The sequence below is a fragment of the Lynx canadensis genome, chromosome B1 (genome assembly GCF_007474595.2).
Source record: "Lynx canadensis isolate LIC74 chromosome B1, mLynCan4.pri.v2, whole genome shotgun sequence".
Lineage (NCBI taxonomy): Eukaryota > Metazoa > Chordata > Mammalia > Carnivora > Felidae > Lynx > Lynx canadensis.
In genome coordinates this window covers 171,624,999-172,201,714 of record NC_044306.2, presented here as the reverse complement: position 1 = coordinate 172,201,714, position 576,716 = coordinate 171,624,999, and the positions used below count along the sequence as shown (strand labels likewise).

The 576,716-nt window shown below is 41.8% G+C and overlaps 2 protein-coding genes across 2 annotated transcripts; one reads left to right on the top strand and one right to left on the bottom strand.

Annotated features, from left to right (window-relative positions):
- Nucleotides 1-113,460: 113,460 nt before the first annotated feature.
- Nucleotides 113,461-166,108, top strand: NSUN7 (NOP2/Sun RNA methyltransferase family member 7). The gene is made up of 11 exons (XM_030313984.2): nucleotides 113,461-114,162; nucleotides 123,493-123,551; nucleotides 123,917-124,047; nucleotides 136,233-136,385; nucleotides 137,378-137,561; nucleotides 139,118-139,328; nucleotides 144,887-145,030; nucleotides 149,948-150,049; nucleotides 155,547-155,664; nucleotides 162,776-162,899; nucleotides 163,737-166,108. The coding sequence occupies exons 1-11, from the start codon at nucleotides 113,850-113,852 to the stop codon at nucleotides 164,373-164,375; spliced, it is 2,178 nt and encodes a 725-aa protein (XP_030169844.1). The 5' UTR covers nucleotides 113,461-113,849; the 3' UTR covers nucleotides 164,376-166,108.
- Nucleotides 166,109-169,872: 3,764 nt separating this feature from the next.
- On the bottom strand, nucleotides 169,873-551,565 carry APBB2 (amyloid beta precursor protein binding family B member 2). The gene is given in 20 exon segments (XM_032593000.1): nucleotides 169,873-170,920; nucleotides 175,474-175,653; nucleotides 177,317-177,432; nucleotides 179,241-179,324; nucleotides 180,406-180,493; nucleotides 183,085-183,199; nucleotides 240,074-240,201; nucleotides 243,830-243,976; nucleotides 283,514-283,574; nucleotides 283,669-283,754; nucleotides 284,147-284,209; nucleotides 293,992-294,007; nucleotides 294,009-294,121; nucleotides 294,123-294,199; nucleotides 358,338-359,153; nucleotides 369,943-370,011; nucleotides 405,703-405,818; nucleotides 435,133-435,242; nucleotides 473,317-473,472; nucleotides 551,397-551,565. Coding segments are annotated over 16 exon segments (2,277 nt in total). The 5' UTR covers nucleotides 369,962-370,011; nucleotides 405,703-405,818; nucleotides 435,133-435,242; nucleotides 473,317-473,472; nucleotides 551,397-551,565; the 3' UTR covers nucleotides 169,873-170,752.
- Nucleotides 551,566-576,716: the final 25,151 nt, after the last annotated feature.

Here is a 576,716-nt window from a genome sequence, read left to right as displayed (position 1 = left end):
TGTATTTATTTAACATAGATCTTCTCTCAGTTTAAAGCAATGTATAAGGATTTTGGGGGGTGGGAGGGAGGGGAGGGTGGGTGATGGGTATTGAGGAGGGCACCTTTTGGGATGAGCACTGGGTGTTGTATGGAAACCAATTTGTCAATAAATTTCATATATATATAAAAAAATAAAAATAAAAAAATAAAGCAATGTATAAGGATTTTTCATTTTAAATGAATTTAAAATACAGACTTGATAAAACATAGGATTTAATCTAAAGCTTTCAACTGAAGGCACCTTTCAGTCTGAAAAGATTCTAACAAACTTTCTCAAAACCCAGCTCTGTTAGAAATTTATAAATGCCAAGACACCTCTTAAAAAAAAAAAAAAAGAAAGAAAGAAAGAAAAGAAAGCATGACAAAATTTTGTGAGTGTTTTGGTGATGAGTAGGTACTAAGGAAAAATTCTCAGAACCTGAGAAGGGGGTGCAGTGACTGACATTAAGCACTGAACCTGTGGCAAAGAGAAAAATAAACTGTTAATTGGGGATTTTTTCAAACTTAATTGGGGTGCTGGCAAACACTTGCATCCTAAGAACGAAGTTCAGCTCTGGGGCACCTGGGTGGCTCAGTTGGTTGGGTGTCTTGACTCTTGATGTTGGCGCAGGTTGTGATCTAGTCGTTGTGAGATCGAGCCCCGAGTTGGGCTCCTTGCTGAACGTGGAGCCTACTTGGGATTCTCTCTTTCCCTCTCTCTCTGCCCCTCCCCACTTGGGCTCACTCTCTCTTTCTCTTTCTCTCTCAAAATAAATAAACTTAAGATTAAAAAATTTTTTTAAAGAACTGAGTTCAGTTCAACTTTGTCCTGACCTTGTCACCCAAACTCCTTCTCTGACCCTGAATCTTCAGCAAAGAGATGGGTGTTAAAAACTAAAGGAAGAAACACTATTTGCTCAAGTTGTATAGGACTGCAGAGGTTGTGGAGAGCAAAGGCTAGTCTACAATAGGGTTTCTCAACCTGGGCACCACTGACATTTGGGGACAGATAATTCTTTGTTGTGAGAGACTGTCCAGTGCACTGCAAGTTGTTTAGCCCCATCCCTGGCCTCTGCCCGTAGATGCCAATAGCACCCCATCCCTCCCAGACTGTGGCAACCCAATAATATCTCCAGACACTGCCAAAGTCCCCTGGGAGGACAATCCTCCCCAGAAGAGAAGCACTGGTCTAGAATCACCCTATATGCCCACAATATTATCTATCCCAAATGGGATAGCAATCAAGAATCAAGTCTGTAAGAACTTAGCAAGATATGGACAAGCCATCCAACCTAGAAAACCTAGTTTTCTTCCTATGATTCAATGCCAAAGTAACTGCCCTTGTAATTCATCCCCCTTCCCCCCATTTACTCCTATCACCCTGATCTTCCCTTTAGATATCCTAGGAGAAACCTCTTACATATTTGAACTGTGAAAGTAAAAGGACTTAGAGAAATATGGGGTGTGCAAAGCATGTCTAGTCCCGAATCCTCCCTCCTTTCTATCCAGTTTTTTAAAAATTTTATTTAATTTCAACCCTCTGTTCTCCATATTTAAGAATCTCTTATGTTTTTGTCCCCCTCCCTGTTTTTATATTATTTTTGCTTCCCTTCCTTTATGTTCATCTGTTTTGTATCTTAAGGTCCTCATATGAGTGAAGTCATATATTTGTCTTTCTCTAATTTCGCTTAGCATAATACCCTCTAGTTCCATCCACGTAGTTGCAAATGGCAAGATTTCATTCTTTTGATTGCCGAGTAATACTCCATTGTGTGTGTATGTATGTATGTGTATATATATATATACACATATACACCACATTTTCTTTATCCATTCATCCATCGATGGACATCTGGGCTCTTTCCATACTTTGGCTACTGTTGATAGTGCTGCTATAAACATGGGGGTGCATGTGTCCCTTCGAAACAGCACACCTGTATGTCATGGATAGATGCATAATAGTGAAATTGCTGGGTCATAGGGTAGTTACATTTTTAATTTTTTGAGGAACCTCCATACTGTTTTCCAGAGTGGCCGCACCAGCTTGCATTGCCACCAACAATGCAAAAGAGATGCTCTTTCTCTGCATCCTCGCCAACATCTGTTGTTGCCTGAGTTGTTAATGTTATCTATCCAGTCTTAAAGGCAAGGAAATGGAAAGCCAGTAAGGTGAAGTGCCATATCCGAGGTCACTTATCTGCTAAGTCAGTGGCAGATCTTGATAAAAAGACTGGGTCCTAGTGCAGGGATTTTCCCAAACCTGACCTCATTTAGGAAGCTTTACAAGAATCTGGATCCTGACCGCTACTTACCAAGCAAGTTGCTTGACCCATCAGTGCCTCATTTTCACCTTTGCCAAATGAAGATAATAATAATAGTAGGATCTACTTCTTAGGGGTAGTTCCATTAATCAAATGAGGTCATGCCTGGCATACAGTAAGTGCTCATTCAATGTCAGCCATTATTAGCCACTATTACTTTCTGTTTTTAACTTTCAATTCCAAATAGTTCAGCAATTACTCAAACACAAGCCTCCCTCTTACTCTTTTTTTAAAATTTTTTTTTAATGTTTTTATTTATTTTTGAGACAAAGAGACAGAGCATGAGCAGGGGAGGGGCAGAGAGAGAGGGAGACACAGAATCTGAAGCAGTCTCCAGGCTCTGAGCTGTCAGCACACAGCCTGACGCCGGGCTCGAACTCACAGACTGTAAGATCATGACCAGAGCCGAAGTGGGACGCTCAACCAACTGAGCCACCCAGGCACCTCCTCCCTCTTACTCTTTGTGATTATTGAGGGTACACATTATAGCAGCTCCTCACCAGGGTAACTTTCTTATCAAAAACACAATTTAGGGGCGCCTGGGTGGCTCAGTCGGTTAAGCATCTGACTTCAGCTCAGGTCATGATCTTGCAGTCCGTGAGTTCAAGCCCCGCATGGGGCTCTGTGCTGACAGCTCAGAGCCTGGAGCCTGTTTCAGATTCTGTGTCTCCCTCTCTCTCTGACCCTCCCCCGTTCATGCTCTGACTGTCTCAAAAATAAATAAATGTTAAAAATTTTAAGAAAAAATGTTTAAAAAAAAAAAAAAAACACAATTTAAATGAATGTGAAACCTTCAGGCACTACATGTGACCCATCTTATGCACAAATCCAAACCACACCACTTGGCCCAATTAAGCAATAATAAATTTGATTACGCCTCAGGGGCTCCACGGCTGTTGACACACCAGAATGCAAGGCTGCAGCCGTTGACAGTTTCTACGCCATGATTACAAAACACTGTCCATTGTAACCTCTTTTCCCACCTCCACCCACCACCCCTAATAGTTGATGACTTTTTAAAACATTACTTTTTTAAAACAGTTTTTTAAAACATGTTTTTTTTAAAACATTACTTTTAGACTGAAGTCTTCCAGTATTTTTAAATAGCATTCTATTCCTACAATTTAAAAATATACACTCAGTCTTTTTTTTTTTTCTTTCTAGAGAAACCACTGGTGGGGGAGGAGGGCTTGCAGCGGTGGAACTAAAACAGATAAAGCTTCCATTCCTCTAAGCTCCAAAAGCCGCATGCCTTATTTGTAATCATACCCCTAGTGCTTGCTCTACAAATTCAAAAATCGGGTTTGCTAGACACAAATCAGCCTTTCACAATATACGTTCAAGTGTGTCCGGGGTAACTGGGTGGCTCAGTAGGTTAAGTGTCCAACTCTTGGTTTCAGCTCCGGTCATGACTTCACATTTCACAGATCAAGGCCCATGTCAGGCTCCGCACGGACAGCCTGGAGCCTGCTTGGGATTCTCTCTCCGCACCACCCCCCCCCACCCCTCCTCCACTCACTTTCTCCCTCCCTCTCTGTCTCTCAAAATAAAGAAATAAACTTTAAAAATGAATAAATAAAGGGTGTCTGTATTGGCTTTCAGTTGCCACTCACATAATAAGCAGAAGTACAGAGGACCCTTTGGAAAGTTAGGTAGAGAGAGACAAGAAATAATATTTGCATGTTCTAAATGGATCCATTAAAAAAATTGTTTTTAATGTTTTTATTTTATTTTTGAGAGAGACAGAGAGACAGAGAGACAGAGACAGAGCATGAGCAGGGGAGGGGCAAAGAGAACAGGAGACACAGAACCTGAAGCAGGCTCCAGGCTCTGAGCTGTCAGCACAGAGCCCGATGTGGGGCTCAAACCCACACACCGTGAGATTGTGACCTGAGCTGAAGTCGGACCCTTAACCAACTGAGCCACCCAGGGGCACCACCCCCTTTTTTTTAAACGTTTTTATTTCATTTTTGAGAGAGAGAGAGAGGATCCATTTTTTAATGGATCCATTTTTATGTGTTGACATTTAGAGCACGAATTTGCATGCCCCTAAATGGTTGTAACTCACAAGGAAATCCAGTTACATCCTGTAATATTTTTATCTTCTATAATATGGGATGAGCTCTTTGTTCATGCACGATTTGCACTTAGCTTTCAATATTAAATGTTATTAAATATAGACTAGTACATAATGCACATTAAATATCTTTTCTATATAGGGGCGCCTGGGTGACGCAGTCGGTTAAGTGTCCGACTTCAGCCAGGTCACGATCTCGCGGTCCGTGAGTTCGAGCCCCGAGTCAGGCTCTGGGCTGATGGCTCGGAGCCTGGAGCCTGTTTCCGATTCTGTGTCTCCCTCTCTCTCTGCCCCTCCCCCGTTCATGCGCTGTCTCTCTCTGTCCCAAAAATAAATAAACGTTGAATAAAAAAATTAAAAAAAAAAATCTTTTCTATATTAAGTATGTCATATTCAATTATATCGGCATTTATATTTATTATATATTAACATATAATGTTAAATATATAAAGCAAATGTCAAACGTATATTCAATATTGAAATATTAAATACATATAGGATTAATTTGAATTAGAAGATTTTTGATAGCTGAAACTATACTTAAGAATTTTTAGTGTTTTTTAAAGATTTTTTTTAAGTAATCTCTATACTCAACATGGGGCTCGAACTCACAACCCACGATTTGTTGGCTCTACCAACACAGCCAGCCAGGCACCCCTAGATTTTTTAATGTTAATCCATCCCTCCACCAGTTTTCCATACACAATAGATACTCAGTGTTAGAATATTATTTTGTCATTTGTAATATATAAATAAAGGTCATACACCTAACCTGTATCTGCAAAATAATATTCTGTCATTTGTAATATATAAATACAGGTCATACACCTAACCTGTATCTGCAAATCTGGCCATAGTGAGAAGGAGAGAACTAGTAAAATGCAAAACAGTTGCCTAGAAGAGGTGCCTCCTGTTTTGCTGGCGGCATCCGATACAAAGGGAAACTTTCAACATCTCCCTGGGCGGGTTTAACAGGCGTCTCAGTAAACATGCCCAAACCAGAATGCTTGATTCTCTCTGCCCCCCTCAAACCTGCTCTCCCTCAGTCTCCTCATCGACCTGGGAATTCACGCCAGAATCCTCATTCCTTCCCTCACCCCTACATCCAGGCCATCACCAAATACTGCTATTTCCGCCAGTTGGTGAACTCCTGCCACTGCCGAACACAGACTTCGAAAGGGCAGGAACAGGCACAGAAGAATCGCAGGCAGTCAACCCGCTTCCCTCCACCTCCAGGGCCAACCTTTCTTGCCTCCCTTCAATCCAGTCTTCTCCCAGCTGCCAGTTATCTTTTAACTAGCAAATTGTCTTTCACGGCTTCCCACTGGGCTCAAGAGTAACAAACCGCAAACTCTTTTCCCATGGTCTTGAAGGGCCTACATACTCCAGGTCTCAGTAACCCCCAAACTACCTCATGATCCCCTGCCCTTCACTGCACCACTGCAGCAACATCGGCCTTCTTTATGACCCCGACATGCCAAGCTTTCTGAAGCAACCTTAGGACTTTCATAAACGCTACTCCATCCAGCAAGGATCTTCCTGTCCGTCAGACGCCTTCCAGCATCCACCTCCCCGGAGGAGCCTTCTTTTGAACCACCCGGCTAGGAGAATCCCACCTATCATCTTTATAGTTCCTGGCAATTCCTTCAGAGTACTGAATCCCATCTCCATGCCCAAAGAAAGCCCTAAGAGGGCAGAGGACTATTATTCTCCACAGCATACCTGATATCCCGTGTCTGGCACATAGCAGCTACTCAATAAATAATAGCTGAGTCTGTGTCTACATAAGAAAAATTGGTCTTTCCATGGGGGAAGGGAAGGGGAAAAAATAGTTTACAAACAGAGAGGGAGGGAGGCAAACGATTCAGAGACTCTTAAATACAGAGAAAAAACTGAGGGTTGATGGGGGGGTTGGGGAGCAGGGGAGAGCAGAAAATGGGTGATGGGCATTGAGGAGGGCATTTGTTGGGATGAGCACTGGGTGTTGTATGTAAGTGATGAATCACGGGAATCTACCCCAAAACCACGAGCACACTGTATACACTGTATGTTAGCCAACTTGACAATAAATTATATTAAAGAAAGAAAGAAAAGAAAAGAAAAGAAAAGAAAGGAAAAGAAAAATTGCCTGGTTTAAACCAGTTTAATTCATATTCATCTTTTTTTTCAAGTGTACCTACTTACTAGGTCTATATTTTGATAAATTTTTCTAACTCATAAATAATGACCAGCAGCTCTGTCTACGTAGGCCATTGTTAAGATAAGTCTAATGTAACATTTATGTGCTGTTCATTTTTAATGTCCCATTCAGTACATATAGTAAATAAAAAATGACTTTCAGAAAGTACTATAATTATTAGCTGTTTATTAAGTGTATTTAGTTTTTTGCAATCGCTCAACAAATTGCCCAGTCACTATCAATTGTGATGAGTGCTTCCAAATCAACTTGGAAGTGAAAAAAATCCAAATAATTCTAACTCAGCCACAAGCCAGGATCAACACCAGTCAAAAGCAACTAAATCCAGGATCTTCACGTACCTTCAGCAGAATTTATATACTATTGTTTTGTTTTGTTTCTTTAATGGGAAGAACCTTGCTGGAGGGTGTACTCACCTTCAAGGGCCAGTTCTAATGTTTCCAAGCCTAGTAGCCACAGGATTCTATCAGCCATGGGATAAGCTCTTTCCGGTCCAAGTATAGCTCTAAAAAAGGCATGAGGACACACAGAGGGAGCTGTACCACCAAGGACCAAGAAATGCAGTTTTGCCAAACCAAGGTCACCGTGCAAAAGGAGACAGTGAAGCTGGGGCCAGCAAACAAGTACAACAGGTCAGAGAGTTGTTATGCCACTCAGTAAAAGGCAAGACCGAGGTTTTGTGCAAAGGTTCTGGGGAAATATCAAAGACGCAAACAATGACACTACCACTCTTGTTGCAGGCCATGTCAAGGCAAAGTACCTTTGCAAGCTCTGCAACCAAGAAAAATCTAGATGGAATCCTGTAGCGGCAATTGGCATTTGGCAAAATTTCAAAGGTCAAAAGAGACAGTTAAAAAACAACAAACTTGACAGTTACTTTCAGAACAATCATTCATTATAATTAAATGACAATAGGAAAAGCAATAAACAGCATAGCAACATGAGTTAGACAAGTGTAATTATCTGTAGGGCATGCAATTCACAAGACTGGTTCAAAACAGGGCTGTAAGAATTAGATGGAAATCACAAAAAGATTGCCAAAGACGAGGCTTTGATTTGGAAACGGTGAAATGATTGCGCCATCCCCACACTCAGCCTTGCCTTGCTCTTTACTTAGTCATCAGCCTCCATCAAATGCTCCTGGTGACACAGAAAAGAATGAAACCACAGAAAATATGGCAGCTTCACAGGGGAAATCTGGGAGAAAATTCATGTTTATTCAGAAAGATGTATTAATGGTTGTATCTTGAGTAGAACTCTAACTCAAGTTATACTACACTTGCTGTCATACTTGTGCTGTGTAGAAGCCTGTGTGTTTTATTCATTCATTCAACAAATATTTACTGAGCACCTACTCTGTGGCAGACTCCACTCTAAGGTACCTGGGATACATCAATAAATGAAACAGACACTGTAGTGGGGAAGAGACAATGAACTAAAAAGTACCAAATAAAAAAATAGAGCAGGGTACGGAGATAGAGAGTGCCAACAGGAAGGAGGAAGTGCTTTTTTAGATAAAAGGAGGAAGAACAAAGAGCTGAAGAAGGTGAAAAAGTGAGTCATGCAGATATTTGGGGAAAATGGTTCAGGGAGAGGGAGCAGCCAGTGCAAAGGCCCTGAGGCATGAAACTGTGACTAAAACAGAGTAAGGAAGAGTGATAGGAGATGAAATTACAGAGGTAAAGAGGTATAGTGCCTCACTGGCTTTTAAGTGAGATGGACAGGGACATCTCAGCAGGAGACTGACATGATCTGACTTCTATTTTAAAATAATCCTTCTAGGCAATGTGTCAAGAACAGTGTATGGGTGAGGGCAAAGGTGAAAACAAGGAGAACAGAAAAGCAGATTCTGCAGTTCCAATGACTAGTTCATTACTAGTTCTAGTCGGTGGAAAAAGGTTCAATCGAGGGATGCCTGGGTGGCTCAGTTGGTTAAGCTTCAACTTCAGCTCAGGTCGATTTCATGGTTCATGGGTTCAAGGCCTGCGTCTGACAGCTCAGAGCCTGGAGCTTGGTTTGGATTCTGTGTCTACCTCTCTCTCTCTGCCCCTCCTCCACTCGCTCACGTGCGCGCTCTCTCTCTCTCAAAAATAGAAAGAAAGAAAGAAAGAAAGAAAGAAAGAAAGAAAGAAAGAAAGAAAGAAAGAAAGAAAGAAAGAAAAGGGCAAGACCCATGACAAATTACTAGGGGAATGACCCCTAGGTTCCACTCTGGGAAGGGTGCTGGGAAAATATTCCAAGATCCCTGCCTTCCCAGGCTTGGTGTCCGCACTGAGAGTGCTGTCTATGCAGGCAGAGCAAATGCAAATGTAAGGCACAAATCCCAGGGCTCATTAGTACCATCTGAGCTGGTAGTTTCTGTTTACTCACTGGCAAATCTACATATAACTTGAAGGAGATCCCGGAACCCACAATGAAGGGCAAAGAGCAAAGGAGGTCCCTGAGCCAAACTATTGTTTGCACCAAGTGGGAAGAGTTTACTTGTTACTGGATTCCCTTTGCTCTGCAAATAGGATTTTCACTAGAGGCAATCTCTCAACACTTGGGGATCATCTGTCCTCCTTCCTCACCACTTTTCCTTAGCCAAGAGTATAGCACCAGCCCACTGACAAAACCATACCTTTGTGGTTCACAGATGTGTGTTCACCTGACATTATTTCCTCTCTCGGATCTCTTTGTTCACTTTCTCTAATTTGGGGAAAATGTGCTTTTTCCTAACGATGATTAATAAATTCCTCCTAATTTTAAGAAAATGCATTTTTTCCCTTTTTTCAGAGTTACCTAGTAACAAGTCTGAGCTTTTTAAAGGATGTTAATTAAAGAGCAAGAGGGAGGGGCGCCTGGGTGGCGCAGTCGGTTAAGCGTCCGACTTCAGCCAGGTCACGATCTCGTGCTCCGTGAGTTCGAGCCCCGCGTCAGGCTCTGGGCTGATGGCTCGGAGCCTGGAGCCTGTTTCCGATTCTGTGTCTCCCTCTCTCTCTGCCCCTCCCCTGTTCATGCTCTGTCTCTCTCTGTCCCAAAAAAAATAAATAAACGTTGAAAAAAAAAGAGCAAGAGGGAAAAAAGAGGTATAAACTTTAAACAATGCACTGTAAAACTTCACCCCCTGCCTACCCCTGGCCTCTCCCATCCTGCCATGCTTTCAGAGGCTGGGCTGTGAGGGGCACTTGGGTGGCTCAGTCGCTTCAGTGTCACTTTGGATCTCAGCTCAGGTCATGATCTCAGGGTTTGTGGGTTCGAGCCCCGTGTGGGGCTCTGCGCTAACAGCATGGAGCCTGCCTGGGATTCTGTCTCTCTCTCTCTCTCTCTCTCTCTCTCTCAAAATAAATTTAAAAACTTAAAAAAAAAAAAAAAAAAGGAGGCTGGGCTGTGGATGGGGCTTCTGTTCTTGCTCAGCCCTGCCTGAGTTCACTACAGCTCCATCATATTTCCTCTATGTAACAATTTTTGGCAAATTTGTGGGGAAAAAAAAAAGAAGTTACTCAAATAAATGTGTATAATACAGGGGTGTCTTGCTAGCTCAGTTGGTAGACCATGCAGCTCTTGATCTCAGGGTCGTGAGTTCAAGCCCCACACTGGGCCTAGAGCTTACCTTAAAAAAAAATGTATAATACATACCCATGGAATGCAGAAATGCCATTATTTTAGATGGTAATATATTTGGGCAAAGAAATTCTTATTTATTGGGCTCTCAACTATAAACTAGAGACATCGAGGTATACAGACATTATTCAGACACAAATCCTATCTCCAAGGAACTTAATTTGGGTTTGGTAGAGAAAATAGTGAATGCACAAAAGTAAGAAATGATATAAAATGCCTTGTAAGGCAGATAAGGCGTTATGGCAATTCTAAGAAAGTCCCAGAGTATATATTATGATTATAATGAATTAATACTAACCAACAAAAGTTGCAACAGGAATTATTTAAGTTCGATGTACTTAAGGTTTTTTTTTTTTACACAGAATATTCCTATTTTGCATTAGCCATCTCTAAGAACCTATATTCAGTTTTCAGCAGGGCACTCGGCAGTCTCTCACCAACAGATATAACAGTATTATCCCTTTTGTTCCTAATCAACATCTTATAGCTTACCAAAAGAGAGAGGGGAAAAAAAAAAGTGTACCTTGGTGATTCTAAGTAACATTTTCTCCACACAACTAAGACACAAAAACCAAAAGAAACTTAGCCAAAAAGTGCCTATCTACAATGGCAATGGTCACTTGATCAAAGCCAAACAGTGAGGTTAGGAAGAGAATCCTGGATCCAACCAGCAATAGGTCATGAAAGAAAACTCTTACATGGAGTAGGGTCATGAGATAAGAAGTCAAACACAAATGCACCCAAACATGACACATGTACATATCACTTTGACTACGGACCATAGTATATTGACCATGCGCCTGGCGCTGTTCTAACCTCTGCTCATACAGTAATTTATTTAATCCTTTATTAATTTATTTAATCCTTATAACAACCCTGCAGAGTAATCCTATAACAACAACAGTTGGGGATGTTGAATCATGGACAGTTTTGTTTTGTGTTTTTTGTGTTTTTTTTAGGTAACCTGCCTAACGTCCCCCGGTTCATAAGTGGCACAGCCAGGATTTGAACCAAGGCAGTCCATGCTTTTAGCCACTCTGTCAAGAAGGTTGAATTAGGCACAGTAGTCATTCCTTTCCCCCAAACTGTCATTTTCACTCTGGCTAACCACCTTTTCTTTCTCTCCACGTGTGACCAAAATCTTGCTGACTACCCTGAGAACAAACTAGTCTACCCACAGAGGCGAGCTCCGCTCTGCACCAGCATGCTGCAGCTTTTCCCTTCTATAATCTAACTAAACTCCTGCGCACTAAATTCCCGCGCACTACATGCTCGCCTGGGAAGTCTAAAACAGTGAGATCATCTGCATGGAGAAACAGATCAGAGATATCAGCTGATAAACACACACACACACACGCACGCACGCACGCACGCACACCAGGCCACTGAATTTTCTGTTAATAATAAGTTGCAGTGCCCCATTGAGTTTTCTGTGCCACCAAATCCTCCCAGTTCCAGTTACACAAAGGCAACTTTGTCTTGGGAAGGCTACTGAGAAGATGGGCCTAATCTTGGCAAGGGCTTTGAGGACCATGTTATTATTTTTAAAAATAAATGACAACAAATATTAGTTAAGCTGTCTTTTCAAAACTCGTGGTGCTGTTATTGCCATTGACATGGATCCCTACTTTTAGAAACATGAATATTTGACTTGATCTTGAAAGGCCCAAATATACATTTTCAGAATGGCAATCAACTGATCTAAGAGAAGTAGCACCTGGAAAAAAAAAAAATCTCCTTTGTTTTATTACTTTTTTTTTTTTCTTTTGGCATGATGTGAAATGCGTCACAAAAATGATTGAGCCAGGTCTCAGTGCTCTGAAAGGTAAATATTTTTCTTATAATTCTCACAGGTTGGCATTTCCTTGGTCAGGTAGAGGCATCCTGTTCCTGTTTCAGTGCACAATGCACCACATTCATTGTTCCCCACCCACTGCCCATTGGCACATGGAGTTAACTCTTGCTCACCCACCTGTGGATTATCCATAGCTTCTGGGATCAAATTGTCTTTCTCCCCGCATGGTGGAAACTCAAGGAATATGAGCAAAATTGACTATTAGCCAAAGCAAAGCACAATCCAGAGGCTAAAAAATCAGAAACTCCTCTTTCACTCAACGTATACCCACCGAGCACCTCCCATGATCTGGGCACTGGGCCACCATGTTCCTAAGAACCACAAAACTACAGTATCCCCAAAGACAAATATCATGATTTGAGGAGACTTGGAGCTTATTTTCTTGATTAATGTGAATGGCTGTGACTTATAAATAATATATATATATATTGCACTACCAGGAATCTGCTGAGGCCAAAGGATTGACATTTTCCCCAAATCACAAAGGGTTTTCAGGGTTACACTAGCACTTTGCCTTCTCCTGATGTCATCTTTCTTAAATAGCCTTCAGAAAGGTAGAGATTGTACTTTTGATTTCTAAAACGACTCCACTCTTAAACATGACAGAGTTTACCAAGAGAGCAACTATAGACTACAGTCAATCATTTCTGGAATAGTGAGTGTCAGTTTACCTAATGTTTTGTATTTTACAAACATATAAACTGTACACGTATGTCTAAACATACCTACAAATCATTTTACATAAATTAAGTTCCTCTGATGACAACAACGGGATATTCACAACAACAAAACAGAATGCTCATATTATATACATAAGTTCCATCAACTGAACTGTGATTTTTTTTTCAGGAGGCTAAAAAATCAGGAGTCTTAAACCACCACAGAAAGTAGAGGAAGAGTGGAACACAGTTGAGAGTCTTCCTTTTGTAATCAGTTGACTTATGGTCCTACCCAGGGATGATATCTTGAACCCTTTCAAACTAGGCATCTATTGCAGTGTGCAAGGAACATCTGAATTACAAAAGGGGGTGGGGATGAGCCTCAAATCCCTACAGTTGCCAGTTCCCCTGCAATAGTTTGAGGGCATTGATAAATCTCCATGTGAGCTTTCTGGTGAGTTCTACGTTACTAACAGTATTGGAACTCACCTGTTTCTTGGCCATTTCCTCCACCAGACATCTTTCTCCTTCTACTGGAAAATTCCTCCCTCACCTTTTTCAGGGCAAAATATACAAAGTCTCTGAAAAGAAGGGGCACACTGACTTCAAGGGGAGAACATCTTGTCCCTCCCCTCTTCCCCATGCACATGCTGACAGAATAGAGGGAGAGGCAACTACAAGAGAAGCAGAAACCATCAGAAATCAAGTGCAGACCACTTGAGGAGAGTTTTACTGACAAGATGATTCAGACCACACACAAAAAGTGGCAGGGTGCCATTTCCCCCTAAATCCCTCTAACCTGAGATGTTTCCCACAACCTGAGGATCCAGCTGAACAATTACTTATTGCCATTTCCACGACAGTTCTTTTCTGGAGGATCTAAAGGCCTCCCACCTCATAACCCAAGTCATTCCTGCGTTGCCCTTCTTGAAAATCCTTTTTCAGTTGTTCTTTGAAGCCATTACTCTGAGCGGGTGGTTGTTTGGACTAACACATACCTCTTACAACACCAAACCAGAAAATCGACACCATCATAAGACACAGAAACTGTGCCTAAGAGGTGAAATACATGTCTTCATCAGGCCAGTGGTTGAAACGTCCCAATATAACTTTTAACTTGGAATTATTCTGACAACCACTTTTTTTTTATTATTTATTTATGTATTTTTACTTTAGAGAGAGAAAGAGAGTGCATGGGGGAGGGGGACAAAGGGAGGGAGAGAGAATCCCAAGCAGGCTCCACGCTCAGTGCTGACACGGGGCTCAATCCCATGACCCTGGGATCATGACCTGAGCCAAAATCAAGTGTCAGGCACTTAACCTACTGAGGCATCCAGGAGCCCCTGACAACCACTTTTTTTTTTAATTTTTTTAATGTTTATTTATTTTTGAGAGATAGAGCATGAGCAGGGGAGGGGCAGAGAGAGAGGGAAACACGGAATCCCAAGGAGGGTCCAGGCTCTGAGCTGTCAGCACAGAGCCTGACGCAGGGCTGGAACCCACAGACTGTGAAATCATGATCGGAGCTGAAGTTGGACGCTTAACCAACTGAGCCACCCAGGTGCCCCTCCTAACAACCATTTTTTAAGCTGCATTCATGTCTTCACCGTAACTTTAATGTTTAGCACACAAATTCTAGATTCAGGCAAAATATATCCTTTTCCTAAATCTAATGAATCCCAGACTTAAGCCCTCTTCAGAGTGAGTTTTTTCCTAGAATTATGCATCCTCTGGGAAAACCTGATCACAATTTCACTTGAACCCCAGTCCAGTTATAAGATCTCTGTCCTCCTACCAGCACCCCTACATCTATTCCTCTGCCTATTCCTAAACAATCAGAAGGCACTAGAAATGCAGAGGCGGAATCCTGTCTGAAACAAGCAAATACTTTCCTATAGCAGCCAAAACTCAATCATTTGGGACATGATTTACTTTTAATCTTCAGATCAAGAGTAGGGTTTGGAAAGCAAAGGTATTTTGTAAAAAAAATAATAATAATGATTTCTTCTACTTTAACCTTCAATCTTTGTTTAGATTACCTAGAGCAAGTTCCATTACTAATAAACCAAAGAGAACAGTCTAATCTAAATGTTCTTATCATGTGAGGTGAAAAAAATGTGAGTAGTCTTAAACATTAGTTAGAGCAAGTATCTAGGACATGTGTCCAGAAGCACAGTTTTGTTGCTTTCTATCTTGAGTCTATCTTCAGTGTCACCAACTGTTTTGGGTGGAATCCTTTCAAAATTTAACTTAGAGCAGCAAGCGCAGGTGGGAATCAAAAACAAATATGTTGACTATTAAAACTATAGAGATTGGAATATAATGACGGTGCCAGACTTTCAATCCTACAAGCTTCAGAAAACTCAGTAACCAAGAGGAAGCCAAAATATCCTCAAAATTTGATTATTTTCAGCATACGTTCAAAAAGACCCTCGAACAGATGAATTTAAGAGTAGCCTCGTCAGGTAAAGAAGTATGACAGTTAGGCTAACTACGCTTTGTTTTTGTCAGGTTATTTCTTCATTTAACAAATACTGAACATTAATAATGAAGCTAGACTTTTGTGAAATTTCTGATTCCTCCTTCTCTCGGTACGCAATTATTAAGACAAAGAGGCCAACGGTATGCGTATCAGAACAGGGTGAATGAAGGATAAGGTAGGTAAGAAAGGATACAAAAACCCCCATTTCTTTTCCTCCTCCTGTTTCCCTTTCAGACTGAGTTGGTTTTGTTTCCCTCTAAGATTTCAGATCATCAGTCTGACAAAGATTATTGTTTAAATTAATGGCAACACAAATTCCTACAAAGTGCTATCTCACTGCCTTGTCTAGAGATTGTGTTTTACGCCACTGACAACCTTTCACCTTTCAGAATCGGCACCTGCAGTTCTCAAACACTCTTGATCTAAGTGCAGTTGTGCTTAAAACTGCGGCAACTTCTTCACGTTTGTGTGGCCAACCCTTTGCTTTCTCTCCCCTGAAAAATGTGTGTGACTCCAGCATTAAAACTTTTAAAGAACTTTGAAAGAAACATTTCTAATCTGCATTCCTGCTAAAGACAACGGAGTGAGTCATTCGGATGCCACCAGAAAGAAATTGCTTGATTTTTCCGTACAAACCAGTATGGCCTGTAAGTACCTTGAAGACACTATCTTTCTATCATTTTGATAAGCCTCAGGAAAGAAGCCACATCCTCAAATGCCTTGGGACAGTACCCAAGAATGGATGGATTCTTAACTAATTAAAAAATGAATCATTTATTTGCAAAATTCCACGTCATTTATTCTAACTGATTTCCTAAATATCCGGTGACTGGTGATTTGTCAGCTGTCATAATTCATCAGCCCTACACTTTTACGCAGAATGAATTTGTAACTTTAAACAACTAAGCCTCCACTCAGTGCTACCTTTGGAGGTAAACTACTGCAGGAAGGCATTCCCCCCATCCCCGCCCCCCAACCTTAACACTTCAATGAGATAGATGCCTGTCATGAATATTTCCTCAATCGCAAGTTAAGAATCAGATTCTAAAAGTCACCTGTGCCACTGGATGGCCCAATAGTGTGTTTTCAAGGATGAAAAAAAAAAAAAAAGTTTCTTGTATGAAAAAGGCTTCATCAAAGGTTCCATCAGAGGAAACATGATGGGGCTGTATAGGATTTTCTGCTTTTCCTGAAGCTGGCACTTTTAAAATCTTTTTATAAACCATTTCTTTCCCACTACATATACCAGGGTTGAAGGGAGAGTGGTACAATGAGAGAGATCAGGGCTGAAGAGAGAAGAAAAAGGGGAAAAAAATTCAAAATTGGGACCCAAATGTAAGATTAAGGGAAGGTAGTTTAGAAGGATTGCCAAAAAACCACCTTACCTTTGTTATGTATTTGGAGTCGCCCACTTCAGAAATTAACACCATTCACAGCCCGGTAGCAATTTACACAGCTAGGAAGTAACCTACAACATCTTCTCGGCCTCCCTCTTTTTAATGTAAAACCAAAATAAGGAGTGTCCAGCTACTCCCCACTGCGCCGCTTAAAGCAACAGATCGTTTTAGGCTCAACTCCCAGACTCTGGGAATTCCAGTTTGTCAGAATTTCTTAACCTTGGAAACCTGCGGAGAGAAACTCTCAACGAGGACAACTCCCTAAGCCCCGGCTTCTCACTGTCCCAAACTGCACATTCCAAAGTGGGAAGCAGGAGCGATAACCAGAAGGCAGCTCTCGGGGGCTAAATTCCTGGCGGGAGCGAGAGAACTTGAAAGCGCGGCGATTCCACTGGCCGAGCGGCGCCGGGTCCGCACCCGGGGGAGACGAGTGGCCCCGAGAGCCCGGCTGCGTCCGGCGCTGCGCACGGGGAGCGCTCCGTGTCTGCTCTCCGAGCTCTTCCCTGTTCCCTCCTCCCTCCTCCCGCAGCCCTCCCCCAGCCGAGGCCATTCGCCTCACAGTAGCAAGGTTGTCTCTCGTCTACTCCCTTCCCTTAAACTCACCAAACCAGATTTTTACTCCCGACACCGGCAACTTCCCGTAAATCTGCACTGAAATTTTATCCTGCTCGCTGAGCCACCGCTGGCTAAAGGCCAGTGCAACATTCCTGTTGTTTTAGGAGCGCAGATACCTTTGCTGAAGGTTAAAAAAAAAAAAAACAAAAAAACTGCCTGGATGGGAGAGATTTGGGGACTCCACCAGACAGATTTCTCCCCGCGCTCAAAAAGTCACATCCAAGTCAGACACCCAGAAACGGCCCCACAAGTGGCACCTGCTCCACCTGAGGACATGTGTCCTCAGACGTCTGGCCCCCTTCGGGTTGTTCAGAGAAATCAAGCAGAACCATGTTTGAGGAATAAGGAACCTGCAGCTGAATCACGAGCCGAACAGTACCACCCCACCCCCGTTCTTCCCCCTGGTACAAAAAGTCGTTTAACCAGGTAGGATCACAGCGAGCCCCGCGGCGGGCCTAAAGGAAGGGGGGGACCTCCCAGAGTGTCCTTACCTGAGGCACAGCACCGCTTGGACGCGCGCAGGAAGGAACGTCACGCGGACGAAACCCTGACCTTTGCCGGGGCCTTCGCAGCAGGGCCTGGGGCCTGGGCGCTGCTCGTTCAGAAGTGGCTCATTTTAATGCGCTCTGACCTAAAGTTACAGCTGGTTTCTAGAAAGGGAACAAAAAACACTGCATTTAAAAACAGCAGCCAAGCCCTCCCTTAACCTTGCCTGATCTCTGGGGAGTTGGCTCTAACCCCCACCCCATCCCCATCCCAAAGAAACCCGCAATCTGTGCCCCACCCCTTCGCATTACCTGTTTATACAAGAGTTAAGGAGCCTCACGCATTTCAATAGAGCGCTAAGCCTGTTTGTAGGCGCGTAACCGGCCAACAGGAATCGAATTCTGTGACTAAACAAACTAGAAGAGGAAGCAGGCACCACCAGGAACCTAAAACGGAGTTGTGATTTCGGGTTGCAGTGTCACCAACTGAGAAAAAAAAAAAAAAAAAAGGACTGTTTGTCATTGGGCTATTTTAGTGAAGACTAGTCCAAAAAAAGGGGTTTTTTTTGCTGGTTAAATGAGTTAATACATAGAAGAGCTTAGAACAGTGCCTGGCACATATTTAGCAGCTGTTAGCAGTAGTACTGGTAGTAGTTTTTGTACTATGGATTTTTTCAAGGGCATGATCAGAGTTAGAAGTTGGCTCTAGACGCAGCCCTGCTATTCGCTAGCTGTAAGGCCATGAGCAGGGTTTTTTTAAACTTCTCCCAGCTTCTGGAAGATTCCAGCGATGAGATTTTTGCTCACAGTTTACATTGTAGACAGTCTTGAATACATTGGAAAGTAAAGTTCCTGTAAAGGAGTGTCCAACTGATTTTCATCTCACTTAAAAGTTGCAAGATTGACAAAACACATGGAGATAAATTGGCCTGTGCATTCTGTGAAGTTCACTAGTATAAAACTCAGGACCAGCAATCAACCCTAGATGTGTGCTTCATTCTAATTTGAATTTAGGCCCTTGATTTGCTGTCTGACCCTGGGAAAGTTACTTACCCTATTCAGTTAGAAGCTGCTGCTGGCCAAATAATAGTCTTTGCTATTTGAAAAACAGTGTGAAATAGGGGGAAATAATTTTTAAACTCCTCATAAATATTAAAAGGGGATTACTGGAGGCTAAAAAATGTGATCAGTGCCAACAGGACACCCTTTTTCCTCCACTTAGCTTCACCTTGAAAGAAAGAAATCACAATCCCTTTTACATTCATGAGGCCCTTTGTACTTTACCAAACACTTTCACCCACTTCATCTTATCTGATCTTACAAATCAATCCTGTGAGCTACTTTATCCCCATTTTGCAGATGAAGACACTCAGGTCAATTAGTTCCAGGTTTCACTGCCTAGTGAGGCGGGGACTCATTCCCAGTTCTAGTTAAATCTAAAAGCAGCATTTGCCGCCTTTAGGAAAAATGATTCCAAAAACCAGCAAAGAATTCTGAAACATTTTAGATCCCTTTGGGATTTTTATCTTCCCTATGGGGTAAGATTTAACTCCGATCAATTAAACATTTTCTGGGCCATAGGGGAGCCTGTGTGGCTCAGTTGGTTAAGCGTCTGACTTCGGCTCAGGTCATGATCTCACAGTTTGTGGTTCAAGCCCTGCATCGGGCTCTGTGCTGACAGCTCAGAGCCTGGAGCCTGCTTCGGATTCTGTGTCTCCCCCGTCGCTGTCTGCCCTTCCCCCGCTTTCTCTCTCTTCTTTCTCTCTCTCTCAAAAATAAATAAACATTAACAAATTTTTTTTTAACATTTTCTGGATTTAGGTTTATTCCCTGTCAATACAGGTGAGAATGAACTATCAACAGCAGGCAGTGAGACTACTCCAGGGTTCGCTTACCGTATCTAAGGGTTGATGCGGCCAGGCATGAACAAGGGCTCCAAAACCTTAAGATAATATAAAAACTCCAGCTCTACATTAGCCTGGATTTTTTCTTTTCTTTTCCAGAAGTATCTGGAATGTGGTCTCAAGAAACTTTCACTGTTAGGGATGCTTTGAGTTAAAGGATTCAAGAGAGGATATTCTCAGGCTTACTGATTTTTCCACCGGAGAACAGGATTTTCCATAGGAAACACTGGGCCAAAGCCTGGGGATTAAGACCAGGAAGAATACCAGTGAGTATGCAAGTGTAGAGATCACGGGCTCCAGGTGAACTGGGGCTGGGGTCAGAGAAGATGGCTCTTGAGGAGGCACAAGTCCCTGGAAGCAAGTCCTTATGGAGTTCTGAGTCCATTACTTTCTCTAAAATGTAGCCAGGCACTTCTGCTTCTTTCTCAGTTGTGCCCAGTGCCACCCATTAAGCGGTTATAATATTTGTTCCTAACTCCTTTGCACTGTCCTCCCCAGGAAATGTGAAAATAAACTAACTTTTTAAGCAGCAGGCCATAACAAAAGAAATATCAGCTTTCTCATCATTTCTTCTTTGTGGCTGAGCCTTGATGCCTGTTCTCCTTCTTCTTCTTCTTCTTCTTCTTCTTCTTCTTCTTCTTCTTCTTTTAATTCTGAGGAAAATCCCATGATCTTAAGGCATTTTAAGTTTGCAGACCCCTGTGCTTTGCTTTCTGCTTCCTTCTTTGCCTTCTGCCTATAAGGCAGTGTGCTAGAGTGAGCACAAACAGCATAAAGTTGGGTATCCCACAGTTGTGAGTTCGAATCCCAGTTTTATCTCAGCTATGTGATGCTAGGCAAATTGCTTAACTGCTCTGAGCTTCACGGTATCTTCATTTATAAAATAACAGCACCTACCTCTCCAGATTTCTTTGAGAGTTAAATGAGAAATGAAATCTCAGCACAATTCCTGGCACATGGAGGGTACTCAAAAAATGGCATTTCCTTTTGTACCCCCAAAAAACTACTTCACAGCTCACAAGAATCTTCCTTCCCGTATTTAAATCTTAGATCAAATAACACTATTCAAGACATCCTCGTCAACAGAGGCAAACTGAAGGTGTAATAATAGCCACTCATCCCCATTGCCCCTCCAGTGATGCATTACCATCTTTGTCACAACCGCGTGAGATTAGTATGAGTAAAGTACAAATCATTTGTATTGCCCTATTGCTCAGATTAGGAAACTGGGGGTCTTTTTTTTTCTTTTTTTAATGTTTATTTTTGAGAGAGAGAGAGAGACAAAGACAGAGACCGGGCAGGGGAAGGGCAGACACACACACACACACACACACACACACACACACACACACAATCTGAAGCAGGCTCCAGACTCTGAACTTTCAGCACAGAGCCTCACGTGGGGCTCGAACTCACCAACTGCAAGATCGTGACCTCAGCCGAAATCAGATGCCCAACCGACTGAGCCACCCAGGCGCCCCAGGAAACTGAGGTTCTTAAGAGTTGTTTCAAGCTACTAGCAAGTAGCAGTTAGGATTTTTACTGCTTTTTACTATTCCCTACCACTAGAATTCTGATTAAATTATTCTTATACCCAGTTAGGGAGCAGAATCAAGAAGTTCCAGAAGACGGTTTTAGCTCACAGTTATGGGGAGAGGGCCAGGAGATTCTGACCAGAGGTCCTGGACACTTCCCATTTTGGAGGCATGGAAACCCATAATGAATCCCATCAAAGATCTGTGCCCTATGAAAGTGAAATATGCTGACCCTATAGACTCCAATTCTGTGAGACACCGAAGGGCAGCAACATGAACAGGTTGGGCTTGAAGTCTGTGAGATCAAAGTTTGTGTCCTGGCAGTTATGTGCTCCTGGGCAAGTTACTTGTGTCCCTAAGCCTCAGGTTGCTGCTGATGGCAATACCTAACTATAGGGCCATCTTGAGGATTACATGAGATCATACACATAAAAGCACAGGGCTGAACAACACTCTTCAGTTTTCCAATATGTGTTTCTTTTGTTTTATGTTTATTTATTCATTTTGAGAGAGAGGGCAAGCGAGTGGGAGAGAGAGAGAGAGAGAGAGAATCCCTAGCAGGCTCCCTAGCAGGCTGTGAGCCACAAAGCCCCAGGCGGGGCTCAATCTCGCAAACTGTGAGATCATGACCTGAGTCAAAATCAAGAGTCAGACACTTAACCAACTGAGCTATCCAGGCGCCCCTCAATATGTGTTTCTTAAAGACTGAAGACTGTACTAACACAGTACAGGTGAGGCCTAAATAATGCATGGAATAAATAAATGCAAAGAGCTTAGAATAAGCATGTAGTGATTGCTGTTTAAGTCTTTGCTGTCATTGCTATTATTATTATTTCTTCACAGAGCAATTCCTTGGGACCATTGTGAGGTCGTAGTAAGGAATTAACTTTTTGGGAGAGAGAAGCTTCTGTTATCTCTTTCTTGTAAGCGCTGACCTTCTAGGTACCCTCTTACTGTATGAAAAAGGGTAATATCTTCTCAATGGTTTTACTTTCTGTTTCCTTCATTTCCCCTAATTTTACCTGAAACAGAAAAATTATTGCCGGATGGGATAAAGTCACCAACCTGAATCCAAACTTTCTATGGGCTGCTGAGAGTTTACCCAACAGAAATTATTCAGAAAATAAACCCTCTTTTGATCCAGAACATGCAGCTCGACCCGGAGAGATCTCTCATGCCTGCGGTTTCCTTACCCTCTCCTTGCCTCGTGTGGTGGCCACTGGCTACCTCATAGACGACTGTTGGGTCTTTTCTTTGATTTTTATATCAAATCCACACTGGATCCTGGGCACTCTTCAATGCAAATGATTTGGCCTAGCCACTAAGTGTAGAGCACAGTCGTCAGCTTGTAGGTCAAAGGATGAGAGAGGGCCACTGAGAACTCGGTCAGAAGAGCATCTGGCTTCGTGGTTTCCATGCCACACTACGGGAGGGCCCCTAACTGAATTTTAAAAATGTACTGAGTTCACAAAAAAGGGAATTAAGTATAGCAGGGGTTCACTCCACACATTAATCTTGGAAGCCAAATCCTTCATTTTGAGAAAGACCTTCAATACAAGGAGCCCCTTGACCTTCGTCCTTCCTGCACAAATAGCTCTGCCAGAGCAGAGCCGCCTGCTTAGACGGAAGGTTTTCCCCACCCCCACCTGCCCGCTGTGATGGAAGGAACACTGATGTAAATTATAGGCCCTTAAAGGCCCACTCGAGACCAAGACATGATTTTGTTATGGCAACAGATGCTGTTAATTCCTTTATATCCCTTTAAGACGTATTCCCCACCAGAGACCTTTAGACTTCTTTTTATTTTATCATGGGAAACAGCCTCCCACAAGAAGCTCAGTCATTCAGCAATAACTTAGCAGAAAAGATTGTCAACATAAAATTACTAACAGTTAGTAAGTGCTTACAAGCGTATTTGCCAGCACTTTCCATGTATTAACTATTTAATCCTCGCAAGAAATCCATGACATAAAGACGGTTGTTAGGCCCACTTCGTAGATGAAAGATGAAGAGACCAACCCACAAAACAGGTATGAGATCCTGCTGAAATCCCAATCCAAGACAGCGGCAGAGCCCGTGACTCTCACCATTACATTCTATGGCCTCGCAAAAGATTCTATATATGTCTATGATGATCATATTCTATGTGCGTGCATTCTGGTAGTGGTAGTCCCAGCCTAAAGACAGTGCCTGGCACAAGGTAGGCGCTCAAGAAGCGTTCCTTGAATGAATGGGTAAATGTGAATATACATTTGAAGGTTATCATCAATATTTAGAAGTCGATGTATGTCAAAAGAGGTAGGGTTTACCTCATCTAGAATCTGAGATTTAGGGTCATATTAGAGAGTGGATGCAAGGAAGTTTTCAAAAACATGATTAGGGACGCCTGGCTGCCTTAGTTGGTAGAGCGTGCAATTCTTGATGTCAGGATTGTGAGTTCAAGCCCCACATTGGGCATGAAGCCTACTTAAAAAAATAAATGTGTATATATATATATGTAGTTATATATGCACTATATATAACTATAATTATATATATGCACATATATATACATGTATATACATATATATATAAAGTTTTAATTTGACATATACTGTAGGGGATGAGTATTTTATGGGACAGAATTAATTGCAGGTGTGGCTAAATTTACTGACCATAAAAGCCACATAAAAATAAAATGAATATTCTTCCCTCTGTTTCTATTGTTTCTCTGCTTGGAATACCCCTATATATCCATCCATTCATCCACCCATCACCAGTATAAGCATGTAATTAAGAACACAGTCTGGGAGTGTGCCTGGGTGGTTCAGTCAGGGAAGCATCTGACTTCAACTCAGGTCATGATCTCATGGCTTCTTGAGGTCGAGCCCCGTGTCAGGCAAAATTAAAAAAAAAAAAAAGAACACAGTCTGAGGGTGCCTGTGTGGCTCAATCAATTAAGTGTCCGACTCTTGATTTTGGCTCAGGTTATGATCTCACAGTTTGTGAGATCAAGTCCCACGTCAGGCTCTGTGCTGACAGTGTGGAGACTGCTGGGGATTCTCTTTCTCCCTCTTTCTCTGACCCTCTTCTGCTCTTGTGCTAAATAAATAAATAAATAAATAAATAAATAAATAAAAGAACACGGTCTGGAACCTGATGTCTGAGTCTGAATCCTGTTTCTGCCACTTACTTTGTGACTGTGGGCAAACAACTTGACTGTTCAGAGGCTTAATACCCCTCATCAGTGCTCACCTCATTAGAAGTGTTTGGAAGATTCCACATGTTACTGCAAATGGGGTGCTGGAAACAGCCCCATATCAGTATTCTGTTACAATTATTCGTCCAACCATCCATCCATTGTTTTATCTAACAAATATTTATCAAGTATCTACTATGTGTCAGGTTCTGTGTGTCCAGCTAAATATAGAATAATAAATGAGATATGGTCCTTATCTTCAAGGAACTAATATTTCATAGCAACAGGTAAGGGCACCAGCTGATGGCCTTACCATGTGTGAGCCCAGGGAGTTAGTGGCAGTCTCACTTAGACTTGTTCAACTAGTATTTACTGAGCATCTACCAAGAGTCATGCACCTGAGACACATAGATGAATAAAAACATGGTCCACTCCCTTGCACTGGAAAGAGAGATATGTATATAACTATATGAAATACAAAGGGAGGAGGGCAATACAGGTGTATGCAAAATACCAGGAAGAACCCATTATTTCTGTGTGTGGAGGAGGAGAGTAAGGGCAACCTCCTAGACATGGTAACATTTGAATTAAAAATAAGAAAATGAAGGGGAACTTCATGAACAACGGTAAGACGGGGGAGGGGTGGTGAAAACATTTAGCATCTGGTGTGACGGAAGCCTGGAGGTGCAGTGAGGTGGCAGGAGTTACAGCTGGCAAGGAGGGTTGGGGCCAGATGGCTAAGAGACTTGAAAGGAAAGGAGGGGCACCTGGCTGGCTCAGTCAGTGGAGCCTGGGACTCTTGATCTCAAGGTTGTGAGCTCAAGTCCCATTTGAATGCAAAGATTACTTAAAAAAGCAAATCTTTAAAAAAAAAAAAGAGAGAGAGAGACTCAACAGGAAAATGGCCTTTATTATGAGTGACAAGATTTTGAGCAGGAAATGGACATGATCACCATGTCCACAGAGGATGGATTGAAGGGGGGACAACTTGAAAACAGAGAGACTAGTAATGAGAAAATTGCAATAGTTCAGGTAGGAGATGACAAGGTCCATAGGGCAATGGTTGTTCAAGAGATATTGGATGTGGTGTATATGGTGGATTATCTCATTTCACTCTCTTTCCAGTATATGCCTTCCTGTACTGAGAGGCTAGGAAACTAAAGTTGTATTTCCCAGACTCCTTTGCAGTTAAAGTTCCAAATGGAATGTGAGGTCTGACAAACAGATCCATTTGTGCAAGATTTGAAAGGTGAAAGTGACAAAGAGGACAATTCATAGCAAGCACAGTCATAAACATGTGAAGTGTTCTTGTGGCAACATCCCAGGGTGCTGTTCTAGCTTTGTAGCTAGAGCACACAGCACAGGGTACAGGCACTATTTTTGCTGGTGTGGAACTAGCAGACATAGCATGGCTCTGTTGCAAACATGGCAGTGGTAGCTTTCTGATCCCACATTGCAACAAAATTGGTGTGTCCCTGAACTCAGTGCCCGTGGTGGTCTTCTGATTCCCCACCTTCCTGATTGTGGCACATGCAGTAGCTTCCCTGGCAGGTCAGTTCTGCAGTGTTCCTGTGGAAGTCCTTCCTCAAGGTCCAGCTGAGTGCCTACTCTTCCAACAATTGTGTAAGCACTTAATTGCATATATTAAATCCCTTTCTGCTTAAAACAGCCAGAGTGTTTTGACTGCCATTGACCCTGCTGATATGTTGAGTAAATAGAATTGAAAGAATCTGATGACCTATTAAATGTGGTGAGGAAGAAGGGAGTGGATGGCAGTGAGAGGGAGACAGGAAGCAACAACTTCCAAGGTTTCTAGCTTCATGTTGCCATCAATCAAAATAGGGATTTGTGGGGAGAGTCGGAGATCTGCAGGTAGGAGAGTGGGCCATCTCACAAATTGACTAGAACAGATGCTCCACAGAATCCAGCTACGGGGCAGACGTTGAAACCAGGTCATTACTGACTGCATTAATAGGGGAGTGGAAGGAGATTTAATTTCAGAACCTAAGTGGATGTTTACTACGATGCATCACTAACCCACACCTTCAAGTTCAATTCTTGAATGAAGAGTCATATAAAATACCAATGGTGGAGTTAGTGAAATTCATACACGTACCTGTCTGTCCCTAGCAGCATTTTCTCTCTTATGGTTTACTATTCAGAAAGCTCTCTTCTTGGCAATATCTCCTTTCTTAACTTTGGTAAGACAAGTAAACTTTTTCTTTCTAGAATGGTAAGTACCAATACAGTCTACCAATATCTTTCTTTCGGGGCCTAATTGACACAGTATTGCTCAGATGAAATCACATTCTAACCTCAACCCATTACTTTGGCAATGACAACCAGCCCATGAGATAGTGACCCATATTATTCCTCCATTCATATTAAGTATTTCATTGTGGTTTTTTTACAACAAATCTGGACAAGTAGTAAGATTTTTTTTTAGCAGCTGATTCCATTTATATATATTTTTTATTTATTTATTTATTTATTTATTTATTTTTATTATAGGTTTTTTTTTTTAAGTTTATTTATTTTGAGAGAGAGAGAATGTGAGCAGGGGAGGGGCAGAGAAAGAAGGAGAGAGAGAATCCCAAGTAGGTTCCGTGCTGTCAGTGCAGAGCCTGATGCAGGACTCAAACTCACGAACCGTGAAATCATGACCTGAGCCGAAATGGAGAGTCAGTGTCTTATCCATCTGAGCCACCCAGGCGCCCCTGATTCCATTCTCTTTAACACAGTGGCCATATTTCCAAGATTGTAGGTAGTAGAAATGTAAATGGACCTCAGCTCAGCTCCTTTGAACTCTTTGGAAAAATAACAGCATGACACGGCAAATTTGAGGTGGGAACATATGTGTTCTGTTTTTACAATAAAATTCAGGGATTTACACAATTGTCATTAATGAATCACCTAATTCACTTAGGTGAATATGTTTCTTAATGGACACAAGGTTTGGAAAGTAGAAACTTGAGCAATTTGTTATAAATATTAGCACCCACTTTTTTTTAAACAAAAAAAGACCCCTGGTAAGACTTCAAGATGCATTTGAACGTGTCTTTATTTTAACATTTGTGACATTTAGTTATGGTTAATTAAATGCAAATATTTCTGTTCTTATTAGATTGGCAATCCCCTCCTTGGGATGTAGAAACTATCTTGTTGAGCTGTGTTTTCCAGCTCTGAGTAGAGGTCCTCACAGTAGGCACTCAAGGAATACTTGATGAGGGATTGAAGGAAGTTTCCAAACCGGGAATCAAGGGACAATGTTTTAGTACTGGCTCTGCTTCAGTTTCCTCAGCTATGAAATGAGTTTTCAGGTCATAGGTTCTATTACTTGTTCGAAGGGCTTATTACCCATAAAATATTTTTGGGATCCTTAGTGGAAAAAGATACAGAATTTTCTTTCCTAAAATGTTTGAAGTACAGCCCTTTAATGAATGTATTTTGGTCATACTTACAGCAAGGGGATGGACTGAATGTGACCTCTAGAGGTTCTTTGTGAATTCTGTGATGGTGGGATCCTATTAATTCTCCTCTACCTTAAGATCTGGGTCAGAATCACTGGGTGCAGAGTGCCATTCCCGAAATGATTTTGGCTACTGAATTCTTTCTGTTTTCCTCTTGTTTACCATTAGGATACTTCCCTTTTCCGTGGGGATTTTCTGAAAAGGTCACACAGCCACTTCAGAAAACTATCCTCCTGTTGAATGACAATGATAGCCTCTTTCTCTGGTTGGCAACCAGAAGCCACTGCTGTCAGATGTAGGCAGAAAGCAGGGCCTACACCACTTAGTTGGCCAAAGTCAGAGGGAAAGTCCAGCCTCCTGTGATGATACTGGGACTGTGGCAAAATGTCTTCCATGGAAGTGACAATTAGACAAAGTTCCACCAAGGCCTTGATGGAGCAGCAAAGATTAGAAGGAAGCGTCTTCTGTGACCAGCTCTGGATTTATAGGGAAGGAGTTCCAAAATACTCCAGAATACCACGTTAGCACCGCCTTTCCGATCTACTTCCTGAATGCATGCAAGAGATAATCTGGCGCCTTTGGGACCCAAGACAATCCTGCTACAAGCACAGTGAATGGCTCTGGTAGAGCTATGAATATAAAGCAACCTGGTCGTCCATCAATCAAATACTTTGAGTCTTTGCCATATAGACCTGCACTCGCTGTTGGGCACAAGATAGTAATGAAATCACAACCCATAGGCCGAGGGTCTGGTTGTGTAAGCATAGACGTATACAGCTAGTCATTACAATAGCATAAGGACCCTGCTTTGCCTGGGAACACAGAAAAGGGAACAATTTATTCATATCCCTGTAAGTGCTGCAGACTCATCCGCCTATGTGCTGGCAGGGCTGTGTCTGTGTGACTCTTCTCATACCCAACCTGTCCTGCTGACGGGGCACGTGGCTCATCTGTCAGAGCTTCTGCTGCCCAGATCCCTCAGTGACTCCCATCCCCTATTAAAGAAAGATCCAGGGGCGCCTGGGTGGCTCAGTCGGTTAAGCGTCCGACTTGGACTCAGGTCCTGATCTCACGGTTCGTGAGTTCGAGCCCCCCATCGGGCTCCATGCTGTCAGTTCGGAGCCTGGAGCCTGCTTCAGAGTCTGTGTCTCCCTCTCTTTCTGCCCCTCCCATGCTCATGTTCTTTGTCTCTCAAAAATAAATAAACATTTAAAAAATTAAAAAAAAGAAAAAGATCCACCCCCCCCCCCCAGCAAGGTATACAATTTGACTCCCACTTTCCTTTTCAGTTTTATCTCTTCACTGAATGGTCTATAACACATGATGCTCTTTCCATATGCCTTTGGTCTCCTATGGCAGACGCTATGGGGACCTCACCCACATCAGGCCATATTTACCTGTCGATAAAAAGTTGCTGCAAATACCAGCATCTCTCATTCTGTAGCTTTTCCTCGATTGTGGGAACACCCTAGACAGGGCAAGCAGGACCTGTTCCTGGAAACCGTTCCCTCCATCTCAGTTTCTTTGCCTTCCTTTTTTTTTTTTTTAAGTTTATTTATATATTTTTGAGAAAGAGAGTGTGTGTGTGAGTGGGGGGAGGGGCAGAGAGAGGGGGAGATAGAAAATTCCAAGCAGGCTCCAAGTTCTCAGCACAGAGCCCAACGTGGGGCTGAAACTCATGAACTGTGAGATCATGACCTGAGCTGAAATCAAGAGTCAGACGCTTAACCGACTGAGCCACCCAGTCACCCCTCAGCTTCTTTGCCTTCTGTTGTGATAACTCTGCTTTATACTACACTGAATTCCAGAGCTGCCCAAAAGGGATTGAGCTCTAGCTCTCCACAATGGCAACTGTCCTGATAACACACCTCCCTTCTATCCCTTGTTGCATTCCCCATTCCCCTATTGCTGTTTCCTGGAATCATCTCCCAGATTAGCTATTGTATTCAAGTCCTTGTCTGCAGGCCTACCTCTGAAAGGATGGATACAAAACAGTGTCTTCAGTCTCTCCCCATCTCGGCCCTTAAGCCACATGTCTGCAGTTGGTTGAGCTCCTCGCTCTTCAAGGTTCTGCTGGACAGTCACCTTCTCTGTGATGCCATCTCCTTCCACCACTTTCCACCACCTACAGGGTGAGGGCCTCCTTCCCCTGAGATCCTTGGTCCTTTACACAGACGTCTCTTATGATTTGCATCATGCGGCCTTGTAATTCTGTGTAGGCATATTTGACTTTGCTCACCAGGAACCACACTTCCTTCTTAGTCAACTCAGGCCCTAGCAGAGTGATTTATCCAGAGAAGATGCCCAACAAATATCTGATGAATGAATACATGACCCATGTGCTGTGGGTTCCTGGCTATAATCCTTGTGTACACAGCAAGAAGTTGGAAGCCATGTTCCTGACCCAGCACTCCTGGGTAAAGGGGAATAATTGCCTTGAGAAGAGGTTAGGAAACCTTTCCTTAACCCTCCCAGGTACTTACTCTGGTTATGATCTTATTGCAAAGAAGGGGCTCCCTGTCCCTGCTGGGCGAGTCTCCAGGCAGACTTGCCCAGGGCATTAGGAACCTATGGAGCAAATTCCAAGGGTGTGAAAAACCAGTGACTGAGGGGCCTGAAGGCTGGTGTGATGGCCACATAAAAATTGCTGCAGATAAGCCCGGGGCAACTCAAAGATGCCATCAGTCCCTAAGAAAGCTGCTATCTTTGTAGTTTTTATCACAGGGTAAAAGCCAGCCCTGCAGTAAGCTGGGGGCTCCCAAAAGGAGATATGATCCCAGAGAGGAATCCCAAACTGTTGGATGAGCAGATAGCCGGTCTTTGGGGAAGGCTGGTTTCAGCTGATTTTCTATGCTTGGCCAGCAGTGTTATTTTAAAATCTCACTGCCAAGGAAGACCTGACCCCTCCGAAGAACCAGGCCTAGCAGGGATAGAAGGCGCAGGCTGATCCCCCATGATGTTAGACTTCAAACAAACAAACAGAAACACAAATTCCAGAGCCACGAGAAGGAAAGTTGGTCTTCCCTGCTGAGCAGAAATGGAAATGAACTAAGCATCCTGAAGTGTAAGAAATGGGAGTTGGCACAGGAAAATGAATCCATCCACCATGTTGTATGTGGAAATCAGGAAAGAACCAAGGAGGATTTGAAGAGGAGGAGAAGGGGGCAATAATGAGCAAAGGGCTGTAGAGGACTCAGTAAGCAAGGAAGGAAGGGGTGTCAGCAGTGCTTAAGGGTTGTCATGTGCCAGGCAGGTAGCACATATTTATTTTTCACATCAGAGACATTTGACCTGTTATTATATTATGATGATGATTATTACAAACTTGAGCTCCATAGCTTTGAGCTATTACTGTTGCCAGTCTGCAGATGGACAAAGAGAAGCTCAGAGAAGTTAAGTGACTTGCTCAAGGTCTCACAAATTGTAAGGAATGAAATCTAGGTTTAAACGCCAAGAAGTGTTTAAAATAATTCCTACCCAGGGGCCCCCCAGTGGCTCAGTGGATTAAATGGACTTCAGCTCAGGTCATGATCTCCCCATTCTTGGGTTCGAGCCCTGTGTTGGGGTCCATGCTAATGGCTCAGAGCCTGGAGCCTGCTTCGGATTCTGTGTCTCCCTCTCTATCTGCCCCTCCCCCGCTTGTGCTCTGTCTCTCTCTCCCTCTGTGTCTCTCAAAAATGAATAAATGTTAAAAAAAAATAATGAAAAATAATAATTTCTATCCAGTTCAAAACCTGATGACCATTGCTGTTTGGTTTAGGTCATTGTGGTCAAAATTGTCAGAAACCATAACTCAAAATTGTGTGCACATATCATTTTTGCCTCGTTCGTGAATGTGTAAATTCACTGCCTCTGGGTGCATTGCGAGGTAGGCACTATGACTGTGGGAGAAAGAAGGGAAAGGATATTTTAGAGGATCGAGTTTAAAGAGGCCTAACTTCTGGAAACCCTCCAAATTTGGGTTTAGCAGTGTGCTTGGCTTAAAAAGAAAGGAAGGAAGGAAGGAAGAAGGAAGGGAAAGAGGGAGGGAGAGAGGGAGGGAGGGTGGGAGGGAAAGGAGGAGGGAAGGAGAGTGGGAGGGAGGGAGGGAAGGAGGCAGGCTACAAGTAGAGGATTAATTTTCACGCTTCCTAACATTGGTCAGGACCATAGGGAGACAGAAACACCACAGGATTGGCAAGTGCTGTCCTACTTTCAATTCAGCCCCAAGCAGGAAGGCTTAGGTTTGTCACGAGAAAGCCTCTTGTTACACACACCCTAAGACCAGAACAAAACCTTTGGGAGGAGACTCTCATCTTGACAGCATGATTTCCAAAGAAACCTAGTTAGTCTTATGACTGTGATGTCTCAAGTGTCACAATTGTGTAACCTGCTGATTTTTAAAATGATCCTGGAGTCTATCATATGGGATTATGCAAATAACATACATTAGTTGAGTAAAAGGTTAGAGGAGAGAGAACTCTCCTTGAAGAGCAAAATGAAGAAAGAAGAAAGGCGCCTGGGTAGCTCAGTCGGTTAAGCTTCCGACTTCAGCTCAGGTCGTGATCTCGCGGTTTGTGAGTTCGAGTCCCGCGTGGGGCTCTGCGCTGTCAGTTCAGAGCCTGGAGCCTGCTTCAGAGTCTGTGTCTCCCTCTCTTTCTGCCCCTCCCCACTCGTACTCTGTCTCTGTCTCTGTCTCTCTCTGTCTCTCTCTGTCTCTCTCTCTGAAAAGTAAATAAATGTTAAGAAAAAAAAAAAAGAAGAAGAAGGAAGAAACCTGGATTGGAATCCTGGACATGTGGGTTCTAGTTGTGGCTCCTTCACCAGTTTGAAATTCCCGCAGTGACTTTTCCTGGGTACTTGCCTCTCGGCGTTCACGGAGGAGCTGTACTAAATGACACAGTAGAGAACTTCCAGCTCCAAAGATCTAAGGGAACATTCAGAGGCTTCAAAGAGGTAGGCCATTGAATGTAATTGGGAGCTGTTTGTGTAGAAGACGATGAGTCAGAAACCAACCCAAGGACTGTTTCTATTTGCTCTTCATTTCCAATTCCTTATTTGGGTTCTATGAAATGAAAGAGAAAGAGTGGCGGGGGAGGGGAACTATCAAATGGTAGTCAGAAAAAAAGGAAAAAAAACAAAACAAGGAAAAACCCAACAAATATCTTTCCAACAAGTTGAATAACTAAGCTATAGGCACTTTTAGCATAAGAGGAGAGTTTTGAGTGGCAATGTCACACTGTGGAGAGCACACAGATGGGTTTTGAATCTAGAAGACCTACGATTAAAACAGAGCTTTATCTTCCTGAGCCTCAATTTCCTTGTGCAGAAAAAAAGGACTACTTTAAACAACAGTAGGAACAGCTACCACTTATCGGGTACTTTAGGTGCCAGGCACTGAGCTGGGCTCTTTGTATTATGTCGCCGAATCCACCAACTTTATACCATATAAATTGGGTATGGCTCTCCCTGGTTTATATATAGATACAGAGATGGAGTCTAATGAAATCTAAGAGCAGAGCTGGGATTCAAACCCAATTTGGTAAAACTCCGAAGCTTATTCTCTTATCTACCCTCCCAAACCTCCCCAAATGATAATAATACAGACAAAATAAGGTAATAGTTTAAATACACTTTGGGACCCCTGGGTGGCTCAGTCAGTTGAGCCTCTGACTTTGGCTCAGGTCTTGATCTTGTGGTTCCTATGTTCAAGCCCCACATCGGACTCACTGCTGTCAGCCTGTCGGCTCAGAGCCCGCTTCGGATTCTCTGTGCCCCTCTCTCTACCCCTTCCCCATCTGCTCTCTCTCCAAAATAAATCAATATTAAAAATAAATAAATAAATAAACTTTGCAAATGACAATATACACATTCCTCTATAACATTCATTGTCAATACAATAATAATGGTAATAAGGCAATAGTAAAAACAGCAGTAATGGTGAGTTTTTACATGTTCCCAAAGTAAGTATACAAATAGAAATCTGTATAATCTTATTTGACTGTCTAGTCGAAAAGGGTCTAAATGATGACTCCAGGCTAATCAGACCCTGGAAGCCTCCCTTGTCAGTCTTCCTTATTGAATGTGTAAGTTTCTGGGTTCAGAAACTGAGCAGAATGTTGATATCTGAGAAACAGTGCAGAGGACATCTAGAACGCAGCGAAACCTCTTTGTGCGACACAGTTTTATCACTGAAAGTGCCATCTGGCCAAGCATTCCAGAAAGTAACCACAGATTACCAGCTGGTAAATTTTACCTTTTAAAAAAAACAAGCAAAAGACTCAATACTCTACCAGTGCAGTAATTCTGGATCGTAGTCAGAATATAATAGGTGGCGAACCGTCCCTATGAGTCATCAAGGCCAACAAAGAATCCCTCGGGCCTTTTAAAAAGGGACCAAGGTAGCTTGAAATTTAACCTTAGTGTGGAGGGACAGCGCAGAGCTCCTTTAAAAGAGGATGTGGGAAACCAGATGACTCAAGCAGGTGGCACAGTTGACCCGGGAGTCTTGGTCCCACTGAGCTATCAATGCCTGTCTGAGGAACTCTTTTCCCCATCTATTAACTACTTCTTCAGCTCCCTGAGAGAGTGCTGGCACTATGCAAAACTTTTAGAGACAGATACAGAATGCTAAACATGCGAGGGACCTTAGAACTCATCTGGTAAAATGTTCTCATTTCACAGGTGAGGAAACAAAAGCCCAGAGAGGTAAAGTCTGAAGGCTTGGAAGCTGCTCAGCCCCACAGGCAGTACACGAATCTCCTACCTTCCCTACAATGCTCTCCTGGTGGAAAATGCTGACTCGCCCCACCCTTCACCCTTCAGTGCTCCCACACTGACTTTTGACACATACACACTTGTACGTCGCTCACATACGCACTAAGGTCTTTGGGAGGATAATAATGCCAGAGAATTATTCTTAGGAGTCAGTCGATTCTAAGCCCTTTAAATGTATGAATTCGTGAGTCCTTATAATAACGCCGGGAGGTAGGTACTATTAGTATCTCTATTTCATAGAGACACAGAGAGGTTAAATTATTTGCCCAAGGTCACACACACTGCTAGTCAGTGGTAAAGCTGGGATTTAAACCCAGGCCAGCTAGCTCTTTTGTCATATGCATATGTTACTTGTTCAATAAACAAAGAAAAAAGTAAAAACTATGGTGGATGTCTTTTTTAAATACTTCTAAAATGGATAACGGTGCAAGTTATACAGCATTATGGATGTACTTAATATCATTGAAGTGTACGTCTAAAAATGGTTAAAATGCTAAACTTCATAATATGTATATTTTAATACCAACATTCTAAAAGCCTTGTTTTTTTGGCAGTGACAGGGAATACGGAGGCAGTGTTTTCCAAGACTTCAAGCAGCATATTTGGGTCTGGAGCCTAAATCTCTCAATGTTGAAATTCAATAAACACGCATTGTGCACATATTGTACGGAAGGCTCTGTGCAAGGTACGGCGGGTATATAAAAATGATAAAGCCATAAGACTTCAAGAAGTCTTTAAGTCTCAAAAACAAATGGAAGGCAGCTTGTGTGATGCAAACACCAAGTCAAAAGGAAGAAGCTGCTTTTTGGTGAACGATGATGCCAATGGTGCCACGGGGGCACTTTTCTATGATTTTTGTGAGGTTCAGACGACGTGCCCTGTAGTGTATCTCGCACAGCAGCTGGCAGACGGTGAGAGTTTAGTCAGCACCAGCTATTATTATTACTATTATGTGGCTCTTCTGAGACCTACCTTCCTCCTTTGTAAAATCAGATGCTTGGATTAGATAACCTATGGACACTGTAACCAAGAGCGGAGGTAATCTTCTCTCTCTCTTTTGTCACTGACTAAAGCGAGGCAAGGCGGGCTAGAATGACTATTCTCCCCGAATGAGAAATAGCAGCCCCTGGATGAGAATGGGCCAGTGACAGATCTATTGGAGCTCCTCTGCGCCCCACAGCGGCCCTGCCGCAGGGCTCAAAGTGGTGCTGGGGCCACCTTGCCCTGGCTGTCACAGAGGGTAAGCCAGTTGCTAAATACAGCCATTATTACAATTAAATGATACAAACTTAAATGAAATAAACTACATTTAAAATGAAGTAACAAGTACTTGGGTGACTCAGTCGGTTGAGCATCGGACTTAGGCTCAGGTCATGATCTCATGCTTCGTGGGTTTGAGCCCTGCATCAGGCTCGCTGCTGTCAGCACAGAGTCTGCTTCGGATCCTCTGTTTCCTTCTCTCTCTGCCCCTCCCCCACTCTTGCACACACGTGCTCTCTCGCGCTCTCTCTCTCTCTCTCTCTCTCAAAAAATAAGCATTTTTTAAAAAAACTTTCAAAATAAATAAAATGAAGTAAATTCTCAAAATTTACTACTTCCTAATTATTTCATTACATTTTACTATCATCTCTTTTTAAGGCTATTTACATCAATTGCACTTGGATGGTGGAAAGAATACACAGTGGGGCGCTATACACATCTCTTCCCAACTCCTCATTCGATGATGTCAGATTAGTAGCTTGAAATCGGCCAACGTAGAAGTATTTACACTATAGAAATCGGCAAACACTACAAATCAGCCTTCAACGTGCCCCAAAACTGGATTTTAAACATTCCCCCCGCCAACGCCGGCTCAAACGAGCATGTGCCGTCCAGGTCTCCTGGAAGGACCCTCCCATCGCTCTCAAACAGAAGAGTGCATAACTACCTTCTCATTGCACGGAGCACAGGGGCCCGTGAAGAAACAGGCTATTAGACATGGCCCTCTTCTCTGTTTCCTTAAAGAAAAGAGAATAAGCAATTCTGAGTGCTTGGCACACCGCCTCGTGTTCGATTCTTCATCCCATTCGCAAGAGCTAATTACAGTGAGGGGGCTGTGCAAAGCCACAGCTCTGGGTGTTCCCAGTGAAATAATGGCTTAGTCACCTCTGAGAGTATGAAGGCTCTGTACTTCTCCTCGGCACAGGGAACACAAATCCCAATCTGGTGGCATGTGACTTTGTCTTTTTCTAAATGAATCAGACTTTATGAACAGAAATTTAGCTTTCTTCCACCCTCTCTGGCCCAACCATGCTAATTAGCATGTTTTCTGTTGTTCTAGTTGCATGGATCCACCAATTGTTTTAGGAACCTGTTGGTTTACGTGCTCAGTTCTGATAATATCAGAGATAGATGGAATTCTTGCTTGGCACACTCATTCATTGTGCAGCATAAATTTGACTATGTTTTTGTGTAGACAAAATGAAACCCACTGCTAAAATGGAGAACTGAGCCCTGGGTCTGGGTAGAGAATTCTTTCTCTTCAGGTTTCTGGAGCAAAGCTAGATGAGCCAGAGACTGCTAGACTGCCTGAGACCTCGGTGCCCTCTCTGCCGACCCAGGACACTGGGTTTGAGCTGCCGTGATTGGACATGGTTTAGGGCCTAAAAGTCCAGGCCTCAAGCCCCTAAACACTGACGGACATTGGTGCTCCTCAAATCACAGGTAATTCAAAATTAAACTTCCAATAGCACAAAATCTACACGGAGGGCAGTGTGGAATCTTGGGTAAGTACACGGACTCTAGAGCTAGGAAGCTTGGGTTTGAATTCTGGCTTTCCCATTTATTAGATTTGTAACCTTGGGCAAGTCGCTTAAAATCTGTCTCAATCTCATCATCTGTAGTCTAGGGACAAGTAATACTACCTAACGTCCTAGGGTTGGTATGAGGATTAAACATATTAAAATTTGCAACATGCTTAGAGAAGAGCCTGATACATACTAAGTGCCATATAAGTACTGGCTATTATCTGGATGTTGACATGTTTTCTAATTGTTCTGGGATTGAAAATTTGTGCATAGGTTAATTGAAGCTGAAATATGATTTATTCTTTTTCCTATTTATTTATTCCCTGGTAACCTCAACACAGGACCAGCCTCTGAGAGACCAGGCAGGTGTCTTGCAATGGAGCTCCAGAAGCCAAATATCAAACTATCCCTATACAGCTTGGAGCTAGAATTCTAAGTACATTCTAGTGGTTAAGAGTCTGGGTTTTAAAGTCAGACACAGTTCTTTTGTTTGTCTAACTTTTCGTTTTTAAAGAATTGAAGACTTAGAGAAAGGTAGCAAAACTGGTACAGAGAGTTCATGGCTACCCTTCACCCAGCTTCCCATGACGTCATCTTTCACGTCTATAGTACAATTGTTAAAGCCAGAAAGTTAACATAGATACAAGTCTATGAACTAAACTGTAAACCTTATTTGAATTTCATTAGTTTCCCACTAAACACAGGACCCAACATGGGCTCTTACATCAATTGCACTTAGTTGCTGTCTCTTTGGTTTCCTCCAACCCGCAATGGTTGGGGGAACAATTGCTCAGCTTTTGCTTTCTTTCTTTCTTTTTTTTTTTTAATGTTTATTTATTTATTTTGAGAAAGAGAGAGAGTGTGCATGCGTGACAGAAAGGGAGAGAGAAAGAGAGACAGAGAGAGGATGCTAGGCAGGGGCAGAGAGAAAGGGAGAGAGAGAGAGTCCTGAGCAGGCTCTGCAAGGAGAGTACAGATGTGAGGCTTGATCTCACCAACCATGAGATCATGATCTGAGCCGAAATCAAGAGTCAGATGCTTAAATAACTGAGCCACCCAGGTGTCCCAGCATTTGCATTTCTTTCATCACCTTGATACTATTGATGAATACCAGCTAATTATTTTATAGAGTGTCTCACAGTTGAGTTTGTCTGATGTTTACTCATGATTAGACTAACGTTTGCCCTTTTGGCAGGAGAATCACAGAAGTGATGTGTCCCTGGTGCATCACTTCAGGGGAAGGAGGATGCTGATATACCTTTTTAGTGATTATATTAACCTTGATTACATGGTTAAGTTTTCTCTATTGCAAAGTTATATACCTATTTTTCAGAACAGAAGATAACTGTTAGTAACCTCAAAATAAAGGAAGATTTTTTTGACCTGCCAGAATCTATAATAGTGTTTTGCATTTGCATCTTTATCTATGAAAGATTTTATACATGTTACCCAACATCTCTATGCACTTGATTATTTGAAGTGAGAGAGACAGAACTACTTTAAATACCGTTTGAGTAGCAGCTCATATGAAAAATTATTTTGGTTACTTCTCTGCAATGCTCATTCAAATAGAGTCTAAAACCTTTATCAGGAGTAGTAGACCAATGGAACAATGTTGTAAACTTAAGATAACATGCATAAAAAATTTATATTGTGATGAACATATGAGACAAGAAAAAAGACTAATAAGGCCCATGCTTTAGGTATGTGCCACATATATGCATTAAATGGTAATTCTTTGGGTGGAAAAAAAATTAAGCCAGTGAAAAAGTTTGAGAATCTATAAGGAAGAAGAGTTATACGATAAATGCAAAAGGTTCAGAGCTTAATATTTTGGGTATATAAGGCAATATCATAGCTCCCCCCACTTAATACATAATCTAAGCCCATGCCATCTCCACATATGGCCTAGTTCATTTTCAGAATTTAAGAACTGAATTCTGCAGACCACAGAATCCTGACTTGGCATCACTGCATTAAGATGACTTTTTTGCTAATGTTTATTGTTGAGAGAGGGAGACAGAGCGCAAGTGGGGAGGGGCAGAGAGAGAGGGAGGGAGACAGAGATTCTGACGCAGGCTCCAGGCTCGGAGCTGTCAGCATAGAGCCTGACACGGGGCTCAGACCCACGAACTGCAAGATCATGACTTGAGCCAAAGTCACATGCTCAGCCATCTGAGCCACCCAGGCACCACAAGACTACTCTTAAGGATGGTTGTGTTTTCTTTTGTTTTGTTTGCTACCGACATATTATAAGTAACTCAAGTTAAAGAAACACATACTTAATATTGGAGTAAATAATGGAAGAACCCACGTTTGGCATTTTAAACTATTCCTCTCTAGTAAAGACTTGAGAAAAAGAAAAGAAATGTGGGATGATAGTAGCTGACACTTGGGTACTTGCCATCAATGGGAGGCAGTGTTTGCAGTACTTTGTGTATGTTAATTAATCTCATTTTCATGAGAATCTTAGGACATAGTTACTATTATCACCACCCCCATTTTACAAATGGGGAAACCGGCACAGAGAGATTAAATGACTTGGCCAACATCACACAGCTAGTAAGGGTAGAGCTGGGAGCTGAACCAGGTTGTGTGACTCCAGAGAACCAAAGTTCTTGACGGCTACGATACATTGAGCCTCTATAGGCTAATAACCCTTGCAATTCATACATTTTTCTTCCTCTTAAATATATTATCAATCTAGGATATATATTTTAAATATACTATATATAAAAATTTTTTTTAATATACCGCAAATCTAATAATCTTTGTTTTTCTGCCTCTTAAACATACCACGAATCGGTATCTCTGGCACTGGCTTTTTTTTCTTTTTTTCCAACATCCTTATATCTTTACACAGTCTAACCCACACACATTAGTACTAGGTCATATGTCCAGCCCTGGATTGTTTGCTAATTGACTCACGGGTTGGGAAGTTGTAGGGAGACGAGGATCAAGTCTTAGACATATAGCCTATTCCTCGCAGAGCCCTAAGACAGAATTAATCTTAAGAATTCATATTTGGGGCACCTGGCCTGGATGACTCAGTCAGTTAAGCATCCAACTCTTGGTTTCAGCTCAGGTCATAATCTTGCAGTTCATGAATTTGAGCCCCACATCGGGATTCGTGCTGACAGAGCCTGCTTGGGATTCTGAATAAACTTCAGAATTTTTTAAAAAATAGTTGAGGCACCCTGGTGGCTCAGTTGGTTAGGCATCTGGCTCTTGATTTCTGCTCAGGCCATGATCTCACTGTTTGTGGGTTTTAGCCCTGTGTAGGACTCTGCACTGACAGTGTGGTGCCTGCTTGGGATTCTCTCTCCCTCTCTCTCTCTCTGTCTCCCTCTGCCCCTCTCCCATGCATGCTCTCTCTATAAAATAAAAATTTAAAAAAATATATATTTATTTATTAAAAAAAGAGTTAATAGCCATTTGTAACTACGTGGATGGAACTAGATGGTATCATGCTAAGCGAAATTAGTCAGTTGGAGAAACACAAATATCATACGACTTCACTCATATGAGGACTTTAAGAGACAAAACAGATGAACATAAGGGAAAGGAAGCAAAAATAATATAAAAACAGGGAGGGGGACAAAACAGAAGAGACTCTTAAATACGGAGAACAAACAGAGGGTTACTGGAGGGAGTTGTGGGGGGGGGGGATGGGCTAAATGGGTAAGGGGCATTAAGGAGTCTACTCCTGAAATCATTTTGCATTGTATGCTAACTAACCCGGATGTAAATTAAAAAAATAAATTAAAGAAAAAAGAAAAAAAAAGTGTTCATAGTTATGACTGCTTCATTTGTATCTGACAATATTCTAAGCATTTCATACTCATTATTTCATTCATTTCTTAGAGCAGCCTCTGAGGCACCCACTCTCATCCTCCTCATTTCACAGCTGAGGAAACTGGAGCTGACCAACCAGCTAGTAGGAGGCAAAGGCAGGGTTTCCCCCAAAGTCTGTCCAATCCCAACACTGTTGGCTCAACTGCTAGACTAGACTCTATGCCTGCTCGTGCTAAATATGTAGCAGATAGTAAATTCTTGTTGACTGGTCAGTTGGTTGATAGCTCATTCATTTATTCTCCTATTCTTAGGGGAAGGGAAGATGGGGCAAGAGACAGTGAATTAGTGGAAATGGCTGGGAAAATAACCAAGCTGAGGGCTAGGGACCAAGTAGAGACTGATGCTGGGGAGTGGGAGGGAGAGACAGAAAGCACACATTGGAGTGAACCAAGGCAGTGACAGCCTTGCTGCTGTTGTGCCTGGACGTCACACCAGCACTGTGCAGGAGCCATGCTGCGACACCCATCCGATGTGACTTGAGACTAGAGACTGCCCCGACCCCCAACAACCTGACGTTTGGTTAACCCTTGGAGCGGAAGTAAGTCTTACTCACTCATCAATGAGGTGGTAGGGTATGTTCGAGGCCCCAGGGATACCTAAGTGAACAAAATAGATAAAAATGCCTGCCTTCGTGAACCTTACATTTTAACGAAGGGAATAGAAACAATAAATATCATAAACAAGGAAATTATATAACAGTTTTAAGGTGGCAAGTGCTGTGGTTTCAAAAAAGAGAGTAGATGTAAGTGAGACCATGAGGTTTGGGGGCTGGAGGGTGAGGGGTCAGAATAGGTCTCACCTACAGGGTGGCATTTGAGCAAATATTTAAAGGAGATGGGGTTAAAAGAAAGATAGTAATAAGAATGGTAAGAACCAAAAAAAAAAAAAAAAAGAAGAAGAAGAATGGTAAGAACTATATTCCTGGGTTACAGAAATTAAGAATGAATGTTTTGCAAAAAAAAAAAAAAAAGAAGAAGAAGAAGAAGAAGAAGAAGAAGAATGGTAAGAACCATATTCCTGGGTTACAGAAATTAAGAATGAATGTTTTGCAATAAAATTACTACTGAGAGGTTCAGTTTTTTTTTTTTTGAGGTTATTTTTTTTTTAATGTTAATTTTTATTTTTAAGAGAGAGAGAGAGTGCCAGCAAGCAGGGAGGGGCAGAGAGAGAGGGAGACACAGAATCTGAAGCAGGCTCCGGGCTCTGAGCTGTCAGCACAGAGCTGGATGTGGGGCTTGAACTCATGAACAGTGAGATCATGACCTGAGCCGAAGTCGGATGCTTAACTGACTGAGCCACCCAGGTGCCCCGAGGTTGAGTATTTTTATAGAGGAAACGTTACTTGTAGCTTGTCCATTCTTTCCTGAGAGGTCTGACAGATAACAAAACATCTATAACTCAAATTTCATCTCAGTTGCTTAAAAATCCGATGTCCAGGGGTGCCTGAGTGGTTCAACTGGTTGAGTGATCTGGCTCTTGGTTTTGGCTGAAGTCATGGTCTCGCGGTTCACGGGATCCAGCCTTGTGTTGGGCTCTGTGTTGACAGTGTAGAGCCTACTTGGGATTCTCTCTCTTTCCCTCTCTCTCCCTCTCCCTCTGCTTCTCCCCAGAAACTAAACTAAAATAAATTTTAAAAATAATTTAAAGTCTGATTTCCATCCCTAAGTGGTGGTGGCATACTTTGGACTCTCAGTTTTGTTTGTTCTTACACACACTTCTCATGAGCTTGATTAAGTAGTTTGTTCTCATGACCACATAATTGTAATTCACAAGATGATAATGGGAATCACCACAGACTAGCAAAGACTGCCTTTCTGTTCATGAGTCAACTGAAATATAAAATCAGTAAATACCTTTTCAATAATAGCTGAAGACTTGTTTTAATTTTTTTTCAGGTAGGATCTATGAACTCACCACCCAAACTCATGAGTCACATGCTCTACCCGCCGAGCCAGACAGGCATACCAACTTGTTTTTAATATCAGTACATAAAGAAGCACTGCTAAAACAGCTTCTTAGAGAAGGAATATATAAAAGTGAGTATGTTGCTCAATTCCTATTCTTTTTTTTTTTTTAGTATTTATTTATTTTGGGGAAAGCGCAAGCAGGGGAGGGGCAGAGAGAGGGAGACAGAGGATCTGAAGCGGGCTCCGTGCTGACGGGCTGGCAATAGCGAGCTCAACGTGGGGCTTAAACCCACAAACCACAAGTTCATGACCTGAGCCAAAGTCTGACTCTCAACTGATGGAGCCACCCAGGTGCTGCCTCAGTTCCTATGCTGATATAGTAACTGCTTACGTTCCTACCATGTGTCCATATCATGTGCTATTTTATATGTATGATGTCACTTAATTTATTCACTCATTCAATAGATATTAGTGAACATTCACTTGTGCCAGGAATCATTCCAGACTCTGGGAATGTAGCAGGGGACAAGACAGACAAAATTGTTGACCTTATGGAAATGAATATATAATATAATATATTTCAGGTGGAAATAAGTGCTATAAAGAGAAATCGAACCAGGCTAAAGGGGAGAGTGTCTTTGGGTAGGGGACACTGCCAATTCATTATAGAGTGTTCAGAGATGGTCTCTCCAAAAGGATGACAGTTGGTTTTCTGGGCAAAATTGTTTCTAGACAGAGGATACAGCAGAAAGTCAGAACATGTTTAATATTTGACTTGATAAATACTGTTTCACAGGAAACTGAAGGCTCGAGGATATTATTTAATGTATGTGGTCATGTCACACAGGTAATAAGTGGGGAAACCAACACATGGCTCCAGGTCTGTTGACCTCAAAAATCCATGCCTTAGTCTTCCAAAATACCATTTGATGTACTCATCCTAACCAAAAGAGTTACTCTTTGAAAGATTGGCAGAGCATTGGACTACCAGGAATTAATTGGTGCTGCTGTTAGTTCTATAATTTACTTTAGCCTTAGGCAAATTACAGACACTTGTGCTTCTGCAGAGCCTGTAAAATGGGGTTCAGGTAATTAACAACTCAGAACAACTGTTATGAGAACTAATTAGCTACTGCTTACAAAATGCTTTGGACATATAACAATCGGAGTGTCTTCACTCTGGCGTCACATTTTCCTCCCAACTGACCTCTACATACCCCAACTTCCACACCCGGTCCTTTTTAGATCTCCCTCTGTTGGCAAAACTAGTCACCTGGTTACTACAACCAGAAGTCCGGGAGTCACCTCTAATTCCTTTTCCTTTAACACCTACAAGCCCAAGTCTGGTTGGTTCTACCTTCAGAGTGTGTCTTCTACCCACCCACATCTCTCCAGCCTCAATGCTGCCCGTCTACTTCAACCCACCATGCCCCCTCACATGGAGGATTTCGATAACTGGCTAATTGACCTCCTCCTTTTCCATCTTGTTCCTCTCCAGCGCATTCACCACACAAAAGCCAAGAGTGACTTCTGAAAACAGAAATCAAGACATATCATTTCCCAATTTAAAAATTTTTAGGTTTTCCTTTCGGTGACTGCTTACTGCAGACAGGGTAAAGTATAACCCCATACTGTGGCCAAGGTGACCAACTTATCCTCTCTTGCCTAAGACTTTCTGATTTAAGCACTGAAAGTCCACATCCCAGGAAACTCCTCAGTTCTGGGCAAACAGGTACAATCGGTTACCCTAACTATGGCGTATATGGTCTCATGTCACGTTAAGGGCGTCTGCCTCACGGCCTCATCTCAAGCCACTGTCCCCGCAAACACTACACCCTTTGCACAATGTCCTTTGTCAGGTTATAGAACATCATAACCCTCCCATTCTCAGGCCTTGATGGCTGTGCTTGCCTTTCCCTTGGCCTAGATGTGACTGCATTTTTCTCATCCTTTAAGGCCCAGCTTAAATACTCCAGAAAGGTCTTCCTCTATCCAAGTTAACTCAATAGTTCCTAACTGCTATTCTCTTAGAGCATTCTTCTACTTCCTTCCTAGCATTCATCATGAGTCTTGATTCATTTTCCATTTATCTATTTATGTTTCTTACCATTAGAATGTAAGAGGGCAAGGACCTTGTCTGCAATGCTCCTGTGGTCTCCTGGAGCACATAGCTCATGGCAAGTGCTCAGAAAACATTTGCTGAACCAAAATTTCTCGAGCCTCCCCCCTACCAAACAACAGGTGGACCAAGGCCCTGTAGGGACAGAGATTAAGATCTTGCAAACACCAGAACATCTGGTTGACCCAGCTCTTTCCCAGCCCCCACCACTGCCAGTGACTGAGACGTGACCTTAAAAGGACCTCAAAGAAATTTTGGTTTCGTGGAGGCCTAGAGAGGTTAAAGGACTTGCCCTAAGTTACACACTCAGTTTACATTTAATATTGGCAGGGTTAAAACTGGTATTTCCTGGGCGTCTGGGTGGCTCAGTTGGTTAAGTATCTGACTTCAGCTCAGGTCATGAACTCATAGTTCGTAAGTTTGAGTTCCCCATCGGGTGAGCGCAGACGACTCTGTTTCTAGTTTTATTCATCCATCCATCCATCCATCCATTCATTCAAAGATTTTATTTTTAGGTAATCTCTATACCTAACGTAGGGCTGACATCAAGAGTCACATGCTGTACTGACTGAGCCAGCCTGGTGCCCCTTTGTCTCTAGGTTTTTATTCTGGTCTTTGTACAACCATACAATCAAATATTTTTTCCACACTGAACAGGTTAGCAAATGCTATAAAAAAAAGAGAAAAAAAATTGGATGCAGGGAAACTTCAGGAGTGACAAATTATTTAAACAAATGCAATGCTTTTGTTCCTGATTCATTAATTCATCCAACAAATATTTGAGCCCCCGCTACGTGCCATGAGTTGTTCTGGACACTGGGAATGCAACAAATAAAACAAAGTCTCTCTGCCCTCCTAGAGCGTACATTCTAGTGTGAGAGACAGATGATAGCAAAGAAAAATAAAGCAGGGGAAGGAACGAGTGACAAGCTGGGGGACATAGCTGCTTCAAATAAGATGATCAGGTAAAGACACTCTAGTAAGATGCCATTCGAGCAGGGATCTGAGTGAATTAAGGGCAGTCACTAGAGGAAGAATGTTTTAGGCCAGGGGGAACAGAAGCGCAATGGCCCTGAGGCAGTGCGGGGTGTGGCACATTCAAGAGAATGCCTTGGGGCCTTGTGGTTGGAGTGGCGTAAACTGGAAAGAGGAAGGAAAGGTCACACAGGGAGCTGGGGCCAGATCCTGATGGTAACTGCTCTTCAAAAGTCCTCCTTTTTAAACGGACTTGCCTTTATAAAGCTAATATTTACAAAGCCAGGCCTTGGAGAGAGGGGTTTTATTGAAAGCGTTTGTGTATGTGTGTTTCAATATGTTAACAAGCGCCACAGGATTTGCTTTTTCTCCCAACTGCTTCTTGCTTGTGAGAATGTTAATCTGTCTCAATCCATTCAGCTTCGGTTGTTTGGAAATCAGTCACCTAGTGCTTGTGGCTGAAACAGGAGACCCACCAATACATCTCAAGCAAGCAGGTAGTAGGGGCCACTCCCTTGGGTCCAGATTATTGCAGAAACCCAAGAGATTGTTCAAAGTTTCATGTTGGTTTCTAAAAATAAGTAAGGATCTGACTCATCCTTTCCTCAGGCAGAGAGGGCTTTATTCCTTTTCCCCTGCGGCTCCTGGTTGGTTAACTCATTCCTTAGCAGCCCTTCTGGGTAGGTTGTCAGAGGTGGTTCTGCAGTGAGGGGAAAAAAGCGAATTGGCCTTCAAGTCAGGCCCAAGTTATCACATCCTGCCCTCGCCACATACGTGAGGTAGTTTTAACCAATTTACTTAAAACTTCTTTAAGCTTCGGTTTCCTCCTGTAAAAGGGGGGCATTAATGTATTAGTTTTTCTGATGTATTAGGTTTTCCTACTGCTGTGTAACAAATTAGCACACCTCTAGAGGATTGGGACAGCACCCATTTATTCCCTGCAATTGTGCAGGTCAGAAGTCCCAGATGGTGTGACTGGGTCAGAGACTCACAGGCCGAAATCAGGTATTTCGACTGTGTTCTCACCCAGAGGTCAGGTTCCTCTTCTAAGTGCATTCCTGTTCTTGGCTCAGTTCCTTGCTGTTAGTGGTAAGGCTTGCGTCCCTGTTTCCTTGCTGGTTGTTAGCCCGGGGTCCCTCTCAGCTCTTTCAGACTGCCACATTCCTTTTCCCCGTGGCCCTTCTGTCTTCAAACTAGGACTTTACACATCAAGTCCTTCTCACACCCCTTGGAGTGTCTGGGACTTCTATTCTTAGCCGTTTGAGGGTTATCTGCTTTTCAGAGCTCATGTTTTTTGACCAGGCTCGGTCAGATAATCTCCATTTCTTAAGGTCAACTGTGCCATAGAACCTAGTATAATCACCGGAGTAGAATCGCATCCTATCGACAGGTGCCAGGGATTAAGGTGAGACACCTTTGGGGGCCATCTTAAAATTTTTGCCTACGACAAATGCCTTCCTCAGAAAACTTCCTTGAGAATTAGAGATAATGTATATGTGTAAAATACTAGACGATCTAGCCACTGTTAAGGAGCCCGTTGGAGGAAGCAAGAGATAAGTTTCTGAGCTACTGAGTGAACCAAGTATAAGACAAGACTCTAAATTGTCTCTGGTAAATATTTATTATCTTTCTCATATTTATAAATGCTAAAATAGTATTTTGAACATAATGACTGATCTCTGTTTTAACTGGAGCATTGATTTGATGACTTGATTTGGAAGTTCTATTTGACCTAATTTAACGGGACAAAGATTTGAGTTCCTCCTTTTTCTTCTGAGTTCACTACATCTCTCTGCCTTATCAACTCATTTTGGCAAAGCTGCCCATTCCTCTTCCTTCACATGTAATTTGGTGAAGTTCGTCACCATAGGACTTTAAGCTCAGGTTTTATAGTATAGACACCAGCTGAATGCTGGGAATTGGCTCAAGTCCTGTCACCTTAAAATGGGGGAAGGAATGGGCTCTGCACATTACACCCACTATGGGGCGGGGCTCTGAATTAATTCAGATATGACTATTTTTGTTGACTATATTAAAGATGATCAAGGCCACGTTTTTCACATTTATGACATCACTTAGTTTTCACACCATGATATTACGATACACAAGAGCATCTTTATAGAGCCACACTGCTAGGGTTCAAATCCCATCTCTGACACTTGCTTTCTGTGTGGCCTTAATCTCTCTATGCTTGGTTTTCTGCATCTATTTCATAGGGTTGTTGTGAGGATTGAATTAAATATTTGTAAAGTGCTCACAACAGGACCTGGTACAGAGAAGCACTATATTAAGTGTTTGGTAAGCAAAGAAAATTTCCCCATCTCCTCTTTCATCAGAGCTGCTAAGAAGTAGCAAAAGTGAGCCACTTAAGGCTTCTTTCTTCTTCCCTGGCTGAACCAACTCTCTCGTAAGACAGTGGCATGGATTTTTCAAATTGTGTTTTTTTTTTTTTTTTTATTTACTGAATTAGCAATCCTACAAAATTTAAAAGGGTACAAAAAAATAAAAGATAAAAAGTGTTTTCCTCTCACCTTAGGCATCCAAATACTGAGCTCCCAGAAGCAATCCCTGATACTAGTCTCTTATATATCTTCCTGGATAGTCTATACAAAACTATAATGTAAATACTTATATAATAATATGTCATATAAACATTTTTCACAGATATGTTTTTCACATAGATGATAATATTGTATTCTGTTCAGCACCTTGCTTTTCTCCCCTCAGCAATGTCTCTTGGAGAGCCTTCCATGTTAGCCCATAGAGAGCTGTCTCATTCTTTTTTGATGGCTGTAGAGCATTCCACTGGGTGGAGGCACCACGTTTATTTAACCAGTTCCCTGTTGATGAACATTTAGCTTTCAAACTATTACAAATAATACTGTGATTAATACCTTCGTACACATGTCATTTTACATGTCTATGGGGATATCTGCAGGATACTTTCTTTAAAAAAATTTTTTTTAATGCTTTTATTTATTTTTGAGAGAGAGAGAGAGAGAGAGAGAAACTGAGCCCAAGCAGGGGAGGGGCAGAGAGAGAGACACACAGAATCCGAAGCAGGCTCCAGGCTCTGAGCTGTCAGCGCAGAGCCCAACGTGGGGCTTGAACTCGTGAACCAGGAGATCACGACCTGAGCTGAAGTTGGTTGCTTAACCGACTGAGCCACCCAGGTGCCCCTGCAGGATACTTTTCTAGAAGTGGGATTGCTTGGCTAAAAAGTATGTGCCAAAAAAAAAAAAAAAAAAGTAGGTGCAGTGTTGACACCTATTGCCAAGTTGTCTTCCGTGGAAGTTGTACATATTTACATTCCTTCCAACAGTATATGAGTGCCTGTTTTCCCACTCTTTCCCCAGAAGAGTACGTCATTCTAAACTTTTTATCTTTGTCAGATAAACAAAGAGAGAGATAACATTCTCTTTGTTTACTTTAAGCTTGGCTTTGACACTCTGGTATCAATATGGTCATTCACATTTACTAACAACTGTAGCAGCAGACATAATTAGGGATGTTCTTATTCTTAGTCATGGTAGTGAAGAGAGATGGACCTCTGGAAACCAGGATTCTTTAAGGCAAAGGCTAAATCTGGCTTCTGTCCCATTCTCTGTGGTAACAAGGTTAGCCGTCAATGCAAGGACTTTATGAGGACATTCAGCTAAGAATGAAAAGATCTTCCATATTCAAACAATATAGTTGCTGTTCTGGTTGCTTAATGTGGGTCCCCTGAGGTTCACATGATATTGGGACATGTAAATGGTAGAGTGCTTGCTATTTTCGATCATGGACTTTGGGCCCTCTCCTTCCAGAGATGGCTCTCAACAGATATGACAGAGCTCTTTGTGGTCAGAAGCCAGCGCAATGACAACACCAAACTGCTTGAGCATGCCTATCAACAGTGTGCAGTCGACCAGGAAAATGCTGGAGTCAGTGAATAACTATCTGTATTCAACAATATGGTACCTGGGGGACCGTTTCCTGCTGAGAAACAGCCTGTGTCTGTGTCCAGGAGGGGCCAGGGGCTGCCAATATATTTAGCTAGTGAAAGAGGTTTTCTTCCTTGGACTAAAACTTAAAGCCACTCAATCTGGTAATATTACACTCTATGATATTATTCATGTGATAATGAATAATAACAGCATATAATACTGCAAAAGTGATTTTATATACAAGAATATGAACAATTTTGTTTATTTGGGCACATAATTAGAGGGGAGGGAAACAGCAAGCCTAGATGAAATGTTACCTTTTTTTTTTTTAAGTAATACAGTTTGAATTAAAGAGCTTACATATTAGAATTACGTACAGCGACAATTTAGATCTTTTTGTACCTCAGCCTTGTCTGATAAGGACTTATTGATTTTTGGAAAATTTGTCTTTGAGCTTAGAGTTCATATATTTGTTTTGAATCTTGGTCCAAGTTGGTTGGAAGTTTACTAGAACTCTGTCTGAAAGTTTTTTTTCTTTCTTTTCTTTTATTTTCCAGGAAAAATGTACTCATGTTAATAAGGAGATTCTATTAAAGAAAAGGTTGGGAACCACTGATCTAGAGCTTTCTGATAATATAATGGGCCTCTTTGTGAAGTCATGGCAATGAAATCTAAAGGATTGAGGGGCATGTATTTGAAGCAGAAAGTCAGTGGTACCTGCTCAAAGTCTAGTGATCTAACCAGAGCAACTTTATTGGCTCAGGGAAAGCGTGGGGCGGATATTCTTGCAGATGCATTTATAAAACTGACCTCTCAATCTGACCCTACCGTCCAGGGTAAGCTTTGAGTGGAGGATTCAGATAAGCTGTTGCGGGGGTTGTTCAATCTACTTAAAAGGGTCTATGCACCAGCAGAGCACTTCCTAAGAGGGTTTACGTGTTCTGGGAGCTTATTCTGCCCACGCTTCCTTCTGATCATGGTTACAGTGTGTGGTGGTAAAGTAGCCACTACTTTGAAAGCAGGCAGACTTTACTGTCCCATAGAAAAGGACCACAGGATAGGTTGGCTATGTCCCTTTTGCTGCTAACAAAGGTGGATACTTGGAAGAGAGAGCAGACATCCTTGTACAGTAAGAATTGAGAGTGACTAGTGGTTGGATGGGAAGGTTTCAATTTTATCATTTCTCTTGAGGTTGTGGTTTTAAATGATTATAATTATTACGAATTGGGATCTATCAATTTAAAAGGCCTGCCCTGGATTCCTTCAAAAAAGTAGTCTAGAGGAGGGACCCCAATGGTTGTCATGCAACATGTACATTTTAACCAACACATCTGTTGAATCAACATAAAAATCTCACATCTTGGGGCGCCTGGGGGGGCTCAGTCAGCTGAGCACCCAACTCCCGATTTCGGCTCAGGTCACGATTACACGGTTCACGGGACTGAGTCCTGCATTGGGCTCTGTGCTCACAGTGCGGAACCTGCTTGGGAGACTCTTTCTCTCTCTCTCTCTCTCTCTCTCTCTCTGCCCCTCCCCTGCTTGTGTGCTCTCTCTCCCCTCTGTCAAAATAAATAAACATTTTTTTAAAAACTTACATCCTGCTTTAAGATTATTTTAAGTTTTATGACAAATTATGCATTATCATAAAAGTTTGTAAAGTCAACAATATTTTTGGAATATGGTATTAACGGCCACATACCGCCCTCCTCATCCCTACCCCTACCCCTACACTGCCCTCTGCTCGACCCACACGAATCAGAGAAAAAATACACTCTGAATTCAGGAACGTTACTAAGCAATCATAGAAACCATGCTGTATAGCTGTTAACCCTCAGTCTCACCAAACTGCTGACTCCTTATGTTGGCATGCTCTTAAGGCATAATGTTTTTCAAGTGTATTTTGAAGATGGATTTCCTTTATCTCTGGTCTTTTGTGCAAACAAAATTTCAACTCGGCCTAGTTCTCTGTCACAGAGGACTCCTAAATCCCAAACTAATCCAGTGGTCCCAGATTTTGGTGTTTCAGACATTCTCTGAAACAATTGGGGAATTCTTTGTTGTTGGAAAAAACTGCTATTTTCAAATATTACTACTGAAAATGAAGGCGGCCTTTTAACTCTTTCTAAAATTGAAAAAGTTGTTCAGGCTTTAACTTGAAAACGCAAAAATACTCAGCTGGAGAAATGGATGTCTAGACCAGATGAATATTTGATTTGTTTCTCAAGCTACCACAGAAGCAACTGCTAGAACAGTACCCATCACGGGGAGAGAACACTTCCAATCTCTGAAATCCTAACTTAATATCCGCAGACACTTCCCCAGAGACCATCATTTCTACTTTTGTTCATTTTTTATCTGAAATAATGTAGTAATCATATCCCCTGCTCTATTACCTGAAACAAGTTTAGAGAATGAAAGACCAGGGGCATGTGGGTGGCTCAGTCAGTTGAGCAACTGACTCTTGATTTCACCTCAGTCATGATCCCAGGGTTGTGGGATCAAGCCCTGCATTGGGCTCTGGGCTGAGTGAGGAGTCTGCTTGGGATTCTCTCTCTCTACTTCTGCTCCTCTCCCCCACTCACACTCTCTTTCTCTAAATAATAATAATAATAATAATTTTTAAAAAGAAAAAGAAAAAAGAATGGAAGACTGACAACTACTATATCAATCTGGACTAATCAACATTGGGAACACCTTGCTAATTAAGATTTAATTTTGTTATGTGATCTGATATGGCCTCTCTCTAAAGTACATTGCTAACAATAAACAATTCATATATTCAGGGTTTGAGACACCATCCAAGAAAGAACTCACCTCAGGAACTATGTTCCTTTTGTTGTTCCTTTGTATATATTCAGTTTGTTTCTTCATAAAAATAAAAATGGACATTTCTGTTCATTGATCATGAAATGTTTAATGTACCAGTCCCTCTTTGCTGTGTGGCCAGACAGATTCTGCTAAAGGTATTATGGACTTGAAAGAGGTGCACAAGCCACCACAACTGAAAAACAGCCTATATTCCAGCCTTATTTTCAGCTGGGAGCATGTTTTCTTATAGACACAGAATACTGAACACTGGACAGGTCCCCTTGATAATGCCACAGACTATTTAAACCTAAAATGTCAGTGCGATTAGCACCTCACATGTTTGTCTTCCAAATAATGTTGACATGGCCGTGCTATTGCTCAAACTCTTTCTTTTGTGGAATTTTCAATTTCCTTTTTAGAAATCATCAACTATGGCTGAAGCCATTTTTGTCTTGGTGTATGAGAAGAGAGAATATTTTGGGAGATGTCCTTTTCCTTTCCCAGAACTAGGTTTCTGTTCTTCTCTTTCCTCCCCTCTGCTAAGTGCAGTCACCCTGCCTCGCAGATCTGAGGGCTAGCTCACGTGGGTGGTGCCACAGTTCTTTCTCAGAAGTTTTAAAGTTGAGTCACGACTTTCCTTAACTGGGAGCTACACTTATCTCTTCATTAGCCATGTTTTCTTTTTTCTGAAGACTTAACCTGCACAGAGAATTTGGTGTGTGAATACCTTCTCCAAGTTACTCTGGGTCCCTGTACTCTACTCCACATGATGTACACACGTCAGTTTATACCCAGATTTCAAGGTTCCTTTTCATGTTAATTATTGCATGCCCTTTTCCCCTCAATCTCTGCTCCATCTGATCTTTATAAATCTTTGAAAATATATTTCTTAGGATTTTAGAGTTCTCTTATTCAGACACCTTGCTATGGGATATGTCCACCTTGTAGAACCATGTTAGTTTGATAGCAGCGGGCAACATAAGGGTTCTTGAATTTATTTTGGTCCACAGACATCAAATCACGGACTTACAAAGGGAGAGCTCTGTTGGAAAAATCTCAGTCTCTACCTTTCGCAATGGTTATGGACTTTACGGTAGAGGTAGAAGTAAAAGGTTCTGAAAACTCAACAGGAAAAGACTACTGTTTGGGGCACTTGGGTGGCTCAGTTGGTTAAGCGTCTGACTTTGGCTCAGGTCATGATCTCATGGTTCAAGGGTTTGAGCCCCATGTCAGGTTCTACAGTGACATTGTGAGGCTGCTTCAGATTCTCCATATCCCTCTTTCTGCCCCTGCCCTGCTCTCTCTCGCTCACACACACACACACACACACACTCTCTCTCTCTCTCTCTCTCTCAAAAATAAATAAATAAACATTAAAAAAAGAAAGAAAGAAAGAAAAAGGCTACCATTCTCAGCAGGAGAGACAAAGAGCTTTCAGGAAAGCCGCGATTAAAAGAATAGTGCAAATATGCCATAGAAAGGGCAGCATTCCTTCCAGAAAAGTCACTGCAGATATTCAAGGCTATGAACGCCACAATCTGTAAAAGAAAGTACATCCAGAAAATACAAATAAGAGCTATATTCCTGAGATGTTTTATCCACTGATGATTCATTTTTTTTCGTTACATAAAAAATATTGTTGGGGTATCTGGCTGGCCTCGTGGGTAGAATCTCCAACTCTTGATCTCAGGGTTGTGAATTCAAGCCCCATGTTGGGCCTACTTAAAATATATAGATATAGTCATATAAAGTATCTCAGGTAGTCAAAATGTCAAAAAAAATAAGCATTTTATGCAACAGTTATTAACTCTACTTATTATATTAGGCTACCACTTATGTGGCAACCACATTACTGAATTTGGGGATCAGTAGTGAAATCTTCACAATAAAAAATATTGAATTGCAAATTAGTTTGCACTGCTTTTATTTTAGAAACATTTTCTCTATTTAAAAAAAAAATTTTTATGTTTATTTATTTTTGAGAGACAGGGAGACAGGGTGTGAGCAGGCGAGGGGCATAGAAGAGGGAGACACAGAATCCGAAGCAGGATCCAGGCTCCGAGCTGTCAGCACAGAGCCCGACGCGGGGACCGAACCCATGAACCGTGAGATCATGACCTGAGCTGAAGTCGGACACTTAACCGACTGAGCCACCCAGGTGCCCCTAAAAAAATTTTTTTAATCTTTATTTATTTTTGAGAAAGAGAGAGAGAGACAGAGTGTCAGCGGGGGAGGAACAAAGAGGGGGAGACACAGAATCCAAAGCAGGCTTCAGGCTCCAAGCTGTCAGCACAGATCCCAATACGGGGATCGAACCCACTCACTTTGAGATCATGACCTGAGCCGAAGTCGGACGCTTAACCGACTGAGCCACCCAGGCGTCCCACATTTTCTCTATTTAGATTCTGCCATATCTAAGAAGAAAAATTGGAAACTTTGCCCACCTTGGTATGTCCCAATGAATGAATTGTATTGGAAACAATTTCAATAAATATAATAAACATTCATCTATTCATTCTTTCAATAAAGAGGCATTAGGTACACACTTGGCTCATGCCAGACACAGTGCTAGTCACTGGGGCTACAACGATGAAGTGGACATAGTCTTTCCCATTGAGCACCACAATCTAATGAAAATGGAGAAGCAAGGGGCACCTGGGGGCCTCAGCTGGTAAAGCATCTGACGCTTGATTTCGGCTCAGGTCATGATCTCATGGTTTGTGGGATTAATCCCCGAGTTGCACTCTGCACTGACAGTGCAGAGCCTGCTTGGGATTCTCTTTCTCTCTCTCTCTGCCCACCCTCACATGCACACATAGTCTCGTTCTCAAAGTAGATAAACATTTTTTAAAAATTTAAATTAAAAAAGAAAATAGACAAGCAAATAATTATTGCACAATAGAGGACTGTAACTAATTCTTTCTGAGAGTATCAGGGTAGATTATTTTTGAGCTGTCTTAAATGATAAGCAGTTTGCCTGATGGGCAAGAGAAGGAAGGGTACTCCAGACAGAAAGAACAGTATTCGCAGTGATATGAATGTGAGAAAGAGAATAACAAGAACAGGCAACAATAGTTGCTTAATGTAGCTGGATCCCAAAGGGTCTTTGGGAGATTAGTGGGAGATGAGACTGAAGAGGCAGGCAGGGTCCAGGCCATGGAAGGTCCTGAGCCCTGCTAGGGAATTTAGGCTTTATCAAAGTCAGGAGACAGTGAAGGATTTTAAATAAGGGAGTGGAAGGATCAGATTCGCACTTTAGGGAGATGGCTTTGGTGGCCATGCAGTTGGAGTAAACACGGCAGGGTGGGAGACCAGGGGTCAAGACGTTACTCCAAGGGTTCGAGCAAGAATGGTGATCACTAACACATACTGGGTGCTAACCACGTGTCAGGCACTTGAAATATGTTGTCTAATTTAATCCTCACAACGATCCTATAAAGGTAACGTATTAGTCAGGACGGGTTAGATTACGCTGCGATGAGAAACAGCCTCCAAATAATTAAACAAAATAAACCAACCAAAATACTTTGCTCATGCCATATGTCCCATGTAGGTTGGCCAGGGGGCAATGCTCCTCATAGTCACATAGAAACCCAGGATAATGGAGGTTTCGTTTCAATATATACCTCAGAGCAGTGAGAAGAGATCTTCACAACTGTGAGAAGTGAATGTGACTCATTGTCTCTGGGCTCTGAAAGCTTCTGCCCAAGTGTTACACAGCGACAGCCAACTTCAGGGAGGCAAGGAAGCGCCATCCTTGAGCGTCATGTGCTCAAAAGGAGAACCAGGAATATTTAGACACTAGCACCAGTTACTACAATATCCTAGTTCTGAGTACAGAGTAAAATTGCACATACCTGACCTTCTTTTAATGTGACCGTGTGACCTAGTGCAGCCAATGAAATGGTGGAAGCTTCCAGAACTAGGGGTCTTTCAGAACTAAGAACTAGAATATAATTTGTCAGATTCTTGCTTTTCCTCTGCCATGGCAACTGGCAATATTCCTGATAGTGGCTGCTCCGTTAGTCTGGGTTCCAGGGCAAGAAAAACAGATAGCAGAGCCCCTATTGACTTCCAGTGGGCATACAGTATGAGTTGCAGTTGTTGGTGACTGAGATTTGAAGGATGTTTGTAACTGTAGCATTCTTTTTTTTTTTTTTTTTTAGTTTATTTATTCTGAGAGAGAAAGAGAGAGAGCAGGTGCACAAGTGGGGAAGGGGCAGAGAGAGAGGGAGAAAATCCCAAGTAGGCTCTGTGTTGTCAGTGCAAAGCCTGACTCAGAGTTCAATCCCACAAATTGTGAGATCATGACCTGAGCCGAAATCAAGTCAGATGCTTAACCGACTGAGCTACCCAGATGCCCTGTAACTAGCATCCTTAAAAGTTTTCACAGAGATAGATGTATTATTATTATTATTATCATTATTATTCCTGTGTTACAGATCAAGAAAATGACACTCAGAAAAGTCAAAGGATGTGTCCAAAGTTGCACCTCACAGGTGATATAAAGCCAACATTCAAACCCAGGCAATCCGACTTCTGAAACTGAGCTTCAAACTATAGCTAGCAAGAACCTGACTTAGAGCAATGAAAGTGGGGATTAACAGGTGGGACTAGTGTAGTGACGTTTTAAAAGCAGCGTCAAGATTTGCTGGATGATTATGTAAGGATGGGAAAGAAAAAGAGGTATCTAGAATGATTCCCAGTTTTCTGACTTGGAAAAGCAAATGGATGGTGACCAGTAATTCAAACGGAGAATAGAGATTGATGAACAAATTGAGGAGTGGGAGGGTATTAAATTTGGAATTACACTCTTTCAGCACTTTGAAGCTATCGTGCCATTGTCTTCTGTTCTCTTTGGTTTGTGACAGGAAGTTGGTCATCTCCACATAGTTATTGCCTTATATGTTATGTGTCCTTTTTCTCTGGCTGTTTTCGTTTTTATTCTTTTATATTCTGGAGATCTAATAATGATGGACCTACGTATGTTTTTCTTTATATTTATATTGCCTGAGGCTCAATTTTTGGATTTGCTATCTTGACATTTTCATCAACTTTGGGATATTTTTGGCCATCATTTCTTTAATTATTTTTCTGTCCCATCCTCATTGTCTTCTCCTTTGGGCCACCAATTACATAAATGTCTGATACTATCTCACAGGTCTCTGATGATCTATTCATTTTCTTCAATTTTTTTTCTGTTCTTCACATTGGATAATTTTTCTATCAATTGATCTTTCAGTTTACTGATTCTTCTGTCATCTTCGTTCTCCTTTCAAAACCTTTATTTATTTATTTTATTTTTTATTTTTTTATTTAAAAAAATTTTTTTAACATTTATTTATCTTTGAGAGAGATAGAGACAGTGCAAGTCAGGAAGGGGCAGAGAGAGAGGAAGACACAGAATCTGAAGCAGGCTCCAGGCTCGAAGCTGTCAGCACAGAGCCCGATGCAGGGCTTGAACTCACAAACCATGATATCATGACCTGAGCCGAAGTCGGATGCTTAACCAACAGAACCCCCAGGCCCCCCATTTATTTATTTTTAATGTTTACTTATTTATTTATTTATTTATTTATTTATTTATTTTTGAGAAAGAGAGAGCACGTGCATGCAGCAGGGGAGGGGCAGGAGAGGCGGCGGATCCCAAGCAGGTTTTGTGCTGTCAGCACAGAGCCTGACATGGGGCTCAAACCCACCAACTGTGAGATCATGACCTGAACCAAAATCAAGAGTCAGATGCTCAACTGACTGACCCACCTAGGCATCCCTCCTGTTAAAAACTTTAGTAAATTTTGTAATTTTATTTTATTTTGAAAAGTTCTAGAATTTGCATTTGCTTATTATTATTTTTTTAAGTAGGTTCCACACCCAGTATGGAGCCCAACATGGGGCTTGAACTCACCACCTTGAGATCAAGACCTGAGCAGAGATCCAGAGTCAGATGTTTAACCAACTGAGCCATCCAGACACCTCTCATTTGTTTATTATTTTAAAAAATGTTTATTTATTTTGAGAGAGAGAGAAAGTGAGAGTGGAGGAGGGGTGGAAAAGAGGGAGAGAGAGAATCCCAAGCAGGCTCAGCATGGAGCCTGATGCAAGGCTGGGTCCCAGGACCATGAGATGGTGACTTGAGCAGAAATCAAGAGTCGGGCGCTTAACCAACGGAGCCACCCAGGCACCCCTCATTGGCTTATTTTTTATAGTTTCTATTTCTCTGCTGAGATCCCCTATCCCCTATTTATTTACTCATTAAGATCACATTTTCCTTTATTTTGAACATATTTGCCTTTAATTCTTTGAACATTTCTATAATAGCTGCTTAATGTCTTTGTTTACTAAATCCAATATCTGAGTAATTTTAGGGTCAATTTCTATTTTCTATTTTTCTTATTTTTTGGGGTGTATAATAATTTTTTAATGGTAATACTGGAAGAAACAGGTGTAAATTGTAGAAATTTTAGACTCTGGATTCTGTTATCTTCCTTTGAAAAGTTTTAATTTTTGTTCTAGTAGGTAATTCAATTATTGACTGGCCACTTTGAACTTGTGTAGGTTTTTCTTTTTTTCTCCACCCCCCCCACTTTGTTGGGGTAGATATTCAGAAAGTCCAAGATATCTTCCCAAGCTCCTCTAATTTAATGTGTTCAATCTTCAATCTGTTTCCCCTGTGGCTCTTGTCAAGGCTCAGTTTCAGGCATTGTCAGGGCAGGTCTAGTGCAGGTCTTCCTCTAGGGCAGTGATTCTTGAACTTTAGCATGTATCAGAATCATCTAAAGAGCTTGTTAAAACACAAACTTCTAGGCTTCTTCCCCTGAGTTTCTGATCCAGTAGATCAGAGGTGGGACCCAGAATGTGCATTTCCAACGGACTATCTAACAAACTTCTAGGTGCTGCTGTTGCTGCTGGTCAGGGGACAGCAATCTGAGAACTATTGCTCTAGAATATGGTCCTTATTTTTAAAATGTGTATTTTCTGGTATCTTAGCTGGATGCCTAAGGTGTTATTAAAAAAGTATTAATCTGGCTTTCCAGTTGGGCTAAGCCCAAGCTCTGATGACCCCTATTAACTGCTCAAACTCTAATATCCCTGCTCAGCCTTCAACCTCACAGAAGCTGGAATCTGGTAATCCTAGGATTGTCTCACCCGACACATGTGCAAACAGCTGTTAGCCAAGTACTCACAGAAGACCCCCCTGCCAAGATTTTTGGAGCCCTCCCTCTACAAAGCTCCCTCCTGTCCAGTGTTCTACCTTACAGATTCCAGCTGTGCAGCTGCCCCAAACTCTGATCTCTGCCTGCTCAACTCAGATAGTCCTCTACCTCACTGCTTCCTGGTTGGGAAATTGCCCTCAGATAAAGAACCAGAGTGATTCTGGGCCTCCTGTCTTGAGTTTTTCTTCACTTAGGGACCACAGAGTTGTGCTGCCTGGAACAGTTGACTCATATATTTTGTCCAGTTTAGTATTTTTAAAACAACACTGGGTGGCTAACCTGGTACCAGTTTCTACTCCATCACAGACAGGGGTGGGAGTCCTGGTTTTAGATCTTTTGAATTTAAGGAGTGTTGGACTATCCAGAGAGAGATATCAACAACAAAAAGTTACCCTAGAGATAAAGTTTTGCAATGTATCCGCGTGTAGATAGTAACTGAGACCAAGGGCATGAATCACATAGGAGGTTATACAAAATCAGAAAAGTAGAGAGTCAGAGATAGAATCTTGGGGAACTGCCAATTTTTCATGGGTGAGTGGAAGAGGGTTGGAAAAGAGGCATAGAGGGAGTAGTACAAGAGGCAGAAGAAGAACTATGTCCTGGAAGTCAATGGAAAAGAGTTCTAAAAAAAAAAAAAAAAAAAATTAGGGGAGGGGGGCACCTGGGTGGCTCAGTTGGTTGAGCATACGACTTTGGCTCAGGTCATGATCTCATGGTTCATGGGTTTGAGCCCCACATGGGGCTCTGTGCTGACAACTTGGAGACTGGAGCCTGCTTTGGATTCTGTGTCTCCCTCTCTCTCTGCTCCTCCCCCATCCATACTCTGTTTCATTTTCTCTCAAAAATAAATAAATGTAAAAAAAAATCTTTAAGTATTTCAAATTCTTACTATTCTCCCCCATGTGCTAAGAGGTTTACCAAAAAAAAAATTTTAAGTATATTTCAAGCAACCCAATAATACAGTACAATTATCAATCCCATTTTATAGATGAGGATGAGAATGAAGATGAAGAAACTGACCAGTGAAGAAACTTGCATAATGTCATCCAGCTGGTAAATGGCAGGGCAGGATTTGAATCCAGGACTTCTGTCTCCAATACTCAAAAACATCACAATGTTCTGCTTCATTCCAAAATAGGAGAGGATGACCAATGTTACCTACCAGGCTGCCCAGGAAGCTGGGGGTTGAAAAGTGCCTATCAGGTATGAGGGCCACTGGTGAGCTCAGCAGGTATCTTCCCAGGCATCTGCTCAGAAGCCTTGCTCCTTAACTGCATTCAGGGGAGACAAGATCCATACTCCAGCCTCCTAAGGGGGTGAAAAGTGTGAGGTGGCTATAACTCACTAACTGTGTCCATAGATTTACATGCATTTGAACATATCATCAACTCAATTACCTATGCTCAGATTACCCTCAGCAATTCTTTAAGCTCTCACAGCTGTCTTCAGGTGTTCAGGGGATTATTATGGGGAGATGTTGATCAGCTGTTCTCCAAGGCTCCTGTGGGCAGAACAAAAGAAAAGAGGCTTAGATGTCAGCAAGGGATTTAGATGTAAGTGAGAACTCTGTGAGGCAGGGAGGTCCTGTGTACCCAAGCAAGTGTTTCCAGCTTTTCTGTCTTATTTTGCCCTAAATATTCCCTCCCCACCAAATGAACTCTTTTTTTTTTCTTTCCGACAAAAGAGACAAAAACAATAACAGCAAATTCTTACGTGGTTCTTACTTTACGGCAGGCACTGTCATTAAGGTTTTTACTCATGTTCATTCATCTGATGCAACATGTTGAGATAAATAGTATTGCTATCCCCATTTTACAGGTAAGAAAACTGAGATACAGGATGACTAACTTGCCAAAGATCACACAATCCATAAATGGCAGAGCCAACATTTGAAGCCTTATGCCAAAGCCCATCCTCTCAACCACTACCCCATCTGCGAATCTGTAGGTATCGCCCTAGAAATGATAGCAATTTGGCATGGAGGCTGTCATAGATTATTACAAAACAAGCCTAAATGCTCCAAGCCTCCCTGAATCTATGCGTAGACGTAGTCTCCTTTCACGTTGAGTCTGTGCCATCCCAGGGACTTGCCTGACCAACAGCATGTGATGGAAACAACTTTCTGGGACTCCAAACCCGGGCCTGAAGAGGTCTGGAGCATCCGCTTTCTCTCTCACTTTACTGCTCTCTCTTTACTGCCTTGTAAAAAAGTACAGTCTGTCTTCCTGTAGAGAGGACACATGTAGAGAGAAGACTTGGAGGCTGAGGGACCATGTGGAGAAGAACAGAGGCACCTCAGCTAAGAGCCAGCACCAAAGTGGTAAATGAAGCCATCTTGGATCCTTTAGTCCCAGCTGAACTATCCCAGGAGACACCACGTAGGGCAAAGATGGGCTGAACCTGTAGAGCCCGGCCTAAATCCTAATTCTAAAAGGGTGTAGTTTGGGGGCACCCCAGTGGCTCAATCGGTTGAGTGTCCAACTTCGGTTCAGGTCATGATCTCATGGTTTGTGAGTTCAAGCCCCGCATCAGGCTCTCTGCTGTCAGCACGGGGCCCACTTCAGATCCTCTGTCTCCCTCTCTCTCTGCCCCTCCCCTGTTCATGCTCTCTCTCTCAAAAATAAACAATTCAAAGTAAATAAATAAAGGACACTTTTTTTAAAAAAAGGTGTGGTTTTTAAGTCACTGTTTCTTTTTGATTGTGGTGAAGTATATATAACATAAAATCTACCATTTTAACCATTTTAAGTGTATAATTCTGTGGTACGTAGTGAATTCGCACTGGTGTGCAACCATCAGCACCATCCACGCCCAGGACTTTTTCATCATATCAGACTGAAACTCTGTCCCCATGAAACACTATTCCTCCCTCCTTCCAGCCCCTGGTAATTGCTGTTCTACCTTCTGTCTCTAGGAATTTAAGTCAAAAGGTTTTAAGGTAGCGACATATAACTTCAGGGAGATACGGACAGCTTTAATCATCTGCTTTTAGAATGTATTATTGTGTTTCTTAGTTTATTAAATATCAGAGTTGTAGAAGCATCAGGAACCCACCCAGAGCTTCGGTTTGTGTGTCATTTGTACATGTAATTCTAATGCGTCATGGCCTACAGTGTTATGGGTGAAATTATAATTATACCTAACATTTACTTTAAAGTTGAGAAGGCAGTTTCACACTTAATGTATCATTCACCTTTCACAACAGCCTTGTGAGGTAGAATTAGTTTTTTCCTTTTATGGATCGGGGGATTGAGGATCAAAGGGTTTAAGTGACTCGCCCAAGGTCACAGCATAGATAGAACAGGTTGGTGTGCAGCCATTTCTTGATCGCTCCTGCTGGGTTAGGGAGATTGGCAGGAGGATACACTCAAAAGACAATTAAACAGCTTGAAAAAGGAGACAAAAGGTTGGTCCTCAAACAACATCTGCTCGCTTGGGACACACCCATGGATATGCCCACAGGAGAATCCTTTGATCATGCTGACTACCAACCAAGATTACTCCCAATGAAATGTTTTATAGGGTGTGGCTGGGTCCCACATTAAGAAACAAATATGCTTGGCTGTATTTTGGGCAGGTATAACATGACGAGGCAAGCCAGGCACGTCCCCATTGAGTAAAGCCACAGAATCATGCCCATTCATAAAAAGCACATAAAAATCAATTCAGTGGGTCACAAACTATCTGTCTATATCTATATCTATATTTATATCTATATCTGTATCTATTTAATGAATACAACATGATGCAATGAATTAGTAAGGGCAGGTGTTTTTCTGAGGAATTTATTTCAGGTGTATTTTATACACATACCTGCATCTTCATAGTCATATTATTTGGGACTTGGGCTACAATACGAAATGTACTTCTTACCATGGTGTGAATGCTTGAAGACCACTGCCCTATTCCACATCTTTCCTGGCCACAGCCTTCCTCGGAGTGCAGAAACAGAATGCAGTCTCCAGGGAAAGTATGGCTTGTCTACATGCACTGGCCTTGTGCAAGCAGTAGAAGAGAGACAGATGCTATTTTAGCACAAGGACAACACTCCAGAGGGTGGTTAGGAATGGCTACAATTGCTATATGTAAAATTTTGCCCATGTGCCCAAGGTGATTTTATGACACACAGATATGATAACATGATTCTAAAAGCACTGGGTTAGTCAGGGAAACTGAGGTTTCACTCTTGGTTCTCCATGAAACACTTGTAACTCCTTGAGATTTTCTGGGCTTCATTCCCTCATCTCTAGCAAGGGGTGTGATCAGACTAAATTATCTTTAGGGAAAGTTTTCAACCAAGAGAAGGAATGCTGATAAGATTTAGGTCACTGCCTCCTCATTTCTCAAGGAGGGCCACCGGGATAGGGAATGCATAGGGAAAGTCAGACTAATACAAAAAAAATGAGTCCAATTTTTTTGTTTATATTTTTTCCAAGATTGATAAGGATAGACAGACACTATCTTTGAAAGGTAACTAACGTACGTTTCTGGTTTGAGACTGAAGACTTACCTTGAGTACCCCATCCAGACCCAGGTGTCTATACTCATGAAACATATATCATTTTAGTTTCATGAATTAAACAATAAACTGCAAATTGTCTAGGTCCAAGGTATAATGGTAAAGTCATAGCACCTCAATCACATATAAAATTTGTCCCTGTAAGCTGTGTATATAAGAAGATAGTTGGAATTCCTAAACGGTTAAAAGCACACGATCATGGTGATTGTTTACCATGAACTGAGGAAACATGATTTCTTTGGTGGCAAGATTCCAATCCTGGAGTCCATGCTAAGGGAGGGGGGCTGGGCCGGTGACCACTGGCAGTTTCGGGACATTAAGAAAGTTTCCATGGCAGAAGAGAAAGAGCCTGGATATTGCCAACAGTCATTGTTTAAAAAGAAAGAAGATGGGGCACCCGAGTGGCTCAGTCAGTTCATCGTACAACTTCCGCTCAGGTCATGATTCCACGGTTCGTGAGTTCCAGCCCCGAGTTGGGCTCTGTGCTGACAGCTGGAGCCTGGAGCCTGCTTCAGATTCTGTGTCTCCTTCTCTCCCTGTCCCTCCCCCACTTGCTCTCTCTCTCTCTCTCTCTCTCTCAAAAACAAATCAACTTTGGGGTGCCTGGGTGGCTCAGTTGATTGAGTGTCTGACTGTGGCTCAGGTCATGATCTCGCGGTCTGTGAGTTCAGGCCCCGCATCGGGCTCTGTGCTGACAGCTCAGAGCCTGGAGTCTGCTTTGGATTCTGCGTCCCCACTCTCTCTCCCAGTCCCCTGCTTGCGCGCTCTCTCTCTCTCTCTCTCTCTCTCTCTCAAAAATAAATAAATATTAAAAAAATAAATAAATAAAAATAAATCAACTTAAAAAAAAATAAAAAGAAAGAAGAGTTGTAGAGTGTCAGCAATAGTGGCTCTGCCTCTGTCAGTAGCAGCCAGGAGATAGGTGCAGAGAGTTCTGAAGAGCCCTTCTCGCCTTAGACGTGGCCCAAGAAATGTCCCAGAAGCCCGTGCTTCTTGACATGCTGGGCTGAACTGAGAGTATTTCCAGGTATGCTCAACTGGGTCTGGGAATGACATGGGAACCTGCAGCTTTGTTTGCAACTTACGAGTAGAAATTGTTTTTCATCAAACAGAAAATATCCTTGTCTGTTTGAATTTCAAACAAAGTAATGTTATCTGGGGACTGATATAAGAAAATGCAGTCTCATTGGGGAAACTCTGCACCTTTGTACAATTTAGGGAGAGTATAAAGGAATTGTTTAAATTGCTTCATGTTCTCATGGTATAGAGAAGTTTGTGTGATTTAACGACTCATTTTTTGTTCATGGTAATTTTTCTTAGAACATATTCAAACAAGATGCCATTTAATACACTTGAATATTGCCTAACTGTCTGGAATGATAAAAAGCACAGATGGGCACAAATTGAAGAGGAAAGTAAGAAAAGATTTATTCAAGGGCAGTGAATTATATTATTAGGCCGGTGACTCCTTCCCTCCCCCCAGACTAACACCAAGCCCAGCTTATCTAAGTCAGCCAAAGGAAATTCAATCTTAGCCTTTACTATATATTGAGTACATTCTGGCTGACATTGTAGACCCTGTTAGAAATCTGGTTGGTTTCCAAGCACATGCAATACTAGAATGAAGAAATAGTATAGATAGCAATCTCATTTTTCTTTCTCTCTGAAACATTGACAATGATTCTTTGTAGAATGTCTCAGGACATTCGAGGAAGTTATCCACAAACATTTTGCAGAAATCTGTCAAGAGCTGATTATTGTAATTTATATTATGTGGATATTCCATTTCACATGCTTCATGTGTTGCAAGATGAAAACATGCACGTTAGACAATGGGGTCTATAGGCTGCCAAACATAATGAACAACCAGGAGTCAAGGTGCAGGTTTGAAGTGTGATGTTTTCAGCTCCTGAGAGGACAGAATGACGACCTTAGGTGACACCACCTTAGGCAGAACCACCAGACACACCCGGATCCCTTCGGAAACAGAGCAAACATTAACTAGCAAAATAGGAGAAACCCAGGTAGTTGCTCAGAAACCCTTACAAATGTGTCAGTTTTTGCGGGATACGCCACATTAACCTTCCATGCTATGCCAATAGGAATGTTACAGACACTTGAAATTCATAGATAAAATTCCAAACCCTTATTTCAACAATTTAGCACTGATCTGTCACAAAAGCACCATTGTAACCAAGGCCCACACCGTAGGCAGGATTCGGTGCTCTTCCCCATCCCCATCCTGCAGATGAACTATGGAATCATGAAGTGTATGAATAAAGATGCCAAGGCTGGGGTCCACTCCCAAACTGGACGATAACCCTTTGGGAACTGACCACTGGGGTACAGTAAGAAGGCTTCATCACGGCATCACACAGCACAGCAGATTTGCCTAATTTTCAGAATCAACCACCCAAGGCTGTTTTAGATTTTTTTCTTTGGTAAGTCTCAAGTCCTTTTACTGTATGGGAGAGACAGATATAGCTCATTTAATTCTACTTGCTATAGAGTTTTTTGGGTTTTTTTTAGATTTTATTTATTTATTTATTTATTTATTTATTTATTTATTTAGTGAGAGAGAGAGAGACAGAGAGAGAGAGAGAGACAACACACCCAGGCAGAGGAGGGACAGAGAGAAAGGGAGACAGAGAATCCCAAGCAGGCTCTACACTGTCAGCATGGAGCACAACAGGGAGCTCGAGTCCATGAACCACAAGATCATGACCTGAGCTGAAATCAAGAGTCGGACACTTAACAGACTGAGCCACCCAGGTGTCCCAAGATTCTGTTTGTAAGTAATCTCCACACCCAATGTAGGCTCAAACCTACAACCTGGAGATCAAGAGTCACATGCTCTACCAACTAAGCCAGCCAGGTGCCCAGCTATAGAGTTTTCATTCAGGTTTTCACCTGTGCCTACCTACTCTTTCCTCCAGAAATAGTAGACCAGTCTTACCATGTCTCTTAACCTGCACAGAAGTCTCATGCTTGCAAACGACAAACGAACACCAGGTTCAAGTCTCCCTCATACTCTTCAACAGATGATGACATTTTCTTTCATAACATTGAACTGTGTACGTCAATCTTAATTAAGCTATTTGCTTGCTTGGGTTAAAAATATGTGAAGTACATTTAAAAGCACTTCTGGATGCACACGTTTAAAATAAGCATTATTTATATGCTTATACACACATACACACATGTCTATACAAAACCAGAGCAAACAGTTTTTAAAAAGTAAATTTCTTTTGACAGCCATAATTTAAACTGGTCACCACGACTGTGTGAATCCATCCTTCTTTGGCTAAGATAATTTAAATGACTAAAGGTAGTGAGTTTGTCATCCCATGAAAACACATCGATAATTGAGTATCTCTCTACAGACAATAGTGTGCTGATGGTTTCCATAGAAATGCAAAGTCCAAAAATGCATTGAAGTTCCTTTCCTCACCTCTGTTGAACTTTCCTTTCATTACTGGGTGAAGAGAGATCACTCTATCATTTTGTCAGGCATTTGAGAGATGCCGCCATTATGTTTCTGTTCATAACAATCTCTACGTGGGAAGAGTATTATATAGTCCGCGGAGTATGCACCGATTATTGTCTCCCGGTCCTCACAAGATCCTTGGGGTTGGGCAGAGCACAAATATTTATTTCTATTGACAGAAAGGAAGCTGAAGCCTGTAGAGTTTAAGTTACTTGCCTGAGGCTATGGGACGCGCCAAGTCACAACCTGGGATTCAAATCCAGACCTTCTGAGTCCTCATCCACACTCTTTTCTTTACTTTGTGCTAAAATAAATACATAAGTAAATAAAAAAAAAAAAAATACTGGTGCTTTTGAGACAGACTAAAAATCTTATTTGCTTGGTTCCTCCTTTAAAATCTAAAAACAAGAAAGAGCTCACCAGGTGAATTTGACACGTGACGCCTCTGTGTTACAACTAACGTAGGGACGCTTATCCAGAGGACTGGCAGTCTATGCATTGAACGGGCGGGATGAAGGATGTGGGGGACAATTTTATGGTGGCTGCCCTGTGCGCATGCTTGGAGGAGCTCCAAAGCTCTGCAGTGGGGCTGCAGCCACCAGATGCCGCCCCCACACCGCCCAATCTACCTCATGGCTCCCAGCCATCTGTCGCCTCCCTCATCCTCGGCACAGCACGAGAGTAGGGGAGAAGGAGGTTGGCACTGGAAAGAGTTGGTACTGGGCAAAGGGTTGGCACAGTTCCTTGCAGATACTTGAGGTGGGGACAGAAACAGAAGATGGGAGAGATCGGCCACAATCCCTGAAACTTTCCTCAAGAGAAGGTGACAGGAAGCTTTTGCATAAAGTAGCAGAACATGGGGTGCCGCTCCTGGCTCCCCAAACTATAGTCAGTGAGTTAAGGAAGGAGTTGGAGAGGCCTTCAAGTCCACACCTCCCTCATTCATTCACCTGTTCATTCCACAAATAACCATTGAACACCTACAGTGCGGAGGATATAGTAGGCAACAAATCACAGTCCCTGCCCTCACAGAGCTCACGTTATCGTGGGGAGAGAAACAGCAACCAAATAAGCAGAGCATCAGCTGGTGATACATGCTGCGGAGAACAGGAAAACCAGCTAAGAGGAAGAGGGGCTCTCGTGGGGAACAGGAGATACTATCTTATGTATGTTGGTCAGGGACTGATAATGACATTTAAACAGAGACTTGAAGAAAATGAGGGAAGAAGTCATGGGGATATCTGATGGAAAGAGAATTCCAGGCAGGGGAGACGGCGAGTGCAAAGGCTCTCCTACAGAGAATGGTTGGCATGTTTAAGGAGCAGCTAGGATGCAAATGGGGTTGGAGTGGCATGAGGGTAGAAATTGGAGATGTGGTCAGAGAGATGGTGGGGCCCAGACCATATGGGGTCTTGCAGGCCAGTGTTAAACTTGAGTGAGACCGGGATGCACGGGAGGGTTTTGAGCAGGGAAATGATAGGATCTGACTTTTTAAAGTATCCTTCTGGCTGTTCTGTTGGAACACATCTTGGGGCTATGCCATGGAACATGATGAAAATCTATTTCATTCTTAAAAGACCTTGTGTGTTACTCAATTGCCTTCACGTTTCCAGATTGTTTTCTATGCTTCTCTCTAGACAGGTTTTCATCATTTATTTTATTTTCAATCATCGGATTCTTTATAATAGTCTGATCCTCTCATTATCCCTTTTCACCCCCCAACTTAAAACTTTCCGATGGCTTTCACTTGCACTCAGGGGAAAGTTCAAACTCCATCCGCTGGCACGAAAGGTCCCATAAGATTGAGTACTCACCCACCTCTCTCCTCATGTGCTCTGCTCTGTCTTCCTCTTCCTCTGCAGTGGTCCTCTTTCAGTTCCTTCTAGTTCAAGGCCTTCCCCCAGATTCGTTCTTCTTCTTAATATGTTCTCCCTATCTCTGCGTGGTTCATCCTCATGTATCCTGTGCTCCAGAAATTTGTTGGATTAGTTCGTTCACCAATCAAATGTGGCACTAAAAAAAATGAAGTCACCTCTGAAGCCACTGTTTGGAGTTACTTCTGTTTTGGAAGTAAGTCCAGGATTCACTATTACAGAAATTTGATTCACTATTATTTTATCAAGTTTTATTTATTTAAGTAATCTCAACCCCTCCAATGTGGGGCTTGAACTCACAACCCTGAGATCAAGAGTTGTCTGTCCCCCCCTACCTGACTGAGCCAGCGGGGTGCCCCATTCAGTATTATTTAAGATTATATGAATATACTTGGGAGTAAATACATGGATATTAATAAATTACATGCTTACATTTTGGAATACCTTTCCTAGATGTTATCATTCTAATTCACCTTTCTACATCATTGCAGCACAGTAAATCACATGAAACATCTTGTTAAATAAAGACTTGTCATAAATTGTAGTGTGGTTCTTGATTTATTATGGATTTCCCCATTTGGGTATCTTATTAACAATCTGAGAGGCTCATCTTTCTATGTTACCAGAACTATTTTATTTTGCCTAATTCTTTGTCGATGCCTTTTTAAATTCTGCAGTTGTGCTGTTTAATATGTTACCCTACCCATACATGTGGCTTTAAATTTAAAAACTCTAAGGGGCACCTGGCTGGTAGAACATGTGACTTTTGATCTCAGGGTCATGAGTTGGAGCCCCATGCTGGGTGCAGAGATTACTTAAAAATAAAATCTTGGGGCACCTGGGTGGCTCAGTCGGTTAGGCATTTGACTCTTAATTTTGGCTCAAGTCATGATCTCACGGTTCATGGAATTGAGCCCCGAGTTGGGCTCTGTGCTGGCAGTGTGGAGCCTGCTTGGGATTCTCTCTCTCTCCCTCTTTCTCTGTCCTTCCCCCTCCCCTGTGCACCCATACTCTCTCTCTCTTTCTGTCTCAAAAAAAGTATGTGGTAGGGGCACCTGAGTGGCTCAGCTGGTTAAGCATCCGACTTCAGCTCAGGTCATGATCTCGTGGTTCATGAGTTCGAGCCCAGTGTTGGGCTCTGTGCTAACAGCTCAGAGCCTGGAGCCTGCTTCAGATTCTGTGCTTCCCTCTCTCTCTGCCCCTACACCACTTGTGCGTGCTCTCTCTTTCTCTCAAAAATAAATAAACATTTAAAAAAATTTTAAGTATAATTAAGAATATATCTCTATATATTCTTATTTATTCTTCATAGGATTAAATCATGAGCCAGCTCAGGGAGGCTATTTTATAATATAACTGTAATAAACCAGAAATTTGATGCCCCTTGACTCAGGTTTCCACACTCAACTCTTGGATCAACAGGCAAAATGTAAATGAGTCCCAACCCCATTAGATCATGGAGACCTCTGGTTCAAATAAAAGACGATTCATGCCAGTGTGGATCTTTTCAGAGTCTAGAGGGCTTACAAGTTCAGGTACCATGGGGCATGAACCTGAGAACTAGACAGCCAGGGGATGTTCAAAACGGGAACCAAACAATCTATGGGCATAGTGTTCTTTACGGAAAAACAGTAATTTACCCTTTATCATCTACATTATAGAACTTATAATATGTCCCCCAGAGATAGTCTGCTTTAGAGAATTACATACACAAACATGCTATAGTGAGCACACAGACACACAGAGATAGGAACAAGATGGGAGATGTTTTGCAAGTATAGAAAGCAGAAAACAAAGACCTTTAAAATGTATTTTGAATAGTACTTAACAGACCATGTAATTTAGCGTAAGGCTTGGTGGCTGAGAGTAACCAACAGTTTTAAGTGATGGAAAAACTGCAAAGTGAAAGGCAATTTCAAATAATGTAAGAAATCCTTTACACGGTCATAAAACAGTGAGCAATTTATTTTTTCAATAGAAAATCAGTTTTTCTTCACTCCCACTAATAATTAGTAAACAACTACTTAAAGAATATTGGGTTGGGGTGCCTGGGTGGCGCAGTCGGTTAAGCGTCCGACTTCAGCCAGGTCACGATCTTGCGGTCCGTGGGTTCGAGCCCCGCGTCGGGCTCTGGGCTGATGGCTCGGAGCCTGGAGCCTGTTTCCGATTCTGTGTCTCCCTCTCTCTCTGCCCCTCCCCCGTTCATGCTCTGTCTCTCTCTGTCCCAAAATAAAAAAAAATAAAAAAATAAAAAAATAAAAAGAATATTGGGTTGAAGCAAAGTCACCAAATTGGTGTCTTGGCTTAGCCCTTGAGCTAAAATATGTTTATTGCCATTTTACAGACGGGAAAACTAAGGCTCAAAGAAGTTAAGTACTGTATTTCCTGGGTAATAAGTGGTGGAATGAAAATTGAAACCTGAGTCCCATCAGCTCAAGAATTCTACACTGACTCCCTTCCACGTAGAATTGACTATGACTCATTTTTCTTTGATTTTTGTGGTTAAATTCTGAATGAAACCAGAATAATAGAACATCATTTTTAAGAACCAAAATAATTGAAGGAGCATCCAGGACATTTTCTATGCAAGATCATCTTAGTTTTTAATTCACAATATTCTCTTATCTTCCCAAATTTACTTTAAAGATTATGCTTCAACCCATGGGAAATATCTGGAATTATGTTTATTTATTTAAAAGTCTAGGGGTGCATGGGTGGCTCAGTTGGTTAAGCGTCCGACTTCTGCTCCGGTCATGATCTCATGGTTCGTGAGTTGGAGCCCCACGTCGGGCTCTGTGCTGACAGCTCAGAGCCTGCAGCCTGCTTCGGATTGTGTGTCTCCCTCTCTTTCTGCCCCTCCTCTGCTCTCTCTCTCTCTCTCTTTCTCAAAAATAAATAAACATTTTTAAAAAGTCTACATGCATTTCACTTCATATAGTTTAATGAAGTTCTTTATCCATTAAAGCAGGGGTCAGCAAACTTTTTCTGTAAAAGGCTAGTTAGTAAGTATTTTAGACTTCGAGGGCCATATGGTCTCTGTCACAACTACTCAAGTCTGCTATTGCAGCATGAAGGCAGCTCTAGAACATACATAAACAAATTAGTCTGGCTATGTTCCAATAAAATCTTGTTTGTGGACTCTGAAATGTAAATTTTATACATAATTTTTTATGCCATGAAGTATTCTTCTTTTGGTTTTCTTCAACTACGTGTAAATATAAAAACTACTGTTAGCTCATGGGCTATATAAAAATGCATGGTAGGCTGGATTTGGCTTATGGTTCATGGTTTGCCAACCCTTCATCCAGAACATGCCTCAACACCTGTAGAAACGAAGAAACTCGTTTAAGAATATAGAAGAACTAGGGACTATGCTATATCTTTTTTTATCTTTACTCAGCTTAATGGACTGTATCTTATCATAAGGAAATAAAAATAATGAAAGCCACTAGAGAGTAATTTAATTATATGTGAGGAAGAGGCATTTTAAGATCATTAGCCAGAGGTACTCTGAAATATTCTTAATAAAAGCAAAGTCAGAATGCTTGCCATTATTACTCCACATGCCTTATCTATAATGGCAAAAACACAATGCACTCCTTCCATTAGTAATGTTTCCTTCCCTGTGCCAAAAAATGGTATACTCTTATTAAATGTTGCACTAAGTATTACACTAAAGAACAAGGGGGCAGGAAGAGAAATAAGCTAATCATTTTAATTATAGTATTTGTTCTCCCAATCTGGAATTAGTAAACTTAAGGGACACATCTGGGGGCACCTGGGTGGCTTCATTGGTTAAGCATCCAACTCTTGATTTCAGCTCAGGTCATGATCTCAAGAACTGTGAGATCCAGGCTCGTTGGCTCCTTGCTGTTTGTGAGATCCAGCTCCCACTGTCAGTGCAGACCCTGCTTGAGATTCTCTCTCTCCCTCTCTCTCTCTCTCCGCCCCTCTGCTGCTTGTGCATGTGCTCTCTTTTCTCTCTCTCAAAATAAATAAATAAACGTTAAGAAAATAAAGGAGGGGCACCTGGGTGGCGCAGTCGGTTAAGCGTCCGACTTCAGCCAGGTCACGATCTCGCGGTCCGTGGGTTCGAGCCCCGCGTCAGGCTCTGGGCTGATGGCTCGGAGCCTGGAGCCTGTTTCCGATTCTGTGTCTCCCTCTCTCTCTGCCCCTCCCCCGTTCATGCTCTGTCTCTCTCTGTCCCAAAAATAAATAAACGTTGAAAAAAAAAAAAGAAAAGAAAGGAAACATCTGCTTTAAACTTCTCCATTAATGGATAATTTATGTATAATCTCTATATAATTAACATATCGTTACTTTGAAGATTTGCTTACGTCATTCAATATTTATTGAGGGTTTACTATGTACCAGACACTATTCTAAGCTCCGAGCATATTGTAGTGTACACAAATTCTCTTATATCTTCTTTCAGAGGAATGTACAATATAAGGTTCTCCACATTGACAAAAGTTATAGTCCACTAGCATCATGCTTTTTATATGACAATCGACAAAATGAAAAAAAAAAAAAACTGGTAAGTCACCTTATTAGTTCATTCTTTATTATAACGTGCTTTGAAACATAAGGAATCAGTTTCTTTGCTCATCCATAAGGAGCAACTCCTCATTGTTAGTTTTATCATGAGATTGTAATAATTTAATCACATCTTCAGGCTCCACTTCTCATTCTAGTTCTTTTGCTTTTTCCACCGCATCTGCGGTCACTTCCTCCCCTGAAGTCTTAAATCCCTCAAAGTCATCCATGAGGGTTGGAGTCAACTTCTTCCAAACTCCTGTTCATGATGGTACTTTGACTCCTCCCGTGAATCGCAAATGTTCTTTAAGGCACCTAGAATGGTGAATCCTTTCCAGAAGGTTTTGAAATTCACTTTGCCCAGATCCATCAGAGGACTCACTATCTATGGCAGCTATAGCCTTACAAAATATATTTTGAATAACAAGACTTGAAAGCCAAAACGACTCCTTGATCCATGGGCTGCAGAATGCTTGTTGTGTTAGCAAGCATGAAAACAACATTAATCTTGTACATCTCCCTCAGAGCTCCCGGCTGACCGGGTACACTGTCAGTGAGCAGTCATATTTTGAAAGGAATCTTTTTTTCTGAGCAGTTAGCCTCAACGGTGGGCTTAAAATATTCAGTAAACCGTGCTATAAGCGGATGTTCTGTCATCTAGACTTTGTTGTTCCATTTATAGAGCACAGAGTGGATGCAGCATACTTCTTAAGGGCCCTCGGATTTTCAGAATGGTAAGTGAGCACTGGCTTCCGCTTCCAATCACCAGCTGTATTAGCCCCTAATGAGAGTCAGCCTGCCCTTTGAAGCTTTGAAGCCAAGCATTGACTTCTCCTCTCTAGCCATGAAAGTCCTAGATGGCATCTTCTTCCAATAGAAGGCTGTTCGGTCCACATTGAAAATCTATTGTTTGGTGCAGCCACCTTCATTCCTTACCTGAGCTAGATCCCCTGGATAACCTGCTGGAGCTTCTTCCTCAGCACCTGCTGCCTCACCTTACCCTTTTCTCTATGGCTTCTTTCTGTAAATCTCATGAACAAAACTGTGCTAGCTTCAGATTTGCTTCTGCGGCTTCCTCACCTCTCTCAGCCTTCATAGACTTGAGGAGAGTTAGAGCCTTGCTCTGGTTTAGGGGAAGGTTGTGGCTACTTTGATCTTCTATCCAGACCACTAATATTTGCTCCGTATTAGCAATGAGGCTATTTCACTTTCTTCTCATTCACATGTTCACTGAAGTAGCAGTTATTTTCCTTCAAGAACTTTTCCTCTGCATTCACAACTTGACTAACTGTTGGCACAAGAGGTCTGACTTTTGGCCTGTCTCAGCTTTCAACAAACCTTCCTAAACTGAATCATATTTCTAGCTTTTGATTTAAAGTGAGAGACGTGCAACTCTTCCTTTCACTTGCACACTTAGAGGCCATTGTTGGGTTATTCATTGGCCCAATTTCAATACTGTCGTGTCTCAGGAACTAGGGAAGCCCCAGGAGAGGGCGAGAGACCAGGGAGTGGCCAGGTGGCAGACCAGTCAGAACACACACAACCTCTATGGATTAAGTTCACTGTCTTACACAGGTGCTGTTCATGGTGCCTCCAAACAATTACAATAGCAATAGCAAAGGTGGCTGATCAAAGATCACCGTAATGATTACACTAAGAGTGAAAAAGTTCGAAATGTGACGCAGAGACACAACGTGAACAAATGATGTTGACAAAATGGTGCCGCTAGACTTGCTCGCTGCAGGGGGCCACAAACCTTCAACTTGGAAACACACACGTCTGTGAAGTACAATAAAGCAGAGGGCAATAAGATGAGGTATCTCTGTAGTAGAAATTTAAAAGACATTTTGCGACAATATGTCTGCTCAACTTTTTGCTACACTCAAAGAACTTCACATCAACTTTGTCTTTCCCCCACCTCTTTTATTTCTCCCCCCAATTTCTATGTCAAATAGGCCGAGAAAATCTGAGAATGACAAAAGACAGGGTCGTGTACAGGAACATAACCAGGTGAAACAGAGGAAGTATCGAGGTTAAAACCTGGGGCTTCTATTTTTAAAAATCCTCCTTTACCCATCACAAATTTAAAGAAACCATTAATCAGAAAGGTAGCTCCTGCTGTAGAGCAAACCCTGTTAGTCACACACAATATTTGTTTAAAGTGAGCGAAAAGAAGGGAACATTTTTTTTTCCTCTTCACTCTCACAATACAAACATAAAAAACTAGAAATACCAGATGGACCTGGAGGTAATTAATGCACAGTAAGCTGAACGTTTTTACCAGCAATGCCACTTTATTTGTGCAAGAAGCAGCTATAATTAAAATGTAATGATTTAAGTAGGCCACTGGGTTAGACGGTAGACTTCTCCTTGAATAAGTTATCATTTTGTCTTTCCACTTTTTTGGTTCCCATCTCCTGGTCTCGCTGACATCACATTGTTCATAGAACTCATGCCTTTATCAGTGTGTGTTTTTTTTTTTTTAATTAAAAAAATTTTTTTAATGTTTATTTATTTTTGAGAGAGAGAGAGAGAAGAGACAGAGCATGAGTAGGGGAGGGGCAGAGAGAGAGGGAGACAGAATCTGAAGCAGGCTCCAGGCTCTGAGCTGTCAGCACAGAGCACGATGTGGGGCTCGAACTCAAGGATTGTGAGATCATGACCTGGGCTGAAGTCAGACGCTTAACCGACTGTGCCACCCAGGCTCCCCATCAGTATGTTTTTTCCACTTCTGATTTATGGTTTGGGTGGCCACTATTTTTATACTTTTCCCAAAACATTTAGTGGCCACTGAAGGGATAAATGCAGAGTGGCCTTTGGGGAGTCGGGGGCCCAGTCAGCATGTCCTAACTTGTCCAACAACACCAAGACTTACTCAAAAGTGAAAATCTGAAATTGAGATGATCCAGGGCTGGCCAAGGGCCACCCTTGTAGTTCGAATCTGGTTTAGGCAGACCTGGAACTAACCAGGACCTGGCATGCTAATGGATACTGAAACTGGCATAGTTCCAGCCAAACACAGGGAGCAAAGAGATGGGGAATGTTCAATGACCATATATGGGCAGCCCCCTCCTCAGAACACATTTCAAGTCCCGCTTCACCTAAGCCTACACTTGCTGGCTTCTTAATTTTTTTTTTTTTTTCACCACCAATGTCTTTACTTGTTCAAGAGTGATGTCTTTATTTATTTTTTTTTTACTTTTTTTAAGTTTATTTATTTTGAGAGAGACAGAGTGGGAGAAGAATGGAGAGCAAGAGGGAGACAGAGAATCCCAAGCAGGCTCCATGCTGCCAGTGCAGAGCCCAATGCGGGGCTCGGACCCACGAAACCATGAGATGATGACCTGAGCTGAAAGCAGAGTTGGACGCTTAACCGACTGAGCCACTTAATGACTACATACATTTGAAGTAGCTTAAACAATATTTGCAAGATGTGCAGCTGTCATAGTGGGCTATGAAAAACTCTGTGATTTCTTTTAATGAAAAGATCACAGGTACTAATACTAGCATGATGTACTGCCCACATTCATTATTGAAGGAAATGCTGCCTTTTGTGTAGAGGTTAGTGAAAACAAAACTTTAATTTTTTTCATCCAGAATCACGTTGAACGCTACCAATGGACCTCAGGCTAACAATCCCTGAAAAGTTTGAAAACAAACAAAAATCCAACTAACAGAGTTGAAAACCCAGCTGCTGCCTAATAAAACAATTTCCAGGTGACGGGGATGCTCCTTCTCCTCCAGCCATTTTATTTGCAAATCTCAGTCCTCGTTGCCGGATGAAATATTATTCTTGTGCATTTTGTCTTCCAGTGATCCGTTGCTGTGGGTTCCAGGTGTGTGTTGCTGTTTCTGAGTATTAGAAGGCACACTCAGAGTAGATCCCTTTCTGAAAGAGACATGTCACACAAAGACAATTATTCAGATAACTTACTTCAAAGTCTCCAGAAAATTTTAGGAAAAATAGGATGCTTCTCTTACAGATTAACCCCTTCAATTATCCTGCTTTCGGCTCCTTTAATTGAGGGGAAAACATCTTGGTTAAAAGCTCTTTGTACCCCAGTCAAATACTTTTTTGATGAACCTATAATTAGAGGTCAACAGATGAGGTTCTAGAAAAGCCTAGCTTTGAGGTGATTAAGATTAGGCAAAAAGGAAAAGTCCTGAGGATTACGATCTGGAGTCATCTTCAATATTCGTTTAAAAACAATTTTTAAATGCTTATTTATTTTTGAGAGAGAGATAGAGAGGGTGTGAGAGAGGGGCAGAGAGAGGGGGAGACAGAGAATCCCAAGCAGGTTCTGCACTGTCAGTGCAGAGCTCAATGTGGGGCTAGAACTCATGAACTGTGAGATCATGACCTGAGCCAAAGTCAAGAGTCTGATGCTTAACCGACTGAGCCACCCGTGCACCCTGTTGTTCGTTTTTAAAAATTTATCCTATTAGGAGAATTGAAACAAATTGTGGTCAAGAAAACTGTTATTGCCAGAAATAATAGCAGCATTAAGAACAACAACATCAATTAAGTCACTACCTTCATACAATGAAAATACCACCACAAATGTTAGTGAGAGGGACTTTTAAGTCTTAAACTTAGGCAGTCATTTCTTCTTTTTTTTTTTTTTTTTTTGCATCAAAGTAAGTTCAAAAATCTCAATTAATGGATAAGGAAACATAATTTCATACATATTCCTGGTTTAAAAAGAGACACTACAATATACTAGTCAAAAGAAATAGTGATGTAAAAGCATAATGTCTAAATACTTTTATAAATGATCGATACCGTTAGTGCTGCTAGCTGAATGACCTTTATATTTATATGAGTACATAATGCTGCAAAGAATGTGTAAATGATTTTAATAGTTTTCAAGGACACACTGCTTAGGTAGACAAGGAGAGTATTGTGCTTTATTCTAAAGCAAAGCACAAATCCGGAAAGTTAGCTCGTACCCAAAAAAATGCTTTCACGATAATTATCACACATGCAAAGAAAGCTTTATTTTTTTAAGGTACTGATGTAAACTGGGGCCTTGTTCTTTGAAAATAATATTTTGCCTAACTTGAAAAGTTGAAGAAACTATTAAAAGTTGTACTTGATACAAACCTTGACATTTAGACTGGGGCAATCTGAATTCTAGGTATAACTGTCCAGAATCATAAGCAAACAAGTTACCAGATAGCTACAAGGTTCCTGACAAACCAAACCATTGAGAAACTGCTTATTTCATAAGTAATTTTCTAGTTAAGTGTAAAACTGTTGATTTCATTTAAATTTGCAGCAAAATATAAACTTTAAAAATTGTATTTTGCCGGGGCGCCTGGGTGGCGCAGTCGGTTAAGCGTCCGACTTCAGCCAGGTCACGATCTCGCGGTCCGTGAGTTCGAGCCCCGCGTCGGGCTCTGGGCTGATGGCTCAGAGCCTGGAGCCTGTTTCCGATTCTGTGTCTCCCTCTCTCTGCCCCTCCCCCGTTCGTGCTCTGTCTCTCTCTGTCCCAAAAATAAATAAACATTGAAAAAAAATTAAAAAAAAAAAAAATTGTATTTTGCCTTTTAGTATTACTCTGTGTACTTGCTTGCCTTCAGTTAATTGGAAAACCAATGAATGTCCCTGAAAAAAGTAACAGAACTAAAATTTGGTCTGAAAGCCACAACTCATAAATAAAAATTATATTAGTTCAATAGATGCAACACAATTCTATTAAAAATCCCATCTGGTTTCTTGGTAGAAATTGATGTTTATCCTAAAATTCACATGTAAACTCAGGGTACCAACAACAGCTAAAACAATCTTGAAAGAACAATAAATAAAATTGGAGGACTCACATTTCTCAATTTCAAAACTGACTACCAAGCAACAGTATTGAAGATAGTGTGGTACTGGCATAAGAGATATGTGTAGATCATTGGCATAGAATGAAAGAATCGAGAAATAAACTCCCATTTCTATGTTCAATTGCATTTTGATAAGGTTATCTAGATCAGAAAGGACAGTGTTTTTATTTTTTTTTTCCAGATTCATAATATATTGTACAAATTGAGTATCGCATTATGAGTTGTCATTAGCTTCTCCAGGCATGGGAATTTAACAGGTGAGGCACAGTTTAAGATCCATTTCTGTTGCTTTCACAGCTGGTGTTTTTTCGACCTTAACTTGAAGTATAAGAGTTGAAATATTTTTTGATACCAGTGAAATGGAGTTGGGCATCAGTTTCTGGACCTGCCATGATTTCAAACTTGCAAAAGGCAACAATTCCACTGGTTGTGTAGAAAGGACAGTGTTTTTAAACAAATAGTACTGGGACAACTGGGTGTCCACATTCAAAAGAATGAAACTGGACTCCTACCTCAAAACATATGTAATAATCAACACAAATGGATCAAAGTCCTAAACGTAAGAGCGTAAACTACAAAACTCATAGAAGAAAAAAGAGTAGTAAATATGTGTGACCTTGGGTTAGGTAAATTTCTTAGGTATGACACCAAAAGCACAAGCAACAAAAGAAAAAAGAGATAGACTTCATCAAAAATCTAAATATACATCGTCAAAAGCAAAACATTTAGTGATGCAAAGGACACTACCAAGGGAGTGAAAACACAACGCATAGAACAGAAGAAAATATTTTCAAATCATTTATCTGATAAGGGACTTGTATCTGGAATATATAAAGAGCTCAATAACAAGAAAAAAATTTTAAATGGGTACAGGATCTGGACATTCTCCAAATGGATGTTTTTCCAAAGAAGATACACAGATGGCTAATGACCACATGAAAAGGTGCTCAACATCACTAATCATCAGGGAAATGCAAATTAAAATCACAGTGAGATACCACTTTACACCCACTAGAATGGCTAGACTAAAAATAAACAAAAACAAACAAAACCAGAAAATAAGAAGTGTTGATGAGGATGTAGAGAAATTGGAACCATACGCTGCTGGTGGGAATGTAGGATTGGTGCAGCCACCATGGAAAACAGTCTGGCAGCTCCTGAGAAAGTTAAATGTATAGTTACCATTTGAACCTTCAATTCACTCACTTTTAGGTATACACTCCAGAGAAATGAAAATGTATGTCCACACAAAAACATATATGAATGTTCATGGCAGCATTTTTCATAATAACTTAAAAACAGAAACACCCCAACTATCCACAGACTGATGAATGGACAAAGTGTGATTTATCCATACAATGCAATATTATTTGTCCAGAAAAAGGAATAAAGTACTGATGATATATGCTGTAGCATGGATGAACCCTGAAGACATCATGCTAGGTGAAAGAAGATAGTCACAAGAGATCACATATCATGGGATTCCATTTATGGGAAATGTCCATAATAGGCAAATCTAAGAGACATAAAGTAGATTTGTGGTTGCTTAAAGCTAGAGGAGATGGAAAGACTGTGGGGGTAATAGGTAAAAAAAAAATAGTGTTTTTTAGAGGGAAGTGATGAAAATATTCCAAAGTTGATTATGGTAAAGATTGCACAACTTTGTGAATAAACTAAAAGCCGTGAATTGTATCCTTTAAATGGGTAAATTGTATGGTAGGTGAATTATATGCCAATAAAACCAATACAAAAAAACATTATTCAAATGACCCATTATCTTGATAGCAGACAGATTGTTAGGTTCCTATGAAAAAGATGCAAGGTGCATTCATCCATTTATTCATTCATCCACAGGCATGGAATAGGAAATAGGAGGATGAGCAGGTTTGTGGCTAAAATCACTCTGGGACATGTTGAGTTTGAAAAACCAGTGGAATACAATCCAGCAAGAGAAGCCCAGCAGGAAATCAGAGATATAAATCATTATGTCAGGGGAGAAACTTATGTTGAAGTTATAGATTGGGGGTCATTTGCATATGCTTATAATAGTTAAAATTATGAATATGTAGAAAATGTGTGAGGCAGGAATTTTTTTGGGAATTGTAAAATATATGGAACATAAAATTTACCGTCTTAACTATTTTTAATTGTACAGTTCAGTGGTGTTAAGTAAATCCACACTGTTGTGCAACCAATCTCCAGATCTTTATCATCTTGCGACACTGAATCTCTGTACCCATTAAACCACTACTCCCTATTTCCCCTTCGCCTCAGTTCTTGGAAACCACCATTCTACTTTCTGTTTCTATGAATCTGACTAATGTAGATACGCATATGAGCATTTGTCTTTTTATTATCTATCTATCTATCTATCTATCATCTATTACCTATTTACTTATTTTTATATTTAATTTTAAGTAGGCTTCACACCCAGTGCAGAGCCCAATGCGGGGCTTGAACTCATGACCCTGAGACCAAGACCTGAGCTGAGATCAAGAGTCAGATGCTCAACTGACTAAGCAACCCAGGTGCCCCATCATATGAGCATTTGTCTTTTTGTGACTGATAACATTTCACCTGGCAGACTGTCTTCAGGGCTTATCCATACTGCAGCGTGTCTCAGAGTTTCCCGCCTTAAGTTAAATGGTATTGCATTGTATACATACACCACATTTTATTTATCCATTCATCCGTTGAGGGACTCTTGGGCTGCTTCCCCTCTTGGCTATCGTGAATAACAAATATCCCCTTTCAATCCTTTTGGTATATATCCTGAAGTGGAATTGCTGGATCATATGGTCATTCCATTTTTAATTTTTTTTTTTTATTTTTAACGTAGTTTTTTTTTAATTTAATTTTTTTTTTTAATTTGCATCCAAGTTAGTTAGCATATAGTGCAACAATGATTTCAGGAGTAGACTCCTTAGTGCCCCTTCCCCATTTGGCCCATCCCCCCTCCTACAACCCCTCCCGTAACCCTCAGTTTGTTCTCCGTATTTGTGAGTCTCTTCTGTTTTGTCCCCCTCCCTGTTTTTATATTATTTTTGTTTCCCTTCCCTTATGTTCATTTGTTTTGTCTCTTAAAGTCCTCATATGAGTAAAGTCATATGATTTTTGTCTTTCTCTGACTAATTTCACTTAGCATAATACCCTCCACTTCCATCATGTAGCTGCAAATGGCAAGATTTCCTTCTTTTTGATTGCGAGTAATACTCCATTGTATATACATACCACATCTTCTTTATCCATTCACCCAGCGATGGACATTTGGGCTCTTTCCATACTTGGGCTATTGTGGATAGTGTTGCTATAAACATGGGGTGCATGTGTCCCTTCGAAACAGCACACCTCTATCCCTTGGATAAATGCCTAGTAGTGCAATTTCTGGGTCGTAGGGTAGTTCTATTTTTAGTTTTTTGAGGAACCTCCATACTGTTTTCCAGAGTGGCTGCACCAGCTTGCATTCCCATAAAATAAAAAAAAAATTTAAATGCAAATTAAAACCATAATGAAATATCACCTCACATTTATTAGGGTGGTTACTATAAAAAAAAAAAAAAACAAGCATAAAATAACAAGTGTGGGCAAGGATATGGCAAAGTTAGAACCTTGTGCTCTGTTGGTGGAAATGTAAAATGGTATAGCTGCCATGGAAAGCAGCATGCCGGTTTCTTTAAAGGACCCGAAGTGGGCTCTGTGCCGACAGGGTGACAGCAACAAACCTGATGTGGGGCTTGAACTCACGAACTGCAAGATCATGACATGAGCCAAAGTTGGATGTTCAATCACCTGAGCCATCCAGGCACCCATTGTTGAGGGATTCTTAATTTAGGGTACGTGGACCACACCTAGTGTGAATGGGTGGGCTTTCAACAGTCATGAAGGTCCTCATACTGAAATTCTATGTGTGGGTAGGTTGTTTTTCCTCAGAGATTCTCTAGCTCTGACCACATTTGTTTACCACAGAGAAAGTAGCCTCTTTTCTGCCGGATTGTGTAAATAATGCATCTAGGAAAAAAAAACCCTAAAGAATAAAAGAATGATTCCAAGACTTTTGTTTGCTTATCGGTTTATTTATATCTTCTGTCATGCAAAGACCATCACTGTTACATAGTCAACTGTATCTATCTTTCCTTTTAGAGTTTCAGAGTTTTTCAGCCTTGGTTAGAAAAGGATATCCCCTCAGCCTTTAGACAGAGCATATAGGAACCTAGATTTCTTTGTGTGATATCTTTATTCAGTTACATTTTTACATTTAAGTTTTTAATCTTTCTTGAATTTATTTTATATTAGTGTAAAATGGAGGGGCCTTTAAATTTTCTTTCCTTAGGTAAATGACAGCTATTTTAATCTCTCTGTCTGCCAAAACTTATAAGGTGATGTAAATAATATTGGTGCTGGTAGCTATCCTATTTTTTAGGGAAATGATTTTTTTTGATTTGCCACTGCATATTTGCTTGCTCAGTTTTGCTGATCTTAAGGATATTTAAATAGTTTCCTTCTATTCTTATTTTTCTAAGAGATTTTAGCAGGAATGGCTGCTGAATTCCATCAAATAAGTTTTTAGCATTTATTGAAATGCCTATACTTTTCTTTTTTATTGATGCATTTGATTATGTAACAGATTATATAATAATGAACCATTCTTGTATTTCTGAAATAAATCCTGTTTGGTCATAATATATTATCCTTTTGTTACATGGATTTTGTTTGCTAATATTTTATTTTGAATTTTTGCGCTTTTATTCATAAGTGAGATTGTTCTATACTTTCCTTTATGTTGTTATATTTTCCAGGTTTTGGTATTAAAGTTTGCTGTTTTATACAATGAATTAGAAGAATATCATCTGGCATGGTAAATAACCTTGTAATTATCTCTTCTTTGAAAGTCAGATAGCTGGGAAGCTATCCGTATAGTTTTGGTGGCTTTGGTTTTGTTTTGGACAGAAGATGTTTTTCATCACCTGTTCAATTTCTTTTCTAGTGATCGGTCTGTTCACATTTTCTATTTCTTTTGGGGGTCAATTTTACTTGCTTTTTTTTTTAATGAGGAAATTAGTCATTTCCTCTAAATTTTCAAATTGCTGACATAGAATTGCAAGAAGTAATTTTCACCCATCCCTTTAGTCTCTCCTATATGTGGGGATATGACTTACTTCTCACTCCTCATTTTGCCTCTTCTGCTTCTCGCAGTACATGTGAGGAGGGTGAGGTTTTGATTTCACTGGTCTTTTCAAAGAACTAGATTTTAGATTTAAAAGACTTAGTTCCTTTAATGTAATTTTTTAATAATGGTTAAGTCTGATAAACTTTCGTTATTTTCATTTTTATATATAAATTTTAAATTTTGTAAATTTATTTACATAATTTTATATCCTTACATGATGTTCTTCACCTTGTTTGGTGCTTTCAACTTAATTTCATTTGTCTAGTGTTTTTTTTAATGTTTATTTATTTTTGAGACAGAGAGAGACAGAGTGCAAGTGGCGGAGGGGCAGAGAGAGAGGGAGACACAGAATCCGAAACAGGCTCCAGGCTCCGAGGTGTCAGCACAGAGCCCGATGCGGGGCTCGAACCCACAAACCGTGAGATCATGACCTGAGCCGAAGTCGGACGCTCAACTGACTGAGTCACCCAGGCACCCCTCATTTGTATAGTATTAATATCACCAACTCTACTTTATCTTTGTATATCCCTTCTTCTTTTTTTTTTTTTAATGTTTATTTATTTCTGAGACAGAGAGAGACAGAGCATGAGTGGGGGAGGGGCAGAGAGAGAGGGGGACACAGAATCTGAAGCAGACTCCAGGCTCTGAGCTGTCAGCACAGAGCCCGACGCGGGGCTCAAACTCCCAGACCACGAGATCATGACCTGAGCCGAAGCCAGATGCTCAACCGACTGAGCCACCCAGGCGCCCCTGTATATCCCTTCTTTGATACTCTGTGTAGGCATGTTCCTAGTAATTATCATACAGCTGGCTTTTGCTTTTTTAACCAAATCTGGCAGTTTCTCATTTAAAATTTTTTTTAATGTTTATTTTTGAGAGAGAGAGAGAGAGACAGACAGAGCATGAGTGGGGGGAGGGGCAGAGAGAGAGGGAGACACAGAATCCAAAGCAGGCTCCAGAATCTGAGCTGTCAGCACAGAGCCGGACATGGGACTTGAACCCAGGAACCGTGAGATCATGACCTGAGCTGAGATCAAGAGTCAGTCGCTTAACCACTTAACCGACTGAACCACCCAAGTGCCCCAGTTTCTGCTTTTTAATGGATACATTCAGGTCATCACATCCAATGTTCTTATCTTATTCTTTATTCATTAATTTAATTTAGATTTTGATTCCCTCTGTTTCTTTTTCTCTATTTTTGCTCATTTCAACAACTTAATATACGTTTCATTTTCTCCTTTGTTAATTTGGAGTCTCTTCTGTATTTTTTTCCTATTCCATTAATGGTTACTTCCCTTTTCCTCCTCTCTGTATCAGAATATGTCTTTAGTATTATTTGTAAATAAGCCACCCCCGGAGATGCAGTATATTCCCCACCATGATGTTCTAATCTAGCCTTCCCTCCCCCACCCCACCTCCACCTCCCCTAGCTAAGATTTTTAGAACATTCTTAGTCACTTTCTTCCACTGTTCTCCCCGTCCCTCTGAGTATCTGGTACTCCTCCTCCTCCTTCACAGGCTTCACTAGCTAGAAGACCTTTTGCCTTCTGGCCTCATTGTTAAAAATCTTCTATATAAAGCAACTAATGAGGTCATCCTTACCTATTTCATGGAATGGTTGGAGGCTAAACTGGGAAATCTGTGAAAGCACTTTGTAGACTGTGAAATGGTGTACAAACACCAGGGAGAGAGGATTTGTAAAGAGGAACTGGCCTGTCTTGATCTCAATGGGCAACTGTAGACAAGGTGGGATTATAGTCTTCATGCTTCTGTGGCTTCCGTGCCATGAAGAAACGGTGCTCCAGCTCTCTTATTGGGCACAAATTCCCCACTACTGGAGATTGACTTCTCTCAGCTAAGGCATTTTATTAAAGGGCACAAGCATTTAATGGATGCGTCTTAAAGGATGATATCCTAAGCTATCAGAATCTATTAACATCTGAGAAAGCAGACTAGTTTGCGGGAAAGGAACTCTGAGCAGAAGGGTTCTGATAGGATGGGCCAGTTTTGAAGCCTGGAAACTGCCTGCAAATGGCTCCAAAGAAGGTATCTGCAAGGAGGAACTCCAGACAGAAGACTCAGGGATCAGGCAGTACCTAAAAGAAGAGAAGGTAGGAGATGAAGTGGCACATTTTGACTTTTTGGCAGCGTTGTCTCCTACCTGCACTGAGAAGTTTGTGGTGTTACATCGACTCATGCCTGGACAGACACTCTATCAGCACTGACATACAGGAATATGAGAGCCACGTGTATAATAGTAAAACGTTCTAGTAGCCACACTTTTAAAAGTAAACACAAATGTGAAATTAATCTTCATAATGTATTTTATTTAACCTAATGTATTTATAGTATTTTTATTTCCACATGCCATCAATATGAAATTATTACTGAGATATTTTGCATCCTGTTTTCCTACTAGGTCTTCCAAATCCAATGTGTATTTTATACTTTATACGTATCTTAATTTGGACTGGCCACAGTTCAAGTGCTCAATAGCCGCACGTGGCCGGTGGCTGTCTGATTGGACAGGAATGCTCTCTGGTGACGTTGGTAAATTCAGCACAGTCCCGGCCTTGGTGGAAGTCACCAGTCAGATATAGCATTCTTTTTTAATGACTCCTGGTGTGGTCTCCCAGTTCTTGTTACCAGAGCCTGACAGATGAGTCCTCAGTTAGGGCTGGCATCCTAACAGATGGTAAACCCCAGGAGAAGGTCAGTTTTATGAGGGTAGGGCTTTGTTCTATTTTACTCACTGCTATATCCCAATACCTCCAGTAGTACCTGGAACATAATCGGCATTCAATATACATTTATTCAATGGATTATATTAGTTTGTCTTCCTAGCTGTAAAGCTAGCATATACATCTCATTTCTAAAATTGTTTTTTAATGTTTATGTATTTTTGAGAGAGAGAGACAGAGTGTGAGCAGGGGAGGGGCAGAAAAGGAGGCACCCAGAATCTGAAGCAGGTTCCAGGCTCTGAGCTGTTGGCACAGTGCCCAATGTGGGGCTCGAACTTACAAGCCATGAGATCACAACCTGAGCTGAAGACGAACGCTTAACCAACTGAGTCACCCAGGTGTCCCAACACAGCTCATTTCTAATAATTATGTGTGTGAATAACTTTATTTATTTTTAAGAAACTTATCAAACTGTATACTTTATTATTTTATTTATTTATTTTTTAAAGTAAGTTCTACCCCCAATGTGGGGCTCGAACTCATGACCCCTAAGATCAAGAGTCACATGCTCTACTGACTGAACCAGCCAGGAGCCTCTGTCTGAGAATAATTTTAAATTAAGCCCAAACATTATAGAGAGAATATTTTTACAACTTATGAACTAAAAGAAAATCCTAAATCAGTTTTAAAATTAAAAGGAGCCAATCACTCCATTTGTCACACTCTTAGTGTTACTACTGAATATGCATTTTAACCTTTAAAGATTTTCTAGTGGGCATTACACTATAACAAAAAGAGGAAATCAACCCATGATCATATTTATTATAATGCCTATCACCCCATTTTTTGCTAAATATGTTATTATAGTATTATATAGTAAATCTAAGTATTTTGCAAAGTTGTATAATTGCTGCCTGTTCCATAATTCCCTGAAGAAGGACAGATCTGATGAGTGGGTGTATTCATAACAATTGGTCACAACATTTCAGAGTGAAGTCCTTGCCTTTTGGAGTTGTTTTTTTTTTTTTTTAAGGCCCTAATAGAACTTTAATAATTAAGATCATTTTCATAATTATTATAATAACTATTCTTTGTTGAATGCTTATTATAAGAATGATGTGAAGGGTTTCATGTACATTATTTCACTAAAACCTTAAAATAATGCTAATAGTCACTTGCTTAAAGTGATCCAGCTAATACATGATATAGTCAGGATAAAACCCTGGTCTGCCTGGCTCCTGAGTCTGGAATCTTGTCCATTCCGTTAGTCCACCCTCCCCAGTTTTGTAGCGAGAATACTTAAGCCCTGACAAAATTCTGTGATTTATCCCAGATTATATGGCTCAAAAGTGGCAAAGTCAGAATTAAAATCCACATCTCCTGTTCTCAGGGCCAGATCCTCTCCTCTATACAACACAGTCTGTCCATAAGCAAAGCTTGAGGCATGTAATTTATTCAAAACATATCTTTTAAATCATTGAAATAAAAAATTTGATCTTCACTTGGAGAAAAACAGTGATTACTGATTTTTAATCTATTTTGCCATTAACAGCAAAGTAATATGTTTAACAGCTAGGGTGGGGATTGGGAAAGCAGGATCAGGGCACTAAGTAGGGCACATAATCTTTGATTTTGGTCCCAAACTAAACGAATAAAATGAACCATTATCTGTGAAAGTGGTCAGTGATTAAATGTTACTAGCAGACGAACTCCACAGAAGGCCACAGAAAACCTTGGTGGAAGCTAAGAAGCATGAAATATGATTGAAAAGGGAGAAAGCTCTCCTGGGTTCACAGACTGGAAACGATCTCTCCAGATTCCTCTCGAGGGCTCTTCCCACACCTTCTACCTACATCTTTGAATCTCCACCACCTGGATGGCTAGGGGCCAGTTAGGGGCCAGCTGGGGGAATGTCCCAGCCCTGGGTGTTTTCAGGGCTGGCCCGAGAACGGTCAGCTCTGGAAAGCAGCAGGTGCCTTGTCAATCTCTATAAACCCCAGGAGAACTTAGAACAATGGCCTTCTCAGTCCTGGCAGTCCTGGCGGCTCTCCTCAAGGCCACCTCCCTTCCATTTAAGTCTCTTTTTATTGAAGCCAGTTGAATGCTGTCTTATCCGCATTAAGGGGGCTAGGGCTGCTCCCGGCTACAATTAGATTTTTATGCCACCTGGGCATAGAAGCTCACTTCATTTCCAATGTCCCACCATTCCGGTAGAGTTTTTACTTTGAAGTTCACAATTAATTTCGGGCCAGCAAACTATTAGATGAAAGGGAAACTACACTGGTACATAACAGTAAAATACTAGCTGGGTTACAAGGCCAGTGCAAGAGACACGGGGACTAATCAGCTGTGGGAGGTATGTCCCCAAGCGTCTCAGCTCAAACAACTGAAATTGTTCCTATAACTCCCCTTGCTGGCCAAAACGAAGAGTGACACAAGAAAAAAAAAAATCTGCACACTTCCTGCTCTCCCTGATACCTCCTCTCTCTCTCACTGCATATCTGAATACCTCAAGGTTAGAAAAAAAAAAAAATGGTAAGAAAAAATCTAGCGTGAAGGGACTAAAATCGATAGCTTTATTTGCCATGTTTTTGATGGATCAGCTATTCAAGCGGGAAATGCACTTTCCCGCTCTGATGAAGAAGAAAGTATCCTCCCCAGTATGACAGTGTTCATGGCATTCACCTTCACTTACCTCATAAGCAAGAACAGAAGTTACGTAGGCAAGGTTTACATCCATAGCACCAGGGAGTCTGGCTATTTCAAAGCCATGACATCCAGCTCATCTCACACATACTGTGTGAAAGTGAATTGTATTTGTTGAATCTGGCACTAATTGTGATGAATTGCAAACACAAGAGTACCATCAATTCAATTATCTTACTGAAACGACATTTTTAATTCAGAAAGAAAATTCCTGCAACATAAACGTGTTAAGAAATGAAACACTGGCACTGTACTCAATTTACTTAATCTTGGGGAAAGGTGACATGGGGAAGACAGTCCACCGACTACACAGATTTCTGACAGTTCTATTGTTTAGAGGCTTTGGAAGGTATAAGCAGGTTTCAGCTATAAAAGCTCATTGTCCTTTGAAATTAAAGTGATAGTTCCTGTGCCCTAAAGTCTTTTCTAAATTTTTTTTTTCAACGTTTATTTATTTTTGGGACAGAGAGAGACAGAGCATGAACGGGGGAGGGGCAGAGAGAGAGGGAGACATAGAATCGGAAACAGGCTCCAGGCTCTGAGCCATCAGCCCAGAGCCTGACGCGGGGCTCGAACTCACAGACCTCGAGATCGTGACCTGGCTGAAGTCGGACGCTTAACCGACTGCGCCACCCAGGCGCCCCGCCCTAAAGTCTTTTCTTATAACAGCAGATTTGTCTTCTTGCTGTTCCGCCATCAGTAACAATCCCATCTCTAGGTGAGCTTCTAATGATATCCATAAACAAATTCTGTATAATCCAGGAAGAGTCTTCTTCTTGGTGGGAAACTACTCCAGAAATTACGTGTATTTGAAGGCCATTTTGAGATTTTACATGAACTCTCTGAAGTTTCCCCTCTGTTATTTAGTACTTCTTTTTTCATGTTTATTTTTGAGAGACAGAGCGCAAGTTGGGGAGGGTCAGAGAGAGAGGGAGACACAATCCAAAGCAGACGCCAGGCTCTGAGCTGTCAGCACAGAGCCCGATGTGGGACTCGAACCCATGAACCTGGAGATCATGACCTGAGCCGAAGTTGGACGCTTCATCAACTGAGCCACCCTGGCACACTGCGTTATTTAGTACTTCTATGTTCTAATAATTTGCAAAATGATGTTTTAATGGCAATTATATTCGCTATTGATGAACTACAGTTCATCAATGATATTCATTGGTGATGGTCCATCAGTTAGCTAATGCTAAGCAAAAGATTTTCAAATATCAGATCATTCCCACTAAAATGTTAAAAAACTGTTCCTGCTTCACCTCATTTATGCCGTGTGTTTAACAATGATGCTAAATTCTTCTGATGACACTGGACATCGAATCTTTAACATAGGATGTCTAAAACAAGGACAACAATATAGTCTTTGATGGTCAGACCAAACTGGAGCGTTGAATAAGACTGAGGGGCTTGGATCTAGATGATGCATTCCAAAAGTGGCATTGCCAAATGGGAGAGCTTTCTTGCAAAAATGAGACCAGGACAGTAAGGGCACTCGGAGCACATAATACCAGGAAAACATGACTCCTTCACCTTGTCCTTACCCACCACCTTCTCCTATCTTCACCTCTTTCCCTTTACAGTTTGAGGTGCCGTGCCCCATTACGGCAGCTACTTTCTTGCAAACAGCTTCATTATCCTTGCTCCATTTACTTCTTCCATCACAACTGCCAGGCAAGAGAATGGCTCTAAATCAAACCACCTATCTACTTCTCTGCTGAGATCCCCAGGCTACTGAGCTCATGGGAGAAATCATACAACTGCATGCATCACATTGATTCTACCATAGACCGGTAGTCTCCAACCTCAGCACAGCCTGGTAATCATTCAGCATTTCCCTAAGTAGTTCTTTCTGCCATGCTCCACAGAATTCAACCTCTCTTCATTTTCCCTGAACCTCTGACACCAGCATTCAATCTTCCCTTCTACCCAAAAGACAAAACAGTGCTATTGGGTTAGGTACTCCTTCCTTTTCATACCCTGGCCAGTGGTATACTAGTAAATGACCAATAACTGACTCTTTGGGTGTTTGGGGTGTGAGGAAGTTCTGATTTATAGTGTTTATCAGTTTCCATGGTGTAAATATTCCCACAGTGGCTGAATTCAAGCTTTTGATGTATACTAGCCAGCTCTCAAAATTTCTGAAAATTTAACTATTGGCTGCCATGAGCTAGTAGAAGCTGGGTCCTGCACACACTGCATGATGCCCAGAAATTTAAATAGGTACAGAACATCTCCTTCTTCACCCTCTGTTATAGGAGATGTCTCTCCTATTCTCCAATCTAAAGTGAAAGACTCCCTCCTGCCTTCTATAAGTATCTTTTTCTATCTATTAAAATCCTTCTCTTGGGGCTCCTGGGTGGCTCAGTTGGTTGAGCTCCAACTTCAGATCAGGTCATGATCTCATGGTTCATGGGTTCAAGCCCTGCATTGGGTTCTGTGCTGACAGCTCGAAGCCTGCAGCCTGCTTCAGATTCTGTGTCTCCCTCTCTCTCCGCCCCTCCCCGCTCATGCTCTGTCTCTCTCTGTCAAAAATAAATAAACATTAAAAAAAAAATTTTAATCCCTCTCTTGTGCATTTTCAACTTCCCCCTCTTTATTGGCTAATTTCTTTTTTATCTTTTTGTCATTCAATTACCTAACTCTCTCCCATGCTTTTCATTTAAGGAAACTTCATTTTATTCCACATTTCTGTCCAGCGATGTTGCAGACCCACTTCTCCAAAGAATTGTTTCCATTGTCTTCTCTTCAGATCACTCATCTACTTACTGGAATCTGGGTTTCCACTGAAATCTCGAAGTTCCTTGTTACTAGATTCAATAGAGAATTCTCAGTCCTTCTTCTACTGACTTCTCTTTCAGCATCTGACACATTTGACCACTTCTTCCTCTCCTTGGCTTCTGGGACACAATGGTTCTCTGATTCTACTCCTTCCTCTTGGCTTCGGTCTCCTATGCAGGCTCCTCACTTTTGTCCTTTTCTTACTTGTTGGTGCTCCTCATTATTTTATTCTGAGATCCCTTCTCTTCTCATTCTACTTGCCCAGGACTTCATCTCCTCCCAGGCCTTCAATTACCATCCCTAAATTAATGATGACTCACTGATGCATGGCTCCAGGACATTCCTTCTCTTGAACTTTAGACATGTACTACCCACTGCCTGCTAGACATATTCTTTTGGATATCTCCAGAGGCACCTCAAGTTTAACATTTCTAACATGGAAATCTCCCCAGATCTCCTCCCCTTCTGTGCTCTCAGCTCAGTGAATGACTGTAAGTTGCCCATGCCAGAATAATCCTTGAATCTCTCTAATATCTCATAGCCAGCAATCACAAAGTCCTGATGATTCCACTTCCAAAGTATCTCTTCCATCTCTCTACCTCTTATCATCCACAGGGCTACCAGCCTGGTTCAGTCACATTATCTCTCCAAACTAGTCTCCTTGCCTCCAGGCTTGCCTCATCCTAATCATTCTCCATTCTGCAGTGATCTCTTAAAAACAAATCTGATCGTGTCACTTGCTTCCCTAATCACTTCTGTTGCTTCTCCACTGTTTCTAGGACAGAGACCAAACTCTAATATGACCTATGAGTCTCTGTGTGGTCTGACCCCCATTTCCAAGCCTCTCCTTGCCTCCTACCTTGTTCCCATTGATCTAAATATTTTTCAGTTCCTAAACATGTTATGAGCTGTTTCATCTCTGGGCCTTTGAATATATGGTTTACTTTGCTGGGAACACCATAATTTACTTCCTGCTGCTTCCCATCCCTCTACCTCTGACTCTTACTCATTGTTAGAAGTTGTTCCCTACATAAGTGCCACTGACCCAGTTCTCTTCACTTTTGCAACCATTGCATTTAACCGTTGCATTGAACCATTGCATTTAACACAATGATTGTTTTGTTGCCTTGTCTCCTTCATAGGTAAATAATCTCCATGAGGACAGGAACTATGTCTATGCTCTTCACCACTGTATTCCCACTGATTTTAATCAAGAAACTGCATGTCCTTAACATCACTCCACATCTCCCCCACCCCCAGCCCCTGGCAACCACTAATCTACTTTCTGTCTCTCAGGAATTCACCCCCCTAGGTAAGTTTGTGGTAAGAAATATTTAGCCTGGACCTATATAAGAATATTAAGTTAGTGATTCATGGCAAATTCATGGCACCCTCTTGTGCCTTATTTTCCTTAACTTTGAAAGGATGCCTACTTATTCAAGAACAAAGTCCATAAGATGGTGTGCAGTGTTTAATAAACCACCTATATATCACTTGATTTCCTGTGCAATTTTGTATTGCTCCATTTCCTATCTCTTGTTTTGGTTAATTCATAGAATTTTCAATTTCATGAGTGTTGGCTTCTGTTGCTAGAAGCAAAGCTTCTCATTATGCTTTGAAGAATCTCCCATTCTGCCAAGCTGGCTCCTTGGGTCCCTGCCTTCTGCTTAATTCCTCCTTGTGCTCTAAAATAGGAGTTTCATCCATTCTGATCTCAAGGAATTTGGATCCGTGCAAGTTAACATTTTGAAACTTGTCTTACATACAAAGTTGTATTGCTCTCATTCAAAACCTATCTTTTGGGGTGCTTGGGTGGTTCAGTCGGTTGAGCATCTGACTCTAGACTTCAGCTCAGGTCATGATCTCACTGTTCCTGGGATCCAGTCCTGCACCTGCTTGGGATTCTCTCTCTCCCTTTCTCTCCACCCTTCCTCTCATTTGCTTGTGAGTGCACACGAGTTCTCTCTCTCTCTCTCAAAATAAGTAAACATTTTTTAAAACCTATCTTTTAATTAAGACATTTTTAGGTTTTTAGTTTTTGTTTTCAGAAACAGGTAATTAAAAATAATAAAAAATAATAGATATTATTTTAAGGGAGAGATACATCTACCATCTCCAAGAACTTCATGGCTGCTTTATGAATTGTAAATGGAGAGAAAGGCTAATGAATCCAACTATTTCCCAAGGATCATATTTAACATTAATTGAGACTATGAGGTACCAGGGACAATGCTAAAATTTTTTTTTTCCATTACTTCGTTTAAACTCAGGGCAACCCAACAAAGTAGGAATATTGCTACCGTCCTTTTACAGGTAAAGGAAACAGAGATTAAATGACTCACCTAATGTCAGACAGCTAGTAACTAAAGATGAGGACCTTGGTGGTTCTCTGAACTATAGAATCCAAAATCCAATATTGTTCTTCCTGGGAGAAAAAATTAATTGTAAAGTTAAATGGTAGTTTAATCTTATCCTGAAAAATAGCATTAACTTCTGATTTTAAATGTTTACAGTATCAAATTTGAATATATTCTTGATAATAGAAAAATGTAGATATCTATGTATGTTTTGTTTTGTTTTTATTTGAGAGACAGAAAGCACAGCAAGGGAGAGGGGCAGAGAGAGAGAGAGAATCTTAAGCCGGCTCCGCTCTCAGCCCAGAGCCTGACACGGGGTTCCATCCCATGACTCTGGGATCACAGTCTGAGTTGAAATCAAGAGTGGGATGCTCAACCGACTGAGCCACCTAGGTGCCCCTAAATATGTCTGTATGTTTAAACATGGGCTGTTTGAGAAACGCTTGTGCTTCCTAACCACCAATTTCATTGCTTCTCCATTTGGAGTGTTCACACGATATCACAGGATAGGACTGAACCCGGGAGGTAGAACAGTGAAAAAGACCAGCTCTTAAGATGACTAAAATCCCTCTTATTTCCTTCCCATACATAACACTAGATGCATATAGCTAAATTGTGTCTTATTTTCCTTTTTGTAATAATTTCAATTATCACATTTTGAATGCTTGCCCATAGTAGGCACTCGCTAATTATCTACTGAATGAATTGATTTGCCCTTTTTTGGAACTCTATGGCATTTACTTCCTAAAGTCAGGACCTGCAAAAAGAGAAGCTTAACACCGAAGAATACCAAGAGACATTCAGCATTGTAATTTTAGGAGTTTGTACATTCCACTCAGTCTTAAATATATGCCACATTTGCTCTCTAACTGCTTTAGCTATGTTAGTCTTGTTTCCTTAACCAGATTTTTAAACAAGGACTGTTAGTCAATTCTTATCTGAGCCTCGTGGAGCCTAGCACAGTGCTGGTCTTAGATAGTCTATCAAAATGCACATCACATTCTCTTACAAATAGTAATGGCTTAACAAATATCCGTTAATATGATTATGAAAATTATTTTCAAGGGACGCCTGGGTGGCTCAGCTGGTTGAGTGTGTGACTGTTGGTTTTGGCTCAGGTCATGATCTCACAGCTCTGTGGGTTTGAGCCCCATGTCCAGCTCTGCCCTGGCAGTGTGGAGCCTGCTTGGGATTCTCTCTCTCTCCCCCCCTCCCCCACTTGTGCTGTCGCTCTCTCTCTCTCTCTCTCTCTCAAAATAAATAAACTTAAAAAATTTATTTTCAAGTTGACAAATTTTGTTGGAACCAACAGCCTCTTTCCTTCTAATTTTCATAAATTGCAACTTCATTTTTTTCCCCAGGTTAACGTAAGTATAGCAAGCAAATTATAATTTTGTAATTTATAAATTTTATAATTTATAAAATTTTAAGCCAAGTAAATATACAAAGTGTAATAGCATTATAAAGAATTTCTCTGCTGTCATCTATATGTTTATAAACCAGGCAAAATTAATTTGATTGCATGGTCTAAATGGGTTTGATCTTAGCCATATACTAGCATTTTTTTTCCATACAACTTTTGATTGAAATATAATTCAAATGCTTAAAATTCAACTTTTTAAAAGTATATAACTCAGTGGTTTTAGTTATTCACAAAGTTGTCAACCCATCACCACTATCTAATTCTAGAACATTTTCATCACCCCAGAAAGAAATCCCATATCCATGAGCTGTCATTCCTCCTTCCCCCCAACCCTTGGCAACCACTAATCTACTTTTTTTCTCTGTGGATTTGCCTATTTTGGACATTTTGTTTAAATGGAATTATACAATACGTGGCCTTTCTTTTTTTTTTAAGTTTTATTCATTTAAGTAATCTCTGTACCCAAAATGCGGCTCGAACTCATGACCCCGAGATTACGAGTCACATGTTCTTCTGACTGAGCCAGCCATGCTCCCCCTATCGTGTCTGATTTCTTTTACTGGAGTGATGCGTTTAAGGTTCATTATATTGTATTATGTATCAGTTCTCCATTATTTTTTGTGATCAAATAATATTCCATTGTACAGATAAACTACATTTTGCTTACCTAGTCATCAACTGATGGACATTTGGATTGTTTCCACCTTTTTAGTGCTGCTATGGACATTCATATACAAGCTTTTGTTTGAACACCTTTTTTTCAGTTCTCTTGGGGTATATATACCTACAAAAGGAATTGCTGAGTAAAATGGTAATATTATGTTTAAGTTGTTGAGGAACTACTAATCTGTTTTCCAAAGCAACTGCACCATTTTACATTCCCACCAGCCGTGTTTAAGGATTCCAATTTCTCTATGTCCTCCCTAACACTTATTATTTTCTTTCTTTTTTTTTTAATTCTAATCACCCTAGTAGTGTGAAGTACTTTCTCATTATGGTTTTGATTTGCATTTCCCTATTGACTACTGATGTTGAGCATCTTTTCATGTGCTCTTTGGCCATTTGTATATTTTCTTTGGAGAAATGTCTGCAGATCCTTTGTCTATTTTTTAATTGGGTTATTTGTCTTTATTTTTGAGTTGTAAGAATTCTTTATAAATTCTGTATACAAGTCTCATATGAGACATATAATTGTAAATATTTTATGCTGTTCTATGGGTTGTCTTCATTTTCTTGATAGTGACCTTTTACAACACTAAAGTATTTACTCTTGACGTTGTATATTTAAATTTTTGGTGAACTCCAATTTATCTAATTTTTTGCTATCTATTTTAGTTGCTTATGCTTTTGGTGTCATACCTAAGAAATCATTACCAAATACAAGGCCACAAATGCTTACTCCTGTGTTTTCTTCTAAGAGTTTCATTGTTTTAGCTCTTACATTTAGGTTTTGATTCATTTTGTGTTAATTTTTTTTTTTAAGAATTGCATTTTATTGAAATTTTTTAAAATTTATTTTTGAGAGAGAGAGAGAGCAAGAGAGAGAGACAGCACATGAGTAGGGGAGTAGCAAAGACAGAGGGAGTCACAGAATCCGAAGCAGGCTCAGGCTCTGAGATGTCAGCACAGAGCCCCACACAGGGCTCAAACCCATGAACCATGGGATCATGACCTGAGCCGACATCGGACACTTGACCAACTGAGCCACCCAGGTGCCCCTGGGTTAATTTTTGTATGTGGAACATGCATTAACATGTGTGATCATATGCACTATCTATTGAAGTTCGTACAGAAGTAGTTCAAAGGATTACAGATATAAGTAGTGGGAAGTGACAGTTTTCAAGTAATCAGAACTCACAGCAAATATATTTAATCTTTAAAAAAATTAGTCTGAAATTTTCCTGTCTTGAGGGTAATAAGTAAAAATATAATAACAAAACTTTCTTTGTATATTACATTAAACTCAGTAGATTTTCATAGCATTTGCTTAATCTTTATCAACAGATATTCCTTCTGTATTATTTCTGGCAGGTAAGAGAAATTTTGATACATTCATCATACAATATCTTCTATTTTCAGAAACATAGCTAAATTTAAGTTGTTCTGTTCAAATGAAGTAGAAAGAAAGAATGAGCAAGATTAGAACTACTTCCCTATTCAGAAGCAGAGTAATGTCAGGTATCTATTCATCAGAACTCCTGAATACCTTTCCTGAACAGACATTTGAATTTGAAAGAATTTTAACAACAGTCTCAACTGCATGCCCAGAGAAATGGAACAGACAGCAGGAGTTTTCAAGAAAAGAACAAAGAGACAAAAATCAAGCAGGTTTGCCAACAGTAGGTCCCTTTGTTTGAAACAACATGAGGACTTTGTAGCAATTCCATCTTAGAAGTTTTCTATAAACCAGAGTTTGAAATTCATCTTGGGGATGAGGGCACTGTTAAATTACTGGGGTCAAATGTATCACAGTTACGTTAACATTGCTTATTTTCCAGAATCATAATTTATAGTAATTCTCCATTAAATTCAGGTTTCTGAGAAAACAAAATTGAAATGATTTTACAAAGTACATTCTCCTAAAGGAGAGATTGATTGCCTGATTGATTCATTGATTGATTACTGCCCCCAGGGAGAGTTTGTTTTGAAAAATTAATTAAAAACTACAGTTAGAGAGGTTTTTCCTAGAGATTGAAATGGAAGTTATTTTTAGTTTTTAAATAAAATTAGGAAGATCGGCTGTGGGACATTGGTGGCTCCTGAAATTTAATTCACTTCATGTTGTCAAATGCCCTTTCAGTAATCGTACCTTTCATCCTCAAAAGAAAATCTCTTTCAGCATCTACAGGTGAGAACGTTTTGATGTGGCACATATACAAAATCATATGTGGCGCTGAGATTGTTCTTTGGGGACAGTGGTGCCCAATCTTTTCTCACTCTCATTCTAGTTGAAATTTAAAATGCTTTTGTTATCAGAAGGTTTTTCCATTTAAGATTGGCAGCAATTTGACAAGACTATAGACGCAAGCGTGCCTTTGCTGGGGAACGATCGCTGTGCGTTTTCTTGCATCGTGACAGTTGGTGAGTGTGCCTTTCCTTGGATTCTCTGAAATGATTTTCGGTGACACTGGCTTGTTTTTGACCTGAAGACGTACCATGGTCTCTTGCTTTTCAAACTGGCGTTCCAATGTAAGCTTTGTGATGGCAGAAACTGCCTTGTCACTGCTATGGCCCCAATGTCTAGAATACTGTCTGGCATGGTGCTTGAGAAATAGTTATTGAATAAAAGAGAAGAGGAAGGAGGAGGAGGGAGGGAAAGAGACGCAGAGACAAAGAAGAAGGGAGGAAGAAGAGAAAAGAGGAAAGAAAAAAAGAAGCAGAAGTAAAAGAACTGGTAGCGGAAGGGGAATGAATTGATAGCACAACACAAGGAATATGTGGGTGTGAGGTGGGTAGGAGGGAGGCAAAGCTAGAGGAAAAACATAGGGAAGATCAATTTTACCCAAGGAAGTGAGATGGGGAAGAGAAGATTACATCAAAATAAATAAAGAGACACCTGGGTGGCTCAGTCGGTTAAGCATCAGACTCTTGGTTTCTGCTCGGGTCATGATCCCGCGGTTCGTGAGTTCAAGCCCCACGTCAGGCTCTGTGCGACAGCATGGGGACTGCTTGGAGTCTTCTCTCTTCCCCTCTCTCTGCCCTTCTCTTGCTCGCTCACATGTGCGCTCTCTCTCTAAAAATAAGTAAAATAAATTTAAAAAGAATTTAAAATAAATACAGATATGTGGAGGAAGATGCAAAATTTGCATTAGGCAATAAATCGTATTCCCTGCCTCCACAGACTCATAGAATCTCAAGTTGGAAAGGCATCGAAGAAGTCATTTTGTCACATCAGCCATATCTGATCCCTCAATCCAAGATTGGTGAACTTTTTCTGAAGAAAGTAAGATATTTTAGGTTTTGAAGGGCATAGTCTCTATCACAACTGCTCCATTATGCCATTGTAGCATGAAAAGACCATACACATACACAGTATGTTAGAAAAAAAAAATGCGTACAGCTTTGTGTCAACAAAAAACAGGTGGCGGGGCAGATTTGGCCTGTGGGCTATATAGTTTGTTGACCATACCTGCATATTTTCTACAATATTCTGACAATGCTTATCACCTCTGTCTGCATCTGCAGTGACAGGGAACACACTTCTTTTCAAGGAAAACTGTTCCATTTTTGTATGACTGTGGTTATAGAAAGGCATTCTTTATATTGAGTAAAAATATGCTTTTGGTGTTATTATGGACCGAATGTTTGTGTCTCCCTAAAATTTGTACATTGAAATTTAATCTCCAGTGTGATGGTATTTGGAGGAAAGACCTTTGGGAGATAAGGAGGTCATGAGAATGGGGTCCTCATGAATGGAATTAGTGCCTGTGTAAAAGGACAGAGGGCCAGCTTACTTTTACACAAGAAATCAGTAGTCTGCAACCCAGATGACGGCTTTCACCAGAACCTAACCATGCTGGCACTGTAATCTGGGATTTCCAGTCTCCAGACTGTGAGAAAGAAATTTCTAAGCCACCCAGTCCGTGGTACTTTGTTACAGCAACCTGAACTAAGCCAAGTACTATCTTCGTGTTTATTTGTTTGTCATTGTTGTTTAAGATACTCTAACCTAATGATTTAGTACATGATACCTTTTTTTTTTTTTTTAAGATAGCTTCTGCTTCTAGTTAACATGAAGTAACAAGAATGTGATTTACTCACCCGTCTGAAACAACTAAAAACTCTAAACAAAATGTAGGAAACAAGATTCAAGGAAACAAGCATTCAAGATACTGACAGTAGGCAACAAAGGACAGGGATCTCTGCCGGATAGCAAACAAATGAGGGAAGACTATAGCTGCCTCCAGCTTATTGCCTAGAGTGAATTTCCAGGACTCAGCTAACTGGGAGCCCGAGGGGAGCCCAGCCATCTCTCTGAGTTGAGGAGATGGGGGTGCAAGTTTGAGGGAGCCAAGGCCAGTAGCACTCACAGAGCAAAGCACAGGATCAGAGAGCGTGGCCCAGAGGGACAACTCTGGAGATGAGCAGAGGGGCCCCTTTAGTATTCGGCTGAGTGCTGCTCAGTGAATGTGTTGTGAGGAAATTACCCAAGGTCAGGGAAAGAACCACCTGAAGAGATTACAGGGAAGAGTAAACAGTTCTTGGAGCTCGTCAAAGGCCAGAAATAGTTCCTGTTCCTAACAGCCAGATTGGAAAACCTCAGAATTCACAGATACGGTGTAGAATACTAAGATGAGTCTTGCCTCAGTAATGGGGGGAAATTATTCCCAGGCCAAATGCTGCTCTGGTCATGGATAAATGAACTTCAAGTTAGATCTGAAAGGATCTAAGTGTTTCCAGTATGTTTTTCTCTATACATAACTACCTATGATAAATTTTAATTTATAAATCAGGCACAGTAAGAGATTAACAATAACTAAAAATTCAGTAGAACAATTATAAAGTATACCGTAATAAAGGTTATTTGAACGTGGTCTCTTTCAAAACATCTTATTGTACTGTACTCACCTTTCTTATGATAATGTGAGATGATAAAATGCCTACGTGATGAGATGTAGTGAGGTGAATGACACAGACCCTGTGACATAGTAGTAGGCTATTATTGACCTTCTGACAGTATGTCAGAGTGTCATCTGCTTCTGGACCTTCGTTGACCAAAGGTAATTAGAACTGCAGAAAGGGTGGGGCTCCTGGGTGGCTCAGTTGGTTAAGTGTCCAACTCTTGATTTCAGCTCAGGTCATGCTCTCAAGGTTTGTAGGTTCGAGCCACACATCAGGCTCTGTGCTCTCTCTCCCCCTCTCTCTTTCTCTGCCCCTCCCTCACTCACACTCTCTCTCTTTCAAAAATAAATAAACAAACGGGGGAAAAAAAAACAAACCCTGCAGAAAGTGAAACAATGGAAAAGGGGAGACTTCTGCAAATAAATGGTGAGAATACCCAGCCATAGATCATCCTTGCATTCTGAGAGCACTCAATCCAGAGTGAACGCTGCTTCCTGGGACTCTACCACAAATCACAAACTACAGCCCCAATCCTATCACAGGTCTTTTTATACCCTGTTCCCCATGGTGTGCATTCCCCCTCACTGCAATGAGTGATAAACACAACCTCTTCAACTGTTGATGTGTTCTTGGTGGCTTTGACTGGAAGGCATTGCTATTTCAAATATATCATTTAATGTAATCTTCATAACAAGAGCACAAGCCTGAGTTTACAGAGGATCTTAAGGTGCCTGGAGGTTAATTTAATTAGAATTATGAGCATAAAGAGACAAATCAGGGATTTTTTTTTAATAATTTTTTTTCAACGTTTATTTATTTTTGGGACAGAGAGAGACAGAGCATGAACGGGGGAGGGGCAGAGAGAGAGGGAGACACAGAATCGGAAGCAGGCTCCAGGCTCCGAGCCATCAGCCCAGAGCCCGATGCGGGGCTCGAACTCACGGACTGCGAGATCGTGACCTGGCTGAAGTCGGACGCTTAACCGACTGCGCCACCCAGGCGCCCAAATCAGGGATTTTAACACAGGCTTTTTGTATGTTCCTCACTATGTTGAATGACTGAAGATGGGGAGCAAGATAAAGAAGAAAATAGGGGCACCTCGGTGGTTCAGTCAGTTAAGTGTGCGACTTCAGCTCAGGTAATGATTTTGCGGTTTATGGGTTTGTGCCCTGCATTGGGCTCTTGCTGATGGCTCAGAACCTGGAGCCTGCTTCAGATTCTGTCTCTCTCTCTCTCTCTCTCTCTCTGTCCCTCCCCTGCTCACACATTGTCTCTCTCTTTCTCACAATTAAACATTAAACAACAACAACAAATTTTTTTAAGAAAAAATAAAGATATTCAAAAAGAGACAAAAGATTTTTTTTCTCCTGTTCTTTAACAGTCACTTTCATGGAGCAACATCTCCATCTTGTGATATGTTATAATGCAAGTTTGTAACTAACTGGATTTTACAACTATAGTCAATCATTCGATGCAACCAAGATTTAAAAGAATTATTTTGCTATTTGCGCTATAGGCAAAATAAAATTAAACCATTCAATTAAAAACCACAACTAATGAGAAAAGAAATGTTTTTTATCGTTATCTATGGTACTTTTTTTCCCCTGAGAGATTACCCTATTGTATGCTTTCACTTTAAAATAATGTCCTTGGGTTGCCTGGGTGGCTCAGTCAGTTAAGCAGGTGACTCTTGATTTCAGCTCAGGTCATGATTTCTTGTGGGATCGAGCCCTGTATTGGGCTCCACAATGAATGTGGAGCCTGCTTGGGATTCTCTCTCCTTCTCTCTATCTCTCTCTCTCTGTCCCTGCTCTGTTCCCTCTCTCTCTCTCAAACTAAATAAATAAACAATTTTTTAAATGTTAAATGTTGGGATGCCTGGGTGGCTCAGTCGGTTAAGCATCTGACTTCGGCTCAGGTCATGATCTCACAGCTTGTGGGTTCAAGCACCATGTCAGGCTCTGTGCTGACAGCTCAGAGCCTGGAGCCTGCTTCGGATTCTCCCACTCTCTGCCCCTCCCCTGGTTGTGCTCTGTGTGTGTCTCTCTCTCTTGAAAATTAACATTAAAAAAATTTTTTTTGTAAAAAAAAAAAATAAAATGTTAAATGTCAAAAATAACATATACAGATATATCCGTTTACTTTTTAAAAGATAAGTAGTATCAGGGTGCTTAGGTGGCTGTCAGTTAAGCATCTGACTCTTGATTTCAACTCTGGTCATGACTCACAGTCATGGGATGGAGTCCCATTGTTGGCTCCTGGATGAATGTGGAGCCTGCTTTGGATTCTCTCTCTGCCCCTGCCCCCTTCAAAATAAATAAATAAATAAACTTAAAAAAAAAAGATAAGTAGTATCTGCAACTAATGTACTACAGAAGATAAGATGAATTCTTCCGTTTTTCATTCATCAGTTGTAACTGACCTAGATTGCTTAAATATGAGACTGCAGCAGCAGGAAAGAAATAAAGTAGGAAGAACTCATTTAAAAAATGATTAGGAGCCAGATAGAAGATAGAAGGGTGGAAGAAAAACACTTCATGCTGGAGCATGTGAATATAGTAATAAATATATTCCTAAAAAATCGTACTGTCTGAATTTTAAGAAAATGTTTTCTAAGTTGCTTGAAAGAGTATAACTGAAAGTTTAAGACAAAGTAGCATTGGCATATGGAGCAAGTATTGTACAGACATACTTACACTAAAAAAATTATTTGTTGATTTTCTAAAATTCAAATTTAACTGAACAGCCCGTATATATAATCTGGCAACCCTAACTGTACATCCATTAAAAAAAATAAGAAAAAAAGCATAGACAACTCATCAGTTTACCAGCAGATGGCTCTCTGAATCTAGTTTAGAATAAGATAGTATACTTAAACCTAGTGATGAGTCCTTATTGTCTCAGAGTTTTTGTTGTTTTGAGTGTTTCATTGGTCTGGTGTGATTGGGTCTGGTGTGGTGGGGGAGTAGGAAATTTTTATTTAGTTATATAAAAACATAAATTATCTTTTTTCACCATTTCATATGACTCTTCATGATCCCTAACTTTAGAATATGAAAAGGAAATAATAATTTAATTTGCAGTATTTTTTCTTTTATATTTGTGCAAGCATTTATTTTTTATTTAAAATTTTTTAAAGTAGGCTCCACACCCAGGGTAGAGCTCAACACAGGGCTCAAACTCACAACCTAATCTACCTGAGCTGAGATCAAGAGTCTGACATTTAACCAACTAAGCCACCCAGGTGCCCGTATTTGCTCAAGCATTTAAATGCTAAGGCAACATGTATAATTTCAGTGAAAAGTGACTCTGACATTTCACAAAGTAATTCTGTGCCTATTGTTTTATGTATTTTGAGCTTTGGGTCAGGGATCTCCATAAAACCATACCTTTACCTCTTTCATGCATTCTGATTTGCTAGGATATTCGAACATTGAGGCATGAGAGTTGTTTCAATTTAAAACCCACATCCAGAGCTCCCAATGAAATCACTGATTCAGCAGAATTTTGACTTGCCACAATTTTACTAAGCTTTTGCCGATGCCAAAATGTCTTGATATGTTCAAGTCTATGACTTACTTTCTAAGAAAAAGTATTCTAGAAATAATTATTGTCTTCAAATCTATTTTGTCTGATAATGGCAGTCACTCAAGCCTGTCTTTTGGTTCTCGTTTGCATGGCTTTGATTTTTTTATCTTTTCACTTTCAACCTATTTGTATCTTTGAATCTAAAATATGTCTCTTGTAGCCAGGATATAGTTGGATTTTTAAATCCATTCTACTAACCTCTGCTTTTTAATTGAGTATTTAATCCATTTACATTTAATGCAATTACAGATTAGGTAGGATTTATATTCACCATTTTTCTATTTTTTTTCTGTATGTCTTATGTCTTTGTCCTTTTATTCCTCCATTTCTGCCTTCTTTTGCAAAAAAAAAAAACCTTTCAAATAGATATTAAAATTTTTTTTAATGTTTATTTGTCTTAGATTGAGAGAGAGAGAGAGAGGGAGAGATGGAGCACAAGCAGGGGAGAGACAGAGAGAGAGGGAAACACAGAATCCAAAGCAGGGTCCAGGCTCTGAGCTGTCCACACAGAGCCCGATGTGGGGCTCCAACTCACAAACCGCAAGATCATGACCTGAGCCAAAGATGGACTCTTAACTGACTGAGCCACCCAGGTGCCCCTTGAATAGACATTTTAAATAGACATGGGTAAATAAATATTAAAATAGATATTTAAATATCTTTCCTCTATTGACTTTCTCAGTCTCTTCAAACCCTTCTCCACTTACTTTTTTCTTAGTAAATAAATCATAGACTTCAACATATCAAGAAACAAATACAGGGGCGCCTGGGTGGCACAGTCGGTTAAGCGTCCGACTTCAGCCAGGTCACGATCTTGCGGTCCGTGAGTTCGAGCCCCGCGTCAGGCTCTGGGCTGATGGCTCAGAGCCTGGAGCCTGTTTCCGATTCTGTGTCTCCCTCTCTCTCTGCCCCTCCCCCGTTCATGCTCTGTCTCTCTCTGTCCCAAAAAATAAATAAATGTTGAAAAAAAAAATTAAAAAAAAAAAAAAGAAACAAATACAAAAAAACAAAGAGACTTGCTTGGATAATGCAACTAATGACAACATTAGGACTAAAAAACAGGTCTTCTGATTCTATCTAGTTTCAAAGTTCCCACTACCACTGTGCGATGTAAGTGGACTGAGTTCATCTGTGACAAGATCCCTCTAATGTCTTTTTTGCCAGTTTTGAATTTCTTATATTTTCTCCCTCTTGTTTCAGAGGAAGCATTGTTTCTCTAACTCTTTTTTTATGTTTATTTATTTATTTATTTTTTTAAATAATTTATTCATTTTTTAGTTTACATCCAAGTTAGTTAGCATATAGTGCAACAATGACTTCAGGAGTAGATTCCTTGATGCCCCTTACCCATTTAGCTCATCCCCCCTCCCACACCCCCTCCAGCAATCCTGTTTTCCATATTTAAGAATCCCTTATGTTTTGTACCCCTCTCTGCTTTTATATGATTTTTGCTTCCCTTACCTTATGTTCATCTGTTTTGTATCTTAAAGTCTTTTTTTTTTAATTTATTTTAATTTATTTTTTTTTTAATTTTTTTTTTTCAACGTTTATTTATTTTTGGGACAGAGAGAGACAGAGCATGAACGGGGGAGGGGCAGAGAGAGAAGGAGACACAGAATCGGAAACAGGCTCCAGGCTCTGAGCCATCAGCCCAGAGCCTGACGCGGGGCTCGAACTCACAGACCGCGAGATCGTGACCTGGCTGAAGTCGGACGCTTAACCGACTGCGCCACCCAGGCGCCCCCATCTTAAAGTCTTCATATGAGTGAAGTCATATGATATTTGTCTCTGACTGACTTATTTCGCTTAGCATAATACCCTCTAGTTCCATCCACGTAGTTGCAAATGGCAAGATTTCATTCTTTTTGATTGCTGAGTAATACTCCATTATATATATATATATATGTGTGTGTGTGTGTGTGTGTGTGTGTGTGTGTATATCTTCTTTATCCATTCATCTATTGATGGACATTTGGGCTCTTTCCATACTTTGGTTATTGTTAATAGTGCTGCTATAAACATTGGGGTGCATGTGCCCCTTCGAAACTGCACACCTGTATCCCTTGGAAAAATACCTAGTAGTGCAATTGCTGGGTCATAGGGTAGTTTTATTTTTAATTTTTTGAGGAACCTCCATACTATGTTCCAGAGTGGCTGCACCAGTTTGCATTTCCAACTATCTAACTCTTGAATTCAAATCTCTTAACACTGTTTCCACAAGTGCAGAGGCAGCACCATTAAAGGTATGGAAGATGGGGCACCTGGGTGGCTCAGTCGGTTGAGTGTCTGACTCTTGGTTTCGGCTCAGGTCGTGATCTCGTAGTTAGTGAGTTAGAGCCCCATGTCAGGCTCTGCACTAACAACGCAGAGCCTGTTTGGCATTCTCTCTCTCTCCCTCTTTCTCTGTACCTCCAGCTCTCTCTCTCTCAAAATAAATAAATAAACTTTAAAAACTAAATAAAAATGTATGGAAGAGGATTTGAAGTGATATGCTGAATTAGTATTGAATAACAAATACACACTGAGAAAGCTGCTTTATCCAAGGCTCTTTTGATCCTTCTGATGAGGAGAAAGTCTCATTTTTGTATTGGTGTTTAACACCTCTCTACCATTGCCCATTTTCCTTTTTAACTGAGGGAAGTCAACCTTATTTTTTTTTAATTTTCTTTTATGTTTTTATTTTATTTTTGAGAGAGAGACACAATGTGAGCATGGAGAGGCAGAGAGAGAGGGAGACAGAATCTGAAGCAGGCTCCAGGCTCCAGGCTCCAGGCTCCAAGCTGTCAGCACAGAACCCTACACAGGGCTCAAACTCACTGTGAGATCATGACCTGAGCTGAACTCAGGAGCCCAACCAACTGAGCCACCCAGGTGCTCCGAGAGCAGTCAACCTTAAGCCTTGAGCCTTGATACCCAGCTTCTAACTAGAATTTAATAGTATTATTTTATTTTTGTTGTGATGATTTTCATTTATGGCAATGATACTGATTTTCCATTTATAATTTTCTATTGATGTAAAACTGTGATCCTGATTTAAAAGAAAATATTGAGTAGGGGCGCCTGGGTGGCTCAGTTGGTTGAGCCTCTGACTCTTGATTTCGGCTCAGGTCATGATCCCAGAGTCATGGGATCGAGCTCTGCATCGGGCTCCGCACTGAGCATAGAGCCTGCTTAAGATTCTCTCTCTCTCCCTCTGCTCCTCTCCCCTTCTTATGCGTTCTCTCTCTCTAAAAAAAATAATAAAGTAAAATAAAATAAAATAAAATATTGAGTAAATTGTATAAATGGTAGTATATGGATATGGAAAAATAATCCACTAAGGTGGTGCTTGAATGACCAGCTCTGGGAAAATACTGTGTTGGTGCAATCTATTACAACAGTTGTCTATCATAAACTTCCTTTCTCCTGGGCCACAAAAGACAGTCAAGGGCTGGGATGATAAGCCTCCTGAACCTCCATTCCCCATTGCATTCCAGGTAACTCAAACTCTTCCTTAGTGCTATGTCATATTTGGCTTCTAAATTTCAGAATGTTGTTTCTAATGGTTCTGTCTCTGAACTGCTAGGGTCTGCACTTTTATTCCTCTCCACTTGCCTCACCCTTCAGGACTCTGCTCCATCCTCGTTGTCTGCTGCTTCCAAATTAAGAAAGACTTTTTTCCCTCCTCTGCAAGTGGTTATGGCTCTTTTGGTTAATCTTTGATGGGCTTGTGCAATCATATTTTGATTTTTCCAAAGGCATCTTTACACTATCATCTTACCACTTCCTTTTCAAGTTGTTTGGGACAAATTTCCACAAGGAGCGGGGAAGGGGACACTTGAGTAATGCTACCCTCTATGATATGCAAAGTATTCCTTCACACCAAGCCTCACCCAGCATCAGAGGATGATGTTCACCCACGTCAGAGTGAGTTTCCTGCCTTCTTGGCATCTACCATTCTCTTCTTCTCTGGGATGGGATATTTCAGTACCTGACCATCAGTCTCCAGATGTAGCTTACCCAGGGGGTCTTGGGGATCCTCAGACAAATAGGGCTCCTGATGCCTGCCCTAATGCCCCAAAGTTCCCAGTTGGATATGGCTTAGGTCCACAATGGAACACTAGGTAACTTTATAAAAGAATAATGAAAAGCATTGTTGCAAAAAAAAAACAAAAAACCAACCAACCATTATTTCTAAGTGGCAATAATTATAAATTGAGTTCTGATGTTTAAAAACACACTTTCATTTCTGTAGTAAGCTTCAATGGAAATGAGCACAGTTTATATGTCCATATTAACTTGAAGCAAGTGAGAAAATGTATTTTGAATACCTACTTGGCTAATATACACTGGCTGCTAGCTACTAGCAAGGAATGTTAATTTACAAATATTTCAAATACTCTACCCCCTGGGGAAAGAAAATCAGTCTTTTAAGTTCTTTTAGTAGAAAGCTCCAGGTAACTAACTTTTAATTTTCTACACCATCTCTGATTTGATGTTCTGATCATATTACAGAGAGCAACTTAAACAAAGACCACATTTTTTACTGCCTTGTTTTCACAGCAGTTGATCCACACACCTATCTCTATGGTGACTTTTGTACTGTCCTCTCTGAGATTTAAGTCCACAATGAGACCATTAACCAGATGTGAGAGGTAAGAAGGATTATACACATGATTAGAGTAAATAGTAACCATGAATTCACTCACCCACAACTGTTGGCTTAAGCTTTACTTTGGGGATGGAGACTCTCATTAAATCTTGTTTTCAGTACAGCGAACTGTCACTTACACTGACCTATCATGGAAAAATAAGAAGTTCCTGAAATTATATTTTAAAAGACAATAATATTTCAAAGTTTATAGCTAGCTATCATCTCACATTTTCAGCAAATTTTACTGTGTACTGTGTGATGCATGGTAAAATGTATCATGACCCCTAAGGCATCTTCGTATTTGTAATCTTCTGTGCATGTGAAAGACAGTGATATTTTGTTAGTATCTGGGCATAAAATGATATTACATGTAATAAAAATAAAGAGATAATAAAACTATTTAAGAGTGTGAGTTTTATGGGCTATGTGGTAGTGAGATGACAGAAGGAGGGGGAATACAGTATGTTCACAAATATTTATAATAAAAATTGAAGGATGCTCAAGTACAAGTATATCTATTCATTAATTTCTTGAGGGTTAAGGTCCCTGATCATTTCCACACATTCATTTTTACTTCCAGGGCCAAACATAATGCGAGATACATGGTAATGACTTAATATATATTTGTTACTTGACATTCTGGGAATAATGGAAATGAGACGACTAGCGGATGAAGGGGTCAGAGATAAAGGCCTATAGCAAAGACTGCTAATTGTTCCCCAGTATCCATTCTTCTTCCATAGCAACGGTTCCCTTGATTTCTAGTTGGACACAAATGCAAACCCCCTTTGCTGCTAGGTATACCATGTGACTAAGTTCTGGCCAATGGAATGTGAGCAAAAGTGATGTGTGTACTTTTCAGGTTATGTCCTTGAAAGGAATGGGCACGCCCTCCCTTTCCTCTTAGTTCCCCCAACCACTGCTATGGTATGCCAGGGTGGTAAGCCACACTGGACTAAGTTGAGAAGAGCAAAGCTCTTCCATGGAGCCTAAAATAGGAGTGCGGGCCCTGACAACTTTGTGGAGGACAGCCGCTGTGCCAACAGGACTTTATGTGAGAAATAAACTGGTTCCGTTGAGGCCGATGGTTAGTTTGGGTCTCTATCACAGTGGTTAAATTTATATCCTAATACAATCAGGAAGGATTTATAGAGGCAATGCTTGCACTGAGTTTCAAAGATTGAGTAGGAGCTAACCAGGTGGACTCAAAAATTAAAGTAGCCATATTAAAACCCTCTGGGGAGGCTTATATTTGTTCCCAGTTCCATGCTAGAATTTGGAGGGTGGGACAAATTTGATCGTTTGTAGGTCCACTTCAGCCAAGTCTTTCTTTGCAAGCAACTCCTGGAAAGGAGGGATGCGGTTTTAAGTTGGCAAATACCTTTACCCAACTTGCCCTGGAAGAGTCCGTCTAATGTGATATCCATTGTTCTAAAAAGTATGAAAATAAAGTAGGCTCGTCTTTTCCCCCCTTTTCTTCAGTAGCTCTACACTCATCTGTTTTAACATTTCCTGCGCCTCTGCCCAACGCGCCAAGGCGGATGCTGTCAGCGACACAGAATTCTTGCTTTCAAGAAGACCGACCTGGAAGTGTCGGGAAAGGGGGCCACTTGTGGTTTTGGGGAAGTCGAGGACCCTCGGGACGAAGCGATCCAACTGCGCAAGGGGTCTGGGGCTGGCGTCGCCGAACTCTGGAGGAAGAGCAAACTGGCCGGGTGAGAGGCGGACCCGGCCAAGTCCCGCGGGAACGGCCCTCGGCGGCGTCAGGCCACGCTCCCGGTTGCCACGGAGACGGGGTCGCGGCCGGCCGGCCGGCCGACCGCGAGAGGTGGGAGAGGCCGACCCTTGTCCGGCCTGAGCCGTGGGTCCACCCGCGCCGCGCTCCACCCAGCTCCGCCGCCGCGTCCGCGAAGGGCCACTGAGCGTGACCTGGGGAGGCCTGAAGGCGCGCTCTGCTTTCGGGAACTGGAGCGAAGCGAGCGCCGGAGGTCGGGGCCCCCCACACCCAGAACACGGTTGGTGGGAGAGGCTGCATTTAAGCCAGAACTGCCTTCCCGGGCCGCCGCCGGCGCCCTGCCGTCCCGGGCTCCCGAGGGCTCTATTCAGACACCGGCCTTCGGTGCCCCAAGTGCAACGGCTGCCGCGTCTCCGTCCCCGAAGCCCCGGGAAACATCCGCCCTCCTGGGTAGGGGGCGCCCGTGGGGCCGCAGACGCGGCTTGTGGGGAGCGCTACCCCCAAAGGGGCCTAGGGAAAAGTCGCTTGGGAGAGGATTCCCGAAACACCTTCCCACCTCCCCTCTCTCTGAGTGTTGGGGACGTTTGGTTAGGTCTTGTACGGCCCCAAGCATGGGACGCTCGGATCCGCCAGTAGATGCCACCTCTTAATCTTTCAGGCCGCAACGAAATGGGCCACCAAGTGCGTCCCGCAGGAATAGTGATTTACCGAGATAACCTTTTATTTTCACAGAGACGATACTTAAGGTACAGGGAAAAACCATTTCCTGAAACATCTGAGTTGTAATTCGATCTTGAGTTACCGACCACAGTCAGGGGGCAAACATGCTTCGTGCCACGAGTGAACTGGAGTTTTCGAACGAAAAAAATACGGAGGAGATCTCCCAGCTCGCTTCCCTGGTGCTGTCAGGTGACACATCAACCGGCGAAAAAAACTCAACTGGTTTACCCGAAAAAACTGGCTATCCGGACTCCGTTTACATTATGGCAGCAAACATTTTCCAGGGTATTCGATTCGAAAAGTCGCCAGAGAAAGTCTTAATAAAGTATGGGAATGAACCCCTGCGGTCCTTGCCGGAGTCTGAGGATGAATCCTTTCAGCGTTCGTCCTATGAGCTGGCTTTCAGTGCTCTGAAGTGTGAGTAGTACCAGTCTCAACGATCGTCACTAAAATAAAATGAGAGAATTTGTGGAGCGTAGTCCCCTTCCCGCCCTCTGGTGCACACCAGGTTTTGTTTTCACATATTTGTGTAACTTTGGTCAGATGCATGTCAAGGAATTTGGAAAGTTCCAGTAAAACAAGCTCTTTCAGGCCAGAACTGTTTTTCACTGCAGATTCCCTGTGTCTAGGAGGGTGCCCGTCCTTAGATGGATGTAATGCACAGTCATTAAATTGAACAAGGAAACAATTCCATTAACAGGAAGAATAAGAGTCCACTGAAGGATCCAAGTACAGTTACCCCCCACCACCACCTTGGGTTATTTCTTGGCATTTTCTATGTTTACCTCTTGTATATTAGTGTATGAACGTTCACAATTATAAAAACCAGTAAGAGAGGAACAGAGATGGAGTAAGAAGCCAAGGTACAATATATTAAAAATGAATATCAAAATCAAATCAACCCAGATTAAGATGATCCCATTCATAGCCAATAGCCTAAATTTTGAGAGCTTATACATTTATTCCTCCAAACTTCTGTAGAATTCCCTGTTCTAATTTGCCTCCAGGGTTTGAGATGCAGTGTTTCAGATTCGCTCAGTGGTTAACTATCCACTTCTGTGTGTGGAGCTGACTCTAGGACAGAACCAAATACTGTTACTGTGAAAGCAAACAGTGGCAGGGTCTGGAGATCTTTGTTTTTGTACTAGCAATAAGCTTTAAAATAAGTTTAGAATCTTCTGATTCAGACACCACATTATCAATTGCTCGCCTGTCCCCTTTAAACTATAATGTTTATACTGGTTTGTAAAATGAGTGAATGTAGTTCCAAAAAGAAGTTCCAGAAATATTTGGAGTATTAACAGCATGGCTGAAATGATAAGCATATGGCTTCCTAAAGAGACACCTTGAAAGGGCAACACTAATTTGCATGCATTTCCTTAGTATTAGTACTTACTGGGCCTTCCACATTCTTGCACATAGGCACTTACCAGTTGTTTAGTTGAACTAAAATGCCCCGTTCATTACTTAGACATGAATATATATTTTTGGTAGTCTGCAGATACAAGGCAGCTCAACTCTGAAGCCAGAAATTTGTCAACATAGAGAAAAATTTGATGTCAAAAGGCATCTCTTTAATTTCCATTTCTTTGTTTTCTCCTGCTTGTGGGTTTTTTTCTTTTTAAATGTTTTAACCATTTTTTTCTTTTCCAGTGTAATCTTTCACATTATTTCATCCATTCCTTCTATCTGCTTTGAAAAAATGTAGTTTTAGAGACCAAAATGTTGCACTTTAGATAATGAGCCAAATGAACATTTTTACATTTTCTCCTTGTAACAATGAAAGGCAGACTGGGCATCTACGTTAATTAGTTGGTATTTAATGTTAATGCCAAAATTCTGTTATAGACAATTTGTTTTCCTAATGGAATGTTGAGTCTTAGATTTAGGAATCAATACTAAAAACCTGAAATTATTTTGTATACAATTAATGCATTGACTAGATGGTCATGCTATAGTGATATGTATACTTGATTCTCCTTTTCTTCCTCTCAGTCTTTATTTCTGTTTTATGAAAGGGCTTTGTGACTATTTTATGTTTTTTAATGACCCAGAAAAATCCCATTAAGATAAAGTATTGTCATAGACCTTTACAAACCTGCCTTTGCTCAAAATGTTTGTTTTTTTAAATTCTAATTCTAATGTAAGCTGGCTTTGGTTGTTTACTTGGTACAAATATTTTTTTCTTCTTAAAATAATAATATATTGCTTAAATTATTATCTGAATAATTTCTGAATGTTCAAATAAAATCAAACCAGAATTTCTAAATGTATTAAATTTCCAAGATAATTAAGAGCCTGATAGTTTGCTTTAAGACAGTGGGGGCTCTGTGCATTTCCCTGGTAGCTTCTGTATAATCAGTGTTCTACCAGTACTTTCACATGATATCTTATAAACTCATATTTGGTTTGTACCTTATAGGTTCAGAAAAGAAAACTCAGGATTTCTTCCCTGCAGTTTTTTTATAGGAGCAGTAAAGCTAAAAATGTTAATGTATAAACTAAAGAGAGCTTGGGTAATGATCCCTTTTATTGGTGAAGTTGTGAATAGGTGGTGTGTGTGTGTGTAGAACTATAAGGAGAAGGAAAAATGACAGAAAATTCCTTCATTATATAAATGTTAAGTATACTCCTTTGGCTGTGTTTTCAGTATTTCGGTTTTATTGTTTACTCTTTTGTTGATGTCCTTTGTGTATAAGCTCTTTCAAAGGAGAGAATGTATTTATATCTGATTAACCTTTTGAAGGTTTAAAGGGCTCAGTATGTTTTTTTGAGGTGAAGACAACCACGATTCCTGCTTTACTAAATAGCCCCAAAGTCGATTTTCTGTTAAAGAAGGTAATGAAGAGTAGCCGATTCCTTTTAAGTTTTATTTCTATCAAAGAAATAGAGTACTAGCAGCTAATTTGTTTTTTCAAAGAATCTCTGGATGTTTCAAGAATTCTAAATATTAAAAAAAAAAAAGAAACGAAACCTGGAAAATGATTTCTTAAGAAATAAACTAACGAACCACAAATAAAGAAAACAGAAAACTTGAAGAAAAAGATGTCCCTGAAATTGTTGGTATTATTCCTGGCTTAATTTGTTCTCCAACCTAAGTATATATAGTAGTTGGTGAACTTTCAGTCTCAGGAATTGACTGTGGCATTAGCCTGGCCATTTCAGAATCTTCTAACCTGTTAGTGAAAAACCTAGTAAATTCTTAATGTATGGTTTTATTATGGCTTTGGTAATTAGTAATTGTAGGTGGGGTACGCAAGACCACCATCAGGGTCGGTGATTCACTGGAAGGATTTACAGAACTTATCACATCCGTTATGCTCATAGTTATAGTTTATTATAGTGAAAGGTTAAAGTCAACACCAGAAAAAAGTGCATTGGACAGAGTCCAGGAGAGACCTGGTGCAAGTTTTCTACCGTTCTTTCCCAGCGGAGTCTGTGGACAATGTTTAATTCTCTTAGCAATGGTAGGACAACAGGAATGAAGTATTGTAGTATGTGAATGTAGTACCGAAGTATAGGAAAGCTCACCCAAGCCTTGCTGTCCAGGGTTTTTATTGGTGTCAGTCATGTAGACAAAGAGTGACTTTGTGGCTGACCTTACTCAGTCTCTAGTTCTTCCAGAGGTCAAGCTGACACCATGTTGCCCACCAACACCCGGTGTAAACACAGACACTGTCATCAGGCAAGCTATTCCAAAGGTTTATAGAAGTTATCTCCCCAGAGTGCCAAACCTTTCTTTGGAGTGTTCAGGGTTTGGCCATCCAGGCCTGCTTAGTTGATTTTTTTTAAGTTTATTTATTTATTTTGAGAGAGAGAGGGAGAGAGAATGAGCGTGACTAGGGAAGGGGCAGAGAGGGAGGGAGAGCGAATCCCAAGCAGGCTCCGTGCTGACAGCTCAGAGCCTGATGAGGGCTAGATCTCATGAGATCCTGACCTAAGCTGAAATCAAGCTTAAGCAACTGAGCCACCCAGGTGCCCCATGCTGAGTTAATTCTTGATTGTATAGTGATTCATTAGAAAAATAATCTAGATCAATAACCTCTTAAGCTCTGGTTGTCATGTAAGAGGTAAATGCAATTTTCTTGAATGTAAATAATAATAATACCTTATATTTACATAGCTCTTTGTAATTGACAAAACAAAATATCACTTGCTACACCAGTTCTTTGAGACACAAGATTCTCATTTTGCAAATGAAAAAAATTGAGGGAAACTCAAGAAGAGATTAAATGATATACTAAGGAACCAAGCAGGAAGAAGGTTAAAAAGAGGAAGTATTTTATCTGATTGGAAAGGGTGGTAGAACAAGATACCCCATCCCTAATCCTAGTTTTTTATGGTTCCATGTTGTTGTTGTTTTCTTTTCAATTTTTATTTAAATTCTAACTAGTTAACATATATGGTACAGTTGGTTTCAGGTATAGAATTTAGTGATTCATCACTTACATATAACACCTAGTGCTCATCACAAGTGCCCACCTTAATACCCGTAACCCATTTAGCCCATCCCTTCACCCACCTTCCCTCCAGCAACCCTCAGTTTGTTCTCTATAGTTAAGAATCTGTTTTATGGTTTGCTTCTCTCTCCTTTTTTTTTGTTTTCTATGTTCATCTGTTTTGTTTCTTAAATTTCACATATGAGTGAAATCATGTGGTATTTGTCTTTCTCTGACTGACTTATATTTTGCTTAGCATAATACCCTGTAGCTCCATTCATGTCATTGCAAATGGCAAGATTTAATTCTTTTTTATGGCTGAATAATATTCCATTGCATATACATATATACACATGTATATGCATATATACATCTATTTGCATATACAAATATATATATATATACACACACACACACACACACACAAATATATATACATCACTTCTTCTTTATCCATTCATCAGTCAATGGACATTTGGATTCTTTCCATAGTTTGGCTATTTTGATAATGCTGCTATAAACATGAGGGTACATGTACCCCTTAAAATCTGTATTCTCGTATTCTTTGGGTAAATACCTAGTAGTACAATTGCTGGATCCTAGGGTAGCTCTATTTTTAACTTTCTAAGGAACCTCCATACTGTTCTCCAGAATAGCTGCACCAGTTTGCATTAGCACCAGCAGTGCAGGAGGGTTCCCCTTTGTCCGCATCCTTGCCAACATCTGTTGTTTCCTGTGTTGTTAATTTTAGCCATTTTGACAGGTGTGAGGTGGTATCTCATCATGGCTTTGATTTGTAATTCCCTGATGTTGAGTGATGTCAAACATCTTTTCATGTGTCTGGTAGCCATCTGGATGTCTTCCTTGGAAAAAATGTCTATTCATATCTTCTGCCCATTTCTTAACTGGCGTATTTATTTTTGAGGTGTTGAGCTTGATAAATTCTTTATAGATTTTGGGTACTAATCCTTTATCAGATATGTCATTTTTCAATATCTTCTCCCATTCCATAGGCTGCCTTTTAGTTTTGTTGATTGTTTCCTTTGCTGTGCAGAAGCTTTTTTATCTTGATGAAGTACCAAAGTTTGTTTTTGCTTTTGTTTCCCTTGCTTCCAGCGATATATCTAATAAGAAGCTACTAAGGCTGAGGTCAATGAGGTTATTGCCTGTATTCTCTAGGATTTTGGTGGTTTCATGTCTCACATTTAGGTGTTTCATCCATTTTGAATTTATTTTTGTGTATGGTAGAGAAAGTGGCCTGGTTTCTTTTGCATGTTGCCGTCCAGTTTTCCCAACGCCGTTTACTGAAGAGATTTTTTTTCCATTGGATATTCTTTCCTGCTTTGTCAAAGATTAGTTGACCATATAGTTGTGAGTCCATTTCTGGGTTTTCTATTCTGTTCCATTGATCTATGTACCTGTTTTTGTGCCAGTACCATACTGTTTTAATGACTACTGTCTTATGACTTTGTCATATAGCTTGAAGTCTAGAATTGTGCTGCCTCCAGCTTTGCTTTGCTTTTTCAGATTGCTTTGCTATTCAGGGTCTTTTGGGGTTCCCAACAAATTTTAGGATTTTTTTGTTCTAGCTCTGTGAAAACTGCTGGTGCTATTTTGATAGGGATTGCATTAAATGTGTAGATTGCTTTGGGTAGTTACAGGCTTTTCAACAATATTTGTTCTTCCAATCCATGGGCATGGAATGTTTTTCCATTTCTTTGTGTCATTTTCAATTTCTTTCATAAATATTCTATATAGTGTACAAAGTACAGATCTTTTACCTCTTTGGTTAGGTTTATTCCTAGGTATCTTATGGTTTCTGATGCAGTTATGAATGGGATCAATTCATTGATTTCTCTTCCTGCTGCTTCATTATTGGCATATAGAAATGCAACAGATTTCTGTACATTGATTTTATATCCTGCAACTTTGCTGAATTCACGTATAAGTTCTAGCAATATTTTGGTGGAGTCTTTTGGGTTTTCTACATAGAATATCATGTCATCTCCAAATAGTGAAAGTTTGACTACTTCCTTGCCAATTTGGATGCCTTTTATTTCTTTTTGTTCTCTGATTGCTGAGGGTAGGACTTCTAGTACTGTGTTAAATAACAACGGTGAGGGTGGACATCCCTGTCTTGTTCCTGACCATAGAGGGAAAGCTCTCAGTTTTTCCCCATTGAGGTTGATATTAGCTGTGAGTCTTCCATATATATTTTATTTTCATTACATAATGATTTTGTATTTGGTGATGCCAGCTTCCTTTCCCTGGCATTTACTTCTCTGAAATATTCTTCCAAAATGATAGTGGCTAGTCTTACTAGTTTTGCCAAAAAAAGATTTAAATAATTTTATTGTTTCCCTCATTCTACACACACATAAACAGCATCTATCTATATTGTATAATTATAGGAGGGCCTTGATAGTCTTTTATTTTATTTTTTTATTTTTAGAGAGACAGAGCATGAGCAGGGGAGAGGCAGAGAGAGAGAGAGAGCAGGCCCCAGGCTGCAAGCTGTCAGCACAGAGCCCAACGCGGGGCTCAAACTCACAAACCGTGAGATCATGACCTGAGCCGAAATCAAGAGTCTGACACTTAACTGACTGAGCCACCCAGGGGCCCCAAGGCCTTGACATGCTTGAAGTGAAGATTCTAGAGGCCCCTCACATGAAGGAAACTCTATGAAAACATAATAAAAATAGAGAGGAAGAACCTAGAGGAGAATCAAAAGAAGGGACATCTTACACCTTTCTTCCAGAATGGGAAGAATGACAAGATTGGCTCTGTGGGTTTTGGGGGTCTAATAAATAGCACTCCTCCTTTACACTTGAATTTGGTCCCACTGAGAGAGGAAAAAATATAGATGTTTGGGGACATAGTTTTAGATCTCTAGCCAAGTGGCTTGCAAATCCTTTACTATTGAGTTAGAGACTTCTCATCTAATCTATGACACCGCTGAAGAAGTGTAGACCTTTCTATTGCACTTCCTGCTGACACATGGCAGAAAATCTTTCCCTAGGGAAGGCCCTTCCTTATTGAAAACATGAAGAATGGAGGTTAAGAGTTCTCTTCAACAGACTAAAGAGAATAGGCTTTAATTAGTGGGGGACAAGGAATAGTTCAAGTTAGTGTGCTGAACTAGATAGGATAGGCAAGGTTTACAGTCTTCAAGTAAATCCTGGTAACTCAAATTAGTCATTAATGTGTTTTGTATAGCCATTCTGGTTTGTTATAAGAGGAAGATGAAGAAAGGCAGGCTAATGTTTTGGTAATGAGCATGCACTTTGGTGCCAGACTGTCTGGGTTTGAATCCCTGATTTGCTACTTGCTGTGTGACTGTGACATCCTACTTACCCATTCTTTGTCTCATTTCTTAATCTATAAAACAGGGATAATGATGACACCTAATTCATAGGGTTGTTATGAGGGTTAACTGAATACCAAATGGAGCACTTAGAGCAAGGTGTAGCACATAGAAAGCACTATCTAAAATATACAGTTACCACTAATGTTGATATTACTATACGAGAATGTTACGTAAATTGTCGATATACAAAAGTAATGCATTCTGCACCATATCAAAGGCAGCCCAACGATGTTATCAGTTTTGACAAGACCCCCCCAAAGGATAAATGCAATGTTGGCAAAATCATCATTATTTTTTACATTCTGCCTCTCCTATTTCTTAGGAGCTAAGCGTCTCCATTGCTCAAAATTCTATAGCCTGTTGAGGTCTGTAGTCTCAGAACCCCTTTATTCTTATGATGACCAGATTTTCTGTGACAAAAATTTGGACCCGTGCTGAGAATCCCTGAAGTGGTTAGGAACTGGTTTGCTAGTACTTTAGGGTGCAAATGAAACCTTATTTTCCTTATAAGTGAAATGGGGATATTGCTTTGTATAATACAGCCATAATTGGTGGCTCAAATATGGATTAGGACTCTCAAAGGATTTCCTATGAAAATTGGAGTCTATGCTCCCATTAGTCACTCCTTTTTTAGTTTTCCCATCCCCCAAATAAAAACTGAAATTCAAAAGTGTAGTGTGCCTATATAGTAGGTTTTCCACGAATGTTGAATGAATTGAAGCTAGCTAGCCTAGCTTTTTGCTCAACTGATTAAAACATTTATGGGGCACCTGGGTGGCTCAGTCGGATGAGCGTTCGACTTTGGTTCAGGTCATTAACTCACGATTTGTGAGTTTGAGCCCCGCGTTGGGCTCTATGCTGACAGCTTGGAGCCTGGGGCCTGCTTTGGATTCTGTGTCTCCCTCTCTGCCCCTCCCCTACTCACGCTCTGCCTCTCTCTCTCTCAAAAGTAAATAAACATTAAAAATTTAGAGAAAAATTGTTACATGGTCCATATATAGTTTTAAGTAGTTGTAACAAAAGGAACACTCATGCACACTGTGGAGGTTTTTCAATATGTCTACTTGTTTCCCTTTAGTACCTTTGCGGTTATCTCTTGGCCTGAATGTCTCTTCTCCCAGATCTTTCCATGGCTAACTCTTTGTCATTTAGGTCTTAGATTAAATGTCATCAATGTCTTCCCTAGTGAGTCCTACCAAATATTTCAGTAAGAAATAAGACCGATCTAACACAAACTCTTTGAAAGAGGAAGAGGGAACACTTCCCACCTGCTTTACAAGGCCAACATAACCTTGGTACCGACATTGACAAGGACATTATAAGAAAAGAAATGATAGACCAATACCCCTCATAAACATAAACATAGAATAAAACTAAATAAAATATTAGCAAATTGAATCCAGCAACATATAAAAAGGATGCAATATTTAAAATAGATCCTCTTAAATGCTTCTCAAAAGACGTAAATTAAAGGTTGGAATTCCTTTACTACTTGAGGTATTCAGATAATGCTCCTTTGACTAGGATATCCCGTGAAGCCTGGGTCCTAAGGGTCCTGGATTCATAAATACGACAAATATCATGTCATTATAATTTGGGTCTTTGTCAAGAATTGAGATATATTTTAATTATGAAAGTAAAAGTAGTTGGTGACACTGTATAAAGTGTATTTTTTTAATGTTTATTTATTTTGAGAGAGAGAGCGCCTGCGTGCATGTAAGTGAGGGAGGGGTGGAGAGAGAGGAAGAGAGAGAATCCCAAGCAGGCTCTGTGCTGTCAGATGTGGGGCTTGATCTCACAAACTGTGAGATCATGACCTGAACCAAAATCAAGAGTCAGATGCTTCACCGACCAAGCCACCCAGGTGCCCCTAAAGTGTATTTTGATTCCAAAATTTTCATTTTGGTATTCTCAGTAACAGACATTTTCCTTGTCTTGCAGTTCAAGATATTTTGGAAGCTATATTAATAGACAGCTGTATCTTCCCAAGTACCACAATAGTAAGTAGACAACTTTTATATAATTAGCTGTCTCATGATTGTTATTTAGAAAGTATTAAAAAGCCTTTAGATTTAAATCCAACTAGTTTGCTTACTGCTGAGACCTTCAGAATACATCCTGAACTCTCTCCTACTTCTAATACTGATCGTAGTCCTTTCATTGTGATGAACATACCAAATATTGTCTCTTTAAAATGGTTTATTTTTTTATTGTTTTTTTTTCTATTTGCAAGTTCTCTACCAATACAACCAGGCTGTGTAAAAATAGTCATATTTCTGTTCTCTCATGAAAACATAGTGGAATGGAAAATATTACTATAGATGTTGTTTGTATACTTTTCTTTATATGTGTTTCCCCCTGGTAGCCAGATCATTTGAGCAGTCTTATTATTGTGATGCTGTATGATTTTCAAGATAGAAAATTTCAAGCTCGTTTCCTTTCTGATAATGAAGAACCCATAGCAGAAGTTCAAGAAGTAGAGAACCTTCTTAACAGGTAATTGTAAAAGTGCAAAGGATGTTTTCTATGAAATAATTATTAGTATTTTCATTGGTATACGGTATAATGTGTAGATAAGTTTCAGAAATTTATGGAGAAAATATATAAAAGTTCATGTGTCTTGAGTTCCTTTACAAACAGCCTTGAACAGGTTAAACATTCTGTTTAAAATCAAGTTGTTTTTGAAAGCTTGAACTGTAAGATCCAACTTGTAAGTATTTGGAAAATCATGAAAAATTCCTAGTAATGTTTTAGCACATACATAAATTAAACTTGATTTGAAACACCTATTATTTATTTACTTACCTTTGTTTACAACTCTTTTTTAAAATTTTTTTTTCAACGTTTATTTATTTTTGGGACAGAGAGAGACAGAGCATGAACGGGGGAGGGGCAGAGAGAGAGGGAGACACAGAATCGGAAACAGGCTCCAGGCTCTGAGCCATCAGCCCAGAGCCCGACGCGGGGCTCGAACTCACGGACCGCGAGATCGTGACCTGGCTGAAGTCAGACGCTTAACCGACTGCGCCACCCAGGCGCCCCTGTTTACAGCTCTTTAAAAAAAAAATCTAACATGTATCAAATGGGAAAATTCCACTACTTGGGCAAATTAAAAAAAAAAAAAGCTTCAACATAGTTAAGAAAGACAAACATGTTTTCAATTTAAATTTGTTTTCTTTTTAGCCTAAATATTGGCAGAAACCTACCATGGGGATAATAATAGTATCTACCTAAAAAGGTCGTTCGGAAAATTAATTAAACAAACGCATGCAAAATGCTTAGCTTAGAGCCACACACATAGTAGATGGTCAATAAATGTTAAGTGCTACTGTGGTTAGGGCTTTTGTTATCGTGTTGTTGAACCTTAATGGAAAGCAGAATATAGCAACAACAACAATCTTGTAGGAAGATTTTTACCTAGTAAATAATCTGAAACAGTTATCAGTAGGATATCTGATTTTATATTGTTATGGGAAATCCAAGCAGTTTCATTTAAATTATTGAAGGCTGAGACCAGAGGATTAAGAACGGTGTAATAATAATAGCTTACATTTACTGAGCACTTAATATGTGTCAATCACTGTTGTAAGGAGCTCTTGTTAATAACAACATACGAGGAGGATACTGTTAGCAACCTGTATTTTGACACATGGAAAAACTGAGGCATAGACAGGTTACAGGAACCTACCTATTGCTATAGATCGGAGAAGGGAGTAGCCAGATTCAAATTCAGGAAGGTGGATTCCAGAGTCCAAGTGTTAACCATTTATATGCTACTACTCCTTCCACTTAGGATAGTGAGGTTTGGTTGATGTACTCTGGAAGATTAAAGATAAGACACAGTCATATCTCATGTCAGATGTAGCCATAAGAAATTTTAAGACGGCAAACAGCAAGAGCATTCAGAGGTACATGCCCTCTGTGTTAGATAAGTAAGATCTCACCCCTGTTTACTGTGTGGGGTTTTGGGTAACCACCTCACTGCCCATCCCACTAGTGGGTAACCTGCCTCCAACCACAGGTGTCCAAGATGGGTACAAGTACATCAGAGAAAAATTGGTGGGGCAGTATGCCACGGGACAGGCTCAAAGTTTCAGGTTTGCTGAGCTTCTCTCAGTTTCTGTTTGACTTAGCAGGACTCGGGAGACATTGATGGAAGCCCCATCTTAGTCTCGGTGAACCTAATGAGAGCTGAGTTTATCCTGGGTCAGCCAGGAAAGCCATAGGGCTCTCACCAAGTAAGAAAGACCAGACTGTGCTTTCAGCAGCTGCAGACTTTTAGCTGAATGCTAGCAAGACAGGTATGAATAGGACAAGCAAAGACCGTGGCTCAGGAGGCCAGAGGAACCAGAAGATCCTACTGTCTAAGGATTCCTGATTCCCCAGACTTTTCCCTTTCCCCATCATACCATGCTACCTCCTGCCTTGACACATACCGGTTACATTCTTGTCAGTGCAATAGTGTTTCCCCTTACACAAACCAATAAAGGCTTATATAATACAAATCTTACTCACAAATTGATCGGTTTACCAAATTAACCAATTCATAGTATATTTAATTCATGATATGCTATAGGAGAAATGCATGTATAGTGATTGAATTGCAGAGAATAGTAGAGCAGTATACATGTATAAAGATACCACCAGAGGGGCGCCTGGGTGGCGCAGTCGGTTAAGCGTCCGACTTCAGCCAGGTCACGATCTTGCGGTCCGTGAGTTCGAGCCCCGCGTCAGGCTCTGGGCTGATGGCTCGGAGCCTGGAGCCTGTTTCCGATTCTGTGTCTCCCTCTCTCTCTGCCCCTCCCCCGTTCATGCTCTGTCTCTCTCTGTCCCAAAAATAAATAAAAAACGTTGAAAAAAAAAATTAAAAAAAAAAAAAAAAAAAAATACCACCAGAGTGTTTTAATCAAGAGTCTCAGCTTTCAAGTAACAGAAGCCATCTTCAGTTAGTTTGAGCAAAAATGATAAAGATACTGGGATGTATCATATAAGTCAAAGACTCAGAAAGAGAATGAAATCAGGAATTGGAAAGATTAGGACTTTCTTTATCTCTGCTTTTTAATCTTTTTATTATTGTTACTTTTTAATTTACATCCAAGTTAGTTAGCATATAGTGCAACAATGATTTCAGGAGTAGATTCCTTGATGTCCCTTACCCCTTTAGCCCATCCCCCCTTCCACAACCCCTCCAGTAACCCTCTGTTTGTTCTCCATATTTAAGAGTCTCTTATGTTTTGTCCCCCTCCCTGTTTTTATATTATTTTTGTCTTCCTTCATGTTCATCTGTTTTGTTTCTTAAATTCCACATATGAGTGAAGTCACATGATATTTGTCTTTCTCTGACTAATTTCGCTTAGCAGAATACCCTCTAGTTCCATCCAGGTAGTTGCAAATGGAAAGATTTCATTCTTTTTGATTGCCGAGTAATACTCCATTGTGTGTGTGTGTGTGTGTGTGTGTGTGTGTGTGTGTGTGTGTATACAATATATATATACCACGTCTTCTTTATCCATTCATCCATCGATGGACATTTGGACTCTTTCCGTACTTTGGCTATTGTTGATAGTGATGCTATAAACATGGGGGTGCATGTGTCCCTTTGAAACAGCATACTTGTATCCCTTGGATAAATACCTAATAGTGCAATTGCTGGGTCATAGGGTAGTACTGTTTTTAGTTTTTTGAGGAACCTCCATACTGTTTTCCAGAGTGGCTGCACCAGTTTGTATTCCCACCAGCAGTGCAAAAGAGATCCTCTTTCTCCGCATCCTCGCCAACATTTGTCCTTGCCTGAGTTGTTAATGTTAGCCATTCTGACAGGGTGAGGTGGTGTCTCCTTGTGGTTTTGGTTTGTATTTCCCTGATGATGAGTGATGTTGAGCATTTTTTCATGTGTCGGTTGGCCATCTGGATGTCTTCGTTGGAGAAGTGTCTATTCATGTCTTTTGCTTATTTCTTCACTGGATTATTTGTTTTTTGGGTGTGGAGTTTGATAAGTTCTTTATAGATTTTGGATACTAACCCTTTATCTGATACGTTATTTGCAAATATCTTCTCCCCTTCTGTCGGTTGCCTTTTAGTTTTGCTGATTGTTTCCTTCTCTGTGCAGAAGTTTTTTATCTTGATGAGGTTCCAATAGTTCATTTTTGCTTTTGTTTCCCTTGCCTCTGGAGACATGTTGAGTAAGAAGTTGCTGCGGCCAAGGTCAAAGAGGTTTTTGCCTGCTTTCTCCTTGAGGATTTTGATGGTTTCCTGTCTTACCTTTAGGTCTTTCATCCATTTTGAGTTTATTTTTGTGTATGGTGTAAGAAAGTGGTCCAGGTTCATTTTTCTGCGTGTTGCTGTCCAGTTTTCCCAGCACCACTTGCTGAAGAGACTGTCTTTATTCCATTGGATATTCTTTCCTGCTTTGTCAAAGACTGGTTGGCCATACATTTGTGGGTCCATTTCTGGGTTTCTATTCTGTTCCGTTGATCTGAGTGTCTGTTTTTGTGCCAGTAGCAGACTGTCTTGATGAGTACAGCTTTGTAATACAGCTTGAAGTCCTTTCAATCTTTTTATCTCTGCTTCTCTCTTAGTATCTGCTTCATTCTCTTTTTCTCTTCCTATCTGCCTCTGTGCTTCTCTAGTCTACATGGAAAAAGCCCTACTCTTGCACCTCAGTTCCTGAGCTTACATGTTACAGCTGTCTTGTAGTATCTTCATGTAGACTAACTTATTTTATCATCTCCATACACCAATTCTAAATTCTAGCTCCCCCAGGAATTTGATTGGCTCCGTGTGGTTCAGGTGCCTTCCTTTGGGCCAATTCCCCATAGCCAATAGAGTGGGATTCTGAACTCAGACAGGACATTGACCTGTAGCTCAACCTCTGTAGATCTTCTGGGGTTTAGGGCTGGGTGCTGTTTTCCCCAGGGAAGTAGAATCATTGTCAGCTTGAAATGTACCTTACTAAGTTTCTACTGAGGGGATAAAAACTAATTTTAGGAGGTGAGAGAGGAAGTAATTATTTAGCAAGAAACTGAATAAGAATGATTTCTTTCTTATGAATATTCTGCTTGATCTTTGTTGTTATTGTCTCTACCAGAGATCCTTGTGTTTTATATTCTACGTACCAACTTGTATCTTTTCCTTCATTTATTCATGGCTTTGGAGATATAATCCAAGATGACACATATTATCATTTTTGACATATGCAAAGTCCTTATGAACTCCTTCCTTGTATAAAATCAATTGTGTTTTTAATACTATGTGCACGGGTTAAATAAAAAGATACCACAATCTCTTCCTTTCTTACTTCCCATGCCCTCACACTAGCCCAAAAATCTTCCTGCCAAATAATTTGTTGGACTTTTGTGAGGCAGAATTGGAGAATGAGCAGTGAAAGACTAGAGAGGCAGCAGCAGGGGAAAGAGTTAGTACTCTATCCTCCCAAACCACCCAAAACTACTCATCCTGAAATCTTCCACATTACATTCAGGTGCCAACATCTGCCTAGACACATCCTTGATTCTTCTTTCCTCCCCATCCCTGTGCCCATACCATACCTAATGCTGTAACTCTATTTGGAAAACATGCTTCATGATCTACTTCTTTCCTTTTCCACGACTACATTGCAATTTTCCAAGCCACCAGCTTACTACACTAGCTTCATCATTGATTTCCCTGCCTATAACTCATTCCTTCCCGCAATCTGTTCTCCATGGCAGGTAGAGTGATATTTTTTTAAATATAAATTATTTGGTCATGAGAGAGTATCTTGGGTTAGACTTACTGGACAAAATATATGAGGCAAAGATTTTGGGCATTAGACAAGAAGCAGCACAGAAACTTGATCCCTGAGAAAATGAGACCAAATGAGGTAAGCATTAGAACAGTCCTGGCTTGGGCGCCTGGGTGGCTCAGTTGGTTGGGCGGCCGACTTCGGCTCAGGTCACGATCTCGCGGTCTGTGAGTTCGAGCCCCGCGTCGGGCTCTGTGCTGACCGCTCAGAGCCTGGAGCCTGTTTCAGATTCTGTGTCTCCCTCTCTCTCTGACCCTCCCCTGTTCATGCTGTCTCTCTCTGTCTCAAAAATAAATAAACATTAAAAAAAAATTAAAAAAAAAAAAAAAAGAACAGTCCTGGCTTTATGCCTCAAGGTACTTTCCAACTGAAGTACAGGAAGGGGGAATCCCAAGAGGAAAACGGTAGTCTCACTAGGAAAACAGAGATCAGAATTTTGGAAGGTTGGATGATCATTTGTCTTTCCTTCTTTATTCTATTAAAGTGGTAAGGTAATTTATATTGAATGATTTATGAATGTTAAAACCAATCAGGCACTTAGGGGATAAATTACATTTGCTCAGATATATCCCTTTTCTTGTCTTCCCCAATTCTTTCATTCCCAGTTTCTCATTTGCCAAAATACTCCCTGAATACTTGTTCATGGGCTTGTTTAAAAAAATTTTTTTTTTAAGTTTTTTAAAATTTATTTAAGCAATCTCTACACCCCACGTGGGACCCGAATTCACAACCCTGAGATCAAGAGTTGCATGCTCTTCTGACTGAGCCAGTCAGGCACCCCTGTTCACGGGTTTTTATATCTCATATTCTTTCCACACCTTCTTTGGAAATTCTTAGGCTATTTCACTTAATTAGTGAATATTCTGAAACAGTTGTCAGTATGATGTCTGATTTTATATTCATAGGGGAAATTCAGGCAATTGACTGAATTATTTTTGGCATTAAGAAAATATTCAATTAATATTTAAAGGGAAACAGATAAACACAATACACAAAAATAAATTTGGAATGGATTAAAGACTTGAATGTAAGAACAGAAACCATAAAACTCCTAGAATAAAACATAGGCGGTAAGCTCTTTGTCTTATCAGCAATATTTGTTTGGACCAGTCTCCTCAGGCAAGGGTAACAAAAACTAAAACAAATAAACAAAAGCCAAAGTAAATAAAAGCTTTTGCACAGAGAAAGAAATCATCAATAAAAAGGCAAGCTACTAAATGGGAGAAGATATTTGCAAATCACACATCCAATAAGAGGTTAATGTCAAAAATATATAAAGAACTTACATAACTTAATATAAAAAAATACAACTGATTTAAAAAAGTGGAAAGGGCTTGAACAGACATTTTTCCAAAAGAAGGCAAACAGATGGCCAACAGGCACATGAAAAGATGTTCAACAGCCTACTCATCAGAGAAATGTAATTCAAAACCATCATGAGATGCCTGACACCTGTCAGATTGGGAATTATCAAAAAGACAAAAAATAACAAGTGTTGGCAAGGATGCGGAGAAAAGGGAATCCTTATATGCTCTTGGTGGGAATGTAAATTAGTGCAGCCACTATGTAAAACACTGTGAAGGGTCCTCAAAAAATAAAAATAGAACTACTATATGATCCAGCAATTCCAATTCTGGATCTTTACCCAAAGAAAATGAAAACACCAATTCAAAGAGACGTGCTCCCTTGTATTCATGGCAGCATTATTTACAGTAGCCAAGATATGGAAGCAATAGATGAATGAAGATGTAAGATATATATATATGTATATATATATCTTACACACACATATATAATGTGAGCTCAGCCATATATATGATTTATATATATATATAAACTCAGCCATAAAAAAGAATGAAGTCTTGGGGCCCCTGGGTGGCTCAGTTGAACCACCCAGTTGAATCAAGTCCAACTTGATTTTGGCTCAGGTCATGATCCCAGGGTCATGGGATAGAGCCCCACGTAGGGCTCCACACTGAGCATGGAGCCTGCCTAAGATTCTCTTTTTCTCCCTCTGCCCCTCTCCCCTGCTTGTGTGCACTCTCTTCCTCAAATAAGTTAAAAAAAAGAATGAAGTATTGCCATTTGCAACTACATGAATGGACCTAGAGGGTATTATGCTGAGTGAAATAAATCAAAGAAAAAATACCATATGATTTCACTTATATGTGGAATCTAAAATTTAAAACAAGTGAACACACAAACAAAAAACAAAAATAGACTTATAGATACAGAAAACAAAATATCAGTTACCAGAGGAGGGATTGGGGTGAGCAAAATGGGTGAAGGGGATTAAGAAATATAAACTTCCAGTTATAAAATAAATAAGTCACGGGGATATAATACATAGCATAGGGAATATAGTCAATAATATTCTAATAACTTTGGTGACAGATAACTAGACTTAACATGGGGATCATTTCATAATGTCAAATGATATATACCTGAAACTAATAGGATATTGTATGTCAAGTATACATCAATTAAAAAATAATAAGTAAATAAATTGAAGGAAAATGGTGTACTAGGATTCTGTTCTGCCAACTGATAGTACCCCAACTCAAACAAGATTTGGCAAAAGAAAGAATTTATTATAAGGTATTTCATGAAGGATTGAACATTGAAATGGCAGAAAGGGCAGTGATGTGGCTATGCTTCTACTCAGTCCTGTGACTTAAATATCATCAGGATCCTCTTTGACTGTAGTCACTGCTCTGTGTGCTTTGGCTTCATTCTTTTCTCTTTCTTTGTTCCTGGATTGGGAAACTTGGCTGCTGACAACTCAGGAGCTTTACATCTTACAGCACCAAACACTAGAAAGACTGGCTTGATTCTGTCTTGCTACATCCAAAAATTGCTTGACCCTGCCCTGAGTCAAGTGCCCACCCTCTGCCAATCAGCTGTGGCCAAGGAGACTGAGTCACTTAGGGACACCTTCCAAGAAAATTGTATGACTAGAAGGAGGAAAGGAACATTTTCAGGAGAGGGGGATTTCTATTCCCAGAAGGAAAGCAGCAGCCCTTAGAGTGCAAACCAGTAGGTTTCTACTATAAAAGGAAACATCGATATGCTAAATGTGTCTGCTAAGGGCAAGAACTTCGCATTTACTAGGTACAATCATAGCCCCACCATGATCAGCTGCTAGTCAGAATAACATTCCCTGACTTAGGAAAAGCAACACAAAAACATATAGGAAATATGCCTTTTCTCACCTATGTGGTTGTGACAGAGACATGATATTCCTGAAATATAGGCTTTTCATTGTTATTTTATCCTTAGCAAATTGCATTTCTCCACTACATCATGAATCATCACTGACTTAATAACCCACATGGTTTCTTATGAAAAATAAGAGAATAAAACCTATTATAAGCAAGTGATTTGGATATTTTCTTTTGTATTTATGTATTATCTAAATATATTAGAACATATTTCTGTTTACCTTCTATCCATTTTTTCTCTTAATTATGTTTTTCCAGTGGTCTATAGGAATAAATATGAAAATGGTATACCCCCCTTTTTTTTCTGAAAAATACTGCAACTCCTTTATTATATTTAGAAATCCAATAAACCTCTAATTACATAAAATAATTAATGGAAACATTGGGAATAATTCCTTTTTGCCATTATTATTAGATTTAAAGTTTTTTGGGACATACTGTATTAGGTATAATTTTATATTGTATATGTTTATTTCATTTGAGGCCTAGGATACTGTTACCTTCCTTTAGAAGCAGCATATACTTTTGTTACTGGAAGGCTGCAACTAGACCTGGGGCACTAACAAGCCCAGGTGACTTAGTATTCTGGGGTTGAAATGATTGGAAGCTGGGCTTCATTCCTTGTGAAGGCCAATTATTCCTTTTTACTTTATTCCTGGGGTTGTCTTTTGGTGACCCAGTTCAAAGCCTGAGGACATTATCAAAGCCCCCATCCCATAAAGTTGGCATGCCTCAGATTTCCATTTTTGTTCCCTATGGCCAATGAGTTGTCTTTAGCTCTGCATATCTCTCAACTTCTCAGGCACGTATTTCAGAATTGGCAGATACTTTTTCATATATGATGCTTCTTCTACTTGGAACACTGGACAGCTTGTCTCATATACCCCCTCATCCCTTATTCCTGGCTAACTCCTACTTCTACCCTTATGGCTTAGCCTAAATGTGATTCCTGGGAAACTTTCCTTGACTCCCCTTGAGTCACCATAGTATCCTGCCTTCCTTTGTCATAAATACTTATGACATTGAAAATTAGTTGCTTTGTCTCCCCTTACCAGACTCTACATTTTGTGATATCAGGAACAGTGTCTTCCTTGCTTATCCCTATGTTTCTGGGACATAAAACAGTACCTGGAATATAGTAAGGAAGAAAATATTTGTTCATGAATTAATTGATATTTCTCTATTCTTAAATGGCCTTCCATTTCCTACAGAAAACATTCCCACTTCCCATGCATGGGTATATAAGATTTTTGGTGATTTGAGGCCTGGATCTCTCACCACCCCATATTCTACAAGTATGCTTTGCCGTTTAACATCTCTGTATCTTTATTGTACTCTGCCTTCTGTGTGTCTTTTCTCCTTTTGTGGTCTGGAAAACTCTTGTTCCTCCTTTAATAGTTCAAGTTTCTCCTTCTCTTAGAAGTCACTTTGGGCTGATTTTTGTTCTTTTTCTGATACATTCAATTTGTTCTTTATCTGTGTATCTTACAACATTCATCACGTTGTGCTCTAATCGTTTATACGTCTATTATACCACCAAATTATAAGTTACATAAGGGTGGAAGCCCAGGTTTGATCACACTTCTTAGTTAACAATATTAAAAGAATAGGCATATTAATTATTATCACTTCTTGAATAGCTTGACTTGGAAGTACATTTTCAAAAGTATCTTGGCTACAATTCTGTAAGTTAGATATTAGTTCCTAATTCCTAGTGCTTAGAAAAGCTAAATAACCTATCTAATGTCATGTGGCTAGTAATTGGTGGAACCAGAATTTGAATCCAGGTAGTCTGATTGCAGAGTCCAAACCATACTGTCTGGAGAGACAGAGAGAGAGAATGGCAGAGGGAGAGGAAGAAGGGATGTGGTGTGCTATTAAGAGGGGCAAAAATAGTTCCATGTGTGGCCAGATTTGTGGATGAGAGTGGTGGGAATGTGGAAACTGAGGACTGAAGAGTTGGTTCAGGTTAAATTATTAATATCCTAGTGTATCATGATAAAGAGTTTAGATTCCGTCCTGTAGCTAATGAGTTCATTTTGGATGTAAGCTTAGAAATTACATAACTACAATTTAACATACAGAAAGACAGCTTTGGCTGTTTCCTGGCAAACAGAGGTAATTAGGCAACCCTCTGTGATAACGTTCAAATTATAGCAGGAGGTGGACTTCTGGATCCAGAATGTTGAGAATGGTTTTTGCTTCCATTTTCATCATTGCAGTCCACCTACACCTGTGGAAGAAGTTTTTTAGTAACCACAGGATGTTTCATTTATAAATGTAATACATGTCTGGTTATCTTAATAGCATTTGGATTTGGTCTTTATCCTCAATCTGATATTGTGTATTTATACAAAAATCTTTATAACTGTATATATACTTTAAATTATTTTTGTGCGATTAAATTATATTAAAATTCACAGTCTGAGCTCCATCAGTTCAGTTTCTGACTCTTGATTTCTGCTCAGGTCATGATCTCAGGGTCATAAGATTGGGCCCTGCATCAGTCTCCGCACTGGACATGGAGCTTTCTTAAGATTTTCACTCTCTCTCTCTCTCTCTCTCTCTCCCCCTCCCTCCCTCTACCCCTCCCCTGCTTGTGTGCACACACACTCTCTCTCAAAAATAAACAAATATAAAAAAAAAATAGGGGCACCTGGGTGGCTCAGTTGGTTAAGCATCCACCTCTTGATTCTGGCTTGAGTCATGATCTCATGGTACATGAGATTGAGCCCTGTGTCTGGCTCTGCCCTGGTGGTGTGGAGCCTGCTTGGGATTCTTTCTCTCCCTCTTTCTCAGCCCCTCCCCTGTGCTCACCTATACATGCTCTCTCTCTCAAAATAAATAAATAAACATTAAAAAAAAATGGGTGCCTGGGTGGCTCAGACAGTTAAGTGTCTGACTTTGGCTCAGGTCATGATCTCACATTTTGTGAGTTTGAGCTGAGTTTGAGCCCCATATTGGGCTCTCTGCTGTCAGTGCAGAGCCTGCTTTGGATCCTCTCAGGGCACCTGGGTGGCTCACTGGGTTAAGTGGCAGACTCTTAATTTCTTCTCAGATTCACGAGTTCAAGCCCCACATCGGGCTCTGCTCTGTTTTTTGTTCTGGGATCATCGGAACTGGGAAGGACATGATACAGATTCATGACAGTTCCTTAATCTTATTAAGAATACACTGTTGGCAACTATGACAATAACTAGCTATAATGAGTATCTGCCATGTGCCAGGCACTGTGCTGAGTATTTTACACACATGGTTGGTAATCACCACATTAAGGTAATGTGACCACGTTCTACAGATGAGAAAACAGGCTGAGAAAAGAGATTCATTAATAAACCTGAGGTCACACAGCTAGTAAGTGACAGAAACTGAATTTAACTTCAAATTTGTCTGACTAAATTCCACACCTCTTTCACTGTATAAAATTTCTTTCAATCAACAATTGAGATAAATATCTGAGGAGATTCATATCGGTACAGAAGCAGCAAAAACTGAAAAAAGGAAGCAGGATTATCGGATTTCTAATTTTAAATATTATTTTATACTATGAAAATTTTAAGTAGAATTACAGAAATAGTTGTTAGAATTCTAAGTCTAATTTGTGAATTTTTCTAGTGGAAAATTGATAGTCTTGTCTTCAATGCAGTAGTCACCAAAAATGGATTTTCTGTCTCTAGTTTTAAGATAAAATTGGCTGCAGCATTGGCAAGATGTCGAATCAAACACGATGCCCTTTCAATTTACCACATTCTTCCAGAAACAGTTAGGAACCAGGAACTAAGGGCCTCCACTTTGCCACTTTATGCTTGGATAAATACTTGTAAAATCAGGTAAGAGTTTTAGTCAAATCCTTTATTTTTATTTCAAGTTGCAAGCCTTTCTAAATAATGTGATAAGAAATACTACCTTTCTCCTCGGTGGACATGTCTAGGGGAGTGACTGGGAAATCATGATTTAGTTCAGGATCTTATCAACAAATTCCCTGAAAACTGGTACAGTGTCTCTGAAAAACAGTATGGAGTTTCCCCAAAAAGTTAAAAATAGAACTACTCTATGATCCAGCAATTACACTACTAGGTATTTACCCAAAGGATACAAAAATTGGATTTGAAGGGGTACATACACCCCGATGTTTATAGCAGCATTATCAATAATAGCCAAACTATGGACAGAGCCTAAATGCCCATCAATTGATGAATGGATACAGATACAATGGAATATAACTTAGCCATCAAAAAGAATGAGATCTTGCCATTTGCAATGACATGAATAGAGCTAGAGGGTATTGTGCTAAGCAAAATGTCAGTCAGAGAAAGACAAATACCATACAATTCACTCATATGGGGAATTTAAACAAACAAAAAGATGAACACATGGGAAGTGGGGAGAAAAAAAGAGGGAAACAAACCATAAGAGACTCTTAATGATAGAGAACAAACAGAGTTGATCGAGGGAGGTGCATGGGGGATGGGCTAGATGGGTGATGGGTATTAAGGAGGGCACTTGTTATGATGAGCACTGGGTGTTATATGTAAATTATGAATCACTGAATTCTACTCCTGAAACCAATATTGCACTGTATGTTAACTAACTAGAATTTAAATAAAAAAAAAAAAAAAACACCAAATTCCTAAATGGTAATTACATAAATATGTTAACTTTTCTGTCTTTAATTATCTTTTAACTTATTGTTGGCTAAAATTATAAGTTCCATTAAATGCAATAAATGCAGTGATACTTTTTTTTTTGGGGGGGGAAGATGGTAATGTTAAGTGCATTTTTAATATATTTTTAATTACAACCTAATATTGCATATTTACAGCCCCGAAGAAGTTTATTATAGTTTGAAGAAAAGAGGCTATAATAAAGTCAAATCTGTATTGCATATTGATGATAAAGTCTTTGCTGTGGACCAACATTGCTATGATGTCTTAATTTTTCCATCTCATCTTAAAAATAATCTTCTAAATATAGATCTTTTCAAAGATTATAAACTTATATTTCAGGTAAACATTTACTTTCATTGTGATTCTCAATAATCCTACTTATTCAAAGAATCTCTCTACTTAAAAATAAAACCTAACATGGAGCACCTGGGTGGCTCAGTGGGTTAAGTGTTGAACTCTTGATTTTGGCTCAGGTCATGATCTCATGGTTTGTAAGATCAAGGACTATTGGGTTCTGCTTACAGAGCCTGCTTGGAAATCTCTCTCTCCCTCTCTTTTTGCCCCTCCCCCACTCTCTTTCTCTTTCTCTCTCAAAATAAACAGACAAAAAAAAAACACTTAAAAAAACCCTAACAAACTGATTATATTTTTATAGATGATCAAAAAGGTTAATAAAGCCTAATTTTCAACCTTGAATAAAATTAATACCCCTACAATCAGTGTTCCTATTGTACTCTAGCATCCTTGTCCCATGTAAAGTTATGAAGAACATGTTCTCCTTCTGAGACTCTATAGACGGGGATAATTGTATTGCTGGCAGCTGAAAGGCTGTAGTTTTCTCTTCCAAGGGAGGATTTAAAAAAATGCAATGAGGGGTACCTGGTGGCTCAGTCAGTTAAGTGTCCAACTCTTGGTTTTGGCTCAGATCATGATCTCACAGTTTTGTGAGGTCAAGCCCCTCATTGGGCTCTGTGCTGGCAGCTTGGAGCCTGCTTGGGATAATCTCTCTTTCCCTCTCTCTGCCCCACCTCCCAATTGCACTATCTCTGATTCTCTCTCAAAATAAATAAATAAACTAAAAAAAAAAAAAAAAAAGTGCAATGATACCTTTTCTACCTTCCATTTCTGGGGAAGATGCTAGTACCATCCTGAATTTGAAAATGCAATATGTAATACCTTCCCATTATTTCCTTAATATGGCCTTAGAGCCTTGATTTGTAAGAGGTATATGATGACTATCAATGTAGGGAGAGAATATGAGGAATAATGTGGTTTCAACAGAATGAAAAACAATTAGATTCAATAGAATAAAAAAATCCTCAGATTCCAATTCTTGCCTGAGATTTACCTTGTTCTTCTCAGTTTTATCCCTTGACAGCATCCATATTCTTGGGTAGAATGTCTTGGCCTTTATTCAGTAGTGATACCCTGCTGAGCACTGAGATCAACTACAAAAACTCATCTGTCTAGCCCCCTTTTATAAGCTTGTCAACCATCTTGTAATATCTGTTAACTAGCAGCAATTTAAGTGATAGTGTAATGGGGAAGAAAGAATGGAAGTAGCTGATGAGTTTTCATCAAGGGGTAAGAATGGGAGCTGTAGTAGGATATCACTAATCTATTAATTACATTTTGGGGATTTTGGCATTGTCTTAGTACTATATAAAAGTTAAATGATAACAAGGCTAAACAAAGTTCAGGTCTTTGTTTTAAATCTGTTTATATCAGTTATTTTTGTTAACTTTGTATTCTAACATATATTAAGGTGTTTTAAACTCAAAAGGATTAGGTATCTCAACACTCCTACCAAGTACTTATTTTACCTAAGCAAAAAGAAATCAGTTCATGCCTCTTGTCAAACCCTTTGAAGTTCTAATCATATCGTTATCTTGTAGGACAAATCTCGAAGTCTCGCTGTCCATTCTGTAAAGGCTTTATTAAATATGGATGATGATATCTTAATGGTCAATACAGGTTCATGGTACACAGTTGCCCATATGTCAATATTAACAAATAATAATACCTCAAAAATATTTGTGTGTGGAGTAAAATCTCAAGCTAAGGATCCTGACCTGAAGAACCTTTTTACAAAAATGGGATGTAAAAGTATGTATAAATATTTATTTGTTTGGTAATTAATGTTATATGAAATTTAGAAATGTCAAAAATATTTGAATTTGTTACCTTTTGTAACATAAAAACTCTTTATATACTATACTCTTAAAATCTTCACTAATTCATATTATACCAGGCCCTTCTCATTGTTTAATATTGGTTAAACAACTATAGTTGAAATGAATGCATATATTGGCACTTTGGTATGTTGCTTGGCATTAGCTACTGTATAATTTGAAGTTCAAACAATAGTTAAAGTAGGTGGTACAAATTATCATCCTTTAATATATAAGAGCACAGTCAAAGAAGTGCTTGACAGTGTTAATATCTAGGATTAGAAGCTAAGTCCCTTAGGCTTCTTATTTTCAAAATCTTTTTCATTGGATCATGCTGTGACCAAAGATAACATTTTATTATAGGTTCAGTGAGGCTGAAAAACTAAGCAAAACTTTTGACAGATTCACATCAGATCAAGGTGATCTCGGATTGTTAGTGCCAGATGTAGCTGCCTACCAGAAGCAAAAGTTAATTTCCTCTGGAAGAAAATAACATCATCCTAGGTCTCATATTATCTCCTAATTGTTTTCAAATACAATGTCTGGCACTCATTAAAAAACAAACCAAAAAAAAAAGACAAACAGGAAGAAAAGATATGACTGATATAAAGAGAAAAATACTACAATAGGAGCAAACCCACAAATGGTCCAGATACTAGAGATATCAGATGTGGACTTTAAAATAACTATGATACATATGCTAAAGAGACTAAATGACAAGTTTCAGAATTTCAGTAGACAACTGGAAACCGTAATTTTTTTTAAGTCAAAAGAAAATTCTAGAACTAGAAAATACAACATGTGAAATTAAGAAGTAAATAGATTTAACAGTAGATTAGGCAGAGCTAAAGAAAAAATAAGCTAACTGACAAACCACAAAAATATCCAGACTGAAGCAAGGGGAAATAAAGGGTTAATAATATGGAAAAGATCATAAAACACACATGGGACCCAGTGATTCAGTGATCTTCCATATGCTGTGATGGGAACACAAACAGGAGAAAATGAATTAAGAGATGATATTTGAAATTAAGGCTGGGAGTTTTTCTTTTTCTTTTTTTTTTAATTTTAAAAAAAATGTTTATTTTTGAGAGAGAGAGGCAGAGTGCAAACTCTGTGAGCACAGAGCCTGATGCACAGCTCAAACTCAGGAACCATGAGGTCATGACCTGAGCTGAAGTCGACACTTAACCACCCGAACCACCCAGTGCCCCAAGGCTGGGAATTTTTCAAAATAGATGAAATGAAGCCACAGATTCAAGAAGCCCTATGAACTCCAGTAAGAATAAATATATAGAAAACATATTAGGTACATTGTGGCATAACTGCTGAAAACCAAAGATAAAGCAGCCCAGGTGGTAATATATATTACCTTTAATGGAAAAGCAATAAAACTAAAAACTTAACTTTTTAACAGAAATAACTGAAACCGTAAAACTATTAATGTATTCATAGTGCAGAAAGAAGCTACCAGTTAGATTTCTAAAGTCAGCAGAAAGTCAGTGGTATGTGTTATATCTGGGGCAGTCAATACACAAATAATTAAATAATGTTTAATAGCTAAGAAGGGGAAGAAAATGGAATATGGAGTTGAAATACCAATTAACATAAAAAAGGTAAGACAAAAAAAGGTAAGACAAATAGAAAACAGATTAAATACTTTAAAAATATATGTATTTTTATACATATATATTTATAAGAGAATATATATGTATAAATATATTTTTGTTTATAAGAGAAACCCTTTACATAGAAGGATATAAAAAAAACTTAGAAGTACAGAAAAAGATATACATTACATATACCAACAAAAGAGCTATTGACAAAGTAGATTTAAATAAGAAACATTACTAGAAATATAATTATAACATGTTCATCAGGAAAATGAAAGAGTATGAAAGTAGTATGTGCTTAATAACATAATCTCAAAATGCATAAAGCAAAATTATCCAGAACCAGCAGAAAACATACTCTGTATATAGAAAATCCTTAAAAAAATTGTATGAAAAAACTATTAGAACTAATCAATGAATTGAAAGACACAAATATAAAAAATCAATTATTTCTATACACTAGTAATAGATAATCAAAAGGTGAAAGTAAGAAAACAGTCTTATTTATAAAAACATCAAAAACATCAAACTTCCTAATCAATGTTGTATTGTGAGTCATAGGCAATACGGTAAAAAAAGAAAGGAAGAAATAAAAGATATAAAAATTGGAAAGGAAGAAATAAAACTGTTTTTTATTAATAGGTTACATAGTTATATATGTGGAAAATCCAAAATAATCTACAACTAAACTATAGATTTCACAAATGATTTTTGTAAGGTTGATAGATACAAAGTCAGCATACAAATTCAATTTCTACCTACCAAAAATGAAAATTTGAAAATGAAGCAGGTATCTTTTATAATAGTACCAAAAACCATAACACATTTAGGAGTACATCTAATAAAAGATGTGTAAGACCTCCTCGTAAAACTATAGACCATTACTGAAAGACCAAAGACCTAACCAAATCTAAGAATAAATCACGTTCATGAACTGAAAAATTCTTATAAAGATGACCTTTCTCTCCACATTGATCTTCATGGATTGAGTTCAATCCACATGACACTGTAGATTACTGAGATTTTTTTTTTTCAGTAAATGGGGGTAGAAAAAATGAAACTGACCTGTACTTCACGCCGTCAACACAAATCTAGAGTCTCCTAGAATTTATTATGACTGGGATTGGCAGATTTCTTAAACAGGACACATAAAGCACTAATCATAAAAGAAAAGATTTATAAATTGGACTGTAGTAAACTTTTGAAAATTTTTAAATTTCTGTGCATTAAGATTAAGAGAGTGCAAAGGCAAACTGTAGAGAGGGAACATATAAACTAGTGAAGAGTTTTTATCCACAGTGTAAAAAAAATTCTTACAAATTAACAGTGAATAGACAACCTAACTGGAAAATGTGCAAGAGACATGACCAGGCATTTCACAAAAGAGGATATCCAAATGCCAAAAAGAAAAAAAAAAAAAAGTGAAAGTCGTCAATCCCATTACTAATCAGGGAAATGCAATTAAAATCACAACTTACCGTCACATGTCCACAGAATGATTAAAATGAAAAATATTGGCAGTACCATGTACTGGCAAGGTAAAGAGCATTGGGAAGGCTCAAACACAGCTGATGGGACTGTAAACTTGTGCAATCACTCTAGAAAGCTAGCATTAATCACTAAAATTGAATATGTACATACCAATGACCCAGCATTTCACTTCCAGTTACCCTCTGAATTTTTACCTAGTTACCAAGAGAGAATAGGAACCTCTAAGTAACCAAGCAGTGGAGGAAGGGAAGTTTCTTCTTTTAGAAGTATTCTAGCTAATATGAAAAAGGTATGACAGAATTAAAATAGGTGACAGAATTAAAATAGGTCTATTTTGCAATCTCTTTGCTGGTACCAGAAAGATAACTTAGTGGATAAATATGACATCACTTGTGAAGTAGTTTTGCTCCCCTCTCCACTCTCTCCACACCCCCCCCCCACCAAAAAAAAGGAAAGAAAAAGAAAAAAAAAAGCCAGAATCTAATTAAGCTTCTAAAGATCCAACTAGTAAGTTATAAGAAGCACAGAACACAGGAACATGTTAGAGTACACTCTAGGGAAGCAATTAGCAAAATCCAGACTGTAGAAAAGCTGTCCGTAGTACAAATAACCATGTTTCATTAGGGAATAAGTTGTAAAAAAAAAAATGGAAAGGGAACCTATCAATAAGAAGAAATTTAAAATAAGGCTTATCAACTAATTGCAATGTATGTACTTTATTAAAATCCTGATTCAAACAAATTGTAAAAAACTTTTGTCATGTGTGAGACTATGGGGAAATTTGAGCCATGATTGGATGCCATTATTTTTTAATGATGATAAGGAATTCTTATTTTTTTTAATTTGTGTGGTTATATTTTTAAAGGAGTTCTTTTAGAGCTATGTGGTGAAATATTTATAGATTTAAAATAATATGGGTTGGGGTGGAAGTGGGTACAGATGTAGATGAAACAGGATTGGGCATGAATGGTTCACTGTTGAATCTCCATGATGGGTACTTGAGAATTTATTATGTTTTTATGTGTGTTTTTGTATGTTTGAACTTTTCCAATCGAAAGTTAAAAATAGAAAGAAAAAAAAAGGAAAAGGCCCACTGATTAAAAAAAAAAACAAAACAGTTTCAAAACAGACAGAATAGGAAGATGAACAGGGTGATCAGACAAGAGAAAGGGGGTGGGGGAACAATTTTAGTGATGACTCCTTAGCAGGTGAGGGGACTGGGAGTCATTGCAGAAGTGGAGGGGTGGCCTGAAGATAGGGACACAGATTATTACACTCAGTGAGGACAGACTTCCTTCCAACTAAACTAAAGTCCTTAAGGAACATTAGACTGCCTCATAAATGCTACTGATACCCATTTTTTTCTCTGAGGAAGATGGAATATAAAAGGAGATTACAATGGGAAAGGGAAATAACCAACACTGAGCATTTACTATGTGCTAGGCACCATACTAAACTGCTTTATTTCAGTCTTCACCACAATTAGATGAGGCAGGCATTGTTATCCCATTTTATGAGTGAGAAAATGGGGGCTCAGAGAGATTAAGTCACGCAGCTAGTAAATACCAAAGTTGGGAGTCATCCCTGGGTGTCTCTGCCCCCAAAGCCCATTTCCCTCCACTATGTCATAGTATTTTAAAAGAATCTGAAGTTCAGGGCACCTAGGTGGCTCAGTCGGTTAAGCATCTGATTTTGGCTCAGGTCATGATCTCATGGTTTGAGCTCTGTTTTGGGTGAGCTCAAGCCCTGCTTCAGGCGTATATGAGCCCTGCTTTGGGTAAGCCCTGCTTCTCTATCGCTCTCTTTCCCTCTCTCTCTCCCTCTCTTTCTCTGCCCCTGATGGGATTCTCTCTCTCTGTCCCCCCCCCCCGCCCCTCACTCACTGGTGCCCTCTCTCAAAAAAAAAAAGTAATCTGAAGTTCAGAATGAAAAATTATATTTTATGTAGGAGATATTTAAATTTCAAAATTGTTCTCTCAAGTGAAGGAGAAAGAATTCATGTGTTAACTCTGATAAGTTATCAGAGAAGAATAGCTCTCTTTTCTGACTATATGAGATGACTTTTTGTGCGGCTGAGGATTTAAAAATGAAAAATGATAGGGGCGTCTGGGTGGCTCAGTCATTTGAGTGTTTGACTTCAGCTTCGGCTCAGGTCATGATCTCATGGTTGGTGAGTCTGAGCCCTGCATCTGGCTGTCTGCTGTTGGCACCAAGCCCGCTTCGGATCCTCTGTCCCCCCCGTCTTTCTGCCCCTTTCCTGCTTGCCCTGTCTTTCAAAATAAATAAACAGTAAAAAAAATGAACAATGATAAATAGATCTAATTACATACTGTATTAAGATTTTTAATGAATATTTTTGCACTAATTGTTCTGTTTTTTTCCCTCCAAGATATTGAAATACTTCATGAGGCATTTCTGAACATTGAATCAAAGGATCATAGATTGCAGAAAGTTAAAGTGATTCTGCTGCTTCCTCGCTGCTCAGGACTGGGTGTTAGTAATCCAGTGGAGTTTATATTAAATGAGCATGAAGGTACTTTAAAAATTTTTCATTTATAAATTATTGAAATTTGTTGATAAATGTCAAAAATAAAATTATTTAAAATCACTAAAATGACATATCAAATATATCTTATTAATGAATAGCTACCATGTATAGAGCACTTACAATGTGTAAAGTACTTTACATTCATTGTTTCATTGAATACTTATAGCAATCCTTTGTGATATGGGCAAGGGGGAATATTAAAATTATTTATTAATATTTATTTATTTTTGAAAGAGCACAAGTGGGGGAGGGGGAAAGAGTGGGGAGAGGGTCTGAAGCAGGCTCTGTACTGACAGGCTGACCGTAGTAGTGAGCCCTATGTGGGGCTCCGACTCACAAAGCGTGAGATCATGACCTGAGCCAAAGTCAGACGCTCAGCTGACTGAGCCACCCAGGTGCCCTAAAAATATTTAATAATAGGAATGATGTAGGTAATCAGAACACATGTTGGCTGGTATGCTCTTCTGGTATATACCAGTGCTCAAGATATAGGCATTAAAATTTATCAGCATTTTATAGATGAAAATACTGAGACTCAGAAAGATTAATTCATTTTTATAAGGTCACACAAGCTCTAGTTCGTAGCAGAGCTAGAATTCAAATTTAGATCAGCCAAACTCTACAGACTGTGCTCTAAAATGATCCTAATTAAATTATAATCACACTATTTCAAACTCAAGACTTCTAGAATCCCTAGTATGTATGTTTTCTGATATTAATACTTCAGATTAAGTATTAATTCTAGAAATACTTTACTTCTTTAAGAAATTATAAAATATTAACATTACCATTTATTGAGCACTCATATATAAGGCACTGAGCTAAGCACTTTGCTTTATTTCACCAAATCCTCACAAGAACTCAATGAGTTAGTTACAGTAGTGTCCCCTTATCTGTGGGGATTTGTTGCAAGACCCCCCAGTGGATGCCTGAAACCATAGATATCACTGAACCCTATGTATACTACATTTTTCCCTGTACATATGCCCCTATGATAAAGTTCAGTTTATAAATCAGGCACAGTAAGATATTAATAACAACAATAATAAAATAGAGCAGTCATAACAATATTCTGAAATGAAAGTTATGTGAATGTGGTTTCTTTTTCAAAATATCTTACTGTACTGTACTTACCCTTCTTGTGATGATGTAAGATGACAAAATGCCTACCTCCATGATGAGATAAAGCCAAGTGAGTGACGTAGGCACTATGATGTAGCCTTAAGTTCCTAGTGATCTTCTGCTGATTCGGCAGAAAAAGGATTATCAGCTTCCAGGACTGTGGTTGACCTCCAGTAACTGAAACTGCAGAAAGCAAAACCATGGATACTGTATTCTTACTTCTACATTTTACAAGTACAGAATCTGAGGCCCAGAGGTGTAGAAGTGTCCCAGGGCCATGTGACTAGCGTCAGAGCCCAGATTCAAACACAGCAGCTCTGACTCTGAGGCTGGCACTCTGAGCCACTTTTTAAACCACAGTGTATGGCCATGCATTGACTGAAATGCATTCTTACTGTAATCTGTTCCTATTGAAAGCCCTAGTTGAATGAGGTTAACTAGAATATTAGATAAGGAAGACATTTCACCAACATTCAGCAGATAGTGAATACTTGCTTTCTGTTTCTAGCAAGGTCAGGATCAAAAGGGAGAAAAAAAATGGAGGGAAAGAAACTCATATTTATTGTGCACAAGTATGTCCCAGTCACTATTCTAGGTGGCACCCATCACTATCACTTAATATTCACAATAACTTTTTGGGGATAGTGTTCTTTTGTTATCTCTGTTTCACAGTGGGGGAGGGGAACAAGACTCTGAGAAATCTCACAAGTTGCTTAAGGTCACGTAGCTAGTAAATAGAGAAGCTGGGATTCAAATTCAGATTAGTTAGCACATTCCACTATACCGGACAGTCTGGAACTGGGTTTACACTGCACCCCGTGGAATTTTTGACTTGCTATGGAAAATGTCCTCGCAGTGAGAGTAAAACAGAATAACCAAGTCAAGTGGAGAATAGTGAGCTGAGAAACTTTCTATGTTAACTGGGAAATAATCAAATAAGAATTAGTAGACATAGGAAAAGAGGGGAGGAGATAGCTGCAGCTATAATAGACATAGCAGTGAAGAGAGTTAGAGCTCCCAACTGAGAAACTCTGGCCTTATTCTGGGTCATTTTGAAGTGGGAATGCAGAAAAAAATAAACCATAGGTAAAAATGAACTCGGGGTTGGGAAAGGAGCTCAAAGGGAACCACAAGAGATGAAAAGGGAGAAAGTAAAAAGTTTCCTGGGAGCGCCTGGGTGGCTCAGTCCATTAAGCATCCAACTCTTGATTTTGGTTCAGGTCATGATCTCACAGTTCATGGGATGGAGCCCCGCATCGGGCTCTGTGCTGACAGTGTGGAGCCTGCTTGGGATTCTCTCTCTCCCTCTCTCTCTGGCCCTTCCCTGCTCTCACATACACTCTTTCTCTCAAATAAACTTAAAAAAAATTTTTTTAAAAAGTTTCCTAGGTATTAGCAATGTTCTGAAAGCTTTGCTGAAGAGGCAAGAGGATAAGCCAAGAAGTCGTCTGTGGCAAACCTGGAAAAAGGAGGGTTTCCTCTGAGGAAGTAATAGCCAGAGCAAATAAGAAGCTGTTGACCTAGTGCCAAGGGTAGAAATATGACTAATAAGTTTAGTGGGGATGAATTGAAAAGACTTGGATACTAGGTGGAAGGGAAAAATCATGAATTAGTTTGAAAAACATTTTAACATTGAAAAATGTGAGAAACATTGAAGAATACATGAAATTGTTCCTTGCTAATAACTGGGAATTATTTTAAAATGGGATGAAGCAATAGCACTGCTAGGAATTTACCCAAAGAATACAGGAGGGCTGATTCGTAGGGGCACATGTGCCCCAAGTTTATAGCAGCACTTTCAACAATAGCCGAAGTTTGGGGGCACCTGGGTGGCTCAGTCGGGTAAGCGTCTGACTTTGGCTCAGGTCATGATCTCCAGGTTTGTGAGTTCGAGCCCCACATCGTGTTCTGTGCTGCCAGCTCAGAGCCTGGAGCCTGCTTTGGATTCTGTGTCTTCCTCTCTCTCCGCCCCTCCCCTGCTCACACTCTGTCTGTCTCTCTCTCTCAAAAATAAACATTAAAAAAATTTTTGAAAATAGCCAAATTATGGAAAGAGCCCAGATATCCATTAACTGATGAATGGATAAAGAAGATGTGGCATATATATACAATAGAATACTACTTGGTGAAGAAAAAGAATGAAACCTTGCCATTTGCAACAACTTGGGTGGAACTGGAGGGTATTACGCTACGTGAAACAAGCCAGTCAGAAAAAGACAGATATCATATGTTTTTTCATAACAAATGTGGAATTTGAGAAACTTAACAGAAGACCATGGGGGAAGGGAAGGAAAAATAAGTTACAGAGAGGGAGGCAAACCATAAGAGACTCTTAAATATAGAAAACAAACTGAGGGTTGATGAGGGTGGGGGGTTGGGGGGCCAGGGAAAATGGGAGATGGGCATTGAGGAGGGTACTTGTTGGGATGAGCACTGGATATTGTGAGGTGAATGTGATAACCACTATGCTACAGAAACATGGATGTTGTATGTAAGTGATGAATCACAGGAATCTACTCCTGAAGCCAAGACTACACTGTATACACTGTATGTTAGCTAATGTGACAATAAATTATTTAAAAATACATACAATAAAATGGGGTGAAAGAGGTAAATTGATGTGGTTTTATAGTATAATAATGTATAAATAGTCCTTTTAAAAGTGGTGAAGAGAGAAAAATGTGAAGTGTAAAAATAAGTTGGGAAGAAATGGAGTTTAATTAACCTTTACTGATATTACTAGAATGGGGAACAGCCAAATATATGGCATAAATAATTGGCTCTCCTACTCCAGGGACTTACTGAGAGGCAGAATAAAGAGAAGTTAGAAGTTTGGACTCTGTTCCGATTTCTGAGCTAAAATATGGCTCTTCACCTAGTAGCTATATGACCTCAGATAAGTGGTTTAATGTATGTTTGAACAGTTTTCTTAATGTTAAAAGGGATAATAATGTTTCAGGGGGTTGACAAATAAAATACCGTATACAAAGTAGTATTCAATACATCCTAGTTAATATTATCAAGAAGTATGTTTTGAAAAATTTTTAAGTTACTTTAAGAGCTTCTTGATCTGTTTCTTAATCTATGTAGACTAGATTTACTTCTCTGAATTCTTTCCTTCCAAAATTTCTTTCGGTGAGTTAATGTCTTTAACTGTATCCTTTTGTGTTCTTTCCTACTCAGCTCTGATTATAGCTCATCAGTTTCTGCCTTGGAAATAAATCTTTTTTCTTTTCCTCTATTAGGCTCCACACTTACAGCATTCTCGCTTCTGTGCCTAAATGACAGAACCTAATCTAAGTTAGCTTGTAGGATGACTATCTCAGAAGAACTTAAAGAAGAAAGAAAAACAATACTAAAACCAAACTAAACAAAATTACCCTTATTTTGTTTTTTATTTTGACTCAGTGTTTTTATAATACTCTTTATTTAGTTTTAATAAATATTTTTCACAAAAACTGTTATTAATAGGGAAAATGGTTGGGGCGCCTGGGTGGCTCAGTTGGTTAACCATCTAACTTCAGCTTAGGTCATGATCTCCCTGTTCATGAGTTCAGGCCCCACGTCCAGCTCTGTGCTGACAGCTCAGAGCCTGGAACCTGCTTCAGACTCTGTGGTTCCCTCTCTCTTTTCCCTTCCCCTTACACTCTGTCTCTCTCAAAAATAAATGAACATTTAAAGAAAATAGGGGAAATGATTGAAAAATTAAACAATGTGATTATAGCAATACATGAAAAATACCTAATAGTGATATATTTAAAAGTATTTCTTTGCTTTTAGATACAGGTTTACTTAAAGATTTCTCTCAAGGAGGTACATCAGAAGATAAACTTCACATTCTTGTTCAACAGCAATATGAACAGCTAACACATGCAATGAAATGTAAGTTTATTATCAGTTCAATCTTAAAATACATTGTAAATCTTAGAAACATTAATACTTCATTTATCTATTATAATCAGGCAATGAAGTGTGAGCCATAAGTGAATTTTCCAGAACACTCAGCCTTAGCACCTTCCAATATCAAAGTATTTATTTTTACCAATTCAACCTGTCTTTTATTATTTTTTTAAATGTTTTTATTTATTTTTTTTTTAATTTTTTTTTTTCAACGTTTATCTATTTTTGGGACAGAGAGACACAGAGCATGAACGGGGGAGGGGCAGAGAGAGAGGGAGACACAGAATCGGAAACAGGCTCCAAGCCATCAGCCCAGAGCCCGACGCGGGGCTCGAACTCACGGACCGCGAGATCGTGACCTCGCTGAAGTCGGACGCTTAACCGACTGCGCCACCCAGGCGCCCCTGTTTTTATTTATTTTTGAGACAGAGAGAGACAGAGCATGAGCAGGGGTGGGGCAGAGAGAGAGGGAGACACAGAATCCGAAGCAGGCTCCAGGCTCCGAGCTGTCAGCACAGAGCCTGACATGGGGCTCGAACTCACAGACTGTGAGATCATGACCTGAGCCGAAGTCAGATGCTCAACTGACTGAGCCACCCAGGCGCCCCTCAACCTGTCTTTTAAAAATAGATGTTGTACTATCATTTGTAGCATAGGTTAGCAAGGACAGTTTCTTAATGCTGGAGTAAAATAATTATGTATATCCATGATGGAACAGTTTTATTTTCTCTGTTTCTTTTCTTTGGCTTCTTATTTGATGTAATTTTTCTGTTGTCATTGTGCCTGGCCATATTCTACAATCCAAATTTTAATCAAACTCTTAAGTCTCTTAGTGTTAAGTAGAGATTAATAGAGAAGTACAATTGTAAATAAAGCCTGAGTAAGTTGAAGTCTGAGTAAATGAGGTCTTTAGGTATTTATTTTATTGTTTCAATCACTCCATTTAGATTTGAGTAGCATTTAGATTTTGAGGAGCATTGCCCTCAAATGGATATGGATATGGAAAATGGAGAAGTCTCTGAGAAATTACATAAACTATTATTAATTCAGTGCATGTTTATCAAGTGCCTACTCTGGGTCAGGCATTATGCTGGATGTTAGGGATATGAGTGTGAATAAATCCTGATCTCCAAAGGCTCAAAGATAAGTATACAGGTATAGATAATTCAGTACATAAAGATATAACATAATGAGGTAGAAATAAGGCAAATGGTAAGCACAGAGCAGGTCTGCTTTTTTAGTTGATGCTCTAATAAACATTAATTTAAATATGATAATATGTAGGGGCGCCTGGGTGGCTCAGTTGGTTGGGTGGCCAACTTCAGCTCAGGTCATGATCTTGTGGTCCGTGAGTTCGAGCCCCGTGTCAGGCTCTGTGATAATATGATAATACGAATATGTATATATATATATATATATATATATATATATATATGATATATGAAATAAGTTAGTTGGAAGATTAGAAAGTTGGTAAATAATTTTTTGAATTTTTTGATGCTTTCTCTGACTACTTTGTTTAAAATTACAGTATTATCACCTACAACTATCCTCCATCCCTGCTTTTTCTCTACACTGTTTATCAACCCCTAAAGATACTATATGATTTTCCTATGTATCTGTGTCTTATCATATCAATAAAACATGGCGAAGAATCTCCCCAAGGGCAGAGATTTTTGACTATGTATCTTAGATGCTAGAATAGTGCTTAGCTTATAGTAGGTGCTTGATATGGGTGAATAAACGAGTGAGTTGCAGGTAGTAGTATTATCTCACAGATGAAAAATCTGAGAGTTTTAAGTAATTTTCCCAGCATCATATAGCAGTAAGTAACATAATTGGGATTCACATCTAAGTCTGTTTCTACAGTCCTTTTAACTAGTTATGTGATATGACTTGTGGGAGAATGGCTGAAGTATCAAGCTCATGGTAATCTGCACTATTATTTGTGTTTGTAACTAGGTCAGTCACGTTGATTGTATTTTCAATTTCCAAACAGATCAATGAAACCAGGAACTGGTTCTTTGAAAAAAATTAATAAAATTGATACACCCCTAACCAAACTTATCAAGAAAAAAAGAGAAAGCACCCAAATAAACAAAATCACAAGTAAGACAGGAGAAGTAACAACCAACACCACAGAAATAATAAGAGAATATTATGAAAACTATATGCCAACAAATTGGACAATCTGGAAGAAATCAATAAATTCCTAGAAACATATAAACTACCAAAACTGACACAGGAAGAAATAGAAAACTTGAATGGACCAATAACCAGCAAAGAAATTGAATCAATAATCAAAAGTCTCCCAATAAACAAAGTCCATGGCCAGCTGGCTCCATAGGAGGAATTCTACCAAACATTTAAAAAAGAGTTAATATATATTCTTCTCAAACTGCTCAAAAAAATAGAAATTGAAGGAAAACTTCCAAACCTTTTGTATGAGGCCAGCATTACCCTGATTCCAAAACCAGATAAAGGCTCCACTAAAAAAGAGAACTACAGGGCTACCCAAGTGGCTCAGTCAGTTAAGTGTCCAACTTCGGCTCAAGTCATGATCCTACAGTTCGTGGGTTTGGGCCCCTCATCAGGTTCTGTGCTGACAGTTCAGAGCCTGGAGACTGCTTTGGATTCTGTGTCTCCCTTTCTCTATGCCCCTCCTGTGCTTGTGCTCTGTCTCTCTCAAAAATAAATAAATGTTAAAAAAATAAAGAGAACTACAGGCCAATATCCCTGATGAATATGGATACCTACCTAAATTGTCAACAAAATGCTAGTGAATCGAATTCAACACTACATTAAAAGAATCATTCACCACGGTGAAGAGGGATTTACTCCTGGGCTGCAAGGGTGGTTTAACATTGGCAAATCAATCAACATGATATACTACATTAATAAAAGAAAGGATAAGAACCATATAATCCTCTCAATAGATGCAGAAAAAGCATTTGACAAAATACAACATTATTCATGATAAAAGCCTTCAATAAGTAGATTTAGAGGGAACATACCTCAACAGAATAAAGGCCACATATATAAAACCCACAACTAATATCATCCTTAATGGGGAAAGACAGAGCTTTTCCTCTATGGTCAGGAACAAGACAAGGATGTCTACTCTCACCACTGCTATTTAACATAGTACTAGAAGTCCTAGCCTTAGCAATCAGACAACAAAAAGAAGTAAAAAGGCCATGTAAATCAGCAAGAAAGAAGTCAAACTTGCACTATTTGCAGATGACATGATAGTCTATATAGAAGACCCAAAAGACTCACCAAAAAATTACTAGAATTGATACATGAATTCACTAAAGTTTCAGGATACAAAACAAATGTACAGAATTCTGTTCCATTTCTAAACACCAATAATGAACAGCAGAAAGAGAAATTAAGGAATTGATTAAGGAATTGCACCAAAAGCCATAAGATACCTGGGAATAAACCTAACCAAAGATGTAAAATATATATACTCTGAAAACTATAAAACACTGATGAAAGAAATTGAAGATGACACAAAGAAATGGAAAAACAATCCATGCTCATGGATTGGAAGAACAAATATTGTTAAAATGTCTATGATACCCAAAGCAAGCTACACATTTAATGCAATCCTTATCAAAATACCACCAGAAGTTTTCACAGAGCTAGAACAAAGAATCCTAAAATTTATTTGGAACCACAAAAGACCCCGAATAGCCAAAGCAATCTTGAAAAAGCAAAGCAAAGCAAAGCAAAGCTGGAGACAGCAAAAATTCTGGACTTCAAGCTATATTATATTCAAGCTGTAGTAATCAAAACAGTATGGTACTGGCACAAAAATAGACACATAGATCAATAGAATAGAATAGAAACCCAGGAGTTGACCATGATAGGTCAACTAAACTTCAACAAAGCAGGAAAGAATGGGAAAAAGCCAATGGGAACAAGACAGTCTCTTCAACAAATGGTGTTGAGAAAACTAGACAGCAACATGCAAAAGAATGAAACTGGGCCACTTTCTTACACCACACAAAAAAATAAATTGAAAATGGATGAAAGATGTAAATGTGAGACAGGAAACCATCAAAATCCTATTGGAGAACACAGGCAGTAACCTCTTTGACTTCAGACATAGCAACTTCTTATTAGATAGGTCGCCTGAGGCAAGGGACACAAACGCAAAAATAAACTATTGGTACTTCAAGATAAAAAAGCTTCTGCACAGCAAAGGAAACCATCAACAAAACTAAAAGACAGCTTTCAGTATGGGAGAAGATATTTGCAAATGACATATCTAATAAAGGGTTAGTATCCAAAATCTATAAAGAACTTATCAAAATCAACACCCAAAAACCAAAGACGAAATGGGTAAAAAAGGACACGAACAGACAGTTTTCCAAAGAAGATATCCAGATGGCTAACAGACACATGAAAAGATGCTCAACATCCCCACTATCAAGGAAATACAAATATGTCTAAATACTAAATCATTTAGTCAGAATGGCTAAAATGAACAACACAGGAAACAACAGGTGTTGGTGAGGATGTGGAGAAAGGGGAACCCTCTTGCACTGTTGGTAGAAATGCAAAGTGGTGCAGCCACTGTGGAAAACAGTATGGAGTTTCCTTGAAAAGTTAAAAATAGAACTACCCTATGATCCAGCCACTACACTATTTACCCAAAAGATACAAAAATACTGATTTGAAGGGATACGTGCACCCTGATGTTTATGGCAGCATTACCAACTATGGCTAAACTATGGAAAGAGCCCAAATGTCCATTGACTGATGAATGGATAAAGAAGATGTGGCATCTATATCTATATCTATATCTATATCTATATCTATCTGTATCATCTATATCTATATATACACACACAATGGCATATTACTCAGCCATAAAAAATGAAGTCTTGCCATTTGCAATGATGTGGATGGAGCTAGAGAGTATAATGCTAAGTGAAATAAGTCAGTCAAAGAAAGACAAATACCATATGATTTCACTCATGTGGAATTTAAGAAGCAAAACAAATGAACGGGGGGGGGGGTGGTGGGAAGAGAGAGACAAACCATAAAACAGATTCTTCACTATAGAGAACAAACTGATGGTTACTGGAGGGGAGGTGGGCAGGGGAATAGGATAAATGGGTGAGGGGGATTAAGGAATGCACTTGTGGTGAGCACTGAGTATTATATGTAAGTGATGAATCACTAAATTCTTCACCTGAAACTATTACACTGGAATTTATATAAAAACTTGAGAGAAAAAGAAAAAAATTTTCAATTTCCATACAATTCAGTTAGATTTACTTTACTTATTGGCCACAGACTACGTTACTAATACATGTTTTGAAGAGGGGAATAATGCAAGCATCTATGGAAATCATTCCCATCAAAACCATGTGGTATTAGTATCAAATAGATGTTTGGAAACATAAGTCTGTTTAGGATTGTTAATGGGGCCATTATTATTAATTACCACCTTCTTTGCATATAGTTACTAAAGCTCAAGCAGTTGTTTATTGCACGTGTTCAGTTTATCCAGAAGAAAATGAAGGTGTTGTTAAGAAAGCACTGGAATTTCAAGACCATGGGATTAAAGTACAACCTTATAGGTAAGAAAGGAAAGGATTGCTCTGAACTCAAATATTCTGAGCATGAATGATTATGATTTTTAAGTTATTTAAAGACGTTCCACATCCTTCTTGTTATACTTTAACATGACCAAACAACCTAATTTCTTACAACTATAACAGATTCTGTAGTCTTTATGATGGATTGGCATGAGCATTCTCTTGTACTACTAAAAATTCTTTTTGTTGTTATCGTTGGTAAAGCTAAATGCATTTTGGCTTTGAGTTGATTGATTTCTGGATAATTGGGCCTGAACTTTATATCCCGAGTTATGCATTTATGCCTCAGTGCAGTACAAGAAAAGTAAGTAAAATAAACTTAGAAAGGAGACAGAGGGGCACCTGGGTGGCTCAGTTGGTTAAGTGTCTGTCTCTTGATACTGGTTCAGGTCATGATCTTGTGGTCATGGACTCATGGTCATGAGATCGAGACCTGCATAATCTGCACTGAGCATGAAGTCTGCCTGGGATTCTCTCTCTCTCCCCCTCTCTGTTTCTCTTTCGCTTGCACACACACACACACACTGTCAAAATAAGTTTAACAACTTCAAAAAAAAGAGGAAAAGCAAAACTATTTAATTGGATATTTATTACCTGAAAACACATTTCTAAGCTCCTTGTAGCCTTTGTCCCTCACAAGGACTGAGGTAAAAATAGCCTAACAATTCAGGTAGCTTCTGGGTAAAATGCTGCAATAAAATAGAGGTAGAGAGGATAAGCAATAATATTCCATCTAAACTGTGGACATCAAAATAAGGAATAAATCTAAAAATATATGACACCTTGGGGCACCTCGGTGGCTCAGTTGTTTAAGCGTCCAACTCTTGGTTTTGGCTCAGGTCATGATGTCATGGTTGGTGACATTGAGACCCATGTTGGGTTCTGTGGAGCCTGCTTGGGATTCTCTCTCTCTCTCTCTCTCTCTCTCTCCCTCTCTCTCCCTCTCTTTCTGCCCCTTCCCTCTCTATCTCTCTCTCTCTCTCTCCCTCAAAATAAATAAATAAATAAACTTAAAAAAATAAAAGGGGGCGCCTGGGTGGCTCAGTCGGTTGAGCGACCGACTTTGGCTCAGGTCATGATTTCACAGCTCGTGAGTTCGAGCCCTGCATCGGGCTCTGTGCTGACAGCTCAGAGCCTGGAGCCTGCTTTGGATTCTGTGTCTCCCTCTCTCTGCCCGTCCCCCACTCACACTCTGTCTCTCTCAAAAAATAAACATTAAAAAAAAAAAAAGATGTCCGGTACTATGTTGAATAAAAGTGGTGAGAGTGACATTCTTGTCCTCTTTCTAACCTTAGGGTTAAGGCTCTCAGTTCCCTGTTGAGGATGACATTAGCTATGGGTTTTTCATATATGGCCTTTATTATGTTGAGGTGTTTTCCCTTTAAATCTTTGTTGAGGGTTTTTATCATGCATGGATATTGTACTTTGTCAAATGCTTTTTCTGTATCTGTTGAAATGATCTTATGGTTCTTATCCTTTTTTCTTATTGATGTAATGTATTATGTTGATTATTTGCAAATAGTGAACCACCCTGGCAACCAAGGAATAAATCCCACTTCATTACGGTGAATGATATTTTAAATGTATTGTTGGATTCAGTTTGCTAGTATTTTGTTGAGAATTTTTGCATCTATTTTCCTTAGAGATTAGCTTCTTTAAGTTTGTTATTAACTGTTTTATGTATTTGGGTGCTTTCATGTTGGGTGCATAATGTTTACAATTGTTGTATCTTCTTGTTGGATTGCCCCCTCTATTATTATATGGCGTCCTTCTTTGCCTCTTGTTATAGTCTTTGTTTTAAAGTCAATTTTGTCTGATAAAAGTATTGCTACTCTGGCTTTCTTTTTTAATTAATTTATTTTGAGAGACAGAGACAGAGACAGAAACAGAGTGAGCAGGAGACAGAGAATCCCAGGCAGGCTCTTCGCTGCCAGCGCAGATTCTGATGTGGGGCTCAAACCCACAAACCATGAGATCATGACCTGTGCCGAAACCAAGAGTCTAATGCTTAACTGCTTAACCAACTGAGCCACCCAGGTGCCCCGCCCCTCTGGCTTTCTTTTGACATCTGTTTGCACCATAAATGTTTTTCTGTCCCCTCACTTTCAATCTGCAGGTGTCTTTACGTCTGAAATGGGTCTCTTGTAGGCAGCATATAGATGGGTCTGGTTTTTTATCCATTCTATCACCCTATGTCTTGTGATTGGAACGTTTTTTACATTCAAAGTAATTATTGATACATATGTCTTTACTGCCATTGTATTACTTGTTTTGTGGTTGTTTCTGAAGATTTTCTTGTTCTTGTCATTCTCTCTTTCATGGATTGCTGGTTTTCTTTAGTGATAATTTGGATTTCTATCTCTTTATTCTTTGCCTATTACTGGTTTTTGATACTGTTAGGTTTGTGTATAACATCTTCTGCATGTAGCAGTCTACAGTAGGTTGATGGTTGTTTCAGTTTGAACCCTTTCTTTACTCCTATCTTCCCCATGTTTCAGGTTTATGGCATCATACTTTACATCCTTCTATTTTGTGAGTTCCTTTACTGATTTTTTAAAGAAGTATTCATTTTTGCTGCTTGGTGTTCCCTACCTTCATACTGTCATTATTGGCCTTTCCTTTCCATTCCAAGAGTCCTCTTTAATATTTCTTGCAGGACTGGTTTAATTGTCACAAACTCCTTTAGTTTTTGTTTGGGAAACTCTATCTCTCCTTTGGTTCTGAATTGCAGCCTTGCTGGATAGAGTATTCTTGGCTGCAGGTTTTTCCCATTCAGCACTCTGAATATATCATGCCATTCCTTTCTGGCTTGGCAAGTTTCTGCAGAAAAAGCCATTAATAGCCTTACGGGGTTTCCTTTGTATGAAATTGTCTTGTCTTGCTGCTTTTAATATTGTTTTATCACTATATTTTACCATTTTAATTACAGTGTGTTGGTGGAGTGCCTGGCTGGCTCAGTCAGTAGAGCATGCAACTCTTGATCTTGGGGTTGTAAGTTTGAGCCCTATGTTGGGTGTAGAGCCTACTTAAAACAATATTAATAATAAACAACAGTATGCCTTGGTGTGATCCAGTGAGTATCCTTATGATCATTGCTTTAAATTCTCCATCAGGCTTGTTACTCTGTTTCACTTATATCTCCAGCTGTCACCTTCTCTTGTTCTTTCATTTGGGACAGATTCCTCTGTCTTCTCATTTTGTCTAAGTCTCTGTGTCTATTTCTCTGTGTTAGGAAAGTTAGCTACGTCTCCTGTTCTTGAGGGTAATAGCTTTATGAAGAAGAGGTCCTATAATGCCCTGCAGTGTAGGGTCCCCTTTTCCCCAGGGCCTGGCACTTCTGGGAGTGTCTCCAATGTGTTGTGTGTGCTCTGTTGTTGTATCCTGACTGCTTTATCCATCAGGCCAGTTATCTGCAGAGACTCTCTGTGCCTGTTGTGGGCAGTGTTTGGTTCCTGGCCTGAATATGGTGCATTTTAATTAGGTGTGCTCTGATCTGCTTGGGAAATGAGACATATCTTCACTGTCACCAGAATTGAGGCCTCACCAAAACACCTAGGTCAGGAGATGTGGTGTCATTAGGGGTTTGGGCCAGTCTTCTAGAGGAGGGGGCCTACCACACTGAGACTGAGGCGAGCATGACTGGAAAGGGCAGTTCTTCCAGATGGCAAGGGGGCAGGGCTTGGTTTAAGCAAGTCAGGTAGCAAGTGTCCAGTGTTGGTGCCATACTGGTACCTGCAGGTGGCCCTGTGCTTATGTTGAGGGGCTGCGGAGGGAAATGACACTGGCCAATGTCTTTGTTCCTGGTGGGGTCTCTCCATTGAATGCTGCCTATCTGGGACAGGCTCCAAGATGAGCAAATAACCTCCTCGCTCTGTGACCCAGGCGCTCTTCAGATTGCTGTTTTTGCCTGCTTTCTCTCCAAGAGCAGCCCCAGTGTCCTCCAAGCTCTCCTTTAAAACTCCTCTAAAACTCCAGGCTCTAAGCCTTGCTGGTTAAAAGAACTCACAAAATTTAGGCCCTTTCACTTTCCAAGTCCACTGCTATGGGGATTTGTCTCTCCTGTACATTTCCGTGTGCTAGTTTGTCCCTCACCCTTCTCTGAGATTACAGCTCCCAACCCACTGCAGCACCATGATCCATTTCTCTCCCAAGCCAAATCTCCGCACTTCCTGCTTTGTAGCCTCTTCTCTGCCTTTGGTTGTGGAGTTTGTTCTGCCAGTTTTCAGATTGATTTCTGGAGTATTTAGAATGACTTGATAGGCATCTAATTGTATTCGTGGGACAAGGCAAGCCTAGGGGCCTCCTATTCCACTACCATCTTCCAAGAACCCCTATAGACCTGTATTTAAAGGGCTCATGTCTTTAGGTCAGGTCCATCCTGATAACATGCATAGCTTAAGGTTAAGAGACCTTAATTACATCTCCAAAATTCCTTTTGCCATGTGTCTTATTTTCCTAGGCTCCCACAACAAACTATCCCAAACTTGGTGACTTATAGCAAGAGAAATTTATTCTCTCAAGGTTCTGGAGACCAGAAGTCCAAATGAATGTCAGGTGTTGGCAGGGTTGGTTGGCTTCTGGGGCCTCTGAGGAAGAATCTGTTTTATGCCTCTCCCAGCTTCTGGTGTTCACTAGCAATCTTTAGTGCCCTTGGCCTGTAGCTGTGTCACTCTAACCTGTCTCTGTCTTCACATGGCCCTCTTCCCCTGTGTGTCTCTGTATCCTCTCTCCTTATAGGGACACCAATATTGGACTTAGGGTCTACTCTACTCCAGTATTACCTCCTCTTAAATATCTGCAAAGACGCTATTTCCAAATAAGGGCACATTCTGGGTTTTGGGTGGACATGAATTTTGGGGAGGACACAATTCAGCCCCCAACAGTCCACTCTGCCCCCCCCCGCATTGATGTCTGTCTCATGTGTGAAATACATTCAACTCACCCCAATATCCTCAAGTCCTCACCCATTCCAGGATCAATTCTAAATCCAAAATCTCACCTAAATATCATCAACTGCATAAATCCCAAATGTCATCATCTAAGTCAGGTATCCATGAGACTGGATATGAACTTCCTTTATTATTCAGAGAAATGGCCTGTAACCTGGAGTTTAGAAATAAATTTGTTATGTAGGGGTAATTGTAAGGTAACTTAACCAATCTTAATTAGGATTATTACCATTAGCAAAGACAGCATATATAGCTAAAATATATCATATTTATTAAACACTAACTGAATACTTATTGTGTACCAGACACTCTTCTAGGTGCTAAGAATATATTAATAAATTAAAATTGACAAAATCCCAACCTTCATATTTACATTTTGGAACTAAGTATGTCCAACTTGTTAAGAAATCATTATTTTTCGTAAGAATTTTTTTACCTTATGTGAACAAATTGTTTTTGAAGATTTCTATTTATGTAGAGCACATAAATAAATAGGCCTCAGAAATTCGGTTTGTTGGTTACAAGGTTGGTGAGAGGAGGGACTAGCTCTCTTGCCTTTAGTACCTGCACAGCTATTATGCTTCAGCTGAGTTCAGCATAAACACTTATTAAGCACCACCTTCTGTGCCACTTTTGGCATGTCATTTGAGGTCACGTGTCTGCCTGCATCCTAAGTGACCTCTGCATCCCTTTACTCACCTTATGTCCCAGCCACATGGAAATACTTGCTGCACCCTGAACATTTTTATGATACTTGCATTTTTGTTTCCTTCTTTCTGCCTAGAAGTACCTTCTTTACCTTATGGGAAACTTATCCTTCAAGACACAGTACCAGTGGTTCTTCCTCTGTGGAGTCTCCACGTGCGCTATCCTGTGGCCAGAGTTAATTGGGCCTTATTCTGTATTACTACCTCATTTTGTCTCTCCTTGGCTCAGCATTCTTATTGGGTCTTCTTTATATTATTACAAACTGATTAGGGGGCGCCTGGGTGGCTCAGTCGGTTGGGCGTCTGACTTCGGCTCAGGTCATGTTGTCACGGTTCGTAGTTTGAGCCCCACGTCCGGCTCTGTGCTGACAGCTCGGAGCCTGGAGCCTGCTTCGGATTCTGTGTCTCCCTCTCTCTCTGCCCCTCCCCCACTCACGCTCTGTCTCTGTCTCTCTCTGTCAAAAATAAACATTAAAAAAAATTTTAATAAACTGATTAGTTTCTCCAACCAAATTGTAAACTATTGAGGTTAATTGATCTTTATATGCTTTGCACATAGTAGGCAAATAGTGAATGAATGAATATAAATTTAAAATGATTTTAAATCACTAAGTTCTGTACCTGAAATTAACATTACATTGTATGTTAACTGACTGGAATTTAAATAAAAACTTGAAAAAAATGGTTTTAAAAACTTTCAGAATATATCAAATTATTAAGAGTTCCTGATATTTTAACTTATATGGGAAAATATTTATTGCCTTGATTAAATATATTTTAATTGTAAAAGCATGGGAATATAAGAATTATTTATTATTTATTACTATTGAATGAGAAATTAAATAGTAAATATAAAAACCAAAATGTTACCTTACACATAATAGTGATTAGAGACCTTACACCAAGTCTTTTGTTATATGCTTTCTTGAGCACTACATAACTCATCCGTTAATACTCAAAAAGTAGTTGAGAAGAATAATGTAGTGAAAATGACGGGCCATATTTTTATATTGTAATTGTGCAAAAAGTAACCAGAGGAAGGAAGTCATACTTTTTGTATTTTGACATGTGAAAGTAAAGGATTTTTTTCTGTTCCACCTTTGTGATTACTCTATGTATTTACCGGTTTTGATAGAAGTCTTTTTGTTAACATACTATTGAGTTGGAAAAGAGTTTTTAATTTGTGGAAAGGCTGGTATTCTTGGCATAGTTGTTTAGAGATGGAAGCCTTGGCAAGCATGATAAATTCTGAACATGAAATATTAGAGCTTTTAACTTATAATAATATTATGATGCTTCAGCATTTTAGGCTTATTGGGAATTTTTGTTTAAATGATTAGAAAACGTAACAGAAGAAAAATTGTTGCAATCTAGTGTCTCTCTCGATTGGCAAATGAGCCATTCTAACTATTTCCTGTTTGCTCCTATCTCCTGCAGGCTTAGTCCTCCTGTCCTTCCACTGTGCTCCTTAAAGGAAATACATTTGTCTACTGATAAGTTTTTCAGAATGGAACCATCTGAAATTACCAATGGTTGTTTTCTTTCTGTTCTAACAAGGGAGGTAAGTGGGAAAATCCCAATCCATGTTGTACTTTGTTAAGAATTAAGAAACAACAAAGCCTCATAAAGAGGAACCTAGGAATTTTGTGAACATTTTGTAATGGTGTGTTTATTTCATAAGTAGCTAAAAGACAGGAGAAAGAATTATTACTGTGTGACACAAAAATCCCTATTTTTTTTAAGTTTATGTTTTTAGTAAGCTCTACACCCAATGTGGAGCTCGAACCCACAACCCCGAGATCAAGAGTTGCACATTCTTCCGGCTGAGCCTGCCAGTGCCCCCCAATCCCTTTTTCTGTCTTTCTATTCCCCCTGAGGGTTCCTCCCTTGCCTGCTCTCCACCCCCACTTCTCCAAGCACTTTGCCACATCTAGTTCATCTTAGCTCACATGGAAAAAATAAGCTCTGTAATTTTTTTTTTTCTGTCAGATTTACAAATGGGGAAGTTTTGGGGCACCAGGGCGACTCGGTTAAGTGTCTGCCTTCAGCTCAGATCATGATCTCATGGTTCATGAATTTGAGTCCCACATCGGGCTGTCTGCTGTCTGCAGAGCCTGCTTCAGATCCTGTCCCCCTCTCTCTTGCCCCTCCTCTGTTCTCTCTCTCTCAAAAATAAAAACTTAAAACAACAGCAACAAAAAACAAAACAAATGGGGAAGTGTAAGTCTAAAAAAAAAGTCATTGACTGAGGTTTATGGGCTATATTAGGGACTCAAGCCTAAAAACCATTTCTTTTATAGTAATAGATACACTTTTATTTTTACTGAAACACTGAGAAAATTTGTAATATACACAATAGTTAACTCCTACATTTAGTAACTGCTTCTTTTGATTGTAGCGGGACCCATCTGAGGCAGTGTCTGTGAAAGATGTTTTGGCCCGTGCTGCAGCAAAGGGTCTACTGGATGGAATTGAGTTGGGTAAAGCTTCAAAACGGGAGAAGAAGAAGAAGAAATCAAAAATACCATTGTCAAAAGCCCACACTAATGATAGTAATGACATCCAAAGGAAAATTGCTGAATTCCTGAATCGAGAAAGTAATGCAAATGCTAATCGGTCAGAGACATTAGCAACAAAAACATCTCTTCCACAGAAAAATACAACTACAGCTGGTTCTTCCTCGCATGTCAGAAAACCCAACAAGCCCACCAGCAATCCTTTAGTGCCTACATTTATGAAGAACACAGCTCAACCCAGACCGTATGAACGGCAGACAAACTTTGTAAGATCTCGCCCAGAAGACAGAGTGATGGCACTGAAACCTGTAGAGATTGTTTTGCCTCCAGTAATGTTGCCATTTTCAGGTTCCCAAGGGATCAAATCTCAGATACCAACTCAACATTTTTACTATCGTTGGGTTGGACCCAAGACTGTCATGCCCAACTACTTTCCCTCACCATCAATATCCAGAAGAGGGGAAAAGCCTAGAGAAAACTTACCTTCCTCCCTACTCAGGCATCCTCGACCATGGCTTTGACCATCTTGTGTTTTTTACAGGGGTCAAGAGCAGTTCATGTTTTTTCAAAGTCTGATATTTCTCTGAGGTTAGCCATCCCTATACAAGATACTCATCCTTTTGGCCACTTAGTATCTTCTAAAGGTGCTATTAACTTCAAGAGAATTAAGACAAGTGAGAAATAACAATGTAGGCACTTCAACAAAAGCAGAATTCCTACATTTCAACAGCTCAGTGCTGATCTGTTCTAGAATGTCCAGCTTAGACTCAGGATCAGCTGTTAGAACTTGTATCCCTCTTGTTAACTTTCAGTCTGGACTCAGGACACCAGTTTTAAGAGAAAGCTGCAACAATTTTTCCTGACGGGAAATACTGTCTGCCTTATAACAGACTTGAGGTGGTTTACTAGAGTGTAGATACGGAAAAGATGCTGGCCTCTCACACTGACTTTATGTTGCTTTTTCAGTATCCACCTGCGGTTTGACATTTTCAATCGCTGTGGAGGTTGATTTTTTTCTTAAATATCAAAATATTCTTTAAACGGTGGAGGGGGGGGGTGGTGTCATGAGTTTTTGTGATGTGACTGAGATTGAGTAGGAAGAACAGGAGGTTCCGAAGTTCCAGGTGTGCACAGTTCAGAAGTACGTTAACAGCGCAAAAATGGTTTCTCATCGAAAGAGCTTCTGGGATCCTGAGCAGACTGAACACAATCAGCTATCCCTTCTGCCAAACATGGTTGTAAAAAAGTGACTGTACACAAATTTCCATCCAAATAGTAATAATTCTGAGGAAGAGGCAAAACTGTTGACTGCAAGTGACACCTGTTATTGAAGAAATCCATAAAAATGTCTGATTCTGTTCAAAGATCAGGTGAAATGCTAAAATCTACAAGTCATTTCAAATGGTACACGGTAATCAAACTGGTAAATCATCTCTGATGCACAACTGAAATATATTGTAGCACTATGTTAATTATATTAAAAGTCAATTCATCTTGAATGTATCATCCATTGCCTACCAAGAATTGGTATGATTATCATTTTGGGGTCTATTGATTTTTTTTTTTCTTCATCATGGAAACAGAAATTGTTTGACATTTAATCAAGTAAGTTACAACTATGAAACCTATTGTTTAAAAACATGTTCATAGACACAATGTTTGAATATAAAGTTCTATTTTCAGAATCTAGTCGTGTTGAACAGTGTTATGTAAATTCCTAAATGTTCAATTCAGGTGGCATGATTTCAGTAGAGTATTATCTTCTTCAAGATGAATTTTTAGGTCTGTTTCAGCCTAATACCCTATCCTTTATTTTCTCACTTGAAGTGAGGCTCAACAAAACGGCGAATTTCATTTTATTGGTAATAAATCTTTATTTTAGCTAAAAATTTACATAGAATGTGTCAACGAAGAAAGGGAACAAGCCTTCGTATACTTGGAAATTTCAATCCTCAAAGAATTCTCAATTATGACTCTCAGCAGGTCCATAAGTGTTTTAAATGCTCAGCTTATTTTACTGACTGCAAAAATAAAAAACGATAGATTTCTTTGTTCCGGATGTGCTGTCTCTCCTCTTGCTCTGGCTTGGAGCACTCCGTGCCCCGAGGGCACTAGTGCAGCTGCAGTGAACTTTGTTGGGTGAAGAGCTGGAGTGTTTTCCAGGGAATCGCTCATTCCCCCTGTGCTCTGCCCCTGCCCCAAGCTGCAAAGGATGCCACTGTCCATGAGTAGCAGGTCTCAGACCCTTATTTTGTGATGTTCTGAAAAGGAAACTCTCATTGTGAAGGAATAGTTCAGGCTGTTTTCTGAGAAGCTTGTGATTCGTGTCGCATCACAATGTAAGCCACTTATTTTCAGTATCTTACCTAACACGCTTGTCACTGTTCTCTTCAGAAATATATGGAGATTCTGAATGGTTCGTTAAGCCTGTAGTTTTCTTCTTTGAGAGTCTTCTGAGAAGGGCGTGATCAATTATTTAAGTACTTTTGTGGAGTAAAAAGGGAAAAATGCTTTGGATAAAGACAACATGAGGGATTGAGTGAAGGAGAATATTGATTACACGGACATTTTCCTTTCTTGAGCTTCTTACAGGGAAGTGCTGCAAAAATCTAAAATAGATTTGCTGGTATTTAGATTCTCCAATAGCAAATTTTATCTGAAATTACTTACCACTAGTATAATACCTGAAACCGAAATGAAATTTCGTTCCTTCACAGTAACTGCCTTTGATAGAGTAAAAGAGAAACCATGGGGCGGAAACGCAAGAGGAACCAGAAAAATGGGTACATACTCTACATTCTGCTTCTCTTCCACGTCTGACAGTTGAACTAGCCCAGATTCAACTGGTTTTTCTGGCTACCTTTGCTTTTGGATTTAGTGCCTGTGCAACTTTATTCTTCATTCTTTGACGTCAGACTCTTAAAGGATACGAAAGATAGACTTTCTTAACACTAGACTGCTTACCCAGGCCTTGCGTTGGTGACTCAGGATGCCAGCGGTCCTTCCTGGTCACCAGATAAGAGCAGTGTGATGAATTAATCACTCAGAATTTAAAGTTACTTTCTAGTTCTTAACCAGGTGGAAACCTGCACTAGCAAAGCAGAATAATTTGAAAACAAAATGACTAGCGTGGTGACACTGAACTTGTATTTCCATTCCTGGATCTACAGGACTGAGATGTCAGATAAATGAGCCAGACGTTTTATGCAGCTAAGTTTATTCTCACAACATATTACATTTAAATGTGTCAAAGTGGTCAACAGCAAACGGGGCCGAAAGCAAAACCAAACGTTCTTTCAGGATAAACAAGCCGCTTTGGATGGCAGGGAGTGCTCTCACTGATCGGGTGTGAGTGGAATCTTTTCTCTGAAGCTGAAATAAATTGAACTTCATTTTACTGGCTGTATAACACACACGTCATCTGGGTATTAGGTTAAGGAAGCCTGGCAAACTAGAGAGCTAATGGTTTTACTGGCTACATTGTGCTCGTCTCAGAGAGATGTTTTCCATGTTTGTGAAATCTTGAATCTGTGTTGCAATGCTTAATGAAATGCGTGTGTCATACTAGAAAAAGAGGAAAGATTTAGGGCTTTCGAGTAGGTGACCTTGTGTGGAATCACCTTACCAATCTCTACTCCGTCCTGAGATCGGAGTGGCTCTTTGACAAAGTAGCGGTGCCAACAGTTTCTCACCAGGAACGAATTTTAGTGGAGATGGGTCTAATGTCCCCTCATGCAGTCAGACAGACACGAACGAAAAACAGTGGTCCTAATTAGCTACGGGTGGTCTTCTATCCAGGTGAACAGAGGGCTTGTGGGCACGGGTCTGTCGCCTAGAGGAGATGACAGGTGTTGGGAAGGACATAAACACACAGCCCCAAGCGGTGCTTTAGGTTTGCCACAGGCGTGTTGGCTCTTCCCCTTGAGGCTGCCAAGAGGCGCATATATGAGGTGGCCAGTCTGCGTCTATCTAGCTGCTTTTAAAAAATAAAAGGAACTTTAAGCATGTTGCCATTTCTTCTACATAGTCCAATAAAAATGTGTCTACAAATCATTACAAAACCACCTTTTCGGCAACGTATAGTTCACTGAGATTACTTAGGCCTGGATACCTTGTGAGATACTATCCAGTAAAGAGAATACATTAACACGATAATGCAGTATATTTCAGTAAAAATAGAATAAATAAAATAAAAATATCTTAAGCTGTATTTAACAGGTTAATTAAAAAAATGATAAGACATACAAGGCATAGTGAACATGGCTGCCTGTTTACCGAGTCACAGATACAAAGAATGCATAGATAACTGAATGTCACCACAATATCAGGTAAAACACCGGCATCCGCACACAGGAAAATACACACATACTTTCATACATACTTTTTGGCCATGGCAGAAAGTGTCTGAACGTACTGTTTAACATAATCAATTTTACAAAATTAATTGCATTTAGTATGCAAAGCTATTTTCAAAACAAAATATCTGCAGTAAAGTTTTCAATATGTAAAGGCTATCGTTCGTCTTAATGCATCCTATAATTGCATATATAAATCAGTTTGCTACTTAAAGCTAGCTCAGTATTCTTGATCCTGAAAACAAACAAATGTATGCCTTAGAAAATGAACGGTGGGTTCGGGTAGAGATTTCCAATATAAAAGTGGATGACCTGTTCAGAATTTTTATCACACTAAAACCTTTCATTGTGGAGTTCGAGATGAAACATCATCACGATTGAATTTTGAACAGCTTTTCAAAGGGCACAGTAAGGACTTTCTTAATGCAATAATTTCTTATGATGGCACTGGTTACTTCAGATAGAATAGCATATAGGCTGGTGAGAAGTAGAATTCATTTCTAGAGTGGCATCATTTTGGTCATAACACCAGGGTGCTAGCAAACAGTTCCAGAGTTCTGAGGGAATAGCAGAAGGCCACCTGCTCCATCGTGTTCTCTGGTGGCTAAGTACCATGAGTTAGGAATGTGTCTATCACAAGTAACATCATCTCTGGAAAACCTTGTAAGTTGAACAGGTCGCATAGCGTGTAGAATCCTGTCCTCTACAACACATTTGAGGCACACTGCAGGAAAACAGTCCTGGACTGAGAGAGGGCGATGGTTTTATGATTAATATCACTGCGTGAGTAATTGGGACATATTTCCCGCCTTCTACAGGGAATTCTAAGATTTCCTGACAATAACTAGATATGCCCAGAGTAATTTTGGAAAGACTCTTCCTCACCGATGTAAAAGGAGCGTAACTTATAACAGAGTTGGGAAGCGTGGGCTTTTGTCCCGGCTCTCTCACAAACTTTCGAGAGATCTTAGGCAAGGTGATTGAGCCTCTTGGTACTTTATATTTTTATTTCTCAAATGTGTTTAGTACCTTTCCCTACCTTGTAAGGCTCAAATGTGATAAGAATGTGGAAACCATTGACAAGTACACAGCAGTGGGTAAATAAAGTGCTCCTTTTAAAACCGGATGTTCTTAACGCATTGATTTTGACATTAAGAAGCAAATAAGACTAATATTTAGATTGGTCTCCTTAGCAACTTCCTTTTAAAACAACAATGTCAACAAGAGTCTAAATCTGAGTATCTTTGTAAGTACGTGAGAAACGTGAAGCAGGAAACTGCTATTTTGGGGAAACTTGTTAATAAGCAGTCCGTTGTTGCTATGTTTATTTTGCTCTGATATGAAGTTTTTAAATCTTGAAAAAATGGAAAAGATATAAATTTAAAAATATATCTAGTAAAGTCCAACAAATCCCAATATTAAATACATAAATTCAAAAGGTTCAAATTTAATGTAATTTGTTGCCATGGACAATACATGATGGACAGACAGCTTTCTGGGCAAAAAGCATTAAGGTAAGACTGAGCTAGATACAGAATCCTAGTGGGTTTCACTAGGAGGCGGACTAACAAAATAATGTGGTGGTGGAGATCCAAAATATAAATGACATTTCCTCAACTCCAAATTGCATATTGGCTAATTAACAAACTAAGGATAAAAGGCGTACGAGGAAGATTTCATTTTAATGTTTATGTAGAGAATGGCCAGAGTGAACTATAATTCTCTAGCTGCATTGTACAATATAAGGCAGAAGTTTGAAACATGTCCTACCCGAAATGCATTAGGATTTTCTTAAATCTTTCTTGTTTTTAATAATCAGTTTGAAAACCGTCTAGAAAGAAAGGCTCTTTTTTGTTCAATTTTAATTTCTCAAATTTGGTTTGTTTTTCAATTTTCAAGTTTCACTTTTTCCCCAACATCCCACAAAACAGCTGCAGACATGAAATGGTGTCCATGTGTCAAAGGGCTTGTCAAGGAAAGCTGCCGGTTGGTTTCTGTACTGATGCCAACAGCCAATTCTGTCAACCCAAAGGTTCAATTTCATGAAAGACTGCAACAAAAACCCATCATCCCAGTTTTACAGCAATTCAATGGTATCTGGTACGCAGTGGCTACTCCAATGTTGGCAACAGGGCCAAGTGCTGCAGGACTTAAACATTGCTTGTGACAGATCCAGTCAAGAAGACAGTGAAACTCAGGCGTCATTCACTCCAAGGACTCAGCGTTAGTTCACTAGGAGGGGTGTGGCCACATTCTTCTCCGTGTGTGTGAAGTTAATGTTCACGATATTTACAATAAGAAAAAGACCTTCCACTGCTCATGATGTATCTTACTGATAGCAAAAAAAATTAGTCATGCTTCTTTTCATATCACATGATGGTGGCAAGACGAGAGAACATGCTTGTCTAACACTGTTTGGTTAAGGATAAATTCTCTGAAGACAAAGCATCAGCAACTGAATGGAAGGCCAGATATCGTTCATCTTCTTTAGTGTAGCTATTCAATCTTCAGGTAAATATTACAGAATCCTGTAGCATATGCAGCTATGGCGTTTCTGTGACAGGGCGTTTCTGTTTCAAAGTGTCAATGAGGGATAAGACCCCTCGTTTTACATTGGTTGTGACTCTTCTGGTCACTGAGTCTGCTGGCGGAGGAGGTGGTCGAACTTTCTGTGAAGGCGGCCTGGCTACCAAGCACTTCTGGTATCGTAACTGAAATAAAACAAAAATGTTTTATGGTCGTTAATGATGTATCATCCTTTCTTGTTTAATTTATGATTTGATGACTTAATGCATCACCAATACATTTACTTGCAAAACTTAACGACCTAGCTCCTACGCATTAATCCAAGAGTTTTTTTTTTTCCCCTTTTTAAAAAGTATTTATTTTGAGAGAATGTGTGCATGAGAGCGCGGGAGGGGCAGAGAGGGAGAGAGAGAATCCCAAGCAGACTTGCGCTGCCAGTGCAGAGCCCAACGCAGAGTTCCATCTCATGAACCATGAGATCGTGACCTGAGCTGAAATCAAGGGTCGGACACTTAACCAACTGAGCCATCCAGGGGCCCTAAGTTTATTCTGTTTCCTTAATGTGGGTATTTTAAGGGTTCTTATGATCATTAGGCTCAGCAAAAGTGTTGTGGCTTTTGCCATCCTTTTCTTCCACCCATCTCCACCCTCTACTTGTTCTCTTTATGGATTGGCTGCAATTAATATGCCAAACAGTCGAAGAGCTAATGAAAAGGAAGAGGATTGGGAGAGACAGTATTAGGGTTTTGTCGGAGACACGTACATCTTTGTACGTGAGGTAAGTGCTCATGGCTACCTGGGAGACAACATGGGAGAAAGGGCACAGTTTGAATCTAGGTTCTACCATTTATGGGAACTGTGTGACCCAAGCAAGTTACTCAATCTCTGAGCCTTAGTTTCTTCAATGTAAAATGGCAGAAGACTGGGACCTTTACAGAGGGTGTTATGATTAGGGAATACTTGCAGCATGCTGAAAACAGGCCTACCAATGCAGGAGGCATTCACAAATGTTTGTTCCCCTTCCTGTTTCCTGCTTTAATAAAAAAGAATGATGTATAAAGATTTTAGGGGCGCCTGGGTGGCTCAGTCGGTTAAGCGGCCGACTTCGGCTCAGGTCATGATCTCGCGGTCCGTGAGTTCGAGCCCCGCGTCGGGCTCTGTGCTGACAGCTCAGAGCGTAGAGCCTGTTTCAGATTCTGTGTCTCCCTCTGTCTCTGACCCTCCCCTGTTCATGCTCTCTCTCTCTCTCTGTCTCAAAAATAAATAAATGTCAAAAAAAAATTAAAAAAAAAAAGATTTTAGGATACATTTTATCCGCGAGTCTAAATCCTAATGGATTTAAAAATTTTAAGTAATCTCTACACCCCATGTGGGGCTCGAACTCACAACCCCAAGATCGAGAGTCACATGCTCCAACGACTGAGCCAGCCAGGCACCCCTGAATCCTAATGGATTTTAAAGTATCCATTAGCACTGTTGGCACCATAGTTTCTCTCCTTCTGAAATATAACACAGTCCACCTAGTTTTCTATTAATGAAAAGTAATTCTTCAAAATTAGATAAGGTTAAAATTTACAAAGTATGTTTTTTCCTAATCTAAGCACTTTAAAATAATTCCATGACTGATTTTTAAAAAGCTACTTAAATATTAATAGGTTCTTTGGTACAGTGTGAAACAGGTTGACGTTTCCCCATGGGAAGCATAAACTATCCACAGCAGAACTCCGAGTCACAAAGCCCAAAGGCCACAGAACTAGCCCCTTCAACCCCATCATACGAGAAACGATTTACCAAATCTCCTCTGCGTAAGGCATCTTGCCAGGTCTGCAACGCAACCCAAACCGCACACTTCCAAAGCACAGATTTATAAACGGGCAGGTGTGCAACACGGTACACTGGACCGGAAATCTCTAACGTTAGGCAAGTCCAGTGTGAATCAAAATCGCACCTGATGGGTTTCATTACGGCTTTCTCTCTCATTCTAAATTTCACCAAAACATCTTCAGCTGGGCCTATGCCACTCAGCTGCAAAATATGCCTAAAAATTAGGTGGATTCAAAAGAATGTGTTTACAATACAGATATTTCAGGTGATAGAAATTCACGTGGAGAGATTTCGGATGGAGAATCATGCAGATTTAATTCAAGAGGAAAGCCATGGAGTTAGAAATGCTGGACTCTGAGCGTAAAGAAGAGGCCGATGTCATCAGCATGACTCATGCTGGATTGGCTGAGCCACTTGAGCTGGCTGCCCTGTTATAATTAAAATTATAAGCACATGAATAAAAATTGTTCCTAAGACAGAAAATAAGTCTGGGAATCAGACAACAAACCGTAACCAGTGATAAAGCTAATTATTTAATTGTCACCAGCATTTAAAATGTACAATTACGGCTGACAGCCATTCATTTTATGACTAAAACCATCTGTTATGATCCCTTTTCAATTTCAGGAAATAACTAAATAGTCATCCTCCATTTTTGCTTGACTGAATGCTTTCATTTTCTATTGTCCCCTTCATCCCATCTCGGGCTCTTGTGCTGGGTCAGAGATTCGTCGTGACTCCTCCACCAGCTCTGCCCCCACCACCCCCACCCTGCCCCTTCACATGCAGGCAGATCTGAATTAGCATCTGGCTCCGCAGTACTTGAGGGGAAAATGCCCCTCTGACAAAGGACTGTGGGAAGAAGGATGCCAGATCATGAGCACACAGCACTAGCTCTTACCCTCCCTCTTCCCTCCGTCCGTCTCCATTCAAAGGTGCCTTTTAAGGGAAAAGTCAGCAGACTCCCTCTCCTCGTGACTCATCATTGCCAACTACAGCCCGCCTCATCCTTTCCCTTCATTCTTAACCTCAGTGATGTACTGTATGTAGAAAAACAGAGAACTCTCCCAGCCTCCATGCCACCTGTCACTCTTGGATTCTTAGCATCTGACTAGTCTCAAAGTCACTGCGACCCAATCAGGAGGCTAAACCCCAACCCTAGGTTCTTAATCTACCACCAAGACCTCGCCCCAACTCTTTATATGACCCTCATTTCAATCCACCTTCACCAGCTCATTTCCCTCAGCCGAAAAAATGTGCAAATCTCCCCCCGCCCCACCCATCATACAACAAGCAGCAAACCCCCTTACTGTTGCGCTACCCCTTTCCTGTCAGACTTTGGTCTATTTTAAGGCCTCCACTTCTTTTTTCTCCAGGTCACTTTTCAGTCTAGTGTGGTCTTATACTTCTAGTTAGAGCATCTTTTACACTGCAACAGAATTTTGGCTTATGTGTCTCCTCATATACTTAAGCTCTGTAACGTAAGGCTCATCTCTCAGCCCTACTGGAACTTCCCAGAGTCCAGCCCACAAATGGTGGATTGAATTAAATGAAGAACAGGTGCTTCAAGTTCACCATTCCGCATCCCCAGCCAGGCAATTCTCTACAACATCCCAAGTCATCTACTCCTGCTTGTTCTCCTGGTTTAGACCCTCTGACACCCTCATGTGACCAGTAAAATGGCTTCTTGGCTGATCTCTCCACCTCAACCTTATCCTCTCAACCCATCCTCTAACTTTGGTGGGTTTTGTTTTTGTTTTGAGTTTGCTTTTAAAACCTAATACCAATTCATCTCTCTTGCTTAATAATCTTTGCTGAAGATAAACATGTTGCCGTGATATCACAGGCTTTTTATCATACAGACCTGACCTCCTTTACTTGACTCCAGCAACCGAACCTGCTGTTGCTAAGAATCACCATCCACCTCAGGTTTCGGTGCCTACATTCATACTGTTCCCTCAAATTTTCTAGAACATTTTCAGCGTCCAGCACAATAGGTGCTCAAAGGATATTTGCAGAATGAATGATGAGGTGTTTTTGTTTGATATCACATACATGGTACAAAGAGAACTGGCTGTGTCACCTCAAAAACTCGGGGTTGCGGGGCACCTACTTGGCCCAGTTGGTTGAGCGTCCGACTTGGGCTCAGGTCATGATCTCCCAGTTGGTGTGTTCGAGCCCCACTTCGGGCTCTGTGCTGACAGCTCAGAGCCTGGAGCCTACTTTGGATTCTGTGTCTCCCTCTCTCTCTGCCCTTCCCTGCTTGCACTCTTTCTCTCAAAAATAAATAAACATTAAAAAACAAACAAAAAAACCCCCAAAACTTGGGGTTGAACACAGGCTTTGTCTTGTCAACTCTGTGCCCTGAGGCCCGCTCTTTCTTCTGAGCCTCTGTTCTGTCATAAAGAAAACAGAACAACTACCTTACAAATGGCTGTTTTAAGGATTAAGTTCACAGATATAAATTAAATAAAATATGTAAGAATGGTGGGCTTAAACCAACTATCTGAAATAAAAATCATTCAATACACTGCAATTTTTTTAAGTACCAAGTTCGTTCTAAATAGCACCAATTCATACATGACCAACATTTCCTGATCACCTATTGAAATTAATTAGAGATCAAGAATTAAGAATTTGTGGTTTTGAAGATCACCGCTTTCAGTGATACTGGAAATCTCCACAGAACGTCGCTCCGCCCAGTCCCGCTTCTTGTAGGCGTCCTGGCCTCTTGAGATGGTAAACCGCTCATCGTGACTGTGTCCACAGGAATGAGGGTGTTATACAGCAAAACATCACTTTAGAGATTAGACATATTTTCCTTTATATTAATAACTCTGTGCTAATTTACCGCATACGAGACAAGAGCAGTGGTGTGGGAGGTCCAACAGCTCCCTGGCGTGTGACTACTCACCATGCAGGCGGCCTGTACCGCCTCAGACACGTTACCCGCATTAGGCTCGCACCAGAAAACGTGGCACTCGAAACGCTGGTTCCCGGTGTCCATGATGAAGGCAAATGTATGAACATCTTTCCCGACGCCCATGAAGGACAGGAATCGCACGCGGCACTCCACTAAGATTTCCTCTTCATTCTGCAAGACACATTGGTCAGCGCCCACTCTCTCTGTGAAGCCAGGCAAGAGTTATAAAATAAACATATTCACTTCTTAGATCATAGAATCAAGACTGGAGTGGCTGTGTAGAGACACTGGCTCGACTGGATTTAGAAAGGACTGTTTTCCTAGAAAGGCGAGTTTCTAAATACGTCCGCAGCAGCCATCATTGGCTATGTGGGCGTCTCACTGACATTTAATCCCGCTCTGAGCTACACTCTCCGTGGCAGGCGTGTTCTGTTGCTGTCGGTCCTCTAGGCTCCAAGCCTGCGTGTTCACTGTGGGTAGGAACCCTGCCATGTTTACTATACTTCTTTGGTTTTGCCCATACAGGGCACCCAGTGGCTCAAAACCCATTTGCCCAAGTGAACCCGCTGGAAACCTCAGAGCAACCAGGAGAAAAGGAGCCATGGGATGGCTTTCCATCCAGTTCTCCTTCCCATGCTAAATACCACGTGGAATCATATTTCTATCTAAAACTGTGTCCGAAAGCTGCCAAATCACTTTGTTCCCCACAAACCGGTCCCCATATGGTACCCATATGATGCAGTGTAAAGAAATGTTCGGAATTCATTCTTACGAACACCACATCCTTTGCAACAACCATATGTAGTTTGTGAATTAGTAAACACATCCAGAATGTTGACTTCTGGATCATTAACATCTTGACTTACTAAATATTCACTCAGGTGCTATGGAATTCCTTAACAGGCAAAGGAAACTAGCCTGAGACGCCATGAAGTTTTCTTGGGAGAGACGATGTTTAGGTTGAGATCCCGGTAAATGTTGGGTAGGCAAAGGCGTGGAGCACAGAAGTGCTTGTAGATGCTGAGTCAGAAAAGGCTATGACATGTTTCAAGACTTAAGGAAATCCAGCCTGGCAGGCTGGAGAGGCAGGCAGGGTCAGTGAGCATCTTACTCCTAACTCCTTTTGAGAAGGTGAATTGGGCTTGAAGGTGACCTCCTAGTGGACAGAATCAGGAGCAGGCCAACAACCTGCGGTCTTTCCGTGGCAGGTGCTTCACAGTGGTGGAACTGAAAAGTGGTAAAGAGTCTGGAGCAGACTGCCTGGATCAAGTCCTGAGCTTGCCACTTCTAGCTGTTGTGACCACGGGCAGTTATTTAACCTCGCCGTGCCTCAGTTTCATCAACCATAAAATTGGGATAATTTGGTTCGAGGCTAACGCTGGCCTCTCTGGATGACCACCGGCCTCTGCTACTATTGACAGAACAAACCAAAGACCCTCCACGACAGAAGCATCTCCTGTGCCCCAACTCCAGACAAATAGCCCAGGTAATCCTGAAGCCTGGAGAGCAGCCAAAAAACCACTCCCCGTAATGAGTTACTGCTAGCGTCATAGTTACCTCTGGCAAATGATTTTAATCTCTTGGGCCCATGAGGAAGAAAGAATGGGGAACACCAGGACAGGAGCTTCTTGGTTCAGGGGAGAGCAAAGTTATGCAGAGATCCAGACACAAAGGACAAAAAGCTGTTTTATAAATGCAGGCTATTTTAATTACAAGTAAGCATAACTCCCTGGAGGTGAAGCCTTGGCTATGTGTCTAAGTTTCATGGAAGATTACTGTATCCAGAGTTTCACTGTAACCCAGACAGGCCAACTGCATCTACGATCCTTCTTACCTTTTCACTGATGACAGTCACAGTAGCATCGGCCACATTCATGTTCACTGACGGCCAATCCTCCTTGTTAGATGAGGTCATAAGACTTTCTATGGCATTGTTCAGGGTATCCATTCCTGTGGATGGAACAGATAATTGAAAAAGGTCCTAAAGCCACTTATCACTCTCCATTGTGGGCCCAAATCACCCAGTAACAGCTACATCCAAAGTGATCTTTTTTTTTTTTTTTTTTTTTTTTTTTTTTAAATAGTTCCAGGAGACATTCTATTTGAGCATTTCATTGCTTGGGGGGGAAAAAAAAGCCAGCTTTTTCAATAGAAAGGAGGGTCATGAGAGCCTCCACAGATGTGCAGTGTGTGATGTCCTGTCTAACTGGACCATGGTACTACTTTCTCTCCAAAGATTCCCCAGCCCCAAGTATATAAATAACACTGAAGCAAATGCTACCTTTTCCTAAGCAAGGAGGCTGGGAAAAAGGAACTGAACAGAAGCCAGCAACTGCCAGAATACTCCGATCTTCCTCCACCTTACTCTGCTACTTGAACAAGGCCAAGTTTGGAAGGCCCTGTACGTGAATAGAATGCACTATACCAGGGGGCCCTTTCGCTGAGTGTTCCCACACCCGTTTTTTTGTGGCAATGTGAGGGGGTAGGTCAGATAACAACTTTGAGATATAATTCATCTATAATTCACTCAAAGTGTACAATGCACTAGTTTTTAGTAAATTCACAGAGGTGTGTAATCATCACCACAATGAATTTTAGAACATGTTCATTTCCTCAAAAAGGAACCCTGTACATTTTTGGGGTCACCATCCATTTCTTTCCAGCCCCCTAGTTCTAGGCAATTACTTACTTAATTTAATTTCTATCCCAAGAGATTTGTCTCTTCTGGACATTTCATATACATGGAATCACACAGTATGTGTGATTTGTAACTGGCTTCTTTCATTTAGCATATGGTCTTCGTGGTTCATCCACGTTGTAGCATTTATCAGTACTTCATTCTTTTTTTTTTTTTTAAGTACTTCATTCCTTTTTTTTTAGTACTTCATTCCTTTTTTATTTATTTATTTATTTATTTTAGTACTTCATTCCTTTTTACTGCCAAATAAAATTCCACTGTATGGTAGCATCACATCTCATGAATCCATTTGTAGTTGAGGGACATTTGTTTCTACTTTGTGACTATTACGAATGCTGCTACTGTGAATGTGTGTGTGGACAGATGTTTTCATTTCACTTGGGTATGTGCCCAGGAGCAGAACTGCTGAGTCAAATGGTAACTCTGTGAACTCTGGAGGAAGTGCCAGACGTTTTCCCAAGTGGCTGTACCACCTTACTTCCCCCCCCCCCCCCCCCCCCCCCCCCCCCGAGCAGTGCATGAGGGTTCAGGTTTCTCCACAGCTTTTTCCGCCCAGGAAAAGGGCACATCTCCCCGCCTCCTTTCAGCTCGGTATGGCTAAGCAACGAAGTTCTGCCCCCGGGGTGGGAGCTGACTGCCGTGTGTGCTGCTCTTGGATCACACCTTGGAAGGAAAAGCATGAGGGCTCCCTCAGCCCTTTCTCCCCGCCCAGGGGCCAATGAGGACTGAAGCAGAGATGGCCCCAGGGATGGAAGGCCCACTTGAGAAGGGCAGAGCCCTGGCTCATGCATCTCTGGCCTGCTGGGTGCACCAGAACTATGTGTCTGCCTTGTTGAAGTCCTTGTATTCTGGGGACCACATGACGAGCAGCTTATTAGCCTGCCCTCTTTTGCTTTTTTGATTGGGACTGTTCATGTGCTGTGGCTGGTGACAGTGCAAGGGCCTAATTCAAGCCTAGGAAAGGGAGCAGAACAGTAGATCGCACCCGTTGGGGAGGGTGGACACCTCCCCCAAGCTCCCGAACACTTGCACAGTGAAAGGACATAAATGTTTCACATACCGACGGGTTTGTCTACGGGTAACATGCCCAAGTACTGCACGTGGAACTTCTGGACCAGCTCAGTCTTTGGTGTTGGAAAATCTACTACAGGGAACAAAAGCAACAGATCTTTGTCAGTGGTTCCAATGTACACATAAAACACAGCCACCACCTGTGCCACAACAGCCTGTCTCTAGAGGGAGAAGCGGCGCACCTGCTCTGGGAGAACAGCGGGTCTTCCGCCACACACAGGGGCTCTGTCAATCAAAACCCCATTCAACTTTGGTTTCCCAGCAGGGAAGCAGGAACAGTTAGTTCTTGGTGTCTTAAAGCTGCTACTGTCCTTTTCATGCTAAATAACAGTTGTTGATGTCCTATTTGTTAGGTGGTTGATGCCCAGAGAGAATTTACTCACAAGGGGCACAGAGACAGGAAAAATAACTAAACAGAATCCCCCCAAATATCAATATATATTTTTTTATTTTATTGAGGTATAATTGACACACAACATTATGTTAGTTTCAGGTGTCTAACACAGTAACTTGATACTTGTATACATTGCAAAACCATTACCATAAGTCTACTTAACATTCATCATCACAGTTACAAAAAAATTTTTTTTCACATCAACCCACATATTTTTAAGCTAGCTGGTTCTTATCCCAGGCTGTACAGGAGTTATAAAATCACTAAAGACAATATTCTTTTTTTTTTTTTTTAATTTTTTTTTTTTAACGTTTATTTATTTTTGAGACAGAGAGAGACAGAGCATGAACGGGGGAGGGGCAGAGAGAGAGAGGAAGACACAGAATCTGAAACAGGCTCCAGGCTCTGAGTGGTCAGCACAGAGCCTGACGCGGGGCTCGAACTCACAGACCGTGAGATCATGACCTGAGCCAAAGTCGGACGCTCAGCCGACTGAGCCACCCAGGCGCCCCAAGACAATGTTCTTTAATCTTGTCCTTTTTTGTAGCAATGAAACTCATCCTGGCCTTTTGTGCCTAATCCTATTGACACAAAATGAACTCTGCGCACAGGAGGCTCCCTGGGGCTGGTTCAGTGTGTGTTTGTTGGGTTGAGCACGGTTTTTAAGGAGACTAGAAACGGCCGGGAGCCCTGTGAGACCTTCTGGCTCTTGGCTAGGATGGACAGCACCATCGTGAAGACAGCAGATGCATTGACCTACCTTGCAAGGGAACGTCGAGATTCACATTGGTTCTTTCCTGTAAGGAACTGCAGGCCAGGGCTTTGGCATTCTTCCGTTCGGCCATAATCTGAAGGGGGGAAAAACACACTGTGGTTTGTGGTTACAGACGCCCTGCCTGCAGCTATTCCAGCCAGTAAAGGGTCTGAGTGGACTTTGCTTCCAAGCTAAGCTGGCTTTACATACAGTCTACTGCCTGACTTCCCACCCCCGTACTGCACACATGGAGAACTGTGCTCATTTTCCCCAGGGGTAACCGGTGAACGACTAGCCCTCAGAGCCCCCTGATTGTTTGGAACTCATTCCTCCACTCACCTGGCTCCTACCTCTAGTGAAACAACCCAAACAAATATCCTCTGCTGGCCCACTGAGGTCAGTGAGACATGCACAGTAACGGACTTTTCCCACTGCTTCTGAATGCTGGCTGTTAGGTACCCTCTTCCGGGCCCTGGGGATAGCGAATGAGTTCAAATCCCACCTTCGCTACTTACTAGCTGTGTGATCTTGGGCGAGTCACCTGACCTCTTGTGTCTCATTTCCTCTTTGCATGTTTATGTCCCCAGTGATAAGGTTATGTCAGTTTTGTCAGTGCTCAGCAATATTAGCTGATCGGGGTTGTTATTCTTAAGCTGTTCAATCTGCCAGCTGCCTACCACACTGGTTCTCTTCTGCTGGGGGCACTAACATCTCCTTTACTGAAAAGTCATCACTTCTCACTTCTGTTTACACAGTGCTGGTGTGGCTTAGGAGCCCAACCTTCGATGACCCAAAAGGTGACTCACACCTTCATTCCCAGCCCAAGCTTTCTGAAAATTCCAGACAGAACGAAAGTCACTTCTTCTCCAGAGCTCCACTCCACCCTTGTCTCGGCCTGTGCCTGGGACAGCAGGCAAGGAGGCGGCTGAGTTTAACAACATCAAATTTTTACTGAGCACGTCCTCTGTGCCAGGCCGTGTTCTGGGGGCCTTACGCTCCCCAAGGACAAAGATTTTTCTTTTCTGTTTTAGTCTCTGCTGTGTTCTTAGAACAGTCCCTGGCACGTAAATAGTGTTCAGCAGTGCCTGTTGCAGAAATGGAGGAAGAAAATGGCACCTGGGGAGTGTGCTGTAATGCTATAACAGGTGCAGCCGGGCCCAGGCTTGTTGATGCACCAGTGTGAATCTGGGCTGGGATAAACAGTGGTGTCAGGACCAGCACCCATCCTGTAAGTCCTGGTCACCTGCATCAGAGCAGCAGACTGGTCCCAGCTCCTACCCCCCCGCCCCCTGCCGAGGAAATGTGGCTGGCACCTGCTTTGTCCCTGCTGCCCAGCAGTGGCTACAGCCTGGGCGTGGCTAGCTCAGAGGGGCTGTAATGAGGCTGGGTCTTGACATCTGCCTCAAACCAGAAAGGTGACGTCCAGCAGAGGTGACGGTGAGGTCTGGTGTTTAGATTCAGTAAGTAAGTTTGGGGAGTAGAAAGGCCTGCCTGAAGGGCATCTGTGACAGTGTCCTGGGGACCTGGCTAATCACTATCTGAACACAAGACGGCAGGTGATATGGTTGCTAAAAATATCAATCACCCCAGTATTGCATCTTTGGAGGTCAAGGGACAGAGTGGCCCATGGTCTTTTCTCTACTGGCTCACCCTTAGAACACTGTGTTCATTCAGGGGGAACCAACTACAGTACGCTCAGAAGCGGGTGAGGGGCCTGGTAACCACGTGACCCAAAAGAGATGGGGGTGGGGGTTCTGGAGAAATGAGGGAGACAGGACAGATACTTGTCCAGCACTTCTAAATGTACAGGTACAGTTCACAGCTTCAAATGTTTTAAGTAATAAAGGGCTGCCCAGCAAACAGACAAGATGGAGGCATCTTTCCCTGTTGCTACAGATTTCACATCTCAAGTAAATACGCGGAAGTTCTAGAGAAGAGGACTTCAGGTCTACAAAAGAAAGAACTCTGTAACAGTCAGCGCTGCTCATTTTAATAGAACAGCCTCCTGAAAAGTAGGGGGCCCTGTGGATGGAGGTCAAAGGAGGGACCAGGCAGAGGGTGGGGATGTTTCTAGCAGGACTTCTCTGCTGGAGGGAAGGAAGGCTAGTCCCGAGATGCCCGACTGTCTGTCCTCATTCTGAGGCTCTGTGACTCTGGTTAAGGAAGCAGGACCTCCCCAGTGTGAGACACTGACCACAGCCCTGCCTCACAGCCGGTCAGTTTCCATGAGCAGCTATGTGTCCTCCTGGAGTCAGTGTGGGTTCACGGCAACTCCCGGCTGCCTGCATTTGCACAGACACCCTCCCTTCTCCCTGTGTTTACTCTCAGATCAGGGGGCCCTGTCTCTGGAAAATCTGCCCTGACTCCTTTCCCCCTTTTCCCAGTTAGGCTCGGGGTACCCATCTCTACCACCTTGCCCGTCACTGTTCTGCCCACCTACCATATCCTCCAAACTGTGGGAGGGTCAAAGGCTCAGCTCATTTTGTGGGTGGAGAGCCATTGAGAGCACCACCTGAAATGCAGGAGTACTTTTCCTGGGCTAAATACATGGTTTGCTCGCTTCTCCCTGAATGCAATGCAGGCCCCCTGCCCCTGCCCCCTGCCCCTGCCCTTTCACGGCCCCTTCCCTGCTCAGGCAGTGAGAAAAAAGAGAGGGACTGACCACAGTGTCCTGACCTGCCTTACCTTAGAACAGATTTCGTGGAGACTTGTGGCAATGGCTTTTGCTGGTGTGTCACATCGAAATACATGACATTTCAAAATTCGCGTATCTTTGTCTCTTGCTACGTAAGCAAAATCTCTGTGCAAACAAAATTATCAGCATGTTAGAAAAGGAAACTTTACCAACACACTCTCTAGTGACGAATGTTAGCTGAGCAAGGAGCCGGTATGTCAGTGGTAAACAGAGTATGCGAGGGCTAAAAACAAAACGTAAACTTCAATAGCTACCCCAAAATGGAGGAGCAGTTTCATGGATTTAAGAATTCATTTCTGGGGCGCTTGGGGGGCTCAGTCGGTTAAGCATCCGACTTCGGCTCAGGTCATGATCTCGCCATTTGTTGAGTTCGGGCCCCACGTCAGGCTCTGTGCTGACAGAGCCTGGAGCCTGCTTCGGATTCTGTGTTCCCCTCTCTCTTAAAAATAAACATTAAAAAAAAAAAGTTTTTTAAAGAATTCATTTCTGAGTAAAAGAACTACAATGTTTCCCAAAGTTAGTGTGCTGAACTCCTGGAAACTCTTACAGCCCTTAATGAAAAACCGAATTCTTGATGAACTTTCTCTCTAGTGTAACAACAAATACCATGATTATAAAAGAGAAAAGGGGCTTGAGAAGAGCATGAATGTGCATGAGCGCTATTATGACAAACGCAGTGGTACAGCAGAGGCAGAACAATAGGGGCTGATGGGTAAACACGTGCACGGAGAATGCGCTGGACCCACAGCTGCAGGAGAAAGCGGATGGGCAGTCACGGGCTGGGCTGTGACACAAGGAGACACCACAGATTGAAATCCTGTCAAAGGCGTTTGATTCTGTTAAGCGCGGCTCCCACTCCAGAGCCCGGGGTGACGGCGGCAGCATGGCACTCTATATCGTCAGCCCAGCCACCTCGGTGGGCGTGCAGCTGGTGCTGCGTGTTAGCATCTGTTCTGCTGATGAAAAGGATATCGGCTGTGGCAAGACCTGGCTTCAAAAGAACCGGGCCGAACAACCAACCGTACAACTAAATTTCTTACTGTTCGTACTGGAGGACAGTGGTTTAAAGATCGAAGTGTTTAAGAACAATACTCGCCCAGATTTACCCCATCTGGATCACAACGCGTTCTTTGTGTTTGTTGCTTAAGCCAGGATACTGTCTGTAAATGTAACCACACATGGATTTATTTTTAATGGTTCCTCTTAATAAAAGAACTGGTGGTCTTTTCACAGACCATGACGGCCGCTTTCTTCTAGATATCCTTGGCTTCTTTGGGAAGGCACAGGGATCTACCCACTGGAGGCCACTGGCCATCGTGGAGATGTGGCAGAAAAGCCTCCCCTGCATCGCACGCCATGTGCAGTGGGGGCTCCCGAACCCCGACCCCAGGTCAGGGCACTTCAGCCTCAGCCTGTCCACACCTGGCTTCAATACCTGCTCCCCCCAACCTTCTCCTTCCTCCTGTTCTGTCTCAACTAGTGTCCCCCATGCTAGAACCAGGAGGCCTTCCGGACTCCCCCTCACCCTCTGTACCCAACCCCTGTGTTTGTTTGGCCAGTTTTACCTCCCGAAAAACGTCCTGAACCCATCACCCCTTGCCAGCCCTACAACCTCTCGGGCATTCTCAGCAGGTCTCTGCTCCCTGCCTTTGTGCACACGGTCTCCATGCCCTTGTCACCACGTGGGACCCGGAGATGAGCAGGTCGCCCTTCCCAGTGCTGCGGTCACAACTTATGCACGTGGCACTTAGCACCGGGTACCATCGGTGTCTGTGTAGGAGCGTGTATTCCCCACAAGTCATTAAAGCTCTGTGAAGACGATCTGTGCCTTATTCATCCCCAATATCCAGTCCAGGCCTGGCCATATAGGTACCGAGTGTTCCTTTCTCTTTCCGGCATGGGGCCTGCAGCACGCATCCTGATCTCCTGAAGGGTGAGCCGGCCCTCAGTCAGAGGCGTCAGGCTACACGGCAGTGGGCTGAGGGGTGGGTCTGGGTGAGGCGCTGGGCCCAGACTGAGCGATGAGCACAGTCTTAAATTTTTTTTTAACGTTTATTTATTTTTGAGACAGAGAGAGACAGAGCATGAACGGGGGAGGGTCAGAGAGAAAGAGGGAGACACAGAATCTGAAGCAGGCTCCAGGCTCTGAGCTGTCAGCACAGAGCCTGACGTGGGGCTTGAACTCACGAACCGCGAGATTATGACCTGAGCCGAAGTCAGACGCTCAACCAACTGAGCCACCCAGGCGCCCCGAGCACAGTCTTATTCTACACTGTGTTCCTGATGCCTTTCCATTCTGGTCTCAACCACCATCAAGACAACACGGTACAGTAAAACCTTGGTTTGCGAGCATGATTCGTTCTGGAAACATGCTTATGATCCAAAGCACTTGTCTATCAAAGTGAATTTCAAGAACCATTGGCTCAGTTGGGATCATGTGACATTCCGCGTCATGTACTACTTGTATTGCAAGACATCGCTCCTTTATCAAGTTAAAATTTATGAACAATGTTTGCTTGTCTTGTGGAACGGTTGCAGAGCAGGTTACTCGCAATCCAAGGTTTTATACTGTATTTAAAAAAGAAATGAGAGAGGGCCTCACTTTTGGAGACCATGCTCAAGGGAAGCCCTGTTTCTAGCTCCCAGCTCTCTGGCTTCTTTTCTTTCCTAAATGGATCCTAAAGGAATATACGTGGTGTCTTACCATGCACAACTGTTTCCCTTCAAAATTCCATGTTCAGGGGCACCTGGGTGGCTCCGTCGGTTAAGCGAACAGACTCCTGGTTTCAGCTCAGGTCATGATCCCATGGTTCGTGAGTTCGAGCCTCATGTTAGGCTCTGTGCTGACAGCCCAGGGCCTGCCCAAGATTCTCTGTCTCCCTCTCTCTCTGCCCCTCCCCCTGCATGCACGCTTTCTCTCCCTCTAAGTAAATAAATAAAGTTAAATAAATAAATAAAGTTACGTTCAGCTGCGGTCAAATCTGTTTGGTTCTGTGGTCACCAACAACTCTGTGTGGATTTCTACAGTTCCAAAATTTGTCGCCCCTACTCTCCCAGCATCCTTATTCCAGCCAAGGAGCTCTCCTCTCTGCTCTGGAAAGGCAGGTCCCCACTCATGGCATCTCTTCTCACTTGGCGACCGCTGGTGTCCCTGCACTGTCAGGGGGGCACTGCTCCCTCTACTGCACGGTCCATCCAGCTCAAGAGCCTGCTGGGTGCCAGGACCTTGCTGGTGTCTAAATGCTTATTATAGCATATAAATTCTATAGCACAAAGGACAGGAGCTTGTCACACACTACTTTTTGTAGTTCTTGCACAGATCTAACGTGTCTGTTGTCTCTCAGAGATAGTAAGGCAACGTCAGAGAGCAACGTATTGGGATTCAGGCAACCCGGATTCCAGTCTCATTCCTGAATCCACTGAGCTATACAACCTCGGGCATGGAGTCTAGCCTCATCTCTAAGTGAGAGAGTTGGATAAAAAAAAAAAAAAAAAAAAAAAAAAAAAGGTTTCCCAGGTTCCTGTCTGGCTCTGATATTCTATGGCATAGCTTCCAAGGTCCACCCTGCTCTTCAGGACTGCTGGCTGGCCGGCAAGTGCTGCAAGTGCAAGGTTACCACCAAGGAGGATGAAACAAGCCGTTATCAATAAGCAATGGATCATCCTATCAAACTTCAGCTCCACGCCCTCTGTTCTTTAATATGCAACCCCTCAGGAGTAATTTTTTAAAAAAATTATTATTATTAATCTTCATTTTCTTCTGGCTTCAGGGAAAGTGATTAATGCCTAAGGCAACCATCTGGAACCCACATCTTCCCAGAGGAGAGGCTCAGCCGCCAAAGGCTTTGTTTGGGGGATTCTGACAGTTTTTTCTTTTTTCTTTTTTTTTTTACAGCTTTGTCTTTTCTTGTTCCCTCTCAGGTACCAGGCTGATAGATCAGGAAGGTAGGAATCTGTCAGTTTGTGATGGTGAGTGAATCCCATAACTAACCCCTCCAGGTTTTCTATCTGCTTCCAAGGAAAAAAAACCAGCATTCTCTCCTCACTGTGGAGGTCAAGTGATCTGTGTGTCTCGAGTCACCCTAAATAGCCGTAAGCTATACACGGAGGTCTGTCAGAAGCAGGTAAGTCCTCTCTTTCAGAGCTGGGGCATACACAAGGTGAACAGCTTCCCTTGTGTGCAACGAAGTGCGTGGCTCATCTAATTTCATTATTATTTAGAATGAAACCCAAACGTTGCTTAACTGGTGGTTTCAAAAGCTTGGCTTTCCATAGGGCACTTGGGTGGCCCAGTCGGTTAAATGTCCGACTTCGGCTCAGGTCATGATCTCACGGTTCATGGGTTTGAGCCCTGTGTCAGGCTCTGTGCTGACAGCTCAGAGCCTAGAGACTGGAGCCTGCTTGGGATTTTGTGTCTCTGTTTCTCTCTGTCCCTCCCCTACTTGTGTTCTGTCTCTCTCTCAAAAATAAACAAACATTAAAAGAATTAAAAAAAAAAAAACAAACTTGGCTTTCCAACATCTGATTTCTGAAAAGGCTGTTGTAATAGAACAATGACCCTTCTAGGATGCTCACCCTTAATCTCCAGAATCTGTGAATATGTCACCTCACATGGCCAAAATGTGATTAAATTAAAGATCTTGAGATGGGGCTGTTATCCTGAATTATCTGGTTGGGCCCAACACAATTACAAGGGAAAGAAGGAGGAACTTTGCTTATAAGTGAAAGAACAGAAGAAGGGGCCACCAGCCAAGGAAAGCAGGCAGCCTCTAAAAGCTGGAAAGACTTCCTCTTGGAGTCTTTAACCACATGGACACCATGATTACAAGTGCGACACTCATTTTAGATTTCTGATCTCCAGAACTGTAGGGGGATAAATTCGTGTTGCTTTAAGCTACCGTTTGTGGTAATTTGTTAAAGCAGCAATTGGACTCATACGGCTGCCACTTGGCTTTATGTTCTAACGAAACTATGAAATGATTAAAGACTTCTGTTTTTAAAAAATATTCAATTCCCTCCACAAATAGCTTCTGAGGCACTATTATGTGTCAGGCACCAGAGATGCAAACACAGACAAGGTTCAGCCTCGGAAGCCCACTGTCTAATGATACGGACGTCCAGTGAGATTTGAGCTGCATCTTTAAGTATAGTAAGAACCTCACCAGGGTAAGAAGGGTAGTGGACGGTTCACAGAAGATTCAATGTGAGCACAAGCAAAAGCATGGAAGTAAGAGAGTCCACAGAGTGGTGTGGTAAGGGGCCAAGGGTGACTGCAGGGAGGCTGTATGTGTGGCCAATCAGCAGTCTGGCCATCTGAGCCTTGCAGTATGGCATGTGACCCCACATGACAGGAGTTTTGAAAACTTTCTTTGGGTGGAACAAAGTGGGTCAAGGGAGCACCCCCCTATGTCAACATAGTAGCAGAGGATGAGCCTGATGCGGGCTAAGTTAGCATCTGTGAGAACAGGGTGGAGGAGACAGATGGAAGGAAGGTGTTGGAAGGATGGCTGACACTGATGGGTGTGATGAGGGGAGAACCCAGAATAACTCTAGGGTCCTTGCTGGACCAACTAAGTGCCCTCACATCGAGGTGGGGAGAGGGGAGGGATTTGGTGAAGGAAGCTCATGAGCTCCATGTTGGGCAGGAAGTGTGAGGTGTTTGAGGGCCTCCAGGTGGCCAGGGCCACCAAGCAGGTGGACACTTAGTCCCTGAGCTCAGGCCTGTGGTCTGGACTAAAAACATGGACCTGTGGGCAGCAGTAGTCAGGAGAGCAGAAGAGAGTGTAGAGAATGAGAAAAGACAAAACGAAGCCTGGACCGAAAGAGAAAGGCATTAAAAGGCTCGGTTGAGGCAGGAGGGCCCAATGAAAGGGTGGAGAAAGTATTGGGGAGGGGGCAAGCCCAGGACAAGCTGGTCCCAAAGGCATCCAAAAAAGAGGGTTTCAGGAGAAGTCTCCAGGGCTGCAAAGGCTGTGCAGCAGGAGACAGGCTATTCGGTCTTGGCAACCAACAAGAAGGGAGGGAGGTCTGTGGTGACCTTGGCGTCCTGGGCCTTTTCCCTGGAGAAGGGAGTGGGTTCCAGCTTTAGGAGACTGAGGAGTGTGGGACCTTCTGAGTGCAAAAGAACATAGTACATCTGCCTATTTTTTTCTCCCTTAAACTTCTCATTCTGGAACCTCTCAAACACGCACAGAAGTAGAAGAGATAGTCCATGAACTCCCCATGTCCCATCATCCAGTTTCAACAATGATCAAGACATCGTCCAACTTGGCCTTTCAGAGAGACATTTTCCAATCAGTGTTAGGGTTCTAAGAGACCTTATGCTCACATGTAAGAGCACTCCGACCTTTTCTAGAGATCTTCCTGTGTTCTGAGGGGAACAAGAAACCTCCACAGCTATAGTGTTCCTGACAGACTGCAAGCCTACGCTATTGCGATGGGCCTAGGGCCACGTGGGAATTTGGGAGAAAAAGCACCAGGTGCCACCGGGGGTCACACAGCCAGGCAGGGCCCAAGGTGGCTCTGACACTGCATGAGGGGGAGGGTCAGCCCGCTGCTGGGGCATCTTAGGAACCTTTGCCTACAGAGCCCTCAATGGCTTTCCTGCCACCTCCCACCTTCCCCCCTTCTTTCCTCAGAGCCGCCAGTAGCCCTTGGGCTATACAGCTACCTGGCTTCCACGGCTCAGATGGGCTTCTATGCCTCCCCCAGCGACCGGGTACCCTGGTGGTCATGCACCCCCCCCAGGGCTTTGGTGCGCTCATTTAAAACCACAAAGCTGGTCCAAATGATCTCTGAGGTCCAGTCAGAACACAGCTCCTACTTTTTCCAACAGAGTCTTCCAGATGTCTGAGACATTCTGTCTGACACTCAGCAGCAAGAACCAGTTTTGTCCTTTGCTCCAGCTTGCTCCATTTACAGTGCCGGATGAGGAGCCATTTGCTAAAAGAGGCGCTGTTCCAGTCCCCTGCTCCCCACACATTTATTTTGTGCAGTCATGGGAATCACAGTGTTTCCTTTAAAAACCAGGAAGTGATGCCCCCCTCCCCCGCCACCCAGTATGGTAGAGCAAGTCTTGTGTTAAAAGCCCAGTGTGACAGTGTCATGATGTAGTGATGTCTTACTGGTTTTTTAATAAGTCCCTTTTGTATAAAACAAAAGCAAGAAAGCCCCCAGGAAGTGGAAGGCTTATAGCCGTAGCTATCTGTGCCCCTTCCTTAAACTTGAACAGAAGTGAGCACCTTTCATCTTTTGTTTACGGCGCCCTTGTGTTTCCAACTCTCTACTCCTTTTGCTGTTCTCGTTGGTAATTATTCCCCCAGAGGACCAGCCTCCAGTTCTGCCAGGGAAAAATGTCAGTGCTAAGAAGCTTACATGACAGCCTCAAATTTCTTAATGGCAAGGAAAAAGGACAAAAGAATGCTTTTATTGTTCTCAGTTGAACAGCATTTTAATCACCCTGTAGGGGCTTAATCCATCTTTATGGAATGAATGAAGACATGATTCTTTATTCAAATGGGTTCTATTAAAAAAGAGCCAAGACAGAAGTATTCACCCTTTTCCTCCCTCTCTCCCCCACAACCCTCTTACATAAATGGAATTTGCTTCTGTGTTTCTCTCTCCTCAAAAGGAACTTACAAGGCACCTTCTGACCTCTTAGAGGTTAGCCAGGCTAACATTAAAAACCCCCGTCTACAGATGCCCAGAGAGGCGGTACCTAGGATATTTCAGTGATATGAAATCTTATTTGCTTATTGAATCAGCCTGTTCCACTGCAGGAATGCTCCTGGTGAGCCAACATACATATTTTTTCCTAAATAACGACCTGAAATTTGCCTCTCTGCAACTCTGGCCTGAGGGACCGAACTTTGCCTTCTTTTTTTTTTTTTTTTTTTAATTTTTTTAACATTTATTTATTTTTGAGACAGAGAGAGACAGAGCATGAATGGGGGAGGGTCAGAGAGAGGGAGACACAGAATATGAAACAGGCTCCTCTGAGCTGTCAGCACAGAGCCCAACGCGGGGCTCGAACTCAAGGACTGTGAGATCATGACCTGAGCCGAAGTCGGCCACTTAACCGACTGAGCCACCCAGGCGCCCCCCGAACTTTGCCTTCTGAAGCAGCCCCACACGAGCCGACCCTGTCAGCTGCAGTACAGCCCAGGCTTGTCTGGAAGTGACTTTCTCCCCTCTTTTCTAGGAGATTCCCTTCCATTCAGACTCTCACCAAATCTCCGCTGCTAGCAGTCCTTACCCAGTCTCCACAAAAAGATAACGCCTTCCATGTAATCTGTGTTTGCTCAGGTCAAAAACATGTTTGATGCTGGGAATTTGTGAAGGCTGGCATTCAATTAATGGGAGTTGTCATTATAAATGAGGAAAAAGAAGTCAAAGAAAAAGCCTCCTTTGAAATCCTGTCTGCTTATCCGAGAGTGATATTTTCATAATTATTTGCATTCATATGAATTATATTAAGACTTGCTGAAATATATAAAGACGCTTTCCTCCCTGCTTATCTTTCTGTAGAATCTTATAAGCCAGAGTTGCTTTAACTGCACAGGACAGGACCCACATGCAAATAAAGACAAATAGCAACAAAGAGATTTGATGCAAACATTACATGTCTAAGCCCTTTATGACCAAGGGCTTTATCCCCACTTTGTGTTACCTGCACAGGGCCCGGAGGGAGGAGGAGTCTTGTTTTCAAGACTGTTTGCACTTCTTTGCCTCAATGCTCTTATTTTCTGACTGGACTTTGAAAATCTCATTTTGGGGGTGGGAGGAAGGGAGAGGAAGAAAGGGGGATGAGAAAGCCATCCTCCTAGATGGCCAATCAGAATGTTACACACACACGATTTTTTGTTTTTTTAATTTTACCCACTGGCACATCAGCAGGCATCACTAATTTCACAAAGCTCTTGCTCTAGCTTTGTAAACTCAACTTTCTTTCTCCTTCGCGAGCTTAAGCAGATGCTAAGTACAAATACGCTAGGTTCCTGGGATGCCCGTTCAGAGGGCATTCCAGTAACTCATCACCTGGGTAAACACACATTCTCCACAGGGAATCCTTCACTAGGCACTTCCATGAGACATATAAGCTGTGTCAACAGATTTGAAATTCTACCATCTGCAAATAATCAAGGTGGCTTTGGTGGACCAGAATTGGTATTCGTATTCAGAGCTTCCTGAATAAATACAGAGGGGGCAGGAGCTAGTGAACATCTTGAGAATATCCTCACCATTGGTTCAGACAGGCCCTCTCATTACTTCAGATGAGGGAGCTCCCATGCCTCATCCTCTGGAAGCTTCCACCACCTCCAGAAGTTACAGCCTCCTCAAAGATAATTAAAGATTCAGTCAAGTTTGCAGATTCTTGTAACCATATCCTCGGGAAGACTGATTCTGGAAGTGTTGCCCACTCAGTCGATGCTGTCTCCCTTCCCTTCCTCACCACTGAGCACTGACGGCTCGGCCCCAACCAGGCGGGAGCTCCCCTGAAATCGACTCCAATGCAAAGAGGCGACTGCCTACATCTCTTCACTTTGCCAAGCAGTAACCACAACCATTCTTTCAAAAAGAGAAATTTCAGAGGCACCTGGGTAGCTCTGTCGGTTAAGCGTCAGACTTCGACTCAAGTCATGATCTTGTGGTTCGTGAGTTCGAGCCCCATGTCGGCTTGCAGCCCGGAGCCTGCTTTGGATTCTGTCTCCCTCTCTCTCTCTGCCCCTCCCCTGCTCACACTCTGTCTCTGTCTCTCCCTCTCTTTCTTCAAAAAAATAAACATTAAAAAAAAATTTTTTTAAAGAGAAATTTGAAAACTTTCCTCTACCATCAAAAACGGAGCTTTAATTGATAAAGTATGGAGCTTAAAGCCCCCAGTCAGCCAAATGGGCAGGTTGACACTGAGAGTGCTGGAAACACACACACACCTGAGGTACAAACACCTGCTTTTCGCTTCAGAGTTATACCCTTTCCAGAGTTTGTTCATCTAGATGTGGGAAAGGAGAAGAATCCATATACTTTGACTAATAATCGAGATTGAAATGGAGTCAGTCCTTCTGGCCACCAGCCTGCAGTCAAGCCTTCCCAATGAAACTCCAGAGAAAACGTAATTTAAGCCCTAATATTAATTCTTCAAGAAGCATGATAAGGCTGATACAACATGGGACCCAGCGTTAGTATTTCTCTTCACGTTTACTCCCCAGCATGCGGCTGCGACCCCTCCCAGCCATAACTGAAGTGACCACGTTCCCGTTACACCTTCATCACTTTTGCCCATCGACTTCCCCAAACAGGGCCAAATGCAACAGAGGGTCGGGGGCCCAGATGCAACTCCATACTCTGTTCTACATGAGGACACATAAGAATGATGACGATAGAAGGTTAAACAGAACACAGTTCTGCTTTTCAAAGACAACGACGTCTGTGGGGGTGGCAATATGGCATGAAGAAAGCAAGTGAGCTGTGCCAAACACTTAAAAGACACCACGAAGAGGGAGAAGTGAAAATCGGTTGGTTACCTCTCTCTGAATCCGGGAAGGCATGAGGGAACAGAGCAGAAACAACACGTTAGCATTCACATGGCATCCAGAAAATAAAACAGTCCCGTTAACGGCAACTCCAAGCGCTGACATCCCATCCCTTTTCCCAACTTTGCTGCAACGAATAGCCCTTCGGTGCTTATTTTAGCCGAGCTCTGTCGCACAGAAGTGTGTATTTCGAGCCATGTTACGATGAAGCCAAGAGATGCCAGCTGAGTTTAGAGGCAACATATCAACCGGGGGAGGTAATCAAGCTTAAAATATCACAGTCAAATACAAGAAACTGTTTGCGGTAAACACTGGCAAAGCACTTATCTTCATTTTCCAGCCCCACCTGCTCCCAATAAACAATGTACAGAAACAATGATGTGGATACAGCCTTACCTGTTTTACTAACTTCTGACATTCTGTTAATTGAACTACAACATTATAGTCTAGGTACGTTCACTCAAACGCATCTTGAGAAGGCAACAGAGCGGGAGTGAGCAGAGACAGCAGAAGGTCAAGGGCAGAGGTGGGATGTGGGAGGGCCGGCAGGGGGAGGAATCATGTGTCAGGGAAGAGAGGACTGGAAGCGGAGAAGGGATGAGAACAACTTCGGGTTTGGGGCCGAATGCTCAGCTGCCCTGCGCTGCCAGGGTGACCCTAAAGAAGTCACTTAACTTCTTGACCCGGAGAGCCCACCATCCCCTTGGTCTTGTCACAGCCAATCTGAAAGGGCTTGAGGACCACAGACTTTCTAGATGGGTCACATGCATGCAGGTAAACACAGAGCAAGTGGACTGAAGAGGCAGGGGGCACCAGATAACCAGAAGGAAGGGGACAAACTCAACCTTCGCAGAAACCTGCTGTTTCAGGTGCCCCGCGGCCAGGGTCACGGAGCGGCCAGCAGGACCCTGCAGACACGAGAGCTCATATCATGGTGTGAAACAGCAAGTACGCAGGGTAGTGAACCACAGTCACGAAGCCGAAAGACAGACCTCTGCATCCTGACACAGAACAATGACCGTGACATATTATCTATCAAGTGGGAAATCAAACAAGCAAGCCGTCCAGACTGCAGATACACGGTCTCATACAAAAAACAAGAAAGTTGGAGTGTTTTTTAATATCCACATAGTAACATATCTGGAACATCATAACATGCAAATCGTCAACTGTTATCTGGAGGGAGGGCGTTACGGAGGATTTTCTTTAATACATTTGTTCGAATATTCTCCAATAAGCACATGTGACTTTTGTACTACAGATGTGTAAATATCTACTTCACTATTTCAGGGACCCCACTGTGGTCAGTGCACTCCAAAGCACGGGTGACAGTACTGTAACATAGGCGACTGCCACACAGTGACACCCCAACAACTACCCTTTCTTGAGTTCTGGCTCTGTGTTGCCCAAACAGCAACCCAATGAGGTAAGTTTTACCGTTCTCACTGATAAAAAGGAAAACAAGTTTAGAGAGGTTGAAGAACTTGACGAAGGTCACACGGCGAGTACATGATGAAGTTAGGGTTTGGTGTAGGTCGGCAGGACTCTCTGATCCTAGGCTTCTCACACTGCACCCATGATGGGCACCCCTTCCTCATTCACGGTCCTGTAGAACCACCTCACGGTTTGTCTCCCTAATGGCTCAGAGGGTTACCACGCACAGGTGTTCAAGACAGGAGCAAAGGTTTTGGCAAAGAACCTGGGGCTTTACATGCACAGGGGAACCTCCTTCCTTTTCCTTGGCCTGTGAACTTTTGTTGGGGGAGAAGGTGGCTGAAAATTCACAAGAGAGGCCCTTTAGGCTGAGTACGTAGACAGAGCTGTGTTCAGACCCTCCGGTAGCTGTGTTCCCCTGGGTACGTTACTCACCGTCTCTTTTTCCCGGGCTCCCTCTATGTGCCAGGCACACTGTGTTAGGTGGTACCCCACCCCCCTTCGAAACTGCTTCCTCATCAGTGCAAAGGGGAGAAGGACACGTGGCTCAGGGTAATCATGAGAATTAAATGAAATGAGACGGTGTGAGTACAAGAGTACCCGGCGTGTAACAAAGTACAATAAACTGCTTCCTTCCAGTTATCTTCACTGAGTCATCTGATGGTTTCATGTCTCAGCTGGGTCATGCTGGGCAGCACTGGAAGTGAAATGTCTCCCATTGGAAGGGAAATCACTGGGGACCCTCTCCTCAGATTTGCTGGGCACTGTTTACCACAGGTTGAGGGGAAGTCACCTGTTGCTCGTGTCCTTCTGTCAAGGTTAGTCTATGGACGTAATTATAGATCATCACCAAAGGATCCGAAGACCTGGGTTCTAGTCCCACATTGAGCACTAGGTAAGTCTCTTAACCTCTCTGAGTCTCGTTTTCTCATTTCAGATGAGATGGTTTCGTGCTCAGATTTTTTTTTTTTTTTTTTAATCAGAAAAGGGTCTGTTAGAAAGCTTGGACTCTTAAAAACAAAAAAAGAATGAGCCACTAGCATTTCCCTGGCTAGCTTTCGATTTATACCAAATGCTTTTAATTTTTTACTCTTAATAAAAAGCCTATGCCTACTGTATGGCAAAAACTTTGCCTGATAATGTTCAATCTAGAGACTTTAGAATACACTCTGTTTCTTGTGGGTATAATTATCATGGAAGCCTTGGGTATTAGATTAGATCAGACCCATTATTAGCGATTCACTTAAGGAAACAGCATCTATGTGTAGCCACTGAGTTTTTTTTCCCCTGAAGGCGGAACTTGGAAAAATGATACTGCAAACTCTTACCAAGGTCCATTCTTTTGGGGTTAATAGACACTGCTTGATTTGAGTATGGAAGTAAAAGCCTGCCACAAATAGGAACCTGAGAGCGATCTTTGAAATGTCTTTCAAAAAATGCAGAAGAGTCAAAGCGGCAGCTGCTTCACTGATTTAACACCTTATAAATTTGCCAAGAAGGAAACATCAGCCCAAAGCTGGGCTCCTGCATGAGGAGCGTCCTTCCAGGAGGCTAAGTGTAGACTCAGGCACAAGCTGACTCCCTTCTCACTGTACGAGATGCAGTGCGAAGAATTCAACTCCGGGATTAATTCCACACCAGCCACGCACCCGAGGCCGCCTGATCAGTATGCTCTCAGCAGCTACTTCTTGGGAAAATGAACGTGGGAGTAATTGGCAATGTTTTCATTAAAATAAGCCTGAAATAACAGAACTACTTGGCATGTGTAACTGGGCATCCAAATGAATAGGAAATTCCTCAAAATAAACAGCACACCAGAATGACAATTCCTATTCCAGCTTTTGGAGGAGGACGCGCCTATCCCCCAGCACAGCGGCCTACTTCATATGTGACACACACCCTCTACTTTTCACAAACTGAGCACGTAAAGCAAAGACCTGCCAGCGTGCTTCTCGCTCCATTTTTACAGAAGTCTGTTTCATGCTACTATCTGATGCCTGTCTTTCATCACTGGGGGGTCCTTGGGTGCCTTTCGAGCACCAGCGCAGACCAGCATTAGCCACAGGACAATGAAGCAAAAACTGTGAAACTTTATGAAAACTTTCCTATCAACTCCTGAACCTGGCTGTCTTATTTTTTCTCCCAGCTTCAAGGTTTTTTGTGTTTGTTTTTCTTCCCTCCCTGACAGTTATTGGCTGTTTGCCCTTGGTCAAGGCCCTTAGGCTCTTTTGTTCTTCAGTTTATTCATCTGTAAAATGGGACTAATAGTGGCACTAACCCCCTAAGAGTGCTGTGAGGGTTATACTCCTTAATCCGTGTAAGGCTCACGGTGTGAGAACATCCAATGTGGACTCGACATGCATACTAAGCAGTGTACTAACCAGGAGGTCTGTGGAGAGGGTCTCCTAACCTGATTTGGATCTTGCAACCTTTTGGAATCTGATGAAAAAATTCCAGAAAGAAATGTGCATGGACCCACAATGTTACGCACAACCTTAGGAGGATGGGGGAGAAGGTTCAATAACCCCTGAAACTCATTTACAGACCCCTTCAAATCCACATCCTGCAGGTAAAAGAGCTCTGAACCGAATTCTGGATTTATGCAAATTTACCATCTGGTGTCTGGAATTTCAGGGAATTCAGCTCCGGGAAGGGCTCTGTCCTTCCCAGGACCAAATGGTGCCAGAAGCACCTGTCTTTGTTGAGTGTGCCTTGGTCTGCGAGCTAGTTTGCTCCCCACCTCCCTCCTGCCCCCCAGCACCGTGCAGCCTGTTAGCCTGCAGAACTTGCAGAAGCAGGGAGTCAGAGTTCCAACAGGACTAAGTGTGAAGAAGAGGATCTAAAGTGGTATAAGGTTATTGAAATGCAAGGCACATTCTTCTAAACAAAGGACTTTCTCATGCCACTGGAGAGAAGACACAATAGTTACCAGCCAGCTTACTAATGAGGGAAAGAGGGATATTTGAGAGCGACAGGAAATGAGTTTTTGGTGGCTTTTTCGTTCTTTTTTTTTTAAAGTCCCTGTTTGAAGACAGCAAGAATTAACAAGGTCTGCTTTCATTTGGGCTGTGCTACAGTAAAACAACAACAAAACAACCTTGCTTCTCTGAGTATCTGTGAAGACAGAACACACGTACACATACAACTTATACTTACTTCTCAAGTGAGAAATAACTCATGCCATGTTACGGTTTCAAGGTTTAAAGTTTAGGGCAAAATCAAAGGGAAGAATTATGTAAATTATACCCAAACTGTGAAACCATGGTCTGGCTTCCTTCCTGAAAGCAGAGGGAGAGAAACAAAAAATACTCAGAAGGCTCCTCTCTGGCTTTGACACAGTAGAGGGAAGAAGACCAGTCTATACTAGGGAAGTGGTTTCCATGTGAGAAGTGTCACAAGGACATAAAGTACCAGGAAGATATAGGCAAGACTCCCAATTAACACCATGGTGAGTCTGTGGGTGAATTCTCTTCCATCGCACGCACCCAGCCATGGGCAGGGTCTCGTTCGGGTAAGGCGCATTCCTAAATCTGTTTCTAAATTTCCAAGAGGATTTAGGGCTATCACAACACACAGCCAATCCTCCTTTCTTTGAGCACACAGGAGTGCTAGCATAGCTAACACAAAGAGCCAAGACATTTGATCATTTGATTTTTGGAAACTTCCATCTAGATACAAGTACTCTTGATATTCTGTAAACTCAGTGATACCCCAACAAAAACAGACATCAACGCTACGATGACTGACTAATAACGAAATCACAACAGCCGCTCCCATTTTATTGAATGTGCTGCCCACCCAGGCTCTGTGCTTGGCACACGTTATCGCCAGGCTACACGGTTAACTCTGTGTGGGAGAACCAAGATTCCAGGACTTTCACTTTCAAACCCCCATCACTAAAGAGTGGTACATCTACAAATGGAACCTGAGGGTCTGCCTGCCAGGTCTCTCCTCCTTTGTTGTGTGGTTCTAGGGCACCAGGCACCCGAGCCTTCCTCCCTCCCAGCTAAGGGGCTCTCCTCAGGACCCCAGCCCTCGATGAAGACAGGTGGTCTCAGCTCTCCGCTCCTATCTCTATCCTATTGGATTTTTGGTTACACCACTGCTGGACCTGGTGACAAAAAGTAAGTGTGCTCTATTTGGTTTAAATTATGTTCCCAGGCAAAGGCTGAGGGTTTCATCCTTTGCACAGCAGCCGATTATCCTGTTGCTGCTCTGCTTATGATCCCCTCCCAAACCCCCTGCCTCACCCACAACCCGCTGGGCTCCAGCCACACTCTGATCCTTCTCTTCTCTCATACACATGCCTCGACCTTCTGCCCTGGATGACTTATGCCCACAGGTCTCCCACGGGAAGGCTCCTCCTTATTGTCACCACTTCCAAAAAATCCTTCCAGGCCACCCAGTCATTGCCAACACCTGCAGCCATCTAACACTACCCTGCTTGGTCATTGTTCCTCCTTCCACCCCACAAAAAAGTAAAATCTGTGTGAGCAGGAACTTTCCTACTGTGTTCACTCACCACCGTGTAAGTGTTCACTCACCACTGCCTGGCACATTGTGCCACATAATCAGTAAATGATTCTGAATGAATAGAATGAATGAATAACTAAACAGGGTGAACAAAGAACCCCCCGCCTCCTAACTCCTGATCATGTCCATAAGAACCTAAGGCAATGATCCTGTGAATAACACAGAGTTGGCTGAATTTCTTTTTCCCCTGTTCTGATCATCACAGATGGTACTTTAAAAATGACTTTAGTTCATATTCTGTTTTCATGTCATCTGAAACCACAATGTTAATGAAACATATATCTCATAGGAATGAGCATGGAGGAAAGTTGTGGAAAGATTATCAATCTCTTGTGACTCTATTTGAAAGTGAAACAAATCTATACTTTGATCATCGCCAGCAGAAACCACAATAATGCTTCCAGAGCCCCTAACTAGATTCCTCCTTCAGAACGTTTGTCTAAATGAAAAATGGCTTCTCTGCTCCTGAAGAAATCAATATATAAATTTCCATTGTATATTGATTTCTATCAAGACTTATCAGCTCCTCGGATAATTTTCTTTATATCTGTACTCTAAAAGAAATAAACCTTTGCTTATCACTTAGGGAAAAGACTCCAGACAACACATTTCCATATACACTAAGGCAGAGGACACATGAGGAGCTGGACCACAAAGCATCACAGAACATTCCCAACGAGGCTATCTTGGCAGGAGTTAACTTTTTGACACAATTTGAAAGAATACCCATCTTTCCCATTCAATAAGGTTACTTTTTATATGCGGCTGGTCTCCTTGTTCCAGACTCTTTTTTCTTCTCTGTCGAATATAAGAAATCTTTAAAACCCAAAAACCACAATCTCATCACCGTAGCATTCTATTTTCACTGTCTGAGTTTACCTTTCTTTTATTGTCCATATTTGTTCATATTTGACAAATGCAATAACCGTACCACCTTGAAGAAGCTGAAGTGTGGGCTTGGGATGTTTGAATAATGGTTTGTCACAGAAGCACCCCAAACAGCCTGACCTTCTCCAGGAATTCTGTTTGGAGGCTGGTTTTCAGAATACCTCAAAGCTGGCCAAAAGCTACTGAACTTTCTAACTTCTGAAGGACAAGGTCCCTATTTCAGCTGTCACTGTGGGTTCCACTCTGGTCTTTTAAATCAGAGGTGGAAAACTATGGCCCCAGGATCACAGACCATCCACCTCCTGTCTGTTCTTATAAAGAGTCAGTGGAACACAGCCACACCCACTCGTTTCCCCTTGTCTACGGCTGTTCTTGCGCTATGATAACAGAACTCGAGTGGCTGAATTCACCCACAGAGCCCCAAATATTCAGTATCAGGCCTTTTCCAGAAAAAGCGTCCAACCCTGCTTAGATGACAACCTGATCCAGGGGTTGTAACATACAACGTAGACCAACACTGAGATTAGGACCAGCTAAATGATTTGTGAAGCCCAGTGCAAAATGAAAATGGGAGGCTCCTCGTGAAGAGATTAAGAAGTGCAAGATGGTAAGAGCAGAGCATTAACCTGAGCACGCACTAAACCTGTCCAGCAGCCTGAGATGCTGCAGCAATCCTTGTTGCGGGTGACCAAACTCCAAGGCCAGCTAGAAACTATTCTACCCACATGCGGAAATAAGAGTGTTTCCAATCTGTAGCTTCTTCAGAACCAAAAACACTTTTGCTCAACTGAAATCTTACATGTACATCCAACATGCGAATCAGAGTCAATATGGAGCTCTGCCTCAACCATTTCATTTCAAAAAGGTCATGTGCAGGCTATGGGTTTTTTTTTGGGGGGGGGGCAGTGGTAGGGGGATGGAAATCACACCAGACCTCTTGCAAACAGCATTTTCATGTAACCTGCCAAACAGATGCATGCTTTGACGTGACAGAATCAGGCCAAATCAGCCCCGACTGTCAGCTGCTCTCTCTGCAGCTGCTTTCCATCATAATTATTTCAACTGTCATAATTTATTCATCCCCAGACAAGCTTACGTGTTCCAGGGTAACTAGGCCGGGCATCCAGGTCAGAAGGGCTGGCAGCCCCAGTCATTTCTGCCCCTCCACAAGCCTAAAATTCTGACTGTAGACGGAATATTTTCCACATCAGTTATTTTTTTGCAAAACCAAACCAAAGTTGATTTCAAAACCAAAGTTAACTGACAAAGACACCATAAGCTTTCAAGTTGATAAATCTGAAGGGGGGGGGGAGGTGCAAAATAATCCCATCAGAAACCAAATACTTCATTTCTATATTTTACAGGTAACAAGGAGATGGCTTTTCTAGCCTCACAGAATGCTCAGTTATTTTCCCACATAGTTACTCCTTCTGATTCAAGATACATATGGAACAACTTTTGTTTGGGACAAAATATCCAGGTGTCTGGACTCTGAAGAACGTCCCATGTGAAATAAAGAACTTCAAATGCAATTATCAATGGTTTCTTACAAAACTGGAGCAAAGGTAGAGTTAATTCCGTATGAATTAAAGCTTAAACCTGTCTTTTTTTCTTACTTTGATCCTTTCTTTCTTTCTTTCTTTCTTTCTTTCTTTCTTTCTTTCTTTCTTTCTTTCTTTCTTTCAAGAGTGCGTGCGCACGTCGTGCATGTGAGGGACAGAGAGAGAAGGGCAGAGAGAGGGAATCAAACTCAAACCTTCAATCACAGCCAAAAAGCCTCATAAAATCGTGTCTCCACAAACCTCTTCCACCCCAGCACATACCACTGGCCTCCTTGCTTCTGGCTCCAACCATGCTGGCCTCCTCTCTGATTCTGGAACGTGCTGAGCACTTCTCTTCCTCCAAGCTTCCTACTTCCTCCCCACATGCCTGGCTTCTACTCAGCCTTCACATTCAGCTCAAATATCACCTCCTAGGATGGACTGCTTCTTGGTGGTTCTATTCCCCACTGAACTACTCAGCTGCATTCTCTGTGCCCCTGACCATCTTCCTGGCACTTATAATCTATATTATCTTGCTTCCTAAATTGTTCTTCTGGCTTATATCCTGCTTCTTTGGATCTTGTCTGTCTCATTCCATCATGTACCTCACAAGATGCCTGACACACAGAGGTTCTATATCTGCTGAACAGCAAGTCAATGTATAGATTATAAATATCAAGTACATGTGATGGCCAAAGTTAAACCCTCAAAATAGAAAATGAAGTCTTTTCATCTATACTAATTCATCTGCCCATTCAACATTTCAATTACTTGTGAAGAACATCCTATGCCAGGACCAGAGGAAACCAAAGGTCTAAGAATTTCTCAAAAATATTATATTCTGTGTTTAAAATAGGTGCTTAGAAAAGAACGAGTTACACTACTATTTAATGTATTTTCATGTTAACCCGAGGGATTTGTGGAAAACTCTGGAAACCCAGATGAGTAAGAAGTTACAGGTCATCAATATACTCCAACAAAACAAAACAAAACAAAACAAAAACCATGAAAAGTATAGAGAGAGTAAGCAGGGGTTTTCAAACCGTGTTCTAGGTCCTTAAATCTAGGAGTCATCTCTTCACACTTGGGAGAATGTGGACAGATGGAAAGCTTTGCTCAGTCAGTGGTATAGAATGAAGTTCATTTCCCTGAGGGGGTTGTTAAAGATGAAAGCTGTTGAGGTGAGACCAGGAGATTGCATGACAGATAGACAGTTTTTGAAACACACTGGAAGGACCACATCCAAATTAACAACACCCCTGTTCAAACTCTTTCAGAACTCAGCTTCTGGCCCTCCTTGCAGTCCCAGAAGACCGACTCCAGTGCACGATGACCCACGGTCTGATTAATACCTACACCCTTGGCACGGAGGTGACCTTGGCCCTACTTGTGAACACCTACAGCCCTGGGCTCAGCTGGCCTCCAAGGCAGCAGCCAGCAGCAACATCCTCTTGACTCACCTCAGGGTCATCCACACTACTTCTTAGGTGTGCTCCAGTCCAAAGGATCTAAAATGGATCCTGTGACAATATTATGTGAGCTCTAAGAAAGCAAGGAGGTACTTGGGCAGTTCCCATTTTAATCACTAGGGCCGAGGCCCAGCATATACCAGGTGTCCAGTCAATACTAATTAAATAAATAATCCCCATTGCTCAAAAGCTAGGACCCACTAGAATGACAGAGGAACTCAATGCAGCAGGTGTCAGAGAGGTAGGGTTCCTGACCCACCCAGCACATAGCCTGTGCCTTCATGCTGAGCCTCACTTACTGCTGAGCCAAGAACGATGGTACCTTCTTCGACAATAAGGGCTGATGCTTTGTGGAAAGTCTTCCCCCATCAGGCTTCTTATTTACACTTCATTTTGGACGACACAGCCACCAACAACTTTTACAAAATTATGGACAGGGGGCACCTGCGTGGCTCAGTTAAGCATCTGACTCTTGATTTCAGCTCAGGTCATGATCTCACGGTTTGTGAGACTGAGCCCCACATCGGGCTCTGCACTGACAGTGTGGAGCCTGCTTGGGATTCTCTCTCTCCCTCTCTCTCTGCCGTCCCCTGTTCACTATCTCTCAAAAATAAATAAAGAAACATTAAAAAAAAAAAAAACCCAAATTACGGACAAAATTTTCAAATAGGGATTTAAAGCTGCTTTCTTCATAATATGTTGTGCTTCTAAGTCCCTGGGAAAGGCGTCAGGACACCAAATAACTCCTATCACAAAGCAGTACCAACTAAAAGGCAGTGGCAAAGATCTGAACTTTAGGGAGAAAACTTGCAAACTGCTTTTGTGTCAGAGTGAGGATGGAGAAGAAAACTGCCCAATGGTCTAAGGAACCCAAAAAACACAATACAAGGAAAGCGGGCATAACCCACCACTCAGGATTCAAGTCAAGCCAGGCTGCAGCTGCAGTTATAAAAAGAAAAAAAAAAAAAAAAGACTAATGGGATTGTCTGCTCCTCCGCCTTCTCCCACCCAAGGCAGTAATGAAGATTCACAACCACACATTAATTAGGGAATCAATAGATGTGCCTGGTTACAATACTGGTACAGGGAAACAGATAATGGAGAGAGAGAAGGCACAGATTCCCTGAGAATGTGATCAAATCTGTATGCACTATTTACATCATGTTTTTCTTTATATATAAAAAAAACCAAAAAACAAAAAACTCCTTTTTCAATGCCAAGAGCAAGGAGGTGATTTTCTGCATTTTGGGAATTTGAAACATTTTGTCACATGGAAGTCACACAGATAGATATTCTAAACCATATAACTAAAATTGTTTGTAAATGCAGTCTTTTTACACCAAGGAATATTGCTTTTAATCCCAAAATTGGATTATCAAGATTCTAATAGACAAGAAGATATACATGTGGATTCACCAGAGGGCATGTGAAATGAATACACTCATTTACTCAATCCTAACACTGGCCACAAGAGAAATGCCCAGAGCAGAGCCTCCAAACGGCTACTGCTGCGCTCGTCAATTGGGATCAAAAGCTTCCCGCATCCCACCCCACGCCTCCAATTCACACATTCTTCACCCTTCTCTCCAGCGAGGCAGAAAGGCTCCCCCTTAGCCCTCCAGCTGCCCACGACCAGGCACTTCGCTAAGCGCCGACTCCGGCGAAGGGAGGGTGCAGCCTTTGTCCCGCGGGTCCCCTGGGCCCGCCTCGCTGTCCCCGCGAGCCAGCTCGGGATCGGACCCCGCTCGTTACCTCTGCACGCACCTGCAGACAAAGGCCCGCCGCCCCTTCCCCACGTTTCTCACCTTGGCCTCCCGCGCGGCCCCGGCGCTGGGACGAGGACAGCGGTGACCACACCAGCCAGCCGGCCGTGGCCGCTCGAACCAGCAGCGGCGCGCTCCTTCCGTTTTAAGTTGAAGCCAGTGCCTCCCGCGCCTCCCAGCGTCCGCGCCTCCCAGCGCCGGGCCTGCCCGCGCTCTCCGCCCGCCGCCGTCCGCCGCGGCCGCCCATTGGCTGCTGGGGAGGAGCCGCCCCTCCCTCCCCCCACCCCCTGCCAGGTGTGCCCAGCAGGTGTCCCCCGTAGGGGCTTCCAGCTGCCGGACATCAGGCCCAAGGCAAGCAAGTTGGGGGGAGGGGGCGTGCGGGTAGGTAAATACCTTCATCCCCAACGAGCCCACCCGTTCTAGGACGAACATTTCCCATTTTGGACACTCGGGACTTGGCAAGTTCATTCTGATCTCGCTGAACCGCTTTACAAAGTTGACGTCCTGGGCTTGGCTTTCTGGTTCCTAACAGACCCTGCCTGAACCCTGCCGCGGGGAGTGGGGGCGTAGGGGAGCAGGAGGCACGAGTGGGAGGGGAGGGAGCACCGCAAGCCACAGCCAGAAAGCCTTTTCAATGTCAAGACAAAGCAGGTCCAAACTGTAGCTTGATAAATGAGGCAGCGAGGGCTGAACTGAGCTTAAAGGTATTTTTCAGATTCCCTGGCAATTTACAGGAAACACTTAACAGCAAGTCATTCACCCCTACACACCTCTCCAATCCCGGCATCTCTTATGGCACTTTTTGTTTACTGCTCCAAGATGACACTGGCATCCCAACGCTACCATCTCTAGTTGAGAATCCGCTCCCCCATACACAGAAGCAGGAAAGTGTCCAGTTGGCTAAGTGACAGCATTTTAAGTGAATGCTGGCCAGTCATTGACTAAAACAGAGTTTGAAAGGGAAATCCAAGATCTCTTACTGTCTATATTCCGTGTGTACTCAAAGTACTTCTTCTAATTGATTCTGGGCAAGATGTTTGATTGGACAATTTAACCAAATGAAATAGGGGACATCAGCCATGTTTTCTGTTATATTCAAAGTACCATACACTTTTTTTTTTTTTAAACAGGGAAAGGAATATAATCCACAAAACACACACAAGAAAATCAAGGGAGTGTGTAACTAGGAGTCTTGTCTGGGTTTAGTAAAACACACCACAGGTATACTGGGTAATTCTTTTAGTGTTCGTGTTTTAAAAGCAGATTAAACATCTACTTATTTGTTCAACATTTATTAAGCTCTTCCTAAATGCTGGGCTCTGTGCTGACAATTCTATTGTAGGCTTTTCTGGTTATCAGTTGTTTTTCAAGGAGGACATGTTTTAACACATGGCATATCTGAATCTATGACCAATAATTCCTCAGCTATTTAGAAATGCTGTTTACAATGAGCTGCTCTGGCAACAACTGTGTGGAACACAGCTTCCACTGGAAGTGGGGGTGAGTCTTGGGCTTGGGGTTCAGCAGTCAGAACAGGCATCACCAACTCTGGAGATACGAGCTGATTTCACAGAATCCCACCTGTCACCCCTTCCAGGCTGCCCTTCTTTCCTTACGCATAATTCTAGGGAGTTTGGTTACTTGCCTATAGGAGGGTGGAAACAACAAATGAGAAGCAAAAGAGCTGCCAGATGCCCGAAGGTAACAACACAGTATGACAGCTGAGCGTCCCCTGGCAGAGAAGTCGTGCTTGACAAGTCCTGCCAACTCTACTGGCCACTGTCCTCTCAAACTCATTACCCTCCCTCCAATCCCATTGCCTCCACCCTATTTCCAGCCACCACCATCTCTCATCTAGATGGTTAGCACAGTCTTCCAACGGTCTCCTTGGTTCCACTCTCACCCCCGACAGGCTACTCTCACAGCTGCCACACGTGTGTCCCTTTAAACAAACAAACAAATCACAAACCTGAGCATCCATGCTCAGACTGTACAACCCAACAATGGCTTCCCATTGACTGGAGAGATATAGTCCATAATCATTTCAAGGGTCACTGGGGCCTCCTGCGATCTGGTCCTTATTCTCTCCACAACCGATGCTGCAATCACATTCCCTCCTTCTTCTCTCTGCTCCAGCCTCATGCTCCAGTTTCTGGAACATTCCCAGCTACTTCCCACCTCAGAGGCTTTGCACCATCTGTTCCCTCCTCTGGAATGCTCTTCACTGCACCACTCATCTGGCTAATCCCTTTCGTCCTTCATATCTCAGTCCACTTCCTTGGGAAAATCTTCCTAACTGGCAGTTCATACCCCTACCCTCTCCATTCCCCAGCATCCCAGATATTTTCTTCACAGTCCTCTTCTCCCTCACTTTATGGTGAGTCTTATACACTTACTGTAGTGTCTGGTTTTGTTTCTGTGTAGTAAAGAATTCAACCTTGACCCAACAGAGGTCTGGCCTTTTCCCTCAGCTTCTGGAGGTAAGCTCTTAGACCATGGCATGTCATGCCTATTACTAGTGTTTTTGTCTGCCTGCAGGTCTTGGGTCACACTAGATAGTCTAACAATGTGGTCTGGGGCAGGGGCTTTGGGTTACTCGGCATCAATTCCACTTCTGGAGGGGCTAGAGTCTGAGGTCAACCACATGGGTCATCAACCATGCCTATGTGATGGAGCCTCAATAAAAATTCTGGACACCAAGGCTCAGATGAACTTCCCTGGTCAGCAATACTTTGTGCATACTATCACACACTGATGCTGGAAAAGCTATACTGTCCATGACCCCACAGAGAGAGGACAACCGAGGCTCTCTGGAAATTTCCTGAACTCCGCCCTATGCAACCCTTTCTTTGGCTGATTTAAAAAAATTTTTTTTTAATGTTTATTTTTGAGAGAGAGAGAGAGAGAGAGAGAGAGAGAGAGGGAGACAGAGCACAAGCAGGGAAGGGGCAGAGAGAGAGAGGGAAACAGAATCTGAAGCAGCTCCAGGGTTTGAGCTGTCAGCACAGAGCCCAACACGGGGCTCGAACCCACAAACTGTGAGATCGTGACCTGAGCCGAAGTTGGACACTTAACCGACTGAGCCACCCAGGCACCCCTTTCCTTGGCTGATTTTAATCTGTATCTTTTAGGTGTAACAAACCACAACTGTGAGTGTAATAGTTTGTAAGTCTTTCTAGTTAGTGAACCTAAGACTGGTCTTGTGGACTGTTCACCATTGTATTTTCAGCATCAAGCACATTTCCTGATACACAGTTAGTACTTAATACAGTTAATAATGATCAAATTTAATCAATTAATATTTTCCTATAGGTACTTTTTTTTTGTTTTAAAGTTTATTATTTATTTTGAGAGAAAGAGAAGTCGGGGAGGGGGGGCACAGAGATGCAGAGAGAGAATCCCAAGCAGGCTCCGCACTGTCAGTGCAGAGCCTGATGTGGGGCTCGATCTCACAAACCATGCAATCATGACCTGAGCCAAAATCAAGAGTGGGACGCTTAACCGACCGAGCCACTCAGGCGTCCCTTCTAAAATGAGCATGTAATGAACATGTAATGCCTTTACAATTTAAAGAATAAATTTTCATTTTGTCAACTCTTACTCCTGAGTCAAGGTCCAGATCAAAAGTCAGGTCTTCCATGAAGCCTTTTCCTACTCCCCAGGGCTCATCATTCTTGCCTTTGTGTTTCTGTGGCCCATTGCTCTGCTTTCCTAGCAGTCAGTGGTACTGAAACATTTGTTTCTGTGAAGGACTTGTGTTAGATCAATTCTGAATCCCTAGTGTCGGGCGCGGTGCTTACACAGAGCAGGTACACAAAAGGTATTTACAGAATGAAGGGAATTTTTAAAAAAGGGTTTAGTTTATAAAAAGATAGGTTCAGCCATCTACGAAATTCTGATACGTTTTGCAGTTCATTCCCTGAAAAGTAAGGTAGCTGTTACTGCAGTAACTGAGTGTTATCATGGCGTACAACTCCATTATTTGCTTTTTAAAAATAAAAGTGTTCCTCGAAATTATCCACTTTAAAAACCTGACATGCTTTAAATAAAAGTATGGAAGCAGATCGCCAAACCTTTAAAAGTCATCTGACTCCCTAATTAGAATGAAATATTACAGTTTATTTACATAATACATTAAAAAAATAAAAAAAAACAACTACTAATCTTTCTCTCCTCCATACTAACCTAATTGAAAATTCAACCAGCACACTAATAATCTATGATGTCCCCAAGTAGCATAGAAAAATCAATTTTATTTCCTTCAGACCTGCATTTAAACTGGATAATAACTGCTATAATGTGCAACGGCCGTAATCCAATTTCAATTTGTTTGATTAGATGAGTATAAACATTAAACAAGAAAGTCACAGGATTGTCATAACAATGTTCACACTGTTAACTCATTATAGAACAAAGCACTTTCATTTGCTACTAGAAAATATGCTGCTAGAAAATATATAAATATGAATTCAAACAATCCTTGAGTACTGTCCACAAAGATCTTTACATTGTCTCACCCAAGATAAAAGCAGCTTTGAACTTGGAGGCCACTAGCAACTCTCCCTGAATTTAGTATAAGGAAAACTCCAAATGATTCCTTAAATATTTGAAGTCGTATTTAAACATTCCTTGGGTGGTTCAGTCGGTTAAGCGTCCGACTCTTGATTTCAGCTCAAACCATGATCTCAAGATGGGCTCTGTGCTGACAGTGCAGAGCCTGCTTAGGATTCTCTGTCTCCCTCTCTCTCTCTGCCCCTCCCCTGGTCACTCACGCTCTCTCTCTCTCTCTCTCTCAAAATTAAATAAATAAACATTCCTTTGTTTAATTGCATAATTACAAAGGATATCAAAGCAGCACCCAGGTCAGTGGTTCTCAAATTATACCGTGCATACTAATCATTAAAATGAAGATGTCAGGGCTCACCCCAAGAGTATGATTCAGTAGGTCTGGGGTGACCCATGCTCTTCTCATATATGTACCTGAAGGACTCAGAGGCAGGTGGCCAGTGGACTACATGCACTGAGAAATTGTTTCCAGAGAAGGGGACTGGAATTGTGTGGAGGAAGGAAGTCAAACAACACAGATAAAGACAATGGACAATGTGATGTTGTGGCTTTTTCTGTGTCCCCCAACTAGACTCTGAGCTCCTGGAAACTCAACCATGCCTTATTTGGTTTTGCAATCTTTGGTGCCCATCTCAGCAGAGAACACTTACTAAATTAATTTCACTGTAGTAAATGGCATGCACGCACACTCACACTTGCACGGACATCAGGAAAATGCACCAACAGTACACTTCCGGGGGTCACACACAATCCCAACAAGGTTATCAATCAAGCCGGTGGGATGTTTGTGCAGGACCTCGACCTCGATCAGTGCCTTTCAGGCTTCCATGTGCAAATGCATCCTCTAGGGATTTGTTAAAATGCCAACACTGATTCAGTAGGTTTGGGGTGGGACCTGCATTTCTTAAAAGCTCCCAGGTGAGGGGCACCTGGGTGGCTCAGTCGGCTAAGCGTCTGACTTTGGCTCAGGTCATGATCTCACTGTTCATGGGTTCGAGCCCCACATCCGGCTCTGTGCTGACAGCTCAGAGCCTAGAGCCCACTTTGGATTCTGTGTCTCCCTCTTTCTCTGCTCCTTCTCCTGCTTGCACTCTGTTTCTCTCTCTTTCAAAAATAAACAAACATTAAAAAATTTCTTTTTAAAAGTTCCCAGGTGATGCCGATGCTCTAGTCCAGAGACTGTATTGTGAGTGGCAAGAAACCAGACGCAAATGAGCCCAACAATGGCCACAAGGATAAATAAACAGCAAAAAGGAATGTAAACTCAGATCCACAATGAACTCAAACAATAAAAGCCAGGGAGTTGTGCACCAAGAGTAATCTTTCCCAACTTATTTTAAAGGACTGTGTACCTGACGGTTGCCCTTAGAGGAATCCGTAATGTGAATTTTTTTGTTTTTTTTAAAAATTTTTTTTTTTCAACGTTTATTTATTTTTGGGACAGAGAGAGACAGAGCATGAACAGGGGAGGGGCAGAGAGAGAGGGAGACACAGAATCGGAAACAGGCTCCAGGCTCTGAGCCATCAGCCCAGAGCCCGACGCGGGGCTCGAACTCACGGACCGCGAGATCGTGACCTGGCTGAAGTCGGACGCTTAACCGACTGCGCCACCCAGGCGCCCCCGTAATGTGAATTTTTAAAAGAAAACCTCCTCCACCCACAAAACACCAGATACAGCAGAAGTTTTCCTTGCACTCACATACGGATGCGACGTTTATTCTAAAAATCCTCCAGGTTTGACCACAGCATCTTGTAATGAAGATTTTGAAAACAAAACAAAACAAAACAAAAACCCAATTCTCCTGTCCAATGACCTGAATTCTTCATGCTCTGCCCTATAACATGCAAGGGCTATTTACAATAGATGTGTACAACAAAAATCCTTGTAAGTGGAAGACATTTCCAAGCCCTAATCAGGGAGCATAACTCGTTTTCTGAATGCAATATTCAGCAGACAGAACCTCCCACTAGACCAAAGACAGTGGGCATTTCCCTGGCATTCACTGTACTACAGAGAAATTGACTTATCCTTCCTCCCCCCACTTCACCCAATAGTTCTCTTGTTCCCATCTGCTAGGGGGTGGGAGGTGAACATCAATTGCTACCCTTTATGATTCAGAATCCTGTGAGAATCAGCTCAGCACTCAATTCTCAAAGTGCATCTGGCTCCATCATCTCCCTATGCAACCCCTTGGAAGGCAGAACTGCAGGGAGGTACAGGGGCCCTGAATGCATGAGGATGAAGAGGGCCAGGCTGTCTCCAGGTCTACTCAGGAATGAAAATGAGGGTCAAGGGAAATGCCTGCTGTCTGGCAATTTCCACAATTAAAATTAGAGAAAAATCACGTTTGTGTTTCTGTATGAGAAACTCAAGCTCAGGGGCACCTGCGTGGCTCAGATGGTTAAGTCTCCTACTCCTGATTTCGACTCAAGTCATGATCTCACCATCGAGCTCTGACGTGATCGAGTTTCAACGAGAAGGAGCCCCAGATGGGGCTCCGCGCTGACTGTAGCCTGCTTAAGATTCACTCTCTCCCTCTGCCCATCCCCCACTTGCACACATGTACTCTCTCTTTCAAAATAAAAGAAAGAGAAAAAAGAAAAGAAAAGAAAAGAGAAACTAAAGCCTAAACTCATATTAAACCTACGGTTGGGAAAGTGGAGGCAGGGGCAATCACCTCTGGTCTACCACTGGTCTGGTTTCTGTCCCTATAGTTTTGCCTTTGCTCAAATGTCATCCATGGAACCAAACTATATGTAGCTCTGGAATTTTGCGTCTCTTACTTAGCGTAATTGTTGAGCATATACCAGCGCTTCGTTCCTTTTTACTGCTGAGAAATTTCATTGCATGGGTGTACCATGGTGTGTTTATCCATCTATCAGTGGCGGATATTTACATTGTTTCCAGTTTGGGGCAATTATAAATAAAACCAATAATAAGAAAATCCACCCCATTTTTTAAAGGCACAAAAACATTTAAACAGATACCTCACCAAAGAAGATACATGGTTTTCGTAAGCACAGGAAAGATGCTCAACGTCCTTATTCATTAGGGAAATGCAGGTTCAGAGCACAACGGGTTACCACGTCACACATTTTAGAGTGCTGACATAACAGCGACAAAACCCCACGGAAACCGGGCAACACAAAGTGCTGCCGAGGACGCTGAGCACACGGGGCTCGTCCACTGTCGCCGGGAAAGCAAAGGGGGAGTTACTTCACAGAGTGCGTTGGCAGTTTCTCCAGAAGCTAAACACCCCATTCCCACACAACCCAGCAGTCCCACTCCTGGGTGTTTACCCGGAAGAAGTGGAAACTTATGTTCACCCAAAAACCTACACGTGAATGCTTACAGAAACGTTATTCATGGCTCACGATTAACTTCCCCTTTTTTAAAAGTTTATTTATTTTGAGAGAGAGAGAAAGTAGGGGAGAGGCTGAGAGAGAGGGAGAGAGCCAGAATCCCAAGCAGGCTCTGTGCTGTCAGTGAGGAGCTGGATATGGGGCTTGACCTCAAGAATCGTGAGATCATGACCTGAGCCAAAAACGAGTCAGATGCTTAACCAACTGAGCCACCCAGGCGACCCTTGTCTTCCCTTTTGAGATGAATAGGCAAACTGTCTTTTTGGTGGGTCCCCTGACTAAAACTTACTTCAGTTTTGCAATGTTCACAGACCCAATGATCACAGATCATACCAGTGATCTTTAAAAAGTAATTAGGAGGGGCGCCTGGGTGGCTCAGTTGGTTAAGCGTCCGACTTCGGCTCAGGTCACGATCTCGCGGTCCGTGAGTTCGAGCCCCGTGTCGGGCTCTGTGCTGACAGCTCAGAGCCTGAAGCCTGTTTCAGATTCTGTGTCTCCCTCTCTCTGACCCTCCCCCGTTCATGCTCTCTCTCTGTCTCAAAAATAAATAAACGTTTAAAAAATTAAAAAAAAAAAAAAAGTAACTAGGAGAGGGGCGCCCGTGTGGCTCAGTCGGTTAAGCATGTGACTCGGCTCAGGTCATGATCTCATGGTTCGGGAGTTCCAGTCCTGCATCCCGGTGAGCCTCTCTCTCTCTCCCTCCCTCTCTGCCCTTCGCTCACTTGTACGCTTTCTCTCTCTCTCTCAAAAAAAAAAAAAAAAGGAGATTATAAAATAGAGCCACTTAATTTCTTGGTGGTCACAAAACTCCGTTCTTAGAGTTTGCGGTTGAGGCTGAATCCCATAGGTAAGTTTAATTTTTAATTTTCTTAAGTGTTTATTTATTTTTGAGAGACAGAGAAAGCACAAAAGTGGGGCAGGGGCAGAGAAAGGGGAACAGAGGATCCAAAGCGGGCTCACTGCTAAGAGCAGTGAGATAGTGAACTACGAGACCATGACCTGAGCTGAAGTTGGACGCTTAACTAACTGTACTTAACCTTGAACCACTCCTTTTCCACACTTTGCCTTCCCTCTTCTATTTATGTGCCCTCATCCCCCAAAGAGATGTCAGCCATGTCAGGAACTATGGAAAGTAAAGCAGATTAAATTTGCCAGCTTTTAGATCCTTTGGTGCTGGAGTTTACATTAAAACATTATTTATAACTGCTAGTATCTGTTTTATCTTCATGTTCAGCAGGAAGTTCCTAATTGTGAAGGACAATGGCATTTCAGAGGAATTTTGATATATTATCCAGCATAGCAACGCTTGTTTTCATAAATAAAGCTTTACTGGAACACAGCCACAGTGATTCATTTCTGTCTTGTCTATGGCTGCTTTTATCTAACGGTGGCAGAGTTGAGTAGTCAAGACAGAGACAGAATGACCCATAAACCCTAAAATATTTACAGTCTTTCCTTTTATAGAAAAATTTGCTGACCCTTGATCTAGCAGAATGGCCTTTTGGTCATCCAATTAATATGAACCATTAGTGTACTATTTGTGTAGACTTGTATAACTACTAATTTGCATAGCATTTTATGTCTTCACATAAGAACAGTTTTGTATCTTCAAACATCAACAAATGTCTGTTCATATCTATCGTTTCATTATCCCATGAGCTATAATAAGTTGGCAATTACTACCATTTCCTTTTCACAGGTAAAGAGGTTCAGAGAGTGAGTTTATAAGAGGTGAGACCAGAACTTGAGCGCAATTCATTCTCCAAATCAGCTCTTGTCACAAAATAAATAAATAGATAGATAAATAAATAAATAAAATACGTAGAAAATAAACAAAACACACAGCACACACAGCAAGCTGGTCATTTAGTGAGCCAGCTAAGATCAGCTTGGATTTTCATCTGCCTTAATGCCCCACTGAGCTCATTCATTTAAACTCAGTGCCACACAAAGTTCACACGTGAGGCTCATGTCCTGAGATGATGTCTTTCTTTTATCCTAATTTCTGGCACTTACAGACTGCTGAAAGGCTTCTCTTTCTTACAAACTGTATCCCTTTCATACACATGAGTTGACTATACTAGTTAATGATCAGACAGTTGATTCGGGTTTCAGGGAAGCTAGAGATCAGATAATTTCTGGGGCTCTTTATGAAAAGGAATACAAAAGTACCTTCCTTTTGCAAATTTTACAAAAACCAGGTGCACTCACTGCTAAATCTTAAAAGGGGCCCTAATTTTTTTAAATTTCTTTTAACGTTTATTTTTGAGAGAGTGAGACAGAGCACCAGTGGGGGAGGGGCAGAGAGAGAGGGAGACACAGAATCTGAAGCAGGCTCCAGGCTCTGAGCTGTCAGCACAGAGCCCGACGCGGGGCTCGAACCCACAAACAGTGAGATCATGACCTGAGCTGAAGTCGGACACTTAATCGAATGAGCCACTCAGGCAAAGGGGCTCTAAATTTGAAGCTTCATGATCATACTAGTAAATCCTCTGTGAATTATCTTCCCCGCTCAACGAAAGGAAGCTCATATATTCCAGACAGAGCTCTTAGTAAGAAGCGGCCCTTTCTGACTAAACAGACTCATTATTCAATTCTGCCATCCCCACTGATTCCTCATAAAGTTGCAAGACTGAAAGCATTCATGCTTAATCTCAGCAAACTCTACAGTCTTCAGTCTAGAGCAGGGGTGTTCAAAGGGTGGCTCGCAGATAAAATTCGCCTCACTTGGGGATTTGTTAGGAATGCAAGTTCTCAGGCTCTACCCCAGACATCCTGAATCACAAACTGTGAGGACGGGACTCCACCATCGTGCTTTTTGAACACCGACAGCGGATTCTGACGCGGCTCAAGTTGGAGCATCTCCGGTCCTCTAGATTGTAGATGCCACACTCTCTGCTCATGTAGAAAACATTTTGAGAAAAAGAGGGGGAAAACTACATCATTTAAGCAAGTTTTATAACTTGTCTTTAGGAACACAACAATCCAATGGCCAATTACAACGGTAAGCAATCCCATTTTTAGAAGTTTCGGAAAACATGACGTGTAAGATGTGTGAGGATTAACCAGAAGGAGAGGAGCAAATGCTTACAGCTCAAAGTCTGCTTGGACGATTTCTGAGTGCACCAATGTCAATTAAATGAATTCATGACTTATTGAGTGAGTGAAAATGTATATTTAAACACTCCTGATACAGTCAGACTGAATCAGTGTTCTGAACTCTGAATCATCTTAGAAGTTGAAGGAACTTCTCACAAAGAACCTAAATTACTTACTTCAAATAAAATTCCTTATTTTCAAAGACTGGGGGCTGGACCAAATCGATCCTTTTAGCCACCAAAGGACCATTTTATTATTTTTAGCCACCAAGGATGTCTTATTTTAAAGTGCATTTCTCATACAAATAATAAACGACTTTGATTTGCACCCACACTGCCTTTCTCTGTCAAAGGTATACTTAGCCACTACTCACAACTTCTGGTCAGCATGAGCTAACCAGTGTTGCCCTTCTGAGTTGATATATTTTAATTCCCACTAGGAGCAAAGACCTGTAATGTTTTGGTTGGCTTGTGGAGCTTTGTATTATACAAATGCAAAATTTTCCCTTTCGCCTTTCCTCATCTGTAAAAGGTAAATAACACCTGTCTTCTAAGGCCTGTTGTAAGGATTAAAATAAAACAAACAAAACCCCCCAGATATAATGTAATTAGCATTGCATCTGGCACAAATATGGCCACTGCTATTCCCATGATGATCAAGCTGTTTGACATCTTGAAATGAGCTCTACAGTGGATACTTGTTCGCTTATCCGTGTTGGCCCCCCTTTCTGGGAAATACCACACCACCCAAACCCATGTGGAACAGCAGGTTCCTTGTTGACATCTTGCATGAAATGAACCTGGCCAGTTAATTTAGACTAAGGTGGGTGACTGGTCTATGCCGGGTGAGAGTCTCTCCCCTCAGGAATTTGGAATTGAGAGACTACATTCTAAGACTGGTTAGAAAAGAAATCGTTATTTTTTACCATATGAAGCAGAGAAAAGTATGAAGCCAAGAAGAGTACATCCTGACATTACTTCAGACTCTGGGTTCCAAAGGACAACCAAATTGTCCTTTGTTTAAGATCACTCGAATTGTTTTCTGTTGCTTGTAATCAATGGTCTTTAACTAACACCCACACCCCCAGTGTGGTAGAACCACATGAGGTGAGGTCAGTCCCGACCTGATAGTTTGTGACTGCAAAGTAGTCAATGGCAGTTAGGATGGCTGTTTCCTCAGCACATGTCCAAGTAGACATATCTTCCAATAGGTGGGAATCCAGAAAGGGAGTGAGTCCCTTGGCAAAACACTGAAAACTCAGACGAATTAGAGTTGAACATAGCCCATCCAAAGCCTTGGGAGGAGAGATTTAATGAAAAAGGTTTTATGCTGGGGTCTGTTACATGCCAACTGTGGGATTCTGGTTGATTCGCTTTACCTCCTGAGTTTCAGTTTCCCATGAGACCACAACAGCAGCACCAACGGCCATCACAATAATAATGGTGGTAGATGGGTGCCTAGTCCTTATCAGTCAGGGCACAACCAGGAAAACAAAACTGCTATATAAACAGTGCAAACAGGGAGTTTCACAAAATTGGTGATTTGAGTAATGGAAGAGTTGAAAAGCCAACAGGTGACAGGTGGCTGGAGCCACGAAGTGACAACAGCCAGGAGGCCCAGAGAGGGGAGAGGAACCCTTGCTGGCTTTTCACTCCTTCAGCGCCTCCCAGTGGCCAAATCCAGGCACAGCCTGGAAATACAGCCTGGTGGGGGGTGGGGCAGGGGGTCAAAGGCCAGCAGGGGAGGGCTAGGATGGAACAGGGGTTCAACCAGACAACTGCACTCACTATGGATGTGCCAGATGCCGGTCCTCAGCTCTCAGCGAGAGTAACCCACTCACTCCTGGGAGGTAAGCAATGTTAGTTCCTGATGAGGAAACTGAGGTACAGAGAGGGTGATGTAACTTGCCCAAGAACACATACATAGTAAGTGGCAGGCAGGGCTGCGATTCAAATCTGGAAAACCCATTTGATTTCTTCCAGAGGTGTGGCAAACAAAAACAAAAGGCCCCATTGTCGCAAGTGCTGTGTGTCTGTTGTTAGACAGTGCAAATGCTTTAAACACTTAATATTCGAACACTGCATTTAGGCTGTTTATCCACAAACTAAACGTCCTGGGTGTTCTTGCTCGTTCTGAACACTGCATACCGCTCTGTGCCGGGAGCCGCTACAAATTCAGCCCTTCTGATTCACAGTCAGGTCCTCAAAACAAGTTCTCCCTTTGCAGCCATGGTCAGTTTTCCAGGCGGACAATTCTCTCCTTTCTTTTTTCCCTCATTAGGTATTTATCAGTAAACTACTAAATTTCGGAGATGATGGTAGGTATGGAGAATAGCCACCATTCGAGCCTTTTCCTCCAAGTTTTTACTTCTCCTGTATATAGGTTACTGGTTGTTGTTTTGTTTTTGTTTTTATTTTTTTTTTAATCTGAATATAGTTGACACCCAGTGTTACATTACTTTCAGGTGTACAGGATAGTGATTCAAAAAGTTTATACATTTTGTTATGCTCACCACACGTGCCATCTGTCCCCACAAAGTGCCGGTACAGTACCACTGACTATATTCCCTGTGCCCTACCTTTTATCCCCGGGACTTACTCATTCCACAATGGAAAGCGGGCCTCTCACACTCTCCTTCAACCCTCCCGCTTCCTCTGGCAGCCATTAGTTTGTCCTCCATATTTATAGGTTTGATTCTGCTGCAAAGTTAGTTACACAAGGACTCGGGCCAATCTGTGCCCGCCTGCCCCACGTCCATGGCAGGTGTTGACCAGCGGATGACAGACTCCTCAGCAAGCCGGTTGTGGTCTCCCGGCCCTTCTCACACTAGCAATTCAGGTCTCTAACGTCATTAGGTCAAAGATGGCGTGGGGTGCCTGGGTGACTCTTGGTTTTGGCTCAGGTTACCATCTCACGGTTCATTGAGTTTGAGCTCCATATCAGGCTCTGCACTGACAGTGCAAAGCGTGCTTGGGATTCTCTCTCCCTCACTCTCTCAGAAATAAATAAACTTAAAAAAAAAAAAAGATGGTGAGTAACCTCTATTTACTATTCTGGTAATAGGATAAACATTTCCTAAAAATAAGGCAAATGTCTGAAGAGACTGCCTTATAAACAAAATAGGGCAGAATTTTAGATTGTAGACAAGGAACGTATATGAAACCACAAAGGCTTTTGAGGGAAAAAAAATGGCTTTGGTATTTCTTGGCTTACACCACTGTATTAGTTTCCTTGCCAGTTATACAACTGCTTATTTTTCTTCATAGGCTTAATGCTGTGAAGGCTTATTGCCTGTGGTATTTATCACTAAATACTTAGTAAATGCTAAAACTTACTGGAACTCACGTGCATTGGCACGTCGGCTTCCGGATACTACTTTAGAAATGGAAGAATATGAGGTCACTCCACTATGCACCTGTGTGTCTCTTAAAACGAACAAAGTACAAATGAATATGCACCACACCACCTTCAAGCTTAAATGGCAGGGAGAGAAAACATTCTAGTGTCTAAAAACGTAGACACCAAAGCATGTTATACATCATTTCGGAGAAAGACATAGTTCTCTGGCAATAAACTGCTCACCCATGAAATGAAATAACCCTTCTAGGAAAGGATGATTAATTATTTAATAAACATCGTGTATTTTTAACTTCACTGTGAAAAATAAATGGGAGGAAGTGCTCTACGAATCTCAACGGGCAGCACTCTCGGCCTCCAGCCCACTTCGCCCCACATTGTAGGTGCACAGGAGGCGGGGCTCGAGTGAGGGACAGCGGGGGTGGGGGTGGTGGTTCTCTGCCAGGTGCCCATGGCAGGCCTGCTCTCCTGTACTATCTCACTCGAGCTGCATGTAGGTTCTAAAGCCCCCATCTCTACACAGGAGGACACCAAGGCTCAGAGTGAGTAACTTGCCCAGAGTCACAAAGCCAAGAAGAGGCAGATCCAGGATCTGCTGGGGTGTGCTGAACTCAAAAGGTCTTTCCAAGATATCATCATCTGGACCACCCAGAGGAGGGGAGAGCTGAGGAAGGAGAATGGAGGAGCAGAGCAGGGGAGAAGAGAGCTCCAGTAGCAGAGTCTCAACTGTGGTAGGTTGAGAAATGGTCCCCAGAGTATCAGGTCCTACTCCCTGGAACCTGTAAATACTACCTTACAGGGGAAAAAAGGTCTTTGCAGATATGATTAAGTTGAAGATTCTGAGATGGGGATATTATCCTAGATTATCTGGGTGGGCTCTAAGTCCAACAGTAAATGTCCCCATGAGGGAGAGGCAGAGAGATCACACACACAGAAGAGGACGTTATGTGAAGAGGACGCAGGGACTAGGGGAATGGCCACAGCCAAAGAACGGCCAGGAGCAACCAGAAACTGGAAGATGCTGGGAGCGGATTCTTCCCAGGGTCTCCGGAGGGAGTACAGTCTTGCTAACACCTTGATTTTGCCCACTGAAACGAATGTTAGACTTCCGGCCTCCAGGCTGTGAGAGAATTCAGTTCTGTTGCAAGCCAGCAAGTTTGTGGCAATATGTCATGACAGCCACAGGAAACGAATACACTGCCCCGCTGGGTACAAGCTGAGAGTTGCCGCTGTGCGTGCCTCAGCCTGGCTGGCATCCAAATACCAAGAGATATACCCCATCCTGGTCAGGGGCCTTCAACTCTTTTTCTAAAGCTTCCTTCCCCCGTCCCGTGTGATCCTCAACACGAGAAACAGCTGGTATGTCTGCATTAATGGCTAAAAGGAGTAGGAAAAAGCACTGGTCCAGAGTTTAGGATTCACGGTTTCAGACACAGCTCAATCGCTTTTTTGGGAGTGCAACACTAAGCAAGTCATGTGGAAGTTCTACGTCTCATTTTCCTGATCTGTAAAAGCCATCGTGATATGTCCTTCAGTCTCTGAAAAGATTCAAGGAGATAGTGTACACAGACCCTCAGTAAACTATAAAGCGTTGTATTAAAACATGGAAAGAGTCTTGATTACTCCCCCTTCATTCTCTTCTTCATACAATTAAAAGCATTCTTAAGCACCTCGTACAAGGAGAGTATCATGTTGAGTCACACACAAGGAAGTGTAAGGCACCAGAACTGGCCGGATTTATCATCTTCCTGGGGAGACATACACACCCACAACATTAAGTAACAGCACAAGGTTGAAAAGATTCGGTGCCAATAATATCTACGTGACTACAGAGATAAAAGAGATTATGGAGCACTGTAGTGGTGTGAATACCTGGTCCCCTTCTTAGGGCAGGAGTGTATTTCCCCACCCCCTGAAGTCAGGCTCGGTCACGTAACTTGCTTTGGTCAATGAAATGTGAGCAAGACGTTGTTTCCAGGCAGACCTTTTAAGAGTCAGTGCATCTTTTTTTCTTGAGACCATGGCTGGCAATAGTCTAGTCTAGTTAGTGTCTGTATCATCAGCCTTAGACACAGCATGAGGGCAACAACTATAAAAAGCAGTGCCTCCAGTCAATCTGCCATGGACATTTAGCAGAATGAGAGTTATTTAAGCCACTGAGCCCTTTGGTTGCAGCATAAACTAGACAGTGCTGACTGATACAAAGGGTGACAGAAAGGCTAACAATACAGACGGAACCCAGGCTAAGCCATAGGGCCAGCAATGTCATATAATACTTGACAGGTATATTACAAAGTGACTCATGGGTCTCAAGGACTCATATAATTACTTACTATTCTACTTAATACAACCCTATGAGGATAGCGACCATGAAGCTTATTCGTAACTACATCCTTGGCACCAACCACAGTGGCTGGCGCATAGTGGGGATATAATAAATGGGTGTCTAATAAATCCCCAGAGAGGTAGATGGGACCACATAACAGAGGAAGGAGGGAGGAAAGAAACCCCACAGCTTGACACTTCAAGGTAGGAATGAGGATGATGTGGCCTTGGGCATGAAGAAGGCCAACACAGATCACCTAAAAATATAAAGGTACAATTATGCTTAAGTTATCATTGTAAAGCTTAAAAAAAAAAAGATGGTGTGCCTTCTGGATGATGACAGCCATTTCCATTCTCCTCCTGTCCTGATTAATACACTTCCTTGGTATCATCTGTTTTAATATCATGATTTCAAGGCCTAAAAGAATGATTAACAACATTATGATTAAAAGCGATCGAAGATTCAAAGACTTAAGATATATACCATTTTTTTAAAAAAAGAATCATTCTAATTTCTACAGCACAGATGTACTAAAACCTGATCTTTAAAAAAAAAATTTTCCCTCCTTTTTATTTTCAACCCTTGACTTAGTGAATTTAATGAATAGGATTAGGTTATATCTTCCTTAATAAATATCCTCCATAGCTTCTCTTATGTGAGTAAAAAAGACAAAGCAACTCTTTAGCTAGGAGCTATATGGAGATAAACCAAGACATTTCCTTTAGGCAAGAAAGGGGCACAATCACTGCTAGGCCCCCGAATGTGTGGGGAAAATATATTAAGAAATTCTACACCATCCATTAGATGCAATACTTTTAGTAATCGCCGCTTATCTTTGTAATGGGATCCCTGGTGGTAAGCAAACGGAGTCTGGCAAGCAAGTACCGTGAGGGCTGAGGTGGTTTCCGTGATACTATTATTCTCTAATTCATGAAGAAAGCCACAGATGTCATTTGGAGTGGTCAATAAATATTAATTAACTGTAGACATACATTTTTAACTTTGTCATTCTTTAAGCTGTTCTGGGATTTTACAGAGGGAAAAATACCCTCAAAATACTCCTGTTACAGAATGCATACCATTTGCCAATTACTGAAAACTTGGGAAACCAGGGGAAAATATCTGTATTTTAAACACCCTCTTGGTTAATGGAGCATTAAGACTGGACTCTGTGATTATTAAAATTTATATCCCATGTGCTTCTGTTAAGTGGTTTACAAATAAAAGGCAAGCATTCTATCAGGTTCTTAAGTTAGAAAAATGAAATTTAAAACCAAATGGAAGAAGTAATTCTGTAAATCAATTAAGTTAAATATTAATTTGAACCACATTCAACCATTTCTCATTCAAAAAAACCCAGCAGTCATATGGCTCAGTCTATTACTGAGGTTAAGAATTTAATTTAACTTAAACTGAGAATAAACTGAGGGTTGATGGGAGGTAGGAGGGAGGGGAAAGTGGGTGATGGGCATTGAGGAAGGCACCTGTTGGGATGAGCACTGGGTGTTGTATGGAAACCAATTTGACAATACATTTCATATTAAAAAAAATAATTAATTTAACTTGAAACTTTCTGGCAAAAAAGGAAACATGACAAATAATGCAATTTTCACCATTAACCAAATTCTTTTTATTTTTTTAAGTTTATTTATTTATTTTGAGAGAGAGAGAGGTGGAGAGAGAGAGAGAGAGAGAGAGAGAGAGAGAATATCCCAAGCAGACTTTCCTCTGTCAGCGCAGAGCCTGATGTGGGGCTTGAACACATGAACTGGGAGTTCATGACCCAAGCTGCAGTCAAGAGTTAGATGCTTAACTGGCTGAGCCAACGAGGTGCCCCCATTAACCAAATTCTTTAAAAGACACCATATTCACTGACTGCAAAGAAAGCTACACTCATAAGAATATAAATTTTCAGGGCACCTGGGTGGCTCAGTCAGTTAAGTGTCTGACTCTTGGTTTTGGCTTACGTCATCATCTCATGGTTTGTGGGTTTGAGCCCTGCTTCAGGCTCTGTGTTGACAACATGGAGCCTGCTCAGGATTCTTTCTCTCTCCCTCTCCCTAGCATGCATGCTCGCTCTCTCTCTCTCTCTCTCTCTCTCAAAATAAATAAATACACTTCACAAAAAATATATATAACTTTTCAGTGAGGTCATGGGAGGTGGCATGCTAAGCAAATACAGCTTTGTTATAACTGATATAGAGTTATCATTTAGAATCCCTACATCAGGGTACCTCAGTGTTTTCTAACCTGGTGAGCCCCAAACATGTTGATCCTCCGCCAAAGTTCACTGATATGAAGCAAATAATGTGTTTTATGCTCACAAAGTATTAAGTTCAAGATAGCCTTCAACAGCTAAGCTGTGTATTCAGGCCTCTCTCTGAGAGCAGGACATTGCATATATTATTTCTCAAAATGATCTGTCCATGGGATCTTTTAAAAATTAAACAGCAGTTATTAAGCTGGTAGAGTATTGTTCAGTTCAAATATTTTTTTGGAAAAGTTAACCAAGATCAGTGTTATTCTAATTATGATCAGCTAGTGGTCACAAACAGCATTTTAAAAGTTAAATAAATAGGGGAACCTGGGTGGCTCAGTCGATTAAGTGTCCGAGTTTGGCTCAGGTCATGATCTCCCGGTTCGTGGGTTCAAGGCCCACATCAGGCTCTGTGCTGAACGCCTGCTCAGAGCCTGGAGCCTGCTTCAGATTCTGTGTCTCCTTCTCTCTCTGCCCTTCCCATGCTCATGCTCTGTCTCACTCTGTCTCTCAAAACTAAATAAGTGTAAAAAAAAAAAATAAACAAAAAAAGTTAAATAAATAGAGGTAGCAAAGGAAAAAATCCAAGAACAGAACATATAGGGAAGATAAGCGTTGTCGTGTTGAAGCTTTGGTTAGTTAAATGTGAAAGACTTTAAGAAGATGGGGGAATTAGGTCATGCCACAAATTACATTTCTTATGGGTTACAGCAAATAGTTTAAAAATCAATGTGCAGAAAATTGGTGACTAAAAAATGTAGGGGTTCACAAAATAATTTTAAATAATTATTCACATAACAATTATTTGCTTAGTTAATCTAACAACTGTCCTTACAAAATTTATTTTCCTGTGGGTAAATACACATGTAATCAGCAAGTTAAATAAAGCTTCCTTCAGAGGTGCTGGGGTGTAAGTCTCCATAGGTTCTGACTGGGAACCCAGAAGAGGGAATGGCTGCTTCAACAGAAGGAAACATAAAGGTTTCATGAAGAGGCTTTCTTTCTTTCTTTCAATGTTTTCATTTCAATTTTTTGAGAGAGAGACAGAGCGTGAGCGGGGGAGAGGCAGAGAGAGAGGGAGACACAGAATCCAAAGCAGGCTCCAGGCTCTGGGCTGTCAGTACAGAGCTGGATGCGGGGCTTGAACTCTTGAGTTGTGAGATCATGACCTGAGCCCAAATTGGACGCTTAACCAACTAAGCCACCCAGGTGCCCTTTTGTGATTCTTGAAAGCTCCTGTGCTTTCTGATGGCTTAATCAGCTGTTCCGCAGATTCTCAACATTTCGTATATTCCTTTGAACTGGCTTTGGCGTCCTGCGGGTTCCCTCAGTCCTGAGCTAAATAAATCTTTGACCTGTTGCTCACTATATATTTTTAAAATTATATTCAAAATAGCCTTGGGGCGCCTGGGTGGCTCAGTCGGTTAAGCGTCCGACTTCGGCTCAGGTCATGATCTCACGGTCCGTGAGTTCAAGCCCCGCGTCGGGCTCTGTGCTGACCACTCAGAGCCTGGAGCCTGTTTCAGATTCTGTGTCTCCCTCTCTCTCTGACCCCCCCCCCCCCCGCCGTTCATGCTCTGTCTCTCTCTGTCTCAAAAATAAATAAACGTTAAAAAAAAAAGAATATATTTTAAAAAATAGCCTTATTAAGGTATAAATGACATACAATAAACTGCATATATTTGAAATAAATAATTTGATAAATTCTGACACAGATATACACTTGTGAAACTATCACCATAATCAAGACAGTGAATGTATCTAGAACTCCCAAAGATTCCTCTTGCCTCTTTATAACCCCTGCCTTCTACCCCTCTCCAGGTAACTGCCGACCTGCTGTCTGTCACTGTAGATGAGCTGACCTTGCATTTTATAGAATTTTATATAAATGAAATCATACAACATATACTGTGTGTGTGTGTGTGTGTGTGTGTATGTGTGTGTGTGTGTGTGTGTTGGCGGGGGGGGGGGGCGCGGTCTGGCTTCTTTCACTCAGCACAATCATTCTGAGATTCAACCATGTAGTTATGCGTACAGTAGTTGATTCTTTTTTACTGCTGAGTGGATACTCATTGTATGGATATACCACAATTTATCTTTTCACCTGCTGCTAGATATTTGAATTGTTTCCAGCTTCAGTTACTATGTACTGCACATGAGAGCCTTTTTTTTTTAACTTTCTGAAAATTATACTTGGATCTAAGTACTAAGGAGATAGAATCATTAGGGCTTCACTACTCCCTGCAGGTGGGGAAGGTAAGAGGACCCCACGTTGTTTATTCGTGCAGCTGATGGCAGAGTCATAACCACAGTGGACTTGCAGGAGTTGAGTGAATGAATGCACGCATGGAAACAAGTGAATGAATGCATGAAGCTACAAAACAGGAGTATGAATAACTTTGAAAATGGGGTCAGGGGTGAGGCTGACATTCTCAGTTCTGACCACAGATTTGTTTTGGCATTTCAGCAGCAGCTGTGATTAAACCAACAGCAAGGGTGACCCAGCCCTAGGTTAGCTAACTAGGGGCCACCACACTACCTATGACCTTGTGGTACGTATGCAATTAGGAGAGAAGCTTCTTTCAAAGGGATGTGAAATGGACTGCTGAATTTTTCGAGTTTAGACACCTATTTATGGATTTTGGAGCGACTTGTGCCCTCTTATTCTTATCTCTATTCCCATTCCAGTTATGTCCAAAGGAGGACAGGGCAGGAGGGCTGCTGAGGGGCCAGAGCCAGAGGGGAGGGGATACTTTTGATCTGAACTAAATACCTATTTCACAGGTTTGGTAATCAAAGAGGGGATAATGCTTTTTAAAAAGTGGTATCCCTACCTCTGCTGGTGCTCTATGTAAAATTCCTGCAAAACGTATCCCTCACTGTCATTCCCTACTTAGTTCATCTCCTGGGCCAGACCTGGTTTCAGTGCCCACATAGAAAGGTTTGGTTCTGCTGAGCTTAAGATGGAGACTTAAATTTTTCTGGCTTTGTCTCCAACAAATCTGCAGGTAGGGGTTCTCCCACAGGGGAGTGGCAGGAAAGGATTACGAGATCAAGACTTGGGAGCCATGAATGATTTTCCAGTAACAAAGGGGCTCTCAACTCCAGCATGACCTGCTCCCTCCCGGGCTGCACAGCTCAGGGTACAGAGCAAGGGCCCAGGAGCTCTGCTGAAGAACGATCTCCAACAGGCCAGAGAGCTCTGTGCAGAAACAACGAGCCCTTGCCAGTGCAGCTGGAGCCATTCAGACTTGGTAACACGGGGTGGTGACTAGGCCTAGAGACGCAACCAGAGGCAGGAGGCACCAGGCCCAGAGAAGTAATCTCCCTCACGGAGAAAGGCAGCCCAGGTCCAGCTGCTTTCTACTCATGGTTGCCTTCCTCCCCGTCCCTCGACTGGTCTGTTTGCCAGGTCCGTAAGCCCTGTCCTCGGCTCTCCCCACCAACCCCACTTTCCTTAGAGCCTATAATTGTGCACCCCTCCCCCAACCTACCCACCCCGGGGACTTTCAAACATTTCTTTCCCTTTGACATGTTTTCAATGTAAAATATCAGACCAAATGACAAAATTTTCTAGGTTTTATTATTTTTCTTATTCCCTCTCTCTGCCACCCAGCTTCTCCAGATACGTGCATGGTGCGAGATCCAGTCTGTCACCCATTCTGTGTTCTTTTATTTATAGTCGAAACGATTATTCCTGCGTTTAGAGAGATTGAGCCTTTCTGTTCTGAACCAACTATGTGGCTCACTTATTTACATCCGGCCTAAAGTCTGATTTAGGATTTCCACTCTCTGGCCGCCATGTCCTTCCCAGCCTGATTCTGCCCCATGGACGTTTTTACCCTGAGAAACTGGGTCCTTGCTTCAGGGCCTGAAGTTTTATCCCATTTTTGATTCCCTTTTCTCTTCTCTTTTCTAAAGAGCAGGTCCTCGGGGTACTCTGGGAACCAGCCTAGAGGGAAAGAATTTCCAGCTGAAGTTCTAATAAAAAAGACACGGGACAGGTGCCTGCACCCAGGCTGTGGGCTGTAAGAGGGAGAGCAGGGTGACTAAAGAGAGAGGCTGGTGAGCAGGAGGAGAGCAGCACCTGGGCCCCAGGGAGAAGCTGGTACAGCTCATGCTGGCTGGTGTATATGACAGCGGTAAGAAGTATCTGAACCCAAGAGACTGGACTGAAAACTTGTTACAGGACAATTTTCACCCATTCTCACTTTTCTCTACTAACAAATAACTCTACCAAATGCAAGTTATTTCCAGGATTTAATTCACAGCCTTGATATTAAAACACCAAGTCTGGCTTAAAACAAGAGCTAGAAGAACATAAAGTCACTGGAGGGAGTGTCTAAACATCAACGGTAGCCTTTGAGGAAGTATCAGCTCATCAGTCAAGACTCACAGGGAACCAACAAGGGACAAATTTTAGATATTTAAAAACAAAGCGATGACAATTTCCCATGTGATTAAATTTCTCCTGAATTTTGTAGAATAGGTTACAGTTGACCCAGGGCAGTCTTTTAAGGAAATACTACTATCTTAATAAAAACAGTACTACCGGGGACAATGCATGACATGTCTATGAAGCCCTGCCATCCTGACAATGATCTGCACTGCAGGTGGACAGTCGGGGACACCAAGAGCCCCCAACATCAGTGCACAGGAAGACCCATGTTTAAATGGCAAGTGGTGGGATTCCTACTCCAGTACTGCTTCTCTTGACCTACTGTCGCTCTCAAACACTCGACTGTACTGCACGAGGTGAGAACTCTTGAGTCCCACCTGATGTTCTCTAATTCTTCTCGGCAACTGACTGTGCTACTGTGATATTGTAATAGGAAGACGACGACCAAAAAATTCAGTCCCAGTTCCTGGTACAAAACTCCTAAAACCCTTGTGGTTTCCTGAATGACAGGAGCAGCTTTTGTTCTAATACTTGGACTGAGTCCCTGGTTCCTGACATGAGAACTTTTAAAACCTTCCTAATCTCCATGGTGCATGGCTTTCTATGCTACTGTTATGGGCTACCTTTTCCCTCCCCGCAGACACCTTCAGGATGGGGGCTGGTCACCAGAAAGACTAAGGTATGATTAAAGGGCGGAACTTTCAGCCCCACTCCCAACTCCAGGGAGAGGAGAGGACTGGAGATTGAGTTAATCACCAATGGCCAGTGATTTCATCTACGATACCTACATAATGAAGTTTCCATAAAAAACCCGAAACAACAGGGTTTAGGCAGCACCTGGGTTGGTTAACGCATCCAGATGCCAGGAGGGTCATGTGTCCCAAACTCCCCAGGGACAGAAGGTCAAAGTCCTGTGTTCACCACCCTTCTGGACCTTACCCTATATACCTCTTCATCTGGCTGTTCATTTACAGCTTTCATAATAGACTGGTTATAGTACATGAAGTGTTTCCCTGAGTTCTGTGAGCCATTCTAGCAAATTATCAAACCTGAGGAGGGGTTGTGGGGACCTCTGAATTGTAGACCGGTCAGGAACATGAGAGAGTAACACCCGGGCCCTGGATTTGTGACTGGTGTCTGAAGTCGGGGCAGTCTGGAGAGCTTAAGGGCTCAGCCCTTAACCTGGAGGGGGTGGGGGGTCTGTACTAACTCCAGGTAGTTAGTGTCAGAGTTGAATTAAATTGTGGGACACCCAGAATTAGTATCTGCAGTGAACTTGAGAACTCCTTGGTGTGAAAAACCCACACAATTGGTGCCAGAAGTGTTCTGTGACTAGTAATAGATCAAAGGAGCCACGCTATGTTCTCAATCATTGGATTTGCCATGAAGTCAAAAATCTCTGATGATTACATCTGAGCAAAAGGGTTCAAAATGATAATCTGTGCATGAAAAGCAGTGGCTACCCATTCATCTGCAATAATAGTAGGCTTTTACAAATTCATCAACCACCTAGTCATTATGGAGCATATGCAACATGCTAGTAACCAAGCTAGGCTCTGGGTTATAACAGTTACAATCTTTTCTGCTCTCTAAAGCACTACTCTGGGGTGCCTGGGTGGTTCAGTCGGCTAAGCATCCGACTCTTGGTTTCAGCTCAGGTCATGATCGCATGGTTCATGGGTTTCTAGCCCTGCATCAGGCTCTATGTTGACAGTGCAGAGCCTGCTTGGGATTCTCTCTCTCTCCCTCTCTCCCTATCCTTCTTCCACTTGTGCTCTCTTTCTCTGAAATAAATACACTTAAAAAACAACAACAACAACTTTGTTTAAAAAAAAAAAAAAGACACTAATCCATGTTTAAGTGGGTTGTTAGGCTATTTCTCCACTAAAATTACTCTTCCTTCTGTTCTCGGAATGGTCCAAGTATTCCAAAAAGATCGTGGTGCTTTGAGGACTGACACAGAGAATTTCTGAAGCCAAGCATGATGGATCACCTTCACGCTGCGACCAGAAAGGCCCATTCCTCATCTGGCTTGGGACTCAGGGCAAGTGTGAGATGAAAGTTGTTTAGGGACCATCACCAGAATTTTCCGCTCTCTCTTGACACGACAACCTCAAGCCCTCGCTCTGCTGGGCTTCTCACGCTTATGAGAAATGCTGGATTATGCACCGAGCCAGTTAGAAAAACGGACGACACGTTCCTGAGAAGAAACCCTTGTTTTCACACAGTCATCAACAGGGACGGCACCACCATGAACGATCTGCTTGGAAATGCCCTCGCACACTCCTTGAGGGGCTTGTTCCTTGGACCATCATTTACAATGTCTTTTCTTAAAGGTGATTCGAAGCTGCAAGTATTAGCAAGTGTCCCAGCATGATTAATAGAAGGCAAGGAAGCCACTTGTAAAGAGATAAAATATAACTACAGTGTAAGCCAGCAAGATGGTCAAGTAAATCCTGATGCCTCCGCTTATCATGGGGCTGTATGAAAAAGAAATTAACTCTAGAGGTCAAGACAATACTGTGGCGCAGGGAGAGAATTATCGCTCTCCCTGAAGACTTTTCTCCCTGAGGCAAGACAGCACACACCCTAGATTAAACTTTCATCAGCACATCTGGAAATTCCATCAATCTTTCATTACAGTCTGGCTCAGAGAACCCTCTGCCTAGATGTCCCATTAGGAAGCTCTCCATCCTTTATGTGGAGACCCTACAATTACGCCTAGGGAAGGAAACAACGACAAAGGGGAAATAGAGGTAACTTTTGGAGTAACTCAAAAAAAAACCAAGGGGCCCACTATTTCTGAATCCCTGTCACCTAAAACAGAACCACCCTTTGTCACTGGCAACTGCCACCAATTTAGAAGGGAAGTTTCCTTGGCACGAGCTGCACCCACCGCGTGATGCAGCTGAACAGAATGAACATTCACGCTCACTCGCTTGCTCACAAAAGCTTCTCGAATGCCCTCCCCGCAGAAGTGCCCTCTGTACCGTGTGGAAGTGGCTGCCTCCTTTGGCCAGTTGCTAACTCAAGGGTCCACAAGGGAGGGTGTAGCCTGGAGACAGAAACCACCCCAGATATCTGAACAAAGAAAATATCATACAAAGAACTGTATGCAGGTAATAAAAATGCAAAAAGGAAACAGAAAGAGGTTACCGTGGAGGCAACATCGCAAAGGGGGATGGAGAGGCGGTGACCTGTAGGGTTGAAGGAACAAAGCACAGAGGTTGGAATTATTAAAAGCCAGAAGCCTGGAGGGGCCCCACGGAGGAGAACACTGAGGAAGTGTTGCCTGGCCGTGCCGGCATCTCCAGGCTTGAAGGAGGGGCCCCGAGGCCCAGGGGCCCAGACCTTTAAAGAGGCACGGCAGCCAGCTGTGCTGGGGGCTCTGAAGAAGGGGCATGATGAAGCTCGTTCCGCATTTCTGCGAATGTTGGGAACACCTCGAAGTGGAGTTTGAACTGATGCAATGGGGTGAAGCAGCTTTTCTAGGGTGATGCTCACAGGAAGCGAAGCAAGGAGCAAGTCTCTTCCTCCTCCAGCCTTGCAGTCTTCTAGTCAGAGCCTAACAGGCAGCAAACCAAACAAGCACAGACAAATTCTGCAGAATCTCGGCCTCAGAAAGCTGAGCCACCTGCAACGGGTGGGTTTGGAGCTGAGACACAGCAGCTTAATACCTGGCTTAGGAAGCAACAGGTCACGGGCTCGGGAAGCTGAGGTGACTGGGCTCCAGACCACGCCAGAATGCTAGTTGTGTCACCTCTTCTTTTTCAATAGTAGTTTCACTTGGCAAGTGTCGACCCAGCTCCATTTCCCAGAGTCCCTTGCAGCTGTGTGTGGCCAACAGGATGTGAACAGAATGTGAATATACGTGAGGTGTGCAAGTTCCAGGTCGTCTTGCAACTTAGAAGACAGTCAGTCCCTTGTCCTGGTCAGACTGGAGGGATGGCACGGCCACCACCTAGAAGGAGCATGAACCCGCATGGCACCGAGCCGCACTGAGACGGTACTGCATGTTGCAGACTGCTACAGATAACGTGTCCCTAGTGTTTCAGACAATGGACCTTAGAACACTTGATGCAGCAGCCCAAAACATACCCTAGTGAATACAAAAAGGGTTAGCTCTAGGACAGCAGCAGAGCTGGGCAATGCTTGCAGGTACCCTGAGGAATGCCGGTAGAACGGAGGTATGGGTAGGAGAGGAGAGACAGTCAAAAAGGACTTTGCCTTTCTTACAACGACCTCCTACAGCAGCCACAAAGATCCTAATTCTGCCCTGCAAGCATTACTATTCTAATGCTCTTTTTCTAAAGGGGAGGAGGGCATCTTAGGTCCCTTATGGCTGGGTCTCGATTCCTCTTTTTCTTTTTTTAAGCAACCTCTAAAGATGTAAAAAATCATTCCTAGCTCAAAGCCATACAAAAAGAGGTCTCAAGGCCCTACTTTGTCAACTTCCACTTTCATTCTGCAACTGTGGTCTTATCTCTTCAATTAAGAAGCCAGATCTTTAAGGACAGGGACCAGGCCATAGACTTCAAGGGTCTCCCTCCCGATCCCCGCTTATTTTAGACCATCTGTCATCTCTTGTCAGGATGAACAGAGGAGCCTCCTATTCAGACAGATGAAAATCTCAGGAGTCTGGTCTCTGTGCTGTCGGAACCTGAAGGATCATCTAAGGTAAGTCACACCCTCTGTCCTGAGCCTCCTAATCTCTAAAAGAAGTTGGGAGATATTGTTACTAAACTACTTTTTCAATTTAAAAGGCTCTGAGTCAAAGTTTTATGTATTTTAATTAATTAATCCCAGTATTTCTCAGGACCTTTCCTGTCCCCACCCCCAAATTAAGCAGTGTTTTTAAAAGAAATTAAAACAAGACAACAGTGGCAGGAAAACAAGAAGAAGAACTATGTGTAACAAGAGCCTTTTAAAACAACTTAAACCAGGCAGGGTCTTGCTGGCTAAAACCAGATGGGACCATCCAAAGAGATGAGAATATGAAAAAATATATATATTTGGTATACTTGAGACTCACTATATTCTTTAGATAAAAGTTTCCTGAGATCTTGACCAGATAAAACAATTATGTCAAGGTTAAATTCATTTGGAAATTTATGAATTATCTATTATTAGAAATTATTCATCAACTGCAACTTCTTACTCAACACAGCTCTGGAGGCAAGGGAAACAAAAGCAAAAATGAACTATTGGGATCTCATCAAAATAAAAAGCTTCTGCACAATGAAGGAAACAATCAGCAAAACTAAAAGGCAACTGACAGAATGGGAGAAGATATTTTCAAATGACATATCAGATAAAGGATTAGTATAAAAAATCTACAAAGAACTCACCAAACTCAACACCCAAAAAACAAATAATCCAATAAAGAAATGGGCAAAAGACATGAATAGACACTTCTCCAAAAAGGACATCCAGATGGCCAACCGACACATGAAAAAATGCTCAACATCACTCATCATCAGGGAAATACAAATCAAGACCACAATGAGATACCACCTTATACCTGTCAGAATGGCTAACATTAACAACAACAGGTGTTGGTGAGGATGTGGAGAGAGAGGATCTCTTTTGCATTGTTGGTGGGAATGCAAGCTGGTGCAGCCACTCTGGAAAACAGTATGGAGGTTCCTCAAAAACTTAAAAATAGAACTAACCTATGACCCAGCAATTGCACTACTAGGTATTTATCCAAGGGATACAGGTGTGCTGTTTCGAAGGGGCACATGCACCCCCATGTTTATAGCAGCACTATCAATGATAGCCAAGTATGGAAAGAGCCCACATGTCCATCGATGGATGAATGGTTAAAGAAGATGTGGTATATATATACAATGGAGTATTACTCGACAATCAAAAGAATGAAATCTTGCCATTTGCAACTACGTGGATGGAACTGGAGGGTATTATGCTAAACAAAATAAGTCAGTCAGAGAAAGACAAATATCATATGACTTCACTCATATGAGGACTTTAAGATACAAAACAGATGAACATAAGGGAAGGGAAGCAAAAATAATATAAAAACAGGGAGGGGGACAAAACATAAGAGACTCTCAAATATGGAAAACAAACAGAGGGTTACTGGAGGGGTTGTGGGAAGGGGGATGAGCTAAATGGGTAAGTGGCATTAAGGAATCTACTCCTGAAATCATTGTTGCACTATATGCTAATTTGGATGTAAATTAAAAAAGAAAAAAAATAAATTATTCTTCAAAACTAGGAAAGAGATGTATAAAGCATCTTCTAGAAAGAGAGGTTTCATAATACAAACTTTAGGCATAAATAATATCACAGGATCAACATTTAACCTGAGAAAATACTTAAAAATTTTTTTTCAATGTTTATTTATTTTTGAGAGAGAGAAAGACAGAGTGTGAGTAGGGGAGGACAGAGAGAGAGGAGGACAGAGAATGTGAAGCAGGCTCCAGGCTCTGAGCTGTCAGCACAGAGCCCAACGTGGGGCTTGAACTCACAAACCGTGATATCATGACCTGAGTTGAAGCTAGACACCTAACCAACTGAGCCACCCAGGCGCCCCATCCGAGAAAGTACTTTATAAAAAACATTTGTGCCCAATGGCTGTGGTCATTGCTATTAATTATGAAGGGATTTTATCTTCATTCTAGCAGGCCAGACAGAATCTCCATTTATGAAGTTACTTATTAAAACTAATTCCAATTTTTCTTAAAAACAAAGGCAGCAATCTAGTGTTGGCACTAATTTAAATGAATGAGTTGACTGACCAGAGGAGCATTTTCCAAAGTGTGTTCCATGTGACTGCATTTCCATGAAGAAAAGGGTCCCAGTGAACATCAGCACAGGAAAACCTCCAAGAGGGTCCAGAGTAAAGGGGCTTTTTGCACTTTGTTTAACCCAGTTTCCTAACAGACTCTAAAATCTTGTTTTTCCCTCTCCGGGACAGCATATGAACATCTTACCTCATTAGTTCCCCATAGACATGGCTACGGACGTCACTCCGAAACCCTCTGACTATCCCATCTACACAGTTTCCCTTCTCATGGGAAACAGACGGGATCGGCAGATACTACTGCATATTGGCAACACACACAGGGGTCTGTGTGTCAGATCCTTCCCAGAAGACAGATCCATATCTGCCACCACGGATATGGTGTTGAAGGCCCCCATGTTCAGAAACTATGTTTGCTTGCTTTGGATACCCGTATGACAGAAGAGGGAGAAAGCTGTTTCCCAGGGTCTGAATGAGTAAGAAGAGAGCTGTGGCCAGCAATCAGCATGGGCGCCTGAAAAACAGGCTCCTGAAATCCTCCCACCCATCCTTGAATGACAGCTGGCAGGCTCACAGAGGCAAGAGAGGTGGCTCTCCGTGGTCTGCCTCAGTCCCTGGGGGCAAAGTGCCAGCTCTAAGGCCCAGGGCCATTTGTACCTGTGAAGATGCCCTTCCCACAGCAGGAGGCAGCAGGGCAGGTGAATTCGGATACTCCCCAGTACTGCCTTGCATTGGAAATACAAGGCTTATGAAACTCCTTTCGCCAATCTGGAGGTCTGAGAGCCTTGATCTTTATCTTGCTGGGATCAAAAGGAACCAAAATACAGGGGCACCTGGATGGCTCGGTCAGTTAGGCACCCGGCTCTTGGTTTTGGCTCAGGTCATGATCTCGAGGTTTCATGAATTCAAACCCCGTGTCAGAGAGCATGGAACCTGCTTGGGATTCTCTCTCTCTCCCTCTCTCTCTCTGCCCCTCCCCTACTCATGCTGTCTCTGTCTCACTCAAAATAAAGAAACTTAAAAAAAAAAAAAAGAAGAAGCCAAAGTATAGACTAGCCGAGAGAGGAGGTAGCTCTCTGTTTGTTGGGCAGCAATGCAGAAGTGCTCTATAAAACACCACAATAAAGGCAGGCACAGCCCTCGAGAATAAGGCAAAGTTCAGCCCAGTCCAGCGATGACCCACACCCCACAGAGAGCCACCATCCGGTGTGACTGCAGCTTCTTCCATCACCCATGGTAAGAGGGTTCTCCAAATCAACCTTGGGGATCAGTGGGGGGTGTCACGGACAGATCACCTCCCCACCCAAAGTAAACTTACTCCCTAAGAAACTTCTCCAGAGGAAATCAAAAGCCTTGAGATAGTGCTAAACCCAAAATAACTTTAAACAAATTCTGAAATTCCATGGCTCAGTGAAGCACTCTGAATTTCAAGAAAGATTTTGTGCCCTTCGAGCCTCTGGAATGCATACTTTTCTTTTTCATTCGAACCTCAAGAAATCCCCTAGGAGCCCTTGCAAACGAATACACTGCCCTGGTTTGATTTTCTGTGTGTACCTGATCCCACTAACTGACAAGCAGATTATTACAGGGTTAGAGGGGAAGAAAGAGAATGGAATCGTAGGAGCTCGGGCTTGCAAAGCAGACAGCAGAGGGTCAGGCTTGTGGTAAGTTGTCCATAAATGTTAGGGACTGTCACTGGCATTACCATGGTTATCTTATTACTCACCAGAGAACACAGAGCCCAAGTTCCAAGGACTGTGCCTCTTGAGTTATAAATCAAATCAACAAGTCTTTGCTGGGCACCTAGAGTGCTGAGCTGGGCATGTAAAGGGCTGCATTCACCATATCGTCTCTTCCTCACATTTCATTAAACATATCTTTTTAGAATTCAGAGACACGGGGCGGAGGGGGAGAGAAGAAATCCCTTAAGAGAATCCATTTTCTCAGTAAGGAAGGTTACAAAGGAATGCAAAACGGGCTCATTTTTGCAAGCAAAATGAAACACTTTTATGTTTTATTCATGCAAAATGAAAACCCCTTTCCTTTGCAGCATTACAAATTGAATTTGCTCGTGTAAATTGCTGTAAAAAAAAAAAAAAAGAAAGAATTAAAAGCAAAAGAAAGTTAAAAAAAAAAAAAAGCAGGAATACAAAGGCCCTTTCTTCTAGGGAATGAAAGCTCAAGGGACCAATGGGGAGAAATAGAACCTTTCACTGGCAAACATATTTTTTTATTTACTGCTTCCAAAAGCAATCCGACTCAAGGGCCCCCAACCCAGTGCAGAAGCTTGAAGTCCTGACAGCTAGTGTGGAACTTGAGGGAATTTCTAAATGACACTTATCTGTTAACACTGAGTAAGAATAAGAAGCAGTTTCAAAAACATGGTTAACCGAGCCCACATTTCAAAAAACATAACCAAGGCAATGTAACCGAATTCATACTGCTATCATTGGGGGGCTGCGGGTGGGGGGGGGGGCTCTTCTTGCCTTGGAAGTTGGAGGATAACTGAACTCATCGTGTCTGGAACAGCCCCTCATCCCCCTGTATCCAATGATAAGCTGTCCTTGAAACCTGAGGTCTGACTCCTCCCATATTCACCCTGTCTTTGAAAGGAAGCTGTGTAATTAGATGTATCTGCTGGTCTCTGTTCCCTTCACGAATTAAGAGCTAACCTTCATTAACCATTTACCACGTCTCCATCACTGTGCCAGTTAACAATACGGACACAACTGTATATATACACAATATATACAAATGCTTTGTGGCCCCTATTATGATCTCCATTTCACAGATGAGAGAAACTGGGATTCAGAGCTTGAATAATTTTGTCAACTGGATTTTTGAGTATTTTTTTTCTCCCTGAACATGTGGCGTTTGGCCTCAACTTCAAAAACTGGGTAGGCTGAAACCGTCATCAATGAAAATCTGCTTATGGTCTAATCTTAAGAAAGGTTAACAATCCCATCTAGTTGTACATGCATATAATGATCTTTACCGAGGCTCCTGCCTTTAAAACAACCTTGGGGGACAGGAACCAGGCAAGAATCGAGCATCCTACACCCTTCCATTAAGGCTAATGTTTTCAATGATGAGCAAACCTCATCAGGTATTTTCCTTGTAAAATTAATCAATTCATATCAACTCATCCCTGTGGTGCTATAGCTCTGGCATGGTTAAGTGAATGACAGACAGGTGTATACGCACAAATTATCCACTCATTCCCCCCAGTGCACCTGGCCCAGCTGTCACCGTTCATCGCTCCATTACAAAAGCTCAAAGACACAACTCGGGGTGCCTGGGTGGTTCAGTTAAGTGTCCGACTTCAGCTCAGGTCATGATCTCGTGGTTGGCGGGTTCGAGCCCTGCCTCCGGCTTTGTGCTGACAGCTCAGAGCCTGGAGCCTGCTTCCGATTCTGTGTCTCCCTTGCCCTCAGCTCCTCCCCCACTCACACTCTGTCTCTCTCTCTCTCCCTCAAGAATAAACATTAAAAAAAAATCCAAAAGCTCAAAGACACAACTGTGCTCTTAGGAAGCTTTATCCAATCAGCAGGCACAAGACACTCCCGCTTTCTTTCTTGCAGACCGTTTATTCTTATGTCTGGTTATAGCAAAAATGCTTGTTCTTACACTGATGAGTGCATAACCATTTTTCTTTCTGCTTGGAACCTGAAACTGAATCAAAAGACTACCAAATCTACCGGGGATAAACCAAGGCAGAGCCCCCAAGAGAGGACCACACGACCCAATAAACCAGAATGCCCAGGAATGGAACCAGAATGCCCAGGAATGGAGCCATAAGCCCAGAAGAGCATCCTTCTGTCATCTGGGCTTTTCACTTGCTTTTGTCCATTTTCAACAAAGAAACAACTAATCATCGTATGCCTGATCCCTAAATGCTAGGAGATCCTCGGATACTTTGAGAGTTGCCAAAGGTTAGCTATAATTTAAGAGCTGAATGCATTTCATGTAGTCCAATTACTTAACAACGGTATCCAAGTATGAGGTCTGTGGTAACTGCCACTTTATTATTTAGAATATGTATTTGGATTTCCTTATTTCCAGCCATCCTAGAGAACAGACGATTCACAACACATCTAAGAAGTACTTGCTGTAAATAACAAACGTTCAGCAGAATTTCAGAAAAACACTGAATGGAATTTTGAGGTGACCAGACATATCAAATGTTAAAAAAGTTCGGGCAGCCCCAAACCCCAGAAGTTCCTGATCGGCATGATTTAATGATCTAAAGCTCGTGGTACAACCTCTCCCTTCACGCAAGCCCTCTAAGAAGGAAACACCAACAGGAGGGCTTCTGAAATGGCTAAGACTAACCCAGACTGCAGAGAAGAGGGGGAAAAAAGGGCAGGGGTCCAGAGAGCCTGGGTGAGTCAGCAACTCAGATGAGGAGGACGTGCAGGAGGAGAAAGATGCAGAACTTGAAGACAGGATCCAGAGTTGACAAAAGGTGTGAGGGGCAGAAACCAGGAAGGGAAGTGGTTTGGAGGGTTTATGAGGCAGGGACAGAGATGTGCTTTTACTCTTTCACGTTTCTAAGGACAGTCTATTGACACCTTTCATGTTCAGTGAGGGACAACAACAGCGAGGCCACACTTTGGTGTGAAGGAAGGACTGGAGCGGGGGGGGGGGGGGGGGGGGCGGGGAGGGGAGGCACCAGCGCAGGGTACTCACCGGCCGTTGTCGCGGCCCACGCCCCACACACGGATGCTCGCGATGGGCTGGGAGTGGAGCACGGTGCGGTCCATGGGGTCCACCAGGCTGAGTGTGTCGTTCTCCAGGATCAGGTACATGTCTTTCCCCTGGGGTCCCAAAAGAAAACACGCTCTTTTTCTCGGGAAGCTATGGGTCATGATACCTGCAGCCATCTAGGGACATCATTTCAAGGGGCAGAAGAAACCACCCTTCAAGTCTGTTATTTGTTTTCCTAAGAGCAACATCCTCTCCTAAGCCTAAGTCTGGGGCACCGGGGTGGCTCAGTCAGTGAAGTGTCTGGCTCTTGATTTCAGCTCAGGTCATGATCTCACAGTTCGTGAGATCAAGCCCCATGTCAGGCTCTGTGCTGGCAGGACGGAGCCTGCTTCGGATTCGCTGTCTTCCTTTCTCTCTGTCCCTCCTCCACTCATGCACGCTCTCTCTCTCTCTCTCTCTCTCAAAAATAAAGAAACTTAAAAAAAATATGCATGAATCTTTCATACTCCCCCCACACCCAGCTTCTCTCTCCATTTCCAAGTCCCCTCAAATGGATTTAGCCTGCCTTCTACCCAGCTCTTGTTTTTCATTATTTACAATTCTGAATCTTGACTCGGGGAAAAAAGGCTAATGGAGGGGTTCCCTGGAGAATCTGGTCTTTCGCTAACTCCACGCCTGTCATTCTCATCACCTGTCTCTGTCCATCCCTTCCTCTCTGGTCAGACCCTAGCAGGCATGTCCCCGACGGCCTTCCCACAACCATTACCATCCCATCCCTTGGTATGTACAGTACTTTGCATCTATGTGATTTGGTTGACAAACAGCAGGTGCATTTGTGGCATCTCTTGGTACCACAACAGCTAGTGTTTATAGGACTTTATCGCATTGCAGACATTATACCATGTGCTTCGGGCACATTGGTTCATGATCTTTCCGACTTGCCCTGAGAGCTTGGTTTGCTATTATCTCCAATTCACAGACAGGGAAATCGAGGCTTCAAGGTTAGGCAACATGCTCCAGGTCTGACCCAGAAACTGTAAGGCCTTTAGTGACACGGTGCTGCTGTAATGCCACAAGGAGAGGCCGAGGTTTCTCACTGCTTGCATGGCTCTTTAGGGCTTGGCCTCCTGTCTCCTCACATATGTTGGCTCTTTGGGGCCAAGAACACTGGACTATTCAATTTTATTCCCCCTGCAATTCCTCAGGCATCATTTGAGAAATTACTAAACATTTGCTGCACACTAAAAGACGGTGTCCATGGGGCAGGTTAAGCGTCCGACTTCAGCCAGGTCGCGATCTCGCGGTCTGTGAGTTCGAGCCCCGCGTCAGGCTCTGGGCTGATGGCTCAGAGCCTGGAGCCTGTTTCCGATTCTGTGTCTCCCTCTCTCTCTGCCCCTCCCCCGTTCATGCTCTGTCTCTCTCTGTCCCAAAAATAAATAAACGTTGAAAAAAAAATTTTAAATAAAAGACGGTGTCCTTTCCCCCACCCTTAGCTGAGGGCAGCCCTCTGGTGGTTTTCAGGAGATGCAAGATGGCTGTGCCTCGGAGAGCTGGGAACGGAGAGGGGGCAGGTCCCAGGTGGTGCCAACCAGGTGATGCACACTGGGATTACTAAGAGCTGTCTGGGCATGTCTGATGCCTTCTCCTTCCTCTCCGTCCTTCCCCCAGGAATGAAACACTGACTGTAGCCTAAGAGATCTTCAGCCAGACCTGCTAGTGAGTTGCCCCCAGTACAACTCCCACCTGGTAACCCCCACCCCACTTCTGTCCAGCTGCTGCATGGCAAACACCTTGCAGATACTAACACACTCTGAAAGCCTCTGTTTTAATGCTTTATGGGATGTGAGCCATGGTCCCCCTCACTGAGCAGGGTGATGCATTTCCTTTGAGCTAACTCAGCTTAGAAACCCCAACCGGTCCTCCCAAAGATCCCAGAGGCTGTCTTTGTTGGTTAGTTCTACTGGCCATCTTTACACTGTTGGTCAGAACCGATGCCAACTTCCAGCTGGTCGTCTAAACTGAGAATGGCTGGCTGAGTACGGAGTGTCCCTGAATGAAAATACAGTGTGTCTTCTGCTGGGTCATTCAGCACACTCTTAGCTTCCCATGCACATCCTATCGATTTTCTCATTAACACACGGCAGCTCTGGGCTGCCCAGTATAAAGTCTTGCTAATTTTTTGTTACCCCAACAGCGATGTGTATGCAGCCGTCATCTAAAGATGAGACACTCATCCAGCACTCATGACTATATTTTCAGTCAGTCACTCAAACATGTAAGGAGTTGTGCTGTATGTGTGAGGCATGGCAAAAAGGCAGAGCTCATAACCCTAAGCGTTGAGCTATACTTCATATACTATGAACTAGAAACACTGCCTGAAGAGTTTATTATTCAGAAGAGGAAAGAACTGAGAAAAACAGGAATGGCATAGCAGGGTTAAGTAGCAGATTTCTGGCCTGGCTGCTCCCTCACCCTATATCCCCATCCAAAGTTCTCTCTCTCTCTCTCTCCTGTAGGAATCCTGCCAAGTGGAGATTGCTTTAGAATTTTACTAAGCTCTTCTAAGTATCTAATGCTAAGTATGGTGGTATTCATCAGTCACTCACACATTAGTATAAATTACTTTCTTCTAAATCCTAGCTGAGATTTGTTCTTTTGGTGGAATAGCATTTTTAACTGAAGGAGATGGCAGGTAGATAATTTGGTGGGAAATACATGTCTGGGTATTTGGGTGGGAGGTGGGAAGTAATGCAGTGAAAGTATGGGAAAGCCAAATACCAAACAAATGTCCTTTTCTTGGACAGGAGAAAATTTTTCCCTCTTTTCCCCGTGCTCGAGATCTGAAAGTCTGGACGGCAATGCAGCCCAGCCCCATTCTAAGGTACAGAGACTCCTCCACAGGAAGCCTTGGGAGCCCCGCTCTCATTATGACACAGCTCCTAGGGTAACGTGACGGGGGCTCCAAACAGCCCATCAAAGATGTCAGGGCTCTGGTGACCCTGGGCATGGTTTAAGGGTCATGGATTCATGCAGCGAGCACTGTTTCCAGGTGCTTCTAACATACCTGCTCCCCAGATCTCCAAGCATGGTAGGCATATGGATTTTCCCGTTTGATATGATTTTTATACGAATTTGGTATTTTTACCTATTATTTTCCTTTCTGAAATGATGTCAACTAACATTTCAAAAACAGAATTACCTTATTCAAAGTGAGAAAAGAATATATAGGCATCCATTCTAAAAGCTCAGGTATAATACTGATTTTCAGATTATAAATAAAGCAGAACGTGTTATAAAAGGATAATTTGTCAACTTTTAGAGTACAGGGACATCAAACATTGCTGCGTGCATGTGTAGGGGTCACAGTACCCTTCGAGAACATACTTTCAGAGAGCTCTTCTCTCCTTCTTACATAAGGGTGCATCCGATATTGCATGCAAGTTTCGGGGTTTCGGGGCCCTAGCACCCATTCATACATCTCTGGGGCTCAGAGATACCAGGTCGGACCCTGTCATGTAGACACAGAGAACTGTTCTCTGCCAGGGCCCAGTCCTCGCTGGGATCTTGGCTGGGCTAACAGATAAATCAAAGGGTACACCATGCTCACACTACCTGCCTTTCTGGGAAAATGCACCTGATAAACATCCTCAGCATCACATCCCGCGGAGCTCTGGCGTCTCACAAAGCACAGCAGAGCATAAGCAAGCCTGCCATTAATTATTCCCACGTTTTACTCACCTCTCCCCAGATGCCGACCGTATCCCGGATGTCATTTTTGCAGTAAGAAAGCTGCCTGATGCAGTTGTTGACGGCAACGCTGCTTTTACCAGGGGCGAGGTCCTCCTCTGCCATTTCCACCCATCCCAGGGAACGCACAGCAAAACACTGGAAGACAAAGCAGAGGGCGTGAAAATACACACTGATCATGGCCCCTCTCCTCCAGTGTGCCAAAATCCCCTGCAAGGTAGCCCTAATGCATCTTCAGTTACTATATCATGTCTGGTCATCAAATTCAGCAAACAAATCCTCCATTGTTGGAAAATTACTGTGACTGTTTTTTACTGTTAAAAACATGTAGTGATAAACAACTTCTTGCCTACTTTTCTGTGTGTGTTCAGATTTTTGTCTCAGAGTGTAGATTACTAGAAGTGGAATTACAGGGCTAATTAGTACAAAGATTTTTAAGCTCCTTTACCTATGATAAGGCATTAAAAAAATTTTTTTTACATTTATTTATTTTTGATAGACAGAGAGAGACAGAGCACAAGTAGGGGAGGGGCAGAGATAGAAGGAGACACAGAATCCAAAGCAGGCTCCAGGCTCTGAGCTGTCAGCACAGAGCCCAACGTGGGGCTCAAACTCACAAACCACAAGATCATGACCTGAGCTGCAGTTGGACGCTTAACCGACTGAGCTGCCCGGGTGCCCCGGCATTTTTTTTTTTAAATAGTAAGAAATGCAACATCCGTGAAATTTACTACTTGTTAAACACCTAGAACAAGATAATGGGAGAGAGAAAGAATTAAATACATATTAGGTACTTGTTTCTAATATTGATAAAGCAAAATGTGTTTTCTAGTACCCAGAAATGAAGGAAAATAGGGGGAAAATGTGCTTTTGTGATAATAGGTCTCGGGTCCTATAGCATCTGTAATTAGCACCAAATCCTGAAAGCCCACACAATGGACAAGTTCATAAGATACTTTACAGCACAAATTCTTTTAATGGTTTTATCCTTTAGAGATATTTTATTTGAGATCACACTCCTTGTCTTCCTTTTAGAAATTCGTTTCTTCAACTGTTTCAAAATATAGAAAGTATTATATGCACATTGCAGCAAATGAGAAAATTCAAAGATGTATAGAAAAGAAATTCACGGGACATGTGAGGGGTAATTTGGCTACAGATCTGCTTGCTGTCAATCGCCAGGGATGCTAGGTGGCTGAAACAGCGGGGGGGGGGGGGGGGTGCTCCCAAGCTGCACAGCACTTGAAGAAGAGCCTTCCCAGCCCAGGCGGGGCAAAGGAGGGGCCCTGTCTCTGCAGGAGCCAACAGGCTGGCTCTCAAAGAGCATCTTGTAAAGGTCCCAGAGTGTACTTCATAACCAGACTGAAGAAGAGGCAGCTAACTAGGTATGAGCAGTGAACAGGATAGCCCAACTGTTGAAAAAGACAGAAAATGCCCACCACCTCCAGAATGCAAACAGCCAGGGTCCCCGGGGAACGGGGAATGTGCCTCGGTTCCTTCCACGGTTCCTTCCACGACCGCTGCCCTAAAGTAACCTCTAGCTTACTTAGAATACATTTACACTGAGGTTTTGAACCTCCCCCCAACTCACAGGGCTTGGCTGCCAGGGCAGTTCCAACAAGGACCACCGAGGGTGGAAGAACTCCCCCTCCCCACTGGTGGGAGGAGTCCCTTGGAGGGTTGGAGGCGGGCTCTTGGGAGGGCCCAGCTCTGACCCATAACCCGTGCTAGTATGAAAACCAGATAACCAACCGCCCTGTGCAGTTGCCATCTCCGGACCTGTCTGCTGTCCCAGCTGAGTGTACTTTTGCTTTGATCACTCTTGAATGGTTGCTTGCTTACGCGTGGTTCTGAATTCCTCCTTGGCCAGACTCAAGAACCAAGGCCGGGGAACACGACGACTTACTGCTGACGAAATGAAGAAATGCTACGAACTGTCCCAAAGTGACCACATTCAGTCCAGTTCCACCTCCCCTGTCTCGCCCCCACGCCCTGACAGGACACCTCCTTCCCCGAGTTGCTAACCACGTTCTCTCCGGGGGCTAAAAACCCCACCAAAGTACCCATCTATTTAAGCAAACGGCACACAGGTCCTTCAGCCTAGTGGGGACACAGTGAGGTATCTGCATTAGCACAGGGAACAGAACAGCAGCCCTGAGCTGACGGTGGATAGGATGCCTTCTACAAATACACCAACAACACAAGGTGTCCCTGTGACAGCTGCAGAAGCTACTCAGCGCTCTGTGTCCGGAGGGAAGTTTCTGGGAGACGCCCTCACACTTCATCCAGTGCAGTGAAACCACTCACAGGGGAGGCGGATGCCCACGGGCACGAGGGCGGCCGTGACCAGCAGGGGGGTGGCCTCTGTCAGTGGCGGGCCCGGCCCACCTGCAGCTCTGCTTCCTCAGCCCGGAGACCAAAGTGTGTTTCTCCTGGCGGGCAAGTCACACCCGCCCACACCATGGCACACACCTTCCCCAGCTCACAACCTCCGGGGGGGCAGGGTAGGGGGCTGTGCCCCTCAGTGTCCCTTTCTGCTTCCTGCACGTTAGTGTAACTCACTAACCTCCTCCTTGTTGGTTCCAGCGTGGCCCCACATCGGTAAAAACACAGTGCCACAATGATGGGGTTTTGGGGTGGCGGTGGGGTTGGGAGCTGACGGCCAAGAAAGAATTCCTGAGACGTCTTTTGATGTAAAGACAGTGATTTTATTAAAGCACAGGGATAGGACCCGTGGGCAGGAAGAGCCGCACTATAAGTGTGTGTGTGTAGGGGGGTGACCGGTTTATGGACTGGGGAAGGGGGAGATAAAGTTGAGAGAGTTCCTGAAGGAACTGTCACCTGCTGTCCATGGATTACTGGAGGCCTAGCTGTTGTCAAGCTAAGGTTGTTTTCCCCTCTAGCAAAGCATTAACGTTAAGACAGGAGGGAGTTCCCGGAGAAATGTTATACTCTGCCTGCCTCAAGGCACTGCAGGTTATAAGGAAACTGAAGTTTACCTGCCATTTCCTTCTGCCTTTGATCCCCCCATCACTATGGAGGGAAGGGTGATGTTGGGGCTCCAGGAAACTGAGTCTACGGGGTTTCGGGTTTCGGGAGATTAGGCTATTGATAAGATTGCCTTTTTCCCGTAATTTACTAAGATATTTGTAAACTGATGGAGACTCTATCAGTTTAACCATTTGTTTTCTGTCCTGTCCTTTGTCCTAGGGCAGCAGGAGGGCCTGAGGAATGCCACACATAGCTCACCTGGGGGCGGGGGAGGGTGCTATTAGCCTGTACTTTGCCCTCAGCTTGCCCCACACTCCCTCCTCAACAACCCACCCAGCCTGCTTTCTGATCTTGTCACATCCCACCTTGTGATGAAAAACTCTGCTTTTCCACCTTCACCAAATAAGCGTGTGGCGGTTTCCCCATAAGCCAACAAGCAGTTCTCAGACACCAGCTGGGTGTCCTACGACTCAACTCCATTCTGACGCCACCTGCAGACAGTCCCACAAGAGTGTCTCTCCTCCCCCTGCCCCACTGCGTCCTCCTCCCCCACCCCCCTGCCTCCCCCCCCCCCCCCACTTCAGATGCCAGTCACAAGCCCAGGTTATAGACTGCAGGTTCCAACAACTCACTCCTTGGATTCAGTTCATTTATTAGAACAGCTCACAGAACTCAGAAGCATTTTACTTACTAGCTTCCACGCCCGCCCAGGTACCCTGTTCTCTCCCATCTCCATGTGTTCACCATTCTTTTGGGTTTGTATGGAGACTTTATAACTTAGGCAAGATTGATTAATTCAGCAGTCACAGGTGCACTGGTGATGGAAGTCAATCTCCAGCCCCTTCCCTCTCCCCAGGGTCCAGGGGTGGGACTGAAAGTTCAACCCTCTACACACCAGGTTGGCTCCGCTGGCCACCAGCCCCAGCCCTGGGTGCTTTCCAACAGCCAAATCATTAGCATAACAAAAGTGATTAGCATCCCAATCACTCTCAGCACTTCAGGGAATTCCAAGGGTTTGGGGAGCTGTGAGCGGGGACCAAAGGTAAGCACCAAACACAGGAGAAATATATCTCAACATCCAAATATATTTTTTTCTTATAAATGACACTGTCACACATCTCTAGTGCTCTCCTCCTGTGTCAAAAAAGAATTGGAAACTCTTTTGACTTGGAGAACATTTATATCATCCCAACCTACTTTAACGCAGAAAATAAACACAGCACAATTGTATCATCTGACACAACAAACCAGACATTGTCCAAATGCCAAAGGTATTATTAATTCATTTACTCCTCACGTCAACCCTTTGAAATCAATACTACGTTAACTATACCCATTTTCTAGGTGAGGAAAGAGAAGGAAGCATCAGGCTAATAAGTGGTGAACTCAGGGTTCAAACCCAGGCAGTCGGACTTCTGGGCTCCCACTCTTAACCACTCTCTATCTGTCTGAGATTTTGCTGGAGGAACAGTGTCAGAGAGGGCAACAGAACAGCCAGCAACATCAGCACAACTGTGAGTATATATGGCCCAGAGCAGGGACAGCCTGGATTAAAATCTCAGCTCTGATTTACTGGTACTGTGATCTTGCCAAGTGATTCACACGATCCCAATTTTTTCCTCATTTACTAAAATGGAAAGAACACGCTGAACATTTGTTGAATGGAAAGAGCAAATGAATAGAGTGCTACAATAAATCTTAACTGGAGTTATCAAAGGGGGAAAGAAATGAAAGGACAGATTTGAAGTCAGGGTGACCAAAGGGTGACCACATGTTCCGACCGTCCCCACGATAGTTCTGGTTTATGTTTGCTGTTCTAGCAAAATCACTGAGTGGCTCCTTTTACTCTCAAAAGGGTCCCAGTTTGGATAATAAATTATTATAGTCACTCTAGTCAAATTCCAGTGATTCAGCCTCTGATGTGAAAACTGAGATTTGAAGGGGATACTGTGATACGCCCAAGTGGAAACAGCGTTCGAGATTGACAGAAGCTGCCATCAACAGACCATCTGGTGATCCTGGCAGAGGTGAACGACAAAATGCCAGTATGACCATATGAATGGTCATATGCCCTTTAAACTAGAAGCCAGGAACACATTTTGCCTGCTACAAAATCCTACAGCCCGTAAATACTCAAAGGAATTTATTAACAATAAGTAGGGAATACTGGCTGCTTTTTGTCCTTTGAGTTCAAGATTTCAATCTAAACAAGCTCACTGAAACTCAAGGGTATTTTTCTTGGCTAAGAAATGCACATGGTGCATGAAGTGCATTGTTTGTCACACCGATAAAAAGAAAACAAGACCCCTTACTATATTATTACAACGAATTTAAGTAATTTTCCTTGTGCAATCTTGCTGCTGTTGTAATTCAGTTTCTGATCTATAAAGCTTCACCACGGGTCCCCGTGGCCTAAGTAAGAGGAAACAGGTGTAAGAGGAATAGCCGAGAACCACCAGGGAGCGAGCTTGCCTTCCTACCGAAGAACCAAGTGACAAAGAACAGCCTGTGCTGTTTGGTGCTGCCCCCGTGTGGCGAGGAAGGTTTACAACTACCACCACTTTTCCTTAAGCTCAGAAATAATGATACTTAGTGTAATCAGCTCTGGGAATAAACATTTGTTTCAGAGTACGGAAAGAGCCCAAAATAGTCAATCAAAAAAACCCAAATAGTCAATCAAAAAAACCCAAATATTTAACCTTTTTCAAAATTTAAAGAAAAAAAAAACCAATGTTTGCTCTTTGATGTTCCTTTTTCTTCTTTTTCTTTCTTTACTTCTTTTCTTTCTTTTCTTTCTTCCTTTCTTCCTTCTTTCCTTCCTTCCTTTCCTTTCTTTTTAAAATTTTAAAGTAATCTCTACATCCAACATGGAGCTTGAACTCACAACCCCAAGATCAAGAATTGTACACTCCACTGACCAAGCCTGTCAGGCACCCCGATGTTCATTTTTCGGTAGCTCTTTACCAAAAGGGCACAAATGAGTAATGGTTCAGGGAAAGGACAGTGTCATCGTATGAATCTGGATTTAAGTCACAACTTTGGGGAAGTCACTTCAGATCTCTGAGTCTCAGTTTCTTCATCTGCAAGGTGGGAATAATAACAGTACCTATACTTTATAGCATTGTTGTTGGGACTACATGAGACAATGCAGACATAGTGCCTGGAATACAGGAAGAACTTGATAAATGTTTGTTATATTATTGACAGATTTTAACTTTCCTATGTGTGGGTTTTAAAGATCTCTCTAGTTTCACAGACTACAGCAGAGGCTAGCATGTGGAGATGTGCTGTGGTACATGCAAGCACAGTACCCACAGGCCTCTGTTGAAACACAGAAAACTGGCCCCTGGCCCCAGTTTCTGATTCAGTAGGTGCTAGTAGGGAGTCTGCAAGATAATCTGCATTTCTTTCTTTTTTTTAATTTTTAAAATAAAAAAAATTTTTTTTAAAAGATTTTTGAGTGTGTGTGTGAGAGAGAGAGCGTGCGCACATGCGCGTGCATGAGCGAGGGAGGGGCAGAGAGGGAGACACAGAATCCAAAGTGGGCTCCAGGCTGAGCTGTCAGCACAGAGCCCTATGTGGAGCTCGAGGTCAAGAACCGTGAGATCATGATCTGAGCTAAAGTCAGATGCTTATCCGACTATGCCACCCAGGCCCCCCCCCCCCGCCTTTTAAAAAATTTATTTATTATTTATTTTGAGGGGGGGGAGAGAGTGTGGGAGGGGCAGAGAGACAGGGAGAGAGAGAATCCCAAGTGGGCTCCACATAGTGCAGAGCCCGATGCGGGGCTCAAACTCATGAAGCATGAGATCATGACCTGAGCCGAAGTTGGACGCTTAACCGACTGAGCCACCCAGGAGCCCCGAGAATCTGCGTTTCTAACAAACCCCCAGGTGATGTTGAGGTTGCAGGTCTGGGGGCCACGCTGGCCCTAAGCTGGTCCTGAAAGTAAAGCGTGGGTGGAAAGCCCAAGACTGCCACTTACTATTCATGACCTTGAGCACGTCAGTGAAAATCTCCGTGCCTCAGCTTCTTCACGTGATACTCAAATTCCCTGTCTCCCAACAGTCTGTCACATGTGCGGATTAACGGGGCAGAGTTTGCCGCTGCTTCTGTTGCTGTTGTCAGTCATCACTGGCATTAGGGGAACGAGAGTCATGGCTGAATTCGAAGGGACACAGCTCTTGGCCCGAGGCTTCCTTCTCTCCCACCCGGTCTCTCCTCCCCGGACGGGAATCAAATTGTCACATCTCGGTTGGAAACACACATTCTGTTTCAATTTCATTGTCTCTGAGTACTGCATTAATAGAGACACACGCCTGGGGGAAACCTCTCCCAGGGAACACGTGTTGAGGGAAAAAATACAGTAAAAAGCCTTGGTTTCTATGGTCAGACAGTCCTGGGTTTGAATTCCTACATTCCTGTCAATGGGTGCTCAACCTCCGTGAATCTAAGTTTTCGCAGATTAAAAATGGTTACAATATAGGCTCACAGAGCGTCCAGGAGATCCAAGGAAAGGAAAGTGGCTGGTGCATTGTGGGCCCTCGGAAATGTTCACTTTCTTCTCTCTCCAGATCAAGGAGGCCCTCTTGTTTCACTCTTTGTTCTCTGGGAGGTGGTCTGTGTTTTTGTCCCGAGCTTTAACGAGGACAAGCAAGATGAGAACACGATAGCAGAGGACCGGGGGGGAGGGGGGGGGTGCTGTGCCAGGACCAAGATGAGACAAGGGTGGGGGGCGGGGGGGAGACGAGGGAACCAGAGCTGCTGGAGGGTCCAGCCTTGCCTCCCCCCAGGAGAGCCGGCCTCGCTGAATGGCACCGAGGAACACAGTGCTCCAATGAGCCAATGTCCACAAAGCAGCACCTTCATTGCCCAGATCAAGTTCAGTGCCCTATGACTACTGAGCGGCAATGACAAAGAGGAGGATGATACCAGAATCAACAGCCAGACTACACTCGAATTTAAAAAGTTCACGGAGAAAAGGCTACAGTTGGGTCTAGCACTACACATGTAATCTTAGTTAACACTCATTTATAGGACTGACTTCCCATTGAAGCCTAATCACCCTGCAGCACAATAACAACGGTGTATTCAAGTCAATCAACATTTACTGAGTGCCTATTAGTTTCTGGAGACACAGAGAAATGAGTCAGACACAGCTCCGCTCTCAAGAAGCCTGCAAAGGAGCAGACACGAAGTGGGAATCTATCACACGGCAACGTGAAATAAAGGGACACAGATGTACACATGCGTGTTGATTGCTCAAAGCCAGGGAGTCTGGGACTGATTCCTGAGCGATGTGGTATTGAGCTGAGCCTTGTAGGATGGATGGATTCATTCAGTTAACAAACATTTACTGACCCTTTAAGCCAGGTACCAGAGACACATCGATGAACCAAACAGACCAAAAGGCTCTGCTCTGAGTAGTATTTTAAAAAGTTGGAAGGGTGTACTCATTTGGCCATGGCCCCAAAGGTGACACAGCTCTGCTGAGTGAGCAAGATGAGTAAAGGTACATGGTATGCAAGGGAGGGGCATGAGCATGGTGGTTTAGGGCCCAGGATTTCAAGTCACTGATCTGGAAACAAATCCCAAGTTGGGTGATCTAAGCCAAGTTACTTAATCTTGGTGAGCCTCAGTTTCCTCCTCTGTTGCAGTGAGGACAATGGTATGGGCCTCCTGGGGGTACTGGCATGATTAAATGGAATGGTCTGTGCTCAGTATCTTCACAAGATCTGGCCCAAAGGGGATGGGTGAGAAAAGGGGGCCGCTCTTTTCTCAAGATCTTCGGTCTTTGTCAAATGTGTCAGGATTGGGGAATGCCACCAACAGCCAGCCATTCGATCCTGTTTTGTTTTTCCAACTAATGATCAAGTGGGACTACACCTCAGTGGCTGGAGGTGGAGAGAGACACAGGGCCTGGGGAGGAGCAGAGGAAGAGGGCCTGGGGAGGAGCAAAGGAGGCTCTGTATTCTTCAGAAGGGCAGGCTCTATCTCCTCAGCCTATCTCAGGGGGTTTAACCAAGAGTCTACCGCCCTGGGGATAGGGTCTGTGGATGGGCTTCTAAACCTCCTGAAAATATATTCCAAATTATTTGTGTGTTTCCTTATTATGGAAAAGTGTCCAAAGCTTTCACCAACTTTCCAAAGGCTGTGAGAATATGAAGTGTTTCAAAAGAATTCCAAGGGAGTTAGATACCAGAGTACTCAGTCATCACGACGTCAATTAAGACACATGTATCGGGGTACAAAAAGCTTACCGGTTGGCATCAGAGTTCTTCTCTGACAAGTGGAGGAGGAGGAGGAGAATGGTTCAATGGCTCCACATACGAAATGATCGGGAATTCAGGGGAGAACAGAGGTGTGAATGAAAGGCAAGTGGGTATATAACCTCTAGGGAGGCACAGTCTCTGAGCGGGTGGCTTGTAAAGAGGAGGGAAGTTCTGAAACCCGCACCTGTTTTTGAACGCAGTGTAAGCCCCTGGATTATCCTTGGTGCTCCAGCAAAAGTGAGCTACAAAGCGATGGCTGATGTCCAGGGAGAATGAAAAGAGAAGGGTGTATGCTCCCCTGGGGAGATGCAGGAGAGAAGCAGCAACAAGCAAAGGCCTCAGGGTGGAGCCGGGGAAGTCAACACAAGCCCCAGGGCATGGGCAGAACTTTGGGAAGGACCCCTGGACTTCCTCAGGACAAGAGACTGGCCTTCTCCCCTGGAGCCTGGAGCAGGGTGATTCTGGCTGGTGCCGAGTTTCACAGAGCTCTTCTGCAGAGCCCTTATAGGTCTGTGTTCTTGGGGCCATGTGTTCCTGCTGCACAAGACTGTGAAGAAGAACTTTTCTTTTTTTTAAGAAAAAGAGAGAGAGAAGCAGGGCTCAGCTGGGGCTCATGTTTTTACCTGAAGCGGGGCTCGTGCTCACCAACTGTAAGATCATGACTTGAAGTCAGATGCTTATAGACTGAGTCACCCAGGTGTCCTGAACATCTGTCTCTCTTTCTTTTTAATGTTTATTTAATTTGAGAGAGAGACAGAAAGCATGAGTGGGACAAGTAGGAGAGAGGGAGAGAGAGGGAGAGAGAGAAAGAGAGGATCCCAAGCAGGCTCTGTGCTGACAGACCCACGTGGGGCTCGATCTCATGAACAGTGAGATCATGACCTGAGCCGAGATCAAGAGTTGGACACTTAACGGACTGAGCCACCCGGATGCCTCCAAAGAATATTTTTTAATAATCATACAGCCCATATATGAAGTGAGAGTATCTTTTTCAAAATTTTTTTCCATCTTGGTGGCCAGAATAACACAGCCACTTAGGGTACCTTCATGACGTTTGACATCCTCTGTTCCAGATTTCCCTAAGAGTTAAGAACAGCTCTCCACCCCTGTCACTGCCAAGTTACTGTGTGCAATGGAGACGGCCCGAGCCTGATTTCTCTCTCCGGGCCAGTCTTCCGAACGTCCAGACTTCACTGAGAACTAGGTGGCCAGGAAGCAAAGGGCTGTGACGGTCAGTGATGTTCACAGAGACTGTTCTAAAAAAAGCACAGGCTTTTCATGACTCAAAACATCTTCCTTGGATGTTGCCTCCGTAACAGGGAGGTCTTCAGTTAATTGGTGTTTGTGGTCACTACATGGCGGAATATGCATCACTGTCATTAGGGACACCGTTTTTAATATCATGAAGCTTTATTTTCTATCGCCTTTCTTTGAAACACTGAAATGCTTTCCAAGTCCAGCCCCCCGGTGGGCTCTGACTGGAGAGGTGGCTGGGGACTCCAGAGTGGAGCCTGACCCACTTCTCCATCCGGCTGAAGGAAGGAATCAGCCTGATTAATTATTCAGCATGACCCCGGCAGGCAGCGAGGACCCAGAGTGCATTTCTACACGGACCCCAATGAGCGCTTCTGCTGTTCCAGCTGTTTCTCCCTGACTGTGGAAAACATGGCGAGCATTCGGGTACAAAACAAGACGCCTGGCCCTTGGGGCCCTGGGACCACTAGGGCCCTTTACTTTTAATTTCCGCCCCCCCCCATCCCCCGCAACCTACCTTTCAGAACAAGACAACGCTGCTGTGTTGTGTACAAAAATATACCCTTTGTTAACATCCGACAGGGCCTTCTACAAAGGGGACAGTCATAATAATAACAGATACCACTCATAACAACAGATCTCACCCCCGTAGCACTCACCATGTGCCGGGCACCAAGGATGGATCTGTGGGGGAACCACTATCTACAACAGTCGTCTCCGTGCCTGTCTGCTTGCTCACTACTGACTGCTGGGTTCACAGAGCGTGGTTCCCAGCCTGGGGCTACCTCTGCCACCAGCAAGTAAGAGGCTCTGTCCCTAGTAAATGTTCTGGAAACATGCAAGGTCAGGGGGCAGGAATAAGACTGACTGCATTCTCTGTGTTTGGGAAATGCCTCAGAGCAGGTGCAATTATAGGGAATCAAAGCTAAGTTATTTCACACAAATTAGGGGAAGGATGTGAGGCAGTTAAGGAGAACTTTCGATTCTCCCGCGTGCACAATGTGCAGCCACGCAGCTTCCCCAGATCTAAGGGTTTAGTGATTTTATTTATTTACTTATTTACGTATTTATGAGAGAGAGCGAGTAAGCAAGGGGAGCAGGGGAGGGGAGGGGTAGAGACAGAGGGAGACAGAATCCCAAGCAGGCTCTGCACTGTTTGCGTGGAGCCCGATGTGGGGCTTGTACCCACGAACCCAGAGATCATGACCTGAGCTGAAATCAAGGATGCTTTAACTAACTGAGCCACCCAGGTGTCCCGTTGCGATTTTAAATCCTTAAATGAACAGGGGCACCTGGGTGGCTCAGTTGGTTAAGCATCCGATTTCGGCTCAGGTCATGATCTCACGGTTTGTGAGTTCGAGCCCCGCATTAGTCTCTCTGCTGTCCAGAGATCTACTCTTCCCTTCTCTCTCTGTCCCTCCCCACCCTTCTCTCTCTCAAATATAAATAAATATTTAAAAAGCACATTCAGGGGCGCCTGGGTGGCGCAGTCGGTTAAGCGTCCGACTTCAGCCAGGTCACGATCTCGCGGTCCGTGAGTTCGAGCCCCGCGTCAGGCTCTGGGCTGATGGCTCGGAGCCTGGAGCCTGTTTCTGATTCTGTGTCTCCCTCTCTCTCTGCCCCTCCCCTGTTCATGCTCTGTCTCTCTCTGTCCCAAAAATAAATAAACGTTGGAAAAAAAAAATTAAAAAAAATAAAATAAAATAAAAAGCACATTCAATCTTTAAGTGAATATATAAGGATGCTTTCCAAGCACATGTGTCTTTATTTCTCCCCCTCTGTGCCATTCCCAAGTCAGTTCCTGGCTGCAGGGACTCTTCCTAAACTGTTCCCTCTGCTATATAAAACATGTTTGCTGACTTGTAACCACGCAACATTGAGAAAAGCAGTCGTTTTGGGATTTATAGAAACTGAGGTTTGAACCGCTGCTATACTGAAAAGAATGCACAAGGTAGTCACGCGGGAGCAGGCAGAGATGAGATTTTACGTGTACTTTAAATATTTAACTGTTGCTGGGGTTTCGTCCCTTCCCTACTCCTATTCAGAGGAAACAACCCCCCCCCCCCCCAGTGTCCCGTCCTCCTCACTGAGAGATCTCTCCTGTTAGGATGATAGTCCACCTGAGCAGAACAGCAGTCTGGGCTCCTTCCTGTCCCCTCGAATGGCCGGACAGGCTGGGGAGAGGAGCCTGAGGCTATGCTGGAGAGTGGGACAGTGTCACTGCACTGGGTTTGGCTTTTAAGTTAAGACACACGTTTGCGCAGCACTGAAATCATGACATGCGTGTGTTCTGCTTTTCGTTTATGACACAAGATGTGTATTTTCGTGCAGCAAGGAAACCCTAACAGCAATATGTCATGAGCATTATTTCTGAGTATTTATTATCACCTTAAAAGCAATATTCTCACTAGCGCTTAGGTGAGGGGAATTCAGAATTGGAATGAAGAGGGAGGGAATTTCCATTTTCTGAGCTCCTATGTTAGAGGGGCTTTATTAGCTACCCAATTTACTTTAGGCTAATTCTTACAACCAAGTGAAAGGGGTACATTCCCCCACAACCCCCTCCATGTTTGGAAACAGGAAACACGCTTGTAAAGGGACTCTGGCAGGTTCAAGCCTTCATAAAATATTTTTTTAAATGTGACTTGGGGTACTGTCGTAGTCATACTTAACCCTAACGTTTGTGAACGTGGTGTGAGGAGGAGGCTGGAGGAAGACCAAGGTGGGAGATGCAGTGTCACACACACACATTAATTAGGGGGGTGTGTGTGTGTGTGTGTGTATGTGTGTGTACATTACATACTGAGTAGATAAACTCATTTCCCCTGTGTTTCTCCTTTGCTACTGACAGACCACTTTGCTCTGACAGTTTTTTGTCACCAAATATGTGGGTTTTCTTTTTTTTTCTCATGCTAAGCAGTTCTCTGTAACACCCCTGGGTGCCCTATAATTTAACCCCATCCTGACACTGTGTACCTGGAGACAGTATCAGAGCCCACAGGTTAAGCGCTCCGTCCCACAAGACTGCCCTACCTTACATGCCAATGGTGGGTCCAGGTTGTCACCTGGTGCTTCTGACCAACTGGCTGTGAATCGAAGGTTCCCACAGCCCCCTCTCTGGGTTTGATTAATTCGCTAGAGTGGCTCACAGAACTCAGGAGACCACTTTCCTTCCTCGATTACTGGCTCGTCATAAAAGCGTAGGGCTCAGGAACGGCCAGAGGGAACAGCTGCATGGCGCGAGGTGTGGGGAAGGCAGCCAGCTTCCAGGCCCTCTCTGACCACACTCCCTGCCCTCCACGCGCTCACCAACCGGAAAGCTAAAGCCCGTGCTTTGGGGACCTTGATGGAAGCTTCATCATGTAGGCACAATTTTATCGTTAACGCCACTGCTATTACTCTCCCCTCTCTGGAGAATGGGGAGGTAAGGCTGAAAATTCCAAGCTTTTAATCATGGCTTAGTCTTTCTGAGACCAGCTCCCCTTCCAGGAGCCCAACAAGAGTCACTTGTTTAGGCCAAAAGACACTGCTGTCACCCAGGAAATTCCAATGGGGTTAGGAACTCTATTTCAAGAATCAGGATCAAGGACCAAACAGTAGAACAAAAGATGCTCCTAGCACCCTTAACATGTAGGAGATGATGTTGGTGCTCTGTGCCAGGCACCAGAGGGAGATGAGGTATACTTTCTCTTACATATTTAATGAACTTACTCCATGTGACAACATATGAGAAACATGTTATTATTATTTCTATTTTACAGATGCGGAAACTGAAGCACAGGGTGGTCATTATGGACTGAACTGTGTCCCCTTTTGAATTCATATGTTGAAGCCCTAACCCCCGAGGTGGCTATATTTGGAGACAGGGCTCCAAAGAGGTAATTAAGGCTAAAGGAGATCATCAGAGTGGGTCTAATACGACTGATGTCCTTATAAGGGGAAGAGACACCAGGGATGTGTACATGTAGAGAAAAGGCCATCTGAGGACGCAGCAGGAAGATGCCATCTCAAGCCAAAGAGAGAGGCCATGGGAGAGACCAAACCTACCAACACCCTGATGTTAGACTTCCAGCTTCCAGAACAGTGAAAAAAAATGTCTGTTGTTTAAACCACCCAATCTGTGGTATTTTGTTACGGCAGCCCGAGTCAGCTCAACTTAAGGTAACCAGCTTGGGGGTGGATAAACTTAAGGTGCATAAACTTAAGGTAACCAGCTAGCACGTGGTGGAACTGCCATTCAAACCCAGCTTTGTGGACTGACAGACCACTGGAACCATGCCATGCTGCCTCCTAGGGGCAACGGTAACACTGGTTTTCCTCAAGAAGGGAGAGCGACGCAGGTATACCTCTCTCTACACCGAGGGAACCCAGAGAGAACCTACCACCCTTACCCAACACACAGTGCGCACGTCTTAAGCACACAACAGCTAGACCACACTGACAGTAGAGGTCAGGGAGACCTGCCCCCATTCTAAAGAGGCCCCAGAGAATTCAAGGCCAGAAGTACACTGAGGAGAAGGAAATACCCCTCCCCCCCCCCCCATAGGGAATGAGTGCTTCAAAGTTCTCAGAGTACTTACTGCTTCAGGCTGGCCCTGAGACTTCTCAGCGGCATCACGGAGCCTCCACCACAGGCACTAACTAGCCCTGAGGTGGTCCTGGTGCCCTTGCACAGATTGTCCACTGGAGGGCGCCATCACCCTTCCTTCAGTCCTTCCTTCCCTCCCACCCTGCCCGCCACCTTCCCCACCCAACTCCAGTAACAGATCACTGGAGGTAAGGAGTCTCCATGGAGGCAAAGGAAATACAAATGCAATCAACTGTCTGATGCCTGTGCTAAACCCTCCGGGCCACAGCACCGCTGCGGAAGGCCTAGGGTTGTTAGGCTCAGGCACAACCAGTGGGAGAGGCCACAGGGCAGCCTAGTGCCGGGCTGAGGCCTCTGAGTATCATCCTCGGCCAGAGTCCAGCTCTTTCTCCCTCATGAAAGGCTCATGTGCAGTTAAAGAAAGGCCAGTGTTCCATGGCAATTAAAAAGCATTTATGATGCTGGTCCACCGTGATTCTTAATCTGCAGAGTAGGGGTGAACTGAAACCACATTATGAGCAATTTATATGCATTTAAAAGTAAAACCCAGAACATCGATTTATTAATTTACAGAGAGAAATGTAAGTCTGACGGGATGCTCCAGTTGGCTAACAAGGGGATTCATTCTCTGGAGGAAATCTAGCCCGGTTTTTAAGCACCAGCCCCCCGCTAACTGATGAGAAAAGATGCGAGCAGAGGAGCTGGCTTCAACATCTCAACGGCCAGGATCTTCAGAGACTCACGGCTGGTGCCACAGACAGATCTCCGGGGTTGTGACTTCCTATGTAAATAGTTCAAGTTCACCCTATTAGTCATTTCCTGCCCAGGAACTAGGCTGGCAGTATGAGGCCTATTTTTATCAATGAAAAAGTTGAGCAGAGGTGGGTTCAAACAAGAAACTTAGCCCAATGTTTCCAGAATGTCAGAGAACAAGTGATGTGTATGTGTATATTTAAACATCAACCTCCAGGTAGGTCACCTTGGACATCTTCTCATATAATCACCACTGTCTTTCTAGCAATGACCATTTATCAAGTGCTTACTCTGTGCTACTTTATACATGAAATTAAGAGTCTAGACTTGTGGACAAGCATGAAAAAGAGTGTACAGGTCACTTTCTAAATGCTGCATCCTGTACAACATATAGCACGACATGTGCTCACAGACCTGTAAGAAAGAAGCCACTTTTCTTGTTTTACAGGTGAGAAACTGAGATTTGGAGAGCTTTGTTGAATTGCTCAAGGTCATAGATTAAATAAGCACCTGCTAGAATCTGATCTAAGGCTCAGTCCTCGAGGTGGATTATGCTCTTGATTTTATAGAAGAGGAACCAGCTCAGTGAAGTTTAGCAAAGTGATGTAGCTGAGGACCAATGGATCCTAAGCTTGGTCACTATTCTTTGTTCTACGTTAACTGTTCTATAAGCAGGAATGTTCCTTGACACCAGGCCTGTTCTGTGGGCCTCTGGACACCCACCACCCAGAAGAGGGCCCAGCACACAATGATGTGCTCAATAGATATTTGTTAAGTGAAGGCGCTCAAGCTGGAGACCAACTGAGGTAACATGGCAAGAGTAGACCAGATCTGATGGGGAATCCCGGACCACTACTCTCTGGCTGGGGCCTTGGCAAGTTAATTGTCCAGTTTTTGCATCCTTGGAGGGACAACCCCACCCATGCAGGTGGCGGTGAGGGTTCAAGGGGATGTGTGCTGAGCCCTGGCAGAGACACTGACACAGCCATTTTTATTAGAGCAAAACGTATATAGCTGGGACTCTGAAGCCAGAGTACCCAGGTTTGAATCCTGGCTCCACACTTAATTCCTGAGTGATGCAGGGCAATGTACTGACCTGCCCTGTGGCTCAGCTTTATTTATTTCTTTTTGAAAATTTATTTATTTATTTTGAGAGAGAGAGACAGCACAAGCTGGGGAGGGGCAGAGAGAGAGGGAAGGAGAGAATCCCAAGCAGGCTCTGCACGGTCAGTGCAGAGCCTGACGCGGGGCTCGAACTCTCAAATCATGAGATCATGACCTGAGCCGAAGTCGGACACTTAATCAACTGAGCCACCTAGGTGCCCCTGTGACTCAGCTTTCTAATCTGTAAAATGGAGACAGCGGTAGTACTTATGTCCTAAGGAACATTGGGAGCAATAAAATGGTAACATACATCTAATGTGCTTAGAACAGTACGTGGTAAGCTTTCAGCGTGTTATCATTATGATTAGCTCTAAATTATCAACAAATCCTGATCTAAGCCATGCCTAGTGATATAGAAGTCATACAAAAACATGCAGTTAGCATATTTTTGCGAAAATACTTGCTCCCAGCAACGTACCATGTACATTGGTACTATGGCTCCACTCTAAGAATAAAGGGCTAGCTCTTCCAGGAGACTAATCCCTGCCCAGTGCCCCAACCAATCTCGTTCATTAGGAGCTCCATCGTCACTAGCAGGAAGGGCCTGGACTCAGGTTTGCAGACTGGAGCCAAGATTCAAGGGTCCTGGAACACGTGGACTGAGGAACAGCCTGAATGCTTCCTGTGTTTACAGTCCTTCGATCTGGGCTCCAACCGGTTCCTGATCGACACATTGGGCACCCAGCTAGACCCAGCGTCCTGTCCTAGAGCTGAGCCCCTTCGCAAAGGCCTGTATTAATTTTCCTTCCAGGTGCTGGTGGGATCTAAACAACTCATTGTCATGATGTCCCCTTGTCCAAACCCTGATTCTGAGCTCAAGACCACTTGAGATGCTTATATGACAAGGACCCACTCATTAAACGGGACCCTCTGGATGTGGGGCAGGCCTGCTGAGCCTTGGACCATTCCTGCACACATTCAACAAGCGACAACGGACAAGTGTAGAACTCAATGTTTTGTTCAACTGTTCAAAAATTCAAAAGCTTCTACAGAAGACTTTTATATATGATGTGAAATGCTCACTCTCATGAAGCGTGGAAGATTGGGGACAAGAAGGATTTCTTAAACCTGACAGCTGGACCTGTCCAGCTAGGGCCCCTGTCAACTCCCCCCAGCCAAATATCCAGTCATGACCCACCTAGAGGGCTCCAACCTGCTGCAGCCCAAGGCCCAGGACAGCTCAGAGTGACCACAAAGCACCTCCAAGAATCGTGATCTGACAATAACCACAGAAACTTCTCCCGGTGGGACTGTGAACATGTTACACAAAAGGGAACTTGTGCTGGAGACATTCGAATGCCAACAGAAGCGGAGTTTGTGGCAGTAAACACCAGATTCACAGCCCACATGCCCAGAGCTTGAGTAAGAGCCCGTGCAAGTCCAGGCCAAGGAGCTAGGCTGGCAGGATCCCACTTCATTCCTGCTGATAAGCAGCAGATGTCTGCACTACTGGGAACCCACTCTTACTCACTGAAAGCGTGAATGGTATTTTAATTTTCCCCTACAGGAGTCTTGGAAGAGACTGGGAGGCAAGTTCTATGATCCACATGGCTGATTTACACTATAGATTATATTTCTGCTGCTGCAAAGTTGAGAAATGTTATTTGCAGAGTAAGCACAGAGCAAAACCATAATGAATACCCAAGTTCTGCACATAAAGTAGGCCACTTTATTTTGCTAGGGAAAGCAAGATGGCCATATGAGCTCTAGAGGAGATGCTGATCCAAAGAAAGGAGCAGAGAGAGCCTGAAGTCAGGAGACAGCCTGTTCCCTCCGGCTGGGGGCCTGGGGAAGCTGGGGCTAGTTAGAGCTGGGACACTGGGGAGATGGGGAAGTTACATACACAATCTCAACTAATAACAAGTCTGCGTGCAATATGGCAAATGCAATACTCAAATAACCAAAGCATCATTCTTAACAACAGTTAGCCAAAAGCATGCTCTCTAGGCACTATCAGAGGCAATTCAGAACTGATTTGACCTTCTACTCTAAAATGTGCCCAGTGGACGACTCCACAAAGAATGGTCTGGAATAAAGCCCTTCCTTGCAATAGTTCAGGTACAAATACAGTCCATCCTTACTATTTGTAGATTCCCTATTTGCAAATTCATCTACTCATTGAATTGTATCTGGAACCCCCAAATCGGTTCTCGTCATGCTTTTGTGGTCACTTGTGGACATGTAAAACAGTGGCAGAACACTGGGGTTACTCCATGTGCACATTTCCCAGCTGAAGTTGAAGAAGGCGATGCTCTGCCTTCTTGTTTTAGCTCTCACGCTATAAACAAGTGTCTTTTTGATGGTTACACAGTGCCTCGTGTTTTGCATTTTTGTGCTTTTTGTTGGCGATTTTGCTGTTTAACATGGCCCTGAAGCAAAGTGCTAAAGTGCTATCCCAGGGTTCCTAAGCACAAGAAGGCTGCGAGGTGCCTTACAGAGAAAACAGGTGTTAAGTTGAGATAAGCTCCGTTCAGGCACGAGTTACGGTGCTGTTGGCGTGAGTTCAGTGTTAGTGAGTGAACATGATGTATTAAATCAGGTGTCTTTAAACAGAAACACACGTAAAACAAGGTTGTGTACTGACAGGTTGATGAAAATATTATGACCAGAGACTCCCAGGAACCTAGCTCTGCATTTCTCTTAGGAGCAAAGCTTCAGTATTTGCTAATTTAGTGTTGGCACCTTCGAGAACCACCACAAACAACGGGCATCCACTGTATCTGCCCTTCATCCCAGAGCGAGGATGGAGGTGCCCGGGGTAGTGAAAAGGGCTTCATTACTCTTAAGCTTTCTGGATCTTGTGTAGGATGTAGGCAGGATTAACAACCATGAAACCCATGGGTTATTGTCCTGGTGCTGCTGGTAGCTGTGACCTTCAGGATGTCCCCTGATCATCTAGGCTTCCCTTTCCTCATTGAACAAATAAGAGAGGAGAAGGGGGTGCCAAGGAGGGAGAAGAGTTTGGGCTGAAAGATCCCTCAGGACATTTCCAACTGTGAAATACCTCTCAAACATCTCATCCCACTCCTGTCCCCGTGGCTCGCTCACGTGGCCCCAGCCGCACCGGCCTCCAGGCAGATCCCTCCTCTGCCAGGCAAATGCTCACCTCCGGCTTCCCCCTTTATCCACCCGGTGCCCTCCCTCACATTGCACTTGATGTCTCCCTTCTCGGGAGGCCTTCCCTGATTATGTAAAACTGCAATCCTCCCTCCCCTACCCCCACCCCCCCCAGCACGATCTAGTTCTCTCTTCCCTACTCGATTTTTCTCTATAGCAAGTATTTTCACCTAATGTGCTTCTATTCCACTTCTGTGTTTTGCGGTTTACCTCCCTCCTCACACAGGAAGGTAAGTTACATGAAGGCAGGAAGTTTGGTCGACAATATCCCTCACCCCCAAGCATGGAGCCTGACTGCGGTAAGAGTTCATTAAATAAGTGCATATATATAAAGTCGGCTTTGGGCAGCACCTGATGCCTAGTAAAAGTTAGCTATAATTGTCCTCATCACTGGGACGGACTGCAATTTTGTCGTTGGTTTGTAAGAAAGGGTGCACGACACTACTCACCAAGAAATGACAAGTCTGCACTTTTTACAAAGTGAGATGAACGAACTCATTGAGCTCATAAAGTACAAACCTACAAAGACCTTAATTGTAAGCACTGCTGTGATCAACCCCAAAGAGAGCATTTACCATGTTTCAGTTCTCGAGGCTGACTCCTAGAAGTCTGCCAAGTACTCACAGAGGGGAAGCATTTAACCACGGCACAGAGAGCCAGAACACAAGGGCTCTGGGGACCCTGGAAGCCAACCACCTCATTTCGCAGATGAGTAAACCCATGTCCCGAGGGCATCACCCACTAACAAGAACGAGCGTCTGCCTTGCAGGGAGCGGAGCAGACGCGGAAGGTCTGTCTTCAAGAGGTTCCTGCAGTAACCACCGCTTACTGAAACAGTCCCTGACCAACTGGCACCGAGGTAAACGCAAAAGATGAGTATGAATGGGTGCTCTTCCAAAACATTTATGGCAACTCAAGAAGAAGGATTTAAGTAGTTGTTTTAAGGAATTTGCTTTAATGAGATATACTGCATTCTTAGGGCAGGAATGATGTACACAGAGCTGAGATATTAAAAAGGAGGGCATTCACAGCAAGAGACTAGAATGAAGGCTAAAAATGTAATCCTAGAGATGACAAGGTATCTGAGGAATGGGTACATCTTAGACTCTATCTGACCAAGAGGTCCCTTGTGGCTTCTTACAAGCAGGCACAACGCAAGTGCTGCCATTAGCAAGCCTGTTTCAGAAATAAACGCCACGTGGGGAGCCTGGGTTAGCTCAGTAGGTTTAAGCATCTGACATCAGCTCGGGTCACGATCTTCTAGTTCCTGAGTTCAAGCCCCACATCGGGCTATCTGCTGTCAGCGTGGAGCCTGCTTTGGATCCTCTGCCCCCCCCCCCCCCCCCCCACGGCCCCTCCTCTGCTCGCACTCTCTTCTCAAAATAAACATTTCGGGGCGCCTGGGTGGCACAGTCGGTTAAGCGTCCGACTTCAGCCAGGTCACGATCTCGCGGTCCGTGAGTTCAAGCCCCGCGTCGGGCTCTGGGCTGACGGCTCGGAGCCTGGAGCCTGTTTCGATTCTGTGTCTCCCTCTCTCTCTGCCCCTCCCCCGTTCATGCTCTGTCTCTCTCTGTCCCAAAAATAAATAAACGTTGAAAAAAAAAATTTAAAAAAAAATAAATAAATAAACATTCAAAATAAAGATATATCTTAAAAAAAACAAAAACAAAACAAATGCCACACTACAAGGTAATGACTTCCCACTTTGTTCTTCACATGGAGATTGGCAGCTCTCAGCCTGTATAGCTGAGCCGTGCCTTCCTGACGCAAGATGCGTTTCTATTCGAATGAACCATCTTTGGCCCATGTCGACTTATATAGTTGGTTTCTGTTCCAATATACCGGTTCTCAAGTAAAATCATGTCTTAACTGGCCTGTGTGGGGACGCAAGGAAAGATGGGTAGGAGGAGCCATAAGAATGCTCAGGGGTTCCAGAAACTGAAAACTGTTCTAAGAGCAAGCATGACTGTGACCAACTTTGGTGATCACACTAAATAACCAAGGAAGGCAGGGACCCAGAGAGTGTTGCAAGGCAACGTCTTCCCAAAAGTCCAGGAGGAGATGTGACTCCACAGTTTGGATCCTGTCCCAAAGCCTTGAGACGGTAATGAGGCACAAGAGAGTAAGTAGTCCACGAGGTAAGCCTTGACAGAGATGGGGTGCAGAGAGGGGAGGCCCTGAGAGAGAAAAACGTGGTGGGAAGGGTCAGAGGAAAGGAACAAGAACTTAGTATTCTGATTTTCACAGTACCCTTGACAGGACAGGGCTCCCAGACCGGGACCAAGCCAGCTAGGGGACACCTGGGCTTCTGACCCCAGAATGTAGCTGGGGTGGGTCTAGTGATTTGGGCCCAGATGGCTGGTTCAAGTTCAAGGAGAAGCCTCATTCCCAAACTCCTCTCTTCTTTTCCTAAACTCCTGTGGTAGAAAGTCAATAGTTCATCTCGAAATGCTCTATTTGAATTAATTCCAGCTCCCCAGTTAGCCTCTAAGCCTTGTTTTCAGAGCTGAACTCAAAGCTTTTCTTGTCCTCTTTGCTTGATCGATGAGGCCCATCAAAAGAAGGTGACTTGCCCACGGAAGACCAGCCTGTGAGAGGCAGGTATGGGTGAGCAGGAGAGAGGGCAGTCTCCTGATTCTCAACACAGTACCCCTTCCACTGTCCCCTGCAGGTTCCCCTAAGAGCCACCTGAGGTCAGAGAACCAGAATATATTTTTTTCTTATATCCTACAATGCCTAGGTCAGTTTCAAGCACATCATTCAGCACTTATATCTGTTTAATTTTTTCTTCTGAGAAAATGCAGTGCATCCAGAAAAAAATCAGCAAAACTAATCAAAGTGTCATGAGCCTTGTGAATTCTAAAGAACAGCAGAGGGAGTCCAGATTAATTTTCACAGATTAATCTTGAAGTATGTGAATGAGTGTGGGGAAAATGCCAACTAAAAACTGTCCTTCCACACAGCATATCGAGCAAGAGGTAGGGGCTTTGGAATTGTAAGGATAATTTGGACAGCAGTAATATTGAACTTCTTCAGGAATAAGATACTAAAATAAGGAACCATCTACCAAAAGGGCTGCCCCGTCTCTGGGGCAAAGCTTTAAAAACAGCACGATGAGTTAATATTCCATGAGAATGCATCAGAGCATTGACCACCCCATCATTCAAAGGCTTTGGGAAGAGCCTTTACAGCATGAAGGAGAGAATGGGAGTTCACACCTGAGTACATACAGGAGTAAACAAAGTATTTGTTTTTAAGTCTTCAGAATATCTTCATATGTGAACAATGTGAGATGCCCAGGGCGGGCCGGGCTAATTATCTTGATTTTACACAGCTTACTCTAGTGGGAAAGAAGACCAGCCTTAACTGGCACATCGTCACCCCTGCTAACCGTACAGGGACTCAGCTCATCTCTGCAGACTTCCCAGCTTTCGTAGAGAGAGGTCCTCAAAGAACTCCAGAGGAACGGAAGGTGTTTCGCATTTAATGGAACACCAAAATATGCTATGGGCCACTGGGAAACTTTCCAGCTTCCTGTGTCATTTTTTTCCCTGTGTGCCAACTTTTTAAGAAGTTAAAAAAAAAAAAAGATTTTGGGGAAGATGTTTTATAGGTGCTACATTATTTATTTCTGTGACGGTAGGAGTGCTTTAATGCCGCTCAAGGCAGCTGGCCAGATTCCGCTGCAGTCCTCCCCTTGGCCTCCTTGTAAGGCCCGCAGCCCCTGTGAGGGGGTGGGACAGCCGAGGGAAAGGAGCAAGCAAACCACCCACAGTTCCCTGCAACAGGGGGGCAACTTTGAAGTCAATTAGTACTTACATAGAGCTCGGAGTAAGGATTTTTTTTTTTTTTTTTAAGCTAGCATAAAGCCCTGTTGTTTAAAGTCCAAATCTTTTCAACCCGGACTCTGGAGGCTAAGCCAGACTGGGCTTTACCCAGGGGCACCAGGAAAGGAACACTTTTTGCGGCTGGACTCAGGTGCTTTGTTCCCATTCTGGCAAAACCACCGAAAAATTCTGAACTGATGAACGCTTTACCAAAAATGTGCTCTAACATAAAGGAAAAGGGAACAGTAACTTGCTCTATGTAAAGTGAAAGTCACAACACACACAGAATGCAACCAATCAAAAACTGCTTCAAGGCTTGTTTTGTCTATAAAATGAGGCACGAGACAACCCCATGGCTTTTATACATGTCATCACGGTCTCCTTTCTGGAAATTAGATTTAAACTCCTCACATAACTTACTGTAAGCTGGTCCTATCTGCATTTCCATTAGCAACCACTGTGTTACCAGACAGTTTCCATTTTACCTCTTTTCTAGGGCCTGGGAAACAAATTTATGCTGCTTGTGAGAAGCTATGACACACTGTAAAAACTCCAGTTCCAATGATTCCCAAGCTCAGGGTTTAGAGAGACAGGGTGGTTGCTTCAGACTGAGCATGCCTGGGACTGGCCTCTAGCTGACTTCATCCACCTAGCAGCCAAAACTGGTAACTCACCATGACTGACAGGACTGCTGGGGGCCACTACATCAGAATTTTTTAAAGAAACTACTGGAAGACCAATTATCATACTTCATGTTTAGCTAGAGCTGCAGAGTTACCCGAGCACTGCCGTAACATCTTTGGTCCTCACAGTAACCACCGTGAGGTTCCCAGAAAAGCATGAGCATCATCCTCTTCTACAGATGAGGAAAAGCGAAGCCCAGAGAGGTTAAGTGACTTATTCAAAGTTTGCACAGCTCACCAGCAACAGAGCTGGAGCTAGAGCCCAGGTATTTCAGCTCCTGCTTGGTAATCTTCCCCTTGGAGCGTGGCCTGCATTAGGGACAAAAGATGCTGGCCGGCTTTTCCTCTTTTGTCATTCACGGGGAAGCCAACTGCCTGGGATCACCACGAATAAGCAAGCAGACAAACAAAAGCAAAAAAACGTGCACAAAAACCCCGTATTTTATATTTCCTCTCAGTCTCTGACACAGTTGCACATCTTCAGGGAAACTTGAGCTGGTGGTTCAGAATCCTCAGTGATGACACAGGAGATCAGTGCAACAAACCAGTCACGCTTGCAAGGCCGTGGCACGTCCCATGTTACGGGACAGTGAAAGAGAGTCCGGAGCGTGGGCTCAGGAGCCAGGCTGCCTGGGTGCAAACCTCAGCACTGCCATCTGCCGGCTGTGGAACTGTGGGCACGTCACCTACAATTCTGTCCCTCAGCTTCAACTAAAAATAGGAGAAACCGAAGCACATACCTCCCGGGGCTTGTGAGAACAGAACAGGGGTGGCACTATGTGGGCGCTTGTTACCGCCATTTACAGAGGTGCTTGATGAGCCTGAAAGACAGAAAACTGAGCTTGCCAGTACGGCCCGAAACACCTTGGTGTATCCGTGCCTTGTACATACCAAGTGCTCTATGGACATTAGCTATCATCATTTTATTATCAGAAGAACGCGGGCTTTAGAGTCTGCCTTACTCGGGTTCAAATTTTAGCTTGTCTACGTAATAGATTTGCGATTTTAGGAAAGTGACTTAGATTCTGTAAATCTCAATTTCCTCCTCTGTAAAATGGACACATACCACCTTCCTTGCAGGGTTGTTCCAAGAATCAGAAGACCCACAGCACACAACACCCCAATAGGTGCCCAGCACACGGATGGAATGATAATGGGAGTTTTCTTTCTCCACCCACCCTCTACTGTTCCCAAATGATGACAGTTTACCCAGGACGTCCATTCATGCTGTTGTTTCTAGATCTCAACTAAAATATGGCAGCAATGTATCAGGATATCTGAAGTCAGAAAGATGAACTTCACATGGCATGTTATGTTACTTACTGAGCGACACTGGCCTATAGCATTAGAGCAGAGGGGAAAAAACTGAGCAGTGTCTATAAAAAGCTCTAGGTCACGACAGAATCTCATCTGTAACTCACAGCTCTAAAGGCTGTGGCTCTCATGGGAAGGACTTTTGAGAAATCATATATTCTTGGCTCTAGGTTCCATGTGTCATTTCCATGGCCCAACTTCCAAGCTTTGCCAGTGATGGAGTTATTGTTACTCGGATTGACCATCGGTAATGTGCCTGAAGCAGAACACGGGGGGCTCCAGGCAGGGACCTGTCTACCTCTTTGTAGGCAGCAAGCCCACTTAAGAGAATGGGAGACTATAATAGAATCCAAAGGGACAGATCTCTACTCTGTGCCAATAGAAGGTGAACTAAAGCATCATCTGACTGGAGATCTGGGTTAAGAATATGTTGGTTCAACAGTTAACCACAATCTTAATGAAGTGATTTTTAGTCTAAGGGTCTCAAAGTCAACTGAAATTATCTTTTAAGCTAATTATCTTATTTTTATTAAAAAATTTTTTTTCAGTTTATTTGAGAGAGACAGAGACAGTGCAAGTGGGGGAAGGGGAAAGAGAGAACCCCAAGCAGCCTCCACACTCTGCTAGCACAGAGCCCAACGTGAGGCTTGAACCTATGAAACTCTGAGATCATGGCCTGAGCCAAAATCAAGAATCAGACGCTTACCTCACTGAGCCACTCAGATGCCTCTTAAGCTAATTATTTTTAAAGATATAATGGACACAATGACATTGGTTTGATATATTTATATAATATGAACACTATCATAACATTAGCTAATACCTGTTTCACATCACATAATTGTGTGTGTGTGTGTGTGTGTGTGTGTGTGTGTGTGTGGTGAGGACAATTACAATCTAGTCTCTTAGCAACTCTTAAGTTTATAGTACAGTACTGTTGACTATGATTACCATTTTGTGCATTAGATCCCCAGAACTTTTATCTCAGAGCTGGAAGTTTGTACCCTTTGACCAACATCTCCCCATTTCCCCCACACCTGAGCCCCTGGTAACTACACTGTTTCCACGAGTTTGGCTTATTTATTTATTTAGCTTGGCTTTTTTAGATTCCACATATAAGTAATATCATACAGTATGTGTCTTTCTCTGTGTGACTTATCTCACTTAGCATCATACCCTCAAAGTCCATTCATGTTGTCCCAAATGGCAGGATTTCCTTCTTTCTCGTAGCTGTATATAGACATATACACATATATACACACATAGGTATATGTATAAATATACTACATATTCTTTATTCATTCATCCACTGACAGACACTTGTTAATTAAAATTATTCATGTGTTGGGGTTCCTGGGTGGCTCAGTTGGTTAAGCGTCTAACTCCTGATTTCGGCTCAGGTCATGATCTCACAGTTTGTGAGTTTGAGCCGTGCACGGACAGTGGGTCGTGCACGGACAGTGCAGAGCCTGCTTGGGATTCTCTCTCCTTCCCTTTCTCTCTGTCCCTCCCTTGCTCACATGTGTGCATGCACTCTCTCTCCCTCTCTCAAAATAAATAAACAAACTTAAAAAAAATTATTCATGTGATATTCCTTAGTGGACTCATCTCAAACATTGCCTTCAACACGAAGCAGCTGAAATCCCATGCACAGTTGTAAGTTCTCTCTTCTAGCCACATTATTACTGTCGTTCTTAAATGAGATTACCGTTTTCCCTGCTGTATTGTTTTCTTTTGCTCCCCTCCCAGGCTGATGGGCCTCATACCTGCTGCACAGAACAGCTGTTGAATAAATATATGCCAAATGAATGGGTGGACGAATCCACAGCAGACAACTGTTGAGAGCGGTCACTCTCAGCCTCGGACACTGAAAATAAGGAAGCCTGACTATGAAAATGATTTCCTTATAAGCAGCAAAGCCAGGAGTGGAGGAAGAACTCAGGCTCAGATCTTTACGGCTTCACCTTAACCAGGAGTCTTGGGAATGAGCGGAAGGTGTGGCTCAGCTACAACGACTCAGCATCTGAATCATTCCGACGGTCACCTAGGAGGAGCCATCATTCCTCTGTGAATTTTATTAACTGCCAATAAACAAGAAATGTTTGCATTAGTGCCTCACTACTGGTACTGGTATTATTTCTCAGCCGACAGCTCCAAGAGAACAAGGTCTGGTATCTTTTGGCAATTTTCCAGGTAGCCCCAACAGGCCAGCATCAGGGCCCCCAGGTGGCCCTTTCTGGAGGACCCAGGCCGGTTGGATGAATGCATCGCTGCTGCTTCTGCCCGAGGTTGCTCAGTTCTGTGATTACCGTGGCCGATTCTCTGCCAGGATCCCACAGGGCCAGGTTCACGCACCTGCCTGCTGCTGCTGGCGGCTGTCTGTCGCCTCACCTGTTTCCTGCTGGCTTCCTTCAGGGGAAGAGGAAGTCTGCCTTTCCTTAATTAGCCTTTCCAGGCATCTGCCACCATAGGGCGCAGCTGCCAACGATGGATAACAATACACCTCGTTTCAACAGTGTCTTCAAAACTTGGGGGCTCCCACGGCTGCCAATTCCTCGACCGCTCACTCTGACAAGCGCTGTGACCAGAAGTTAATAAGGGAAAGGGAGCCGTGGTTCTGCCAGAAACACAGCATTATGTTTGGCCATGTTGGCAAATAAAGGGAGAAAAACAGTTGTACAAACACAAAAGCTGTCCTCTGGGCTGGGAGACGAAATGAGCATCCCAGGCCAAGGGCTCAGTGTCCGAGAATGACTGTCAGCTCTGCTCAATGGAAAACCGTGCTGAACTAGGGCCAGGAAGACTGGTTTTGAATCCTGTTCTTCCCCAACGAGGCATGCGCTCTTGGGCAGATCACTCTGCCTCTCTACGTTCCTCCCGTTCCTCTTAAGACTTGAATGAGATAGTCTGTATTTTCTCTTTGTGAATGTCAACCTAAAAGCCACATGCGAGAGGATGAATCTCATTCTGCCAAGACTTGATATGTTCATCATTGGCTCTGTGCCCTGGTTTCTTGATTCAACTGTGTTGATAATGTCCTTCACTAAAGGCATTTTTGTTGAGCGACTGAAATGTGGGAATGACATTTACCGCAGCTTGTACGTCCCAAAGATAGCTGCAACAAAGCCTCCCGTCCTACGTACTCTGGCAATGTGACCTTGCCACCCTCCCTCGAGAGGCAGAGTCCATGCCTCCACCTTGGTTGGGCTGGGACTGCTCTGATCAACAGAATATGGTAGTGATGTGGTGCCACTTTCAGGAATAGCCTTGTCTCACCTGGTGGCTTTAGCTTCCTGCTTCTTAGAAGCCAGACATCACACCACAGACCCAGAGACCACCACTGTGAGAAACCCAAGCCACACGAAGAGGCCCTGAGAGATGAGCTGCTGGGTGAGGAGAGAGAGAAGCCAAGGAACACCGAGCCACCAGGCATGTGAGTAAGAAGCCATCTTGGAAGTGGACCCTTGGGCGCCAGCTGCCTCCATGTGGATCTGAAAGGAACTGCAGTACTGAACCCTCCCCAAATTCCACAAAACCGTGAGCAAAATAAGTGGCTGTTTTAAGCTACCAAGTTTTGGCATGGTTACATAAGTATATAGGAACAGATAGCAGAAATAATGCTACCTGTAGCAATGGACAAATACGACTGAATTTCATATTAACAGATCCGTTCCTAAAAGCATTTGCTGAAATTGAACACAAACTTATACAAAAAATTATTTTCAAACCTTCTGCATTTATGTTTACTGAATGGGGAAGAATCACTAAATCCTGTTGCAATGCAAGCACCCTTAGGCTTAGCATCATCTCCTTCTGGGAAAACACATGAGCCCCCTCTTACTGTTGGCCCGGGTAGATGCCCCTGGCATGGCCGCTATTCATCAAATCAGCACTTAGAACAACGCATCGAATTTGTCTATTTGTTGTCTGCCCCTTGAAGGAGGACAGAGGATATCTATTCCTCTTTGTAACAGAAAGAGTAATCATGGCTAATGCACAGAGAATGCTTATTATGTTCCAGAGACGTTTCCAAGCACTTGACATATATGTTATGTTTATAGCATATCTACTCACTTAATGTTTACCCCATTTAATGTGAAGTAGGTACTGTTATTATCCTCACTCTACAAAAGAGGAAACGGGGGTACAGAGAGGCTAAGTAACTTGCCCAAGGTTACCCAGCTAGGAAATAGCAGAGTCTGGCTTTAAACCCACTCGGTCTGGGTCCAAAATCCCCGAATGCTCTTTACCATTCATAATGCAGCTTCTCCTTTAGTGCTGTGCACTCAATAAATGTGTTTGATGCTTAAATTAAGAAATCCACAACAGAAATCAAATCCAACATTTTCATACAGATGAGGATTTGAAAGAAAAACCTGTGCCACATGAATAAAAGTCAATTATAAGAACTACACACAGACATAAAATCCCACACTAATGCTAAATAATGATAATGAATTTGCTACACAGACCAGAAATAAGTCTGAATGAGTGGATACTCCCTGCCCCTTCCTGTTTATCTGTTTGTGCTAATCTAGTCAGTAGCCCCTAATATAATTACTTCATGAAGATCTACGCTAATCGGAACCAAGGGAGGGCACGGACAAATAAAGCTCACAGAGGCGTCTTAGAATTTCATGTCCGTTCATCATTCACTTCAGAAAGTTCCTCCAGCAAACCCATCCTTGGACTGATTTCCATCATCTCCTTCTCCTTTCTCCCCTTCTGGGGGCAGGTCATAACAGAAGAGTAAGCAGACAAGCAGAGCTTACGCAGAATCCAGCACCTGGTTAAAAAAATCCCCAAGCAGCTGAGCACAGGTGGCAAATGGGCCATAACAGAAGGCGCAAATGTAGAAAGGCTACGTCTACTTCTCTGCAGACGATGCATGAAAACGGTGCCTCAGTTTCAAACTTCTCAGCGTTACTACTTAAGTGCTGCGGGTAGGCCACCACCAGCAGCAGCACTGCTGGAGAGCCTAACAGAGAGGCGGTCCCTTGCCTTGCCCCAGAACAGCTGAATCTGAATTGGCCAACACGCACAGGGGGGTCTGAATGCACTGCAAAGGACTGGACCACGTGAGTCTGGATGACGGTGAGAAGGAAGGGGGAGTCTGTCCTCGAGCAATGACCTTACAGTTCCCTCACCCATACCCACCTCTGACATCTCCGGCACCTCCACCCAAAACACTCAGACAGCCTAAGGTTGACCCCAAAGCTTAGGGAGACAATAACTGGGAGTGGGTAAGCATGATACTTTCTTGGCCTTTAGAGTCAAAAGTGTCTGAGTTCAAGTCCTACTTCCATGAGTTACTAGCTGTGTGATAAAAAAAACCAACCAAACAAAAAAAAAAAAAACAAAAAAACTATGTGACCTATTCAAAGCTCAGTTTCTTATCTATAATATGGGACAATAAACACGATGCCTTGTGTCTCCAGGAAAACTGCACGTGAGTGCCTGTGTGCAGAGCACGGGCTGAGTGTGCGTCTGGAAAAGGGGAGCCAGCAGCCCATCTCCAGCCCTGGAGAGCACTAGAGAGCAAATTACTCTCTTCCCTCCTCCACATTAGAGGACAGATCAGACTGAACAATTTCATCTCCAGATGCCAGAGGTCAGGACTGCTACATTTCATCTGGAATCTTAAAATTTTTCAGAACCGGAGTGACTTCTGAGATGATAGCACGTTGATTTTTAACAGACGAGGAAGCTGAAAGCTAGAGAATTAAATGCCTGCAACAATATAATCTTCCTTACCCAGTTCCTTTATTATGGATTTCAAAGAAGTGTGTTCTAAAGGCAATTCTTTAAAAAAAAAAGGTTTTTTTTTTAATGTTTATTTGTTTTTGAGAGAGAAAGACGGAGTGCGAGTGGGGGAGGGGCAGAGAGAGAGGGAGACAAAGAATCTGAAGCAGGCTCCAGGCTCTGAGCGGCCGCACAGAGCCTGATGCAGGGCTCAAACTCGCAAACTGACAGATCATGACCTGAGCTGAAGTTGGACACAACCAACTGAGCCACCTAGGAACGCCTAAAGGCAATTCTTAAAACCTCTCTTTCCAAATATCCTGGAATTGATTTGTTATACACAAAGATGGGGTGGTCCAAAGCCCAGGAGACTTACCTTTGTGTACTATCTCCACTACTAATTGTTTGAACATAGGAAACTTATTTACTCAAATGTTCTGGGACTCACTTTTTTGTTCACCTGTAAAGAAGGCCCTTCAGATTACCTCCAGTGTCACACTTTCAGCTAAAAGCAATTTAATGATTCCAAATGAAATATAGCCTTTGCTGATTTCTTTTAAGATGTAATTTTCAATACTTTCCATAAGGTGGCGGAACATCTCCTTTACAGAAGTCCAAGCAGAGGGACACAAAGGGTGAGAAAGAACTCTAAGTAGCACCCTTTTTTAAAGCATTAAGTTTTCTACAATTTAACTATAAATTTTTATTTTAGTGTCGGTCATTACAGTCAGTCTTTTGGCCAACAGTGTGCTACATGCCGTCAAAAAAGGACAGTTTTATGGGGCTACATTTGGATTTTACGGTATTAAAGTACGATGAGCAAGAGGTCAGACAGCAAATTATGAGAATTTAGAAATGCAAGCTACCGGGCTGCCCAAATACGGCAAGGAGTTGCCTTCTGAAAAAATGAAGCACAAGAGGCAATTATCTCCAAAAGGTTTGTGTAACAGGAATTTTAAACCCTTTTTCACATGGAAAAGTAACACAAAATAGACAGAGAGAAAAAATAATTAGAGAAAAATATTTAAGATTACAATAATGAATAAAGTTTTGAATTTAAATGCATAGAACTAAACACAATATGGTACCCCGAAATGAGGTCTTGAAAGAGAAAAAGGACATTAGAAGAAAAAACTGGTAATATCAGAACAAATGTGTTCAGTTAATCATTTTGTGCCCATGTTAATTTCTCAGTTTTGACAAATGTACTATGGTTATTCCACCAGGGTAAGCTGGGGAAGAGGATTTGGGAACTCTATTATTTTGCAACTTTTCTGTATATTTAAAATTATTTCAAAATAAAGTTTTTATCTAAACAAGCAAAGAGGAAAAAACAGGCAAGGATGGACAGGAACAGAGAGTTTCATAAAGCAATGCTCTTTCTCTATAATTTAAGAAGGGGAAATTTTAGAGGACAGAGTAACTCACATGCATAAAACGAGGGTGAATAAATTAAAATGGCAAAAGCTAGAGTAAAGCAGGCAGTGAACGAAGAGGTATATTCTAGGACATTACTGGTGGAATTACGTGCTGTTGTAGCTTTTCTGAAAAGCAATTTTGCAGTAGGTGACAGAGCCATAAACTGACAGCCTTTGACCTGGTGATACCAGTTTCAGCAAGCTATACCAAAGCAATAATTTAAAAGAAAAAAAAAAAGTCTCAGGTACCTGGCTGGCTCAGTCAGTACAGCGTGTGACTCTTGATTTTGGGGTCGTGAGTTTGAGCCCCATGTTGGGTGTAGAGATTACTTAAAAAAAATCTTGAAAATAAATAAACAAGAAAAAAAAGAAGTCACCTATTTTTATAAAGTTGTAGCTCTCTGCTTTGCAGGGCTAGAAGGTGCTCCTATGGCCACTGGGTGTCTAGACAGATTATGGTACTATTAATTAAATGGAATATTATATTAATGGAGTTAAGAAATGGGAAGTCTGAGAATTATGGAAAGGAATATATGAAATAATTTTTAAATTAAAAAAAGTTTTAAGTTTATTTATTTATTTTGAGAGAGACAGACACAGCATGAGCAGTGAAGGGACAGAGAAGGAGAGAGAGAGAGAATCCCAAGCAGCCTCCACATTGCCAGCACAGAGCCAGATGCCGGGCTCAAACTCACAGAACAGTGAGATTGTGACCTGAGCCAAAACCAAGAGTCAGATACTCAACTGACTGAGCCACCCAGGGCCCCATGAAATATTTTTTAAAGAGCTCTTGACATATAATATCCTAGATTGGGTCCTGGAGCAAAAAAAAACGACATTAGTGGAAAAAAAAAAAAAAAAGAAAAATTATGAATAAGATCTATAGTTTAGTTAATAATATGGTATCAATATTAATTTATTAGTTTGAATTATATGATGATTATGGAGATATTATTAAGGAAAGCTAGGTGAAGGGTATATAAGAACTCAATCTTTGTGACTCTTCAATAAATCTAGAATTATTTTAAAATAAAAAGTTAAATAAAGAGCTCAGGGGTCATCTGGATGGCTCAGTCAGTTAAGGGTCTGACTCTTTTGGCTCAGGTCATGATCTCATGGTTCATGAGATCAAGCCCCAAACTGGGCTCTGCGCTGACAGCACGGAGCCTGCATGGGATATTCTCTCTCTCTCTCTCTGCCCCTCCCCTGCTCATGCTCTCTCTCTCTCTCAAAATAAATAAATAAACTTAAAAAAAAAAAGAGCTTGGAATTCTACACATATATACGCTGCTATCAACTACCAAAAAAATTACTGTATAAAAATTAAGTAGTCTCGAAAAACATTTTCAGAGTTTTAAAAATACTTTGCTCTTTGGGGAGGGTGGGAGGGAGGTGAAGCATGTCTAGGGGATGCATATGTGCGTGGTGGAGGGGGGTGTCATTTTATGTTGCCACTGCTATTTATAGAGGTTTCACCCAACAAATGATTTTCAAGGTGGCCAGACTGAGAATAGCTAGAGAGTGTTTGTACGTACCTACATCCTAACAGGCTAAAATGATATTTATTTTTTTAGCATGTAAGTTTCATTTAGGAAGGCAGACATCGTCTGTAATAACTTTTTAGTAATCAGTTCTCAAGGGCTATATTTACAATTCCATGGCACATTCAATTAATTTTTTTCCCCCTAAAGAAAGGATACTTTCTGCTTACCTGGGGGGGCACTCAGTTTCCTGGTCTCTGGCAGACTGAAGGAACGTGAAGGGTTATCTGAAGAAGGAACTTATTTCCACAAAAGAACCTGAACATCTGGAAAATGTGGGTCTGGCCATTTCTGCTTCTTAGCTGGCCCAGGTGGCATTAATCAGGCAGGTGGCAGACAGAGGGGTATGTGTGGTGTTGTCGGGGCACCTCCAAAGTGACTTCACTGAAGTCAGTGCTCAACTCAGTGACTTTTTCAAAATTTGTAAAAAAATAATTTCACTTAGGGCCACTGGATTTTAAAACAGTTGTAATTCTGATACTACTTGGCAATGGGAAAGAATGAAATCCTGCTGTTTGCAACAATGTGGATGGAACCAGAGGGTATTATGCTAAATGAAATAAGTCAGTCAGAGAAAGACAGATATCATAGGTTTTCACTCATAACAGAAGACCATGGGGAAAGGGAAGGGAAAAAATAGCTTCAAACAGAGAAGGACGCAAACCCCAAGTGTCTCTGAAACACAGAGAACAAACTGAGGGTTCATGGGGGGGCGGGGAGAGGGGAAAACGGGTGATGGGCATTGAGGAGGGCACTTGTTGGGATGAGCACTGGGTGTTGTATGTAAGCGATGAATCACGGGAATCTACCCCCAAAACCAAGAGCACACTGTATACACTGTATGTCAGCCAACTTGACAATAAATTGTGTGTGTGTGTATACATATATATTACATATATATATATAGTTGTAATTCTGAAAGAACAGCTTGGCCTGCTCTGCAGGGCTTCCCTCACTCACTTCCCTTAGGGGGTGGTGACCATGCATCCAGAAGGGAAGCACAGCCAGACTCCTCAATTTCCTCTAAGGGAGGTCAGTCCTGCCATCTGCATGGTGAATGAAAGTGTGCGGATCTGCCAATCACCAGCAACGCAGCCTATCTCCACTCCTGATCTAGGTCCAACCTTGACCGTAAGCCTAGTTGAAAGTTTGCTATTAAAGGATGGTCTGAAAACCCTGCAGCCTATCCCTTCCACTTCTAGAGTACAGTTCATCACTGCCTCAAGTCAGACCAGCAAGCTGCAAGCTGGTCCACACTGTTACAATCTTCCGTCCACACTGTTATAATCTTCTTATAATTACTGTTATAATCAAGTAAATCTTTCAATTTACTTGAAATGAGTTTTGCTTGGGTGTTTATCCTTTGCTTCCAGTGACTAATGCTGTGACATACCAACTGACAAAATCCAAATTTCTACGTATCCACATAGAGTTGGAATATTGTTGAGGACACATCATTTGGTGGTTGCCCCTAAATACAGCTCCAAGTGAGAATTTTTTTTTTAATTGAGGTATAATTGATATACAGCATTATAAGTTTCAAGTGTACAACAGAATGATTCAACATTTGTGTATGTTGCAAAATGATCACCACAATAAGTCTAGTTAACATCCATCACCATACATACAAAAGTTTTTTTCTTGTGATGAGGACTTTTAAGATCTATTCTCTTACCAACTTTCAAATATGCAATGTATAAGGAATTTTCTCTATACAAAGTCTAGTGAGTGTGGGCTCTGTAGCTAAATGGCCTGGATTCAGATCTTGACTCTATTTACTTTCTAGCTCTTTAACTTTCTATGCCTCAGTTTCCTCATCTGCAATCTAGAGATAATGATACTTAGCCCACTGAATTTTTCTGTGGATGAGAATCAACAGATACAAAGTCTTTAGGACAATGCCTGGCAAAAAGTTAACACTCAATATTCATTTTTATAGTTACTTTATAAAGAAGCCCTAGAAAATCCATTACATACCGCAATGAACTGAGAGGCTTTTGCCTCATGCATAGTGTGATTCATATATTGTAGGGTTCTAAAACCCTTTGCCCTCCAATGTCCTCTAAGTCCTCAACAATGACAGTGGCTTTCTACAGCACAAGGACCTTCAGGATCTAGGGAGGGTGAGGTTAGTCAGAAGCACGTATAGTTTGTGAACATCTTTTTAGGATTCTGAGTTGTCCTTCCAGGGATTTGTGCCATTCACCCTAAGAATCCTTGATGTAAATGATCACCTAGAGGCACAAAAATAAACCTGCAGGTCAATCTCCATTACTGTGCAGAGTTCCATGATCTGAAAAGTCATGTTTCTTTCTTTGCCCTAATCTTTTCTGACTCTTGTCTGTTGTCCCAGTACAGACAGATTTATAATTATTCTTTTATATTTTCTGTGGTTTAAAAAAGAAAGCTTTTGTTCTCATAAGTCTTCTAAGATCTTATATAGAACAAAGTAGGGTATAAAATAAATAATACAGGAGGCACAGTGGCTCAGTCAGTTAAATGTCTCATTCTTGATTTCAGCTCAGGTCATGATCATGTGGTTTGTGAGTTCGAGCCCCACAGAGTTCGGGCTCTGTGCTGTCAATGCAGAGCCTGCTTGGGATTCTCTCTCTCCCCCTCTCTATTCTTCCCCCACTTATGCTCTGTCTCTCGGTCTCTGTCTCTGTCTCTCTCTCAAAATACATAAATAAACTTAAAATACATTAAATAAATACAACACATGTACTTCTCTGTTTCAAACTCAGGCGAGTTATGACAAAACTAAGCCTCCTTACAAACACGAACAAATTCACAACAGGCGTTGGAAGCGACATGGGCACTAGCAAGGTGGCAGACAAAGAATGCAGTGAACAGTACCCCTGAGAGGTAAAAAGGGAAAGCACACTGGGGCGCCTGGGTGGCTCAGTCGGTTGAGCGTCCGACTTCAGCTCAGGTCACGATCTCGCAGTCCGTGGGTTCGAGCCCCGCGTCGGGCTCTGTGCTGATGGCTCAGAGCCTGGAGCCTGCTTCCGATTCTGTGTCTCCCTCTCTCTCTGCCCCTCCCCGTTCATGCTCTGTCTCTCTCTTCTCAAAAATAAATAAAAACGTTAAAAAAAAAATTAAAAAAAAAAAAAAAAAGGGAAAGCACAACTTGGGTAATATTTCAACCTGGCCTCCTGTTCCTGGTACCAATCCCATCTTCCTCCGGGGCATCCCCCTTCCTGCCCGCTCTATTTCCCAGGACATCACTCCCCAGCCCTTCAGGGCAGAGGGAGATGGGGCTGCCCACTGCCCCTCCTGTCCAGCCTTTGCTGATAAGCCTTGTAAAACACCTGGTAGCAAAGCAAATTATTCCCAGCCCGTCTTCCTGTTTTACTGCATCCACTCCCTGCCACAGAATTTATCTTTAAAAGGCCAGCATGTCAGCAGCAGCCCAAGGACTTGTTCAGAATGCCACTTGCTCTGGAATGGCCTTCATCCTAGGAGACCGTGCTTAGCATGAAGCTGAGCAGACCAGGATTGGCGAAGGCTTCTGCTGCGAGCCCTGACTCGCGCAGCATTGATGGCGATATGGCAGCAAAGGAGTCAACGTTTTCAAACTGCGTGGTGTCTCCCATGTAACGACTACTAAGGGAACTTATTTGCTGTTTTATTCATAGATACAGATCTGCTTTGGGACTCAGAAAAAATATCCAGGACCAGCTTGCAAATGGAAATGAAATATGAAGAATGAAAATGCAGAGCCCCTGTTCAAAAGGCAGGAAGAAAATGCTGTAAAAAGTACTGAAACAAAACTGTTTCCTTTCTTGTGCATTCTCTCTCTTTGCTCATTATGGTGTTTTTTACTTGGTATTTGAAGTCATGTTCCCTTGGGCAAAGGGATACGTGCAGGGTTAAGTGTAGGCGCTCGCAGGTGCCCCAGGGCCCTGCACGCCCCCACAAACCATCACCTTCTGGGCTTCCCCCACCCCACCAGCTGCTGGGCCGATGCTCCATGCCCTGCCCAGGAACAGGGAATCCCCTCTTCCCATGACCGTGACCCACAGCAGACCGGTGACCCCCAAGGGTATGGTGACATCCGTGCCAAGCACACTAGTGCTTAGACTGTGGACAGGCAGGGCCTCACCCCTACGGGACACACCTCTGTGCTGTCAGCCTGCACTGGGCAGGCCACTCTCTCACCCCTTTTCAAGATGCCATGGGGGCATGTGTCCCCAAGGCGAACCCTCCCCATGTTCACAGGCCCCTACTGGAATGGAAGGCACCAGTAACTGTTGGACAGAAGCAGGTGTGAGGATGTTTGCCAAGGCCCGAGGTGCCAAGGAGAGGGGGAACAGGCAGTTGAGAACCTCTCAGGGAGGTAGGGAGGTGGCAGGACTATGCATAAACCAAAACTCCAACTTCCTGGGGCATGCTCCACGACCCTGTTGGACTTCACTTACAAAAATGCAAAGTCAAAGATAAAATGATTAAGAATTTCAAGATGGTGACCACACAGCATTAAACCCCAGGCACGGGACCTCGTGCAATTGCACTGGCCATACGCCCATGGTGGCCTTGCTGGTGCCCCACCAAAGGTCCAGAAGCAAAAGTTTACTCTCGTTTTCTACCATAAATCAGGCCTGTGTTTACGAAAATGACAGCAAAGGTGTGAGGCTGTCCTGGGAGAGGCGGGCACGAGGAGTCCTGTCCCAGCTGTCAGCCTCCCGTTGTTCTGCAAGGCAGAGCCTGCTTTGTCTCTAAAGGCTTCTGAAGCCCCCGTCCGAACAATAATTTCAACCTACTACATTGTGCAAAGAGCCGATGCAGTGAGATGCAGGCAGAGTCTCGACGATCATGGAGACCCTCCCCAAGCCTAACTTCTCCTGGGGATTTATTTTAAGTGTTGGAGATTTGGAAAGAGAGAGGATTGAGGAATAATTACATCGTAGGTGGCTCTGGGTTGATCGTTTATAAAACCGAGCCATTTCCAAAGTCGTTACTTTGCTGCAAGAATATAACCTGGCTGCTGAAAAGCGGGTTTCGTACAAACCTTGGCTTCTGGGTCACTATTGATACTGCAGGAATCGTCGTCATCAGCATGGGGGGCATTTCTAGAGAGAAAAACAGAAAACTGGACTTAGAATTCTACTGCAAACTCCAGCTGCACGAAGCCACGCATGGCGGCAGGTCCTGCCGATGTCCTACCTGAGTTTCAAAGATGCATAGCGGAGTGTCGCTCCTTCAAACTCTTTTAAACTGGGGTCCGGGTTAACTGTAGCTGCATGCAAATCCTAGAGGAAAATAGACCCCTGTTAATGGGAGAAAGGGGGAAGGCCCGTGACGTGGCCTCAAATATCAAAGGGGAGAAGAGTCCTCCCGGCATGAGGCAGAGAGTGTATGTGAGCTTAGGCAGGAGAGGGCATGCAAGGACCGCTGGGTGCTGGCTCGGTGCAAGCCCCGGTTCGTACAAGACAACGGGGAGCCTGGGGCAACCGGCTTGCCGTCATTCACAACGGGACACATTAAATAAAGGCAACATGTGTGTGAGCTGGACATCCTAGCAAGAAGCCCCATCACTGCGTCCTGCAGAATGGATGATATTCATGAAGAAGAAAAAGATACAGCCACAGCCATGCAAAAAGGACGAAATATTAAATGATCTAGAATCTGACAATATACTTGCCTTCCAAATGTCACTATTAATCTTTCCCCCATTCAGAACAGCAAAATCACTCCATGGCTGTTTCTAGACATATAATTATTCACATAGGAAAAAGCACATTGATTTAAAAAAAAAAAAAAAAAAGGAAAGAAGAAAAGAAAAAAAAAAAAACACAAGACACCGTTGTTAGCATTGATATTCACAGGATGGGTTAGGGAACAAATTCACTCTACCAGCAGCTTGTTAGCCGGCTCTAGGTCTAGATTATCACCTGCAGCCTAGAGCAAGGAGGATAGAGACGCAGTGTGCATTACTTACCACGGCAACGAACTACTGAACACTATTAGCAGTGAGTGGTCTTCCACACGTGGCCTTAAAACCACACAATATGCTGTCAAATACTAAATGCCTAGTGCACCTAATTCCACAGAAAACCTTCTCTCTTCGGTAACCAAACAGAACTGTCTTCTTGAGGTGGGAGTGGAATTAGGGATGGTGCCTGTTGATGTGCACATCTGAAAACTGGGGAATGTCCAGGGCCAAGGGCATGAAAAGCTGGGGCTCAAATTATTTTCACATAAAAGAAAAAAGGAGGACAATGAGAGGGAAAGAGGGATATAAGAAAACACAGCCCGACGGCCACATCTGCCGAGATTTAACCTGACAAAAAATAGCTCTACACAACCTAATGTAAACTCTTCAAATTCATCAAAAGCTCTGCTTCTTTGCCACACAAGCTTCTTCATGAATTAGTATTTGATCACGAAAGGATTCTGTAAACATAATCGCAGAGCAAAGCACCAAGCCTTGCCTTGTTGGGAGAACGCTTGCGATAGATTTTTGACTCTAAACACCCCTTTCCATTCACCTCAGGCGACAGGCAATGTTGTTGTGGTCTTTTCTTTTCTTCTATATTGAGTGAATATTCAATATTTTCATCTAACATTTGGGGAAATAAACGAAGCACACAAAACCCAGGGACAGCCTTGTGTATCTGTTCCACTGATGTGTCAGGCCCATAACCTCTCTTCTTGGATGATAATCAACCATGGAGACTTTCCACCCAAGTCCCTTCAACTAAGGTTCTTTGAAAATGAGAAGGGAATAGCGACCCCTAATTTCTGCTCATGACATTAGTCTGATTTTGACACCCCTCAAAGCCAAAGCAGCTAAGTTCAAACGAGCCAGGTGTTGAAAGAGGTGTTCAGTCAACTCCATGGGATCAACGAGAGCAGAGGCACTGCAAACACAAATTTGTCATCACTATTGCACAGCTGCTATCACTGTCACCTCCTTTTTGGACTAAGCATCTGAACTACAGGTTTTCCAAATAAAGTAGGACTTAGATCACTATATTTACTTTTTAAACAATCATCTGTCTTTCGTTGAGCAAAAGAGCAGGAATGCTGCCTCACCCTTTTGCCTCTGCCTTCCTCCATCCCCAAAAGCAGCATCCAGTTTTCACTGCTGAGAAAATTAATAACACAGCTGAGGTGACCTGTGAACCCCCTGAAATCAGGATGGGGTTTTGTGTATGTGTGTTTCCTAGGGGAGAAGATCCTCAATTTTTCTCATTATCTGCAGAGGGGCCAGTAACCAAGAAAGGTTTTGAATCACCATTGCAGGGGTACTCATGATAAGGATGTGAAATACCAAGAATTCTGAGCTAGAATTTCTTTTTTTTTTTTTTTTAAGGAAAACAAGCCTATTTGATCCCAAATCATCATCACTGTTTACATGTGAGCAATATTTGTTTTTCACTTCAGTTGAATGTTGAAAAAGGATATCAGATGGTGAATTAGTAAGACTCCAGGTAATTATGTTCTTGTAGGAAAAAAAAAAAAAAGAGTGGGTGTCTGATAAAAGGAATCCGAAATCAAATTATCCTCAACAGACACTGTGTGGGACTAGAAATAAAGAGTATTTTTGCAAAACAAGTATTCAGAAGAATCTTTGGCATTTAATTAAAATAGTTCTCTGTATGTGTGTATGGTTTAACAATTTTTTTAAATGTATTTACCCTTTGGATGTTGGGTCCCTATAACATAAAGGTTGATTATAATTCTAAGACTATGAATCCAGCTCTTATGCTACGGAGACATGAGTCAGCTGGCAAATTTCCAAAAATCACCTTTTGCAGATTTAAGTAAACAAAGGTTGTATACAGCAACTTTTCAAAAGCTAAAATAACATGGGTACCATTAAAGAAACCCTTTAGTACAAAACTCAGTAAGGACTAACATGTTATGACTAGGACAAAAGACCCTTTTCCCATATTAAAAAATCCTCATTTTTAGAAATTCTCTTCCCTATATAAGTGACCGTAATTTTCCTTTTTTAAAATCAAGGGCAACAAAAGATAAAAACCATCTGTCTTGAATTTTAAGAACTACATATTCTATTCATCTAGTTTTTTAAAATGTTTATTTATTTTTGAGAGAGACAGAGTATGAGTGGGGGAGGGGCAGAGACAGAGGCACAGAATCCCAAGCAGGCTCCAGGCTCTGAGCTGTCAGCACAGAGCCTGACATGGGGCTCGAACTCATGAACCATGAGATCATGACCTGAGCCGAAGTTGGATGCTTAACCGACTGAGCCACCCAGGGGCCCCTCATCTAATTTTTTACAGAGAGAATACACCACTTTAGCTAATAATTTTTTTTAAAGAAAACAACCCAAAGAACTTGTTTGGTTCTACAGAAAGTCTGCAGCCATCCCGGTCTGCAGTCTGCATGGTGGGAGTGAGAGGTGAAAGAAAGGATGAGACAAAGAGAAAAACACAGAGGGAAAGGCAGGTGGGCAATTTGCCTTAGGAAGGACAAGACTGACAGGGGAAAGGCCAGTGAAGGAAGAACAGAGATCATTTTCCATGAGCAATGTCCCCCCAACTAATAATCTTGCAGGTGATGCAGCTAAGTCTTGGCACAGTGGTGTTCTGGTGCCAGTTATAGGTGTTTCTCCAGGTGCTTCTCTTGACCTTGACCAGGCGAAGTACCCCTTATCCTGATCGAAGTGACCATGCTGAATTCTAGGAGAGCTGTGGAGCCTCTCAGCTCCTCAGAGGCAGTGTGTCCCTGATGACTGACCCAGCCCCTGGAGCATGGTGCTTATCATGACCCTCCATGACCTTTCAGCATGGTGCCATTCACGGCCACACAGCAGAATCTGTGTGAGGGTGGACCCACGAAGGGAATCCAATTGTATACCTTGACTACTGAGAGTTTTCTTCTTCCTGATTTCTCTTCTGAGATCTTAGAAAGCAAGTCCACAAGTCAAACAGGAAGGCTGCCCTGCTCTTCTGCTGGAAGCAAGCTCACATCATGTTCTTGAGGATGTTCGAGGGGGAAGAGAAAGCCTCTAAGAAGTGGTATCAAAATGTAAGCTGGAGAGCAAACACGGAAGATGAACCTGCCGAGAACCAGGCAGAGAGCAAAGCAAAAGAACGAACATTCCGTAGTGACTTTGATGGAAGGTAGAATCATCACCTCCACGGGCACTTCAGAAGTTCTGCAGCAAAGCCCTCATTCAAACCCTGCCTCTGCTCTCATCTGCTTTGTGACTTCAGCTCCTTGTCTATGAAATAGGGCTAAGAGGACCTCACCATCAGAGTGTGGGCAAACTGAGATTAAGAACACTAGCAATTAGCACAGGGACTGGCTGCCCGAAGGTGCCCAAGGTGACAGTTTCCGTATCTTCTTCTCTTTTCCATGGAGGAAAAAAAATAAGGCCATTTGTAAGTATAAAAAGTTTGGGGACCTATGGACGACAAAGTGTTAATGAATTATGCTTCTTCATCCTCTTTCGCCACGACTTGAGCCTCTGTATGTGTGGCCTTGATGATAAAAGACAGAGCACCTTAATCTTGGAACACGAAGGAACAGTCCAGGCGATGTTAATGAGCACTAAATTCATATATATGTGCATATTTTAAACTTCTTTTTAAAATGCTTTCTGTGTTTTGTTGGATGTGACACTGTTTCAGAAGAATAGAGTGATGGTTTATCACACAAACGTAACCCAGAGAAGTAAAAAAAAAAAAAAAAAAAAAAAAAAAAAAAAAAAAGAGAGAGAGAGACAGAGAGAGTCAAACTCGCAAACAGACTGACAAATGCTTGAGGAACTAAATTAGTGTCTGTGAGCTAGGGGAGCATCAGGAGCCCGGGGACACTAGTACTGGCTTTGCTGCGACAGTAAGTCAACTAAGAGCTCCCTCAGCTATGAAACTGGTTTATTCCTTCATTCAGCCAACATTTAATGAATATCACCCTGTACGAACCCTATGCCAGGTGCTGAGGACACAAAATGAGGGGGACAGGCCTTGACCCCCCACCCCAAGGAGGGAGACTGACATGCCACCAGTTAATAATACTACAAAAAGACCCTATGGAATAAAGGGCTTTCAAAAAAAGTTCAGGGATGAGCGCAGTAATTCCCAGGAGAAGTAGGGTGAGTCCAGAGAGGAGGTAACATATAAACCAAGACAGGGAGACGAGCTTCACCAGAGTGCCAGCTCTTGTACTTACTCGGCACAAAATCACCTGGAAAGCTTATGATAAAGGCAGATTTCCAGGTCCCACCCCTAGAGGGTCTAGCTCAGTGGCCTGGGGTAGGACCAAGGAATCAAAATGTCCTACAAGCCTCAGAGGTCACCTTGGCCACAATCCTTGACCCACAGGCTCACAGGCTCAGAAATACTGCCATGGGAGTGCCTGGTTAGCTCAGTCGGTTAGGTGTCCAACTTCAACTCAGGTCATGATCTCATGGTTCGTGAGTTCGAGCTCTGCATCGGGGTTTGTGCTGGACAGCTCGCAGCCCGCTTTGGATTCTGTGTCTCCCTCTCTGCCTCTCCCCAACTTTCTCTCAAAAATAAATAAGACATTAAAAACAAAACAAAAAAAAGCACCGACGAGGCCTTCTTGAGGATTCTTGCCAGTCACGATTACTTGATCGGGTCAAGAAGCTCAGTAAAAAGATGCCAGAATAGCTCCTTTGTGTTTTCATCTTATTTCTAAGTGTAGAAGAAATTCCACAGTTCTAATGTAATATGCGGATTTTCCCCTCCCAGGGGGTGAGCTGCTCAGGGCCCTGACAAACACCACGAGCGATGCAGCAAGAACAGAGCGAATTGTGATCAAGAAAAGATCACAGTTCTGAGAAACAATTCCACCTTCCCTTGCTTCAGACCCACTTTCTCCTCCATCCTGTTTAAGGAACCAGGAACGCCTTCAGTGGAAAACGCTGAAAGGCGAGACTGCCTACAGGCCAACAGTTATTCATACAAATATTTTGTGTGGCCTCCCCTCTTCTCTCTAAAATTCAACATCCAAGGAATTTGGAACAAATCAGTGGACTGAAGGGAGACTACTGTGGGCCAAATTTCAATAGCAAATGCTTCCTGAGCCGTTTACAAACTTCAGAAAATACTGCTGGCATGCGCAGAGGAAATATTATCCACTGTGCTTGACACTTCCCTGGTGAACTTTGGAATGTGAAATGTAAATTTGCAAACTGTAAGGAAGCCTTCAGTCCTAAACTTTTGTGAAGCAGAGTCAACAGATTTGGCACCAACTTGGAGTTTTTTGTTGTTTTTTTTTTTAAACGAGCTCGGGGAAAAGCTGAATAAAATATGCATTTCTAACACGACATATTACAAGTTTCTTCTCATCCTTAACATTTTGCTTTCTCTTGTGGTTCCAAATTAGTTTGAAATAGATTCTATTTAGGGATCAAAGAAACGGTGTCAGAGAAATAATCATTTCTCTTCCACTGCATTAGCACCTGAGACAATGTTATCAAGAGAAGTCATTTTTCTAGCAGGCTCTGCTCGTGACGGTTGCCCTCCCTTGGGCTGAGATTTGAGATTTGCCAAGTCTCCTGTAAACGGTACAGTGAGCCTGGGGTAGTTGGGGGGTCGGTGGATCTTCATTTGAGCCTGGCTCCACCCCCGTTCGGTGGGTGGGCCTCGGGCAAGCCGTTCACCTCACTTAGTGTTGTCAAATGTTAAAAAGTCAGTGACAACTACAGTACAGCTGCAGAGTGGTTTTTAACGAGGAGTCCGTGAGATAGCCATGAGCTCGGCACCATGAACACTCCATTACCCTTAGTGCCTCTGGTGTATAAACATCCGTGTCAGCTCCTGCAAGTCCCGGGTATATGGCAGGCCTGGGTTTGGCCCCAACTCCCCCGCCTCCTCCTCTCTCTACCTGTTCATAACCTTGCTTCTGTGATTTTAATTTACTTGCCTTTTAAATGTGGGCTCCAGTTCTTTTGCTTAAACGGCCTTACGCACAGGAGGGAAATGGTATGAAGTCAACAACTGAAAGGCTGATCTGAAGAAAATCTATTCCACTGATCTATTCAAGTGCTGGGAGGGGCGTGGCTCTCTCTCTCAACTTAAATGACACATCTGTTAACAAACTGCCTTGGAGGGATAAGGGTTGACACAGATGGCATGGTTAACAGCAGAAGAGAGGAATGAGACCAACAGCAAGGTGGAAATTGACACACTACTGGGGGCAGAGCATAATATCTAAAGTCAGAGAGCTAGGGCACATGCCCATCCTACCCCAGCTGCATGGCTACTGAGCTCACTGACTTCGGTTAAACACTTTTATTTATTTATTTATTTTGAGAGAGAGAGAGAGAGAGAGAGAGAAAGTGAGAGACAGAGATAGAGAGAGAGGCAGACAGAGAGGGAGAAAGAGAATCACAAGCAGGCTCCATACTGTCGGTACAGAGCCTGATTCCGATGTGGAGCTCGAACTCCGGAACTGTGAGATCATGACCTGAGCCAAAATTGAGAGTCAGAGGTTTGACCAACTGAGCCACCTAGGTGCCCTCATTAACTCTTTTCTCCTCCTCCTCCTCCTCCTCCTCCTCCTCCTCCTCCTCCCTCCTCCTCCTCCTCCTCCTCCTCCTCCTCCTCCTCCTCCTCCTCCTCCTCCTCCTCCTCCTCCTCCTCCGCCTCCTCCTCCTCCTCCTCCTCCTCCTCCTCCTCCTCCTCCTCCTCCTCCTCCTCCTCCTCCTCCTCCTCCTCCCTCCTCCTCCTCCTCCTCCTCCTCCTCCTCCTCCTCCTCCTCCTCCTCCTCCTTCTTTTAAAATTTTTTAACGTTTATTTATTTTGAGAGAGAGAGAGAAAGAGAGCAGAGCAGGGGAGGGGTAGGGAGAGGGGGAGACATTGAATCCGAAGCAGGCTCCAGGCTCTGAGCTGTCAGCACAGAACCTGACACAGGGCTCAATCCATGAACTGTGAGATCATGACCTGAGCCAAAGTCAGATGCTTAACCGACCGAGACACCCAGGCACCCCACTCTTTTCTTAATAAGGAATATATCAGCGGTCTTCTCCATCTTGAGGGGAACAAATGAAATGACACTTATGAAAATACACTGAAAACCACAATAAATCATGAATAGTAGCAGGGAGGCTGAGTGCTGTGGCTACATTAGGGAACATTAAACTCTAGGAGAGGAAGCAGGAAGCAGGAGCCATGGGACACATCTGAGCCTGGGAAGGGGCCCTGAGCAATAGCTATGATGGGAATGGGAAGCAGTGTGTAGACAGAGGAAAACAGGCATATGTGGGCATCAGAAGGAGGCCCAGGGATTAGAAGGTGGACTCTGCTACCTGGTAATCTTCCCGAGGGTTCGCTGCCTATCTGTGATGCATGCTTCCCAAGAGTTCTGTAGAAAACGTGGAAACAAAATTCTGCCATAGTAGTTGAAGAAATAAAAAAATTCAAGTCACAGAAACTTGGATGTCCTCCTTTGACTTTACCACACCCACACCTTGGTCTCAGGAGGCAGGCTTCAAGAGCTTCATCTCTTGCATGGAGGGAGGACAAGAGGTTCACTGGACAAAAGGGACATGTCAAAGTGAGGTCAATCTAACCTCTGGGACAATGAGAAAGCGCAGTAGGCTGAGATCCTAAAGCCAAGGAGGTTGAGCGAGAACAACTATGGCCTAGGATTCAGGAGCATTCAGCATCTCTGAGTTCTAGATCCAATGGCGCCACCAGTCACAGACCTCTCTGCACTTCAGCTTCCCTGTTTGTAATGTGTGGGATCATGGGATCAGCTGATTCATTTCCCACCTGACACTCCCCCCCGCCCCCCCCCCCCCGCCATAGGGCACCCCCATGTGGTGAAGATGGTTAAAGGGTTGTAATAGGGGAATGAAGACCTGGAATGGAGAAAGAGATTCTAACAAAGATGCAAAGAGAAAGAGGTACAGGAAAGAAAGAGAGAGGATGTCTGCTCTTAGTGAGCAGAGGCTGTGTCCTGGCTGGCTCCGCTTCTGGGAGGCCACTTGATGGTCCAGGGACAAATGCCAAGACGCAATTAGACTGAGACAGGAGAAGGACTCCACTTCATGCTAAGCTCTTTGAGGCTCATCTTTATCCCCCAGCGAACCTAACACAAGATGAGTAAATGAATGGAATTTGCTCAGTGATAGGAACATTATGCCTCATAAAGTCATCCAGTGATTAGCAACAAAATCCTATGTGGTTCAGTAATACTGAAGCATGTGCCTATCAGTGTCAAGTTCCAACAAACCAAGGCCCTTGGCTATCACCGTGAGTAGAGCTCACCCCAACCCATCGCTTGAAAAGATGGAGAGGGGTGCCTGGCTGGCTCAGTCCGTTAAGCATAAAGCATTTGTCTGACTCTTGGTTTTGGCTCAGGTCATGATCTCATGGTCCATGACATCAAGCCCTGCACCGGGCTCTGTGCTGACAGCATGGAGGCTGCTTGGGATTCTTTCTCTCCCCCCTCTCTCTCTCAAAATAAAAAAATAAACTTTAAAAAAAAAAAAAAGAAAGAAAAATGGAGAATATGGGGCCTAGGCAGGGTAAGTGAGGTGCTGAAGCCTGTAAGAGCAGGCATGTGATTGGAATGTAGATCTCACTGCCTCCCAGAGAAGACAAAATAAAGAACCACAGATGTAAGAAACAAGATACTGTCTACTTTCATGACAAGAAGGGTGATAATAGTTGCAAATATGGAGAGGAGTCTTGCAGGTGAGAGATGCAGGTTAGATGCCCTCTGTGTCCTCAAAGTAAAGGAAAATGGGTTGTTGAAAAAACAGAAGACTGTGGTCAGGCAGGCAGAAATGCCTGAGTGTTAGGGATCCAACTACTTGCTGAAAAAAGCCATTACTTAATAGTGACCTTTTCCAACTGCAATTCTCTTGAATACTCAGTTATCAGGATTCACAAAGGTTAGCTGCAAGAATCTTTGTGTTAATAAATACCACGTGGAATTTTTTCAAGCCGCAATTCTTTGTTTAAACATCATATTTCTTCCTCATGGAGAGCAGAAATTTATGCTGCTATTTATGTCTAAAATAACATCACTTCTGCTAAATAAACAGATCCTTTAAAAAAATAGAAATCAAGCATTTGAAGGCTCTCAAGGGTTATTCCTGCAGACATCCCCTCCATGCAACCAAAAGGACCCAAGGCTAATAAGATATGCAGTAATTATAACACGTCTGGCCAAGAGACGTCCTTCTGTGTGTAAATATTTTATGGGGCAGCGCCATGCAATGGCACCTATGGAGTAAAGTATTGCCTCAGTGAGCCTCAGGGAATCTTAACCACTTCTCTTAATTCAGCCTCTCTTAACTTTCTGTACCTAGAATGCTGTTTCAAGAAACCAAAAGCCACTAAAAAATGAAAACATCCCTGAAAGATGTTATTAACGCTAGTTACACTAAGAGGAAGCATTTCTGCAGTTTCAAATGCAGCATGCATGATAATCAAAAACCTTACCTTGATGACCTGTTGGGGCAGAAGCAACAAGTCTAAAGAGAAATCACAAGTAACATCCACTCTACTAAGCTGTTAAAAAGATACTCCATTTTACCTCGTGCTCTGGGTAGAGATGGCGTTACAGAACTAAGTGACCCTTTTCTAGTAACCATGGAGATCTGCGGGGTGGAGACAGGGCGCTCCCACTGAGTGGTCCCTGTTGGTATGTGCCAATAATAGGTTCCCAGCGACGTCAATGATTCTCTTCCAGCCAGGCGGCAAATCCGGATCGGTCTGAAAGGAGTGATCACTCCATATATCTGCTGGGAAATAGAAAATAAGAGGGTTTTATTAAAAGCGAAACAATTACAGTATTCCAATTTCACCCCTAAGAGTTTGGAGAATCCCACAGGCAGATGCGTCCACAGCACTAATGAGAACTAAAGACATCCTATGGACACAGAGTATGGTAAAGGGGACGATAATGGAAAGAAACAAGAGAAGAACTGGAAAAGAAGATGGACACTTGAGAATACAGACATTAAGGACCCGTCATCAAGTCATCCTACAGCTTCAAGACTCCTGTGAACAACTTAAAAGCTCCATTAGCTGAAATCAACGACCCAAGCAAAATTTGCAAGGTTACAGGCAAATCTACTGACTCCTTTATAAATCAGGAAGATTTACTGGTTGGCATCTTATACCATTTTCAGCAATGGGTGGGAACTCTTCTTTTCTTTAATCACTTTCCATAAATGAGTACTGTATTTATAGCTTTGCTTTTACAACTCCTCCCATTTGACTGTCCACATCTACAAAGTAGCAGTATCTTTTCTAACACTCTACAATTCGAAATTGCGCACAGAAGATTCCTAAGGAAGGCAGACTAGAAAATCCCTGGAATTCAAGAAGGGACCAGACCGACTATAAAAACAGGTCATGAAGGAGGGTGAGTGTGAAATATGACACAGAATGGTGGGGACTGTGGCGAAATGGAAAGCATGTGCGAAGTCCAAAGGCATTCAAATTAAAAAAAATAATAATGTGTTATATTATGTATGTGTATAGCAGGGGGAGTATGTGTATAGCAGGGGGAGTAAAATACACATGTTGGGCAATTTCAGCGATCCCTGGCCTGTATCAATATTTTACCAGTTTACTGGATAATTATTTGCTTTTTTAAAATCTCATTTTGGCCTTCTTTGAGTTGAATATGAAATGAGTGGGCAAGAAAAGAGGAGAGAGAAGGAAGCAGAGTAGGAAATCCATAAAGAAGGAGCCACCGTGGAGAAATCACAGGTAGCTGTATCAACATATGTACATGTATAGGTAGTGAAACTTCAGAAACTTGTGCTTTAAATCTGAGGATCGCTTTTTTTCTAAGGATGAGACCTATGGGGACACTCGTCAGAGGAGAAGCACGTGGGCTTTGCTCTGTGCAAATGCCATTGCATCACGTGGGCAGGCGTCACTGACTGTTACAGCGACAACAAGAAAAAAAGGAACCAAACAAAGAGGTTGATTAAGACTATGGGCACAGATGCGCATTCATGCGGTGGTTTGGCATCCCAGCATTCACTTTTCTCATTTAAATCTGCCAGGGGCAAAACTGCCACTTGTCTCAAATTATGATGGACATTCCCCCTCCCCCTACAGGAAATTAAGCATGATGACATAATTTCAACTTAACTAAAATTTTCAGAAACAACTTGAAACAAACATGTATACACTCCTTTGTCCTGTTTCCTTTTCAGTGGTGCATAGGGGTTGTTTTTAGCATCTCAAGTGGGACAGGAAAAATAAAATACACAGGTCTCTGGATTAAGTTGGGAGAAAAACCTTGTCCCATTCTAGTGGTTTACGGAACCAAGCTTTGCGGCTTGAAACTCTTGAAAGGGCAGAAAGAGGCTGCTAGTTACCATTTCTGTGGTTTTTGAGGTCTGAGGGTCTGAGTTTACACATTTATCCTTGTTGTCTCTACAGTTGGGACATAAGCACATAGGCAGGATACCACCTTCAGAATATGGAATCATGTTGGACCAAGGACAGAAAGCAACATCAGTGGCCTTTGGGTTTGGCTGTCTATCCAGAACCTTGAAGGGCTCTGGGCTGCCTAGCGCTTTTCTGTCTGCAAACAGACCTACCTGCCTATATTTGGTTTATATTCTGAGGCTCTGCTGAGATTTTGTTGGAATTAAAACAAAAAGGAGATTTCTTCTGGTGCTAAAAATTGATGATGATATGATTATGATAGAGGAAGTGAGGTCGGCACATTGACAGTATTATTAACAGTTCCAGAAACATGTATAGAATCCCTTCCACATCATCCCACACTGGGTTTTAAGGGATGTAAGCCCTTAAATGAGGGCAAAGAGACATCATATCTGTCTTGTTCATCATCATATTCCCAACACCTAGAATGGCAGGTGTTCAATAACAGTGAGTTGGATGGATAGACGGTGGATGGATGGAAGGAACGAAGGAAGGAAGAATTAAGAAGGAGGAAAAATAAATGACTGAATGAAGTCTTTGAATGGTGGGAATTGGAACTTAGCAAAAGAAGAATTCTGAAGAAATCAGTTCTGTGCAGTTTCACAAAACAGAGCAATTTCACAACCCCCAAGAATAGCAATGTCTACTTTCCTTGAGGGTGTATCTGAATGTTCTTATGGATAAAAGGAAACATAATATGACAAATTGGAAAGAGTCCTGGCTGGTGGCCAAGAGACTCTAAGTTGAGATTTTGTGTTTTTTTTTTTGTTTTTTTTTTTTTTTTTATTGATAGGTACCACAGGGAACACTAAGAAATATTCTGAGGCACCTCGGCCTCATTACATTTCCTTTTGTTTAATCTTGTTAGCCCCCAATTTCGTTTTCCTACATAAAATTAGGTACACACTTAAATAAGTATTTGGACCTTATTCAACAGGTCAGTGGTTTTCAACTTTTATCAAAGTGGGAGGAAGACAGTGGTGTAGGCAGGTGGAATCCCAGACCCCTCCAGGCCCTACTGACTACACCAGCACCATTTTTATCAGTTTCCACTACTGGTCTTACATGTATGATTTTCCTTGAAAACAGAGATCAGGGTTTTGTTTGTTTGTTTGTTTTTGCTTAAAATAAAGTTTGACACCATAGCTAAAGCAAAAGTACAGTGGGGCCAAGACATCTAAACCCCAAGAAGCTGCTTCTGTCAACAGATTATTCAAAATATTGCAAAGCAGCTTAAAATAGTTGAGTACCATAGTGCACGTGGCATGAAGGAGGGCACGCAGACTAAATCAATATAGGAAAAATCTATAAACACCAGGTGATTAGAGGAGAGAGTTCCAACCCTTTCTGATTCTCAGAAAATTACTTGTGTAGCTTTGCTGAGACAAAGGAGCTGATGGTGCAGAAAGGAAATGGTTGCTGATAGTTTCAATGCCCTTCTGATTCTCAGCAGTTTTCTCACACTGAGTTGTCTGTCATAAGCCCCTTCTTGGCAGATCTGCTTAGAGTTCTGAAGCCTTGGAATTCTTAGTTTTCAGCGGGAACACACTGAAAGACCTCCATACTGGAGAACTCTTTTCTTTTGGGGTGAGTCACTGTGGAACAATACCTTAGGAAGATCCATTCAGCACTGGCCAGCATAAAGCAAACCACAGGATTCCATCCCAGTTACCCAACGTCAGGATTGGAACTCAGACCAACTGTTGGTAGGGAGTGGGGTGACTTAAGGAAGATTTATAGGAGAGTTAAAATGGAGAAATCTATAGAAAGCTAGAAGAGTATTTTTTAATGTTTATGTTTATTTTGAGAGAGAGAGAGAGAGAGAGAGAGAGAGGGAGAGAGAGAGAGAGAGAGAGAGAGAATGAGTGGGGGAGGGGCAGAGAGAGACGGAGACACAGAATCCAAAGCAGGCTCCAGGCTCCGAGCTGTCAGCACAGAGCCCGACGCGGGACTTGAACTCACGGACCGTGAGATCACGACCTGAGCCGAAGTCGGACGCTTAACCGACTGAGCCACCCAGGCGCCCCTAGAAGAGTATTTTTTAAATGTTTGTGTTTATTTTTGAGAGAGAGAGAGAGAGAGAGAGAGAGAGAGAGAGAGAGAGAGAGAAAATGAATGAGTGGGGGAGGGGCAGAGAGAGACAGAGACACAGAATCTGAAGCAGGCTCCAGGCTCCGAGCTGTCAGCACACAGCCTGATGCAGGGCTTGAACTCACAAACGGTGAGATCATGACCTGAGCCGAAGTCAGATGCTTAACCGACTGAGTCACCCAGGTGCCCAGCCTGAAGAGTGTTTTTAAATATTCCAGTAAAACTAGAAATCAGGGGAGTCAGCAAAGACTCTAAATACGGCAGAACGCAGCCTGGCATGCAACCAAGTGTGAACTCTGTACGGGGCCTTTGTATTTTGGCTCAACTGCTCATTATTTGAATGACCTCCGCCAAGTTACTCAATCTCTTTGGGCTTCAGATGCTTATCTGTAAAATAGGGATCAAAACAGTGTCTACTCTGCATCACTGGGCATTGTATAAAACACTCAGAATAAAGGTTGGCATAGTACAGGCATATTTACCACATAAATGTTCACTGTTATTGCTATTATTATACATCATAGGTCTCCAAAGCCAACAATATAATAATATACTAAGTTCACCAAACCCACCATAAAAAAAATATTTTTCCTATGTCCAAAGGAAAACTCCCCCTATAGAATTTATGGGGCTATGTGATCATCATGGTTCAAAGAATAAAGATAAAAGAAGATAATCTTACGGTGACCCTTTCTCTAGAGAGAAGGTCACCGGACTCCCTTAGCAGGGCTGGACTTTGAGGACCTGGGCAGGTCAGAGGAGACCAGACTCTACCCACCATGCCTTGCTGAGCTTCTGGCCTGGCTGGCCGGGGTTCTCCTTCGGCCATACCTCCTCTTTCTTCAAATGTCTGTCTCTCAATTATGTGGAAGGAAAAATGTAAATATTTCATAATTTTAAAAACAAAGATTCATGTCCCCTGTGGTCTACTTTAAAGCAGATTTACTAAATTTTTCCTAGGTTTCTCTCAAACGCGAACCACCCCCAAATGAATAAAGTTGCCTTGTTTTGCAGGATTCCTGAATTTTTTCTCCCACGTGGGTCTAGGCCCTTCATTACCAAAAAAAAAAAAAAAAAAAAAAAAAAAGTTCTCTACCCATAAAGTAAAGCACATCTTCACATTACCACATTTAATGCTCACATCGATCCCAGCTCGAGGGCAAGGGAGGACTATTAGCACACCAGGACAAGAATCCAGGCCTTTCAAGGTTTAAACCCAACTGACATTAGTGCTGCCATGAGGTTCTGAAAGCTAGGAACAATACTGCTGTTAAGAGAACAAGTTACAAGGGGCCCAACACGCATTGAAGGCTGAAGTACCCAGATCCTTTCTTACTTCTTTACTGCAGGAGCTCGTGGAGTCTCCACAGCTCCCCTATGAAGAACACACTATTGTAATCCCCTTTCTAAGGCTCAGGGAGGACAGCTGCTTGGTTTAAAGCCAAGGGGGTAAACTATGTCCCTATGTCTGGATGGAGTTACTTTTTCAGCCACCACCTGAGAGAAACCAGTATGGACAGCTTGGGGGAACGGAGAAGCTGTAAACAGTGGTGAAAACAAACGAAAAGAACGCAATGGCTACAAGTCTGGTGCTAGGAGACCAGCCAGCTGACCTGACCAAGGTCAAACAGCTAATAAGTTGAGCACAAAGATCTGCCCCAAGGGGCTGGCCCTCAGCCCGCCTGGAGCCACCCTTGTCTGGGTACATCAACTGGAGGACACTTCCAGTGTAGGCTTTACATAGGATCTTCCTTTTTGTGCCTAATTCTGCTGTCAGTAATCCGGACAACCACTCCAGCTGGCCCCCTCCCCATCAGAAGCCTCAGGATCAAATTCCAACCTCAGGCCCACTGCAGAGACTAAGATTCCACCTATTTTCCCTCTTCCCCTCCGTACAGGATCTTGCGCCTAAGAGGCTTTCAGATCACCACTGCATCTCGCTGAAGGCACTGTCACAAGCTAACAGGACAGTTCAGCAGTAAGAGCTGAAGCCACAGGTGTCCCTTTCAAAGTGGCTCTGTGACCCTTCGTTGTTTGTGGTTTTGTTCTGGAAGCAGAGCCTGGAAGTCAGGGTATAAGATGGCAAGGCTGAGAGCCCCCAGAAAGTCCTTCTTTGTGCCGAGAGCCTCCTGGGGCCAAGAGCAATACTTGGCTTGGGAACAAGGAGCCCATCTGTGAGCAGCAAAGACCGGCGGCCCCTTCCAGCCACCTCAGGCGCCAGTGCCTGTGCTGTGGGCCTGGCTCCACTTTGGCTTCTTCTTCGCAGGGACCCGCTCCCCACACCCTTTCCCCGTGGAGATGTAGGTGAGGTAAGCCCAACTCTCATCATCCTCTCCCCGGGGTTCACTTGCAGGAGCCCAAGGGTCAAATGAAAACAAATTCGCATCCAGCAGCAGCTGGAAATTTCCTCTGCTGCTCCAGAGGCCACAGGAAGGAGGAATGGATGAGCTGAGATTCTAAATTTGGCAAGGTCTGCGGTGCAGAGCACAAAAGCTTCCCTCAGTTCCTCAGAATGGCACTCACTCCCTTCCTCCACCTTTGTGTACCCAGTGCCTTTGATGTGCAAGGCATGGGGTGAGGGGGCCAGCAGGAAAGAGTAGATGGAGTAATTCATTCAACAAATATTTCCGGTCTACTCTGTGCCAGGCATTGTTTTAGGGCTGGGGATGCATGGGGTCATCAGATAGATCTTGTCCTGCACTGGTGACGTGGGGCAGTGGTTCTCAAGCATCAGAGTCACCTGGAGAACCTGCTAGAAGCAACAACTGGGTATCACCCCAGAGTTTCCGGCTCAGCAGGTCTGGGGTAGGGCCTAAGAATCTGCATTTCCAGCAATTCCCAGGTGATGCTGACTCCACGGTGCTGGTTTGGGACCATGCTTTTAAGAACCATTGGCCTAAGAAAACAGAAAAAATAGTAATTCTTCCCCATCCAACTCCATCTGGCACCTGGTTCCACAAAATTAGAAATGTGAATGGATGTTCATCCATCCATCCGTCCATCCATCCATCCATCCATCCACTTACTCACTCACTCTTTCGTATTGAGGGGTTCCAATAAACGTCAAGTACTATTTTTCTAGAAGCTGAGAATATGGTAATGAATAAAAGAAGCAAATTGGGTCATGTGATCAACCGTGTCTGGGAACGGAGTGGGCTATTTGGACAGGACAGTCTGGGGAGGTCTCGGAGGAGCAATATATCCCTAAACCAGAAAGGGCCAGACTTGTGAAGAGACAAGAGAACAGCATTCCCAGCAACGGGAATGTAACTTGTCATTGTAACAGAAAAATCGCTCCAGGCAGGGCTAAGTGGTCTAGGATAAGATCAAGGCCACCAGGACTAGGCTTTCTCCCTCTATGCAAAGGAACTCTTGAAGGTCTTTTGCAACCTGTGTTTTTAAAATCAAGAGTATTCCGCACAATGCTTCCATTCTTCAACAAGAAAAAAACTCTTTCTTCCAAAGTCTAAGCTGCAGCTGCTAACTTATCTCTTGAACAATATTATTCCTGAAGGAGCAGATGCTTTAATATGAACTACACGTTTCCCTCGCTATCCAGAAGTAGATGAAACCTTTCAAAGGCCAAAATGGCAATAAAGCTAAGAAAAGAAGCAAATACCATTAATTTATATGGAAAAAATTTTGAGGGGTCCCAGACCCAAAAAATAACCTCTCTTAGGCTTTTCTGATCCCCCAGGACACATCTTGCTAACAGATGCACAAAATAAATCAAGATAAAGCACAGATGCTCACAGACACAGCTCAATGCTGTGGCGAACGGGTGCTGAGTTGCTGAGCGTAGGTCCCTGGGAGGGAGCTTGGTGGGGCCGCCCTCACTGCTGGGGGTGCACGCCACCCCTGTAACATCTCACTGCAAAACAAACACTGAATACGGTTTTTACCCTTTTAAGTAAAAGCAAAGTCCTCTTGGATTTCTTTTGGTTTGTGCAAACAGGTACTAATGCAGGTGTTTTGAAAAAGCAAAGTGGCATAACACAAACTTTTGAGAAGATTTGAATTGAACTGTATCTGAATTTAACTCTGAAATTCTTTTTGATCACCTGGTGGTCTGCTTCCTTTGCCTTTCTTCTTGTCTCTCTCTCTCTCTCTCCCCTTACTTAGTCCCTTTATTTTCTTCTGGACCCAGAACTTCCTTGTCAGAATAGAGCAAGCAAGACTTTCGATCCCCTCCAGCTTCATCACCAACTTCTGGAGACGACAGCAAGGAACCAGGGCTCTGGGACTACATCACTTATTACAGATTTGCTGGGAGTCCAAGCAGTATACGGAGGCTGCTTAGAATCTGGCGTCAAACTGTCCTCGGCTGAAGGAACTGGCAAAAACAATGACCATGGATACCAGGGAATAAGCCCCGAAATGTCCCAAATCTGTGAGCTTTCAGAATTCTGACCCACCAGCCTGCCAGACAGTGAGGAGGAAAGCTCACCAAAAAGTTTTAGGGCCTCTTCTATTTCTTGATACTTATTTACAAAGGCATGACGGGGACCCTGAAATGTCTATCCCAGACTTAGGAAAATTACACGTTGTACTCAACTGCACTTTCCTGCGGTGCCTTTCTTTTAAGAGTTGCAATAACATTCTTAACAGTTTTGGGAGCACTAGTTTCCTAATACTTTCTCTCATGTTTTTCTTCTAAAATGATAATATTAAAATTTTGGAGTGTCCTTGAAATAGGAAGCTATTTGTAGCTGAGGATTTTTCTGTTAAAGATTCTTGAGTAAATATTCCAAGAACTCACTATTTAAACAGTCCTTAAATTGGGGCATTATAACATTACATACTTTGTATATTTTTATCAAGTATTTTGGCATAAGAGCAACACAAAATTTCTTAATTTAAACTCACTGGAGACATAGTCTTTGCTGGGCTTAGTCTACTAGAATTGTTTCAGGGCCAGGTTACTATCACAGACAGGGGAACTGGAGTTAGCTGGCAGTTTTGAATCTCTGCTCCCAATGCTGGTCGTGTCACCTGTGACAATGGCTTAACTTACTTACTTATTTTCTTTCTTTCTTTCTTTCTTTCTTTCTTTCTTCTTTCTTTCCGTTCCTTGCTTTCTTTCCTCTCTCTCGTCTTTTCCTTCCTGCCTTCCTGTCCTGCCTTCCTTCCTTCCTTCCTTCCTCCCTCCCTCCCTCCCTCCCTCCCCTCCCTCCCTTCCTTCCTTCCTTCCAAATGGTACAACTACTTTAAGTTTAGTTGTTTGGGGTTTTTTTTTTTTTTTAATTTATTTTGAGAGAGAGAGAGAGAAAGCATAAGCAGGGTAGGGGCAGAGACAGAGAGAGGAGAGAGAGAATCCCGGCATGGGGCTCGAACCCACGAACCGTGAGATCACGACCTGAGCTGAAGGCAGACGCTTAACCGACTGAGCAACGCAAGCAACCCCAAATGGCTTAATTTCTAATGGCCTGTCCGCTCACTGTACAAAAGAGCCGGTCCCACCCCATGGTACAAAGCACCTGGCACAAAGTTGGGCACATAGTAATCACTCAGTAAATGTTTGTAACTAGCTATGAATCGCTTCACTCAAATGTGGCTTTGGGGGGAAATATCCTGTAATACATAACATTTTTTGAAATGGCATCAGCCACAGCTCATTTCATTTAAAAAGATTTCAGAGAGTTTGCAGCCACCAAACGGGTTTTTACTAAAAAGACAGTTTTTTATTTAGATCAAGAAAACGAGATAATATTGGCCACCCACGTATCAACTCAGAAACATGAAAACACACTGGTTTGAGTAAGTGGCACCTCTTTAATTAGCATGTGGCTCTTTTATGTCATGAAGCTTAGCCATTAAAGAAGCAGAAATGAAGTCAGAATAGTCTTGTTAAGTGTGCTTTATGAAGACATCCTTCTTTTGAGTCTGTTTCTATTCTCCCTCATGTCCCCATGAAAGAATGTGTATAGGAACTGTTGGCAGAAGGTAAAAGGACACTATGCTTATCTGTTCACAGACTGTTACCCAAAATCAAAACATAATACCCGAACCAGGGACCCTGCAAAGGCAAACTTAAAAACTAAAAGGCAGAAGATGTAAGTAGCTACAAATTTTCTGGAGGAAAAATTGGTATTTGTAAATATCCACCCATCTGTACAAACCTACATATACATATAGGTGAGGTTAATCATATGACTGGTTAAAGACTATTTTAAATACCATCAGAAGGTCTCATTCTAAACACCCAAACATACAATAAACATGTACTTTCTTTTAAGTTATGAAACGAGATGTTAAAATCTTAAGATGATATGAAATACAACCTAAGAACACTATTTCCTTTTAAAGTGTGCACTAAGTACAAAGTAGCACAATTTACAAACACTTCTGAGAAACTATAGGCTCAGTAGCTACCCCCTCCAAAAAAAAGCCCTTATACATAAACTACTAGGTATTTACCCACAGGGTACAAAACACAGATTTTAAGGGATACATGCACCCCGATGCGTATAGCAGCATTATCAACAACAGCCAAACTATATGGAGAGAGCCCAAGTGTCCATCAACTGATGAATGGACAAAGAAAAGGTGGTATATATACACAATGGAATATTGGTCAGCCATCAAAAAAAAAAAATGAAATCTTGCCATTTGCAATGACATGGATGGAGCTAGAGGGTACTATGCAAGGCAAAATAAGTCAGAGAAAGACAAATACCCAAGTGATCATTCATGTATAATTTAGGAAACAAAACAGATGACCATATGGGAAGGAGGGGGGGCAGGGGGAGAGGGAAGCAAACAAGAAGAGACTCTTTACTATGGAGAATGAAATGAGGAGGGATAGTGGGTGGGGAGATGGGCCAGATGGGCATTAAGGAGGGCACTTGTTACGATGAGCACTGGGTGTTGTATGTATATGATGAATCACTATATTCTAAAACAATATTACACTATATGTTAACTAGAATTTAAATGAAAATTGAGAAGAAAACAAAAACTTAAACCTTGAGTGGAGACTCGTATTTTACTTTGAAAAAGTTATAGGCCATTTCAGTAACCTCAATTTTATTTTTCTAAGAATAGCTAGGAAAAACCTGTATTGCATTGAAACAACAAATCTCCAAAATTCAAAAGCCTAATCACAATAATGAATGGAGAATGACTGCAGGTGGGCGTGCTCTTGAAATCAACAATTTTTTGGACAATCTTTTTAATTTTTTAAAGTTCATTTTTTTATTTAGTCATCTCTCTACCCAACATGGGGCTTGAACCCACGACCCTGAGAGCAAGAGTCAAATACTCTTCCAGCTGAGTCTGCCAGGTGCCCCAATTTTTTGGTAATTTTAAAAAGTAAAGATCGTATTTATATCAAATTGCTAGGCAGGTTTATTACTTTTTTCTCCAGTTGTCTGAGTAAACCACTCACCTACTCAAAGACAGCAGTACGTCTTATTCCATACCAGATGGGATTATTACGTTTGGCAAGAAGATTAACAAATCAGACCTAATACCCTTTGCTTTGTCTACTCCTAAACACAGTGTTCTAGAAAGATCTATGATTATATGGAAATTAAGCAAAGGGTAACTGCACAACATTATTCAGAGAATATGTCCAACTGCCATAGCCTCAGTCGACCTAAGCACACAACTTTCTTATTTATTATTTCACAGTGAGCAGTGGGGAAGAGAAGACAAAATACCACCGCAGGCATGAATCTTTCTTTGGCTTCCAAACAATGAGACAAGATAGAATTACTACTGGCACCACACTCTTTCAAGGTAGACGGGTTTGAAAGTATATTAAATAGAGCCAATATTTTCCCCTTTATTTTGGCAGGGTCTTCAATGTACTTTCTCTTTGAGCTGTGGTCCTCCTCAGGCTGATACACAGTAGCAATGATGACAAGGTAGAAGCTATTCCAGAGGTTGCCTTGACTAACTTCAAGGTCATTATTATTCTAAATGATGGCATACCAGGACTTGACTTCTCAGCTGTGTTAAATATTAGAACAAAAGATGGTATTGAGAATCTAGGAAATAGGCACAGTATTCTACAACAAATTACAATTTGGTCTTTTATCAGTGTATTAAAAGAGTAAGGTGAATGGATGCCATCTTTTCCAAAATACTATGCGTCGGAGCACACAGAACTATATTCCCATAGATTAAAATGTATATATTGTGTTTCTGATACACGAACTAGAACATGTATTTCTATAGCACTACAGGACTTTCAAAGTGCTGTAACTAATCCAATCTCATCTGATACCACAAAATCTTGCGACGCAGGTAAAAGAGATCTTACTCCCATTTCATAGGTGAAGAAAAAGATTTCAACCAGGTGAACTAACTTGATGAGGCTGGGGAACTGCTTATCGTTGATTATAGAGAAATCTTTGTGTATTTTTGTCTGGAAACCATTCTATTTGTTAAGTGCACTTTTAAAGTTTTAAGTGCCCTTAAAAATATCAGCATAACTGAACTAATCTGTCCATCTGCCAAGGTGGTTAGTGGACAAACTTTAGTATTTGATGTAAAATAGGATTTCTAGACTATGGATGGGGGGAGGAGTTCAGAGAAAAATATTTTCCTGAGATTACCTTTTAAAAACACAATTAAAAAGATCAAGGTAAAAGCTATTTTTTATTACTTCTCTGAGATATTTAGTCTCCATCCAAATCAAAAGAGAATTTGAAGCAGCTTATGTAAAAGATATAAACATATTTCAACATGAGAGGATACAGCCATGGAGTTGAGAAAAAAATTCCGTTTTTTATTCCAAAAATTTACAAAGTTTTAGTTATCTAATTGAAGTAGTTTATCAAAAAAGAAACTTTTCCTAAGCATCAAATCTTAGCATGCTGGAAACAGCACTAGAGGTAGAAAGGCAGTAAACTGATAATGGAGGTTTTACCTTGCATCTAGGTGGTCTTATTTTGTCAATCTTGTTCTAAATTTTTTTTTTTTTTTAACACTTATTTATCTTTGAGACGGAGAGAGAGACAGAGCGTGAACAGGGGAGGGGCAGAGGGAGAGGGAGACACAGAATCCGAAACAGGCTCCAGGCTCTGAGCTGTCAGCCCAGAGCCCGACGCGGGGCTCCAACTCACGGACCGCGAGATCATGACCCGAGCCGAAGTTGGCCGCCCAACTGACCAAGCCACCCAGGCGCCCCTTGTCAATCTTGTTCTAAATTGTAATTGTGTTGCACAATAGGTAATTAAATGTAAACTTTTTTTTTTTTTAAATAATAAAGTTAACTGGGCAAACCATTCTGTACTATTCCTCTTGTCTATGAGAAGCGTGGTGCTGGGGTCTCATTAGTAAGATACCTGTAGGAGACACTGAAAGTTGTTCATCAATATCCAGTGTCTTCTTCCAAAGCGGTGAATACTTTTTACTGGAAACATGCCCACCCAGAACACAGAATACATTTCCCAGCCTTCCCTGCAGCTAGATGTGAGCAGGCAGATCACATTCTAATCACTGGGACGTAAGTACAAGAACTGTATGCTACTTTCCAAGAACCGTTCTTATAGAATAGCTGGCAGGCATATGTTTTCTTGCTGTCTGGAAGAGATATGCTGCCTTGGACCACGAGGACGCAGGCTATACCCTAGCGATAGTGAAGAAGTACAGCCAAGGAATTTGGGTTCCTGGGGTCTTTGGGGAACAGAGCCACCGTATCAGTGAATTGCTACTTCCAGGCTTCTGTGTGAAAGAGAAATCAATTTCTATTGCAGTAAGCCACTATTATTGTAAAGTTTTGTATTATGAGCAGTTGAAATTGATCCTAACTCATTTATCTGATGGCACAAAACAGAATTCCAGATCTAGCACCTAGGAAAAGAAACAGGTTCTAATGGATTGGCTTTGTAATCTCATATTCAAACCTAAACCTATAAGCATCTACACTATGGAGTTAAGGAACCCAGGCTCCTGACTCCCGAACTCTTTCTAAAATAGCACACATTGCTGGGATGTCACTTCATTGGTTGCCACCCATTCACTTCCTACCACCCACCAAGCCAAACACCTTAACCTCGTCTCCTACTCCCGTCAAAAATACCAAATGAGGAAACTGTGTTGGGTCTAGTTCTTCACAAACCTCAAGAAGTACCTACCAGGATGCAACCACCCACAAGCAGCATCTTAGTCGCCAGTTGTTTGATTCAAGGCTTTGAATTCTGTGATCTATACTGCGCTCCACTCCCACCCCCTCTGAATCTAGGTCAGGAGAGAAAAGCAAAGATTCTCCAGTGGAAAACAAAATGGCAAAACCAGTCAGCTGCTCCGCACCTGTGCGATAACTTGGGTCTTCTTTTCCAGTAATGAAAGAGTGATGATGTGCAGAGCTCTGAGTTTTTCAAAGATGCTGAGGCTACTGGCAGAAAAGAGGCAGGGGTATTTGTGGATCCCATCTGCCAGGGATGCACGTGGAGAAACTGTCATTTCCTTATGCTTCTCAAAATAGCATCTAGCCTAAGACAATATTAGGTAATTGAGCCCAAATTCCAGGAAAGGACAAGTAAATGGAATAATTATTCTCAAAAACCTCAAACAATAAATGAGCGCTCAAAGTTTTGAAAGACTGCCTTTCTGTAAAGATCAGGATATGGAACTGTTTGGTGTTTAAGCTGTGGGCCCCCAAGCACAAAATGTTCAGAAAAAGTGTCACAGAGATGCTATTAATCACAAATTAAACAGATCTAAGTTCCTGAAAGCAAAGGTCAAGCTTGTTTCTCTTTTTATTTGAATCAACCAAGGTACCGAAAATATGTCTCACACATACTAGGTGTGCAGTCTAAGTTTTCTGGAGGTTAGTGAATGCAGTTGGGAGTGGCTCCCTTTTCTCATTTCATTCTCTGAAACTAAGAAGCTACCTAGATAATATCTACATGAATGACAACTACGGAAAAGAGGAGGACAAAGAAGAGGAAGGAGAAGGGAAGGAAGGAAGGAAAGAAGGGTGGCAGGGAGGGAGGGAGAAGGGAGTAAGGACAGGTACCACTAAGCATCCTGCCTGCTGAGTGTGAGTTGAGTTCTACTTTGCTATGACATGTAGAGTAACTGTTGGCTAGTTTTATTCAGCCTCGAATGCACCAGTTAACCCACTGGGCCTCCAATTCCAGCCAATAGGCTAAAATTATTTTCCCACTAGAAAAAATGCTCTTAAAGCATTATCAGTTCTCATCTGCAGGTTGTCTGGGAAGGATTCCAAATTTATACGCAACAGAAATAGGATTTTTTCTTTTCGTCTCGAATTCTAAGCTCTCACTTGTGAAAACTGATTCATACAAAGTTTTTGTTCTGGGTTAGCTCCATTTCTTTCTTTCTAAATCTGTAAAGGATGGCCTACCTGTCTTAAATTTTGGTATGTTCTAAGCATCTTGTGCCTCAGCTTTCCCCATTACCTTCTCTCTCTGAAAGAAATCACTAGAACCTAAAAGCTGTTGAGAGCACACAAATAATGCTTAGATCTCAGAAGTGGGTTCAGAGGAACATTCTTTGGAAGCAGATGAATCCAACGTGGTGCCACAGTTTTCCTTGTTGCATGCAGAATAGGCAGCGTCCTTGGGGACAAGTATCTGAGTATGTCGAGATCTTCGTCCTAGATAGCTGTGTGTGCTTCCTTCCTTCCTTATAGAGACAAACCATGTCTGTCTTCCTGTGTTGCAGATGTGCCTGGATGAATGAACTGAGAGCACTGACCCCTCCTTTCAGAAAACATTACAAGTGGGAAGTACCTAACCGTGGAGTCAGGAGTGGAAAAAAGTTGAGTGAAAGAAAATGCTGGGCTTTTTTGTTTTGTTTTTTGAAATTCCTCTTGGAGAAACAAACTATGAATTACTTTTAAAAGCAAGGGCACATTTTCTGTGTGAATTTTTGATGGGGTTTTTCTTTCAGATTAATAACTTTTTTCTTCCACTTTCTGCTTCAATAACGAATTCATTTACAATATATCTTATGCTCTGCTGATAGAGCAAGACTTGCAAATAAAGATTACACTTGTACTTGGCCCAGATTTCAACTGGTCACCCAGGAAAGCTTGACCTTTTTCATATACTGAGTCTGTTTGAGAAACGTATGTATGGGAATTGAATTGGTTAGCAACCCCCGAAAACAATAAGCCGTAACTTGATTCACTTTACTGGTCAAAAGGATCTGATTCAATAAACAACTGCAATCCTGTATTTTTCACCGAACAAAATTATATGAAAGTATCTCCATCAATAAAAATAAGAAAAAAAAAAACCTTGTTTTTCCAACACAAGTATATAGCATATACCCTATGAATCAGCAATACTAGATGTATATCCCACATAACCTCTCACGCAGTTCCATCAGAAGAGGTGTGTGTGTGGTGGGGGAGGTGGGGGGGGTATTCCCTGTGGGATCAATTGTGGTGCTGGGGGCATGGAGACACTCTAGGAGCCCATCATTCTGTGAGGAGAATGGGAAATGTGTTGGATCCACACCATGGAGCACCAAGCAGCAGTTTGAAACTAGGCATTAGCTGCACATACAGTCTTATGGATATATTTTTTAAACACAGCACATGATAAAAATATCCTTTAAAAAAAGAACACACACACAGTAACAATAGTCTCCATCACAAGTATACTTTTGAACTAAAAGTTACCCATTAAACACATTAGATGATGGGTGGAGAATGGGAGGGAGGGAGGGGAATGACAAGGAGTAAATAAGGAAGGAGGTAAAACAAGAGAAATATTTTTGCGTGTACGAGTGATGAAAATACATGACGAAACAGTGCATATGATTAACTCAACTGTCTGCAACTGAGGTTCAAAACAAACTTACTTATTTTACATTTACGTCTTTTCCTAAACAATAAAAGGACTAATGAAAACTCATCACAGATATAGACATTGCTTAGGCGGTCTAAAAGGACTCAGGGCTTTAAAAAGCCCTGACTAAGTTGTGTCCACTACGGAAGGCACTGGCCCCATGGGCACCCGAAACACAGCTGGTCTGAACTGAGATGGGCTGCCAGTGCAAAACACACACTGGGTGTGAACATTTGCATACAACCAGAAGAACAGAACATATTAATAATTTGTATATGGGTTATATGTTAAAATGGGTTAGATATATTGGGTTAAATAAAATCCATGATTAAAAGTAATTTCACCTGTTTCTTTTTTTAATGTGGCTATTAGAATATTTAATATCACATATGTGGCTCACATTGTATTTCTAACAGACACACTGGTCTAGAGACTTTCAGTGAGCCAGGGGCTCAAGAGGAATCCCTTCTGTAAAAATTCCTTTGGCACCTCAAATTGGGAGGTCCTGAAATACATAAACGTGGCCTCCTGACTGGGAGGATATAAAAGCGGTTCAGGATTAAATACTAAAATTCTAGATAAGGAATTGCCAACAGTTTGAAACACCTACCACCGTCCATTGCTCTCATCTTAAAACTTTCCTAGGAATAATGCTGCTCTTCAGAAATTCAAGTTTACTCCTTGAAATTTGACTAAAGGAAAAGAAAATTTCTTTTATACCTCATTCTGAAGCTATGACTTACAATATAATTGGAAAAATCTGATCCAGTTTATCAATACAGATACACAAATGTATGATTTAAGCATCCACTACTGGGAGGTTCTTTTAAAGTCAAAATGGCCTTGGCACTAACAATTTAGAGATTGTGTATTCACAGTAATTACTCTTCTCTTGTTTGTTCTCTCTCTGTCACATGTAGACTATTTTTCCTACACTCTTTTGTATGGACCAACTGCACCAATTAAACATCTCTAGGCTCTTTTATGACAAGACCCTTGGATTTTCATTTGTCTGCCCCAGTCCTGAGTAGAATGTTTGGCATTTATGCACGGTCAATGACTATCCATCAAATTAACTGGAAGTGAGTATCTCTAGAGGAGTAGATTGAGATGTCTGGGGAGGACTCAAGTCAGATAAGTTACTCTTTTGCGATTGCTTAGGAAAATTACTAGAAAGTACCAAATACTCAGCAATGTTTTCACATTTCATCAACGTCAGCATCCACAGTAATGTATTATTGAGGTACTTGTTAACATGTGCTGGACACTGTTGTAAACATTTTATGTGTCAATTCCTTTACTCCTTACAAGAACCCTTTAAGATTGGTCTTATCTTTCTTCCATTTTATGGATGATGCATAGTGAGGAGAAGTAAATGACTCCTGGTCCCAGAACTAGTGACGGTGGAATTGAGATTCGAGGCAGGCAGTTCCACCCCAGAACCCATGCTCCCAAGTACATGTTAGTCAACATACAAAATTACCCATTTCAGGATTGGGTCCAGACCAGTGCAAGGTTCTTATATTCGTGCCCTACTTTTCAACCTCCATATTGCTGCTTCATTTTAAGCTCTCAAGAGCCTCACCTGGATTTGAAAATGGTCCATAATCAGTGACTGTGACTGGACTGCTCCCTCTAATCATACCACAGCTAGTAATTTCCCAGAGAATACCCATTTCAACCACTCCCTGCTCCTCTTCCGGTACAAAATAAGCAGGCTTCATGGCAGTGCATTCAACCCCCTCCTTCAATGGTTTCTGCCCGCTTGCCATCTTACTCCCTTATGCCCCTTCTAAGCCAGGCCAACTGCAGACTTACTGGTCTCCCAACGCACCACACATTTCAGCCTCCCTGTGCCTTTGCTTATGCTGTTCCCCTGGACTGGAACCTCCTTCATTACTGCCCTCAAACTAAAGCTTCAAAGGTTGCTTCCTCCATGAAATTTTTCCTAATCACCCATTTTAGAAAATTAACCTGTTTCTCCCTGTACTACCTCCTTTTAGATTCAAATTATTTAGGGCAATTTTTTCCTTAGTATTATTAGTTTCCAATATGAGGCATCCACCTCCCTCAGCTCCTAAAGATAAGTCAAGGATTGTTGTGTATGTGTTGGGAGCCATAATGGATGCCATTGAGAGACAAAGGTGAATAGGGCCCCCTATACAACCACGTTCATAAGTTCAGAATTTCTTATACGGGCAACAAAATACTATCAAAAGTTTTGAGCAGGGGCTGTATGTGTTTTGAGAATATCATTACTGACAAGACAGAAGACAGATGACACGGAACTGCATTAGTGTAAAAATTATGTATCATAACACATGTTCGAAAATTACAAGTTCGTAATAGAAGTGAAAATATCAAGCCAAAATAACACATAATTACAAATTCTACATCCCTATTTAATTTTGCTATCAATATAAATGAGTAATTAAAAACCCAGTCACCGGCCATTTAAAAGACTCCATCTCCCAGCGTGTAACTGTTGTCATGACAACGTGACTTCAGGCTATATCTCTGTACACAAGCTTCTGTTTAAGGAGAGAGGATGAGGATCAATCAGGTTAAATCAAGAATACACGGACCAGTTCTAGAATGTAAGAAAACACCCTTCCGCCCAAGGTTACCCAATATAATCTCTTTAAATCCCTGTAAGTATTAGAAGCAGGCTGAGCTTTTTTAATCAATAAAATTGTGCTTTAGCATCTATGTTCTGCACATTTAATAACATGTACTGAAGTTCTACACTCTAGCCCTATAATTAGTGAGGGAATTCTTCAAAACATATTCTGCCCTTTCACTTACTGACATCCCAAATCTTCCTAAGTCAGAAACTGCCCATCCTTCTTCTGATCTCATCCCTTCTGCAGGATGTACACTCATTGGGGACTGATTCTCCACTTCCAAGGAGATGGGAAGGGGGAGTAAGGTGGAGGTTCATTACCTCTTCCAGCCTTCCAAATTACATAAATGGTGAACATCTTACATGACTATGCAACCTAATTTGAAAATTCTGTGGGAACATGTAATTATTTGTGAATAAGAGCCACAAATGGATGAAAACTTAGTTAAACGTTTATAAACGAAATCATTTTCTTTTTTTCCGTGCCTCGGACTTTCGATTAACACTGCCACCTATCCCCACTCTTTTTTTGTGTCAAAGGCATTTAGACTCACTGCATTTGGGTTTATGTTTATGTGTTTATTTGGAGACTGAAGACAGAGCATCCTGCAGCCACCCACCTTATTTCAGTACTGGTCAGGTCAGTAGGACCAGCATGTCCAACACCATGGACTAGAGTGGTTCACACCAGGGCACTTCCTATGGGGTATTTGGAAATGTATGGGAGTGTTTGGGGTTCTCACAATGGCTGGGGAGCATCACAGGTGGTTAGGAACCAGGGATGCGAAATGTCCTGCAATATGTAAGGCAGTCTAGTGAGAGGAACAAAGCATCCTGATTTTCCTGGGACTTTCCTGATTTTAGCACTCCTGGTCCGAGGCAAACTGTCACCTTAAGTCCAGCACGAATGAAGGACTGTCCCTGCCAACGCTGAAGAGTTTCTTCCTCTCATGGACAGGAAAAATACATTTGCCCCTCTGTCTTCTAAAAATTCTCTGTGGTTCCATAACTCTTCACTCTCTTCTGACTATGCCATTTATTTACAGTTATTATCTCAGAAGGGAGAGCAATTTTCTTCATACATACTTTTAACTTAGATGTTCCCAGACACGGGGTGAACGCTCAAGCCAGCTTTTGTGAAAATAATTCCTACAAGGCTATGAAATGTCTTCTTATTGCTCAACATGTATGTACTGACTGAGAAACTCCAGCAAAATCTAACAATGAGGAGCTATTAACAGAATTCTTCCTTGAGAGACTCAAACTCCGGGAAGAAGGAAACATTTTAAATCTAAAATTCAAACTGCATTTTGAGAAACAGACCAGTGGCTTTTTGAACCTGCTCTCTTTTTCTTTGGTTTCCTACATGAATTTTTTTTTACAAGTGATTTGCTCAATTATTCTCAAGCTAAGAAGACATTTTATATGACTGACAAGAATAAAAACTAGATTCTCTACTTACTCATTCAAACAGAGGACACAATAATTAGGGTGAAACTCTCTAAGGATCACATCATACATCTTTATGCAGAAATAGCAGAAACTTTCTCTGGGAAAATGGTTAAGTCAGCTGCTTTTCATTCTCTTTAAGTCTCCCCATCCTGAGGCTATTAGACAACAGAGTTGCTCAAGGATTCTGCGACATTTTTCCTAGAAATACTTTCCCAATATAGTCATCAAGGAGCTCTGGTTTCTGTTTAGTAATAGTACTTTGGAGGCCCAAAGGAGTTAATACCCCTAACTGAATACGGAAAATGTTTTAAGAGCAAGGAAAGAAAGTCTATCATGTAACTGCTCCTTTTGACATCTTTTGGTTCTTAACCTGACAGCAGGTGGCAGATGTTTTACTTTATAAATTAGGTAAAGCATTCTCCCAAATTTTTGGTCTTGATTTAAAGACCAAGATTCTTGATTCTTGATTTAAATCATTGATGTAGAGGTGAAAAGGCTAGAGCGCATAATAAATCCAGTCATATTCCCATTGAGGCTCTCATTGAACTTCAGGGCATATTCTTATGGACCAATCGGTTTAGAATAACAACGACTCGAGAAAACAAAAAGACAATATTTGGTTTCAATGAACAAAAGTACTCTCAACATAAAACTCCCCAAAATTAGAGCTAGAGTTATAAAGTAGATAAATTGTAGACTACTTTGTTCTAACATGCTTGTTTTATGAAGAATTCACTCAAATACTTCTTTCAAATATTTCTTTATAGAGACTTTGTCCAATTTCAAATATTTTTAAGCCACTCACTAATTTTCAGAAACTCCTAAATAGTAAAATGAAAGATTCTAGAATAAGCCACTGTGGCACTTAAATTATTTTCAGTTGAAGGTATTTGAGTTCCTGAAATCCCTCACCTGCCTAAAAGCAGAACTTCCCAAAAGAACTCCATTGTCCATTAACAGATGAATGGATAAAGAAGATGTATATATATATATATATATATATACATACACACACACACACACACAACGGAGTACTACTCAGCAATCAAAAAGAATGAAATCTTGCCATTTGCAACAATGTAGATGGAACTAGAGTGTATTATGCTAAGTGAAATAAGTCAGTGAGAGAAAGACAAATATCATATGATTTCACTCATGTGGAATTTAAGAAACACAACAGATGAACATAAAGGAAGGGAAGGAAAAATAAGATAAAAATAGGGAGACAAATCATAATAGACTCTTAAATAGAGAGAACAAACTGAGGCTTGCTGGAGGGGAGGTAGGTGGGGGGATGGGCTGAAGGGGTGAGGGGCATTAAGGAGGGCACATTTCGGGATGAGCACTGGGTGTCATACGTAAGTCATGAACCACTGGGTTCTACTCCTGAAACCAGTGGTACACTGTATGCTAATTAACTTGAATTTAAATAAATTAAAAACAAACAAATAAATAAATAAGAACTTCATTGTCATAAATTTCCTCTCCCTAGGAACAACTCTAATCTCTTCTGGGAGATGAGAAGTTAATATCCAAACAGAATCAAACTATCATATCTCCTCCCTATTCTCCTAAGAGACCACTTAGCCTTCCAAAACAATCATTTGCTTTTTCATAGTGACCTTCCCCCACAACCTTCCAAAAAGTCATGTGTTCTTCCAGAAGTGCCCTCTGCCCCTCCCATCTCTTATTAAGAGTGTATATAAACCTCAAATTCTAACAGCCTCCTTGAGTCACATTTCTTTGTGAACTCTCATGCATAAGTATGTAATTAAATCTGGGGTGTTTTTTTTTCCCTCTTGCTAATCTGTCTTAGGTCAGTTTAATTTGCAGGCCCCAATTACTGAACCTTAAAGAATAGAAGAAAACTTTTTCCTCTCTGGCAAATCAACACACTCTGTCATCCATTCATCCCTTTATCAATTCATTCAGTGAACATCTGCCAGGAGCCAGGCCTTGGGCTAGGTGTTGGGACCTGGCAATAAACTGAGATCCCCTCACCGACCTCATGAAGTCTGCAGTCCACACGGAAGGAGTGGAATCTTGTTAGTAATGGACAATTACAGTGAGTAATCTGCGGAAGTAGAGTCCTGTGGGAGTTTTAACCCCTGTTCACATAGTTGGTGTCTACTAGACTAAGTTCTAAAACAGAACTCTGAGTTCTAGGAGTTAAGTTCTGTCAGAGGAAGGACAGTCTGTTTTACTTGATGCTTATCCCTAGGGCTGTCTGGTATCCGGCACTATAGTGTTTAAGAAGAAACTGTTTAATGATTTCCACTGTCCTAAATCTGGGACTCCAGCAAAAACCATTCTGGGTAGCCTATGTCGGCAATCATGGTATTTGTTGAGAACCAGTGGTAATGAACAAAACTATCTTAGACATTAGATCCTTTCCTTCTGATTGAGAACAGACACCTTTGAATGACATATACTCCTTATTCCAAATGTGTGGGATATTCTCCAGTTTCCCTTCTCGATCTACTCTCCATCTTTTCCACCCTGCCCTAGACACCGAGAGAGGCTAAATAAACCCTTGGCAGGTTTGGCCAATGAGAGGCTCAGCAAGTGATAGTAGCATGGGAGAAGAAAGAGGTTGAGTACAAATTCCCCAGCCCCCTCTCTGCAAGAGCAGAGGCGCTGTAGCTGGGCCTATAGCCAGGCTACTTCTTTCCTATCCTCTCAGTTGCAAATATAGCTCTGCCTGGGTCCCACGAACCTTCCCTCTTCTTGGCCTTTTCGGCCTAGATATGCCAATGGGAACCTGCTCCTGTCAACCCCAGAAGGCTTCCCCATCCCCTGGAAGGTTCTTAATCTTGCCCAAGCCTCTGTAAACAGTGCCTTCTTTAAACTCTCTTCAGTTACCCAATGGACTGGAATAATCAACTACTTTCCCCTAGAACCCTGATTGATACAGAAATGTACTACAGTTGTACTTCTTTCTTTGGGCTACCATAAGAAAGTACCACAAACCGGATGGTTTGTAACAACCAAATTCAAGATGTTGGCAGGCCCAACCTCTCTCCAGAGCTGCTAGGAGAGGGTCCTCTGCCTCTTCCAGCTGCTGGAGGCCCCGGGGAATTCCTTGGTTTGTAGCAGCGTAACTGCCCCCACCTTCACATGACATTCTTGCTTTGGTCTGTGTCCACCTTTCCCTCTTCTTCTAATGTCACCAGTCGTAATGGATTAAGGGCCCACCTTACTCCAGTATGACCTCATCTTACCTTGACCACATCTGCAGTGACCCTATTCCCAAATAAGATCACGTGCACAGGTGCCAGGGGTCAGGACCTCAACATATCTTTCTGGGGGACACAATTCAACCCATAACAATAATTAATATATTTAGAGATACCATCTATCTGCAGAATTATTTGAGGGAAGGGAGAAATCTTCACCAATGTGCACCCATAGGAGCTAGTCTAAGGCCAAGCACACTGAAGGCGCTCAGACACACCCAGTAAGTCAGTAAATCACTAAATGAATGTTATATACAGTTATTAAAAAAAGATTTGGGGTTTTATCATAGTTAAAAATATATTAATAAAGACTAAAAGAAGAGAAGCTATCTACATCACTTCTCTGTTGCGGAATTGTAAGCAGGGATGTTGAACTTACAGTTTGCCTATATGTCTAGTTTTGGGCATATCTAATTCTAACATCTCCATGAAGATTTGTCTAGAGAAGTAATCCTCTTTAATCTAACACAATCAGAGAACATCTACTGAACAGCACACTGCTTTAGATTGAACTCTGAGATAAATTCTGAGGATACAGATATGAATGAGATACGGTCACTGCCTTTAAAGAATTCACGTTCCAGGGGAGCCAAAACCTTATATACAAATGCTGAGCTCCTGTGTCCCTTGCTCCCTTCTGTTTTATCAAAGCTCCCAAAGCATAATGTTACTTCTTTTGGGTGACCCAAGGCCATTACTCCAAATATCAACCACCACAGTGAGAGACACTTAAACTCCTTACACCCACCACTGCTAACTGGCAGTTAGCCAGTCCTTTGGGCACTTGCATAAGGTCTGGGTCTGCTGCCCCCCTAACTCTTCCCGATGCTAAGCTGTCCCCTTGCTACTACTGGAAGGCTTGGCTCTATCAACTTCTTTTTTCTCCTGATCCAGATTCTCCTTCCACCTAGCCCCCTTCTAACCCTTATCTGCTAAACGTCAACCCTTATCTGCTACGCAGCTATGTTAGTAACACGTCTGAAGTGGAGTAAACCGGCTTTGAGCAAGAGCCTGGAGGCCCTTCAATAACCAAAGTGAAAGTGGGCTGTACAGGGACAATGAGGCATCTATCTGGGGCTCCTCAAAAGGCTTTTGCCCTTTGTTTCAACTTCTCATCACTGATCTACTTCTGCCTTGCACCAGGGTAGTTTTCTACGTTGACAAGTAATCACATCTAATGTCTAACTGTATGTTTAAACCCTTAACTGACTCCTGCAGTAGAAGTTCAGCTCCTTGAGGCTGTAAATGCAATGGATGTGTATCACAGCGGATCTTCAGCATCTTGTACAACTGATGTCTTGTACCAAATCTTGTACACACTGTTAATAAACATATTCATCTTCTAACATTTAAGGCTCCTTACTACTTCTGGAACTGTACACTTTATCTCATATAATCTTACTGTTGGCCTAGAAGGCAGGACGTTATGCCATTAAGGTCTTCTGCACGCTGCAAACAAGCAGCTTTCAGGTAGGGGCTCCTGGGCAGCTCAGTTGGTTAAGCATCTGACTCTTGATCTTGGCTCAAGCCATCATCTCACAGTTCATGATATTAAGCCCAGCATCGGGCTCTCCACTGAGAGCGCAGAGCCTGCTTTGGAGTCTCTCTCTCCCTCCTTCTCTCTCTGCCCCTCCCCAGCTTGCAGTCTCTTTCTCTTTCTCCCTCTCTCTCTCTCACAATAAATAAACTTTACTGAAAAAAAAATAGCTTTCAGGGGATGTGAAAGCAGTAAATAAGAAAAGAAATTTCTCCTACATAAACCTCATTCTTTACAAAACTGAGAGACACATTCTTTACTTATCTCTGATCTCTCAACCCTGAACCTGGATTGGCTCTAATTCTAGGGAACCTCATGAATACTCGCATTCTCACTTAATCCAAACCAGTCCATTTACACTCAAAGGTGTGTTAAAAATGGGACTTTTCTCCTTCCTTCTGACCAAAATTATTAGAAAAACTATCAGCAGTAATAAGGTTTATACAAACTCAAAAAATATTGATGATGTTTAAGGCCATTTCTGTTTCACAAAAGTTATTATCTCTCTCTATAAAATTCAATGCCACAGAGTCAACAGTTTTATAGAAAATTTTACTAAAATTAGACTTTAATTCCAAGTTAGTTTTTAGACTCAGGAAAACCCAACAATGTTAAATATAAATCCATAGGTAGCAAGTCAGGAGTAATCTCAGAATGGTGCTTATTATAATTTTATGTGAAATGTAGAACTTAACCACTAAATAGTAACATTAATGTCACCCACTCAGCGTGAGAATTAGCAGAGATGCTAACTCTTGATCTGACACCAGGTGGCAGACATTTTGCTTTCACATTAAAATTAGCTCAAGTATTCCTCTAAATCCTGTGATTTGGATTCTAGACACATTTGGGGATCTTATTATTTACCATAGGAATTCCCAACTACTAAAAAACAGGAAAGTGTCTACGTATGATGGAGTAGTTACACTACTCACTCCCCAGTTGTGACCACAGATCCTGTGCCCACTAACTCAGCTATCGAACCTACTACGTGAGGTCATCCTGTTACACAGCCGGTCACAGACGGACACAATCCTGAGGGTCAGGAGCTTCCACTCTAGGGGTGGAGGGGAGTATTCATCAAATACTCATTCAAAGAACGAAAGAAGCGAAGTGGTTATTTGTGCTACAAAGGAGGACTGTCAGCTTCCTCTGCATGCCTCACAGAGGGAACTGGGGGCCAGAAGGCTTGAGATAGGAAATAGCCCAAATATCTCAAAATGCAAAGCACCTTGGCAAATGCTGAAGGGCAGTGGCTCTCAACATGCAAGCACGAGGGCATCTTTTAGTGTACTCTTATTAAGTACTGACCGAGAAAAAGACCTAACTTCTAACGCAGTAAGTGCGCTTTTAGAGAAACTTGTGTTTTATTCATCTCAAAAGAATCCAAATGTATCTGAGAAAGAGTCACATACATAGAAGCACTGGGCACACATACAGATACACAGCCTCTGAAATACCTCCTTTTTCCCAGAGGTCTGAGGCCCACAGACTAGGGATTTCTACAGTATGTGACAGATATAAAGAAGACCGCCGGGAACACACTGGACATGCTGTCCCTGACCTCAAGGAGCTTATGTTGTCATGGAGATTTAACAAATCTCCAAACAAACGTACAAATGAATTTCATACAGGATAGAGGGTAAAACACAAACCTCATGCTCCAGGGCCCGGAGGGTGTGATAACAGCAATGAGGCAGACAGTAAGAGGCTTCACGGCAGAAGCAGTGGCAGAATGGCTCGACCATTCTCCTGTGAATGTCAGATGTCCCTGTTTGTGCTCGTAACTAAGCGCTCATATAGAAGAAGATGCAAGCAATGTGACTCAGAGAAAGCCTATGGCTGCGAATGTTTTCTCCATCTTCCACAAACATGCCTTGTCAACTGCCAGTGACTTGTGCCCAGATCCAAGCCTACAAGCTTCACCCCAAATCAGGCAGCACTAAAGCTGGGCTGAGTCATACATTATTCTAGCCATACATGCTAAGGACACTCTGCTCCCGCTTGACACATCCACTGTCTCCACGCTGGGACAGTAACTGGCTTCTTACCTGGTAGCAGTCACTCTTCAAGCTAAGGGCGGGTCTATCTACCTGTGACGTCATTTGCTGGTGGGAGGTCTGGGGCAGAAGCTTTAGTACAAACCGTTACAGAAAAACCTTGACTTACCAGTGGTTAAGATTCCACTCCAAAAGAAATGGAAAAACCATTCAATCACATTTCTACTTAAATAGATATATTCAAAAAAAAAAAAAAAAAAAGAAAACAACCTACCAGTACCACTGAATATAGGGAAAAAAGCACGGAAAATTACTTAATGAATGTCAGTTCAACTGTCAATCACAAAAAGGGGTTCTTTAGTGAAGCAGCCAGATCGCAAAAACCTTCTCTGGGTCCCCTCCTCACCCTGAGATCTACAATTCCTTGATGGTATGAGTCATCAGGAAAATTACAAAGATTATAAAATACAAATAAACAGCCATAAGCTCATTTTATTAAGATTCCATTTCATTTAGTAACTAGTTCACAAACACATTATAAGAAAAATGTTCTAATTCAGGACAATAATGGGAAACAAAGAAAGCGGCTCATTAAAGTCACTGAGCTCCAGGTTAACAGGGGTACTTGGAGCTCATCTTGAAAGAAAACTAAGAGACACATAGGAAAAGAAGCGATGGAAAGGGCCACTAACTCCCAGCCGGGCCCCAGGACCCTGGGGAAGCCTTTCCAAGCACTGAGACTGTTTTCTCTTCTGCACAAGGAGTAAGGTAACTGGATGGGCTCTGGGGTTTTCTAGCACTCTGTGATTTCAAATTCTGGAAGGAAAGGCTAGATATTTTATTCTGCTTAACAATACTTCTCAAAAAAAAAGTAGCAGGTTAGAATCTATATCATTAGAGATCCCTAGATTTAATAGTAATATTTTCATATAGTTTCTAACAAATTAACAGTTAAGATGTGGTGCCCAACAAATAATAAACAATCTTTGGAAAGGTGGTAGGCAGAGTTCTTAGATGGTCCTGGGGTGGCTTAGTCGGTTAAGCATCCTAAGCAGCCTTGATTCCGTCTCAGGTCATGATCTCACTGTTTGTGAGATTGAGCCCCACACTGGGGGCTCTTCTGCCCTGACAGTGCTGAGCCTGCTTGGGATTCTCTCTCTCCCTCTGCCCCTCCTCCGTTCATGCACTCTCTTTCTCTGTTTCTCTCAAAATAAAAACAAATAAACTTAAAAAAAAAAAAAAAAGAAGAATTCATAGATGGTCCCAAGATTCCTGCCTCCTGATGTACACACTCTGAACAGTTCCTCCTGTGAGTATAGGCAAGACCGAGGAATAAGATGGGCTATCACTCTGTCACATTGTAAGGCGAAGCGATTTTGTAGATTTCATTAAGGTCCCTAATCAGTTAACTCTGGGTCAACTACAAGGGAGTTTCTCCTGGATGGGCCTGACCTCATCAGGTGAGCCCTTAAAGGATATAAGTAGCAGCAGATGCTGGTCTTGAAGAAGTAAGCTGCCACATGTAAAAGGAGGGGACACAGGGCAAGGGCCCATGGATAGTCTCTAGAGCTGACAATGGTCCGGGCCAAAAGCTAGCAAGAAAATGAGGATATGGGTCAGACAGTACAAGGAAATAAACTCTGACAATAACCAGTGGGCTTCGGAGAGGACCCCGAGCCCCAGATGGGATCTCAGCCCCAGCTGACACTTTGCCTTCTGCCCCTGAGGCTCTCAGCAGAGGACCAAGCTAACCCATACTCAGAATCCAGGTCCACAGTAACTATGGATGTTGTTTTCAACCGCTGCACTTGTGGCAATTTGTTACTCAGCGAGAGAAAACTAATATAGGACACCAAGATTTTTTGGAACAACAGCAGGGGGCTCTCTCCCCTTTCACCACCAGCTAGACCTTTCTCCACCTTCTCTAGTCCACAATGCTGTGGACATCGCTCTGCCTCCTGGGGACTTTTTTCCTTCTGCATTCGTTATGGATTCATTTACTCTTCTACAGCCCAGGCCTAAGAGAGCAGCAGCCGTGCCACTGTGGGCCTGAGGTAAATGACAGAATGTCCACACATGATCCATGAAGGGAAATAGCACAGCCAACGAGTAGCCAATAAAAGTATGACCATTGAGCTCAAATACATGTAATACCTCAGAGGGAAAAATCTGAGACAGTATCAAAGACAGTAGAAATTATAGCCCTTAAGTTAGCTCCCTTGCCCGTTTTGTGTCTTCTAGTAGACTGTGTTTATGGTCTTACAGCTTTATAGCTGCATATGGGCACAAAATAAAATTTACATTGTGTAGCTTTGGGGACAAGGACAAAAAAGGCAGTAAGAAGTATCTAAAACTTGGGGCGCCTGGGTGGCTTAGTCGGTTAAGCGGCCGACTTCAGCTCAGGTCACGATCTCGCGGTCCGTGAGTTCGAGCCCCACGTCAGGCTCTGGGCTGATGGCTCAGAGCCTGGAGCCTGCTTCCGATTCTGTGCCTCCCTCTCTCTCTGCCCCTCCCCCGTTCATGCTCTGTCTCTCTCTGTCTCAAAAATAAATAAAACGTAAGAAAGAAAGGAAGGAAGGAAGGAAGGAAGGAAGGAAGGAAGGAAGGAAGGAAGGAAGGAAAGAAAGAAGTATCCAAAACTTGCTGTTTCTCAAACTCAGACTTTTTCTCAAGGCTATTTGCTCCCAATCTCTTCTCCTGACTAGGAGAGGTCTCAGATCTGATTCCCCAGGAGGATGAGGGGACTCCCTGAGTCGAATTCACTTAGGGAAGCTTGCTGACAATGGAGATTCCTGGGCTTCAGCTAAGACCCTACCCAACCAGAATCCCTGGGCCTCAGCTATGATCCTACCTAAGCAGAACCTCTATGGGGAGGGGGCAAGGGAATGGGCACTTGTTAACACTAAGTTTGCACAGTAAATTTGTAAACCAAGGACGTAACTTGGCCAACAACATCTTCTTACAGATGAGGAATGTGAGCTCACACAATCTGCTTATAGAGACACAGCCAACAAGAAGAGAGCTAGAACTGGAATCCAGCATGTGTAACGCACTGACACCGACCAGGAAGCTGGAAATGAATCAGTGTTTGTGTTTTCCACACTAATATTCTCCCCCATTAGTATACATAATTAAGCATTGAAGATAAAATGACTTTGTAGTGACAGAAATATGTAAACACATTAGGGAAAAAAATTCCATTTTACCAAAGTCTGTGATTAGTTAGCATCTTACGGTTAGGGCAAAATTTGATGGTACACTAAGTTATCACTGGGATGGCTTGTGAGGAAGGTCCCTCGTTGATCGTCCCTTTCCAACCACCCGCCAGCTGCAAATGATGAGTGTCCATCTGGCTGCAGGTGTGGTCCCTGCTCCCTGCAGACAAGGAGGCCACCATGAATGTGCATGGGCCAGCCCCACTCTGCTTAAGATAAGCCCTCAATTTCACTCAATTTCCAACAAACCCCTATTGTTGTAGGCTAAAGCATGTCCCTTCATATAATGAAATAGTAACCCCCCCAGTTCCTTAGGGAACTGTACTTGGAGACCGGGCCTTTAGAGAGGTGACTAAGGTTACAGGAGGCCTTTGCAGGGAGGTCCTAATCCATCAGGGCTGGAGTCCTGCTGAGGAGGGACACAGGTGTGCCTGCACTGGGGAAACACCATGTGAGGAGGAAACAAGTGGGTGGCTACCTGCAAGCCAAGAAGAGAGGCCCTAGAAGAAACCAAGCCTGCTGGCACCTTGATCTTGGACTTCCAGCCTCCAGAACTATGAGAAAATAAATTCCTGCTGTTTCAGCCGCCCAGTCTGAGGTATTTTGTTCTGACACCCCTAGCAAACTAATACACCTATCTATAGTAGTAATTCTCACAAAATATAAAACCCCTTGTGTGACAGCCAGTTAATACTACATTAGAAAAATTTTTTTTAATGTTTGTTCTTGAAAGAGACAGAGACAGAGCACGAGCTGGGGAGGGGCAGAGAGAGAGGGAGACACAGAATCGGAAGCAGGCTCCAGGCTCTGAGCCGGCAGCACAGAGCCCAACGCGGGGCTCAAACTCACAGACCATAAAATTATGACTTGAGCCAAAGTCGGACGTTCAACTGACTGAGCCACCCAGGCACCCCAATAAATCACATTTTTGAGATTGCATTCTAGCCACCCTTCTCTTCAGACAAGGTTGATTATAAGCAAACCTCCCCTCCTGTTTTCAAGATTAGAAAATATTCATTTATTCAATGAATTAAAAACATATTTTCCCTGCAAGTCTTCAAATGTGAGTGAATTTCTCTGGTCATGAAGTAACCAAGAATCAACAAAAATAATGCATATAGGTCACTTCTGCTCATCCCTTATAAAATAAATCTTAATTTAATTTAATTTTTTTAAGTTTATTTGAGGTGGGGGGGGGGGTTGGCATAAGCAGGGGAAGGGCAAAGAAAGAAAGAGAATTCCAAGCAGGCTCTGTGCTTGTCAGTGCACAGCCTGACCCGGGGCTTGAACCCACGAACCGTGAGATCATGACCTGAGCAGAAATCAAGAGTCAGACACTTAACCGACTGGGCCACCTGGGCATCCTAGTAAATCTTCATTTTAAACAATTAAACCTAAATATACACAGGAGATCAATTCAACGGAGAAAAAAGTAAAACTACTCTCCCTCTGCCCCAGCACAAACTTCAGGAACCTTTGTGAAAAAAACACAAAGACTGGAGCAAAACCATGTAGGCAGGTTTCCTTCCTGCTTGGACCCCACCAGGACGCCGACCATCAGGGATGCCCTCCTCCTCTTTCCCAGACATGAAACATCGAAGTTCCTGAAGTCCTTCCACTTATTCAAATGCAGCAAATATAAAAGTGACAAACTGTCCCCCTTTTGGAACCAACAGGTAACAGATCCCTGACATGTACCTGGGCTTTATCCTCTCTAGGGAACTGGAACTGCCCCTTGCCATGCCTTTCTAGAGGGACTCCCCACAAAGGCCGGGGAAAACAGGATCGAAGCAGACAAGGGAGACACATTACCAATATTCGGCGGTGCAAAAACGGTAACAGTGATTCATACTTAATGAGCACTCACCATGAGCCAGGCGCGGTTCTAAGCACTTTCTGTAAATTACTCATTTAATTCTCAACCCTCCCCGTTTTCACAGACCAGGAAAATGAGGAACAGAGAGGTTAAGTGGCTTGCCTAAGGTCACACAGTGAATAATGGGTGGTGCTGGCATTCAACCCCAGGCAGCCTGTGTTTTGAGGCCTGTGCTTTTAGCCATGACACTATTTTGCTCTCTCCTAAGAACTGATATTAAAGCAAAGATGATTTAAAAAGCATTCTTTCCGTGGGGCGCCTGGGTGGCGCAGTCGGTTAAGTGTCCGACTTCAGCTCAGGTCACGATCTCCCGGTCCGTGAGTTCGAGCCCCGCGTCGGGCTCTGTGCTGACTGCTCAGAGCCTGGAGCCTGTTTCCGATTCTGTGTCTCCCTCTCTCTCTGCCCCTCCCCCGTTCATGCTCTGTCTCTCTCTGTCCCAAAAATAAATAAACGTTGAAAAAAAAAAAATTTAAAAAAAAAAAAAAAAGCATTCTTTCCGTAATCTACCCACCCATCCAGGTCTTGGAAAGTACAGTTTCCGGGAAAAAGAATGAAACACACTATTAATTTAAATGTAAAATACTGGGAACTAGCAAACATTTCGCAGTCTCTTTCCTATCATTCTGGGAGGTAGGTAAATATTGCTTCTCTCAGTCATGGACAGGAGATAAAGCTGACTTAGTACAATGTCACAAGTCCAAATCCTTAACTCCAGGATCTTGTTTACTCTGATTTTTTGGTCCGTGAATCATGAAGCCTCGTGGGAGAAGGAAAAAAAAGAGTATGTTCTTATCTGCAACACTACTGGTGAGTTCGCTGGTTAATTAAATGGTCCAAAGAATGTCCTGGATCAGCAACCATCTGGCTAAAATGCTAGAGGTGGACTATTCCACAGGTTCATAGTTGATCTTGACCCTGGGAGGCAAAAGAAGGCAGCAATGCATAACTACCAGTGCAAGGGGTTGCTGGGTAAGGTTGAAAAATCGATGGCTCGTCAGTCTCTATAAACCTCAGACACAAGCAGCCTTTCTCAGTAGTACTAGGACAGGAGTCCCGCATGAAGCCCATCGGGGGCCAACCTCATAGGAAGCTGGCCCATCTCAAGATCTTCAGCGCCTGTGTTGTCTTATAAAAGTGCGTGTAGGGGCACCCGGGTGGCTCAGTCGGCTGAGCGTCCGACTTCGGCTCAGGTCAGGATCTCACCGTCGGTGAGTCTGAGGCCCGCGTCGGGCTCTGTGCTGACAGCTCAGAGCCTGGGGCCTGCTTCAGATTCTGTGTCTCCCCCTCTCTCTGCCCCTCCCCTGCTCATGCTCTGTCTCTGTCTCAAAAATAAATAAAAAACATTTAAAAAAATTTTTTTTAAAAGTGCGTGCAAATGAGCCTAGAACTGGTTATCTCTGAATGACTTCAGACCTGTCTTTCTTCCTTTTTGGATTCACTTCTGAGATAATGGAGGGCAAAAGTTGATTAGGTAAAAGAAGCATAGGGGCGCCTGGGTGGCGCAGTCGGTTAAGCGTCCGACTTCAGCCAGGTCACGATCTCGCGGTCCGTGAGTTCGAGCCCCGCGTCAGGCTCTGGGCTGACGGCTCGGAGCCTGGAGCCTGTTTCCGATTCTGTGTCTCCCTCTCTCTCTGCCCCTCCCCCGTTCATGCTCTGTCTCTCTCTGTCCCAAAAATAAATAAACGTTGAAAAAAAAAATTTAATTAAAAAAAAAAAAAAAAGAAGCATGGATTTGGAGATTCTGAAATAAAGTATGTTGTCACTGGCCAAATGAACTCTTCCACCAAGGATGCCAAGGGCTGAGCTGCTGGTTGATGGTGGGAGGCAAGGAGGGAGGGTTTCCTTACACCCCCACTCAAGAGCACCTTCCTCTGTAAAAACAGTCCAGGTCAGAAATGGTCATTTGGTTCATTGTGCAGTAATGTGTTCTAGTGCCATCCAGGCCCCTGGCATCCCAAGAGCTGGGACCACCGCTAACAAGCAGCAAAGAGTCAGAGAAAATCTGCTCCAAGAAATCTGAAATTCATTAAAAAAAAAATTAAAAAAAAAAAAATATGGGGCACCTGGGTGGCTCAGTCGGTTAAGCGACCGACTTCGGCTCAGGTCATGATCTCACAGTTCGTGAGTTCAAGCCCCGCATCGGGCTCTTTGCTGACAGCTCGGAGCCTGGAGCCTGCTTCCGATTCTGTGTCTCCCTCTCTCTCTGCTCCTCCTCTGCTCGTGCTCTGTCTCTGAATAATAAATAAACGTTAAAAAAAAAAAAAAAGAAAGAAATCTGAAATTCAGTGTGTTGCTTATTTTATTTATTTGTTGGGTAAAGACTAGTTTGCCATAAAGATGTTGACATAATGCAGTATTCATATTATGGGGAGTACATGAAATAATACAATACACCTTACTAGATTTTTTTTATGGTCAGCAATGGACTTTTTAAAAAATGTTTATTTCTTTTTTTGGGGGGGGGTAGTGGAGGGGCAGAGAGAGAGGGAGACAGAGGATCCAAAGCAGACTCCTCACTATCAGCACAGAACCTGATTCGGGGCTTGAACGAATGAACCGTTGAGACCATGACCTGAGCCAAAGTCGGACACTTAACCAACTGAGCTACCCAGGTGCCCCTACTAGATTTTTTTTTTTTTAAGTAGGCTTCATGCCCAGCATGGAGCCCAACACGTGGCTTGAACTCACGACCCTGAGATAAAGACCTGAACTGAGACCAAGAGTCGGATGCTCAACCAACTGAGCCATCCAGAAGCCCCTACTAGATTTTTTTTTTTTTTAACAATACTCTCTTGATGAATATTGTATTTAATATTCTTGCCGGGACCTTTACACAAGGAAACAGACACTCATGAACCCACTGTTCATCGCGGCTTTGATTATAACAGTACACTCTCTGGGCAGAGGTATCTGTCAAAAATTCCTTACCTTAATAACAACTCTAGAAAAATACTTGGACATAGTCATGAGATGTCTATGAATGTTCACAGAAGCTAGTTTGTTATAAGGAAAAGAAGAAACAACCTAAAGGCCCAGCAGCAAGGAACAGTAAAAGAAATACAGTATACCTATGTTCTAGATTATTATGCAGCAGAACCCAGGAGGTTTTGAACTAATCCCAGCTCCACCACACATTTGACAGATGCCCCTTCCAAGGTTTACTGCTACAAACAAGGCTGTGACGAACAGTGTGTTCATGGATGGCTGTTTCCCTGCTTAAGGGTCTGGCTCTCTGACCTTACCGAAACTCTGTAACCTCTCAGGGACTCCACTTCCTGATACTGTAAAATGCAGAGAGTAACAGTAGTCCTTAGAAAAGGCTCATGTGAGGTTTATAAGCAAAGTGCTAACACTGCCTGGCAAGAAGTAAGGGCCATAGAAATGTTAGCGATTAGTAGTATTATCCCCAAAACATGCCTCGTGTGTGTATAGAAGAAACTACACATAGCTTATTCCATTTACCAATAAAACCTTGGATTGTGAGTAACTTGTCCGATGAGTGTTCCACAAGATGAGCAAGCATTTCTCATCAATTTTACCTTGATAAACGAGCGATGTCTTGCAATACGAGTAGTACATGATGCCAAAAGCCACATGATCACAACTGAGCCAAAGGTTCTTGTAATTCACTTTGATATATGAGTGCTTTGGATTACAAGCATGTTTCCAGAACCCATTATGCTCACAAACCAAGGTGGTACTCGTATGTAAAATAAAACCAACAAACTACAACCACAACCTTCCTCCCTGCCACTCAAGGTTCTTCTCTCTGAGGAAGAGACAAGGTGAAACAGGTAAAGGGAATGGGAGGGAATTCTGACTTGTAAGCCTATTCCTCAGAACTGTCTGAATCTTTTCAAACCTGAATCATCTACACTGGCTTTCTCCAAGTTCTTCCCTCCTACTCACTCCTACTGCGACATCAAACGGCATTCTACTCACATCACATCTCCATAATTACTCTCTTCTAGTCACTAATTACCTCTTGACGGTAAACTCAAGATACATTTTCAATTCTCATTTTACTTCACCTCTAAATGTCTTTCAACACCATTGACAACACTCTTCCTCAAATGGCTCCACGAAACCCCCCTCTCCCGGCTATTCTGTGACCTCTCTCACCAGTCCTCAATGTCCTTGACCATTTCCTGCCCTCACTCTGGGCCTTCTGTGTTGAAGGCTGATTCCTGGGCCCTTTCTCTACCCACCTGATTCAACTTCTAGGCAACCTCATCAGTGCCCAAGCTCCAGCTACAACCTCTAGGAATGTGCCTCTCACACTTACACCCACTCCAGATCATTCCTCTGAGTCTCTGACAACATCAACTGTCCACCTGGCATCACCACTGGGATACTTTAAACTCACCATGTGAAGGTCTGGCTTCCTGCTCCCATCATTCCCATCTCAACCATCCGGGGATGGACCACATACTTAGGGCTCCTCCTGACAAATCCTTCTTTCTCATACCCCTAAATCTAACCCTATAATAGTTACTGTATCTGTCTTGCATCCATCTTCTTCCCTTCCCCCATCTCTACTATTGCCTTCTTCAGGCTAATCCAATCTCTCATCTGCAATTGCCTCCTATCCAGCCTGTGGCTTTTACTCATCTCCCTCTCAGAGCTTCTTAGCCAATGGTCTATGGACTCCCAAAGATTCTTGTGGCTAGAATTCAGACGGCCCATGAACTTGGGGGTGGGGGGATAGGACACCTTTACTTGCATTAATCTCAAGCTGAAATTCAGCATTTCACTCAATCATGAATGTTAGCAACAAACCATACTAGTATTAGGAGAACACTAATACTTCAAATACTACTGCGATGTTGCCACTAAGAGAAATCAGGTATTTTCACTTCACATGACAGGTGTCAGATACATTGTTCACTGTCATCACTCCTTTGAAATTACAGCAGCTATTAGACTCCCCACTAAATCTTATTGTTTAATGTGTTAAGAAAGAAGAACACATACCACTACATCACATATGTGAGTTTAGTATTTTGGCTACTGCATTTCAATATAATTGGTTTCCTTTGTTATCCTATGTGTTTTATTTTACAGATTCAAAAACATTACTCTAAGAAGGTGTCCCCTAGGCTTCATCAGACAGCCAAAGAGGTCAATGGCACATTAAAGGTCAAGAATTTCCAGTAGCTAATTTTTCATGCCACAGTCACAGCTACTTTCTCAAAACACAAATCAGATGTCACCCTCACAAGGCTTCTCACTATCTGGCTATTTAAGACCACAGTACTTAACAATCTGGTCCTTGCCCACCTCTCTAGCTTCACCTGGTACCACACGACCCCTTGTTCTTAAAGTAGTACCTACACTGACCATCTCTCAGCAATCCAAGCTTCCCAACCCTCCACCCTGACCTCAGGACTTTGTTCATGCTCTTCTCTGCCCACTCATCCCTACCTCTACCTGTTGACAGAGCTAACCCTTCTCCAATCTTCACACCTTCTTGTAAACATCATCTCCTCAGGGAGGTCCTCCCAGGACCCCAAGGCCATCCCTTACCTTGGCATTACACTCAGAACTTCTAGAACTTTCTCCCCATAGCACTTTTCACGATTGATAATCAACTCTCTTCTGTGGATCTATCAGCTCCTTGAGGCAAGAACCATAAGTGCTTTAGATCTATTCTACTGCTGACTCATGCTAGAAAATTGGCACACATTTGTCCAATTAATGAGTTGAAGGAAAAAGAAAATAATCTCAATGTCCAACAATGGAACTAACTAAATAAATTACAGTATTACATACCTAAGTTACTGGAAAACTATTGAAAATTGTGTATTAAAAAAAATTTTTTTAAGAAAAAAAGGGGGGGGGATGCCTGGGTGGCTCAGTTGGTTGAGTGTCTGGCTTTGGCTCAGGTCATGGTCTCACGGTTTGTTGAGTTCGAGCCCCGCGTCAGGCTCTGTGCTGACAGCTCGGAGCCTAGAGCCTGTTTCAGATTCTGTGTCTCCCTCTGTCTCTGCTCCTCCCCTGCTCGTGCTCTGTCTTCTCTCTCTCTCAAAGATAAATAAATGTTAAAAAAAAAATAACAAAATAAAAATATTGTGTAATACAAGTACATTTGCTGACTTGAAAATGTACTGATATATCTCATATTTAATGTAATACTAAGTAAAAAGGGTAAGTTAACCACGTACATGTTCAGCAATTTCCTTTTTAGTAAGAAGAAAAAAATAGATGTATATACATATGAAGGCACAGAGACAGTGCCATAGAACAAAGCCTGAAAGGATATTCATAAAATATGTAACAGTTCTTATCTCTGGGCAGCAGCGCAGGAGAAGATTTAGAATTGTCTATTTATGTCTACCTCTGCTGCCCAGCCTTGTCTTCAATGAACATGCCTTGATTTGTGCAGTTAACAAATTAGTAAAATTTTCAAACTATCTGCTTAAGTTAATAATTTTCGAAAGGTAATTGAACAACCCGAGGTAAGCTATGTTTAACTGAATTAACCCAGGTCTATTCCAGCAGGATTAATCCTAGAAGATAGAGGCTACATGAGAAACTATAGAACCAAGAATACACCTGACAGTGAGCACGACGTCAATTGTAAGGTAATGGTGAGTACTGATTTCATTACCTGGTAAAATCCCCTTTAGTTACACTGAACTTCAGGTTCAATGCATTGACTTATCCACAAGCCATAATACAGGAGAAGATAAAATTCATGGCAATTTTAGTCACTATTAAGGGCAGATTTCTTATGAGAGATGCTGAAATTAAAGTAGTATTTTTTCATTCTGTTACAGTTTAAACCACATTAAATCTCTAAGTATGAATACAATAAAAAGATAATGCTCCAAAATTAATTAATTTGAGTTAGAGGGAAGCTGGTGGAAAAGATGAACACCAGTAGTTTCTGGCAAGTTGAGCAAAGTAACACTTCTGATAGAAGTCGAACTGTGTGAGCAGAGCACCCCTGGTAACAATTGCAAGTCTTCACATCCCGTTTATACTCCATCAGAGTAAAACGTGACTTTGCCCTGCGCTCAAGCATTTGGCTGGGATGAACTCACTTGCTGAGTCATGATATCTTGAGTATGACGTTTCTACTTGAATAACTTAATAGGTTGTCCCAGAGAAGAAATTAGTGACACATGAAGGAGAAAACAGAAGTCTTGTAACGGACTCTAGTTCTCTTTGAAAGCTTTCAAGTTCCACAGATCACAATTTCCAACCTTTACTTGGACCATGGGATAGCCAAGGGACAGCCAAGAACTTGAATTTGAGATGACTCTTTTCGAGCTACCAGATCAATTCAAAATTGCTCATTTCTTCCTTTTACGATCCCCCTCCCCCTCCACCTGCCAGCCTAACAAAATAATAAAGTAAAAAATAGACTCCCAAAGAAATCCAGAAGCAAGCTATCACCGACGAAATTAACTAGAGGTAATAAGAGATGACTTATAATCTCTCGCTGTGACAGTGCAGCCTGCTACCAGCTTCGTCTAGGTTCTTGAGCTACATTTCTCAACAGTTTTCTATCCTTCTTCACATGCCTCCAAATCAACTCCCTATTTGAAGCAAGGCAAATGGTTTTGTGCGTAAACAAGAATTTAGTTAATTAGCCTAGGTAGTATCAGACTCTATGCAGAACGAAACCATCTCTCCCATGCACATCTGCCAGGCCATCACGTTCCTGAGGCTCCACACGAAAACAGCATTGATGCTTCCTTGTCCAGATGAACTGAGAACAAAGCCACTGGGAAAGATGCATCCACCACCGAACTGCCTCCAGTGTAAAAGATACCGATGCAAGGGGCGCCTGGGTGGTTGTCGGTTAAGTGCTCGACTTCGGCTCAGGTCGTGATCTTGCGGTTTGTGAGTTCGAGCCCCGCATCAGGCTCTGTGCTGACGGGCTCGGAGCCTGGAGCCTGCTTCAGATTCTGGGTCTCCCTCTCTCTGTTCCCCTCCCCTGCTCATGCTCGGTGTCTCTCTGTCTCTCAATAATAAATAAAAACATTTTAAAAATTTTTATAAAAATAAATAAATAAAAGATACTGATGCGAGATCTGACTTATTCCAATCAGGAGACGGAGATCGAGACACAGCACCTTTGGGCCATGAATCTACTGTATTAATCCACCGCCCATGACTGATAGCAACCAACCACCTGAACAGCAGAAATCTCTCATACACATCCCTCTCCCGCCCCGCCCAGCCCCACTTTTTCAAGCACAAAATAAACCATACAAAAAGATCTTTGCTGTAAGCTGTTTAGACATACAGGGAGGGGAGAAAAGGGCAAATAATGGAAAATTAAAAGACAAATTTAGGAGACACAAATTCTTCCCCAGGTTCTTAACCTTCAGCACACCACAGGAGCACAGCAGGAATGGTAGAAATTGATTTTGTGAAAGGCTATTAAAGAGAGTGCTGTTCTCATCAGAAAGTCCCTCCCCTTTTTAACCATGATCAATAATTTAAAGCAATACCAAAAATCACATCGGTCAAAATGACCAAGAAAATTTTTGTGTTTTTTGCACAGGACATGAGTAAAATTAAATCCACGTATGCTAAGACATTATCACTCTTAAGAGATTAGGTAAAAACTAACAGCTTTTCCACAGTTTGCCAGTATACACTTGAGAAGAAAAACTCAATGTTAAACAACATGATACCAAGCATATGTATCAAAAGAATAATAAGCTTATCCTTTTTATTACTCAGATATTTGTTTGCTGTCAAAGTTTAAAAGATCAATTTAGAACCTGACAGGCATAAAACATACTTCAGAACTTGATGATATAATGGTAAAAAGTTGTTTTCTTCCTCAGCTCAGCAAACTTCCTAATCTAAAGTTACAAAACAATCAGCAGGAAGCTTTGATGGTTTGATTATAAATTATACTGAACCAATTCTCTGTTTTAATGCGCCTTGTTCTCTTTAGGTAATGATTTGTACCCTAAGGGATAAGAAGGTCTATTTAATATTTCATAGGACTTTTTTTTTTTTTTAGATTTGACATTTCAACCCAATGACTAATTCTTTGAAATGTATTTAAAATTAGATAGTCATCTTTTCTCAAAATGAAGGATTGAACATAGTCTCTGTGTGTATAATTTATAACAAGGGCATGAAAATTCCCATGATGTTTCTGGTTGGTGATCACAAAACAGAAAAAGTTGAAGAATCACCATGTCTGTGATCGCCCTGTTTCTGGAACTCTTTATCAAGAATGATTCTGTGAGCCATCAAACATTTCTCCAAGAACCTAGTGGATTCATCCCAGGCATGTGCTGAATGACCATCTCTCTAGGATGTAACACAAGGGAATTAGAAAGGAATTAGAGTATACAGAATCTAAGGTCCCTTCAAATTCCATGGTCCTGTGGTCCTTCCACCTCACTAAAATGAGATTTTACATTCAAACATTAGCATTGGTCAGACAAAATCAATCTTTTCAAACCTGTTTCCAAGTCTGAAAAACGTGAGTAATTACATCCAGGGATATTCTGTGAATTGAATGAGATAATGGATGTAGACAGATTGTTCATATAGTGGGCAAGAAACAAATGGTCATCATGACTAAGTGACGGTGCCCCAAAGGTGACTCAAAGCCAATCGTGACACAAGAATTTCAAAGCCATATTACCCTAGTCACATAATCCCAACACCCACACAATCAGACTCGCCCCAGGATGTCTTGTTCACATTGCACTTGTGCCGAAAGCCCTTATTTCAAAACACACTATACTCGAATGCACATGATTAAAATTTCATTCTTATCAACAACCACTCTTTTGTTTTAAAATGCCAGGGGCTAGGACATGGTACATATACAAGTAATATTAATGTAACAGACACGAAATACATGAAGGAGTTTTCTTCTGCCGTCCAAAGTCTTTTTCTCGAGTTTTCATTGTTCATGTAGTGAGAAACATGCGGATTCTTCGGTGGAGTAGAGAAAACAGAGAAGGCTGAAAAACGCGGCCTACTTTTCCACCTCATTTATTGACACACAACATTAACAGTCAGGTGATCATTATTACTTGCTTGGACTCTCAAAAGAGGCAGCTATCCCATGATGCCTTGCCTCTTCCTGTACTTTTCAGGGGTCTGAGCAGAAGGAAAGCCAAGTTCAGCTCAGACAGGAGGTTTTCTCCCCTCAACCATTCACTGATGCACAGCAGAATGGACATGAAAAAAATGTTTTCCCGGGGTGGGTGCTTCTCTGCAGAAAGGGTTCATTTCCTGGAAGCAAAACCAAAATCTTTGCATCTAGAATCCACGCTTCCAAAGACTATGCCCTTTCTTTCATCGCTTAGCTCTTACATAAACAATGTGCTCGGATGAGCTCAGTGGAAATCAATAAAACACAAGAGTTTTTAATTTCCCTTGAGGAGACTAGAAAGTACATTTTTTTCCAAAGCCATCCTAAATGTGTCAGTTTTTCAAACTAGCTATACATTTACTTGGTTTGTTAATTTGCTTGTTTGCTTCTTTATTGTCTAATTTCTGTAATAAACAATTTATAGGGACTTACAGAAGTACAAGCATCACACCAGCAGTTATAAAACCTCCTACTGCATTCTGGTCTCTGTTTAACTGAGCTTTAAAGTGAGAACTTTATCTGAAGGGGGCTCCAGGGCTGGTGTCACAGACACCACATTCACAGATTAAATATCAGCAACTAGACTTTCAAATACAATGGCAACAAAGATAACAATCATTGGGTATTCATGAAGAGCAAATCCCGGCCTCAAAGAGATCTTCAGTGGACTGTTGAAGGGGGAAAGAAAAGAAGAAATGAAAGAACACATACAAAGGCTAAAACCATGTCATCAAAGAAGAGGTCCAAAAGATGGACCTGACATCCTTATTACTGCTCCGGAAACAGATTCTTTCCCATTAATTTTTCCATTTTCACATACTGGAATTTCATTCACCTCTTCAGGAATTAAGAGAGACAGAGAGGAAGAGGGAGAGGGAGAGAGGGAGGGAGGAAGGGAGGGAGGGAGGAAGGGAGGAAGGAAGGAAAATAAAGAAAGAGGTAGAGAGAGGAAGGAAGGAAGGAAGGAAGGAAGGAAGGAAGGAAGGAAGGAAGGAAGGAAGGGAGGGAGGAAAGAGAGGAGAGGAGAGGAGAGGAGAGGAGAGGAGAGGAGAGGAGAGGGGAGGGGGAGGAAGAAAAAAAGGACATGGACTCTGAAATGAGACAGGCCTTGGGTGAATCCTGATCCTTTGGGCTGCTTAGTCATGTAACTTGAGCCATGATCCTTATAGCTGAGTCTCAGCAAACTTATCTCTTTAAAAAAAGAAAGAAAGAAAATGCAGCATCCGCCTTGTAGGACTGTGGTAAAGACTAAATTCCCTCATGCTTATACAGAGCCTAACACACAGCAGGCATTCAATAAAGGATGACAATTATCATTCCCATGAAGTAAGTATTGTCAATGATGTTTTGCAAATGAAGAGAGTGAACGGGGGTGGGGGGAGCAGAGAGAGAGAGAGAGAGAGAGAGAGAGAGAGAGAAAGAGAATCTTAAACAGGCTCCATGTTCAGCATGGAGCCCAACACAGGGCTCGATCTCATGACTGTGAAATCATGATCTGTGCTGAAATCAAGAGCCAGAGGCTTTACTGGCTGAGCCACCCAGGTGCCCCAAGAGAGTGAATTTCTGAAAGGGTAATCAGTGGTTCTCGATCTTGGCTGCACAAAGGAATGATCTGAAGAGCTTTAAAAAACGATACCAGAGCGATAAATAAGTACTATTCTTACACAGACCAGTCAAATCAGAGTCTATGGTGGGAATACTGCAATGAATATAATTTTTTAAAGCTCTCCAAAAGATTGTAACAAACAGCCAGAGTGAGAACCACAGCGTTGAATTCTTAGTCAAGGACAATGCTGCTTTTTTTCTTATGACCAATCATATGCTCATGTGCCATAGTTCTTGGGCCCACCTGCTACACCAGTAGTCCCAAAAGTAGGAGTAGTAACGTGGAAGCCACCCAAGTGTCCATCAGCAGATATATGGATCGGCAAAATGTGACATATACACACAGTGGGATATTATTCAGACTTAAAGAGGAAGGAAATTCCGATGCATGCCATCTGAAACCTGACATTATGCTAAGTGAAAAAAGCCGGTCACAAAAAGACATATGATTCCACTTATAGGAGGTACCCAGAGTAGTCAAAATCAGAGACGAAAGGTAGAATGGTGGTTGCCAGGGGTGGGGGTGGGGGCAGAGGTGGGAAAGGGAGATTGGGGAGTTATTGTTTAATGGGTTTAGAGTTTCAGTTTGGCAGCATGAAAAGAGTTTTAAGAATGGGTGGTAGTGATAGTCACTCAACAATATGCATGCACTTAATATAACTGAACAGCACACTTGAAAATGGCTAAGATGGTAAGTTTTGTGTTATGTGTGTTTTACCACAATTTAAAAAAAAATGGGAGTAGTACAATATGGTCCACTGGGATATGAAGAAAGCATATTTCCTACTTCTACTTTTACTGTTAGTTTATCCATTTATTTCTCCTTTTGTATGTTGCATCCATGCACAGAATATATTAGTGTGTTGCAAACGTGGATGATTTATAAGGAAATACACACAGGATCTGGGTGTATCCTCGAATACCAGAAGGAAGAAGGAAGAGTTCACGAAATGCCAGATTCCCTAGACAGAGATGTGGCTCCTAAGACCAGCCTTAGAAGGTGGACCCGAGAGAAAAGTTTATGGCCTGGGCCAGGGGAGGGCGAGCGGGAGAAAGAGGACTTACAACACACAGGCAACTTTCCCAACGGAAGACATTCATTTGGCAGAGCAGGCTGGATCCATAAAATCGACTTTAATGCAAGTTCTATCTCGCTGGCTGTAAAATAAGACCAATGTTAACACCAAATCAGAGGAACCACCAATCGCTGGATTTTTTAGGAGACGAGACAAAATGAAAGTAGAGAAAGAAAGAGTATGGATTCCTGCCACGCGCCAGGAATATACTTTACATACATACATACATACACACTTTGCACATATCTCAGCACGTGTACTTTCATATATTATTAGCTCTTTCAATCATCACAGAAATTTTATGAGGAAGGTGACCGAAGCCCATTTCATACATGAAGAAACTGAGACTTAGAGCTACTTAGCAACTTGCCAAGGGCACAGAGCAATGGAGCATATCTGGGATTTGAAACCTAGGTATACCTGACTCTACTCTTTTTCCACTGTGTCACTGGAATGCCATGCATCTAAGAAATACAATTTTGTCACCATGATCCAGTAAATACACATGTATTTATCCTGTTTCATAAAATAATACTTAACCTACAATTGTTTCATAAAATAATACTTTTTCATGTAAAACTGTTTCATAAAATAATACTTAACCTAAAATTGACAGGCTATGCCTAGTTTCTTGCCCAACATCATGGCGATGCTCCAGCTGTATCAGGTGTCCAACCTGAGAAAAAGTGTTCTTTCCTACAAAAGAGCCAAAAGCAAGGCAAGATTTCAAGGCTGATCATTTCTCATGAAAGCACTTGTGCCATAACCACTTTTTATCCAAAAGAAAGAAAAGAACTCTGCAAATGGCTCAGCATTTCATTAGCCTACCACTGCAAAGCTTTCAGACTTCCAGAAGGCTCTTGACAGAAATATGGCAAGCTCCCGGGGTGGGGGGTGGGGACGGGGGGGACGCTTTGCCATCATGCAGCAAGTTCGTGGTGGGTCCAAGTGCACCCATATGGGCAAAGTAATACAGATTAAACAGTGATTTATTTCATCCCAAACTATATCCATCGTTTTAAAACTGTGTTTCACCATGCTACTCCAAACTGTGTATGGCACCTTCTCTTCCACTTCTGCCAAGAAAAGCAAAGACTCTGGGATTCAGCTCCCGAAGGTTTAAATTGGGTTTATATGTTCCGTGGGGGCAGGTGGAGGCAAAGAGAAGCAAGAGAACCCTGAACAGTGAGGGGTGGGTGGGAGATTTAGTCCACTTGACTACACAGACTTCTGGTCATTTCAGACTGGGTTTCGGTTTTTAAATTTCTCCTTTTGCTCCCCAGTATTGATAAAAAAAAAAGTCCCCTGAAGAATGCCATGCATTTTGAAGCCTTCACACCCCTCCTGATGTAATCTATCCTACCCTTGACTAAGAATATAATGTACAAAATGCTTTAGATGAAATTATGGTAAATACTAAGTGATTCTGTTTATATTTTAAAAACATATGCAAGGAACACAGAAAAAAATACAGACGGAGTTCTAACTAGAACAACTTCCACCTGCTTCTTGGTCCTGAGCTGGAAGTGAGGTGATATTGTTTGTTTTTGGCAAAAGAGCAGACAGAAGAGGCAAAAAGTACAGACAGGTTCCACTTTTTAACCCTGTCTTCCCAACTTGACACGGTTTCCCTTGACACGGTTACAGTTTCGAAAATCGTCCTTCCCTGATTCAGCTTATCCCCCAGTTTTCTAGGTTTCTTTCACAATCTGCAGAACACCAAAGGTGTCTGAGCATACTATTCATTTTACCTTCACAGAAGGCGAGCTGAGCCATCTTTTTTTTAATTTTTTTTTTTTTAAGTTTATTTATCCACTTTGAGAGAGAGAGGAGACAGCATGAGCAGGGAAGGAGCAGAGAGAGAGGGAGACAGAGAATCTCAAGCAGGCTCCACATCATTAGCACAGAGCCCGATTCAGGGCTTGAACCCACGAACTGTGAGATCATGACCTGAGCCGAAATCAGGAGCTGGACGCTTAACTGACTGAGCCCCCCAGGTGCCCCAAGCTGAGGCATCTCTTAAGAATCATCTGTGAGAATGTTCAGAATGGTCTGGAACTACAGGAAGAGTTCTTAATTGCTATAGGTTCCAGAAATTAAAGCGCTAGACGTCTTTTCTCTGGTTCGTGACCCTAAAATGGGATCTGTGGCATAAGCTTTGATGCCACGTAAAGATTAAATGTTTAAAATCCCCGCTCTGACATTACTAAATGTGTAATTGGGCCAAACCACTTAACATCCTGCGTTTCCCCTCTGTAGAATGGGGTTAATGGTAGTACCTGCCTCATGGGGTGGTTGTGAGGATTAAATGAAGGAAAACGTGTGGAACACGCAATACGGTGGGGCGTGCAGTAAGGGCTCCTCAGAAATTTGATTTTACAAATATTTCCATGTAGGAAATTAACTCTCCCACTAAAGAAAAGGCACAGAAAAAGTAAAAGAGGGACTATGATTGTGTACACCAAATACTTCCAGATAAGCAGCAGAATAGACTAGAAGGTGTAAATAAGGACACAATAGAGCAGAGACCATGCAAATGGAAGGCTATCCTGCTTTCCCTCCATCCCTGTAGAGTTTGGGTTGTTGGTCAGATCAGCCTTAACTGAAAGGGTGGAGAAGAGAGGGTGGATCCCAAGGGCATTGCCGTCCCCTCCCCTGGTCTGGAAACCAGGAGGTTGGTTCTGCTCCGGATATTTGGACTTGCCAGCCTCATGACAGGCTGACTTGCAGGGAGTCCCTGTGTCTCCACATCGCCATCCCACACCTCCTCCGACACATTTTCCAAGTCTCAGTTTATTCTCTTCCTCACTGCACGTTTATGAGGCATCCAAGAGTACTGCCCGGGAGACATCCAAAATGTTGTTTAATTTACAGAAGAAAATGACTCAATGGCTGTTAAAGTGAACTACCAGTCGGGTGAGGTTATTAGTTTTCATTCTCAAAAAGTTCTGAGCATTAACTGCAGAATGTCTTGGCAAAAGATGCTCTTCTCTTTAGAAGCTTTAGCCTTAATTGACAGTTTTTACTCCACTATTTTTAATATGAGTTTCTGGGGTGGGTGTGTGTGTGTGTGTGTGTGTGTGTGTGTGTGTGTGTGTGTGTGTGGAGAGAGAGAGACAGACAGACAGGTGGAGTAAGAATGAGTTCTGATTTAGAGCACTGCACTGTCACTGGTAGGATCTTTAGAACTCTTCTTGCCCCTGCTAAAACCAAAATAAGGCAATGTGTTTTGTTCTATTTTTTATAGAAAAGGAATGTTTTACCCATTTTCATCAGGATTATGAATCCTGTCACATGTGGCCCAGATCAATATGGACTTTAGCAAGGACACAGCACTTTACACATTGCTGAAAGCCCCGACTAAAGCAGACCCTATGTCACAACTGGAGCTGCTTCTCAAACTGGTGTGTAAAGGAACCCTCTCAAGAGCTAGTTAAAATGCAGGCCCATGAGACCCACCCACTGGGTCTGACTTGGTAAGTCTCAGAGGAGGCCCAGGCATCTGCATCGTAAGGCATGTCTAGGAGATTCTGATGCAGGTAGACTGTGGGCCAGATCTAAGGAAAACAGCAACTTAATAGCTGCAATGAGATTTCTTCCAAGACTTCAAAACGAAGGCACTTAAGACTGTTCTTGGAGTTATACAACAATTGGATCAGCGAATGGATGAAAGCCAAGAAACAGGGTAAGAAGGAGGTACGATGGCTCCCAAACATAGCATGACTATCATTCTATGATATAGTAAGAAATATATATTTGGTCTCATTCTGGTTCCTGAAGAGCTCCTAACACGCTTATATTTCCCTGAGTGATGTAGGTCAGAGAGCATCTTTTGTTATTCATAATAAACCCCCATCTACCACAGCTGAGTTTATAATAATCAGATGATTTTAGATGGGACTCTAGATAACTTCAGCATGAGGGCCAGTTGCCAGAGAAGGACACCGGAGGGTTGAAACTCTCAGTCTCATCCTTCAGGGAGGGGAGAGGGGCTGTAAACTGAGTTACAGCCAATGGTCACTAATGGTGAGATCCGTGACAGATTGGTGAGCCAATCACCAATGGCCAGTGATTTCATCAATCATGCCCATGGATTGGAACTGCCATAAAAACCCTAAACAAAAGGGTCTGGAGAGTTTCTGGGTTGGTGAATAAATCCATGGGTCAACTACATGGGGATAGAAACTCTTGCACTCAGGACTCTTTCAGGTCTTATCCTACATACCTCTTCATCTGGCTGTCCATTTGTATCCTTTATAATTTATAATAAGCCAGTAAATGTAAAGTGTCCCTCCGAGTTCTATGAATCATGATAGTGAACTATCATTTGGAGGAGAGGGTACTGAAAACTGATTTGTAGTCAAGTTGGACAGAACTGTGGGTAACCTGTTGACCCACTACTTGTGATTGGCATCTGAAGTAGGGGGCCGTCTTATGGGACAGAGCCCTTAACCTCTGGGGTATGTGCTAACTCTGGGTAGTTAGGATCAGGACTGATGTCCAGCTGGTGTCTGCAGAGAACTGGAGAACTGTTTGGTGTGTAAACCCATACATTTAGTGTCAGAAGTGTTCTGAATAGGTAAACAACAGATCAGGGTGGTAGCAATGACTGATCTTTAACTCAGCAGAAAATATGACTGTACCTCAACAAAGAGTGTGCCAATCGGAAAACTAGGTAGCTTAGAAAAAGCAGATCATAGATTCAAATTCCAAAGAAGAGGTACTCTTGGCCAATGCACCCCTCAAGGATTCTAGGTCCCTGATAGCATCATCCCCAGGGGAAGTACAGGATGCATCAGGCTGTTTAAACATTTGATTTCCCTAACCTCCGCTTTGGTAGAACCATGTTCCCCAAGCAACCTTCTGCATATGCCTGGGTTTCCTGTCTCTCTAGAAGGAGGGAATGCCTAGTCATGAAATTTAGGGTAAATCAGGCCATGTGATAATGACTTCTAGTTGAGAAATAATACGCTAGCACTGAGACTGTGCACTGGCTGTGTCATGTCAACAAATCCATTACCTGGGAGAGTGATCATTCTCATCACAAATTAATCAACTGATACTTTGTCTATAGTATTTTAGTCTCGTGAACTTGATTAATGAGCTCATCCCTAAGAAGCAGGATCTGCTTTTACTTTTTTTTTTTAATTTTTTTTAACCTTTATTTATTTTTGAGACAGAGAGAGACAGAGCAAGAACGGGGGAGGGGCAGAGAGAGAGGGAGACACAGAATCGGAAGCAGGCTCCAGGCTCTGAGCCATCAGCCCAGAGCCCTACGCGGGGCTCGAACTCACGGACCGTGAGATCGTGACCTGAGCTGCAGTTGGAGGCTTAACCAACTGAGCCACCCAGGCACCCCAGGATCTGCTTTTAAAGTCTGGTTTGCAGTCTGGCAGGTAGGTCCTAGGCCCAGGTCATGCATGCCACCAGGTAAAGTCTGTTGGGTGTCTTACTTGGCAGAGGTAAGTGAAAAGCCCATGTCAATGTCAGCTTGTGAGTAGAAGAGTATGCTTGTCTTTCTAAATGTGGCCCTTTCTCTTTACTCCAGATAAGTAAACTTTAGAGAAATGGAATGCACGTGTCAGATTTAAAACGGGATGAAAGAGCAGACTGGTTCCAACCATCATAACTGTGTCACTGGTGTTTTTAGGCAACCCTCTAATACCACCCAACTGGGTTAGGCCACCCATGTCCCCACTCCATCCTGACCCCATCACCCATCTAAAGTGATGTATGGTTAGAACCACAACATATCAAAAGCTCATATAAAAGTCCCAGACACTATGGAAGAATTTGGTGTTGGAGTAGAGCCACACTTTTGCTTCAGGACATCACCCCCTGGCTATTTGCACGTTATCTCAAACTCACACATCCAAAATCAAAAACATCCTCCTCCTTCAAAACCTAGTTCCTGCTCCTAACTTCATTATTTCTGAAAACCCGCATTTTCTTAAGTCTTCAAACTGAAACGTTCACATCTTTGATTCTACTCTCTCCCTTACCATGCGTATCCAACCAACTGCCAAATCCTAGACATGCCTTTCCTCCACTTATATTTTTAGAGAGCTACCAGTCTCCTCTGATCTTCATCATCTCAAACGGATTTTGCTGGCAGATTCTCAAAACTGCCTGCCTCCTTTGCCCCTACAACCCATGTTAGGCACCAATGTCAGGCAGACTTTCTTCAAACTCCACCTTACAAATGACACTCCTTTCTCATAACCACTGAACCATTCTTCACCAACAAAAGTACGTCCACAACTGAGCATTAGCATTCTCCAATCTGGTCTTCATCTATCTATCTGACCTCTCCCATAATTACCCTTCATAGACTCCTCTCCAACCAAATTGCTGGAAGCACTGATCCCCACACTGAGAGCAAATTCCTAGAGAGTTTCAGGGGGGTGGGGCTCTGAGGTCGAAATTACTTTCCTAATTCTGGGGCACCTGGGTGGCTCAGTCGGTTAAGCGTCCGACTTCGGCTCAGGTCATGATCTCACGGTCTGTGGGTTTGAGCCCCGCGTTGGGCTCTGTGCTGACAGCTCAGAGCCTGGAGCCTGCTTCGGATTCTGTGTCTCCCTCTCTTTCTGCCCCTCCCCCACTCATGCTCTGTCTCTCTCTGTCTCAGAAATAAACATTGAAAAATTTAAATAAATAAATAAATAAATAAATAAATAAATAAATAAATAAAAATAAAAAATTCCACGTGCAGGGTGCCTGGGTGGCAAACTTCAGCTCAGGTCATGATCTCACAGCTCGTGAGTTCAAGCCCCGAGTCGGGCTCTGTGCTGACAGCTCAGAGCCTGGAGCCTGCTTCGGATTCTGTGTCTACCTCTCTCTCTGCCCTCTCACGCCCTGTCTCTGTCTCTCAAAAGTAAATAAACACAAAAAAAGAGATAAGTAAAGATAGAAATAAAGAAATAAAGAAAGAAAGAAAGAAAGAAGAAAGAAAGAAAGAAAAAGAAAGAAGTCAGTTTCATAATTCTAAGATGTTATTTATAGCCTTTTCCACTGTGTTGACATTTAACTGATAGGGCACAAAAAATAATGGCTAAGATTGCTGTCTTTTCAGCATGAAGCAAGAAAATGGTACTGTTTGGCACAAATTGTACTAGTAATTACTGTGACTATACTATACACTCCCACTGAAAATGATGCTAATTTCACCTAAGAATTCCTTGTTGAAGCAGTAAAAATTATTAATTTCATTAAGCCTCAATCCTTGAGTATATCTTTTCAATGTAAGTGTGCATAAGGCACTTCTTCTGTAGATGGAGGCATGACCGCTGTTTGAAGGAAAAAGCACATGGAATATACTTTCTTCTCAAAAGAACGACTGACAGGGGCACCTGGGTGGCGCAGTCGGTTGGGCGTCCGACTTCAGCCAGGTCACGATCTCGCGGTCCGGGAGTTCGAGCCCCGTGTCAGGCTCTGGGCTGATGGCTAGGAGCCTGGAGCCTGTTTCTGATTCTGTGTCTCCCTCTCTCTCTGCCCCTCCCCCGTTCATGCTCTGTCTCTCTCTGTCCCAAAAATAAATAAAAAAAAACGTTGAAAAAAAAATTAAAAAAAAAAAAAAAAGAACGACTGACAGACAAACCGTGGTTATTCAAATTTGGGTATCAGGCAGACATTTTCTCAGAAATGAATGAGGTGAGCCTGTCACTTCAAGGAAAACAACTGACAGTTTTGTGCCAATGATAAAATGTGAGCTTTCAAGCAAAAATTAGAATTTTGGAAAACTTGTATCTGCCACTGAAAGCTTGACAGCTTCCCAATAATTACTGACTTCTCCGATGAGATAGGGAGTGAGATTAACGAACGTAATGTTTTCCTACCGTATAATGAAATGTGTCAACATTTGCAAGATCTACACAACTCATTGAACCAATATTTTCCAAATCACTAATCCGTGATGTTACAAAATTATGTATGGGTAAAATATCCATTCAAAATGCATGACATACCAACAGATTTTAATGTAACAATACAAAAAACTTTACTATTGTGGTTTCAGATTCCAGTGTAACCAACCTTTAAGAAACTACCGATTATCGAGTTTTGGTGTAACATCAAAAAAGAATACCTGCGATTGCCTGAAAAAGCTATTAAAATATTCCTCTCTTTTCCAGCTACATATGTGTATGAGACTGGCAGGATTTTTTTCATCTACTTCAGCCAAAACAATTTATGGAGACACAGGGAAGGTAGAAGCAGATAAGAGAATCCAGCTGCCTTCAATTAAGCCATACAGGAGATTTTCAAATAAATAAAACAATATCACTCTTCTCACTAAATTGCTGTTGGCTTTGAAAAAACTGGTTGGTTTCACAAAACGTATTCTATTTTGTTAAATAATGACTTTGCTATTCTTTTTTAAGTGAATAACTTTTAAAACATAATCTCCATTAAAATCTTTAATACCATAAGTATTGAGAGATATAATCTACATGAAAAAAAAGATCTTTGGGGCTCTCAATTTCTCGAAATGTAAAGGGGTCTTTGAGACCAAAAAAGTTTGAGGACACTGCCTTAGAGTAATCTCTTCTGTTTTCTTCCAGGTTCTTTTTTTTTTTTTTTTTTTACTGTGTCCACCACTTCTTTTCCTCCCTGAACCCCATTTATCTTTCAATTCTGTTCTTTTCTCTCCATGCAGAAACGCCTTATCTGGAACTTCACAACCCTTATCTGTTCTCCATACTTGGCAAAACTCTACCTGGTATCCCCTTCCTTCTGCAGCCTGCAGTCCAGTCTTACCTCTCAAACTGTGGTCAAGCACTAGCAATATCACTTGAAAGAGGTCGTTACAAATGTAGAATATCCACAATTAAAAATTTTCTTTAAAACATGCAGAATCTCAGGCGCCAGCCCAGACCTACTGAATTAGAATCTGCATTTCAACAAGATCCCCAGGAGATCTTCCTACATACTCACATTTGAAAAGCCGAGGATTTAAAAAAACAAAAATCAAAAAACAAAAGCAAAGCAAAGCAGAGGATTTATGCATCGCCCTAATTATTGTGAATTTCCTGGAAGTAATTCATTACCTTAAATTTGTTATACTGCTAGTAAGGAGTGCACTTGTTGTGATGAGCACCAGGTGCTGGATGGAAGTGTTGAATCATTGTATTATATACTTGGAATTAATATTATACTATATGTTAACTAACCAGGATTTAAATAAAAATTTTAAAAAATACAATTTACTTTTTATAACATTCACTGAAACACGCACACCTGTTGTACGAACTCTGGGAATTAACAGAACAACAAAAGTAAAACAGACTATATCCTGAAGAAGCTTCCCACCTCACAGCAAAGATAAGATAATAATGATGATGATAGCTAACATTTCAAAACACGCTTTCTGTGGGCCTGGCTTGTGCCAAGGGCTTTATGTAACAATCTAATGAGATAGGTTCTACTATTATTATTCCCACTTTAGGGATAAGAAAGCTGCGGCTCAGAGGTTAAGTAAGTGATTAAGTGGGATGAGCTAGGATATATTCCTCTAACACCCAGGAAGTGATGAATGCCAGGATATGGATGAAGAGATTTAAAAGAATCTTGAGGAAGCAGGCTATGAGTTCTCTGAGGGAAAGATTATGTCTCAATCTGGGATTCACCCAGAGCAATAGCTCAGTTCCTTGCATGTGTAGGAACTCAGTAGGCATTCACTGGACTGAAAGTATGTTAAGTGGAGTTAACCTATCAACCTGACTAAGGGTATCCTAAAAATCAACCACCTAGATTTTACAAATCCAATAATCCTTAACTCCGTTGAAGATATAATAGACCTGAGGTGAAAATGCTTCTCTCTGATATATTATATATGGAGTCCCTTCTCTGACTCAGGGCTGTTGCTCTGTTAACACACAGAAGAAAAGTCATCAGGGGACAGAGGGATAAGACATGAACTAAAAAGGTGACAGCCACCTGGAAATCCTGAAAGAAGCTGATGCTTGTTCTGGGTAAAGAAATGAAGGGCAGGAGGTCATGGAATGTCTCCCTTGTCCACGGTGAGCAAGGGATCAAAGGAAATGTTGGTCAGAGGTCTCCCCAAAGGACACACACTTGGAACAAATACAGAAGAGCAAAGTAAGAACTGGAGAGTCTGTCCATGTCTGAGAAGCGCTCCCGGAGACTTCCATCATCAGGTCTCTTCCCATGTCCAGCCCCTGAACTTCCCTTGCTATACCTCCCATCAGTCCCTACCCAACGATTTGGAGTTGGGGTCATCTCCACTCTCTCACTTTCTGACAACTCCACGTGGAGCTATGACCACATTTTCTTTAGAACATTCCAAGAAAAGGTTCTGTGGTTCTATTAATACTACTCTACATGCCTATTAGGGATTAAATATGCTTTCATGAGCCAGCCATCTTGTAGACCTTATATAACCTTCACCATACACTATCATTTGTATGAGAAAAAGTGTCCTGGCAACAAACAAGCCATTTACAGGATGGAGATCCACCCTTATCATATTTCAGATGTACCAATTCAGTTCAATGTGAAGACTTCTTCAAATAACACTGAGGGAGAACAATCAACTAACAATGTCCCTAACGATACTAAGCAAGAATGCTTTCCACGATTAAATTCAATCATATTCAAGAGAAAAATCTCTGGAAAGTTAAACAAAAAGAAAACATGAAAGCTCAAACAACAAGTATCACCTCCCCTCTTAGGTACCAAGAGAAATGCTTCGGAGTGGGGGGTCACCCCGTTCTCTTGCTTTCTGACCATTCCGTGTGGACTGCTGACCACATACGATTTTCTAACAGTCAAATGACTTGACTTTTCCAGTGAAGTGTTTGAATATGAAGATCTTATTTCACTGTTTTGCATCTAAGGGTTTTAATAATAGGGAAATACAGTATATAAATTATAAGGGTAATCATTAACTACCTTCACATTTACGAGAGCAAACTGCGTACATTAACTGGGTCAGACGTGAGGCACAAAATTTATGAACCACCCACATCCTAGCTTTTGAAAAGCTAATGTTTCCCCTCCTCTAACCAGATTAACAGATGGAGAACACTGAGAAGTCATCTAAAGACGTCTTTGGAAATTTCAAGCATGTTTTGCTTAACAGTTCATGTCACACTTTGTAATTCTAGCAGAAGGCATGGTACTGACACCAGAATGACTATGATCCCAGGACGTTGCTTCTATGGCACCAGCATGCAGCCCTACCTGGCAAGACCAACATTCCGCTAGTTAATTCTACCTTAATAGTTTCATGTGTATGTGGCAGCTGAGTCCACTGACACATACAGCCGGGGTCCCCAAGTCCAGTGCCTCAAGCTAGGAAGGACAGGACCCATCTCAACGGCTGCCACTGACTGTTGCCTCTTGGGCATTTGAGCCCAGTGTTGTGAGATTCCTGCATTTATAAGAAAAATGAGAAACCCATGTTTTTAAGTAATGAAAGCTCCCAATTTCTAGGCACTGGCTTCTAATTCAAAGTTTTCTAAAACATTGTTTACAGGACAAAACCTGTCTGAGGGTTGTCTGTACATTCTCCAGCACTGCCCATCTGTGACTTCTGAAGATTTCATGGCATCCTATTACCTTTGCATTGTCTTAAAGTCGTATCTTTTTCTATTATATTCTGCATAGCTCCCACGAAGATCCTGTGTGTTTGGGGAGCAATGTCTCTCAAATGCAGGTAAGAAAAACATGGCTATTACCAATATCCCTGTCTGTTCTTAGGCTTTGATCCAAAGGAATAATTCCATCTCCATATGCCACATTCCCTGAACTGTCCTACCCTCAGAGCTCAGCCACATTGCTAAATTTGAAGCTGAACTATGTCTTTGTCGTGTTTTCCTGTCCTTTCCACACTTATTCCCTGTCTCAGTTGGTTTTATGATTTCAGATTCCCCAGGGTCAGTTCCACACATAGGTTTCCTTATCTCTACAGTAAAGAATTTGGACGAAGGAACCCCAAACCATCTTGAGGTCCCCCTGGCAGCACAGTTTGATCACTTATCAGTTCTCACAATACCTGCAAATGTAAGATCTCCTTCTTGCAAAATCTGAACATGATAATTCCTGCAAATATCCTCACATCTCCTCTGTGCTGCATGTATTAAAAAATTACCTGTGAAGATATCTGTACTGGTGTTGAGTAGTTCCCCCTTCCCCCTCCCCCGCAATCCATACCCTCTCAGAACCTCAGCATGTGACCTTATTTGAAAATAACCTTTGCAGATATAATCAGTCTAAGGTAAGATCATACTGGATTAGGGAGGGCCCTAAACCCAATGACTGGTGTCCTAAGAAGAAGGCCATGGGAAGACGTAGGCACAGACTGCAGTACCACAGCTATAAGCCAAAGAATTCCAAGCTCTGCCAGGAACCGTGGGAAGCTTGGGAGAGGCAAGAAGGGACCTTCAGAAGGAGCCCTCAAAAGCAGCCTGACCTGCTGACACTTTGATTCTGGACTTTTAAAACCATGAGAATAAATTTCTGTTGTTTTAAGCCACCAAGTATGTGGCAATTTGTTAATTTGTTACACCAGCCCTAAGAAACTAATAAAACATCTAAACATCTTTTCTTTTTTGCTTATAAATTTAGGCTGCCTAGGATCTGGGCAGGGCCTGATCTGGGATAGGCTGTATCTCTTTACGCTTGCTGAGGTACTGACATATACAAGATGAAACAAAGAACACACAGACACATGTAAAAGGCACTCTTCATATGGTGAGGGCTGCGACCATGGGGATGAGAAACTATATGGGAGCTATTTGCACTCACGGACTGGTTCTAACTTATTTCGAGGTCTCAGGCACCTATCAGAACACAGAAGAGGTTGCTAAAAACTGTGGGGCACCTGGGTGGCTGAGTCGGTTGAGCATCTGACTTCAGCTCAGGTCACGATCTCACTGTTCTCGAGTTTGAGCCTCATCGGGCTCTCTGCTGTCAGTGTGGAGCCTGCTTTAGATCCTCTATCCACCCCCCCTCCTACCGCACCCCTCCCCGGCCTCTCAAAAATAAATAAATATTTTTAAAAAATGGTCGGTATGGGGCGCCTGGGTGGCGCAGTCGGTTGGGCGTCCGACTTCAGCCAGGTTTCTGACTCGCAGACACATGGACTCAGATATGAGCAATGTTTGTGGTAGACTGAGTGACTGGCCCCAATACTCCATCCCTCCCAGGAGCTTAGAATATAAATAAGAATCAGCCTATCCGGGTACTCTTCACAATGATGGTTTACAAGCTGTGCTTACTTTTTCTGTTTCTGTAGATGTGCTCATTGATAAAACAAACCTCAGAGAGCATACATGTTTATCATCCAGCTCCAGCTATCCACGCAGCAAACAGATAACATTCGTGCAGCCTTTTACTATGTGTTACGTTCTCTTTGAAGAGGTTCACATCCACACGTCATGAGGAGCTGGCTCCTGCTTTCACAGGACTCTATGTCTAAACGGAAAGTTTCAAGTAAGGTTACAAACTCTTCAGGGGAACATGATAAAAGAAATCTGAAAACATGTCTCCGGTGTATGGAGAAAGGGCTTTCAATAACTCAGAGGGACTTGAAAGGTTTCACACAGGAGACAACATTTGAACTAAATCTCTGTTGTTTGTAAGAATGGAAAGACCCTCTAAAATACAATTTTCCATTTCCCAGATTCTCAAGATGACTACTCCACACATATCCAGTTTAAGAAGATTAAATCTCATATATTCAGGCTCTGGAGGTCACATACCTACGTCTCAAGACTGTGGTTGGTACAGTGGAAAAACACTGGATGCTGTGTCTGAAGACGTTGATTCAAGTCCCGTCATGGCCACCTGAGTATGAAAAAGTGCCACGAACAAGGTTCTATGGGCACATGGTAGGCCCAGAGGATTTCCCTGTGCCTTTCCTAATAACTGGTTTTTCAGCCTCACCTATTACGAGGCAACATCATCAATTAAGTTATAAAATATGTACCTAACATCAAAATCAGACATAGATTAAGCTGTAACACCAAATGATTTACTGAATAAATCAGGGCCATTTCGGGATATGAGGATGGTGTCCGGCTTTATTCAGTTAATCATTACTGATTTACTAAGTTCACCTGCTGTATTTCGGGCACTGACAATACAAATGCAAAGATGAAGACAAACCAATCCCCGCCCTTAGGGTGCAGAAAGTTCTAAGCAAAATCAGAGTCCAAAACATAGGTAATTCATAATTAAGGAAGAAGCAAATTTTTATATTCCATTGCTAAAGTGGTAATGGTAATCGCTAATAATAATAAACACTAATATTTATTAAACTCTTGCAGTATGCCAGATATTGTTCTAAGAATCATTTGAAAATGCTATTACTTAATGCTCATGGTTGGTGTAAGCCTGACCCTGCTATCACCCCCACTTTACACATGAAAGTCTATGTGAACTGCCTGTCTGTAACCAAGCTGGGATGAAATTTTCAGTGAGGAGTTAATGAAGCATTAGGCCCAAGGTCCCACCATCTAGAGTTTGTTTTCTCCGTGTATATCCTGCCTTTGCACACATTAGTAACAAACCATCTTTTGGCATGGCTATTCCACAAGATCCACCTAGTTTCATACTCTGTATCTTCAATTTTATTAAGCCCGAATTAGACCTAAGTTAAATGTTGGTATCAAGTTACTGAAACCTGTACCAAACTGGATCAAAATGTCATATATTTCAAAACTGTTCATGAAACAAACATAAAACACCAGGTAACTACACACAATATGACCAGCCTGTATTTATCTGAGTCATCCTACTTACCTGGGACCATGGACGAAAATGTATTTCTGGCAAAATGCTAATGGTTACAAATTCTCACCTTCAAGTATCAAAATGATGCAACCCTTTCTTTTAGAATGGGAGTCAAGGCATGCTTTTGAACTTTTGTAAACTCCTATGAAACTCAGTAATATCGCAGATGCTTTTCTTTTTCCTAATAGGCTCTTGTTTTCTCAGAGGACAGACTCCACAGGAGGAATAAAGGAGCAACATATTGTATACATGATTGATCACGTAAAAAAAAAAAAAAAAAAGTTACTAAAATGCCGGAGGGAGCAATTCAGAAAGAAAGAGAAACAGAAAGTAGTCAATTTCTGGGTTAGGCAGTGCACTTTACTTTATAAATAGGAGTCTAACTTGGAAAAGGATGCCCCTAAGAGGCAGAAATGAGTCTGTTCTCTTTTTCTAGGCTCCCCAAAGCACAGTCTACAATCCAAAGATACTTGTGTCATGATTTAGTCACAAAACACACACCACTGTGATGAGTATTTACTTAACACACAGCAGATGAGCAGATACATATACTTGGCAACTAGTATCTTACAAAATATTTGCTCTTATTTCTTCTTTCCTTTGAATAGTATTTGTGTTTGTTACATACAAAAACATGTATATATTATACGAGACATATATAAGGAACACTGAATTTACCATTGTCAGTGAAACAGACAATGTTTAATTTAAAACTGATTGTGATCACGGTAAACACTATGTTTCACTGGACAGATGGAATCATAAGAAATACAAATTCTGAAAAATCGCTTATTTTATTTTACTCACTAATTTATGCAGTGCTCACTACCTGAAACTCAGATCATGAAGTAAAGAGGTTTCTTTTCAGTAGAAGTTCACAACTGGCTATGAGGAAATTCCAAAAGTATTCCCGCAAACTATTGATACTAATGCTTGGAGACAATGCACCATGCTGAACTCTGTGCAGAGACCCCAAAGTGACCATATGTTGAACCATGGCACGCTTTTGGTTCCAGCATGTTTTTAAAAAACTCAATCTCGCTGCTTTAGAGTCGCAACACATTCTTTTGAGCATATTTGATTCAAAATGTCTATCCTTAGCCGCTCATTAGGGGCATCACCATATTATCAATCTTCCTTTAACATTTGAAGGTCTTGGGAAGCCTGGTGGCTCAGTGGTTGAGCAACCAACTCTTGATTTCGGCTCAGGTCATGATCCCAGGGTTGTGGAATCGAGCCTCAAGACGGGCTCCAGGCTGGGCACGAAGCCTGTTTTTAAGATTCTCTCCCTCTCCCTCTGCCCCTCTCTTGCTCACATGTGCACACGTGCGCACGCTCATTCGCTCTCGAAAAAAAAATTTTTTGAAGGCCTTCAAAACTGACTTTAAGAGAGAAAAATGAATGTATCCCCTCACTGTGTCAGAAAGCTCTAACCAAGTTTACACTATGTGCCAAGCACTGCAATGGGCTCTACACAGAAACACAACAGAAAGTAATGCCAGGACCTGAGCAGATGAGCGGTGAGCAGAGGGGACCCCAGAAAGGTTTCCTGGAGAGAGTCAGCGCAGATGGAACAGAGTGCGCGTGTTCAGCTTGAATTTCGTGAGCTCCACAGGCCCTCGCTGACACCAGCACTCAACAGAGTGGACAGAAATTATTTCTGTGGACAGAAATAATCCAAATACTCAGCAGTGAGGGAATCATTAAATAAACCACTGGAAGGGGCGCCTGGGTGGCGCAGTCGGTTAAGCGTCCGACTTCAGCCAGGTCACGATCTCGCGGTCCGTGAGTTCGAGCCCCGCGTCAGGCTCTGGGCTGATGGCTCGGAGCCTGGAGCCTGTTTCCGATTATGTGTCTCCCTCTCTCTCTGCCCCTCCCCCGTTCATGCTCTGTCTCTCTCTGTCCCAAAAATAAATAAAAAACGTTGAAAAAAAAATTAAAAAAAAAAAAAATAAACCACTGGAGCTTGAATATGGTGGAATAGCACGCCCAACACTTTAAAAATCTGAGGTAGAAAAATGGTATGTCCTCACATACATGACTCTACAAAATATATACCTAAGAGGAAAAAGCAAACCATTCATAAAACTGCCTAATGTAAGTAATTTTTTTCTGGTTTTAACTTTTTATTATGAGAATTTTAAAGACACAAAATTAGAGAGAACAGGATAATAAACCCTTATGTACCAATCTTTAACATTTATCAGCTTATGGTCAATTCTGTTTCTTCTTTTTATCCCTACCTCAATTATTTTGGAGAAAATCCCATACACAATATGATTTATATTAGTTTATATTACATCATAGCATACTATTGTATGTTAGGATATATCTTTTAAAGATCTTTAAAAATATCATTATCATAAAATATGGGTAAATTTTAAAATTTATTATAAATGTGGGTATATGCCTAAAGTGCTTTCTGAAAGGAAATACTTAAAAAGATGGTGGCCATCGCTGGAGAAAGGGTCTAGAGTGAGGAACCGTGGAGACTTTACTGTTCATTTAATACCATTAACACTTAACATTTGCCTACAACAGAAAGTGCCGTGCCTGGAAGAGCAGCAGAAAGGCCGCCGAGGCGGGAGGAAGTCCATGAGGCCTTATTGGCGCCACTGAAAACAGGAAGTGGAGTTTGGATAGGAGATACTCAAGGAGTCCTTTATGTAGATTCAAACACTAGCAGGTGACAGTGTCTATCGGCGATAGGATATGAATCCTCTCAATGGGTAAAAAGTAATAGCTGTGAACTCAGTAACATTACCAGACATAATTATGCTTCCAGTAATGTGCAGGTCCAGACATTCAGGAGACGAAATGGACTCATCTCAACCTCCCTACTGCCATATCCAGCTACAGCAGGCTCATGAAATCCATCATTTAAAGCACTGCAATTTTAAAGGGCACTTCAAAAACACTTTTTTTTAAAACAAGTTAATGTCTTCACTGTCTCCTTCTCTTTTCCTTATCTACAGTCCTTGTAATTTCTGTGCCTTATAGGTTGCAAAAATGTTATTTCCTTCCGTGGTGGCACTATCTGTTATATTTACAGCACGTTAAGGTAATCTTGGAACCCACTAGGATAGTTGCCGGGCTGCAGGGTTATGTTAGAGAAATAAGCCTTTGTGAGTGCTTATTTATATTGAATTTAGCTCCAACAAAGTGCTCCACGTGTTGTTGTTGTTTTTAATGTTTTATTTATTTTTGAGAGAGAGTGTGCGAGCAGGGCAGGGGCAGAGAGAGAGAGGGAACAGAGGATCCGTGCTGACAGCAGAGAGCCTGATGTGGGGCTTGAACTCATGAACCATGAGTTCACGGCCTAAGCCAAAGTCAGATGCTTAATCAACTGAGAGCCTCCAGATGCCCCACATGTTTTAATCTTAAAATCAGTGTAATGGGGAAGCTATGAGAAGATGATGGAAAGTAGCTGGCTTTTAGAACCCTGTTCATTTCTGTCCCAACTGTGACTCTCTGACAAACCCTAAGATGTTACAGATATAGACAAAAGTCAAGAAAGACTGGTCTCAATTAGACTAGCTCAAATCCTGAACTTCTGAATATCTAAAAACAACAGCAACAAACACCACCACCTTCTTACTTTAAAACATCACATGAACAAAGCTAATAAAATATTTCCCAGTAAAGGTCAAAGGGAAATGTCTACAATGAATAGGCTTTTAAATTTTTTAAACTTCTAACTTTTCATTAGTTCGAGCTTAAATAAGTTCCAAGAACTTTCAAATAGTTGGTTTTTATAATCAGGTTATACGCTGTCCCCTGCAACTGCATTTCTTTTATTATTTTGCTTAACAAAACCCAGCATTTCTAGACAGCACATAGAAATAGTTCATCTAAGCACAGGCGGTATGATTTCTAAACAGATGATGTTTTACTATACTTAACACCAAGGACCCATTTCTCTTACAAAAATGCTTACCAGGTCAAACAACTTACGTAAGAACTGAAATGAAACCATTGAGAAATCTAGCAATATTTTGCACACCAACTGCCTAATTTTACCCCAAGAGGCTGATATTCTTTTCTGCCCGCAAATGACTTTTCTCGGTCTGACTAGAGATTAATTCCATCAACAACTGAAAACACCAAAAGAAAGTGTCACCACAGCCTGTACCCTTCCCGGCGGTACCTGTTTCATCCGGGGAACTGGGTGAGGCGCTGTCCTGGGACAGTGTCGTCCAGCTGGACTCCTCATCGCTCGGTGCCAGGTTCTGGATCCGGTGCAGGGCGCAGTCGGTTTTGGCCCCCGTTTTGGGATGATCTTTCTTGGTCTCTGGGCTGGATGACACGGTGGCCACTTGACCGTCTTCGGGGCTGAACTGGGCTTTGTTTGGTTTCTGTGGGAGTGCTTCGCCATTCCCGATGACGGTGGAGGCCTGGTCCTGGCCCGGCTGGGGCTTCTCTTCCACACCCCCGTGCTCGTTGCCTAAGTTCTGCTCTAATTCTCTGGTTGAGGTTTCCAGGTCTGCATAGTAATTTAGGAAGCTCTTGGTTCTCCTGGGTTGGGAGGGTAAAATTTCACAGCCTGAGGAATCGCGTGGGTGGGGCTCTTTGCCCTCTAACTTCTCAGAAGTTATGTTGATGACTGCAGTGGGGCTGACATTTTTGTTGGGGTCCTGCTGCCCTTGTTCTGCAGCCTTCCGGAGCTGGTTCTCGCCATTTTTCACCAGCTTGATGTTGGCAGAGCCGTTTCCCAGCAGAGGCTGTGCAGCTGGGTCGGAGAGGCCCATTGCCACCTGGATGTTAGTTAGTGCATATTTTTTCCTGCATTTGGGGGGTGTGCTGTTCTTGGTTTCCGTGTGTTTTATTTCAGCATTCAACAGTTCATTGTGGGAGGAACGGAGATTAAGGGTATTTGGTGGTGTGGCTGGACTGTTCCGATTCGTGATGTCTGTGGTTCCGCTGCTGGCCATAAACACTGCCAAAGTGTCTACACCTGAGTCAGCTAGAAAAAAAGAAAACTAGTCATTAGCTGCCTGGCAGGATTAAACTGCTTAGCATACAGAGTGAGCAGACATTTTTATATAAAAAATTGAAAGAATTAATGCTTCCATTGCATACCTCCTTATAGAATTGACTCATTTTCCTCTTTATTTTCACTGTTCACTCATACATTAAATAGGAACAAATAAAAGCCTTACTGTAGACACACGAAATCCAATTTATAGAAAAGCTGAGAGGTCAGAGGGTCCAAATTTTACTTAGAATCTGCCTCTTGAATTCATATAAAAGCATTTTCTGCCGGTGACTGGTCTTCATTTTTCGCAACCTTAAAAATCACGCCCTTCTAAACATTTACACCGCATTTCTATTCTGCAGTTCCCTTGGGCAACAACAACAAAAAAAGTTGCTGAAAAATCCTCTGGGGCTCCAGCTTGCTTAGTTAACTTGAAAGGTTAGTTCAATGATGTACCCATACATCTAAGGTAATTTTTCTCAACCATGTTTAGAAATTGTGTTCTGGATGCCTGGAAAAATCAAATCTCCGTTGTAGTTTGCTAATATCTTTGTGAATATTTTTGACCTGGGCTTAGGGTTTGTACTAAACAGAAATTTTGGAGAAATGGCCCAGTTGCTGGAGAATGTACACACACATAAAACTATTACTAATAAGGTAGCGTTGAGCCCTTGGCTACTGATGCGTTAGAGCTCCCAAAGGAGTCTGAATATATTCCACTGAATTAAAACACAGACTCAGCTGTTTGCAGTCACCATGTGCCCTTGCAGGACTCCTAGGAAACTACCTGACAGTTGCATTTATCTCAAATATTGTTCATACCATCTGTGATTTATTCCATGTGTCTCTTGCTAGGAAGAAAGAAAGGCTTCTCAGACTGGAAGGGAATAAAATTCATCATCAAGAATTCCTAAGGTTTCACGTTTCTCAGTCTATGAAGAATGACTCCCTTCTTATCTGATCCTTTGTCCTCCACAGAGACCTCAGTGACTTTACACCAGCAGATGAACCAAAGCAACAGCTCTGGTTCATGGGGTTACAGAAAGGAGCTTTTGTTTTTTAAAGATTAGATTCTTAGTGATGTTTTATTGCTTATAAGCTAGAAACACAGAGGCCAGCCGAGAAGGGAAAAGTGGAAACACAGAAGAGAAACAGACGAAAAAGACAGAATCCAGGTGACAAGAGGAAGGACCACAGCGGATGTGAGAGTCAGCCTTGGCCAAGACAAGAGATACTTCTTCACATGAGAAGGAAGGAAAGGGAGTAAGGATGGGGACAGGCCCATATACTATTGCAGTGACATAAAACCGAGGAAAAGCAAAACTGACAGCCTCAATTTTCTCTGTGAAAGTAAAGTCTTCCCCTGAGGGGAAGCAGGGTAGGGGACATAAGGAGAGAAACAGAGTCCAGAAAAGTCACGTGGGAGAAACACAGAGTTGGTGACTTTCTAAAAGAAATTTGAGGTTTGATGGCATAAGAACAGACACGCAGATCAATGGAACAGACCAGAGAGCCCAGAAATAAACCCATGCATCTATGGTCAATTAACTTATGACAAAGGAGCCAAGAATAAGCAATTGGGAAAGGACAGTCTCTTCAATACAATGGTGTTGGGAAAACTGGACGGCCACATGCAAAAGAATGAACCTGGACCATGACCTTATCCCATACACAAACATTAACTCAAACTGGATTAAAGACTTGAACCTAAAACCATAAAACTCCTAGAAGAAAACAGGCAGTAAGCTCCTTGACATGGGTCTTGGCAATGGTTTTTTGGATTTGACACCAAAAGTGAAGCAACAAAAACAAAAATAAACAAGTGGGACTATATCAACCCCCAAATCTTCTGCACAACAAAGGAAACCATCAACAAAATGAAAAGGCAACCTAGAGAATGGGAGGGAAAAACAAAGAAACAGTCACAGTGGGGGATGTGATCAAGGTGACAGGAGTGGGGAAGTGAGCAGATGAGGAATGCTCTCTGGGTGTGGCCCAGAGAGGGCAGGGAATAGAGTTGGGAAGAGGGTGGAGAGCTGGGAGGAAAAGGCGGAGGAATCAGAGATCTTCAAAAGGTCAGGGAACAGGAGTCACAGGAACAAGGAAATGTTCTCAACCCCAGCCGCACGCAACCCTTGGGGAGCTTTTAAAACATACAGAAGGCTAGGGGCACTTGGGTGGCTCAGTTGGTTGAGCACCTGACTCTGGAGTTCTTCTCAGGTCATGATCTCACAGTTTATGGGATCGAGCTCTGCATGGGGCTCTGCACTGACCGCGTAGAGCCTGCTCGGGATTCTTTCTCCCTCTCTCCCTGCCCCTCCCCCAGTCTTGTGCTCATGTGTGTGTGCAACTCTCACCTCTCTCTCACACAATAAACAAACAAACAAACAAACTTTGTTAAAAAAAGACTAAGCCCACCCCTAAAGACACCCTCAAAGGCCGTGATTCAATCAGTCTGGGAATGGGCACAGTGGGGATAATAAAATGTTCTCTGGGTGACTCCAATGTATGGCCAAGGCTTAGAACCACTGGAACAAGGAAGTGAGAGGCTTGGAAGAAAAAGATGACATATATCCAAGTTAATGATTTCAGAGGCACTTGGAACACTCTGGTCACACCCGCCACGTTCCTTGTCCTTGCACACATTCTCGGCATCCTTCCCTCCTGTCTGGAAAAACTCTACTTTACCTTTAAGATTCAAGGTAGCTATCACCTATTTGTGAAGCATCTTCTTGCTCCTCCAGGCAGATTCAAGGGCTCCTTCTCCTACACTCCCAAACCTCATCAACTTGTCTCTATATAGCATCATCCACCCTGCTTTAGACTTCCAGCAACCAGAACAGCAGTGTAGTACACAGTAGGTACTTATTAGAAGTTTATGGAATCATCGAATAAAATGAAAAAAAAACAAAACAAAACAAAACAAAAAAACAACCAAGTGTTTTGTTAACATCTCAAGAAACGTTTACATTAGAAGCCTATCTTTACTCAAGCTTTTATCCCATGTAACAGCTAAGCATGATTTAAAATAAAATCTTTTAGGGGCACCTGGGCAGCTCTGTCACTTAAGTGTCCAACTCTTGATTTCAGCTCAGGTCATGATCTCACAGTTGGTGAGATCAAGCCCCGTGTCGGGCTCTGTGCTGACAGTGCAGAGCCTGCTTGGGATTCTGTCTCCCTCTCTCTGACCCTCCCCTGCTCACTCCCTATCTCGCTCTCAAAATAAATGAATGAATAAATGAATGAATGAATCTTAAAATAAAATATTTCAATATTCTATCCAGACCAACTTATTTTGCTCCTCAGTCTTGGCTCAAGAAAATTCGTGCTCAATTCTGCTGTAACTCTCTAAAGAAGAAAAGGCTATTTAGAGTCAAAAGTCTGTTTTGTGACCCAGAACAGACTGGTATACTTCTCTGCCAGACATGATTTCTCATCAGCTGTCATCCTACTAGCTCAAAGTTGTACGTGCTTTGGTCTGAACAGCATTCAGGCCCAGCTGAGGCTCTCGTGCACACGGCACAGCGCTCTGGTCACCACTGTGACCCCCGGTACCTATTTCCGGGCCTTCCTCTGTTTCCTCTCTTCCTCATATTTACCACCTGCATCAGTAGTAACAATGAACAGAAGAGAATCACGTATGATGGGAAACAGCAACACGATAGTAATATACATGTTAAAAATTATGGAGAGGGGCGCCTGGGTGGCGCAGTCGGTTAAGCGTCCGACTTCAGCCAGGTCACGATCTCGCGGTCCGTGAGTTCGAGCCCCGCGTCAGGCTCTGGGCTGATGGCTCAGAGCCTGGAGCCTGTTTCCGATTCTGTGTCTCCCTCTCTCTCTGCCCCTCCCCCGTTCATGCTCTGTCTCTCTCTGTCCCAAAAATAAATAAACTTTAAAAAAAAAAAATTATGGAGAAAAACTAGCGCTCTGTGGATATAAACGGGAAAAGATGACTATGTTCCTCTTCTATCCTAGGACCACTCTCTCACACCTACCTTTTGCTCCATCTGTTCTACATGTAGGACATTTTAGCCTGCTTTATTTTTCTCAATAATACTGTATTGAGATTCAAAAGTCAGTGCCATTCAAGGCACTTCCATTTATCTTTGCCTGATTTTACTATAGATTCGAGATCAAAAACTAATTTGTCTAATATTCCCTTTAATTTGGGGGGGGGGGTGGTGTGTGGACGGAGTTAAATCCACCAACACATGGGCTAGGCCCTAAGTGAGGATTCAAGACATTGCTACTCCACATTTTCCAGACTGGAAACACTGAAACAGCCCTCCATGAGTTTCTTACCTACTGAATTCTGCCAATTTTCCTGGAGTGTTTCTCCAGGAAATCGGGTTTCCCCTTCCCACCTCCTCCACACCTGCTTTCAGGCCTTCATCATAACTTATCAGTTCCTTCTAAATCTCTAAGCATAACGGCTCTGCAGTCTACTCTGACACATTTTGCCCTGTATCATTCTAAGAACAAACTGATCACATAGCCCTCCTGCTTAAAAACATCTACTGGCTCCCTACTGTTCAAATTCAGCTCACTCTACACAAGCCACCTCAAATTCTCCTATGCTGGTCTCAAATCTTCCCTTCCAGTCCCATCTCTTGCCACTGCACCTCCCCCTGTTTTCTACACCACAGCCACAATCTACCTTCCTGACAATGCCAACCCCTTCTCAAGTTCCCCCTCTGCACAGAGTCTGTTTCCTCTGCCCTGGAATGTTCTTTGTCCTCCTCTCTCCTACCCCCACCCTAGACCCCCGCCTGAAAGCTCCTTTATAAATCCTTCAAAACACGGCTCCTTTAGCCTTTCTCTGATTCCTATGCACAATGATGGCTGCCCTCCCTCTGTGCTAGCGATGTAACAGGCTGTTCGTATCAGTACTTCTATTCTATACTGTAAATGTCAACTGAGATGTCTATCTCTCCTTCTAAACTGTAAGTTCCCTGAGGGTGGTGACTGTTTTGTTCATTTTTTAGGATAGTTTTATTGAGATATAATTTACATGTCACAAAGCTCACTTTTAATGTACAATTCAGGGGTGTTTAGCAAATTCACAGAGTTGTACATACATCACTACAATCTAATGGCAGAATTCTGTTATCAGCCCAAAAAGAAACCCTCCACTCAGCAGTCACCCTCTATTCCTTCACCCCCCCGCCCCGCCCCAGCCAACCACTAATCTACTTTCTGTCCTTATAGCCTTGCCTCTTCTAGACAGTTCACATAAACAGAATCATATGACACGTGGTCTTTTGTGACTGGCTTTCCTCACTTAGCGTGTCGGGTTCATCCATGTTGTAGTATGTATCACTGCTTTATTCCTTTTTATGGCCAAATCATAATCCATTGTATCAACAGACCACATTTCATTTATCTATTTACCAGTTAACGAACATTTGGGTTGTTTCTACATTTTAGCTGTTACAAATAATGCTGCTACAAACATTCATGTGCAAGCTTTTGTGTGAACATATGTTTTTAATTCTTCTGGGTGTACATTCAGGAGCATAACGGCCAATTATATTTATATTATATTGCTGGTTATATAATGAAATACACTTGACCTTTGAGGATTTGTAGACTGCTGTCCAAAGTAGCTGCACCAGTTTACATTCCCATCAGCAGTGTATGAAGGTTCCAATTTCTCCACAACCTCCCCAACACTCATTTTTGTGTCTTTCTTAAGATGGCCATCCAAGTAGGTATGAAGTGGCACCTCACTGTCGTTTTGCTTTGCATCTCCCTTTCATTTTTAAATTTTCCAAACCTCCAGTACCTTTCGCAAAACTGGCATGTAAGAGTACTCAATAAATGTCTGATTCATTAACCCATTCACCCATTCGTTAACTAAATATCCACGGAGCATCTGCTATGTGCAAGTTGCTCTTCTCAAGGCCACGAACATTACAGTGCACGACATAAGCAAAATGAATGAGGACTGGATAAGCAAATGCCAGTAACCCTGAGACTCTTCAGTACAGAAGTGGTTCTGCTTCTCCTGGATTTCTGGTGGTTGGACGGGGCCCCAAGACTTTGCCATCACTTCTACATCTATTCATCATGCTGTTATGAAGCTCCACGTCAATTCAGGAGGATCATTTCCTATTCTAGAGCTAGGTGTAAGCTGAGTTCAGAGTGTGACAAGAGCTAATATTATTACTGCCATCGCTCTGCATCCACATGGAGAAACATCTGTTATAGACTGGCATGGATGTCTCCTTATCTGGTACCAGCCCCACAATTTTTCTTGGGGAATCAACCTTTCTACATGCTAATTCCTTCATTAAACAGAACTTCTGGTGTGCATGACCATGCAGTAGATACGGTTCTAACTACTAAGGTTACAGCAGCGAGCAAACCTGACAAAATAAAAACACCTACTTTCATGCAGCTTAGGTCCTACGGGTTCAGCCCACGTGTTTCAGGCAGAGATAACGCTGCCCCATACTTCGTGGAGGGCACGGCCCAGGCCCAGCCAGTCAGAGTAGCAAATCCCCATGGCTATGGTGACTGGCTCAAGGAAAAGCATGCGACCCACACAAAGCTAATCCTAAGACTGTTGCCGGAATGATCAGAGGAGGGGTGCTCTTTTTCTTGAACTGGAAGATATAAGTCTAGAACTTCAAGGGGTCACCGTGAAGAGGCAAACTGAGTTAGCATGAACTTAACAAATGAGCAAGCAGATCCGTAAGATGGAGAGAAAGGGGGAAGCTCTAACGACAGTGTTGGAATCCCTAAAACGAGACATACTTGAAACATGATGCCTCTAGACTTCTCGGGAATTAAAATCAATCGATTGGAGTGTGCGTGCTTAAACCACTTTAAACTGGCCTTCTCCTTTTAGGAATTCAAAAAAAAAACCACCTTAGTTAATTAACAGAGTATTTTTTATGAGACCTAAAAAAAATTAGGTAAGCCAGCGTTACTCAAATTCCACGATTAACAAAGCTTTCCTGAACCCCAGAGTCACAAAGATCCCAGCACGGAGATGTAACCCCATAACTTGGATGACGTCCTAATTCAAACTCATACTGGAATCTGTACTTAAGCCTACCCACTCTGCTTTCTCTTTTCTGAGACCTCTAAGCATCTGTCAAAGAAAAATTTTGTCAGTAATGACAGGAAACTCCTCTCCGTAACCTGCCGCTCTCCCTCTGCTCCCATGACACGCTTATAAAATTGGAAATTGACAAATGGACCCCAGGAAACCCAATGTTGGCCCTGCTCTTCAGTGAAACTTCACAGCTTCCTCATCTTTCTGCTACACAATTTTATTTCCACTGAGGAGTTAACAGCAATACTTCTACCCTGAGGAATGTTGCCTTTTGAACTAGACTTCTAAGTAGTAAGGAAATGAAATAACTCAGATTTTTTTTTCTTTTAGGAAGGAGAGGCAAAATAAAGCTGGTTTCCTGAAATTACTCATGAAAGTAAACTCCCAATGTGACAAAAATGATAAGAACCTCTCTATGAACAAAAGAGGTAAAGGTTATATGAGGAGGCAGCTTGGGTCATGGAGGCAGGGAGATCACAGGATTAGAACCTTGGAAGTTTCTAAAGCCAAAGGAGCAGCTTCCTACAGCTGATTCACAGGGCAGCTTCCCCGGGCTCCTAGGATAAAAGGAAGATTTCAACAGCCAGGTATTACCCACCTAAAAGTTTCCCATGCCCACTCAACTTAATTGCCTGAGGACTCACTTCGTTAAAAATCCCCAGTGGAACTGAGGAGACTCAAGAGAGATGTACCAGATACTTTTCTTCAAGAAACTCAGTCAGGGGTGCCTGGGTAGCTCAGTCGGTTGAGCAACGGACTTCAGCTCAGGTCATGATCTCATGGCTCATGGGTTTGAGACCCACGTCGGGCTCTGTGCTGACAGCTCGGAGCCTGGTGCCTGCTTCGGATTCTGTGTCTCCCTCTGTCTCCGCCCCTCCCCAACTTGTGCTCTGTCTCTCTCTCTCTCTCTCTCTCTCTCTCTCTCTCTCTCAAAAATAAACATTAAAAAAATTTTTTTTTAAAAGTCAGAATAGGCAATGAGAAGATAAAGTTATTAAACAGACTCACAATGGCTAAAGTAGGCAGAGAGACGTATGAGAAAAAGGTATTTGCACAGGAAAGAGGTTAAAGGAAGGTACTCCCCAAAACAATCACAGCTAAGCTGGGTCTTAAACAGTAGGTAGGAGTCCGGCAGTGGATCAAGGTGAGAAAGGCACTGCAGATGAGGGAAAACCTGGCATTCCAATATCACCACTGGCAAATGTGAAGATTAGTCATTTTGGAAACACAAATCAGAATGTGTGTATTCAAATAAGAATTATGACCTTCAAAGCAGCCACACTGAGACAGTATATGCTTATCCCAAGGATATTTTTCCTTCTCAATTTCTAAGCCATTTTCATTGTTTAGAAAAGCCTCAACGTCTTTGGAAGATTAATGAATGTATTTTGTAAATATAGCTCTAGACTTTTATAACCAACTCCGATGAATGTGGTCAATGATCACGCTTAGGAATACTGGTTTAGGTGGGAAAAAGCAGGTGAGTGATAAAGTAATGACCCAGGAACTGAAAAGCTGGGCCTCAAGTCAATTCCAACAGGGAGCATGATACAATGGCAGACTCCTTGACTATGCTGCCAGCTGAGACCTCCTGGGAAGGGACTCCTGAGTTGAATCTTGAAGGTTCAACAGGGATTCTTCCAGGCAGATAATGGCATATGTTCTGGGGTATATTTATTTTTTAAAAGGTTCCTTGTTGGGGCACCTGGGTGGCTCAGTCCGTTAAGCATCCGACTTCGGCTCAGGTCACAATCTCACGGTTCGTGGAATCGAGCCTGTGTTGGGCTCTGCGCTGGCAGTGTGAAACCTGCTCGGATTCTCTCTCCCTTTCTCTCTCTCTGTACCCCTCCCCCTATTTGTGCACGCTCTCTCTCAAAATAAATAAACATTAAAAAAAAAAAAAAAAAGATTCCCTCTAGTCATAGCTCCCAGGAGTCAGGAAATGGGATGGAAGGCTACCTTGTCCCAGTTATTGGTACAGATCTTCCCAAATTAGCTGCCATCTGAATTTTCAAGTAAAAAAATGACTGGAATCTATACTCCACTGAAATAAGAACACTGCTTTCCTTGTAAAATGTGTCGCATCCTATACCAATGCATGATAGTAGTAGCTGTCATTAAAAAACCGTGCTGGGTAACAGGGTCATTATCTCTTATATAATTACCGATGAATAAAAGCAATTTGAGTACCATTAGGAAGAATGAATACACTAGCATAATAAAATATAAGTGACAATTAGAAATTCCTAGAAGTTATTTGATTAGTTTACTTCCATTTAGAAGAAAACACATCATTTTATATACTTGCTAGCTTTGTTCTTACAGTTTCCATACTGAGCCTATGTTGCAATGCATTAAAAGATTTTAAATATTGAAGAAGTCCTAGAAGGATCATTCTCAACAATTTAAACTGTATTTTTTTAAAAGGACACATGTATTTGCCATGATTTTCCAAAATTAATATGCCTATTCAAACATGTATTTACCAGAAAATCTACTCCCTGCCCCTAAATTATCACAGTGTGATTAGACGGCCTCTAAAAATTAGCTCTGAGTTCCTAATTTTCCTGTGTGAATTTAGGTTTTTGACTGTTTTGTATAAAAAGGATACTACCTGTCACTCATACACCTCTACTGAGCTTAGTGTTTATTCTATTATGTTTTATTTTAGTTCTCTGTTGAAACAGAACATGCAGTGTTATGTAAGAGAGAAAACAGCTCGGATGTACATAAGGAGTTTAACTACAGAACTGAGGGACTTTAATAGCTATTTGTCAATAATTTAAATCTACTTACTTAAAAACTCAGAATTTACAGAGTGGTTTGTATCCTAACAAATATGGATTCTGTCAGATTCATCTTTCACTTGCAATCCTATCCTATGTTTAATTCAAACTGTTATCGAGAGGCATCTGGGTGGCTCAGTCGGTTAAGCGTCCGACTTCGGCTCAGGTCATGATCTCACAGTTTGTGGGTTTGAGCCCTGCATTGGGCTCTGTGCTGACAGCTCAGAACCTGGAGCCTGCTTCAGATTTTGTGTCTCCCTCTCTCTGCTCTCCCCTGCTTGTGCTCTGTCTCTCTCTCTCTCTCTCTCAAAAATAAACAAACACACACACAAAAAAAAGACAAAATGTTATCGGAATTGCTTCTTCCTTATTATACTACCGTGAGGCTAAGAATGAAATCCCACACCACACTGTGTGTGGACTAGCATCCGTCATGACACAAAGAAACGGATATACAATAAAATTATGGTGGTTTTCTTAAGGACTGAATTGAATTAGCATAGATCTAGGAGAATACTGAATCGGGGAGCTCTATTCTAGACAAACCCAACAATGGCCAAGATGCTGTTTATGGAGACTCACCACCGACACTTCATTGTTCATACGTAACTGTTCACAGGCTATCAAGTACAATGCTAGATGGCAAAATTTGACATAGTTTTAGTTTCCTGTTATAATCAACTAAAATATTTTTACATTATGCTATTACTAGAGTCATGCAATTATTACACGAATACAGGTAGGTCCAATTGATTCTTCTATCTTATTTTAAAGATCCACTTTTCCACTACGTGAGTGAACAATAAAAAGCAAACGTCATTTTAGCAAACCATGTTTAACATCAAAACAACTGTCTATCATAGATATTTGTTAAAATTTTAATATTCAACTGCTTCTCTGCATTGAAAAACGTGAAAGTGTGTCTGACCTGGAAGTACTTCTGACATGGATCACTGGACGCCAGCAGTGGAGCAGGAAATAGGTTATAATTTGAAATCTGAAAAGAGGGATCATTTGAGAAATTAAAACCCAAATAACAAAGCATAAAAGAAAAAAAGCATAGCATTGAAAATTCTTCCAAAAGCTGTCAAAAATGTTAATTTTTGGCAGATAATATGAAAATTTGTGTTTATTTATAGTTGATCACAACACATTTGACTGAAATTTGAATTTCTGCTTAACCACATTTTCCGTGAACATTTCTTGAGATTTTTTTTTCCATGCCAGGCTAGAGTTATCATCTATCTATCTATCTATCTATCTATCTACATGTCTCAACTTTCCAATGCTTTTTCTCATTAAAAACACACAATTCAGAAGGCAGTAAGGAAAAAACTAGTACATTTCACCACATAAGAATCTAAACATTCTGTTTGGGAATAAAAAATGACTATAAACACAACAGAGACAAAAAAAAAAAACCTGAAAAAAAAATAATACTATGACTAAAAGGGCTAATTTCGTTTATACAGAAAGATCACCTTGAAATTATTAAGAAAAACATAAACAAGCCTATAGGAAAATAAGCAAAGGACAGGACAAGTCCCCAGAGAAACACAAATATCCAATGAACACATAAATAACTAACCTCACTCAAAAGTAAAGAAAATGCACGTTTAAATAACAAGGACTCATTGGTTTTCCTCTACTGGCCTACAAAGATTAACAAGCTTGATAACACATAACCTGAAACAACAACACTGGAAAAAGGAATTTTCAAAACTTGCCAATGGGATTAAAATCCAGCAAAACTTTTTGAAGGGCCATTTAGAAATATCTGAGCAAATTTAAAATGCATGGACCCCACTGTACAGCAACTGCATTTCTGAGAATTTATTTTACAGATAAACTTACATGGACTCTTGTTCTAAAAGCAAAAGATCAGTAACTAACTGTTCTTCAGTGGACATCTGGTTCATTAAATTATGATACATCCGTACAACAGAGTACCGTGCCGCTATTAGGAAAAACAAAGTGGATCGACATGAACGGATATGAAAGGGTCTCAAGAAATATCACTATGAGATGAATAACATGTGCAGCAGGGCAAAATCGCATTTGAGTAAAAATCTGAAAAGCATATACATATATATATGCAAGTAAATACATACATACATACACACATTACACACACACACACACACACACACACACACACACACACACAAGCATCTACACAGAAAATTTCTTAAAGGAATAAAAAAAGAACTAGACACAGTGGTAAACTGCCAGTTTACCAAATTAGATACATAATAAGGAAAACTGAAAACAGACTTTGTTTTCAATGAGCTGCTATCAGGAATATCACTTGGAATGATAATCTATTATATTAATTCAAATGAAGATACTGTAAGATTCCATTTATATACAGTACAAAAACAGGAAAAACTTATCTATGTCAGGACAGTGGTTCACCCTGGAGGGCAGGAAAAAGGGAGAAGCAGGAGGGCAGCCTCTGGAACGTTATGATACTAAGCGCTGTTTCTTGATCTGGATAATGGAAGCTCACCAAGCTCTACCCTCACGTGCAAAATTCTGTATGCTCATTATAGTTCTGCGAGATGTTTCGTGAAAAAGTCAAATGCTGGCGGTTTTCTAAAGCATTATTCAAATTGTACAACTTTATATTGTGAAGACTAAAGTCTATTCTAACCTTTCCAAACTAGTAACCTTTAATGGGCATTACCCCCAACTTTATGATTCAGATAATGACCTGACAACTTGGTCTACTGACCCACAATACATTTTTAATTATATTTCCACATATTGTGTGTAAGGCTCATTACTCTAGTATAATTAAAAGGGTGGGTTTATTTTAAATTGTCCTGAAACAGCAAAACATGCTGCCTTTATGTACCTTTGCTTTTGTCTTATGCCTTTCTCAGCTCCTGAAAAGTATTTTACAATTTTCTTTTTTAAGTTTTTGTCTTCAGTGCACCTTAAGTTATAAGTAGAGACAGATGTGAAGTGACAGCTATTTTAAGAAAATGAATATCAATAAACAGAGAGAAAGCTAAGAAGAGGCATACTTAGAGGAGTAAAAAGGCTTGAACAAACGCTAAGAATCTGCATACTTTTCAGTGCATCTGATCTTTAAAATAAAAAAAAATATTCCTTCTTCCCAACTTGAAACAAACTCCAACTTCTATAAAGGTATGAACTGACATTCAGATAATCACTCCATATTTTAAATGGTCCTATGCTATTATTATCTGACCAACATTTCTTCCATACGTGCATGGGTTATGCTAGGAGCAGGGGATACTTCAGTGACGAAAACACCATTCCCCACTCTCATGGAACTTATAGACAGACCAGTCAGGAAGATGGACATTAATCACAAAATTATTCATATCGGTGTATAAGAAAAAGAATATTAGACTGGAGAATCAGGATACAGTTACCCGAGAAAGTATAATTTAAGTTGCAATTTGAGGACTAAACAGGATTTAGCTGAGTAAACATTATACACCTACCACATGCAAGGCATTCCCTGGCCCCAGGAATACACAAACATGCAGAGTTTCCCTGGGCATTTATATCCTTGATGAATAAACCTAAACTAGTAACGGTTTCCAGTGACTTTGCGGAATGGGCTAATTCTGCATAAAGAATAACTTGAGAAATATAAAAGCACTCAAGTATGTTTTTTTTTTTTAAATTTTTTTAAATTTTTATTTATTTTTGAGAGAAAGAGTGAGACTGGGGGAGGGGCAGAGAGAGAGAGGGAGACATAGAATTCAAAGCAGGCTCCAGGCTCCGTGCTGCCAGCACAAGAGCCTGACGTGGGGCTCGAACTCACAGACTGTGAGATCATGACTTGAGGCGAAGTCTGCTGCTTAACTGACTGAGCCACCCACGCACCCCAAGTATGGTTTTAAGAATAATCTGTAGCTGTGCTGTCCAACATGGTAGCCACTAGAAGCAACAGAAGTTAGTAACACTGGAAAGGTGACTAGTGCATCTAAGGGATGCCTAATTTTATTTAATTATAATTAATTTAAATCTAAACTTAGAAATTGACACTTGATTCTTCAAGGAAACTTCTTGGGTAGGTGAATCTACTTTTTCAACAATATATTTTATGAAATCTAATACAGATCGAGTATTTCTACTGAAATTCTGCATCCCGGTTGAGTACTAGAAATGTAAAACACACTGATTTTGAAGACTTGGCATGAAAAAAAGTAAAATATCTCACTAGTAATTTTAAAATATTGATTACATGTCGAAATGATATTTTGCATATCCTGAATTAAATAAAACATATTGTTAAAATTAATTTTGCCCTTATTCGTTACTTATTAAAATTTTTTAAACGTATGTTTATTTTTGAGAGAGAGAGAGAGAGAAAGAGAGAGAATGCAAGGGAGACGCAGAATCCGAACCAGGCTTCAGGCTCTGAGCTGTCAACACAGAGCCCGACGAAGGGCTCAGAACCACAAACTGCGAGATCATGACCTGAGCAGAACTTGGATGCTTAACCGACTGAGCCACCCAGGCGCCCCTTGCCCTTTTTTTTTTTTTTTTTTTTTTTTTGGAATTGTGGTTACTAGAGAATTTCGAATTACATATATGGCTCACATTACTTTTCTGTTGGAGAAGCACTGATCTAGGGAATGCAGACAGAGTTTGAGACAATGCCCTAATCAAAATATTATTTACCTTTTCCATAAAAGCAAAGACAGGCAGAAATGTCACCTCAGCTGTAAAGCGAGGGAAGGTCTGCTAGCGTTCAGAACAAGTGTCTCTGCTTCCACAAAATCACATACTGAGTTCAAAGACACCAGAGACCTGCGTAGGCCACTACAAGCTCCACGTTAAGAATACAGCTGTGATTTTATTTTTTTATTTAAGTTTATTTATTTGAGAGAGAGAGGGAGTGAGCACAAGAGGGGGAGGGGCAGAGAAAGGGAGAGACAGAATCCCAAGCAGGTTCCTTCTGCACTGCCAGTGCAGGACCCAATGCGGGGCTTGAACTCGTGAACCGTGGGATCACAACCTGAGCCGAGATCAAGAGTCAGATGCCCAACCGACTGAGCCATCCAGGCGCCCCAATACAGCTGAGGTCTTAAAACGAAGCATAAAACTATGTAAGTGAAACAATCTAGTAACCAGAGTTTCCCTTTCAGCAGCGTTTTCACGTGTCCCATTAATGAAAATCCATAACACTCATATGCTTTGTGATAATGCCACGAAAGCCCAAAAAATGTCCAAGAGGACCACAGAAGAACGTCCCGAAGCAGAAATCATGGAAGCACTATTAAACAAATGAATAAGTATATAAGTTAAATACCCACTTGTATTTGGTTCAGTATGAGATTATATGTTTTCCCATGGGATATAAATAAATAAACTCAAATTTTTATATATACCTCACCTTTTCCTATCATAACAATCCAAACCTCAATGTCTTCATTTTTGTCAATATAATACGCCCCTGACCAAGAATGCCATCTCTCACACTAATCATGCCCTTAATGTGTTCCACTTGTGTTACTGGTTATTCTTTTTATTTGTGATACTGTGTTTGTAATTTAGAATAAAAACTTTTCCCCCTTATTTTTATTGTATATTTTATCTTTTCTTAATTACACACTGTACCTATCAGGTTTCAAGTCGGGAAGAGATGATACGATCAAATTGAATAATCTGAGGTGGGTTTAATTTAGGTACTATTCAAAAAAGGTCGGCAGGGTAGGAAAACCATAAGGGGTAATGCAGACTCCAGAAGCAGCAAGAGCAAGTTACCATCCTTGTTCTGAGGGATGAGAAAACTGTGGGCAGAGAGGGCACTGCCCAACACAACTACTATCTGCAATGGGGGAGTCCCAGCCAGCTTTCAGCAACCCTGAATAAAACTGGGATCTTTTCCTGCTCTCACTGCCTGATCTTTTTAACTATAAGGTTGAGAAACTATTCCCAAGTAAGCTAAAGTTATGTGTAATACTTCTTTTTCCAAGAAAAAAATGAAAACTTCCTTGTGTTCATCCATTTAGATACAGCTTAAGTATTGCATCCTTGATAAAATTTTCTTTGAACTACCTAATTGTTTTTTTTATGCTTATTTATTTATTTGGTGGGGGGCAGAGAGAGAGGGGGAGAATCCCAACCCAACCTCTAGAATAAAGTTCTTTTAACCCTTGACAATCTAATACCCAATTGATTCTAGAACCTCTCATTTACTTAAATCCTGCATTGCCTTCAAAGAGTTACTTTCCTGAAAACTCTAACCCAGTGTAATCTGACCAGAAACAATCCCTTGCTATAACAAGTTATTTTGTAAGGTCCCTTTACTATCTTGAAGTGGAATTCATAGATAAGTAGACTACATATACACATGAATTCCAGAAAAGGAGAAATAAAAGGAGAGATATAATTCAATAAGCAAATCTCAGGCCCAACTACACTAGCAGTCATGATCTATGGGTAGATTGCTGTGAGTGCAACAACTATAAATACAAACTGAGCCAGGCATGTGCTGTGTTGTCAACCCAGAAATCATGTTCTGCACTGCTGTCAATAACAGCAATTTCAAAACGCTGAACAACTCTAAGAAAATTCCAAAAAAATGTTAAATACAAGTCATCTTACAATTAGAAGGAGTTTCCACTTCTAGAATATATAGTGTATATTAAAGCCATAAAAAATACTTTAGAACTTCTAGGCTCTTGCAATTATAAACATGCTGTTTGCCTACCTGAGTATTTGGTACAGTGTTCATATGCTTTGCAGAGTGAAATATTCTTTGTTATACAGGGTGCCCTGGTCTCCACCCAGAAATGCAAGTAGGGGGCCTCCTTCCACAGTCCCTAAGGGGCGCTGTGCTGTAGACACTTCCAGCCTCCCCAGCTGTGAAAGTTATAACATCAGCCCAGAGTTATCTCTCTACTTCCTAACTCTGACACTGAGGTCCTATATGATCTTGAACCAGTACTTCAGGTCTGAAGCACATCTTATTCAACTGCAAATCGTGGTTACCATCCATGTGACAGTTACTACGAGGATCAAATGAGATACAGCAGGTTGCCTGCCTGCTTTGCTTAGTGCCTGGCAGATATTATTTTTTCTTACACATATGACCTCTTTTCTCAACAAGGTTGTAAGCTTTCTGAAAGAAAGGGAGGTGTCCTAAGGATCTTTTCACACCCATTGTAAGTGTTCGGCAAACTTTGGTGGCCCACATCTTCTTTCTTCCCTCCCTGCCCTGTCCTGCCCTCTGTGAAAATGTTCATAAATAATAAACGGAGTCCAAGAATGGAGCGAAGAACTACAATTATAATGGGAACTTTCTTTCTGCCATTACTGAAGTCATTACTGTAGCTTGCCAAGCATACGAAGGGCTGTCAAAAAACTGTCGCTTAACCCTCCCGAAAATATACAAGGTTGGATTCGTTGATAAATACTTTTAAAGTAGACATTGCACTCTAGGATGGGACCTATCTCTAAATTCATACTGATTCAATCATCATTTAAGGTTTCAAATGTTTTTCCCTAAAGAACTTTAATCTCTATTTCCAGATCTATAATTTGGAACAGCTGCATCAGATGACTCCACAGTCGAACTCTGAAAAATCCTTTAAATTGCCTACTGCATACAATACACACAGTTTCCATTAAACAACTAAAGTTGTGTAAAGTTTTATGATCCATACATAATGAAGAGTATTTAGTAAGTATATGCATATGCAAAATTTTATTTTTAGTATTTTGTATTTCCACAGAGAATAAAGTAGAGGTATGGCATACCATATTTCACTCAATGAAAATAACTTGATTTTTTAAAAAAAGCTTTGAGATCTTATTACTAGTAACAATTTCTTGCCATCCACATACCTGGGAGCTATATTATCTACTGTTAAGAATCACTGTTCTGGAAAAGCCTAAATTCTCCACTTACATAACTTAAAATAGAAAAAAAGTTCTCAGCAATAAAGATGCAGGGACTAATCCTATCTCTAATGTCCATATCTTACACAAAAACCCGTAAGGACACTGATTTGTGATTCTAGCTCTTTATCTTACTTGATTCGGTGTTCTCAGTGCCAGATTTTAAAACCAATTCCAAGAACACTATCAAAAAATATGCGCAAAGAAAACTGTTTCCTGGAATGTATCCCAGGGGGGAAAATACCAAAATTGGAAAAGAAATACTTTTAAAACAGAATAAAGGTAGACTTTTCCATTTATGAATTACTTTTATAACTCTTAACAATAATTTTTTTAAATGAAGCAAAAGCTTTATGATTCCTCCAAAAATATATTTGACCCCCATTTTTCACACTTCAAAGGCATGACACCTGCAGTTTAGAAATAACAGCAATATTTAATGCTTCTAAGAAGTACCAATTTAAAATATGCTGCTGGATGGCTTTGGAGGGTGGACTGCATCAATGGCCTCAATTAACACCTCTCTGTATCCTTGCCCTCTGCCCCCTAACTTTGTAGCCCCTTCCCACTGACTATGGCCTAGCTGTGCGGCTTGCTCTGGTCATTAGGAGGTTGGCAAATAGAATGATACAGAAGCTTGAAAAGCATGGCCCACTTCCAGCCCCTTGAAAAACGATTAAGATCTGTGCTACTGCCATAAGAACACATCCAGGTTGGCCTCTCGGAAGGATGCTGGAGTCTTAGGTAAGATAGATGAATCCTCTTGGCCGAGGCCATCTTAGACTGGCCTAAGCCAGCTGCCCATCAAACACATGGAAGAGTGTAGCCAAGGGCTGCATGCTGGGCCCGCAGCTAACTGCAGGACCATGAGAGAGCCCAGCAGATACCGTGAGCATCCCTCGGCCATCCTGTAGATACCAACGGCTATTGCCGAAGCTACTGAATTTTGCGCTGGTTCATCATGCAACATTACTGTGGTAATAGATAAATGATACATGAATTATACCCGCAACAGTCAAAATGAGATAACATTTTGCCGTTGGAATTAAACCTCAATCAATCCAGGGGAGGTATGCTGCTGTGTGAGGATCCCACTGTGGGGAACCAAGTTCTTCCCTTCCCTCCCTGGGTTACACAGGAATGTCTTGATCAATACAGGCTTCATCTTTGGTCTCTCCCGTTGTTCATACACAACACACAACCATGTACACTCAGCATGTCAGAGTACCCTGTGATGGCAAATTTTAGGGATGTGTCATAAGGTCATACTGGAAGCATTATTTCTACTAGGAACAAAATCAGAAACAAAAAAATCAATAGGAAACTGAATTACATCTCTACGGTGGAGTATTATGCATTATTTAAAAGTGAGGAGGGGTGCCTCGGTGGCTCAGTCAGTTGGGCATCCGACTTCGGCTCAGGTCATGATCTCGCACTCCGTGAGTTCGAGCCCCGCGTCGGGCTCTGTGCTGACAGCTCAGAGCCTGGAGCCTGTTTCAGATTCTGTGTCTCCCTCTCTCTCTGACCCTCCCCCGTTCATGCTCTGTCTCTCTGTCTCAAAAATAAATAAACGTAAAAAAATAAAAATATAAAAGTGAGGATGTCCTATATATAGTTATCTAAAAAGATCTCTATTAAGTATTATTGAACAAAAAAAACTAGCTATAAAACAGTGTGATGAGTATACTGGCATTACGTACACAGTACTTTTAACTTTTCCGTATGTTTGAAAATTGTCATAATGAAAAGTTAAAATAAAGGTGGCAGGCATAGTCTCATTCTTTCATAAATTTTTAAAAAAATCTTTTTGTGGTAAAATAAAACACACATTTAGAAAATTACACAAAACAAATAGTTTATTAGTTATTATAAAGACAACACTCTTACAACTACCACCCAGATCAAAAAAAGGACTTTTCTAGCCACCCCAGAAGGCCCTCCATGAACTTCTTCCATTCTTCCAAAAGTAAACAAACCTATCTTGACCTTATAGTAATTATTTCCTTGCTTTGCTTTATGATTTCATTACCCCACTGTATGACCTTGGTCAATATAGTCAATTCTTTCCCATTTTTAAAAATTTCATAGGTCTTTTAAGTTACATGTAATTTATGTCTCCCTCCATCTTTTTCTTTACTTTACAATTTATTCATTAAAAAACCCAGCTCTGAGTAAGTCATGGCATGAAAGGTACAGCATAGGAAATACAGTCAATGGTACTGTTATAGCTCTGTATGGTGACAGATGGCAGCTAGACTTATGGTGAGCATACCATAATAGAGAGACCTGTCAAACTGCTATGTTGTACACCCGAAACTAATATAATGCTGCATGTCACCTCTACTTCAATTTTAAAAATTAAAAAAAAAAATCAGGGCCAGATGAGCTATGGAGTTTCCACAGTATGGATTCTGCTGACTGCATACTCACGATACAAGTGAACACGTTGCACTGTCCTCTGAATTTCCTGCAAGTTGGCAGCTGGATTCAGAGGCTTGAAAAAATTGAGATTCAATCCATTTGGTGGGATGCTCTTTCATCAGGAAGCACATAATATCTGGTTTTCACCAGTTTCTAATGTTTGCAGTCATTGTCACTCACCGTTTGGATCCATTAAATAAACAGAGATTGTAAAAATGGTAATATTTTAATTCTCTCATTTCATTTTCATTTGTTGAGTGGAAAAAATTTAGGAGATTCTTCCCATCATCTACTACATGGTTATCCAGTAGTCAGTTCACATAAGAAAGGCAGGATAAATACTTGACTCTTTTCTGACTACTTTCAAGGTAACAAATTGGTGTTCCATTAACCTCAGATGGTAACCAATAATTTTTTTTTCATAACATGAGAGGTCATGGATTTAAACATATTCACAACCCTCATTTCTGAACCTCAAATCGTCCCAGTTTTTACCACTAGGATCATCTTTAGGTTGGCTCCTGAGTCCTTCTGATGTGGCCCCAATCTTTGATAGCTTCCTTGCTACTGTCTAGGGATATTACAGGCTCATCTTCTCTTTCCCTGGTTATTTTTGGTGTTGAAAGCTCACTCTTCAGGAGATTTCTTAGGAAGAGCTCATGGGAACAATATTTCCTCCCATGACTTCTTGCATGTTAATAATAATAGTTGGTGTTCTTTATACTTGAAGGTCAATTTTCCTAGACTTAAAAAATACAGGCTCACATCTTTTCTTTGAGTGCCATAAATATGTTATTCCATTCTTCTTCTGGCATAAAGTGTTTCTGTCAGAAAGTCTGAGAACAACCTAATTCTGTCGTTTTTCTCTTTTTGTCTACATACCCAAAGGACCTTTTCTCTTGTTTTGGTTTTTTTTAAGGCAGTATGTTTACTAGATTATCTTGACGTGGGTTGTTCTAGGTTGATATTCTAAAATACATGGTTTACTCTTTTTTTTTTTTTTTTAATTTTTTTTTTCAACGTTTATTTATTTTTGGGACAGAGAGAGACAGAGCATGAACGGGGGAGGGGCAGAGAGAGAGGGAGACACAGAATCAGAAACAGGCTCCAGGCTCTGAGCCATCAGCCCAGAGCCTGACGCGGGGCTCGAACTCCCGGACCGCGAGATCGTGACCTGGCTGAAGTCGGACGCTTAACCAACTGCGCCACCCAGGCGCCCCTACTCTTTTTTTTTTTTTTAAGTTTACTTATTTTGAGAGAGAGAGAGAGAGAGAGAGAGAGAGAGCGAGCAGGGGAGATACAGAGAAGCAGAGAGAGAATCCCAAGCAGGCTCCACACTATCAGCACAGAGCCCAATGCAGGGCTTGAACTCACTAACCATGAGATTATGACCTGAGCCGAAACCAAGAGTTGGACACTTAACCAACTAAGCCACCCAGGCACCCCGTTTCTGAATTTTTCTAATTCAGATGTATGCTGTTCTCTCACACTTTATATAATTTTGAAAATAATCCTTTTACTCTCTTTTGAAATAGTATACTTTAATTTTTTAAAGCATGTCTTTTTTGGCATGCTTTCATTGTCCATAAGAATATTATTCTGTTCCTTTTTTTTTTAATAGTGTGTTTGTATGGAATGTAATCTTGCTAGTGTTCTGTACTTCTATAAAATTTTATAAAAGTACAGAACACTAGCAAGATTACATCCCATAAACTCACTATGAAAAGACAAAGAATAAGGAACAGAGTGATATCCTTACAATGAAACCATGCCAAAAAGACATGCTTTTAAAAATTCAAATATAATATACTATTTCAAAAGAGGGTAAAAGATTATTTTCAAATTATATAAGACATAAAAGAACTGCACACATCTGAATTAGAAACGTGTGTCTCTGTGTGTGTGTGTGTGTGTATGTGTATATATATGTATATTATTTACATAGTCCCTCTTTTATTACCTTTCCCTCCCCTATTTGCAAAGCTCTATGAAGGCAGGGACTACCTCTGTTTCACTCATCAGTATATTCCTAATGTCTGGCAGATGGCAGATGTTCAATAAATAGTCCACGAAGGAATGTATAGAATAGTTCACTAAAATGTTAACAGCAGTAATCTCTGGGTGGCAGGATTTAGAAAAATGTCTTCCAAACCTTTGTGTGTTGCTGATTTGGGTAAATTCTTTAAAAAAAAAAATTTTTTTTAACATTTATTTATTTTTGAGACAGAGACAGAGCATGAATGGGGGAGGGTCAGAGAGAGAGGGAGACACACAATCTGAAACAGGCTCCAGGCTCTGAGCAGTCAGCACAGAGCCCGACGCGGGGCTCGAACCTCACATACCGCGAGATCGTGACCTGAGGCGAAGTCGGACACTTAACCGACTGAGCCACCCAGGCGCCCCGGGTAAATTCTTTTATAATGAGTGAAGCATTTTCATATTCAGAGCAAAGAGTTATTTATTGTCAATGTGAAAGAAGGAAAGTTTGTACATGAAACTCTCTATGTACATACTATACATTGAAAGGAGGGAAGGAAAGAAGGAAGGAAGGAAAGAAGGGAGGAAAGAAGGGAGGAAAGGAGGAGTAACCCCATCTCCCCATCCCTCCCACCCCCTCACTGCATAGGACTTCTATTCATAAAGGAAGCCTCTGGCGTCAGAGGTGATAAGGCTTAGTTTTACTAAGAAAGACTAGGTTTAGAGTTGGTGAAAAGGAAGACAGCAACCACCCATCTGCCTTCCATGCTATATTTGACAAGATTTTACTCTGCAGCTCAGAAAACATGTTAATAGGACTTCTTGTGGTGGAGAGGAAGGGATTAAAAAAGCAAAGAACCTTGTTGTGATAGTTTGGCACTATATCGAAAATGGCACACAGTGCCTGCAATTCATGGAACAAAGATAACATCTTTTCATAAAATCTGCACTCCAAGACATCCCAGATACACAACCAAGAAATGCCGATGGCAGTGACGCAAAAGCACCAAACAGAACAATCCCAAACAAGAACGAGATGAAGCCTTAATTTGCTTAACTGGGCCTTCATATATCTATTAGAGAAAACATAAGAGATGAACTGCCTCATAAAACAGATGGTCTTCTCCAGCTCCCCCTTTTAAAAAAAAAAAAAAAAAGATAATTAAAGGAAACGAAAGAGTAAGGATCTTGTTAAATTGGCTAAGGAAAATGATTTCATTTGAAGTAGAACGCGTGAGTTTTTGGAGAAAGGATTTCAAGTTTTCCCTCGGAGCTAACACAGGTCATTTGGCAAAGCCTACCTGAGAAGGGGAAGGCCCTCCTAGGGCAAAAGCCTCCTAGACAGCAGGGAACACCCTGGCAGGCCCTATTAAGAAGCAAAGAGAAAGGCTGAAGGGTAACATGGCCTTGTTGAAAGAGCACTGGATAGGGAGTCAGGACATATGAAATCTGACTTCTTGATTCGTGAGTCCAAGGAACCTACTTCACTTAGTCACCTTTTAATTTTTCTTAGAGAAACCCATTATTCATTCCCCTGTCCTATCTTGGTAGTAAGAATAAATGAGATAACGAGAAAAATCTGTGTAACAAAGACTGCAAGTGCAAAATTGTTAGTTTATACTGGAATTTTGTTTCATTGCTAGATATAAAGTCCACTGAGCAGTACTGTTGTATGTTAAAAATCGGAGGGAAGGGAAATGAGGGTCCAGGTACTCGGAACCCAATAGAAGATGACTATGTCCACGTCTGTTCTTTAAGCTCTAAGACACTTTCTTGAGGAGAAGGAGAAGCAGATAAAAGCATACCCTGGGGCTCCTGGGTGGCTCAGTCAGATAAACACCTAACTCCTGATCTCGGCTCAGGTCATGATCTCACAGGTCCGTGGGTTTGAGCTCCCCACTGGGCTTTGCACTGGCAGCGCAGAGCCTGCTTGGGATTCTCTCTCTCCCTCGCTCTCTGCCCCTCCCCTGCTTGTGCACTCTCTTTCTCTCTCTCTCTCTCTCTCAAAATAAATAAATAGTTTTTTTTAAGTATACCTCAAAACAACTCAAAATTCTATGCCACATTCTTTTTTTTTAATGTTTACTTATTGATTTTGAGAGAGAGAGCACATGCATGCAAGCAGGAGAGGGACAGAGAGAGAGGGAGAGAGAGAATCCCAAGCACGTTCTGCACTGTCAGCACAGAGCCTGACAGAGGGCTCAAACCCACGAACCGTGAGATCAAGACCTGAGCCAAAAATCAAGAGTCAGACACTCAACTGAGCCACCCAGGCGCCCCCTCCATGCCAGATTCTTAACTGAGACAATGATAGGAGCCAGGAGTCTTTTATGGTCTTGGCTGGGATTCATCCAAGAAAGGGCATTGCCCCCAAATGTCACCACAAATGACATAATGCCTACTGAGCCTGAGTTTTTAACCAAAGCCTAGCAGATCATATTAAGCCCTGGGTAATAGCAACTATTGTTGAAGGCTTCTTCTGGGCTAAATAAACATAAACAGTGTGCTCAGTGTCTCTCAGGTCTGACAAGCCCTAAGAGACAGACACCATTTTTCTCATTTTACACAGACACGGACCTAAGGCAAGGCTGAGAAACCTGCAAAACATCAGATGGCTCAGAAGCAGCAGGGCCCAGGCTCTAAATCTGGTCTGCTGATTCTAGAATCCTTAGGTTTGTATTCTACTCCACTGCCTCTCCCAGGAAGTAGAAAGAGGGATGGGACTGGTAAAGCAGAGACTCCAAAGATCCCATCTGCAGAGATTATCAATCCCTCACCCACTGGTTCCTGAAGGTGAGAGTCAAAAGCAAGCAATTAGGAAATGGCTTCTCTTTACCAACATCACAAAAGCACCACTGAACTTCCTTTTTGACCTCCCTCCTAATTACCTCTGGACCTCTTCTGTTCTCCCTGCATTCTTGAAATCCTTTCTCCTCTCTCCTTTGGACTTTGCCTGATGCTTCTCATATCACTTCCCCAATTCGTCTTCATGAAAATCAAATCCACTCTATGTTTCCAAAAATTACCATTAAATCTCCTTTCAACACATAATGCATAGGAATCAATCCTGATTTCACTATAGTGGCATAGAGACATTTGGCAATTGTCTTAATGAAAACAATTTCATTTGTTGTTTACCAGGCATTGTCTTAAGACTTCATACATATTAACCATTTCAATTCTTATAACCACAGTGTGAGTAGGGAGCTATCATTATCTCCATTTTATAGATGAAGTAACAGACAGCGAGATACTAAGTAAGTGCCTGAGGTCACACATGTAGCAGGTGGTGAAGTACTTTGTTTACAACCTCTCTGAACTTCAGTTCTCTCATCTTGAAAATAAAAATATTCACTTCACGTTGTTACCAGGCAAAAATGGAATAAACATACATAAAGCAGGTTACGACAATAACTTAGATTCCCCCTTCTTCCTCTAGCATTTCCGGGATCATCCTAAGGTACAGTCCGGAAACTTTCAATTAGATGAGAACACCGGGAGATAGGAGGAGTGCTCAGTTTCTTTCGGACGTGTGGTCTCATGTGTGAGTCACACATGGTTGTGAAGTAAGTACTACGATCCCAGTGTTACAGATGAGGGATTCCAGAACTTGAGGGCATGGACACTCTGCTGGTGACTTGAACCAGAATTCTAACCCACATGTGTATATTGTCTCTCCATCATTTTATAAGGGGCTCGAGGACAGCCCAGCCTTCTGGCTCCCCATCTTCATCACAAAGCCACACCCAGGAGAATAGGGTTGCATAAATTCCACACGCGGCCAGTGCTGATGCAACTGCTTTACCTTTCCCGGAGAAATCAAGATGGCAAACCATACTCAAAGACAAAAATAGGTGCAGTCACATTTAATGATCTGGCACAATTTCCACCTCCTCTGATAGGAAGAAAAAGGAGGGAGGGAAGGCAAAGAAATGATGAAAGGAAGGAGAGAGGGAAAAAAGAAAATGACCCAGGCTGCGGATGATAATGAAACAAAAACCCAAAGTGGCATCTCTGTGTTGGTCTCTCGTCCACTTTCGGATTTTTTTCCACAAGAGTGTCAGCTACTGATCTTGGAACAACCTGCTGTTCCTTCTCAGCCCTTCGGCCAGGGGGCTTACAGTTACAGAAGCCTCAGAGAAGACCAGGAACGGCCGACCAGGAACACTCTTTCCAGAAAGGCAGCCAGAGGGAAGAAACTGGCCCCGCCCTGCCCCGCAAGGCCGCCACCAGGAACAGGGCGTTCCTCTCAACACAGGACGTCCACTCACACACGCACACCGCGGTCCTCCTCTATCTCTAGCCACCGTCGGCTCTCCTCGGCTCTCCTGGTCAGTGAGGAAAGCGGAAGGCAAGAAACACTGCCAGGGAAGCCGAAACAAAGGAGGCCCCGAATGCAGGCCACACCCACCACCGTGCCTGCCCTCACACCCAGCATTCTTAAACTGGAAAGAGGACAAGCCACCTTAGAATTGTCTTTTTTTTTTTTTTTAAGATTTTTTTTTTTCAACGTTTTTATTTATTTTTGGGACAGAGAGAGACAGAGCATGAACGGGGGAGGGGCAGAGAGAAAGGGAGACACAGAATCGGAAACAGACTCCAGGCTCCGAGCCATCAGCCCAGAGCCTGACGCGGGGCTCGAACTCAGGGACCGCGAGATCGTGACCTGGCTGAAGTCGGACGCTTAACCGACTGCGCCACCCAGGCGCCCCTTAGAATTGTCTTAAGATGGCCTTCAAAACAACTGTTTAGACCTCCTCTGGGCCCCGCATCACAATGACAGATGAGCTCGAGAGGGTCCATAAACTCAGAAATATGTTAGGACACACTGACGTGGATCTTTTTTCCAGATGGTTTTCTCAAGTTAAGAACCACTGCACTACTTGCTCACAGTGAGAAAACAGGGCTGGGGAAAAAAAAAATCGTCACCCTCCCCCCCCCCCCCCCATGAAGTCTCTTCCTCAAGCCCCCTGGTTCAGTGAGGCAGACCTCCAAGCAAGATCTCAGCCATGCTGTCCCACCCTGGCCCCCATATCCACTTGGGGTCTGGCACCAGAGATCCATGCTTAGGAGCTACAGGCATCTGAATTCTCATCCCTTCACTGCCATTATCAGCACCTAAGCCAGGGTTCTACGCACTCTCTGGGAGGCCTGTAGTCCACCTCTTGATTGCCGGTCTGCCCTCACTGCAGCCCCCTGCACACTTCTACAGATACGTCTTCCCAAGAGAATCTGCCACCATACCTACGGCTCCAGGCCATTAAAAGTGGGACCCTAGGGGCAAACCACTTGGGTCTGAATTGTGTCTCCATCACCTCCTATGGGTGTCTTTGGGTAAGTCACTTACCCTCTATGCCTCAGTTTCCTCAACTGTAAAATGGAGATGAGAGTACCTACATCAAAGGCTTGCTGCAGGAATCAGGTGTGTGCATGAAACACTCAGAATGGTGGTGGTATAGTCAGTGCTATGGAAGTATTAGCTATCAGCAGCATCAGCATAACTATTTTAAGAGTTCTCCAATGGCTACCAAGGAAAATCCCCATTCCATCCATAGGCTCTCAAGACCCTCCATGTACTAGCTCCAACTTGCCTCTAATCTCTGCAGACATAAGCCCTTCCTCTACCACCTGACCCCCAAAGGGGCACCAGACTGGGCTCCCCACCCTTTTACTGAACCTACTGATGTCCCATCAGTGCCTATCGAACCTTCACCATATCTGAAGGATGAGCCCAAACACTGATCACACCCAAGACACTGTCATCAAGAATTCCAGTGGACATGGGGTGCCTGGGTGGCTCAGTCGGTTAAGGATCTGACTCTCGACTTCGGCTCAGGTCATGATCTCACAGTTCATGATACTGAGCCCCACATCGGGCTCTGTGCTCACAGCACAGAGCCTGCTTGGGATTCTGTCCCCCTCTCTATCTGCTCCTCCCCCACTTGCTCTCTATCTCTCTCGAAAAAAATAAATTAAAAAAAATTCCAGTGGACAGTACTGAAGGTGTTAATGCATCTAGCAGGTTTTGTGGTCCTGCCCCTACCTGCCCAAGAGCCATCTTTCTGGTTTACCACAAAGAAATAACCTTTGTCCTCTCTGGGACTTCGTTTCCTAGCTGCAAAATGAGGCAGTCAGAATCGATGGCTTCCGAAGACTTATTTTCAGGCCCTTGGGGTTACACGATGTTTCGTTGTTCCTTTGGAATAATCTTTCATTAACGAAGCAGAAGGTGTATAGGTTAACCACATACATTTTAATTTTTTGAAATGAATGACTGAAATTGTTTTAGGTCTTAGGTTCCAAGGTTATGAAAAAAACTGTAATTTTACTAGATGCTGTCTAAGATTTCTCTTTATAATTGGAGGATGCTATGACTTATAATCCTTTTTTCCTAAAAGCTTAGAAGACCATTTTTATTTTATACCTTAAATTATCTCATGATGCCTACCACAGTACCACTTCAACCTTCCACGTGGAAAACGATGCGCTGAGTTTTTGCACTAAGTCCAAGCCAGTAAAAAAGAAAACCCAAATTAATTCCCCTACCCCTATTTTCAGCAATGCAAACTTCCAGGATAAATGGTTTTCCATAAAAGTACAGAACTAGCCCCCAGATTTCTTGAAATCCCCAGGGTGGAACTTAGCCATAAAAAGTTTGAAAAGAAGTAGAAAATTTAATAATAGCATTACCCTGAGATCCAATAAAGCCTGTTGGAGCTTCACATTTTTAAGAAATCAGACTATTTATGCTATTACCCCTAGTACTGCTATAGTTTCCTACAAAGCCATAAATATACACAATGTAGTTCACCAGAACACTGACTAAGACTATCATAAAAAAGGCCATAAGGAAGATACCGGCCATGAAGCATGGTTCCATGGTACTTGCTACAGCAGGTTCGTGCAGGCTAAGTTCATTTATTTTGAAAATTACATTTCTAAGTCCACAACTCATCGCTTTCAACTGTGAACAACTTTTAATACAAGTTAGAATGTCCTTTTCAGAGGCAGTTTTCACACAAGCTAAAGGTCATACTGAATATCACAGAACAGTTACAAGGCAATCACGGCATACGGAAAAAGCTTGTAACATCTGTAACTTCTATGATCATTGCATTCAGCTTTAAGTATCAGAAAACCTAACTAACGGTGAATTCAATAAATAGGAAGTAGCTGGGAAACTCAGGGTTACTGGTTCAGTTCAACAGGAACAATGTCAGAGCAGATAGCTCGGTGATGCTTTTGGCTTTTCCTTCGTGCTTGTTACCTCATGGTGACATGAGGGCTGCTATGCATTCAGACACCTATCGATATTCAAGGCCGAACACGGGGGAGAGCAAGCAAGGGCACTGACAGGCTCACGTGTCCGGTTTTATCAGGATATAAATGCTTTCCTGGAAACCCCACTCCCATCCCACAGGACTTATTCTCAAGTCTCACCAGCCAGAACCAAGTCTCATGTAGCTGGTGTGAACCAGTTACAAAGAACTCTGGGAAATCGGGGGTCAGGACCCACACATTGGCTTGGACCATCACAACTAGTGTCTGAGACTGACCACCATGCACTCTGAACTAAATGCAGAGTCTGTGAGCAAAATTGGAGCAGGATATAGGCACTGGGTGGGCAATTATTTGTATCCATTTTGAGTCTCCATCTTGAGGATAAGAAAGTCATCCAATAAATAGAAAAGACAATTACACAGTTATTTCCTAAGTGTTTTTTGCTCTCCATCTCAAAAGCATCTGTTACATATAAAGTAATGTTTTACAAATTCCACTACCTATAAAAACAAAAAAAACTGGTTAATCTTTAGGTTCGTAAGTTCTGGTTTTTCTCTCTACATATAAACAGATGAAAATTGACAGTCAGATGGCCAAAAGGTGAGCGCTGTGAATACTCATCAGCACCTCAATGAATTCTACAGAGTTCTACCTGAGGTTTCACCTTTCGCTAGGCAGAAAGGCCATTTTAGCTGAGATACAAACGTTAAGGATAGGGTTAAAGCATCCTAAATGTATTTTCCCCACTCTGTTTTCCCTCTTCTCTCATCCACCTCCCGATCCTGCCTGACCAAACAAGCGCATCTCTCTACTACCCTGGATCTCCCGTGGGATCATGACACCACCCCTCCCCCCCCCCCCCCCCCCCCCACATAACATTCAGTGCCTTCCCACTGCTCTTGGGAAATTACCAACACACCTTAAGAAGACTCTCAAGTCTGTTCACCCTAGCCTCCTTCTCCAATCCCATCTGTCACCATGCCCTACCATGCCCGTTATGCTCTGGACATCCTAGCCTCCTTTCCGTTCCTTGAACTGTCTCCATTCTCACTGACCACAATGAGATTTCCTCAGTTCTTCACACAGCTGGCTTTTCCCATGCTTCAAATCACAGATCAAACACCACTTCTTCAGGGACATCTCCTTATGTCACCCGATGTCCCGTGGGCCCTGTCCAGTAACTTTGTCATGCTACTGACTCCTCTACAGCACGGACCAGAATCCGTAATTATCTTCTCCATTGGGTGGCTTTCCTCTTGTCTGCCTCCGTCACTAGAATGAATGGAAGTTCCAGGGAAGCGGCCACCTTACCTACCTTATTCACTGCTCTGTTCCCAGAGCCCAGCACACAGAAAGGCTCTAGGCTGTTCATTCTGCCATCCTGCTTCTGGGGCCATCTTGATGCAGCGGATCTCCAACTTCCCCATAGGTCACTAGCTCCCTGAGGTAGCCAGACACTGCATCCCCAGGACCTTCCCCCTGCAGTCCCGACCCGGGAATCTCCTCTCCTGCCAGCAGCATCTCTTGCTTGCAACCCCTTCCTCCTCCTCTCACAGCTACTGAAGCAGGCAGCACAGTGGTCAGGAGCACAGACCCTGGAGCCAGACAGCCTGGACTCAAATGCCAACTACACTGGTTACGGAGTAGCCTTAAAGAAGATACTTATCTCCTCTGTGCCTCAGTGTCCTCATCTGTAACTGAGTGATGGCAGCAGCACCTTTATCACAGACGGATGCCAGGAGGACTAAAAGAACATATGTGAAGTTCTTAGGAACTTCTGGCTAGATTAATAATATAAATAGCTCATTATCATGAACATGTTCTTTGTCTTCACGGGGCTGTATCCTTCCCTTGCAGTCCCGCTTCAACAGGTCCCTCCATGATACCCCACTTCACGTGCACTTCAAATAACACCATGGCACCTGCAACCCCACAGCTGCTCTGCCACCTCCGTGATCTGCATCACATCTGTTCCCAGACCTCGGTCCTATTGGAGGAGGAAGCTCTCAAAATCTGGGGTCTGGGTGGTCCTTGAACTTCACTGATCACACATATCCTTACTGGCCTCCCCCTCCTCTAAGCTGCTACACCACATGATTTGATTTTGCTAACTGTCACCTTTGGTCATGTCTACAGATGAAAACATAAACTCTCTGAGGACAGTATGTAACTCTTCTCCATCCTTGGGGAGCCAGCACAGCGTTAAGTATAGTAGGTACCATATCAACCCGTATCTATTAATTGGCTTGGATCCGCCCTCCAGCCTTAACTCCACCCTGTTCCTCAATCAGAAAAAAAGGGGAAGCTTTTTTTAAGCCTTGCTTAAACTGGACCCTTCAGTGGAATGAACACTGATTTCAAAAACAAAAGGCTTCTAGCTCCTGACATTGGAAAACAACAGGAAATCCTCTTTACCCTTAAGCAAGCCCCAGTCACAAGAATAGAATGGTAGCAGGTATGCATGATTTAGCTACATCACGTTGGATCTATTGGTATCAAGTTCCAAATAAGCAATATGCAACATAAGCCATTTGGGGAATCTCAGACCCTGGGAGATGGGGATCAACACTTCCCATGATTGGACACTCCGAAGAAAGAATTCTAAGGAGAAAACAAATGTAATTCCACAGATGTAAGTATTTTCCATAAAACTGAAAGGGAGAAAATGACTTAAAAGTCTAGATATAGGGGCTCCTGGGTGGCTCAGTTGGTTAAGCGTCCAACTTCGGGTCCGCTCATGATCTTATGGTTTGTGAGTTTGAGCCCCACATCAGGCTCTATGCTGACAGCTCAGAGCCTGGAACCTGCTACAGATTCTGTGTCTGCCTCTCTCTCTCTCTCTCTCTCTGCCTCCCACACTCACACCCCGTCTGTCTCTCAAAAATAAATACACATCAAAAAAATTTTTTTAAAGTCTAGATATACCTTTAACAAAACATTCTCTACAGACAATATGCAATAGTGCGTGCTTGCTATTTTCTATTTCTCTCCACACATACACGTAAACACACAGGCATGCATGCATACACACACACACACACTCATTAAAGGAAAGTCCGGAGAGTACAGAGGCTAACAACAAACTGACCTATCTCATGACTCTGAAAGATGCCAAGTCATTCCTTTCAGAATTCTATGGGTTTCATTTTGCAAGGATTTTTGTGACCTTCTTTCAGGTCAGCAGAGTTCACTTCCCCAGAGAATAATTTCAGGTTTGCGTAAATGAGCAAAGTGTCCAGCAAACCTGGAAAAATAACTCTATCTGCTTTGTTTTCAAAACTGCCCCGTAAAGTCGCATATTTCTCTTCTTTCATTTCCAGAGGTGGCTCCCAGAAGATGGTCTTAAGCTCCTAAAGTTTAGATGGAAGATTTCCTCTCAATTACTCCTTTCGCAGGAAGTTCTGTGTCCACCTCCCTGAGGACAACACATTCTTCTCGTCTCTCTCTGAGTCAAAATCTACCCACATATACAGAAGACTAATCCATCCCACCATCTGAATTTTCTTCTTCTGAAATTTGGGGGAAAGGCTGTTCAGAAGCCCCTAGAGTTGTTGTCCCAAAAATGCTGGGTATGAGATTTGCAGGTACTCACCACACTATGCAAACAGGTTCCTTGTTCATGGAACAAGAAAGTTAGTCTGTAGAAAATAAAAAGGGAAGTCCCGCTTAGTTCCCTCCAAGGACTGTTCTGCCATGTTTTCTAGGCAGACACCAAACAGGCTTCTTTCCAGGGTGGCCACTCCTACACTGGTGAAGACTTGACCCAGGGCCTCTTGGTTCTGCTCTCTCTTGTTACTGCAGGGAGATGCTAAACCCAGAGCCTCCACGTGAAGAGGAGAGTTTTTCATTACCAGAACGAAATAAATTTTGATGCAATGTTTCATTTTCTTGAGCATCTTTTCATTTATTTATTTTTAAATGTATATCCAAGTTAGTTAGCATCTAGCACAACAATGATTTCAGGAGTAGATTCCTTAAGCCCCTTACCCATTTAGCCCATCCCCCCTCCCACAACACCTCCATCAACCCTCTGCTTGCTCTCTATATTTCAGAGTCTCTTACGTTTTGTTCCCCTCCGTTTTCATATTATTTTTGCTTCCCTTCCCCTATGTTCATCTGTTTTGTATCTTAAATTCCTCATATGAGTGAAGTTATATGATACTTGTCTTTCTCTGACTAATTTTGCTTGGCATAATACCCTCTAGTTCCATCCATGTGGTTGCAAACGGCAAGATTTCATTCTTTCTGATTGCCAAGTGATACACACACACACACACACACACACACACACACACACACACACCACATCTCCTTTATCCATTGATGGACATTTGGGCTCTTTCCATACTTCAGCTATTATCGGTAATGCTGCTAAAAACACTGGGGTGCATATGCCCCTTCAAAACAGTGCACCTGTAACCCTTGGATAAATACCAAGTAGTGCAACTGCTGGGTTGTAGGGTAGTTCTATTTTTTATTTTTTGAGGAACCTCCATACTGCTTTCCAGAGTGGCTGCACCAGTTTGCATTCAACTGATGCAATATTTCAAACGTCCACCTCAGAAGCAGACTACAGAGGGAATTTTAAGACAAAAAAAAAGCAAAAATTTGCAAAGAAGGGATTTTAATTTAGACTACTGAACTTTAATTTCTCTCTCCTGAGAGATAAATATAGAGCTGTCACCTTTCTTTATTACCATTAACATCAAGATGTAACCTTTACTTACTAGACACGAAGACAAGCTCTATTTTATGAGTATCTAAAAATACAGGCAATAGATAGGACTCTGATAAGCAAGTGCACAGCTTTGGTTCACATGCCATATAAAAATCTAGAATCTGGCTTACTGATTCTGAGACGTGCACAGAAAGCGGTGTTCTACGAGTGGTCAGGAGTCCATGGATGAGACCGTATTTCACGACACTACAAAACTGGGATTACTCAGGTGCAAGGCACCTCTGCAGAACACCCGTACACTGAATTAATATTTACTTAACGCTCATTTATATTTAAGGTTCTCTGGAAATCAGAGATTGTAATCTGGTGATTGAAAGGTCTTAAAAATCCTACAGTCAGGTTGTGCCAAAGTTCCTAGTCCATATGGTAGGCCAAGATGACAAAGGAGGATTCTGCCTGTTTCAAATATATGGAAAACCTGAATAACATATACCTAACACCTTATTTTACAAAGAAAAATGTCAAAATCACGAGAAGTAAATCCCTGGGCCAGAACTGAAGATGGAACTCAGTCAGTAGAGAACATTAACGCTTGAACACTTGGAAGGCTATCAGAGCACAGTATGGCCTAAATGTCTAAGATTCTGATAATCTACAAAGAAAGGGGCACACAGACCACAGGACCCATGAACCTGGCCAGACAAAGCTGAGCTACCTGCTCTATGCCGGCAGTCACAAAGGGCTGCCCCTCAGTAAAACAAAGTCTAGAAAATATTCATTTCCCACCCCTTAAGCTTTGCAAGGAAGCTTTTGTTTGGGGGAAGGAAGGAAGGAAGGAAGGAAGGAAGGAAGGAAGGAAGGAAGGAAGGAAGGAAGGAAATACGCAAAAAAAAAAATTTACTTTTCTTAATGTTTGTTTATTTTGAGAGAGAGAGTGTGCATGTGCACACATGAGTGGGGGCAGGACAGAGAGAGAGAGAGAGAGAGAGAGAGAGAGAGAGAGAGAGAAAATCCCAAGCAGGCTCCATGCTCTCAGTGCACAGCCTGATGCGGGGCTCGATCTCACGAACCCTGAGATCATGACCTGAGCCTGTAATCAAGAGTTGGACACTCAACTGACTGAGCTACCCAGGCACCCCAACAAACAAAATTTTTAAAGCCTCACCAATGTCAAGTCAAAATCCCAAGACTACTCTTATAGGGAGGTATGGTATCCAAACACATAACATTCATGTAGCCTCAGGTTCCCTGTCCCAAAATATAATACAAAGACTGGTCCAGAAGCAATGATACCCATGAAGCACGAACTGAAGCAAATGAAAAAAATGCCCTGGGTCTCCACGTTCCTATTCACATTGGACTCCCATGGCAAATGACCCCCCATCTGACTGGCCCTCACAGTCAAAGTTTAAGACTAAACAAGAAAAAGAGAGATGGCCAACGCAAATGGCAAAATCTGCGTCCAAGAGCTAAAAATAGTAGAAAGTCTGAAAGAGGCTTTGTATTGAAACAACTGCAGAATACAAAAACAGGATAGCATGAAAGGACAGCAGGTGAATTTGAAAAAATCTACTAGAAATTGCAAGACTGAAGGAAGGAAATGAGATATACACACACACACTCACAGACACACACACTACGTATTATGTATATAGTGTACACGCAGAAAACCACACATGCATACAAACAAGTTCAAGTTCCATACACTGAAAACAATTCTGTTAGGGGCATCTGGGTGGCTCAGCAGGTTATGCTTCCGACTCTTGGTTTCAGCTCAGGTCATGACCCCACAGTTCACGAGATTGAGCCCCACAGCGGACTGTGTGCTGACAGTGTGGACAGCCTGCTTGAGATTCTGTCTCCCTCTCTCTCTGCCCCTCCCACAATCATGCGCACACGCACACATGCTCTGTCTCTCAAAATAAACAAACTTAAAAAAAGAGAACAATTCTGTTTATAACAACATCAAACAAGAATAAAATACTTAAAAATACATTTACTAAAGTAGAAATCTTGTACACTGAAAACTATAAAACATCACAGAAAGAAATTAAGGGAGGCCTAAATAAATGAAAGCTATCCACGTACATGTATTTGGAAGGCAATACTATGAAGACAGCAATATATCTCGAAATGATCTAAAAATTAAATGCAGTCCCTATTAAAGAAGTCATCTGGCTTCTTTGCAGAAATTATAAAACTTATCTCAATAAGGGAAAGAACAGTCCTTTGATAAACAGTCCTGGGACAACTAGATATGCACATACAGCAGAATGAACTGAACCACTGCTTGAGAACACATTAACTCAGATGAATCAAACACCCAAATGTAAGCACTAAAATTATAAGTTATTAGGAAAAAAATAGGACCAAATCTTCAATACCTTGGATTAGGCAATATTTATCAGATATGACATCAAAAATATAAACAACAAAAAACATAAACTTAACTGCATCAAAATTTAAAACTTTTTGCTTTGAAGGACAATATCAAGCAAGTAAAAATACAAGTATTTTTCTCCTATTTCTGAATAGGAGAAAACTTTTATAGTAACTAGAATATATAAAGGGTATCGTAACCAGAATACATAAAGAAGAAAAGGATAAATAACCCAATTTAAAAATGAACAAAGGAGGGGCACCTGGGTCACTCAGTCGGTTAAGCGACCAACTCTTGATTTGGGCTCAGGTCACAATCTCGCATATTATTATGAGTTTGAGCCCTGTGTCGGGCTCTGCATGCTGACAGTGTGGAGGCTGATTGGGATTCTCTCTCTTTCCTTCTTTCTCTGCCTCTCCCCCGCTCGCTCGCTCACTCTCTCTCTCTCTCAAAACACGTAAACTTAAAAAAAATGTTTTTAAATGAACAAAGGATTTGAAAAGATGTTCAACATCATCAAATCATTAGGAAAATGCAAATCAAACCCAGAATAACATACTACTTCACAACCACTAGGACAGCTATAATCAAGAAGACAATAAAAAGTAATGTAAGGATGCCAAAAAAAGGGAACCCTCTCACATTACTGGTGGGATTGTAAAAGGGTCCACCTACTTTATGACACTAAAAATTTCTCAAAAGGTTAAAATAGAGTTATCATATGACCCAGCAATTCTGCTCTCATGTATATACCCAAGGGAAATGGAAACATTTGTCCACTCAAAAACTTGTACGTGAATGTTCATGGCAACATTATTTAGAATACCAAAAAGTAGGAACAACCCAAATGTCCATAAAGGGATGAATAGAAAAACCAAATACGGGGCACCTGGGTGGCTCAGTCAGTTGAGCATCATCTGACTTTGGCTCAGGTCATGATCTCGTGGTTCATGAGCTCAAGCCCCAGCTGTGCTCAGCCTGTCAGCATAGAGCCTGCTTCAGATCCTCGGTCCCCCGCTCTCCTCCCCTGCTTGTGCTCTCTCTTTTTTAGAAAACAAAGAAAAACCAATGTGGTATATCTGTACAACGGAATATTATTCGACAACAAAAAAGAATGAAGTGCTGGGAAGTACTACAACATGGATGAAACTTGAAAACATTATGCTGGAGACACAGTAGCTCCGTGGTTTCTGAGGGGGAAGGGTGGGCAATTGTGGTGGTAACTCCTGATAGGCTCAGGATTTCCTTTCAGAGTGGTGAAAATGTCCTGGAATTAGACAGTGGTGATGGTCACGTGTCTTTGTGAATACACTAAATGCTACTGAATTTTATAATTTAAAGGGGTGAGTTCTGTAGAGTGTGAATTATATCTCGGTTAAGGGGAAAAACTCAACGGGCCAATTCAATAAGATCAGACACAGCCAAAGAACGAATTTGTGAACTGGAAGGTAATTTGGGTGGAAGCTGTAGAGGGTCAGCTAACAAGCAGGGTTTACTCCAACAGGATTTGGAGATTTGCCAGCAGAACAGTGTCTTGGGTTTGGCATGTCTCTATATCCTTCCTTGTACTAAACCTTGCCTCTTACTCCTGTCAAGTGACAGCAGTCCGACTTTGACAAGAGTACCTGGCACAGCAATTCAGAGATGAGTTGCTTGAGAGGAAACTAAGAATTCTCCAAGTGGTTGCAGTAACTTCCCACACAAACACGTGTGTGTGTTAAGTTCGTACAAGAGCAAATAGTTGGTAGTAAATAGAAAAGGGAAAAGCACAACATGGCAAGACAGAAGGAAGGTGTAGCAACCTGAATAATGTTGTCCCCTCCCCTTCAAAGATACTTACATCCTGATCCCCCAGAGGCTGTGAAGTGACCTGATGTGGGCAAAATGGATTCTGCAGATGTGATGGGACTAAGTCTCCAGAGGAGGAGAGATTCTGGATGTTTTGGGGGCACTAAATGTAATTATAATTGTCTTTATAGGAGGAAGCAGAGTCAGATTTAACTACAGAAGGGGAGAAGGTGATGCAAGCCGAGACTAGAGCAATCCACTTTGAAGACGGAGACAGGGGCCCCAAGACAAGAACACAAGAACTCCCAGAAGCTGAAAAAGTCAAAGCTACAGATTCTCCCCGAGAGAGAGGCTCCAAGTGGAATCAGCCCGGCTGACACCTGGGCAGCCCAGTAAGACCCCTTTCAGATGTCAGGTCTCCAAAATGGTAAGAGAATAAAACTGTTGTTTTAAGCCACTACGCAGTACTTTATTACAGCAGCAACAGAAAACATACAGGAGGTAGGAGGGAGAACAGGAAGATTTGGTAATTCAGCCTTGACAGAGATAAAAGAAACTGACCCTAAAAACATACAAGGGCATTTAGAGCTGTTTCCCATCTTGCAAAGGAGGAAACTAAGGAGATATGGGTGAGAAGGATAATGAGTCAGGCGGGTGCAAAACAGTGTGGGCTGTCACGTATAGAAAGAAGCTACCCGAATACAACCAAAGCTAGAGAACCGAGTGTGTTACAAAACAGGATTCGGAAAAATTTGTAATGTGCAAGGAGTTTCCACCCCCCATCAATGCTAAGTAAGTTTTCAAGTAAGTACTTATTTGTTCATTCATTCAATGTATATTTATTGAGCACTTACTATATGTCAGGCCCTGTACTTAATCATATTCATAATGGTTACTCAAAACTTTTCCTATCAGAAGCACACTAGGAAGTGGATGTTATCACACTGTCTCAGCTAACTAGATAAACCAAAACATTATCTTGTAAAAGCATTTTTATGTTTATCACTGCTATTATGTAGTAAAGTGGATTACCTTTACTTATTTGAATGTGATCACTCTCCTTTAAAAGCTCTTTGTCTTGGCCTATTTGCAGACATTTTAAGCAGTTAAAATCCAAGTTTAAATAATACTTCACTACCCATTCATTTTCTGAGTTCTACGTTTGGAATTCATTTGCTCTGATTTTGACTTGGTTCTCCCTACGGCCAAACGTCACTCACTGTTCTTTCTCGAAAATAAATATAATTGAATTTTTCAACTAGAGATTGCCTAAATGTCGTCCAGTCCAACTCCTCAATTTACAGATGTCATAAATAAGACTCAGTTGGTTATTTTTTTTTAATTTTTTTAAAAATTATTTATTTTCAGGGGCGCCTGGGTGGCTCAGTCGGTTAAGTGTCCGACTTCGGCTCAGGTCACGATCTCACTGCCTGTGAGTTCGAGCCCCACGTCGGGCTCTGTGCTGACAGCTCAGAGCCTGGAGACTGCTTCCGATTCTGTGTCTCCCTCGCTCTCTGCTCCTCCCCCACTCACACCCTGTGTCTCTCAAAAAATGAATAAACGTTAAAAAAATTTAAAAAAAATTATTTATTTTCAGAGAGAGACAGCATGAGCAGGGGAGGGGCAGAGAGAGAGAGAGAGAGAGAGAGAGAGAGAGAGAGAGAGAGAGAATCCCAAGCAGACGCACACTGTCAGCACAGAGCCCAAAGTGGGGCTTGAATCCATGAACCATGAGAACATGATCTGAGCCGAAATCAAGAGTCTGATGCTCAATGCACTGCACTGAGCCACCCAGATGCTCCAAGACTCGGTTGTTTCTAATAACTTGTCCATGCCTTTAGCTCTACTTGGCAGGCCCAGGTCTGGACTCAGGCCTCCTGTCTCCCTATCCAGGGCTCTGCAGCAATCACAGGCTGTGTGCTCTCCAACACAGAGTTCTAAGTGCAGGGACTCTCCTATTTTAATTAAACTCCTCAGGCTATTGCCATATGAAAACCCTGGCAACTTGTCTTTTTAAAGAACTAGACATTTAACTTATAACCAATAAAGGGGCACCTGGGTGGCTCAGTCGGCTAAGCATCCGACTTCGGCTGAGGACATGATCTCACTGTTCCCAAGTTTGAGCCCCAACATCAGGCTCTGTGCTGACAGCTCAGACCCTGGAGCCTGTTTCAGATTCTGTGTCTCCCTCTCTGTCTCTGCCCCTCTCCTGCTCATGCTCTGTCTCTCTCTCTCTCAAAAATAAACATTAAAAATTAAAAAAAAAAAAAAACACAATACAAACCACACACAATGAAAACAAGTTAGATTATCTGCACAAAAAAAAGTTGAGTTGTTTTACATTTGCATCACACATATTTCACGCAGCTGATTTTCGGCTACTGAACAGATAAAAAAAAGTTAAGCCTCAATATGAGGAGAAAAAAAGAAAATGCAAACTATAACAAGAGGATAGCATTTTTAACCTATCATATCAGAAAGTGTTTTTTATCCTTGCGTTTCCAGAATAGAAAGAAATGTTCAGTCTTCACACAAGGGCGATGGAATGGAAATAGATACAACTTCTCCAGAGGGCAGTTCGGGTGTGCATAGCAATGTCTTCATAATGTGCAAACAAACCTTTTAACTCAGCAGTTTCACCTATGGCCATTTCTTAAGGAGAAAAATAGAGTTACGAGTGATGATTAATCCAGAAGGACATCAAGAGATTAGAAATACCCTAAATGCTCAACAGTGGGTGATTGGTAATCACGATATACCCGTGCAATGTAATAATGTGTTAGATTGTTAAAAATCACATACTAAAAGAAGATTTAATGTCAGAAATTTGCATGATGAATTAGTGACAAAAAGCACATCGTAACATAAGACATGCTGTATGATCACAATAATGTTTAATCTAAAGGTACCAATGCACCAAGACCATAAAAACACATCTAAAATGTTAAGGATGGGTTTTTTTCTTTGTGCTTTTCGGTATTTATACATTTTCTAAGATAAATGGGTCTTTTTTCCTCCCATCGGACAGAGGAAGAATTTAATCAGCATTATTTTAAAAATCTTGTTCCTTTAGGGGCACCTGAGCGACCGACTTTGGCTCAGGTCATGACCTGTTTGTGAGTTCGAGCCCCGTGTTGGGCTCTGTACTGACAGCTCAGAGCCTGGAGCCTGCTTTGGATTCTGTGTCTCCCTCCCTCTCTGTCCCTCCCCCACTCATGTTCTGTCTCTCGCTGTCTCAGAAATAAACATTAAAAAAATAAAAAAATAATAATAAAAAAAATAAAATCTTGTTCCTTTAACATTTCCCAATTCCAATATCCCCTTACTGTTCAGGGAATCTTATTACTAAAACTATGAGACTCCCCAAGGACTCCTCAGCTGTGATCACCAGCATCTGGACAATCCTGCAGGACTTCTTCCCACACCAGGAAAACCGATTAAAACCAGAGCAGAAAGCCCCTCTCTCGGGTGACTGCGTCATTTCCTGCCTGTCCTGGGCACTGAAACCCACTTGACTATTAATGATCTTGAGCACTGCTCTCAGACTTCTGGACTCAATGCAAATTCTGAAAGTTTCCTCACACCCCAGCTGAGTTCAGAAACTCTGCTCCTTCCCACTCCCCCACCACCAATTCTGTCCAAGGATGCTTTCCACTAGCATGTGATCTCTTAGGCCAGTGCTTTCCAAACTGGGAGCTGAGACCCATTAATGGATACTGAAAATCAATGTAACAGGTCCTAACCAGCCCTTTTTTAACCATGGTAAAAGTTGTTCTTTAACGTCAAGCAGCCTCCCTGCATTCAACTGTTTTTACTTCCTCCCTCTGGAATACCACACAGATAGTCTACCACTGGCCACAGCTGGTTTTAAGCTGCCAGGAAAGTAAATGTACTAGTCTAGAAAGATATTTATGACACTTTGTTGAGTAAACACCATGGACGACATTATCCCATTTCTGTAAATAAGCAGAAAATAAATATATCGAGAGAGAATATTTGACTTACAGAAGGGTATTCAACAAAGGCATAAAATGGTTAATCTCTTGGTATGTGGAGGTGTAAGAGCTTATTTTCTCTTTATTTTTAATTTTTTCTATATTAAACATGTATTACTTGTATGATTTAAAAGTGTTATTACCATTACGGTATTTATTACTATTACTCTTTCTACACAAAGTGCTCTCTTAAGGCCTCTGTGTCATTTGTGGCTCCAGAGTTTAAAAGAGGTAAGAGACAGAGACAGATGTCGGCATTCTTTGATGCTGAATCTTGTAGGTCTTTAAGACCTGTATTTACCAAAAGCCCTGGTGTGGAGAACTTGTGAGTGGATACCACCTAAATAAATGATCACCAGGTCACTAGACAACCCCAGCGTAGGAGAGAATACAGATGGGGACAAGGTCAGGCAGGGTGGGGTGGAGAGGATAAAACCCAGGCTCAAACTGCAATTCTGCTCTGACAAGTTACTTTTCTGTTTCAAGCGGCAGTTTTCTTATCTGTGAAATGGGGATAACACAATGAATCTTTACAAACCAATGCCTTTCATGGCACCTGGGTGGCTCAGTCGATTAAGCATCCAACTCTTGATTTTGGCCGAGGTCATGATCTCAGGGTTCATGAGATTGAGCCTCGTGTCAGGCTCTGCGCTGATAGCGTGGAGCCTGCTTGGACTTCTCTCTCTCCCTCTCTCTCTCTGCTCCTCCCCTGCTCTCTCTCTCTCAAAATAAATAAACTTAAAAAACAAAACAAAACGAAGCCTTTCATTAATGACACCAAGGAAGTCAAGAAGGGAAGGCCAAAAGAAACGGTTGTGTGTGCCTGTCACTGTTTAAACGTTTCAAACAGAAATTTCTTAAGTGCAGAAAAGGAGGAAACAGCTACCCTCTGAGAGAGGGAAAGGAAGGTGGAAGCAGAGCCAGGGGTAGGTGAGCAGCACGTGTTGAAGCAACGGACTGCCCTGGAGGCAAGCTCGGCCCAGAGCTCTGGAAAATGCTTACAGGGGCTTCCTGCAGACAATTATCAGATCGCATCCCAAACCCAAAGTGATGCTACAATTATCTAAGGATCTACCGTAGATAAAGCGCTGTCCTCACAGGCAGAGAAGATGAGGGAAGTGAAAAAAGAGTTCAGTGTCAAAGTTCAGACCAAGTATATAAAGATTCCAAAATATAAAGAGCCATTTGGGACATAAGCTTCAGGAGGGAGATTAAAGAGCTACCTGGGCACATGCTACTACTATCTGGGAAACCAGGGAAGCTTCCTGGGGAATGAGGGCAATTCTGCTACACCCTAAAGCCACAGTAGAGTTGCAGCAGGTGGTCAAAAGATGGATCTGAATTCCAGAGAGGGAACGGCACAGGGACCCAAAGGCACCAGTATGTCTCAGTGGGAGGAGCCCACTGAGGCTAATGTAAGATATCTGCTGAGGAGTAATACTACCAACAAAAACTATTATTAACCATGAGTCAGGGGTACTAAAATAAGGGGCAGCGAAAGAAAATGTGGAGGACTCAAATGTCAGGGTGACCTTCTAGACGAGTGGGGATGCACGAAACATTCTGCACAGGGATGCCATTAGGTGAATTTGGCTGGATGTATGAGTCCAATTTGCAGGGAGAGGGACTGCAGGCCAGAGGTCAGGAGACTATGGCCACAGTCCAGATCCTGACAGCTACAGCTGGCGCAGCTGAAGGCACGCAAGAGAATGGCTAGGTGCGAACACACAAAAAAACAAGGATGCAATCTTATTAGCCAGTCCCAGGATAGTTTTCAAACTCTAGTCTCAACACAAGCACTAATATCTGCATGAAAAGAGTGGGGAGATCACCTGTAGCTATTGACTTCTTATTCTGGTGTTCAATGGATGCCATGCCCCATTCCACCAAAGAACAGCATCCTATCCTGAAAGAAGACAGTGCTGAAAGGGAAAATGATGATCCTAAGACAGAAACATTGAAAATCTAAAACTCCAATTTGCCATATGAGCCTCAAAACTTGTTCAGAGCACAGCACTGTATACTATCAACCCTGGACTGATGGTTCTGACCACACTTAAGGACAAAATTATAAACTCTACAGAGAATTTCTTTTCCCTTGAAATATTTTCTCTCCTCCAGGGAATATTGTGGCCCTGTTCAGACCTAGTACCGGTCCAGAAACCCCAGGTCATCTTAATTTTCTTGCCTCAGGTGACAGGAGACAGAGCAGCTGAGGGTAATGTTTCCTACCACTGAGAGTGGCCACTAAAGAACAACAGCTGGAGGTTTCAACAAGCAAATCTTATTTCGTAATCAGGAGAAGGGAGATACAAGGGGGGAGAAAGGGAAGAACGGAAAGCACACCACATAAAATAAATGATGGTTTTTTAATATATGGAACTAAGGGTGCAACAACACTATTAAGAAGGAGACGAAAGGCACGAAAGGGTGAGAACTACATTCTAGTTCCAAGGAATCATCTGTGTGCCCACCACAAAATGCAGCCACTCATCTTCGTTCCCACCCGGAAAAAAGCACCATGCACAGCAGAGGCCTCTGGGAAAGGCTAGCACATCCCTGGCACCCAGGAAGGGTAAAACAAGGACGTTTTTCTCCTAGAGAGTTCTTCCTAAGTCAAGTGAAGAAGAAATGCTTCCTTTCAACTACTCAACAGCCCAGTCTGCTGTGAAGCTCAAAGCCCCCTTGGAAAGCTCCAAAGATGTATGGTGAATCACTCACGAAGACAGTGAACGATGAGCTGGTCCACATACATAATTTTCTAAGTAAATTTACTTCTTCCACCCTGAGAACCCTGACAACGTTCAAACTTTTAACCATTTTGAAAGATGAATTTCTTCAAAATATATTAGATTGAACCACATAAAATTAGCATTTTTGTAGGACAAAACCGGTCAAAAAATAACAAATTCATATGTTTCAATCATAGTACATGGCTTCCAACTTCTTTCACAGCAGGAATAGGCAAATTTTTTCTCAACAGGACAGATCGCAGATAGTTTAGGCTCTGAGGGCCAAGAGGCAAAGTAGATTATGTAGGTGCTTACATACCCATTTAAAAATATAAAAACAATTGTCAGGTCCTACAAAAACAGGTGGAGGCTGGATCTGGCCCATGGGCTAGTTTGCTGACCTCTATCTTACAGTGTATAAGGGTAAATTTTTTCTGATGTTCACTATGAAAACTGCTAATTTTAGGGTAACATAATAATGCTGTTGGAGGATACTAAAGTATACGTGTAAAAGCTGTTTATCCCCCCGCTGTGGGCTGTTATCGCTGGTGGTTGGTCTGAATCTCTGCTCTGTTGTCAGCTCTCCCTTCCTCCACTGCTTCTAACAACCTAGCTTATATTTTAGAAGCAATGGTCTGGGGGAGGGTTTGAGGGCAGTTCTAACTTTCCTATGAAGAAAAACATGGAGGTGTACAAGGAAATGGGACTTGATATGAATAAACATTGAAAAGAATACGGGAGCAAAGGCACTCTGGGAAATTACCCCAAGCACACCCCTGATTTGAAGCCAAAATTCCAGAGGTCCAAAGGAAGCAACAAAAGCAAATAAATATGTAAACAGCTGGCCCAAACTTTACTAAAAGTCTAAATGGGGCAAAAAATAAGTTTAAGACAAACTCTCCTTTATAGAAATAGGAGAGATTATTAAAGGGGCAATAATAATTTTTGTCCTAAATTAATCTGAGATAGAGACAAACAGGAAAAGGCCACAAGAGCAGCCATTCCTGAAAGACTATAATTGGAAAAACAAGTTTTGTGAGACACTGAAAGTCATCGCTGAGGGAATCAGGAGTTTCCTCCTTTGGAGAATGCTAACAAATAAAGAGTCAGGGGCTCTCTCCTTAACACGTATTCAACAACGCCATGCCCAGAGGACTTCTCTTCTGGGTCCAGGAATTTTTTTACTTAAAAGAATTGTAAAGATCAGTGGGAAATGATTTTAATTTATGGCACTCCTACTGTTTCAAATGTTATATATTGTGATGAAAAGGAAAACTTAAAAAAAAAAAAAACCCTATCTATGAGCGGATGCATTGAAACAGAAGAGGGAGACTGCTGATACATACTTCTGGCTTTCTATGGCCACTGGATTAGAAAAAGCCTAATTTAAATAACATTTCCCATCATTCAATATTAAAAACGTACCCTAGAGCAACGCATCCTCCTGCATTTCTAAACACTCTCATTTAAATGTTACAAACCTTTACTGCAATAGTCTACAATGAAACTTAAAGGAAAAAAGAAGAGGGACCAATCCCATACGTACATGAGCTGCTTGGGTGACAGTGAGCCTCCGGGTACCGTCTGCCCATAGCGACCAGTCAGCACATTAGCAGGGGTCTCGGCAGTTTCCAAGTACTCAGGAAAGACTGAGATGGTTAGCTGTCGTGAGGGATAGGGGTGGGGGTGGGGGTGAGACAAAAAAAAAAAAAAAAGTAGAAACAAAACAGATTTAGGATAATGACTGCATTTTTTTTCATTAAAATGCTAATGATGACCACAAATTTCCAGCTAACCGCATTTATGAATTATTCATAGTCACATGCAAGATGAAGTCCCCCTGTCACTGCAGGCACGCACAGAGCCTACTGATGGTTAGCATGTGGCCCCTGTAATAAGTGTGACAGAAGTGCAGGTCACTGCAAGTCTATCCATCAGGGCTGGCCCTCCCTGGCCCTCTTCAGAAGACCAGGCAATCCCACCCACATTTTGTTGGTGTTCCCCTCAACTCTTCCTTAAAGTCAAGGAACAACGCTAGCCTGGTTCTTTGTTGTGACATCTAAACTAATATCCTGTAAAAACTCTAAAAGCTTGAGAGAAAAAAAGAAATCTGCTGTACTGGGTAGAGAAGACATCAGACTGATTTTTTTTTTTTTTTTAATTTTTTTTTTCAACGTTTATTTATTTTTGGGACAGAGAGAGACAGAGTGTGAACAGGGGAGGGGCAGAGAGAGAGGGAGACACAGAATCGGAAACAGGCTCCAGGCTCTGAGCCATCAGCCCAGAGCCCGACGCGGGGCTCGAACTCACGGACCGCGAGATCGTGACCTGGCTGAAGTCGGACGCTTAACCGACTGCGCCACCCAGGCGCCCCCAGACTGATTTTTTAAGAAAACTTTCCATTGAAGTATTACATAAATATAGAAAGAGTACACATATCATTAAGTAAACAGCTCAATGAATTTTCCTAAACTGAACAAACCAGATCAAAACCTAGAACATTATCAGCACCCCAGAAGCCCCCTTCATGTCCCCTCCTGAAGTCAACTGAATGCAAAGATTACTTCTGCTCATTTTTGTAGACATCACATTGATTTGCTGTCATTATTAATTTCTCATTTAAAAAACATACACTGAACACTCCTATATGCCAGGCACTGAAATCCACAACCCTCTGATATTAGAAGAATATTAGAATTAGAGGAATAAAGACAAACCTAGTTACAGCAAGGTTGTAGGTAAGAGCATTGGGATGTTGGAGGCAATAGATGAAATGACAATAATGCTGTAGATAAAACAGCTGGGAAGGCTCTTTACTGAGAATGGGTTGACATGTAAATTGTTTGACAACCTAGATCTTGAAAATCTTGGTTTCTTACTCATGCTACCCTCCAAAATTGAAACAGCCCAACCCTGTTTTAAGGTAAATAAACACATATACCAGTGCATATCAGGACGGATAGGGGCATCTGTGAGGCGAGCACATCGACAGAACTTAGCAGTATGAAAAAGCATCTTGTAAGTAAAACATCCAGAAGAACGATCTGCTTAAAATGACCTTTGGCTTGGGGTGCCAACATTGCCAAAGGTTTACATAAGTTTCATTCAGTGAAACCAGTACCCACCATCTCACAAGGCTTCAGAAGATGCTTCAATTCAAAGACCCCTCCAAGCATGACCAGATGAATAAAAATGAAGAGTCAGACATTTGAAAATAAAGACAAGGAAAGGGAGTACAGTTGGCCATGGCTCCTGCCTCTGAGACTGCCCAGCGTAATGCTTCTTCAGACAGCAGCAACGCCATCCCCCTCAGGCTCCTGCCCACTTTCCACCTCAGGTTCTAGCAAATTCAGAAGTGCGGGAAGTGACTTAGTTCTTGGAAAGCACTCCAATAAATACACAACAGCAAGGTTCATTAGAAAGTCTAATGCAACGGAAAACACCTTAAAAAGTAGATTTTATGTTTTGTAGGCAGATTTTGTGATCTCAAAAGCTGTGAGGCTTCCAGAGCTGGTCTATTCTGTTACCATGAACATCTCCAGGCCATCTTTGGAAGATGGCTGAATTTCAGAATTCTAGATAAACATGTCACTGTCAGTAAGTCAGCCAGGATGGACATGGTTCCAAAGAGATCAGAAACCTAACTGGGCCATTCCTCTTTGCATCCCCAGGGCATAGGATTCATAGCAAGCAGTCAACAAGTATGGAATAAATCGACAAGCCAGTACATAAGTCAAGAGCTCTCACAACTAAGAGGTAAAGAGGCTAATTAAATGGTGAGAACAGGAATAGTCTATTCCTTCTTTTCTCAACCTAATTGACTCAAAGCCAAGCTGCAAATCAGACTCAACTGCATTTACTCTCCTCCTCACAGAAAAAAATCTTTATGAACTCATAAATGCATATAGTGTGGTAAGTAAGACGATTCAGAAAAAATGAAATTATGAAAAACAGGATGCCTCATAAATGGGAAAATAGCTAGGTGCGAACATTTTGAGCATGCAAAGGAATAGAAATTGCCCACTTTACATCTGTCTGCCTTCTTTGTTACCCTTCTGTGTGAAGGACAGGACGTCATTACTCTAACAGCATGGTGCCTCTCCTCCCAGATGCTCATTCACACAGCAACCTCCTCAAGTTCAACCCACTGGGGCAACAGATAGTAATGAGATAATCAAGTCTGGCTTCCTTGAAAATCCAGAAAATTCACTCACTACAGGTCTATGTTTTTGTCCCTAATATATATTTATATTATTCATCATTTCGCGTCTTTTACAACACATAAGCTCTGTGGTATCAATGATTCTACTGAACACATTTTACACATTATACGCCAGCACACTGCGGTACTGTCTGGAAATAACTTTAATGATTAAATTTCCCAAAGCCAGGAAGCGTGGGTTGTTGCTGCTTTTTGTTTTGTTTTGTTTGCTTGTTGTTGTTGTTGTTTTTTAGTAGGTATTGTGGGACATTTTTCTGACTGTAAAAAAATAACTCAGTCCTAAAAACATCAAATCTGTTTCTGCCCATCTGATCAGCCAATACCCCAAGAAGGAAACAAATCTTTGAGACTACCATTCTTTTTCCTATTTTTAAGAATACTAAGAAACCAAGAGGAACAATGCACTATTCACTCGAATGCAGGCCATTGAGGGGAGGAAAGGGATATTTATGCCAGTCCACAAAATGTTTAGTGTGCAACTTTTTAATTACTATATTTATGGGACTATCCATAATATATTCACTAACACAAATGCTCTACAGGGCCATTTATCCTCAACAAATACATTAATGTTTCCCTCCTCTTCTACAAACCCTTATTATGCTGATGTGAGGCAAAAATGCCAAGAATTATCCCCAAAATAAACATTTCATGTCAACAACCACTTGCTCCACTATCTCCCTTTTTAACTATTTTATGATATTGTAGCATCTCTACTTAAGTATTTGCTATTGACCTAAAAGACAAATCTGTAAACAAAATGTTAAAAAAAAGACTTTGTTTAATGAACCATTTTTTGATAAGAAAGCTGGTGCAAGCTACTAAAAAAAATTGGTTATGCTCCTCAAAAATATTCTATAACTCATAATTCTCTGCCTCACTATGCTGTTATAATACTATATAATTTCTGCTTTTTAGAAACCGCAAGGAGGAAGAAGATCTTGAGAATGATCAAGGTTTTCATAACAGTTGAAGGACTACCCATCTAAGTAATAAAATGGGTTTAGCTTCAACCGTACTGGATTAAATTTTTTTTTTCTAAAATGTAATGCCTTCTTGGAACATACAGAATATAATTAATCTTTGGTGACATGGGATCATCAATATGACTACCAATTATCTTGCTCCGTTGGAACATGAAAACACTGAACTAAAGGAGCTGGCTCAGGGGATACTGGGCAGAGGCTGAGTTTCTACGGCCATGACCAGAGCTGGCAGGATTGGAGTTCCTCCCAAAGCCAACAGGACACTCTGAGAATCAAAACTAAGATTGCTGAGGTTCAAACAGCAAGGAAAGTACAGGTATAAAAACACCCTGGAGAGCTAAAGGTGAAATCCAAGTTACAGATCCAGGTCTAGAACCAAGCAGAGTCAGGATCCTAGAGGAAGAAACAATCAATGGAATAGAGGGACAGGGTGCAATACTGGTTTTGTGCGCACTGCTGGTAAATGGAACACACCTGCCTATGAAGGCCAGTGGCGAGACAAGCTTCAGAGGCACAGAGGGCTGTCTGCTCTTCTACTCAAAGGCCGCTGACTGCTCTGCTCCAGGAGACACTTTGTCTGCCTTTCATAGTTTGATTATCTCCTCGCCCTCGCCCCAACCCTCAAGAGTCAAGTCTCATTGCGGTCAGAGTAGGAACCTTTCCCTTTCTCAAGTCAGCTATGATTTTGGAAACCAAATAAAATTTAGAAGAGAATGAAACTTAAAATACCAAACTCCAGATAAGGTGTGAAGGGCACAGTGCACAGACTCTGAACCCATACTTGGGCAGCTGAGATGTCTTCTTTGTTTATTCCTTGGTTCTTACAGAATGCAAATTAGTAAAAACACAGCCAGGCCTAAAACATGCCCTGGGGTGATATTTGTAAATTGACTACTGTTATTTAACAAGGACTTCTTCTAGAGAGATCCAATAAGCCATGTATCTAGAAACACAATGGAATTAATTGCTCTGCCGTGAAGCATCTGTGGGGATGTGGAAATAAGCTCAAGGGTTGGATGAATGAGGGTTTTGCCACTGGAGAATTAAGTGGTTGGGGGCAAGTCGATTACCCTCTATGCCTCATCAGTAAAATGGGTTAATGATACCTACCTTGTAAAGGTGTGAATAAGAACAAAATGTACAGCTCAGATGATATCAACAAATGTAAATTAAACCTTAATTAAGTGGAAGCACCGCACAGAAGCCCCTATGACACACAGATCTTTATTTAGAGCTGAGAAAGTCATCTGCCTTGTGGTTTCCACCCAATTCTTGCCAACTCATATGATAAGATTCCTTCCCCAAATTATTTTCAGCAGAACTTTTGGTTTATAAAATGTTTTTAACTTAACTGCTTAAATAAGAAGTATAAGTACTACTGCATTTTCAGATTTAAAAAAAAGCTAGAACGTAACCCCTCCCCCCCCCATTATGGTATTCTCAATGTGTTTCTTTCTGAACGTTTTCTTATCCGAGTTAGTTCTTTTCTCTTTTTTCCCATTTTTTTCTTTTTTTGAGTCTTTTTGGATCTTTCTTCTCTCTTTAAGTCAAGGCTTGCAGAAACAGTAATTAACATCTTTATGTTATTCGGAAGTTTGTAAAGCACTTTCAAATACATTACTTTATTTCCCTTAAATTACTTCTACTTGCTTCTCTTTAGTTTCCCTTGCCCCACTTTCTAAAACACAGGCAGAACTTTCTAAAATCAGCAAAGTAGCAATTTTTACCTTTCCAACTGCCAACACATTAATACACAATACTTTGTACAATTGTCTAAAGCATACAGTATACCTAAATCCTAACACATCCAATTCTTCTTGTGAGCAATTTTTTTTTCTCTGCAGTGATGATCTTTTGAAGTTAATATACAGCAAGAATTATGTAAATGTACTAACATCTTAAAATAAGACAGATGAATGAATCTCTTTAGGAATCATCAAAAATAATAAATGAAAAATAAAAGGTGAAAAATGCAGAAAGATAAAGTTCTTGTTTCAGCGTTCAGTAAAATTTCCATTATCTATCTTATCAGAGCTATTTTTCTCCAAGCTCTGCATTAAATAATCTGATTCTTAAATCTGTGAAAACCGCAGGGGATGTGCCCATCTCATTAAAAAAGATGATCTTTTGAGTTATGATAATGAGAAGGAGCATCTATTTTTGGTTTTAAGGACAGAAGTATTTCCTGCTTGTTGCTCAGAGGCAGTGACACTTCTAGTAAGCTTTAGCACAAAACAGATGCCTAGCACTCTACCTATCGTGATGAAAACAAGAACCTTCGAACAGAATGTTTCCTCTCTGAACTTCTATATGCTCTCAGTCTTGATTTATCAACAAAGAACATGGAGTGCTTGAAACAGGAAAATATTAATTCTATCATGTGAAGGTAAACATTATTTTGTTTTTCGAAAAAAAAGATGTTCTAAACTCTTGATTAAGAATAAGATCAGATTCCCTGATAGTCATTCAAATCCTGCAGGACACAAAACCTTTAAAATTTGAATTAGCTTCCTCTTTGCTTTACGGTGATTGACTAGGCCCATAATAATTTTACAATCTTTGCTATACCTTAATAATATGTTAAACATTGTAAAAGAAAAAAATCACCTGCTACTGTTAAAATGGAAGTACTATTTAAAGACAAAGTTGAAAGAGAGATTATATACGGTCCAGATTCCGCTATGGTGTTTACATGTCCAATAATGTAAGCTCTGGCACATTATAAACGCTCCCACATTTCATAAGAGGGAGTGATTTTATCCTAGAAATGGAGAAGATGTCATGGTCTAATGTTGTTCTGTACAATCTACAGAGATAACTCATAAAAACGCAGTGTCCTGCACAATACAAGTGGGACCACATAGAAAAGAATGTTTTTCCACCTTGGACACAACTCAAATCAAACTAGTACAAAATCCAAGAAAGACTGAACCAAGTGAGATTAAGGTTATGGAAAAGCATAGAAAGTGGAAGTTATTTCTTTACAATGTTGAAAGTGTATATGGGGCACCAGGGTGGCTCAGTCGGCTGAGCTTTGGCTCAGGTCATGATCTTGCGGTTCGTGAGTTCGAGCCCCACATCAGGTTCTGTGCTGACAGCTCAGAGGCTGGAGCCTGCTTCAGATTCTGTGTCTTCCTCTCTCTCCGCCCCACAGAGCTTGTGCTCTGTCTTTCTCTGTCTTTCAAAAATGAATAAACATTAAAAGAAAGAAATTGTATGTTATTTTTGTGACTGGGTTTGAGGTCACACTTAGAATTTATACTTTAGAGATAACTGAGCCTTTTTCCTGTTATCTACTCAAATCAAGAAAGGGTGACAACTAGCTCATTTTGACAATGAGTACATAACAGGAAAAAGGCTCCATTTCTGGATGAAACTGAAAAGTATAATAAATGGAATCCATCTTGGAATAACCAAATAAACTTTTCTTTAATGGACCAGACAACATGAATCCAAATTGAAAGGCCAGATATCAAAAGTTCACTAACAGGGATTTTCAGTTGTATGTGGTAGATTACAATCATGTGCTTAACTCTATTCCCTCTAAAATGCCACTAAATGACACTTAACAAGAGGCAGAGATATACATATAACAAGAAAGAGAATGGAAGAGAAGAAACTTAATGGAAAAAAATTCTGGAAAATAGAAATCAGATGGGCCAATGATGAGTAAATTTGCAATGCAAGGACAGACAAAACTTAAATGTCTACAGACAGAACCGTCATGAAGAAGTAAGCCAATAAGGGTTACTTAGGAACCTTAGGAAAGTGCAAATTCAGGCACAGTTTCATCAAAAGTCCAGGCTGGATGGAGAGGGCAGTGTGGAGATGCCACTGAAAACCAGACTACTGCTTGCAAGATGTTTTAAGGAGCAAACTTCCAGATCCTTCCTCCACCATTAAGCCTGTCAACTATCTCTCCCTCCATCTCAGGTTTGCTCCTTGCAAAAGTTAAACCCAAGAAGGTCTGGACTCAGGACACTAGGAACAATGACCTAGCAGAGACATCACACTGAAAGAGAGGACTGAGTGAAAGTAGACACTCTGAATGGAGAGATCCACAGCCCCTTCCCTTGCTGGGTTTCTACAGCACCGGCCACATAGGAAATTAGAAGACTTTTCTAGAGAAACTAACCAGCCCGAGTAAAGAGATCTACTGTTACTAAAACTACAGACAAAGGGGGCTTCTGAAAAGAAAAAGCCATCCAATAGTAAGACCACCAGTTGACGAGAGACAGAGCTTGTCAACTTGTTCATGCAGAGAACTTCCAATCAGTTTTCAGTGTCTCCACGTATATCAAATGGAAAGCAATCACCAGACATGTGATGAAGAGTCTAACATGACAAATAGAAACTTTAAAAGGAAACAGAGTCAATGCTAGAAGCTTTGGAAACTTCATACATACATTATTAACTCCGATGGGTAAAAGATATTGCATCCATAAAGCAAAAAAGAAGAGGATGCTATAAAAATAGAAATATTGAGTGAACAGGAAAGAATTCTTAAAAATTCATATTATGATCATAGATATAAAAAAAATCCATAGAATGGTTAGAAAATAATAAAGGTAAATATGCACCCTGGAGTAGAAGAAAAAATAAACAGAGGTCAAAAAAAATTTTTTAACAATAAACTGAAGGAAAAATACAAAAGTTCCAGCATTTGACAAGTAAGGGTTCCAAAAAAGAAAGAATACAAAAAACAATGGGAAGAAAATTATCGTCCACCACCCCCTACAAAATCTTCACAATAAATGAAAAAAGTTACAAAAACAAGGCACATTATGATGGATTCTCAGAATATTAGGAGACTAAAAGGAAAGACTCTAAAGGCTTCCTCCCTCCGCTCAAAAAAGTCACATGTAAAATAACCAGAAACAGAAAAGCTTCCAACAATTCAATAATAAAATTGGAAGCAGACAAAATGGAATGAGGCCTCCAAAACTCTCAGGGAAAATAATTTCCAACTTTAAATTCTATACCAATCATGTATGAGGAGAGACTAAATGATATTTTCACACTTGCCAGATCTCAAAAAAAAAAATACATCATACACATTCTTTCTCAAGAAGCAACTGGGCAGTGTGCCTCCGCAAAAGAGAGACAAAAGCAAGGGAGATGCCACCCATCCAGGTCAATTGAGAATTCCCAACATGATAGTAAAAGAAAATTCCAGGTCCACAGCTATGCATAAGGTCTCAAGAGTAAAGTCCAGAATGGAGCACGCAAGCAGAAGGTTCTGGAGAAAAATGTCATACACACATATGTGCACATGTAAGAACTGAGAGACAAAAGCTGTTGTGTCTGACCTTATTTGAGAATTTGGGGATGAATAAGTGAATCAAAAAAAGGAACTTAAGTATGCTGCGCATAACAGAATATAAAGTCATAGTACACTGTATAGCTTAGCTGTGAAAAATATTTATAGTGAAAGTAAGCTGAGATACAACTATCTTAGAGAGTGAAGGAGAATAAAACAAAGCTAACTCCTAAAAACAAAACAAAACAGAAAACCCCAAAGCTAACTCCTTAACTTCCTTCATAGGAATTCAATGTTTAGTGTGCAAAATTGAAAAAAAAAAAAAGAAATATCAATATGAATGTATTAATTAACTATATGGAAGTAAATATAAGAAAAAGAGCTGGGGGCCCCTGGGTGGCTCAGTCGGCTAAGCATCTGACTTCGGCTCAGGTCGTGATCTCGCAGTTTGTGGGTTCGAGCATCAGGCTCTGTACGACAGCTCGGAGCCTGGAGCCTGCTTCAGATTCCGTGTCTCCCTCTCTCTCTGCCCCTCCCCTGCTCGCACTCTGTCTCTCTCTCTCTCAAAAATAAACGTTATTAAAAAAAATTTTTTTTAAGAGAGATTTCTTTTTTTTTTTTTCAACGTTTATTTATTTTTGGGACAGAGAGAGACAGAGCATGAACGGGGGAGGGGCAGAGAGAGAGGGAGACACAGAATCAGAAACAGGCCCCAGGCTCTGAGCCATCAGCCCAGAGCCCGACGCGGGGCTCGAACTCACGGACCGCGAGATCGTGACCTGGCTGAAGTCGGACGCTTAACCGACTGCGCCACCCAGAAGCCCCCAAAAAATTTTTTTTTAAAAAGAAAAAGAGCTAACTGAATGGAAAGTAATTGCCTCTCAGAAGTGGAAAATGACAATGCAGATAAGCAGGCAGGAATTTATAAGCCATATATTTTATATTTATATATATATATATATATATATATATATATATATAATTGTAAATAAAAAATAAATTTTAAAAATGGCAGAAATTGATCAATAAATATATAAACCAGCCAACCATATAAGACAAACTGATAATGTGAGATTTCATTCTATATATAAATTAGGAAACAGATAAATCTAAATCTGTTCCTCCTAGTTAATCAAACTGTTAAAATTTAATTTAATGCATTTTATCTTCAAGTAGCAAGAAATGCACAGGGAGGTCGAATATGCCTAAATCCTTAAGTCACGTCTCTAGCTTTGGTTAGCACATAATGAAAGGGTCCCTGGACACCAGGGCACAGCCATCTTTGTTTTCATCAAGTTCATTAACTGCAGCTGCAAATGGACATCTGTGTTCACCATTCCCCTTCTACCTGAGTCCCTACTGTGGCTTCTTACAGTGAAGGTTTGTCCTTATTGAAGGGTCAAGGACAGAGAATATCCAGTATCTGGACCTCCTTCCTTTGTTTGTGGAATTCATCATCATGTGAGTATTGATGAGAGCCACACCTTTCAACATAAAGGCAAAAATGGTGGGGGGGAGGGGGGTGACACTCGCCTTCCCAGCACCCCTGCAGCTAAGGCATGAGCACATGACTTAGCCTTAGCCAACCCTGGATCTAAAGGTGGAGACACAAAGGCAGGAGCAGAGAGAAATTACCATGGGTAAGGGCAACAGCAACAATATCCAGTGCCAGAGGCAGCAAAGGCCAAGGTGACACCGTTGGAAGCAAGTGTCTGGTCCCACTGTGGTGGTCAGGGTGAACCAGCATTGTCCTGTGTTCAGCAACAGGGTCCATTTACCCTGCATAGAACTGATCATATGACCTTGACTATGAATCTGACTGTATAGTCTCTATTCATTCCTGCCTTTTTACCAACTTCCAGCAGTTCCAGAAACTACCCAATATCTTCTCAAAATATTCTTTCGCTGCTTAAATCATTCACCCAGTCTCCATTGCTTATAAGAACCCTGCCTGATATACTTTCCCAGGAGACATAGGAAGACATAGCTAGCTTTCTACTGAAGTTAAGAATAAAATGTTTATGCTGCATATGATACTGACGCAGAACCAAGGGTATTTTTCCACAGGGAAACATGGGGGGGGGGTGAGATCTTAAGTATAAATACAACTAAGCTGCTGGAATGTTACAGGTTAAAGAAGTTTCAATGGGTTCATCAATTCTTTGAATTGTTTTCTCTCCTAGTTCACACACTCCTAGTTCAAAACCACTAACTGACTTTGTAATCAGTTTGTGAATTGGGAGTTGCCACTATTTACATCTGGCAAAAGACTCACACTCACGATTCTTATTGTGAGTGGGCAGAAGAGCAGTGGGTGAGGAAGAACAATTTTGTCTTTCTGCTTAAAACAAAGTTTTCTGAGAGATGAAGTCGTCTGAGAGGCAGTGGTCAAGCACTGCACGTGAATATGGAAATGCAAAGCAAGCCAGCCAAAGGTTTATAGTCCACTGCAGAAACATCAATATTGCCAAGAAGCTACATTCATCAGTTCAGCGTACTGCAGCATGTTTAGTCCCAAGTCGGAGAGAGCTGAACCCGAGGCCATTTATCTGCATATGTCTCAGGCTAACCACACAAATTCTGCAGACGAAGCTAGAAGTTAAGATAGATAGCTTAGAACTAACTGTTGATGTGATCAAAAGGGCTTCATACAAAGAGTCCAATGCAGTAATGACGTTACTAGAAATGGGGGTGCAAAGAAAGAAAGCTTCTCTCTGTGGTAGCCATTGTGTCTGGAAACTGAGGAAGTCTTTCATGACAAAGTAGAGCTACAGTTAAAGTCATGACACAGTACAACTACGGTTTTTGTTAGTTGTGCAGAACGAGATTATACACACCCTGTAAAGAAGGCTGATAAAATAAATGCAGAGCCTGAGGTGTGCATGTAATTTCCCTGCCTGTGGTGTTATTTCATAAAGACCTGCCAAGGGATCAATTCCTCAGTCACAGAAGTCAGGCTATAAATCACCTTGGAAGAAATTAATTGTATTTCAGTTGGTGATGTGAATGCCACCTCAAATTCTATCACCTGCCGAAACATCTTTACCGTATATTCGTCTGTGCAGTCAGTTCCCATGAAATATCTAATGGCCTCTAAAACAAGAGTTTCATTCCACAGTTGTCCAAGTGAATTATACTGTGCTCACACAGTGTTTTGAAAAGCTGAGATAAATTCATCTCAGTTAATCCTGGATTCAGTCCCCCCACCTTGTTTCATTTGGGGATCGCAATGGACAGTGACTCCACACAGCAATATGTGTGTGTTAGCAAAGTAAATACATAATCTAATTAGCACAGTGCTGTAAACAACAAGGGATAGTTCTGCTATTTAGGTTTCAGAAATGAAAAGAGAGAAGAAATCAGTCCCAAGATTTCCCAATAAATCAGTCTCAAAAGCTGTTTCCAAGACTACCTTTTTGAGAAATTTAAAAGTAAGGGCCAGTTTTTTATGCACAAGTGCAAAGGAGGCAAATTCATAGCTAGCTAATGAAACTCAAAATGGTGGAGCCATAAACGGCTATTTGCAAAACAGAGTCATTGTATCCAAAGCCTGACTTAATATTTAGGTATATAGAAGGATCTCTTTGTTTTTCCCCCCTCTGCAATGACTTCAGAGATCATCCAGAAATTTACGAAGAGGGGTTTTATTTTGTTTTGTGTAGGTTTTAATTCCATCCATTATATGTTTATATTTTTACTCTAAGATTCTCCATTGGATTATATAATTTCACAAATATTTTCTTAACCTGAATTTGTTTTTACTAAACAAATATGGCAAGATGTAATTAAAATAGCACTGACTTCACCAATATCACAGAATGTAAACTGACAGCTAATGAAGTTCTATGGAAAGTATAAAATGGTGGAAAAAAGTAACTGAAAGCACGTCAGATGAGCCACCAATCCTTCAACACTTACTACAAACACAGCAGTCTGTAATAGGTGTGGAACAGAAGTGAGGCATGTGACACAGTCACTGGCCACCGGGAGCTTAGCATATTCATGCAACAGGACACATGGAACTATGAACAAACACTGGATCAGAGACCTCCTGGAAAGATTTAGACTTTAAGGAAAAGAAGTTGGATAAGTCAGATGGGGTCATATTCTGTCAGATTATTAAGTCTATTATACATTTTATTTTTAAAAATTTTATGCGACATGAATATGTCCACACCTCTTATGTCATAAAGAATACCAATCAACAATGCTGTCAAAGCCAATTTCGTGCAACTAAGGTAATTTACCACATCTTGCCAACATCGCTCATCATATTGCAGTATTTATTTTTGACCAGTCTGAGTCTCTCACTAGACTACGAGATATTACAGGTCAGAGAGGTGTCCTACTGAACTTTTAATGCTTAGTCTTGGCAACTACTGAATACATGATAATCCATTACATTGTTGATGCTGAATCAATGAATGAATGAATGAATGAATGGTGTTATAAGAGTAGCTGTTTATTTGGTAATTTATCTGAATACAAAGATTGGTTCTTCTTTTTTTAACAAATTTTTATAAAGGTTTATTTATTTTTGAGAGAAAGAGCATGGGCAGGAGAGAGGGAGAGAAAGAGTGAGACACAGAATCCGAAGCAAGCTCCAGGCTCTGAGCTGTCAGCACAGAGCCCGATGCAGGGCTCGAACCCACAAACTGTGAGATCATGACCTGAGCTGAAGTCAGACTGATTCTTGACCACAAAATAGTTCAGGAGGCTTCTACAAAGTTACATTTCATTAAGAAAATGGTGAAAAATTAAAAATCAAAAAGTATGTTAGAGGTATTCATTGAAGCATTATTCATTATAGGAAAAATAACATTCTGAATTTTCAGTAAGTAGGTAAAGTGCTGTTCTATGATGGTCAGCCACTCAATAGATTATGGAGCTATTAAAAATGACAAATATGAAGGCCTACAGCAGAGGGAAATTAAAATCCAACACAAATAAAAAACGTTCTAATGGTGGAAAGCTGAAAGATTTTCCTTTAGGATCACAAGGATGCCCACTTTTGCCACTTCTGTTCAACATAGTATTCTCAGTCCTAACCAGAGCAATTAGGCAAGAAAAAGAAATAAAAAGCATCCATTGTAAAGAAATCAATAAAAATATCTCCACTTGCAGATGACATGAAAACCCATCACAGACGCAGAATAGCCTAAAGATTCTACAAAAAACAGTTCAAACGAATAAATGAATTCAGCAAAGTCACAAGGTATAAAATCAACACACAAACATCATTTGTGTTTCTATACACTAACAGTGGGCAATCCAAAATGGAAATTAAGACAATTCTATTTATAATAGCATCAAAAGGAATAAAGTATTTAGAAATAAACTTAACCAACGCAAAAGATGTAAACACTGAGAACTACAAAATGTAGTCTGAAAGAAATTAGAGTCAAATAAATAGGACATCCTGTGTTCATAGATTAGAAGATTTAAAACTGTCAAGATATCACTACTACCCAAAGTAATACAGATTCAATGCAATCCTTATCAAAACTCCAATGACACTTTTGCAGAAATAGAAAAATGTGTACATATTGTCTCTTGTAATAAACTTAAAGGGTGAATCACTACAAGTTACCAACAAACACTTAAAATTAAACTATGAAGTAATATTTTGAACATCACACATTGGAAGCTACTATTCAGATCCAGAGAGGATCCAACACTTAAAATAGAATGGCATCGGGGCACCTGGTAGCTCAGTCAGTTAAGCATCCAACTTTGGTTCAGGTCATGATCTCGTGGTTTGTGAGTTCAAGCCCTGCATCGGGCTCTGTGCTGACAGCTCAGAGCCTGGAGCCTGCTTCAGATTCTGTGTCTCCGCCTCTCTCTGCTCCTCCCCTGCTCACGCTCTGTCTCTCTCTGTCTCTCAATACTAAAGAAACATTAAAAAAAAATTGTATTAAAATACAGTGGCATCGGGTTACTAGAGGGAAGGTGGGAGGAATGGGTTAAATAGGTGATGGCTATTAAGGAGGGCACTTCTTGTGATGAGCACTGGGTGTTGTATGTAAGTGATGAATCACTAAATTCTACACTTGAAACTAATATTACACTGTATGTTAAATAACTGGAATTTAAATAAAAATTTTGAAAACAATAAAGTACTTGTTTTAAAATGAAAAAAAAAAATAAAACAAAACAGAGTGGCATCATCACCAATATTCAGGCTGACAATGGACCAAATTCATGACTTTTCACATGAGGCGATCACAGAGGAGACTTGGTACGTCGTCCTATCAGAAAAGAAGTCTGTCATTGCACTTGAAAAACATACCAACAGGATAGTATAATCTCAAGTGATGGGAGGAACAGCCTTCTCTAGCAACAGATGCCTGGGTCTCCACAAAACAGCCACAGTCACAAACCAGAGCGGTGTTAAGAATGGTAACCACTATCATCAGATACTGACAGGCTGAATCCGTTCAAATATTTGCACTGTGTACTTTTAGGAGTTATTATAGATTAACAGAATTTCAGGCTGACAGTTAAAAATCACAGTACATATGAAAACCATTTTATGGATAAGAAAATGAGTACCCAAGGAAGAGCTCCCTATATGTACCTCAAAATCATATAATAACTAGCAGATGGCAAAACCAAGACTAGAACCCAGATTGCCAGGGTTTCTCCATCTTCCCTAATGAAATTCCTGAAGAACCACCTTAGCCTGTTGGCAGAAAAGGTTTCTATGCAAAACAATTGTTTCCCAGTTTTATTGAGACAGTATTGACATATGACATTGTCCTAGTCCAAGGTATACAACATAATGGTTTGATATATGTATGTATCAAAAAATGGTCACCACAGTAAGTTACAAATCCAGCCACCACACAGTCACAAATTTTTTCCTTGTGGTGAGAACTTTTAAGATCTATTCTCTTACCAACTTTCAAACAGACAACAAGTATTGTTAAGTATAGTCACCAAACTGTACATTACACCCCTAGAACTTACTTATTTTGTAATTGAAATTTGGTACCTTTTGATTACCTTCACCCATTTCCCCCACCTCCCTAACCGACGGCAACCTCAGGCAACCACCGTATCTCTGTTTCTATAAGTTTGGAGGTGTTTTTCTGGATTCCATATATAAGTAATATCATATGGTATTTGTCTTTCTCTCCCTGACTTACTTGGCCATCAAGGTCCACTGCTGTAAATGGCAGAATTTCCTTCTTTTTTATGGCTGGGTAATATTCCATCGTATACACACCATGGTTTCTTTATCCATTCAGTCACTAATGGACACTTAGGCTGCTTCTATGTCTTGGCTATTGTAAATAATACAATCAATGAACATGGGGGTGCAGGTATCTCTTCTAGATAGTGATTTCATTTCCTTCAAATACATACCCACAAATGGAGCTGCTTAATCATATGGTAGTTCTATTTTTAATTTTTAAAGGAACCTCCATACTGTTTTCCATAGTGGCTACACCACTATTAATTACATTGTAAATTAATGTACATTAATTTACATTCCCACCAACAGTGCACAAGGACCCCTTTTCTCCACACATCCCTACCAACACTCGTTATCTCTGGTCTTGTTAACAATGTCAATGTCTCACATTCTAAAACATGTGAGGTAATCACAAAACAATTTCTTGATGACTCTTAACTGCATCAGTATACGTAAACCATCTCACCCCAACTCCAGGAAAGGAACCTCCTAGGATTATATGGAAGCTTCCAAATGATACTGGACTTTTTGATAGCTGGATGTCACCAGCCCATCCCTAGGGAAAGGGGTTAGGTCTGCCTTATGCAAGGGAGACTTCCCAACATCAATTATCCTGGGAAAAGGCAGAGCCTGAGATAAGAAATGGGAATGAGCACGGAGAGACTTGACAGAAGGAAAACGGAAACCCTCCCTCTTCTAAGGCCTCAATCTCTTTGATGCCCAGACGCTACATTCAGATGTGCTGACAGTCATTTCTGGGAATGAGAAGTGGTGGTCTCTACAGACAGATAGCCTTGTAGAAGGCCTGGTAAGGCTGTATTTAGGCCTGCCATATCTGGTAGCCAATTTCATGGGACTCTCTGGGTTTTGTTAAAAGTCGTAAATTCAGGGGCGCCTGGGTGGCTCAGTCGGTTACGCATCTGACTTTGACTCAGGTCACGATCTCACGGTTCGTGAGTTGGAGCCCCACGTCAGGCACTGTGCTGACAGCTCAGAGCCTGGAGCCTGCTTCGGATTCTGCGTCTCCCTCTCTCTCTGACCCTCCCCTACTCGCACTCTGTGTGTGTGTGCGCGCGCGCGTGTGTGTGTCTCTCTCAAAAATAGACATTAAAAAAAAGTCATAAATTCAACTTTTGTCTGCTGTAGGTAGGTAATTAAAGGCACGTTTCCAGACTAGGGGTGGAGCGGAAAACAGGAAGGCAGAGCTCGCACAGTGCTGGCAGCAATGATCAGCAAGGCCCTGCTTTAAGACAGGAATCCGAGGCATGAACGCTAGGCTCACCAGTCAAATGAAGATGGTGTCCTTTCTTGATCAGGGGAGCTCAGAAGAGGGGGCATTAATTTGTAACTAGGAGACACAATGTGTTTCCTTGCAAATCATCACAGATTAAACACGGGTTTCTCAGTACCAACCACACATACTAATAATTCAATGGCTGAGCACTCTAATGACCATCCAGAATGTTTACAGTCAGCATCCATTCTGACTGGCCAGACACTGGGTGTTAACTAGTTTGAGTCTCACCCTTCCAACAATAACACCTGTGTCTCCAACCTCAGTATCTGCTATTGATTCCTCAGCCTGGAAGAAAACTATTTTTGTGTTAGATGCTTACAGTTTGCCCCAGATGCAGGAATGAATAAACATCCTATTAATAAACCCTAAGCAATAATCATTAGTCCCATTTTATAGGCTAGAAAATTGAGGCTCAGAGAAAGAGTTCACCCCCAGATAGCCAGTGGCAGAGTCAGAATTTAATTCTAAAACAACTGAGTTTTAGAATTCTAGAGATACAATCCCTCTACTCTGGAAAGTTACCCTCCTACAAAAGATAACATTGCAGGGAACAAGAAACTATGGGACTTGAAGGCAAATGTACCACCGTCTCATAAAATACTAATAGGGAAAAGAGGCTGGCCATAACATGATTTTAATCCTCCACCAAACTCTCATACCACAATCATCGTCAAGAATTACCTGAGTACCTCAAGCTTTTACATATATCTGTATGGCAATATGTTAGTCTGTTTCTTCAGAGCCAAGTATATGAACTATAAAACCAATTTAATCCTATTTATCAAGAGAAAAACCTCAAAATACATTCTATTAAAGCCTTGGGAGTCCCTACGTAAATGTCTCATTTGATTAAAATATTACCACCATTTTCAAAAAAAGACACAATTTAACAGTAAATTTAAGGGGAAAAATATGAATTTTACTATTTTCCCTCCAGCCATTTCTTTAAACATCTGACAAATCCTCTGTTCTAAGAAATGATTTCTTTTACTTTCTACTTAGAGAACAAATGAAAATGCATCTGAATGAAATTACCACTGCTGTGGAAACAGTGAGATGCTAAATCAAAACTAGCGATGATGACAAGATTTTCTCGAATGAGGCCAGATTCCCTAAACACAACCCATCATCGTAATAACCTTTAAATGCCCTTTCTCATATGGCTACACCAGCCATTAGTTGGAATGAAAGTTCATTTTGTCAAAATCAGGTTATTTTGCTCAACATCTGATTCTCTTCAGTTACCGCTCATCAGTCTTTCTACTTATTATAAGAGATCAGACACTAATCTAACATGTAATTTTACTGGTACTACATCTACATTAGTTGAATTCATCAAAGTAGTCTGAAGGCTGTAAGATTCCCTTTTTTAATTTTTTTTTTCACGTTTATTTATTTTTGAGACAGAGAGAGACAGAGCATGAACAGGGAGGGGCAGAGTGAGAGGGAGACACAGAATCCGAAACAGGCTCCAGGCTCTGAGAGGTCAGCACAGAGCCCGACGCGGGGCTCGCTTAACCGACCAAGCCACCCAGGCGCCCCAATATTTCCTTTTTTAAGAGAGAATTTTTTTTTAAAGTTTATTTATTTATTTTGGGAGTGAGAGTGCATGTAAGCAGAGGAGAGGCAGAGAGAGGGAGGGAGAGAATGAATCCCCAGCAGGCTCTGCACTGTCAGCACAGAGCCTAAGGTGGGACTTGAACTCATTAACCATAAGATCATGACCGAGATCAAGAGTCAGACACTCAAGTGAGTGAGCCACCCAGGCACCCCAAGGCTGTAAGATTGCTGTTTAAAGACACAGAATGTCACCAAAGTCCCTCAGCTGGGTGGCCGTTTAATTTCCCATCCAAACCAGGACACATGACAGTGAAGGGGGCATTATCGAAACAACAACAGGAAACAGGCAGATTCACGACAGTCCCAGCAAACGGACACATATGGCCACCCAACTTGCTAAAGAACCAAACACCATACTTAAAAACCTAAAGTCTTAAAAACTGAAATCAAGACCATGGCAGGAAAGGGGCATAGAGGGCTTATGTGAAAAGAAGGTCAGAGCACCAAGTCAGATCAAGAGAAGTCTTTCTCAAGCACCCAAACCCAATGGCATTTCCAGATTCCCTAAGCATAGTTCCTCCCACCTTGATTAAAACAGTTTGTATATGTGGCTTAAGTCCGTCACATGCCATGTGCTCTCCTTGCTTATTTCTTGGTTTATTTTAGTGCCATCACACTCCTCCTTGATATTACCTTAACTTATGCCCCTTCCTCGGAGACTCCTGTCCCCTCTTCTCCCTATTTTATTTTCCATCCCTGAGCCAATCAACCAGAGTTACTGGGTATTTGCTACATATGAGGTATTGTGCTAAGGACCTCCTACATGAAATGAATTCAAAGCTGAATTAGATACAGTCCTTGCCAGGTAACTGTCCAAATTTTTGTTTGCAACACTTTGTTTAAAACTCAATACAGTTTCACCCCAACCTCTGTTTCTGCATATCCTAAGCAGCTCAAGCGGGGAGGAGAATTCCAAAGTAGTCTACCAAAGCCACCTCCCTGTTCATTTGTAGATGATTTAGTATATGCACTGATGTAAAAGAATAATAAACTATTTTCGTTAGGTGTCAAAATGTCTACATCTTAAAAAAATTTACAAAAGCTCCCTCACCCAAGACACACTTGCATCCCTATTTCCGCCATAAAACTGGTGATGGACTCATGATGTCTTGCCTGCCAGTGACTTTCCAGCAGCTTGTAGAGTTTCCGGCACAAAACAGGCACTCGATAAATATCTATGGAGTAAATGAAGGAATGCGGGGCTCCTGGTTAACTACTTTTTTCCTGATTCCAACTCCTTACCATTTTTGCTCCATTGATTATCTCCTCTTAAATGGCAGCCCCATTAGAGTAACAGCTTTGAGATCAACCCAAATCCCCAGATCAGATTCCCAGCCACTGAATAGCAATGTAACCCTGAGCAAGGTTTCTAATCATTCTCTATGCTTTATTTTTCTTATGTCTAAAATAATACTAATCATTCTAGATACCTTATTTTTCTTATCTATTAAATAGAGATAGCACCATCCAGTTTGCAAGTTCTTTGTGGAATCTGTGAGATTTGAAAAATGAGTTACACAAAGGGTCCAGCCAGAACCCAAGAAACGCGTATTGAATGAAAGCATGCATTGTCATTCCATTCTGTGGCTCCAGATCAAAATGTAACCATCAAAATCTAATTTGCTGAAGCTGAGCTTCATTCAAACAACAGATACGCATCAAGAGCTATAACACACAACTGAAATCTGTCTGCTGTTGAACATCAAAGGAGGAGTTTAACATCTGCTTTTAAATGCAGGAAAACAACAATTAGTTCACAAGTAAAAGGGAAAGGTATATGATCCAACTTTATTTTCCCTACCAAAGTATCCAAGTATTAAGGGCTTACCAGCTTATGGCAGGCTGAAGCTCTATTGCAGGAGTCATACACTGGGGGAAGGTAACCCAGGAAATGGTTTTTAAATTCAGCATTTATTGATAACTCACGCTTCTCCTCGTCAAGAATGTCCAGGCCAAGTGTGCCCTTACTCTTTTTTTTTTTTTTTTTAAGTTTACTTATTTATTTTGAGTGTGAGAGAGAGAGCTCTGAAGGGGCAGAGAGAAAGGGAAAGAGAGAGAGATTTCCCAGCAGGCTCCATACCATCAGTACAGAGCCCGATGTGGGGCTTGAACTCACGAACCGTGAGATCATGACCTGAGCTGAAATCAAGAGTCGGTCACTTAACTGACTGAGCCATCCGGGCGCCCCTACTCTTTTTTTTTTTTTAATGTTTATTTATTGGGGGGGGGGGGGAGAACGAGCAGGGGAGGGACAGAGAGAAAGTGAGACACAGAATCCGAAGCAGGCTCCAGGCTGAGCTGTCAGAACACAGACCGGCATGGGGCTCGAACTCACGAGCCGTGAGATCATGACCTGAGCCAAAGTTGGACGCTTAACCAACTGAGCCACCAGGCGCCCCGCCCTTATTTTAAAGTGCAAAACAAAGCAGTCAAAAACCACAAGAACAAGATTGGATCTGAAGGGTATTTTTATCCAACTTGCTTGCTTTTCCAGCGATCTCAAATATAAAACCTCAAAGGAGAATAACATCACGAGTCTTTGTGCAACTTCGCGTTTATGGAAGAAAAACAACTCTGTGACAGACAGGCACACGCTTGTTTTTGCTGCATGGCAATGTTTTGAGACCCATTCTGCCGCTATTTCACTTCCCCTCAGGCTCAACAGTGGCCGCTGGGAAGAAGAAGGTCCCTTGTGCTCTATTTCCAGCACACCTGAACTTCTAGCCTACTGAGGCCATGAGAGCTATTTACAGACCTTTCCTTCCTCTTTTCCAGTAACGGTGGCGGAAGCGAGCTATGAAACTTCCCTGGGGTTTGGTTTCCTTTTTCCCAGCTCACTTATGCTACTCTCCTGGAAGATGAAAGAAACTCCAGAGTTTCTCAAAGTCCCGAGGCAATGCTGATCTCAAATAACATTTTCTTTTTTTAAACAAGCCATCATTTCCTAATCTCCTAGGGCATACAGAGCATGAAACAAAGCCTAAAATCCCTCCTTAGAGTTCACAAAAGCAAATGTAGTAGTTACAAGAACGTGAACTCTGGTTTAAAAACAGCAAAGGGTCATCCTGGGCTACACATGGGCTGTAACACTGAAATGTCAAATTCCAGCCCATAAGCTCACAATTTTGGCCTTTAAAGAGTATCTGAGCAAAAGTGGCTCTCATCCAAATGTACATTTTTTTCCCCACTAAATTCCCAATGAACCAGGCACATGAACCAATTACCACAGCCTTGTTTCTTAGCCATCTTCATTTATAGACACTTACTCGCCAAGAACCATGGAGTTCAGAAACCAAGAAAACAGGATGCGAACATAGGTAGTCTGACCCCGGGGCCTCTGCTCATCTGCTCTGAACTAGGAAAACACTTCTATTTGTTGTCTAAATCTGAGTCAGTCCAGGACCAAACAAGAGTGACTATCAGCACAAGGGTTTCATGAGTTTTTGCAAACTGAGGTCCCTACCTGCATGAATGACAGTGTAACATTTTTTATGGACTCATAAATATCATTTAAGACATTTGAGTGGTTATACTTGCCCCGGCAGTGAAGCAGCAGGCACAGATTTAAGCTTCCAAAACGGACTCGCCATAAGTACATTTTAGTCTTGGCCTCAGTGTTTGATGGCAAGTCACAAATTATTTCTCAGAGAAAAATGGCAATTAGGAATTGCCTGAAACTTTAGCAATCAATCTAGACGTCAAATTAAAATCCAATGACTCCTTTGTACATTCTACTTAACCAGAACTGCAACTGAAGCTTTACATATATAATAAAAAAATTATTGAATTTTAGGAGACGGAAAAACCGTAAGAGGCTATTCATCTTATCAACATATATTTTATTAAACAAAGAGTTATGAAAGACAAAGACAAAAAGTGAATGAGACTGGATCCCAGTCCTCAGAATCTTCCCATCTAGTAAATTAAACACAATAGTATGTAAATAACTATGACCCAATTCAAAAGGATAAAATCAGAATATGTTATCAGAGGGACTCAGGCAGGGTATTAAGGGAGTTCAACATACAGAAAAGATCACTTCTAAGCACAGCACAGTCATTAAGAGCATAAACATGAGACTCACAGAGACCCGGGTTTGAGTCTTATCTATACCACTCTCTAGCTGTGTGGAATTAGACAAGTTATTTAACCTCCCTGAGCCTCAGTTTCAAAATCTTTAAATAATAGGATAATAGCATCTCCCTCTTTGAAGTGATATGGCGGGGGCGGGGGGGGGGGGCTTGGGTAGCTCAGTTGGTTAAGTGTCCAACTCTTGATTTCAGCTCAGGTCATGAGCTCACCATTTGTGGGTTCGAGCTCCACATCTGGCTCTGGGCTTATAGTGTGGAGCCTGCTTGAGATTCTCTCTCTCTCCCTCTCTCTGCCCCTCCCCTGCTTGCTCTCTAAATAAATAAATAAATCTTTTAAGAAATCTTAAAAAAAAAAAAAAAAGAATTGTGAAAGGATTAAGGAAAATAAAACCTAAGAAACCCTTACTACATGTCCCACCACACCCTCGGGGTTAACTGCTAGCAATGGGTTCCAGTCTCTGACCCACTATTTCTCCATCTTCTGTGTCTGGTTCTTTCTCTTACCAATGTCCCTTACCTGGTCTGTCCAAAGCCCTGCCAGATCCTATTATCAACTCTCCTTTAAAGATGAGGGGATAGGGGCGCCTGGGTGGCTCAGTCGGTTGAGCATCTGACTTCAGCTCAGGTCATGATCTCACAGCTCATGGGTTTAAGCCCCACATTGGGCTCTGTGCTGACAGCTTGGAGCCTGGAGCTTGCTTTAGATTCTGTGCTTCTCTCTCTCTGCCCCTAACCCACTCACATTCTGTCTCTGTCTCTTTCAAAAATAAATAAACATTAAAAAAAATTTTAATAAATAAATAAAGATGAGGGGATAGACCTTGAGAATGGGGAATGTGCCCAATGTCATACAGTTAGTAAAAAGACCACCATGTCTACCTCCAGACTCCTAGGCTTTAGGGTACATGGTTATTTCTTTGCCTAATCTCTCCTATTATTTGATAAGCAATTAAAAAGCAAGTAGAGCACTTTATTATGCAAATTTTAAAAGGTGCCTTCTCTAAGCAGTCCCAGACCCAAGAGCACACAGTTCAGTAAGTAACGTGGCAGATGATTATCAGTCCCCACCACCCACCGCACACACGTTGCCCTTATGCAGTAAACAATCTGCACGACCTCACATGGCAACCCTGGGTCTCCAGTCTTCTCTTTTTCGGTGTATATGCCTCGCTGCCACCCAAGTGATCTTTTGTAAAAGTCCCATCTAATTATGAAATTTCTTCTACTTTAAAATGTTTATGAGAAGACCCTGGGGGAAGGGAAGGGGAAAAAATAGTTACAAGCAGAGAGGGAGGGAGGCAAACCATAAGAGACTCTTAAATACAGAGAACAAGAGCACATATTACACACTGTATGTTAGCCCATTTGACAATAAATTATATTTTAAAAATAAATAAATAAAATTTTTATGGCTATATATTGCTTAGAAACCCCAAGTCTCCAGCGTGGTACCCATGTGGCCCTCCTCTGGTACCAAGTCTCTTCAATTTCAGAGCCAACTGTGCTCTCCACCACGTCCCATACCCCAGCCGCGGTGGTGTTCTTGCTGCTCTCTGAACACGCCATGAGCTTCCATTCGTCTGCACTTTGGCACGTACTTTTCCTACAACTAGCTCCAACGACTCCTCCCCTTCCTATCTTCTAACTCAGCCGGCAAGACTTATTCCACTGCCAGCTCTTGCATGCAATAAAGACATTTCCCGACTGTTCCTTTCTCAGTGCACCCAAGGCATTTGTGAGTGTACATTCTCCACCAGTTCGTGGGAGTCAGGAGGATACTACACGGGCTTTGAATTGGATGGGCCAGAGTTAGAATCCTACCTCAAACATTTTCTAGCTGAGTGAAATGTGGACAAGTTACTTCCCCCACCCCGCCCTGCCCTGCCCACCTAAATTTCAATAATTCCTACCCCAAGAATTACTGTGAAAATCAAATGCCTTAATGTTATGTCTTCCACACTGGTTCAGACAGTAGAGCCACTCTAAGGGCAGAATGCATAAAATCTCAATACACTTAATTGTATCATGTGAGCTAAGATCTTCTCTAGTAGGAAAAATTAAGACCACATTATATGTCTATAGGTTTTCAAATATAAAAAAAGTATATGTTTTTAAAATCATTGCTCAAAGTTTATCAACTAAATGCTTCTTATTTGTTTACCCTTTTTTTTCCAATTTGTTTATTTAACCTAATAAGTAGTAGCAGATACCAAAAGTTCAAGAAAATATAATAGGAGAAAAAAACTTAAAGATGAGAAGTTTCTATTTACAGACTTATTTTGGAAGGAATGGATCAATAAATATCATTACTGAATTTTAGTAATCAAACACCTCATCTAAGTTCCACCCCACTGCTTGTCACATGGTACAGGCTGAATAAATGTTTATTTGAATCTGAATTTGAAAAGCAGATTACATTCCTTGAAAGCAAGGGTATAACTCATTCATCTCTGAATAATGAGCTCCTAGTACAGTGGCTGGCACATAGTAGTTGCTCAAGAAATGTTGATTTAATATATGAACTTACAACTGAGAAAGCATGCAAAGGTCTATAAAACATTGTGTCTCCAATTATTTTGGATTGCAATTTACCCCAATAAATCCTAGTCTACAGTCTATGAAATGCTCCTTTTGTACCCATCGCCACCTCATCTGAGATATTTAGAGTTTCTTGGGAGGGAGAAATATGTAGGTAGAAACCTTCCTTAGGCACAGAAATATTGATGAAGACAGCAGAGTGGGAGGAATATGTCACCTGCACTCTTGTCATATAACAAAGGAACCAAAGACACAACACGTTATACACAGTACCTGTCAGACAGTGACACTTCCAGTTTTGAGCACGTATTTACTCCCATGAGCCTCCTATCCAGAATGTGTCCGGTTACAGTAAACGCTGCAGAGATTACAGAAGGTGAATCCTAGTCTTTCTGTTTGCAGATGAAAAACCTACACTATTATATTTCACATATTTATACTCCTTTGTAACTGAAAGCCAGGATAGCCTCCAATTAAACAAAAAGCTAAGATCCCATTGTTGTACTTTCACTAAAAAGGACATTGTAGATAAATATTTATTAGCATGGGAATTCATTACTTATTGGTAGGTGGAAAAGACAGGATACCAAACAATTTGAAGAATAGAATCCTCTTTCAGTACTGGCATAAAAATAAACATAATGTGCATCAAATAGAACAGTAAACTAGAAGGTTTTTTTTTACTTCTTTTAAAATAACCCATGGCTAACTTTTCAAAAGTGCATCCATACTTTATAAACATGATAGACTCAAGTTAACAGAAATCTACCTGAAATAACTAAATAAAATGCTTTTCTAATCACAAATGCAAGAAAGAAAAAATAAAAGTAGAGGCCACAGAGATGCTGAAAAGAAGTGTGGAGGTTAATCCAGGTTCTAGATTTTGCCCCAAAACTGTGCTTGCCTCCCCCCACTGATACATTTAAGTACACCTTACAGTCTTCAAAGTACCGTCAGAAACATTCTCCTATGACTTTTGTCACTGTCAGAAAAGACTGCCTTCCTTCTCCCTTGCTCTGCCTCTCCCTTAACCTTGACCTCCACGTGAGTAGTTCTTCAGGCCTGGATTTACGTACAGCATACTTATGTGTTATAACCTTCTTCTTTTCTTTTCTCTTTTCTTTTATTTTTTTAACCTAAAGGTCAATTATGAATGGCCTTCTGTGCATCGAAATATTCACCTATGACATCAGTTTAATAAGCAGGGATCTTTTTGCCATGGTCCCTCTGGTAACATGGGCTATCTTTAGCGTATTGGTGTGAATCAGAAGTCCTACAGATGCCTTGCCTCTACAAAATGGAAATACACCTTTTACAGCAATGGCACAAAGGGAATATTGTGGTATAATAGAAGGAAAATACCTCACCAGAGGCTATGTTAAATTTTAAAGAGATGATAAATTATTTGAAAGGTGGTTTAAGTAGCTTACTTTCTGGGGATAAATTATATTTCCAATCTAAACATCAAATACCTGGATCCTGAAGCCCAGAGAACTAATCTTTTGCCCTTTTCATTTCACTTCTGTGGACAGGCTGGTGACTTCCAACATAATCCTCTTTCAAATACCTTCCAAGATGGAATAATAAGTATACCACATAGGATTTCCTTTATGTTAAGGTTAATATGTGAATATTAAATTCAACCAAAATGAAGCCCATGAGAAAATGCATGTGCCTGACACAGCTGGTGCTCAGTAAAGGTTAGCAATTGCTATTATTATTATTAGCTAGTAATAATATACACTTCTATGAAGAATAAACCCCCCCAAGGGGAGCCTGGGTGGCCCAGTCGGTGGAGTGTCCAACTTTGGCTCAGGTCATGGTCTTGCAACGTGTGAGTTGGAGCCCCACATTGGGCTCTGTGCGGACAGCTCAGAGCCCGGAGCCTACTTCCAATTCTGTGTCTCCCTCTCTCTCTGCCCCTCCCTCGTTCGCATTCTCTCGAAAAATAAATAAACATAAAACAAACTTTTTTTAAAGAATAATTCCCCCAAAACGTGAATATTTACCCACACGTTGTCCAAAAACTTAGAAATAGACAAAAGGCATTATCGGATGTGTTTTCAGGGCTAGTGCAGTATAGCAGCAGGTGTGTTCAAGGATTAACTCATTCACTAGGACTCTGTACCTTTGTTGGACTTCCTATTTACTATTGGTTCAGATATTTTACAATTTTGGAAAGGCAGATGTTAATTTACTGAAAGCTGATAACAACACAGATGATTCTTGTCTATTACCAATACAATACAAATGATCTCTGTTCCATAGAAAAGAAAACCCCAAAGGTTAGTTAATATCCCTGTAAAACATTAGCCAATTGTGCATCTAACCCAGTCATCTTATTCTAAGATTCTTTTTAAAAGCCTTCACAATGGGCCATATAAGCCTCTGTTGCTCAAACGCTCCTTAAATTGGCTTTATCATTTCACTGGCTCCCCTTTTAATTAATAAAATGAATACTTAAAATTTTTTTTTCAAATAAATAAAGTGCTATCATTTTTTTAAGAGCCACGGACAATAGTATTTCACTACAGCCAATATTTCACTGTAACATCAAAAAATGTTTTTGGAGAAAATTCTCAAAGTCCTTCCTTTCAGTGAATTTATACTGACAGCTCTTGCAAGTTACATGCATGGTGCATGTGTGCTGTGCATGTGCGTAATAGTTTTTCAGTACAAATACCTGATTTAACCCCAAAAAGGCTTCATAATTAATTACCCTTACCTTATAATTATTATATAATAATACACAGTTTAATTATAAGTAAATTTATAATGCATACAATATAACAATAATTAATACTTCTATGGAACTTCTAAAGGAGAGTTTCTGCCTTTTCTTTAGACACATTTTAACTAGCTCATGTGTACTGTCAGAAATGCAGAGAAGCCATAAGACACAAGGCGTACAAAGTTTAGGACACTACCTAGTACTTAAATGGACAAATGGTTCCTATTGTTGATATGGTTTCTGGAACATGCCGGAAAAAGGATGTATGTGTGTGTGTGTGTATGTGTGTGTGTGTACATGCATGTGCTTTGTTTTGCTTACAATTTTATGGGCCATTCATACTTCCACACAAATTCTACAATAAAGCAGATTGACTTTATTATCTTCAAGGCCCATTTTACTTGTTCAAAAAGATCAGGGAATAAAACAGAACTTTAGAGCCCCAAGCAATTTTGTCTAAAAGAGAGCAAAACCATTCACACAGTGTCTCAATTAGAATATCTTAGAGTACCTCCAGAAAGCTAGAAAACAATAAAACTGATAGGCACGTCAATTCTACCGAGACCAAGTCTTGAACAAGTGATTACGCATTTTGTTTTCCTTTCTAGACAAGAAAAGAACCAAATGGATTTCATTCTTATTCTAAAAATTCAGAACCAAAGAGCCTATCTACAAGTCTAAAACACTTGAAGCTCAGAAAACAGGACTCACTTTTCTGGCACACAGTATTCTAATGCTTTACCTTTAAAGTTTAATTTGTCTACTGCACATCTGATAAAAGGTTTATTGCAACCTTGAGGACTGTTTATGAACCCCAAAAGATTTGGCAAAATGCAGAAAGTCATCCTAATCTCTTGGAAGTTGTTTTTTTTTTTTCCAAAGGTCTCTTGAGTCCCTTTCCATGTTTCAAATCTGCAAAAGCATATAAAACTTACAAAGCCAAGAAAGAAAGTTGAAAAGCCACAGACCCACAGTTAACTTCCTGAGAGGCATATAACAAGAATTTTTTTAAGACAGCAAGTTAGAAAATTACTTACTTTTTACCCAGGTCTTTGGTACAAAGCTCAAAAGGCAAGTTCCCTTTTCCCACAAAGTCTTGTTAATTCATAGCAATCACGCAATGAGGTCAAGCAGCCCAAATATCTAAAAATTGCGCAGAGACAAAACATTAAAATTCAAGGTCAGATTAGAAATTAAGAATCAAGATACGTATTGCTATGCAGAGTCTCTCTGCATAATTACAATACAGATTTCACTGGAATATCTAAATGATAAGCTGTGTTAGCTACTTTTCTTTCAGAACAATACTAACAAGGCCTAAATCAAGATGGTATTTTGATCTGTCATCCTATTAAGGACACTAAAGGAGGATCCAGCAAGTATTCTTGGCAATCATTCATGGTAAAAAATGTCCTTCTCGGGGAGTCATAAAAAAATAACTGAGGGAGGCTCTGGGCTTCTAATTATACTGTGACTTGGGAGGGAAGGTCTTCCGAAATCACACTTGCCCTGCTCCACCCTCCAAAGATGAGCTCATCTCACAAGCACAGAAGTGGCTGTGAATAGAAAAGAACAGCAACAACCTAAAGAAAATCGTCAACAACTTGTAAACATCCTTCTCACGGAATCATTTAAGCACACTTCGTTTTTGCAGGTGGGAATGAGAAAGTGAGCTGTGTGAACTTTTTTCTCATCAAACAGAAAATCCAAAAATTCTGTACGGTCATATCCTCATTTGAAAGATAAGTTACTTCCCAACAATCTCACAAATGAATACATTGGTAATAACTCATAAGATTCAAACGTCTGGGTAGGTAAAACAGATGCCGCGGGGAAACCATAACTGAAAGTCAGCACCCCTCTCTCCAGGTTCTCCCATTCTAGGCCTTATGCTAGATGTAATTCTAAGCACGAGAAACTCATTTAAAAGCCACGAGAGATTGAGAAATAGGTCAATTAGAAGGAGCAAGGAAGCACTGCTACAGTAGGCAGTCATAACTGAAAAGCAGACAGAATCCCACAAACATCAATAGGCATCTTTTATTATTATTATTACCACCATTGTTACTGCCAACACTTATACAGTGTTCATTCGTATGCCAGATTCTTCTCGTAAGCGTTTTACGTGTATTAACTCTATTAGTGACAGAGACGAGAGGAATATCCCCTAGACATCACTGTGTCACTACTCAGTACACTCAGTTCTGCTATAACATTTGTGTTTATTCCAAGATGGCTATGTTAGGGAACAATTTGAGCATAACTCGAATGTCACATTTGTTTATGCATGATTTCATTGCAAGAAACCCTAGTTAATAGCGTAAGATTGCATCCATGCAGAACACACTTGCAAAAAGATACACAGAATGCACAAAGCCCATGCCTCTAACATCAACGAGCGATCCCAGTTTCCACCCGTGTGTTACGAGCCACAGCCATCCACACATGTTGCCCCAACTTCCCTTCCAATTTGAGGTAACCCTCCTTCCACCATTTCAAGTAACTCACAACCTGCAACCGTGCCAAGGCCTCAGTCTGCAAGAAAACATCAGGATTTTGTCAAGGTAAAGTGTCATAATTGACTATACTATTTATTTCTTAGCCACCTAACATGTGTAAAGTTGTGCTATAATTCTTATTCAGTTCCTATCTTATTTTTTTAATGTGTCACTGATAAAGGTTTTTGAGTGTTGTGTCCCTGACCCGATTTTTCCCAGAAGTGCAGTGTGTTTTACTGTAGGCTTTTGCATAACATGGTGGTTTTAAGAAACACCTGTATCTTGGGGCGCCTGGGTGGCGCAGTCGGTTAAGCGTCCGACTTCAGCCAGGTCACGATCTCACGGTCCGTGAGTTCGAGCCCCGTGTCGGGCTCTGGGCTGATGGCTCAGAGCCTGGAGCCTGTTCCCGATTCTGTGTCTCCCTCTCTCTCTGCCCCTCCCCCGTTCATGCTCTGTCTCTCTCTGTCCCAAAAATAAATAAACGTTGAAAAAAAATTAAAAAAAAAAAAAAGAAACACCTGTATCTTGTTGTAGCAGAACTCAGGATACCATAACTGATGTTTATAAAGATGCTTGTGATTTGAACCAGAGGGGGTAAATGGTGATTTTCATATTTTTTTCATTATGTTAAAGAGGACAGCAATATATGTAATACAATTTTAGAAAGATTCTCATTTATAATGTTTATAATTTTCAAGTGTAGACACTTAGTTTAAGGTAAATGAAAACTTTATGAGAAGTTCCCTAATGGTGTTAGATAAATAAGGTGCTACCACACCATTTAGGACAGATCAAGATGATAGAGTTATAAAGATAGATCCTTGCAGGCAAGAGGGCTTACCTGTAATTACTGGAAATGACAAACTGAACTGAATTAGTTTTCATTCCTTGAAACCAATAAATTGAAAAAAGACTCTGAATTTATCCTTAAAAAAGTCCAAGATATACAAAAAATGTATGTGTATGTACAAGTAAGTTTTCCTATGACAAGTAATATTATTTTAAGGAACTGTAAAAATATAAATACCCAACAAAGGGTAAATAGTTTTTTTCTAAATCTGTAAAACATTTAATAAAATGGGAAAATGTTTTTAAGCAGTGTTCATTGGAAATGCAGACTATAAAACAGTATGTTCAATACAGCCCCAATTTTGTCTAAAAGTATCTATAAGCTAGAAAAAAAGAAGGGAAAAAAGTCAACATCTGTATAGCTGCTAATTAAAGATAATAATATTAGGACAGAATACTTTTTAGTTTCTTTGCATTTTCTTGTGGTACTCAAATTTTTCACAATAACCACATCTACTTTTACAGTTACAAATAACAAGATACTATATAAAAACAGAACGAAGGGGGCACCTGGGTGGCTCAACTGGTTAAGTATCCGACTCTTGAGGTCATGGTCTTACGATTCCTCAGTTCCATCCCTGCATTGGGCTTTGCTCGGACAGTGCAGAGCCTGCTTAGGATTCTCTCTCTCTGCCCTCCCCCCGCAACCCACCCTCCGTACATGTGCATACTCTCTCTTCCTAAATAAACTTAAAAATTTTTTCTTAAAAAAAAAAGTTAAAAAAAAATAGAACTAAGGCATTTGATGGGAAAAACCTCTTTTTATTACCACTGTAAGTTCACATGTGAATCTAGCCAATAAGGCCAGCCCAAGAACACAGACACCAGAAGCTTCCTTCACAAGCATTAACAGATCCAGTCTCATGACTGTACCCTTGAAAGTATTTTCTATCTCACAATTCAAGGCACACACAGTCCCAACAGGGACGTTCAAAGTATATAAATCTATTACAGAGGCCAAAATATAATTTGCTTTTACTGGCTAAAACTGTTATGGATTAGTAAAACCCAGATGAAAGGAGATTTTTAATTATGTAATTGTATACAAGCTATCTTAATGTCTGAAAGAAATTTCATTCTGAATGAAGAAATTGTGTTCTGGATAAAGCTCCTTTCAAACAAGATCAAGATTAAAGAAATACAAGGGGCAATGGATTTGGGCGTAGGAATAAATGCTCCACTTGGGGGAGTTTTAAATAGAAAGTAAGAAGAGACAGAGATTAATCTTCATGACTTCCAAAAGGACTCAGCTATATTAAAATCTTCCCAATAACAATGAAACTTGACTTTGAAAACTGTCCATTTGCCAAAAATGGTGGGGCGCCTGGGTGGCTCAGTCGGTTAAGCGTCCGACTTCAGCTCAGGTCGTGATCTCACGGTCTGTGAGTTCGAGCCCTGCGTCGGGCTCTGTGCTGACAGCTCAGAGCCTGGAGCCTGCTTCAGATTCTGTGTCTCCCTCACTCTCTGCCCCTCCCCTGCTCACACTCTGTCTCTACCAAAAAATGAATAAACATTAAAAAAAAAATGGTGACTCCTTAGTCCTGAGTGCACTGAATTTGATCTCATACACTGACATCACAAAACAACTGAATGGTGAGGGTACTCGGGGGTCAGAGGACAATTTGGTACAATCTGGCCACAACACACCTGAGTTTACTCACCTATGCCTGGCTAGCAGCACATTTAAATAATGTGTTCCTTTCCATTTTCAGTTTAACCTTCCTGGTATACTGTCCACCCAGTCACTATGTAGAGCAATTGCTTTAATAGGATGCTCCATTGTCAAGAACGTACGGAGAATGAAAAGTCAGTGGTTGTGGATGTGTGGGTGTGGTTCTGTTTCATAAAATAACAAAGCACCCGTCGTATTCAGTGTACCCATTTGAATAATAACCATATTCCTGCTGGACAAAGTATACATGTAGTAGTCTTTGTATTTTTGTTTTTTCACTTCCAAACACGCAGACTTTGATGAAAACCAAACAAAAACAAAACCCTTATGTTTCAAATTTGCTTTTGTATTTTTAAGCATCTTCATAGGTTCCCTATCAAACGGAAACAAATGCTACTGGCTTCATGTTTTGTTTTTAAGAATAGAAAAGGCAAAAGAACATTTTCATTTTGCTATTATGTATAAAAAGAGATCACAGAGGACTATGAGTTCCAAAAAATCAGTCAATTCAAGATACCCCTCAGAGGCTCTATCACTTTATCAAATGCATGCTGATTACTTTGAAAAGTACCGGAAATTCTTGGCTTCTGAGTTCTCACAAGTTGCCGCCTAAAATGCTGCACATATGCACCTTCAACAATTTGCAACCAGGTATTATTTTTTGCAGCTGAATATTATAATCAGCAGGTCAGATATTATATTCAGTTGTGAGGATTCAAAATGAAAAGGATAAATTTTCATTTTTAAAGGACGTGCTGAAATACATCCATCCACACATACCACACACTGACCCTGAAAATATGGAGCACTTAGGAACTCTCAGGATGGAAACTCTATTTGTTAAATTGCTCTAAGAATGAGCACATGTATAGCTCAGGGGAACACACTCCCTTGGCATTATCGGATATTAAAAAAGGGCAACCAATTTTCAGAGTCTACCTGGAAAACAAGCAGCGATTATATCCTGGGGCTCTCTAGTCACTCCCTGGGCAGAATTCCAATGTAATTTAAATTGGTCTTTGGCACATTCTCACTTCCTTGTTTGCCTCACTGTGTCACCTCTGGTCCAAAGCCCAAAGACCTTCACTTTCGATGGCCTCCTCCTCTCAACTGGTTCTTTCCTTCCAACTTGTTAACAACCCGTGGCTCCATGGGAATATTTTAGCAGAAGCTGGAGGATGGGAGAGCTTAAACAAATGATTGTTGACGTTTAACTCTGTCTAGAAAATATCCATTTTTAAAGAAAGCGTGAGCACCCAAATCTTCACTTCTAAATACCTTAGTTCATTCCAGAAATAGCTGGGACCAGCCCTGGGGCAAGGAAAGTACAAAATTGCCTAAAACATCTTACTATGCAAGAAACCAAGGAGATGCTCAAATATTAACACAGTCCTGACAAAAAGACACAGGAGCTGTCTCAAAGGGCCAAATGTGGCACAGTTTGAACAACAACGACAACAAAAAAGAATGATATGGATGAGTTAGAACACACTGAATAAAAAAAGGAACCATAAATTCATAGAAATTCATGAAATAAGGGATAGCAGGAAGCTCTTCTTTACAAAGAATGCCAGCTAATAAAACACCAAAGAAACAGCAGAAACAGAAAATCCCACTTTGCAACTACCCAGGCAGTAATTGATTCAGTCAAGGATCATTAATGGATGCTAAAACCATTAGGGCAAGGGTTTTGTGGGTCAGGATACTCACAGCCTCTGAGTATCAACCCACAGATTACTTATCATTTAAGTATGGGAAAAGGTGTCTTTATAATAGAGAATTCTGGCAGACCACTTTACCCAAGTGATGGCTGGCATAATCAATTATAGGACAACTGAATGTCATTGTTTGTCAAATGATAATCACTACGTCATATTTCTGTCAAAATGCTTAATCTGTATCTAGTCACACAGTAACAATCAAATCCAGATTGTGGTACGTTCCAAAAGACAACTGTCTTGAAATCTTCCAAGATACCAGTGCCATGAATGATAAAAACAAACAAAAACAGGGTGACTGCTCTAGATGAAAGGAAACTAAAGATATAAAATTCAATGAATGATTGTTGATGAATCTTGGATGAGGAAAGGAATAGTTATAAATGACATTATTTATTGAAATAACTGGGGAAAGTTAAATAATAAGTACTCATATTATCTATGTATCAGATAATATTTCTTGGTGATAATGGTATAATGGGTTATGTGGAAGACTATTCTTATGCTTGGTAGGTACCTATTAAAGTATTTAGAACTAAAAGATCATGATCTCTACAACTAACTCAAATGGTTCAGCAAAATTTATTTATTTACTGCTCAGCAAAAATTACTTAAAGTGTGTGTGTGCGTGTGTGTGTGTGCGTGCACGTATAGACAGACACAAAGACAGAGATAAAGCAAATTTGGCAAAACGTTAGCATTTTATATGGCAGGCATAAAAACCAGTAACCATGATCACTTGTAGGCTATCTGTATTCTGTACAACGAGAGATCATAAAGGAGTTCATGGCTGAAAGGAAAATGACACAGACAGGAATACAGTCCACTGGTGTTACAGCATTTAGTCTTTCAAAAAAACTTTTTCCAATTCATTTCTCTTCTGTAGCAATTAACTAATGGTCATTAGTTGGGAGCAAGAAGATTGAAAAAGAAAAAAGAAACTCAAGGAAGAGGATGACAAAGGGTAAAAATTAGCCACAGAGAAGTTCAGTTCTCCTCCACTCATTTTGAAGAAGACGAAAGTCTCAAGGTTTAAAAATTGTGCCTTGTTTCCTATCCTGGTGAGAAACCCTCTGTGGGCGTGGCCATTTCCACTGAGCCAGAAAGAGTCCTTCTACAAGCTTACTGACCAAACACCCTAAGCAGGGAAGGCTGAGCACCTGATGTCATCCCAGCCCTGGTCAAGCCCAGAACACAGTGTGTCTGAGCAACAGTCCAGGGAAGCAAACATGCATTCCAGAACCATAGCTCTCAGCAGCTGCCTCAAGTTTAATGGGTTTGAAACAGAATTCTCCCCACCAAACTTGATCCCTTGTTTCTATGACCCCTTTTCTCAGTCGAGCCAGTCTCCAAATTGCAGCTTCGTCTTTCGCTTTGGTTCCTATGGCCCATCCTTCAAACCCACTCTTCCTCGTTCACACCCTCGAGGCCACGTTGGCCACAGTCTCATATTTCAGGCAGAAACGGCCTCTCTTTCCTCTGTTCTTCCTCAATATTTCTACCTCCTGCACTCACTTGGCGCTTTTTTAATTGCTTTGTCATACAGTGTCAATTCTACACGCACTGTAGGTAAGTGCTCTGCTATGTTATCTCATTTAAAAATCACTGTAAGTCTGTGGAATAATTTATATTATTTTATCCCAACTTTACAGAAGAAATGGGTGTTCAGTTGAGACCATGTGTCCAAGGTCACAGAATTGTAACACTGACATTCAGAGGTCTTCTAGCTCTACCCTAATACCTAGGTGCTTCCTATTAGTTACAGCTTTAAACACTGTCCCCATGGCCTTAAATCAAGCGTGGGATCCTTGAAGGAAGAGAGCATTTCTGTGCTCTCTCTAGAGTCTAGCAATACTCATAACTCATGTTCACTGATTTACATTTCAAGACTCAGATCAGAGAGCATTTTTCTTTGTGACTTCTATCCCTGCAAAACCAACCACTCAATCCTCCGTGCTCTCTATATGCTCCTACTGTGGCAATGCAGACCTTAACTGAGGTTCCGTGACGGCTGAGGGTACACATGGTACACAGTAGGCACTTAATGTTCATGGAATGAAATGTTTATGCAGGAGGCAGTTGGGTTTCTCAACAGGGTTGCTATGCCTTGCTAAAAAAAAAAAAAAAAATTGACCTCATTTTTATCTTTATCACATACTGAGGAGGAAAATTATTTTAGGAAAGCATGACAAAGGGGAAATGAAGATGCACGGAGAGCACAGGTCTTGGCTCTTTGTGCCATATCCACTCAGCTTGCTGCCCTGGATATACTACGTTCTAGAGCTTCTAAATTTTAATGTATATGTAACATTATTTCAAAACAAATTACGATTCAGTGTGTCTGGGGTAGAGCCCAAGATTCCACATTTCTAACAAGCTCCCAAGCGATGTTGATGCTGCTGAAATCCACGGGCCACACTTCTGAGTAGCAAAAGGTTCTAGACAGTTGTAATGAAAGTCTGCCCACTTAGAGAGATGTAACAGATTGAAATAGCGAGACGTAAGATTCAGAGCGTTAATGCTAGTTATCTCTGGGCTTCTCCTTTCCACTTTTCTATAATTTCTACGAATTTTATCATGATTCTTGCTGATGGAAATAAAATTTTCAATACTATATATACAATTGCACTTAAAAACTGTACATTTGGACATTTCTCTGCACGGCTACATCTTCATTTCAGCAACAAATATGCTTAAAAGGACTAGACTTGGGAGCGAACAGGTTGGTGAATTTAGCGATTCCCTATCTACTCGTTTTAACACGTAGATTAACATAACACCGCAATTATCCTTAACAGTCACCACCACAAGCATTGTTTTTCTCAGGTTCCTTTCCCTTAAAAGAAAGAGAAAGAATCCATTCAGTTGGAAGACAATAAAAGGCAAGCCAAATTAAGGACAGAAGGAAAAACAAGCAGGCACTACATACTGAATCCCTTCCAAGTGGGTCAATGGAACTGCATCAAAGTCCAAACGGAGGGGGAAATGAGGTTCTCCCAGGAGAGGCAGGGTGGACTGGCTTCCACTACAAGGCTAAACGCAATCAATTAAAGCAGCACTCACCATCCATGCACCTGCAAGTGAGGTGGAAAGAAATGAGGCCCAGAGGAGCCCCACTTCCAAAGTGTAACAGGGAGACGTCATTAGGAAAAAAGCAATCAGAGGGGGCCTGTTGGCAGGAAAACTTTCCCCAGTACCCACTTCCTTCTCCTTCACAGGAGTTCCAGTGGTTGCCAGGTTGCACAGTGGGAGTCGTAGAAGCTGCAGCCCTGGCAGGTGGGCGTTTTCACACCCACCCCGATACCTGCAGCAATTCCAGACACCTGCCCAGCCACTGGTGTCTATGACTCGGAGTGGCCGAAGACCAAGGAGGAGGCCAAGCGCCCCATGGCAGAACCAGGCATCCCTGGTTAAAGTAGCACACTTCTGAGGCTCTGCATCCTCTACTTTCCAAATCTCTTCCAGCTTCCACGTAAGAGTTTCCCACCACAAGCGTCAGGTATTCGTAGCACAATCCCACTCACAGTCCTAAACAACTTTTGCCTTCAAGAAATATTGTGAAACTCACTGTGAAATTATCCACAGGGACTGGAACTGAGTGTCCCAAAGGCTTATCTATACAACGGAACCAAAAATCACTTCTGCGTGTCTACACAGAACCATTTTAAGGATGTCATTTCACATCTGTGAAGTTTCGACATTGGGCTCAACCAAAAACAACACATCACTGTAGCTCTACTGAATTCTGTGAGTCTAGTGCTGGTCTACTCAAGGCAAGGAGGTATATGCTGAGTTATTCAAAAATGTGACCACTTGAGATTTTAAAACTAACATCAAAGTCATCATCTTGATGGGGGGGGGCAGAATCTGAATCTATCTGGACTTACATTTGTTTATGGATAGTCAGTATTGTTTTTATTTTGAACTACACTGGTGATAGATGGGGTGGGTGTAGGGAAAAGCACCATAATCTCAATGCTCCAAAGCCTAAAAGTCTTAATGTCTTAGTTGGAATTTTAGATTTAAAGACACTTAAGAAGCATGATAATCAAAAGAAAAATAATGCAATACATGGTCTTTTACTTGGAATCTGGTTTAAAAATTTTTTTTTTCATGCTAAAAGACTTGGGGGACAAATTTGGGAAATCTGACTATGGACTGACATTAAATGATATTTGGGGACAAATGTTAATTTTATTGGGTGTCACAATGGTATTGTGTTCACATAAAGCAGCTTCCTTATTTCTTGGAGATGCATGCTAAAGCATTTGGGGGCAAAATGTCATGATGTCTGTAATCTATTTTTAAATGGCTCAGCAAAAGATAATATAAGAAAATTTCTACAGATGAAGTACACATGGAAGAATGTCAATAATTACTGAATTAAAAAAAATTTTTTTTAACGTTTATTTATTTTTGAGAGACAGAGAATGAGTGGGAAGGGGCAGAGAGAGAGGGAGACACAGAATCCAAAGCAGGATCCAGACTCTGAGCTGTCAGCACAGAGCTCGATGTGGGGCTTGAACCCATGAACCGTGAGATCATGACCTGAGCCGAAGTCGGACACTTAACCGACTGAGCCACCCAGGCACCCCATAATTACTGAATTTAGATGGAGGTTCTATGAATGTTAACAGTAGTATTCATTCTACTTTTTTTCTATATTTGAAAAACTTTTAAGACTTGAAATGTATACCAGTCAGAAATATTTATGATCTTGGGGCATCTGGCTGGCTTAGCTGGAGGAGTGTGTGACTCTTGATCTCGGGGTCATGAGTTCGAACACCACGCTGGGTGCAGAGATTACTTAAATAAATAACACTTAAAAAAGAAAGAAAAACAAAAATATTTATGATGTTACAGTTTTATCTCCCTTGTCCTATTATTGTCTTACTACCGTAGACGACGGTCTATCTAAAACAGTAAATAATTTTCTTTCCTCTAGAAGATATTTTCTCATGCCTTCCCACTCTCTGTACCTTTGTGTATTATATTGTCTCAACCTGGCATTTTCTGTCTCTGGTCATGGTGCCACTGGTTAGAGGAGACCTAATCTCAAATGCTGCCTTCTCTAGGAAAACTTTCCTAACCACCACCCACCGCCTCACCAACGCACACAACTCTATGCATCTCCCTTTTCTTTTTTTTTTTTTTTAAGTTTATTTATTTTGAGAGAGAGAAAGAGAACAGGGGAGGGGCAGGGAGAGAGTGAGAGAATCCCAAGTAGGCTCTGCTCTGCACTGACAATGAGCACGAACGCACCAACCCTGAGATCATGACCTGAGCCAAGATCGAGAGTCAGACGCTTAACTGACTGAGCCACCCAGGCGCCCCTCTGCATCTCCCTTTTCTGACTCCTTATCCCACTCACCGCGATCCATCCTGCACAGTAAAACTTAAAGCCAACATTTACCGACAGCTGCCCATGTGTGAGGCCCTGCTCTACACACTCTCCTGCGTTCTTCCATTTACTCGTTTTATTCCTACCCCAGGTAGGCAGCACCTGCTCTTACCCTCTTCTCCCAGGTGAGGAAACAGACTCTGCGAGGCTGGGTGACTTCCCCAAGTCACAAGGTTAGTCAATGGCAGTGCCAGGCTTCATTGCAGCATAGCCCCACCTGCTTCCAAACTCTCAAGCGCTAAAGTGCGCGTCATTTGCACAGCAGCCGGATCCTTCCCTCCTACGCTCTAACGGCATAAGGGTGGGCAGGGCACCTTACATGTTTAGTCACTCCACAGACATATATGTGGAAAAGCCACTATTACCAGAAACAGCTACTCTGTGTGAGGGGATAAGGCAGTGAGTAAAAAGGGACAGTTCTTGAGCCAGGTAAAATCTACGAGAATCTGAACAAACTATGCACTTTAGTTTCATCACTCTTGGTGGATTAATTGTAACAAATATACTATATTAATGTAAGATATTAATAATGGGGGAATGGGGGGAGAGAGTAGATAACCGTGTACTATCTTCTCAATTTTTCTATAAAACTAAAAATGTTCTAAAAAAAAATAAAGTCTATTTTTAGGGCGCCTGGGTGGTTCGGTCAGCTGCGCGTCTGACTTGGGCTCAGGTCATGGTCTCACAGTTCGTGAGTTCGAACCCTGTGTCAGGCTCTGTGCTGACAGTCAGCTCAGAGCCTGGAGCCTGCTCCAGATTCTGCACCTCCCTCTCTCTCTGCCCCTCCCCTACTTGCATTCAGCCTCTCTAAAATAAATAAACATTAAAAATAAAATAAAATAAAAGTCTATTTTTAAAAGGAAAAAAGAGTGTGACTGTGAGGTTGATTTTCCTTGACTGACTCTTAAACTACCTCTTACACAAATTCCAAAGAGTGGTCCAGTCATCATTAGCAAAGGGAGTGGCGCTGAAAAACACACATGGGCCCTCTTTGGGGAGTGAATTAGAACTAGAATCTCTGACTAAATGTGTAGTGTACGCTTTTTAAACCTAATCTCATACATTCATGTCCCTCCCCTCATACAACCCTAGCATATTTCAGGTTCCAAGTTCTCCGGCTTCATACATGACATTTTAATCATTTCCAGAAAGGACTTTACCACATCTCCTACTTCTCTAAGTCAATTCAAGTTCTTAAAGTCTCAGAAAGACTCTAGAAAGTTGCTTTTTTTTTTTTAAGTGTGGGTATTTATTTTCTTAAAAAGTCAGAGTCCTAACTCCCAAGTTCTATATTGCTATGTCAAATTTAGAACCTTAGGCATCAGCGCCTTAACATACTCAACCAAACCACGCCTGGTTCTTCCCTAACAACGGGAACTCAGCCTTTCTCTGTCCAAGGACCTCTCCCCACTGTAACGATGACTCTCTTCACCGCATTTATGAGATTTTCTAGACTCCCACATATAAAGACCTTCCTATGCAGAGCTAGCGTAATAAGTCACCATGAGTAACAATAACTCTGTTAGATCACGCTCCTGGAAAACTACAGTAGACCATCACAGACATGTAAATGTTTAACAGACACCATTTGATAATATTAACCACAACAGTAAGTAACAGCATTAACAGTATTTTACTCTTTGCAGTGCATTTTGTAATTTAGTCTCCTAAAAGTACTGTCATATGGGTGGTAAAGAGATCACCATTTCATAGATGAGGACAATCGAAGCTTATAATTGAAGTCAGAACTCATTCAAATCCACCACTGCTGATTTGTTCCACTCGGGATCCTTCAAGGCCTGGCTCAGGGCCAGCTGTGTTTTTGCTCTCTCCAGCCAGAGAGACAGGAGCTCTCCTACCTTGTAATTTTCCACAGTACTCCCCTCATCTCTGGAGGCAGTCTCTCTTTCTCTGCAGGCCATGCATCTGTTCATGCATCCAATCTCCCAGCAGAATTATATAAACCGACTCAGGACTAGGGCACTGCCTCACTCATGCTTACCACCCCCAAATGTTAACACAATGCCTCACACAGTGGGTGCTCCCCAAATCCAATGGCCCATGACCAAACGTGAATGAGTCTCTGCTGCAAAGCTTACCCATGGGCAAAAAGCCATGAAACAAAAACATACTCTGTTCTGGTTCTTGACAACCAATGGGAAGTTCAAGATGATTTTTTTCCTTGGCCGTAAAGCAAACTAAATTATATTTATGTTTTACAACATGGCTGATAACCATAAACAGAAAACAGAGTTTTGTTTTCCCCACAAGTCCTCAACTGGGCTTCCAATTTAGGACCTAGAATATTTATTCAGGAACGTGCCACAGGTCTCAGTTTTCATCCAGATTTCAGAAAAGGGGAAGAGGAAAAGTCATTTCACCATCTATATAGCTTGAGTTCCTATTACAGGAAATAACACCTAAAATTGGCTTGTGCGTATCTGTCTTCCGATAGACTTGTTGGCCATATTGGCCATTTTGTTATTAGAATCTTTGATTCTCAGAACCTAAATCAAATGAGAAGGCAAATATTTTTATAAGATCAAATTGTTAAAAAAAATTCTTCTCTGCCCCCTGGCATGAAATAAAAAGCCCCTGACTTCGCACACAGAGTGACTAATTCAGAGTTAACTGTTCCTGCCTGAAAGGAAACCCAAGGCTTTCCAGTGCACCAGGACATCACAGAAGTTGCTGAAAGAAGCAGTTTACTGAATGGTACTTCTGTGTCTTCAAAGTTTTAATATGTCCAACGGTAGAAAACTAAAACCATCTGGATCAAAGAGGCTAAAATTCAATGCTTGCTTTGTTTGTTTTCAACCAGAATAACCAAAATTGAATATAGCTCACAAGGGTTTTGAGTTTCTGCCTCAGTATTTTTCCTTCTGTGTCCAACTATAAAAGAGACTTTTAAAGAATAAAATGTTTAATACTACCATCAGTAACACATGTGCTTTGAATTTTTATCAGGACTGAAAGAATTATGCAAACCCTTCCCAAATCCAATGGCATATACTGTAGACCCAAACACCACAGAAATAGAAGTGTCCTCAAACTTCAGTTAATGAATTGCTTCTCTGCCCTCCTCAGAGAAGTGATCACAGAATACCAGAGGGGGCTTAGGAATGTGTATGTGTGTGTGTACACATTTGCATGCTCATCTGTGGTGTGTCTGGGTGGGGTTAGGGTCGGGGAGGGCAAGTGGAAGAGAGCTGGAACTCATGAAAAGCATCTTAGGTGTCTCCCAAAACCTAAGATTCCACTCCTTCCTTTGTTTTCCACTCCTTTTTTTGCTCCAGGATGTCGACCCATTTAACAACATCTTCCCTTACCCTCTGGCTCCTGGTTGGGTTTGCCCAATGGAGAGGTACCCACAGAAGAGCAGAAGGAAGAATGATTCCCTCCCTGCAGGGTCCCTTCAGGTCACAGGTGCTGTCGGGTGGCCCACTACACAGAGCTCTCTGTCACCCTGTAATTGCCCCCCCTTCTCCTGCTCAGGCCCCGAGTGGGAGGAGTTTGGCTATTATCCCCAGGGCACTATACTATCTCCTATGTATTCCCCTACACCTGCCCAAGCACATCTGAATGTGCCACCTGTTTCCCACTGGGACCTAGACTGGTATGGAGGCCTAAAACCTTTGAATACTCACCTAACAAGACAGTGGCCTGTAATTACCACTGCTCTCCTCCTGCTTTTATGACAGCTTTACATAAATTATGTCAGAGTCATCACTCTACAATATTTCAGGACCTTTTAAAGCTAATTGTTTGGCTGCTGTTTTGGTACTGACATGGTTTTTGTTTTTAAATCCCCAAATTGTATCATGAGCAATAAACTACACAGTACATGAGATATACTTGAAGCTTAAGTGATTCCTTTTTTCAGCCCTATTGAGGTATAGCTGACACATAAAATTGTAAGATATTTAAAGTGTACATCGTGGGGATTTGGTGTATGTATTCATAGTGAAAGGATTCCCCGCATCTAGTTAATCACCACATTTCATCACCTGACATTTATTTATTTGACCATAGATCCTCATACCTTATTCATCTTATAGCTGAAAGTTTGTACCCTTTTACCAATCTCTCCCTATCTTCCTCACCCCCTACTCCCAGCAACCACTTTTCTACTCACTGTTCCTGAGTTTCACTTTTTAAAAAAAGACAGATTCTATATAGGGCACAAAAGCAAAAATGAACTATTGGGACCTCATCAAAAGAAAAAGCTTCTGCACAGCAAAGGAAACAATCACCAAACTAAAAGGCAACCAACAGGAATGGGAGAAGATATTTGCAAACGACATATCAGATAAAGGGTTAGTACCCAAAATCTATAAAGAACTTCTCAAACTCAACACTCAAAAAACAAATAATCCAGTGAAGAAATGGGCAAAAGACATGAATAGACACTTCTCCAAGGAAGACATCCAGATGGCCAACCAACACATGAAAAAATGCTCAACTTCACTCATCATCAGGGAAATACAAATCAAAACCACAATGAGATACCACCTTACACCTGTCAGAATGGCTAACATTAACAACTCAAGCAACAACAGATGTTGGCGAGGATGTGGAGAAAGAGGATCTCTTTTGCATTGTTGGTGGCAAGGCAAGGTGGTGCAGCCACTCTGGAAAACAGTATGGAGGTTCCTCAAAAAACTAAAAACAGAACTACCCTACGACCCAGCAATTGCACTACTAGGCATTTATCCACGACACATAGGTGTGCTGTTTCGAAGGGACACATGCACCCCCATGTTTATAGCAGCACTATCAACAATAGCCAAAGTATGGAAAGAGCCCAAATGTGCATCGATGGATGAACGGATAAAGAAGACGTGGTATATATATACAATGGAGTATTACTCGGCAATCAAAAAGAACGAAATCTTGCCATTTGCAACTATGTGGATGGAACTAGAGGGTATTCTGCTAAGTGAAATTAGTCAGAGAAAGACAAATATCATATGACTTTACTCATATGAGGACTTTAAGAGACAAAACAGATGAACATAAGGGAAGGGAAATAAAAATAATATAACAACAGGGAGGGGGACAAAACATAAGAGACTCTTAAATATGGAGAACAGAGGGTTACCAGAGGAGTTGTGGGAGGGGGGATGGGCTAGATGGGTATGGAGCATTAAGGAATCTACTCCTGAAATCATTGTTGCACTATATGCTAACTAATTTGGATGTAAATTTAAAAAAATAAAATTTAAATAAACAAACAGATTCTATATAAGTGATACTACGTAGTATATGTGCTTCTCTGTTGGACTTATTTCACTAAGCATCATGCCCTCAAGGTCTATCCATGTTGCAAATGACAGGATTTCCTTCTTTCTCATGGCTGAATAATATCCCATTGCATATAGAGAGACCACCTCTTCTTCATCCATTCATCCATCAACAGACACTTAGGTTGTTCCCATTTCTTGATTACCATGTATAATGCCACAATCAATACTGCAGTGCACCTATCTCTTCAAGATCTTTCCTTTAGATATATACCCAAGAGGTGAGGTTACTGGATCATATGGTGGCATTTCTATTTTTAATTTTTTGAGGAATCTCCACAGTGTGGTCCCTAGGGGCTGCATCAATTTACATTCCCACAAACAGTGCATAAGGGCTCTCTTTTCTCCACTCCCTGGCCAGCATTTATTATCTTTGTCTTTTTGATAACAGGTGTGATATCTCATTGTGGTTTCGATTTGCATTTCCCTGATGATGAGTGATGTTGAGTATCTTTTCATGTACCTATTGGCCATCTGTATGTCCTCTTTGGGAAAACATCTATCCAGTTCCTCTGTCCATTTTTCAGTTGGATTGTTTGGTTTGAGGGCTATTGATTTAGAGAAGTTCTTTATATACTTTGGACATTAACCCGTATCAGATACATGATTTGAAAATATTTTCTCCCTTTCAGTAGGTTGCCTCTTCATTTTGTTGATGGTTCTCCTTTGCTGGGCAGAAGCTTTTTAGTTTGATGTGGTCCCACTTGTTTAAGTGATCCTTTCAAAAACATAAGTCAGATCAAGTTAGGTCTCTGCTCAAAACCCTGTCATCTCTCTTAGAATTGAGTATTTTCAGTCCTCATTCTGCCCTGCAGCACCCTTCGTACCCTACCCCTCCCTCCAACCCCGTTTTTTTTGTTTGTTTGTTTGTTTGTTTGTTTTTTTTAATTTTTTTTTTCAACGTTTATTTATTTTTGCGACAGAGAGAGACAGAGCATGAACGGGGGAGGGGCAGAGAGAGAGGGAGATACAGAATTGGAAACAGGCTCCAGGCTCCGAGCCATCAGCCCAGAGCCTGACGCGGGGCTCGAACTCCCGGACTGCGAGATCGTGACCTGGCTGAAGTCGGACGCTTAACCGACTGCGCCACCCAGGCGCCCCTGTTTGTTTGTTTTTTTGCTTCACTCTTCCTTTGTTCACTCTGCTCCAGCCCTAAGGGCAGCTTTGCTGTTTCTTGAACATGCCAAGTCTGCTCCCAGCTGAGGGCCTTTGCCCTTACAGTTCCCTCCACCTAGAATGCCACCTCCTGGGTCTTCATGTCACCACATGTCACTGATTCCTGCTCACCTATAACTGCCCCACAGGGCTTTGCCCATCACCATCTCTAGAGCAGCCCTCTCTTGCCTCCAGCTCTCTCTCTCTCTCTCTCTTTGATTCATCTTTCTTGTGCTTATTACCCAGATCTAATACATATTATTTGCTCATGGTCCATCTCCTCCTATGAGAAAGCATGGTCCCAGAGAGGGGGACCCTGTCTGTTAGGATTACTGCTCCTGCTGCCTGCCTCGAACAGGGGGTGACACACAGTCAGCACTCAGTGTATACATGTTGACTAAATGAGTGATTTGGCCAGGAAAAGAAAATTTTTAACTGCCAGTCTGCTTTCTTACTGACTGCAGTAAGATGTCCAGTGGCCACCTTTCAAAGATACTACAGAAGGGATTCTGAATAAATGAAAAGATGAGTTTATGGAATAACCTGCCATCCTATGTGAGGTTTTCCACCATGCACAGCAAAACCCACTGAGTACACAGTAGACAATAAAAAATACGAATAAATTGAAACTGTTTAAATCAGGGCAACAAAGATTTTCTATAAAGGACCACACAGTAAATAACTTACACTTTGCAGGCCACAGAATCTCTGTCACAATCACTCAGCTCTGCTGTCACAGCATGCTAGCAGCTGGACACTGTACATAAATGAATAAGCACAGCTGTGTTCTAATAACACTTTAATCATGGACAATGAAAGAGGAATTTTGTATAATTTTCAGGTATCACAAAATATTATTCTTAATTTCTTTTTCATTTAAACATGTGAAAACTCTTCTAGGCTCATGAGCCATGTCAAAGCAGGCAGGAGGCCAGATCTGGCCCCCGAGCTGTATGTAGTTTGCTGATCCCTCATTTAAAACATTCTTGAGGGAGGCTTTCTTCTACCGATAAAAAACATTCTGAACTATGAATCTGTCGGATATTCTACAATTAATTAAGCATAGAACAACCACATTTGTTAAAGAATAATAAGCTGGATAAACAGTTGGGTGAATAAACATTACTAATTCACTCTTCTAGGACTGTTCTTCTACCCGGATTTTAGTCATCTTTAGGCACAAGCTATGTTAGCCTTTTTTTCCTCAACTAAGAGTTTTCATATTCCATCCTAGTACAGAAATCTCATCTGGCTTCTTCTTTTATAGTAAGGGGAACTGTAACAAAACCTTAGGATAAAAAGAAGAGGGTGGTTTCCTGGGCTTTGGGGCAAGGCAGAGTCTATGTAATGTTTTATGACAAAGTGCATAATGTGTTGCTTACACTCTGCTTTCAAATACTTTCAAACACACCCTGTTGTGTGGGCCCTGGAATGAGAACTATTTGGATTGCAGGTGCTGCTACAATTTTGTGGCTCGTGGGGACAGATGACCCTAATTTGCTGAAAAGGCCAGGCCGGAAGATGGCATGACTAAAACATGTTATTTCAACACCTGAAACTAATAACACTGTATGTTAACTAACTGGAATTAAAATAAAAACTTAAACACACACACACACACACACACACACACACACACACACACACACACACACACACACACACAAAACATAGTCAATTAAAAGTTTTTAAAGAGAGGCACCTGGGTGGCTCAGTTGGCAAAGCATCCGACTTTGGCTCAGATCATGATCTCACAGCTCATGGGTTCGAGCCCCGCATTGGCTCTGTGCTAACAGCTCAGAGCCTGGAGCCTGGAGCCTGCTTTGGATTCTGTGTCTTCCTCTTTCTCTGCCCCTCCCCCACTCATGCTCTGTCTTCTTCAAAAATAAATAAACATTTTTTTTAAGTTTTTAAAGAGATAAAAAAAATAATAAAAAAGATTAAAAACAGGGGCACCTGGGTGGCTCAGTCAGTTAAACGGCAGACTCGTGATTTCAGCTCAAGTCATAATCTCATGGTTGGTGAGTTCGAGCCCTGCATCTGGCTCCACACTGACAGAGAGGAGTCTGTTTGAGATTCCAAGATCATGACCTGCACCGAAATCAAGAGTCAGACGCTCAATCGACTGAGCCACCCAGGCATCCCTGACGCAGAGGATTTTCAATTTCACTCAATTATCTCAACAGTCTCATCTCTTATGTAATAGCAACATATGACAATACGGAATTTGAAGAAGCACTCTTCACGCTATCACTTAGAAGAGTCAACCAAACACAGGAAGGCGGTGTAGTTTTAACATCAAACATGTCTATCTGACCCTAGATACACAGTAGAGAACAGGTACACTTCACTTCAAATCTCCAGATATTTTAAATATCCTGATGTTGGGTGTCCCAGAAACCTGATCAAGACAGAATTCAAAAGGAAAGTTCTCAACATTTAACACCCCTCATCTTCTCCAAGCCTAGGAGACGTGGCACAAAACCAAAACTCATTATCACCTAATTAATTACAGACCCCACCTGCCCTGTTTGAAAACACATCTACTGAAACGCGACGCGAAAAATCGTACGGTTCTTTGAAAGACCTCTAGTGCTCTGCTTCTTGAAGCATTTGTTTTCCAACTCATACTGTAAGTAACACGGCCCACAGATTTACTGTGAAAACCAGGGATTAAATTAAGCTTCAGTTAAATTCCAAGCTGCCAGGGACAGTCTCCCGAGAAAGCAGACGTGGCTTGAAACCCCGGCATCTCACGTACGTGGTCCAATTCTCACCAAAGACAGCCGTCCGCAGAGCCGCCCCGTCTCCGTGGGAGTTGCCTCCATTCCGCTGAGCTGGGGACTCTCCACATAAATGAAAGCTGATACATCGAACCACAGAAAGTTGTAAGAGCAGCGCCTCCGCTTCATCTCACACTCTTAATTCGGTTTCGGAGGGAAATGAGAATGCTGACAGGGCAGGCAGCTCCAAACAAAAATGGGCAGAAATGAATGGATACGCCAAGGAATCGCCACTGTCCTTGCCCGGCAACCCGGCGGGCGTTCAGATAGACATTCTTTTGGGAATACCCAGGGCACCGCCAAATCGCCCTCTTCCACACACCCGGGGAGCCGGGGATGCTGACGCCAGGTGATAGGAGAAGTCGCCTGGAACAGCCTTGGCGTCGCTCGTGCTGCTTTGCTAGCGCTGCCCTAATGAACTACCACACACCGTGTGGCTTAAAGGTGGAGATTTCGAAGTCTGAGACAGTGTCAATATCAAGGTTTGGCAGAGTTGGTTTCTTTTTCTGAGGCCGCTCTCCTTGGCTTACGGATGGTGCCTTCTTGCTGTGTCTTCACCTGGTCTTCCCACTGTATATATGAATCCAAATTTCCTCATCTTATAAGGACAGTCATAGGGGTTAAGGTCCACCTAAATGACCTCATCTGAACTTGACTGCCTCTTTAAAGGTCCTATTGCCAAAACACAGTCACATTCTAAGGCACTGAGGGTTAGGACTCCCACATAAGAATTTTCAGGGGACACAACTCAGCCCTCTACCCTGCTGGAACCACTGCCATGGCCAAGCTCCATGTCCATTTATTCTTACCAGTGCCAGAGGCTAGACTTAATAAACAGGTAATTCTCACTTCTTTTGAAAATTAACTACCTTCCGGGCGCCTGGGTGGCTCAGTTGGTTAAGCATCTGACTTCAGCTCAGGTTGTGATCTCAGAGCTTGTGGGTTCAAGCCCCACATCAGGCTCTGTGCTGGCAGCGTGGAGCCTGCTTGGGATTCTCTCTGTCTCCCTCTCTCTCTGCCCCTCCCCTGATCTCTCTCTCTCTCTCTCTCAAAATAAATAAACTTAAAAAAAAAAAAAGGAAAATTACCTTCCTTTTTTAATGAAGGACTATTACATTCAACAATGTCCCAACACCATTCTGATCTTGATTATCAAAAAAAAAAGCAACCTATCACTTTTAATGCCTTTATGAAAACTTCATTATATACCATATCCAATAGTCAAGTCTTTGGGGGCAGGGGGGTATATACAAAAGATTTCTAAGCACCAGCTGCTAGTCCACGTTTTCTAAGCAACTTGCACTGCAGCAAAGATCCAAACGTGGAAAAATCAGGACTTTCACTTGACATCCGTCATAAAGGCAAGTGTAAAAAAATACATTTTCACTCATTTCATGTGTGCCTTTTCACGTAGGCATTCATGTCTTTGCACGAAGGATTACCTATTGCTGTGTTAATCTGTACTGCCTGCTACTGATATCAAAATGGGTTTAAAGAAATAACTCTGACATCAAGACTTCTATTCAAACCAGGTGCATGGCCAAGAATATCATCAGCAACGTGTAATAAAGTCCTGTATCTAAATGATCACCAAAGCCTTTTTAAAAAGACATACCAAAAACAGTATCATTTATATGATTTCAATCTCAATTTAAGCGTTCTAACAATTTATGACCTCAGACCCACCTTGGTCCTTCATGTTTGACTACGTTACTCATTAATTCCATAAACATTACCGAGATTGTCATGCCATAGCAGGCAGCATGCTGGAGGTGGAGGCAGATGTTAAATAAAATCCCTGCCCTCATGGTACTGACATTCTGATAAGATACATACATCACTTCCTCTACTGTCCTACAAACACATTTTCCCTACCAACTTTCCAAACTGGGGTACCAGTATCTCCAGCACCCCCTGCTTACCAAAGACAAAACTTATGAGCTATTTTATATCTTCCATTCTCCTTCACATCCCTCCTGGGGTCTCTGATGGCTATTTCTAACCCTGTCTCCTCCACCTGCCTCTCCACCATTATCACCACGTACTCACAAGCCCCAGCTCCCTTTATCAAGCACCCACTCCCCACGTGGCACTATTCTAGATGATGGCAATGGATCAGTGACCACAAATTTAAAAAAAAATCCCTGCTGGGGCGCCTGGGTGGCTCAGTCAGTTAAGCGTCCAACTTCAGCTCAGGTCATGATCTCACGGTTCATGAGTTTGAGCCCTGCATCCGGCTCTGTGCTGACAGCTCAGAGCCTGGAGCCTGCTTCAGATTCTGTCTGTGTCTCTCTCTCTCTCTCTCTCTCTCTCTCTCTCTCTCGCTCTCTCTGCCCCTCCCTCACTTGTACTCTGTCTCTCTCAAAAATAAACAAACGTTAAAAAAATTAAAAATAAAAAAATTTAATAAAACCCTGCCTTTTGGAATTTATATTTATGAATTTATATTTGCATAAATTCCTCTTGAAATTTACATTATAGAGAGGAGAGGGAGATAATTACTTAAAACATAAGTAAAGTCTTCAGTGTGTCAAAAAGGGGTAAGTTCTATAGGATAAAAATAAAGAAGGAGAAGAGGGATTTGTGAAGATGGCAGGAGAGTTTGTAATTGTCAATGCATCAATCAGAGTGGTAGAATAGGTTTCACTGATACAGTAACATTTGAGCAAAGATCTAAACCAGAGAGGAAGTTAGCCATGCGAATATCTGGGGAAGAGCACACGGGAAGAAGAAACAGCAGGTGTAAAGGCCCTGAGGCGGAAACATGCCCAGTCCGTTCAAAGGCTAGAATGGCTGGAGTAGAGTTAGCTGGGGGAGGATATGAGCAGATGAGGTCAGAGAGGAAAGGAAGGGGTATCATATGGACCCTTCCAAGTAATTAGAAGGACTTCATTTTTTTACTGTGAAGACAGAAATATAGCAAGTTTTGAGCAGAAGAGTACCACGGTGTGACATGAGGGTTAACAGGATCACTCTATTGAGAACACAGCACAGTGAAGCAAGGACAGAATGAAGGAAAGCAGCTGGGAGGTCCCCGGAATAATCCAGACAAGACAGAATGGTGGCTTGGGTCAAGGTGGCAACAATGGGTATGTTCTGAAGGCCAAGTCAATAAGGTTTTCTGATGGATTGGACCTGGACACAGGTCTACATTTCTTCCTTTTCATTGATAATAACTAAGCCCCAGCCCAGACCCTTCTCCTCATTCCTAGATGGCTGGGAAACTGGAAGTTGCTCCTCCCGTCCCCAGTGCTTGCATCTCTCTTCATTCTACAAACCGCAGCAGGACTGGTGTTCAGAACACTCTCCCATCATAGCATCACTTGCTCCCCGTGAGTCCCTTTCCAGAGCACAGACCTGCTCCAAATCCCTCCACCAAGCCCACCTCCTTGCCTGCCTACACCTGCCCCGAGACCTCATACACCCTCCATCACTCCTTCTGGGGTCTCCATCCACCCTTCCTTCCCCTCTCCAACTGCCCTAAATCTTATGACCCGGGCCCTTGAAGGTTCACTGGAGATGCCACCTCCTTTAAGATGTCTTCCCAAGATGGTCCAGCTCATACTGATTCCTACTCCCTCAGGGTTCCTGTGGCCTTTACCACCTGTACCAACTGTTCCACATCAAACTGGCCCAGCTGGACTAGAAAGCAAGAGCCCTAAAAAGCAAGAGCCACGCCATCCACTTCTCAGCCCCATGCCAACTAATGTATAGAAAGCAATTATAATAGGGGCTGAAAAGAAGGTCATAGCAAAGAATGAAAGAATATGTTTTAATTACTATAAATGCAATTTCAACACTGAAAAACTGGGAGCAGTCACATTAAAACTCAAATCTCTGCTTTCTCTTGAAATACTGGAAGGTCAGGCAACACTGGACTCTCATTCTTGAACAGCTAAGTAGCAATTGTCCCCTTTTTTCCCCCCGCTTTATACCCCAGTTCACTTGCTTACTCTTCTCTCAGGTCCTGGTAGGTATTTGAGTTTGTAATCCCTATATTTAGGCACTGGTTACTTTGAGTTTTAAAATTATCAGGTTCTTATGGGAACTAAGTATTCATTGAAGGTAATATTGGGTTTTCTCTTTCATGATATCCAGTGTCAATGGTATTGATTCAGACTTCTCTAATTTGTAAACATAATCAATTACACACATACATAAACAAATATATACATATATATGTATTTCGGAAATGGTCCCTTGAATCTCCCTAATAGATTATAACTCTTACACTATGGGTGAAGTACCTTGAAACATGGGGATTATATTTCTTGACATGACTCAGCTCAAGAGGGTCAGCTATCATCAGTACATAAACTATACAGAAAGAAAGGAAGACAAGATAAAAATAAATATTATTGATTTTGATGAGCTATTCATCAAACCATTTTAGGAAAAAAGCAGTTGCTAAAATTCTTTTGAACCTAGAAAAAAATATATGGCTTTGTTGATTTTCTAAAATAAAACATCAGGTGTTAGAGATTGAAATATGTATAGATAAGGGGTAATACATGGGCTTATTCTCCAGACCACCAGTGCCTACTTTCTAAAAAGAAAATTGTTATTTCCTAATTATTATTAAATTTCAACAAACTGAGATCACAGGAGGTAAAGTTTTCAGACAAGCCTATCAAGAGTTGAAGACTTAAGCAGTAATTGTTATTGGAAGAGTTTAGGGGAGTCATCTCCTTTGACCTATCACCCATGTCTAGGGCTTTTAATTAAGAGAAAAGCAAATCTGGAAACAGAAATCCAAAGATATTTAAAAGGCACACTGGCTTTATCTGTGCATCAGTCATTACTGCTAGTCTAAGCAAGCAGGCCTTTCTTAGCAAACAGCTTTCCTGATTAGCAATCAGATTTTGGAGACTTTCATGACCACCTCCAGCCTTGTGGTCTGAAAAGCAAATACAGTTCAGTCCAAAGCCCATATTTAAAGCAAACAAACTGAGCATAAAGGTACACTTTCAGACACACTCCAGCAAGATGGGATTCTTTGTCCTTCAAATCACATTTGGTAAATATCTTTTTCCTTCCTCTTGCTCAACCCAGTGTTTTAACTAATAAGCTTTCAAGGGAATGTTTGCTGGCTTAGCACATACTTTACCACCCTTCCCACAAAGACCACCCCCTTCTTCTGCATGCAAAGAGGACAAGAAAGTCTGGCAAATGAATATTAGAGAAAAATTTAATGTTTTTAAAAACATTTAGTAGGGTTTTATAAACCGCATTAAAACACAATGTCGAAAAATGGTCCATGATCATACTGCCCAGTTAGCTCCCAATTCTTTTTTTAAAAGGAAAGAAAATGAATAAATGAGCATGGTTTGAAACTCAAATAACACAGAAAAGAAAAAGAAAAATTTTCCAGTGTATTAACTTTCACATCTTTTTAGAGAAAAAGTATGCATACCAGCATATATATCTTTTTAAGAAGATTTATACAAAAGACAATGGTATTTATATGATTCTACAAAACATTTTTTCATTTTCTATAGATACATGAACATACGTGTGTGTGTATTATATATTACATTGCATATATAATTTCAAATCAGCACACACACACACAGAGCTAATTCACTCTTTACAAACATGCTGTAATGCAACTTGTACAAATATCCTGGCACGGTTTTAAGTGAGCCTATTTATGAAACTGCTGGTGATTTTACATTTTGAAATATATTGCCAAATTGCTCTTCACTGGTGTCTATTTTAGAGGATAATTTAATCTCAAGCAGCAGTCCCTTTTCTGTATGTGTTATGGACATCAAAACTAACCTGCTTTGTCTCCAGCTGTATCACAGATCAGACAGACACCCCATTGCAGACCTAGCCAAGCTCTCCCAGATGACTCAAACTACGTGAACCAAACCAGAAACATCTTACAGCAAAGGCAAAGGTTGGCAATCACAGCTTTGTAAAGGGTTCTGTGTGGCTGACTGTTTACTTCTTTCTACATTCTTTGTCTAAGACACAACCTCAGGAAAAGAAAGGGGCTGGGGGTGGGGATTAACATCTCATAAGTACTTGTCTTAGTCCTTTTGGGCTTCTATAACAAAATATGACAGACCGATGGCTTGCAAATAATAGAAATTTATTTCCCACAGTTCTGGAGGCTGGGAAGTCCTAGAACAAAGTGTCAGCATCGTCACCTTCTAGTGAGGGCCTTCTTCCTGCTTCATAGCTGGCCTTCTCACTGTGTCTTCACATGATCAAAAGAGCTAGGCATCCCTCGGGAATCTCTTCTGTTAAACACTTAATGACTTAAGTACCTCCCAATCTCTCCATCTCTTCATACCATCATCTTTGGGAGTTAGGATTGCGACATGTGCATTTTGGAGGGACACACTTCATTTAGACCATAGCAGTACTTAACCATGAATACTAGCAGTTGAAAATACTAAGAAAGCAGTAGATAGACCAGAGCCTCAAACCATCTAGAGTTGAACAACTTGGTCCCTCATCATGGTCAAAATCTAGGGAGCTCCCATGATAGCACAAAGAAGCTGGAAGTCCTCAAACAATGAGTGCAGAATGGGGATGCAGGATAGTTAGGAATGTCCAAGGCTTACCTTATTTCTTCCTTTTCTAAGTAGCTGCCGGGGAGTATCTGATTCTCCTCACAATCAGATACCCCTGGGTAATTCACAAAGAGTTGACAAAGTGTGTGGGTGGGCCACACCCCTTGGCTATAAAACCTAGGACTTCCCAAACATGCCCTGCATTTTTATTTCTGCCTCCAAGAGTCTGATTAAATATTTTCCTCAGATAAAAAGGCTTGCAAACGCCTATCTACTGACAACTTCCTACCGCCTCATTCATCAAAAACAACAAAATACTACTTTTCCAAATTCATCTACATCTATATTAACCACTCTCTCCTTGGAAATTCTAAAACATTCTATTCATCTAGTTCATCTTTTATTATCTCACTAATTATAAAAATTATGAAAGATGCATAAAGAAAGAGACATAATAAAGAAAGTTTTCCATAGGTCAATCACTTTCTAGGCAGTGCTTTCATTTATACACGTAGAGAATGGAGTTTGAGAAAAAAATTCATATTCAAATTTAAATTAGAACGTGTGAGACTTGGATAAAATCATTTGATCTTATGGACTGTGAGCTTCTTTATCTATAAAATAGAGTAATACTGCATCTCTGTCATAGGAATGTTGTGAGGATCAAATGAAATCTCCCACCCCACCCAACAAAAGCTGAGAAAGTGCTTAAGTACTTAGCATACTGGACTCGCTCAATAAAATGTTAGCTCTCCCAGAAGGGCTTCTATTCTGGCTGTCTTTCCCCCAGGATATTTCATTTTATTCCCTCCAGCAACTGCCAAAGTAACCTTCCATACAGGATACTTTTAACAAGTTTACTTGGAATTTAACTGAATTGTTCTGAACTAAGTAAAATTAATTCAGCATCTCTCATTACTCATAGATTAATGCTCAAGAGCAGCAGTCATTTTTAACCCAATTTTAGAGCCATTGAGGACCCAATGTCATGGTTGGAACTCTTGACTTTTTATTTCTGAGAGGAGTCTTTGGTAAAAATCACTAGTTAGCCTCTTACTTTCCTAGGCACTCTTACACTTTAACCAGACGCCAGAAATGAACCACAGCATTAACAAACTATCTGCAAACTTAAGTCTTCAAAAGAACCACCCTTATGAAACCAAGCACAGAATAGTTACCAAGATTCTAAAATTTGTCCTCAAAGGGCCTCAGCTGCATGATGATTGCAGGAAAAATCATTTTCTTTAATTCGTAAAAAGGGTACACTAGCAAATTACACAGAACAATTTCCTAATGTAAGCTAGACTGATGTTGATATTCATTTTTTAAATAAATTACTGGCTTGGATACTGTCTATGTGAGAACATCCAGTAGACTATTTTTGTTTATGAATGAAGTGGCAAATCAATTCTTATTTGAGCAGATAATAATCAATTTGGAAATTTCAGAAGTTATGAACAGAATTATCATGTCATGAATACAGATCTTTTTCGGACAGTATAATCAAATTAAATGTTTTATTCGTTACAGGTCAATAGAGGACTGAGAAACTACTGTTTGTTCTTATATTAGTAATTACATTAAAATAAATAACAATTGACTACATGTCATTCAAATATGGTATCTCTGAAGGCTTTCAAAGGAAGCCTAATAATTCACAGATTATTTAACATAAAAACTATAAAGAAAAAAATAAAAAGATGTAATATGTCAAACTCTATTAACATATTTATCATAAACATCCCCATTATAGATTTACACAAAAACATGGTTTCTCCTAATGAAAGCAAGTTCTGTTCATTCTTGTACTGGTTCACTGAGTAGGACTAGTGTTGGTTCACTGAACGTGACAAAATTGATCTGATTTTGCTTCATCTGCAACCAAATGATTATAAATAGGCTAGAGCCTTCACAGATGTAATTATACCACAACTCAAACTTTGGTGTATCAATCATTCTGAACCCCAAACATCAGTCAGCACAAGGCTCTCTATAAAAGAAAGGGCAGTTAAGAAGTTACTATCACCCAGCCACATTTTGCTTCAGCTCCCTAAGAAAAACAAGACCAAAACCGTATTTCCCTAGAACATCTTACATACTACAATCCTCACAGGGTCAATTCATCATTCTGCAAATAGGTCGTAAAGATTTTTTAAAGGCACCAAAGAGAAAGAAAAGATTTAAAGGAATAGCAAGCAGGACAAACAGAACCAGGATGCCCACTTCCCAGGCCCTGCAGTTATAAGCAAAGGTTACTTGTGGTTTTTTTCTTTTAAATGAATAACAGAAAGAATAATTCCACACTGCTCTACGGATGCACTTCTACGCAGTGACATTCTCGGCCAAAGGACTGCCATGGAAAGCACAGAGGGAGGTAGGAAACATGTCAATTACCACCAGCTTGGTCTACCCAGGTTGAAATAAGAAGATTGCAAAGAAAGAGCAGGAAGCAGAGAAGCCATCCTGAACTGAGCCTTCCATAAACCGGGAAGCATGGCTTGACTTACTAATGGAACTGGAAAAAACTTACTCTAAATCTAATTTTGATTTTGATACCCGATTAACGTGGCAGAAGTCAGCTTTTAGCTTTATGTCAGAAAAAGGAAATGTCTCTGAATTTCGCCAACACCAAAATCTTATATTTTTTCACATTACAAATAAGTCATTCCCCAAACAAAATTGTAACTTTATGAGACAACAAAATAAAAGAAAATGATCAACTAGAATCCAAATACCATAAAAAAAAAAACACTGACTTTTTTTTCCCTTCTCAATCATACGCATTCACAATTTTTATAGAGTTGTAATTAAGGAAGAGACATAAATTTTCAGTCTTCATATTTCCAATACAATTATTTTAATGTCTTGCATGCTTGCTTTTTGAGAACTATACTAACACAAAGATAGAAATAGCACAGGTAAATATTAAAATACAGATGGCATTTTAATTATACAATGAAAAATGTCCAATTTTTATGAAACATATAAAATCATACTATATTCCCAAAACCCAAAACATTTTTTTTTTAATGTTTGCTTATTTTTGAGAAAGAGACAGAGAGACAGAGTACAATCGGGGAGGGGCAGAAAGAGAGACAGGGAGGGAGACGCAGAATTCAAAGCAGCAGACTCTAGGCTCTGAGCTGTCAGCGCAGAGCCTGATGCGGGGCTCAAACTCAGGAACCGTGAGATCACGACCTGGACTGAAGTCAGATGCTTAACCAACTAAGCCACCCAGGCTCCCCTCAAAACCCAAAACACTGTAATTCATAGATTTTCTTTTAGTAAAATAGTTTTGTGAATTTTATCATTGTATGTAAAAAAGACCCAATTCATAGAATCATTAATGGAAATTCTTGAAATTCTTGAGATAATATACCAAACTTGTAAATACTTCAGTCAATAGTTATTGGAAGTAATGGAAAATTTTAATCTGTTTTATTCTAATGGATAAGGAGCATTAGAATGCTTACCATCTTTATGAAAAACAAAGCATTTCTTTATTTAAAGTAATGCATATCATATAGTTATCTAGAAAATCCATCTAAGTTGGTTTGCATTCTCTTCTACCATTTCAGATCTCCACATTTATCCCAAAGAGAAATAACCAGAGACTAGTACTTTTAACAGGGTAACTTAAACAGGAATAGGGAGGAAAAGTAGCAAAGATACGACAGCAAAAATAAATAGAGATACATTGAGACTTAACCCTACTTCTTGACCAAATGTTTTTCACAGAAAAACTGCATTGCAAAAACCCAAGTATTATATGGTACTAGCATAAAGACAGGCATAAATAATCAAAGAAACAGAATTAAGAGTTCTGAGATAAACTCTTACATTTATGGTCAACTGATTTTCTACAAAGATGCTAAGGTAAATCAACAGGGAAAGGATAGTCTTTTCAGCAAATAGTGTTGGAAAAATTGGACATCCATGGGGGGAAGTGGAGGGAGAATTAACATATACCTGAACGTCAGACCACACACAAAACTTAACCCCAAACGGACCAAAAACCTAAGTATAAGGACTAAAATAACAAAAGTTCTAGAGAAAAACATAGGAAAAAAATCTTAATGACCTTTAGTTATTCAGGGAATATTTAGGAACCTCAAAATCATGAGCTTTAGAAGAAAAAACTGATAGACTGAACTTCCTTACAACTAAAAACTTTTAAAACTCAATACCCAAAGAACAAATAATCCAATTTAAGAATAAGCAAAAGGGGCGCCTGGCTGGCTCAGTCGGTTGAGCGGCCGACTTCAGCTCAGGTTATGATCTCGCGGTCCGTGGGTTCGAGCCCCGCGTCAGGCTCTGTGCTGACAGCCCAGAGCCTGGAGCCTGTTTCGGATTCTGTGTCTCCCTCTCTCTGACCCTCCCCCATTCTCATGCTCTGTCTCTCTCTGTCTCAAAAATAAATAAACGTTAAAAAAAAAATTAAAAAAAAAGACTGAGCAAAAGACACAGACATTTTTCCAAAGAAGACAAACAGGGGGCCAACAGACACATGAAAAGATGCTCAACATCACTGATCATCAGGGTAATACAAATCAAAACTACAATGAGATATCACCTCACATCAGTCAGAATAGCTAAAATCAACAACACAAGAAACAACAGGTGCTGGTGAGGATGTGGAGAAAGGGGAACCCTCTTGCACCTGGTAGGAATGCAAACTGGCACAGCCACTCTGGAAAATAGTATGGAGGTTCCTCAAAAAGTTAAAAACAGAACCACCCTATGATGCAGCAATTGCACTGCTAAGAATACAAAAATATGAATTCAAAGGAATACATGCACCCCAATTTTATAGTAACATGATCTACAATAGTCAAATTATGGAAAGAGCCCCAGTGTCCATCAACTGATGAATGAATAAGGAAGATGTGATGTGTGTGTGTGTGTGTGTGTGTGTGTGTGTGTATGTATGTATATATATACACATATATATAAAGAGAGAGAGAGACAACAGAATATTCCTCAGCCATGAAAAGGAACGAAATCTTGCCATTTGCAATGACATGGATGGAGCTAGAGAGTATTATGCTAAGTGAAATAAGTCAGAGAAAGACAAATACCATATGAGCTCACTCATATGGGAATTTAAGAAACAAAATAAATGAGCAAAGGGGAAAAAAGGAAAAAGAGGCAGACCAGGAAATAGACCCTTAACAGTAAAGAACAAAAATTGATGGTTACTAGAGGGGAGGTGGGTGGAGGAATGGGTTAAACAGGTGATAGGGATTAAGGAGGGCACTTGTGATGAGCACCAGGTGTTGTATGGACGTGAATTACTATATTGTACACCTGAAACTAATATCACACTGTATGTTAACCAGGAATTTGAATAAAAACTTAAAAAAAAAAAAAAAGAAACTTAAAAAAAACAGGGAAAAAAAAAACTTGAGCTTCAAAGACGGCATTAAGAAAATGAAAAGACAAGCCAGAGACTGGGAGAAAATATGTGCAAGTTATATATCCGATAACGGACTTACAGACAAATAATTCAATATGAAAATATGCAAAGAATCTGAAGAGGCATTTCCCTAAAGAAGATACAGGAGTGGCTAAGAAGCTCACTGATTGCATAACTAGCTCAATAATAAGGAGATAAATTTCATAATTATCATCTTTTGTTCTTTTCAAAAGCTACATAATAGGATGATTTCATTAGAAACTCCAAAGCATGTTTTTTTTTTTCTCATATCACAGTCATTTTCAAATCACTGTAGAAAATAATGGTAATAACATCCAGATTGGACAAGAAATGAAACTACAATAAAACCTTGGATTGTGAGTAACTTGTTCTGCGAGTGTTCCACAAGACAAGCAAACATTTCTAATAAATTTTAACTTGACAAATGAGCGATGTCTTCCAATACAAGTAGTACATGACACCGAACATCACATGATCACAACTGAGCCAATGGTTTCTCTCTCTCTCTCTCTCTCTCTCTCTCTCTCTCTCTCTCTCCCTCTCTCTGTGGCATTGTGGATGAGTGTCTCCCATGTTTGGTTGCTCAATCTCAGGCCGTGGTGTTAGGCAGAAATCAGGGACTTTTCAGAACATTGGAAGATGCCCACAACTGGCACTAGTGTATTTTTTGTCACTTCAAAGCACCTAGGGACACTCCTTTGCTTTTCCATACAGAGAGTAAGCTTAGGAATGCTTTGCTTCATTCTGGGTCAGGCTGCCTGCAGATAGAGACCCTTTTCTCTGCTGCCTTATTGCCGGTTACATTAAGTACAGTATATGACAAGAGTTTATTAATGCTGTTCTGTAGTCAACATATGTGCGAGCGTATACAATGGCTCCCATTCAGGAAAAGGTTGAAAAGAAAGGCAGTAAGAAGAAGATGACTGCGGCGAAAGCCAAGAAACAAATCATCAAGAAGCACGAATGAGGTATGCAAGTGGCTGAAATTGCAAGATTTTATAAGAAGTCGACGTCTGCATCTCATCTGCAGAGGGGGAGAAAAAGGCAGAGGAATCCCTTACTTACTAATGAGATGAGCGAGATGTGTAACATGTGGGAAACAGTGCAAAATTTTGTAGAAATGCACCGCCTGAATAAGGCTATAGCAATGCAAGCGATGACAATGCAATGTCACACTGTCCTCAAAAGAAGCAAAAGCAAGTGTCATTGGATAGGTTCCTTGTTAAAGTTGCACAAAAAGAAAAGATTCCATTCAGCCAATAAATAGCAGTGATTCCATTAGTTCCATTAGTGATAGTAAAAGTTGTCTTACACAATAACCCTCCTCTCTCGTCTCCCTCACACCAGCCACAGAGGTTTTCAAAAGTAAGTGCAGGTCAATTTGTTTATTTTTCTTTATATATTGTATTTTATTTATTATTTTGTATGATATTACAGTATTGTGATCATTTTTTTTTGTTTTGTTTTTTTCCAACGTTTTTATTTATTTTTGGGACAGAGAGAGACACTGCATGAACGGGGGAGGGGCAGAGAGAGAGGGAGACACAGAATCGGAAACAGGCTCCAGGCTCCGAGCCATCAGCCCAGAGCCTGACGCGGGGCTCGAACTCACGGACCGCGAGATCGTGACCTGGCTGAAGTCGGACGCTTAACCGACTGCGCCACCCAGGCGCCCCTATGATCATTTTTATATGAATATTTTTGGATTGTGGAACGAATCATCTGAGTTTCTATTATTTCTTATGGGGAAATTCACTTTGATATATAAGTGCTTTGGATTACAAGCATGTTTCCAGAACGAATTATGCTTCCAAACCAAGGTTTTACTGTACTTAGATATAAACTTAATAAAATATGTACAAGATCCATATAAGGAAAACTACAAAACTAATGAAAGAAATCAAAGAACTTCTAAATAAATGGAGTTATTCCACATACATGGAAAGAAAGACTCAATATTGTCAAGACATCTGTTCTTCTCAACTTGACCTACAGATTCAACACAATCTCAGTCAAAATCCTGGCAAGTTATTTAGTGGAAACTGATAAAGTGATTCTAAAATTTACAAGGAAAGGCAAAAAGCCCAGAATAGCCAATACAATATTGAGGGAGAATAAAGTCGGAGGACTAACACCACCCAACTTGAAGATTTACTAAAAGCTACAGTAATCAAGACAGTGTGATACTGGTGAAGGCACAGGTGAATGGATCAATGGAACAGAAGAGCAAGCCCAGATACAGACCCATACAAGTACAGTTAACTGATCTTTGACAAAGGAACCAATGCCATTCAATGAAGAAAGGATAGTTTTTCAACAAATGGTGCTGGGATAACTGTAATTTCACATACAAAATATGAATCCAGACAAAGACCTTGACAGCTTTCACAAAAATTAACTCAAAATATCTGTAGATCATTTACCTAAATGTAAAACATAAAATTATAAAACTCTAGAAGACATAATAGAAATATAAAACTCTAGGAAATCTGGATGACCTTGGTTGGGCAGTGACTATTTTTTTTTTTAATTTCTTAACATTTATTCATTTCTGAGAGACAGAGTGCGAGTGGGGGAGGCAGAGAGAGAGAGAGAGGGAGACACAGAATATGGAGCAGCCTCCAGGCTGCTGTCAACACAGAGCCCAACATGGGGCTTGAACCCAAGGACTGCAAGATCATGACCTGAGCTGAAGTCAGACGCTTAACCAACTGAGCCACCCAGGCACCCTAGCAGTGACTTTTAGATACAACAGCAACAATCCATGAAAGAATTAATAACTGATATTCTGGACTTCATTAAAATTAAAAACTTCTGCTATGAGAGAGACACTATTAAGAGAATGAAAAAAAACAAGCCACAGAACTGGAAGAAAATATCCACAAAAGACTTACCTGATAAAGGACTGGTATCCAAAACATACAAAGAACTCTTAGAACTCAACAGTAAGAAAATCCTAACAGGCACCTCACCAAAGAAGATATACAGATGGCAAACAAAGATACGTAAAGAGGCTCAAAATCATGTGTTATTAGGAAACTGCAAATAAAAATAATAATGAAATGCCACAGAGGCACCTGGGTAGCTCAGTTGGTTAAGCGTCCTACTCTTGATTTCAGCTCAGGTCATGAGCTCACAGTTCATGAGTTCAAGCCCCACATAAGGCTCTGTGCTGACAGTGTGGAGCCTGCTTGGGATTCTGTCTCCCTCTCTCTCTGCCCCTCTCCCGATTGTTCTTGTTCTCTCTCTCTCTCTCTCTCTCTCTCAAAATAAAGAAATAAACATTATTTTAAAAAATAAGGCTTGAGGGGCGCCTGGGTGGCGCAGTCGGTTAAGCGTCCGACTTCAGCCAGGTCACGATCTCGCGGTCCGTGAGTTCGAGCCCCGCGTCAGGCTCTGGGCTGATGGCTCGGAGCCTGGAGCCTGTTTCCGATTCTGTGTCTCCCTCTCTCTCTGCCCCTCCCCCGTTCATGCTCTGTCTCTCTCTGTCCCAAATAAATAAATAAACGTTAAAAATAAATAAATAAATAAATAAATAAATAAATAAATAAATAAATAAATAAAAATAAAAAATAAGGCTTGATGGACATAAGTATATAAAATTGGTCTTTATAAGAACCCAGAATTCAGGGGTGCCTGGGTGGCTCAGCCAGTTAAGCATCCAACTTCGGTTCAGGTCATGATCTCACAGTTCCTGGGTTCAAGCCCCATGTCGGGCTCTGTGCTGACAGCTCAGAGCCTGGAGCCTGTTTCAGATTCTGTGTCTCCCCTCTCTCTCTGCCCCTCCCCTGCTCACACTCTGTGTTTCTCTCTCTCTCAAAAATAAATAAATGTAAAAAAAAAAATTTTTTTTTAAATAAAGTCTGTTAATTTAAAAAAGCAATGTCTGTCACAAAAAATAAAATAATAATAAAGTCTAGCATGAAGAAGAAGAAATAATCTTTAAAATTCATGACATGCTTAGAGAATTCTGCTTAAACCGAAAGCCAACTGAGGTTTAGGTGAGAAGAGCAGCTGTTACCCTGTGGTGTTAAAATAAACTCTGGACAACTTTCTGGGAACCTCTCATTTGGCTGCTCCCAAAACAATTGTGTTTACTGTAAACACCAGGATTCTACTACTAGGGAAGCTCCGAAATTATCTTCCTTATCTGCTATTCATTTTAACTATAGGCTCTGAAAAGCCTCCCTTTCTTTGAGACTCAAAAAGCAAGTAATTGAATTAAAAGTATTTTTTCCTAATGTTCCTGAAGACTAAATTCTACTTCTCCTTTGTTAAATAACAGCTCTCTGCCAGTCTCTCCAACACCCAGCAGAATTCATAATTGCATCTCTACTCCCACAGAACTTCGTTTTGTGTGTGTGTGTGGTTTTTTTTGTTTTTGTTTTTTTTTGTTTTACCTCTAGTGATACATTTTTCACATCGTGTGTCAGCTAACTGAATACGAATCTGGCCCATCCCCTACACTATGAGCCCCTAAAGACAGGGAGTGCCAATCATTTCACACTAACACCTCACACCTAGAAGGCATTCCCAATCAGGACCTTTTTGGATCTAAGTGATGGACATCTAATTCAAACTATCTAACTTGCCAGGAAAGTGAAACCAGAGTTACTGCCTTTAGATGGTGCTGTATCTGAGTTTTGTATACGGTGTGTGTGTGTGTGTGTGTGTGTGTGTGTGTGTGTGTGTGATCTCTTGTATCTCCCTGCTCTGATCTCTGTGTTAACTTTATTCTCCGAAAGGCTTTCCCTAAGTGGTGGCAAAGAGGGAAACTAACAGCTCCAGCTTAAAAAAAAACACACAAAAAGGAAAAACCTCTTTGCAACAGGGTCAGTGAAAACAGTGGTGTCCTCCATAAACCGATCCTTGTGACCCTGACTAGCCAAGCTTATGTCACAAACCCATAACGGAGGCAGCGAGGTCACCTTTGACGATGATACAGGCTGAAAACAAAGCAAGGGTGACTGACTACCCAGGGAAAATCTAGGCGATTTATTGAAAGAAAGAAAGAGAAAAGGGATGCTGAGTGGGTGAAGTCAACAGACTCTCACTACTTTGCAGGGTCTCAAGACTGCTGACTCACTCCTGCCTGGTGAGTATTTATTCACTGTTTATTATGTATAATGCTGAGTTACTGCCTGAACACCCAATAGAAATGCTTGTTTGTAGTGCCTCTCCTTGTACAGGACACGTACTCAAAATGAACTGTCCCCACCTACTGCTCCACATGGGGTGGTTTTGTTTCATTCTCCTGGTCCACGGTGAGGCTATTTTGCATTTGTCTACATTCCTATTATTTTCAGGGCGTTTCTTTTCTCCTGTCCTATGTGAGTGTCTTCATGCCAAATGTACACCCTGCCAAAAATAAACATGTTGCTAGCTTTTGTCCAGGGGGAGATAAAAGTAAAATCTTGCCAAGCAAACCAGGGCCAGCAGCACCCCAACAGAAACGGCAGGTTTCCATGATGCCCGCTTCCCAGTGTGAGAACACAAATGAGGGCAAGTCTGAAAACACCAGTGCAAGCCCATGCTTTCTCGAGGACACGGTTTCTCTCCAAAATAAAACCGAGATCGCTGTGGTTGTTCTGCGCGGCCTCTGGCTGTGGCTTCTTACATGTGTGCGCTGAGGATGTTCCCTGAGAGAGGAGAGGATGACCAGCAAGACGATGGGACAGAGGAGGCGGGGAGGATACACTGTACATGTAAATACGTCAGGATCAGATCTATCTTCCATTTGTACAATGCTAGGAGTTTCTCGAATAACTGGGAATGACTATTTGGGGCAGTTTCAGGAACACTTTATGGCATAAACAAAATGGCTTTTCCCTAGCTGACCCGATCCATTTCATCCAGGCTCTCTTATCTTATACTAACCTGATTTTGCTGAAGTTACTGTCTGTCTCCGGCTTTCACAGGAGCTTTCTTTTATGGATTTTCCATCCAGCAAATGTTTCTGTTCCACGGCTGGGCAGATCCGACCACAGCATGCTTGGCTACAGACCACAGCAGCTCACCCACAGCAGCTCCGACCTGGAGGGGGAAAGCCAGAAGCCATTGGAGGGATTCATATTCACAAACACACACACACACTCTCTCTCTCTCTCTCAAGAGTTTATGTTTGGCAGGATAACCCCAAATGTTTTCCAATTGTTTAAAATCATTAAGGAACAGAGACAACAGCTTATGAGGTGTCCTAAAGACAAGTGTGGGCTATCCTAAAGGAGGACTAAGGTATTTAACCATTATTGAGAAGGTTCGGCCAAACGATTATACTCTGTTTGTGGAAAATTCAAAAGCCAGATGTTTTAATTAACCACAGAAAACACAAGCTACAACTAAAATTTCATGAACACAGTGATCTGCCCTGTGGAAAACCACAGGAATGTTCTGGCAAGGCTCAGTCTGAATTCTTGGGACACAGAGGGCTAGAATCATTCCCCTTAGGAACTCGAACAGAAAATTAACTTGCTCAATATGTTTTAAAAAGTAAAATGAAACCCAGATTTAATCTCAATCAAATAGAAAAACATTTCGGGACTTCAAAGGGCACCACACCAAAAGACACATTAGAGGAAGGTCATAAAGAATCCCAGTGTGGTTCAGGATTTAAAATGCATTTTCAATGCAAAGTGAATGCTGTAACAGAAAATTTTATAGGCTAAATAATCCAAAGGGGAAACTAATCATCTTTCATTTCCTAATAGAGAAAAATGATATATGAAACCAATATTCAACAAGTGAGTTATAAATATTATCAAATGTATAATATATTCGGGCAAAAGGAATCTCTTAACTCTCCTCCTTCATGCCAAACCTGTGGCCTGGCCCACGCTACCATGCTTCAGCTTGAGGAATCAAGGCATCCAGAAACACAGTGCTAAAATAACTTCTGCTCACTGGTATTGCAAGTTAACAATTCTGGCACGGAAAACTAAAATGAGGGAAATTTACAAAAGCAATTAGTGAACAACTAAGAACTAATAAATTAAGAAGTCCTCATTTGTTAATTATAGTATTAGCTATGACAACATCTATAAATGCTAAACATTGTAAGCCTGTTCGAGAGGGAACAGGACAAGTGTTATTTTCAGATACTGGGTCTACAATTCTATTTCTGTAAGTCAAAACAGACCCTGTCACAAGTGTGCCACGCATAATATTACATTAATCTGTACCTTCATTTGAAAACTCAGTCCCAAAAATCATCTCAAAAGGAATACAGGAAAGTTATATATATATATGTATGGTATGATCCCAATTTTATTCTACAAACTGAGTATGTATATTTTAAAGACACCAAAGTATGAAAAAAGAGCTATTTCTGGGTCATGGAATTAGAAGCCATTTGTCTTTCCTTGGTGTTTTCCAAATTTTCTACAACTTATATGGATTACTTGTAGAATTAGAATACTTTTAAAGAAGATTTTTATTAAACAGTATGAGAATACAAATCAGGAATTGGATGTCTATCCTGTATCAGCCCGATCTGTGGGTTTCCTCTTATCTCATCAATAAGAGCTAATAAATTAAGAAGTCTTCATTTATCTGAACTCAACAATTCTTAATTTAGAAGTTCCAAACCCAAATGTCCAATAACACTGTCAGAACTGATTAACACTACTTTTCTAGAAATAAAAAGTTTGTGTTTGTTTTCTGCAAACTTACCACAAGGAGACAAGAAGACCATAGTTATTTCCCTCCTTTAGTTAATTCATCCAATCATCTCTGTCACTGTCATGTCATCTAATTTTTGCTTAATTAAAAAGAGTGCCTCCAGGTGTTACATACAGTCTCACAGGAGCCCGGCCCTAGTGAGCACTTGACACCCTCCATTTTTGACACTCTTAGCATCCCAGAACACACAAAACACAGTGGTGGAATCTTAACACTGGAGGAGTTGGTAATCCATCATTCCAAGAACCCCCAAACTCCCTGAGGTTACAAATGAAGACAGTGAGATGCCCAGAGAGTTCAAATATCTTCACTGAGGCCACACAGCAGGGATGAGAGGATCAGGGATCAAAGTCCAGATCACCTGTCTCCACTCTGACCCAGCACTCTTTCCACCACTACAACGTCTCAGCACACACTCCTCCAAATGCAAGTTTGTATGAAACACACGCACATGTTAAATTCATACCAGCAAAGCCAGGAGAATAAGACAGACATTTGTTCCACCAAAAATGAAATGCATGCAGGAAAAAAAAAAAAAAAAAAAAAGACTCAACTGCAGGCTAAAAAAGACGTGGTGGCTCTGCCCAGAACACGTTCAAGCAGAGGAACAATGGCTGCAGTGTGCTCGGGCGGCAGGTGTCCAGAACAGAAACTGCCTATCACACCGAAAGCTTTCTGGTCCTAGCATTTGCCCTGTTGACAACAGCACATACCCAGCAATCAAAGCAGGACAAAGGGTTTTCAACAAGCTAAAACTACACTTGCAATGAGCCACCTGCAAGAGAGAAGAAAGATGCATGCTCACCCCAGTAGCTGCAAACAAGTGATTTATGGCATCAGGTCCTGGCCTCTTCCTGCCAAAATGACCCAACTCTTAGGGGAGAGGCATTAGTGGTTTCAAAAATTAACAACAGTCCCTGAGAACTAACGTAAAATAAAATGAAATAATCCTAATACTTCCTATCTTATGTCTGATACAACCTCAGAGAGCGAGCAAGATTTTTCTCTTTGCTTCTAAGTTATTTATTTGAAATACTGCTCACCTCCACTTCTTTCTTAGCATCCACCTACAGTGTCCCCGCCACACCAATCAGAAACCCAAGATTTGCACAAAATGTGAATAGCCTGAAAAGCAAGGGGAGAGAAGAGGACAGATGGCAATAACAAACTCAGAAACGCTCCCTGAAAAGCCTTTATTGAGCTCACTGCTCGTCAGCCTGTCCTACTGTGCAGCAGGACAACAAAGCCATGGGCTGTGAAGCTGCTAATAAAAAAAAAAAAAAAAAAAAAAAAGCCGCATCGAGGGATGATGTGATCTCGCTTTGTAAGAGCCAGCACAAACACAATAGCTTGTCCCGCCTCATTTGAGAAGCCAGGCACCGACTAAAAAAGAAAATGCATTTTTTTCCACCCAAAACTGCTCCTCAAGTCCCTGCCATATATTTTCATGGCTGGATCCTGGAGGAAACACAACATTGGCAGTTTATTTATTCCCCCTTGATGCCTCTGTTCTAATACTAAAGGTCAATGTCCACAGCGGGCAAAGGGAACTGGATTCTTGTTGCCATTTCACAATGAAATCAAAGCTCTGTGGTATTGTTCAAGTAACTCTTTAAAGTTATTTGTAAGGCGATGATGGTAAGTTCAAATTTATCCGGCTGGGAGAACGAACTCTGACCTACTGATCAAACTGGATGAAATCTTGCTGGAGCCATCAAGTTATCTTCCTTAATAGAGATGAAACAGAAATTAGATCAGACTCACCCTGGCTGGGTGTTGTGTGGTCTTTACTTCAGTGATGCCTTTGGCGAAACGTGCACCCAGATGCTTGCCACCATTTGAGAATCTTAGATGTTTGGCCGGCATTTTATTTTTCCTATTCTAATATCACAGGGAAGGGTTCTCCTTCTCGAGCCTGAGTCCAGAAATACCAGCCAAGCCAATTCAACACTTCAGAAAGTTCTATATCAAAATGACCAGGAAGACCAGGCTAAAATACACTGGAGAACATACCTTTCACCACTTTGGAAATCTGATTTTCAAAAACATATTTACAGTATTGATAAATTTACATCTTAAAATGTTTGGAAGGAAAAAGTATAGTCTTAAAATTGTTTTATTTTTTATTTGTTTCAAAAAGGACGTATCACAGGTACCCATCACAGGCAACTTAAAAGGATCTATTTATGAATCACCCAAACTGGCATCCAACAAAGACTCTAGCTGATGAGGAAGACATGACACAATTTGGAAAAGGTTTCATATGGTAACTTCCCATCTCTGGCTCTCAAGTAGAGGTTTCAACCAGAGGGGGCAGGGAGGGGGAATTTATGTTCACTAATGTTTTCTGTTTGTTTGCTTTTAAATAATAGACTGATTTATTAAAACTCATCATTCAGTTTAAATTAAACTGTTCCTGTTCTGGGTGGCAACTTAAAACCAAAAACAAAGTAAAGTTTATCTCACCCATGCTAAACTCATTTTATTCCTAATTTTAGTGCTTTTCTTAAAAAAAAAATTAACTATATTTTATTTATTTTTTTTAGAATATCAGTTATTTCTTTTTTTATTTTTTAAATATGACTTATTGTCAAGTTAGCTAACATACAGTATATACAATGTGCTCTTGGCTTTGGGAGTAGATTCCCATGATTCATTGCTTACATACAACACCCAGAGCTTACTAATATTTTAAAGGCTGTTCTGGAAAGAACAAGGGATGAAGACACAGGCAGATTTAGAGCTTGCAGTCCTAGAATGACCTGAGGCTTTCTGGGATAACTAATGTATGCTCTTTAACCTTTGTTACATCATTTGTAAAACTGGTGTGATACCATCAGCCAACTTCATGGGACTGCCAACCGATAAAACCAAATATGAACACATTATGGAAACTTTAGCTCTATATGTTCATTCAACAAATATTTACTAAGAAACTGCAATGCTGCCAGATAAGGCACTGAGGACACAACCATGAACAGACCCAGTCCCTTCCTGCAAGGACTTAGGTTGAGGAATGCAGTGTGATTTGCGTGAGGCACAGGGAGCTATGGGAACACGCAGGCAGCCTCCAATCCAGATACCAGACCAATATCAGGTATTGTTACCTTTAAGAGTCCTTGAGGAAGTTTCTCAATGAAAAGTGGTAGACGTCGCTTTTAGTTTGGTTGTCTAATTGTCAGCTCATTCATTTATATATTCTTCTCCAACACTACGTGCCAGGCACTATTCTAAGTGCCGGGGACCATAATTTCTGCCCTGATAAAGCTGACGTTTTAGTCATTTCTCATCCATATGAAATGCACGATATATGAACTAGACAGAGTAAGCAGCAAGGCTGCAATACAGTGATTCTTCTAACCAAACTACCTACACACAAAAGTTAAAAGGAATATTCTAACTGATCCAATTAGAATAAATTTTACTTCTTTTTAAAAAATTTTTTGGGGCGCCTGGGTGGCGCAGTCGGTTAAGCGTCCGACTTCAGCCAGGTCACGATCTCGCGGTCCATGAGTTCGAGCCCCGCGTCGGGCTCTGGGCTGATGGCTCAGAGCCTGGAGCCTGTTTCCGATTCTGTGTCTCCCTCTCTCTCTGCCCCTCCCCCGTTCATGCTCTGTCTCTCTCTGTCCCAAAAATAAATAAAAACGTTGAAAAAATAAATAAATAAAAATAAAAAATTTTTTAAGTTTATTTTGAGAGAGAGAGTATGCATACAAGCAGGGGACGGGGGGGGGGGGAGGGAGGGAGGGAGAGAAAGAGAGAGAGAGAGAGAGAGAGAGAGAGAGAGAGAGAGAGAGAGAATCTCAAGCAGGTTCCACACTGTCTGCGCAGAGCCCAAAGCGGGGCTCAATCCGACAAACTGCGAGATCATGACCTGAGTTGAAATCAAGAGGCGGACGTTTAACTGACTGAGCCACCCAGGGGCCCCTAAAAATTTTACTTAATCTCCAGACCACATTTTACAATATACCAGATAACTACTGCGAGCATATGAACCACACTCTTAGGTTTGTGGGACTACAATTTGTGTGTTGGCATGGAGTAGAGCACTCTCTCCACACTGGCTTCCTGCCCCCTACCAAGGAAAAAGAACACACGCTGGAATCCAGCCAATAACAACCCCAGTGTTAACAAGGGGAATATCAGTTATTTTAGAAGCATTTCCTGGAGCACTCATATTTTAAAGAATTAAAAAAAAAAGCTGAATTGTTTATTTTAGAAACTAAACTGAAGTTCCATTTTAACATGCCAAATGTCTGCCTTAGAAAAGTTTCTTTTTTAAATCTGTTTTATTACAAAAATAAATAAAAAGGGCCTGAGAACTAGGCTGTCCAGGACACTGTCAACACAACTGTCTAAAAATTCAGCATGGGATGGAGGAGAAGGGGGTGAGAAAAGAGGAAGAAAGACAAAAGAAGGTATGGAGTAAAGAGCCACACAGTGACCAGGATTAATAACCTGAAAGCTCACATACTCAGCAAACACTAAGAGCCAATGTTCAAAACATTGTAGAGCAAGGAAAAAAGCATCCGAGGAAAAGTGACCAAAATGATACTCAACTCCACAGAAGACTTCCTAACCCTGGAGCTCCTACAAAAAAATACAAAGTCCAAAGCCCAGTTACTACGACACACATACCAGGTCTGGGGTAGGGTCCGGGAAGTCTTCGTTTTTTAACTATCTCGCCATGATGCTTTGATGCACAGCCATGATTGGGAACCACTGGGTTTTACTAGATTTTCTTACAGAAGAAAGTATCGAAATATTTTTTTCATGATAATGGGAAACTTTTTGCTAAGTGCTTTCCATTAATCCTCACGTCCATCCTGAAGTAAGAACTATTATTACGCCTATTTTTAAATGGGCAATTTGAGTCATAAAGAAGTCCAGTCACTCGACGGATGTTACCTAGCTTTTAAATCAAAGACCCGGGATTTTTTTACCCAAGTCTTATCTGCCCCATATTTTCTTAGCACCTGGTTAACTGGAGCAAGCTAAGTCTCTTTTCCACTCTGTAGTCTAAGGATGTCTGTCATATGATTACCTAATTTGCAATACAACAAAGGTATTAGTTTTGCACACAGAACTTAAATCTCAAAATTTAGTAATAAATTCTGTATGAAGATTATGTTCTGAAAATCATGTATAAAGAAGTCTATTTAGAGCATTGGGAGGCATCTGGTCAGGTCTGCAGTTATTTTAGTTACCTTCCGATCCGACCAAAGGTTAGTAAAAGGTGTGCTTCTGATCTTAGAGAACGGATGCTCCTTCATCAACACGAGACCTTTACCTAGAAAGAAGCTGGACGCAGTGAAGTCCGGCTCATTAGGAATTACTGCCAAGGGCTTCACACGTTTTCACAATTTCAGGCTTTTGTTAGTGTTACTCCATCCGCCCAGACTGCCCCGCCATACCACTCAGACATGCCAAGTGTTTGTCCTTTGAAGCCCCGCCCAGATACTACCTCCTTCATGAAGTCTTCTCAGATGCCCTGGCAGAAATAATTATTGATGCCTTTGTAATTTCCAATGCTTCCCTTATCACATAGAGCAGGCTGACACTTACCTCAGGAATGCATAGGCCTTATCCTGGCAGAGTCTACACAACATCTCACCTCCTCACCCTTTAGTCTCAGGTTGCCCAAAGTCTTCCTGGTTCTTCTCCACCTCTGAAGTCTCTTTCTCAGGCTCCTTCGTAGGCTCCTTTCTACATGACCACTAGAATACCCATCGTGTTCATCAAGGCTTCATCCTGACTCTCCTCATACTTCATATAAATCTTTTGGTGACTTCAGCCACATTCCCAGGCCCGACTACAGGGTATCCTGATAACTCCCACACACCCATGCAGTACATCACCCATTCACTCACCAGACATTCACTGAGACCTACTCTATGCGCCAAATACGCACCATGCTTTGTCTCCAGGCCAGATCTATGTCCATCTATGTCCAACCTACTTGGATCACAACTCCTGGATGTCCATGCCATTAATGCTCTAGCCCCTAATGGCATCCATCCCAAGAGGCACATTTCTTCACATTTTCACACAGGTGATATTGAGACGTGTCTTATAAAAATGGCAGCTTAAAAAATTTTTGGCAACAGGGGTGCCTGGCGGCTTAGTCAGCAGAGCATGCAACTCTTGATCTCAGGGCTGTAAGTTTGAGCCCCAAGCTGGATACAGAGATTACTTAAAAATAAAATCTTAGGGGCACCTGGGTGACTCAGTCAGTTAAGCACCCGATTTTGGCTCAGGTCATGATCTCACGGTTCATGGGTTCGAGCTCCATGCTGGGCTCTGTGCTGACAGCTCAGAGCCTGGAATCTGCTTCAGATTCTATCTCTCTCTCTTTCTCTCTGCTCACACACACACTCTCTCTCTCTCAGAAATAAAATAAACATTAAAAACTTTTTAAAAAATAAGATAGAATCTTTAAAAAAAATTGGCAATGTGTTTCCTAAAATTTTTTTACATGTACTATATAATGGTGACTCTTAAAACAATGGCATCTTAAAATGAATTGTAGAAATTATCTTAATGTATTTCCCTTCCATTGTTCTACAACAGTGCTGTTCACCAGAACTTTCTTCAATGACGGAAATGTTCCATATCTGTGTTATTCAATACAGTAGCCACTAACCACATGTGCCTTGAAATGTGGCTAGTATGACTGAAGAAAATTTTTAATTTTTAAATTAAAAATATTTAAATTAGGGGCGCCTGAGTGGCTCAGATGGTAGAGCATCCAACTCTTGATTTCATGGTCGTAAGTTCAAGCCCCACGCTGGGTGTGGAGCCTACTTAAAAGATAAATTTTAAATTAAAAAACTTTTAATTTTATTTAATTTTAATGAGATTTACCTATATGTTTATCAATTTCTTTACCATTCCTTTTTGCATCTCAGCCCTTCCTCCTAGAATCACGTTCTTCTTCCTGAAGTATATCCATTAAGAAGTATCTTAATAAAAGTCTGTCGTGGCAAGTTTTAGATTTTTGGAAAGCAGGGATACCTGAGTAGCTCAGTCGGTTAAGTGTCCAACTTTGGTCAGGTCATGATCTCACGGTTGGTGAATTCAAGCCCCGCGTCGGGCTCGGAGCCTGGATCCTGCTTCAGATTCTGTGTCTCCCTCTCTCTGCCCCTCCCTCCCTCTCCCTCCTCCTCTCCCCCGATCTCTCTCTCAAAAATAAAACACTAAAAACAATTTCGATTTTTGGAAAGCACATTTTGCCTTTTTCCTGAATGACAGTTCTGCTGGTATACAATCAAACAGTATTTTCTTTTAGTATTTTGTAGATATTTTTCCATTCCCCATTATTGCTGTTGAGAAGTCAGCTGTCAGCTCATTATTCCCTTGATGAACAATTACCCTTTTCTTCTGGTATGTTCTTAAGATCATCTTTATTTTGGTGTACTGAAGTGTTCCTATATGTAGACATGGATTTCTTTTTATTAGTTTATATTGTGCTCCCCTCATCTGTCCATAAATTACTTGAATTTAAGGAACACTGGTCATTTATGTCCTTCATAAACTCTAAAAATTATATACTAGCTCTTCAAATATAATGTCCCTCCATTTGTTATTATCTTTCTGGGGCTCTGAACAGATCTCGTTATAGTCTTTCTACCTTTCAACTACACTTTCGTGTTTTTCTTCTCATTTCTGTGTTACATTCCGATTCTTTCAAATCTTCTTTTCTAGTTCATTAATTACCCGTTCAGCTATTTCTAATTATTGAATTATTTTAACAGTTACAACTTTTTCTTTAGGTGCTGTTTTTGTTTGTATTTTTCAAAGTCAGCCTAGTCAATTTTTTTTTTCAGCAACAACAAAAACACCTAGATTCATGTTGCCCTTGTACCCACTCTTCACCCCCGCACCCATTTTACTGAGATATAATTGACACATAACACCATATCTGTTTAAGGTGCTTAAGATCTACCATTTGTATATGTTGCAAAATAATTACTACAATGAGTTTAATTAACATCAGTTACCTCACATAGTTATCAATTTTTTTTCTTCTGATGAGAACTTTTAAGACCTACTCTCTTAGTAACTTTCAAATATAAAATACAGTATTGTTAACTGTAGTCACTATGCTGCATATTATATCCCTGAACTTATAACTAAAAGTTTGTACCTGGACCACTTTCACCATTTCCCCCACTCCTCTCCTCAAGCAACCACCAACCTGTTCTCTGTTTCTAGGAGTTTGGGGTTTTTTTTAATTCCACATATAAGTGAGATCATACAGCATTTGTCTTTCTCTTACTTTTTCCCTTAACATAAAGCCCTCAAGGCCCATCCAAGTTGTCACAAATGGCAAGCTTTCCTTCTTTTTATGGCTACATAATATGCCTGGTCAATTTTTATCTCGCGCTCTCTGTACTGATTTGTGAGTAACTATTTTATTTCTTAAGGCATTTCAAACATAGTTATTTTATATTCTGCATCAGATCATTTTCATACCTGAAGTGCTCAGGATTCTAAATTTATTGTTTTTTGTTTCTGGTGACTCTCACTCTTGGTGGTTTGTTTTCTAGAAGAATTAGAGATCTTTTTTTCTGAATTGATATTTGGTTGATCTTAGGAGAACCATAAGGTCCAAAGAAGGGAATGCCTTCCTCCAGAAAGGACTTGCATTTGCTTCCCCCAAAAGCCAACGGGCGCTACCTACCTGGGCCACCTTGGATTTTTTTATAGGTCCTAGCAAAAGGCAGGCTCGTCCACCTTGCCACTGACCCAAGGCTCAGTCTCCAAACACAGTGGGGATATCATCATTTGCCCCTGTGGCAATCTATCTTTTGTGTTTGTTTATATACAAAGCTCTCAGCTTTGGTTTAATTTACCCTTAGATGGTTGATCTAATTGAGGTAGGAGATTTTGGAGATGTTTTAGCTCCTGTGATCCCAGAAGTACATTAAAAAATGTTTTATCCAGATTACAGTGGGGAAGCATGTCAGAGTATCCAATCCACTATACTGCTGGAAACCTAAGTCCCCTACTAATCATCTTCCCTCAAAACCTACTTTTCCTCCTTTGTTCTACATTTTGCTCAATGGCACCATTCAAACTCATCCAAATCAGAAACCCAATATAGCAGGTACCAATGGCCCCTCTCCTCCCTCCACCTATCCCATGTGCAACAAGGTACCAAATCCCACCTTCTTGCTTGATCAAAAGTGAGCTTGCTTTCATGTATTTGATTGGCATGGCATCCGGTAGTATAATTTTAATCATCAAGGACAAGTAAGAAAAATAAAAAAAACTAAATTAAACAACCAAATCATGCATTCCTGCCAAAAGAAGGTGCTTTTGAAGTTTTGAATACAGGGAGGTGGAAGGAGAACTGAGTTACACACAGATCTCAAAAGAACTAAAACTTTGGTGTTAGAACCATAATCACATTTCCAAAGAGAGGTTTAATTTTAATCAAACAACATTATCTGTCATGACAAATTAATGTTAATTTGAAGTTTATTGGTTTTGTGGCTTTGTTGAATTTACTCTATAAATTTGTCATTGTTTAATAGTTATATAAGAGCTGAAGCATAAGGAGTTTATACCTAGTTTTAAGTTTGAGCATATTGAAGCTACTTCATAATAAAAATATTCATGTTAGTACTGGGGATTTGTGAGAAATTTTTTCCTTTAAATAAAGAGGCCCATAAGTTATTGAGATTTAAGGAACACTGGTCTTTAACACTGGTCTTTATATACTTTGCTATACTTTTTTATATACTTTATATACTTTGATATCCATCCTTCTCTCCATAACTCAACAGACAGAAATGGAATACAACAGCACAAGCAAGAAATCATTTACTAAACTCCAATTTCTCCTCAATTCTCCAGTTGTTTGAATTAGCTTAGGACGGATGAATCTCTTAAAGCAGGATGCTTTGTTTCTTTCCTCGAATAGTGGCAGTTTCTAATATGTAAGACGTATGCTCTCCCCAGATCCTACCATCACCCACTTCTACCAAAATCTATAAAATGGCACAAACGTACCTGGCAACAGTACAGCAAATGAAATGTGTCAAACAAAGGGCAGTCCTTGCCTTAAGGAAGTCCATTTCCTGGTTGGGCTTCAGTAACCGGGAATCTGGGTAAGTACTGCACTGTTGTTCTGAATGAGTACAAGAAACTCCCAATCATTTCTTTTTAACTTCAATATTCTTATTCTTGATGGACTGATGGACTGTATTTCCTTCGGCCATCATGTATTTCATTTTAAAAGTCCCTCCTACCGATACAAAACTTTCCGTCTCCAGCATACTGGCCTATCTGTCAACATCTTCTATTTCTCTTTCCACAAGGTCCGACTCAATCAGAACCAGAAGGGAAGTCACCACATACCCATGCCATCTGCTACTGGACAGAATGTTGAAAGGGCTTACCTAGAGTCACACAGCTGATGGGCACAGATCAGAACCTGTTTCTATCCAGTTTTGCCACCAACCACAACTCTGTGACTCCTCTGACTCATTTTAAAACATTAGTAGCTTGGGATGCCTGAGTGGCTCAGTCAGTTGAGCGTCCGACTTCAGCGCAGGTCATGATCTCACAGGTGACAAATTCGAGCCCCCCATCAGGCTCTGTGCTGACAGCTCAGAGCCTGGAGCCCGCTTCAGATTCTGTGTCTCTCTCTGTCTCTCCCCCTCCCCCCGTTCATGCTCTCTGTCTCAAAAACAAAAATAAACATTAAAAAAATAAATAAATAAAATATTAGTCGCTTGAACTAGGACTTCAAATTAATGAAGTCTTTAAACTTCTTTCATTTTTAAAAAGTCAAAGAATTGGGTAGTTTGCTAATAATAATTTGAGGATACCCACAGTGGATGAAAGAACAACTTGAGTTTCAGTAAAAATCTAAAGAAAAGTTTCTCAAATTCTAAAACCTAATTCCAGCATTCTTTTTGGAAGCGTTTTTTTATCGTTTTCATTTTTGTTTTTTAATCAGAGTACATTAACTCAGGGGGAAAATGAGATTACCTCTTTATTCAAAGAGAAAAAGAGAACATTCTACCGCTAGCATAAAAATAACATGCATGTAACTCTTAATTCAGCAGTTCTCACATTCAGATCTGGGGTGGGACACAAGAATATGCATTTTATTTTAATTGGATTATAGCTGACACACAATTTTACATTAGTTTCATGTGTACAGCACAGTGATCCCACAACTCTATACCTGAGGCTATGCTCACAAGTGTAGCTATCACCGATCACCATACAACACTATTACAATATCCCTACGCTGTACCTTTTATCCCTGTGACTTATTCATTCCATAACTGGAAGCCTGTATCTCCCACCCACCCCTCACCCATTTAGCCCATTCCCTTCATTCCCCTTCCCTCTGGCAACCTTCAATTTGTTCTTTGTATTTATGGGTCTGTTTCTGCTGTTTGTTTGTTTTGATTTTTAGATTCCACATAGAAGTGAAATCATATGGTATTTGTCTTTCTCTGACTTATTACACTTGGCAGAATACCTTCTAGGTCCATCCCTGTTGTCGCAGAAATATACATTTTTAACAAGCACAAGTGATTATAATGCTGATGGTCTGAAGGCCACTTGATAGGAAGCACGGATCTATACAATTTCTTTAGATTAAGTTAATTTTGGTATTTCTTCCTAATCAAGAACGTAAGGCCAAGAAAAGGAGGAGGAGAAAGGAGAGGAATAACAGAGAACCCAAATGAAAAAAAAAAAAAAAAAGACAGATATGATGTTACCCTTCAAGTACATGGAAAAATGGCTTTCATGGAATGACAGTCCTAAACTCCGACCTAAATTATTCTGAGAGCTGCTGCAAAGAATTTTTAAAACCAACTCAGAGCTGAAATGGCACTAGCACCCAAGGAACAGGTGAAATCAAAGACTAGTACAGAGTTTGGCAGATTTCAAGCCCTCAAGAAATATTTGTTTAATTAAGAAGCAACCCTGACTCTAGCTGGAAATCTATTTAACCGCAGAAGTGAAATCATAATTAATATGATCACATCTCATTTTCCCTCTGTGTCTGTTTCCTCGGGGCATCTATAATGTCTGAATTGAAAATGGAACAGTAAGTATTATAATAACAACATTTGTTGGAAAGCTCATCCTAATTTTTGTGGTTCATGAATTGATGGATATGCCTTTATTAATTCTTTTCAGACCTTTTCAAAGAAATCTGAACTTTTAAAATTACATATATTATCCACTTTAAACCAAATGATCCTGGCAAGGAAAACCTTCTACTGGAAAGGACAGTAGGGAAAAAAAGAAAAGGGGAGGAATAGGAGGTACAACTAATTTAAGGGAAAGAAATCAAGAGTAAATAAGTCAGGAATTAAATGTAGCCAGAAATACAAATTGCTACTTCAAGGTCCAGATATTATATCATGTTTAATAGGGTGGGAGGGCGAAGGACCCCAACAGACTTATTTAGAAGATGATCAGAGTTCCTGAGTATCCTGGGGGAGGGATCTCCCCATGCTCCCCAGCTCACTCATTCATTCATTCATTCATTCATTCATTTCTTTTACTTCCTTCATTTCAGGACAGCAGTTAGCAGTGTTTATTTTATTCCTTACATCCAAAAGAAGATCTTCATGTTAAATCAGGAAAGAAGGCTTTTATTTACAAATTAATGCTGCTGCAAAGCTGAGCACACAGTTTTCTTTCGCAGAAGAGTGAAGTATTATAGGAAGTAATACTCAGGGCTTTGGAGTCTGAGAGAAATGTGCTCAAATCCTGACTGCATCACTTATCTGTGTGACCATAAGACTCATAATTTAACTTTCTAAGTTGGTTTCTTGCTCCATAAAATGGGAACCAAGACATCCACCAGGATAAGGGACAAAGTGTCCTAAATGACCTAGCACAGTGCCCAGCACATAGCAAGTGGCCGTTCTAATTGTTATTTCACACCGGCTGCATTTGCCTGAGCGCCCCACAATGTTCTGTCTGGGCAGGTCAATCTAAAGCAAGTATATCCCCCAGTCTATTTTACAGCCTGTTCCAGGCTGCAAAGAGCTCCCACATGAAGCCCTCCTCAAACGACTATTTAGCACCAGGCCTTTGGGAACTGTGTTCTGTTCTCTCCCGAATACAGATGAAATGAAAGTCATTCTCAGGCTCTCTCAAAGAGACATTCACCTTCAAAGAGCAACGAGTCTATCATTTTCGCTACAGTGAAGGAAGCCAAAGAAGTGACTCCCAAATTACCACCCTTAGAGCGAACCAATCCCACACACCTCGGTAATAAGTGGGAGAGTGGAAGGAGTAAATAGGAGAGGCGGGCTTGTAAATGTGCTCTACCCCTCCCCCTTAAGCCACCTGCTTGCACACACATCCGCTCTGATGTAGGAGTCCTCTTCACATCTGGACCCAGCCAGGATACACCAAGAAATAATATAAAGTCAGCGGAGAAGAGGCTACCAGTTCTTACCAAATTTCCACAACCCTTGGGTAACAGCGGCATGTTCCAAAGCCCTCTTCCAAGGCAGTCCTATCTGCGATTAAGACAGATGGATAACATGAGGGACAAGGGCACTGACTCCTAAGCCAGGCTGAGTGGGTTCAATACCTGGCTCCATCCCAGGTATTGTGTGTGACTTTGGATATGTCATGCCGAAGGGACACGTGATAGCACCTAACTCACAGGGCTGCGGCAAGAACTGCACGGGTTAATACATGTAAGTGCCTGGGTTAGCTATTATCGTCACTATGAAAGCATTACACCCAATTAACAAGGCCAAGTGTACAAAAGGACATGCTTCTCTCAGAAAAGAACTGCTGTATCCTCAGAAAGAGACACCCAACTGGAGTTCTTTAAATTGAATCATATTTTAGACACACTAGAAAGTCACTCTGGTTTGTCTAAAGCAGCGGCTCTAAGCCAGGGTAGCATCAGAAGAACCTGGAAAGCTTTTCCCAAAGGTACATGTCTGGGCAGTAGGTCTGGTCTGGAGCCCAGAATTGTATTCTGACAAAGCAATGTCACTCTGAGGCCCACCTGGAGGTGAGAAACACTGGTGGAAAGCAAGTCCTAACCCTACAAGACCAGCCTTTCTTGGCAGGGTGGGGGTAGTTAGGGATGTTTCAAGAGTACCACTGCCCACAAAAATGTCTCTAAAACCTGTTGGCTGCTGCCTGAAATTCCTTTAGCAGGAGGATCCTGATATGGGAAACAAAGGCAAAAGAAGAAATTAAATTTCCTTACTACTTACAGTCCAGTGGTAAGTCCTTGAGACAGGCAGAGTGACCTTCCCCTGGGAGCTCAGCTGCCTCGATGCGGACACTTTGCTAAGGGACAAAAGGCAATCCTAGCTTAACATTATCCCGCCCCCCCCCCCCCAGGATCCTGGGAGTCTACTTTCACACATAGAAATTCCTTTGGGAACTTCCATTATCTCTACCCCCCAAGATACAGGTTTGTAATCATCCTCCAAGCATATGGCCTCACTGATATACATCTAGAGGGTCTTATGACTGAAGTTTTACTAGACAGTACTTTATGATCTTTTCCTAACAATAGTTAGCCCCCTCAAGGTCCTCGAAACCTTGCTGCCAAAATTCCTTAGAGATGTATGCTATGCTATCCCTAACCCCCTCCCAACCTGAAGGTATACAATCAGTCACCCGTCACAACCCCGGCGCAGCTCTTTCTGCCCATGGGTCCTGTCCTGTGTTTTCATGAAACTACTTTTTTGCACCAAAGACGTCTGAAGAATTCTTTCTTGGCCGTTCGCTCCGAATCCCAACATTTCCACTTCAGTTCCCATTACACAAATCAGAAATATAGTCTAAACTAGAAAAGGAACTCACATTGGCTAAGCATCTATATAGCATGTCAGGCCCTTTACGTGTATGTCCTATTCTTCAAAATCGTCTCACGGCAGTTACTGTACCAAGGAGGAACCAGAGGAGCAGACGGCTTCTGGAGCAGGGCCAACACCCCACCCCAGGTGTGTCTGCCCACTGAACGACACCACCTCCGGGCCTATCACCTGCGCTCAGGAAGCCTGGACACAGTTCTAAGTCAAGAACAAACCCACCCCCGGTCTTTCTGGGTTGTACTGAACCGGGAATAAGTTGAATTTAAAGACGCAGGAAGGAGTCCTCCACTCACCCTTTGCCTCCTCTTCCAAGGAAAGATTTTAGGGCAAATCTCAAACACCGAGCCTTAATGCCATATTTGTACAACGGAAATGTGTTAGCTTTTAAGTCTTTCTTTTTTCTTCACAGGCAAAAGGAAAGAAATAGATGAAAACGAAAGAAGAAAAATGAAAGAAAACGGAAATAGATAAAAAATGGGGGTAATTGTCCAATATACCTCAAAAAAGTTACTATGAATCCCAAATAAGATCACAATATCCACAGTTACATGAGCCAGAACTTACTGAACTTAATGCCAAGAACACATCATCTTCCAACAAACACTAGGGATTCCCATTTTTCAGATGAGAAAACGGAAGTAGGAAAAGGTTAAAAAAACTTGTCTGAAAACTTGGTTTGTGAATAGAAATTAAAACCCGGGACAAAATCTAGGCTTTCCAACTCTTATGCCTAGTACATTATTTTGTCTATAAAATCACTACATAATCTGTCAAGTGTTATAAAAATATTACCTTCCCCCTTATTAGGAAAATCTCATGAGTCACAAAGTGCCTCAAAGCTGAAGAAAAAGCAAAGGGATGCAGATAATCTATAAACTGGGATCTCATCCTTAGAAAAATAAGAGAACTTTATAAACCTATTTTCAGCTTAATGAATAGAAAATAAATAGAAGCATCAAAAGAAAATGAAGGCAATCAAGAAATAACATTAAGGAGAAAAACAATAGGCTTAAGGAGAAACAATGCTACTTACTGGGAAACATCAAGGATGAGAAACAGGGAAGTGATTCAGACAACTGTAAGACAAAGACCCAAGACCCAAGACAAGCTGGCTGTAAGGAAGGGAGGGTGGTCACAGGTGCTGCCGGCCTGGACCAGGAAGAGGGTTGAGGTCACCAAGCCACAGAAAGGAAATGACGGAGCCCCGCTGCCTAAGCGATTAGTCAGAATGTGAGGAACACCACGCTTCCTCCCATTTCCCCTCCCTACAAATGCTAGAGCATTACCAGACATTCCTTCTTAACAGAGGGGATAAGTTTTTTAATACCAGATACAGGAGACAGAATTTTTCTCTCCACACTACATCCTAATAAGCAATTAGGATGCCAAAGGAGACTTCAGGAAACTGAACACAGCCACAGAAATAACCAGCAGTCAGGAGATGGGATTCCAGATGTGGCCCCACCAATGCCCTGGCTATGCCACCACAGGCAAATGCCACAGCAACCAGACCATCAGCATCAGCATCCAAGTGAAGGGCTGACAGGACGATCTCTCGGAGGCAAATTCTGGTCCCTAACTCCCTTCTCAGATTACCTTGGTGCTGCTCTCACCAATGGTAAGGACTATGGTGAGCTCTCCAATGTGCTTCTAACCCAAAGAGAGGGAGGGGAGGAGGAAGAAACTGAAGATGACAATGGTGCTTAAGTCTCAACTAGCTTTTAAAAACTGTAAATACGGGGGGCGCCTGGGTGGCTCAGTCGGTTGGGCGGCCGACTTCGGCTCAGGTCATGATCTTGCGGTCCGTGAGTTCTAGCCCCGCATCGGGCTCTGTGCTGACAGCTCAGAGCCTGGAGCCTGCTTTATACTCTGTGTCTCCCTCTCTCTGACCCCCCCTGTTCACGCTCTGTCTCTCCCTGTCTCGAAAATAAATAAACGTTAAAAAAAATTTTTTTAAAAGAAAAGTAATAAAATAAAAACTGTAAATCCAAAACACAAACAAGACTAATGGACCTGAAAAAAATGATATCATTTATTGAGCCATTACTATGTGTCACACATGTATTAGCTGATTTAAACGTCACCACAGCCCTCTAAGGAAGGTTGGTGACACAGCTTGTAGTTAAACTGAGATTTGAACCCGGCCTCCAGAGCCTGATCTCCTAACCACTAGACACATAGAAATAACTCAGGGATAAGACGACCCAGCTAATTATATGACACCTCTGTTCTATGGCTGAAATCCTATCAACTCAAATTGACAGCCTGCATTACAGAATGCTTCCAGTTTCCCTGGGGAAAAGGAGGTGACCAGTCTGGAACTAGAATCTGACAAACAGCTTGAAGGAAACCAAGCCCTTCATGAACATGGCTCCTTGATTCTAGAATCTTTCTCCTTGAGAGCACACCTCAACCCTCTTTCAAAAGTGCAGCATCGCAGGTAACCATTGACAAGGAGGATCCCATCCAGTGAACTCATTTACTCAAGTAATGTTCTGTGGAACCCAGAAATGTTAAAGGAGCAACTCCAGGTCATTCAGGTCATTAGAGGGCCAGGGCTAGAATCTGAGCCACCCAGACCCCAGTTTCACTGGTTCAAATACTTTAAAACCAAAACCTATGTCTTAGCCCTTATTTTATTCTGTATCTTTTATGAGAGAAACTTTCAAACACATAAAAATATAGAAAGTATCAACTGTATTTCAATTAAAAAAGAAAACAGGGGCACCTGAGTGGCTGTCTGTTGCTTATTCAACTCTTGATTTCGGCTCAGGTCATGATCTCGAGATTCATAAGTTCGAGCCCTGCATCAGGCTCTGCACTCATGGTGTGGAGCCTGCTTGGGATTCTCTTTCCCTCTCTCTGCCCCTCTCTCTGTCTCCCCCCGCCCCACCAAAATAAATAAATAAATAAACTTAAAAATTTAAAAATAAAAAACGTAAAGTATCTACTATACATCAATAAATTTTTTTCAACTTAAAAGTAGAAAGAATTGGGGTGCCTGGGTGGCTCAGGTGAAGCATCCGACTTCGACTCAGGTCATGATCTCACAGTTCATGGGTTCGAGCTGTGTTAGGGTCTGTGCTAACAGCTCAGAGCCTGGAGCTTGCTTAGGATTCTGTGTCTCCCTCTCTCTCTGCCTCTCCTCCATTTGCACTCTGTCTCTCTCTGTCTCTCAAAAATGAGTAAACATTAAAAACAAAAACTTTTTTTTTTAAAGAATGAATGAATCCCCACACAGCCATCTGCCAGCTTCAACAATTACCAATCAGCCAATCTTGTTTTCTCTCCATGCCCATTCCCTCGATCACCAGCCCCCAACACCAGGTTGTTTGGAGGTAAATCCCAGACATCACAGCCTTTCATCTACAGATATTTCAGTATGTATCTCTTAAAAATAAGGACACTTTACAGCATAAACACACTAGTTTTATCACACCTATCGAAATTAATCATAATTTCTTAACATCAGTTATCCAATCAGTGCTCAAATTTCCCCAGTTGTCTTGTGTTCTTTACAGTTTGCTTGAATCAAAATCCTTATAAAGTCTACACATTTGCAACTGAGTTGATAAATTTCTTAGGTCTTCTACTCATCTCTGTCTCTCTGTCTTCCAATAATCTATTCACTGAAGAAACCAGGTCAATTGTCCTACTGGGTTTCCTATAGTCTGGATTTTTTTTTTTTAATTTTTTTAATGTTTCTTTTTGAGAGATGGGGGGGCGGGGGTTGGGGAGGGGAGACACACAGAATCCAGAGCAAGTTCCAGGCTCTGAGCTGTCAGCACAGAGCCCAGGCAGGGCTCAAACTCACAAGCCCTGAGGTCATGACCTGAGTTGAAGTAGGATGTTTAACCAACTGAGCCACCCAGGCATCCCTCCCATAGTCTGGATTTTGCAGAGTTTTCTTTTGATCTCCCACAATGCTTTGCCCTGTACCTTACATAAAGGAAGTATGCAGAATTCACCCATGTGCATATTCTCCTTCTCTCCCCCTCTCTTTTCCTCCCTCCTACTTCTGTTTTAAAAGAATAAATTTCATTTCATTATTGGCTCAATTCTTTTTTTTTAAAGCTTATTTATTTATTTTGAGGGAGAGAAAGCTTGTGTGCAGGGGAGGGGCAGAGAGAGACAGGGAGAGAGAGAATCCCAAGCACATCGGGCCAGCACTGTCAGCACAAAGCCCTACTTGGGGCTCGATCTCACAAACCATGAGATCATGACCCACGCCTAAATCAAGAGTCAAATGCTTAACCAACTGAGTCACCAGGTCACCCTTTGTTGACTCAATTCAACAAGTATCCATGGAATGTCAATAAGGGCAAGGCTGTTGGGATACCAAGGGGAATAAGACAGGTTCCTTATCTCTGGGAAGACACACAATCCAATGAGAGTGATAAACACCAGATGAGAACTAGCTGGAAAGGATCTAGAAGAATTTCAAGGATGAGGTGGGACCTAAACTAGACAGTGCAAAACCTGGTTTGGGCCCATAGGAAGCAAAGGGCAATAGGACACAGAGGTAGCTTGGGCAATGTTAGCAAGGTGGGAATGTCTCTGGCATATTCTAAATTGACAGCAATGCTGGTGGGTAAAATATCTTATGGGAAAAAAGTTTGATAATAAAAGATCTGAAATATATACTGGGGATCTGAGAATCATTGAGCATGTTTGAATAGTGGACTAGCACTGGATCTGTATTATAGAACATTGGCAATACCATTGAGAATGTATTAGAGGTGGGGAATCCACTTTGGATTTCAATAATCCAGTTATTGGGGGCCCTGAACTGAGCCAATGGGAATGAGTAAAAAGAAAAGGAAGTAACATGATCTGTCAGTTGAATACCTGGGGCCAGAGGCACGAAGAGTAGAAAGGCTGATCTGCAGCTTTGAGAGAAAGGAAACAATTTTCTTGAAGAAAAAACACCATTTCTACAGTAGCTCAAGTAACATACTTCCACAGCTGTATATGAAAATCCACATCAAATACAAAACATTCTCTAATGTTTCAGCAACAAGGCTTGTAGGAGGGAGAAAATTCATTGTAAAGAAAAGGTAATTCCTAGAAGGCTTTATGTTTACCCAGGGATAAAATGTAAGCAAGTGTCTAAGTTACAAATGCAATCTCTGAATTCACAACCCATTCTGAATGCACACACAAATTATAATCAGTGGTATGGAACTACTGACTTTTAACACAGTAACATAGGGCACAAGAGAAGTCTCCTTTGATTTAGAGAAGATCTCAAGACACATAATTTCCTTTTATCTAATTAAGAGGACATAACAGTTTCTGTTTGTACCAGACAGCACAAACCCAATTAAGTTTTTAATAGATAAATCCCTTGGAAAAAAAAAAAAAAAAAAAGACCTGCTTACACAGTGCCTAAAAAAGTGGCACAATACCACCTCTCCTTGAATGTAACCTTTAAATAACTAAAACATCTATTTTATCTTCTGGATTTCAAATCCTGTATCACACTAGATTTAACAGAAGCACAAAGAGTAAATTCTAGACGTTATCAGAACCAGCAGGAAGTTATAACTTACAATTTGATTCTTTTCACTTAATGATATTCCTAAGTGATCCCTAAAAATATGGTTATTTTTTAAAGGACAGCTTACATCGGGGTGTTTAAGTACATATAAGGGTTAACATACTGTCCACCCTCTGGAAATAATTCTGGGTTTTCATTTTCATTTTCAAGTCTTATTTTACAAAGGATTTTAAGTGGGTAAATTTTCCCTTTAGCCCCATCTGCAGAAACCTTCACCATCTTAAAAAAGTTTAAATTAAAAAATGGGGTAGGGGGGTGGCACGCCTAGGTGGCTCAGTTGGTTAAGCATCCAACTCGATTTCAGCTCAGGTCATGACCTCTCTGTGAGTCTGAGCCCCACGTGGGACTCTTCCCTGACAGCACAGAGCCTGGAGCCTGCTTGGGATTCTGTCTCGTCTCCCTCTCTCTCTCTGCCCCTCTCCTGCTTGTTCTCTCTCTCTCTCTCTTTCCCGATCTCTCTCTCTCTCTCTCTCTCTCTCTCTCTCTCTCACACACACACACACACACACACACACACACACAAATAAATATGTTTTACAAATAAAATAAAACGTTTTAAAGACAGCTTTACCAACAGAGACATAAATCATTTCTGTTAAACCATTAAATCTCTAACACTTCCCTCACAAAAATACCAATTGTTTTGTATTTCACTGGACTAGTTGAGAAGTCTACAACACACCGATGCAGAGAGTGCGGTTTGAGATTTCAAATCCAAAGATCTCTAGGTGTGCAACTTTAGCTGCTTAATAAGTCTCTTATCCATTTCCTCACTGCACACTAGGGTCATATTAGTACCTACTCCTCTCTCAGGGAATGCTGTTAGGACCATGTCTCATTCTCAATCCTCCAAAGGAGCTGGATGTCCTACAATTCAATTCGATTTGACATGAACAACCCAGAAGGGAGCATCAGACTCCACAGGCATAAGTGCTCAGTCCTACAAGACTGCACTCACTTCAGATGCCAGGCACAAGGGCCAGGTCCCCAGGTTACCTTCCTGTCAGACTTGGCTACAAATATGGGGATTCCCACAACTTCTACCGCTCAGCCTCAGTGGAGCGGCTCACAGAACTCAGGAAAACACTTTATTTATGTCTCATGATTTATCATAAAGGATACAATTCAGGAACAGCCAAATGGAGGAGCTGCATAGGGCAAGGAAGGGGGGGGAGGTGGACACAGAGCTTCTGTGCCCTCTCCGGACAAGTCACCTGCCCAGCATCTTGATGTGTTCACCAATCCGGACGCTCTCTAGATGCATTCTAGGGGGTTTTATGCAGCACGATGGATTAAATCATTGGCCGTTGGTGACTGAACTCAGTCTCCAGTTCCGCACCTACAGTTCTGCCCCGTCTCTCAGGGCTTGGTCATTCTGGTGACCAACCCCCAGCCTGAAAGTATTTAGCAGAACTCACATCCTCTATCCAGGAGTCATTTCGTAAACATACAAAAGACACTCATGACTCAGGAGATTCCAAGGATTTTTAGGGAGCTCCACGCCAGGAACCCAAGACAAAGGCCAAATATCTATTTTTTATTGTGTTATAGATTAAATGTAAAGTGTAAAGCTCAGGCTCCAGGCTCTGAGCTGTGAGCACAGAGCCCGACGTGGGGCTCAAACCCACGAACTATGAGATCACGACCTGAGCCGAAGTCAGATGTTTAACCAACAGAGCCACCCAGGCGCCCCATATTGATGTTTTTATTAACATAAAACAGCAGTCAGTATTGCAGTGCCCCCCACCGCAGCATTGTATGGCAGACATATGGTCTAAGTGAGACTGCCCCCCCCATCCCAATGTTCCTACATTCTTCTAACATCTAGTGGTTCAAGAACGGACAAATAATATAAACAAGGAACCAATGGCATTCCCCTGATCACAGTGAAGGGCTTTGAGTTGGTCCAACCAGTGTGAGCCTCAACCCTTTTGAACAATAGTTGAGAAAATTCTTCCCCTAGATGTGAATAAAGATGTGAACACCTCATTCTGGAAGCTACTGGCAGACATTTTGCCATCCCGAAGCAAACCACACTGAAAAATAAGCTGGCAGAAGAGGCCAGCAGCAAATCAGAGCTTCTCAATAGCCTATAACAGCCTATAAAAAGGTCAGGACAGAAACTGAAAATAAGCAGGTTTAGAAACATTGACAGCAATTTGACAATAAATGTATATCTGTTGAACTTAATAATTAAAATCTGGGCCTTATATTTATTTTTTTTAATTTCATTTTTTCTGTAATTCATTTGTATTGTATTTTATAAAAAGTATGGGTCTGCATTGGTTTAAAAATATTTTTTTTAAGTTCCTTTTTTTTCCAATAGCTTGAGAAGCACTGGTCTTATGGTCTGAGAAGTTGACCACGGCCCTGATCAAACCATACCTAAACCTGATGTTTAAGCTCCACTTTCTAGTAAGATGAGCCAATAGATAACCTTTGTTGCTTAGGCCTGTTTGGGTTGAATTTTCTATCATTTACATTAAAACTATTCTACCTGATACAGGAAGCCATCAGTCCAAAGTCAAGTGGGGAAAAGAACAAAGATGGAAGGTACAGTGCAAAGGTACTGAGGATTCCAATTATCACACAACTCTGCATGAAGCTGAGGAAGAAAATATCCATTTAGAGATATACAATCAGATAAAGGCTTATCACAGCCCTGCAATTAAAAGGACACCTTGATGGATTTCCTTCCTTTAAACAATGAACCCATGCAAACATTTCATTGTTTCATGCATTTCAGACACTGCCAATTTTGAGCCAAATGAATTATCTTCAAGCAAATGTCACACATAGTGGGTAGTGATTTCATTCTCCTATACTGTTGTCAAAGCTTTGCATACTGAAGCTTCCAAAAAGAACTGGAAAAATGACAATTTAGAGGTGGGAAAGAAACATGAGTTATTTCAAAGTAGCAGCCTGTGATAGGGTGGGATCTTTCTTTTAAAGTGCCTCTATCTAACATTTTCCAAACTGCAATCATTCCAACTGCTGGCTTTCCCTGTATTTATGCTGAAATTCAGCTGATTTATTTTTATAGTATTTTACCAGGATGAAAAGCCAAAATGAATGGGCGGGGGGGGGATATTACTGTAGGTTTTATTTTTTTTTAAGTTAGTTAAAAACCATAAATTGGAAGAATTAGCAAAGAATAAAGAATGAACTTTAAGAAAAATGTTGACTAGGGGTGCCTGGGTAGCTCAGTCGGTTAAGCATCTGACTCTTGATCTCACCTGAGGGCATGATCACACAGTTTGGGAGTTCGAGCCCCAAATCCAGCTTTGGGCTGACACTGTGGAACCTGCTCGGGATTCTCTCTCTCTTCTGCTCGTACACTCATGTGCTAGCTCTCTCTCTCCCTCAAAATAAATGAATAAACTTAAAAAAAAAAAAAAAAAGAAAGAAAAATGTTGACTATATTATTATGGTTTTGTTATTCTAAAACAATCCTAAAACAAGGTAAGGTTACTCTAAGCTAAAAGTCCATGTATAATAGGTGAGGTGAGTAGGCAATGATGTAGGGGGCATGGGATCCCACTCTAAATAATCAGTTCAAGGCCAGGGAACTCCCAAATCCCTTAACAAGATGGTACAGTCTTTTAAGGGATGGGTGAAGCAATTAGGAAGGGTAAAACCACAGCCCCGCCAAAGTTTCCATAACTGTGAGGTCCAGGGATATCTTCTGCAGGAGTCTGAGATTTAGAAACTTTCTATTTCTTTTTCTATTTTTATAATGAATATTTAATTAATCTACAATAATATAAGCATATCCTAGGCCATCCAGATGCCAACCTTTGTACAGCCAAGTAATTTCATTCCTACATTTGCATTTAGAAGCATGCTGGCACCGAGATCACTTAAAATGAGAGCATTTAATTCCAGTGTTTCTCAACCTGTGGTGCCCCAGACATGGTCTGAAAGGTCAGCATTATCTCAAGTTTAAGAGACTCGAGCCTAGTTGGGGAGCCTGGGTGGTTCAGTCAGTTAAGCGTCTGACTCTTGGTTTCTGGCTCAGGTCGCGATCTCACAGCTGGTGAGGTGGAGCCCTACATTGGGCTCTGCACTGATGGTGCGGAGTCTGTCTAGGATTCTCTCTTTCCTTCTCTCTCTGCCCCTCCCCCACTCATTCCCTCTCTCTCTCTCTCTCTCTCTCTCTCAAAATAAATAAAATTTAATGAAAAAAAAGACTTTAAAAATTTTTTTAAAAAAAGAAAGAAACCTGAGCCTAGTTAACTGCATCATCTCCATTTGCAAGGAAGAACGAGCAAATTGCATCATGATTAAAAACAGAGAAGAATGCCCTGAGAAGCATACAACATAACATCACTTCCATAATACTCAGAACAAAAATGCATAACCTTTATTCAGTCATGAATAAACAACCTCCCCAAATGGAGGGGCATTTTACAGAATAACTGGCCAGTACTCTTCAGGAGTGTCAAATTTATTAACAATAGGTAAGACTGTTCCATGTTCAGAAGTATGAAAACTAATGAAAGGAAACCTCATTTAAAATGGAATCGGGGTGGGGCGCCTGGGTGGCGCAGTCGGTTAAGCGTCCGACTTCAGCCAGGTCACGATCTCACGGTCCGTGAGTTCGAGCCCCGCGTCAGACTCTGGGCTGATGGCTCAGAGCCTGGAGCCTGTTTCCGATTCTGTGTCTCCCTCTCTCTCTGCCCCTCCCCCGTTCATGCTCTGTCTCTCTCTGTCCCAAAAATAAATAAACGTTGAAAAAAAAAAAAAAATTTAAAAAAAAAAAAAAAAAAAAAAAAAATAAAATGGAATCGGGGAGGGGGGGGGCGCTGAGTGGCTCAGCTGGTTAAGCGTCTGACTTCAGCTCAGGTCATGATCTCACAGTTTGAGTTCAAGCCCCCCATCGGGCTCTGTGCTGACAGCTCAGAGCCTGGAGCCTGCTTCTGATTCTGTGTCTCCCTCTCTCTCTGCCCCTTCCCCATTTGCACTCACTCTCTCTCTCAAAAATAAACGTTAAAAAAAAAAAAAAATGGAATGGGAAGACAGGACAGAGGAGCTCTCTCAGCCCCCACATTGGTTGTCAATTGCAGACTCAATAGGAAGAGACATACCTTGCAAGTCAATACTACTTTAGCTTCTACTTTACTATCCCAGCAGAAGGAAGAAAGATTCTTTCCCACTGGCAACAACCCAATGAGAAGCCACTATATTTCCAGCTCCCAATTTGCTCCAATGGACTTTTTGTTTATAACACCCCTTCCCAACTCCCCCCAACCTTCCTCTATAAAAGAACATTTCTTTCCTTTGTTCTCTGGACTTGCCTCTCATTTTGCCATGGCTTACTTGTCCCAGACTGCAATTCTCTGCTGTTCCCAAATAAACCCATTTTTTTGCTGGTAAAATAACTTATTAAGGTTAACAGGTTAAGGCACTATGACAACTAAACACAACATATTATCCTGGATTGAATCCTAGACCAGAAAAAGAACATTAATGGGACATTAAATAGCAAAATCTGAACAAGGTCTCCAGATGATGGTATTAAATCGATCTTTGTTTCCTGGTTTTGGTCACTATACAGTGATTATGTAAGATACTAACATTTAGAAAACCTGGGAGAAGAATGTTAAAGGAATTCTTGGTACTATTTTTGCAACTTTCTTGAAAGTCTGAAATTATTTCAAAATAAAAAATTATAAATAATAAAAAATTTTAAATAGACAAGAAAATGTATAGACCAATAAAAAGGAAACCCCAACAGCAAGAACCTATACAATGTCTATTGATGTCAGTGGACTAGACATGGGTGGGTGTACTGAGAAAAGAACTGACTTCCCAGATCATCAAAGTTGAGAGCCAGACCCAGGACTGTGGTGGTAAAGAGCTATTTGCCCCATAGAACTTGCCCAAAGACAATTCTGCAAGCCTGTGACACCCACAGATTGTTAATTGTTCCACAGGTTCTTGCAAAGCTAACAGGCGGCTCCAACAAAAGGAATGTACTCTAGCTAAGTCACCTTGGAAGGGGAAGGTGTCAACAGCAAACCCTGAAACCTGCTAAATAAACAGGACTGTGGAGGACAAAACAGCCAAGGGGCAAGAGCCAACCTCATACACAACTCAGCAAAGGTCTGGCAGATGGAGTGGCCTGGTTATAAGACTCCGTGAGAACCTATGTCCACAGTGACCCAGAATGATCCTTACAAAACATGTATCTATCCATGCCTTTCCCCAACCTAAAACTCTTAATTAGTTTCCCATTGCATTTAAAATAAAGACCAAGGGGCACCTGGGTGGCTCAGTCGGTTGAGCGTCCGACTCTGGCTCAGGTCATGATCTCACGGTTCCTGAGTTCTAGCCCCTTGTCGGGCTCTGTGTTGACAGCCCGGAGCCTGTTTCAGATTCCGTGTCTCCCTCTCTGTCTCTGCCTCTCCCCCGCCCATGCTCTGTCTCTCTCCCTCAAAAATAAATAAACATTAAAAAAAAATTTTAATAAATAAAATAAAATGAAATAAAGATCAAAATCTTCGTTGTGGCCTGGTGTCCTACCCCTGCCCGCTGCTCCAGCCTCTCATTAGCATCCCTCCCTCTTATACACTTCAGTCCCTGAGTCAGCCTTGATCATCACTTCAAAGGCTTTGTGCAAACTACATTCTTTGTCTGGAATGTCTTCCCATCTCCCCTCCCCACCTACACACACACTTCAGCTTAGCAAACTTACACGCGTCAATATTTATTCAGGTTCCAGCTTAAATATCACGCATTCAGGAACACCTTCCCTGACCAACTAGATGAGCACCCTGTTTTATATTCTCATAGCGCCCTATGAATTTCTCTTCACAGAACCTACCACCATTTCTAATTATGTATTTGTAAGGCTCCTGGTCCCCCCCATTAGATTGGATGCATCCACGAACACAGGAACTAAGGCTGGCCTGCGAGCTCAATCCAACCCAAAGCCTGGCATAACACTGCACTTCAGACACTGAGGTGGATGATCCTGTTCAAGTCCTCAGCTTATTTGAAGGATTAAGTGAAATAAAATATGTCAAACTAAGCACTCAGGAAATGATAGCTATTAAAGTCACATCAAAACGACATCATTCTAAATATGCTTGAAATTTACCACTGTTGTTTCTTTCACCTGATTGGACGGGGGAGGGACGAAGTCTAGCAAAAGATGCCAGATTGTCATTTTCTCAATAATACTTTTTGACTGGCACATCAGCTTATTTTAGGATACTGAAAAACTTCAAATTGCAAGGTATAACATCAAGAAAGTAAATGCTTCTAAAATTAACACACTAATTTTTTTTTTTTTTTTTTTTTTACTCTGAGATAAATCTATACTCATCAGTATATTTTCACTTCTCCCTGCAGCCTTCACTGTCAACTTCTCATTCAAAATCCTGGTTATTACCACTCCAAGGACAACTGCTTGAACACCAAAGACTCTACTAATAAACTTTCATGAAAATGAGTTTCAACTATAGCTAAAATTTCATTTGCTTTAAAAACCTGAAAAATGTGCTTCTATCCCAACAATGGGCGAATAAAAACAGGATAAATCACAGCTATCCCAATAAGTCCTTGTTCACAGGGGGATTTAAAATCTTTTAAAATTGTAATTTACTTAAGATATAAAAATGAAGGATTAAAACAGCCACATTGATCACTTTTCCAAGTTACGTTTCACTATAACAGAAACTAAATCCTGTTGGGCCCAGGCAGTATACTCAGGAGAAGGAAACAGGGACCAAATACTGAGATTTCTCAGGGGATAATAGGCAGATTTCTACTGACCAGAGAAGAAATTTAAGAGTGTGTCATTTTAGAATAGAACTACACTTTAAAGAACTATGTTCCAGAAAATGTCTCCACTGAAAGGGCTACATTCCAGATATACGTGTTATATAAAGCAATACCCAGCAGATACATGCAAAGCCCAGTGGATAATTCAAAGGTAGATGTGTAGGGGAGGAAGGACTTTCCTTCTACCCTCCTAGATTAGATAGCTAAGTCTATCAAATAAATAGGGCTGATTTACGGGGGGGGGGGGGGGGGGAGTATAAAAATTTATTAATTTTTAATATTAGATGCAGGGGGGCAACACAGGGGGGGAAATGATACCCAAAAAGCACTGAGACTTGAAAGCTTATATGCCATCTTAATACAGGAAAGGGAGTGGGGCATGTAGGCCTCTCAGGGGAGAGTCAATGGTTTTTTACGAAAGACAAACCAGCCCTTAGGAGAACAGATGGAAGATATAATAGTTTGTTATAACGTCTGTCTGGGTATGGTGTGTGATAAAGGTCCATTTTTCCTAGTTGATGAAACTCCCAGGGAAGGAATTTATGACAACGGGGTTCCTTTTTGGAGAATCTGTTTTTAGGCAGATAAAGAGAATTCAGAGAAAGCCTCTCATTGCATTTGTTTTTCAAGGGGCTTTCGTTTAAAATAATCAATATAGGGGCGCCTGGGTGGCTCAGTCGGTTGAACGTCCGACTTCAGATCAGGTCACGATCTCACAGTTCGTGAGTTCAAGCCCCGCGTCAGGCTCTGGGCTGATGGCTCAGAGCCTGGAGCCTGCTTTCGATTCTGTGTCTCCCTCTCTCTCTGCCCCTCCCCCATTCATGCTCTCTGTCTCAAAAATAAATAAACATTAAAAAAATTTAAAAAAATAAAATAAAATAATCAATATAATATAATCAATTACGTCACTATAATCAATATAATAAAGCAACATAGTTGGGGGAGCATCTACCGAACCCCTTCAGATGAAAGCATGATCCTTACCATTACAATCATGGGATAAACAGACGCATAATACATTCAAGTATGCTCACACATACATCTGATAGCTTGAATCTCATGAAAGCTATGAACCTTCTCCCCAGGGGCCAAAAATGCTTATGCAAAAGAGGATCTCTCTACTGATCTCTGTTTAACCACCTTGCCAAATTAACCTAGACATCACACGCCCTCTGTAGAGAATAATGATTGATGTTTGAGCACACAACTAGTAGGGGGCGCTATCTGAACACAGGGCTTCTCAAAGTGTGGTCGAGAGGGCCAGTGTGCAAGCTGTTGGTTACCAGCTGTTCAGGAAATGGAGAGTGAGTATTTAGAAACAGGTGTGGGGGCGCCTGGGTGGCGCAGTCGGTTAAGCGTCCGACTTCAGCCAGGTCACGATCTCGCGGTCCGTGAGTTCGAGCCCCGCGTCGGGCTCTGGGCTGATGGCTCAGAGCCTGGAGCCTGTTTCCGATTCTGTGTCTCCCTCTCTCTCTGCCCCTCCCCCGTTCATGCTCTGTCTCTCTCTGTCCCGAAAATAAATAAACGTTGAAAAAAAAAAAATTAAAAAAATAAATAAATAAATAAACTTTATAATAGAAACAGGTGTGGCCATTAGGCATAGTTGCAACATCCGAATACATGAATAGGGAACTTGTCTCATTGACCAGGTCTGGTGGTGTTGACCTTGCAAGGTTAGTTGGTACCACCTGCCTACTAATTAAGCACAGGAAAACCACATGACCACAGGTAATAGTTTAGGGTTACCTTGTCCATTTTTTTTTTGATACGTACAAGTACTAAAATCCAGAGATCATTTCTTTCTGCCAAAAGATCATTCAAACATGACCATAAATTTAAAGGATAAATTGTCTAAATTGGCTACTGAGGTGGGATTGAGGGTAAATTTTGATACAGCAGCAATACTAGCTTCATTTTGGAGAAAAGTGAAAAATGAAGATCCTGAGCTTACTGAAACTGCTTTATGATGTCTTTTTTCTTTCTCATCAACATCTCTTTGTAAGACCAGTTCCGGGGCGCCTGGGTGGCGCAGTCGGTTGAGCGTCCGACTTCAGCCAGGTCACGATCTCGCGGTCCGTGAGTTCGAGCCCCGCGTCGGGCTCTGGGCTGATGGCTCAGAGCCTGGGGCCTGTTTCCGGTTCTGTGTCTCCCTCTCTCTCTGCCCCTCCCCCATTCATGCTCTGTCTCTCTCTGTCCCAAAAATAAATAAACGTTGAAAAAAAAAAATTTTTTTTAAAAAAAAGACCAGTTCCTTCACCATGAGTGTTATTAAAACAAAACCATAAACAATTTAGGTATACATTATACATTAGCTCTGAGATAAGCTATCACCACCAACCCATAAAAATAAAAACCTTAAATATTGCCACAGCAAGATCTTTCTAGATATGTCTCCTGAAGCAAGGGAAAAGAAAAGCAAAAAATAAACTATTGGGACTATAGCAAAATACAAAGGTTCTGCTCAGCAAAGGAAACAATCAACAAAGCTAAAAGGCAACCTACTGAATGGGAGAAGATATTTGCAAATGACACATCCAATAAAGGGTTAGTGTCCAAAATATATAAAGAACTAATACAATTCAATACCCAAAAAACAAATAATCCAATTTAAAAATGGGTATAATAAGACATGAACAGACATTTCTCAGAAAATACATACAGGTGGCCAACAGACACATGAAAAGATGTTCAACATCATACATCATCAGGAAAATGCAAATCAAAACCACAATGAGATACCACCTCACACCTGTTAGAATGGCTGAAATCAAAAACACAAGAAATGAAAAGTATTGGTAAGGCAGTGGAGAGAAAGGATTATTTGTGCACTGTTGGTGGGAACTGGTGCAGCCACTGTGGAAAACAGTACGGTATTTTTTAACTTTTTCCTCAAAAAGTTAATAATGGAACTGCCCTATTATCCAGCAATTGCACTACTGGGCATTTACCCAAAGAATACAAAAGCACTAATTCAAAGGAACACATGCACCCCTATATTTATAGCAGCATTATTTACAAAAGCCAAATTATGAAAGCAGCCCAATAGATGTCCATCAATAGATGAATGAAGAAGATGTGATACACACACACACACACACACACACACACACACACACTCCAATATTATTCAACCATAAAAAAGTATGAAATCTTGCCATTTGTAACACATGGATAGAGCTAAAGAGTACAATGCTCAGCAAAATAAGTCAGTCAGATAAAGAAATACTATGCTTTCACTCATATGTGGAATTAAAGGAACAAAACAAAGGAGCAAAGGAAAAAAAAAAAAAGGAGAGAGATAAAGAAAGACAAAATCAAGAAAGAGACTCAACTATAGAGAACTGATGGGTTACCAGAGGGGAGGTGGGACGGGGAATGGATTAAATAGATGAAGGGGATTAAGAGTACACTTACCATGACGGGCACTGAATAACATATAGAATTACTGAATTTTGGATTTTACACTTGAAACATATACAACACTGTATGTTAACTAAACTGGAATTAAAATCAAAAACTTAATTAAAAAACCTTAAATATTGATACACATAGGTTTTTCGAAGTACACACAGAGGTATTTAATATGGGGAATCACCATTTCACTTGTAACTTGTTGAGTTATAACTAGAGTAACAAATTAACAAGAGTAATAGAGATTCTTGTGGTGCCCAAGTGGCTCAGTTGGTTTAGCATCCAACTCTTGCTTTTAGCTCAGATCATGATCTCAGGGTTGTTGAGACTGAGCCCCACATCAGGCTCTGTGCTGAGCATGGAGCCTGCTTAAGATTCTCTCCCTCTCTCTGCCCCTCCTCTGCTCGTGCATGCATGCACATGCTCTCTCTGAAAAAAACAACTAATAGTGATTCTTTATGTGAATTGCCCATATACACACTTCTGAAGAACATGCAAATTTGTAATTTTTTTCCCTACATTAAGTTGTTCTGATTATATCTACTGACATGTAATTTTATTTCTGTTGTTTCTAAGATATAAAAAAATTAAGGCTTGTGTTTTGTTATGTCTTTCTTACTTTTTTTTCATTTTATAAAAGTACAGGTCCACAGTAAAATAAAAAATACTACATCTTCATACACAATAGTTAGGAAGCAGTGAGTGATCTACTCCTATCAATCATGCTATAGCCTTCCCTAGAGTCAGATATGTTAATTCCTAACCTATTTATGCCAATAGTTCTTATAATTTAACTACATATAAACACACAGTAAATTTTATGTAAACAGAAAATATGAGTTCAGAAAAATTAATGTTTCTATGAAAATGAAGTTGAATATCTGAATAATGTGGAATAATTCAACAAAAATGACACTAAAACTGCCATTATTTAGGTGTGAGGCAAAGGAATAGAGGCAAATCACAAAAACCTGGAAGGATTTTGCACTCAGCTAGTTCACAAGTATCTTAAAGTTCTTGCAACAACTTAAAGCAACCCAAACTAAAAACCAAGTAGACTATGCATCACGGGTACAGTTCTATGTGCAAACAAAACCATGGAAACCACTTATTGGGCTTCCATCAGAAATTAGTAAATGGCTGGGGCACCTGCATGGCTCAGTCAGCTAAGCATCCAACTTCAGCTCAGGTCATGATCTCACAGTCCATGGGTTCGAGCCCTGCATCAGGCTCTGTGCTGACGGCTCAGAGCCTGGAGCCTGCTTTGGATTCTGTGATTCCCTCTCTCTCTACCCCTCCCCTGCTCATGCTCTGTCTCTCTCTCTCAAAAAAAATAAATAAATGTTAAAAAAAAATTAGACATTAGTAAATGGCTGTATATTTATGTGTCTGAGTTTAAAATTAAATGCTTAAGATACGAATTTAACATTTTTTTTTACATTTCTCCACTTTGGCTGACTAGCTGCTCGTCATGATAATCCCAGATAAGACAGCTTACACTGTAAACACAAAATTCTGTGCAGAATATTCAAGAGATTCTGGCTCTATTACTGAAACACAACTGGTAGGTGATAACACCAATTACAAAAAAGCATAAGGAGTCCAAAAAGAGATTCCAACCAAATAAAGAAAATGAAACAATTGTGAAACTGTAAAGCATATGTCTCTTATTTAGCAAGATTATATCTTCACCCAATTCCAGTAGAACATGTACTTTTTAGCAGTTAACAGTATTAACCAAATTAAAGCAGAGCCCTCAGGAGACATACAGGGTTATGTTAGGCAGAAAGAGTCACTTTTTCCCTGGCAGAGACCATAAGTCAAGAAACAAAGCAGAATCAAAAGCAATATATAAAAACTCTTTTAGGAGATACCACAAAACATTTTCTCTTACTATGACTACAAAAAAATGTCAGTGATTCTGAGCCATACACCAAACTAATCCAAAGCCATGGGTTTAGTTTAATTCTGAATTCAGACTTTTTACAGCTTATCCACATTGACCCATAGCTCAGGATTAAAGTTTTAATTTAGTGTTAGGAAAAATAAAACAAATGAAAAGTAGAATAGTATGACAAGGGAAATTAACACAGGAGAGCTCATTTAATAAAGCATTCTAGGTTGACCATGATTAAAATTATAGGAAATTCTAAAAGATTTTATTAATACTCAAATTTAAATCATTTGAATACAAATTCATTCTGAACTAACAGCCAGAGTGTGTCCTAACCTGATTTCATAGCACTGGGACTTAGCAGAATTAATACAAAATTTCACTATCAGTTATATTATACAAATAAAATAGAATGTAAACAACATGCAACAACAACAACAAAAAGGCATGAAAACATGTATAGGGGAGGAAAAATAATTTTCCCTCTACCTTTCTAAGTTCTTAGTTGAGACCCCTGTAATAAAAGACAAATTAACAAGACAAAAACAGAAGTTTATTAACATGTAAGCTCATTTAACATGAAAGTTACCTGGGGGAAAATGAGTAACTCAAAGAGGTGGATTAGAATTCAGGCTTAAATGCCATCTTAACAGAGAAAGGGGAAAGAGGGGGAAGCTTCTCAAGGGAGAGTAAAAGATTTTTACAAAAGATGAGTGGGCCCTGAGAACAGACAGGAGGCTTGACAGGTGTGACAAAGTCTGTCTGGGTGTGGTGTCACTTCCTGTCTCCTTTCCTGTGATAAGCCAGTCTCCCCTGGTTGATGAAACTCTAGAGAGGAGATCTATGACATTAAGTTCTTATCTGCCTAAAAATAAGTAAGAGGAGTTCAGAGAAAGCCTCTCCTAGCATTTGCTGTTTTTCAAGTGCCTACAGCTCAAAGTAATCAACATACCAAAGGAGCATATTTTGGAGTGACACATCCTGAGTCCTACAGTCATACACTAGAGTGGTATATTCTACTATCCTTCATATGCAAAGTTGTGAGGGAACCCTGGGCTGATGTTCCAGGTCCTGCTCTCCAGTCTGTCTCTCTCCGTAATTACAATGGCTCTTTGGAAGTGACTCACCTTAATTTTGGGGTCCCTGTCTTAAACTCAGAGAATCAGCTTTGTACACATCACAGGTGCTATCCATGCTATGATTCTGCTGCCCTAGAACTAAATATCCACCTGACACCAAACTGGGCTTTTACAGGCAATGTAAGATGGGAGACAAACATAAGATCTACTACAGTGAGCAGATCTGGACACTCCCTGATGTGACTCATAGTTATTCTGGTTATGAAACAAAGGAAAAAATGGGGAGACATGTAGTCCACAAAGCAATGTCAGAGACTACTAAACTTTTCTAATTCTTCCTGGCAAAATACATAAAACCACAAAATAACTTTATTTTTATTTTTTAACATTTTTTTAAGTTTATTTTTTTTTGAGAGAGGCAGGGCACAAGCGGGGGAGGGGCAGAGAGAGAGGGAGTCACAGAATCCGAAGCAGGCTCCAGGCTCCAAGCTGTCAGCACAGAGCCCAACACAGGGCTCGAACCCATGCACTGCGAGATCATGACCTGAGCTGAAGTCGGACACTTAACCAACTGAGCCACCCAGGTGCCCCCAAACCACAAAATAACTTTTAAAAAATGTCTGCCTTAAAATAGGTTTTCTTCCTAATTTTATAATTAACAAAAATTTACTTTTAAAAAACAGGAAGGAAATGGGGCGCCTGGGTGGCTCAGTCAGTTAAGCGGCAGGTCATGATCTCACGTTTCGTGGGTTCAAGTCCCACATCAGGCTCTGTGCTGACGGCTCAGAGCCTGGGGCCTACTTCGGATTCTGTGTCTCCCTCCCTCTCTGCCCCTCCCCCACTCATGCTGTGTCTCTGTCTCTCAAAAATAAATAAAGATTAAAAAAAAAAAGATCTGTGCAAACTATATATGTTTAAACAAAATAAAAAATAAAAATAAATGAAAATAAAAAAACAGGAAGGAAATACATTGAGAGGAAGGGATTCACAGTGGTTAAGGATTGCTTTACCGGCACTTTTATCTTCTCTCACTGAACATTAATTCTTTTTTAAGTGAAAAGATGATAATGAGTGATTAAGAACACACACTTGAAACTAGATGGCCTGGGTCCAAGTTCCACTTGCCAGCTGTACAGCCCTGGGCAAGTTTTAGTTTCCTCATCTGTAAGATGAGGACAATATGGATGGATAACATGGTCTTGGCACTGCACATGGTTGTTGAGTGTTAACAGGGAATAACATATATAAAGCACTAAGCACCGTGTCTCTGGCACACAGGAGAACCCATAGAAGCATCTGCTAATACTTCCTGTTAACTTCGTATCTAATTAAAAACAGAAGTTCACTGGGGCACCTGGGTTGCTCAGTCGGTCAAGCGTCCGACTTCAGCCAGGTCACGATCTCACAGTCCGTGAGTTCAAGCCCCGCGTCAGGCTCTGGGCTGATGGCTCAGAGCCTGGAGCCTGTTTCTGATTCTGTGTCTCCCTCTCTCTCTGCCCCTCCCCCGTTCATGCTCTGTCTCTCTCTGTCCCAAAAATAAATAAACGTTGAAAAAAAAAATTAAAAAAAAAAAACACAGAAGTTCACTAATATACCAAATGAAAACCACATAAACATCAAGACCCTAGAAAACCCTGAATAAAAATATCAACATGAAACATTTAAAACACTAAAACAATTCCAAGAATATATATATGACTTAGGACAGACAGGATAACAGTAGCTTCATTTAACTGCTCTCCTAGACCCCAATCCTTCATCAGGCTAGTTTACATGTAGCCATGAAGATTCAGCTTCCCAAAGCAATGCTGGGTTTAGGTCACTCCCTGCACGAATGCTTAAGGACTCCACACAGTACAGGATAAACTCAAACCCCAGAGCCAGGCTCTCCCTCTGGCCCAGGCTAGAATGAGCTTCTAGCACACTGTATTTCACAGTACTTGCAACAGTCGGTAATTACACACCTGAGTGATTGTTTGCTTAATACCTTCCTTACTCACTAGAAAGTCCAGGAGGGAAGGCCTATGTTTTTTTACCCACCACTGTCTATCACGGGGCATGGCCTGTTGCAGGTGCTCAGTAAATGTCTGATGGATAAATCACGCATCAAGGGTCCATCCAACCCCATCTAATATGAATGACCCTTCACAGAACGCAAAACGCTTTCATATGAATCTTCTCATCTATGTCTCAGACTAAGGCTTTGGGAAAGGCAAGGCAGATGAGAGAAAACCAAGGCCCAGAAGTTCAGGGTCACCCAAGGTCACATTCTTAGCAAGTGGCAAAGAAGTAAAGTGTGTTAATTCTCAGTCTGGAGTTTTTTCCAGACCATTCAGCTGCCTGAGTTAACTCCGATACAACACACTCAGGCCTTGGCCTTGCCTTACACCTTTGAGCCTTTGCAATTTTTACTCTCCCTTTCTACCCACCTAAAAATACCTCCTCTTTTCCCACTTTCCATCCATTAAGCAAATATTTATTAAAGACTGTGATTAATAGACAAACCCTCCTTCCTTCGGGGCCCACAACTGTATCACACATGCACCACTTTTATTGCATAGTCATCCATTTACTCACTAAACAAAAAGTTGTTCATTGTGCAGACATTTATTCAATACAATAGCGAGCACCTGCTGAGTGCCATACTGTGTAAGGTTCTGAAGAGAAGTGTATAGGATCACACAATAACTGATGAGGATACTGTTGTCCTAATGCTCTGAGAAACTACTGAAGTTTCTGGAAGAGAGTAACAACGTAAGTCAACCTGCTCTAAAAAGCACTACAATTGCTGTCATTCACACAGGCTGAGCTGTCTCAGGTACCTTAAGAGAGAAGTAAAGCAAACACTAATACCTATTATGTAAAATAAAGTGTATCAGTTAAAAAATATATGTATATTTTTAATTTACCTACTATCAGTGAAAAAAATAGATTAATACAATGACATCCTCAAGCGAAGTATTCCCCAGGTCTACTCCACCAAATGGTTTTTATCCATCAGGTCTGTTAAAGAGTTAACAGCCCTTCTCAAACCTGTCAGCTCAAAAGTACACACAATTAAAATGGAAACAACAGATTCAAGGATCCTATTTCTCTGAATTACTAGCACAGAACCACAACTCTAAATACAAGAGCAATAAACCTGCAATAATCCTTGTGAAATATAGTATCAATTAAATATTGGTGCAAGAAATGTAATGTAGAATTACTGCTGTATTAACACTCCCTGAAGATAAATCACCAAAGACTTTAAACAAGTGAAAATCAATTCTATGAATATTTAACACAGCTGGCTTTATTTAAAATTCCCCATAGCAGACATATACTGGCATGAAGAAGGGCTACACAGGGTTAATAAGGCTAGATTATATATGGATTCAGAAGAAATGACAACTGGTGCCCAGGACTCTTCCTTATCTGGGAAATGACAGTATTTTACAGCCTCAGGGGGAAAGCATACAAAATAGTATTCAATAGTATGTTAACTCATTACCAGGTTTAATAGAAACAATACCCAACTAATGCTCCTCTTTCTTTCCTACCTAAATTTCAACCCTGAATTTAAGAGGCCAATCTCAGATAAGACAAGAAGGAAGCTGCAACAAAATAACGCACAGAATGCACAGAAATCTGAGAAATCATTTGTCTCTGTGGGCAAAGGTTGTGTCCATGAAGAACTTCCATCAAGATAAAGCAGCACGTCTGTCTCCCACTGCACCACCTCCTACAAGGACACACGGTAAACACTGTGGTCCCACGGGGCTTGAATAAGGACACCTGCAGGATGGGGGGCTTGTGCTTGCTTGCTTGAAGGTCTTTAAAAGTAGCATCAAGGGCGTGCCCAGGGCTCAGCTGGTTAAGAATCCAATTCTTCATTTCGGCTCAGGTTGTAATCTCACGGTTCATGAGTTCAAGTCTTGCATCAGGCTCTGGGCTGACAGTGTGAATCCTGCTTGGGATATTCTCTCTCTCTCTCTCTCTCTCTCTCTCTCTCTCTCTCTCCCTCTCTCTCTCTCCCTCTCTCTGCCTCTCCCCCACTGTCTGTCTCTCTCTCTCTCTCTCTCTCTCTCTCAAAATAAATAAATAAACCTAAAAAAAGTTAAAAAATAAAAATAAAAAAGTAAAAGTAGCATTAAATTTGCCCAGATGTTTTCTTATATCTTCCAACATAAATGGGTCTCTCCATTCCCCCTTAAAGCTCTCCCGATCACTCTGCCTTTCCCACACCTTGATCATCTAGGAGGGAGGGATTTTTATAAAGCTGCAGGAAAGCCAGGACCAGCCTCAAGGAACCTCATCAGGAAAAGCTTTCCTTTTATTAAATCCAAATTTCTTCTTGTTGTGCTGTTTAATTCTACTTCCTTTTTTTTTTTAACCTACCTAAACTTGGTGGAAGACTTTCTCTTTCATCTCACAGAAATAATCACATTTGGTCAGATGAATTCTCTGAGGTGTCCTCCTCAAAGCAGGAAGAGCATCAATAATCGAATTCATTCTATCATTTATGCTAAAAAAAAAAAAAAATTCAGACCTAACATGGCCTTGTAAAAACTAAGTTCAAGAACTCCTTTGATTCTGAAATTATACATGTCTCCCCAAAAGTTTAAACTCACACCTTGACCCACATTCAATTCCAGGCATTTCTAAATGCACTGAGCACTTGGGGGGCAACGGGAGGATCCAACTCAAAGCCCTCGTGTTTCACTCCACTCTTTGGGTTGCCCTTTTGGGTTGGGTCTTCTGCTCCCTTACCTTGGCAGACTGGGAAATGAGAGGAGATGAAACTCAAGTCTGTTAATTATACTTCGCTCTTAACTCTTGATTTTAAGATATGGGAAGGAGGAAATTGAAATGCGGCTAAGACTGTTTTTGGATGTAAATTATCCTGAGAGCTAATTATGTATAATTTCTTCATTTTCTTTATTCAAGCAAGTGAATCCTGGATACATTTCCTTTTTGGTCAAATATTTCTTCCCTTAGGACTTCATGACTAATCCTTTATAACCCTAATACTCCCTTACTCACACCTCAAGAACTTAGTATTGCTATACTATTCTGGTAGGAGGAAAGGAGATAAAACTTGTCTTAGAGGGGCTAACATTATATACTTTGGCATGAAGTATATAATATATACTTTGGCATGAAGTTGTCATTAGTGGGCAGAGTTAAATAACTCTGCAAAAGAACAGGGGAAGGAGTCAGAGAAGTACCTGACCTTCATTCTAAACCAGTCAAAGAAAACCCAAGTTTTTCCATCTCAGGACACCTGGGTAGCTCAATCAGTTGAGTGTCCAACTCTTGACTTCGGCTCAGGCCATGACCTCAGAGTCGTGGGATTGAGCCCCACATCAGGCTCCACACTGAGCATAGAGCCTGCTTGGGATTCTCTCTCCCTCCCTCCCTCTGCCCCTCTCTCCAGCTCATATTCTCTCTCTGTGTCTGTCTGTCTGTCTGTCTCTCTCTCTCTCTCTAAAAAGTACAAAAATACGTAAGTTTTTTCCATCTCTAGGATCCTAGTTACTCTGTATCTCTGGGTTGAACAGGAATCCTCAGCAAGCTAGTCAAAGAGCTTATCATAAAATCAATAGATGTCTGTATTTATAGTCTCTACTCTTTCCTCCCATTGAGTTCACTCCAATCAGGCTTTCATCCCTATCATTCTATCAAAAGTATTCTTGTCAAGATCACCAATGACCACCATGCTGCCCAAGTCAATGGTCAATCCAATCCTCAACCTACTGGACAATTACATGATCTTGAAACACATTCATTAGAGACACTCCCCCTACCGTGGGTTCTCTTCCTACCCACGGACTCCCTCTTTTCAGGTGGTCTTTGCTGGTCCCTTCTCATCTTTGAACTCCAGATTCCAGAATCTCTCATTATATCCAAATGCCTACTCAGTATCTCTACATGAATATCTAACAAGCATCACAAATTTAAGTCCTAAATAAAACCCCTAATGTTACCCTCAAACTGGCTCCTCCCAACACCTTGCCCATCTCAGTAAACGGTACGTCCATGCTTCCAGCTGCTCCTTGCCTCTGCTCACACGCTCTCCCTCTCACTCCACAAGAAATCCTACAGGAAATCAGCTCTACCTTGTACTTAGAACCTGACCACTCACTACCAGCATCTCTGGCTCCCTGGCCCAACTATCATCATCTCCTGCTGCTTCCTCACTCCATTCTACTCTCCACAAAACAGACTGAACTTCTTTAAAACATCAATCAGATTATACTATTAATCTGTTCAAAACCTTCTAATGCTTTCCCACCTGTTTGGATTGAATTGTATCCCCCAAGAATTCATATAGTAAAGTCCTAACCCCCGGGACTTCAGAATGTTACTTTATTTGGAAATAAGATCATAGCAAATGTAATTAATTAAAACGAAGTCATTAAAGTGGGCTCTAATCCAATATGACCAGTGTCCTCAAAAAAAAAAGGGGGGGGGGATTTTGGACACTGAGACACACACATAGGGAGAACACCATATTAAGATGAAGTCTGAGGGGCGCCTGGGTGGCTCAGTGGGTTAAGTGTCCGACTTTGGCACAGGTCACGATCTTGCAGTTTGTGAGTTCGAGCCCTGCATCGGGCTCTGTGCTGACAGCTCAGAGCCTGGAGCCTGCTTTGGATTCTGTGATTCTCTCTCTCTCTCTCTCTCTCTCTCCCTCTCTCTCTGTCTGCCCCTCCCCCACTAGCACTCTGTCTCTTTCCCTCTATCTCAAAAATAAACAAACAAACAGACATTAAAAAAATTTAAAAAGATGAAGTCTGAGATCTACAAGCCAAGGTATGTCAAATATCGCTAGCAAACCTCCAAACACTATGAGAGAGGGTAGAACAGATTCTCTCTCACAGGCACCACAAAGAACCAACCCTACCGATACCTTGAACAGGGACTTCTACCATCAGAACTGCGAAACAATGCATTTCTATTGGCGAAGCCATCAAGTCTGTGGTAGTCTAGGATGGCAGCCCTCCGAACCAATACACCACCTCACGGAAACTACACGGTGACCTCCGTGCGATGACCAAAAGGCTTCGCACGACTGTACCGCGGTCTACACACTGGCCTCCTTGTTGCTCCCCTGACACACCAGGCACACTCCTCTGCAGGGCTTTTGCTCTGGCTCTTCCCCAGACAGCTCTGCCCCAACACCCTCCATTCCTGAGGCTCTCTGCTCAAGTACCTCCACGAGGCCTTCTCCTCCCTTTCCAGCCCCCTCATCCGGCTTTAGTTTTGCCATCACGTGTCGCCACCAGATACTTTAAATACTTGTGGTAGGCTGGGAGATGCACCGCCAAGACTCACTGAGCATCTGCAAGCAGGGCCCCGCTGGTCAGGGTCAGCACGAGCTGCAGCCTCGGGTGCCCTACGTGACACCCTTCCCAGGGCAACCCATACCTGGTAACACACCTGGTAAAGGAGGGAGGTCACCGCTCCGTGAGGGACACTCTGACAGGTAATCCTCACTCCAGAGTTCCTTGGCGGGTTGGTAGAGGCTTCGTCAAACCTGCAGCAGAGTTCAATTTCTTCCTCTGCCCAATCCTGCTTCTGCCCATTTTTGTTCACAGCGTCAATCCCAAATGAACATCTTGTTTCCCCAAACTGTATCTCAGCATCTGCTCCTGAAGAACCCAACCCTGAGACACGTACCTACCTTCCCCAACTAGAATGTAATCTTACTGAGGTCAGGGACTTTGTTTTGATGTGGTCTCAAAGTCTAAGATAGTATCTGGTACAAAATAAGAAACGATTGAATGGAAATAATGGAAAGAAGGAGAGAAGGGAAGGAAGGAGGGAGGGAAAGGCATTGACTATGTGGATAGGGGACTACCTCTGGATAAGACAAAAGCCTCTTAATATGGTCATTACCTGTCACAAAGCAAAAGGAATACACAGTATTATAATGAAACTCTGCATGAGGTTTCTAAAGCACACTTTGCTGTTTGATTTTACAGAAACATAAAAAAAAATGTGTATAAAGTTCCTAAGATTCACTTATTATTGGGGCGCCTGGGTGGCTCAGTCAGTTGAGTGTTCACCTCTTGACTTTGACTCAGGTCATGATCTCCCAGTTCATGAGATCAAGCCCCACATCAGGCTGACAAGGTGAAGCCTACTTGGGATTCTCTCTCTCTCTGCCCCTCCCTCACTCCTTCCCCCCCCCAAAAAATAAACAAACTTAAAAAAAATTTTAAAAAAAGATTCATTTACTATCTTGATATTCTTAACTCTTTCCCTCTTCCTAGGATTTAAAATTTTGCAACCTTGGGGCTCCAGGTGGCTCAGTCAGTTAGGTGTTCAACTTTGGCTCAGGTCATGATCTCACGGCTGGTGAATTCGAGCCCCACGTTGGGCTCTGTGCTGACAGCTCAGAGCCTAGAGCCTGCTTCGGATCTGTGACTTCCTCTCCCTCTGCCCCTCCGCCCCCCACGCACGTGCGCTCTCTCTCTCAAAAATAAACATTAAAATTTTTTTTTAATTAAAAAACTAAATAAAATTTTGCAACCTCAAGTTCTACTCTCAAGAGGGTTTCAGGACCCTAACCTTTAAGGTAGGGAAGATACTGTATAATGCATAATTAGTGTTCAATAGCTTTGTGATAGCTTATATGTTAATTAACTCCCACTAAAACTCTGCCCTGCATTTTACCATAATAAATAATTTATTACAGCTTTTCTCTTTATTGACTGTGTCTTATTTCAAGCCTTCCTCAAAAGATCACTTTTTCTTTTTCAGAGAATTGTCTTTCGCTTTAAGACTAATTGCATTCAGCTCTGGCAAATGATTTAAAATATATTTTCCATGCTCTATAGCTGGCTGCTCACTCAGACCCAAATTAAGCTGATTTCTGCCTGGTCACAAACCTCATGCCAATTCAGTAAAGAATATGCGAGGTCTGCCCATAAAGTAATAAAGCTGCAGGGGAGGGGTGTTTGTGTTTGGTTTATAGAACCGCTTTCAAATTTTGACATACAATTGCATGATGAGATTCTAAGGGGAAAAATGTAAAGCTCTGTTTAACACCAAAACAATAAAATGCCCTCCCCCCACCCCCCAAGCAGAGCTGCTATTACTTCACTGGTGTGAACCACTCTAAGACAGATGGATTCAGAACACTGTGTGTTTACAGCGCAGGACTGTCTTACATAGATGGACCTGAAATATTGTATAACCATAAATATGAGTAACACAGTCTTCCCAGTCAGACCTATCTAATTTCATCAGCCCTCTGAAATTACATCTTTCACTAAAGTAGCCTTGGGGCACAAAATGCAATAAGAGAACATTAATTAAAATACATAAAACCATCCAGGAGTAACAAGGAGTACACCACACTTTTTTAAAGGGTAGAAATGGAACTAAAAATAGTAATCACGATTTTGCAAGCTTAAAAAGCCGGGTCTTTCAAAGTGCCTGAAGCTACAATCCTCCCAGACTTTCTCCCAGGAAGGATAATAATTAGTATGTTATTCATTCGTCTGGTATGCACCTAATTTTGTAGGGTTGCGTGTGCCTGCTCACTCCCACTGTGAGCTTCGGTCGCTACCTGTTTGCCATTAAGCAAGACCCAAGAAGTTCTAAAGTGAACGTACCATCCCTTACCACTATGCCAACTACTGTACCACACACAAAAATGATGATTCTGTGCACTCCCAACGAGACACTCACTATGATCACTGCTCAAGTCCAGCCCTCCACTTTGTTTGGACAAATTACTGCTGACCGTAAATAAAGGGCCAGCACACTATTATTAAAATAACCACAACTGCCTTGGTAGTGACATGATCCCACTGGGTCTTCATAGCAACCCTATCGGGTGGTATTATTTCCAATTATTCAGATGAGAAAACTAAGGATCAAAGTAATTGAGAAACGTACTTAAGGCTATCCAACTAGGATGTAATAAAGCCATCACTGGAACCCTGGCCTGGTGGGACTCCAAATCCCATACACTTGACTACACCATATGTTCCTTTGGATATTATTGCAACTATAAGCAAACATTTTAGGCACACAGAAACAAAGCACCTAATATTATCACTAAAATTCATGACTTCTGCATATGCATAAGAATCATCACTATGAGAATACTGTTTTATATCACGCCTTTTCATTTAAGATTATTTCAAGTGTTGCTGCCCAAATAACCACAGCCCAGAAATGAAGTCAGGTCAGAGATGAGCTTTGGGTAGAATTTTGTTTCCTGATGATGTGAGGATATGACACAAAACAAGATCTCAGGTAACAGAGGACAATGGTCCTTTGCTTTCCATATTATTAAAAGATAAAACCTATCTAAATGGTGGAATTTCAGGTGATTTTCTTAAATTTCTTTTTTGTACTCTGTTATATATTGTATTTTCTGCTAAAACTGTTACCATTTTTATAACATGACGAAAGACAATAAGCGTATTTTGATTTGAGAAATATAACAACACACATTGGTGCCAATGGGCTACTTTTTTTTCCATTTACAGCTATTTTATCTTTATTTTTTTAATAATGGTCTATTTTATATAAAACATGTGACTCTTAAAGTTATATCCTGTCTACAGAACCCATATACAGAAAGGATAAAACTGAATTTAATGACCATGTGCTATAAGGTCAGAAAGCTTGACTATATGCACCAAACCATAAATGGTTACTTACTATCCATTACCCAGGGCGAGTCTCCTAAAAGATCCCACTTGCAAAAAGAGGATACTGTAATAGTATCTATTCAATATGGTTGTTGTAAGAGTTAAATGAGAAACACACACATTTATGTACACACGTATACATTCATAAAGTGTAAAGTGCCATCAAGATTTAAATAATCCAACCTGAAATATCCTTAAACAGATAATAATCTCATTGATTTCTGTGACATGAGTTATCTGTCACAGATATATGCTATCTGTGATACCAGATATCACAGATATCTGTGATAGCAGATATATGCTAAAAGCTATCTCTTTTAGCTTCTTTTTATATGCCACATCTTTTTTTTTTAATATATGAAATTTAGTGTCAAATTGGTTTCCATACAACACCCAGTGCTCATCCCAAAAGATGCCCTCTTCAATACCCATCACCTACCCTCCCCTCCCTCCCACCCCCCATCAACCCTCAGTTTGTTCTCAGTTTTTAACAGTCTCTTATGCTTTGGCTCTCTCCCACTCTAACCTCTTTTTTTTTTTTTTCCTTCCCCTCCCCCATGGGTTCCTGTTAAATTTCTCAGGATCCACATAAGAGTGAAACCATATGGTATCTGTCTTTCTCTGTATGGCTTATTTCACTTAGCATCACACTCTCCAGTTCCATCCACGTTGCTACAAAGGGCCATATTTCATTCTTTCTCATTGCCACGTAGTACTCCATTGTGTATATAAACCACAATTTCTTTATCCATTCATCAGTTGATGGACATTTAGCCTCTTTCCACAATTTGGCTATTGTTGAGAGTGCTGCTATAAACATTGGGGTACAAGTGCCCCTATGCATCAGCACTCCTGTATCCCTTGGGTAAATTCCTAGCAGTGCTACTGCTGGGTCATAGGGTAGGTCTATTTTCAATTTTTTGAGGAACCTCCACACTGTTTTCCAGAGTGTTATATGCCACATCTTATTGCAGAGGCAAAGGCCAAAACTTTCTCTTTCTCTCTTTTCTCTGTGTATGTGTGTCTGAGTTTCCCAAATGATATCCCCAGTAGGTTGAAAATTCATTAGTCTTTAACTCTTTCCAATATATATTTATGCAAAAGAGTTCAGACTTCACATTAATCAATTTTATTATATTTTATTTTTTTAATTTTTTTTAACACTTATTTATTTTTGAGAGACAGAAACAGAGTGAGAGCGGGGGAGGGACAGAGAGAGAAGGAGACACAGAATCTGAAGCAGGCTCCAAGTTGTCAGCACAGAGCCCAGTGCGGGGCTCGAACCCACAAACTGTGAGATCATGACTGGAGCCAAAGTCAGACGCTTAACCGACTGAGTCACCCAGGCACCCCCTACAGCCAATTTTAAATTAGATTCCCATTCAATTCACATTAAACTGCCTATGAATTGCGATGAGTGCTTTTAGTTATGTATCTTTATATTCTAGGGTAACATTTGGAAATTGACTTACAGAAAAGAAAATCTAGAGACAGAACAACCAATTAGCAGCTTTACCATCTTCGACGTGAAAAAAAAGTGAAAACATTTGGGAAATGGAAAGATAGAACACATTCCAGGCACATTTTGGAAGACTGGCCATTCCTGGTTGATGGCCTACTTGGATGAGGCAAAAGAAAACAATCTCAAAGCGGCAGATAGCTTCCAGCTTTGGTGTCTATACGGGTCGTAGTCCTGTTAACTATGGTAGGGAACATGGGAAGTCTTTTTTTGGTTGGGAGAGGGCAGGAGGGACACAGAAGTCTGAGTGGGGTTAAAAAGCGGGCTGGCATCATACACAGCTGTTGGGAATGTAAACCTGAACAATCCTTTTGAAAGACTTCATTAAAGCTACACAACATACACATGCCCTACAACCCAGCAATCCCACACCTCCAAACATACCTAAACAGAAATGCATGGTAAATGTTCACCAAAAGGCATATACCAAAATGTTCACAGCACCATTATTCTCAATAGGCAAACTCTGGGAAACCAAATGTCTGCCAACAATAATGTGGATGAGCTGAAGAAGTATGTTCCTATAAATGAATACCGCACACAATGGACAAGAATGAACTACTGTTACAAGAACATGAATGGTTGAGCGAAAAAAAGCCAATGTAAAAGAGCACATATTGTATTACTCCATTTACATGAAAATGGAGTTTACAGGGAAAAACTCATCTAGTGTCAAAGGTACTGTCTGGAAGAGGACAGGAGGAAAGCTGTAGGAGGGATGGAAATGTTCTCTATCTTGATCTGGGTGATGGCTGCGCTTACACGTGGAAAAACTCAATCCCATACACACTGTTATTTTTTTCTTCCACTAAAAAGTTGATTTAATTCCCTAATATCATCATCCTCGAGAAAATAAAAATGCTCCACAGCTTCACACACCGCTTAGTCTGATTTCACTGCCGTATATTCACTTCCTAAAACTTACCATATCAAAAGAATTCCTTACCCAGGCTTAAAGCTCTGTCTGTGATCATCTATTTCATCAGAAGTGAGAAATAAGTATCAGTCATGGAAAAAAAGGGATACATGTCCTCCACTATATAATCAGGTTTGGCTCCCACATGTGTTTTGGTGCCCAATGTTTTGTTGTATAGATCATGCATCAGAGACAACCTCATCCTAGTCTTATGTATACCTGGCCAAAAAATATGGTTTGATTCCTGGAATTTGGTAAACTTTACTTCCTAAGTAAGATAAAGCAGTAAAGCAGTTGAGGCAATAGAAAGCAAGACTCTTTTCTAAGAAGATCTGAGAAGAAAAAGGCCAATGAAAGCTAATCCCCTACTTCTGATTAAGGAGCTTTGGAGAAATGGACCAGTAAGGAACTGGTGTTCTCTTTCTGATGGACAAAAGCAGCAAAAGGCTGAGGGAAGGGGAACTCAGGCCAGGTACGAGATAGCTATGGCTGGCCCACCATTTCCCATATGGATGATGCTTTGAGACCCAACTGGATCAATTTAACTCTCCTCAGGGAGGAGTGGAGTAGAGACCCAGTGGAATCAGGTCATGCTCCAACATTGCCCTGACAGCAGCCCTGGTCACCCCAGGAAGGAGAATGCTGATACTGTGAGATACACCACTCATGGGACCAGGGACTGGGAGATGGAAAAATTGCACCACATACGTTTCCTCCTTTGTCCACATGAGCCAATAAACAGTTTCTTCTCCCCTTTATTAATGCCTGTGTGCTCAACATGATCAGACCATGGGTATGAACAATCAGCAACAACCTATCTGATTCCTAACTTGGGATCTACCAACAATGGTCAATTGCTATTAAACTCCTTTTGAAATTTATTCTATGCATTCATTTATTTTTATTTTTCCCCCAACCATCCGTAGAACACTCAAGTGTAAAAGAAGATGGCTTTTACCAATGCAAGTCACTTACGGAGTGGGGTGGTCATTCCGGGAGTCACAGGCGGGAATACCATTTGATTATGCTTCTGGTGTGCTGGGTGGTCCTGACTCAGTCATGTCCTCCAGGGCAGTGGCCAAGGGCCAAATATTTGGCCAATGCTAAACATTTGCAGGACTCATTATTTGTCAGCAATAAAAAACTATTTGAAGTCATTTTTCTTACTGGTTCATTTTCCAACCACTTCATTTAACCACTGTGATTAAGGACCGGTTTTCACAAACCATAACCGATGACCTCTAACCAAATGATGTGGAGGTTTTTTTTTAATATATACATAATTTTTTTTTAAGTTTATTCTACCTATTTTGAGACAGACAGAGCACAGGAGAGGCAGAGAGAGAGAGAGAGAGACAGAGAGAGAGAATCCCAAACAGATTCCATCTGCCAGCGCAGAGCTTGAGGAGGGGCTTTAACTCACAAACGATGAGATCATGATCTGAGCCGAAATCAAGATATGGACACTTAACTAACTGAGCCATCCAGGCGCCCCACCAAATGAAGTTTTTACCCACAGATACTCACCAACTGATGTTAGGATGGATCCTCTGAAGTATTAGCTCTCCTGAGGCAGGGAAATGGCACAGGTAGTAGTTAGGATAGATTATTAGTAACTCTTTTCCAGAAGACCTCTGGCAGTGAACTTGGCAATGAACCCGTTCACAGAGAAACTTAAAGGCTTACAGGCTGGGGCGCCTGGGTGGCTCAGTCGGTTAAGCGTCCGACTTCAGCTCAGGTCACGATCTCACGGTCCGTGAGTTCGAGCCCCGCATCGGGCTCTGTGCTGACAGCTCAGAGCCTAGAGCCTGTTTCAGATTCTGTGTCTCCCTCTCTCTCTGACCCTCCCCCGTTCATGCTCTCTGTCTCAAAAATAAATAAACTTAAGAAAAAAAAAAATTAAAAAAAAAAAAAAAAGGCTTACAGGCTAAGACATCGGATTTAAATTAAAAAAAAAAAAAAAAGGTAGAACACCAGTCTCAGGTCAGCTACTTTTTGCATTAAGATTCTTTCATCTCAATATTCCTTTCTAGATAACTGGACTATATTTACTTAAATAATATACCTCCAGACTTTTTTCATCCAGCAATTAGTTTAACAACAAAACAGGAAAAAGATGAGATGAGAAGGAATTTATGTCATTGGTACCTAGCACATGATTAGCACTCTTAAGCACTTTACTTAGATAAGTTACCTCCCACCACCCTTGCAAACTTTTAAGGTGGAAATTTTCCAGTCTATGGATGAAGAAAATGGAGGCGTGACTTGTCCGTGATCACAGTTAGCGACAGAGCTAGGATTGGAAGCAAGGACTGAAGAACACCAAAGCCTCAAACCTTCCCCTATACCATGATCCTCACACTGGCATTCCTGAGCTCTCAAATGGAAACACTGGACTCCCCAGGGTTACTTTTTAAAAACATCTTTTAATGTTTATTTTATTTTGGGGAGAGAACGTGAGTGGGGGAGGGAGGACAGAGAGGGGGACACGGGATCCAAAGTGGGCTCCACGCTGTCAGCCCAATGTGGGGCTCAAACTCACAAACCATGAGATCGTGACTTGAGCTGAAGTCAGAGGCTCAACCAACTGAGCCACCCAGGGGCCCCACGGCTACTTTCATCAGCAAATTTAACACGTTCTTGTGGAGGCTGCCGTTTTGTGCATCATTACTTCTGCAGCTCTCCCAGGACCCAGCTGGGTACAGGACCACTGTGGTGGCTGTTCCAGCAGCTGTCTGAGAAATATAGCACAGCCTTGGGCAGAGTGAAAGAGCCTGAGTAGGGAAAGAGAGAGAACACAGGCATGCGTGCACGCAAGCAAGAAGATATATGTGTGTATAAAAATAAAAATAGTAGAATAAGAATAGAACTGCAATAATAAGGAAGTAAAGATAAATTCTAAGACATCCAGAACAGTGATCACATTTCTTTAATATGGATAGTAAGCATATGTGGAATTTAAGAAACAAAACAAAGGGAAAAAAAAGAGATGCAAATCAGGAAACAGACTCTTCACTATAGAGAACAAACCGGTGGTTACCAGAGAGGAGGTGGGTGAGGGGATGGGTGAAATAGGTGATGAGGACTAAGGAGGGCACTTGTTGTGATGAGCACTGGGTATTCCACGGAAGTGTTGAATCACTATATTGTACACTTGAAACCAATATATTACTATATGTTAACTATCCTGGAATTAAAAACATTATCTAAAAAATATAGATAGTAGGTACATCAGGATTTAACACATTAGTCTCTACTCATTGGATATTTGCATATTTGAAATATTTTGTTAAGACAAAAATTTACAGATATAGATACAGATATCAATAAAGATACATATATACTCTCTCTCACACAAAACCAGGTTACCCAGACGACTATTAACAATGTTATCTCCAAGGAGTAGGGAGAGAGATTGGGGCATTTATACTTAAAACAATTCTGTATATCTAGAGAAATAAATAAAATAAAACCTAAAGAACACCCACACGTTTTCGATAATCACTACAGTTTTACACAGAGATGTGACTTATTCCCAGATATGACCCAGCTGACCATATCTGTCCACTGAAACACATCTTCACTTGGCCTTTCTAGGACCTCACACTCCTACTTTAGCAGCCACTCCTTCTCAGTCTCTTTGGTCTGTTCTTCCTCATCTCTTCAACCCTAACTTGTCAAACAGAGGCTAAGCTCTTACAAGTCAGTCCCTCCCTGGATGCTCTTTATTCTCCCAAACCTACAGCTCCAGCTCAGACATCCCCCCTAAGCTCCAGACTTCTAGATCCAACTGCCAGGTTCATAGGTCCAATTGGATTTCTATCAAACGCCTCAAAATACCATATTTGAAGCTCAACTCCTGATCTGTCCTGCCTTTGTCCATTTGGGCTCTTATAACAGAATACCACAGAGTAGGTGGCTTAAAAACAACAGAAATCTGGGCGCCTGGGTGGCGCAGTCGGTTAAGCGTCCGACTTCAGCCAGGTCACGATCTCGCGGTCCGTGAGTTCGAGCCCCGCGTCAGGCTCTGGGCTGATGGCTCGGACCCTGGAGCCTGTTTCCGATTCTGTGTCTCCCTCTCTCTCTGCCCCTCCCCCATTCATGCTCTGTCTCTCTCTGTCCCAAAAATAAATAAACATTGAAAAAAAAAATTAAAAAAAAAAAAAAACAACAGAAATCTATTTCTCACAGTTCTGGAGGCTGGGAAGTCCAAGATAAGGACACTGGCGGATTTGGTGTCTGGTGAGTATCCTCTTCCGGGTTGTAGACTGTGTCTTGTATGTTTACATGGTAGAGAGCAGAGAGCACTATCGGGCTTTCTTGTGACCCCTGTAAGGGCACTAATCCCATTTGTGAGGGCTCCACCCTCATGACCTCATCTAACCCTAATTACCTCCCAAAGGGCCCATCTCCTAATACATTCCAGACAGGGGTTCAACACCTGAATTTGTGGGGGACACAAATATTCAGTCCACGACACTGTCCCACCAGAAGCTGACTTCTGCATCTCAATTCAGAGCAGCCTCACGCTTCGAGCTGCTCAGACTAACACCCGCAGGATCATCCTTGATTTCTTCCTTCCTACCGCACCCCAATTCAACCCATTGATAAATCCCATCAGCTCCACTTTGTATTACTTTTTTTTGTATATTTTTTTTTTAACATTTATTTATTTTTGAGAGAGAGACAGAGCATGAGCAGGGGAGAGACAGAGAGAGAGGGAGACACAGAATCCGTAGCAGGCCCCAGGCTCTGAGCTGCCAGTACAGAGCCCAATGTGGGCCCGAACCCCCAAACCGTGAGATCATGACCTGAGCTGATGTCAGGTGCTTAACCGAATGATCCACCCAGGTGCCCCCATCAGCTCCACTTTGAAAACATATTCAGAATCCAGTAACTCACCATTTCCACTGCCTCCACCCCCCCCCCCCGACACACACACACTTCAATCATCTCAAACCACATTAAACCAGTCTTCGGACTGATCTTCCAGAGTCCACCCAGCACCCTTAAAGTCGATTCTCACCACAGCCACTGGACAACCCTCGTAAAACATCAGTCAGATCATCACCCTTGGCTGGGAAGCCTCCAGCCACTTCACATCTTTCCTGGCATGAAAGTCAAGGCTCTTCCGATGGCCTAACCAGCCCTGCAGGATATTTCATTACCTTCACCCCCTTTTTTTGTTGTTGTTTATTTATTTATTTTTGAGAGAGAGAGAGAGAGAAAGAAAGAGAACGACCCGGGGAGGGGCAGAGAGAGAGGGAAAGAGAATCCCAAGCAGGCTCCAAGCTGCTGGTGTGGAGCCCAACATGGGGCTCAGTCCCACAAACCATGAGATCATGACCTGAGCTGAGATCAAGAGTCAGACGTTTCATCAACTGGGCCACCCAGGCACCGCTTCATCCCCACCGTTTTTATCTGAGCCCATCTACTTCTCCCTCATTCATGTCACTCCAGCCCCACTATCCTCCAGCTCCTTCTGGAAAGCTTCTTCCCACAACATGCACAGCAGAGGCCATCCCTCTGCCTCCTTCAAGCCTCGAGTCAAACACCACCTCTCCTGTCAAGACTTTTCTGTCCATCCCCAACATCGTTTAAAACCACATCCCCTCTTCCTGGGGGCACCTGAGTGGCTCAGTCAGTTAAGCGTCTGACTTCAGCTCAGGTCATGATCTTGCGGTTCGTGAGTTCAAATCCCACATGGAGCTCTGTGCTGAGAGCTCAGAGCCTAGAGCCTGGAGCCTGCTTCGGATTCCTTGTCTCCCTCTCTCTCTGTTCCTCTCCTGCTCATGCTCATGCTCATTCTCTCTCTCTCTCTCTCTCAAAAATAAATATTTTTTTGAAAGGCATTCTTTTAAAAATTAATTTTATTAATGTTATTTTATTTTTATCAAATTAAATTAATTTTATTAAATTAATAAAATAAGTTAAATCACATCCCTTCCCCCTAAGCCCCCTCTTCTCCAGCCCCATAGCCTGCTCTGCTTTTCTCCATGGCACTTACACCTTATAACCTCGATTATTTTATTTAGTTACCGTCTAAAATGCTGACAATGGTGCAAGTCCCAGGAAAGCTCAGTTCTGCCTGCTGTGTGCATGCTGTAACCTGAGCATCTAGCTGGTGCTCAATAAGTACGCGTTGGATGAATAGATATAAACTTTGCCCACTTATTATCACCAACACTTTAATTTAATGTAAAATAATTCTATTACTGCTATTATGTTGTTTATGTCCTGAATTTTCCAGAACAATTTCTAATTAAGCATCTCCCCAAAAACCTCACTCATCAGCCTGCCCCTTGCCCAACACTGGCCTTAGCTGCCCCTGTAGTTGAGATTTTTTTTTTTTTTTTTTGCAAGCAAGAGGGGGCTTAAGAGGCTCCACTCCAAGTATTAACAATTATTATCTCCAAATGTTAAAATTTCTCGTGTTGTTTTACTTTTAAGTTTCTTTTTGCCTAAGTCTTGTCATAACGGGCACATCTTACTTTCATAATCAAAGAAAAACCACAATCAGAAATGACATCCCCCTTCAAAAGATAAAAATAAAAGTGAGTGGGACCATGGCTGAAATCATGCATTTGCAACATCACAGCCCTGAGAAGGACAGCCAAAGAAATCCAAGGCCGTATGTGCCCTCTCACCTCCAAACACACGCCAACCTGGGTGGCGCCACCAGGAGACTGCATTCCAGGGGTGGCTTGTTTAAACTTACAGTGGTTCAGAACACAGACTGCCGTCACCAGGTAATCTGGAGACAATTCACAACAAACCAAAGCCATCTTTAAATTGATCACTTAGAGATACAGGTGGTTCGCCAGATTTAAAAACAAAACTATGTTGGCTCAACATGCTGGTTTATTTTTTTTATTTTGCCTAATCAGCAATCTGCACATAGCTCTGTGCCAATGTCTAGCCTATCTTAATCATTTTTTCCTCTATTTAAACCAAGTACACTGTATTTTCTTTACCTCCTAATCCCAACGTTCAAATGGTAAAAGTTTTTCAAGAAAGTACACGGACCTGAGGGTGCAGCATTTATACAAGGCCGACAGGAACCGGTGGATTAGAATGAGAGTATTAAGTGAGCCTACCTTGTCTTTCAATAGCAAATACAAGAGTAGTAACATTAATTAGAGCCAATACTTCTTGAGCATGCACTTTGGCCAAGCACTGATCTAAGCACTTCAAATTAATATATTCATCTAATCCCCTCAAAGCCTGTTATCACTACTTAAAAGATGAAAATACAGAGGCACAGAGAGGTCAAGAAAATAGGTTAAGGTTACACGGCAGTAAGCGTCAAAGTCTGAATCCTGGCTCTAGGACATATCTACACCCTTACACCGCTGTGAATGACCACTGGGTGTCGCCTGTACCTATCATGGCATTAAGATCTCGGACTTTTGGATGTACTACTCTCACTTCCCCTAATATTCTTTCCTTCCTTTGCTGCCTGGCAAATTCCTATTCAACCTCTAAAACCCATCTTTGGGAAACCTTCTCTGGTACTCCAAGGAGAATTAATCATGCTCCTTCTACTTTCTACCACCATTTTTTGTTCATATGCTTTTTCACTAACATGTAAATAAATAAATCTCCCTCACCTAGACCATGAATCTATGTGGAAAGGAGCTACATCTAATCCATACTTGAATTCTCCACGCTTATTATAAATATCACAAAAAATTCATTTATAGATTTAGGATCTTTCGGGGTTCATTTCATAATACAAAGACATTCATGAAGTGCTTACTATTCTAGGTACTTTATGCATTTTAACTCATTTAATCCTCACCACTATAACCCTATTGAAAAAGATTCTTATTATGTCCCCATTTTGCAGATGTGGAAGCAGAGAAAGTTAAAAATTCTGTTACCACCTAAGGTGAGAGCTAGTAAGAACCTGAACTTGACCCCAGGCAGTCTGGCTGCATGCTCACTGCCTGTCCAGTACACAGGTCTGCACCAGACTCTCTGAGGTCTAAGGAAAGGTTCTTGCTCATTAAGATGCCACATGGAATCCACTTTCCTTTCTTCTTCACATTAATAGAGGGAATGATCACCTGAAGGATCTGTGAGGGCAGAGATCCTGTCTGCTTGGTTCACTTACTGTCTAGCATAGGGCCTGTTATTAAAAAGGAAACTCAGGGGATATTTGCTGAATGATAAAAAGTCAATTATAGCTCTAAAATGACTATTTTCTTTACATATAATAGCATTGTTCAAAGTATCATACATACATTACCTTCAAAACAACTACATGAGGAAGATACTCTTTTTAGCCTTATTTTATAAATGAGGAAACCAAGGCACCATGAGGTTCAGTAACTTGCCTAAGATCAATCACAACATTAGAATGTGAAGCCAGGATTCAAACTCTGGAGGTCTGACTTGTCCTGCAGCTTCCTGTGGCTGCTGTAACAATCACAACCTGGGAGGCGGAAACAACAGGAATTTATTGTCTCAACAGTTCTAGAGGCTGGAGTTCTGATATCATGGTAGCAGGCCCTAGCTCCCTCCAAGAAGCCGCTGGGAGAGGGTCCCTTCTTGTCTCTTCCAGCAGCTGGAGGCCCCGGGCATTGGTTGGTTTGTGGCAGTGTAACTCCAGTCTGCCCCCACCTCCACATGACATTCTCATTTGGTCAGCATCCAAATTCCCCTCTTCTCATAAGGTCACCAGTCATAATGGATTAAGGACCCACCCTACTCTAGTATGACCTCATCTTAACATGACGACATCTTCAAAGTCCCTTTTCCATGTAAGGTCACATTCACAGGTACCAGGGGTTAGTTAAGCCTTCAATTTATCTTTGGGGCGGGGGAGGGGGAGAATGACACAGTTCAACCCCTAACAGATATGACCTGTATAGTACTGACTCCAAAGATGCAGAGAAATGAGTCTGTTTCTCTAACCAGTTTTGTCCTTCACTGATGCAAGATTTGCTCCTTCTCAAATCACCCTTCTGAATAAGGAGTGGTTAAGAGTTTGAGATCCAAGGGTTTCTTTACATACGAGGTAAACAGGACGCAACCAAAATGTAAACATGTTTTAAGTACAAGAGAAATTTTCTTTATCATGAGAAAGCAAGTATTTCTCTCAAATGGAAGCCAGTTAATACACAGAAAAACTTCAAGTACTTATAATCTGCTTGGCTTCCCACTCTTTTACCTCCATTTTTTCCATTTAAGCCAACATCTCTGAGTTTTGACTGATGAACAAGAATTAAACCATCTTCTATAACAGTGACCTATTTGATAGTTGATATTTTCTTTTTAAAACTCTTAATAGAAGTGCTCCCTTCTTTTGAAAGCTAATGATTCCCTGGGGTCTACAACCAACAGTTTAAGATTACATGTAACCTTCAAATTGCCTTCAAATTTTGATTAATAAAAATTAGCCTAATAAAAATTTGGAAAATGTAAACGAAGTACACAATTCTTCAAGGAAATGGGTGTTTCAAATTTCTCCTGCTAAGACCCTCCCTATTCTTCCAGAGTCTGGTGTCAAACCTGTGCATTCACTCTATCATCAACTGTATTTTATTCATCTATTAATCATGAGAAATACGTTCACCACACATGGACAGCCTGATTTTCTCTGTGTGTGAGGGAAGCAACCAGAAACTTCCAAAACAAGTTAATTCAGCATTTGGCTCTTTAAATAAACTTGGGGGAAATCTCTGGCATGAATAACTGTTAACCAACCCACTGCTCAGGAGTTAGTCTTTGAAATGGTTTTCTTAGAAGGCATCATTGATATGGGGTGCTTGGGTGGCTCAGTCAGTTGGACAGCCTACTCTGGCTCAGGTCATAATCTCACGGCTCAAAGGTTTGTGAGTTCAAGCCCCGCATTGGACTCTGCACTGACAGCTCAGAGCCTGGAGCCTGCTTCTGATTCTGTCTGTCTGTCTGTCTGTCTCTCTCTCTCTCTCTCTCTCTCTGCCCCTCCCCTGCTCATGCTCTCTCTCAAAAATAAATACACATTAAAAAAAAATTAAAGAAGGCATCACTGATATCTGAATGCATACATTTTGCGAGCTGAGATCACATGTAGTACCACATAAGCTGCCTTAACTTGTTTTAAATATTAAAATATAGCATTTCAGTCAGGATATGATGTAGGTCAAAGCTACTCAAAGCAAACTGTAGAGAAAATGATATTTCCTAAAATCAAATTCTTGACCTGAAATTCTGTGTCTTGCATTCCATGAATTATCCAGAGTCAAATAGAAGTGAAAGTACTAACAGGTTACCCCAAAGGACAGTTCAATTATTTTGGAAGATACAAACGACCTATTTTTTTTTTAATAAAGTAACAGCCTTCCTTAGAAAAAGATCATTATTAACATGGAATAATTTAGCAAGTCAAATTCTATTTCACTAGTACACCACATTAAAATGCAATTTTCAGGCTAATATATTTACAGAACATTCCAAGACTGCCAGTTGCACACCCCTGGTGGCTGCAGCTTATCCTCCGTAATTATTCTCAGGACAGAATGCTTAATGATTACAGAAATAACTGGCTTTTTCCTAAAGAAAAACAGTGAAACCTCAATTACATCTTTTAAAAGTACATATTAATCCTACAGAGTATATAGAAATTTTCTTTGTTTAAAGAAGAAATTGGAAAAAAATGCAAAGCAGCTACAATCACAACCAAATACACTTTGTGCTGCTAACATGAGCCTTCCCACACTTAGATACTCTTTACGCTCCCAGGGAATTCCAGATTTTGCAACCTAGTAACTCTTGTACCTGGGGGAAATATTAATTTAAGGGTGTGCAATGTGTGTGTGCTCACACATGCACACATACATGCCGCATTCACATGTACCGAGTGCCTCCCCAGTGCCAAGTTCTGTCCTCATAATCGACATTCAGCTCAATCCGATCACCTGCTCCAGCTGTATGTATGTCCTTGGACACTGGTAAGCCTCAGCTTCCCCACCTATATTGAGGGTAATTATAGCAACTACCTCACAGGGGCATGGGACCAAATGATGCCCTCCATGTAACACAAGGCACAGTGACCACTGTTTCACAGTAAGTGCTCAATAAACATTAACCCTTATAATTTCTATAGGATCCTCCCACAGGCGAGGGAAAGGAGGTAACTTATTTAGGGGCACTGCACTGAGACTGACCCAGGATCAAATGCAAATCCACAGGTATTCCAAGACTATCCAACTGTAATAAGGGGTACAAAACCCTCCTAGGGACTATCATTCACACTTTCTGAAGATAAAAAAGCAGGAGATGAGGTAACAATAAAAACTCTCAGAGCGTTGAACACAAAGCATGAAAAATCTGCTACCAATTATAAATATCTTTCCATTTGCCTTTTCTAAAAGATCTTTTAAAATATTTCAATTCTGAAAAATATCTAAGTTTTGATCAAGAACCATCTTCTACAGCCCAATAACAAATTTGGGGTTATTCTAGAATGCTTCATCAACCTACCGACCATTTCAACAACAGGAAATCAAGAAAGCAGCATGTGTTTTCATGTTACCACAATAAATCCTCCCAACCCGGTATGAATCGTTCCAGATATTTTACAGACGGGAGAAGCTGTGGCTCAGGCAGGGTACCCACTTATATCCACCTGCCCAGGGCAGGGCCCAAACTGAAACTCAGTCCTGTCCAGACCGACAGCCGACTCTCTCTTGAGAATAACACGAACAAGACGAAAGAAAAGTTAGGCCACGCAGTCACTTGGCTTTGAGGAAACACTCAACGAGATAAATGGGAAAAGTGCCACAGTTTGGGAAGACATTCAAATGAAGATTAATTTTTACCAAACTGTTTCATTTCCTAGAAGTCAGTAACAGACATGGCCAAAACTATGTCCCACAGAGAGCCTACCCAATTCACAATTTCAGGGTTCATCTCTCATAAAAGAAAGCTTTTTAAAAGACAAGAGCTTGGGATCATGTTCAGGTCAAGCAGCCCCTAAACATCCCCCCCCAGATGCTGGGGTCTGTGCCCTCTGCACCCCTCAAAGCTTCAGCCCCAGTGGCAGGCTACACCAAGATCAGAGCATGCCCAGAGCAGCTTCAGTCGGTGAGGACACAGGAAGGAAACGGGAACAGCTCTCTGTTTTTTGGTTTTTTTTTAGCTTAAACTTTTTTTTCCCCTTTGATTGTGGTAAAATACACATAACAAAATTTACCGTTACAACCGTGTTTAGGTGTACAGATCCGTGGCATTAAGTACAATCACAGTGTTGTACATCCATTACCAACACCTGTCTTTGTAACTTTTTTCATCTTCCTCAAATCATACATACTCTAGATCCATTAAACACTAACTCTCCGTTACCTCCTCCTTACCCCAGCCCCTGGCGACCACCTTTCTATTTTCTGTCTCTATGAATTACACCATTCTGGGACCCATAAATACATTCATTCAATAACTGTCCCTTTGTGATTGGCTTATTTCACTAAGCATATTGCCAGTTCTTCTTTGTTCCCGGTTAGCCTCCTTGAAGAAACGCTCTGAAATGCACATCCTCTAGAGGACACAAAAATGAACATGTGAGGACATGTTTTTCCCCCTCTTACTGCGTGCCAAAAGGACATAAAAACACTAATGACGGTCAGGGAGGAAGAAGAATGAGAAAGCCAACAAAATCATCCACGATCCCACGACACAAGCACTCCGTTTTCATTTCTACTCATTCTCTCGTAATCTTTTGCTTTATGCAAATGAAATTTGTATAATTACATCACATTGAGTATCCTTTAACCTAACCATCAATCAAAATAATAGATCTTCAAGTTTTTCAAAAATTTACTTTCAAGGTCAACGGCCAAGGAAAAATAAATGTGCTTTCATGAACACTCGTATCTTCCAAGCTCCCCTATGGTAGAAATAAGTTAAGATTGCCTGAAGTTTCACTCTGATAAAAGGAAATTGTCCTTGGCAAGACACAACCATACTGTATAATAGTTGCTGCTGCAGGAAGAGGGCAACACCTTGGCAAAGTTCATACAAAAAACATTTACATTTTAAGCAAAAATGTATACAAACTCCGGATATGGCCATCCATCCCACTATTATCGCTCTCAGTGGAAAACGACGCAATGGCATCTAATGAAAATCCTGTTTTCTTCCTAGGAAATAAAAATAATAATACCGCAAATCAACATTCTCCCCAGCTTTTTCATACTGATTTTCTTGCAATTCACATGTTCTCAGAACTAAGGGGGTAAAAGATAAAATTCAATAAAACTCCATGCCTTATTTTTGTTTCTTGTTTCAACTTGTGGCTTACAAAATATATACATGTAATATATAGAACAGCAGGATCTAGTACCAGTAAAGGAAAATGATTTAAGATGAAATAAAACTCAAGTCAGCAGGAGATGACTTTGACCGGGAGACAATTATACCTAAGTTGAGGGAATGCAAGACTTCCTTTACTCATTTTAGTAGAAATAACCTCAAGACCTAGAAAAAAAGACATTTTTAGAAAACGACACCGACCCAACTGCTAGGTCTCATGCATAAGAGCAGTGAGTGTTACTTCTGTTCCACTACTTCTCACACTTCCTGCTCAAGTCACTGGAATGTATATCATTTGAATGCAGGAGTTTGCGGATACTAGATAATTGAAGACACGGCAATCCTGTGCACAGTAATGGTATCCAATGTATCCACCACTCATACTGAAGTTTCTGTTTCATTTAAGGAGAGCACAACCCATGCAAACACAGTGCCCCAACACAGAGGACCCAAAAACACTAATCATTCCAAATTCCTAGAACTAGAAGGAAACCCCAGGTGTTCCCTCTAGTGCCCCACCACTAGTTCCCTCGCTGGGTGGGCCATTTCCAGGACTATTCCATCTGTATCTGCAGCTTCTTTAACCTTTTTCTCAGTCAGGCCCCACACTGCCTCTTTCTGGAAATTGCCCCAAGCACAAAAAATCAGCAGCACAGGATGGGAGCCTCCCCACAACCCTGGCAAATGAGCCAAATGCTCTTCTACTCTGAATTATTCTACAAAAACACTCATCTTGGACTCTCCCTCAAATGAAAGTTTTCAGTGAGCTTATCCCACCTTGAACCTTTCCGGGCTTGCTGTGCCAAACTAGAACCATAAAGGTCAACAACAAAACTTCAAAAAGACAGACCCTGTCCATCTGCTCTGACTTCAGGAAGGGCCCAAACCAAACATACCTCAACTGAAAGGAAATCTAAATGCCAGTATTTTTTAAGCTGGTATTAAGATTCCAAAACATCAGTAAAGGTTCAGTACACAGCGTCTGACCCAAGCTTAATGTTCTCATACCTAAGGCTCACCCTTAGCAACTCCCAGCAGATCACTCCTCTCCCCCTACTTCTACTCAGGGTCAGCTGACACCCAAAGCGATGTTTACATACCCAAAAGAAGACAGAATGAATAACTCAACCACAAACCATTCTCCATTAAAGTAACAGAGGCTAAAGCGTGTGCAGAAACCGCTTGCATGGACATGACATTACAGCCAACCCCTCCCCGAATGCAGCGAACGAACAATGACCTCTCAGGCTCTAAACGCCACTTACCTTTGGACCCAAATCAGTGGACTGATCTACTGGGCACAAGGCATTTGGAAAACCAATGTGAGAAATCCCACTCCCACCTTCTCTTCCACAATCAAAGTCACCAAAGGGGAAGTGGAACGTGAAGAGCAGAGAGAAGCCTGCCTCACGTGAAATATTCTTTTAGGTGTGCACGAAGCAGCAGCTTTAGAGCTGACTGTCCAAGGTGTGCAACAAGATACATCAGTTCAGAAGATGCTGCGCAAAGTAGGCCCGTGGGCAAACGCGGGACTAAATGTAGTTAACCTCCTGAATATGTTAATGGAAAGAAAAGGTGCATGCAGTTTTCTGAACTCAATGGCAGAAACCTTTATTCCCAACATATTTCCCATAACTCAGGTTTCACTGAACACCCTTTGGGAAGTACTGCTTTCGGAGCTGTGGAAGCAAGGCTTGAGCCTGGATCTGAATTAGCAAACACAATAATAAGGTGACAGGTGGAGGAGGGGAGCGCCTAGGTCGCTCAGTTAGTTGGGCATCTGACTTCGGCTTAGGTCACGATCTCACGGATCATGGGTTCCAGCCCTGCATCGGGCTCTGTGCTGACAGCTGAGAGCCTGGAGCCTGCTTCGGATTCTGTGTCTCCCTCCCTCTCTGCCCCTCCCCTGCTCACACTGTCTCTCTCTCTCTCTCTCTCTCTCTCTCTCTCAAAAATAAATAAACATTAAAAAAATAAAAAAAAATAATAAGGTACATCAATCCAGTCTTCAAGACTACAGGGGCATCAGGGATCCTCAAAGACAGGTTTTAAAGTTAGGCCCTCTGCACCATTCTCGTGGCCTTAAACTGCTCCCTTCCATGTCATGATCTTGACATGGCCATCACTTCCTGTCGTGTCATGATCTCGACATGGCCATCACTTCCTGTCAATCAGGACACAGCTTAATAAGTCACTTCCTACCAGTTGACCTAAAGGAGCCCTCTAGGCACTGTGCATCACATCACCCAACTCTATTTTCCCTCTGGCACCTCCCACTGAGAAAGCAGGAGTGTTTTACTCATTGCCATAGTCCTAGAGCCTATTGGCACATAGTAGATAGATGCTCAATAAACATCTACGGAATGAGTAAGCACATGAAGTATTCTAGTTATCCCTCCCTCTGGCTTAAAGAAAGGATTGCTTAAACATCTGGTTACATTTAATATCAGTTCACTGAGATTTATTATTTCAAATAAAAAGACCACAGTTATGCTATGGTTGCTAAATTAAATGACATCTGCATATCTTTTGGACACATATTTTCATACCAAGCCACTATTTAAAAACCTATGTATTTTTGAGTAATTCCAGAAACACTAATATGCTTAGTATTAGTCCCTCCCCTAGACCTTTCTAGAATTTGGACACAAAACCACACAGCTAACTGGCTCTTATGTTAACCAAACACATGCTGATCTCATTAACAGCATGTTATAAGCCTATACCTTCACAACTGTGGGGGAAACTGTCAGAAAAAGTAGCTGCTAAAATACGTTCTGGGGCATATTTATTAAAGCCTCCAATGATAAAGTTATTTTTCATTCATATATTCATTCTTTGACAAATGTTTAATGAGCACCCAGGATTTCTAAGCACTGGGAGCACAAAGATGAAGAAGTAACAGTGTTGTCCCTCAAGGGGCTTACAGACTAAAGACAAGCCAGGAAAGTAAATAGTTGCAAAGCAGTATGACAACAAAGGCTTGATGTAAGAGAGATTGTCAGGCGCTCACAGTGGAAGCAAAAAGAGCCAGTCACCCTGTCCTTGGTGACCATGTACCTAGGGTCTCCCAAGCATGGTCCCCAGACCCGCAGCATCAACATCACCCAGGATATTGTTAGAAGTACAAACTTTGATGGGGCCACCCCACAGTCCTGGGAGTCAGAAACTATGGGGGTAAGAGGAGAATGTGTGTTTTAGCCAGCCCTCCAGTCATTCTGACACACACTGAGGTGGATGATGATTAAGCTACTTCTGAAGAAGAAACAAAAGTCAAGCAAGTAAAGAATACATCGACAGTAAGAATGGTTGCAGGCAATGGGAACAGAGGATAAAAGCCCCAAAGCCAAAAGGGTATGTCGTGAGAATGGTGTGGCTCAAGCTCCGAGCATGAGATGGAGAGCAAAGCAGATCATGAAGGGTACCAGGTGCGATGCCAAGAAGCTGGCACATCATCTCGAGGGCAATGAGGAGCCCCTGGAGGGCTGGGATGGGCATGCCCGGACCTGCAGAGGATTTCAGGAGATCACTTTGCAGGCAGTGCAGAGAATGAACAGAGAGACCACAGAGAAGGCAACTCAACGAGAGGCCACAGTGGTGGGAAGGAAGGGAGGCACACCATCAGCAACAACATAGCTCCAAGCAGGAGTCTGGAGTCAGGGGCACCTTACAGATGTGGAGGTGCCAGGCATGCTGTCTAGCCTTTCCTCTGGAAGGAAGCCGTGCCTGACACACCCCCTACACCCAACCAGGGCAGGTGCGAGTATCGGAAGCACGGAGTACCTCCCACCTCCCCTCCTGGTAGCACACATCACATTTTATCACAGTAGTCAGTCTCTCCCGCCAGACACAGAGTTTAGGCAGGCAGACACAGTGGCCATCCTGGTCAGTTTCCACCCTGGTCCATTTCCACAGGCAGCATTTGGAACAGCGCCCAGCGCTTTGGAAGCCAAACTGAATGAATTGAGCTGGACAGGCCAGGAGGCCACTGAGAGGCCACTGCTCTCATTCAGGGGAGAGATAACTGTGTCATGGGGAAGGAATTAGAAAGCTTATGACAACTTGCCTGTTGGTTGTACGGACTGCCCTGAGGGACCTTAGAGACAGTTTTTTTCCGGTGGACATTGAGGTTTGGCCTCACGCTTTCTCCAATCTAGGCTCCAGACAGGTATGCGGGGTGCCTCCGGAAAGCCCCAGGGTCCACACTGGCCGAGTCATCATGTCCATCTGTACCAAGCTGCAGAACAAGGAGCATGTGATTGAGGCCCTACGTAGGGCCAAGTTCAAGTTCCCTGGGCGCCAGAAGATCCACATTTCCAAGAAGTGGGGCTTTACTAAGTTTAGTGCGGACGAATTTGAAGACATGGTGTGGCTAAAAAGCAGCTCATGCCAGATTGCTGTGGAGTCAAATACATCCCTAATCGTGGCCCCTTGGACAAATGGCGGGTTCTGCACTCATGTGAACCTTAGCACTGCCCTTCCCCATTCATGCCCACCAATAAATCCTGCTTCCTGTCAAAAAAAAAAAAAAAAAAGAAAGAAAGCTTATGACAACTTAACTCCTTACTTTTCTCAAGTCTGTTGATACCATTCAAAACACAGAATGGCAATCTCTACAGGTCAATTATGTTAGCAAAATTTGACAGTAAATCTGATCTGCTGAGTGGCAGCCACAAGCCCATCTTCCTGTGGAAAGCCAGCAAGGACCATGACTTGAGCACTTTTGCAAGTGAAAGGAAGACACAGTTGTAGGCCACAGAGACACTGCCACCTAAGGTAACAAGTTTGCTCTTTTGTTTTCAGAACAACTCCAAAACATTCAAGTAGAGGACCAAGACGTTTTAAATCCCACGGACACATTCTACATCTTTGCTTTGATTTTTAGAAATGATTTCAAGCAGGCAGATAATGTTGTGGCCCAATTACAGGGTATTTTGGAAGTAGTAGGCACCTAACCTGGGGGTGGAGCTGGTGGGTGGAGAGAGGGAAGAGTTAGTTACTAAGCAGGCACTACCACCTGCCTCTCACTCTTGCGTGGAACTTCATAGAGAAGAGAGCTGTGACAATCAGGAAGTAAGGCGGTCTCCCCTGACCTGCTTCCTGCATTCTCACCATTCCCAAAATAGAAAGAGCTAAGAAAAAATCATAAATATATTTCTCAGCCCTCCAGGGAAAGGTTCATTAAGGACATAAATCTGGGTCCCTGGGAAAAAAGGATGAAAGACAAAGCTATCAAAAGTCCTAGAATCAAGAGGTGGAAACAGTGGAAAATAAAACCCATGGACAAAAAGGAACCAGAGAAACAAAAACAATGGCCAATTCTTACACCAAAGCATACAGAGAGATGGTGCCACAAACTCAGCTGCCCTGGATTCTCTAAACTCAAGCTCTCTGGAGTCAAAAGTTAAAGTTTTTGCTGAAAATAAAAAATAATTATAACTGTTAAGATCTTACTTCATGCCAAGTATTGTTCATTATTATATTCAAATATTAACTCATGAAAACCTCCTAACAACTATATCATATAGGCACCATTACTATTCCTACTTATGGATGATGAAACTAAAGCACTGTACATTCTGTTCTCCACCTGTAATTCTGTAATTCTATTGTCCCCAGTCATGTGGCTATTAAATTGCAGAGCAAGACTGGAAGCCTAAGAATCTAGCTATTAACCGCCTGCTACCACCTTTCCCTAAGGCTGTCTTGTGCATGCACGCACTGTATGATATTTACAAGCATCCTTGGCCTCTACCCACTAGATGCCAGTAGTACTCCTTCCACAGTCATGACAATCAAAAATGTCTCCAAGGGCGCCTGGGTGGCTCAGTCATTAAGCATCTGACCTCGGCTTAGGTCATGATTTCACAGTTCAGGAGTTCAAGTCCCACATTGGGTGAGCTCAAGCCCCACTTCACGTGAGCACAAGCCCCACTCTGGGTGAGCCCCACTCTTCTCTCTCTCTTTCTCTCTGACCCTCATGAGATTCTTCTCCATCTCTCTCTCTTCTCTCTCCCCCTCTCTGCCCCTCACTCACTTGCACCCTTTCTCTCTGAAAGAAAGAAAGAAAGAAAGAAAGACAGACAAATATTCCCTGGAGGGTAAAATTGCCCTTCCCCACTCCTCTTTGAGAACCACTACTAGAGATTTGAAAGGCCAAATCTCTGGGTTCCCATTGGAAGGAGTGGCAAATCCCAAGTATTGGATAGAAGAAACAGGCTGTAACAGTTCTATGGAGGGAAGGAAAATGGAAAAGGAGTCAGCTGAAAAGGGTTTCTGTAGTGGGGATTTTACACTAGGAGTCCCTCGCCATGGCTCCTCACTCCCACCGAGTGAGTGACGACAGCCTTCCTTCTCTCCACTCCCTCAGACTTCACACACATGCCTCTCCTGTCGCACCTTACAGTCAGTGCTCTGGTACATTCCTCTGTCTTCCTGAACTTCTCACAGTGCCTGGCACAACATACGTGCTCAATAAACATCTGCTGAACAAAGGCATGAACAAATAAATGAAGCTAAGGTTTCTTGTTGTCTGTCTCCACTAGTGGTCTGGAAAATGTATAAATAAATAAAGCCTGGTTATAAGAGAAGATAAGAAATTCTGGTCAGATAGAAGAATCTGAGGTTGAATCAGTGTTTCTCAAAGTATCTATAATGCCTGTGAGTCCAGACCATGCCTCAGTTATTAGGTTCAGAAATTTGGTATTAGTTCACTCAGGAAAAAAATCAACTCAAGGAACCTAACTCATGCTAAAGATATTCTAATTTATTCACTGCCACTGACAAGTAGTACTGCCCAGCAAACAGGCAGACTCTCTTGCCCAGGATTAAAGTCCACTTAGGAAATCCAATGAAAATCAGAAGGGAGCGTGCCAGATGCTCCCAAAGAGAGGAACCGTCAACAGGCATGCTGAATTTCTCTCTCCAGACCCACCACTCCAGCAGCCAAAAGTCTCAAGCCAGCCACAAGTAGCTGGAGAAACCTGGAAACCCTCACCTCACCTTCTCCCAGTCATCAGAAACCTCTGCCATCCTAGCATTGCCCCATGATCGGCACGTGACAACCAATCAGATTCCAGTGTGTATGTTTTCACAGTAGAAACATTCTAGACTGCAATGTGTCCAGAGAGGCTATAGAGCAACCCCTAGTTTCAGACACATTCAGAAATTATATTTGGATTTTCTGCTACTCAATTTGTGGGCACATGAAAGAAACACATATTGGAACCGTAATATGAAAGAACTAATTCCACCATTAAAAATGTGGATTTAGGTTAATGTCCATTGTGAAAATGGATGAAAGGTGAAATTTTCACCTCTTCCCCAAATGGTGAATTTAGGAAGATTCCTCACTCAGAAGAGATAAGAAGGAGGTACCCTAAAGGACTAAGTGAGATGTTTCCTGTAAAACACGAGGCACGTAGTTGACCCTTAATTAATAAACATTATTTCTTCATCCTGTCAGTCCCTCAGCAATCCTCTGATGGACTCCTCTATACTCACTACAGTTACAGGGTTAGCATTACTGTTTACTGTGCAGGCTTTAGTGAAAAGGACCTCTAAAGTTTCTTTATCTCTAAAATGGGGACAGCACTACGGCATTTTGTAAGAATTAAATAGGTTAACGGCGATAAAGCTCTTAGCACAAAGAGCTCCAACAATAGATTGCCATGATGACCACCAAGACCCAGATATCATTAAGCACAGATTTTAAAGTATTATTTGAAAATACATCATTTTCTTAACCTACTATTTAAAACAGAAATAAGCTGGGTTTGCAATTCCCTGAGCAAACTATTCTTAAGCTTCCTACTTGCTCTGGAAGACATGATACTCAAAGGTCCAAACCAAGCTGGCTGTTAGACCACTTGTATTTCTATGGCTTTGACTCTAGCAGCATTTCCCAGAAGCACCAACGCCAAATTGCTAAAGCATGCTGCCTTGGCAGAAAGGGGCCTGCATGCAAAGAAACCAACACGAAGAGCTGTCATTTTGAGGCCTTGCCTGCTGAAATTCACATTTCAGTTGTCCTTTCTGCTCTCTCAGACCCTCATCTTTCTTCTTGGCACTTCCTTTGACATTCTTGGGCTATAATTCAAAAATATCTGCTGGTTCCCAGAGCACTTTCAAAATTAGCTTCTTCCAAGCTCCTAAGACCCTGGTCTCTACCAGTGACCCTACATTCCTAAAAGGCCCAGAGGCCCCATCAGCCCACCCATAAGCTCCAGTTTGGCCTGGCCTACACTTCTCACTCTATCCCAAAGGCAGGGCTCTGACATCTCAGGCCTGGCTTCCCAGACTTGTCAATTTCATGGACCATTAAGCTGCCAAATAAAAATATTCCCACCAATTCATTAAAAAAAAAAAAATCTAACCCCCAAATCAGAAGGGTATAGTCTCAGAGAAAAAAGGACACATCTTTATGGGGCATCTGGGTGGTTCAGTTGATTAAGCATGTGACTCTTGATTTCAGCTCAGGTCACTGATCTTATGATTTGTGAGATCAAGCCTCCACATCGGGCTTTGCACTGACAGCATAGAGTCTGCTTGGAATTCTCTCTCTCTCCCTCACTCTCTGCCCCTTCCCAGCACACGCACGTATGCTCTCTCTCTCTCAAAATAAATAAACATGAAAAAAGAAAGAGAAGAGAAAAAAGATAGGGCACCTGGGTGGCTCAGATAGGGCAACCGACCTCAGTTCAGGTCATGATCTCGCAGTTTTTGAGTTCAAGCCCTGGGTCGGGCTCTGTGCTGACAGCTCAGAGCCTGGAGCCTACTTCAGATTCTATGTGTCCCCCTCTCTCTACCCCTCCCCTGCTCACACTCTGTGTCTCTCTGTCTCTCAGTCTCTCAATAATAAACGTTAAAAAAATTAAAAAAAAAGAAAAAGAAAAAAGGGCACATCTTGTAATTTAGACACACTTACAAAACATTCACTTCAGCATCATCATTATTTTGATAAGGCCAGCAAACACATCCCCAACAGACAATGGCCTGCAGGCCTAACACCATGCTTTGCACTTTTAAATTGTGTGGAAACTAAAATCTGATTTATAGGGCAGCAATTCTGAAAACGCTACATCCTACAGCACTGTAATGCCAAGCTTTCCTTCTCCCAAAACAGCTTTGCCCTTCACTCTCTGGAGCTCTCTGCAGGTTCTCTCCAACCTCCTCCTCCTAAGCACACTTCTCCTAGCTCCATTACAAAACTGCATTCTTTTTAGCCTATTTTAAAAGAAAAACACAAACGAAACCACTTTTCCTCCCACCCTGAGCATTCCTAAAGCATACTTTCCAGTAGAGTTACCCTTTTAAAACCTCAGTTATTACCTAGCAGACAAAATTTTGCAGGATTTCCATGAGAGGCAAAGAACAGAACTTATAACCACTGTCAAATCATAAATACCTTAATCCATAATTCCATACTACTCATTTTTTTCCAAGTTCTCATCCCATCTTTGTCCATATAAATCTGTACATTTTATGTATCAATACATTATACATTTCGACCTTTTTCCTGATGATAAAACTAATGTCTGTCCTAGCATTTGGTCAATGCTTATAAGACCAGGTAGGATTCAAACATAATGGAAATAAGATTATGCAGAAAGGAAATGTCTCCTGTGAGTCTACACCTAAAGGCCTCTAACACTTTTTTTTTTAAGATTTATTTTTAGAGAGAGAGCTCATGAGTGGGGGAAAGGGGCAGAGGGGGAGGGAGAGGGAACGAGGGGGGGAGGGGGGAATGAATCCCACGCAGGCTCCACACTCAGCACAGAGCCCAACACAGGGCTCGATCGCACAACCCCGGGATCATGACCTGAGCTAAAATCAAGAGACTGACAGTCAACCGACTGAGCCACACAGGTGCCCCAAGGCCTCGAATACTTTGAAATTGATCCAGACTTCTTACTTCTGGCCAAGTTGTAGTGACCTGACTTTCTTTTTTTTTTTTTTTTTTCAATTTTTTTTTTTCAACGTTTATTTATTTTTGGGACAGAGAGAGACAGAGCATGAACAGGGGAGGGGCAGAGAGAGAGGGAGGCACAGAATCGGAAACAGGCTCCAGGCTCTGAGCCATCAGCCCAGAGCCCGACGCGGGGCTCGAACTCACGGACCGGGAGATCGTGACCTGGCTGAAGTCGGACGCCTAACCGACTGCGCCACCCAGGCGCCCCGTGACCTGACTTTCTAACCTCTATGCCTTTCCTCCCTTAGGGCCCTCATGTTTGAGTTACTGCTTCACTCCTACCAGAGGCCCAGTAACCCTGCAGCCTGGTTAACATCAGAAGCATTAGATTTACTGCCTGTTTATCATCAATTATTAAAACGTGGGTAACAACTCTGGGGTCTCCTCACCTGCCTCGCTTGAAGGTTAATGACACTGAGTTTTGTGAATGTCATGAAAACAAAGTGCACTACAACCAAATGCATCAGTTTCCTTTGTTCTCTGCCCCATCATCATAGCTTGCCAAAAGAAAAAGAAAGAAAAGGAAAAAAGTTCACGATCTTGCTAAAACTGAGTAGATGTCTCTCAACAGCCACCACTCCTGCTACTGCAGAAGCAGGCCCTGGACACCTGCCCAATACAGGGATGGTGCTAACATGAAATGATAATGATAATTTTATTCCAGAGAGCAAGGGCTACATTTCTTTTTTTTTTTTTTAATTTTTTTTTCAACGTTTATTTAATTTTGGGACAGAGAGAGACAGAGCATGAACGGGGGAGGGGCAGAGAGAGAGGGAGACACAGAATCGGAAACAGGTTCCAGGCTCTGAGCCATCAGCCCAGAGCCTGACACGGGGCTCGAACTCACGGACCGCGAGATCGTGACCTGGCTGAAGTCGGACGCTTAACCGACTGCGCCACCCAGGCGCCCCAAGGGCTACATTTCTAATCGAGGGCTGAAGACAGAGGATGGGGACATGGAAAAGGCTTGCCAAAACTTCCTAGGAGTAGGCCCGGCACCCCAGACATATGATACTCTCCTCTGTGGCCTCTGTAGAGGCTTCTCTCTGTTTATCTGATGCCCAAGAGCAGAGTTTCCCCTCAGAAGATGCTATAAAACAGTTTCAAATATCTAATGTGCTTTATCCAAATCTAATCATTACCTTACCCCTACCTAGACTTGGCAGGGCCACAGAGTTAATTTTATGACAACCATTCTTTGACAAAAACTAAAGGGGAGTTAAGGATTTGGCCAAAAAAAGGAAGGGCGTTCCACAGGGTGCCTGAGTGGCTCAGTCAGTTGAGCGTCCGACTTCGGCTCAGGTTATGATCTCATGGTTCGTGAGTTCCAGCCCCACGTCCAGGTCTGTGCTGGCAGCTCAGAGCCCGGAACCTGCTTCAGATTCTGTGTCTCCCTCTCTCTCTCTCTGTCCCTCCCCCACTTGCACTCTGTCTCTTTCTCTTTCTCAAAAATAAATAAACTTTTAAAAAAAGTTTAAAAAAAAAAGGGGGGGGAGGGAAAGGCATTCCTCAAAGGCCAGGTCAGGATAGGCCAGACCTAGTGAAACACAAAATCAGCTTCATCTAATGCTCTAAATTAAGTCCAAATCACCCCCCCACCCCCACCCCCACCTCCTCAAATGGTTGCATCACAGACTCCCGAAATGGGACAAAAGAACCCAATAGGAGGTGCACTCTACTGCAACTCCCTCATTTTACAGATGGAAAAACTGAGGCCCAGACAAGGAAACAGACTTTCCCAAGATCACACAGTAAATGAAAGTAGCAGAAGAGCCTGACTCAGAAGGCAAGTCTTAGGAGTCACTGGTTCGTAGTCTTTCCACCAAATCCCACCAGACTCTTTTATTATGGAGAATCTGTCACTCTGTGTCTGACAAACCATTTCAACTGAGACATGCCATCAACTGGCAGAATACTAATAACACATTCGAAATAAAATGGGTAATCTGGGTTTATCTCCCTTACAGTTAGGTTTATGTGTTGGTAGCACAACACTGTTGAAAATAAACGAACATAAAACAGTTTTTAAATCCAGAGAGATTATTTAAAACATTCAAATCATTTTGAAAACATGCTGTTCCAATCAAATCTAATTCCAAATAACAAATCAAAAATGTTTCACAACAGAATGCTTCTTTAATAATGAAACCGTCAGAAATATTCTCATATAAGATAAAACTTTAAAGTTCTATTGCTGTGCAATCAAACTATTGTCCACCTCCTCAGAGGGGCTTTCTTGGGAAGCTGACATTCATGTGAAAGATACTGAGACATAAGATAATATACGTAAGAAGCTTCATATCAGACTTGGCACAGAGCAAGCACTCAACAAATGCTAGTTTCCTTAACGTGGGGCAGGAAAATAAGAATTGCCCACATAACTAGTTAATACCTTCTTACAATACTTTCCTAAAAGCCCTACAGCCTTGGAAAACTTAAGGTGTTACAACAGCAGAGTCCTGCCTATTTTAAAAGTGTAACTAAGGGCACCTAAGTGGTTCAGTCGGTTAAGCGCCCAACTTTCGATTTCGGCTCAGGTCATGATCTCGCAGTTCAGTTCGTTGGGTTCAAGCCCCATGTCGGGCTCCAAGCTCACAGCATAGAGCCTGCTTGGGATTATCTCTCCCTCTCTCTCTGCCCCTCTCTTGCCCACACACCCCACCCCCTCTCAAAATAAATAAATAAACTTTTTTAAAAAGTGTAACTAAAAAAGATATAGAGAACAATCCATTTTTCTTAAAAGGCAAATTTAGATACTGTGAAATCAGAGTACTCAGCATAACCCTGTACTAATATTTTTTTTTAAGTTTATTTATTTATTTTGAGAGAGAGAGAGAGAGCAGGGAAGGGCAGAGAGACAGGGAGAGAGAGAATCCCAAGCCGGCTCCACACAGGCAGTGCAGAGCTAGACACAAGGCTTGAACCCACAAACTGTGAGATCATGATCTGAGCCGAAACCAAGAATCTGATGGCTTAACTGACTGAGCCACCCAGGTGCCCCAACCTTGTACTAATACTAGGGCAAGGCTTTCAGTATTAATTCCTGCTGTAAAGAAAGAAAGAGAAAGAAAGAAAGAAAGAAAGACAGAAAGAAAGAAAAAAAGAAAGAAAGAAAGAAAGAAAGAAAGAAAGGAGGGAGGGAGGAGGGAAGGAGGGAGGGAGGAAGGAAGGAAGGAAGGAAGGAAGGAAGGAAGGAAGGAAGGAAGAAAATTCAATGTTTGCTGTTTTTCTGGTGGCAGGAAAAAGATCATTGGAAGTTGAAACGTGACATTAAAAAAGTAAAAAGAGTAACAGTTTTAAAATATGTTATCTTTGTACATGTGGATTCTTGCAAGATGTAGTAATTTTTTAAATAATGTTGTAGTCTCTTACTCATATTAGTCCATTTAAGTGTAAAACGCCAGTCTTTTAGACTTCAGCTCATCAAGCTTTTCCACTACCACTGCATAAAAGTTTCACAAAGTGCTGAATGGTGCTGGCTCCTTGGAGGTGAATTACCTAGTTCAAAATATCCTTTTGAGAAGAGAATAAAGTGTAAGGAACTCCTTCCCTGGAAAAAGATCTCAACTTTAGACCCCTTTCTCCAAAGCTCTGAGCAAACACCCAGGGGCATCCCTAGATTATGAAGACCTCAAGGGATTCTGGGGGTCACGCAGAACGATGATGACAGAAGAAAAGCAACAGAAATCTTGCCTGTGTGTCTCCCTTGGTATCCTGACTCCTGGCCCACTATACTCTACTGCCACCTGTGTTCTCTCAGCATCTTCCCCAGCACGAGGTTCCTCATCCATCTGAGAAATGCCATCCCTTCAAATCAGTGCATTTCTAGGATTCTGCAAATTACGATACACAGCTGTTGAACAATTATTGTTTTCAAGCTACAAATAGAAAATGCAACAAAGCTGCTACCTAAATTCACAAAGAAATCCCCCTTCAAGGATTATGTTCCTGAAAGGCCAGCTACACAAACTTGGATATCCTTAATTATCATGGCCTTTTGAGGACAAGATTTGAAATAGAAGCCCATGACAAGGAAAAAAAATCAAAGACTTAAGAGACCCAAATCCAGAACAACAGATCAGGAAGCCACTGTTTTGTTTGTTTAAATCAGTTAAATATTAAACAAATGACAAACCAATGCCAATTTCCCAAAGTTTCCTCATTTCTTGGAACTGAAACACCACTGTTGGCATCATTTTATGGTAATCCTTTAGGTATTTCACCTAAGTCATCAGGCGCAATGTAAAGACAGTGACTGAAGGACTTGTTAAAACTATGCCCCCTCCAGAACCCAGTCTCGTCGGAGCTTCTGACCCTGACCTTATTAGTCTCTTCTCAATCTTGGCCCTCCCAACCACTCAATCCATCCAAAAACGTTTATGACAGTTGTGGCTCTAAACTGCGCAGAACTTGACTACAAAACGGCCACAACTCTAAATCTGATTTCTCCAATTTATTCTGGTTTAATTCAAGTTCCACTCTCCCTCGGCCCTTCGCCCCTACCCCCTCAGTTCTAGATCTCTTCACCGCGGTCTAGACCATCCAGGATTGTTTCTATGGGACTCGGCACCCCTCGCTCCGTCCAGCGCTGTTTTCATCGAACAAATGTCATTTCCAACGTTCAACCCTCCATTCCTCCCGCCGGGCGGCAGAGGGGCATTCAGGACCCGGTGGCCAGCTTCCCCGATTAGGTCCCCTTCGCCCAGCCATTTTCTACTTAAAACGCTCTCTGCCGCCGAGAAGGAAATGAACTTTTCCCCCTTTGATCTCCCAGCAGCTAGCGTCTGAACCCCCAAGAAGCCAGCGCCGTCTCCAACTCCCCGGCAGGAACGCGCTGCCGCCCCAGGAGGGAGAGCCCAACCGCACAGCAGAGGCCGGTACCAGGGCAAGGGGGTGTGCGCTCTTCTCCGCCGGCGCCCGCCCTCACTTTTCCCCTCCGCAGCCCCCCACCCGGGCGCACCCCCTCCAACCCTGTCTCCCCCCGCCCCAGGCCCCGCCAAGCCCGGGCTGCCGAGGGAACCAGGGCGCCGGGAAGCGGGAGGGATGGAAGTCAAGGAGTGAGCCCGCAGCCGCGGTGCCACCCGGCCGGCCCTGCGGCGCGAACGCAGGGTGCACCGGACTCCGCAACGAGTTCCCCCTGCAGATGCGACGGCAGCTGCTGCAGCTGTGGCTGCCGCGAGGCGGGCGGCAGTGGCCGCGCAGCCCCAGGGGCCGGCAGGAGAGGAGCAGCAGCCGGGCTGCGCGCAGCCACTCGTCGCACGCCGCTGCCGCTGCCGCTGCCCGGGTCTCTCGCCAGCACTCCCGGGCCGCCCTGGGGTCCAGGGCAAAAGCAAGGAAGAAAACGAGGCTCACCAGCGATGCGCGCCGCGCTCGCTCCGGCACCGGCGCCCGGCCGCTCTGCTCCAATCTCGCCTTCCCCGGAGCGCCCGGATCAGCTGCGGGTGCAGCGCACGAGCTTCCTACTTGAGACCAGGACGGGCTCCGGCGACTGAGCATGCCCAGTGCCGCTCCGCGAGTCCCGCGCAGGCAGCGGCGCCGGCGAGATTCCACTTCTCCAGGCTTTGGCGGCGGCTGCGCGAGGAGAGACTGGAGGGACCCGGCCAGGCGGGGGCCGAACCGGAGAAAGGCGGGGCCGGGGGCGGGGGCCGGGGAGGAGGGGGCGGGCCACGCTCCTCGTGCGACCCCTGCAGGCAGAGGCTGCGGGGCCTCTGGGACCCACGGTTCCCCTATTACCTGGGAAGATGGCAGGGAGGCAGTGGGGGCCTGGGTTCCGTGAGCCAAGGGTTGGGAGTCGCGATGCAGCCCAGTATCCCCTCCATGTGGCCTGGCGTCTGTCTGCACCAGCAGGCAGTTGGGTAACCTCATCCCTGGCTAGTCTTTTCCCCCACATGTCTGCAATCCCTTATAATGGGAAGATGTACCCAGATGACAGCTGCCCACACCCACCCAGCTGCAACTTGTAGGCGAGAACTTCTGCCCCCTTATGCAGAATCCCAGGCATATGCCACACACACCATTGCCTGAGGTGAAAATCACAGCAAGATCACCTCAGGAGAGAAACAAACCTGCAGGAGGGGAAAAGCATAATTTCCTTTTCGTCCCCAGGAATATTATTTATAATAGGTCCCACTTCCAGAGTCTCTGAATAGGTAGGCCTATGGTGGGGCCCAAGCATCTGTATATCTAACAAGTTCCCAGGTAATGCTGGTGCTGCCGGTCAGAGGACTACACTTTGAGAGCCACTACTGTACCTATACACACAGCCTTATCTGTGATCTGTGTCAGGAAGATTATGCCGGAAGTAAACAAACGGTAACTATGAAGTTATAGTGCCGCCTCACTCATCCTCTTCCCCAAACTTCCGGAATGCACTACTTCCTTGAATAACAAACTCACACCTAGCTGGTCCTTACTCTTCACGTGAGGATTGTGTGTGGTTGGGGTGGGCAGTACTTTATTGCTTTGACTATCATAATTTATTGAGGATCCTTAAGATCTATAGTAAGCCTGGGAGTACCAATGAATAAAAAAAAAAAAACCAGATCCCTGCCTTCATAGAGCTTACAGTCCAAAGAGGTGAGCAGACATCCACCCAATCATCACTCAAAAATGTCATAAAAAACATCGGGAGTGCCAGGAGGGAAATCTACTAGGTGTGTATGAAAGAGTGTATGATGGGACCATGACTCCGACTCATGGTGGGGTTGCAAGGAATCAGTGGTGGAGGGAAGCTGCCCTTGCGGAAGACCGGTTTCTGGTGTTTGCATCCCCCACAACCTCTCATCAACAATTTTCCTCAGACCCATCTGAAGGCCAACAATCATGTCGCTCCTTACTGCAACGGAAAACAATACTGCCACTGAGAAATCCCTATAAATCCATGAAAGTGCTCACCCGCACCCCAAGATCCGCCTATCAAGTTGGTGGACCATGGACAGCCGGAGGCCACAATTTAACCCAATTTGAGAAAATGCAGACTGAATTGGAACGCCTTCTAGTTCTAGCCTACGTCCTTCAGGTCCAGAGAGGCGAGGCAATCAGCCAGCCCAAGACCATCCAGCCCTTCAGTAGCAGGACCGGCCTCCACCCTTCCAGGCAGATCCTCCTTCCGCCGCACTCTATTCCCTCGCACCCCCACAGCCCCCCGCGGCTCTCCGGGAGTCCCACCCCGCCGTCCCCTCTCCCGGGGGTCCCGGGGCGACCAATGGCGCCCGCCCCTCCCGGTTCGGTCTTCTCCAGACCGGGAGGAAAACCCGCGGTGGAGTGCTCGGCGGCGGGGCGGGGCGACGCGCGCAGGCGCATTGGCCGCCAGGTTGGGCCGAGGAGGCGCCCAGTTCCACACCTGATGCAATCAGCCTTCCGGAAACGGGCCCGGCCGCCGCGCTCACCCAGGAAACGCTTCAGCGCCGTCCCCTGGCCGCTGCGCCCCCCGCCCGGGTTCCGATCCTCGCAGCCCGACTGCGCCCGGAAGGAAGGGCGACGTTCGGAGTCCCACGGAGGACCTGCAGGAGTCGGGAAGTCACCGCCTGAGGAAGCAAAATTTCTGGCTGCCCTGATAGTGACGTGGAAACGGCCACCGAACGTTCCGTGGCTGTAGGAGGAAATTCCCTTGATTATGTATTTAGGGAGAAGACCAGCGGAGGCGGGAAGGCTTTTAACCCGCTTTGCTGGGATCCTTCCTTGTCTGCCTCCAGACACACATCTTCCTCCCTCACTGAAAGGAACGTTTATAGTAATAGTTTTGAGGCTGTGTGGAGAGGACCCCCTGATAACCTCTCCGACTTGCTGAATATGTAACAGCGCGTTACCTCTGCTACATAAAGCCTTCCACCGCGCACTCGTTTTATAAATAATTGGTGCCTCTGTACCTCATCATTTTAGTTTACAAAGAAAATCACTTCTCGTTTCGCCACCTCGTGCAATTTTGATATCTATTGTGAGTAGGTTTTTTCCTTCATGCTGACTCACCCATGAATTGTTTTCTAAGGAAATGAAATAGTCCAAGAACATTTCGAGAGCATGTTTGTAAAAGCATGGAAGTAAACATTACCTCTAGAAGTCCTTTAAGGCCGAAGAGAAAAAGAAAAGGAAAGGTCAAGGAGTTTTAGTTGGAAGGACACTTAGATCATTCTAGAATGAGCCTAGATCCACTCAGATTTTACAGATGTTTACCTCTCTATGGCCCAAAGAGGTAAATGACTTGCTTACTTAGGCAAAACTGCACTTGAACACAGATTTCTTAACACCTTAATCTAATTAAAAATATATATTCGTGGGGGTGCCTGGGTGGCTCAGTCGGTTAAGCGGCAGACTTGGGCTCAGGTCATCAGCTGGTGGGTTCCAGCCCCACGTCGGGCTGTGTGCTGACAGCTCAGAGCCTGGAGCCTGCTTGGGATTCTGTGTCTCACTCCCTCTCTGCCCCTCCCCAGTCGTGTTCTCTTTCTCAAAAATAATAAACATTAAATATATATATATATATACACATACATTTGTGTTTTGCACAAACACTATTAAGAGTGCAAGACTATCTTACAATGCTGGGGTTTTTTAATCTAAAGATTACAGAGTACAAAATCAGCAACAAAAGGGATCCTATTACTTGTTCATACTTACTGAAGCTATTAGTCTTTAAATAGTTCTTGATCTATCTGAACACTGTACAACATAGCCAGCCATTTCTGAAATAACCAGAGACTAGGCTTCAAATATTTCCAATTTAAGTGGTATGAAATTCTTCAGAGCTTCAAGACATGGCGAAATTTTTTGAGTCAAAATTTAGAGCCTCTAGTATTTTTGCTCGATAGTGAGTGGTGTATGAACTGTTAGAGGTTAAACCAAGGGAATTTTTTTTTTTTAATTTTTTTTTTTTCAACGTTCATTTATTTTTGGGACAGAGAGAGACAGAGCATGAACGGGGGAGGGGCAGAGAGAGAGGGAGACACAGAATCGGAAACAGGCTCCAGGCTCCGAGCCATCAGCCCAGAGCCTGACGCGGGGCTCGAACTCACGGAGTGCGAGATCGTGACCTGGCTGAAGTCGGACGCTTAACCGACTGCGCCACCCAGGCGCCCCTAAACCAAGGGAATTTTAATGATCACAGTAAAATATCAGGGCTATGATTTTTAACGATCACAAAATATTAGGGTTATGATTTGGGACTGTACTGATTTAAAATACTTTTAACAAAATGGAAATCAAAGTGGAATACAAAAGTAACTGCAAAACTCGTGCCTACAATTAAAACTTTCCAAAACCCTATCTTTTTATCTTGACTAATGTGTATTCCTTTTTAGGATGGTCAGACATTTGGGGCGCCTGGGTGGCTTAGTCGGTTGGGCGGCCGACTATAGCTCAGGTCATGATCTCGAGGTCTGTGAGTTCCAGCCCCATGTCGGGCTCTGTCCTGAGCGCTCAGAGCCTGGAGCCTGCTTCCGATTCTGTGTCTCCCTCTCTCTCTCTGCCCCTTCCCTGCTTGCTCTCAGTCTGTCTGTCTGTCTGTCTGTCTCTCTCTCTCTCTCTCTCAAAAATAATAAAGAATAAAAAATTTAAAAAAAAAGAATGGTCAGACATTTAGAGATCTGAGAGAATACCTTTCCTTGCGCAGGGGCGCCTGGGTGGCTCAGTTGGTTGATCCTCCAACTTCAGCTCAGGTCATGACCTTGAGGTTTGTGTGCTCCAGCCCCACACGAGGCTTGCTGTTGTTCAGCCTGTCAGTGCAGAGCCTGCTTGGGATCCTCTGTCCCCCTCCCTCTCTGCCTCTCTCCTGCTGGCTCTCTCTCTCTCTCAAAAATAAATTAAAAACAGTTTTAAAAAAGAAAGAATAGGGGCGCCTGGGTGGCGCAGTCGGTTAAGCGTCCGACTTCAGCCAGGTCACGATCTCGCACTCCGTGAGTTCGAGCCCCGCGTCAGGCTCTGGGCTGATGGCTCGGAGCCTGTTTCTGATTCTGTGTCTCCCTCTCTCTCTCTGCCCCTCCCCCGTTCATGCTCTGTCTCTCTCTGTCCCAAAAATAAATAAACGTTGAAAAAAAAAATTTAAAAAAAAAAAAAAAAAAGAAAGAATACCTTTACTTGTCCAAAGATAGAGTCAAGTAAATGTCAAAATAGAAAGGTACAAAGTACAAACTCATCACAACAAGGCACTAGTTACAGAATAGCAAACCTGTACTGAGTGCTTAGCTTGTGCCAGATACTGGCTAAGTGTCTTAGTTATTTAACTTAATCCTCACGACTACCTATGAGTAAAGTACTATTGTTATCCCTATCTTACAGGGTGTGGAAGAGAAGTTTGAGAACGTGAAGTAACTAACTCAAGGCACAACACATTCAGTGGCTGAAATGAGATTTGAACCCAGGCATTTGCCTGGAACTTAAGCTCTTAAATAACACTCCACACAGAAAAATGTAAATACAGAGGAAATGATTTTCATTTTTGTCTCATATAAGAAGGCAAATAGAGTACTGCACTTACTCCCCTTCCAAATGTAAGACTTGCTAAAATTACTGTGTTGTCTACACATTTATAATTAATGAATTATAGTCCCCAAACTTAGGACCAGTCTTACCAGATTGAGGCAGATGATGAAATACCTAGTGAGTTTTCGGGAGTACCAGAAAGACCTGTCCTTTAATGGAGTCCCCATGTCTGGTTGACTCCTCTTGTCCTAACTATCCAATACAGTAGTCACTAGCCACATACTTTAATTTTAAATTAATTAACATTGGAATTGAAATTTCAGTTCCTTGGTCATATCAGCCACATTTCAAGTGTTCCATAGCTACACAGGCTCATGGCTACAGTATTAGATGATGCAAGTATAAAACATTTCTATCACTGCAGAAAATTTTATTGGACAGTGAACTCCAGTTCTTTATCCCAATACAGTAAGACTTTAATCTTTCTTCATTCTTTACCAGTCCTCCTCTGAGAGGATCATGTTTCTAGCTCTCCCTTTCCCATGAGTTTCAGTCCTATTTTTCCAAATTAAAATTACCATCAGAGTGTAGAATACATCATGGAAAGAAAGATACAGGCATTGGAGTAAGACTTTATTTCACATCTCAGCTCTTTCACTTACCATCTGTGTGACCTTGGACAAATTATTTAACCTCAGTGAACCTCCATCTTCTTATCTGTAAGATGGGCATTTTGACCTTTTCATCATCGGTTTGTTTAATTAAAATGAAGACAACATATGTAACGTTTCTAGTAGGTCTCATGTTGATTTCCCTCTTTCCATTCCTATTTCAAGAAGTGACATCACCAATTAATTACTCAGATTTCCAAACTAGAACTCTCAGTCATCTTCATTTCTTCCTTCCTCCTCAACAGCCAGCGTTAAATTACTCAGCAAGGCCTCTTGCTGCCCTCTCAGGGATGCCTCCCAAGTCTGGGCCCTCCTCTCTACCCCCATTCCTGCTCTCCTCATTGGTTTTTCATGTACTATTTCAGTATCCTGCTAACTGACCTTGGTGACACCCATCACTCCCTACCCAAGCCCCTCCTCCATGCTGCTGCCAGAGCGATCCTTCTAAAAAGAGATGCTGATGATGTCACTCCCCTCCTTTAAAACCACTGATGACTTCCAGTTGCTTAAGGATAAAAACTTAACTATTGAATCTAAGTGATGTGGTTTGGAGTGTTGAGCTTCAGAGCTGAGGGCCAAGAAAGAATTCTCGAGCCATCTTCAGTGCAAAAAGGTGGTTTTATTAAAGCACAGGGACAGAACTCGTGGGCAGAAAGGGCTGAACTTGGGGTTGTGATTATATACCTTCAGGTTGGGGGGGGGGGATCAGGGATAGCATAAGTCTCTAAGGAATTTTGGAAGCAAGGATCCCAAGACTTTGAGGGGGCTAGCTGCTGTTAGAAAAAGATCATTTATTACTGTTTAGTAAAACTCAGTCATGAGACCTTTCAGATGTGTATCAGGGAACCATATGCTTGGAGTATGATTGCCAACATATATTTTCGGGGGGTAGAGACAGAGGAAGTTTCCAAAGGAATTTTTATGTGTTAAAGTAGACTTATGGAGGGGAGGAGGGTCGGGCTGAGATTGCCGTTGCCCTTGGTAAAACGTCATCATTGAGGCAGAATCGAGTTCCTTGAGAACCGTCACTCTGCCTGTCTCCAGGACTTGTCAGTGGGCTGTCGGCAGAAAGGGAATTTAATGTTTTCTCTTGCCTTTGTTTCCCACATCATAAGGACTCATGTGGCCAAACTCCCATTCCATTTCAATCCTACATTTAGACTCCTCTACTACAAACCTCCCTTTTATTCACCCCTCCCTCAGCCCGTAACTCTGTCTCTACCACCCTCCCCCACACCACTACACCACTACACTACACCATCAACCAGTGCTCCAAGAGGCATTTCTAGAACACATAATGGCCTTTCAAGTCTTTGCCCTTGCACACAAACTTCTCAGGCTGAACTGAACCCTTTGCATCTTCTTTACCTGGCAGATACTACTTACTCTTTAAGGTCCAGTTCAGATATTCCCTACTCTATAAAAAGCTTTGTCAACGTTCCCAGGGAAAGACGACGACCAGCTCATCTGTGACGTCATAGATTTAAGAGTGTACATTCTATATTCAGGTTACCCAGGTTACATCCTGCTTATACCACATCCCACTGGTAGTTTTGTGATGTACCCTTTCCTAACCTCAGTTTTCTTGTCTGAAAATGTTGATAGTCATATTAAGTACAACTTAGTGTTGTTGAAAGTATATAATAAGATAATGTACATAAAGCTCATAACAATGTGCCCAGCTCATAGGTCAGCATTAAATATACATTACCTCAAATTATTACTATTACTCTCCATTTTACCCTTTTGTTTCTACATGGGTATTTTTTAATACATATTTTACCCTCAAAAAATTTTATATTTCACATTTACATTGGTTTTATATTAAAAAAACGTGTTTTACTACAGAAGTACTTGGTATCATGGAACAAAGTTTAGGAAACACTAACAACAAACCAAAAAGACTAAATTTTCTATTGCTTGAGATACGTCTTGGTTGCAAACAAAAGGAACTCTAGTTAACTTTTCCAGAAATAAAAGTAGAGAAGGCATCGTCAGGTAGCCCACTGCATCAACACCAAGATGGAGAACTGTTTCAGAAAAAGGTCAGGATCTACGGAAGACTGGCAGCAAATAACACAGACCAGACCACGGCACAGTATGTCACCAATGGCACCCCTCCCCCCCCAACACTGGCCACTCACTGTGGCCACTGTTCCTGAACTTTTGCAATTTAGCAACACGTTCTCCCTATTCAAGCTCACAGCCCACAATTTAGCAGCCAGAAGGCAGAGAGAGGAAATATTTGCCTCTCTTCAATTCTCTGCTGGAAGCGGGGCCCAGCCCTAAGACAACCCAAACTCATACAATGGAGGACTCACCAAAAATAGAAAAAGTGTCTCCCCATCCTCCCTTCCCCACGTCATGATGCTTTACCCGGACTTTATCACTCATTGACAAGCATCATGTAGTTCTACGCTTTCAAGCCTTTGTTTATGCTGTTCCCTTTGCCTGAAATATACTCTGCTTCACAGACTGACCTACTCACACCTACTTTCTTCACCTTGTCCACTTTTCAAAATCATACTCATTCTACAAAGGCCAGGACTCTTCCTTAATCTAGTACACAGGTTAATGGTCACTTCTCGCTTCTAGAGCACGTCATATGTTTTTGTAGCACCTCATACCTACAGTTAGATATTGAATCATTCTCTGTTACTATATTGTGAACCCCTATTTCCAACTTTATCACAGAGAAGACACTTGGTAAAGATCTGTTTAATGAATGAAAGGAAAAAGGAAAATTAGTTTTTATTAAGGCACTTTGCTAAGCACCTTTCAGTATTAACTCAATTTATTCTCAATTTGTAACACATTCTTTCCTCCAATAGGCTGTATCACCATTTTATAACAGGAAACTGAGGCACGGAGGAGTTAAGTTTCTTTCCCAAGGTCATAAAACTATTAAAATAGATAGGCAGAATTTGAGCAGAGAGGAGAAAGCTGATTAAATCTACCTGTAAATTTTCACTAAATATTAAAAATATACTTAGTAAATTTTGTAAACACTTATTCCACTGTTCTTGGACAATGATAATAGATGGGCTCTATACAGGAATTCATAGAAATTTAATTTATGAGCACAAAAGTACACAATAAAATTCATCACATTCTTTGTCTCTACCCTTCCCCCAGGTGACCAAGAATTGTTATTGCAGACACTGGCATCTTATTGAACTGGTTCTGCCTACAAAGAATTTATGTTCTTATGCCCAGGGCAATCTCCTTCCCTGGCTATATGATATCTTCTCAGCCCTCCAGAAAATGCTTGTTTTGCTTATCTTCAGAGAGTAGAAATTTGAGTCCAGAGTACCAGTGTGCATGGTGTCTCACAATTAATTGTCCACACAGATAAGGGCAAGAATTTAAGTCTTATAAATGGAGGAAAACCATCACCTTCTTATTCAGAGGGTACAACATCAATAATACCATCCAACCTGGAAAAATACTCAATTTTAAATTTATATAAACATAATTAAATAGAAAGGAGGAAATCTGAAATGAAGAATACTAAAAGACAGAAGAGGTTATAGTGGAACCAGAAATCATTCACAAGAGAAAAATGCTTCACTCATACCTAGAGGTAGACAAGAAATATATTGCTAATTTGCAAAGGAATTGATATTCTCCTTGATTAAGCAAAAAATTTATAATCTCCTTTCTCTACTCGTTCTTGCCAAGTATCTTTTACTTGTAAGCACTTCATTACAAGGTCTGCAAGAAAGAAAGAAAGAAAGAAAGAAAGAAAGAAAGAAAGAAAGAAAAGAAAAGAAGAAGGGAAGGCAGGAGGGAGGAAAAGAGGAAGAGAAGAAAGAGAGGCAAACAGGGAAAATGTAGAGAAAGACCTAAAGATCTCTTTAAGAGATTATTATTACATCTGTCGTTAGGTTAAATGATGCCTAGCTCCTTATAAATATCTGAGAGTATAAAAAGTGAATTTGGGAGTGAAGGGGCATTAGTATAGGAAAAAGAAATGTAATTAAAAGTAATAACACCAAATTAATACCTAACATGAAGATTAGATATTCGGGAAAAAAAGATTGCTGGTAGGGTCAATTAGATGAAAGAAAGACTTCAAAGGCATATAGCAAGTGCTCTATCCCTTGAGACATTTAAAATTAACCTGGACAAAGAACTAGAATATATTTTGTAAAAAGCAGTCCTTTCTGACAAGCTGGTAGATTAGTTGTAATTGATTTTTCCACTTCTAATTTCTTTAAATCTCTGAAATGCTATTCTTAGAAGACAAATGAGTTTTCCTTGAGAATGAATTTTCTGTCTTTATTTTAATGAAATGAGATATGATTTCTCATGAAAATAGTTTCCAAGCCAAAGACTTTGCAAGTAATCATTCAAACTGTTATTTAGAATATACAAGTTAACAATCAAAGTTACATCATTAGTAAACATGATAAATTACAATGAATTCTCTTCCGCTGTGCACTGGCAATGGTCTTGGAATAAAATTCCCAAAAAGGGAAGAAATACGATGCAATTCAAAAACAGGAAAAATGTGGGGCGCCTGGGTGGCGCAGTCGGTTAAGCGTCCGACTTCAGCCAGGTCACGATCTCGCGGTCCGGGAGTTCGAGCCCCGCGTCAGGCTCTGGGCTGATGGCTCGGAGCCTGGAGCCTGTTTCCGATTCTGTGTCTCCTTCTCTCTCTGCCCCTCCCCCGTTCATGCTCTGTCTCTCTCTGTCCCAAAAATAAATAAACGTTGAAAAAAAAAATTTAATAAAATAAAAAAACAAAAACAGGAAAAATGTAACAGGCAAATATTTTACCAGTTTTTACCTTTTTCTTCCAGGTTCATATCCTGTCTAGAAAGTTATCACCAAAAAAAAGAAAAAAAAAAGTTCTCTTGAAATTATGCCAAATTTTATATTATTGAATCAGATAACAGTTTGAGGCGATAAGGGATAATATCATCATATACATAATACTAGACACTTTGCTGTAAGATGGAAACAATTGTTGCCCAAATGGCCCCCGTTCTCCCAACTGGCTTACTTGTCTTAGTAACTAGAGAACAGGAGGGGATTCCCTCACATCAGAACTGCCTGAAGCCCAATCCCTATGTGGCAAGCAGTCACGATCTGACTCACTCACCAAGACAGTGACTGAAGTTCTTGTTTTTGGGTCCTGAGCTCCTCAGTGGTAACATTCATTTAACAAACATATTTGAGTACCTACTACGTACTGGGCAATACTTTGGTGATAGCGCTGTTTGATCTGCCATTCCCACATAATTGAACTATCAGAGTATTTTTTTTATTTTTTTATTTTTTTTTTTTTTTAAATTTTTTTTTTTCAACGTTTATTTATTTTTGGGACAGAGAGAGACAGAGCATGAACGGGGGAGGGGCAGAGAGAGAGGGAGACACAGAATCGGAAACAGGCTCCAGGCTCTGAGCCATCAGCCCAGAGCCTGACGCGGGGCTCGAACTCACGGACCGCGAGATCGTGACCTGGCTGAAGTCGGACGCTTAACCGACTGCGCCACCCAGGCGCCCCAAACTATCAGAGTATTTTTTTTAAATTTTTTAATGTTTATTTATTTTTGAGACAGAGAGAGACAGAGCATGAATGGGGGAGGGTCAGGGAGAGAGGGAGACACAGAATCTGAAGCAGGCTCCAGGCTCTGAGCTGTCAGCACAGAGCCTGATGCGGGGCTCGAACTCACAGACCGTGAGATCATGCCCTGAGCTGAAGTCAGACGTTTAATCTACTGAGCCACCCAGGCACCCTGAACTATCAGAGTATTATAAAAGACACAAGCCATTATCAGGTTCATCTTTGAGCCACTGTCTCATGGGTTGAATTGTGTGCCCTCCCCAGAAAGAAAAGTTGAAGTCCTAATCCAGTACTTCAGAATGTGACCTTATTTGGAAATAGGGTCATTACAAATGCAATTAGTTAAGATGAGGTCATATTGGATGTAGGTGGGCCCCTAAACCGTTATGGCTGATGTCCTCCTAAGAAGACAGCCATGTAGAAACACAGAGACATGGGGAGAATGCCACATGCAGACAGAGGCAAAGACCAAAGAGATGCATCTGTGAGCCAAAAACCCCCAAAACTGCTGTCTGTCAGCAGAAGTTAGGAGAGAGACATAGAACAGATTCTCCCTTAGGGTCCTTAGGAGGAAGCAACCCTGCTGATACCTTGAATTTGGATTTTCAGCCTCCAGAACTTTGAGGGAATAAATTTCAGTTGTTTATACCAGTTTGTAGTCTTGGGACTACAGCCGTGGAACACCAGCCGTGGGAAACCAATACACCCATTCACCCCATTTACAGATGGGTAAGTATTACACCAGAAAAAAAATTATTACCACAAACTAATATTTCTTATCTTAAGTTTTATTTATTTGTTTTGAGAGATGCCCCTCCCCCTTTCTGTGCATGAGCGTGGGAGAGGCGGGGGGGGGGGGTGGGCGGAGAGAATCCCAGGCAGGCTCCATGCTGTCAGCACAGAGCCCAACCCAGGTCTTGATCTCAGGAACAGTGAGATCGTGACCTGAGCCAAAGTCTAGAGTGGGATACTTAACTGCCTGAGCTACCCAGGGGCCCCTCCATAAACTAGTATTTCTAAACTTCAGAGATGGCCAAAGCTATCAAAGTCCGAAAAGTTCTTGCGAAATGTCATTGTCCTTTTCTGTAGTGATACATTGACAACACACTAAACAAAAAACCTCCCTAGATTCAGAGTTAATTTTATCTCAGTAAACAAAATGATGTGTTGTTGATAAAAGGGGAATGAATGCTGAGTAGGCAGAAACAGCTGATGTCCACTACGTGAACCAATCAAATGTCTTCTAAACGTAATATGAAATAATTATATTTGAAAAGGTTTTTTAAAAAAAAATTTTTTTAATGTTTATTTCTTGAGAGAGAGACAGAGTGTGAGTGTGGGAGGGGCAGAGAGAGAGGGAGACACAGAATGTGAAGCAGGCTTCAGGCTCCAAGCTGTCAGCACAGAGCCTGACGCGGGGCTCGAACTCACGGACTGCGAGATCATGACCTGAGCCGAAGTTGGACACTTAACTGACTGAGCCACTCAGGCACCCCTGAAATAATTATATTTGTTAAACATGTAGAAAACAGCCTCTGTAACCTCAAGCTACTAAATGTCTCACTAGTTAGTTACAGTCATCTACAGATCTGTCCAGTTCTTTTAGACTGGAGAAAACACAGACAGAAGTTAGGGGAAATTAATTCAAAAAGCAAAAAGAAAGAACGAAATTAAGGTGGGTAAATTCTTTTTTTTTTTTTTAATTTTTTTTTTTCAACGTTTATTTATTTTTGGGACAGTGAGAGACAGAGCATGAACGGGGGAGGGGCAGAGAGAGAGGGAGACACAGAATCGGAAACAGGCTCCAGGCTCCGAGCCATCAGCCCAGAGCCTGACGCGGGGCTCGAACTCCCGGACCGCGAGATCGTGACCTGGCTGAAGTCGGACGCTTAACCGACTGTGCCACCCAGGCGCCCCGAAAGTGGGTAAATTCTTTTAACCCGGCTCTGGACATCAAAGCAGGAACTCCATGATGAGTACAGATGCTTCCATTCCCCAGTCCTCAGAGTATGGAGGGGGAAACTCTTTCCTAAAAGTCTGCCCCGAACGTGCTTGCTTGTGTCAGGCTGGTCCTCCTTCCCCCTCTTCCCTTTTGACATTTACTCTCCATCCTCTCTGCAGAAGGAAGGCACATCTCTGCAAACTACTTCTAACTCTGGTGCGTTGCCTTGAGTGCAAAAGTACAATTCAACATCCCGCCAGTGGTGCTGAGTTAGCTAAAGACTATGGAGACCGGATTGTCTTACAAGTCCACTGATTCCAACTCTTCGCAATTAACAAAATTGGAGGGGGAACGAATGGAGTTGTCAGCTAATGGATGACCGAATCTAAATTAGAGTTTGTATTTTTTTCATGTAACTTAGATGGAGTGCAAAAAAATGTAGTGACGTTGCTACAACAAAATTCTGTTTCCATCTATTTTTTTATGTGAACAAAGTTTCTCAGAGGTCTATCTATAACACTGAAAAGCAGGAATGGAATTGATGTTAAGCTCTGTGTCAATAGTAGGGCAAGGGTGTTTACTATTAACATTACTACTGTTATAAACCTTCTAGCAGTAGTAGTCCTTTATTCATCCACAAATGCATCAATTCATTTTTTAAATGCAGCCGTATTCAAAAAAATTTTTGCTTTTCATGTTTAATAATTACCCATAAAATTTGTAACACATTTATGATATTTTGATTAATAATACACTTATAATAATGGTAAGTCAGACTAGAAGATACTTTCAAACATTTAAAGACTTAGGCCACAAGAAATAAGAATAAAATTGAATTTCCATATTGCAGACAATTATCCTGGAATGATAAATAGAAGAGTTTTAGGCATAAAGATACATTACATTAGGATGAAATTTTCTGGGAGAAATGGAAATGAAATAGGAGATAAAGAGCAAAAAGGAACAATGTAAAATGTTAATGAACAGCTGGCTTAAGTATTTTAAAAATACATGATAGTGAGTATCGAATTGTTATGGCATTTAATTCCATTGGATACATTTAAAAGAGTAAAACTTAGAGCGCCTGGGTGGCTCAGTTGGTTGAGTGTCTGACTTTGGCTCAGGTCACGATCTCACGGTTCATGAGCTAAACCCCGCGTCGGGATCTGTGCAGGCAGCTCAGAGCCTGGAGCCTGCTTCAGATTCTGTGTCTCCCTCTCCCTCTGCCCCTCTGTGGCTTGTGCTCTGTCTCTCTCTCTCTCTCTCTCGAAATAAATAAACATTTAAAAAATTTTCTTTTTGGGGCGCCTGGGTGGCTCAGTCGGTTGGGCGACCGGCTTCGGCTCAGGTCATGATCTCGCAGTCCGTGAGTTCAAACCCCGCATCGGGCTCTGTGCTGACAGCTCAGAGCCCGGAGCCTGTTTCAGATTCTGTGTCTCCCTCTCTCTCTGCCCCTCCCCCGTTCATGCTCTGTCTCTCTCTGTCTCAAAAATAAATAAACGTAAAAAAAATTTTTTTTAATTTCTTTTTAAACAAAAGAGTAAAACTTTGTTGGTGTGTATAATGCACCAGAAATTATATTCTTTGCACTTATTTAAGCTCATGATAAAAAATTTTATGTCAAAAAAATGTATGAGGGAAGTACATTGTTTATGGTCCATGGTAGCCAAAAATGTTTGAAGGACACTGATCTAAAGGAGAGACAAGATGGATATTTTAAAAAGAAAGTAACATAAGGTACTGTGTGAGTCCAAAGGGAGTCCACAGAGAAGCAGATACAAATGCTTTGGAGGTGATCATACCTGTAGTGGTTTGGGGGAAGGTACAGAAGAAGGTAAGGTACCAGGGGCACCTGGGTGGCTCAGTTGGGTGAGCGACCCACTTCGGCTCAGGTCATGATCTCTGTGAGTTCGAGCCCCATGTCGGGCTCTGTGCTGACAGCTCAGAGCCCAGAGCCTGCTTTGGATTCTGTCTCCCTCCCTCTCTGCCCCTCCCCACTTGCGCTCTGTCTCTCTCTGTCTCAAAATAAATAAACATTAAAAAAAAAAAAAAGGAGGTAAGGTACCACGGTAAAGGCAGGCTGGCTGCCAAAATTGGGTCAGAGTCTCAGCCTTTAGTCTCAGAGACTTGTTTTGGCCAGGGTAGTTCGTATTCGCCACACTCAGAGCTTGCTTTTTAATTTACAGTAAGAACTGCAACTATCACATCCTGTATGATGTGATAGAAGCCAAATTGCAACCAGAAGATCACTTGCTAGATCCAATGGAATCAGAATAAGGGTGAGAGTGATGTGATGCCAAGAGCACAATGGTCTGAGGTTCCGACAGCCTGCTGCACCTGTAAGATGGTGGCATTGGAGGACTCCCTTTTAGAGGTCAGGCTGTCCTCCTGTGCAGGACTGGAAAGGATCCTGCCAGCTTCTGGCTCTTGGGGCTTCCTTGTCAATGCCAGACCATGGCTTCTCAGAGCCATTATCTCAGGATCATTATGATCATAATCAAATTCCAGTCTTGTCTCCTTCATTGGACCTGCCGGTGGCCTAACCTGAAGTTTTGGACAAACCCATTCTTCCATCACACATTTACAGACAATATCTTGGCCTTCTTCCAACATAAGATGAGTTACATCCATGATATGTGAATTCTTTTTCTTGTTTAATTTTCAGGTAAAATTTTTATTTCCAAATTTTTGTGGGAATAGGGATATGGGGACCTCATTCCCATGTATCATCTTTTATTAAAAAAGTGTAATAAATGCAACTAAAAATTTGCATCGGAGAAGAAGAAAATTTAGCATATTAATTATTCAAAATAAGGACTAGTTAGGATAGCTCAGCCCTGTACTGATCATAGCCAATTTGAAGACAGCCAACTAGGCGGGAAGCTTAATGAATTCAAGGCACATTTACTGAGCTCCAACTAATGCACGGAAGCATGCCAAGATCAGAAGGTAGAAAGAGAAGTAGGGCAGACTCTGCTATCGAGCTTTTACCTGGAAGCAGGTAATTCTCATACAACATGATAAATGTATCATCAAAGGATAAAAGAGGGTTTAGGAGCACAATAGGGAGGAATGAGGGATGGGCTTCATAGAAGAGATATTTTATTTCTATCTTAAAGGAAGAGCAGACATTTACCAAGAGGAGACAGGAAACAGTCATGCAATGTTCAGAGTATGATCAATACCCAGAGACCCCGGAAGGCATTCATTGCACCTTTAGAGAGTGTTCCTGGAACTTAGGGTTTGGTAGAGTAGGGTGCATAAGGAGGTTTGGACTTTACCAATCTGCATGGAAAGGGTATGAGTATGCTTTCACATGGATTGAACCTGTGGGCAACAGAGAAATAGCAACCATCCTAGACATCTTGGATAGACAACGGGGCCAGAGGTAGGATATAAAACACAAAAATTTGGGAACTACCACCTCAATGAAATTTCCAGGAGTCCAGAGGCATGGGCTATGTTAAGACATCCTTCCCAAGGGTAAGGACAAGTTGCCACATATGATCCCCTTATCGCTGAGGAAAAGTAGAACACCTTGTGTTGTTAGGGTGCTTGGGGGCAATATGCATATTTAGGACTGCTGCTTTGATTCATTTATCCAACAACGCGAAGGATTTCCCATTTCAAGTGCAGTACAGAGAGATGACTCTCCAATGGGTCCAGGCTGCCATGAAAGCTGTGTGGCCGTCTGGTCTGTCTGGTCCAGAAGATCGCATGGTGACCTAGGTGTCTGTGACTGATAGGGCTGCTGTATGGAGCCTTTGAGCGGCTCCCCAGTTCAGAGAGTTAAGATTTTGGGCAAAACTATGCTCCTCTCTGATTATAACTATCCTCCTTTTTGAGACAGAGCTTCTAGCTTGCTAGTGGGCCCTAGCAAAGACTAAACTATTCAAACTAAAGGGTCCATAATTCTCTGAGTATTGACTGATCCATCAAGCCATAGAGCTGGATGTGCACAGCCCCACTCCGTTATTAATTGGAAGTGGGATGTCTAGATAAGACCTCTAACAGATCCTGAAGGAATAAGTAAGTTGTGTGAGCAAGTAACTCAGATCCCCATGGCTTCTATTCTTGCTATAGTGCCTTCTGTCTCTCTCAATCCACGCTTATAACCTATGAGAATAGAAGAAGGAAGTCATAAATATGAATGATCATCAAATGATCATTTGCAGAGACAAGGACTATAGTAGTTATGAACATTTCTTTCTTACTTTGATAGAAATATATTTGTGTATATATTTTTTTTTCTCTGCCCCATTCCCCTACTATCTAACATTATGTATGAATAGCAGTCAACCTTAAATTTTAGAATTTATGTTACAGAATATCAAAAAGGGGCTTCACTCAGCTAGAAAAAAGAATTTATGTAAATAACTAATGTGATACAGTGGAATTTTGCACTATTAGAGCATGATGTTATTAAGAAGTACGCTTTTGCCCTTGTCTTTATTTGAAAATTAAATATGTTTAGGGGTGCTGGGTAGCTCAGTCAGTTGAGTGTCTGACTTTGGCTCAGGTCATGATCTTGTGGTTTGTGGGTTAGATCGAGCCCCTCATCAGACTCTGCATTGACAGCTCAGAGCCTGGAGCCTACTTCACATTTTGTGTGTGTCTCTCTCTCTGCTCCTCCCCAGCTTGTTCTCTCTCTCTCTCAAAAATAAATAAACAAACATTTTTTAGAAAAGAAAATTAAATATGTTTAGAAAGGCAGCAAACTCACAGAGTTTGGCTGCAGACTCACAGAGGCTGTAACTACACAGAAGAAACAGATTCCCATAGATCTCTCCATAAACTCCCCCTTCATGGTCTAATTTAGTGGCTGGGTGTCCTTGGCTTCTCAGATTTCCTGGCAAGCTCTGTCTTGCATTAGTACTTCAGGAGAATTGGATAGTGACTATCACCATTCTGGACTTTCATGTCCCCAGCTGGTCCCACAGCTACATATGATCTAATTCCTATAATAAATCCCCTGTCCTACAACACTCACAGAGGTTCTGCTTCCCTGACTGAACTCTGACAGATACAAGGATATTTGAGCCAGGACCTGAGAAAGGTAAGGAAGTGGTCATAAGGCCACCTCAGGAAGAGTATTCTAGGCAAAGGGAACAGCAAGTGCAAAGGCCCTGAGGCATGAACATGACTGAGGAAGTAGTGTGGCTGAGTGGAGTCAGTTGGGAGGAGAGTAGGAGGAGATGAGATACAGAGGTAAGGGGAGAGAGACAAGGTCATGTATGGCTTCACAGAATATACAGGAGCTTGAGCTTTTTCTCTACTTGAGATAGAAAGCCATGGGAGAGTTATAAGTAGAATGACATGATCTGACATTTTAAATGAACTCACTCTTGCTGCTATGTTAGGAATAGACTGTAGGAGGCAGATAACGGCGGAAGCAGGAAGATGAACTAAAAGGCCGATGCAATAATCCAGATGAGAAATGTTACTGACTCAAACCCAGCTATTAGCACTGAGTGACGTGGTGACGAGTTGTTGGAATCTGGATATATTTTGAATGTGGAGATTTTAGGATTTAATGTCAAGTGGAATGTTGGGTGTGAGAGAAAAAAAGGAGTCAAAGATGAGTCTAGCTTCTTGATTTTTTTTTTTTTTTTGCAAAACAAATTTTTTTAATTTTTTGAGTTTTTTTTAATTGAAGTATAATTAACATACAGTGCTATATTGATTTCAGGTGTGAAATATAATGATTCAACATTTCTGTACATTGCTCAGCGCTCATCACAGTAAATGCACTTTTTAAATTTATTTTTTCCTTGAGAATAGGAAGACAAGATGGATCAACATGTTCCCTTTTGTCTGAGTTTCTGCTCCCAGTAGCCCAAATATATCTTAGTATTTATTTTTTAAACATATTTTATTTTTATTTTTTAATTTTATTTATTTATTTACATCCAAGTTAGTTAGTAGTACAATGATTTCAGGAGTAGATTCCAGTGATTCATCCCCTACATATAACACCCATTTCTCATCCCAAGTGTCTTGCTTTAATACCCCTTTCCCATTTAGCCCATTCCCCCAACCACAACCCCTCCAGCAACCCTCTGTTCTCTGTATTTGAGTCTCTTATATTTTGTCCCCCTCCTTGTTTTTATATTATTTTTGCTTTCCTTCCCTTATGTTCAACTGTTTGGTGTCTTAAATTCCACGTATGAGTGAAGCCATATGATATTTATCTTTGGCTGACTAATTTCACTTAGCATAATCCCCTCCAGTTCCATCCACGTAGTTGCAAATGGCAAGATTTCACTCTTTTTGATTGCAGAGTAATACTCCATTGTGTGTGTGTGTGTGTGTGTGTGTGTGTGTGTGTGTGTGTGTGTATACCACATCTTCTTTATCCATTCATCCATCGATGGACATTTGGGCTCTTTCCATACTTTGGCTATTGTCGATAGCGCTGCTATAAATATTGGGGTGCATGTGCCCCTTTGAAATAGCATACCTGTATCCCTTGGATAAATACCTAGTAGTGCAATTGCTGGGTTGGAGGGTAGTTCTATTTTTAACTTCTTGAAGAACCTCCATACTGTTTTCCAGAGTGGCTGCACCAGTTTGCATTCCCACCAGCAATGCAAAAGAGATCCTCTTTTCCTGCATCCTCACCAGCATCTGTTGTTGCCTGAGTTGTTAATGTTAGTCATTCTGACAGGTGTGAGGTGGTATCTCCTTGTGGTTTTGATTTGTATTTTCCTGATGATGAGTGATGTTTAGCACTTTTTCATGTGTCGGTTGGTCATCTGGATGTCTTCTTTGGAGAAGTGTCTATTCATGTCTCTTTCCCATTTCTTCACTGAATTATTTGTTTTTTGGGTGTTGAGTTTGATAAGTTATTTATAGATTTTAGATACCAACCCTTTATTTGATATGTCATTTGCACATATCTTCTCCCATTCCATCAGTTGCCTTTTAGTTTTGCTGACTGTCTTAAGGTTCTTCAACTGAGTGATGAAGAACAAGATTGCCATTTAGTGAAACTGAAGGGTAGGGGTACAACACATTTTGAAAGTAATATTGGAAGTTCAGATATAGTCACTTAAGTTCACAATGTTTATTAAATATACAGCAGAATATGTCAACTGAGCAATTGTATAAACGAGTCTGGCATTCAGAGGAGAGATCTGAGATAGAGATACAAATTTTGGGATCATTTGTTTACAGATGGGTAAGATCATTAAGAGAATGAATGGAGTTAGAAAAAAGAAGAGTTCAGGACTGAGCTCTGGGGCAGTTGGAAATGTTAGAGAGATGAGCAGTGGCCAGAGGACTAAGGAAAATCAGGAGCTGACCCAGGTGCCCCAATTCTGTGTTGCTCTGTCTTTCTTGCAGGCAGAAAATATGTCTAATTGATCACAAATTCCTGCCATCCAGTATGTTATCAGTCATTTACCTGGTACTCAGTAGCAGTGAGGGCCCTGCTAGATGACTAGATGACTGACTTCATGGAAAGATAGCTCGCAGAATGGGGGAAAGTAATTGTAAATCATATATCTGATAACAGACTTGTATTTAGAATATAAAAAGAACTCTTGCAACTCAATAATAAAAAGACTTTTAAAATAGGTAAAGGATCCAAATAGATATAATTTCACAGAAAATTTATAAATGGCCAGCCAAATCACACTTGAAAGATGATTAACATCATTGGCCATCAGGGATGGCCACAATTAGATACCCACTAAGAGGGTTAGGATCTAAAACCACAATTAGATACCCACTAAGATGGTTAGGATCAAAAGGAGAAAAACAAGTGTTGGCAAGGATGTGGAGAAATTGGAACCCTCATACACTGCTGGTAGGAACATAGAATAATGCAGCCACTTTGGAAAACAATCTGGCAGTCCATCCAAAAGTTACACATAGAATTACCTTTTAATCCAGCAGTTCTACTCCTACGTATATAGCCAGGAGTTGCAATTATAATAATCAACAAGGTCAGGTTGGCAATAAAGAGGCAGCCTGACTTGCAGAGGTTTATTGAGATAATGGAACTCAACGTCCCTAGGGGCAAAATAGGTGGGCGATTGATAAGGATACCACTTACAAGTAAAAGACATCAAGGATGGAAAATGATGAGGCTAAGCGAAGGTACCCCATTGAGAAGTTATAATTCCTTGCCTGGTTCAGGACAAGATTCAGTTTTTAGATCCAGACTCAATGACTGAATCTCTAGGAATAAGGGTCCTGCAACACCATGGTATGCATGGTAGTGATTCCATGGGCTGCTCTCAAACTAGTAGCTTTGCCATATCTACCTGTCGGGTGTGGTATCTTTGTTAGAGCAGATGAATATGGCCTCAGGTACATGGTATGCCATCATTGATATGCATTTTTCTATTCCAATCCAAAAAGAAGGGGAGAAACAGTTTGTAGTCCCAAGGAATTGACAACAATATACATTTATGGTCTTGCCCCAGGGCTATGCTTCCTTTCTCACATTCCATCATAATGGAGTGTTAAGAGCTCTGCACTTTCTAGACATCCTATAGAACATCACATTGATCCCTTGCAGTGACAGCATTGGGTGGGTTAGGCCAGATGACCATGAAGTAGCTAGCACTTTGAAGGTCTTGGTGAACCCTTGATACGGCACCATTCCGCAAGGAGACCAAACAGCCATGCAGTAGCATGTTGACTATATTGAACCTCTTCCATCCTGAGAATGCCCACAGTTTATCTTGATAGAAACAGACACGTATCACTGGTATGGATCTCCCTTTCCTGTCTCCAGGGCTTCATCCAGCATCACTATCCGAGGGCTTCCAGATGGTTTGATTCCTCCTGGAAGGGGAGCACAAGTAAAACTAGTGCTGTATAGCACTGTATAGCACTGTATAGCAAAGAAGATGTGGAATGTGCTCAAGATTGAGGGATCCACTGATTGGGTCCCCACACGCACCACCTGGAAGCTGTTAGCCATCAACCCTGGGGCAAACAGGCCACCAAGACAGCACAGCCAACAGTTGACTGACTCTGGGATACAGAAGCTGCTGCCTTGTCTTAAAGGGAGGACAATTCTGCAGGGTGGTTCATGCTCCAGAAATGTTCCCCTGTGGATCAGGTCAAGGTCAGACTTTACCTGAGACCAGATCCCTGCTTGGCTCTTTTTCCTCCTTCATAAGGCCTTCCCTGGATAATTTTACCATCAACAAATCATGGTGCATTGAATTCCTCTCTCTGGCTCTGCTTCTTTAATTTTTTTTTTTCAACGTTTATTTATTTTTGGGACAGAGAGAGACAGCATGAACGGGGGAGGGGCAGAGAGAGAGGAAGACACAGAATCGGAAACAGGCTCCAGGCTCCGAGCCATCAGCCCAGAGCCTGACGCGGGGCTCGAACTCCCGGACCGCGAGATCGTGACCTGGCTGAAGTCGGACGCTTAACCGACTGCGCCACCCAGGCGCCCCTGGCTCTGCTTCTTTAAAACCTGACCTAAGACAACCAGCCACAAGGAAATGCCCATGAGAGAGGAGGCAGCATCCAGAAAAGTGAAAACCACACTAGTTACAGGTCCTTGGAGAGGACAAATCACTGGTTGAGACAAAGGATCTGCTTTCACTCATTCTTTCTGACTAAACAGATCCTAAGGGCTGCGAGCCAGTCTGTTTCTCAAACTGAGTTTTTCACACCCTGGGAACACACAACCACATTCCAGGAGTTATTAGAAATTGTAGGATAAACCCACATCCTCCTAGAGTGACAAGTGTGCTAGAAAACATGGGGGAAATATTTTATATTAGAACAGATGCATATCTATTATGACATAATGTACAAAATGGGCAAAACAATTTTTTTTAATGATGAAATACCTGATCTCAAAAGGCACATCTCACCTGATGCAGGCAATTGTGGGCCTCCAGAGTTCAAGTTTCTTCTTCTTCTTTTTTTTAAATGTTTATTTATTTTCGAGACAGAGAGTGACAGAGTATGAACGGTGAGGAGCAGAGAGAGAGAGGGAGACACAGAATCCAAAGCAGGCTCCAGGCTCTGAGCTGTCAGCACAGAGCCCGACGCAGGGCTCAAACTCACGGACCATGAGATGGTGACCTGAGCCGAAGTCAGACGCTTAACCAACTGAGCCACCCAGCGGCCCCAAGGTTCTTCTGATATAAGCGGTACTTAAGTAAAGTTTGATGAGCACTGGCAGGCAGTTAGTGGTGGCTACTTTGAACAAGAGCAGAAAATAGGCTTTGTCCTGTAAACCAAGGCAAGAAAAGGAGAGAAAGTAAACTTCCATGAAACCAATTTATGTTTTTAGTCCTTCCCCTTGTAATAACCCTCATGTCTGAGGGCTCTCTGTTTGCTAAGCACTTGACACATGGACTCAACCCTCCAGCACCCTGTGAGCAGCCTCATTTTACACACCGGAAAAGGTCAGAGAGATGAAGTAACTTTGCCAAGGTAATTGGAAAATATGTGGGTATCCTCACTCCGGCTCACTCTGTATCTTCTCCACTCTTTGTGCTCATAGAATGTAGGACATATAAAAATAGAGAGATCCAGGAACGGTATCTCTAGAATAAATGCCACTGAAGTCAAAAGAGTTGAAATCTGGCCTGAATTAGAACATTCCATTTCCCACCTTTTACCCTGATGTTCATTTTATACTTTTGTTCTCTTGATTTCATGTTTTTCAACTGGATATTTTCAACTGAAAACATTGACTTCTTTCCTTGACCATGCTATATTTATTTCTCTGTCATCACCCTTATAAATTGTGCCCTGGGGATAACCTCCTAGGCCTGGCTTGCTACGTAAAAATGAATAGAAGGTAAGTTTGAAGTTATCAGAAATCAGAACAATCAGGTTTCACAAGCATAGAAGTCATGAAGAATTTCTTTATAAAGGTTACATTTTATTTCTTTATTAAAAATTTGCCAGTTTCCATGTATACAGTTGGTCTGTCTCTTAAAAAAAAAAAGACTTACATGCTATTTCAGGGTTTCATAAATACAAACTCAAATCTATAATCCGGAATTTTTTAGGAGAAAGGATGGAGGTTAACTTATCCCTCCCTTATCAGTAGCATCATTTAAAGAATTGTTTAGCACTATCTCCCTACTCTGCTGAGTCGCTGGGCGTAAGTCCGAGAACATGAGGCAGGTACAGCCAGGCTCTGAAGATGATTTCTATTCCTTTTCAGCTTGTTATTTTATAATTCAGTCTCACAGGTCAATTAAGGCTCATATTGACATACTGTCCCCAGAGTATTCCAGCTTGCATTTGTGATATGGGGGCTGCTGTCACAGTTCCTTGTATTTCCTTAAAAACTTTGTCCCAGTGGATATAGAGCATTATTTTTCATAGGTTAGCTAGCCAAGATCTTCAGAAATTTTGTTGAAACTTATGGTTTCTGGCATTTAAGTTCACACTCATAGAATACAATAGTTGTACACAATTAAAATCATTTTTAAACAGGTGATTTAAAACATTATAAAGGTATTTTCCCCACCTTTCTGACAAGTATTGAATAATTTTAATACTTTTTTCAAAGTATCATCTTACTGCTTATTATATAAACTGTTTTATATCTTTACAAACCTGTTTTTCAATTAGTAAACAACTCCTAAGGCGCTAATTAAACTTTGCAGATACGAAAAAAGGTGTTCAAGGTTAACTTTATGTGATCTCTTAGCTATAAAGGCATTTCATAAGCCTAACAAATGTATGAATTGAAAACCAAGCTATAGCAATGTGGCGGTTTTGGAAATCACAAACCAAGCATTTTGTTCCAATGTCATGTGTTATTCTGGTAGTCTAGGCCATCTAGAGTATAAAGCAGTGGTAACAAAAATGACAATGAGGATAAATTGCAACTGAATCTTTAAAAGGGAAAGCTGAAAGGGGAAAGTGGGAAGGAAGGAAGGAAGACAGAAAGGATGGAAGTAAGGAAGAGAGAGAAGGAGCAGAGAAACGAAGGAGGGAAGGAGCCTAACTGTAGTTCTCTTTAACCACAGTTCAGGTGTTGTTCTAAGGAGCACAATAACCCAATGGAAATCACAAGGCAGTTTCAAGGAAAGACACAATAGAGGTAGGTATCTCTACTGGGACAAGTTGAA

Excerpts from the sequence above, each read along its gene's own strand:
- NSUN7 (XM_030313984.2), top strand. The coding sequence starts at position 113,850 with ATGCTTCGTGCCACGAGTGAACTGGAGTTTTCGAACGAAAAAAATACG. Across the intron at positions 114,163-123,492 it reads GGCTTTCAGTGCTCTGAAGT|TTCAAGATATTTTGGAAGCT; the intron begins GTGAGTAGTACC and ends CTTGTCTTGCAG. Across the intron at positions 162,900-163,736 it reads TTTCTGTTCTAACAAGGGAG|CGGGACCCATCTGAGGCAGT; the intron begins GTAAGTGGGAAA and ends TTTTGATTGTAG.